This window comes from Falco punctatus (assembly GCF_963210335.1).
Source record: "Falco punctatus genome assembly, chromosome: 12".
Taxonomy (NCBI): domain Eukaryota; kingdom Metazoa; phylum Chordata; class Aves; order Falconiformes; family Falconidae; genus Falco; species Falco punctatus.
In genome coordinates this window covers 6,379,731-6,797,831 of record NC_137592.1, presented here as the reverse complement: position 1 = coordinate 6,797,831, position 418,101 = coordinate 6,379,731, and the positions used below count along the sequence as shown (strand labels likewise).

At 40.3% G+C, this 418,101-nt stretch overlaps 1 protein-coding gene and 1 long non-coding RNA gene across 4 annotated transcripts; both read right to left on the bottom strand.

Annotated features, from left to right (window-relative positions):
* Positions 1-9,449: 9,449 nt before the first annotated feature.
* PLCB1 (phospholipase C beta 1) lies at positions 9,450-417,704 on the bottom strand. 3 transcript variants are annotated; one of them, XM_080407722.1, is made up of 33 exons: positions 411,216-417,704; positions 398,822-398,899; positions 298,578-298,646; positions 166,327-166,467; positions 159,422-159,501; positions 155,435-155,488; positions 154,826-154,901; positions 148,469-148,569; positions 146,881-147,047; positions 127,813-127,959; positions 120,599-120,756; positions 116,284-116,366; positions 109,633-109,717; positions 108,973-109,150; positions 102,519-102,589; positions 101,823-101,919; positions 98,078-98,162; positions 96,861-96,985; positions 95,648-95,802; positions 93,750-93,914; positions 91,770-91,869; positions 88,881-88,985; positions 88,026-88,135; positions 82,903-83,035; positions 81,990-82,043; positions 80,300-80,519; positions 76,346-76,526; positions 74,136-74,212; positions 73,955-74,044; positions 71,666-71,723; positions 70,438-70,524; positions 31,927-31,991; positions 12,642-12,782 (listed from the first exon to the last, which is right to left on the bottom strand). In XM_080407722.1, the coding sequence occupies exons 1-32, from the start codon at positions 411,312-411,314 to the stop codon at positions 31,953-31,955; spliced, it is 3,468 nt and encodes a 1,155-aa protein (XP_080263848.1). In that variant the 5' UTR covers positions 411,315-417,704; the 3' UTR covers positions 12,642-12,782; positions 31,927-31,952. The 3 variants fall into 3 exon arrangements, with proteins under 3 accessions (XP_080263847.1, XP_080263849.1, XP_080263848.1); XM_080407721.1 differs by lacking the exon at positions 31,927-31,991 and having other exon boundaries at positions 9,450-12,782; XM_080407723.1 differs by lacking the exons at positions 31,927-31,991; positions 398,822-398,899; positions 411,216-417,704 and adding an exon at positions 363,874-370,846 and having other exon boundaries at positions 9,450-12,782.
* On the bottom strand, positions 225,536-283,278 carry LOC308071804. Its single transcript, XR_013931306.1, has 3 exons — positions 270,016-283,278; positions 269,881-269,935; positions 225,536-268,603 (listed from the first exon to the last, which is right to left on the bottom strand). It is a non-coding gene; the product is annotated as an uncharacterized lncRNA (long non-coding RNA).
* Positions 417,705-418,101: the final 397 nt, after the last annotated feature.

Here is a 418,101-nt window from a genome sequence, read left to right as displayed (position 1 = left end):
GTGCTTATTTTTATAGTTTTGACGTAAATCATGGAATGTTTTCATTCTTAATTTGGAACACTTGCCCCAAATGTTCCAAGTCTCTGTAGATAAGCCCAGGCTCTTTTCTTCCTCACAATGTACATCCATACACATTAAAGTCCCAGAGTTGACTGCCCAAGTCATTCAGCTGGACTGAACACAGCACAAAGAGATCTTTTAAAAGTGGTAACTTCTAGCTGTTTCAATAGACCACTGATTCCAGGTGAGATGCATCATTTTGCTATCTAAAATCTTCTTCTTCTCTGCAGAAGTGCCATGGGTGATTTGCTTAACAAAACAAAGCCAGCCTCCTCCCCCAAACCCGGCACATACACAAAAATAATTTCCATGGTTGTATTTTTCTCTGGGGATGTTTAAACTGTCAGCTTTGCTGAGCTACGTTCTCCCTTCTCATTCTTTCTCATGGGGGATGTCCTGTCATGGGGGACCCATTGCAAACTCACATTTTGAAATTTTCCAGAGGATTTAATATTAATGCACATACAAGAGCCGTACAAAATCTTTCTCTTTTGAAATGGTCATATGCTGTCAATAGCTCCTAGAGCTGGTGTTGTTCAGCTTTGACAACTAGTTCAAAATATTGTCAATGCAAAAACTTCTGATCTCAGGATAGCATGGATATATATTTTTCAGGTCAATCACTGTCTCAGGGCACAGACACTTGGTCGTTGGCTCACCAACACTAAGACCTATTAAAATCAACCCATGTTACTGGTATCATTTAGTGTTGAACGAGGAGTTCTCTGCATTTCCAGTTGTATCATCTGTTGTCCATGGGAAGCCCTGCTTGGCAACCCACAATAAACTCTTGAGAATGGTAGCATGCATCTCAAACCTCTAGAAGTGAATATGGGAAAAGCAGAATCTTTTATTTTGTTTTAATATAAGATGTTGGCTAGGAATCAATTATTGTAATGGATAGTAATACAAAACTGTGAACTCACAGGGCCTTCTCGTATGGATACACACTTAAGGAAAGAGTTCCTCACATGTGCGGTGCCAGCTGTCAATCTCTGTAGCCACCCTCAGTCAGAAATAATGGTGTGAGATCACTGACAATACCTTCACATTGAAACCTGGGCTCAGTATTTAATATCTGTGACAGTCCATCAGTTAAAATCCACAGAAATCCAACTCTCAAAACACTTTGAATGATTAATAATTAAATGCTGCCTGTATAGGAATGTAATGTGCCAAAACATTGGCTAGAACAGACAACTTTGCACAAGAATGCACATTACAGCCTTTTCATCAGTTACAATAAAGAGGATGGTGTAATCACACAATTTCATTACTAAATTAGCATGCTGCTTTTCTTCCCCCCCCCCCCCCAACATGTAGCAGAAATACTTTTGTGGCAGTAAGAGGGCAGACCCTCTTGGCAGACCTGTGCTGAACTGGTGTATCAATGCCTGTGCTTCTTGCCTTACAAGTCTCCTGTAGGGAAAGTGCAGATTTAGCCCAAATCCAGCCGCTGCAGTCATGAGTGCCTGGCTGTCAGCATGCCTGAATAGGCTTCATCTGCAATCAAAGCCACAGTGTGGCTCCCATGGAAAGCTGCCCATAAATTGATGTCATTTATTGTAAGATGAGTCCCACTCCCGCTGCAACCGGTGGCAGATCACAATTTTGCCTCTATTTCTGATGTGGTGAGAAGTGCTAGCCTGACAGATAGCCCAAAATGGTTGTACAGAAACATCCTCCATGCTTCCCCCTCCCCCCCTTTTTTTATATAAATACTGCATGCTTGTAATCAATTACCTGTCTCCTACAGCTCCCTGTAGTCGTTTTGTGGCCTTCACTGATACAGAGTTGCTAACTCTGATTTTACTGCAAGTGTTACAATGTTTATTGGGTCTTTTTGGAGGTATCATCTGCTGGAGTCATATGAAAACAGTTTCCATTTAACAGCTCAGTAACAGTCCCACCTCTGCTGCAGCATGCAACCAGTAACTGCTATAAGCACCAGTTACATTACTGGGGATAATTCTTATAATTACAAATATAAATTAATTCCTTATTTAAATAAGGCTTCATGAATGCCCCAGTTTGGTTTTTGAGTGGGTGGTAGTACTGAGGAATAAACCAGCTGCTGCCCTACTTGAGACCACTGGTCCATCATCCCACAGTGAACATACCTATTTACACCATACCGACAGACTTACATCCTTACAAACCTGGCCCCAGTTCTGAGAACTGTTATAAGAAATTAATTTGAGTGGCTAATACCAAGTCTTCCAGCACCTGCATTTCTCCAGGCATTCATACCATCTGCATCCACGATGCTGCTGGGTTGCTGAAGGACGATGTGGCTTGGATCAGATCCTCCTCTTGGCTCAGGGCGAGCACAATTTTATTTTTATTCCACTATCTGAAGGAGGCAGATCTGGTGGCAATTTAAGGATCACATGTTATCATAGGCTATGGAAAGAATAATTTATGCCTTTGAGCCCTTCTCAGATCTTTCAGCAAAATCAGACATCTAAAGGAAAATCTAGTTCTTTGGAGAGCCACAGGGATGAGTAATGCACCCAAGAGGACTTGGGGTCTAGACATGAAGGGATTAGCATGATCCACCAGCATGGTTTTGTCATCTGAGACAGACTCAGGCACATCCTTCATGCGAGGCTCCTTGTTTCATAGCAGCCATCTGGACGTGAAAATGGAGGAAGATGGGAGCATGTTTCATGTCTCTGGTTTGTCTTCTCATGGGCCATACATCACCTTTGGCTATTGCAGAGAGCTGCGGGATGCCTTTTCTGCTGTGAGCTTGCACCACTCCCGTTTCATTCTGATACACGTTGCCATAGACTGCAACAGCCCTTGGTACCTGTAGCCCTGAAATAGGGGAAATGGTCCAGTAACAGTTTACCCAATATGATCACAGTCACCCAAAACGCTTTTGTGCTGGTGTGGAGCCTGCTGCTCTGTTGGGCATTTGCCAGGCAGTCAATGCAAAAAGTACCCAGTGCTCCCCCAGGATCTGGTTGCATTCATGCCAGGAGTCACTAAGACAGCTTTGTCTCTGTTGGCATTTGCCTTCTGCCTAATGCTAGGATAACCTCCCTGCCCCCAAAAATGAAAGCACCCCAGAAGCTGCCTGTTAATTGCTACAACTGGGACAATTCCCACAGGAGACAGAGGGATCTATCTGCAGTTCCCCGAGTGTGTGGCAATGGGCAGCCACCATGAATCAGTTGACCTAAGGCAATTCTAAGATGATCAGAGATTAAAAAATAAAATAAATACTCTCTGTCCCCTCCAGAAAGGAACAATACCATCCTGAATTCATGCAGGGTTTCCAGTTTGGCTCCCTCCCAGAACATTTGATGGTTCATTTAAAAAAAAAAAAAAAGGAAAAAAGCAGAGCAGACAGTTCCCTGGTGGGCTGTAAGACCTCCAAAGGACTTTTGGCAGCATCTGGAGATATTATTAAGTTTTCAGACTAGGTATGCGTAGCACAATAATTAGTTCCCCTGAAGAGACCCCAGTAATTGATGGAATTTTCTGACGTCTATTGTGAAAGTACGAAATGGCTCTTCTTAAAAATCAGTGTTGGATTTCTCACTTTATATTCCAGATAGGCTAAAAATCACTATTAATACGTGGCTAGTAAATTCTGATACTTAAAGACATTTGTAACATGAAGAGCTCACAACACTATGCACTAATTGCTGTGGAGCTAAGGAGGGGAGTGAAAGCATGAAGTGTGGAGGTGATGCTGTAGTGATGCTCTTCAGGTGCTGCTACCTATGGGTGGGTGAGCATGCACTGGTGGAGAGGCCAAGGCTCCTGCGTTCCTGCATGGACGTCTCACTGCACCCCAGAATAAACAAGGCAGAGCCACAAGGACACCTGTGCCTGACCAGAGGGGTGGTTGTGGGTGGCCAAAGTCCTGATGAGGGGGAAGTAGCAGGTACGACACAGAGACAAGACCCAGGAGAGAAGAAGAGTGGGTGTTTTGTGCACCTGGACATAGTTTGAATCCCCCATAAACTGTAAATTGAATTAGGCTGCTCAAGAAATATCTTCTATATTTCTTTAAGAAATATTGAAGAAATCACCTTCTGGAACAAAAAGTTATAATCATTATTCTGTAGAGCTGGTTCTTTATTTTCGGCAGTGCTCCAGAGTGCTCAGAAACCAAGTGGATGGGGAAGAAATAGGACGTGCACTGCACATTGGTATTGCAAGTATATTAGATCAAACATCATACGGTTTTCATGCATTTTAGGACTGGGGCTGCAAACCAGCAAGTCAGGCAGCGAGCACAAGTGTGATTCCCTGCCTGTCAGCAGAGCAGGATCAGAGGCTACCGCATCTGCCTGGTCCTGCCTGAAGGTTGTCCTTTGCCTGGGATGGCAAGGCTGCCCCTCAGCCCCTCCAGACTGGGTTTCTGCTGAGGCTGATGCAGAGCGTCAGCTAACACCAACAGGTAGGAAAGGTTTTGGAAATGAAAATGTGTCCCAGGAGGAGGGCAGGAACCTGCCAGGGGAATTGGTTTGTGTAAAAACCACCTCCTTCTCATTTTACACGCAGGTCCTGTGCTGGTTTTCATACAATTATTTTTAAGGTAGCATGATACATAGTCAGATAGTACTTTGTTGCAACTGTCTCAGTGCTTCTAAGCGATTGGAATATGAGTAAAAATATATTTAGCTGTATTAACTCTGTGAAGCAAGATAATGGTAATGGTGTCAAATTCACCTTAACCCATAGTGAAGCAGGTCCAGTTAAACTCCAAGATTTTTACCACTGTTGTAACATTGGCAAATGCCTGCCCCCTGCCCTGTCCCCCGTCTGACACCACTGGTGCCTCCAGTCCGCAGCCATCATGGTACATGATTGGTTTGCAGGCAGAGACCTGCAGCATTCCCCAAGGAGCTGAGAACTTCAGCACTTCCATAGAGAGCCAGATAATTTCCTTCTCATTAGTTACTTTGACACAAGAAAGTTATCACAGCTCTCCAATCTGTCAGCGGGCTGAGGGAACAGGAATTTGTAAAGCCAGATATGGGGTTTAAATTATGGCAATAGAAAATAGTTGCTTTTCATGGAAAGCTGCAGTGCAAAGGGAGAGCGCACGCCCAAAGCTGGATTTCCTTGGGGAAAGCAGAGCAATTTTTTTGTTGCTATCAAGGCAATACCAGTGTGTTTTCTTGTTATTTCTAGTACCTTATACAATAAAAGGAGCTAATACCAGCAAGATGTAGGAGGTACTCACTGGTGAAGGCTCCAAAGCTCTGGGCTAAGTTGGATCCTGTGGAAGAGGAGCAGTGTAGGGTTTCTTGGCAGCATGCAGAGAGCAGAGATCCTGCGCTGCCCGGTGTCCCTGGCACAGCGGCGTTTCATGGCATCAGTCCATGTGTGGTACAAACCCAGGTGACACAGGACAGCATATGCCGTTTGTGCCTGCTCTGCACCATCCCCAGTCCTGCGGAGTATCAGTTCTGTTGCTCACCCAGCACTTCCACAGGTGCAGGAAAATATCTCCTGGGGAGCAGGGAAGGATCTTTCCCCCTTCCCTCCCTCTCCAGCTGGGCCTGGCAGCTGCCTGCAGGTTTCTGAGTGAGGCACAGAAGGCAGCAGTGTTGTGAGAGGGCCTCTGTGGTCTCCTCCAGCCCATAAATCATGGCAGCTAACAGCCCTGCTGACGGTTGGGCTGCTGTCTCAGGCTTAACAATCAGAGGGAGCGTTTTGCAGCAGCCAAGTAAAAGCAGGGCATGTTATTTATTTACTGAAGGGAATACCAGCTGTTTCCTACTTCTAGAAGTCCCTTCTCATCAGGAGAGGCTTTTCACCTAGATGGAGAGTGAAGCTCAAGAAACGGAGCTCTTCACTGAGCTCATTGCACCCTCGGATGGAAATTGTGGCATGCCATGGCCATTGCCTCCTCCTCCTTGCTTGGGCTCTGTCTCCAGCTGTTTTCCTGAGGCTGACAGGCTGCACTAGATGAGTCAGAGATGCATCTTACCGCAGACTTTATAGCTTGGGTTAGCTTCCAGCCAGGGAGTTCATCTGCTCCACTCAGCTGGTGGTAAGCTGTGAGAGCACTTGGATTGAGTTTATTTATTGCTGAGGGCTCCTGGGATGCCACACTTTCACTGAATTACACCGTTAGAGGCAGCTTGTTTTCTGGGAGACATCCCATATGGCTGACCTGCAGAGACCATACTCAGGGTTACTTTACTGACCCTGGCAATTAAGAGAGGACATTATTGTGCCTTTCGAAAGGGAATCATAACCATTTTTTGTGGGTGATCACATGTGAAAGTGCCCTCCCAGGGAAAGAAAACACTCCAAGAGAAGAACATTGTGATAAGATTCATGGACCTGAAGGCCAGGAGATGCTGTGAGATCGCCTGGTTTGGCTTGTCCATTGCACTCCTCTCTGCTGTATCCACACTGACCGCATGGCACAAGTAACATGATGTGGCACTATCCTGTGCAGTGCATTACCCGCTTTCTCTGTTGGTACTTACAATTAATCGCCTCTGGTATGCTATTGCAGAAAGGAAGAAAATAAAGATTATGCTCTGTCTCTAACTCTTGCCTCCAGCTGTCAGCTGGCGTTATGCCTTTCCACCAGCCTCCAGTGGTTTTTTTTCTCTTTGAAGCCCAACTTTCAGCCATCAGTCTAGAGCCTGGGCAGTTTACAGAGCCAGCTTTTCTCTGCACCTTGCTGAAAATGCCAGTACAAAACCTGGACAGATTATTTCACACCTGTAACCTCTTTTCCAGCTGAAGGCAAGTCACCTGCCCTGCTCGCAGCCCCTGCTATTGGTAGATTTGATCAATGCAATGACATTTACCAACTAAACTTCATCTTACCCAAGAACAGAACAAAGTTCAATTTACTACTTTCCCATTTTTTCTTTTTAAATTATTCGATCCCCATTACATAGGCTGTGATCACTTATTTGAACAGGCCAGTTACCCCACTGCAGCTTGGTAACACTAACTGCATTACAGTTCTCAGCAATGGAAGTTGCCAGTCTCTCCTGCTCATTAGCCAGGCTTCCTCCATTGATACAGCAGCAGGTTTTAGATTTCTTCTCTTCACTGTCAAGTTGGCTTAAATTTGTTCTTAATTAGAGCTTGGCTCTTCCCTTGCTACTTAAAGCCCTTCTACCTGCTGGGGTTTGGATCCAGCCAAAATGACTGGCACCCCTTACCACAGTCCCCTCACCATGTTTTACCGCCCATCATTCCACAAAACCCAGCTTTTTAAAATAATATCAGATATACAGCAGCTATGTGTTACCTCCAATATTTTCTCCTTTACTGTCTGAAAGCTGAACACTTGGATTTTTCATTTCTTCAGTTTTTTCCCCTCAGATCCTCCTTCCTATCACGTTACCTCCATGACACTGAGCCTGAGGAACCTATGAACTGAGCCTCTAAACCCACCCACTTAGAAAAAGGGAAATACACTATGGAAAGCAGCACAACCCCAAACCTTTCTTCCTATCAGTGCACACTAACGGGTAGCCTCTCTTCAGGGAACCCTCTTTAATCCCACAAGGTGTTTCTGCAGTTGGCTTCCTTAACTTCACTAGTGACCATCACCTGCTGCTTTTTGCATGTGGCTTTAATTTCCTGCACTGGCCCTTTTGCTAAGTAGGTCTCCCTTCACCGCAGAGGGACTCCCCCCTTTCCTACCCAGCCTTTCAAGAGGACAATAGTAAGGGCAGGGCCATCACTCTGAGGAGTAACTAGGTCTGATGATGGACAAGTGAATCCTGCTGTGCATAGTTAGGGAAGCTCCATGTATGAGCAGCAGTGGGAAGGGAGGTCAGCGTCGTTGCTACTCCATGGGAAACGGCATTCACACCCTGGTCTCACTTGGCATTCAGGTGTCTTCTGTGTATGATTAGGGCCAAATCCAGGAAAGGACTTAGCTGGTTTCACATTAAGTAACACTACCACAGCCGGAAACTACCTGGCTCCTCGATGCCTGACGTCAGAAGTGAAATACTTTGAAATACATTCACTTTGAGGGCAAAATGAAGTCTTTGGTCACCTTCCCCAGCTAGTGGTAGCAGAATTCTGCTGCTGTGGTGGGACTGGCCTTCTTCCAGCCATCACCAGGACCACTTGCAGAATCCACTTGAAGCTTCAGCAACCCAGTGGGCTTCCTCTGCACAGCAGCTCTGGTCCCACTGCCTGCCCTCTGCGACACCATCTTCCTCCTTTGCTGGCCTCCAAACAGTTCTTCCACACATCCCAGCCTGTCACCCTCTCTCCTCAGCAGCCAAGTCAGTCTCCTGTGGCCCAAGTACAACAAGTGCTGAGGTCATCTGATCAGTCGGCTGTGAGAATCCGGCCTTGCTGAGCCCCGCGGGAGTTGAGGGTTGTTTCCCAATCCTTCCCATGGCCTCCTGGCTTTTCCCTCAGTGCTCGCTGTCACGGTCTCCCCCTCGTCCCCCTGAAATTCTTGCCACTGCTCTGCCTCCCTGCCCTGTGGTCCCGCCTGCCTCCCCTCACCTCCGTCGCTACATGATGGGCAGGTCGCACTGGGACCTTGGCAAACCTCGCTCTTGATTTCACACCCTGCTGCCCCTCCTCTGGGAAGGAAATGGACCCATTTTTCTTTGCTTTGCTTCTCCCTGCCTGTTTCTCTCCTAGTCTTACTCCTCTCTGTCAAATTCATGGGCTCGGCTTTAAACTCTGTTCCTCCCTTCCTTGCCTGCTTTTACCCTGTGCCGTGTCCATCCCTCTCATCAGACCCCATTTCCCCACACCATTTCTAGTGAATAATTTGACTTTAGCTGCCTTGGAGAGTATTTATTTTAATAGGTATATCCCTTAGTACACTGGATTAATATACCTGCTTATCTCTTCTCCCAGAGATGATTTTTTACATTGTAAATTAAAAAGGGAAAGGAAAGTCAAAAGCCAAAGGAATAGATTTATTTTCCAGCGCTCTCAGTGGAAGGCTGCGGCAAAGGTACATTTCACAGCACATATATAACTGCATAGCTGATTAGGGAAGCAGCTGGGGCAGTGGAAGAGAAGTAAGTCTGCTATAATTTGTCAAGGCCGTTTACCGGTATGGCTGAAAATCATGCAATAGCTGTTCTACAAAAGCCTGTCGTGTAAACCGATAAATTTTCTTACCAGTTCATGGTCTGCTGTGCACTTTTTTTGTTTCCCATTGTTTCAGCACACCAGCAAATGCACATTTTCCTGGGAGGGGCAGGGGACAGACACCTGGGCATGTGCAATTTCTTGTTCTCATAGCGGTGAACACAACAGCCTGCAGGGAAACTTCACTGACTTGAGGCACTACCCATCCCAGGAGCAAAGGGGTCAGGGTGAGGTCTTCGAGGTCAGTAAGGTCTCCTGAGCCGACAGAAGCTCTTGAGAGCTTCAACCTCAAATCAAATGAACAGAGCAAACAACCGTCTTGTGTTAAGAAATTTTTATTTGTCCTTTGGATCTGTAATGTAAGCACATAAAATTACAAGTGGAAGAAACATCATGCCACAAAATTGCATAGAATTTTTACAAAAATGTGAATTATGCCTCTGAAACACTCATAGATCGAGGAACCAAAAAATATGTACATGTTAACTGAGATATTTCATCCTACTTTGAAAGCAAATCATCAAGGACTAATCAATCACAGATACTATTAATACAATGTACAAGAGCAACACTGATTTCAAAGAAAGGCAAGCAATGATGTCCCTTTAGTTATTTTTCAGTGACTAGCTAATACATGAGCATTAATTAACATAATTATGAACATGTTAAATCTAAAATGTCTGGCCTTCGTTAGAATTTTTAAAATTCTGTTTATACTGCCAAACCCAAGCTATTTTCAGTAGTGTAAAGATATCTGAAGTGCACGACCTAGTTTAATATAGACAGCTCTATTCTATACAGCAGAAATTCCACAATACAGCATTTCCACACATTCAACACGGAACAAGGCTAATACATAAAAGGCACAAGACTTGCACATCATAAAGACCCTTTTTTCATTATCTTACTCTAGTTCAAGTAATACCAATAGTAAATGATATCTGTTTCACCGAAATAGTTTTAACAATGCCAGATGTACAGTATTACACACTACCTTACACCTGCAGAAAGTGGCACTGTACAGATATAAAAAAATGTGAGTACAGGAAATGGTCAAATACAAACGGACTGTAAAATGACTACAGCTGATAGTATATTTAATCCAATCGTTATATTTATTTATTTGTAACTATAAATAAAAGATTAATTGGTATTTGCCCAAGTTTCTTTGAAGACTGTGGTCAAGTCCTGGCTCCGCTGAAGTCCACAGGAATGTACCACTGAAATTCAAAGGAGCTAAGATTTTACCGAAAAGCCTGCACTGTACAATGGTTTCTATAATGCAATAGTCTGCAGTTTTATTGTGAACACTGCTATAAGTTTATTCGTTTAATAATTTAGACAATATGTCATTTTTACTTTATAAAATGCAGCATTACATCTTGACTCTCTACATTTTCAGTAAGTGATTAAGACTGATTTCAAAGTGCAAAACAAGGATTAACAGAGGATTCACCTTTCCTAGCATTAAGATGAAAGTAGGATTTTTTAATTTCATGTTCACTAATTTCATCATCATAAACCAGAATAGTTTAATCCAAAATACGATCTCCAAACAATGTGCAATTTCTCTTTTTTTCTGCTCTAAGGTTAAAAAAGAAACATTAAAATACTGTTTGTTTTCCAAGATTTGAACTTATATATATATACACACACACCATTATTTAACTGAAAACTTGAGCTTGATTTCTATTTTATTGCTTAAATTTAAATAAAATAAGTTACTTCAAAGTACTAAAATCCTGAGGGAATGGAAGTAAAGTAACTGAACTGTTACGATGTATTAAAACGCCTCTCTATGTAATTGACTGCTTTCGCCGATTGCATTTAAGATAAAGTAAGGCCCCAATCTTGCAAACATGTATGTGAACGTTATTCCCCAAAACAGCTGCAGTGAGCCCAGTGGTGTGCAAGAAAATGTGAGTTTGCAGGATCAAGCCTCTCGATGCAAATCTATGTCTTTGGAGCTAGTTTGTCCTTTGCCCTAAGATGCCTCTTCACCACACAGCTGAGGGAAAGGCCTTTAGCATTAGGCATTGGCTTGGGTACAAATAAGAATCGGTCCATAATTCTTCATTATTCGTATTTCTGTTAGTATGGGAATCCAGAGAATAGCATTTCTTTACCTTTTTAAATATCCTGACTTTCACACAAAGTCTCTCTGTCGTTGATATAAATCCCTCAAAATGTGCTGTTACTTCTCTCATGCATATCATACAGTACACTAACTCTGATTGTTCTTATTTTAAGAAGTCAGTTAAACGGATTACTATACATTTTTAAATAACAGTGATCAGGTTTTTATATTTTGCTTTTAACTTTCAGACCTTAGTAAAACTGAACCTCAGTCTTAAAAATAATGGAAGATTCTGTTAGATTTCAAATACTGTAGTCCTAAACATTTCATAATCCTATCAAATTCAATAAGCTTAAAATATGATACTTAAAATCAATACTTTTGAGTCTGCAAAATATATATCAAATTTATATTCTAAAACTACTTTGATTTACAACACTAACACCACAAAAAGAATTTTATGACTCAATGACTATTTTATAGCAGTATAACCCCAATGTTAGCTTTCATAAAGTTTCTCTCTACTCATGTATCCCTGAAACATTTCATTTGGCCAAGAGACCATGCCGACTTCAAACAGAAACATGCCGTGTGTGTATATAGACGGATGTGTGTGCACATATAGCTATATATATATATACAAACATATATGCACTCACACGGTTTAACAAACGCAGATGTACACAGACACCGACAATCTCCGGGCAGTTCTTCTCTTTGTTTTCCCCTTGTCCCCACAGTTCCAAGAATTTTCAGCAGCAAATATATTTCTTTCCATGTGATAAACATATCAAGAAAGCAAGCCACCAGTGCTTGCAAAGCTAAAAAGGATTAAATGTTTCAGTGCAAATGTAAAATGATGGTACAGCTGTCAAGGTGCAGTTATAAAGAAGGAAACAAATATGATTAAGTACTGTTGTAATATTCTGTAGGATCTGTATTAGTTTGGAGCACTTTGCACTGGCACTTCAAAAGGAAATCTGCACACATTTGTCTCTGAACAATACACTGGTCTTCATTAAACATTCTTAACAATGAACATGGGCAGAAAATTACCCATTGTAAATTGGCCAAAAAAAAAAAAAAAAAAAGAGGAGAGGATGGTTAATGTATTAATTTTTCCATTACAACTGCACTAAGCTTTAGAATAATAATAAGATGAAGAATGAGAATGAAGACCTTTGCACAATACTTTTTATAAAATGTTCCTTTTGGGAAATGTGCACTTGAATGCAGATTCCTCCTGCCTCCCGAAGCGCTTCAGTGGCAGCTCACATCGGGACAGCGGAGACGGGCAGCTGGGGAGTGGTGCGCCCTGGCGCACTGATTGTTTCTTGGGCAGTTAAAAAGTAGTATCAAACACTTTTTCTGGATTATCTTCTTCCAATTCCTCTTCACTTTGCAGAGGTTTATGATTTGATTTTCCACTGTCAGATGCCAGGGAAGAGGGGGCAGAACTGTGGTCTCCATCTTCGCTGATTTTCCCTTTCATGGCTTCCTGTACAAACTCCAGAATTTCCAAAGGCAGTCTTTTGAATTTGTCTTGATATTCCTGATCAAGTTCCACCTGCAACTACAACAAAAGAGACAAGCTGTCTTCTGGGGTATCTAATGCGACCAGTGCTGCCGTATGGGGAACAAACCACACGAGGTAGGGGGGAAATTAATAACACATTTTCGCACGATTCAAGAATATATTACTTCCTTTTTCATATTAGTGCCACACATCCAATATGCCTATCGATTTCCATGCAGTCATTGCAAAGCTGAAGGAACGTGCAGTCATTTGTGCATAAGGCCGGGTTTGGGTACCATCCTCAGGTACCCAAATCCTTAAAATATATGTGGATTTAACTGTATTCGTGTCCATACTCCCACTGGCTTTCACATGACCTGACTGAAGTGCAGTATGGATCACAGATAAGCCTTTGAAAGAGCAAGGCTTTTATTAAGCTTCAGTTAGCTAATCACACATTAATCACACCACAAACACTGCTCTGGAGAACAATATAATAACTTTTGCCAGATTTCTTGGGTTGGAGAAACCACTAGGAAAAAGTCAGTTGTCAAAGGGAGTCAAAGAGGGAGGGTAAAGAAGTTAAATTACATTTCTTAGGGCTAGATCATGGAAAGTTACATTATCTGATTAATGCAGTATGTGTCTTGGACATTACTGGGGAAAAAGTGTCACATCATCAACAGGATGCAAAAGGCATGCAGAAAGAAATCTGGCTATCAGTCTTCAGGAAGCTGTGGGTCCTTTCCCAGTATTTATTTGTATAGCCTTTGTTTTTAGTGCCCATATTAGGATCTGCATGATCCATTATTTAAAAAACATTAATGCGTATGAAGGTTTCAACTGAAGACAAAGCCAATTTTTTCATCATAACCAATATAAGCACAGCAGGAAGCAAAAGGGTGAGTTCCAAAGCCAAACGCGCTCTGTTTGTCCTCCATCCATCCAACCATCCATCCACCCACCTTCTTAAAAAGAGGGAGTCAGTTCTGCTAACTGTAGCTGCAGCAGTTTTGCAATAGTTTCTTAGGCATTGTATTTTGAGCTCTGTTTTTTTCCAGGATGCATGAAGGTGCTATGAATTCTGATCCTTCAGCTCTGTGCTTGAGCCTGTCCTATCTAGTTTCAAGTCTCCTTCACCCCAGTGCAATAGCTCTCAACAGGTAATGCAAATTTTCACTTGAACATTAGGACCTATACTAGTCTTACCATCCTTGACCTGTCCACAGCATGTGACTTTACCACTACCCCTCCCTCTGAGCCCTGCCACTCCCATTCCCCATGCTTCTGTCCTGGTTTTCATCCTGCATCTCTGACTTTATTTTTGTGAGGCCTCTTCTCCTTTCTCCTGATGTGCAAATCAACGTCCTTAGCTCACCTGGTCTAGTTCTACATTCCTTAATTAGACAGATTTTGCAGCTTTTCTTTCTCAAGATCTAAGATCTGGCTTTTTCGTTTTGGTTCTCTTGCTAAAGCTCCTTTCCTGCCTTGTTTCTGGCAATTTTCCTGCTGTTCTGGCCACAGTTTCTCACCTTGGTGTCAGAGTGCTGATAAACACCGGGTCTGAGGCACAAACACTTCCACTGAATACACCCTGCCTCTAAAGTATCTATTTGTATCAGCTGTTAGACAACCACTACCATAACACCCTTCCTTCATGTGGTACCCTTCTTTTTTTCCTGATTTTCATTGTTTTCTGGCTTTATGTCTAGATACAAATTTTTGAAGGGATCCTCCTTTTGCCTCCAGTTTGCTAACACTGCCAAGAGCACATGTGTTACCAGAGGCACAGTGTGTAGCATGGCTGGCAGAACAAGCCACAAAGGATGCTGATCATGCCTCACTGCCCAGCTTACCGCAGGGCCCTGCAGCCCCAGGGCTCCACTGAGTCACCGAGAGGCCACCTCTGCACCGGTCTCTGCTTCCGAGCGATGGCAGCACGGCACTCATGTAGGCCATATTGCAAATCCAAAATTATGTTCTAGGTAAAAGGTCTAACACCATGGTGCAATCATGCTTGTGGCTACAGTTCACTGCTGAATACCCGTGCTGCCGTGCTGCTTAAACAAACAGGAGGGAGGGAGGGGAAGGTGAGTCCTTCTGTTTATTTATGACAATTACCCAAAGACGCTATCACCGTTAGAGGGTGATTTATGTTAGATTTATGCCCAGTGTGGGGCAGAACATTCCTTGGGTTAGTCTGAGCCAGCAGCGGCGGCAGAGGCAGGGCACGCCAGCGGGCTCCAAGCGCTGTGCACCACGCACGCCAAGTGCCACCGTCTTTCCTGGCCCAGGAGCATTTGCTGCAGCCAGGCTCTGGGCTGCTGATGCGGATCCGCAGCAGTGCCTGAACACCCCACAAAGCCAGTTAAAGGTTCCTGCAGGGAGAAGCAGCTCTGCGTACAGTATTTTTTATAAATCTCGGAATCATAGGGAAGGCTCCAGGGCACTGGAAGAGAAAGCTTTATAAAAGGGCATGAATTTCTTTCTACAGCAGTGTCTGAGCCAGAGATGGGCTGCTGCATTTCCCCACCTCATTGTCGTACATGGATTTACTGAATTTGTGAATTTTGGACACCTCAGGTATAGAAGGAGGTATATAAAAATCAAAAGTCAGAGGAAGTCTCCTGACTCTCAACTTCCTTCAGAACCTTGATTTGCTTAATTAGGTTTAAGAGCAATAGAAATATTTGAAATCCCTCAGAAACTGAACATTACATGAACCCAGTGCAACTATAAGCATGTTGTTAGATAGCAATTGCGCCTAATATTCACCTCCTGAAGCGCCTCCAGTGGATAATCCCCCCCTAAGTCAAGCGTTTAACAGAAAAGACTTGAGTCTGGAGCGACCTCTCTCTCATCAGCGTCCCCAGAGACAGCCTATATAGACGTCTAATCATGAGAAGGTTGAAGATAGTTGAGAAGGAGCAGGCAGTAGACAAGGAGGGTTGATTAAAACTGCAACTGTGTGTAAAAACTAGTTTTCTTTTTGATTTCAAAGGCACTGCCAGTCCTTCCCCTTGCTCAGCTTCAGACAAGCACCTCAGAGCCCATTCCCTGACCCCCGAGCAATCACACAAGACTCCATCTACATTGATGAGCACAACAGGCGAGCCTGGGTGCAGCACAGCCACAGCACTGCCAGACCCAACCCCTCACTGAAGTCTTCTTCACCAGCGTGGGGCTTGCAAACCCACAACGGTCTCACAGTGCGTTGGCTGTGTTTCTCCTTAAACAGCCAGCCCTGGGCAAAACACTGGCAAACAGCTGTGGGTCAAGGTTAAAGAAACAAGTTGCCTGTTAAAGCCAGCTGGGTCAAACAACCCAGTTGTTTTCCTTTTAAAAGCCTCTGTGTCCTTCTATTAGATGATAACCATGTCCTGTGGATTTACAGGGACATTACGGTTCATTCCTAATGGAAAGCTGCGCTCCCACTAGTAGCAGTAGTCATGTATGTCTTCTATTTCGCTTGCTGATGGCACGACAAGGTGCCAAGTCAGTGTGTGTGTGTAAGTAAAAACCTCTCTGCACAACCAGCACCCCACCAGACTCCAGCCCAATGTGGCCTTACTGTTCAGTTTGCTGTCCCCTTGAGTTGCTTCCCATCACAAGTCCACCTACCCTGACCGCTCTGCTCTCTAGCTACTAAACAAGGTGACCTACAATTGCTTCTAGGATTTTGGCGCCAGCCAAAGGGGGAAAAATGAGACTGATGGTTAGACAGGCAGATCATTGTCTGGACCACTCTTCCCCTTAACACATAACAACCTTCTTCCTCTTCCTGCTGTTATCTCACTATCTGCCCTCTTACAGATGCTCTGTCCCCTCTTCAACCCCTAACAAAAATTACTTAATGTCATCTCCATGTGGCTTTAGCATCCCACAAGGGGTTGGACACATTATTTCTTGTTCAGGTAAATCACACTCCCATGTACTTTACTTACAGGCAATGAGTTAATACTTCAGAATTTGGAGCCATCACCAAGTGTTTGCAGTGGGGTCCCTGGGGACAGATGAATGCATCAGGCACTCTTGCTGGCTGTGGCCAGAAGCTCTAACTCTTGAATGTTACGTTTCTGCATACTTACCTTTTTTTTTTTTTTTTTTTTTACCCAATAGTACTGGTTTAAAAACATCAGCTGATACTCACATAAGCTTTACAAAATCGGTATCAGTATTATTATCCTCAGCTGCCTCTAGTTTCAAAGACTCTCCTCCATTCCATTTATATGATTGCATATCAAACTAGACATCCACCAGCGCAGGCTCGGAACAGGCTGTGGACCACTGGGCCACCAACTTGTCCTGCTCAAAACAACAGTAGATATGGCAAGGCTTTGGTTGCGACTGTCCTACCCCTGTCAGCTACACCCCACAAGGGTTTCCACAGGGAAGCCCGCCTGACTTCAGCCAGCTGTTTAGGCGGTGTGGGTGACGGCGGGGCTTGGCTCATGCACTCTCGTGCCCTGGATGAACACCACCGTATCCTTTGAACCATGACTACAACCAACACAGCCCCTAGCTGTAGGGACAGAAATACATGAGTAAGCCCATGCCTTGGTGAGCAGAGCTCCTGGCAGCCAGCCAGCTGTCCAGCTGATCAGCTCACATTTTCTTTTAATTAAAAGGGCTCCTTGGCATCCTTGGCTACAATTGCTTTCCAAAAAGGGTCATCATTCAGAGAAAGGCCTCAGCAACCCTTCCTTGGAATGTGCGAGGGCAAAATGAACGTGGTTGTTCAGCTTAAAGCAAGGAACATTTTTTTTTTTCCCTCAGAAAAGGAAATGGACAGTATTATTAAAATTATTTATAGCAGTTATACCTAGCTGTTATTATTAAAACTACCAAAATAACATAGTATTAAAATAGTGACCAGAACATTAAAAACAGTAACTGTGATCAATAATTACAGAAGCAGAAATTGTGGGCTCAGACTATCCTGATCAAGCCCCTGTAGACTTTTGCATACTTGCAATGTGATCTAATGAACTTATGTTTCTACCAAGAACAAAAATAAAACGATCACATGAAAAACGCAATGTGCTGCCAGCACAAGTTACCAGGAGAGCTTGAAGACAAGAGGTGGATACACAGCAGCTGATACGCAGCACCGCTTCCATCTGACCTCCCCCCCTCACTTTGGCAGCTCAAGGGAAAGGGAAATTGGGGGGGAAACCATGTCCAACCCATCTCCCTTCCTGCCAGAGCAACACCTTTGAAGCTGTTAATGTGAACACTGCTGCTCTTTCCCGTTGTACCTTAGAAGTGGCATTTCGGAAGTTAGTAATGAAAGTGTTTTCCAAACAATTTTCCCCTCTTTTCCTTCCCCATACAGCTTGAGATACTGCATGCTTGGTTTGCACAGTGGTGTGACCTCGTAGCATCATTCTCCTGATGTAAGATCCCATGCCAGCGGCATCTGATGCAAAATCAACCCACTTCCACATAGACTGGGAATCGTGCCAGTTCACATGTTTTTTTTAAATATATTTTCAACTCAAAAATAACAGAAAAGTCACTACTTAAAAAGCATTTAAACAATTAATCTTCAAGCAAAAATATTTTGAGAAAGTTATGTATGAAATACAACTAGTTAGACATCTGGGTGAACAAGCCCCACCAAAATGCAACTTTTTTGAATAAAAAATCATTAACTATGGCCATATTTGTTTTGATAAAGTTCTTCCACTGCAAAAGTTTGATATAACTCCAAATAAACTCTTTTAAGTAACAGATTTTCCATTCCACTTGCAAGTTTTCTGTAAGGCCAGTTTTGGAGTTTTGTGTTTATTTTCTCTCTCCTTTTAAATCTATCATATTTTGCATTATTCATAAATACTTTGTTTCCCTGATCACACTCTTTCTTTCACTGAATGATGCAGTGAATTATGAATGAAAAATAATCCAAATATCCTTGCTCAACAATCCAGGTAAAAAAATGCACTCTGAGGACTAAACAGTTTGGTATCTCACAACAATCTCTGATGTTTCCAACAGCAAACCCTTTATTCTCAATTTTTAAAAAGATATTCAGAATTTTTGAATTCTGATTATAAATGTGAGAAATTTTTGAGTTGCATTATTTTCCCTTGAGGCAGAGGGCAGCAAAATATCAAAATAATTACTTTTTTTTTTTTTTTTTGGTATTTGGTTATTGTGTTTATTCACCAGTTGAAATATGATACTAATTTGTATCCATAATTACTGTAGCACTACCCACATGCAGTATAATATTTAATTCCACATAAACAGTACCTGTTCTTTTTGTTTTACTGATGAGAAACTCAACTGCATTAATTGCTTCTGTGCAATTTCAGCAGAATGTATTTTGACAAGAGGCAATAACTGGTCACTCCATGATCCTTAACAAAAAGGGGACTGCAACCTCTAGAGGATATTTCTATTTAGTAAAGCTCCCATTTTCCTTTTCACATGTCATTGGAAATGTTTGTTTTGTTAACACCAGCAACACTGATCTTTTTGCTAGTCAGTGACAGCATATTGCAGCAGAAATACTGGTCTGAGATTGTGGCCCCTTTCTCACTCCTCCCTTGTTTCTCTAAATCTGCTAAAGCTCCAAATACTTATTTTTCTTCCCTCAAATGTTTGACCCATGTGCCTAAAGATAAGTTTGAATAGAGGATTCGGGGCTTTTAAGACTGCATCAGACAACAAATATGCATAATGTCAGCGACCTCAATTTAGCTTCCAAAATAGCACATAGGACTCCCAGATTAAGGGTACAGACAGCAAGCAAGCTGCTGTTCTGCTGCCTCTCATTTTCAGAGCTTACTTAATTAGAAAGCCATTCTGGAGGGATACAGCATTAAAAGATATATGAGCAGCAAGAATTGTTAAAAGCAGATGGAGGCTCGATAACAGGGAGAGTGAAATTGAGGAACAGAGCTCGGGGATCAAGTGATTTATAGGCAGCAATATTTGTTTAATTGGAAACAGTAGGAGTTTCTTCTGAAGGACCACGTTATTCCCTCCACTTGCTGGGAAAGCAAAGGAGTAACCATTGCTTAGTTGTCCTCATGCCTCGTGGCTGCAGTCCCTCTGCAGCATGCCGCATGCTACAGGGGGCTGCAGAAGATGGTGACTGGGAAATGCACATTCTGGGGAAGCTGTTTATCCAGGCCTGGGAGAGGAGTTAACAACTCTACGTGTGCAGAGAGCACCTAAATACTCTCTTTATCTTTTTCTCTCAGTGACTGCAAGCAAGGAACGTGCCACCTTGTTAAAATTTAGGCTTAACATAGCTACTCAAGGACAACATAGCTAAGCGTGAAATGAAACTATTCAGGTAGCTGAGGTTTTATCTCAAAAGATGCAGGAGAGTGGAATCATTAAAGAAAACCTAAGGGCACTCATTATCAGAAACGGCACAAGGAATGGCACTGCACTAGGTAAATAACAGCCAGTGCAGGATATGGCTTTACATCGACTGGAAAGCTCCCATTAATGACTCCTGCCCTCAGACAAGGACATCTCAGTCTTGGTCCATGCCCATCACCACGTTTTCAAATAATGGTTACTTTTGAGACCATGAGAGACACAAGGGACACCAAACCCCGGACTTTCTCTCTGCCAGCCCCACACCACACCCTTCTTCTGCCAGATGAAGCTCCCCTAGTCCTTCGCACAAGGTCTAACACACCAAGCTGACCCTCCTGCCCCGCAAGGTCTCTGTGCTTTTCCTGAGCCCCAGGAGCACTTGCTCAGGAGTAGATGTATTTTTGACTGATCCATTAGTTCCACCCCTGCCTTCCCATGTCAACAGGGTGCACCGTCCAGATAGGCTCCTTCAAAAACTGTCCCAAGACGGTCTTGAAAAGAGCCTCGCTGTAACACCTGAAGCATTTCACAGGTCAAGGAGTCTAGAAACCTTACACTGTGTTATCTTCCCCGATTCATATAATCCCCCTTTGACTTCCCCTGTTATCTTCCAAGTTTCAGCTTTGTGTCTTTTCCTATCAAAGCACAAGTGATTTGCTCGTGTCTCCCTAATGTGCAAGTCCCCATATAAATGAGTCCTCTAATATCTGCTGTCTCAAGGCATTAGCCTGTAACCTCAGGGCCTTCATCAGTCTGCGTCTCCACCTTTATTAACTGCAAACTCAATTAAACCAATGGGACTGTGAAGAAACCTGGGACCTGGGCTCCTACATTTTTAACACTCTCATAAAGAAACTCCTTTCTGTATAGTAAACCAACACCTATTCCAAGAGCTAATTAAAAAATAAATGTTTGAGTGATAAGATGCCCATCAGTGTTGCCCAGGTTATACATGTATTATATATTACCTTCGCTGGAAACTTTTGAGTTGGAGAAGCTCCTTACAGCTAAAGCCTAAACTGGTGATCTTTTCCTGCTGGCAGTTGTATTGTTAGTAGTAATTTCAGATCTCTTGCATTTTCTTTAAAGAGATAGCTTTAAATCCTCTATGGGAGGGTTTTCTTCACAATTAAATTCTGTTTCCCATTTCTTCAAAAGTACAGCAGTTTATTCTCATGCAAAGCTGTGTTCTGTGCCTTGTAAGCTGTATACTTGGAATCACTCTTCTTTCTGATAACTATTTCGTGTAATTGTTTCCTTTTTGTGGATAAAATGCTTTCTCAAGCTGTCAAGCTTTTTTTGATGACTCCATAAATATGTGACCTATGCATCTCATTATGCATACGAATAAAGATAATTTGAGCTAGTATGAATGGGAGAAAAATCCCTTCTCTATGTGCATGTATAACATTTTAAGGCTAGATTCTGCTTTTTTTCATTATCACTGGAATAATTTAGCTTCGTTGTAAGCAAAAGAATCTGCTCAGTTTCAATGCAATAAATGCAGAAAGTCTCAACTACCATCACATACTGCCCTTAGTTTATTGGGGTGGATCCAGGATAAGTAACTGTAGCGACATAGCTCAAATACAGCTTTTTAATTAGTCCTTTTATAAAGCACTGTCCATATTTTGGGTAAGGTCTTCAAAACAAACAACAACAAATCAGGGCATCTATTACCTTCTAACAAGTAATTTTTTTGCTACTTCCACGATGCTTCCAGGGCACCCTGTAAACAGGCAGCTGACTGTCCAACAGCACAGGCCTTGGAAGAGTAGCAGGATTGTAATTCTCAGCTCAAGAGGTCGTAACAGTCCCTTGGAAACTCCTTTTAAATGACATCTTGAGGTTATAACAGCAACAGTATATTCCAGAAATATTTCAAATCCCGGGAGGGCCGGAGAACACAGGGCTCTGAGAGCTGTGCAGCACCATGACAGCCAAGCAGGATGTCTCCAGGGGACCCTGGAATCTGCAGGGCCACTTTATGTACAGTGTGTTTTTCCCTAAAAGTGGTGGTGCCCCACAGAGCGAGAGATTCTGGCTATTTTTGAAAGAGGAGAGAGACAAGAAAAGAAAGCATCAGGTGCTGAATGCCTCCTGTGTGAGGACTCAGGAGCTGATGAAGTAAAGATATGAAAACCATGTGGTGAAACCCACAGCACAGCTTTTGGATGCTTGCCTAAACTGAGCTCTGAATACAGTTTAACAATGTGTTTTTCAGTCTTTCACATCCACCTTGCTAATAGATATAGTGTTGCCTGTGTCTGAGTCTCAGCAGGACATCTCTAACAGGTCCCATCAGTATTGCAGAGAATTCCCGCCGAGCAGAGATTTCTTCTCAAATACGACAAAGAAAAGGAAATAAATAATCTATTTTCCTGTGTCTCTCTCTAGTGGCATCACTGTGCTACTCAATGGAAAAGGAACAGAGTCACGCTACGATTAAGTCTGGCACCTCCTTTCACTGCAATGCCCTGCTCTGCCCTTCCTACTCAGCCCAGACTCTCAAGCCTGTTGTGAGTAGTAAGAGCTCCTAACATACACAGGGGTCTGCCGATCTTGAGACAGCTTGTTTCTTAAGATACATGCTCACTATAATTTCCACGTCATCCATAACTGTCAGGGAACTGCAGAGAGATTTAGAAGTAAGCCATCATTAGTTCAAAAAATAATCACACTGATAAAGCCTTACGCTGCACTTTGAAGTTTACCTTGCACTGACTATATCTCTTCACATCAGAAAGCCTCTGCAGGATGGAGCTTCACTGAAAAGTCTGCTTGGAAAATTACTGAGCAGTCAGTCCTTCTGTTAATATCCTGTTAAAAATGAATGTTTTTAGACTAGAAAGCAAGGACGCCATGAATAAAGATCAAAGCCTTAGAAGTTTCTTTGAAAATCTTTTCAAGTAGTTGCAGTTCTGTAATCCCTTGTAACAGCGAAGGCTATTCCAAAATATTTCCTAACTCATTAACAACGTGAATCACAGAATGGTTTGGGTTGGAAGGGACCTTAAAGATCATCTAGCTCCCACCCCCCTGCCACGGGCAGGGACACCCCCCACCAGCCCCGGCTGCTCCCAGCCCCATCCAGCCTGGCCTTGAACACTGCCAGGGATGGGGCAGCCACAGCTTCTCTGGGCAGCCTGTGCCGGTGCCTCGCCACCCTCACAGTACAGAATTTCTTCCTAATATCTAATCTAAATCTACACTTGTTCAGCTTAAAGCCATCACCCCTTGTCCTATCGCTACATACCCCTTGTCAAAAGTCCCTCTCCAGCTTTCCTGAGGGTCCCTTCAGGTACTGGAAGCTGCCAGAGGGTCTGCCCGGAGCCTTCGCTTCTCCAGGTGAACCACCCCAACTCTCCCAGCCTGTCTCCATAGGAGAGGTGCTCCAGCCCACTGATTATCTCCGTGGCCTCCTCTGAGCTCGCCCCAACATGAATCTGGCTTCCTCTTTACTACTAGCAGAGACGTGCTTTCTCCCCAAATGATGAAGCAATTTAGTCTGACCCATTATTTTCTAACATAACAAGCTAACGAAAAAGAAATCTATTTAGAACCTGGCAGAAGTTTAACAGTAGGGACAGAACCACTGTCCCTCATTTTCCATCTTCCAGAAATGATGGTTCAGTATTTTGGCCTTTGTACTTCCAAGTGTCAGGAAAGTTTTGAGGCTGAGTTTAACAACGACAAAAAGTTGGGACTTTATTTAGATTTATATATTGGTATAATATGTATATATTATGTAATTATGAACATCGAATGAAGATGAATCATTTTTACTAAGGATACAGAGTCTAATACTGTTTATGGCTGCTCTGTGTTTATATATAGTATCTTTAATTTCTCTACTTCCACCATTATTTGATCCATATATCTACCACTTCTCATTGTTTCATGCTGCATTACACAACACATTTATTTTTTTTTTACTTGAGAAGCAAAATTAGTGTGGAATTTTAACTGTAACTCTTAAAAACTTTATAGCTTAATGTAAAAGCGGCTCCGCCCAGAGGTTCAACCTAATTAAAAATAGCCTGAAGGTTTTTACTTCCTAATACTAGAATGAACTTAAAAGGATAAAAACCTCCTCTTCTTGTCTGTACTATTATTACTGGATTAAGCAGCACTATGCAATGAGAGGTTAATGGAGCCATCCTCATGATTAAGTTCAAGGGATTAATATTTCAGTTCAGTTGTTTTTTATTTAAACATCTTTTCCAAAGGTCATATTAGCACTGACTACTGCAAACTCAGGCAACTCTAATTATCCATCAAGTTTAAATGAACCATGCAGAAACCTTTATTTCAGTGACGTCCAGCAAGCATCCTGCGATGCAAAAACTGACATATAAGGTAACTTCATAAAGCTGGATAAACAGGGCAAAGCCCGTCCCACTGCTACGCCGAGCAGCTTGAACTCATGCCTGCTAAAGGGCATACCCAAAGCTTGCTGAAGTTTACAGGATGACAGGGATTGACTTTGATGGGTTTTGGATCTACAGTACTGACAACCATGTAAGTACAGGCACAAACTAACCAGCTCAAATAATGGAACTACTGGCACAAAATAACATGAAGCGCATACTCCTTCCCCAACAGAGGTCTGAAGGTAATCTGACTCAAAATGGAGACGTGCAAAAATCGTGTTTGGGAGGTTCAGGGTTCTCAACTGTCTTGTCTTAGCGATTTAAAGGAAACAGCACAGCACGGAAGAGTCTAGGAAACAGGACATTGCTGCTTAAAATCCAAGCCTGCTTCAACAGACAGCTAGGATAACAGATTTCCACAGAGGTGGTCAGATGCCATTCTCGTGTCCAGACCTGACCACAAACAGGTTTCTGGGTTTCTGTTGAGCACCTGAGCTCCATGAAAAAGGGAAACAGCTGAAGGTGTTTTGCCCTCTTAATACTTATTATGGGTGAAGGACTACTACCCTGATCATACTGCAGTCCAACCAGCCAGCACAGATGCTGAGGTCAACTCTTCCCTAGCACAGTGGAATACGTCCAGTGAGCTATGGTGATAGAAAATGTGTGTGTCACAGTGCTTGCACATTGCAAGTCTGCACCATAGCATGCTTTTCATCTTGCCGTGCAGTGGAACATCTTAAAGTCCTCTTGAACAGACCTTTTAATGATACTGCCAATAGCACTGCTGACTTTTGTGGTCAGACCTTCCTGTTGCCAGGAAAAGGGAGATGCAAATTCCCTAGAAGCCAGCAGAGACAGGAAAATAAGGGATACTACAAATTAAAACTACTTAGAGAATCAGTTCCTTTGGTACTTCCTTTCCTCACTGGTCTCAGTGGGCCACAGCAGGTGGATGTCACACTGTGGCCTCCCTCCAGATCTCAAGCCTACTATAGGAAGAGTGAGCTCTTCTGCTGACATCAGCGTGTGCTGGATTTGGTCCCCAGCTTCTCTGCTTCTGAAGTCAATGCAGTTCATTGTTAGTTCACCAGAGATGAACTCATGGAACTTCACCAAGTCCTTTGTTTTTTTTTTCCACTGAGAAGCATGCCATCAAAACGTATAATAAGATCTCCTTAGAGCTCCTATTTGTTTTTAATCTGATTTCATTTATGTGTATCACTATTGGTAGCTTCTATCTTTGAAAAGTTTGGTACCATGCAAAACCTTAGTAAGAAAAAAACCCACAACTGGCAGTAAAACAAAACCTCTTTCCATTATAAGAACTTATCTTTTTAATGCTCTGTCAGTGTTTTATTATTACTTTGGTACTTGACATCTTCCAAAAACATTAAAAAATTTTTGAGAGTTCTTACAACTTTACAGTGTATTCTCTGATGCCAATTCTGATCACGATCTAGTTGAAGATAAGTTTAATGAACACTAGAAAAATAAAAGCCTTTCATAAGTGATCAAGTTATTTGAAGAAGCAAAAGAATACTTTAAAAACATTGGCTGCTTGGTTTAAAGCTCTATTTAAAATATGTGTAGAGTACACAGTTTTGTTGAGGATAAGAGACGTTTATCTTGAATTTTGGGAGTATTCCAAATGATGGTAGACAAGTATCAGAAATGAGATTATTAACTTGCAAAAAAACCCTTTTAGAATGACAATACAATGACTATAAAATGTCATCATCTTTCCCCCATCTCATGGAAATGTGTTTAGAACTATAGAAATACAGACAGGCATTACATTTAGTGATGGTGAGTGAATAATTAAGTCATCTGCTACTCTCCATAACGGCAAAAAGATTATTCTCAGTTAGTTACAGAAGTTATTCCTAAAAATTTCTTATCACTGATGTTATTTAAACTTTCTTACATATCAATTAGTTTGAAATAATAAGTCTTTAGGCTATCCATTAATTGCAGCACTGTAGACACGATCTGTATTTAAAATTATGCAATGAAAATTAAGCCAAAGCACCAAGCTGTCTTGGCTAACAAAAAAGGTTTCCTCAGCCCTTCGGATAAAGAAGGAGAGATAATGGGGGCACGGAATTCACAGGAGAACTCCCTCAGTTTACTATTCTGTCTTGTCACATGTTAACACAGACTACTGGAGCTACAAGCTGTTATCCACGTGTTTAATTTGCAGTATTGCATTTTCAGTGCATTCATTTTCCGGTCGAACGGTATGACTGTTTTCAGACAAAAAAGAAAAGAACTCCAGTGATTAATGCAAAAGAAGGACAGCAACATATATAACCCGAAGGATAGCTGATTAAGAAGATTCTGCAACGGGATCATTTCCAAATGCAAGGTAAATGTGGATGGGAAATTTTAAATAGTTACTTCTTTAGAAGTTAGAGGGAGGCTGGTTGCAGAGGAACATCTGGTCTATACATCAGAGGAAGGCACCATTCTTAGTTTCTCTCTCTCTCCTGCTGTTATGGCCCTAGGCTCTCAAAGAAGGCTTCAACCCACTCTTTTAAGCCTTGCTGTCTTTGCAGAACAGACCTTAGGACAACTGAATTTCTCTTGTCTGGTCATATTTTGCTTCACTGATACACTGAAACGACAATTTGGCATTTGTACCATTATAGATGGTTCATGCTGGCATCTGTCAGAGGCACACAGCATGGACTGCCACATCAGTCACGGCTGCTGCCTGCAGCCGCTTTCCTCAGTGGCACTGATGATGGGAAGTGAAGTGGAATTATTTTAAAAAGTGCAGCCATGAATTGATAGGTGGGTTTTTTCCCAAATCCTCTACAACTGCAGCACGAACGAAGAGTCAAATGTAACATTCAGATGATTCAAACAGATCATGGGAATGGTGTCTTCCTGCCATAGGGATTAGAAAGAAAGCAGCTGCAATACTCTGCGTTGAAAAGCATGCCTGACGGAGGTAATCATACCTGAGAGTGATGCTTCTTTAAAGTCAGGCAAACGGCAGCAGCTTGCTGTCAGTCTTCCCTGCATGCTATACCAGCAGGTACAGAGCTGTTCCACCTTACTGCCTCCTGTATCCTGCGCTGAATTGTGCTTTTAAATAAGAAAAGGCAGAGCATTGGGCAGCCAACTTTCCGTGTGTAATACAGCTCTTTTTCGCCTCAGACAATAGCGGCTTACACTTCTGTGCACAAAAAAAAGACAGCCCCTTTAACGTTCAGCCTAGCCACTGTGAGATTTCCTGATGTCAGTATCCTGCACTTGATATGTGACTTTTAAAAGACACTAAAAATGTTCTCTATTATATGCATGTTTATTAAAAAAGTGCTCCTTGTAATATTAATAAATGGTTATAGGAGAGACACAAGGGTGAATACCGAATCAATCCTCTTAAGACATGTCTATATGCTTGTGGATTCACGTACTCACAAAATAGTGGAAAAAGGGAAAGCATATGATTATTTTTAAGTAAATCAAAATCATGACCTCATTGGTGTAAACACAGATTTCGTAGAAAAAATCATGTTACTGAAATATACAAAAGACACAGGTCGTTCAGGGAGGACAGGTACAAAGAAGGTCTTTGCTGAGATACTCGTCAGACATCTTTATTCTTTTTCTGGCCACCAGCATATTGTAAGAGAGGGACCTGCTGAAAGTCTCTGGGTAATGAGGGAATTGGAAATGAAAATGGACATTGTCATGGTGGACACCTGTAACAGATGACCACACTGGGAAGACTGGGTGGTGAAGCTTACTTATGTGCCCAGAAAAATTTGCAAAAATGAATATAGCAGGGCACAGGATATGTCAGTCCTTAGCTGGCAACATTCATATTTACAGTATGTACTCTCTGCTTTACTGGTGATTGGGTGGAAAAACAGGTACCTACGTCACGTAAAAGATCTGGACCTGCGGGCAGGCTTACTGCTTTTTCACACTGTACCAATTCCTGCAGCAGCCAATAGAGAGGATCTTGGCCTATGTAAAATCCTCAAACATGGTTTATATCACTGAACTAAATCTACTTACGAGGGAGACGCAACCATTAAATGGCAACTGATATTACAAGAAATTAAGCCCAGTCTTAAAAAAACTCAACAAAACCAACCCCCAAAATCTTAAAAAGTAAAAAGTTAAGTAATAATTTAAAAAATTGAATTAATTTTCAACCAATTAGTATTTTCAAGTGGGAGCCACAGTAGTGCCTGTCTGAATACAAATGGGAATGAAGGGTATTCCAGGCCAAAAGGAGACATTAACACTGTCGTGGAATTGGGAAGAAGGTACTGCAGAATTTATTCCATTATGTCATGGAGAGTGTGAGCACCTGCTCAGAATTACAATGGTCCCCCGAGAAAAAGAGTGACAGTGAGTCATTGTTCCCAGGAGCTTCTACAATTTCCATGCTACTTTGCATTACAGGCTTATATATCTATCACACATCAACTCCAGCAGCATCCAAGCTGTGTGGTATAAGGTGTATTACTAAAAGAACAGAGAAAGATTTAATTGCTGCCAAGGCCGTCAATCCTATCAGGAATACTGAATCCTGAAACCCAATCTCTGCTTTGAAAACTGAACCTGCAGAATTTTCAGCAGAAAGGACCATTTTAAGGGTGCAAATACCACACTGAGATCTCACTGACCTACGTAACACCCTGCGGAACAAAACTGATCCAAACAGGCACTTCTAAGTGTACTAATATAAATAACCCAATAAGGACCACAGATCAGCTACTGTCTACACCAGGGGTCCTCAAACTTTTTACACAGGGGGCCGGCGCGCAGATGCAGTGGCAGGCAGTCATCTGCGGCTGCTTGGTTCCCCCCCAACCCCCGGCGGGGGGGTCTGTAAATACCGGGGGCCAGATTGAGGACCCTGGGGGGCTGTATCCAGCCCGTGGGCCATAGTTTGAGGACCCCTGGTCTACACTAATAGTTTGTAGAAATACTAGCCTTCAGGATGAGCAGGTTGTGAAATAATTTGCCCTATGAGCTCCATGCCATATGTTCTATTCTTCTTCTCAGAGGTCTGGTTTCCTTCTAACTGCAGGAGCAACTGGATTTGCCCAGGTCCCTGCCATCGTCCCAAGATAACCTAATTTGACCCAGGCAGGTGATATGAGGTTGGCCTTGAATAGTTTAAAATGTGATGTATGATGAGAACAGAATTTAAACAAGTACTTCTGTTTTTTTTTAATGTTCACTGAGTTGTTTCAAGGCAGCCCAGCTCTATTCCTATCCTCCTGCTTTTCAAGAAAGGAAGACCAAACATCCCTCAGGAAGAGAAATCAATATTCTCGTGACACTTACACACAAACAACAAAGAAATCCCAGTTCCCTAGTGAGCAACTGCCAACTCAATTTTGCCATCTTCAGTAAGTCACTCTTCTGAATACTGTCTAGAGCCCATAATGAATATGTTGGCACCTTCTTCCTTTGCAAGTACTTTGCTCAGGAAATGTACACTCTTAGTTGCCTCCCTTGTGTCCAACAGGAGAACAACATTCATGAAATCTAGGCCCTGCCTAGCAGTTTCAATCTTTCACCTTACCACAATGATAATTAAACTATATTTAGAATTGTGTTATTTTTAACAAGTGTTTGAAAAAACGATCACTTATTTTGCAACAATAAAAACATTTAAATAAACTATAAGCATGTAATGATATGTATAGATACATGAAGAATATGTTCGTGTCCATGTGGGCAGAGACAGGTGATTCACAGCAAAAAAGCCTGACAAATCAAGTTATAGTCACGCTTTATCAGGCAAACTTATGTAGCATTTACCTTGCAGTAAAGTATAGAAGTCAATTTGTCTTGTGCAAGGCACAGATCAAATGTACAGAGTTGGTTCCTTCTTTCTTGCCAGTACATGTCCACAGAAGTACACATGATAAGTACTTAAAAAAATAACAAACATAAAACCCTAGACAGGTTGATAAAGCAACTCACGGGGGAAAGCACAAGGAACCAGCACAGCAATGCTGAGTGCTCACAGCAGGTGTGCGCCTTCGGCACTGCTGAAGGTGAATCACTGCTAACACTGGTACCGGCACCACACAGACTAGAAGAGTAGTCCCCAAATCTGAGCCTTGGTCGTCATTAGGAGGGACTATGAATTACAGAACAACTGGTAAGACCTTCTGCAGGATGGTGAAAAGCCACAGAAGGATGTTCCATAGCGAGGAGCTGCAGCTCTCTTGAGAAGGCTCCTTTTACTCCCGCACACGTGTGTGAGTTGAGCCCGAGGACGCTGAAAAGCAAACACTGCCTGCCTGGCAATTAACCAAAGTCCTTTGCAACCAGGTAACTGCAGCAGACAGGCAGGTTTTGTTACCAAATTCAGTCCTCACCGAGAAGCCACGGCGGTTCTCTCCTCAAAGACAAGCAAAGCATACTAAAGCATTCCAGAAGAAAGCAGCAGAAGGTGAAATATTAAATAAAAATACAAAGCAAGCAGGATTCACTGATTCAGTGACAAAGGTGTGTGGCTTATTGCTACCCCCTGGGCAGTGAAAACTCAAGATCTCCTGGCATGACTGTATTTACGGGAGGTTTCAGGAAGTTTGCTTATACATAATTGTGTCTGCTGATAGCAGAGATACCCCTGAAATAATGGTTCTTTCTATCAGCACGTTCTAATCATCAGCCCTTCTGTAAGCAGTGATAAAACCTCTTTTACTTTAACATACTTTCATCTTCCAGGCTTTGCCTGCCTTTCCCCAGTTGCCTGCTGTTCCCTTCCTCCTCCCTGAAAAACTCACTCCTTTACCTCTAAGCTTCCCCTTTAGGCTTGACTAATCCATTTTTACTGATTCACTTTCATAAATTCTTTCTCTTTGTCCCCCATTTTTCCCTCTTGCTTGATGCCCTGGTTAATCCTTTCTTTATCCCATACTCTGGTGTCCCAGATGACAAATCCTTAATTTATCTGCTTGGTAAGCTTAATCTTTAGACATACCCAGAATTCCTACCTTCAACACCTTTCCCCATCTCAGACCTCTACAGTCAGATGCTCTCAATTCCTACCCCCACATCCTCCCCTCATCAACCTTCTTTACCCCTTCAAAGAGACATTTCATAGTGCCTGGTTTTCTGATCTGAGAGTACTGCAGCTACTGTGAGCAGAGAACAAAGGATATTCTGATGACCCAAAGGGCTGTGGAAAGAAAGCTTGTATAATCATGCTTTTACACAGTCCCTGACCGCTGCACTGAGGTGGGGCAAAAGCAGCAATAAATAAAACAAGCAGGGAGACAATGGGGTGGGGAATGATTTGAATAAGCCACATTGCTTTCACGGGATAAAAAAGGATGCAATGGTCAGTGGCAGCTTATGTTATGCAGCTAGCAGATAATAATTCTCAAAGATTTCAGAAGAACCACCAGGCAGTAAATCGTGGACGCTCCTGACTTAGTTTTGACATGTAAAAGGAAAACAACATTAGCATTACTAGATAAAAAGGGGAATGTTTCACTCACTTTCACTATAGTCTCATATTCCATTTCTACTTCTGTTTTTCCTCTACTTCTTGTTCTTCTATGCTCTTTAAAACAAAACCAAGGATCATTTCAATTTGATGCGATTAACAATTACTCTAAGCTGAAATGACATAATTCTGTGCATTACAGTAAAATAACATCTCTTTAATCTATGCACTTAATGAAAAACAAAAGAATACTTCATGCTTCTGTGTGCTGGCTCATTAATATTTGACTAGGTACACGTTAGTCAGAGAAACCAGTCTTTTTGTCACCACCTGTCACTCCATACTACAAGAGGATATATTTCAACTGTGTTATGTGGGAGATCTGGGTTTAGTGAAAGTTGCAGCTTATGCACATTGCAAGAAGTGTCACTTTTTTTTCTGGGAAGGGGAAAGAAGCATGTCTCTGAAGGAAATGAGCATCAGCCATGCCACCTGAAGCATGTGCTTGAAAAAATACCTCTGGCCATTGCTGCAGGAAGGCCTCAGACTGCAATCGTGCCTAATCCCACAAACTCAGTGCAGTCTGGATGGATGGAAAGCCTTCAAGGACATCATCAAGTGCTTACAAGAGTGGTGCTGCCCCTTCACCAGACAGCCTATTCCCTTTCAGTCAGTCTTGCACAGTGCCTGAGTGTGACCAGGTTTGAGACACGCTGCTGCTGGAGATGTTACTACAGTTCAGTCGCCTCTGTCCTGAGTTGGTGTTTCTCTCTGGGGCTGGAACTTCGGTTTGATAGTTCAAAAGAGTGGCAGGATTGTCAGATTGTCCCATCGACCCAGAAGACCCTGACGTGCTGCAGGCAGCTACTCAGAGCGGACTCGCTTGGATAGCTGTGGTTCATCAAGCACCACTCTGAGCATCCTGAACTTAAAGTCTCTCTCTTGAAGAGGTCTAAGGTCTGGATCAGAGATGTCCTGAAGATAATCCAGCAGCAATCAAAAAGACCCAAGTTTTTTAGTCTGTGCAGTTACTAGAAGGTGGCTTCAAAATTATAGCCAGGAACTGAAAAAAATGGGCCAGCTTTTGGTTCTTGCCAAGTGTGGTCCTTAAATAACATTGCCGTGCCACGTTCAAGTGGCTGCAGTACGTGTCATTCCCTGTTGTGTTAGATTATTGTGGTAACTGTCTTGTTTTACTCTAAAATAAGTGTTATTTCAGTATCAGGGGATTTACCGCTTCATATGGATAGTAACTGCATTATTATATTGGTGAACTTTGTTCTGCTGGAAGAAGTTAAATCACAGCTCTTTTATGATACAGTTGGTACCACTAAAGTCTTGACACTTCCCACATCATACCCATCACACTCTATCACGCAGTCACATTGTATTTACATCGCCCAGGAGCCAGAGCTGTAATGGCATCCCATGTAATATGGTGATACTAGGTGGGAGTCAGTCATGGAATACCTGCATGCAAGTTCACTGCGGTAAACTGTGTTTTGTCTTAGCTGTCAGGTTTGTTACAAATGAAATTGAAAACTGAAACCTTTAAAAAGAAACAGAAATAGACAATAGCACAAAATAAAGTTTCTCATTTAATATTTAAAGACTAAATAGCTTCATAACTGAAGTAGTACTTTTAAAATTTGTTACAAAACATTTCCTCTCAAAGCATTTTCTTAAATTGAATATAATTATTGAGTCACTTCCTTAGTAATGGGTGAAGAAGCAGAACAATACGTCTGAGCACTGTGTCCTCATTTTGCTTTCATGCAGATTCATAAATGCCTTCTAATTGAGTCAAAATGGCAGGCAAAAAAATATAATTAGCTAACAATGTGGCTGCATTTGACTGAAATTCTGTGTGAGGGAACTTATGCCACCTTCTTATATTGTGAGCAACAAATAAATTAAACCATTTTATTTATTTTCTCCTTGAATTCTTTCTCACCTTGGTAGCAGTGGGCTGTAAAGCTACCGCGTTAACACTTACACAAATGGTGTTTTAAGATACATGTTGGGTATAAGATGGTCACGAAATGGGGTGCTAGTGATTGTGGTAGCTTGCACCATTTTGACATGCAAAACAAATCTAAAATATTAGCTGAGGAAGCAGAAGGTGACAGTTTGTAGCAGAAAAAAATGTAGCAGCAAGAATGTGAAATGTAAAGTGAAAAAAGAAAGCTACTTTGTTTTGCTTAGTTCCTTATCACTTTTCCTGATGCACTTCATTTTTCTGTCCCTTTGATCTATACGCTTCACTGGTTTTGTGTTCCCACTGACAGGCAAATCAGATTAAGTGCCTTACTTAAAATTGGCAATTTTTACAAAATCACATATATGTTTGTAGCACACAAACATTTTGTTACTGTGGATGTTGGCCTACTTACTTCAACGAGGCTTGTAACTACTGAAGGCGGCAGGTTAAGGTTTGATTAGAAATTCCCTTAAAACCAGTCTTGGAAAACGTTACTAAGCACCCTCTTGTTAAATTCCTTCATTTGTGCAAGTTTAATATTTTTCCTTACTTTTGGCACTGGTTTTAGCCAGCCTCCCTATTAAAGAACACATCTTGGTTTCTGAAACTGTGTGTCTACTTTGCATGCAGGTGACTGCAGGTATGTATTGGCTCGTGCTCACATGCCAGGATTTGAGTGTGCAAGTAGGCACACAGCTGCCAAGGCACAGGTTTTACCTACCTGGAGGATGAACATCAGGCCCAAAATAAGTAAACATTTCAAAAAAAGAAACATCCAAAACCCAATAACACACCCCCCCCACCCCCCCCCACCCCCCCCATGTAATCAAACTGAGGATCTTCCCTTTGATTATTTATCAAAACACAGTCCACTGAAAGTAACAGAGATATCTGGATAGCATGAATTCCACAGTGATAGGAAATTACAAGGTTACAAGACAAAACTATTTAGCTGTAAGTAGGGTACACACCACTCAAAACCTGTAGTTTATAGAGCTTTTAACAATATAGTCTGTGCACTTGCACCATTAGGACACTCCGGATCCAAATGACGCCAGTGTAGCAGACGTATATTATATATTACGCACACATATTTACCACAGGGGCGCTCACTAGTTTTGGAGCTCCGGGCACTGTCTTGCAGCATAAGAAAGAAAAAGTCAGAAACACAGGGATTAAAACAATCACCAAATTTCAAGCTCTCTTCCGTTCTGCTGGTCATGACTGTACTTGTCGTAATTACCTGGTCTTTAAAATCCCCAAGCAGCTTCTTGGTTCTAGTGTGAGAAGTATCTTTCTGAATATACAAACATTGCATTAAGCAGCTTTTTGTGAAATCTCTCATGCATAGGTAATACAACACAGAAAATACAGAATACTTTCTCAATTCATAACTAAGCAGCCAAATATCTATTGCTTTTATTAGTACTAAGACAACATTTTAGAGAAGATGCACATGGGAACTAGACTGCAGAAGAACACTAATGACAAGGGGAAGTGTTAAAACACTATCTCCTATTCAAAGTCAATGTCTACCTAACGCTGTTTTCCCAGCAGTTTTCTACAGACATCAGAAATCACAAAGTCTAGAAATCAATCCAGTGCAAGTTTAAGCTTTTAAAATACTGAAGTCAAATGTATTGTGGTTTATCTGATGATCCTGGATGTGTCCTCACTTGTGCAAAGGCCACAAAAGAGGCTGCATTTTACTTTTCTGGTTCTAAGCTGTTGTGAGAAGCTGTGTTCTGTTCTTATTTATCATGACACTACTATAAAGAACTATTGCCACAATTAGTCCAGATTTATATTCTTGCTAGGGCATAGAAACGTGGCACAGAAATTCACCATAATAAATTATGCTGACCTAAGACCTCCAATCAAATGTTGTTAATGTGACTATTCTTTACAATTATCTTTTATGAACCTTTAAAAATACAATGAAGAAAATCGCACTGTATCAGAGAAAAGAAAAAGGGAATACTGCTCATCCACAAGAGCTGCTTCACAGCACATCGCTTTGTTCTCTTAATAATTCACGCCTCTCAGTTACTCAGCAACTTACATGTGTTGCTGTTGGCTCTGCCTTGGGCATACACTTACAGTGTCTTCTGAGACCACAGCAGCACAAAATGACCATGTTAGAGAAAGAAGGAAAGATTTTAAAAAGCAGTTTGAGGTGAAATGGAAAAGTTTTAAGCAATGGCGCAACCCAAATGACTTAAGATTTTTAGAAATGATACATTCATGCCTAGCTCCTTCTCTTGTTTCTGTACCATATTCCTCTTGGCAAGGGTTCTGCTAGCTAAAGGATACCTCTTCTCTGGTGGCAACGAGGGGACATATTTCTGCTGAAACTCCGGCCAGCTGACTAAGAAGCAAGCAGTGCTCACTGGCCACTAAATTAGGGGAAGAACACAAGCCATCGGGAAAACAGTATATACTGTCCATTATTTCATCAATGGACCAAGAAAAATGTTTCCTAGTCTTTACAGAAGCAGCTCTGGCCTACATTACTAAGCCATGACTGCTGTTCAAAATTTGTTTCCAGCTGTGTTGCGTGTTGTAGAGTTCATCTTCAAAATAATGTGCCAGATGTGTTTTACATAAAAGCGTGCTTTATATAGGTATCTACAAACAGAAGACTGAATTGCAAAACCAAGCAAAAAAGGAAAAGAAAGGGTACAGGGCATGCTTTCCCTGGGGTGTAATCTATAGCGAGGTTGCACAAACAGACACTTAAGACAAAATCTAGCTCATGGCAACACAAAAAGAGTACAAAAAACATTTAAGGTAGCAACTTGTCTTCACATTGTGAAAGCAGTGAAATCTTGTTATATTCTCATCTTCCTTGGATCAGAAAAGATCCTCCAGTCCACATCCTTGCCAAAAAGCCAATGCACATGTTGGTTTGCTTATTAATGGATGTGAGCCTGACTGTGAAGTAGGCAGACGGAGGAAGAAATGCAGGAGGAAGAGAATGGTCCTGGCTTTGATCTCTCTCAGTGGAACAGTAAACCCAATCCAGATTAATTCTACTGCATGACAGTGAAAATCACTGGTTTAACAACGATGTGAGTGAAACCCATCACTATGCAATTTCACCCTTAAGATATACAAACACGATCCAACTGCAGCAAGAACAGTCTTCAAATGCACTCCTATTTCTCATCCTAGGGAAAAAAAAGTACATTTCTGTTCCTGCTTCCTATTGATTACTTTTGTTATTAAGTTTTTTTAAAAATCAAATACTATAATATGACAGCTCCAGAAATGCCAGAAGATTAAGTCAGAATATATATTTTTCAGCTCAACCCCCCCCCCCCCCCAACAAAACTCCCAAACCTCAATACAAGGTCCAGGCAAATTATGAAATTCTATCACCTTTACTGTACATAGAATAACATTTATTAACTTGCAAGCTAGATAAAGATCAAGGCAATGGAATTTATTTCTCAGAAACGTATTTCCATTAATATGATGACCATTAGATACAAAAAGTCCAATCTGGGACTCTTATCCCGAGTTCATGTTCCTGTGGTCAAGCACAAAGAGTTAACGTGCTGCGGTAAGGAGGCTGATGAGATTCTGTGAATGTCTCACTGGACAAGTTGAATTTTAAGTCTCAAAGACTTACTCATTTAGGACACAGGCTTGCTCCACTGAAGTTAGTCTGAATTTTGCTATTGATATCAGTCAGAGTACACTAAAAGTTCACTCCCTGCTCCAGGGATGCATTTGGCAAATTGCCTTAGTCTGAGAGGTAGTCAGCCAACCCCTGTGAATCAACTCCTCATCAAAAAGAGGTCAAAATTACTTTAAAAATGGAAAGAATGCTAGGGAAAGCAGTACTGCTACAGCTAATCCAGAACAGCAGGTTGGCAAGGGATTATTTTAGGGTTCATCAGCAGTGATGAAAGAATGCATTCCAATCTGGTCAATTAAAGGGAACGAAAGACTCAAAAAGACTTAGATTACTACTGGGAGTGAGCTAAACAAAGAAAGGGAATAAAGAAGCATATTGTATTTTTACTAGGCAGAAAGGGGTTTTGTTATTACTCAGTAAGCACTAAACTGAGGTCAAGAGTTCTTTCACTAGCCATGGTGACACGGCCACCAAGAGCTTTAAGAACTACTAACATCTCTTACATGATAATGAAGCCTTTTTAGCTGCCCTGTAACGGTCCCATTACTGTAAAGCTGGGTTCTTGTCTGCGTTCCGAGGCTCCTATACAGAAAGCAGTGAGTGTTCACAAAACCTGTTACATTATGGAGACTATAAAGCTGTCAAAGACTTTACGCAAGAATCTACATTACTGAGGACACTTTTCCTTTTGTAAAGACTTAGTATGTCTAGATCACACATTCAAATATTCCTTTGATACAGATTAAGTATCTCAATATTTCATGTTAAGCAATGCTGAAACCTCACTCATCGTTTAAAACTCAAGTGTTCCAAAGACGTATGTATGTGTGTAAGAATGTTAACAAGGGCTGGGAAGGACCTCTGTTCTCTGAGGTGAACCATAAAACTAAAGAGAAATCAGCTCAGCTCCATCTTGAAAATAGCTTTCTGTCTGCACAATGCTTAATTTTAAAGCAAGGTATATAGCACCCAAAACTGGAACTACTTGTCTGGTGCCTAGTTAGGTATCAGATAACCTAGTTGAGTTATTTCTGTAAGAACACAGCTTGCAGCAGTATTCTGTGTTGGCTCAGTCTTCCCTCTGTCCTAATAGTAAACAGGTCAAAGAAAGTAAAGCCCAAAAGCTTTTCAATTAAACACACTTGTTGCCCCAGTTTAGCAAGTGTACATGATTTGATTGTCTGAAAGTGTAAACTGTTAATACATGGATTTTGTAAGTAAATTATCTTCAGGGGATGTAAAGGAGCATGTCCTCTGATCTTGATAGTGAGACAGCAATTGCTTTTCCGTAAATGATATTAAAATTTGGAAGACTGCAAATTAAAGAAAATTCTTCTCCCATGCCAAAACATCACTCTAAATCACACCAGTATATATTCAAAATGATACCAATAACATCTCTGAAATGATTATGAGCAAATGCCAGTGAAACTGAGATAAGCGTTGGGCAAATGGACGTCTCATTGATTCAATGCCTCACACAAATGCAATAGTTTAGTTGTCTTATCTGACAAACCGATTTCCTTAGCAACTTTCTGTAAGTCATTTCACTGCTAAGGTCTCAACCCTTTCATTTGCAAAACTGTATGAAATATAAGTTATTAGTTCAAATTTTAATATTATTAGAACCTGAAAGCAATAGCATAGTCTTGTCTTACAGAGGTAGCTGATAGTTTAGGCAATTTTAGTTCCTTCTCTGTGTTAAATATAGCAGATTGCAAAGCTCTCCCTGCAGTAAAAGGAGATTTATTTCCTAAGAATGTTCAAAATCCAAATCCTTTTCCTAATGAAGTGTCAGATAAAAGGATCTTTTACACAAACACCACATCAAGAAAACGTCATCTCCCAAAAATTCATTAAACATTAAATGATTGTGAAATAGACAAAAAAATTGTTGTTTTTTAACAAATCATTATGAGCTTCATTTATTTTGTAACATGCAATACATATGACATTTAGTTCTTCAAATGACTACACAGGGGAAGTCCCTTCTATCCCAACGCTCTGTACTCTATAATAAGCTCATTTATTTGTGTCTAAGAACAGATTTTCAGCTCCATTCTTTTCTGAAAGCCAAGTTAGCTTCAGACAGATAATGTAGCTACTGCTAATAAAGTCAAGATGCCTTAATGTCAATTTGCTGAATGGAAAATCCTGCTTTTATTGAACTAATTTAGTATAGCAGTACCTGTTTAAGATCAATCCATAGCAGACTATTTCCTATTTATTGCTAATTAAAATCATGGATTTCCTGTGCCAAACAGCACATAAACCTGAAAAATTAGTTACAAACCCAGAGTGTTATTGACTCAGCTGGTGGACTATGTCTAGCCTTATCACCTAATGCTGAGGTTCATAAAAACAACTACTCTAAGCAACGACAAAATGGGCAAGGTGAGGTCAGGTGATGAGGGAAAAATCAGAGACACTGACTGAGATCTGTCTTCTCACCATTATGAAGTGCAGAATGGCTTAACCATGGCTTTCACCTCCAGCCTGAGGAACCAAGAGCACAGCAGGGTGGAACTCTTTCTTGGCACATGAAATGTGAGGACCACCCAGGCTTTCTGTCTCAATTCCAGCCCTTTCCGGCCTTGAAGAGAATAATAGACTAGTTGTGCGCCAAGGGGATATCTGCAGGTGGCAGCTGGGTTTGACCTTACCCACCCACACTTCTGTTGTCAGGTCTATACAAAAATATTTTCAACTGATTGTGCTGGGTAGATACAGGCAAATTCTTTCACTTCTGGAACATAGTTAAGTCAGGAAAGTACACAACCATGGGAACAGCTAAGAAAAATGGAAATATTGGAGTGGTCCTGAATTAAGGAAGATTCCACCCAGTGCTTTCAGTACATTGCTCCAGAGTATTCATGTTCCTGAGATCTGAGCCTCTATCTGAACTGCAGAGTTACCAGGAAAGCAGTACCCACTGGGCTCCATCACAACACCGAACTTCCAGAGAACGCGGAGAACAGCAGTGCAACCCCTGTCTATTTTCACTAAACCTCATAATCTGAAAGAAGATGCAATTACAGGAAAAGCACTACTCTTGCTTACTAGTGAATCATCTTTTTTTCTTCTCCAAAAATCTTTGCCTCATTCCCACTGCAAAAAGCTAAAATCTGCTCAGGCTCATCTTAGGGCAACTCTTATCAACACAGCAGCCTGAACTACATTTCCACCAGGAAGTTTCAGTTCAGGACGCTATGCCCAAAGTGACATACAGCAGTAATAACCCGCTAGGAAGCAACCCTGCAGACTTCAGAAGAGGCACGTCTTCAGAGCTTTGGCAAATCAGCTGCCAACAAATGTTTCTTTGCACCAAGGCCAGCAAAGCCTTGGTGAGGCAAAGACACATCTCTTTTACAGCCTCTAAAGCTTTTATTTTATGTGCCCAGGTAAGCTAGTTGTCTGAGCGTTATACACGTGGATAATTTCAGAGTTTAAACCCAACCAGGAAATGTTATGAATGATAATATTAACAAATGTCAGTCTGGAAGATTCTGAATTCTCAATAGTTACATGATGCTTATCTCAGAGCAGCAACAATCAGAAGCAATTATAAGATCCAGACCAAAACCATACCCATTGTGGGCTGGTAGGTGAAGTTCTCAAACCAGAAGTGGAAGAACTCTTCATTCACCAGGCTAAATAGACTGTGATGACGGACGCTAGGCTACTACTATGTTATAAAATGTTGTATTGAGTCTTACAAAACTTAAAAGGCAAACAAAAAAAATCTCAATGCTTTATAAAGGCAGGCCTGAACATTTACAAGTTCAGAAGAAACTGGATTTAAAAGTCTAACTTTACTACCAGCATTTTCTTTAACACCCCAAAATTACTATTCAAACTGCTATCCCAGTCTGTCTCATTAATTTCTAAGTTGTTGGATGTTTTTTTTTTTTTTAAAAGTGCTTGGAGATATTAATCACATTGCAAAAAATATAGGTGTATAATTAATGCAATAATCATGCTGAATGTATATTCACTAAGCTTAATAAGAAGTACTTCAAGTTGTCTTAATACAAGTGTTTCGTTTCTCCTCGAATATTTATATAATTTCTTTGCTTGAAAACTACATGTGGGAAGCAACTAGGGCAGGGACAGTCTTCTTGTAAGAGGCCCATGCAGAATCAAGCATTTTAAGGGTCTCTGTTCCTGCACTGAGCTATTGCAAATTCAGGAACACTATCATTTCTTGAAGAGATGGGATCCCACTATATCTGCAAAAATACAAGGAGGCTTAAGTACTCTTGTCGTATTTCAAATTCAGTCAGGCTCCAAGTTTTTTTCAGGAGGGCTTAAATTCAAATTTATGGATAACTTAAATTGGTTAATTTTTCTTCAAAACTTAAAAAGTAGATCATATCCCTCGCAATCCTGCTTTCTCTCCTGAAGATTATGCCATTCTTGCAAGCATGGCTGAGCAAATTCTGTATCTGCTTGCTAGTTGCTGTAGCTTAAATTAATTAAGTGCATTAATGTACTCTGCTGCCAACTGGAATTTACATGAACAGGCATGACCACAAATAAGGAAGATATTTGGGGGTTACTTATCTCGCGCAGCTGACTGCAGGGAAGGGCAGGGCAGAAGGCTAAGGTCAGTGTCGGATGCAGCTGGCCTCAGCTGGGGTCAGTTTGGAGGCTGCTCAACAGCACTAACCACTGATGAAATGCAGAAGTAATGGGAAGTGAAAGAAGCAAATATTTGCAATAGCACTTATCTGTGTTTCTTATTAAAAGAATATAATAAAATTAATAATGATAAAATGAATATAGCTATTAATGCTTTTGTTGGTATTTAGAGGATGAAATGTACTTTTGTTTAGAGGACTAAACAGTTCCTATTCTTTGAAAGCTTGAACAGTCCTTCGTTTATCTTCATCTTGTTTTCCAACATAACTTATTTATTTACAGTATGTCAGGGGAGAAACTTAATTACTAAGGGCATTTTCCAATTAACTTCCTTAATTAAAAGTTAGGCTCAGTTGGTTTGTAAATAGTATTATCTAAACCCACAAAATTCATAGATTTTGGGAAAAGGTTGAGAATACCCATCTTTCTTCAGTCTCCAGGTGTTACAGATTGGTGACATTCTGAATGTCTGCTCATTTTCCCCTGATTTGGAAACAATTTTATTTGCTCCAAAAGTCTCTAACGCTATTAGGGAATTATTGTTCCCTTTGGTTTCTGTTAGTGCTATAAGCAAATGTTTACATGGAAGTATGCACTTAAAACTAGTAGCTTTAATGAGTTTTAAGTTCTGCTCGGAATACGAATATGTAACGAGAGTGTCTGCAGAGATCCAACTTCATGAATTTGTGCCAGACTCCAGTAATATCCTAGGAAATGTCTGCTGCTGCACCGATGCAAACATCTGCCATTCAGACTGAGATCTTTAGAAATCAGTGTAAGAATTCACAGTTTCAGGAGGGACCACAATTTCATCTTGAGTGCAATGAAATCCTTAATGAAGTTGGTGTCTTTCGAATTCTATCTTTGAAATTAAACCAGACTCATGAATAGGAACCTAGAGATCACATTGCGATGCCTGACTTGTTGATCGATTAGAAACAGACTCATCCAACTGAGTAGTTCATAAGTACTGGAAAAAGATTTAAATCCAATAAAGTGAAAAAAGATGATTGCAAACCACTTAAAAGCAGTAAAATTACTTATTTCCCTAGCGCATTTGTACCAAGTGAATAACCATACTCTTTGTGGATGCGAAGATATTTCACATCTAAAAATAACTTATGCTGTAGACCAACTGCAAATCTAGATATACCCAAGGCTGCCTTTAGTTGTAGGTCAATTTATAATACTCATGTAAAATAAAAATGAAAGTAAGCTTAAAGCAAAATTAGATGTTAATACTTTCCACACATCCATCACGGACATACACTATGAGTTGCTGCAAACTTTCTGAGACACAGTAATCTAGATGAGCATACGTCTTAACAGTTTCAATACTATACCAGATTTTTTCCCATATGTTGAAAAAGTGATATTCAGTGGACAATAACAACTTTACATTATGAGAATGTGTATTATATTTCATCATTCGCTATTTCTCCTTTTGTAATGCCAGTTGGCTTCCAGCAAGAGAAAATCTCAACCTCAAACACATGCAGGTAGGTCAACTGGAAGTAACACAACTTCTTACACTCTCACCCAAGTGCTGACCTGAGACATTCTTTATTGTGGGCAGGTATAAACATATGGCTAACTCCTGCTCACATCCTGACTGTCTTACAACAGCCTCACACAAATTTTAAGCTGCAGTTTTCTTTGCTAGCACTAGAGAAACTGAAATTAATGTGGTCCCATACATTTACTGTGCAAGAAGAGTAGCTTCCATGTTCCCATAAAATGCTTTTAGAAATAATAATGACAAATACTAATACTAATAATAATAGCTGGAAACTCCAATATGGCCTAGCTGTAACTGGAGAAACCAAATAACTCTGAATTTTGAAGACTATTTAGTTCACAGTATGTGAACACACATTTTACATTAGTGTGTGTGTGTGCAGAAAACAGCATTACATTCTCATTTTGTATTGACATTTTTAACTGCATGAGTCATAACGCAAGGAAAGCAGGCTGAGGAAACCTGATGGCATCCACACTTCACAGTGTTTCCTTTTTTTAAGAAGAAAAAGGCTTCTTCTGTTCAGGACAATGTAAGGGGGAACTTCTTTGCTGTAGGTTTGGCATATGTGAAATCCGTTTTGTAGATAGCATGGAACCTGGAAATTCATATATCTGCCCTTCCCCTTTTTTTGTTTTCCATACAAGGGAAATTCTGACTTCATTGTTAATGCAGTCAACTAGGAGAACTCGACTAGACCACAAAACTCCTTTGTGGGATTAGTGGTTTCAAAACAGGACTGGGAACCATCAGAACTGGATTCTAATGCTGTCATGCAGACATGTCACTCCGAAAGATGCTTAAGCAAAGATTTCAAACATGACACCTAAAGTAAGGCAGCAAAATGCAATGTTAACCATGCACTCCAGCAAAGCCTTTGATACATGAAAAATGCTGTACTGTTTTGAGCTGGAAACAACACAGAGAAGGTTTATTATACATTATTTTCCTTCTGGAATTTTCTATTCATTTTAGATTTCAGACCCACAGATTTAAAACTCACAGCCAAATTTGTCTTGATATTGTCATTTCAACTGAGCTACAAGTATTTTCTACTTGTTGGGTTAAGCTTCAGAGACTTAAAAACTGAGTGCTTCAAAAGCCAAGTTACACGAAAAACGCATCCTTGGACAGTATCTGGAATCTGTCTTTTTAGCAGCAACTGACTATAATGAACCATTTTTGCTTTACTTGGTGTCTTCTGCCTCACTTATACGTACTCTGAATTCCAGTGAATTCTCAGTCATTCACTGAAATGGAAGTATACATGTAGTGATTTGGAACTAAAAGTAGCTACCGCTGACAAACAGCAGACTACCAAATGGCAGCAGTGCCCGTAAGATTTCCTAGAATCAAGAAACCTTACTTTCGGATTTTCCCTTAAAATATTCTTGTGATTGCAGGTAACCGTCCTGTAGCTTCTGCTCAGTGGACCAGTCTTGTTACCAAGGTCACCTTTGCAGGGTTATATTTGCATCCAGCTGACGCTGATTCATGTTGCCAGATGGCTAAGGACAAAGCACAATTGCTCAACACAACGTGTGACCTACTTACACGCCTAACAATCTGCTCTTTAATACTTTGGAAATGCATGGAGACTTTGATTAAAATTTTAATTTTGTTTCATAGTTAGCCCACATGTGGCATGTACATTTTGCATACCAGATACATCTGTTCCAACAGGGCAGTAGCATGACGACTCCAGCTTCTTTCTAAAACAGGGCATATGAATGCGTAAGTGTAATTTCTGTATTTCCTAAAGGCGCTCTCAAAAGTAATTACAAACTATTGGTTTACATACAGACAACTAATGAAAAGCCAAACACTCACGCTGGCACTGCATAAACAAATAATGACGACAGTAATATGTCAGCTCTAGAAAAGAAGAGTGAAGACATGATACACACAAAAATTCATGTAGGGTTGCTAATCAAATATATGGAAAGTCATGGGGAAACTCCATCTGTGCTCAGTCTCATATATATTTACAGGATAAGTGGGATAACATAATTTCTGCCCTAGCTACAACGTGAAGAAATGTAAGAATACTAGAAGCGACATTTGGTCGTTGTAGGCCAGATTCCCCGAATTGCTCAGGGCTTTAGGAACATAATAATCACCAGACTGAATCAGACCCAAGGTTAACTAAGACCTGCACTCTGCCTCTGCCCTTTACTAGTACCAGATGCTGTACAAGGATAAAAGATCTCTAGAGCAGACACAGATAAAATAATTCCCACCTTCAAGCAGGCCCTCCTGGTCCCGATCTCTCGTAGTTAAAGACTGAGTTAAGTCTCCTGGAGTTCAAGTTTTAGTAAAGTTTTAGTTCCTTTCAAAGTACTGGTCCACACGAATTTCAGCTCTGAAAGTATTTCATTTCTGAAGCAATATTCTAAAAATATTTAATTTCTTTCTCATTTATGTGAAAGGAAAGAAGGAACAAAAAAGCCTGCAGAGAAGCAGGTCTAATGTCATACTATAGATTGAGGAGGAGGTGATAGATGCTACCTGGAAACTGTTCCATCACATACTAATATTATCTATTCATAAGAAAGTGAGAAGGGAAAGCAGGGAGAAGCAGTTGTATCATAATGCAGATGGAGCTAATGATAACAGAGCAAATAAAAATAATTAGCAGAACATTGACTAAACTTTATCAGTGAACCAAATACGTTATTGCTGAATAAAGATGTGAAGAGTTACACTCAGGATATATCATTACATTATTTGACATTCTGAAGTTCTCCCGGTGAATACTACCTAAAAGGAGACACTAAATCAGGCTGGTGTGCTAAATGCAGAAGGGACCACCACTCCCTCACAAGCTTCTCACCAACATACAAGTCTTGTGAGCCTGATTTTGTCTTGCAGCACAAGTTTCTCCCCTCTCCCCACAGCTCTGCGAGGTTACCTTGCCTGCAGAATCACAGGAGAGTGCATGTAGGAATGAATTGACCCTGCTGCGCACCTGGTGTTTGCCACACAGCCAGTATCATTTTTACCAAGAAGTTCCCTGCTCCTCTAAGACTTGAAAGATGTCTAGAAAGGACATTCCAGTTGTGGATGAGAGACAGCAGAAATATCTTACAAAGAAAAAAAAAAAAAGATGCCCATGAGTCTGTACCTATTTTTTTTTCTCTACATTTACACTTTATGGAAAAGATTTACCCAGGAAAGTGCCATTACTGTTCTGCTACTTTGCCATAAATTAAGTTTTGAAAAAGAAAATAATGCATGCACACAGATACTAAAAGTAGCAAAAAATCTGCATTTATGTAATTATTAAGGAAAGCAGAACAGTTCTAGAAAAAATACCAAGCATTCCTTTTCAAAATGAAAAATCAGAGAAATCCCCTTTTCTTTTTAAACGAAAGGAAGTCCAAACCCAAATTTTAAAGCCAAATTTTCACATGTCAAATAGAACTTTTAGTATCCATAGAACATTAAATTGTTTTAAAAATACTTAAGTATTTGTAGAAAACATAATATAATTATTATGACTACTCTACCATACAAAACACAAGTACCCTTGTCCTGAGCAGTGCATCATCCTCAGACTGGTAAAAGTTGATCCTCATGGCACAGGTCTAGATCCTGTCACTATGTCCATCTGGTGGACCTGATTCCACAGCTTCTGTTCTGCATAAACCTCTTCATACAGAATGTCTTCGATTACAGGCACCAAACACATAGCAGAAAGCCGGTTTTAGCCAGTGACCCCAGTACAAATTTAAGGTTGCATATTGCCCTCAACCCATAGCAAAGCTCCCACAGCTTTGCAATCAGAGCGCTGCCCAAAGAACACGGAGATGACCTGACTTTCACGTAGTAACAGTGCTATACACAAACACACGTTATTATTTTTCTAGTTTCTAGACTAATGTGGATAGCACTTTAGTGCATCTGATTAAAACTTCCAATGTCTTGTGTCCATTAGTGCTGTGCAGTGGAATAATAAACACATCCTAGCCCTGACAGCACACACCTAGTGAACTGAAATAGGTCTCTCTCCGGGCTGCTTAGCAGAGGGCATCCTCCACCTCTGCTGGGTCTGATTATTCTTCAACTTAAAAAGTCTGTGGAGGAGGCAAAGTGTCTGTTTAATTTGCTGTTGTGTGGGAAAGAGGCAAAGGTGTCTGTGACTACACTGTGCTTGGAAATTGTTTGCTCTTGGTAAAGCCTGCACTTTTTAAGCAACATGCCACAGAAAACAAACATAATTGCAGAGAGGCTCCTTAAATGAGAACAAAGTAAACAGAGATGCTTCATCAGAAGTTACATCCCCTGATTCTGCTTTTGCTGTCAAGTCCCCTGATTTTTCTTCTCTTTGGTTCAACTCAAAATTTAATTATCTTCCATAGAAAACACAAGTTGTTATGCTTATGTTAACAATACTTGGAAGAAAAAGGGTTTCTTTTCGCAAGTCTGTCTTCAGGAAAATAGATAAATTTAGTAAAAATCATACTTGTTTGCTCTTTAGATCCTTCAAACAGTGGTTTGCAACTGCTTCACGCGCCCTGTAGCTTCATGTTTATACATGGCCTATACCGACACATCTATAGGGAACAGCAGCCATGTCTGTCACCGGCCACATACAGTAGAATGGCTTCTGAGGGGTTCTGCTACCTGCTGACAAGCTACGGCAGTAAGGGACTCGGGGACACGCGTGGTGATGTGGCAGGTGCTCAGCACCATGAAAAAGAGAGCTTGCAACATATGAAGAAATGATGAATACAGCTCACATAGTCCCTCACTCCAATTATCACTCACGCACAAAACATCTGTCAGTGTGGTGCCTTGGTTTAGAGAACACAGAGGAGAAAGATAACTCTGTCTGTCGCATTTCCCCAGCAGATACACACTCCTTATGTTCTTTTCAAATTCTGTAGTTACGGAATATTTAAATTTTAATCATGGAGAAAACAAAGGAAGTAGGTTAGATGAAAATTTATTGAATTTAAAGGAGTGGAATCATTATTTCAAAATGTTTCAATTTTGTCCCAGTGATTTGTAGGAAATAATGGCAAAAATAAAACAGCAGACTTGAATTATCTTTAATAAAGCTATGGGAAACTGTTGGCCATAGACCTGATGTACCTGTAATTCTTATAACCACACCTGCATTTAGGATTCAAAACTGGAGTTCAGATCATTTTTCTATGCTGTATTTGAGTTCAGAATAAAGATAGCAATGATAACTTGAGGTTACTTGATGGGCATTAGACATTATATTTTAATCACACTCTCAAAGGCACAGAGCATGTTAAAAATACCAGTTTTACTACTCAGCTGTGGTTTGAGACAATCACTAAGCAATCACAAAAGGGAGAAATGTCTTAAATAGTATGAAACTGGGGTAAACTAGGAATAGTAATACAATTGAACAGTTTTGTTTGGGTTAGTGCTCAGTTTTGTTTTGCTGGAAGAGCTAGATGGATCATATTCAGGATAGCTCTTTATTTAAGGAACAGAGTACACACCATAAATTAAAAAGTATAAATATTTAAAGTTTTGTTGTAAGTGTACACAACCAATCTATTATGGCTGAACTCCTTTTTCTAGGCAATGGCTACAATAGATGGCCTTAAAAGCGATCATTTAATATAATATTGGGCAAAGGCCAAGAGAAACTCTAGTTTCCATAATGGTGCACTAGAGATTTCTTTATTTTGAAGTGCCACATGGAATGTCTAAATTAAGTCATAGAAGCAAAAAAATTCATGGTATCCAAAACCTTTGCTTGGGCATATACTCCATGGCATCACTCTGTTGATCATACTGGAGCTAACAGAGCTGTTCACCAATTATTAACTCAAATGATCAACTGTTTCAAAGCTGTCAAGCCTAATGCCAGCTCTTTTCAGAACTGCACTCCTGACCACAAGTCCAGATGTGCTTTTAGGGTTATAATGAAGAGTAACCCAAAAGAAAAAAAAACAAACACCAAAGTGCCCAAAGTCCCATAGCCAAGTACCAGGAATTCCAAAGAGTTTCCATTTGGAAATGGCTGAGAATAGAACAAGAACACAATCAAAACCAGTCTCCAGAAGCATGTGCTTGGAGAAAAGCATAGTTCAGTGAGTATACAAAACCCCCTCAAAAACTAAACTGTAGCAAAAGATGAAGGCAAATGGGGAAGATCAACACAGACTGGAAAGCACAATTTTTTCATATAGCCAAAGTGGTTACAGAATAAATTCCAGAATTAAAAAACATGGTCTGTCTACTATGTATTTTCACCTGTGTAAGATTTTTTAAGCCATAAGCACTACTTTAATGTTCCTCTCGTTTTGTCTCTCCACTGTCTCTGAAGCTGCTCCCGGGGACTTGAAAGCACTGTGACTGTGTCCCTAGACGCGTGACTGCCAGGCAGGTTTCAGCTGTAAAACACTTCCCTCCTCTCTCATACCTTGTCATTTACCATCAGCTGTGATCTGGTGTCATCTCTGTGAAACTCTGCTTGGGGAAGCAGTTAATGTTTGTCTTCATAAGCAAAAAAGAATGACCTTAATTTGTGCCCTCGCACGGGCAGTGAGCAGAGCGCGGCAGGCACCTGTGCTGGGTCCTGGTGCTGTCCCATGCGCTACCGAGTCTCTGCATGGCTCCTCACTGAGCATCTGCCTGTCACCCGTTCCCAGGGGTGGCCTTACTCTGCTTGGAAACCGGAACCCTCATTGCTCTCTGAGGACTGTGATCAAGTTTCTAGAGAATGTACCATTTTACACTTCTATACCCCTGCCTTTCTCTTTGCTTTGTCAGTAAAGCAATGCTGCCTAATTTTCCATGGATGAGCAGCAGTGGCAGCTGAAATTTTTCTGAGTCTCTTTTTTTTCTGAGTAAAAGCTTCTTCAAGCAGTTTTGGAGGCTAAGGGGATGCTGAGCAACAGAAATTCAACTTCTGTTCTTATTGCATTAAAATGCAAACCAGGAAAGCAAAACTTGGATGTATACCTAGCTTTAAGTTGTTCACACCTGGAAAAAGACAGATGAAAGATGACGTCTTTCCTCTTGACTTACTCCTTCTCACTGAAATAGTCACTCTTCAAATTTCCTAGATTCAAAACCTTAGTAATTTTTGAAGGCTATCTAACTGATCAAAACACTTAGCTACTCCATGCTAAAGGTATGCAACAGAAATGGCTGTCAGTAAGATTTAGGTAGGAACAGATAAAAAGTACATCTGTAGCACAAGTCTCTGGCTGTCTGTCAGGATACACATCAATATATTGAGAGGCCTTTTGTGCAAACAGGGTAGTTCTTCCCACAGAAAGTCTTAGAAAAGAAAATAATTTCAGCTGATGGTGTGTAATATACAAGTCACTTCTTGTTCCTGTAAATGAGTGGTTACTAGAATGTCATACGTCACTCTTCAACAGGGTTGACTTAAAGATCATGATTAAGGTCTGAATTTCTCTTTTTAGATTTTACTTTTTCTAAACAACAGTTCTAAATTAATGTAATGCAGGTATAAAACATTTAATCTTAAGTTTTATCATTTTCCTTTGCTTTTTGTTATTAAATATGTTGTATATAAAAACAAATTGAGGAATTCAAACACAATGGTACTAATTATTATTCCTGTTGATTTGAAGGCATGTAATGTAAATCATATAGCCTATTTAAACTTTAACTTGAGAGTCACCAGTATGCTTGGGGTAATTTAACCTGTTCTGGAATAGCATAAAACACTCAAGAACATATTGGCACTGCTTTGTATTGCCAGGCAACAAAAGAGCTAAACAGCCAAATTTCATCTTCTTCCTGCACCTCTAAGCACTCCCTTTCACATCACCACCCACAAACTGTCCATGCCCTTGTTCTCTGATACCCTTCCTACTGTTTTCTTCCTTCTATTCTTGATGCTTCATTTTCCTTGGAAGCTGAAAAATACATTCTAATAGAACTAACATATATTTTTAAAATGTTTGCCTGCCTTCGTTTCTTATACAGGATTAAAATCTTTAGGCTGCCTGGCCAAAGATGCTTTTGTTTCATTTGCTAGCTATCCATGCTTTCTGAGAGAAAGGCAATTCCCCGAGGACATGCATTGTGCCTCATCCACGGTCCGGGGATAGGTATAGGCAGCCCTTTACCAAGAGGACAGCTGGAACCAGCAAGCCTTTGTACAAGGCTTCAGTGGGGTTTATGGAAAAGTTTGAAAGTACTGCAATGTAGTGTTACCAAATTAATTTATAGATAAATATATAAATAACTAAGATAAATCATTTTTGTCTTAAAGAGCCAATTAAAAATCTTCTTTAACAGATAACTAAAAACCAAGAAGTGCTCTTCTAAATAGATTTGTTTCACAGACAAAAATTAGTTGCAGTAATGTTAGAGGACATCCCATATTCGTTTTCACATACATCAAGAAAATTCCACACCTGTCAGAGAAGTTAATCTCAATTAATTCTTTGCTTAAGAAATGTAATGCCCATCTCCTCAATTAGACAGGTTTGAGCCTAGTTCTGCTGACACCATTTAAAACCTACACACTCAATATAATTTTTAATCAAAATGTATGTCATAGGTCCTATTGGAATCTCTACAAGTTCTACGTTAATCTTCTTGTAGGAGCAGACATATATAATAGGTGAATTGCTTCCTAGCACAATTTCGTAACCTTGAAGGACTTGAGAACTTGCACAGGTACACAGGTTTCTTGTTGATAACTAAATTCGGGCAAGAATGAGTCTTGCCTCCAGTTTTGCACTTACTGTACTTATTTTTCAGTTATATTACATCATGACCCCTTTAATTAATGGATTTTTTTAAGAACTTTTAGACTTATAATTTAATTTAACTCAGGACAGTGCAGGAATGTGGGAAGATAAAAGGCCTTGAAAACTGAGGAAATGCAATTAGAGCATCCCACTTGATCAGTTCCTGAATTGTTATTCATCGCATTTGCACAAATCCACACAAAAATAGGAAAAGGTGAAAGAGATGAAATATTCCCAGGCTAATAGTACTCTTTTGCACTTCTAATTAGCAGAAAAATTAAACTTCAACAAATTATCTGCAGAACACACTGCACTTCCTTGTATTAGTAGAGATAGACACCCCAAAAATCCACGAGGAAGTAAAATATCACCTTTATGCTGAAACTTTATCTGACTTTAACCCTATAGTAGTAATTATTTTCAAGAAAGAATGCTGAAAGAATCATTGGTACAGAAAACAAAGCTGGGCAATGAAAATTTTCTTCAAAGACACTAATGATGTTGATCAATGTCCCAATAAAGAGGAATGGCAAACAAAAAACAAACAAAAAAAAAGGATGGCATGATTTCAGCCACTAAATAGAATTAAATAAAATCTTTTACAAATGCCGAATTGAATGATTACAGCCCACAGTTCTCTGCTCTTTATGGCACCAGATGTATTTCAAACTATAAACAGGGTGAATATTCAACATACGGCAAGATATATGGGATAACACTACCTGTAGACATCTGGATGTCATTACAGGTAACATTTTCAAAAGGGCATAACTCACTGAAGTATTTCAAAGATGGCATTTATGATTATAATTTTACCTGTATGTATTTAGCAACTCTAAAGGTCTGTATGCTATGCTCATTCATTAGGAAAATGAAGTAAGTACTTTATGTAATCATCTGACCATGTAACTATCTACATGGTGAACTGTACACCATGCTCTTAAGCATGTAGTGTTAAGAAATCAGACTGTCAGTCTAAATAAGGCCAGCTATCAAACTATTCTAATAAAAAAAACCCCACCCAAACATTTATTTGTTGTGTTACATGTTTTTAAGGTATAGTAGCCTAAAGCAATAAATATTAAAGTTCAATATATTAAAAAGACAGGATACCAGCTTGAAAGTTATTGCTCTTAATCACTAATTTATAGTAATATATATGAAATACATATAAAAAAACCCTTCCATCTTCAAAGAAATAAAAAAGTAATCCACTATTTATGTAAAAATAGAATAACTAGGAGAAAATGTTGCCAAATTCAGAGCTGTTTATCTAGGTAATCTCATTCTAGCAGCTTTTCATTATTTGCATTACTTGTCCTGTGGGCACCTCACATGTGTCTGAAGCCTCTGTCACCATTATTTGAGAAACAAGTATCGCCTCTACAGATGTCTCCTGGACAGCAAGAAGTACCATCTACAATAGTCAAGAGCAGCCTGAAAACTATTTAAATTGTTGTGCTACTAAATCATGACCAGAGGCGAAAGCAAACCACTTAACAGGGCCTGTCTTTCGCAACAACAGGGAAAGACTATTTAACTGCACATTTTCTTGAGTTGCCAAGAGAATCTGGCAATGAAAAAGTACAAATTGGGGAAGAACAAGCAAGAAGTGGAAACTGGGAAAGCCTGACTTCTGGCAGCAGAGAAGAGAAACTGCTTCATCTGATGGGCTAAGATCCAGGGAAAGCTCAGACTGATTCGAGCCTGAGAACGAGGGAGGTATACAACGAGAAATGCTGAGCTTTGCTGCTGCACCACGTCTGTCTGATGCCTCTAACTGATGTCCTGAGAAAATGCAAGCCAGGGACAGAAAATTCATGAAGAAAACGCATGAAAAGAAAAGAAATGTCTACAGAGGAGGTAAAACCACAGCAAAAGGAACCCACCACGTTCTGCTCAGTTTCTTCAGCTGGTAGTCCCCAAAAAGGGTTACCTTCTGTTCGGGCCACAAACTGGCCCCAAATATTAATGTGCAGCACTTCCACAGATTAATACCATAGCTGAACATAGTTCTATAGAAATAACCCCCAAACGTCACTCGCAAGGAACTGAATCCTGTTTTTTTACTGGTGGATAACCATAACGAAAAATAAAAACCAAACCAAAAAACACCAACAAAAAGCAATTTCAGTGGAATTAAGGAGTCATAAGGAGGTCAAGGACAATATTTGGTGTGTCTTCCAATACAGATTTCTGGACCAAACCAAGAGGGACGTGCCACACATGCAGAGAAAGAAAGCGAAGGGAACACCATTAAATAGTGGGTTAAAAGTTGGTCAAGAGCCAGTTAAAAGATGGGTTAGAAATTCTGTTTCTCTACAAATTACCATGTTCATGAGACAAAGAATGCCTCAAAAGCCTGTATCTAACTGCATATTAAAACCACCCATAAATAAAATGGTAGCTGCTAAGTATTTAGAACATTTTTTAAAGCTATTATGTGAAATGAGTAAGAACTATGTAATGCGTAACTGCTGCCGGATTTTTCTTGCTTTCCTCCAGAGCTGTGTCAGGAAGCCTGACAGGAGCAATACAGTCTGTGCTGTGGGAAGGCTCCCCTGATAGCTGGTGTCTCAAGAGCCACACTTAGAGTAACTAATGATCCAATCCTGCAGCCTGTACATGCACGCTTATGAAAATTATGTTAAGTTTTATGTATGAGGGACTCAAGTGTGAGTGACAGGCTAAAACAGGAAAAGCATTAATAGCTGCAAATAGGATTGAGAGGGCCAGCTGAGGAATATTGAGGACTCCTGTGTCTACTGATAAGGAACTCATAAGGGGGGAAACTGGAGTATTAAATAAGGGTAACTCGTGGTTCATGTGTCACAACAATAGTATACTGCACAGAATATAAGATAGTACAGATGATCCTAACCAAGATACATCCTCAGGGAAACGTAAATATAGTAAGGCAATAGATGAACTGGAACCGATTAATGCTCTGAAGGCACCTTTCCATAGAAAACGGGAGGCTAAGTTGTTACTATTCACATAACATGAATAATACGCTTATAATTTTACACACTGTATTATTAATATTGCATGTTGTCATTGGCTTATGCATCAGACAGTAACTCTGCACAGATATCTGAAGGAGAAACCGAACCCTTGACCTGAAAAGCCATTATAAAACTTACTGGAGAACATTGCTTTTAGTAGAAGCTGTGCAAAGCCATTTACCACCAGGAAAACAATCAGTAAGTCACCACAGAAAGGACATTCCTAAGTGCCCTCTGCATAGTGAGTAACTGCAAGCGAGGCAGACAATAAACTCAACAAACCCACACAAGATGTTGGATAGTTTTTTCACAATATGTTATCAACTCTAAATGCAACAATTTTCTGTATTTTTGTGAGCAAGAAAGTATCATTATTTTTTCATGATACAACAGTCTGTGAATGAATCTGACTGAAATGGGCTTGGGAAGCGGCTAACTAGATGAGCACTGATGACAGCAGCATTAACAGGCAAGGTGATCACTATGAAGCTTTTGTACTTTGCGTGTAAAGATTAAAAATGTTAGGACCCAGCCCTTCAGCAAGAGCTGAAAATCGAAGAAAAATGTCTGAGTTCAAACCACTACAGGATCTTGATTAGCCTGTAAAAGTTCTTGCACAACTCCATGATCAAGAAAAGTTATGGTGGATATACAGTAATTACGTAATTGGGGCAGTAAAAAGTCTAGTATGTCTTGTCTGCAGAAGCAAAAATTGATTATCAGACTATAGCAGAAAAAACCCTTAATGTAGAAACAGAAAATGTGTTTCATTAATGTAAGTATCAACATAATAAAGAATGTCAAACTATGAAATTATCTCTATTAAGCTGAACTTTGTTACAATAAGTTCTCCAAGAAAGAGCTCTCCCCATCTCCCACACCAGATGTGGCAGGTAAGGTGGTCAAGGCATCTAGCTAATACCAGGCAGCAGGAATGCCAGATTAATAAACATAAAAGCAAATGAAAAATACAATTTCCAATTAGAAAAATGAGAAAGGAAAGTATCTGGAAGAAAGAGAACATTTGTTTTCCAGCTATCAAACGAGGTACTCACAATAAAAAGGAGTGAAAAAATAAACACATGAGAAGCTAGTGTTAGGCAGTATGGTTTATGTAGCTCTAGAGGTACAGATTTATTCCATTAAGAGGAGAGAGTCTACGCATTAATTGGGAAGTCATGCACATAACGGATGCATGATGACATTTTGATGCTTCGGTTGTCTTCTCCCCTGCCAATCCATCTCTCTGGTTTGCAATCTGCCATTATTCACAACGTGTTAATCTTTGGGGTGAGGATATAAATATGTTTCAGCTCTTTCTGTATGAGAGCATTCAGAAATAGGTACTTGCTGCAAAGACTCTCTCCCTGGAGTGAACAGTCACTGCAGTTTACACAGAGATTGCTGAAAAGAGAATTTATCTAGCAGCTAATTCTCAATGAAACCCTCTTTTCATTACTTTCTCCTATATTTACTATCTAATTTGCATTTATATACCCCTTATTATCTAAACACCTCATAATCTCAAATGTGTTTAACCTAACAAATCCCTAATATAATTCAGGAGCATTAGGGAAGTTTTATATAGATAAGCAGGGATGGTAATTTGTGTTGTCTAACATAGACACTGGGGCTAGAAGGTTAGTATTCTGTCTTCTACTGAGTAAAAAGAAGGAGATGGGTCCTCTGAATTGCTAATCAGCTGCTCCCTGGCCATGTTCAAGCACAGGCTCCTTCCTAAACTGTGAAAAGCGTCCACTGATAATCAGTGCTGCGTTGCCTTTTCTTGGGTTGATCAAACCAGATCAATGTGGCATTACACCTTTAACTCCCACCCACTCATTGCCTGAGGTCCCTTCCCTCATGCCATTTTGCTGCCAAGGAAGGCTCCCACCGGATAGAAAAATTCTTTGCCCATTTACTGTTTTTCACAAGGGATCCAGGATATTAAGAAGCAGGCAATTTTACAGAAGAGAGAAAAAAAAATAGAGGTTAAATCAGACTGTAATTAACAGAAAAGTGATCATACCAGCTTTAAAATCACCAATATAATTTTATAATACTGAATTTTACATCCTGCAAGGCTGTGGATAACTGGAATTTGACAGATGCATCCAAAATGCATGTATCAAACTAATCTCTACAAACATAGCATATGCAAGTTCTTAATATATCTAGTGAGCATGCATGCATATGTGTATAAACCCAAATCTTTTACTATTAGTTATACACACCAATATGTATATTCATAAATATAAACAAATGGACTATATCTACTGCATGGAAAATTTCCTTATAATTTCCCTTTGACTAAAATTCATACTGGCCAGGAAGGGACTAGTGAGGTTACAGGTAACAGCTTGACTCATAAGCAATGCTTCATTTATTAATCTTCAGAAGATACAGGGTGCAACCAATCTGATCTTCCCTATAGCAGAGCAGGAATCGCAGCCTCAGATCACAAACCCATGGGCCCATCCAGTACTTCAGAACAGCGGGGCTGAGACACAGCCTGCTGCAACCAAAGCATCGCTTGGAAGAGTTTACATAGATTTAAATTATATGTAGGCTACCTACAGTTATAGTAATGCCTGCTTGTTCCCAGGGCTCTGAAGATGTGAACCTCAGTGCAACTGCCCATCAGATGCATTGTAAAATATTGTATTCTGCTATAGGGTATGTGTACATTATTCTATGCATTTTGTTTGGTCTATGATATGTATTTAGAGAGAATATTTTGGGAAAAAAAAAAGAACAAAGAAAGAAAGCAGTAATATTACTGTATCACAGAAATTAGCTTTCCTGTTTTTCTCTCATCTTAATTGAGGTCTGTTTCTGTTGCCAAGCAAGGTCTAGTAGTCTTCCTTGACTTATAAATCAAGGGTGTTTGTTTCACTAAAACTGGTATATAATTGCTTATCAGCAGTCACCTTTGCTTGAAGAAAGGAGTGAAAGAGATCAAAGGAAATGTAGAATATTACTGGAAACTCTCTTTGAACAGTGAACAGGACTGGTGAATAGCTGACCAGGTCCCAAAGGGGGAAAAAAACCCCAAACATATAGGGAAGGATTTTGATAATAAAAAGTTCAGATTTATTCATGCTGAGAATGTAAGCTAAAAAGTTTTAATTTTGTTTTCAATGAAATGCCATCTTTAACCCACAAAACTGTGTCTTTGTCCCTTTCAGACAGGTCAGTATGTGGGCTATTCACAAGGAAAGGAGGGAAATCCATGCTATGAGCCTTTTACCAACAGTTCTCTGTTCAGGATATCCAGCCTGTGCTCTGCCTGACAAGATTCAACCCCCTTCTGTGCAAGAGAAAATGGCTCAGCCACTCTGACAAGGGGTGATTTGGATTAGGTAGCTCGGTGTCTCTGGAGCTAGTACTGCGCCTCTGCAACTGGAATATTTAAAAGGCCAAAGAAGGAGAGAGAGGGAAATGATACAGGCATGGATGTAAGCGGATCACTTCCCTCTGCGCCATATGGCACTATTTTGTAAATTCAACTTCTGGATGATTGGACCCACATTCTGGAGGGGGGAATACATTTTTTACCAAAAAAATCTATTTCCACACTGCTGGGGTGTACAGCCGAACACAATGTACCTGTCCTTTAGACTGCAGTTAACTAGTAGTTTCCACTGCATTTGCTCCAGCATTGGAAACGTCAAACACCACATGCAAAACTTGACAAGCTGGGCTGAACACAACAGAGAATCCAGAACAACTGACAAATTCTAGGTATTTTCTCTGATCAGTTTGACATGCATAGTGCACTGATTGCAGTGCTGCCCAGCTCCCTGCTGTCATCTGTCCTGGGTGGCTCATGCCCACCTACACGCTGCAGGTTCCAGCAGCCCCTCTCTTTATACAAAACCTGCCACTAATACCCACATCAGGGACAGCAATTATCACAATTGCTAAGCAATCCACATCTAATCCTCCATCAGTCCTTGGCCGTGATCTCCAAAGCAAGACTATAATTGCCCGTTTCCTCATCATACCACTGTAACTATAACCGCACATTACCAGTCAGAACTCGAGCAGCAGACATAAGGTGCAGCAGCGTATGGGTTGCAGCAACATACTGGTTGCAAACTGTTGCATAAACTTGGAATCATTAAATTGCCTGTCAGAATAAAGCCCACTGGGTTTATGGCTCACAGACTTCCGAGCAGAGAAGTCAAGATCGCCACTTGGAGAGATGCAGTTCCATTGCAGTTTTTACTGTGTTGGACTGGCCAGAAAATGAAAATTGTAATAATTGAGAATGAGCCAAGAATCTATACTTCACTCTGCAGTAAAGATCCTTTCACCTATATTTCTAATTTTTCCCCTGAAATCTTCACTAGTTCTCAATCTTAAATTGAAATTCTATCACTTTTTTCCCTTCTTCTGCTAGTTTCGGTTGAGGTGGTTTTTTTTATTGCTGTCACTCTAGATATTATTTTTCCTATTACACCGGTTTGGGGATGCTTATAAATGATGATTTTTTCATACATCTTTGGAATTTGTGTATCATATCTTTCATCTGATGGAAGACTTTGGAACATGTTCCACAGACACTGTCAAGCTCACAGACATGCAGACCACATCACGTCAGCTCTATAACATCTCTTCCCTTCAGGATTCTTCCTCAAATGTGTCTTTTAATCTGAAAGAAACACTATTCCTATAAGCACTTGTAGATACTCCTTGCAATTTAATAGCAGCAAGTGATGGCAAAGAGAAAAAGGGAGGAAAGAGTACAAGAAGTGTAAGTAAAGTAAGAATAAGGAAAGAGTATTGGAAAGAAACAACATAATGTGAAAAGAATTTCAATGCAAGACAGAGAAGGACAAGTAGGAGAGAGGGTAAAACTTAGGAAGTGGGAAAGGAGAAACAGGAAAGGGAAGAAAATAAAAAAAAAGACTGAGAAAATACCTCCTACCATTATCAGTAGGGTATGGTATGCCTGATAGCCCTTTCCTCTTTACTGAATGTCTTAACCCATTATTTCTATAAACCAGAGGCCAACCTGGAGAGCTGCAAAGTGGATAGAAAGAACCAAGACTGAGATTTCCTGGCCTATATTCAATAGGTCTGAAAAGAAAAAAATTCTATCAGATGAACAACAGAACTGACTTTTCATGCATTTTTCTAAGTGGGAGATAAAGAACTAAAACCTGTGATTTTTCACCAACCTCACGTTATTTTCCTACAAAAAATCTCTGGACCCGCCACTCACTCAAAGAAGTCAATGTTACAAGTGTTTAAAACTTTGCCTTGACCACCCTTGAGCCAGGCTCTGTATCTAACCATGACTAGATTAGGCTTCCCCTTGCTGGACACATTCATTTACTCCACACAAAGCTTACAAATCCCCAGGATGCTGCAAAAGACAACAATTACAGGCACATAGCTGTAGTTTACGTGCTTAGTCACACTTCACAATCTCTTGGCGAGAACCTCCTTCCAAACCACGGCTAAATAACAGGAAACTTACTGAGTCACTATAGTCAAACCTATATACTATTACCATCCACGACTACTGCATTACATGACTATTGCCAGAAATTATATGCAACTACTGTCAGTAAATGTTGATTTGCTGGAGATGAGTCACAGGAGAAATTTAATTAAAAATAATCTTTTCAGGTAAAATCTTTCCCAGCTATTCTGCTACCGCCTAAGGAGGGGTGCCAGACCCTTGGAAGCTGCACCCACGCAGCACAGGAAGCACACACCAAAACATGGTAGAGATGCTGGTTTCCCTGTCACTGTGGATGGCAGTGCACTTTCTCTCCTTTCTGGATGTACAGGGCTTTCTTCCCCTACCAAGCTTAGTACTCTTAAACTGCTGGGAAAGATACTGCATCTCAAAACAACATCATTTTCTTGTTGAAGAGGTGGTTGCTTCTAAAAACATCCCCACCTTACCCCATGCCCCCCAAATCAGGATTTTCTTCATGATTCTAAATATACTTTTTAATACAGGTAGAATTTTGAAACCCTCACACTACTTTTCTTATTTCTGTTACCCTTTATACTAGTGTATTTATCACCCTGGAGTGTCTCACTGTAAACAAGAAAAACTCATCACCCATCCTGTCATGAGCGTACTAATAAAAGCATCCTGCATCTTTAACATGTGCTGCAATGTGCACTGCTACCTCATTTCCAGAAATGCAGTGTTATTTTCATTAGCGGCTCTGCCTTGCAGACTGATTTTGCACAAAGACATAAGCACCATCTTAACAAATGACTTGCACATACAAAGCTGTTCATATACTACAATTCTTTGCAGGACCAGTGACTTTATTCCTCTGTTCATTAAGGAACACATTTTCCCCCTATTTCATGCATTTTAAAACATCTCTCTAATAAGTTCACATACTACGCATTAATATTTCTTTTAACATTTTTCCATTAGCTGTCTCAAACTGAATCCTTTGTCATTTGTCATGTTGCACTGAAGATCTGATAATTAAGAAATACGTTGCTGCTGTTGCTCAGTGATGAATGTAGTTCTATAAGAGCACATGGGCCTTTGTGGCATTTCTCATTCAATCTGACTCTGACTTAAGAGTGATGAACATGCGTATAAGATGCTATATATGCATTATATTTGAAGTGCCTGTGTGCCCGCTGCGCTACCATGCATTTCATATATACTATGTACACACCATGCATAATTTAGCTTATGTTTTATAATGTATTGTCACGGAGTGCTACACTACTCATGAAAAGGTGAAGAGGAGGCAACAGATTGTTGATGTCCTGTTGTTCACTTCGATTTAGCATGCAAGGCACTTGTCTTTGCAGAATCACAATTATTTTCCTAGCAGGGACTTATCTCGTCAGCCTTAAACATTGCACAATCTAAGCAAAACATCTTGATGCAAAGTGTTTGCAGTCCCTAGCAACTTAAAACTTTTTCATATCACTTTCAGTTGTTTTTTTCTTTAAAGATAATAATGTTACCACACCAGTTAGTTTCATGCTCTTTTTTCTCATGGGCAGTTGCTACCTTGCAGCTTGCTGGCCACCTGGCACACATTTCGGGAAATTTTTGCTGTGGAAAGCAATAAATGCTGAACCACAGTGAGCGCATGAGTGGGTCACAGGGGTGAGGGTTACTGAAGGACAGCTGGCACTTCACTTTAACCCAACAGACACGCTCTACAGTTGAGCAGAGAATGGGACAGTGCAGATGGAAGTGCTTTGAGAGGCTACAGAGAGCAGATAAGGGGTCTTTTAACGTTATATGATTCACTCCAGGTTGGTATTTTCTTGTCATCCTTGGCCACCTACAGTACAGAGATGCATCTTCTGCAGAGACAACATGCTGTCTCTAGGACATTATCATCCTGAACCTGACTTTGCAAAAAGAAGCTATACATTCACTTTTCACATCCTTTTCCCAGTTTTCCACCTATGGCATAAAACATCGCACCCTTCTCTGCATAGGAAGTCCACTTGTTTTGAAAAGGATTAACTATTCACAAATGTTAAAATTAGAAGTTAGGTGTACCTTAGTAATTTATGTTACAAAAGGAGAAAAGAAAGTTTTTACTTTTAAATGTGTATTACACAGCTGATAATCTTAATGGTGATTTATTACTTCCTTTTTCTCTCTTTAATTGAACTGCTTCCTAACTCAAATTAGCCATGTAAGAGAATTAAGAGTAACAGTGCAGTACTGTAAACTCAGTTACTGTACAAATGCAATTAATTTTCTTGCTTTTAACAGGTGGGTTTGTTATGGTATACTCCAACATATGGGTTGTGCACATGGTGATCATGTTCTGAAAGAACGGCCTGAACTGCAAGGAAACATGGTCTGTTCTGTCATTTTTGAGCGATCATCACTGTACCAGTCCATTATGAATCAGACACATGCATACTTTTATCTGCATAATGGTAAATAATGACACGTTTATTGCTTATCATTCACACCCAGTTGGGCTAATCTGTCCTCCCTTCCAACATCTCCATGATATTGCAGAAGCTAACATGGGTGGTAAAAGCATGCAGCTTGACCTGGAGGAGCAGTATGGATGCTGTATGCTGCCCTGTGTTGCCGTGGCCATTGGTAGATGCCAAGCTGGATGCCTCTCTGAAAGCCAAAGAGATCTTCCAAACAGGTACCTCTGCACTGTCCCAAGACTGGAGTGTTCTGGGATGTCAGGCTGTATCACGCCAAGCTGGGCACCCGTGGGGAACAGCTGAGAACAGAGTATGGTCTGAGCTTTGCTTTGGATTTTGTATCAGGAAGACTAATTAATAATTAACCGCAGTGGGCTAAGACATGAGCCATGGGCTTATCTGAGATGAGTAAAATAATGGAACAGCTTCACTTGTGCAAAATAGCAAAAAACAGTGAGGTTTCCTTCTTTCAGGAAGAATTGTCAAATTTCTGTGAATAAGTTATTTGCTCATAGATGGTAGCTGCATACTGAAATAATTTTTCTTAAACAAACCACTCCAACCTCCCACTCCCCCAGTTCTTATTTATTAGCAAGTTATTCAGGAAAATCTCACTAACCTTCACAAATCCAATCTGTCTGCCACATGACCTCCATTACGGACCATACTTTTGCCTTCACTGCTATCAGTTTAAATCACCAGCAACTCTACTAACTTGATAATGTTTCTTTTGATACACACTACTGCAAAACTGAAACAAGTTTGCCCTTTCAAATAATTTATTTTCCATTTGTTTTGCAGGTCCAGATCAAACCCAAGATTTTCTCTGCTTTCAGTAGAATGAGCCATATTAGAAAAATATCACCCTCTATCAATAAACTCCAATCTAAAAGTCTCATACTTTCCCTCACGTCCCATTCATTAAAATATTTCTTTATGTTTACATTCTTCCTACAAAGGGTTTGTGACATTTTTATTTAAAGGAAGTGATATCAGAATTCATTAAAATAAATTTTAAAAGCATTTTGCACATTCACACCAGAAAGGTGATGCTGTTGATTTGAAAGTTAGCGTTCCCAAGACATATGGATATGTGCAAGTTCAACACAGGAAGACACTTAATTAACACAATAAATATCACCTCAAATTGTTAGATGTATCTTTTTTGACCTGATAACCATTTCTCACACTGTCATATTATTCTGCTGGAAAAATAAATAATCCTTAAAAATGTGGAATTGTGAAGAAAAGATGTAAACAAGCAAGTAATGTCTTAATCCAAAATAATTCTTTGCGCATCCTGTTATTTGGATTGAAGTCTTAATCTCAGGCCTAGTGATGAGCTCGTCACATCACAGAACTTACTGGTATACAACTGGCATAGGATAAAGGTCAGCCTATTTCCTTGTAACGAGTGAAGTGAGATTATTTACTGCTCAATTTACAGGCTGAAAGTGCATTCTGCAGTGTTTATCCATTGGGAGAAACAGAAAAAAATAGACAACCCTAGTTTCTCCCAAAAATACTCTGTAACTGGGGACTGCTTAGCAATTGCACTAATAAAACATTTAAAGAAACATCAGGGCTTAAGCTACTCAAAGCTTATTGGATAATTAAGCTGATTGTCACTTAGGACTTGATGCTGAGAGGTGCTGAGCAAAGTGCCAAGATCCTCAAGTGAATAGTCCATGAAAACTGCATCATTTGATTTAAATGTACACTCCAGTTCAGAAATAGGAAGATGCCTGAGATCAAGTCACAGGGAGATTTGGAAATATCAGTCTAGAACTCTTTTTTTTTTTTAATATTCCTTTTAAATATTTGTGGTTCACTGAGGCTAAGAAAATTCCATTCATTTCTCCATGCTGTTGCCCATTTAATGAGGCAGAGAAACATTTTATTATTCCCCTCTGATGAATACACAAGCACCAAAACCCAAAGCTGAACAGTGAAACAGTAAATTATTTCAATCCTCTTAATTCTATGCTTTTTTGGCAGACAATGCCATAAGTAATTTTACGTGTGCAGCTGCAGACTCAGATGAGATTTCTTTTTAAACTTTGGAAATCTTTAAATTGAGTGACGTAACGAAAGAAATAATTGTTACCTGAACAGGGAGAAAATAAAAGGATAGCTTTCCAAATACTACACTGTTGATCAACTCTTCCCCTTCCCCTTTTTTTTGGAAATGAGTCCGAATACTACTTTACCAGGGCAACTCTCCCCCATTCAATCCAAATCCATGCAATTCAAAGTCCCATGAAACTCAGTAAACTGAAATAACCTTTTCCTCCAAAATCCTTCCCCAAAATTCTTGAAGAGTTGCCTGTGGTTGAATTGGAATGCATTTGGAAGTGTTTGAATTAAGTGCAGCTAGCCTAAAGGGCAGTTTGGCTTCCTACAGAGGTGTAAAGGATCAAAAAGGGATTGTGGTGGACAGTGCATTGTTATTGTGAATTATGCAGTGAGCTGAAATGACACTGGAATAGTCATCAAAGTTCCTAAGAGCTGCTCTCTTCCAGTTGAGCTGACAGAGTGACTCTGAGCTCTGAGGTTAACTGAAATAAAACCTGAAAGTGCTGTAAAATACATTTGCTCTATTTGACTTCTTTCTAAAGTTAGAGCGGTGATACTGCTGACCCTATTTAACTCAACGACATCATCTGCATGAAGATGACCACGAAGTTTAACTAAACACATATGACAAGCTGTAGCCTTCATAAAGATAAATGGATTTTTTTGATATTCTAAGAAACCAGAAATCATCAGTCTGAAATCTATGAAATCATTCATTGGCTTTTCAAATATCTTCATTTAAATAACACTCAGAAGGAAGGAGTCATTATCCAGCACTGTTTCATTAACAGGCTTACATGATACGTGACTGTTTGTAAAAGCAGCTAGTCCGAAGAAGAAAGAGCTTGGAGGTCCTTTCCAGCCCTGTGTAACAGAAAGGCTGCACTGGAGTTATGAGAGGCTTACTGCTGTAAAGGATCAGCACCTTGTTAATTTTTTCTATAACTTGAATATGTATCATTTTATGCTGCCATAAATTTTTCAGGTACAGTGCTAATATTAATTATTGATTGGATGTAGAAGTGCCAACTCCCATCAGGTGCAATTAATAATGCATGTCGAATTGGCAGATAATTAATGTATGTTCTTTGAAAGTGAGTTAGCATGCATTAGATGCTTATATTTTCCATTATCGAGGACTGATTTATAATTTTTTTAAATGGTATCCATTATACTTTTTGAGGAGAAAAAGGAATTTTATACCTTAACGCTGTATTCTCACTCATGTGAAAAACCAGAGAGATGCAACATTTCTAAGAAAGTTTGCACAGCTTATGGTGCCTCTGTAGATCTGTTGGACCTTTTCCCCCAGGTAAAGCCTCACTGAACAGCACCATTTCCCACAGACCTCCAGGAGCCCACACCACTCAGCCGGCCCTGGCAAAGCCGGGGCTCTGAACAACAGAGCAGCTGTGAGCAGAAACATGAACGCAGGCTACAAAATGTTACACCTTCCTTGACAGCTGGGACTGTAAGAATATGGTCCACTGAAGCCAACAGAAGCCAGCTAACTCCGCTGGGAGCAGGCGCTGACTGCAAGGGCACAGGAGTCTCAGCTATTACACTGAGATTTAAGTGTAACTCTGACCCATGAGCATAAATAACAAAAGTCTCATTGATTTCAATTAGAGGAGGCTTGGGTCTATTTACTGTAACTGAGTCGGTTCTTAGAAAAATAATTAATCCCTTGTCATGTCTCATGTGTATTGATTTTTGTAATTACAATGAAATTGGAGGCAAGAGGGGTGGGTGGGGAAGGAAATGTGTTTATTTATGTTTAATTTGATGCACAAGCTGTAAAGGACAAAGAAATTGAGATGTAATGACCATGCCCATCCTCGATGCACTCCTCTGTGCCTAGATAAGGACTGCCAGACACACACTATAGTGGACAATCTAAAATCACACACTGCTCTAATGTACAGAATCCAGTACTGCGGTGTAAAGAGCTGTCTTTCTATAGCAGCCTCCACAGCATGCAGAGGAGATGCCCAAGGGGAAGAAGATAAGGACAGGACAAGCTTAATGTGTATCAGTGCTAAGAGGAGGAGACAAAGAATTAGAATGGGTGAGAAGAAAAATACAAGCTGTTGCTGATAATAAAGCTGCCAGTAGATAATGTAAGAGAAAAAAAAAAAAAAAAGGAGTAAGAGAAAAGAAAATAAACTTGGACTTGTTTGCTAATGATGCTGTTAGGAAAAAGACAGTGGCAGGAGAGCATTTGAACTTTGCTTCCACTGTACTTGCACTAAAATGGCAAGTTAGAAATTTCTTGACCTAGAGTCCATGAGTATTTGACTTCTTAATGAAGTGATAGTCTCCTTTTCCAAACATGTTTGTGGGAGTGGCTGGCCTGTTTCCATACACACACACACACATGGATTTGATGACAATACTCGATTTCTAGTTTCTACATAACCAGAGATTAGTGTGTCATTAAGGTATCCTCATTACTTACACAGATACAGCATGACATCCTGGTCTCATTAAAGCCAATACCTACACTGACTTCAGCAGGACCACAATAAGCTGAGGAACTATTTCCAACCTCTTGCCTAAAAGTATCAGTTCAGGAAGTAAAGTCTCCAACTCTTCTATGAGGAAAAAAAAATTGGTTTTGGTTATCAATAGCCCCACAAATGAAAGCTGCAAAACAGTCCTGCATTCAAACATTAAAAATAAATTATATATATGACAGGCAGAGTTTACGGGTGTAAATCAGTCCTGAGTTAAGTACTTCCATCTAAACACATGGCATTTTAAACAAAAAGCAAGCCCTCCACCTCCGTACAGGGAACCAATTTGAATCCAGTTTGCGTTTTTTCTAAAAGCTGTTGTCTAAAATGTCAGAGCTCTAAGGCAAATTTTCTTTTGGTGACCTACACACACCACAACATGGGAAGCTGCAAACTCATAATTTAAAAAAGAGAAAAAAGAAAAATCTCACTGGTGTGGCAGTCTGCTGGTAACACTTTACGAAATTATATTCTTCCTGGCTATGACAGAGCTCTGTGCATACAATCATAACACAACAAACTGTGAGTCAGTAATAAATAATCAAATGACAGTGATTGATGATGGTAAATGTCTCCAGTGGAATTATTAGTAAAAATACTAAAAATTCTTTCCCTCTTAATGTATTAAACTCTTTGTTTAGGGGTTGAGTTGCTACTGCCAGAAAAACCGTTTAACACAGCTAGCATAAATTTTAGTGGGTGTCAGCATGCCGAAGCACGAGAGACTAACCTGTTAAATAAGTTGCCCCAAAAAAGGCTGCTGTTTGCATAAAATACATTGGTTCTTCTCAGCTGGGAAATCATTTGATCTATTTTATATCCTATGCCCTGTCACTTAGGAAGCAAATATGGATATGAAATATGAACATGAAGCAAAACGTAAAAAGAGACTTAATAAAATGAGTAATTATGTTTTCTCTAAATCCTCTCATGCCAGCAAGAGGCACATACCATCATGAGCTCAGCAAAGTCTGCCCGTTTCAGTATGTGGGAAAGGAAAAAAAAACACATCCTGCAGCCAGGCCCTGTGAGGCACATTACTGCAGAGGGTTTTCTCAGGAGAAACGGAGAGCACTGACTGAGCAGTGCTGATTACCCCAGTGCTTGAACTGATGGCCAGATGCAGGGGAAGACAAGGGATCTGGAGCTGCTCTGTGCCATGACCTAACACTTGGCACAGGGACAGCTGATGGAAGAGTCTAACACTACTGGCCCAGCACAATCTTTCAAAATGCAATCCAAGTCTTTAGTGACAAATTTTCAGTGCTTTATGCTACTTCTGAATTAAAGTGATAAATTAGGGGGGAAAAAATCCAGAAAAAAAAAGAAGAAAGGACACAGACACAGTGTCCAAGTATTTGTGAAAAGCTAGTGTTAGAAATACTGGCAAATTATTCTTTGAAATTTAAAATTCCAACATTTAAACCGCAGCCTTTTTAGTTCCTGAGAAGCTCATGACCCTACAGCACCAAATATAAAGCATAATATTATTGTATAGCCTTTATACCCAGATGCCCACAACACTGAAAAGTTCCTGCTTATTTATAAATGTTATTTCAAAAAAGATGAGCAGAAAACCAGAATTGCAAACATTTTTATTTTTCCAAACTGTTGTAAACTTCTAGCTATTCAGACCGTAGCCTAATTTATTCTCTGGATATTTCACAGAAATGACATGACAACACTGATTAGCTCACACCCAGTGCTAGACTTTAAGTTGTAATACAAGCACAGAAACAGGACTATGGACACGGACAAGGAATTAAAAGTGAAGCCTAGAACACACATGTGAACAAGTGAAGTAAAAATGAAAGCAGACATGACACAGCGGGCTGTGAAGCGTCATACTTGGATATGAACTCTGCTGAAAACAAGTCTCCCTCTGTACAGAAGTCTGGTTATATATAGTTACCTAGGTTTTCCTACAGGAAAATCATGTACGAGTGAAGGACTCTGAACCTTCTCCATTGAAGTCAATGGCAAAAATACCACCAGCTTCACTAGGAGCAAGAGTCAGCCTGCAGCCTTTAGGATTAAAAATTGTATTTCAGAGTATTACAAGTAGATGCAGTGCAGAAAAACAAATAGAGGAAATCCAGCAATCAATGTAGAATATTAAGCACTATTATTATGAAAATCTCATTGTTTTCCACAGAAATATATACTCATAATTTATCACAAATATCTGCGGCAAGCATGCTAAAAAGATATCTCCTTTTCTTTTCAATGTAAACTGTGTTTTGGTTTTGTACTGCTAAAGCACAACGCAGTGATGGGCACACTCTGCTGGTCAGAAGCACCGTTTACACTGGAAGCTTTTTAACAACACAAGTACTAAAACCCAAACCCCATCTATGACATCTGCACTTGAAGTGGTGCTCCATACTAAACTGCTACTCGACATCTTTTTTCATCCTGAATATTAAAGACAATGGCTATGATGCTATGAATGGACTTTTTCATGTTTAAACATCAGCCTACCTGCTGGAGGAACACTTCCCTGAACGACAGTTTTTAGCAGTATAACACATGTTCAAAAACTCTTTACCTTAGGCTTTTCATCCAGTATTTGCTGACGAATCTCCTTGTGTTTCTCTACAAGTTTCTCCTGTCTTTTACTCTGAGCATCTTCTAGCTATAAGAAAATAGCAGAGGATCTTCAGAGATTGCAAATCCTCACTTTCCCACCCTTTCCCCAACAAATATTCCATCCATCAAAATTAAAACGTTATAATCAAAACTACGAATAATTCTAATATGAATTAGCACCATTGTCACAACCACCCCTGAGGACAACTGCTGTAACAGTTGTGTGTGGACAATATCTCAGATTTTACACATGAGACTTAGTATCAGAAACGTCTAAAAGACTTATTGTAGACTTATAATGCTATTAAAAGCATAATGCATTTTAAAAAGTCATATTATTTTGCTTTATCTTTTCGTGTACAAGCTGTGTTAGATGGACTCTGTTCCCAGAAGAGGAGGATTTGCATCCTAGAGTCCTACATGCACAAATTTTGGGCCTTATTTAATAAAGCACTCAGACATGTGTCTGACTCCAACAGGAACTACACACAGTTAATTTGCTAATTCTTCAGGTTGCTTCCTGAATCAATGCCTCTGTGAGCAAAAATGGGCCAACTTTTGAACTGAACTCTCTCTGCAGTGAAATTAGGAGAAAATTCAATAGTAGTATATGTTTCAAAGTGATTTCACATACCAAAACACTGCGGTGCGTACTTTCAGCCCAGTGTAAACCACCTACAGCTTCAGAAAAAACACCTACTAGCATCAGTAATGAAATTCTTTGATTAGTGTTTACAGAGCTCATAGAATTTTTTTTCATTTGAGTAACTGTATTAATGTAATTAGGGTTAAAATTGTTAAAATATACTCTGCAATTAGATGTTTATTGACTTTCAGAGTTCCTTATGCAATCTTTGCATTTGTGAGACAGCAAGTCAATTAAAAAAATCGGTACATTTTCCATGAATAAACACAGGATATTCAAAGATGTAATCCTAAGCCTATTAAAATCTGCCACTATTAGCACCAAGCCCCAAACACTGACTAACAATTAATGAAGATCTGTCTGAAATTCCAGTTTTCCTTTAACTGGAATTTGGAGAGAAGTCTACACTGCATGTGTTAAAAATCAGCATTTGCAGAACCTTTACAGAAATGCTTAGAACGCACAGTTTAATATGACCTAAAATATGAAAGATAGTATTTTACCCCAAAACTGGGAAAATAAAACATATGGCCTGACATACCCGTTTTATGTACTGCACCACCTCCTGGATATACGATCGAATCATTTCAGTCTTCTCTCTGGGGTGAAACAGTCAACAAGTTATTGTAGTCAGTAAGATAACACCAACATATTTTAATCACTCCTTACAAAATAAGTAAGGTTCTGTTTTGAATGTAAGGATCTGCCTACTTAAATTTTTATCTGCTTCCTAAATGTGCCCTTTGTAACAGGCTGCAACTTTATTGTATGAAGGACTCTGACTTCCCCATGACCTACCACAACAAACTCCCTGCTCTGTCACAACAGGCTTTTACCATAAGGGTACTGCCACGTCTTGAAAGTGATGGTAGCGTTCCTTAAAGCCCAAACGTTAGTCTGGGAGAGTGTGCTATCATCAGTAGATGCACACTGCCACATTGTGGCACGTTATATAGTAAAGAACTGCCGCTGTCAGTGAGCAGATACTGCTGGTGACATCTCTGAGACAATGGCAAAGTTCCCACAAAAAGCAGGGCTTGACTTCGGTGCCCAGCTTTGCTCTGTAAACCTCTTAAAGCTGAACTTGGAGGAAACACTTGAACTTTAAGTGACTTTGTGAGGTAGTTATTAAAGTGATCATCAGTCAAAGACTGAAGACAAGAACCCCCTGTGATAAATGCACAAAAAATAACGACTTGTAGATACTCAAGTTGACCAGATTCAGGACAGTACTCTAAAACCTAACTGCCTAAGTCAGGAACAGGGAACTGCTGGTCAGGTGGCACGAAAATCTGATGGGTTTAGGTAGATAGACAAGCCCTGCATGCATGTAGGAATTAGAAAAATTAAGTAAGAACAATTTCTTTCCCAAATTTCTGTAAGAGCTTTAAATAAACAACAGCCTAACCTGGATGACTTGAATGGGATTCACCAGAAGGTCTCGCTACTCTCTGTCCTACTCAAGAGTGAGGACAAACCATGTCACTGGACAGAGGAAAGCTGTTTCCCATGTAGTTCCCCACCTCACCTTTCCCAAGAGCTCTTTGAAAAGCCTAGCAAAGGAAAGCCCTTGGGAAAAATGAGAAAAAAATAAAATGAAAACAAAAAAGAATTTCCACCTGTCTGTTTCTGAGCCTTTCCACTAGTATCTCATTAACCTCTCAGCAAATAATTTCCTATTGCAATTGATTTTTACTGCTATAACATTTTCATAATGATTGACTGCTTTTTTATAATATGACTTCCATACCCTCTGACTGGCTCTAACTATATTGAGTATTTCTCCCTTTTTTCATAATCAATTATTGTCATTATGTTATCTTTTTTTCTAGGATGTTTACTAAAATTCTGTAATATTGATTCTTATCTGTTGCAGTTCATTGTGTGTGTGTGAGCTTCTTTCAGTGTTACCAAATGCACAGATTCTATTTTGAGATGCTCCCAAGCCCATATAAACCTTTTTACCTGTAGAAAAGCAAACAGTTGTGTCTTTGTTGCTTGGTAAAGCTTGGATATTCTAGATTATTTTTTTTTTCCCTCCTGTATTTTTAACTGAATATCCCAGCAAATGATGGAAGATTAAAACACTCAGTTTTCTTTTTGAGCTGCTTGCCAAAACAAATTAAGGAGGACAAACAAACCTAGATACTGTGCCCTTGGGGAGAATATAATCAATTTGCACAACTACAGTTTGTATTGTCTGGTGGTACCTTAATGAAATTAATATTCCTGTCCCTGTTCCCAGCAACTGCTCCCTCAGAGCTCAGTTTTCCTCTCTCTTCCACCCAAAGTGACTGCACACTGCGTAGCACTGACACTGGAGCAGAATCAGTAGCACAGCATCTGAGGGGAATTTCCCACAAAAGTAGAGCAAACCTTCCATTGTGTTGCTGCTACTTGTTCTGGAGAGCGGCTTTAACAGAGCTAAGAAGATTAGCTAACTCACAGATAAAAACCTAAGTTAAGGTGAAATCAAACCCTGTGAAATTGAAGCCACGAAGTGTGTTTATACCCAGAGAAACAGTGTCTGGATTAACAGCATGCTGGCAAATCACTCTGTTGTGCCACTCACAGGCGCAGCCCCATACCACACAGCACCTTTGCAGCTGACCCAGACTCTCAGTGCTCGAGCAACAGGAGATTAGATTAGTCCCAGGAAATTAAATTTGTATCAGCAGAAGTAAGGAGGACTCCACTGCTCTGGTGAGGTATTCCAGTCTGACTAGAACCTGCCTTGTATTTAGGGTTGAGACCTTTCTTTGATTTTCCAGTTGTGAAAAATCTTGTCTCTTTATAACATATAAGGATATGGATCTAGGGATATACTTACTCTTCCATTTGATTTTTATCCTTGGATTTTGCTTCAGTGATCTTCTCCTGCCTCTTCTTGTCCATTTTTTTCTTCAATTCTTTCTTTTCTCTAAAGCATAAAAAATAAAGGCAAGTTCAAAATGTATCTAAAAAAACCCCACATGGAGTAGCAATCAATTATAAGGGGAATAGCACCTTACTTTTCACATGTTTCTTTCAGTTTCTTTAGCTGGCTGTTCTGACACTCCTCTGCAACATCTGTCAACTTCTGAATAAGCTAAAAAAATCCCAAGAAACAAAAACATGTATTTTCAGCTAAACATCATACATACATGTAAATTTCCTCAACAGTCTGTAGCAAACATTAAAGTGTTATACCATCCCCTGATTAATTAGCAATGATCAAAAGCCAGTAAAAACACTTACCAGTGTAAATATATTCTTAACTTGTGGACTTCAGCCAGACTTGTATATGTCCAGCTTGCACAGAAACTACTACTTCTTTGCACATAAAGGTGATATAGTTTCAGAATATTAAATGTAAAACCAAAGAATATATTGCAGATTTTAACTTTGCTAGGAATTAAAATGCCTACATTAATTCATAAATAGTCACAACCTGAATTTATGCAATAGAAATTACAAACTGAATTCCCATGTCACTAAATATTCCAGGTTTTCTGTGAGTGCTGGAAACATTCCTCTTGCATTGAACATTATTACATGGAACAGCTTGGATTTCAGGGTAGTCAGGTGGATATTGAAAATTCACACACGATAGCTAAGAAAGCTAAGCATAGTTAGGCATAGCCTACATTTTGACCACAGAAATAAGTTTTCAAAAAACCTGAGTTGTCAGTTTGAAATGTGCTGTGCAGCACTGGGTCCAACCTCATTCATTCTGTAACAGCTAACAAAAAGCATGCCTGTGGTGGTGATGCTGACGGGAGAGGACATACGGACAGGGCTTGTGTGCTAGCGCAATGAATAGTGAATCAAAGTGGGAAATGGGACCAATTTGGTTTGATCACCCCCTCTAGTTTAAGTCTGATTCTCTAAAATAATCCTCTCAGGATGATAAACCAGAGGATGTATAATAAAGCCTAGCTAGTCTGATCCAGCTTTTCATTCCTTAGATAAAAGAAGAAAGACACCGGTGATAGGCTCTCCTCTAAAAGAAAGACATCAGAAAGAATCTCCCAGCTGCAAGGCAGATTTTAATTGGAACATTAACTTCTGCACAGCTCAGAGGGAAAACTGTCTGAAGGTTCTGTGCTAAAAAATGAATTTATCCTAACTGGATAATGTAACTTTGCTTTGCGAAATGCCATTTTCCATTTTGAAATGAGAAAGGAGTTAGCTTACAATATAAGCCCAACTATGTGGGTCCAAAATGGTTCATTTTTATAAAAAAAAAAAATCTCTGAGATGCAGCCAGCAACTGTTACTGGAACGCAGACTGTCTCCCCGTGGCACAGGTAACTGCATCCATGTGCACACTGGAGCTGCTGTGGTTCACATACGACTGGTGACAAACAGGGCACCACTGGGGAGCCGCAGCTCCATGCTGTGACCTGTGGGAATGAATTTGTGAAAAGGCATGGCTGAGTGACACTCACACATATCACTCCTCTGACCTGCTCTTTTTGGATGGCAGGGTAGAGTAAACAAATCACTTCACCCAACAGTCATGAGGCAAAATATCACATAATAGAGAAGAAATTGTGAGGATTCTCTGGGGGTGAGAAACAGTCTGCAGTCCCATAAAATCCTTTAAAAATATTCTTTTCTGCCTGAGAACATCCATCGGCATCAGCTGCCATCTGCTCAAGCTCCTCTATTTCAGCTCAGAGAGCCTATGATCCTGCTGTAGTTGTCAGCCAAACTTCAGCTGTAAAAACAGAAGCTGGCCTGGACTGATGGACACAAAATATTTCTTCACTATACAGATTATGTCCTGCAGCCCCTTAAAGCATTCTTCTGCAACAGGAACACTGTGTGGCACAACTCTGTGTCCTGAGGAATGTTTGAATCTATTTTCATTTATTTATTTTCATGGTGTTTCAATTTATTGTCCATCTAATCCTGCCTCCTTGGGAGTTGTACGTTTAAAAGAGTGGCAGAATAAAACAGGAACATCATCCAAACGTTGCACTAACCCAAGACTTACATCACCAGACTCTACATTAGCAGTACTAATAATCCCGTTGCTTTTCTGCCTTCCATCCAAAGCCTTCCAAGGTTTGTGACAGTGACACAAGTACCCCTTGAAGCTGCAGCAGACCACAGGGAAATCAAGCTCTGAAATGGACTCCAAGTAAGAGGAAGCCCCACTTAATGATAATGTCATGCTGCTCTCATTACTCACCCTGAGACTGCTAAAGAAAAGTGGACAATATAACGAACGTACCAGCTTAATGTGCTCTCGTTTCTGGTACTTTTCACTGTAATACTGCTCCTGTCGGAGATTTAGCAGCTGCTGTTGTTGCTTCTCCTTCAGCTCAACTAGCTTCTGGGTCATTTCAGAGTCAAGTGCAGCTAATTCCTGTTCAATAGTTGAAGAACTGTGGTCTGGGCTGCCTGTTTCAGATCTGCAAAGACACACACACACCCCACCAAGGTCTAAGTCACTAGGCAGGTACCTTCTGCCCCATGTTTAAACCTTGTTTTTGAGGCAGCTGGTTATATGTAGCCCATTAGGGAGTTCCTCAGCCCCACATATAGTGCCAAAAGATGATTTTAGCTCTAGTAAGTCCAATAATTTCATCTTTTACTAAAAAAAGAACATTAACAGTTTGTTAATGTGATGGCTATTGCTTTTAAACCTCACTTTACTAATGCAGAATGGTGATGTGAACCAGACTTGGTATAAATGAACTATAAATGTAACTGTGAAGATTTCCCATAAACAGATGTCTATGGAACTTGCTTATCCACTTCCAGACATGTTAACTTGAACTTCAAAGCTGCACAGTCCTCAGCAGAAATGATGAATGCTAAGTATTTTGAAAACGAAATCATCCCTGCAAGCACTTAGCAATAAATCTAAGAGCACAACTTTACATCTGCATTTATGAAATGCTTAAAATGGTAGGAACATCCCTTTATTTGTTATTTTCTCCCTGCTTCAGGAAATGCCACACATAGCACAAACAGAGCAAAATGCTCTATGGACTGATACTTTAGGAGGAAAGTTAACACCCCAGTGGGGAATAACCTCAGAAAGGCAGCACAAAATAAAAATACAATGAGAAGCTAAAAGGCAACACTAAAGGAACAGGTTTTTACCTTTTGTGGTTGGTTTTTTCCCCCCTTTCTTGAGACAGAAGGAAGAATAGATGCAATTGTGAAAGGAGACAGAATGACACTACAATGCTCAAGGAAAAAATGAACAGCAAAAGCAGTATCACTCTCAGACCAGCACTAAAATAAAGCCAAGGGAAAAAAAATTATGCTGTGTCCCTGCTCCACTGCTGTTTACTGCTGTACTCAGGTGTTAAATCAGTTGCCTGGGAAACCTCAGAACAGTGAATGAGATGGACAAATCAGCAAAACCTTGAACAGAGAGAGCCGACACTGTGAGAAAAATGACTTGGCTACCCAGAAATATGCAGATTACAGTGCAGAGAACTTGCTACACACTGGCTGCCTCTCTTCTCTCCCAGGTTCAAGTTTGCAGCTGCTGTCAATTCGAGTTACTTCAACTGGAATAATGTGAAGCTGCTTTCATCAGTCTGAGGACATAAACCCCAAGGTAGCCTCTTTTTATTTCTTGTATTTTTATTGTATTTGAATATTCTGCTAAGAAGTTAAGTGGTGTCAGTGTGATAGGTGAGGATAATTTAAATACAGAGCCAGAAGGCAGAATTAATGAATATTAAAGTCAGCATATTATGCCATTACACTATACATTTGAAAGCTGACATTTTTCTTGTAGTTTTGGGAAAAGAAATAAGGCCAATTTCCAAGCACTGGCTAAAATACTGTCTTCTAAGGGACATGGCCATTAAAGAAACTTCAGAACACCTGCAAAACACTTGTGCATGTGTATAAATAAATACGTCAAACTTCCTACAGACAATGGCTTTACTGAACCCTGGCCCAATTTTAGACAAGGGCACAAAACATCGATTACTTCTGACCAGAGACAACACATTTTTATCGCAATCCGATACAGGGACTCCTGATGAAGTAGTGATTTATACTTTGCAGTTACAGGCAAATAGCTACAGTAATAATTTAAAATTATTAAATTATTATTTTTCCTGGGATGCGGTATTCTATTACAAGTCTGCTGCTTGAGAGAATATGTACTTGCAAGTTTGAATCCCTTAAAAATATATTCCTGCCTTTTTAAAATTCGAGCTCAGATTTTTTAACCTTCAAATTTCTCTGTATCTGCACATAAACCCGCACATCTCTGAAATCACTGTAACAGTTCCACTGAATAGACTGCAGGGTTATATTGCCTGATATCATGAATGATTTATGGTCAGATCATAACAAAAGAAAAAGAGAAGATCCTTTTTGCTCAAAGATAAATGAGTCATGTTATTTATTCAGTTTGATTTTCTGCTTAAATTTGAATAGAATATGCTAGAGAAGAGAAAGAAACGTGACTTTTTTTGTTTGCCACTCTCTGTCACACACATTGATGATGGAAAATACAGTGGATAAAACATCACTGTGTGTGCAGTTGACAACCAGACCTCAAGCGAGTTTGTTAAACTTAAGTGTAGAACCTGGAAGCCTGAAAACTGACAACCATTAAGGCCAGCTGAACAGTATATCATGAGCGTTAAGCTCTTATTAAGCCAAATGACATTCTGTCATCAGGGAAGCGTAAATGAATAAGCTCCTTCCTAATGACAAGTTATGGCCTAAATGCCAGTCACTTACATTTAGAGGTACTATCACACTATCAGCAAGGTTGGCAGCCAGAGCATGCTTGCAGCGTTTTACTCTTATGGTCTCCTACCAAAAAGTATCAAGTAATTTTTTTTTTAATGCTCATTCACTGTCTTTGTATTTAAGAACTGCAGCTGTATCCATTTGATGTAGAAGTTAAAGGACTTTTGTGCTTATCTGATTACTTTAAAAACTAAATTATGTTCAAATGAGAATGCTGCAGTAATAAGAGAAATAAAAATTCAACTGCAACAGTCTCATTCTATATATGTGTGTATATATTTTGTCAGGAATTAAGAACTGATCTTCATTAACATGTAGTTCCTTACCATAAGAACAAGTCAGTATTTGTGGAAAGATTAAAAAGCCATAACAGTCTCTGCATTTCAAACTGATAAACACAACTCTCCTTTTTTAGTAATACCTAAACAAATAATATAAAAAGTGTATCAGCACACACAAGGAGAAAGGGCAATGCAAGACCTAGAGAGACAGCACAGAAGGGGTACGCATGCAAAGCCAAGCAATCATTAAGAGATCTCCAGGTGGTCCAGATCAATCATCATTTAAACAGTAGCCAGATGTTAATAACTTCCAGGTCTTTCTTTCACCTAATTATGTATCTGATGCCTTCTAGTCTAGCATGAGGTTTAACAGGGCTCTAACTTGGAAACAATATTCTTCATCCCAAATTCAGAATATCCATTTTACCCATAACCACATGAGAAGACTATGTTTTGTTCCTGTTTTGACACTTGGTCTCTTCCACCACCAGACAGCACATTGTGGTGGCCCAGAGTAAACCAATTGCTTAATATGAGCAGAATGACTATGCGTGCTGGCTGCAAACACTTTTTGCTTGAAAAGGGAGCTACATTCTAAAGTTGTATTATTAAGTGTGGGACAGAAGTTTCCATGGAACCGATCCTCCTCCTAAAGTAGATCAGCAAGGCAGAAGATGGGGTGCTCTGATAAAATGTGCTGAGTTGACCTGAGTAGGAAAATAAAACACTTTATCCAGGTAAGTTTCAGTTCTTTCACACTGCAGTCTGGCTCCTGAACTGTCTCAGCATGCAGGGGATATGCTCTCTCAGTTCGTCATTAAGCTCACTACCTAATCACTGGATGCTGTTGCCAGTACAGCCGAGTCACCTACCCATACCAGTGGTCTAGGGAAGGTCCCAAGATAAATATTATATAGCTTCATTTACAGGGAAAGAGGTATAACATGGTGAACTACTTACCTGGCTTCTAGCAGAGAAGCAGCATATCATGGAGAGGCCTTTTCCTGAGGATTTCCGTATCAAAGGCCCTGACTTCATTTTACCTAGGAATCTTGCTGCTTTTGAATTTTTTTCTGTGCTCTAATGTCACCTCCATAGTAACTGTCTACTATAAAAGAAGACTTGAGTAAAGATCTCCAATACCAAGAACAGGAAAGCTACGTCCAACATACCTTTTCTTACTGTCTCTTTTTGCTGTTTTTTCTAAAACTGCTCTTCGTCGCAGGTAGTCATTTTGGATTTCATTGTACTTTGCAGTGTGCTCTTTGATAAGGTCGGTGGTTTTCTTGTGGTGCCTCTTTACAAGGTCCTTCATTTCCTTGTAGTGCTTCTTTTGAAGCTTAACAAAAGACTTTTGTTGTTTTAGCTCCTCAATAGTCTGTGCTTCCACTTCTACAATGATAATAACAAAAACCACTTCAATTGTTTCACAGTTGATTTCAATCAAAAACCCAGGAGTTCCCATTAGCAGGGTGTACTGTGCTTGTTTACTGCAGGTAAGTGAAACGTGCTAGCTTAAACTAACTAAGTAGACTTATCTGGAATTAAGGTAACCAGATAGAAAATACTTTGGCAAATTTAACTGATACCAGAGTAGGAAGCGAGATGAAAATTTAGAACACCAAGACGTGCAGCAAGATAAAAAACATGTATGTTCTCTCTTCAACTCCTTTCAGATGCAAAAGACTCCCATCAGCCCAACATACAAAACCATGATCTTAAATATGACCAGAGATCTTTCTACCCACTGTACCAACACTTCAAGTCGCCCTTCTCTCTGGATGGGCTAGCTACATAACAACATCTAGTGCCTAAACTCCCTTCACAAACAGCACTTCAGCTGGCAGCTCTCCTGCCTTGACGTGGGCACCAGCTGAAAGCATCTGTCCTGGTATCATCACAGCATCCCAGGAGAGCTTTCACTTCTCTCTTGTTGGAGACCCTGCACCACAGGAGTCATGGCCATCTGGGTGCCAGTCCAGCAAAGGACTGGTGGCTAAATGCTGAGAACTGCGTGCCAGTGCTGCCACTCCAGCAGCAGCTCTGAAGGATGTCCTGCCCTGTGAACCCAGATCATAGCTCGAGCTCAGTGTCTGCTAGCTGGAGGGAAGGGTGACTCGTATGATTGGAGATCACAGCTCTGGAAAAGCCAGACTGAAGACCCCTTCTCAGACAACAGACTGTACGAGGCCTGCAGGTATTCCCACAATCTAAGCCAGCCTCTTTTTACTGCACATGGAGGGAGGGTGAATAAGAGGCAATCAACATGCAGAATTTCATGTTGTGTCTGTTTTCCCCACCTAAATGTAGGCCTAAGCAAGATTTGGACACAGGGTGGGTTCCAATGTAGGAGAACGACTAAAAAAGAAAATGAGTTATGAAATTTGCAATCCAAACTCCAACTCCAAGCTGGAGGACATGCCTCCCAGTTGAACAGCAGGGCACTACCTAACTGACACACCAATTTGCTTAATGTAATAGTAATTCTCAGTTTTGTAGGAGCAATGGGAACACTGCAAAGCTAATGAAGATAAAATAGTTTCACTACTATTCGCAATATTCAGAACAAATTTAGTTTCTGTTCTCATAATAATGCTGATATTTTGACTGTATTAGATGGTAACATCATGCTTGTGAAAGGTTATTTTTTAAAAATTCCCTGTTGGCACCCTATTCCAAACTCATGAAACATGTGCTCAAATATTTAATAATTTCAAAGCTGAGGAAGAAAACATGGTATATATGTTTTCAGTCCTAATCACTCAAAGAAATGTCTAAACCAGATGGCCTATTTCATAAAAAATATGTTTCTCTTGACAAAAAAGTGTAACATTCTTGCAGTGTAAACCATATATTTATTACCTGTGAGGACACTCTGAATAAGATCTTCTGTCTTTGCAGGCGCTTTCACTGAACCTAGAGGTAAAAGAGAGGACTAATTCTAATTCTTTATAACAACAGCCATTGTTGTGCTTCTTGATTGCATATTAAAACATGGCAGGTGACATAGGACCTACACTAATATGGGCATTTATTAATCATTTAAGAAAACACATCTCTTGAGCAGAAGAGTAGCAACACGGGAAACAAAACTGATTCTGTGAACCAACATAAAAAGCTAATCTTCTGAAACCCACCTGAACTTTGTTGTTTTACTTAGGAGGAGGATGTTATTGAACTCACGGATACCACTCATATGAGTCATTTAAGTGGCATTAGGCTGACAGTTAGTGCAACTGCCCTATATTATGATGTCAGTGCAAAATTTCTATATGCAAGATGAAACCAGCTCCTTGGAAGTCAGTTAGATCAAGCCTATGAAGACTGCAGTCATAAATTATAAACACTGTGGTTTAACAAGTATTTGTTAAAGAAGATATCTCAATACAAAATATATAAGTATCTAAGACTGTAATTTTTGTGTGGAATAAGATGTAACTACATGCATAAGTTAGGCATACTTGTAAAAGCAACTTAAAGAGATTGCTACACTTGCAACAACAACAAAAACCTAGCAAGTTTTCTTGCTTGTAGTCAACTTCAGTTCCACCACAAAAGCAACTCCCAAATAAAGGACATTTGTATATTTGAAGAAGACTGGCTCTAACAGCCTACAAAAGTAGTGGGAAAATGTCTACCTGTTTTATGAAAACGAAACAAACAGAATCTGCCCCCTTTGTTCTTCAGACATACAGCACATGAAAAATTATTATCCAGATTTATTTTGAAGAGATGGAACTTTTTTTTGTTTTCCTTTATGTTGTTTTTATTTTACCTGGTGCTGGTTGGCTATGGACAACCTGAGTTGCTGGTTTCGGTGTAAGAGAGGCAGTGTAATTTACTCCATTTTCTGCTGGTGCTGGTCTAGGTTCATTATTAGCTTCAGATGGTGCATCTCCATGGTCAATCTGAAAATACATAATTATTTACATTACTTTTCCCAACTAACAGACTTAAAATTATTTATTTGCAGGTCTAGTTCAACTTCTTTTTTTAAAATATAATGTTGGGTGATTGTTAGATATAAATAATTCTAAAAGAAAAAGAAAAGAGATTTCCTTAAGAGCCACGGTAATCCAGGTGGTTTGTTTTTGCAGGGTAAATTTCAAGAAGAAATAGAGCATGTATTATTCTGAAAAAAGTATTTTCATTTTAAGTGGATATAACTCATCAGGGATGTTTTTCAGTACAGTATATAAGAGCTGCACCAGATGTGAAATCTGTATTTTATTGAAAAGCATTGTTCTCTGCCATAAAAACCTCTCTAGAAGCTGGCATGAAAATGCTACTCAAATCCCTGCTGTGAACAAAGCATGTACACAAAACTACTTTTACATTTCAGCTACACACAGCACTATCATTATACACCATTCTTACAGAACAGAGATGTACTTCCGATTCCCAAGATCTTACATTCTTGTAATTACACTCCAAGGATAATATGTAAACAGTACCTCCATTCTGCTGCATAAATACATCTGTGGTATCCAAATATTTAAGCATTTTCCACAATTTTTTCTTTCTCTCCAGTTCCCTAAAGGCTCAGGCTTACAGCGTACGTACTATGTACTGAACATCCTATAATTTTCCTTGTGACCATCAGGTTTTAAGCAAGCACCCAGCACTCAGCAAACAGAAGGTCATTCAAAGCAATTTTTATTTTGAAATGGCCAAGGCCCACTTCCTGCTGTCCCTGCAAGGGGCCAGTTGCCATGGTGTCTCAGGGTAGTTTTGGATTTGTTCCTTCAGCTGCTTCCATTTCACTCTTTGATGGTAATCACATTACAAGCAGAGACAGGATACCACAGTTGTTGGGTTTTTCTCCCCTTGATTACTCCACACTTGCAAAGTATCAGCCTGCACTGCATCAACAGAGGCAAAATACATTTTGATCTGTTTTGTGCTGCTCCTGCTGCTGATTTCCTTCATCTTGGCCCTGACAACATACTGTATACTTCAAAAGGATTTCTGTTTCAACAGCATATTTCCACCAAAATTATATGAGAGTGATACTGTAGTCAGAAACATGATGCACTTGAAAACCAATGCCAACAACTTCATTTATATCAAGCAGAGATGACTGCAATAAGAGAAGGAAAAACATGATCTAGCCAACATTTATGACAGTAGAATAATGTGACTGGCAAAAGCTGTAGCTGTGACAAACACACAGAGACATGGTTATGCCCTCAATTCTCCTTAAAACAAACTCCTCACAGGATGCAATTCATTAGTTTAATAAAAAACAATGTTAGCTATACAGATCATCAACATTTAGTACTAATAAAGCTAGAATTCCTAACTTCTGGCAAGTCTCTGCCCCAGAAGTCATTGCATGGGAAAGTGGGTATTATCTCCTTTTTTTGCGACTAGGTTTGTATGTGGTGTGAAATGCTGCATCACAGCTTGTTGAGAAACTATTAATATAGCCTGTCAGTTTTGGACATAAAACATCTGCTTTCAGAAACTAAAGCAGAAATGTGAGACAGGATCAGGAAGTGAATAAAGAGTAATTTTCACTATATCAAGCAATCTAATCTCATTAAAAAGCACTTTCTCTTCTCATAATTCATCACGCAGAATGCTAAAGTAAACATTTTTCCTTAGTGGAGAATATTTTAGGCTCTTTTTAAAACATGATGTAATCCAGCCTTATGATTTATAGTTTAAATATTCACAGAAAATGGTTTGTGTTCCACATATGCCAAGTCTTTTGCAAGACAGTATTTATTTACTAAGTAGAAAGATGCATACCCATACAGGTATGTAACTCTATGGTCTATTTTTATTTCTACAGACAAAAGGAGCTGCAATGTGTTGGGGCTGGGAGATCTCCTCTGTGCTGCACTGTTAACTAGGTGGGCAGTTCTGAAGTCAGTTTGCCTCTATCCTCCTTGGCAAAGTATAAGCAAGTGCAAGCAAGGTCTCCCTATAAGTGTTGCATCAACCTGATTTCCATTATTGTAACTTGGTGTGAACATGGTTTGCAAAATTATGTGTGAATTTTCATTTTAAATAGTGGTATCAGATATACTAAGTGCAGCTGCTCTCCTAGAGGTATTTTCATTTACTTTCCGTATAAAAATAATTCTACTTTACCAAAGAAGGCAACTGGCTTCATTTGATTTATATCCTGGCATGCAAAACAATGGTCTCCATTTTAACACTGTTTTATGGGTAGAAACAACAGGTCAGATGTGCTGCTGCTTCCATGTCAGACACGTGAGTAGCAAGGGCTCCTGACTCCCTGACTCTGCAATGGGAATTAACACACGACTCCAGGGACATTACACCAGCAGGGACAGTCAAAATGTATTTTACTCTGGCTAGCTTTTCCTAGATCCCTACGTGCTTCTGCTGCCATGACTGTTAGGGTGAAAACATACAAACTAGTTACATCAATCCATTTTAGGCTGGGATTAATTCACCCCATGGAACTCTCTGCACATTTCTACAGCTTATTCCTCCTGCCTGTACAGGACATCAGGCAGGGGAAGAGAAGGCAACCTTCACTACCTCTATGCTCATAAATATTTACAACATTTTCAGATGAGTACAGCTAAAAGTGCAAAATCCACACTGCAGGTATTATAATGCTGCCAATGCTACTCCAAAATAAAAAATCACTGTTCTAAGGCCAGGCTGGAAAGCAAGAACTGACCAGAAAGCTAAAGGTAGGAATTCATGTTACACTTATGATGGGAACATTGCATATGAATACAGAAAAGATGCTGTAATTTGAAGCCTAAAGAAAGGCTAATTTATCTGTTCAAAATAATTCACTATTAGGTAGCTTATTAGATTTTTTTTTTCTTTTCTTTTTGCAAAAGCCTAGGAAACTTCTTACAGAGATGCAGTTTAAACTTGCGGGTAGCAGAGACAAAACCCCCTATTTTCCTCTGGCAGCTGCAAGAACCCAACTCAGATAAAAAAATGCGTGTGGGAGGGAAAGAGGTGTGCGGAGGTGCAATCTGTGCTAGGACACAGCACTGCCTTGCACACAAACATTTATAGTGTGCAAATTTGAAGCTGTATGTAGGAAAACTGAATCCAGGTGCATTTATGTGTACATTTCTGGCAAACATGCTTGGGTTTGTTTAGCTATGTTGCCAGTGAATATATTTGCCATTATTCACTGACATAATTCTCATGGGCCAATGTAAGTGAACAAAACGATCAGCCCATCCGACTGGTGAAGAAAATGTTATCATCACATAACATCACCAGGAAAGCTGAGATTCCCAAGTACAGATCAGCTGCCAAGTATCCTGCCCAGAATGGGCATTTATAAATAGAAGGTAACAACGGTGTACTGCATCTAACTGAATGGTTATACATTTTTACCAAATGCACCATTACAATCGTTACAGTTTTCTTTTAAAAAATATTTCTCTGCTATTCCAAAACAAGATCCTTAATCCTATGAGATTTCAAGCTCCCTGACATATGGTAGCACTACTTGAGCACTAGAATTCATCTTTCCTACTTCCCATTTGCTTGAGAAGATACTCTGTGACAGAATTTCTCTAACTAACAAATAACCCTGTACAGACCAGGAAAAACTGTACTTTTGAAAAAGTAAAAATGACCTCTAAGGTATTTAAAGGATTATCTCAAAAAAAGACTTTGCTATTAAAATAGAATCTCATGTGTAGAGTGTCCTAGATAAATGTCTAAGATACTACTGAGCATTTCACAGTGTCCTCATTCAGCCGAACTTGTGACACTGCACAAAGAGTAAATTGTTGGCCACTGAATCGTAATGACTTTCACTCATCTGGTCTGCTTTGGGAATGTATTCTTGGTTACAAAATCTAGTTCAATGAGCTTTTGCACATCTGAGAATTGAAGACAGACACGAGGGCAGTTTAGGATTATAAAGCACTTCTCCATCTTCGCTGCAGACCCGTACTGAGTGCCTTTTGATTCACATGATGTGCCCAATATCTGACACAAGCAATCTTTAAAAGACAAGGTTGATATTTTCAAACACTTCTAGAAGACGTCCCAATAACAATGTCTGGAACAGAGAGACTGAATGTTTGAACATGCACAGAGTTTACCAGAAACCAAAGCTGAACTGCCATTACTCTCAATTATGCTCAAAATAATACCTACGCATTTGTATGCACGACACCTCCAATTATACAGAAAAATGGGGTTTACAGGTTAATCCATAGGTAACCACATATACCCAGATACCGAACAACTGGAAATGTGGCTCCCATAGATTTCAGGTAAGATAGAATAGGCCTGAACATTTATTCATTTTATGGTCTCCTCCCTCTTCATCTCTGTTCCTAAGATCTATGAAGGGTTGGATCAGTTGACTTCCAAAGGTCCCCTCCCATCTAAATTATTGTACAGTTATACCGGGTGTCTTTAGGGCATGTTTGCTCACAGAGAATGTATAGACACATCATAATCAGAGATAAATGAATGTTTCTGAACAGAATAAAACCTCCAGAAATAGAGCCTGAAGTTCTGGAAAATTTGTAGTATTTTCAGAAAAAGCTACTGACACAAAATTGTCTTTTTACTAAGATGAACTTCAGCATCTCACTGGAAAACAACAGGCAATGACTCAAGAAGATTTCATTTAATACATAACAAAGTTGCAAATCAGCATACACATAATGTGGTTTTTCATTCAACATTCAGCATCTCTCTGCCTCTGAAGAGTAACGTGCTCCATGCACAACATGCTGCATTCAAGGAAACTACACACACAGTGCAATGCCTCTTAGCTGTAATGTACCCTAGACTCATTCTGGGTGAGGTGTTTACAGGTGTTCAAGTAATCAACACGTACAGTTCCCAGGGACTTTCAATATTTGTCAAAATAGGTGCTTTTAAATACTGTAACTTAATTTGGAGAGACTCTGAAACCTCCCTTACCTCTTTCTTTACCTCTTCTTCATCTTCCAGAGTCAGTGCAGCCAGTTGCTTAGCTCTCTGCTCCATCAAGTTGACATATCTGATTGGATTGGATAAGGCCTCGATCACATCTAGAAACATAGCAAATACTTCAGTTTCAAACCCCTTATGTTATAGTTCCAGTGCTCCTCAGGTTTGAAGAGAGTAATTTTCATACAGATTTGCTTCTGATGGGTACTCCTAGGTGATAGGAACAACAGTGGAGGGGACTACACCATCATGCACAAATACTCTAACCCAAACCTTCTTTGAGTTTGTGCTTGGGTCTCATAGATGTGCTTTTTCTGCACAGGGTTTTTTGATAGATCTTCAAAGCTTACAGCATCAGCCAGCTAGGATCTGGCTTCACATGAGGCACAGAGAAGCATTAGTAAGAAAACTACTTAAAAAAATTTCAAAACAGCTATACAAACCACTGTTTTCACTGAAGATGCACAGTATGGTCTTTAAACTTATCCTTGTTTAGAGCTGATTCCAAAATAAAATGCCCTATGTTAAACATGGCACTTTCCTTAGGAAACAATTACACACTACTGTGTCATGTAAGTCTCATTTATGTTTCAATGGCAAATACCTGGGGTATTTCCTCCTTTAGAGTCATACAAGGCCTGCTGAAAATAAAAGAGTTGGCCTTAATCCTAAATCTCAGGCAGGTCCCTGTAAATCGGGCCTTCTTGTATGAGACATAACAATCCATCAGATACAGAGGTTTGCGTACAGGACTGTTACCCCAATATGGCAAGTCGTCTACACCACATTCATTTTGCACTTCATTTAACTTTTATATTTCCCACTTGGAAAATGCCACAGAATTACCTGCATAAGTATCAGGTACATAGTCTTTCACCTCTATGTACACAAAGAGGGCTGGCAGTGTCAAAGGTTGGTTCCTCTCATTCCTCAAACAGATGTAGTGGTAGCCTGCAAAATAAGAAACAACCAGTTCAGAGCATAAGCTCTTCCATAGGCATTTCCAATGTAATTGTGTTCTCATTTTCTATTTATAGTGTGGCTCCAACTGAGCCATCAACCCCAGGGACCTCTGGTAGGGAAAGATTTACCCGAAGGGTTTCAGAGATAAGTATACAGACAAAGGACTGTTAGAAAGGCATGTGATGCTGCAGTTTAATACAATATTTTCCCTTTATTTTTACATCTGCAAATAATGCTAAAAATTGTCATTTATATAATTTTTGGTGCATTCTAATTTATTACCTGTAGCTGGAATATTTTTTTTTCCAGTTTCGTAGCTCCTTCTTAGTTTTCAAAAGTGACTGTTGTGGTACTCAGGAAACTGAACAGCCAAGCAAAACTGAGACGCAACACAATATCTCATTTAAAAAATAGATAATGTAGCACTCCATCTACAAAGTGTGTGTGCGTATGTATGAAACCTATCATGTGACCAACCTAATAAATAGATCTGAAAAAGAGTTTTTTCAGACTGTTTTGAAAACTGCCTGTCCTGTAAGAGCAAGGGCACACACTACAGTGCAAGTTAACTTAGCCAAGTTGAGACACCAGAGACAGCACAGCCCGAAACCCTTTCTCCCACCCAACTGCCACCATCTCCTGCTCTTTCTCTTGTTCACTGACACTTCTCTGACTTTGTAGATAGGCAGCTCAGTGAGCTAAACTCCAGAAAAAGCAAGCTTCAGAAACTGCGAAAAGTCTTCCACCAATTTAGCTCTCCAAAATGCCTCACTGTAAGGTCAGACATATTAATCCCAATTTAAAGACAGTGATGGAAGTGTACAGGCAGGAATGAGAGAAAACAACCTCGTACAGCTGCAAAGCTGCATCCTCTGCCTCACAGGCCGGTGCCTGTCACACCACGACTGAAGCTGTTCTAAGGCATGATTATGGAGCTGCACACACAGGTAGCACCAGGATACAAGTCATGAGCAGGATGCACTTATCTGGGGGGATTCTCACTTGGTTGATGTGAACAACTCCAGCTCCAAGTCACAGTTAAATCCTTGCTTTAGGAATACTGGTAATTCTGTGGGTTTGGGTGATAGTATGACACAGTTTTCAATTATGTCTCAGAAAAGAGAGAAATTACATATTATAGAGGTCCTCTCAAGCTCCTCCAGCAAATTTTCAGCACGTACATGAATGAAAATCAAAATGCTGTTCTCCATCACATGCTGTAAAATAATGATTCCTGGAGTCAAAAGGACAGAAGATAGGCTTGTGGGTAAAAGCTCTCAGAAGTCCTTGTACAATTTAACGCAGTGGCCTTTGTTCTAAAAAGCACAAGCTTGAAAGCAAGTCCATGATTCAGTGCTCTGCTGAATGGACTCCATGTCGCATGAAGGGCAAGTGCCATGAAAGGGGACCAGATGTGGTAAGAACCCACTTTCACAAGTGGAGGAAAATCCCTCACAATCCCCTTTCTCCTCCCCAATCACTTATCTTCCTCTAGAGCTTGGCAGATCCTCCATGAGACAATTATATTCATTAAGCCAGCAGAAAATGCAGCCGGCATAAAAAAGTTGAGTTTTCTGCTGGATTGATAAACTGAGTTTGTGCGTGAAAATGGTGTGGAGATTGGCAGAGCTTGCAATAACAGAATGGCTATGGATGTGTGGCCAACAGTAGGGTAGAGAAAAAGGAAGGTGGAGGGAAAAAGAAATGACAACCAGTGAGGAAATCCTAGAGCAGTGAGGTGCCCAGCAGCCACCTCCCATGGTCAGCCTGTTTGCACCTGCAGTGAGGCCATGCAACCCACACCAGCTAAGACAAAACTGCTTGGAGCTCAGAAGATCCCTGACATCATCTGCCAGAAGAGAAGGGACTGATTTATACATTACCTGAGATCAGGTCTTCAGAAATAATATGGACAACAATTGTTAGATACAAGGACATGAATTTTGTGCTACTGCTGGGACTGGCTAGATAAGGTACAGCATAGATATATTCTTCCTTTTCCAGTGTGAGTGACGCTGGGAGCATGTTTATGGCCCATATGCTTGCCCTAATTTAATTTCCTGCCGCCCCCCCTCCCCCCACGCCCCGGAAAAGCTGGCACTTGAAGCCGAACACTTCTCTTGTTCACAATGCCAATGTCATTGCATCTTTCTGAAACATGATCTCTAACAAGTCTCTGGCCCGGAAAATAAGGGCCGGGTTGTTGCACAAGGCAATTTCAGTTAAGTGGCCACTAATTATAATAGAAATAATAATACGATTTAGAAGAGACCAGTAATGATACATTTTTTTTTCTTAAATTTTCAGCAATGAAGATGAAAGTAATTTTGGGTTGATTTAAAGGTGTTCCAGAGATACAACAGCTTGCATGTAGGTCAGTCCTTCCATGCATGTAAAAATTACATTAGAGGAGCACGTTTTGCTTTCATTTCCAGCTATCTCCCATTCTCACAGAGATGACATCAAAACTGGCTGTTGCTGCCCTCTTTCCTCTTACAAGTGTACAATTTAGCATAACCTGTGAGCATGCAGTGGAGACAGGTAAGTGCCAACCATGCCTCTGATGTTTTCATTCCATTGGTTCTCCTGAATCATTAAAAATTTAACTTTTTGCTGAAATATGGTGTTTTCCTTTTCACAGTTGAGATAGATTATTCCAATCCCCAGTTGCTATAAATCTGCAGAGTGGCTGCTGATTTACAGCAGTCGAGATTTGGGCTTGCTCTTTCTTTTCACTACACAATGTCTGTCTCAATGGAAAAAATGGTGTACCTGGTCGAATTGCTGAGACTGGTAATATCCGATGACCAATAAATTTCCCTCCTTCTTCATACACTGCTAGCCTCAAACATGCCAGGGAAGGTAAAACGACCTAGAAGGCAATATTGTTGCATTATTAACTTTCTGCTCTGAATGAAACAGTTCCTTTCATAGGCTACAGGGCAGACAAAAAGTTCAGTCCAGCAGACAGTAACATCTACACATCCATATGAAAGTCTTAATGAACATGAGGTCAGGGTGTACACCTGTGTGTCAAAATAACTTTCATAGAAACATTTTTCAATCAAGAAACTTGAGGTGGGACATGTGCATAATACGTTGAACCCAGTAATTTGACCCTGTATTTTCAATATGATACAAGGAACTATGTCAGCTCAACTCCTATCACACTTGAATTCTGCTGTTTTCTGCTTATTACTCACACCCTGGATGCTTTTTTTTTTTCCTTCTGTGTTTGTGCCAACAGGATTACTTACTACTAAGAAAAGTCACTGAAAGGCATATTAATGTTGAAAACTCAACAAGGAACTCAACCAGTTTTGCAGTGTGAATGTATGAATTACATGAACAATGCCAACCCCAGCAGAATTTTCCAGTGCTGCAGCATACACACTGGCTGGGCTAAAGAGGTTTAATCTGGCAGGGCGTTTACTAACATTGGATGTTTTCTTGGCACTACATAAGAAGGAAGGCCAAACAGTGAAAAAAAACCCCACAAAATCAGAAAAGATTACTAAACTATCAAGATAAAAATCTTTAATATTATTTTTAAAAATATGTAGTATAATTAATCTAATTTCCTTAATTAATGCAAATATACAGACAAATACACATATTTTTAACGTGGGCACAGATATGCATTTTTTTCAGAACATATGCTAAACTTTCTCTAGACAATGAAAGGAAAGAGGGGGAAAAAAAAAGCAAAAAAAGCGCAACAGTCCCAAACTAAGAGCTTCTCTAATTTATTTTCAACATTACTAAAAATAGTAATCTATGCTTCTCCAAGCACAGAGGCAGTTGGGCATGATCGTTAACTAAATAGAGAAATGAAGTACACTAATTAGAAGTTCATTACAGAAGAAAAATACTAGCGATGTTTCCAAACTTAAGCTCTGGCTGGCTGCCAAAGGAAAGTCATTCAGAAGGCCAAATATTCAGGGAAAAGGGCTGTGCTCACTAGAAAGCAGGGCTGCGAGTACCAATTGTAAAAACATCTCTGTGAGCTACATTTGCTGAGAGAAATATGAAAGAAATTGTTTGTAAAACACGTGGACTCAAGATCCACTTAACCACAGCACCCAGTAAGCAAAACCCAGAGACTTAAAAAACTGGCTGTGAGTTGCACAATCCTAAAACACGCTCAGTATTTTCTGCTCTCTCAAAGTTTAGAGAATTGAGTCTGAGTAATATTGTTCAAATTGCACGAGTAACTCAGGAGCCTACGTCTCAATTCAAGTGGATGGGATATATGTGGTTTCACCACCTAGGTTGTATTTATATAGCAAAATCTAGTGCTAAGCAGAGATAAGGAATTGCTAGCTTGGGCAGCCAGATTGTTCTAGCTGTATTCACATCACCTTGCTCACAGGTTAACGGGGGGCTGTTCCGCCAAGGCAAAACTCCACAGTAATTCAGCTAAACTGTTGCTGGGATCTGTGCTTGCTTGTTCATAGCATGGCGTTGCACTGTGCCATGCAGGCGAGTCTGTCGGCATGTCTGCTGCTTCCAGCTGTGTCAGTGAAACGATCAAGGTGACTTTAAACTCATTTATTTTAGTAGGAGCTGGCACAACTACAGTAGCAGAATTACACCAAAAGTGGTTAACAAGAAACAGTTCAAGAAATAACTATTTAGAATATCTTTTCCTTCTAACAAATGCAAAGTTTCAGTAAACCACTGTGGAATTACCCTGCTGGACAGTGAGAAAACAAGCACAAAACACATTTGGGATGCAATTGTTACACTGACCTTCTTAAACACTATGGTTTCCTCTTCCCAGATGGGATTAACGGCATTGCCTTGAGAGGTCTTGGTCTTCAAAGCTTTTCTTCTTGTATCCACAGGCAGGCCAAACATGTCGACTTCTACGTAGGTACCGACTTTTTTATCAGAAAGAAACTGACCTGAAATTATCTAAAACCAAACCAAAGAAGATTACTGCAGACTGCTTTGGTGGATTAGGAAATGAGTTGCTGAAATGCAGATGGATAATTCTCATTAATGATCAGATAGCATGCATTTAAAATAAAACCAAAACAAAACCACAATAAACAAAAAATCACTGTTTAATGTTGCAGACACAAGAAAAACAACTTATGAGGCCTGGTTTCCTGTGACTCTGTGGTCCTGAATTCCCCTATGAGTGATAATGTGGTTGAGATCACACTGCTGCCCGTCCCTCAGCAGGAATACTCGTTTGGATCTCTTCCTCAACCTGGCTGCCTATTTCCACAACACAGTATTTTTAAGAACTCTAATTCTATCCAGTTTCAACAACAGGCCAAAAAATGCTGGAAGAAAAGAGGTATAAGCATCACAGAAACTACATATGCTTTTAATTGCGAGTGAGAAAAGAAGCTAAAAAGTTGGTATTCTAATAAAGGCTCTTTACAGAGGGTGAAGAGTTTCACTATGAAAACAAAACAATTACAAAGTAGCTGGTCTTTTCAAGCTCTTATTTTTAACAGGAAACACAACTCAGCTTTAAAGAGTTAAAGAAAGGTCTGCAATTACTTCAGAAAACTGAAGAGGCACAGGAATACGCAGCAGTGTCACTGTGCCTTGCCAAATTGAGGCTTGCCTAAAGCAAATTGTAATCTGTTCTTGGCCGTATCTTGTACGGGCATGGACATTAGAACGAGCAGAGTATTCACCAAGCAGGCAGAAGCAGCTGACTTCTCTCTCACAACTCCTGGATGCTAATACATGTTAAAAATGCTGTGCTTCCTCTAAGAGCTACCGAATGGCTTCCACCTCCATTTACTAAAATTGCAGAAGAAAGTGCCTCTAAACCCACAGGAGGAACTGAAAGCTGCTGTAATTACAGGTCACCACAAAAGGTCATTCCCACACAATCGTCTTTTTTTAATATGCATGTTATGAGGTTATTACTTTATTCATACCCCTCCAGCACTGCTCTGCTATACTTGTCTCTGCAGCCTGAGCGGAAATACTTGTTTTCTTTCAAGAAAAACAGGAGGATATTTTGCAGGTGGATTCTATAATACGGACACTGTTCTAATGGACAAGTCCATTTGGGGAATAACAGGATTTCAGAAAGTTTATGTTTTTGTAACTAGAGCTACACCAAGTGTGATTTTGTGATCTTTTCATAGCCAATGCAATCTATCCCTCTAAACATTCATACAAGTCGTTCTCAATTTGCAGATTCCTGGCAGTCCTTGAACTTCCTTAGAGGTCCTTAAAAAGGAACGAAGAAAAGCAAGCTGGCAACAAAATGCAGCTGACATTTATGGTTCCACACTTCTGCTGGAGAACTTATAGGCAACCAGAAAATTTATTTATACTAAATAGTATAGTGCTCTAGCTATTCCAGTCCATACTACCACTTCATCACAGCATGTTTTAAATTCAGCCCTTTGTCACTAAAAACAAAGCCAAACTACTCTTACATCCATTCACTTCTAAATTACTCCTATGGAAAACAATACACACAATAAAAATGTATTTATTTATCCTACAACATGAAATGTGAGGCAGAATTTAAAAAATAAACGTCACTCCTTGAAATGAAATGCATTTTATTTTCTTGAATGAGCATAGTTATTTGCTAAGCCACTGCACAACAGAAATATATCTGTGCCCTGACATTATCACGAAAGCATTTTCACCAGCTGCGTACGTACCTTGACAGATAAGGTGTTAGCTACTATTCCGTCCACTATACTTTCAGTAAATGGATCAAAGTGTTTGTCTGGTCTTCTCATGAATTCTGGCTTTAACCTGTATCCACTTTTTCCATTGTATTCATACATTCCCATGTTTATTTGCATAGACAAATCTAGGTGTTAAAAATATTGTAAGAGTTATGTTCTGGATAGATAATAATTGAAAAAAGCAACAAAATAATAACAGTTACTGTGATTGCAAACTGGCTGTAATGTAAACAGCTATTCATGGCACACTTGCTTTAGAGGCTTCAGATGTGATTGTCGTCACCCTCTTGAATTCTTCTGACAAGAACAAGACATCTGTAAGACATCTTTATGAGACTATCCAATAGATAACATTTTCAAATTTTAAAAGAAGCCTTGACACTTAGGTTTTGATTCCCTCACTGTTGTGCTGATTGTAGGTTTTGCTTCTCTCAGTGTTGTACTGATTGTACTGCTGTATCTAGCCCAGCAGAGCACTTCTGTTTCTAACCCCTTCTAACATCAATGGTGCCTGAGCCTGATACTTGGTTGAAACTGGCCCAAAGAGGTTTTATTACTCTGCAGACTCCCAGCCTCTACAGGGTTTTGCGTTCCATGGAAAGATGGTGTGCACATGGGCACAACCAGAAAGGAAAAAGGGAATGATACCATGATACCACATACCCAGAGACAGAACACGGCCAGGATATGTCCTGGGATACAGTAAATGGCAATATTTCTATGTCTCAGAAGACACACAGGCTCATTCTATCTAACACATTCTGTTTAAAAAGTGGCTTGTGCATCTAAGAGCCCAAATGTCTTTGTTTCTTAAAAACTCACTTTTAAAGTGGAATTTGCTATCTATGTCCCTTATGTCTGATATAATTAGATTTTGGAAGACACAGGAAAAAATTCCCTGCCAGATCTGAAATGTTGCTCAATGGTAACTACTCACAAATGATGACAATATGGAGGGCATTATAAATGTGTATTATTCTCGCAACAGCATGGTAATTATGAGTATTCCTAGTGAAAAAACCCACCCCAAAATGTGTTAAAATGTTAATTAAAGGCTCTTTAGTATCATTACAAGCGCTAGACACCTTTTGATGCATAAAGCCTTTCCTACCTACGAATCAGAAACTGTATCAGAGAAGTGGAAATGTACGACTTGGAGAATCCAGGGATCAGCATAACTTACCTACAGTTTGGAAGTTAAGAGCAACCATTTGGCAGCCAGCATTCCAAAAGACTTGTGGCATGTAGTTCGAAGAATCTACACGTGTTCCTTTTGGGTAAATTCGACTTAGCTGCATTTTGTTGTATCTGAATGGTGAGTAGTTAAGATACAGTACACATGACAAAAATCACTTTGCAGAGAGGTACAACTGCAATATTTAAATGTAGGTGTTCTTTACAGAGTGGCATTGGGTTCCTTATTGGATTTCTGCAGCCATAACGCTTCCAGAGGTCCACAGTTTTGTAGGAGATATGATAAATACAGGATAATTAAAGGTGCTATTTGTTCCTATATACAGGACTCAGAATAAGCAAGGAAACAGCACAGGCATATGCATAAAAAAAAAAGACAGCATTCATAAAATTCTATTTATCATTGTCATTATTAATTCAGGATTTTCCTAAGATTGCATTTACAGAGGCCAATTAGCTGTAAACAGTGAATCTTCCTCTGGAGTGGGGAGAGGTGCTTGGTAAAAAAGTATTCTTCTGGAATAAACAATAGAATTGGCCTCTACATACAGACAGGAATTACGAGTGTGGACTTCTTAACGGTTGAGTCAGAGATGAGACTATGCTGCAGGTTATCTGTGGAAGTAGATTTCCATTAATTTTCTTTGAGGCCCTATTTTATCTTGACCATTCATTCTTAACCGCAGCCATGATGAGAGATACTGAGAAACATCAAAAGGTCTAAAATGAATGCTCCTGAGCTTTTCTTTAAAAGTTACTTCCGAAAAGAAAAAAAAAAAAAGAATTGTGTGGCAATAAAACAGCTCAGTAGTCTTAGAACTAGAGGTATGATGGGAAAGCAAGCTTTCTCGTATGACTTTGCAAAACCCCAAGTCAGTCACATTTTGACAATTTGCTCACCAAAACTCATACCACCTCATATAGGATGATAAATTTAACAATGAGAATACAAAGTATCAGGTCTTTAATATGTAGTTTATGCCTATTCCCTCTAGTCCTAGCCCCCAGCACAAGGATTCATGTCAGCTTTTAAATTAGCTCATCAGAACTCAGGCCAATTAATTCATCTAGCAAGACAGTCAAATCTACAAATTTCATTTGGGTTCCCTATTTCCCCAGCTCCTGTCTCCAATTTTCAATAAAGCCCTGTAATAGATCTCACATTTAGAAAGGCTAAGAAAGCAGTGTTCTGAAAGTCAAGGATACTCCACAAATTCCACAGGAGACTTTGTAAGTTGCTCAAGCCCTTTGGTTTCCACAAAGGAAGACATTTCAAAACTTTTGTTGCGTTCTGAAAGTTTAAAGGAGAAATAGTGACACATTAGAGCATGAAACCATATGTGAGACATCAGCTGCAAACAACTGGTTTAGTCTCCGTTCCCTTATCTCATCTATTGTTCACCAGCTCATTTCACCTTGATCTCAAAGAATTTACATACACAGACGTCTGCTGACAGAAGTTCATTCTGCACATACCAAAGAGCTCCGTCTCAAATCACATTAGCTCTGCCCACATTAAGGGCACTGGTACTGCCTGAGACTGCTGCTGTACCAGCTGCAGGCAACAAAGTCAGTGCCATGGGCAGAGACCTCTCAGGTTTGCATTCTGATATATTTGAGAGGTAGAGCCCAAAGCTCACACCTGTGACGCAGAGGTATTGTAGCAGCTTTTGTGGGGGACACAGAGGGCCCTGCTGGACCTCTAGGTTGTCTTTGCAGACAGATGCAAGGGCTTTGAGCCAATTTGAAGCTATAATAACTAATGTCCATATCAGATTAAACTAAACAGTGCACTAGCTGTGCCTACAGCGGTTCTTGTTATCTTCAGTAGGTCAGGGTAAGGTCACATCTGTCCCAAACAGTCATGGAAACATTGCTATCTAATCAAGCCTGAAGGTACACTTTTGTGTCCCAGCAGGTCTTCAGACCTAAGCCCGAACTCATATGGAGCTTCTATAACCTCTTTAATTTGGTCGGACTTTCTGACCTGAGAGTGGCAAAAAGCTCGTCCTAAGCTTGTAAGTCAGTAGGACTAAACATTAATTTGTGTACTGTTTGTTACTCACCTTTGCCTGATGTGTGCACACCCTCGCAATGCAACCATGTGACATGCTGTAGCAGACAGCCTAAGTCAAGAACCTTTCAGTGTCAGTATTTTTTCTTTTACACTTTTATACAAAAGGTAAGGATTCCTGTAAAATAGCAGCTTCCCATTTCATCGCAATCAGCTGTGTAGGTTGCCTAGAAGTGGCCACAGCGCTGGGAGGTCATATCCATCAGATAAGTCAGCACTGCTGTCTTTAAAAACAAGGGAAACAGTATCTGTGTTCAAAAATGAACTCTCTAGCCTCACCGCTTTATTGAAAGCAAACAGTAAGGCAAAGAAAAGGCTTGCCCTCATCCGGTTTTAGAAGTAATTGTGCTGCAGGAATCCAGGGATGGCCAGGAGGCCAGCCTGGCCAGCTCCTTGAAGTCAAACTGCGAAGCTGCAGGAGAGGGATAAAACTGAACAAAAGCACTTGTCTCACAGAGAGAAACAGGACACAAACAGGTGGGCGCTTTCCTTATAGGAAGCCAAAAAGGAAGCAGCGGATCCAAAGAAATGAGGAGCTGGATTATTTGGGCCAACAAGAGAGGAAAATGTGCTACCAGCCTGTGAACTACAAACTATTCTCAGTGTATGTTGAAAAGTCAGAGGATGACTATCCTTGGAATTTGTTGTGGTCCTTATTTCTAACTGCTGACCATCATGCTACTGCCATTATTCATAGCTGTTACCTTCTAAAGGCAAAAGATTCCTGTCATTCCCTAGAAGCTGCTCTCCTACCTTTCCTCCTTTCCAACAAGCAATATCCTCTCTTTCTCCAGACTGTTCCAGCCAGCTCACCTCTATTTCAGGTCCTTAGAAAGGCACTGAGATTATTCTTATTCCATCCTTCCCGCTTACTAATGGGACAGACTTATCTTAAAGTAGAGCATCTGTAGGAAACCAGAACTGGTAGCTGTTAAATGATTCAGTTACTAAATGTCCAGGGCTTAATCAAACTCCTAATTAAAATAAGAACAATTATTTCCTTGTAGTATCTGGAGAGGACTAAGAAACCTGCCCTTTGGAGAAAAACCTGTGCAGGAGAGAGAATTCTCTCTTGTGATATATTACACTGTGAAATCTTATCAGGAGGAAGTCACCATGGAGTGGACAAAAAACTCATTGAAAAACTGACTGAAAAACTTGAAAAAATTCAGTTACAGCTACTTGCTGTCAGAGGGAGGGTACATACATATTGAGAGCAATCAGGGGACTGTTACAGACCCAGTGCTAGTCAATATTTCTATTAAAAAGTTGGACACAAGACCAGAAAATGCACTTTTAAAATGCATGAATGACAGAAGCAATGAGGTACTATTACCATCATGGAGGCCAGGATCATAAATCAAAACAAATTCTTAACTAGAAAATATTAAATGAGAAAAATGTTCTACCAATGAAATGAACACTGTATAAAAGACAAGTATGGAGCTCCACACTTAGGGAAATGAAGGCAGGTGAACAAAAATAAAATCTGGGCAACAACTGGATAGGCAGCAAATTAAAAAACAACCCCCATCTAACTTCTCCTCTATTCAGCTCATCTTCACTGAACTGAATGAAGATCCAGCAGTGAGTCCAGGCTAGGACTAAGACCAGAAGCCACAAGTCATGCTATAGTGCCCACTGGTTTAACCAGCCAGCAACATTTACCACGTAAGGCCACTGCTTTAACAAACTGGCCACATTTATCACTTAATGATTTTTTCAACTCAAACACCAGAAATATTAGTTCCTTAACATTATGAGTTCACAGAAACAGTATGATTGATCAAAGGTCACATCAAGACTTGGGATAAAAAAAATCTGGACACCAGCAGTTCTTTAGAAAAAAAAAAACCTCAGAAAGACACATGTATGTGAACAGAAGAAATCTACACAAGACAATTTTATAACAGCTGCAGCAACTTGTCTGGCTAGGATTCACATGGCTTCCTTTCCAGAAGGAATATCTCCTTCCCACTGTGTTCTTGTAACTCTCACTAGAGCCAGGGGAAATGATAAACATACAAAGGGACACTACTGTAGGGAACAACCATAGCTCTCTGCAAGATTGTGTGAATGCTTGTGTGTATGTCAGTATAAATGCCCACATACAAATGAACAGGTAGATAACTTCCTATATGTTTATTATTCATCATGAGTAAATGCAAAATCTTGTGTACAGACATGGACCTAGGCACCAATTACCTGTCCTCTGCCAAGGTCTCCACAAATCCATAATAAATCAAAATGCTGTAGAGTTCTTTAGCTAAAAAGCTGCAAAAGCAGATTGAAACCTGTCAAAACAAAGTGAAAAAGGGCAGGCAAACAGTAGGGGGTTCTGTACCAAGAAAGGAAAAGATTCTTCAGTGTTTACTGAGGATGCCGCTGAGTGCATTCCTAGCAAGACATATTCTGTAAAAGCCAGCAGGGAACAAAATTATGGCCTTTTTTATACAATACAAAGAGGCAGGAAAGAGTGAACTTACATATGGGGAAGGGCAGACTCTTCTTACCCTGCAACCTCTATAAAAGTAGCAGAAGCAAAATCTAAAGCACTTGCTCAATCCATAGGAATATTTATGACCACCTTTCTGCTTAAGTTCCTCCTCAGTCATGGACAACAAAGACAATGTAAGAACAACCTTTTAAAAAATGTTTTTGAAACGGCAGCATGTTTACTGTTGATGAAGTTTGCTATTTAGACTAATACAGGTTTCAAAATAAATAAGGATTTATCTGGCTGGATACCAAGGGAACATTTTGTGTCTGTGTGCCTGTATCTAACTGAGAGGAAGACAAGTAGCATTGCTCCAGAACTTCCTTTCAAACACTTCTAGGCAATTTCCAGTATATGTTGCTCATGGTTAGCTTACTTACTTTTTGATACTTCAAATGACTCAAACTTCACAGGCTGAATGTAGTTCACCAGGTTAGACATCTCTTCTGTGGCCATTGCCTCACTCCCAGCAGTACCCTAGGGCAGAGAAGGGAAAATCCTGCAGTTTTGCTCTGTCCATGGCAGCCATCAGAGGCCATAAATACTGAAGCCCAGTTTTCCATCAACTGTGATATCTTTCACTGATCCTGGCTTAGTGAAGTCAACACCTCATACAGGGAGTTTCACATAATAAAGAAGATTTGCAATGGAATTTAAATATTTTATTAAACTGCTGCTGCATTTATTCTTTTTACGTGGCTCCTATGGAAGGGACTGCGTTACCTTTACACATGCATAGCACAGAGCACGTTTATCAGTACTGTTGGATAAATAATAAGTACAGCTTTAAGTGTTTGATGCCAAGTTTTTCTTCCAACAATGCTAAATCCACCACAAGCAGTTGTCTAAAACAGATGAGCTATGATGCTATTAGTTCTTATTCTTCAGTAAATGAAAATATAAATAAACGAAGCAAAGATGTGCTTTCAAACCGATTAACAACCAACTTCAGCAAGTTGGTGTTTCCCGGTGCTCTGCCTTCCTTTTTCCACTAGATGGTAGTCCCGCTCCTGGTAACACAAGCCAACCCACTGCTGGAACCGACCCATCAACGTAAAAGGTATCTACACGCTTACTTCATCCATCGACGACTTTTTACAGTCATCATCATAGTCATCATCATCATCGCTCTCAATCTCTGCTTCTCCTGAAAAGTTTTAAGCAGAAGATAATTACTGGCTGAAGCAACAGATAGAATTACCAGTGATAAATTCAAGAAAGATGTGCAAGTAGCACTGCTTAAAAGAGACTACATTATACACTACACATCTGCTTTTTGTACCAGCACAAATCAAATACACTGCCTTGAGGGATTCATCCTTCTTCAGCATCGGCAAGTTCTTATGGCCCAACCGAACAAAAACTCTTCCTTTGCAGCTGTTGGATGCTCAGTGTTTAGAAATCATGGGGTAGGTATCAGCACTGAGCAAAGTGTTGTGTGCGTAGTATGCACAGTGTGTGGGTACAGTATCATGAACTACTCTGGAGACATGTTCTCATGCGTGGGGCACAGCCCTGGGGTTTTGAAGGCATGAGTTCTAACTTCATCTCTGTTGCAGGATCCCTGCAGGACTTTTAGTGAATGCTTCCACCCCTCTGGGAAGCGCACACATAACAGCATGCATGGGATTAAGAAATCATGCATGAAAATTTATGAGATTCTCATGTGCTGTGGTATCAAGGGCCGTTCAGCAAAGTCCATCTGTTCTGAACGTACTGCAGTCCACGTACTGAGGTAGCACAGCGGGGAGGCTCTGGCACATGAGACTAACTGCAATAGCTTGACTTCAATTCCCTTCATAGAGTGCTTTGGTGTGACTTACTGGTAGGACTCCGGTGGCATAGCTCAAGCGTACCAGCTGAGGGCAGTGCAAATCAAATAATGTGAAAAAGATGTGTAAGGCTCCTCCTTTCCCTGAAAACGTACTGGTAGAGTAAATGGGACCAAATAAAACACATTTCATGCCTTGCTCCCAGTTGCAGTGTACTCATCAAATTCCTATAGGCAAGACACAGATTCTTTGTTGTTAATTAACAGATGCCTCCCCTCTCCTCTAAAATGTTTTGATTCGGTTGCACCAGAAATTAAATCAATAGGGAATATCAATCTTATCTTTTTCTTTAGTAACTCCTCCTGTGGGTCTGGCTGTCATAAAGTATACACTGTGGATCTTAAGATGACTCTGGAAAAGAAGGTTTAACTTACATCACAGTCACCTTCCAACACCTGTAAGACTGACAACTCTCCCTAAAGATTTTATTCTACAAACCTTTCGGCTTTCTTCAGCAGTGGCACTTTTATTTGGAAGCACAAAAATCTAACCACTGTGCAGCATTCCCAAACTCTGCAGAGAATGGTAATTCAGTTTCAGTTCCTCCTGTCAATTTAGGGTCTAATCCAAAGCCCACTGAGTCAATAAACTCTTCTTTGTTCCAGCAGGCCTTGAATCATGGGCCCCCTCTGAACATGGAGAGCACATATGATTTAAATAATGACTGAGCCTTTCACAACCAAATGATGACTACCCAGGCTGCATTTCCTTCCAGATGCAGATGTTGAAATGTCAGGCTTTTATTCATGAACACATTTCTTCCTGAACATTTCATTGAAGAAAATAACATGATTGCTCAACAGGCTCAAGGGATGGCTCAAGGAACCTCAGCACATTGTAAAGAGCCAGCCTAGCTCTCACAGGATTTGCAGTGACAGTCTTTGGATGGGGAGCTTCCAATTTGTTTAACCAGACTGGCAAAATAACACTTTGCACAGTCCACAAAATGGGGCACATGGGCAGATTTTAGCTACCTTGCACTGCTGAGATATCAGGTAGCTGATAGATTGTTCTTGCTAGAAGTGTCCAGGGAGGAAAGTGTGCAAGACACTATTCATTTATTTAAAAATATTTAACAGGAAAGCTCCCAAGGAGATCAGATCTCATTTTAAGTTCTGCATCAGACAGCAAAACCAGGACGAATAAAACAGAGTATTGCAAACACAGAATAAAGATTAGTGTTTTAGAAAGCATGACTACGTCTGCATTGCCTTTCACCCTTTCACCCATCAGCACAGTCCTATGCTCAAACCCAGCCTTCTTTTCCTATCACACTGCTGGGACACAAAGTCAGAGCAAGCGTTGGCTAGACTGAGGAGATGTCTGTGCTGCGGACACTTTCATGCTCATGCTCCCACAGTGGTGGTGGGATCAGCCCCATGCCATCACTCCTATCCCTTCCCAGGAGGGCACGGAATGTGTATACCAAGTGCATGCATATGCTGGCATATGCAGCTGTGCTGCAGGTCAAGTTCAGCACGTACATGTGAGCTTGTCTAAGGGACAACTAACTATAATGACATAATTATTATCTGCATTTAGACAGGACTACAAACTCAGGTCAAGATAGGACTTCTCCATTCTCCAGCATACAAATACAGTGAAAACAGAACGCGCTGCTCCAAGGGCTTGCCCTCCAGTACAAGAGGAGTACAACCTGCTAAGTTAGAATGCAGGTACTGTCAACCACTCATAGGCACAAGGGCACAAGAACCTTCTTGGTGCAGTAATGGGGCAGTTTCAAGGATGTTTTCAAGAAGCTGCCGCTAGTGAGTGGGGCAGCGTGGGGAAGGCATAAAAATTGTCATTGGGAAATGTAGTAAGTGGACAAAAGAGGCTGAACCCCAATTGATGGGTAGATAGGTTCAACACAGTAATACTGAATGGAAGATGGGCAGCAGAGAACAGTTGGGAATGACAAGCCAAATGCCTGCTACCAAGGGTTGAAGAAGCACAGTGTTAGATATTATCCATTCTCATCATGCCTCAGCAGTGCGACAGATATTGAGAGCCTAATAAAATGAGAGGTTTTACATTGCTTGAAATTCAGAGGCATTTGGTAATTGGCTTTCTCAGACCCCTTTAAAATAACAGCCGGAATGGATTATAAATATGGTACTTGCTGGTGCAGCTTGTTAGTTCTATAAGGTTTAGGCAGCCAGCAGCATCTTCAGGGTGGGTGGGAAATCACCTTTTATTTTTTCCACAGGCTGTACATCAGCAGTTTCTGATTTTTAAAAAAGGAAAAAATGAACTTTGTTCAGTTTATAAAAACATTTTACTTTGTCACAGCAGGCACGCAGCAGCAATGTACCAATGAATTTACATACACTGAGCCTAACACATTTTATCCAGTTTTCTGTTTATCATGAAATGATGGAGCCATTTCTATACCTTCTCTCTCTCCCTGTGACTCCTTCTTGTGGCACTCACTACTCTGCCAAAAATGTAATCCTATCAGTGTGGAATGAAAAATTTGCTCAAAAATTTAAATACTGTTCAATTAGCAAGTTTAGACTACTTTCAGTATAGGCTTACTTTTGGTAAATTTTATGTACTTGCAGAACTGCCACTGTTCTTTTTGCAGTGTAATCTTAACTTCTTTGAAAATCTTGCTTATTTACTTCTGTTTACTGTGCTAAAACAGGCAGGTCTAACATGCTTGTTTACCAAAATTACAATCTATCTTGCAAGTGTTACCTCAGAAATTCTTTTTCTGCTTTGTCAGCTTTGCTGTACCTTTAAAGAAAGCTTTTCCCACTCACAGATATTATACCCTACTGAAGTTACCTTTTACATCAGTTTCATGAACATCTTGCAAGCCATTATGCAAAGCTCATTTCAGAATTGTTTTTTTTTAATTATTCCCACTATATCATCACCACCACCTAGCTTTTATATGGTATGTTTTATAAACATATCAAGAGTGGTTTATTTAGGTTTAAATCTGACCTCAAGCAGTGTAAGACACAGCTATGCTTACTATCAACTGAAGTACGAATCTCTTATTTTTTGCACTGCTGTGAAAAAACTAATTTAAAATCTCAAGAAGGCTAAATCAGCACAACTTTCTTCTGGAGATCAGCAGTAATTCTGACAGGAGCTACACAATATCAGTTATTTGAATAATATGCCCAACTTGCTAAATGTAAAGTATATTAAGGTCGGAGTATTGAAACACTTAATGTTAAGAAATGTTAAGAATTAGGCCTCCTTTACTGAGTCTTTAATTGCATTACTCCTCTCACGCTCCAGAAAGGAAATGGTACTGGGTATAGAGAGACATGCTGCTTGCAGTGCTCCAGCATTACATGTTGCCAATATTGAGATGCACATAAGGAATGAAGCAGTGAAAAGGGTGTCACAGTGACTGTTGAGCACTGCCCCACAGAACCATGCTCTTCAGTGTGTCTTGCCACAGCAGTCTTATAAAACGATGAATAATATTTTTTTTTTTTAATGTTCACAGACAGAAACCTGGCACCTGATTTACAGAAATGCTGCGTGCTCACAGTTGTAAGCTGTAGCTAAAATCTCTGGAGCTGTGGTCTGAATACCTAAAAATTCAAAGTATTCTTGAAAAATCAGATCCTGGATGTTCCTTGTCAGTCACCCCTAAACTGTTCTTAAGCTCTCTCAGATTCAGCTGTCCTTAGACAACATTGACTTAGTATTATTTCACTTCCCACAGGTATTGTTCAGATAAATTCACTGCTGTTTCTCAAGTGCTCATATGCAGCCTGGATACCCCTGCAGAAATTCACTGCAGGACGAGAATGCTACATCCAGGATCCAGCACTGAATGACAGAGAAAAAAAATATTGACTAACAGCATTCTCCAAAACAGGCATAGGTCCTAAAGGAGAGACAATGGCTGACAGAGGGATAGGGATTACAAGTAATATATTTTTACAGTCACAGATGAACCAAGTGACTACATCAATTTTGCAGTCTCAATTCTAGTATTTTCTAAATTTAAGTGTTCATCTTCACAATCTACAGTTAACAGAGGTTGTTATAAAGGTAATACAGACATAATATTAACACTAATTTGTAAAATTACACACCCTATTATGCGACTGCCCCCCCTGCATTGCATCCTCGTCAACATCTAGAGGCACAGCCCAGGTCTTTTCCTATCCTATATAAGCTCATAGAGAGGCTTCCAAAAGACAAAGCTGTTACCCTCTGTGCACTCAGAAAGCCGAAAATGTACTTTGCCACTGGGTTCTCACTAAGTGCTAGTAAAAAAAAATGTAGAGTTAGGCACCCAGGGTTGATTTCAAGCACTGCAAATGAGTCAGTTGGCATACACACGCTTATTTTTCTGTTGCTTGGGATTTGTCTAAAGCAAATCAAGAAAACAGTATTAAATCAATCCTGATGCCAGGATGAGTCTTCCTTTGAAACCCAAAGCCTACTCCAAAGCATGCCCTTTTCAAATTTTCTTAACACAACAGTTGAAAACTCTTCTAATAGGGTAAAGAGTGTTATCCACAAATACAGCAGGATTTTTTTTATTTTTTTCATTCTACTTGAGGCAAACTGCCAGCATGAAAATTTTCAGCTCAATTAATCAGGGTTTAGAAAAAATTAAAAACAATGGAAAAAAGTTTTTTAATGGCAAATGGTAATGAACTTATATTCCAGTAGAGCTTTCAATTTGTTCTGTAAGTATTCTACTACTGGGGCATAAACGTCTACGCTTCTAGCAATCCAAAATTCCAGTCTTAATAGGAAGAAGAAATTCTAGTGCAGGGAACAGACACTGCACTGGGAATTAGGATATACAGATTTTGGTTTTTGTCCTACTGCTAATCTGCTCTTGTGGTTTAAAGCAAATCCTTACTTCATCTTTTTCTCTGCACTTCTCTGTCTTTTCTGGTTAGGTTTTAAGCTCTTCAGGATGAAGACCATCTCTGTACTAATTTTTCCATACCAACACTCACAGTGGTCCCCCTGCAGATCCCATAGGTGTCACCAGAATATATGCATTAAATTACAGCAACATTTCTTTTTCATTTCTGATTTTAAATATTCTGCTAACAATGAACAAGTTAAATGTAATATACTGCTTTCCACTAGCTACGTTCCCTACAATTTCTGCTGGTAATAAATACTTTGTTTGCAGTATTATTTTTGCCTATTCCCATCTCTGGAACAGAACATCATCTTATGGAACGCTGCATAGAGGAGTGTGACGTGTTTCCAACTAATGCAAGACAACAGCACACTGAGCCTTGCCTGCCTGAGCACCAGGTATCCTACAGTTACTCTTAAATTTTAAGATATTGCAGAACCACTGCAGTTCTCCTGTGCAATGGGTTAACTCTGAAAGGGCACCAAATGGTAAGCACATCTCAGAGGCAACAGAAAAAAAGAAAACATTTATATTGGGTATTAAGCTTGGGCACATAGAAAAGTCACCCAAGGGTGGAGGAGCTGGCAGTTTGCTCTACTTTCTAAGCACTGCAGATAAATGTTAGTACACATCATTGAGCTTTAGGTCACCCTGTGATTCCTCAGCCACAAGTTGTCACAGAGTCCTGGCTCAATGACATTTAGCATTGTTTCCTACTGAGTAAGGCCCACACTGTTGTATCTTTAACGTGCTAGAGCAATGTAGATGGACAGAGTTATAGCTGTAATGAAGCATTTATATTTCAGGAAGAAATATATTTGTAGATTCAGTTCATACCTGCTCCGGGGGAGGAAGGTTCAAACATACTAGATGTATCACTGCATGTGTTGGAAGCTTGCTCTGAGAGCTTCTTCTTTGCACTTCCATCTGCAGACTTATGTGACTTCTTTTTATTCTTCACCAAAATTTTGTACATTAAATCCATAGGGCTTGGAAGAGGAACCCCAGCTTCAAGCTTGTAGAAAAAGGAAGAAAAAATTTTTACAATAAAAAAAATGAGGTTATGGCAATTTCTGAGGGCCCACATCCTGCAAGATAATTTTGTAACCTCTATACGCCCTATTAAAATGAAATGCATTTTGCACAAGAAGTAACCTCAACACAAATGAAACAGGGCTACAAAGGGCATTTAAGAAGAAAAGAAAAATGCTTTATGAAACGTCTACAGCAATAATCAAAATAAGTATTAGTTCAAATATGAAAGCCTACATTATAAAATGGCAGCTATGAGAATCAATTGCATTTAGAAGATTACAATTCCCTGTATCAGAACAATCTCTGCATTGGAAATTATATGATTAAGTCACCAACAGCTCATGTTTAAACCCCTCCCTTCGCCTCTGTTTTGAAAGGTCATATATGAAGAATGACACAGGACTGAAAAAAATAAAAATTCACACAGATATTTGTGATCTGATAAATACCAAACCATATTACCGGGTATTTTTCCAAAGGATCCATAAGCAATGCATCTCCAAATATTAATCTGCAGTACTCTGCCATTTTTGCCTGTTGTTTGGGGCTAAAGGGGAGAAAAGAAAGAAGTAAGTTCTACTAATGCTACAGAGTGAAAGCAGCAGTAATGGAATATCTAATATGCCTAAACTAGATGTAATTTCCTGATGCAATTGCTGTGAATTTTTCAGAGACCTAGATATATGACGCAATTATTCTGATTCCTCTGATAGAGTTTATCAAAAGGATCACACATAAAGTAAAGGCACTAGTCAATTGAATAAGTTAACTGAACTTTTAACATCGAGATGTATTTTCCCATCTTAGTAGAAAAATAAAATAAAATGAGGCTGTCAGTTCTTACCTTTAGGGAAATACTTGTTACATGAATTTGCCTCTTTCAGGCCACATTTTGTATTCAAAGTTTAAATATTTCTCTCCTTACGTCACTTCATGCACATGCCTGGCATTCTTCTCTCACACACACCCTGACCCCATATGGATTTTGTTTTCTCTTTTTGTCATACCTCACCTAAGGCATAAACCCCAAAACAGTCACTTAGAAAGCACTCTCCTGTGCAGGTGTGTCTTAAATTTCCCAAGCCAAGGGCACCTATCACCTCATTCAGCATGTCTGTAGAGCACAGGCATACAGAAGAAGGGGCAGAAGACATTTCCTGGGTCTCAAAACCAGCAAAGTTATAGGCACTGGCAGAGAAGCAGCTAGTTTTACTGCAGACTTCTAAAGTATGGTTAATAGTACTGCAGATTTTCTGCTAAAATGCAGCTCACTTTCCCCCCATTTGTTAGCCCGTGTGAGGTGGGTGCTGTGACAGCCCATGCAGCCACAGCCCTGCCTGGAGCTGCAGCTGCACCTCCGCACTGCGCTCCACGACAAAGCACTAACCCACCCGCAGGCCTCCTGGGCTGGCTTTGCACCAAGGGCTTGCACTGCTCTCGCCAGCTCACTCCGAAGTATTTCTCCTGACATACCCTCACTGGCAGAAGTCACAGCGTAGATGTAATTGTGCTACTGCTATGATGTATGATGTCAATTTGGTGAATTGCTCTAAGTGCTGGTATAACCACATTTTGTATGCATATAATCACATACTGCATGCATGTTATGTGTATATGACTGGGACCAACATACCAGGACAGCCGCCTTAGTGGGGATCTGGATGTAACAACAAGCTGCTAGGTGGAGCTGCTCAATGATCATTATAGCTTTTTGGGGTAGAGTGGTCAGATTTCTTCTTTTCATTTTTTAAAATTTTAATTAAAATCAGGTAGAGTGTCAAATTTTACCACAGTAAATTACTTCAGTTGTTCTCATGACATCCTCTGGAAGTAAATTGATTCTCAGTAAACTCTACTTATAATCAATTTTCCCCACGTGCAACCAAAGAATAAGTCTGGCCTATCAGTGATGGGAGTTTCAGGACTGACGATAGGTTATACTGTTCAGAAATATTACTCAAATCATCTTAAAATGCAGCTCAGTGCTATAGTCACCCTCTTTCTAATTTTAGAAGACTGTGTATTTTTGTTATATGTGCCTGTCTAAAATTTGTAACATCAGAGGTTAAGTATCTTTAAAAGTTTCCTTTTTTGATACTCTGTTGAGAAGTCTCAATTAAAGGACGGGTTTATATTGCTTAATATAACTTCCTCAACCACTGTTAATTATCATCTGCATATCAGGGATGATACATGAGTGGTATAAGCAGTTATGTTTCCATGGAGCTATTTTTCATGACAAAATAGAGCTGGGTATGTCGGAAAAAAGGAGCGCTCATTTTTCTCTTGCAAACGGAGTACAACCACCACTGTGTTTAGTTTGTCATTAGCTACCAGCTGAGGACCTGGCACTGCAGCTCCTCCTGGGGTCAGCCAGGCCAAACCAGAGCTGAGATAAAGGCTGGGTGGTATTTGAAACAGAAAATGTAATCTCCCTAAGATCAGCATTCTGGATGTCCCTTGAAGCAGATACGGGGTGAATCGGTCATTAGCTCAGTCACTAACAAAATATATTGCGAGGAGGCTTTAAATTATTCCACAAAGCTATGCAAGTGCTGCACGCAGTTTAAATCACTACAGCATTTCATTAATGCTTTCTTTTGCATGCAGCCAATTCTGCAAAAAAACTAAAAGCCACTTTTAGCTGAAGATGGGAAATTAAGATGAAGACAAGCAAGGCAGTGGAACTAAGAACCCACAAGGGAGAAGATGATGGGAAGAATAGATCAGGCTACAACAGTGTGCTAGCTATTTCTAACCACCAGCTACTAAGGAAAATAAAGGCACCTCACACTAGTAAGCAAGCAGACTGGGTATTTCTATAGGTCTAGGGGTCATTATAGTGAATTTTAATTTTGTCTGTTCCACCCATGTATATTTTCAATAGATCTATGTTTTAGAACCCAGAAAGTTCAAACGACATCTCCTTGAGTCAAAAGAGCACAATTATTGAAATTGGAGTAATTAGATGTGATATCAGCACATTTTTAAATGGACACATCAACTCCAAACAGAACTCTTGATAGGAATAATATTTAAAAAAAAAAAAGAAAAGCAAGAGTAATATCTAATAAATTTCAAACTATCACCAGAGCTAGAACAAATTATTCTGATCTTCTATGTTTAATTACATGATTACCTCACAGCATAGTGAGAACTTTAATTTTTGCAAAAGAGAAAAATGTAAAATGTAATGCAACTTTATTTTGGTTTGGCATATAAATTTCAATGTCACTGTATCCCGGAGGCAGAAAGAAGGAAAGGAAAATGCTGTGAAAAACTGATGTTTTTTAATACTATTAAAAAAATAATCTTACAGTAGTAGACATGGCCAAAGGGTTTTTTGTGTTCTCTCTCCCTCATATTGTTTCAAGAGATAAATCAATAGTAATAGCATAGACTAGTATTACTATTATAGTATTCCAAAAGTTCAGATATCAGTCTCTTTTTCTTTTCCCTTCTTTGAAATATATTACCTAGTCCAACAGATTGATATACCGACTATTCTACGTCAACATATTTCCTTCCCCATTTGTGTTATGAAACGAAAAGGCAGGTATTTCCTGGTCCACATCTACTGTCATTGGAAATTCTCTCAGCATTCACGTATTGTAATGAAAATTGATTGCCTGAAAAGAGCTGACTTATCTGCTTTATGATTTTCACTATGCATACATTGACGGGTAGCACATAGACTAATCATACGTGCCCCTAAAATGTGTCAGAGCAAGCGAAGATAAAGTGGGAACATGATATTGGAGATATGGAAATATAAAGAATATTAACAAATGTTCTCATTACCATTACTGTATTGCTTGTACTTTATTTTACTGTGTTTGTATTATGCCTATTATGAAGGTCAGTCGCAAAGGCTCTTTGGCACTACTGTACGACTACTGCTCCTAACATCATATTATTATCAATTCTGCAGAGATACCTCCTCTGCATAAGACAGACACAGATGCTTCCCAGAAGAGCCTAAAATAATTTAAAGTGTAGAAAGAAAAAGTGATAAAAATCCTGTTAATATTTGAAATAACAATTCCAGCAAGAAACCAGCAACATGAATAACTGTAATTAAATTTAATCTTGGAAGCAATCTTCTATGGATACTGCTCAAGGATCACTTAACCTTTTTGCTATGTCATCAGTGCATTTCTAATTATAGAGTGTCTGCTTTCAGATTTGCAGATTGCTTATCTTCTTGCAAGCCCAGTTTCAAACGTCAAGGTCTCCTTGAGGTCTTTTCAACATTTTCAGGGCACTTTTCTATTTTTTGATAGAACCACAGCTTTTCTTAGTACTGGTTTTTTTTTTCAGTGTGCATGTTTTGACTTAAATATAAATGATGACATACAAAGTATTATATATATTCTAGAAGTTATATGCTTGCTGCTTCTTCTAAACTTTTCGTTACCTAAAAGAATGAATATACTACATAGTGGAATTACAGTAATGGAAAAGAAAATACTTCACATACTATAAAGATATTAGAGAGGAGGCCCTCTAGGTAAATCATTGAAAGAAAGCAAAATGAGATGACTACCACTGTGTGCTAATAAGTGATTTGTTCCCCAGGTGGACAAAAAGTGTTAAAAATATTCTCTTGAAAAGGAGCCAGAAGGAAGAAAAGTTGCATTTTAAGTCCAGTGGTGATTAATACTGTTGTATCTATGGTGGTGATGTAAACCTTATTTACCTCTGATTATTGCAGTGTGTTTAAAAGCCATGAATACAGAACACAAGCTAAAATCATATTTCTGTTTAAGCCAATGTCAACATTTCTACTGATCTGTATGGGACCAGCATTTCACACATGAATACTGACTCTTGTAAACTTGAAAAGCAGAAGAAAAATTTGGTGACCTAAAAGTAGGAATTGATGTCATAAGATTTGTTTGGCAGCAATTCTATGAAAACACTTAGCATTTTTTGTTAATACTTTGGGCAAAGTTAATCTTTAAGATCTATGAGGAAAACAACATTCCAAGTAAATGAAAAGACAAAAGGAGTATTCCATGAAATTAGGTGAAGGTTTCTGTGAGTGGCATGACTAATTGCAGATTTCTCTAGCAACTAGTGAAGAAATGAAGGGATAATTGTAGCAGTTGGTAAAATAACTAGAAATTATTTTCAGCCAAAGCAAAATTAGAAATCATACACATTAAGCCTGATGATTTACCACAGCACAAAATAATAAATAGCAATAAAGCCTCAGAAAGAGAAAACACTTCATATTGTTTTTGCAGACTTGCTCTGCTAAAAACCTATGTCACAGCAATGCACAAAAAAGGACATCAAATAATACACTTAGGGATAATACATTATTCCATGACTGTAGGTTTTGGGTGAGAACGGTCCAATGGTTTCTGTGGGGCAAACTGCAAAGACAAGATTAATGCAGCGGTTCTGTTCTTTTTTTGACTTATTTCCGCAGTATCACACCACCTTTAATTTTAACAGCATTTCATCTTACAGTTTTAAAGCCACTTTTGTACATAACTTGCATCTGACAGGAGTTTATTTTATACTTCTTTTTTTTTAATTCTTTTCTTTCCTAAAATAGAACAGATCACCCTGGAATAGTTGAAGATTTAAGTCTTAATGACTTTAAAGGAAGAAAAATGTAACCCTTCTGGTTAAAGTTGGACGTCGCTTTTTCTCTGCCTTATAGTAACACAGTGAATGTATATTTTAACAAATACAGAAGAATGAATACAAAATATAATACATTGAAGAATGATGGTTGAGATCTTTTCTAAAGACCAGAGGTTGCATTTGGAAGTACTGAGAAAAGCATTTTGGGTTAAAACCTGCAGGAGCAGGTAAGCACAAGCAAGGCCAAAGTGATACAGCCTACAGGAAAAATAAAGGAGTGAGTGATCAATTAGAGAAAGAAATTAAAGACAATATCTGTGTGGTCTTTCAGAGGAAGACAGAACTAACAGGATTTAATAGGTAGCTGTTTGAATCACAACCGTGTGACCTTTAAACATTGCAGAGCAAGCACACATTTGCCCACAAAGAGCACTATAAATTGACACTGTAAGGTATACAGGTAGGTAGGTGAGCTCTCAGATTTAAAATTTTTCTACCCACATAATTTTTCGTCAGTATTGTCAACATCTGTTCTTAAAAAACATTCTTACATAGCTTCTTCTACCAGTTCCTTCCCTAATAATAAGAATGCTCTTCCTAAAACAATGGAAAAGCAGTTGGCCCTCACCCTTTTCCTCTTCAAGAAACAAAAGTGCCAACATCTTTTCTGATTTGTGTGAAATCAACTGCTCCAAAGATTACTTTTTATTTCACATTAAAATTAAAAAATGTTTCAGTCCAAACTGGCACCAGAATTGTTGAAAATGTTTTCACAGAAGAAAACAAAAGGGGAAAAGGCAATTGAAGTTAAAGCACATGCTATGTATCAATGTCACCCCATTTTGAACCATGTGGTCTCTACATTCAAAACCAAAGTTAACTTAAAAAAGGAAAAATCAGAACTAAAACAACAATAACAAAGATTAAAAAAATAGGTCACTGGGACAAATTTAGAAGCATTCTCATTTATTTTTTCTTTCCTTACACAGAAAAATGGTCCTTTCTTTGTAACTATATAAGCAGAAAACAGCTTAGGCAAACTGGTGGGTTTTGGCAGAAACAGAACAGTTCCTGACCATCCATGCCACATATTTTGCAATCCTAGCTAGTCTATGGTTCTGGCCTCTACTCCTAACCCATGAGAAACAGACCAATTCTGTGCACAGAATAAGCTTACAGTACAGAATAGGGTCAGAAGCAGGTGAAATATTGCTTCTTTTTCTTTGATGAAGTACTACTACACTCCAGCAGGACATCCTGAGACTGTAACATTAACACAATTTGCCTCACAATTATTGCAACTTTCTCTTTCAAACAAGAGGTTTTAATTCAGGAAGGTTTTTAAGAACATGCCCTATTCATTAAGATCATCTTAGTTACTTAGGCTGATAGTTTTCTTGAGGTAAGAGCTGTTGATCATGTCATATTACAAAACTGCCAAAAGTGCATACATAATTGTGTGCTTAGACCTTATAAAAATATAACACCATAATGGAAAACATGGTAATTACTTACGAATCCACATGATTTTCAAAGGAAAGGAGGATTGGAAAGGGCGAAGTCTTAAATGCACATTCAGCAATCGCTTCTATTACTTCCTAAAGAAGCAAAATGCATACAGTTACACATTTATGTCTCTAAAGAAACAGCGTTTTGGTCTTTGAAGACAGAAAAGACCAAAAGAGGTCTGAAATCATACCCAAACTGCCTGAAATCAGACTTTCCATTCTAAACATCCCAGAAAGCTCTGGATATGATTTTGCAGCAACCAGATTTTTCAACCTGAACTGTAATCAAATCTCTAAAACGTCTGATAAGCCTCAAGCACCACATTTCTCAAGAAATTACTTATGTCTGCCTAAATCAATAGTTTAAATGTAAACCTTCATCTTTGTGTGGAGTTGTTCCATGCCTGAAGCTATGACTTCCATAAACTATTTTGCATAATAATAAATATGCTCTGACAAATGCATATCATCAGCACAAGCACGTATTCATAAAATCCTTAGTTACTCTGACTCACATGGTTTAGCTCCCTTTTTTTTTTGATGAAAGAAAACCCTTTAAGGCAAAAGAAAGAAAAAAGAAAAAAGGAAAAAACATTACTCATTAAAACAGTTGGCTGTGTAGAAGTTTCCTTTCAGCTCTGATGGAAAATGGCAACTGTAAATCTAGCAGAGGAATCATTTGATAACACTAATTTTAGTGGGGCGTGCAATATAGTAATGCACTCCCCATTACAAACTATTCAATGTTTCCCTATTGGAACAATAGGGAATAGTTCTTTTTTCAAAAGACCTGGAAAAACACCAAAGACTTTCCATATGCATTGCTGTCAAACTCTGGAGTTTATAAGAACCTCAAACTCTAGAGTCTGTAAGAACCCATAAGCCTGCTCCCTCCCAAATCATAAGGATAACTAAAACCTAGAAGATTTACTTATTTTAAACAAGCCTTCTCTGGGGATTCCTTTTGTTCATTTTCTGTACTTTTAAAGGCTCAGCTGAGAAGCTTAACAGTAAGAAATCAAACTCCTAAACTGAAAGCTGAGCTTCTGATACATTGTTCTGATGTTGGGTTGCAGAATCAAGGGCTGGAAGGAAAACACAAGCCATCTCAAGATTTGCTGACATGAACTAGGATACAAACAAAATTTACAGTCTTGATGTAAGAAAAACCCCACAGCTCGTGCACAAATTGTTGTAGTAACTCTTACGAGAAACTAGTGCTTTCAGCTCACACAGGCGGTGAATGACTACATTTAATAAACTGCAATCACCAAATATTTAAATGCTTCACATATCACTAACCCTTCCTGTGCTTCAACTAAGACCACTTCTAGTCTTTAAAGAAAGCAGAAAGGCAAAACATTTATCAGAAGAAAAGTAAATGTTGCAGAAGGCTGGGTGAAGGGAGGTAGTAAGCCGAAGTTTCATAGCAGTGGTTCTCCCATGGGGGAACGCACGATGGATTCCCACTGTGCACTTCCCTTCCAGCTCCAGTAAATCACTAAATTGCTGGTACAACCTTAATGCTCTTCAGAAACCTGTGGGATTCTCAAAAGCATCTAAGACAATTTTGCTGTTACAAGGGAACAGCAGTGCTGAGAAACCAGTTACAAATATTGAGTCCTCCCATCCTGATGATCTCCACCCAGATTATTAGCACTGGCTTGGTCTTCATTCACCTTCTAACTCCCCCTGCCCTTGGTTATGGAGCGTCATATAGAGGTTGAGAACACCTGAGGCTGGACATAAGAGGTACTGCCAAAAGTGGTCCTGAGGCCTTTCTTGCTCCTATGCACTGCCCAAGCTGTGGAGTAAATCCATAAATTTATTTTCAGCTGCCTTCTCAACTGCAAAAAGGGATGAAATCTAGCATGCATGGGGAAAATAACCTGAAAGAGTAAAAGCAGGATTACACTGATAAAACCTGAGGATGAGAAGCTCAGGTATTGGTTCAGTGGAGAAACAGGTATACTGGTGATTCAGTCTTGCACTGCATTCAAATGTACATGCAAATGCTCTATGGTCAGAGAGGAACAACATGGTAAGTTCCACACTTCACTCCAGCTGCAGAATGACTTACTTGAAACAGGTCTCCAAGGTATATATGAAATACACAAACACAGATTCTTGGTTATGGCATGAAAAAGATGGTTGGTTCCCTACAAGATCTCACCTGGCAGCAGCTCACCATTTGCAGCTGAGAAAAATCTTACTGATTTCTGCATGTCATGAAGCAAGGTAAAAAAAAAACAAACAAAAAAACCCAACAAAACCCACAGCAACGTAAGGACAGGGAATATATATTGTTTCTCTCTCCGCAGTTCAGAAAGCCTACATGAGGCAGTGAAAACTGACAGACTGAACAGAAACATCATGTGCCACAGTCACGCCAAAAGCGTGAGCTGATAAATGGTTCAGGATTCAAGACCCAGTGATCACTCTGAATTGATTCACACACTTCTGACACATGATTTTACTATCGTTTTGCTCCTCCTCAGCCAAGCAGCATACTTTTGAGTGTTGAAGAGAAACCAGCAGTCGATACATTTTTACATTTGTCTGCATGGAGAAAAAAACTTGCTCTGAAGTGACAGATGAAATGTTCCTGAGCAGGTTTAAAATACCTTCCAATTTCTCTCCTGCAAACAGGATGCTTAGGGTTGAACATCTAAATAACCAGGAATAATCCTCATTCCTGCTAATGATCCTTTTAAGAACCGTATTACCTTTGTTTTACATTCCTGCTCATGACCAAAGGAGTTGAGAGCCATCTTCCCTAATTAAAGAACTTCCAGCAAACAAAACCTACGCCTATAAAAAAATTGGCTTCATATAAACATAACTGCAAAGCTAATAACAACTGTGCAAGAAATTTTTTTTTAATGTTTTCCTGTGATTAACTCAATCAGTGAAGAGTTAGAGAAAACAAATTGAAAAAAGAAAGGAATGTTCTGGAGCGAGAGCAATTCGGTGTGCTTTCTCTGTGGCAGTATTGGCTTTTTTTTTCTTTGAAAGGAAGGCACTAGAAGACACCCCCGCCCCCCCCCGCCCCAACCCAACAAGTCATACTTCAATGTGGGAGACATGCTTCAAAACTGTAGCTCATAGAGAAGCCATACCTAACACCAGTAACATAATGAAATTCAGTAATTAACATTTTTCCACATCTTGCACAGAGGTAAGTCTAGAAATGTATTTCCATGGTGAGTTAGTGTCTCAGATGAACAAGAATTATTTCTTGACACTTCAAAAATGATATCCTGATGTATCATTATAAGCTGTGCTGACTACCAATCTTAATACCATAGGAGAACACCTCCATCATGCTCCTCTAATATCTTGGACCAAAAACATCTTAAAGAAAACCAAGAAGAGAACAATTTAAAGGTTATGGCTAAGGGTATAGTATCTACCTTTTATTACAGAAAAAGGAAATGGAAGACAACATTCAGTGACGCAGATGGCATGTTTAGGGTTTGAATGGCACAAATATCCCCTTACAACCTCCAAAGATACTAGTTTTTCTTCTTCATCCCCCAATCCTTCAGATCTGACCCCAAGTCTCAGGGATAAGGATAACATTGCATACACCGTCATTCATTTTCTAAATGTGAATATAGTGCTGAGAGTCTGGATCCTGTGGATGGGGCCTGGTGTTCTGGGCATGAGTAGCCTATTCTCTGCTCATGGGAATTTAAAGGCTTGCAAATTGCAGAGATTTCCACAATAGCTGATGTTTCCTGCCTCAGTTCAACACTTTAGTCTCCCATTCCCACTTACCAGGCAGAGAAGAGAAAAACAGTATACTGACACATTGCTTACTGCTCTTCAAATCCTTGTGGCCTTCAATCTCAGCTGTCCTCCCTCCTGCATGCTATGGAGCTGTAACACAAACCTGTCCGTCCTCCCCATCCTCCTGAATCCAGGCGGATATGGCAGACCCATTTTACACTGTGTAAAACCACCCGTGATGGCAAAGCCTGGTCTTTCAGCCCTGGCTGTGGTCTACCCTGTTTCTCTCCCTGTGAGATTTGCTGCAGGGACATGCACAGCAATATGGACCTGGGCACTGAGCCCGGTCCTCAGGTGCCACAGACCATCATGCCATATAATCCTTTTTTCTCCAACTGCCATGATGACAAGAGTCTCTTACGGTGCAAGGTCCAAATACTGCAGCTCTTCTCTTCCAATGATTCTGCACGTTCTCTGAAAACTCCTCTTAAAACATCTATTCTCTTCCACCTAGCAATGATGTTCTAGCATGTATTTTACATGAAAGAAGCCACCCCAGCTAAAGCCAACTACACAAGGTATTGCTGTACCTTGAAGGATATTTCGGTTGTCATAGTGAATCCATGTGTAATGACTGGCTCTTCTTCAGCTGTTCGTCCTTTCCAGCAATCCAGCTCCACACAGCGGCAGCCTGACAAAAGCACTTGCCGATACATCTCCACCGATGAGTTACCGGCCAGCTGCCCAGCTGCAACAGCACAAGAACATGAAAAAAAGTAATATTTGGCCTCAGGAATAAATGCAAATAATCTAATAATAATTAGAATTAACAGCATTTTTTACCCTTGGCTGAAAGAAGTAACACTCAAAGGCATACAAAAAGTGTAAGAATGTAATGGAAATAACTTAGGCAGAGTCAAAGTTATGGTTTGGATTCTGCCCTTAGTTAACCTGCTCTGAGTGAACAGAAATAACCAAACTGAAACCAATTCAAAATCTTTTGATAGACAATATTGAATACATAAAATAAAACGGCTTAGTTCTAATAGACTTTTTTATCCTTTGACAAGTAATGTGAAATTCAGAGGTGATTCAGGACAGCAAGATCACATTTTCTTAAAACGTGCAATACAGTTTAGTACAAGGTAAAGCAAACCTGCACAGTCACTAACGGTACCATTACTAGTACTCAAGTCAATATTTAATACACATATCACTGCAATGAGTTGGTTAGTTAAATATCCTGATGTGATACTGCATTATGTAGGGAGAAATGTAATTAAACAATGAGTTTCCAACAATGACATAATAAAAATCTGAAAATAAACAGGGAAAACTCAGCTTTTTCCAAACTCAGGAAGTATCTTCCTCTGAACCTCCCCCCTCAAAAAAACCCCAAAAGAAACACAAACAAACAAAAAAAACACCAAATAACAAAAACCAAACCAACCACAAACCCAAACAACCCCCAAACTAACAAAGAAGTCCATTGTATTCAGTGAAGGCTATCCAGCCATGCTGTCTTCATCTGCTGCAACAGGTTTGATTCCAGTCACATGGATATAAATTTCTTGCAGTAGAGAGGTAAAGGGAATGGAAGAACAGCTCAGTCCTTATTTTAGATGTAAAGAAAATGGAAGCATTTTCCTGCTTTCTAGCAGACTTCCTGAGAAGACCTTCCTGGATTTCTTGAAGGGAACTTGCTTGCTTTTTAAGGAGGCAGTGAGTTTATATATGCTAAAGATTCTTCACTGATGGGGGACATAGAAATACTTCATCCAGACTGGCATCTAATATAATGCAGATTAATCCCCACTGTATTGTCTCTGTGGTTCTGTGTTTAGGTTTTATGCTGGGAACTACATATTTTGGGGGTTGCTTCACTAAATACCAGTCTGCTTTCTCTGTTTTTACTTTCTACTAAAAACTGTAACAGAAAACCCCTTCTATTTGAAAATTCCTGTTTACCATTTGTGTCTGATACATGAACTGGAGCAATCATAAATACTCAACAAGTTATTAACATGACTCCTGATGAAATCTGTAATATTTCTTATCTCCTGCTGGAACCAGTGGGAAATACAAATTGGTAACAGCAGAATTTGGCCAGTGCTGGATGTTTCTGGAAATTCAAATGGAGTCAGCAAAGTGACAACTTAGCTCTTTTTTTTTTTTTTTTTTTTTTACTTAACATTTTCCTGTATTTCCCCTTTGGTTATGGCAGATTATCTTCACTCACACAAAAGCCTTTTTGGTGATGTCCCAACATCTGGGATAAGCAGTGGCTCTTTTTCTTTTCAGGATGCAAACAAGCACAGACATGGATCAAGGTAAAAGAGCACACATTTCTGTATAGTCATCCCTAAGCATAAGCTTATAAAAACTTGGCTCTCATTATATGGATCTGCTGAACTCTGCTGCCTAAAAACCTTACATTTACTTAGAAAACTGTCGTCATGTTGTCTTTCTTTTCCCTCAAAGCATACTGAATTTGGATCAAGAAATTATTTTATGATTAACAAACTCTACTATACTTCCTGAGAGACTACTGGCTTACTATTGCTAGGCGTTTTGGAGTACAGGATCCTTAACCTTCAAAAGTGCTTAAGTAAATCGTGACATGCATCGCTTGCCATGACACTTCTCAACACTACCTTATTAATAAGGCTCAGACGTTTTGGAAGGATTCCTGCTAAGGATAAGAGGATATTCAACCTCCAAACCATTCAATCTTCAGAAAGACTCCCAGTCAGAGTGCAAACTGCTAGCAAATGTTTTAATAGTCTCAATAGCTTATTTTTCTGAAACACAGAATATTAGGAAAGTTCCCTTAAATGTTTTTTGCATATATTATTTATAAATTTTTGTTGTATGAGTCTCTATTTGCATCTATTCCAAACTATCCCTTTAATAGGTGCATTCTAAAATGTGCTAACACAGACACTAAAGGGAATACTTCCAGTATGATATTTTTAATATCCCGAGTTCAGATCAATTTTGTAATACTGGAAATTGAAAGCATTATGTATTCCCTTGTATAATGCATACAACATCTACAGTAATACCATTTTTATGGTAATATTTGTATTCCATCACCCTGTACTGGATAAAGAGAAAGAGATTTTGACAAAAGATGCTTTTCTAAAAAAATATAATCGGCCAAATCATACCTGACAGGACACTAAGCAAAATGAGCCTGTGCTAATTAATACAAGCTGAGAATATGACCCATGTTTCCCCATACAGATCAGTTCCACACTTCCACCCATGGCAGGGGGCTGAACTAGATGATCTTTAAGATCCCTTCCAACCCAAACCATTCTACGATTCTATGATAACTTTAAGCTGCTCATTTCTCAGGAAGTGCATCCTTGTTGGGTTCATTTCCAAATGAAAGTTGCAATACATGGACTTAAAATTTGGTTACCATTTAAAGATATGTATCCTCCCAAAACTAGGAGATATTTGCATCCAGGTATTTGGAATCACCTGACTCTCCACTACTCTAGAAACAGAGGCTTTTTCTGCCCCCTCATCCACCCATGGCACTAGCTTCTCCCAGCATGAAGTACTTGCACAAACATGAGTTGCTAAACCTCCTCTCTCCAGGCAAATCCTGGAAAAGCAATCAGTGCCCTGGGTCACACACTGTAGTTTGCAGCGTGCAAACTCAGAGCCCCATACAGCTGGGAGTCTGGCTCAGCACCAACAGAAGGTGCAGGTGGCTAAGTTTTTTTAGACACAGTACATTTATCTGAATTTATTTTCCTTCCAAGCCATTTCACCATGCCTAGGACAAGCGAGTTAGACCCTGCACTGTGACATATTCTGCTACTGCTTGTATGTAAGTCAAAATAAGGGTCTCACCCTATGGCTGTTATTTTTAACACTTTACATTGGACCAAAGCAGGACATGCAGTCAGGCTTGTTCCAGCCAGCAGCAGGAATACGCTTGCTGTCAGTCAGAACCTGCAACACTTGCATATACCAGGATGGCTGGGGCTGGCCAGCCTCTGAGTCTGCATTTCTGCTGAGCTGACAGCAGTGCCTGGGCAGCTCCCGCGCTGCAGCAGTCTATGTGAGGGACGCTATCCAGCATGAGGTGTGTGGAGTAACCCTCATCCTAGCTGTGGGATCCACTTGAGAACGACAAACTGTGCAACCACCTGAGGCTCTGCAAATGCAGTGAGGGAGTAGGGTCCATCAGTACTTACTTCAGAGAGCCCTTCCCTTGCTGCCGGCTCTTTGTATCTTTGTCTTACAGATTTCAGCTATTTGAAGATCTTCAAATGCTGCTATTGGAGTCAGAGAGGTTACCCAATCCTCAATACAGTTTTAAAGAGGAGGTTCTTAAAGAGGAGGTTTTAGAAAATAACATTTCTTATTTCAATATGCCTCAAATAACACATCTCTTATTTCAATATGCTTCAACTGGCTGGCCTAAAGAGGCAAATAAGAGAAGGCACAGAGTATCTTGAAAACTCACTAAGCAGTAGTGAATGAAACATTACTTAAAGGAAACAGAACACTGCCATGATTTTTCTCTCTCCTTCTTGAGAAGATCTCAGATTCTCTCAGATCAGACCAAACAATTTTATTTTAAGTCTTTGTGTTCACCTCTGCTGCTACTGGAGGCAAGACACCTCTAGAAATTTTGGTTACAGTTGCTGATCTGTATTAGAATAATTAATTTTGCCTCTAAGGATATAACATGTATGACTTTTTCTCTCCCTTTTACAAGGTTGCAACTCATTTTTAAAAGCAGAAATCTCCTCACTTCCAGTATGGCCTAAGAAATAGGGAATTGGCATGGGTGAAGCTGGTTAAGGGAGGGCAGGTACCTAGGACAACAAAAAGATAAACTGAGGTTTAACAGTGCTAGTATGAACTGTTCAAACTAGAACAGAACATGACAGAGCAGGACACCTAAGGAATCTGACTCAAGAGTCTGCTTAATTGAGTAGTCATCTTCTCACAAAAGACAATCTGCATCAGTATTCAAAGGAGTAAATAAATAAATATGATACCAGTGAGAACAAAGATGAGAGACAGTAAAAAAAAAAAGTTTCCAAAAGGTGACATTTCTTTAAGCTAGCCTAGATTTATAAATCACTTCTTTCTCCATGGATTTTTACCTTTTTTCTTAAAAATTACATTTCCCTAAGAAAAAGAAAGCAGTAACACTTCTAAATAAATAATCAGGACTTGATGTACTGCCAAGGGTTTCTACTAAAGGCTAGGAAAATGATGATCATAATTAAAAATAAATTCAGAGTGTGAACATGTTTCTTTTCATGTTATAACGTTGTTTTTTTGTTCATGCTTTTTCTGGGTTTAAAAACCAACAAAGGGAGAAAGAATTGGTAAGGCATTAAGCACAGTAATCATAAAGTATTGCTAGACTGAACAGTTTTCTTATTGTCCTAATAATTATTACATGACTAGTTGCTATTTCACAGCTCCTATGAGGGCAGAGGTGCTACCGAAGCTTGCCTTCCAAAGCCACGAGCACTTGAGCAGACCCTTTGAAACAGTATTGGGAAAAAGAATAGTCTGCCACCATTAATTATTAATTTTAGTAAGTCCTTGTTGGAAGAAAGCAAATGGCATCGTGGTTGTTTTATCTGGTCTAGCCTCAAAGCAAAATCTAAGACTGTCAGATTTTTGTCAGTTGATAAAAATCAAACTAATCCCATTTTCGGCCAGCTACCATTCGTTTATTGAACATAATGATCCCACTAAAAGGAAAAGGCATGTGTTTTGTGCCTGTAAATGTAAAAATACACACTCTGAAATGGAATTTGAAAGAGATTCAAACTTGCTTTGCACTATCACCGGAGTTTACTCTGACTTACTCCCCCTAATTTACTAAGCCAGGAATATTATGTTAAATTAAGACTGAAGATCATAGTTCTAAATGTAGCTTCTGAAATTATTTAGAAATGCAGGGACAGAAAGCTGTATATGCAACCAGAGAGGATTTGCAGACTTTCACATACAAGTCTAGCCAAATTTGGAAAGTTTCAAGGTAAACCTTCTTTCTTCTGAAATAATTAAATACGTTAGGTCACTTACGGTGCAGTTAAAACATCAGAATAGGTTGGACTAATCATCAGTTCCCATCCTTAACTCTCTGTGCATTGGTACTTCTGTGATTCTAGACCTTTAGAACGTGAGTCTGCCTTGATTACTCCTGATAAAGCTCCGTGGTATGGTACTCGCTACAAATACATGCTGGTAGAGGGGAGAGAAGTATTTTATCTCTTTGGACCAACTTTAAAATGCACCGTCTGTCCCGCCTGCGGGCCTACGCTTCCCACATTTGCAAAACAGCTTTACTATTTTCTTCTAGAAAATCTGTATAAAGCTGCAGCATTTGGCTTAAGTGAGTCCTAATCCTCACTGACAGAGCAAAGTCCATACTGCAGGTAAGAGGTCTGCAAAATATAATTAAAAATTGCTTTTGCTTTGGGCATGTCTGCACTCTTCCAAAGTGCATTAATTTCTGCATATTGGAATCATAACTTAAAAGTGGCCACACAGATTTTCATTTCTTTTAATTCAGAGAAACAAAAGAGCTGTCAAGCCAAATACTTGTGTGACAAGTTGTAGCACAAAACAAATTTTACAGCCAAGACATAAACCTCTGAAAAATGGTGTCTAATGGAAACAATGACAGTTCATTCACTTTAGGAAAGCACTAGAAGGTGCAGTATAAAGTGCTGTAACAAACACAGAACAGATGAAAGTAACTACCCCAAGGTCTGTTTAAACTGGGCATCACCACTGCATGGCTTTGGTTATGTTTTGGCACACTGGCATTCTGAAGAACTTGATCAGTTAAGGCAAGTCTGTTAACATTAAAAAGCCTCACGTTATCCATGAGCCACCTTTTTAGTGCACACTGTAGCATTACTTCTTGTTTTTTAACATAATGCTAACTCATTGGCAAACATGACAAGACAAACAGCAAATCAAATAGGAGAGAATGCCCCTTGCACATCAGCTTGTCAAAAACATTTGTGCCTACATAAACAAAACTAAAATAGTAAATTTACAATTATTTTCTCACAAGTTAACAGCATCTTAGACTAGAAAACGAGGACAGAAGTTGAATTTCTAAACTGTCTTAGATTTTTTTTGAATCTTAAAGCATTGTTGATTTTGGTATGCAAACAATACAGTTCAGACTCACAACTCTTAATTCAAATTAACAGGAGCTTCTGGGCGCACAGCCTTTTTAAAAAGATGATTGCACTTAAAATTTTCAGCTCAGACATTAGATATACTAAAAGACCAGATTTCCATTCCTTGAAGATATGAAAGAACTGTCAGAAAGCTAGATGCCATATTGAGATCTTCTAAAATCTGAATCAAAGAAAATTTCATGGAGTTCAACGAATTGTCAGATTTAATATTTAGGGGCAAACTTATTAGTTACAGAGATGTTTCCCATACTTGTTTGGCTATCCTTGGTTGTCATCGAAAGTACATCGTTCCCTATCCTCCCCAAATAAGGACCTTAATCTGGAATCCTATCTAAGTTGAGGGAAACTTCCCACAGACTTCACTGGGCTTCAGACAAGACCTCATCTAAACAATGCAACTGCTGCTCACCTGTTAATAAAAGCATATTTGATGTATGTGTAGCAGCTAGAACAACAAGAAAGTGCTACCTTTGCTTCTCTGAAGACTAAGCTCCATCAGCATTTACTGCTGACGCTTTTAGTACATTTCATGGTATCACTGCAAATACACTATGTATTTTTGTAAGAAAAGAAAACAGATCTCTCCAACACTGTACCTGTGAGGTAGGTGTTGTGTGAGGAATTGATGAAGTAGTGTGACAGTGGTTGAGACATATCTTCATTTAAATCCAGTTTCTCAGGTGGAACAACGCCATTTTCTTCTCCACTCAGATACCGCATAAATCCATCCACTGATATCTGTCCTGAGAGAAACACAGATCCAGGGAAAGCATCAATTAATTTCAAGCACAGATTTTGTGACATACAAATGTTACGTTCAATATACACTTACAGAAAGGTGAATGTGAAAGACCATATAATCATCAGACTGGCCTTCATCTAGTTATTCATATATTCTTTTGTTACCGTTACCTCATTTTCAGCCATATAAATTGTGGGTAATACACATCCCTTTACCTGTACCAAAGATAAATCATTTCATAATCAGTGTCTACAGTAGATAATCAAGGGTACAGAGGAATCAGAGTTACAGAGGGCTATAAGAACAGAAAACCTAAATTTAAGCCTTTCAAGGAAAAGGGTCTTCTGGGGACAAAAGAAAGCATGCTTTTTTCCAGAGGAAACCAAGAAACCAGCAGTGAGCCCTACAAAGAAACAGGTAACTTTGAACTCTTCTGAATATGATTCCTTGTGTGTATATGACTGCAACGGAACTGCAAAGCAAAGCAAATTAAATGAACCACCTTTCAAATGGGAATTATTTTGCTTTGTAACTTTTATATTTGTCTTCCAATTCATATCTCACTGGAGTGCCAGCATAAATGATCATTTCATATGCTGCTGGCAAATTAGAAAGCCGAGTCCTAACCTCAGATTAAGTTTCACCATTGATCTCAGTGGAGCTGCCCTTATTGCATCAGGATGAATTTCTCTGTAAAGCCTTCTGCGTAAAGGTGATTTTAGGGTGTCAATCTGTACATTTAGACTAAAAAAAATATTAAAATCTAGTAGTCTATATTTGAAGATTAATGCTTAACAGAACTAATTTGAGACGTTTTCCTTTGCCTGGTATTTTTGTTATTTTGTCTAGACTTCATCTGTAGAATTACCCAACCACATAGCTTTAATTATTTCAGTTATTGCCTATAGTAAAACAGTTGTTCTGTATCTCTGAAGAACCTTGAAGCAGCTACATGCCTGGTGACTCTCAACAATGAGAATTTCTTACATTTTGTCCCCAACCCAAAATACTCAACATAGTATCTCTATCAAAAAAAACCCAACCCTTAAGTCAATCGACTACAGCACTGAAAAATAGAAGACCAGTTTTACTCCTAACTCTACTACTCTGCCCTTTTAGGGTCAATCCCTTTTTATGCTAAAACATATAAACTTACACATATTCTTCTAGCATATGAAGAAGTAATGGACAACCCTGCATCATTTTTACAAAGCTTGTAACCACATGATGCAAATATAGCATGTAAAGCATTTACTTAAAATCTGTGCTTTGTCCCTAGGATTTGGCTCTTGATCACAGAGGAAAACATGTAACAGTCTTAAGTTCAGATGCCTCATTTTCATAACAACCCAAGATGGTGGCACTAACAAACTATTCATATGATGAGAAATATAGTGACAATACAGAGCAACGCAATTATGATTCATTCTTATGACAACAACTGTAAGATGGTTGGAAAGAAAAACATGAAGTCCATCCACTATTTTAAGACTGTAATCTGAGTGCAATTTTGCCAGGCTCCACAGCTGCTTTGTTATAGAATAATTAATCATCAACAGACAGAGGCCTATGTACTTTCCTTTTGACAAGAAAAAAATATAGTAAGATGGAGAAAATGAGAAAAAAAGCACCACTAAGCTTTTTCATGAAACTAAAGATTTATGAACAACCTATCTGCTACCTGAATCTACCAGAGAGACATGATGAATGCAAACGGTATCAGGCGCTGTCATAGAGTTAGCTTGAGCTAAATTCCACTTAAAAGAAACACTCTGCACCAAATTCACTGGGATATAGATATGGTCTGTGGGGTACATTCAGACCACACAAGCAACGTCATACAGGAAAAAAATGTAAGATCTGAAATGGATGGTTGCTACACCAGGAACCAGCAAAGTCATGTCATGTTACAGTGACTGGCAGCTTCTGATGTTTGAGGCGGCTCGTCCAGAACCATCTTCAGCATCAATGTGCTCCTTTCAGACAGACTATAACGTTTAAATTTGCTTTGTCATTCCTGCTCCAGGCTAAACTGAAACATAGTAGTTTTCACACACAAAATTCTTCAAAAAAACCCTGCAGCATCATAATCACACAGTGTTCAGAAAGGCTTCCATTTTGTTATACAGATACTCAGGTCAATTCATGTAGACATAGTATTCAAGCATCTCAAAGTCATCTCTGTGTTTGATCTTCACAGTGTACCTGAAAAAACATGGTCCTCACAGAGACCTAAAGCTGAAGACAAATTAACTAGCTGGACAATACCCTATGGAAAACCTGTGGGTTAAGGTGGGAGTTGAACTGCACAATTTCTTGATGCCTGTTTGGGTGAACTTGAACACCTTTGGGATAAAAGGAAGCAAGGCCCAGGCCTGCACCTCCTTCCTGCTCTCTGTTTTGTGGTTCATTCTGATCCTTTGCTTCCTTCCACACTGAAGTAAGACAAGGTCTGCAGAGTGGTCCTTCTGTGTATGGCCACTGGTATCAACATAAATCACTGCAAGTATTATTCACTTGTATAATTACATAGTTTCTGAGTGACACAGTTATCTGAGCTTATGGCTCTAGAATGCTATTTTCCCCATCATAATTAAGCAGTCAGCATTTCAGACAGTGTAACAGTTTCCAAGTTCAGTTACAGCCAGTATTGCACCAGTGAGAGTTTGACTGTGGAACGGAGATGGCAGATGTCAAAGGGACTTTGTATCCTGGACATTAAGGAGTAGATTGTTTGTGACCAACGTCGATGATATTCTGATGCCAACTGCAGTGAGGACAATCCTTGCTGGACAGCCATCCAAAATGAAATAACCTCTATTTATTGGAAAAATCTGTTCTCTGTTTCCTTAAGCATATTACAATTTACTGCAGACATTGCCAAGAAAAAATAATGTGTGATCAGTTCTTTCCATTATAGCTGTCACCTTTTCTCTTCAGATATGCATTAGGAAGATTTAATGGTATGTTTAGATACAAAAAGGTAAAGGGAAAATGAACACATCAGGAAAAGACACAGAGAAAGACAGATGCACATCTTTTTTTTTTTCTTTTTCTTTTTTTTTTTCCCTTCACATCATTGCCTTAAAATCACCTGAACCCTAGGTCTTCAATGAAACCTTCAAAATAACTGGTGTGCTTTATATACTTAAAATTGCCTTTTTCACTCACCACTAACATGCTGGATTTGATCCGATGTCTCTCCCTAGAGCAGAGGCAGGCCCAGAGCTCACCCGTGTTTGCTGAAATGCTGCCATCGACTTCAGCAACTTTGGTTCGAGACCTTACTAAATAATCCTAAATGCAATGCAAAGAAAGACGGGACTCCAGATGACTCTCTTTTAGCTAAGTTGGCAAAGCCAGATCGAAAGAGCAAACACAGATGTAACCCTATCAGCAGCTATGTCAACAGCCACAGAACTCAGTGAGGATCCTTTTCTCTGTGAGGGCTGAGGTTTACCAACACAGAAAAATTCCTGCCCCTCCACCTCTCTTCTCTAATTTACATGATTAATTAAAAATTTCCCTGCGGGGTCACTTGGTAGTGCTTTATTAAAACATTTAAACAGCAAAAACATAAAACCGCCTCCTTTTTCCTGTGGTGTCTGGGCCGTTTAACCGTGCAGCACTTCCCCTTCCCGCCCAGTGCCACCGGGACGCCGCCTGAGGAGCCGGCGCCGCCCACCCCGCCCCGCCCCGCCCCTCCCCCGCTCCCCTCAGGGCCTCCCGCGCTTTCCCTCACCCGGCGCCGCCGCCACCATTTTGCCCCCTGAGCCAGCGGCCGGCGCGGGCCCCGCTGCAGCCGCCCGCAGCCTCTCCTCAACGAGGCCCGTTTGCCGGCACTGGCTGCCGATTCAACAGGAAAGCGAAAATTATGGATATTATAAACTATTGTTCCGTTCTCAGCGTAATGCAAATCCAGTGGCGCTTGGAGGACGAGTGCCGAGTGCTGTCTGAGCACATCGTGCCCAGAAGTGACCATGTAATGTGTCGCAGCTGGATGCCTTGCAAAGTCTGTCAGAACCATCCAGCTCCTACACAGGAGGGAAGATACTCAGATGTTGTGTGCGATGGTTAACGTGGGTATTTTTTCTCCTCTGGACTCACTAGACTGAAGAAATTTCTGATGAATGTCAGCTGCAGGGTATCTGATTGCCAAAGCATGCAAAAGTGGCTGGCTAAAGCTTTGTGCAAGCCGAATAAATAACAGATCAATTTTAATGTTTCAATTCTGTAGTGGAACAGGTCTGTAAAATATAAGAACCAGTACTGAGAAGAAACAGAAAAACATCCAATGTTTTGGATGTTTTTTGATGAAAACTTTTCATCACAGACATTCCCAACACCTCAACATTATAATTGTATAGCTGAACACTTGTGTGTAAATTATATAAAATTTTACATAATTCTAAAAACATACCTGAATTTAAAACCTACAAGAGCTAGAGGTACTGGCAAGTCTGGAAATGCCTTTATATCCATCTACATCTTTATACACATCTACATACCTTCCAAAATCCATTCTCCAAATGGGAAGGAAGCTTCCAAAAAAGGGGACCTGGACTCTTCCATGCCTTTTGAACCTTCTGCCCACTACCTTCTAGGCACGAAATGCACGGCAAAGTACCCTCACAGCCAGCACCGCTTCCTTGCTCACACAAACTCAGCCAGGACCTCTTCCTTGCCACACAAACTGTTAATCACATTATGAAGCTCCTGTGCCAGTGTTTCATCAGACAAATCTAGGCCAGACTCGTACAGACCTACCCAAATCAGGTTCTGGCTTTATCCCTGAGCTAATTTTCTGCACTGTGGATTTAAGCTCTGCTTGTGCTTTGGTTGCACACACCAACAGTCCTTTTGCAGTGTGTCCACAATCCCCATTCTACCTCACACTTTTAATTTGGAAGCTCAACTCCATTTGCCAGTTGTTTGGCAGAGAGTTTGTCAATGATTGTCCCACCTGCTGCCTCCAAACGTCATCCTTTCTTACAGAAAGGAAGAGGAAGCCCATACAGGGGACTCCAAAAATGTCCCAGCATTCAGCATTTCACCTGCAGCAAAGCATGAAGCAGCTTCTTAGCAAGTGGTTCCACAGGACACCTTGAACAGCTGCTCCATGTGACCTGCAGGGTGGTGAAATTCATGCAGAGATCAAAGAAGAACCACCAGACTAATGGTCGAGTGAAGTCAACCAAATCTGGTATTTTTTCCACTAAATTTTGGTAGGAAGGAGAAGTAATTTCATACTATAAGAGTAACTTATTTAACAGGGATGCTGTGAGATTCTATTGAATCTCCCAGGCTGTGATCAGCTTCATTACATGAAACATGGGAAGTGTCTGTGCAGCAGCTTCATCTTTTTCTGCATCCCTGGCTCCACCTGCCTGCTCCAAAATAGTTACAGGGGGTGGGGAGAAAAAAAAAAAAAAAAAAAAAAAAGCACAAGCAGTGGCAAGTTCTGCATATTTCACAGTATTTCCTTACTAGCTACAGCTACATGATCCCAAGCCTTTCAAGTTCTGTTACATTGGATCAAAGACATAAATGTTCCTGGATGGTAGCTTAAAGAAAAATACATAAAAATCTAACTGTTACATTGCCCACAACAAACCGGGCTTCTTTGTGGTCAACATTTATCAGCTCTTAAGGACAGCAGAAGTCACTTCCGTCATCCCAAATCCTTTTTCTTGGAAGCTGTCTTCAGGCAGGTGGCATACTGCTGGCAAAGGACCTATTGAAAATTCACATCATCTATAGGGGTAATGAAGTGACTCCTCTCTTCCATGGTTCCTAGATATTGTCAACATTCACTGTGCAAAACGTTTTCTCCTGCAGTTTACGAGATCTGGAATGTCCCCATTCCTGGGAGATGGTGCTCACAAATTTGTCATGAAACAGGGATTCCAGCCAGTCAGTTGAACTGGTTGATAGGATAGACTGTACTTTGTGAACATACTTCTGAGAGGCTCCTCTATTTGAAGACTTACTGTGTTATCCACAGGGCTCTTTATAATCCTCTTTGACTAGATCGAGATAACCCAGCATATTTTTTTCATCAGAGCCTGTGACAGTCCTTGTGCAGGTCCAGGGCACTATGCACTTTGCTGTGCAAGCACAGACGTAGTAGCATCATATGAAACTGTTCGCATGCAGTTTCCAGGGCTGGCAAAAGCACAGGCTGCTTTTGACACAACAATCCTTCTCCTGCTGCCTAATGAGACACAAGTAACTCGACAAGTTGCTGCCTTCCATCCCCTCTAGTGTGCCAGCATGACCAGCATACCGTTCTGGATGTGAAATGCTAGTGGGTCCCTGGCAGCTTGCCAGCTCATCAAGTGGAGGAGGTAAACAACCCCCTGCTTACTCAACACCTGCCAAGCACAAGATAAGAGACATGAGGGTTCAAAGTAGGGCTGAGCTTCTGAAAGAAGCTTCTTCACTTGTTCAGTGCCCTCTGCAGAGGCCCAGGATAAAGGTCAAAACCCCAGCAGTGCAGCAGACCAGAAAAAATACAAAAATACAGCTAATCCTGCAAACTTTTCAACCCAACTGCTTGATCTAAACTTCATCCCTTTTATTTCAGTAGGTAGGGTGTATATGTGCAGCTACTTGTTTGCTACCTCATTTTCCCCAGGGTCCACCTAGGCTGCCCCCAGGAGCCTTCCCGTCCTTCGGGCAAAGTCTTGGGACAGAGTAGGACAGAAAACAAGAGAGGCACAACTGAAAGCAGAAAAGACAACTTACTTAGCTGCACACTTTTCTTTGCAGTTCACTCTTGCAACTTCTACACTGCCTTTGCTTGTGCCTTAAATTTGTGGATGTTTTGTATGGTAATTAAGATGTGCATTGGCTTTGAAGTAGTCAACAGGTTTGGCTGCATGGATCTTTTCTTTCTATATATTTGCAAACTTAACAGAGCCTTCCATTTGTTTATGCCCATGCTGTTATGTACTCAGTTACAATGTAACCGGGAGGCACAATTGTGCCAAGAGATGTTATTAAAGTAAAAAAAGAAAACAAACAAACAAAAAAGGTAGAGAAACAATTAATCGGCACTTGGTATCTCGTAGTCAATAACACAGAATTACATTAGTATTTTGTCTGACAGCAAAATCAGGTGTATTCCAATGCAATCTGTAATATTAATCACATCCACTGTAATCCCCTACAACTGATTGTTGTAGCTTGCGACTCAAAAATTAAAATCCACCAAGTAAAGCAGATATTTTATAATCCTGTGAGAGATCTGTACAGCATGCCGCATTGGGAATACTATTTCACAAACCAGCACTACAATTTACAGCTCATTAGATATTAAAATTTCCATGCATGCTATAGAGTAGGATGCATATACCTCCGGTGTGTCTCTTGACACTGGGCACACATTAGCTACTCTATGCTTTCTAGCTTTGTGAGCCAGCAGAGATGTTCACAAGGAAGAATTTACATAAAATTCACACTGTGTGGGACACAATGTGCCAGAGCCACTCTGATGACACTTGCAGTGTGTGCATCCAAGTGATTTTGGAAGTGATGCTGAAACCTGTTTGGCTTTCCAGACACATGTGCTATTACTATATTGCTATGGTGTAACTGGAATTTCGGTCTGTATTCAGTTTTGTAAACCAGGGCAGAACAGGACTGCATCATCCAAACAATATCCTCTTAATAACAAAGTCACCACAAAGAAAGAATAAGATGCAAGGTCAGCCCAGACTGAAAAAAAATCCTACAATGGCGTTACTGGGCTTTACCCCAGAAACGTCAGTGCTCCTCTGTTTTAGAAAAAACAGTGGGGACAGAAAAGACTTTCATGCCTCAGGTCAAGATCTGTAGACACTGAAAAATACCTACATACCAACTACCATCATTTACACACCACAAGCAGGAGTTGTCAGTAACTCCTGCATTTTAGAATTTTCTCAGTGATCAGTAAGGGGAAAAATTCACACTAGTCAGTTTTATCAAATTAATATGTAAGTCGAGGAAGGGCAAAACATCTGAATCTCTGTATCTGAATATTAGTCAAGCATTTAACAGAGTTTCTAAATTAAAATTTTTCCTTATTTGAAAAACCAATCTGCTGAAAGTGCAGACTGCAAGCATAAACTGAGGTCAGACTAGAAGATCAGAGTTTCTTTGAATTTGAAAGCTGAGCCACACAAAAGAAGTCCAGAGGCTACCACACTGATCAGCAGTAGGTCTGGTTTCATACAGCCTTTCGTTATCTGAAAAAGTAGGATCAACAACACAGGGTTTAAAGAACAGACAGGTCTCTGGAAGCTGTTATCCAAACAAGATGGTAAAGCTGTAATGAACCAGGTAAATGGGATGGAAATCAAATGTGAACACACAAGTAATAATTCAAGCTAGGTAGCTAATCATTCAAGAAAAGAAAAAATCCAAAATACAGAGCTGAATTGGGAAGAAGATGCCTAGAAATCCATCATCTTGAAAAGCAGACAAGATGCAGAGAACAGCAATGCATCTGTATGTAGCTACATCAAAAAGGTGGTTGGAAAATAAAATAATTGATTGGCAGGACACTTTACTATCAAGTCATTGACGAAAGAGGTAACTATGCATGGCATCAAATATACCAACCATACGTACCCGTAAGTTAACTAAACCACAGAGGCAGTCCTACAGATTTAATGGACAGAAGTTACGCTTAACTTAATTAACTGTTGAATTGACAGCAAGGATCCTAATGGGAACACTGACACTGCACCCAGTCTCATGACTCTAGGTTTTGACTACAGAGTATCAGAAATGTGTCTGTATACAGATGATTATTCAGAGAAGAATTATTAATAGTATCATATGTCACAATATAAGCCAAAACAAAGAGGATCAAACATGTAAAGCTGAAGTGGCAATAATGGTCAACAAGTGTTTTAAGTGTAAATGATGAGGATGAGAAAGAACAGTTACAGTGGCCAGATGCTGAACCAGGTGACAAGATCAGAGTAAGCAACAGAAAACTTGGGGCGAGTGTCTGAAAAAGCTAGGCAGTGCTACAACCAATTGCACTAGGAAACACTTCTGCAGCAGATTTATTGGTTGTCTCATTGCTTAAATCCTTTAAAATCAAACCAGGAGAATATCCTGTTGTGTTCAAATTTCATTTTATATTTCTAAACTTAGAGGAAAGCACAATGGATCCAATTGTGCCCTCAGTTACACTTGCTCAACTACTTTCTGTAATTAGACAGTTACCTGGCCACAAACCAAAACAAACTTTCTTTGGCAACATGTTCTTGAAAAAGAAACAGAAAACTTACTCAATTAGGAATAGAGCAAGATTCATTGCTCTACCCTTGAATGTGTATATTGTAATAGGACACAGGGAAATCTGAATACAGAGAATGGCAACTCCTATACAGTATCAGAAATAAATGCTTACTGAATGACAAGCAGTCAGCAAGGGAAAACACGGGAAGGTAAACATGTTATGCTTAAGTAGCATACATAAAAGAGCTTGCTCAGTGTCGGTTAATCCATGCGGAAACATTACATGCCCAAGGACACTGAGATCCAGAATATTTAGCACAGGAAGGATCATCAACCAAGTAAAGCAGAATTCAGTATGTTTGAATCAGAAATGCTTGTTATTCTAATGAAGCTATCATAGCCATTCTATCATCTATACAAGTGCACAAAGTGCACAGAGAAAACATTGGAAACAATTATTTTTTTTTTTCTCCCCAAGAAAACATTTGCAAACTGAAAACCACTTTTCTGAATGGTTTTCAGAAGAGGTACTGCAGCTCAAGACACTTAGTTCACTTCAGGGACCAAATATTTCCTATAAGCTTCTAGGCAAGCCATGCCAAATAGATAACCTCATATTTTTATGCTAAAGAGCGTTTTCAATCAGAATGAAACCTTTGGGAGCATTCCAAGGACACTGCCATCTCAAAAGGGAAAGGAAGATGGAGTGTCACCTGAGAAGCAACAAAAGCTTTCAAATGCCACTTGTGTCTGTTGACATGAGCCATCCATTTTAACAAGATCTTAAAGTCACTGTACAATGTTGAGCATGCTATTTACTTATTTTATTAGAAGTTGCATTTTTTACAGCCCTTTTCAAACACCCAGGAAGGAAGGGCTCTAACCCACATATGCTACAACCTATGAAATGTATTTTTCTCTAGTAGTGTTACAAAACAGTAAAATACACACATAGGCAGGGAAGATTTTAAACGCTCAACAGTTTCTCTTCCTCAAAATACAAATGTTGGAAACATTTATTTTAATGGATATTGATCATCTAAATCTCTACAGCAGCCTTAAAATCCTCTACTGTAACAAAGCATGGACACAGTTCAGAGATTCTGGTAAGCAGATGTGTTGCATTAAGGAGCACAATTCTTGGAACCTGTCATACTGTAAACCCATGTTTTATTAATTGCAAACTCTGTGTGTGTGTCATATGCCTGCAATAACTAACTAACATACAAGAACACACAAGTGTCCAGCATCTTGAATCGAGCATGTCTGTTACAGATCACATTTAACCAAATCCCCATACACAGTATCAAGCAGTTCCTTACTGTTTATCATCCTCTTTTCACCCACAGATAGCTCCTTCTTTAAACCAAAACAGTTTCTAAAACATTAGCAGACATATATATATATACAAATCTGAATTTTTAGTAATTTTCAAGAAATGGGCGGAAATCCCACTCTCGTGTAGATAAGCAAGCAATCTCTCCTAAGTCTCCAGACTGAAGGAGGGTGGTCAGCATCATCTGAAAGTTGGACTGTGAGGAAATGCCACATGTAAGGTTAGCTAGAGAACCACATCAGACTGCAGCTTATTCCTTGGCAGGCATTTACTTTTCTGCTTTTTTCTTTTTTGTTCCCTGCCCAAATTCAATTTTGCTTAAAAGTGCTGGCCTGGTTTGTGCAGTGTTGACATTAGCAAGCCTCAGCTGCTGTCTTCCAGGTTCTCATCCAAGAGTGGGGCATTGGCTATTTAAACCCCCCAGTGAATCTACATCTTTCAGCTGAGATTGCAAGATGATGCAGAGCAATGTAAAAGACATCCTTGCAGTATCAAGGAACACTGTCCTCAAGACCCATTTTGCCACCATAACTACCGCCTACAGGCAAACATATCTGCTGCTCTGGACTTCAGCTGAGGTACCAGGAGAAGGAGGTACTAAGGTCCCTAGCACCTGGGCAGGTCTCATTCATTACATCAGGACAAATTTAGCGAAGGCAAACACAGTGAGCTACACCCAAGACTCCCAGCAGACATCTTAAGCTTTCTATTTCTGAACATTTCGAGCCCAAACTGCAGCCACCTACAAAAACTACTGTGGACAGAGAGTCTATGGTATTGCAGGGTTTTACAGACAAGCCCATTCTCTAGCTGCTCTTGACTTTTCAGCACAGATGTAGCAAGAAATTGTTTCTGACAGGATATCCCTCACAGGATAAATGACAACAGATAGTTTAGATCCAATTACAGCTATAAAACCACTACAAAACCACCTTCACACTAGTTCCTAGCTAGCAGTAGAATGAGCACTTTACAACGTGGCAGATTTCCAAGACAGGCAGACAACTAGATAATTGGAAAGATTTTAAATCAGACAGATAAAACCACCATCAATCTCAGCAATACAACAGCTATTTCTGACAAAACTGAAAGAGGCCCACTACTGGAATATGTCACTGTCTTCCCAAACCTCTGAAGAACGTGCTCTGTAGCATGCCTCAGAGTGATCCTGGGAGATGTAATAATGTTAAATGTTGGCATACTTCCAATTGCTAAGTTGCATTAAAAGACATCTAAAAATACATACTTTTTTCCCCCTCTTAAATGATATTTCTCTACATAAGCTATTAATGCACTTGCCAACAAGACCATTCTGTAGTATAATGGGAAGAGATAAGAGCAGAGTGTGAGCATGAGCAGAGAGGCGGGAACAAAACTAGGAAAAGCCTTTATCGTGGCTAATATTTTTACTTCCAGAAACTCCTCCACTCGAAGAAGAGATTAATATTAAAAAGAAGTGGAAAAGAGTAAAGGCATGGCTCTGCAAAGACAGTTCAGATAAACTAAAAAGAAGGGCCTTCAGTCCCTTTAAAGGGACTTCCTTGTCTGTTTTTTAAACTTGGCTCTGCAGCTGCAGAGGGACTGCATTCAACAACCCTTTTCATAAACAAATCAAGCTCTATCTTAACAACAATTGCTTTTTTTGCCCTCTTTACTACCTCTGTAGGCTGTGCAAACCATGTTGTTAGGAAACTTCTCTTAAATTGCCTGTCTAACTTTATTCAAGACCACTCGATACCTCTGTGTTCTTCTGCCAACATTGTCCTTTAGCTTACCGCTGATTTCTGACACACACACACACACACCCAGCATTTAACCCTGATGTATTTATAGGCAACACTCATATTCCAGCTAAAGGATATTGTTAGAGGAGATGATTACATCTGACATTGTAAGAGAAACTTCCTCATATGGTCGTTGTATTATAGTAGTGTACATACTCCAACTATGTTAACAGCCCTGTTATGACAGATACCATTCATACCAAAAGACTCACAGATCACTGCTAGCTCGCTCCTCAAGGCAGACTATTTAGTCGAGTTGACCAAAGGATGAAGCAAAAACCAAAATGGCATGTAAAAGGGGATGGTGAAATGTCAATGAACTCATCTGTGGCAGAGCCAGGAAAACTGCTCTCTTCTGCCACCGGTTCTAGATGTCACCTATTGGATCACAGCACTCTTCTTTCCCATTGTCCTCATGGGCCCTTTCCAGCTGCAAAGCACTGCATTTGTAGCAATCATAATGAAGAGGCAAATCCCACAGCATTTATTCAAAGTTTATCTACATTCATTTCCTTCAGCACTTGAGTCCATGCTGCTTTATGTTTTCAGAAGTAAACTTCTGATATCCATCTTCAAATAATAAAATGCTGCTGCTAAAATTGAATACCTCCCTCTGTTCCATAAAAGAGACAGTAAAACAGCAACAAGCAGAAAGAAGCTGTTTTACTTTTTGAGCCTTTTCTTCTTATGGGCTCTGATAGTCTAAAGCTGAGTCAAACACAATACAGGCAGGCAGCAGCAGAAAATCGTGTCTCCATAACCCTTGAAATGCAGTATTGATGTAAGACTCTTTACTTATCTCTGAGGAAAAGCTCCAGCTGAGGGGAATGATGCAGCCTCTACACATACTCCAAAACCTCTACTCGTGTTTGCTTTGTGGTCCTGTCGCTCCAGGTTCTTTCATCCATTTTCAGTGTTAGGACATAGGGTTTAAATCTTCCTGTAGGGTTTGAGCCTGGGGTCCATTAGGTGGTCTACCAGGTTTCCAGGATGTAGGACTAGAGTCCTGGTATGGTCAGCTTCCATATTAGTTAGCACAAGTCTGCTCTGACTGCTTAACTTACATTATCATGATTAGTTTATGCTCTGCAGCTCTGAAGATACAAATCCCACAATAAGTCTGTCCATTTTACATTTGACATGGTTTCTCTGATATCAGTGGAGCTATTCTTGGTACCAGACACCAGTCCCAGAATGCATTTCTGTAAAGCTCATGCTTCTTTCAAAGCATCTGCATTATACACAGAAGATTAGGAAACTTGCCCTCCCTGGAACCCTAAACATATTCTTGATATTTTCATTAATTCTTGTGCCAATAGCAAAACCTAACTCTTATGCGTAAGCACATGGGTCTCAAATCTAAGCCAGCTCCTACAGTTTTAAACGGCAAGCACAGAATAAAAGGTAAAAACTTTTGCTTTTTTACTATGCCACATACCACTGTGTCTTTGCACACTGTTGCAAAATCCATTATTACTGGTCCACATCACTCTTTCATTATGTTATCAAGCTGTCACCATTAAGTTAGAGAGATGAAGCACTTTACCTGTAACGCAGATGCAAAAAATCCTCATAATTGAGGATTTTCCATTCTAAAAGTTTTTTACATTTAAGCTTCTACTTGAGATGCAATCTTCCAAATAAGTGCAAGATCTGAAATTAATTTTACACGAGTAACTAAAAACCAAGCAAGTAAAAAGAAAATGCAGTGCATTATATAAACGTATTTTGAAAATACATTTTGACAAGTATAGTTTCCATTAACTTATTTATGGTGATACATTATTCAGACTAACATTTGCTACATATAGATATATATATATATATTTTAAAATAATTTTTAAACAAGCCTTCTGGCAAGCAGCCTAACTTAGCACTTGTTGCCGACGGCATGGGATAGGTTATGACTTTTGTGTGGCTTATAAATTTTAAGGGGTAATAAATTGTGACTGGGATCTATTGTTCCGTCATCATTTGAGAATGAGAAACAATGCTGACAGCTCGTCTCTTAATACAATTGGAATGGTGGACAGCGCTGAAAATCCCAACATTAATGGTTTTTTTTGGTAAGTATTCTTGATTTCCAACGTTACAGTTAGGAGGCTGAAGGATTTGAACCATTTTGTAGCACTTCCTACAAATGCTGCAGTGCCAGAAAACCCCACCATTTGCCTGAATGGTTTATACATCAGAATTTATGCCTGAAGTATTATGAAGTATGTCTTAAAAGTGTAGCCACAGTTGCATAGTACTTGTTTTTGCCATTAAAATCTGTTGCCTAGGAAATGACCCCCTTCTGCCACCAAAAGGCTCTAATGCATAATTGTTCTTAAGCAGTAACTAAAAGGTATATATAACGTGGTGGGATGAAAATGTTGAAAATGTATTGATGTTTAAGGGAGGAAAACCACATTTGTGCTGAAGTGATTATTTCTTGGTGTTAAGGTTGCCATGAGAAAAACACACATAGTAAATGCTGTATAATATTAGATATATCTTAATCTAACGTTAATAGCTTGCTTTACTTTATCACCTAAGAAAAGCTCAGCACAACTACCACCAATAAACGTGCACTAGCAAAACAGAACTAATACTGGAATTCAAAAAGAGTCATAGAACCAGTTCCCTTACAATCCTAAATACATGGGTAACTAAAATTGATATACAGTATGTCCAAATAGGTGCAGCTGAGAAAATCTGGAGAAAGAAATCCTGGGAAATATAAGAGGAAAGTTATTTTCTTTTGTGCATATCCAAAGGTTTGGCCTTTAAAATTAAGTAGGCAGAGATAGTATTTAAACAAATGCATACTTAAGAGAAAAAAATTAATGTCTTTATGTCATTACTTATCTCAAAGATGCCTGCTACTAACTGCAATCTGGTGTACAGATCTGTTGGCCCGGAAAATCTCCAAAGCACTCCCAGACTCTATTTTTGAAGTTTATACTACAGTCAAGGCCATCTCTCTTTATAAACACCACTCTAAAAAATAATGGCTAATAATAACCTAACCCTTGTCTTGCTCCCACCAACAAGGATGGTGGGAAGCATATATTTTATTGCTATAACATGATTCCAGCTTTTTCATATCTCCTTTCCCTAGCAGACCTTGGTTCCATGTTCTTCATTGCTAGTCTGGTACACAGGCAGAGCTCTTGCATGCTTAGAATCTTTAAGAGACATCCAGGATGCCCCTAGAGCCAAGACTTTTACTCAGCGGTTTTCAAAACACTCTTTCAGAAGGAAAGGTTTAAAACGAGACAATGGGATTTGAGCTCTCAAAGTTCTGAGGTCCTTTTCAACTTAGGAATTTTTAGAAATTAATTCCATCATAAAGTCAGAAAGAACCAGCACATTTCTGCAAAATTTGAACCAAATTTATATGGTAAATTTCACATAATTCTAGAAACCAGAACTTGACACTGTAAGCAGACACATGTGAAACTTGGCATCAATGTCCCATCTCCCATCCATAATGTAACGAGATCCTTAAAAATAAGAGCAAATAAGAAATTTCCCACCTGCCAATCCATTTATTGATATACATCTTATTATCAACATGGCAACTTGAAAGGGAGTAAGTACAGTTAGTAGTTATGCCAGCCACCCAAGGGAAATGTTTTACAGCCTGAAAGTACCAAACTACAGGTTCCTACTAAACCAGGCCTAACAGCTGCCCGGTACACTTCTGCTGACAGTGAGAGAACCAGGAACTTCCTTCTGCTTCTACCTGATAAGAAAACACGCTATACATAGCGCATTAATCTCCTTTACTGTATGACACAAAGCATTAATCACAACAGCTTGCTTCAACCACAATGAAATACTACTCCAGATGCTTAACCTATGTAGATGTCAAGCCTCTGTATGTGCTGATGTTGCAAAAGCTCAGTCGCATCCCAGCAATGCAATACCTAAAAATACACTAGTGACAAGCAGGAACACAGGCAGTCTTTTTACTGAAAACTTGCAACCTAAGGCCCTTATCCAGTAAGAACACGGGCATTTGAGTTTACCAAGTACCTGAAGAGCCATATTGTAAAAGTTTGAAATATTACGGACAGCTCTTGCTTACTGTGTTCAAAATACTGTACTTTAGCTGCAACAGGTACAAAAGAAGGGCTATAATGGCCATCACAGAAAAGGAAAATCATGAGATATCAAAAGCATTTGACTAGTGCTGTGAAAGTTGAGAGACATTACAACCATTCTTAAGAAATTCATTTAGTTGGCTATGTGAAAAGAAGAATTAAAAAGGAATGTTATTGTACAGTGGATGCGCACAGATAATTATACCATTAGATGGAAAAGTAGAAGACACAATCTGCAGACAAGTGAAGGTCTAGAACTGATCAGGTCTACCCGGTCCAAACAGAGCAGTGGGATCAAGAAGTCAGGCTGCTGTGCAAAGGCACATAGTTTCTAATTTATGAATTTGGATTTAAGTTTTCAAGGGAAAATCCCTAATTCTATTTAGAAGAATTTTTCAATGCATAAAATTTTATTTGCTGAGAAGCACATGCATCACAGTCTCAGAAGTTGCCCGGGTACTTCAAAAACCTTGGGAATTGTCCTTTGTGACAGCAGAAAGCCTGAGTGACAATCCCTTTTCCAAACACCATATTAAAAGGGTAAATCATTATTTTGAATATACTGTTATATTTTCATGACATTTTACAGACATGCAGCATTTGTTTGCAATTATTCTATGAGTGTAGGACTGAGTCCACACCTACACTTCATTTAATATACAGTGAATTACATTCCCAGCTTAGAGCAGATACACAAAAAATATTGTGTCCCCATGGCATTCCTGATTAGGCAATTCATGTAATTTTAAGGCAGTAAGCTGGGGATTCACACTGAAGCATGGTTAGCAGCATGTGCCAGTTGCTGCAGCTCAGCTGCCAGGCAGGGAGCTATATGAGGTGGCCTCTGCAGTAGAGAGGTGGCCCACGGGTTGTGTCAGTTCCAGCTGAGTTTGCTGGACCTCAGTGCACAAGTTTGAAGGGGGTGGGGGGGAACCACCAAACAAAAACCAAACACACAAAAGGAATCAGCTCGCTATGACCTGCTTTCCCCTTGCTAAAGTCAGTATTTTCTGTGAGAACTGATTCTGTATTGGCAATATAAATCGTACCTAGAAATAGAGGCACCTATGGAAGAAAAAGTGCCTGGAGCAAACATGCACGAGCTGAAGGTGTCCCACAAATCCTGCTTGGAGGGTGCTAGCAAACACCATCACAACACTCTTGTTTCTGAGGCTTTGTTTCATGCTTCCTCCTTATTGCTAGTCAGAAGGTGATTTCATTTCAACTTTGGTGTTCTGCTAGCACACCAGCACACCTCCTAATAAATCCTTTATTTAGTTTATGTGAAATGCCAATATTTGGGTAATAAGGATCATCTTTTAGGTAACAGACTTTCCTGTTACTGATGTGAAATAAGGTAAGCACAGAGAAATGTTCTAATATTTGCACGGATGAGAGAGGAGGTCACAATGTGTTTTCATCTACTTGTGCTAGTATTCTCACTGACATCAAAAGACATTTTGCATAAGCCTGGCAAAGCAGCAGGATTTAACCTTCCCTCAAAAACCTCTGGAAACACTAAATTTGATTGGACTAGAAAAATAAGAAACCTTAAGAGAAAAATTAGAAGTGTTTTGCCTTGAGACAATGTTGATTGTGGCATCGAGAGCCACAGCCTTCCTTCAGGAAGACATCTAGGACAGAAGGCTTTCGGGGAGAGGGGCGGGAGTGCCTTCGGTTAACCTCTAGACAATTTCTTTGTGTTTCCTCTGGATCTGAAATCTCTGGATCAAACCAGGTTTTTTTCATATTAGATCTGTTTTTCAGGATATTCCCATGCTCCTAAAATTTCTAAGGTATAAACACATTAAAAGCCGGGGTAATCATTGGGATATGTGGATTGCAATAAAACAGGATGCAGACACAAATTCAATGCTATTTTAAGACTTGTGGTGGTAGCAAAAAATCTGCAGAGATTTCAGCAGTTCTCTCACTGGTTTTGGCAAAATGCCCAGTTAAGCCCTGACAATGCTCAAGACTTTCAAAAAGGGAATTTTCTGTGATTAGAGCACAAAACACACTCAACTACTCCCACATCTTACTTTGTCTACCACTTTATCAGAAAGCAGAAGACTGGACTTATTACTATTGTTAAATGATAGAAATATCATCTTCTTAGTTTCACCACCATTGATTTCTTCTTTAATTTTTACATTGCAGCTGCTGGTAAATAGTTGTTGTGATAGTAAGGGTTTTGCTTAAGTTTGCATACCACAGCAACTGTTCTAACCTATCAATTACACATACTGAAAAGTAAATACTGAAACCAGCACCATCCTTCCTAAATTGTTCCCAACCAAGTACATCTAAAAATGCACCACACGATGTCTCACAGGCTTGTACAGTCCAAAAGCAGATAGTTGGAAATGCAGTTTGATTCTGAACCACATTTTGCTTTAGCATGTGCTATAGGATAATTGAGTCACTGTTTCAAATCAGAAAACATGTACAGAGAGAAATGAAAAACCACTGACCTTTCTTTGCTAGATTACTGTTGGGTTCATATTTCTCAATCAGCTGTTGAACTTGTTCTTGTTTTAACGGTGGATAAAGGATTTCATTTAAACGTGGATCACGTTGCTTAAAATTTATAAATTCCATCATCTGATCAACAGTAAGGTATGGTTTGCTCTTGGCACCACTAGAGGAAAGTTAAAGTCATTAAAATACATTTCCTTGAAATCTCGTTCAATGTTCTATAACTTCCCAGGGAAACCAAAACAAGATTCAAACTATAATACAACAGAAACATCGTCCCACCGTGTCTCTGGACTAATTTACTTTGCCAGCATGTAAAGACAAACATTCTTCTTCAAACATCTAGGAATAAGATTTTTAAAAGCGTTCACTATTATTGACATCAATGGGAAGACTCAGAGCAATGCTAAAAGCTTTTCATACCTCTGAATTCCTGGAATTAAGCAATTTTAAAATGTAAAAGAGAAAATGATGTGGAATTCAATCCCAAGCTCGCCACAAATACTCTGCTGGCATTCCTGGCCCAACTGTTTGATTTTACTGCTGAATAACACCAGCCCTGGTTTCATTGTTCTAGTATTTGCTTGGGGTTTTTTGTTTTTTGTTTTGTTTTGTGGGTTTTTTTAATAAACCTGCTAAAAATTGCTAGGCACTCTGCAAAGCAAGCAAGATGATTCCTATTTAGAAAGTTAGAAAAAAAGAGCAGAGTTTGCATACAATTTGTACCCAGGTGGAGATCCAGGAAGCCTCCAAGCCAGGTGACGCGCTTGGCGTTGTCTACAGCACTCGGGACTGGCCTACTTCTACTCTGCGAGAGCACAACAGAAAGCCTACCCCCGGGTTCAACGGGAGCAAACTAGGCCATGGCCGCGTTCCCCTGAAACCTCAACCTCAGAGAAAAGAAGTGCAAAAGCAGTACATGAGCACACCCATGTTGCAAAGATAAATTCACTAATTGCTTTGGCGGTCTTGGGATGTACTTTGGAAATTACTTTGCTTTCATATTGCTTCATGCTCTGACTCCATTGATTGGGCTCTGCTGAACCTGGGAAGTACAATGACTTGCTGCAAGGGGTAGAAGCAACACAAGTTATACAGCTTGTAACCAAATGTATGAAATCAGTTGTAGCTGGCTGCTAATTTAATTTCACGGTGTGAATTCATGATGCACAAATCCTAAAAGTTACTGCATTTTTTGCAACTCCTAATTAAGCTTTTGGGGGTGATTATAGATACTCTCACACCTATTGCACGTTGCTATTGCTTATTACTCTTCTTCTTTTACTTTCATGGAAGCCTAAATTAATCCATACAAAAAAACAAGACCCAGCAGTTCTGCTACTCCAGGAACAAATTACTTTTAAACTCTGGCCATTAGAAATAGAGTCAAAAGCTTGGGAGAGAAGGAACCCTTGATCCAAGGTTAAATAACTGCCCTGTTTGATACTGAAATCTGTTCTTGGCAATCACTGCATGCTGCTGTAGTCTAAATAACTTACTCTGCCATCCCCAGCCCAGAAAATCAGTGAAGGGGAAGAGGAAAACAAAAGAAAGGAAAAAAAAAAAAGCGCGTCATTTTCTTACAACTCAGAAAAGATGTGGTCAATCTCAGGCCGAGGGCAGAGGTTGTTTAAGAACACCCTGTACACGTCTGGCGTGAAGTCATCTTGAGGGATTGAATCATTCTGTGAAATGGGGAAAAAATATAGTGAGAGAACAATATAGCACTTTTATCCATTCTTTGTAAACAGATCATTCACTACTGTGCTGCTTTTGATTTCCTTCCTGCAATCTAGAGAAGCCCAGACTTTGCAGAATAATAAATCTCCCCGAATAACAGAGCAGTTTAAAGAGTACGTCTTTAAAAAAAAATTAATACAACTACATCTATAATCTTAGTTTCCATAAGGCAAAGTTATCTCTTTCTCTGTGTACCTGTGAGGAAGAAAGGATGGACCTCTCCCCATCTAACCCCCTTATCTATAGCATAAATAGTTATATCATGATATAACATGTGGGCTCTGAGCTCACTCCCAGAAGGGTGGCTGGACAGTGGTGCTGAGCCTGTGTGCTTCAGCAAGCAAAATGGCAGCGTTACAGAGGACGAGCACGTCACTCATCTTTCCAAAGCTTTCAAAGAACTGGGGAATGAACTGGGTCACTGAGTCGTCATTAATACACTTGTTCCCTGACAGCAGCAGAAATGTTTCCTTTTCCTTCCTGAAGATACACATTCCAGATACCATGATTCTGGGCAAGACTTATGCAACGTAGCTTTTCCATACAACTTTGTTCTAAATACTCAGTGTGACGCATTTGGCAATCAGATTTCTTTTACAGCAATTGATAAAAATGCCCTCCTATAGAAGAGATAGCAGCATATTTTTTTCTTACATTTCCTAAAATTTAAACCAATTTACAAAATTACAAAACACCTGCTTTTCGTTGACACTTTCACCACCCCTGTTATACCTGCCAGCTTCTCCCCCCCCAAAAATAGAATTATTGTTTGTAACCAGAGGGAATTACTGGACTGGGTAAGGAAAACAGTCATTTGTAGGAAGCTGAAGAGCCCTCCTCCAACTTGCAGGCACTGCCTTCAAGCTCCAGAGTTTTTGCAGAAGACAGCAAGGGCTGCCTCCTTAGCAGGGCTGGGAAGACATGAAGACCCAAGGAAGGGGCAAAGCCTTTTTCAGCAGAAAACACTAACGGTGTGCTCACTGGCTTCTGCTTTTGCATCAGCGCACCAAAAAAGGAAAATGCACAGAAGCTTGGATTTTGTGCAGAAGAAACCTTATAAAGAGACAAGAAAAAGAAAACGTGAAATGCAATGCAAATACTGTAAATCTAATTTTTAAGTTTCCTCCATGCAAGCTACCTTTAACAAAAGCTATGACATGCAGTCTTCAGGAGCACCACGGGTCCATGTGTCCAGCCTCTTCTTTCCTCCAAGATAAAGCCCAAATCTTGTGAACTAGAGGAGGAAAACTACCTTGGACACAAAGCCGTTTGCTTTTAAACATCACTGAACCTGTTCGCCTCAGAAGCAAGCAGCTGATAGAGGAAATGGTTGCTTTTATTTATTCTGCCTGTTGCCAAGGGAACTGAAAGCATTGATTCAAGCCTTTGTTAGATGGAAGGAAACTTGTGTGTTTTTCCTGCTTTAGGTTAAAATAAATAAATAAGTGAATGCCACAGGTGTCATTTTCTCTCTCATCTATGAAACTTGCAGAGGCCTGACAGCGTTTTGTATGATGACCATCGCCGAGTGTTTCTGTCCACAAGCATGGCCTGAACCTGACCCAGTTCACGCTGGGACTGAGCTGGGCTGTTCTGCTGCTCCGTCTGGGTATCCAGCTTCAGGCTCCGATGGTCTAAGGTCACCGGTCATTAGACCCTTGTGCCTTCTTCTTTGTTGGCAGACTGTGCGAGTGGCTGCAGGGTAAACTGGTTCAAAACTTACTCAGCCAAAACAACCTTGTGCACTTTACTGTGGGATCAGCTCGCTGAGCCAGGTTAACTCGCCAATGGCACAACTGCTAAATCAAATACAAGGGTGGATGGAGAAGTCTGAAACCTGAAGTTGGAGGATGGAAATGGCTTCTTTCAGTGACAGCTGCCGGTGATGCTGAACTAAGTGTGAAACTGCACCCACTACAGTTTGATAAATTTGAGCTGCAGTGCTTTCAGTTGAGAGTAGGACTGCTGATGCTTGTGTTTTCCTCAAGGCCAATATTCATAAAGCTTGTGAATTTTCTTGTTAAAGCTGCCACCCCAGTGTCCTGTGGCACCCCTCTACCTATAATCCCTGCGCAGCCAGCACTTGTCTTACGAGCATTTTAAATGTTGCTTCTGCGACTGCCACAGGGTTACTCTCCCATGACCTACTGTACGTTTTTCCTTTACAGGGGATGTGAAGGTGTTCAACTGAACAAGTTGTGGATCTTTTCCCAATGACCTGAGATCCAGGCTTTTATTTGCCACTCTGTTCCGGTTAGGAAGATACACCTCAGTTTCCCAACACGTATCTCCAAACGGCTATCCACAAAGAGGATAACCAACACAAGTCTTCACGCGTAAGTACAGAATCTTTTAATAATTTATTATTTCCTTCCAGTAATGTAATCAGTGGGCTGCAAAACACAAAGATCTAGATGGGAGATGAAAGCCTTTCTGCAAGCATTTGTCACCCCAGGCACAATCTCACAAAACTATATTTGGATTCCAAAAGCCTGCCTGCCAAAGGGGATTAAAATACGCTGCCCCCTTCCTCAGCCTGGTCTGAGCTATCCACATTTCAGTGGAACCACCCACACACCTTATGCGCTCATCTCTTTTTTTGAGTCCAAGGAACAAATCACAAACTTTCTGTACCACATGAGAGCATCCCTCATTTCCAGCTTTGCTGAGTACTGGCATTCAATTTTATTCTGTAATTAAGACTCTCTACTAATTTCAAGCACTGTTGATTTACGACTTTTCTGGTAACCCGCCTGCTTTTATAACATCTGTATCCAGTCTGTTATATTTTTGGCAGCACAACAACTAATTCAGATAATATGCCCATACTGGACTCAATAGCTGCTTGTTTTATTTTACATTAACAGTCAAGCTCACTGGTGCTTCATTGTGAACCTCTACGTTATCTGGAAGGCAGGAACAAGTCTTCACAGCCAAATAGGTGGCTAAAATAAAGCTCTTCAGATTCTATTTAAGACACCTTTGACTAAAACCAAAAGAAATACAAATACTCAACAATAACAAAAAGCACTCCCTCTTTCCCAAAAGCAGCTGAGATTTAAAAAAAAATAAAAATGAAAAAAACCCACATCATAGGGGAATTGAATGCCAAACTCAAGAACTCACTGGCATATTGTAAATCTTCATTTAAACATTTATTTAAACATTCCTCTGCTTTCAGTTCTGCTGGATGATGAAATCTGCCAAAAATCAGATCACATAGGGCTTGATCCTGCAAGACTCTACACATGCTGGGTCTGACCCAGAACATACATAAATAAATCAACCCATTCTTTGCAAATGTGCTTGACCTGAAGTCGGTGGGTCACCCGACTGTAGTCATGCTTAACTGCTCGGCCGAATCAGGGATAAGTGCTCAGTGCTACAGAGAATTCATTCCTTATTAAGCTCCCTAAATATGAAATAAAAAGAGTTTATTTATAGAACTTCTGGGGACCCTGTCTGGTTGTATTCTTTTACAGCAGGATGAAAGGAATTATGCAGGCAATGAGGACTCTTCCTCCTCTCACACTAAACGCAGTGCCTACACATTGTCCCACGAGGTCCCCTAGCAAGCACGCACAGAGGGAATTTGTAAGAGCGAGGCTATCAGAAGCTGAAGTTTGTACCATCAGAGACAAGTCCGTGCAGCAGTACTGTTCCTTAGCCACACAGCTCAGGCTGCCCTACACTCAGGTCACTGCATAAGACAGATGAAGGACTGTCCCAACCTTGAAACTATGAATCAAGAAGAGAGACATAAATGCTGACTTGGGCTTTGCTTACTCAAGACTGTGATTCATTTTGTATTTTAGAGCCATCCACAGGTTCTGAGAGGTGCAGCAAATCATCATGTGAAACTCACGGTCAACAAGCCCTGTATCTTCCTAGAGCAATGAGAGCTATGAAAACTTGGGGAGAAAAGTCTTCAGAAGGATCTTCATTAGGCATGAATATGAAAACCCAGAAAGCCTAAACTTTTCATGTCCATAAGAGACTTTCATGAATTCTCCGAATAATTTAGTGTAATTTTGCTGAGAAAGATTCCTCAATATTTATGCTTTGCACACTCCTAGAGTTCAGTGCTCTTCCAAGACTTTATGGGAACACCATTTTTCATGCAGTACAATGGGGCAGCAAAGCTGAAAGTTGAAGCTAAGAATATCACTTGTTCAAATAAACAGGAACACAAAGGAAAAGAGCCGTAGCTGAAGTACTGATCTTCTTCTGCTCCATTACCTCTGAGATTCAGTTTCATGCTTCTTAGGCACTTTGCTTCTAAAATATTTTTTTTCAATGCTGATCACAATTTTATTTGTTGCACAAAGTGTATTTCTCTTTTGTCCCAACCTAACAAAGGATCTACTTTATATTATGAATAATTTCCAAGATGGTATCCCAGCAACAAGTATCTAGCAATGTGTACGTAAATTTGGCTCTACTTAAATAAATAGCAGAAAAAGATTGCAGTTCCTTTCAAGGACTCCAGTGATGTTTAGATTATTTTTTTCCAGATATACACAGTAAACAGAAATAGGCCAATTGCTTTAAAAGCAATGCTTCAGAGATTTTTTGCACATCTTGTCTTGTTTGCTAATAATTAAATAAAAAAAATCTTTAAAATTATTCTTTCCATATTTCTAACCTCACAACATTACTTTAGGTATGATTATTAGGATCTTTTATACCTACTTCACAGAACATTCCTTGGAATTTTATGAAATTAAGCTCCCAAACCTATGAAGGAAAGTCTCATTGCTAAGGCGTATCAGGTTTGGCTTGTGAAGATTTTGCTCCATTGCTCTTCTGTAGCTGTAGGAATTGGCTCTATTGGGGAAGCAAAGGTTGAGCAAACAGCACAGCACAGTTCTCTACATGAGCAAGAGGCCAGGAGATGCAGGCTCTCCTCTGCTAAAGGCCAGTTCTGCCCTACCTCTTGCACCCCCGAATACATGAACTATCCTGCAAGAAGCTTCTTGGAGGGGAACCTCCACCTGAGAGGAAAGACTAAGGACGTATTCACTCCAGCGTTAACTAGAATGATATGCTTGAGCTCATTCCTCTTGAAAAAGCACCTTCCTGGGGGTGCGATACCATCCTGCAAATGCTCTGGGTTGAGGAGAGTGCCTGAATTAGCAGCATACAATGGCTGCATCCCCACAGCATTAACAGCTTTGACATTACAGCATTTCAACATTTACTCTATGCACCTTTTAGATAAGCTACAGTGAGTTCCAACTGTCGCTTAACTCAAGTTATATGGTTTGGGGCGTGGGTTTTTTTGTGAGAAGGAAACGGATTACACCATTAGCTATACCTCCAGCTAACGCTGCTTCAAAATCATGCCTTGAAAATTGTGCAACAATCACCAATTCTTAAAATATTTTCACTGTATTTCTCTAGGACAGGTCACACAATCCCCTGCCCTTTCCTTTAATCCATTCACACTTCATACAATCATAGAATCATTTAGGTTGGAAAAGACCTTTAAGATCATTGAGTCCAACCATTAAACCAGCGCTGCCAAGTCTACCAATAAACCATGTCCCTAAGTGCCACTTCTACACATCTTTTAAATATTTCCAGGGATGGTGACACAACCACTTCCCTGGGCAGCCTGTTCCAATGCCTGACCACCCCTTCGGTGAAGAAATTTTTCCTAACATACAATCTAAACCGCCCCTGGCATAACTTGAGGGTGTTTCACCTTGTCCTGTCAGTTGTTACTGGGGAGAAGGGACTGACCCCCACCTGCCTAGAGCCTTCTTTCAGGTAGTTGTAGACAGCAATAAGGTCCCCCGAGTCTCCTCCTGACTAAACACCCCCAGTTCCCTCAGCTGCTCCCCACAAGACCGATGCTCTAGACCCTTCACCAGCTTCACTGCCCTTCTTTGGGCACGCTCCAGCACCTCAGTGTGTCTTGTACTGAGGGGCTGAACACTGAACACTGTATTTGAGGTGCAGCCACTTCTTTCGGGCACTGCTGGTCCCAACACAGTTTCACATCCAAAGTACTCAGGTTTGCAGATATGTAGCAGGAACTTCTGTGCGGGAAAGACAGACCAGCTGCTGAGGGCCGCTCCAGCAGCAAAGGTAGCGCAGCACGATCAGCCTTGATAAACTGTCCTCAACCCCACAGAGTATACACTGTCAAATACAGGCACCGCTTGGTAAGGGCCAGGAATAAATGCAGATTCTTACCCTGGAAGATGGAAGATTACAAGCTTCTAACGCAGTCTCTACCCGTTTTCTGTCAGCAGAAAACAAGCGGTATATGCTGCAAAACGAAGAGAAACAGGAAATTGCCTTAAAGACAGAATATCGCTACCCAGTCTACCACATCTTTATCTATTTACTTCCATTTGCTTCTGCTTGGTAAGAGAAACTAGTTTAATGGTGCTCACAATGAGTTTAACTCTACCCCACACAAGCTCCTATTACAGTGGACAGTTATTTGAGAAAGTCACCACTGCTCTCTTCCTATTACCCTAGTGACATATAATCTGAATACATCTATCCTCACGACATGTCTCTGAGGTAGAGAAATTACGGGTTTTTTTATTTTACACAACTGGAATGAACAAGGGTAGAGAAGCTAAGGATCTTGCTCACAAGATCATAAGGGTGATCTACACCCAGAGTATTTGAACAGAGACAACCTGAGTATCACTGCCCACTCTTTACTGCAATATGTGTTATAAACAGAAGATAAAATTATTCTTCTAGACACAGGGGCCACATGTTCATCCCAAACAGAGTCACACTCAAATCAGAAGAGACTATATGGTAAGGAAGGGGAACAGAACTTACTTCTTCAGAGGAATGCGCCCTTCTGGAGTCACCTGCAGCTTAAGTTTTGTGTAACTGTGGAGAGAAAAGCACCCTGTTTTATTTTTACAGCATTTTCAAGCACCTCCCCACTACCATTATAGCTCAGTGCTAGTGTTCTGATCATGCGGCAAGTTCCACGCAGGTCTTTTGCCCAATATGAAAACCTGTTGGGATATCATTAATAAGTAAATACCTTCTCCTTCAACAGTAACATACTCATAGTGTCAAATTCTGTCTGTCTCGCAACAGGGCATTCCAAGTACAGCTAGCATCACATTTTTCATCCCCTCAAGCTCCTTCTCACCCAGGCTGCCTGCCAGTCTACCAGCAGACTGAATTGTAGCACACAGGCTACACAACTTGACTGGAAAGGTGGCTGTAATCCTCTTCCAGAGGCTGAAATCATCCCTGGATGTCGCAACCAACATCCCTGCCGTCCTAAGCTCTCCTCATCACACATTTGTGAAGGTTTCTCCGTTTGACCCTAAATGTTGTCACTCCTCAGCTGGAAGGAAGTCAAATCGCTGTCAACTGAAGCGTCTGCACAAACAAAAGCGGCAGTATATTTAGCAGCCTTAGGTAAGCCCAAGAGATTTCCAGTATGAAGCAATAAGAAAACTACATGCTGAAACCATCTACAGGCAGGCATTTATCCAGCTTTTGAATTGAGTATTTAGAGCATCTCAGTGTCTCAGGACCTTTGACTTCTCTCACATGCCCATTAAGGTAGCAGGATGAGGATGTATCTATCTTTGTCCAAATCTTTCAACACACTGTTTCAAAGCCTACTGAAACAAGAGTCATCCCGTAGCTTTAATGAGAAGCAGTTGGGCCTAGAGCTGCTATCTGATGGTACTCCCAGTATGCAAGGACTACTGGTTACCAGCATGTCTACCAGCAGCAGCCTGTGAAGAGCACAACTTCAAGCGCTTCATCTCTTCCACCTGAATATAATTAAAAATTCAAATGAGTTTTGCCGTAGTATGATCTGGTGAAAAATGCAGCAACACTTACATATTTAAGAGATTTTTTTGTTGTTGTTAATAAAAACCTTCTTCTCTACCCACTGGCCTACCAAAAGAAAAAGAAACTGCATGTTTCTAATAAACTTTCCTTTTCTTCCCAACCAAAAATGCCAGTAGCAACCACTTCAAAAACAAAGTTCATGCTAATATCCCTAACTAGGATAGGAACATTTTCACAAATCCCTGCCTCCTCACACGCATCTTCTGGAAATGAAAACCTCTTGTGCTACTGTGTGACCAAACCAAATACTATCCCTTCTGCCTCATCTCCCAGCACTGAGCTAGATTAAAAAGAAAAAAAATAAAATCACAGCGGTTAGTAAAAAAGGTTGACTTTAGTTTGCCTTCTATTTTTTGAAACTTTTGAATACATTCTGGTGACATTTAATCATTTAATGTTTTCCTCTGCAGTCAAGAAAGCTAGAAATAAAAGAAATCTAGGAGAATAAAAAAAATAATAAATAGAATTCTGAACTTCAGTTAAAGCAAACTAAAAATGTGTGTCTAAAGAACAGTTAAACCCCACCTTTATGTACTTGCCACCTTTTTTCCTCCCAAATTCTTTGCTGCATGTGGGACACTATTTTTTCCCCTGCAGCCATTACCCATCAATCTAAGAAACCCAAGCATGTTACTCCTGTTAAAAAGCTAGCTAGGAGATACTCCCACTGGCAGCAGGTCTCTTTTCACTAGTGCAGTGCCAACTCCAAACACATGCTGGACGTAACAGTAATGCAAATTTTCTGCAGCGCAGTCAATCCTTTGCTTGTTACTGCACTGGTCAGTATTCCAGTACTAATGTACTCCAGTGTCCATTTTTGTACTCCAACACAAAAACACACCACATGGTTACAACAGAGGAATGAGCACGTTATAACCAAAATGGCATTTTTTCTTAGCCACCCCTCCTCCCAAATGAACCCTATTTTTCTCATCTGACCAAACCACAAGAAAGCTGCTCAAGCTGTTTATTATTGCACTTCCCATGCTGCAATAGACCGAATGCCACAAAAAAAAAAAAAAAAAAAAAACAACAAAACAAAACAAAAAAAAAAGACACCTGAATTCTGGTCTAATGCAATTAGCTTTTCTATTTCAACAAGGCGGTTCTGATAGGACTGGAAACAACCCTTTGCTTAGTACAGTAATTATAATGGGGAAGTATTTTTAATCTTCAAAGTCAAAGATTCATTAAGTGACTGATTTGGCATCTGTGCAGAGGACCTTGGAAACCTTACAGTTCCCAAGTGATTTGTTAATTAGTGGAAAAAGAAAAAGACACAGGAATGCCATGCTTGCCTGCTATTGAATCTATGCAATGTGTCCAGTGACTTCATCTTTAATTAATATAATTTGAACAACCACTGAAAAATGGCTCCAAATAAGACTAGTTCTACCCTACTGTGTGATAACATGTTTCTCCTTTGAATCTGATACAAAAAAGCCCATTAGGTGCAGCCACAATCCTCCCCACTACAGACCTGTCAGCAAAGTCCACTGGCTACCTGGGAAATCGAGTGGTATGGAGCATGGAAACAGTAATATCAAAACGCTCCTGTAATTCATCTACAAACCTATGGAGCATGGAAATAGTAATATCAAAATGCTCCTGTAATTCATCTACAAATCTATGGAGCTGAAGGAAGTCACCTCTGCTCTTGCTCTCCCACCTGGGTCTGCAGGTTGGCACAGTGCTATCTATCCACTGGCTGTGCTATCCCCACTGTCAGCATGCAGAGCCAAAAGGAAGTGTTAAATGTTTCCATTCATTTGGGATTTTGTTTGCCTAATTTATCATTGCTGTCCCAACATAGCATTATCAGACACAAAGCTGTACAGTTCCTGCAACATCCAACCTTCAGAGTCTCTTCAAGAATTTCTGTTGAGTTCAGCTGCACCACAATGAACACTATCAGAAGGAAATACACACACCTCCTTCCCAGAACAAGCACCTATGAATATGTACATGAAATTGAAGTTAAGCGGTTGGGCACCTTTTGACTAACTATGGGTGCATCTAATGAAATCAGGCATGCACAGCCTTGGAAAGTCCAGAAAAAAGGTCCATTAACTTGCTTCTTGGATGGAGGCAATTTTTAGGAACCTAAGCCCCAGCCTGGTATTGAGGTACTGAGCCTTCGCCTGTGGGTATAAACTAAAAGGTGTTTGGGGGAGACAAAAAGGTGAATTTAACCAGCCAACTCATAGGCTGGGGAGGGGATATCTCCTCTTTTAAAACTCCAAAAGGCCAACAAGTGCTCTGGTTCATCACCCTCACTGGCTAGTAGACTTTGCTATGCTATTCTCAAAACCATCACTTACACAAAACTCTGTCCACATGTGCACTTATCATCCAGTTGCGAACCATTAATCTTGGGTTTGGCTCACTTTCCTTTTGGAGGTGTGTTTTTACACCCCAAACGTTCTCATAAACAGCTTTTCTACTTTGTTGAAGGCAACTCTGAATCTGCAGTGTGCAAGGCCATCTAGATGAATGGATTCACAGCTTCCCTCTGAATCATGTGAAAACCAGAGAGATCAGACTAAGGAAAACTGTCTTCTTGCATTTCTCATTTTTTGATCAAAAACAGAAAAAAGGAAAAATAATCCAGAAGTAATTCAGTCCAGAGTGTTCTTATTTCAAATGGACAGCTTCAGACTACAGCCGAAACTACTGCTTTGGTATGGAAAAGGAAGATAGCATTTAATTCTGGTTTTTGCTATGACTTAGTAGTTTGCAAGAAGAACCCTAACAAGATTTTTGTTTAAATGACATCTAGATAGCAGGCTTTTAAAACCATGAGAAAGGACAGCCCGTGTTTACAAAAGTGACAACCCATCAAAGCAGAAACAATAGAGGACAATGTGACTAACAAGCAAAGAGGGAAATGACGCAAAGAAAAGAGCAACACCCACAGCATTAAATACGACGGCCACTTACGCTTTTTCCAGAAACGCGTCCCTTGACATGTTCTGTGCCAACAAATTAGTTGCCAAACTGAACACTTCATCTGACCATTCCTATAAAGAGAAAATTTCATTAAATGAGGCTTAGTTTAGATGTTTACTTACACAATGCAAAATATTTTTGAGAATTATATCGTTAGTAAAAAGTGCCTAATTAAAGTCTGAACTTGATTTTTCCAATTACAGCTTCCCTCCTCATCTGTGAGACCTGATTGTCTCACGCTGCAAAAAAATGAAGACTGTTACAAACATTTTTTAAACATATCTTATCCCACTGACCTGAAAAAAAAAAACAACAAACCACCCAAGAAAAGTCTGAAACAAAACACATTCAAGTTCCTGGAAGATGTGCAATAAATGCCCCTAGAAAAATAAATTTTCTTGTTTGTCGGACACTGTTCTGGTTCACACACTAAGGATTAAAAAAGAGCCTCTATACCACCATTCCTGCAAAATGAAGCTGAAAAGGGACTCAAATCCCTCTGAGGACAGACTGAACCCACAGGGTGGGATACAGACCATACCATAGCAAGCCTCTTGCTTCAGTGTCCCCTCTTGCAAGAGCTCATTGTGAGAGCCTCCGCATCACTCTCTCTGCAGATCATGAAGTAATTCATGCAACAAATACCATGCCTTATCTTTTATGAGGTATACTGAATTAAGAACTGTAATACTGACTCTACCTAAGATCTTACCAGTCAACAAAAGCAACATGCTTAAAAAACAAGCAAACCAGCAAAAATATATAGGAATAAATTTAAATTATTCTGATATACGAGGATATAAATTTAAATTCTGATATAAATTTAAATTATTCTGATATACAACTCCAAAAAGAAAAGCTCCTCTTCCCCCTACAGTACATCCTTACGCTGTGGTCCTATCCATCACTAAATTATTTTTCCCTCTTGCTACCCTGACACAGAGAAGAAATGTCCTCCAGCGGCTCACAGGAAACCTCCCATCTCTGCCTGCAGGCACTGCTCTTCCCATGGCTCTCCCTCACTTTCCCTCTATTTCCCCGACTGACTTTTCTCAAGTCTATGCATGTTACTGAAGTCCTTCCCTTAAGTCTCTGACCTTTCCTACATTCCCAGCAAGGCTGATCCAGGATGATAATCTTAAATTTAGACTTTCACTAATTCTTCTGTCCCTCTCATCCCTTGCAGGTCTCTCCTGCAGCTTTTCATCAACAACTTCAGCCCATTTTTCCTTGCTAACTTGGTGCTTATTTACAATCTTTAATTGCAATCCTTTTTAACTACAACTGTGGTTCTGGAATAGCTTTGTTTCTCCCCTTTAAAAGAAAAGGACAAAAATAAACAATGCCTTTGCAAACAATGAGATATTTTTTTTTTGTAACTTGATTAAGTTTTCCGAGTTTTCTTTGAAACTAAAATTGAGCTTCCTTTCATATCAGCCCAGATCCAAATTTCCCATTGCCACACAGACTCTCAGATGCATATCCTTTGGGAGGTATTCCCCCCTCCTTGAATCTTCTTTTTCTTGAGGAAAAATACAAAATAAAAGGGGATTTCTTTCTGATAAAAATTGATCATGATCATTGACTTCCAATGAAATAAATGTTGCTATGTCATGTTGGAGCTGATGAGCTTTTTTTACCTGCAAAGCCTCAGGTTTCCATGTGACTAGGTGACTGGTTTCAGAGAGGTTCAGAAGTTAAAAGCTTTTCTTATTTTCTTTTTTTTAATGTGTCAACTTTTTTTTCCTTAAGTTATCAGATCTTGTTCCTGAAACTGGTCTCGCAAAGTCACTCCCAAGGAGGAAGAGATAAGGCTACCTATATGCCTACTGTTATACAGGCCTTTGGTATCCTTCCCCTATCAGATCCTCAAGTCCAACGTCACCCCTAAGCAGCTGAGACACCACCTCTTCTGGCAGGGAAACCTTCCTCCCTTGGGCACAGACTTGGTGGTCTGGAGGTGAATTGCTGTCACTGAGATAGTCCTCCCCTCCACCTCTTGGGACCACTTCAATTCTCCTTCTTTAATTGTTTTTCCTTCTTAGATCTAATTTGAAAACAACAGGGGTGTGAGAAAGAAGAGAAGGAGTTGGGTTCGTTAGCAACACAACTGCTTTGCTGTGATTCTTGGAACAGAAAGCATATTAAGTGCAGCATCTGTTTTTCTTCTTGGCAGCTCATTTTTCCAGGCTCAAAATAGGCTCATCTTGTAAACACTGCTTTGTTTAGGCACTAATAATAGCAGTTAAAACTTCTCCTTGTGACACTAACAGCTGCAGAGATTAATGGCAACATAAAATATTATTTAGAAATTGAAAATACGTTGGCTTTTAGCAGATCTTGATAGACTTTCATTTTGTTCTCACTAGTTCTGCTGGGCTTAAAACTGAAGTATTTTGTAGACAGCAGAAGTAGAGTGCTTCAGGAGTATCCCACCTCCCAGGTCTTCATTCTCTTTGTCCAAGTGCTTGTTGACAGGAATGTAAGGGGAACTCAGTTATTTTGTGCCTGTCACAAGCATTATTTATATAAATAGTCTTGCCATGTTCCTTTGCTAGCTTTTCCCGGCTCTTCAAAGCGATCACAATGCTCTTGCCAAATTACTTTAAGGGCTACCTGCAGGCTGAGCCATTTCTAACGATGCAGGTGCCAAGTCAACAACCCACAAGCAATACTTGCTCATTCCTTCTCCCATTTTAGGGTCTTCATTGCAGCCACCACAGAGCCGCAGCCAAAAAACTAAGATCAGAAAATATGCCAAGGATCACATCATCTTTCCAGTCAGTGGTCTGACCCCTCAGCAGGAGGGGAACTAACAGCCCTAAGCACAGACCCAACAAAATAAAGGAGATGCTTTGGACTGACTTCTATGGGCTTGCATCAAGCTGTGAGCCAAGATGCGTCTAACCACTTCAGCTACCAAATGGCCCTGTTTCCTTAGTTTTGCTGCATGGTACAGAATAAAGCCTATACTCTAACTCCACGCATGATGCACTCAGCAGCCGTCTGCAGCAGCAGCGATTCCAGAAGGCAGTGCTCGGCGAGACCACCCCATGAGGTAGAAAGTGGTGATATGTAGAAAGTAAACAGCCTACTGCAGAAAGGGTGTAACAGCCTCCAAATCACCACGGTAGCTGCAGATTCCTGTACAGATGCAATACAAAAGGAAAATATAACTCTGGGTATTTTGAAATAGGACTGTACCAGTGCCAACAAACCGTTTGCAGACTGGAAACCTCTGATCCCGTTTGGTAGCAGAAGATCCCAGCTTCCGACACTAAACTCCAAGCAAGTTACATCCATCATGATAAGAGCTCCCTGAACTTGATCTCCTCTTGGCTACGTTCTGTTACTCTAATTCATATTTATATCACTCCTGTGAACTTTACTAACAAATTATTTAGCTGTTCTGTGCTTTGGCAGGTAGCATATAAGTAGCAGTTCATTTAGAAATCTGTTGCTCAGTGAAATAATTTCTCTCCTCTATTATATGCATCAGGATATATACCACAAGACATTTATCTCAACAGAAGAGATGAGACTTTTTTCATAAGAAAAGACAGCACGTGTTCTTCAAAACAGTTCCTTAAAATCAGAACTGACTACGTGTGAAGGCAATGTTTCTCACACATTTGTTTTTGGTGGGAGGTTAACAAAGCAAGCTGCTGAAATTCTACACTTTTGGCATCCTGATGGATTTTATTTTAAAAATATGTATCAAATGGATGTGAATTTGTATGGTTTGCCTTACCATTTTATTATACTGATCAAGCTCTTACATATGCTGGGAAACTGGAAAAATAAAGATTATGCTAGGAAGTATAGTATAGCACAACTCATGAATCATCGTTTCCTGACATCATTTTACTTATGAAGGAATTAATTGATCAGCTGTTAGTGATGGACCTTATCTAAAGCTCAGCAAACCGAGAAGAAACAGATTTCCTTGGGCTCTAGGTAAAGGTCTGTACGGCTAAGACAGACTAGCGTGGTGAGAACATAGTTGGCATGAGAGGCACAAAAGAGAAGAAAGAGATGGGAAAGATGAAACATTTACTTTTGAAGTTACTCAGTTTGGGAAGAGAATGAAATACTGTGGAGCAGACACAGAGGTTCACAGGTTGGACTTCTTCATGTTGAGAATGGAGAGACGGAAAAAGAGCACCCACTCAGAACAGGGTTTGAGAATAAACTTCTTTCTTTATCCTGGTTTCTGCAGCACTGTATGTGTGGATGATCACAAATCTTATGCCAAGACAGGCACAGGCACATCTGTCTCAAAATAAGCAAGCACTGTATCAGCGCTGTTTCTCTTCACCATCAAGATGTGTCTTGCAATCTGCCTTTTAGGTCATTATCTAATGAGTTTTAAGCTGCATTCTTTGAAAAAACCAGCTGCTCAGTGCCCTTCAGCTCATCGCTAATCCACTTTAAACATTAGCTACTTTCTTCTGGACCAACTCACATAAAACAGTATATTGCGGCTGCATTGATATTTCTAGCTCTTTACTTGTTTCATTTAAAGCAGTTTGAATAGCTCAAGACTTATATTTTCATAATTTCCCCACAACTTAGTCAGTTGTTTGATGTGATGAACTCAGAATAGGAACCCTTCTGCAAAGGAAGAAAACCCCACAATGAATAATTTTATCTACCTCCAGTCAGACCATTATAGTTTACTTTGCCTTTCTCCTCCAAGGGAGGACTGATCAATAGTTGTCACACAACTTGAAAAATAAAGTATCACAAAGGAAGTGATTATCCAAAAAAAAATATTCATGCAGTGAAAAGGGAAATCTGGGGGATTTTTTCATCAGAACTTGCTTTCCATGGGCTGTCAGCAAGAGGAAGGGTCAAAACTTGTATGTGTGATGTTGAAAATGTCTTGTATTTACATGCCTTCTCAGAGCTCCCTCAAGAGGTATTTGTGCCTGATGTGCTTATTTAATACAACTTCTCTGAGTCACTCTATGGGTCCTGGAGATGATAAGGACCAGATTCTGTGGTCTGGCTCATACAAAGTTGGAAAACATATTAAAAAATGAAGAATGTTTAGATGCATTTAACAGTGATCAAAATTCTGTTCTCATTGAAACAATCAGGACATTTAATGTGATCTCCAAGCAAGCACAACTAATCTGCAACGCTTTGAAAATTGCATCCCCAGGCCACAGCGCCTGACTGATAGAACATTAATTTATTTGGTCTACTGCATTTAGAAATAATAAGGAAGACTTAGATTCTTAGCTACGCAGATTGTAGGAGTTATTCAGGATTTAGAGCAGCCAAGCTTTTTAAAAGATGATTTTATCTTCTGTATTTTAAGGTTCCATTATGAAACAGAAAATAGCCCTGAAATACCAGTATCTGCACTGTTTTAGCAAATACACTACGCTTCACTGATTGCTGGCTAGCCAGGAAAGAAAAAAAGGACATATGCTTCTGATCTGGGTGATTATCCTTCTTCCTTGGTAAGGGCTAGCAATTTTTGCTGGTAAAGTTGTTGCATACCTTTTCATTTTCCATCAAATGCTTAGGGGTTGGTTTGTTTGTTTGTTTGTTTGCTCCTGGAGTTGTCTCAACTGTTTTCACTTTTGCAGTGTTAAGATTTCTTAACCACCCCTGCAGAGCATCGCTGTGCCTTTTCCAGTCTGAGGACAGCACTTCCCACTCAGCAGTCCACAGACCACCACAAACTCATTCTGTTTCTATTCTTTCATATAAAAGAAACAGTGGAAATTGTGGTTTTGCCACGTTGACCAATTGGCTAGTTAAGATTAGCAGAGACAGAAACCTGGCAAGCAAAAATACATCCTCCTAGTTTAAGGCTTTAATCCTCTGACCTTTTTTCACTTGGTCTGAATATCCTTCTTGCCTGTGAGGTGACAAAATACCTCCTTACTATCGCTAAATGACAGCAGTCTACAGAGAAACTATCTTATTAGCACAGTCTAGCGGATAGACATGGACTGGAGGATGCAAACTGTAAAAGAGTGTGTTCTGTGTGTGGTTATCTGGAAGCTGTCCTCAGAGTGCACCCATATGAATGGAAGTGGAAAGAGGAGTAGCTTTTAAATGTCAATTTGGAATAGATAAAACAAAGAGCTTCCACTTCATTAAACACAACTGCGTCATACAGAACTTGGAAGAAGGACAGAAGAAAAAAACCCAAAACATGTGCTTGCATCCATCGCAACTTGCTTGGCACACACAGCTGTGTTATGTGGTGTGCTGGACAGAAACAAAGGGACTGCACACCTGCATGGAAAAAATACTTTGCTAAGGTAATGACACTGACTACACAACTCTTACCAACGGCTATCAGTAGGACAAATGCGATGCTTAAAATTGACCTCCAAACATGAGCAGAAAAGTTCATGTGTGTAAGTTAAAGCATCCGACTGCTGACATACTTGATAGTACAAGGTAGAGCTGCAGATTCCCTCTGCTACAGGCTAACCTTAAAAACTCAACTGTTTACAAACTTTGTTCTCACAGATGACCCATAATTCACACTTAGAACAAGCGTAAGAGGGAGATAACTACTGAAAGTTATTGCTGTGTTTAGAGAGGCCCAGTGTACATCTTAGAGCTGGGTAAAAAAAAGTTGCATGTACTGCTACTTTCACAATGCTTATCTGGGCTGTAGAAGCAACGTTCTGAAGATGAGCACACGTACCAGGGGCATAAACTTTGCTGAACAAACTCCCTGAAGAAAAAATAATAATAATAATAAAAAAATATTGCACATTTCTTCTTGAGTACTGAGCAGCACAGCTCTGTAACAGAATTGAGGTTCACTGCATAGCAATATCCACTTTCATATCATTTATCTGTACCTCAAAATATTACTTTAAAAACATTTATTTTATGTGACAAAGGTGAATGTATATTACCTTTGCTATATCTTCTTGGAATGCCACCAAGTTCAAGTACGATATATTGACCAAGTCTGGACCATAGACAACAGTTATCATTCGATTTTCCAGTCGACCTCCTAGGTTCCCAGTATCCAACAGTTCACGCAGTTTTGGATCCTGCAGGTAAATATATTACAAAATTGTTACAAATCCTTCACAAATGCTTATACAAAGAGAGATGATTATCTTTTGCAAATACCTTGATTTTGAAAACAGGTGTTATTTTGAACATTTTAAACATAATGGCACTAGGTTCTGATCTGGTGAATTATTCATTTAAATATTTGAAGTTATTAACCCAGAATAAAAAGCAAATCACTACTGTAAATCCTTCAAAGTGTTTGAGCTCTGTATTGGTACAGTACACACTAAAAGCTGTCCAGTTGATGGCTGCACATTCCTTTTCTCCGTTATTTTGCCTCAGAAGCTAAGCATACGTAAACTGTTTTGCTCATCAAAATAACACAATCTGTCAAAAGGCTACTGGCCTCAGCTGGGAGATTCTCTGTGATTCTAGATAAAGCTCAAAATGAAAACTTGTTTTTTCCTAAAGAATTAAGATGGATGTGAGGAATTAACTGCCTCAAACACTATCAACTAAATAACGGAATTTTGGTCATGCACTCCTCTTTCTTCTTCATGTCAAAGGTCATGCATTACTTAAATTATGAGATATAATTCCATTTATATAAAGTTTTTTTGTCTTTTTTTCAGGTTCATGTCCAATGTAGAACCATAGAATAATTTAGGGTGGAAAAGACCTTTAAGATCATCAAGTTCAACCACTAACCTAGTGACTCCATCATTAAGTCCATCATTAAGCCACGTCCCTAAGTGCCACATCTACATGGCTTTTAAATACCCCTGGGATGGTGACTCAACCACCTCCCCGGGCAGCCTGTTCCAATGATCAATATAGAAATAACTACACAACAATTCTGTGAAGGAAAGAGATAATCAGTGATTTTTATCAGCTAACAATAGTCTGAACCTCAGCTTCATTGGTAGCATAAGCACATGAGAAAAAACTTCTGGTTATTTCATGACTTTACCAGTTTCTGTTAGGCTGCAGCATTTCCAGGAAATGTACTCAATGTTTTTCACACTAAGAAAACTGCTCGGTCCTTGGCCTCAAGATGAAGTTTATAAAGGCAAAGACAGATGAAAAGCAGCCCTGTATTACTGAATTCAATCCTTTGAATAGGGCCAGTAAAATTTGAGAGCTTAGGTTTCCTGAAAGGCAAGATTTTTCAGTCTGGGACAAATACTAAAAAATGGCCGGCAAATGGTATCACGATAGAATAACAGATTCTGAGTAGATATCAAACAATTTCAAAACTGACACAAATATACACTACAGTTTACATTTCATTCTCAGATGAACCTTTTTCCTCCACTATCTGCATATGTTTAGTGTTTACGGCACTTCTTAATGGTTAATAACTTCTGAATAAGATTCTAAATCTCCACTGACTGATACAAATCAAATTTAATGTAACAGGATGATAAGCTTAAGGTGATAAAACAGGCCATTCTTCATGGATCTTGCAGGAAATCCTGTCATCAACAAGACCTCAGCCTAAAGGGCACCTCTTGACTGGTATCATATCTGCTTGCAGGCAACAGTTATGCATATGGTCATCACATACTTCACCAAGGTTTAGGAGAGCATTTTGAAGTATGGCATCTTAACTGGAAAGAAAGTACAAGGCTGTCTACCATAAAAGGCTGAGCCTCATTAAATACTGTGTATGATGGCAAGTGTTGCAGGAAAACAGACAGAACAATCCTATTGAGGGCTCTGTAAAGGAGGAATATGACTGTGCCCTGAAACAGACGATTTTATGGGTAAACAAGTTAATAACAGGCTTTCACATAGGAGAACAGCAGAAGAGGGATATAAAAGCAGTAGCTGCGTTCCAGAGATGAAGATTTGAAGGAGAAAGATGAAGGAATTGTATAGTTTAGATATAGGAGAAAAGCTAAAGAAATGCCCTGAAGATGCTAAGTTAGAGATGGTTTATTACTAGATGGGTTACTTTCTCTTTTATTTACAGGTTGAGTGTTACGATACTTTGTTTAATTTCTCTGGGAGATGAAAAGTCATCTGCTTTTTACTCTCTACCATTCCAAACCCCAAATCAGACTGATAAATGCTCCTGCTTAAGGGCCTGTCTGAGAAGAGCATCATTCTTTCTGAACTCAAACGGAGCAGGATTGTCGATCTACTTTTATTCTCTTTCACATAGTTGTCACTCCTTTCTTCCTTTCCCTGGCTGAACCTCTTGCTCACAGTTTCACTCTTGGTGATGAACTGCAATCATATCAACAAAAGAAGAAAGAAGATAATCTTTTTTCTTCCTATTTATAGTCCACGATAAGATGTCTCTGTGATGGATCATAGTCTAGTTGGTCTAAGATACACATTAGCCATGCATCACAGAATAAAAAAAGAAACATTTGAAATGGGATGTTTTTTCAAAGCAAATTCATCAAAAGAGAAGTTATCTGGGACTGGCTCAGTAAGGTTTTTAGAAGTGCAGAGCAAGAGGCCAATCAGGCAATGTGAGTATGAATGTGGTCTTCCAAATCACAGGATGTTTCTCATGCTCTTTGGGTTGCTGGATTTGGATGAGCAACATGTTGAATTCTTCTATTGTGTTGAAGACCTGTCTAACAAAGTTTGCAGCACAGAGTCCATTACAGCAATACATTATCTGGCTATCACCCAGCACCCATTAATAAAGGGCATACACTGTGTATGCTGCCTGGGCTATCTCAGTGCTACCTGCAACATGCTCCACAGACTTAAAATAGACATTTTTATTTTAAGCTCAGTGAAGGAGATTCCACACACTTTTTTTACTCCCACCATGGGTGTATTTGTCCTTTAAGGGTGACAGATGCATTTGCACTTGTCAGTGACAGCTTAGCCCATAGCCAGTGATCTAGGTCATATTATTTGGTCCTTAGATCTGAAGTTCTCATACTTAGATACCAAAGCACACAGTCAAGCTTTTCACATTCCTCATGAACAGCTCTGCTCCCTTATTACCATACTTAGCTGCAAACACTACCAAGGAGATGAGAAAAATATCCTTTATCAAAATCTTGAGGAGTGTCAAAGCTCTATGAATCAAAGTCCTTTTTAAAATGTCAGCAAGTTTTCCTGTGGAGATGATAGGAAAGCACACGAAAAAAACCAAGCAGCAAGACCAAATTTAGCTACTTTTTATGTAAATAGGATTATTTAGATTTTAATAATTCCATTTTGAGGAACAAGACTGAAAGTCTGCTGCTGTTTGGAGCTGCATTTGATATACTAGCTCAAAAGCAGACAGATTGGGGTTTGGCGTAAGCTGTTCACTAGACTGGGACCTTATTATGAACATAGTGAGCTCTTTGAGAGACATTCAGAAGAATTATACTTATTAAATACTGATTACACTGATTTTTTGAACACCTGAGCTACTGAAGCTCTATGATGTTGGGGAACATACCCATGGGATGCTCAATAAACAGCAGGCCAGTCAAAGTTCCCATTTGTAGTGTAATTATTTAAATCTGCTTTTATGTTTTCTGACAAAGGAGCATCCTTTCACCTCTTTTACTGAAAAGGTCTAGGGGTCAGCTTGCTTTTTCCCTTCCACTAAAGTCTAGCAGTGGCTTCAGCTCAAGGACTGGAGGTGCCTGATGACTTGCTCTGAAACCAGGTCAGGAAAGCCAGTGTTCCTGATGGGACAGCTCTGTAGTCCAAGGGTTGACAGATTCCCAAAGTAAGATGAAAGTTGTGAGCATGCAAATACAGAAAAGGTGACAAGGATACTATTGGCAGCATAAACAGCTTTAGAATCCATTAAAAATCAGATTAACCACGTCAAATTGAGGCAAGAGGACTATCTGCTCATTCGGTAAAAAGCCTTCCCTATTTGGTTCTGCTGTCCTGACAAAACTATCAAAAGAAAATTTACCTTAAATCAATCCAAAACAAAAACAGAAAATAGAAAAAAATAGCCAGAAACATGAAAAAGTAATAGAAGCTTATGGAATTCCTACAGCTTTCATGAACAAATGCTGAATAACGATGTTTTGTTACAAAACAGGATCCTGTAAGACAGACTGATAAAAACAGATTTCAATCAGACTTCCAAACCCTTCTCCTGTTGTATTTTCCTTTTGCTGGAAATCATAAAAATAATGTAAACTTAAAGGGGCTACTCAGCCACATTAACAGCCATCTCCACAAAGACTGCTTTCAGCTGTGGTCGGTGTTATTAAAACGTAGGTGTTAACACTGAAGTCCCAATTAGCATGTGCTCTGCAGATTACAGTAAATGCCGTAACATCTTTTAATGGTATCTCCAGCTCTTTAGAATTTTTCTCTGAACTTATAAGACACCATCTGCCCGTGAAAATTTTGTGTTTTTTTAATACATTGCCATACATATATAGAAAAGGCTGCCACGCAGTTCAGTAAAACTCAAACACCGATATAAGCACACCAAAGGGCAGCAGGTCAGCCAAGGTTTCATCTCACATGTAACGCACCACTTGTTACTAATGCTTCTCAAAGCTGCAGCACCATCTGAGAGCAGCTGCCTCTGAATCCAGACCTACATTAAACAGTAAAAGAATCTGTCTGCTGCTAAAGATTTTCGTCATGGTTTAATAGTTACAGACAATGTGATGACCAAACTGGGTGATTTGATTATCGAAAGACTCAGCCAGAACTTCTGGGTTGCTAGAACAGTTGTGCAATTATAGTATAGGAAATTTTTGGTGTCTGAAGACATTAATTTACAATCTAAAGGAGGCATTCTGGACTACACACTGTGTACACCATATTACGTTAGGAAACAACATTCACTCCTGTGCATGCGAAATGCTATACGCTCTGTGCCCCCTAACAGCTATCAACTGAAATTATTCTCTCACACATCTCATGCAGTAAAACATTGTCTTTAAGATGTCAGTTAAATATTTGCGTCCTACTGAGGCTACAGGCACGAAAGGGGTCCCAAAGCCTCCAAAGAGTAGATATCTAAAAAACACCACAAAAACCCAAAACCAACACCAACCCTATACACAAACTCAGTGTTTACCAGCTATTTGCATTATTTCTGTCAACATGACTTGAGATTTCCAAATGCTTTCTGTTTCTGGTACTAAACACATGACATAGTCCTTCCTTTAAAACACTATGCAAAGAAGCAAGAGGGTTTTTTCAGTAAAGCAGGGCTGGACAGTTATACATTTCACTGTAGATTTTTAAACTGTACTATGTAGCTAAAAGGGTACTTCAGAATTCCCTAGACTCTACCCCATAATCCCAAATTGGTACATTTGGGTCGTGATAACATCAGGAGAGATTTGAAACAAAAATGGCAACAGACTTTCACCTCAGTTTCATGCTCATCAAAGTAAGATTTCCAAGCATTCAAAACTGCATTTCTATTTTTCTAGCTCTTTATGTATCCCAGGAGAGGAGAGAGGAAGGGAAAGCAGCATAATTAGATAGCTACGCATGCAAAGATTTTTCCAGGAAACACTCAAGTTTGTGTTTAAATTAAACCAAAAACCTTGCTAGAATAGGACCTTAGATAGTGACTCTGTCAAAGGCAAAACTCCCACAGATTTTCTTCAAATGGAAAACATCTTATCTTCAGGAATGCCTTATCACAGAGTGTTTATCAACAAAAATATATACACATACATATACAGAGAGCATGTATATTTCATATATTTGACCCAGATTTCAAAATACCAGATCTTAACACTTCAGGCACCACACAAGCTGCTGTTGCAGGACCAGTATAAATAAGAAACACTAAACTCCTCTTGGAATCAGACCACTCACCCCAATGGCTAGCTAGGGACTGCAGCAGACCTCCCAAGCCCCAGCTCCGCTGAAGTGATCAAAGCAAACTCCACCGTGCAAGCTGCCTAGCACAGAAGGCCAAATGATGGTGGGAATTGATTTCTAATACTCCGTTGAAATGATATTGTACCACCTATGGTAGCTAAAGCACACAGTTCTGGTCTGCAAGGCTTCTTGGGTCCATGATGATAGTTAAGAGTGGCTTCTTATCTTTGCCTCTACATGTTTAGTATCTTGTCCAGTCGCTCCACCTGCATCTACAGCCAAGCAAGGAGTAAAGCACCTCCCTAAGCAGGTATTTCCCCACCTGTGTCACAGAAGCATGAATTACCCACCTGACAGTCTGTCACTGCCCAGTGAGCACATGAGGTGCAGGTGTGAGCTGTTTACAGGAGACATCTAACTTCTGGAGTTGAGACAGTCGAAAGGCAAGTGTCACACCTCAAACTTCTCCTTGCAAAGGGTCCATCATGCTGCATTACCTCTTAAGCAGCTGTGAATAGCGGCGGTGCACCAGTGTGACCCTGAGAAACAAAATGCTCTTGCTAACTGGCTTAAATTTACCACTAGCCATCCCAGTACAGCGTTTCAAAACTGGTTCAAATACCCTTTCTGTCACACATCACCTAGCAACAGTTCAGGACTAAGAACTTCCCATCAAGTGGATTGACAGACTCATCCTTCAAAGAAACACTGCTTCTCTCTCTCCTACCTCTGTTGAGACCCAAGTCAAAACTATCGAGTTTCTCTTTCAGCAATCCCTTTCACTGATTAAACAGAATGTCCATACATGGGAATCACACCTACAGAACTCAATGACAGGATTTTGTCTGTCTTCCTTAATGACAGTCATGTGAAATGAATATACTCCAATTACTACATCAAAGATACTCAAAACAGTGTTCTCCAAACTTGCTTTGCTATTATTACACAGAATTCACAGGAAGTTTGATATTTAAATATATTCATTTATATCGAGTCATTCTTAGCAAATGCATTATTATTAACTCAGAAATACATTTAGTCCAATGAAGATAAAAAACTGCACTATGGTTTTTAAACAAATATCTCTTCGTGCATTTCACAGAAATGTATCAGATCAATATACCATTTGCAAAAGCTGTTTTTTTGAAATTTTTTATCATTTCTAGGATTTTAGAATGGATCCCAAACTTTGCATGATATCACCATCCTACCTATGCCTAGAAATAGAGCCAATACCTTGTTTAAACACCCAAGTCATCAAGACACCACTTTTGTACAAAATAAGTCAGTGTGTACAAAACAACAGGATGTTTCTTAAAAAACCACTCTCAATAATCTAAGGTGGTCTTACGTTGACCATCTGCTCAGTTAATACGGTGGAATATTTCTAGAGTACAACACAGTATTAGGTGATAGGAATCAGACGTGCTTTAGACAAAGAGCGAGTTGAGGAGATCCCAGACATACACTGACTTCTAGGACAGATCATGCTTGGTATATGCAGCACTGCCGAATGCCTCATGCAACTGAAACCCAAGGGCTATTCTTCCCATAGAAATTATCAGGCATGAAAGGATACCATAAATCATACATCATACAGTCAATTCTGATTTAACTCTCTCTGTGAAACACTTACTCAAGAACAACAGTGGCTTTTCCTAAAATAGCTTAATCCAATTCCATGCCTGCAGTAAGAACTCAAATGCCATGCTTGAAGTAAGAACATCAATACATACAAGTTTACAGAACAGGTCACGAAGAACAGTGAAGCTACTTCTTTTTCTATGATGTAAAAACTTGGAGGAGGAGAGAATATAAGCCTGCATAAACCATACTTTTCTTTGGTAGAGAAATAAGAGGAAGATAAATCTAAACCTGTAGAAGTGATATTTAGTTTTGGAAAGGAGAGGGCTGTATCAACACACATTTCCAAATGAACTCTAATTTTGAGTTCTGAAAATGTGGGATGAAGTCAGAGTTTTCATGTTGATTTTCTACAATGACCACAGTGCAAGACATGGGATATTTAGAAACATCAGATGTTATTAATCGTTATTTTACAATACTTATGGACACCCAAAAACCCCGTTGACTATTATGTCAGCAACCAGCTCAAGGGGAAAGAACGCATCCTTAGTGAGTTCACAGATGACACTAGGCCGGGAGGGAGAGCTTGATATGCTGGAGAGCAAGGCTGGTAGGTCCCTTCCAACCTACAATTTACTACAACTCCACAATTTCTGTACAAGATGTGACCACTCCGGTTACAAGAATTTACTGGAGACAATACTATAAATTTACCAACAGATATTCAGCATCACCTTTGCCGAAGACATTTCTCCGCACAGTACAAAATCAGATTGACTTCTGGGGGGAGGGGAGGGATATACCCAAATGTCAGCTTCAATGCCATATTTGACTAAAACAGGATTTTATATAAAATACAAAGAGAATGAATTGTACAAGCTAAAGAAAAGCCTGAGGACAAAACCAGGGGCACCTCAACCCTCTTTTTCTGACCTTTCTCACAGTTCAAGTGATCCAGATCCAGCTTCTCCGGGTCTCTCATGCTCTCACGACACAATATTAATATTCAGCCTGCATATTTGTTTAGTTCTCCTTCTTAATGTCCCTATTTCTCAGATTATTATTTTTTTTTTAGGTTCATGGTATTTAAGTTTTAAATTGGTTGCAAGACTGTGTGTTCTAAAAAGAAACATGTGACAGTATAAACCACCTAAGGAAAACTAGACCAAACACAGTATTTTTCAGTCCTTTTGGATGTGGTTGTGATCAACACAAAAGTACTTTATATCTCACAGTGTAAATCTTAATTTATATGACAATTTAAAGAGGCAAAACACCTAGAAGCTAAAACCATGCAGTCTTCCTCTAGATGTTTTCTATCATGAACATTTTTATTCATTTTTATTCACTGCAGATGGTTCATTATTTTAAAAATGACCTTTGAGCACACAGATTTCCTTTCACTGCTCTTCCTTTCTCAAAACACTTTGAGATTTTTTCAATATAGTTTTAAAGGAAGAGATGAAGAGATAGCAGAGAAAAGAAACTTCTCTCATTTTCATGTCACTTTTGTTAACTCATTTTCTTTGGTCTGTATGAGACTTCTGAAATGACAAAAAGTCTTAGAATAAAATGATTCCTGCAGCAGGTTGCACAGCATGTAAGGGCAGGAATAGCTGGAACAGTGGCTTAATTTTCATGTATCTATAAATCTCGTATGCATTGTTCTTCCAATTCTGAATTGCTGTGTAGGCTTATTTTAATAGGGTTACTTCAGAAGGTGAGGTACAATCAGCTATTCATTTATACACCGTTTGTAAAAATCTAAGATGCTTGGAATGAGCTGAATGAGAGGTATTGTATGAATGCCCACTACACTTTTTGGAATGCTCCATAAAGGCTGGGGTATGATCACTTGCATTTTTATGCATTTTTTTAGCTGGTGGAAGTATGTACATCCAGACAGTCTGTACTGCTCAATGCACCAACTATGCACCCCATACAAAAACATCAGATGAAACACAGAAAGCTATAATTGAAAACATCTGACTAATGAGCTGTTTATTAAAAAAATGATACCCTGTTTGGCCATGCTAGCATTATTTTGTTCTATCTTACCTATTTGTGAGCCATGTTTGCTATCATTTTTTTCAATTACAAAGTCATATGGGATGCTTACTGCTAGAGGTTTCAATTTACTGGATTTTAATTATTGCAAATACTCACTATTCCCGTTACCTTTAAGTATTTAATTCTAGGAAACTGATTTCCAGTACAGCAAAGAAAAATATACCATTTCAATGATGATGCAGCAACAGTCATAATTTTTTCCTTCTTGGACTGATACTCAACTCCTGCAAATCAGACCACGAGCTTACAACAGAGTATTAATGGCACATCTATTTAACTAGCGATGGCCAAAAACAAGTTCTTGTGCGCTGTCACTTGTCACAAAACTTTCATTATATCTTATTACTTATATGTCAGTAATAATAATTCAGAAGTAAAAATTTTAGGCTCTTCACATTTGAAAATTGGTGCAAAATTAGTCAGCACAGCTGAACTTCTACCTTGCAGATCTCAATGGAGTTGTCCCGGCTCATGGTGACTGCCCAGCTCAATGGGAATCGGAGCCAGGGCACCACAGAGGCAAGGGAGTGCTCATTAGCTGAAAGGTACCTTGACTCTGAAAACATAACAGCCATAAAATCAGCTCAAAAAACACATGACAATATCGTACAGCAGATGCCAGTGCTTTGGATGGTGAAGTTCAAGAGAGAGGAAGTAATGTATAATGAAAACAAATTATTTAAGGTTGCTTTTTAAAAATTGGTTGTCTTCAATTTACTCCAGAGAGGATGATCTTCTGTAAGTACATTTTAACTTTTCATATAAATATCTAACAGAAAAAGACTAGAAACACATTCCTGTTTTAGGAGATAACATGACTACTGGGGGTGGGGGGGAAGTAAAATCTACATGGAGTATGAGTAAGAATAACAGATATGGAGGTTTTTTTGGCTTGAGAGAGAGAGAAAAAACAATGAATAAATGCAGAAACTGGATTTGAGTGGTTGTATGACAGATGAATTTTACTACCTGTGAAAATACAGGAAACGTTCAGTCATTGCAAGGAAAAGAACATCTAAACACTAATGACTTTGGCAAGCAGCTGCAGAGAGAAGAAATTCTTCAAGGGATGCCATGGACATTTTAAGCAGTTGGTTTTGTAACTCTATGATTTTGAGAAATAATCGATGAAGGGGGGATATGAAAAAAATGGCTGGATCAATTTGAGATCAGACTCAAAGAATAACATAAACACACCAACTTGGAAAACAAGTCTGGTGGAAATCCTGAGTACTACCTACTTGTAAGCAGCCAAACAACGTGAGAATACCACGATAAGGATGATGGAAAATCAGCACAAGAAGAAAGTGATGGAAATGGTTCCAAAAGAAAATGGACTATGTGGAATGAGGAAGAAAAAAATCCAGATGCAGGGATTAGGTGCAGTGAGCAATTTTGTGCATCTGATTTATTCACGTGTGTTATAGAACCAAAACTCACATCTGCAGATACGGAGTATTAAGACAACTACATTTAGAAGTAGTGTCTACAGTAACACCCAACTTAGTCCTTCAAGCTTCTCCATTTCTATTAGTTTTTCTTACGATTCATAGGAAAACCAACAGGAGCAATAGTTGCTGCTCCTTAAAAAACAGCCAATACTCAGTGAACACCTTTTCAGTTAAAAACACAACCGCATCCTTAATATCATGGCTCTTTTCCACAGTGGAAATAAACAGCACTTTGGGAAAGCATGAGGAGCCAAAGGACATTTGCCACCTCAAAACCTTGCACAATTTTGTGAATTTTGAAACCTCTTGTCTAAGTACCAATACCAGACCAACACCAGTTGATGCACTGAAATTAAGAGATAACTGGAATTCTGCATTAACTAACATCCTTAACAACTCTCCTCAATTCAAAGAGGTTAACCTGGATTTACAGTAGTTAAGAAAGGGTAAAAATTGGCAAAGGAAGTTTAACACTTACTAATTATTTTTACACGTGCCTTGTACAAACCATGGCAGCTTGCAAAGAATTCAATTTCTTACATTTTGAAAGTGGATCAGCACTTCTCTTCCTAATATCACTTGCTAAGTGCCAGAGAGACTTCTAGTTATCCAAGAATTTAATGAACTACATCCAGCAATTTAAGGCTGTTTTATTTAGATAAGAGGCTTTCCAAGTTGAAGGATAAAACAGCCTTTAAGGCAGTGGAAAATAAACCACATTTTGATGTGTATAGACTACCCAAGGAGTTCAGTTAATTCTAAAAATCACATTTTAGCTGGGGGAAGTCGAGTAAATAGGCTTGGCACGAAGGCTGCCGACCAGAAGAGCACACAGGAGACTGGGAAATCCTGCAAAAACTCCAGGCCACACTTTGTGCTCCCTACTTTCCTGTATTTCCCAAGGATCCCCAGTGGAGTATTTGACTGAATAAAACTATGCACTCCAGGGTTTGACCAAAGTATTTCTGAAAGGTTACAAAGTCCAATTGTTTTTGAAAAGGGAATTAAAAATATTTTGTGCACATAAGATTATGGCACTGAGGGTATACTTTATCCAACTGGATCCTTTCCAACACATCCTTGGAAAATCAAATAGTTACAATGCATGCAATTTGGAAAGGAATATTCTGCAAATATGAGAATATCCTGCATGCCACTTCCCCAAAAAAACATCATTTGACACTATGGATTTTAAAGTACAGTTTGCATAAAGATGTATCTTCAGTGGACACTTAACTAAATTCAAGACAGAATCTAATAGCTTCCCTAAAACATTTCTGTTGCTGGAGCTAGATTTTCAGCTATTTTAAAACAGTAGCCTGGTGCTTATGCAGTAATTTATGTTGGGGTTTTTTTCATTCCGTCTTATCAGATAAACCAAACTGCATAAAGCACTTGTCCACAGAAAACATTACCAAAAGGCACATGGTCTTATGACTGATGAAGTGAGGTGTCCTATCAGACCACACGTGCTCACGACATGAACGCTAGCCTGTAGGCGATTTAACATGGTATTTTAAAATACGAAATAATGTGAGATGTGGCTTTTGCTCTGGAAACACTCATTTGTCTCTCCAGCTAAGGTAGGGAGCTGTTGTATTTGCAGCACAAAGCCATTTCCAGCAATGATCAACTGTCAGCAAGGAGCAGGAGACAGGAAGATCATCTGAAATTGCAGAAATTGTAGGAAGATTGATGAAGACGGGGTTTGGTCAAAAAAAGGATTAAAGGGGTTTGGATCAGACCATGAGGGAATGAGATGCACGGTTAAACCCCTGATGCTGCAACTTGCTAAAATTGGTTATCCAGCAACGCACACAACTCTGTGTAACAAGCTGAAGGATCAAGCAAGGACAACTTGACCCTGACCTCTAACAGTAATCATAATACAGCTCTACCAAACGGTTCTTACGTTTTACAGCACAAGTTATTATAATGCGTTAATACTTTGCATTTCTTGAGTTCTTTCCCTTTAACAGGAAATAAGGAAACAAACACAAACCCTGGACATCTCTTGTGATAACAGAGATCAAAACCACTGAATTTCAGTGCCTTCATTCTTTATTTCCTCTCTCTGTAAATCAAATTTTTCTCTCTTTTGCTTCTCAAAGTCTACTGAATTTCATTTTTCCTATATTCCCATCAACAGCTCTTGCCTCACTGGAAGTGTTAACACAGCAGAAGTCTTTTTTTCTTCAAATCATTTTTAGAAAGAGAAATAAATGTATGCTTCATACTTACACATCTAAATAGACTCTGAAGTGATGAAGCATATAACCTCATTGCATTAATAGGAATAGAGCTAAGACTTTCCCTTTCTTGCATGATTATGTAGCTGAAGATGCTACTTTGAAAAGCCTGAAGAACCCGTCCCCATACTGGTGCATGGCAGGAATGTATCGTGCAATATAAAATAGTAAGATGCCCTTTATGTATTTATACCTCTTGGAATTTAAAAGCATCAAGATACACCTGGCTAATAGTTCTGTCAGAATGGTAGTGCTTCCCACCGACCACAGCCGAGGCCCCCTCCTCGTGCAAGGGGTTTGGGAGGGGATGCTGCAGTTTAGCCGCTCCCCACCAAGCAGCTGGGTGGTGGTGGTGTCATGTCATATATGTATACGTGTGTGTATATATATATATATATATAATTTTTTTATTCCCTCCTCCTCCAGTGCAGCCTTTCCATCCAGTGTTGTCACTGTTTTCTCCTCTCCGGTGGTGGAGGCGTTACTACATTATTTTTCTTTTTAGGTTTCAAAGTATAACGTCTCCAAAAGTGACACAGAGGTGACACCTGTATGCCTCTGCTATGAAGCAGAAGTAACATGTCTTAGGTCTGCTGAACTTTTAAGTATCCTTTGAAGATTTACGAGGGTGACAATTTCAGTTCTGTGGAGACACATGCAACTGCTGAACACGGTGTGTATAGAAAACCATGGAGCAAATGCTCTGCTGGTGTGAAATTATAGCATCTGTTTGCCCCAGGTCAGAGCCTCACATCCCTGCAATACTGAACTGCACACTTGAACTGCTCTGGTCTTGCCTTATTATTGTACATAAATAGATTCTAAGAGCTAACATGGTAGGTACACTGCTTTTCTATTCTTTGCAATGTGTATGCAACATACAGCATTACACTGTTGTTTTGGTGGTTGTTGTGTTTGGGGTTTTTTTTTGGGGGTGGGGGGTGTTGGTTTTTTTTAACTACAAAAAGTCTATGGAAGTTTTCTTAATTTTATGTTACATTTAACTTTTACCTGCAATAACAGTGACTCCCAGCCACTAACACATGCAAAATGGGTGACTTACCCCACAAACAAAACAACCCCCCCACAGATAAAAATATTGTGCATACTGGATTGCTATTATAAATAGAGGGATCAATAGTGCCTGGAGTCAGCCTGAATGCTTAAATGAATGACTCCCCGAAATAGCAGTAATACAAAGCCATGTGGCACATGCTAGCATCTACCTGAGACTACAGAGCCTGAGCAACCCAGGGTCAAAGTCACCCAGGGACCTTTTTTTCCTGTTTACATATTTTCCATACCATTCAGACACTTAAATAGATTAGGGTTTGTTTTATTTGTTTAGTTGGCTTTTTTGAAAAGTAAAATAATAATTTTAAAAAAATCATGTCTTTGACAATCTGGAATTCTTTGAGAATATTGTATAATATTTACATTTACAGAATAAAATATATACATATTTACATTTATATCACATCATTTAGATTGCATCATGGCCTGTTTTTAATCTTTATACACTGTAGTGGTGCTTGTGGCATCTCCCCCTCTCTGTGACTGCTTGAAAGTGGCTACTCACTGTGCAAGCACAAGTAACAAACAGGGAGTAAACTCTCAGTAAATTTTTAAATGTCTGTTTTGATTTTGTTTTTAATCCTGTCTCATAACTAAGCTACTAGAGGAAGAGAACAACAATACGTTTTGAAAGAGGGCTAAACGTAACATGGGGAAACAATATTTGGACAGGAAAAGAAATACGGCCTTACACCTTCCCTTGGAAAAATACTGTGCCCAATAAAACAAACAGTGAATGGAAGTATGCTTTAGCAAGTTCTGGGCAGAATTCCCAGAAGAAATTTATTTTTGGCTTATCAAGTTTCTAATCTGTTTTTTTAAACCAGGCTACTGCATAGGTATAAATCTCCTGAATGGTATGAACCTCACTATAGAGACAGAAACTGTTAAGACTATGGTGGATGTCATCTACCCAGATATCTGACCTACTGAGTCCGTTAACTGTAATTCTAATGAGATACTACAATAGCTTGTCCACAACCAGAATTGTACTAATGCTTAAAATGGATTTTAAAAATTTAAAAAAAAAACTCAGGTAAACAAAAAACCCCCACAACCTGACCTAGCAAAGCTGGTATTTTTAGTATTAATACAAAATAATGGATAATTTAAATTATAAAGGAGAAAAAATAAATTATAGAAAGTTAGGACAATTGACACAAATAAACTTACTGCTGCCTCCAAACCAGTTTGCTACAGACTACTATTTCGCTGGAACCTTTAGCAAACACATCTTAAAGTCACAGATGTAGGTTCTTGATGTTCTCCATCATTTAGCACCAACAGGCAGGTCAGAGCCTAATCTGATACAGCTTTTCTCTTCCAGCCCTGAATAAAATGGAATTCCTATGTTCTTTATCTTTGCTCAGCCTTCAAACTCTGGAAACTTGATCTTTATTTTTTTGATACCATGCCTAGCTTGTCATTCTCTGAACACAAGTGTAGTAGAGTCTGATCCAGCTGCCTAAAGAGCAATTGCATGCAATACCAATGTCACCCCTCAGAGCAACTGCAGGATCAACTCTCCCTACAATCTGTAAAGCTGCTCTATTGCTTCATTGGATGATCTCACAGAAAAAAAGAGTGATACACAGGAAAAAAAAAAAAAAATAATAGTATATTGGAATAAGTAAGAAAAAATATTGATTTTATTTTTTAATGTATACATTTCCTTTAGAAAAAAAGAAAAATCAGTTGTAAATGGCAAGTCTACAGAAATCCAAGGTGACATTTTTAAAAAGAGTATTGGGTCAGGTTTTGCCTCAGTGTCTGACTCTTCTACTCCCATTTTGCAAGCCATTTGAATTTTTCTTTGTTTCTTCTATCTGCACAACACGTCCAATGACACCCATGTCTTCTGTCAAGGGTCCTGTGATCTATAAAGATAGAAAGTGCTATCTACGCTCTTGAATTCATTTGGTACCTCCCAATGAAAAGCTCCACTCTTCTTGGACAGATCTAAAGAGCGTAATATTTAATGACGTTCTCTTCCATCTTCTTGACAGTGCCTCTTCTCGAACTGTCTTTTAATTTCTTCAGGTTTTGTTCTTTGGACCTTAGTCTTTACGAAGATGTAGTGTGTTGTAACAAATCAATCTGCATCATTCTTCTTAGAAGTCAAAGAAAATCATGGCCCTGTTCTTAGCTGTTGGCCACACTTGCTCTAACGCTGTGAGGGGAATACTCATACATCCCACACCAGGCATGTAATCCCAGAGAGGTTACCAGGGAGATGGTTCTCCCAGATCAGTTATTTAGTGTTACAGGATAATACTCAAAGACCCCCAATTCCCAGGCCATGCCGCTGGAGTCAGGAGGCTTGGCTCAGGTCAGACCCTTGTGGTGCCACACATGGGATTCTGCACCTTCTTTCAGAAACCTGTAAATGTAACAGCAAGTTCATGTTCCAGTGAAACAAACTAAATAGACAGATAAGGAAAGCAAGGAGTACAAGGAACTTGCTTTTTACCACACTCAGTATAACCTCTACCAATATGCAAGCCAGTGACACTGAGATGAGCAAACTGTTCTGGAAAGATGCCCGCTGACTTCATGAACTAGCAAGAGAAACCAATGAACTGAACACACCTCAGCCAATTTTGTGGTAAGGAGAAAACTGAAATCTCGCACCTTAAAAAATTAAGGAAAAGTAAAAGATTTTCTTAGATATATCGACATGAGTGTTTTTCTGCTTCTCTTGAGACCTCCTCCAAGATCCTTTCCAGACAAAGAAATACGCTTAATGTTTCAAAGGAAAACAAATGCCTATCAAAAAAGAAGTTCATATTTTTCAAAAGCTCAGAGCAGCTCAACATGCTTTTTCCCCCCAGATCAAGTGTCAGTAGCAGCTGAGCAAATACCTGACCGTAGCATATTTTATTAGATCAACTGTCAGGCAAATTCTCTTTTGCCTTTAAAAAAACTGCAGCCACACACAAAAAAGGGGGAAAAACAGAAAAAGAAAATCTAGGTGGATTTCTATGAAGATGGCTTAAAAAATCTCCCAAACACTAAATTAATGCCATTAATATGTGCACTATGTAAGTGGACTTGAGAGATGCTGCATATAACATATAAATATAGCCCAGGGACCAGCTGACCACCTGCAGTGTGAGCAGCCCACGCTGCGAACCATATCCGTCTACCTTCTGGTTCATTTTCCTGTGTCTAGACTGAAGTGGTATAAAACATTTACAAGATAATGTAGCAAAATTACAGAATAAAATGTGCATTTAAAGCTTTGCTCATGAAGTAGCTCAAATATGAGTAGACTGTGGCTCAAGTACCAATATGCACTCAGCATGCACTAAAGGACAGCCCTGGGGTTCACCTTGTCTTCCCAACTCCCAAGTCACCAGGACAGAGGAGCTGCTGGAGCCCTCCACAGCTCCCCCTTGCCCACAGGTTCAGTCTGCTTTCAAAGCAAGGATATGCCCTTAAATTTCACCTTGCAACTACAGGGAACATAGCTGTGGGATGCCTAGGTGTCCTGCAAAACAGGCATGGCTTTGGGGCACCAATTCTAGTGACAACTAGGTGTTGTACATGTCAACGTGGTGCCGTTCTATGCTGTGAGTGGGAAGGGCTGCGTTCAGGGCTACAGCACAGCCACTGATTGACTTGGAGAATAAAAGAGCATTTGGGATGAACTACACTAGTACTCTTTCAGAAATGAAGCTGTACCATGGGGAACAAACTGTATTAATGCTTGCTTTTGTGAATAATCCCATTGATTTTAGCATGAAAGCCTGAATGAGTAAGTCCCACATTCACATGACAACAAAGGAAAGCAGATACCCACAGCATACAGGAGTTTGGTAGGTGTGGGTTGCTTTAATGTGATCTTAGAATGCCACAGGCATGGGGTGATGGCTTCCCACTGACACAAGAGTAATTAGGCAATACTGATTCAAGCCACGAAGCCCAAAATGCCTGCCCCTTCCTCCTCTTGCTTTAATGGTGCTGATTTCTTTCATGATCTTTAACGGGAGCTTTGCAGAAGAGGAGAGTGAGTCCAGAACAAGGTGAGAGAGAAGTATTATCCGTCGCAGTTTATCCCTAAATTTCTGGTCTACCTCCTGTTTACAGTGGGAGCTGTGCTGGCACCCAGGGTGCAACCGGGCTGGCCGGGTCAGCAGAACACTGACGCAGATGCTTATGTGAAGCACCTGAGTAGTCCCATTAAAATCAGCATGCTGCAAATTCAGAAGTAGTATGCTCAGCAATTTCACTTTGGCTTTTTTTTGTTTTTTTTTTTTAAAGGACTTTAATTATATTTACATTTACTGCAGAGCACTCTTTACACTTCCAGTGTGGTTGAACAGGCTTTCATATAAAATAAAGTGGGTTTTTTTCCCCTTGTTTTAATGTACGTGTTTCTGATATATTTCATTTTCAAAGGTGTGACATTTTAACACAGGCTTATGAAAAAGGAAATGCTATTTAGAGAAAGGTATACATTTTTTTAAGAACTCCCAACTTAAAAGGAGCTGAAAATAAGCCCTTAAAATCTCTGAGGAATTGTAATGCTTAGGTACAAAATACTGAGAAAACTGATATTTTTTCAGGCAGTAGAAGAAAAAGAGTAAATGGCTTTGATATTTATGAGACTATGCCACTTGCTTTTCCCTTTCCAAGCCTTATTTTAAATATTCAGATTTGAAAGTAGCTAGAAGCCCCTCCATGTTTTTAGACACAAAGAATGAAGTATTTAATACGAGAAACAGAAAGGTTTTCTGTTAACCCACATGGTGTTTGGGAAGAAAAGGGCATGGGGAGGATGGCTCACATGCCTGAGACAGTTTTTCCAATGAAGAAGTTTTTCAAGTATAATTTTTTAATAGACTTTTAACCTGACTCAGATAAATTCGAGACCCAGACCTGCTCTCACCAGGGGTTTGTTCTTGGAATTAATATCGGCAATTTTCTAGAATGAGAGAAACAATGCTTAAGAGAAATTAATTCTTAGAGAAGAAGTAACTTCTGCACTGAGATTCAAGAATTTGGCCAGCATACTTTGTGGCCAGTAAAGAAATACTCTACATACAAGATTGCCATCGAGATATTGATGAGTATAAGGAACGCTCTCAGGTGTTTTTTCAGAAAACAAGGGTCATCGGTCTGAACCTATGTCCCTAATTTACTTTTTTTTATGCCTCAATACTGCAAGACACAAATATTAGCTCTGACTCCTTGGTAAAAACTGAGCTTAATAGGGCAGGACCTGTCTCCGTGGTCTTCTGCTGACTCTCAGCCTCACTGAGATTGTGTGGAAGCAAAGGGCAACCCTTGGTCTGTAATCACGGCGGTTTCATCAGGGGTTTTGCACCTGCCCTGAGCGTAGCTGCCACTCACTCACCTGAAAGTCTTTCCCAATCTGTCTGGACCTTTTCTGTCCATTACTCTTATCACATCACTACTACATGGCATATGCTTTGCTATCCCATGTGACTGATCAGCTTTACAAAGTCTTACTTAGGCTTCTGCATTGCTGACTTCATGTTCGTGTATTTTAACTAACACTCTCTACGTATTCAGGGAAACCTGTGATGGGAAAATCTGGGCAGGCTGGCTCAAGTCAAATATAGTTACACCCGTATCTGTGCACTTTCAAAATAAAGGAATATGCCTGCCACGCAGTGGGATGCAGACTTTTGTCACTTGCTGTGGCACAGGTTTATTTCCAGGTACACCAGCATTTATATACACAGTGAGTGCACATGACTATATATGCTATGATGTAAGTTGCAATCTAAAATGCCAACATTTGCCAAAAGGTATCAATTTTAAAATTCATTTTATAAGAGAAACGGTATCATATTAGTTAACACCATCATCTACGCTACCATGGATGTAAACATTAAAATTTAGAGTTTTCAGGGTGTTTTTTCTTCTCTCTTTTTGCCAAGATTTTCCTACTCAATGCTGTATTTCAGTTCTTTTTTGAAATGTCTTTTAAGAGCCACCACATGCCTAATTTGCCTGGATCATCGTTTCAGCCCATGTGGCTCTTGCTGTATTCTGTCTTCTGTGAATTTCAGCAGCTGACATCCTTGACTTTCTTTGGTTGTAAGGAAAATTAAATATACACCATTTAATCAGCCTCCATATGCTACAGTTTTCTTTTACGCTGTTAGTGTATAATAGCTTGGCCTTTATTTGCTGTTAACAGGCTTGTAATTGTTTTTGATAAAATAATGCAGTGTTTGTTCAGCTCTGCAAAATAGAAATACATAAAAATACAAGCCAAAGGAGTTATGTGTTCAGCTATTAAGTGGAATCAAGAAGGGTTCAGCAGCTGAGTGCTCCTAGTCACTATCAGATTAAATTAGTAGAGGTTCTAAAAGGAGAATATGAATTTTAAAGTACTTCTTCAAAGTATACCAAGTCATTAGAATGTCATTTACTATTATTTATCCACATGTTCCTGCACCTCAGTCTTTGTTTAATACTCCATATTCACAACAATGTCAACCCCAAGCATTCAAAAGTCATGAGTCACCTCCCTTTTAATGAAATCAGCTACTTAAAATTCAGGAGAATCATTATTATTGTTATTGCTGTGATCGAAAGAGCCTGCATTATTAACCTGGGCTCACTATTTAGCTGCTGGGTAGCTAAAATTATAGGAAATGAACTTATTTTCATAAAACCCTATGGATAACAACTGAGGTTCTCAAATGTTTAATGACCTCAAGGAATAGGAATTTTAAGACAGAAAATAACTCTGGATTCAGTAGGACTGATCTACAGATCAGAAATATGCACAAACCTGTGCAATTTTACCCCTATGTACTGAAAACACTGAACAGGAAAGCCATAGATGAACACCTAACATGGAAAAGTCAGGTAATAAATACTTTGAGGAGAACACAGCAATCATTTTTTTGCAGCAATTTTACCACTATTACTTGCTGTTCAGGTTCTGCAGAGAGACATTTGGGGATCCGTCCCAAAATTCTGTTCATTTTGTGGTTGCTTTTGACATCTTACAGAAACGCTACTTCTATATGTGCACAGCAAATATACATTAAATAACAGAAGTCTGTAATTTAGTCTCTCAAAGCAAATTCAAAGGTCTCTCCAGTGTAAGAAACAGCATTAAAACTAAGCAGTGGAATTCCTCATTAGACAATCCATAATATAAGCACAAGAATAGAAAACTTTTCATTCAGTAAACCATATGTCCCTAAAAATATCTGGCCTACCACCAAATTACACAACGTGCACTTCTCATGCTTTCTTACACAGCACACCAATTATACCTCCATTGTACTCTAATCTCATATTTTTAGCAATGAATGTATCCATACAAAAAGCTGATTAACTTCTCATCAGCATCTGGCACAGCACAGGCTATTCTTTTACAGGTAGGCAGAAGCTGACTTTGAATTTTTTTGCCAGCAAAAACGCTGCAATGAGCAACACAGTTTTTATCCCGGACACAGTATCGTTCTCATGTTAACATGCTGCCATATCTTGGGATCAAACTGTAAGAATGCATTTAAACCACTGAATGGTGAAAAGGTTTCTGCAGAGCCTACACGCTGCCTCCCTTCCTTTGGCAGGATGCCTTTGCATTTGATTGCTGTTTTTTAAATACTAAAAAGTCTGTCCTGCTATTGCTAAACACATTCCTGAGGCAAATTGGGGGCAGGAGGGGGGGGAAATGTCAGATTGGAAACAAAGTATTTAAAATCTCACTTTTTTTAGAAAATAGAAGTATGTTATGCCCTGAAAGCCTATGGAAATCTGATTATATTATTTTCTTCTGTTGTTGGTTGGGGTGTTTTTCCCCATCTGAAAAATCTTAGCAATCATGACCCTCATGACTATTTTACCAAGCAATTCAGAACTCATGAGCATTTCCCACACAAAGCCTGTATAACATCTTATAAATTCTAAAATTGCAGTCTTTGCCATACTAAATCAGAAGGATGGCAATGCTTCTCCTATCATCTAAAGGGTAACAGTGCACTCTCTAAAAGATTTCCATAATGAGCTTGTCACACTAATTCCAATGCAAATGGTGGTTACAGCTCCTCAAGGGGCTGTTCTAGCTGCTTCTGCTCCCCTTTTTGGATTTATGCAGATGCAGGAGAGCACCCCAGTGCATTAAGCAACCCTGAAACGCATACTGCTGCCACCGCGCTGCTAGCTCAGCCGGCTCTCTCTAATTCCTACTTGACTATTTCCAAGTTCTGTGTAGCACACTGTAACATCAGAACAATAACTTTGATATGTTGTTTCCACCCCCATCCCCGCTTTTATTTTCGTGGTGGGTGTTGATGTTGTTGATAGCTCTGTGGCTTCCCTGTTAGTGTTTAAGTCTGCATTATTTCCATGTTCCTGATCTCTGCAGCTTCCCATGGTATCAAGCGTGAGTATCTGGCAGCTTTGACAGCATGGGTAAAATTGCTACAGTTCATGCAGAATCCCACTGGATGGAGAAAAATGACACAATGAGTATTTGGGTCATTACATCTGGATCGTTTTGCCAGCACTTCTCATCTCTCAGGCTCTACTTGTCAAAGTTTTCATCACTGGTGAGGAAGGAACGTTTAGTCAAAATGTTTGCCTTTGCCAATGCTCCTCTCTTAGCAATGTCTGGACATCTAATGCAAGTATCTAAACCTCAAAAAGCTAAAAACAAACAAACAAAAGCAAAACCCCCATACCTTTCTCCAAATAGAATTACAGAAGAAGTAAGTATTGTAAAAAAATAGAACAGTGGAGCTGCAGCTAGGATTAAAACCAGAAAGATCAAGAAAATTCCCCTAAATAAGAACATTAAGACAGACTTTTGATTGCCATGTCTCCAGACTACATTTTCCCATGCAGGCAGGAGAAGCTTTGGACAATAGAGTCCTGACAGTATTTTGGACAAAAGCACCTGAGAGCATTTACAAAAGAACTTGCTAAAGTAGTTCAGTCAATTATTTCCATGTTTGTTTGCTGGGGTTTTTTTTGGGGGGGTTGTTTGTTTGTTTTTGTTTGGTTTTTGCTTTGTTTTTAATTAGTGGATGGTTTCGTTTTCCTTTGGAATAGATTGGCTTTATTTTCAAGGCACTTCCATCCCACTGAATTTCTGTACTGAAATTGCAAAGGTTGTCTGAAGGTTGCCTAGGTTGCCTGAAGAGTCTTCAAATACCATCACATGATAGGGATTATACTAGAGTGTCTTCATATACTGCCATGTGTTAAGAGCAGAAAAAATAGCACAAGATACTAAGCAAGGCTTCCTGGTTAATTCAGGCCAAAAGTCAGTACAGTAATCAAAACAGTTTAACACCATGTAAAGTCTAGTTTAACTTCATCATCCATAGTAATGTCTAATTCAAGCCATCATACTTGTAACATTGTTTCTTTACTGCTCTTATGGTTTAATCTTCCAATAGCTGTGCAGGCTTGAAAAGGTTGGGTTTGTGCTTGTCGGTGTCAGTAATTCAACAACTTTCACTGATATCAAACAAGATAAACCTGGGAGCTATACAGGAATAGGTTGGCATCTGTATAGTCACATTAATATGAAGCTATTTACATATGCGTTAGTGCCTATACTGACACTTGTTTTATTGTACATTGTTTGCCAAAAATAGAATTCTGGATTCTCCTGGCATTACGCCTAACTAACTACAAGAAGAAGTATTTAAAAGAAGATGAAAGGAAGAGAAAAACTCTCAAGTAGGCTGATATAATTTGTCTCAAAAGTGCCCGAAGGGAGCTGCAGATAGTGTAGCTATTGCTGTACTGATACAGCTGTTTTCCCCACTTCAGCGTGAATGTTGGTCGAGAGAATTCCGCCTGTTGGGCACCATGCGGGTGGCCCAGCCTGGGCCCAGCTGTGTGCCACTGTCAGCACAACTGCACGCCTGCACACAGACCCGGGAGACCTTCAAAAGCATGGGGCTTGGAGCAACCTGGCCTAGTGGAAGGTGTCTCTGCCCATGGCAGGGGGCTGGAACTAGATGATCTTTAAGGTCACCTCCAACCCGAACCATTCTATGAGTCTATGGTAACATGTACCTCTGCTTCCAAAAGGCTTCTCCTGGCTTTATGCTGAGAGCAAGCTGTCTACTAAGCAGGCTCTGACTAAGAACCTCTTAAAAATCTCCAATAAAATCATCAGCCTTTTGATCCACGGAGTCACAAATGCCACAACTATAATTTTTCCTCAACTTCCAGCTTACAAAATCCTTGTTATCAGAAGAAGCTGTCTTGCTGTCACAAAAAAAAAAAACACCCCACAAAAAAAAACCCACCACAAATCAAACAAAAACCTAAACCCCCCCAAATTTCCTGGAAGAAATACCTTTTGTTTTACTTTTGGGATTTGGGGGTTTGGTTTGGGGTTTTTTAATGTTTCAGTAGTTCACGGATTAGAGATAACTACACACATAGAGCTTAAGGACAGCAATATTTCTGCCTGTCACCTATGTGGTAAGTATTTGTAAATGATGAGTAGTGCAAATAACACATAATGACAATTATAACCGATCAGGAGCAATGATGAGATTACTAGCATGGAAAACTAATGCCTGATGATCAAACCTGTACTACTTGATATACAACTTGCCGTCACTAATGTGTCCCTGTCACCTGGAGTCAGTAGGCCATCCCCTATAGCTTCACCCCAAACAGCCCAGTTCTGGCACTCCTGCCCCTGCAGAGGGGTGCCTCCCCTGTGAGATAACCCACAAACTCATGGCTGGTCAGCAGCTTCCTGGAGACAGGAAAAAAACAGACTCTTTTTTTTTTTTTTTTTTTTTTTTTTTTCCAACAAAGCATCTAAAAGTTTTTTACCTGAGTGAAAATGAATTCAGATTTGCAATATATGTTTTGGAAGTTTCTATTAATTCAGGATGTCTTTAGTGGTTTTGTTTATTTTAAAAAGTCATGCGATACTCTTACTGTAAAATCGCATCCTAATCCATGATTATGTTAATCAGATTTTAAATGACAAGGACATCTATGATCAAAGAATCTCATCTTTTTTTTTTTAATCACTCTAGCTCCTGAAATAACCTGACACTGATCTAGACAAGGGGAGGATTTGGTGTTAAAACCAAAACCAGATTTACTATTAGCCTACAGTAACTTTCCTTACCCATTATATCATGGTGAATACATCAGGTAGATCCTCAGTAAGCAACATCTGTAAAGTATCCTGGTCTAATCCATCCAGGAATACCAGAGATATAACCTGCAACTCTCTACATACTGGTTCTGTCCCTGGATGATCATTTCATATCTCCATGATATGCAAAATTACACTTCTACTCCCCCAAGTATCTTTCTAAAACCCCATTTTTTAGTACGATTTTAAAATCTACGTGGCATTCATGGCCACGCAGACTGATGCGACAAACTTGACATCACTTCTGCTTCTGACTGGAGTTTATTTCCTTTCTACTTTTCCCAAGTTCACAAATGCACTTCTATCTCAGCTTTATAACTTAATTCACATTTTAGTAATCTCATGCTCATTTCACTTAAATGGCACATGCTGTAAAATGCAATGAAACATATTGGCATTTTAACTGACTGTAGAAATTGCCTCATGAGGATTTTTATATCCCAGGCTTTGTCCCTGGATTTAGCAGTAGCATGATGTTCCCATGAAACATGAAGCTCAGGGCTCCACACTTTCGGCTTCACCAGATTTCCAAGCTGTTTTTTAATTCTACTGGGTTTACTAATTGTGAGCTCAGCTAGTTCAGCCCAGGATATAAAATCCAAACTAATTAAAGCCAGCAGAGAAAAGGTGTGGTGAGATAATTTCTCAGTGTCTTGATTCTCAGGTATGACATGCAGTAGTAGTAGGGCTGCTCCCTGTGCAATTACAGTAGCTGATTGCACTAAAGTAATTCATTTGTATTCTGAACATGGTCTAACAAGATATATTGTAAATAGCAAAGATTCGCAGAGAATGACCACTACTTAAGATGCTTTACAGCAGGTAAAAAAGCCCCTTGATAATCATAATCATTCAGCATAAATGCAATTGAGGTATAAGGCCAAATGCAAAAGACTTCCCGCACTGCGCAATCAACATTTTGATCTAACATTTCTATAGCAAATTTCTTCCAACGCTCAACATTAGGCAATTGTCCAGAGAAAATGACACATGGATTAAATGCAAACGCACTTGCATATAACAGCTAACATGTATTTTCACTGCAACAAGCACACGAAGAGATACCTCTTCTATCAGTATGTGCTTGCAAACTACAGAGGATTAAATGGACTTTAAGAAACTTTTGAGATTGAGTTTTCACAGTAACCAGTGCTAAGCACGAGCCAATTTTCTCTATCTGTCACACAGAAAAAATGACCTTTTCCTTTACTGTAAAGATCTCTGCCTCCTGGGTAGGCTGGAGAGGGGATGGTCCAGCTCGAGTAGGAACTCTCCAAAAGAAGTGAGGCAAGAGTGAAAAAATGGAGGAACACTTGCCTAGCTTAATAGAAGGATTAAAGTCTGTTTAAATAGCAATTTGGTTGTAAAAACAGAAGAGCAAGGGAACAGTAACTGGGACACAGTATGGGCAGCCATCAAGAAAATCCACCACGGGGCTTCAATTCACCAAACGTCCACAAACTCAAAAGTTAGGCATTTTGTCCAAACTCATTGTCTAAATCCTCTTTTGGTCAATGGAGAGAGACTTCCAGAGGGAGGTGCTTGCTACTGGAGCTGTGCCAGGAGACACAAAAGTCAGCCATGACCTCTGCAATACCTGACTAATCCCTGGTCTTGGATCACTTTAAAACTCACATTTTTCCAACAGTTTGGCTGTCAGTTACTTGTGGAGATGCTACAGCCTGATGGAGACCCACACTGGAGCACTTGAAGCATCTGGAACTACCAAGAAAAAGCTGTTTGTGCCTTTAGTGACTCCACATCTAAAGCTGAGGTGAGAAAGGCAAAAAAAAGCTAATAACCTTCTGGGCAATATCACACTTCTTTACGAGCTCCCTGGAGTCTGAGTGCCTTTAATGCTTTCAGATCTGAGCTGAAATTTTCCTGGCATGGCACTGAGCAGTGGCTCAAGTCCCTGGGCACTGCTGTGCCCCGCCGTGTGGGATGGGCATGCCCACGGCCACAAAATACCGAAGGTCAAGAGGTATGAGTTTTGTGGGTTTTTAAAGGATTGTTTTCTTTTAGTGGGACAATATCCAAGGGAGGTTCTTGCCCCAAATCAACAGTATCCATTAAATAATAAAACCATTCTGCCTCAGAAACAAAGCTCACAGAAGGCAATAAAACTGTCCACCGGTCACAAATCAGGCACTTCAAAGCAATACAAACAGCAATAAAAATGTTAGACTTTACTGCTGAAAACTTTGCAGCTAAACCAGTATGACAGTTATGCCTTAGCACAGAGATCAAGGAGGGAATTTTATTATTTTTTTTAATAGTTTCTGAAGAAGGAGAAAACTGTTCAATTTTAGAGACTGACAGATGAGGCAGGCAGTCCAAACAGGACCCCCGAGGTGTAATGGGAGTTGTAATGCACCCTGCAAATTAAGTACAGTAGGAGCCAGCCCTCCTGTCTCACCCAACAGCTGAGGTGTACCCAGAGGGTGCAGTGCTCAGCACCCAGCCCCCGGAGCTCGCAGCTCACGCAGCGCAGGGACCGGCTCTCTACAGCACCGTGCCGTCCCAGGGATAACGAAGTTCAGCATGGGGATCACAAGTTGCTCCACGTGATGTAACAGCCCACAAACCTGATGTGAAACAAACACAACCAAACACTTCCCTGCATATAAAGAGTCTCAGTGCTGGGCTGCAGAGATGAGGGTTCCACATCCGTGAGCTAAAAGCAAACAAACAGCTTCTCAGTAGCTTTTAATCATGATGGGTAAAGGAAACCCTCCAAAGCAAGACAGCATTTGTTCCTATAAATAAAGGTTTTAATTTGTAAAGCACAAATGTCAGCAGGGACTGGACTTTTGCACACAGTGGGCCTGATCCTGCTGTCAAAACTCTCTCCTGGTTGTTGATGCTCCAACCATTCACCAGGCTCTCAAAGCCACTGCTGTGGGACTCGGCACTCGACGGAGCCAGCTATGCAGCAAGCACAGCCATCTGGAAGACTCGCTCAATAAGGACATTTTTCACAGAGACTTCTTTCCCACACAGAGAATAAGGTTTATTTGTCTTTGCAGTGGTTAATGTTCTGTTCTGCTTTCCTTCCCTCCCAGTGAGTAAATCCCAATTCAGATGCAGTTGCCCCCATGGTTACAAAGCAGCCTGTCAGCTTCCCAAGGAACGGCTGTTGAGAGCAAGGACAAAAACTGTTCAAAAACGAAAAGGAAAGTGTATAGAAAAAATACTTTATTACTTCTTTTTGCTAGCAGAACCACTTTTTCTCAAATACTCTATTGGTACCGAAATGTAATCGTGTCTTTGCAGTGTTATGGCATGTTAGAATTCACAGATCCCAAAGAAATTAAGGCTCAGTTGTGGAAGTGCTCTGCATGCAGGCTGAACAGATGCTTGACAGAGAAAATAGTTGGTAGTTAAAGCATTAGTGCTTTGGAAGCTTCTCACTGAGACACGTTGCAACTTCTAAATATTAAAAAAGGTACTGTCTTTGAAAATTTGCAGATCCTTAAACATCTGAATTCCTTCTATTTTTTTTTTTTTTATCATTTCAGGGAAAAAAACAAAAAAAGATTAGAAACTCAAACTCACGATGAGGAACAGAAACTTCTTTGGATTGGAAGAGGAATCAAACAGACCTCAAGGAGATATTGTCAAATTAAATTGAGGCAGTAGCAACCACAGATATCAAAATTTGATTACAACAGAAGCAATTTTAAGCACAACCAAACAGAGAGGCTTTAGCAGCTCCTACAGCCTGTTTGCTACAACCTTGTGCCACCGAGCTGCATTGCTCCTGGGGAAACATTGCAAAAAGTGGTAATGCCAATCAAAAGCATTTACAAAATAAACACACTAGCTTAGCAAGCATCAAGAGCCTCCAGATTCATAAGAAATCTAGAAGAGCGGGCAGCATAAAGAAAATAAGCGTAATTTATTTAAAAAAATAAACTGTGAGAAATCCACAAAGCAAGTGGCACAGCAGAGAAGTGCAAACAGGACTAAACAAACACCTCTAATGAGGTTGTCCTTGAGCCTTTATAAATAAACACGTTGTTAAACCAAGGAAGGAGTAGGAAGAATCCTACATAGATATGTAGAGAAATTTGAACCCAACCAGAACCAACTACCAAAACACTGCATGTCAGAAAGGTGAACTACCTGAACCAATCTCACTTTCAGATCCCATTGCTGTTACCTTTGTAATTACAGAGAAAGGTTAATAAAATCTAGCAGAAACACATTTATTATACTTTGAAGACAAGACTTTGCTAAATTTATCTCCAGTTCCATCCTGCAGTGAGTACCTAAGACAGAAATAATAACCTGTAACTTAAGAAACCTTTTTTCTTTTTTTTAAGTAATAAATACCGAAAGGTATTACACAGAAATTCTCCCCAAGGAACTACAAATTTATGCTGCAATGATTAAAGTCAACAACAGGCACAAAGGTTTCACAGCTTTCAAAAATGTTGTTGATTCTTTCAGGCAAAGCCCTCAAAGTAATAAAAGCAACCCAAGTTATCCTCCTGTGGGGCAGCACTGGGCTGGATTGCTATGAACAACTCCCAAGTTGCTGCAGCTGAGCCTTTGGATGTCCTCTGCACATCTCCATTTCTTTGTTCCTTCTTATTTGCTAGAACATATTTTGCTTTAGCTCTTCCTGAAGATGAATGTTTAGGCAGCACTTGAGCTCCAGACTGGATGGGGGACCAGTGCAAGTTCCAGGCTCAAATCTGAAATCTTGCTGGTTTTAGCCTTGGGCAGTTTCCTTCTTTCATTGAGGTATAACAGATAATTAGATGGAATCAGCAGCAAAAAGGCAAGCCTACCAGCCTCTATGAAGCTTTCTCAGGACTAAATTTTTCACTGACAGTTTCATAAGAGATCAATACAGTGCAGCAGCCATACTGAAAAATGACCTATCTGAACCAAGACAAGCAAAAGTGGCTCAACAATATTTTTCTGTGGCTTAGAGATGTCAGCAAAGTGGCAATGAAACCCAGCAACCGTGACTTGACTATTTTTCTCTCTGCAACCTCAGGTTCATCTAATTGCTCCCTGAAATAATGTCAAAAGACAAAAGATACGTAAACTGGTATCTATGTCATGGAGGGCTGGGGCTGTGCTTCGGCTTGCAGCACTTGCTCTACACTCCTCTGTCATATGACAGGTCCCTACAACCACAAAGGCTCCTCAAAGTCAGAAAAGCAGAATATTTTCCAAGTGGCTCCAGATGGGACATGCCCAGCACTCCGCAATGTCTCCTCCTGTGCACAAACACTCAGAGGGGGATGGTTGGGCTGTTCTTCCCCGGAGGACTGGCTGTCACCACCCAGTTTGTACCGCAGGGCAGGAAAGGCTGGTCTTTCCCCAGTAGCCACAGCTACGCTGGGCATGCCACTGTGTGAGCTCTCGCCAGTGGGTGGCCCTGGCCATCTCACGGTCTCCTGCTCAGTGCAGCAGCCGCAGTGACACGTGCTCGGGCCACAGCCATCACCTCTGCTGGAAGTGAGACTGAACTCAGCAACTCCTGAGTTGGTCACACTGAAACCCCAGCTCTTCTACCGGGCTGGCTGTTGTCTTGTGTGCATCCGCCACAGGAGGAGAGGCACGCCACAGCCTGCCCCCATGGGCAGCCTTGTAACAGCACACGATCTCCAAATGACTTGACTTTGGAGAACAAGTGCTGTCCCCCAGAGCCAGATAATCCTGATCTCAGCTTTTGGCTTCAATCACCATCTGAAGTGTCTCTTACCATCACGACCTCCCAGAAAACATTTCACAACCTGCAGAGCCCAAAAGATTGAGCAAAAGCACTCTCAGCCACAGCAGATCAGGAATAAGATTGGCATGGGAATTTATCGGTGTATAATATTGCTCAGCAAAGGGCTGTGGTTGAAGCACATTGTGCAGAAAATGGTGTTGGATGCAAAGTGACAACATTTTGGCGGAGAGCAGAAGGGCACATACACCAAATGACAGGGCTCAGGAAAAAGACACACCGCAGACTGCTGGCAATTGCAAGGAAAATAATTAGAACATATTTTCAGGTCTAAATTAACCCAGACTTCCAAGTCTAGCTTGGGGAAACCCAAAAGTACATCTATGTCTTGTCCTTCATCTGCTCAGAGTATCTCTAAGTATCAACAACATACCCAAAACACATTGATGGATTTGCTGCTGCACAGAAGGCCCGGGTACAGCAGCCAGCTGCACATGATAAGCACAATAGTGACATTACATCACCAGAAGAATTCAAAGGAAATTCAATAAACTCCAGCTTAATAAATTCAATATCCTGAGCACCTACTTCCCAAGCCTCACAAAGCCTTAATATATGCAGCTGATTATAAATGCCTAAAAAGTACACAACAGTAAAATGATGTTTATTCAGTGATGTTTAAATTATGACCCTAATCTTATTCACATTCTCCCTCCTTAAAAGAAACAAATGTGCTGCTTTTCATGTCCCAGCCCCAGTCCATCAGAACTGCGTCAGTGGCACATCTGTATGCACTCGACAGAGGTTCTGCTGGTTCTTTCCCTCTCTCCCAAGTGCTGAACACAATCATGCCACTTCTAAGCACCTGACACCAGGGAACCCATCAAAGCTGGGCATTTTTATTTCCTCTGCCTGAACTTTACCGGACTCTATTTGAATGGATTATGATATAATAAAGGAAGAGCATATACTATGCACTTATGTAAACAGAAGGAGAGAAGTGATGAAGATAAGAAAAAAAAAAAGGAAAAACAAATTCAGAAGCTTGTGCACTACAGAAATTCTGCTAGTGCAATATACTGCTCCAAGACACCCCAAACCATGTCCTAGGATGAAGATGTAACCCACCTCCACCAGCAGTTACGAAATAAATTGCTGAGAAGTGTGCTTCTAACCTCCACAAACAGGTATTTATAGCCCACTCCATACCTTCCCTGCTTTTGTAACCCTACACACCTACAGTGTTTAGGTCAGCACTTTGAACCTCAGATGCTTTTTAGACACCTGTTTAGCTCACAAACTCAATTGCTTCTCTTAGCAATACATTTCATTACCTATAGCTTAATGTAAAGTGTGTACTGACCTGCAGCTGTCTGATCAGATATTTCTTATTCATGGTGGCAGAACACACAACAGCCTAATCCACTCTGGTAATACACCCAGGGTAAGTGATACCCTTTCTTACTGAAAGCCCAAGGGAAAGCGGGTGAAATCCAATCATTGATCTGACAAGTAATTTGTGACTTTACTTGACAAAGATTAATTAATATTGGAAGAGAAACGGGAGCAAGTACGATAAGCAGCAGAGATCCCTGAGGGAAGCGATAAACGAGAGACATGCGTTTCGCAACTAACAGGCACGTCAACAAGCCACTGAATCTCGAAGTCTCTCAGATCAGGACTGGGCTTAAGATGGCAACTCCAGCCCTGCATCCGCAGGAGCCGCTGCTGACAGACCCCTCCGGAGGGATGCTGAGTTCAGACCAAACCATCCCGGAGGCAGCAGGCACCCAGCTCTGGCACCCATCGTGCTTCACATCTTGGGTGCCGGGGCAGCTGGGGCTGGGGCAGCAGGACACCAAGGGGAGCTGGGTGGGACAGCCAGGATGTCCCCAAACTGCAGGACATGATTGCAGTTGTGATTTCCCAACATCAAGGAGCAATGCTCCCTCCTGGCTCACACACCTTGGTTTCTAGTCAGCAAAAACAAGGATATGAGGATGGTGCATCTCCGATCTCCTCTGGAGAGACGGGATGTCCTCCTGACTCCCATAAGTTAGATTTGGCTACAGAAAGGCTTTTGCTTCTTGAGTCCAACCAGGAGTAGGGCTCAAAGAGCAAATATCCAATCTGTCAAGTCTCTTTCCACTTCTTTCTCAGAACTTAAGTCTTACTTGGAATATAACTACATATGTAACTACTTAAAAGCATATTAACGTGGTATTCTATACAAACTGTTCCCACTCCAAGCTGGCAGGTAGACTGAGGAGGATGCTATAAATCTACCAGGTGGCATTCTGAAGAAAAAGTGTTTCGGGTTCTTTCACCCCTTAAAACATACCTGCAGGGTTTGTAGACACACCCAGAGCTTCTCACAGAAATTAAAATTACAGTCTAACTATAAACAGAGGATGGTGCTGGACATGTACGTATCTGGCAACAGCACCCTCCCCACTTTTCCTAGGAAGGGAAGAGACAGCAAAAGGAGGCTGGTATCCAAGCTGAAATTTGGAAAAACTATCTGAGCGAAAGTGATAGTCACACAAAAGAGTTTTAATACAGCTACATTAGAATTATTTACCTGGCTTCATCACTGTAAATCAGCAAAGACTTCTTAATGTCAGCTGTGAATTAGGCTAATATAAGTATTTGATACAAGTTCACAGGTATGTATAAACAACAATACAATCATGGCACTGAATTATTTTGTAACATTTAAAATGTGCTTTTACTCCTAATGAACTTTCTGCATACTTAAAACCTACAGTTGTTCTGGTATATGAGATTACATTAATGAGGTGTAATTCTGATGCACAGCAACATGTAGTGATGTATAAAATATCAGTTTGATATTCAGTCATATTAAAGGAATAAATATCAAGCAAACCTTAAGTTTATGGTCAAGTAAAATTCCACCACTGATTGGAAATCAAACTCATATGACCACTCTGAGGTCAGCAGCAGCACCTGAAGACTGCAGTGGCAGGGAAATTCAGCCATGAGATGTACAGAGCAATTAGCACGTTTTAAACAAGCTGAGGGCAGAGTCAAGACCATCTCCACTAGAGCAGCACTAAAACATGAGCCTGATATATGTCAGGTGCTAAAGTGAACTGCTGCCAGGCTTTGGGAGGCACGACATCCCAGAACACCGACTACCAGCTGTGCAACCTCAGCACCTGCAAAGCTGAGAGAAGGGATCAAGACCTGAAAGTCTGGCTTAACTGAATATTCAGGATTAGGCATTTAGGGAACAGGAGGTGGCAGCTACTGTCCCCAGAACAGAGTGGGAATTGCTCCAAAGCAGGAAAAATACCATTTCATCAGTCAGGCAGCCACAATAACACTTGACAGAATTTGCACTTTTCTGAAGAAAAGTGTGGCTGAAGCCAAAACCAGATGCATGAGTAGACACAACGTAAAAGCAATGTAATTTTTTCGTTTTCCAAGATAGATCTGTCTTAATGAGTTTGCTGTTCTACAACTCCTCTGAACAGCAGTCACGTCCACCTCTGCTTTGGAAACGCCTAGCAGCTTGGATACAGGCTTTCTGTTTGTGTTTTTCACTTGGGATATGGTGCTTCACTTTAATCCTACACAGCAACCATCTCTTGCACTGCATACTTGACTTTAAGAACACTAGTCTGTACTATTAATTGGCTGCCTCAATAATTAATTAATCTTGTTGGTAAAACATTTTCATTCTGTGTAACACACATTTGCATTTCCATGAGTTAATGGAAGTGGGATATCAATTAAGAGACAGAAAAGGAGCAACCTGAAGAAACCAAACCAAACCAAACCCTGACCTAAAAGCCAATCCAGAACAAATTTCCCACCTTTTTATCAAATATTTCTATTATAGGGGTTTTCTATTATTATTTTTTAATTCAGATAGGGTCATGCACTAAAATTCAGATGACCGATCAGGTGCAGGGTTCACACACAGATGTTTATTTCTAAAGTATAAAATAAATAACAAACATTTTCTAAAGTGACTTTTGGTCATTTTTTCAAAAGTATTCATCTGCCCACAGGTGCCCACTGGGACTCTTGCAAGCACCTGTTCCTTTTATACCTAAATCCCATTACAGATCTACTCTTCGGTCTCTAAACTGGGCAGAAGCTGGAAGGCAGTGTCCAGGGTCACACTCCCCCATGCCTTCGTCTTAGTCCCTTTTATGTGGCCACATTTAATTATGGTACTGGGACTTCTGACATTTTGGAGAACTTTAAGGCTCTGATCATCTGATTCAGATGCAACCCCAGACTCGTAGACACCTACGTTGTGGGGGTGGTTGGATTCTCAACTTTACTTCAACCTTCTTATTTTAGCATTACATAATACATCTATTTCGGTCGGTGCCATCAAACATTAAAATTAAGAAAAGCCACGCTTCGTAACTGAATATAAAGTAACTTCTTGATGCTCATGTTCCCAGCATTTCCTACCTCAGGGACATTTAACCATATCCAGTCACCTACCAGAGGCATATGTGTAAATGCCATGTAGCAAACCTGCCTTCACGTTTGCTTTTATTTGTATGCATTTCTAGCTGTAATCTGGATGCCGGTGGGCCTTATCCCTGCCTCCAGGCCCCCCGATGCCAGACATACTCTCTGACTTGACCCTGGTACATACATGCAGTGAATGTGAACTTCATCTGCATCTATCCTGCTAATGCCCTTTTTTTTTTTTAGTCCTGATTTCAACTGGTGCTTTTGACACCAGTTTCTAGCAGCAAAATAAAACCTACTAATATGTTTCAGTGACAAGGTGGGAGCCAGCTCAGAGTTTTAGCTCTTACCTTTCTCATAATTAAAATTTTGAGAACAAGTACCTGATTTTTTCCCTGTGCGAGGACAACTCATTTTTTTTTAATAAAAATTACAGAGATACATTAATATTTTAACATACAAACTGCAGAGAGTGTAAGGCATGCCATTACTAAAGCTTGCCCTATAACCACAGAAGTATTTCTTAAACTTCTTAAGGTATTATAGCTATTCTTTTATTCCCAGATGACAATCTGGGAGATCTCTGATAATAAAATACAATAAAAAAAGCTTAACACTAAAATTTAAATGCTCAATAAAATAGTAACTGGAAATTACAGTCAAAAAGCAGCCTTTTCATATTTTCTTCACAGTTTGGCTTTGAGCAGGGAAAGCTTGCCAATTACTTTTCTGGAAAACCTATTGTAATGCTGCTGATGAAAAGGTGTAATTTTACAGCACACTTGCAAGCAGGGAGAAGTTGACAATTCTCACCAGCAAAGAGAAAAAGTGCTCTCTCCTCTGGCTCTTAACAGAGGTGAATGTTATTTGTTTTAAGGAATGGCTCATACAAATACTCTTTGTTTCTGTTTTTTTGGAAAGACTTTTGTCAGATAATGTTTCAACATATTCTCAAATGTTTTATACTACACGGCCTACCCAATCCATTGCCTAATACATAATGAAAATGTCCAGATTCATCTGTAGAGTAGAAAATGCTTCTAAATTCATGGCATTTGATAAATGACACCTTCTTCCCCAGCTATCCTCAGCCTGATATGGTGATCACACATCTGTCTCCCTTCCCAGTGGTATATTCATTTCTGCTGCCTCCAAGCCCTGAAAGCTCTTGCCTGCCAGTTGATATTAAGCAACAGCCTGACAGCAGAGGAAAGAAAATAACATGAATCTGCGCTATTCAAGAATAACTGGAAATACTCCTAGAGAGGTACAAATTAGCACAAGAATGCTGGTCATTAAACACTGTCCAAAATATTGTGCAGCGTAGGTCCCTCGTATTTCGCCTCTATCTGCGCTAGGAAATGTGCTCTGCTTGCAGAGCTGTACCTATTTTTATACATTGTGAGGAAAGGGCTTCAGTGGGTTTTACACTGCTTTAACACACCATACCCTGGAGAATTTTGGCTAATATTATGTATGAAAGTGTTTTCAGCAAAAGAAAACCTGTGCCACAAATTCCCCTTAGAACTGGGCCGGACTCCTCCTAATGTTGTGCAGCAATGGCTGATACCGCACACAGCTGGAAACAGTCACCCACACGACTGCAGTGAAATATCTATAGAGCAATACACAAACCTACTCCCAGGTACAAGCAGTTTGCAGGATGGTGAGGTTGTTCACCAAGTCACAGTCTCCAGAGATGTACTCTCAGATCCTGTGCCCCTGCTGTCAGTACAACTGTTTCTATCTACTTGGATGAATCATCTCCCAGAATCAAGTTGCAAAGAGCTTCAAGAGCTTGGGACATTCAGTCCAATTCATCACTTTGCCAGCAAAATAGAGCTAAGAATCGTGTATATTGAATCCAGGAGACGTTTTATCAAGGAATTTGAACCAGGCACAATAGTCTTACTCTCCCAAGCCCCCAGACCTAGGGACTTCCTCGGGGGTTTGCCATAAAACTTGGCCATAAGAAGAATGATGATGTATTCAGCAGGGTGAAGTTTATCCTCTCCTGGGAGGGAAGGGATTGGGGCTAAGCAAGACCTCAGCTTCTTCAGCTGTTACCCACCGGGGACCAGCCCATTCATACATCCAGTGATGTATGCAGCCCTGCCCAGGAACGCTCACCCACCGCAGCGTGCAGGTGGCCACAACACTAGCCAGCGCAGCCCCTCACCTGACCCTGCGGAGCAGAGAGTGCTGTAGCACTCTGCGCCTGTAGTTTGAGAGCCTGAACATCGCTCCCTTGCATCTGCACTTACTCTTGATTTCATGTTTCATAAAGGCCTCCTGGATTTCTCTATTGTGAGTTATGGCTACAGCATGCCTTCATTCGGCTGACCTAGAAACACTCGGTCTATAAATCCAGGCACAGCTGCTCCTTCGCATGGCCCTGCAGTTAGTAAGCCTCACAAATACACCCCAAAGGTCTCCCGCTCTCCACAGTGGAACTTTCAGCACAGCCCAGCAGGGCTAACCTTGACCACTGACTTCATCACAGCATTAGACCTCTTGCAAGTGCTCGGGAAGCTCCCATCACAATCGGATGTGGAGAAGACAGTACGTGCCTTGCTGTTACAAAGCAAACAAGCCCTGCACCATCCTAGGCAGCAGCTGATCTCCCCATTTCCACCCTACAGCTGTTGCTCAAACCACTTGCTCTGCAGCAGCAGCAGCTGTTGAACAACGCTGTTTGCCGGGTCCTGGCACTACCAAGGAATGGTGCTGGTGGGCATCTGTTCTGGCACGATAAGGAGACATAGATGTTTAGCTGGTATCCCACCAAATGAATCACTGCACTAGCACCATTCAAACACAGGAAAAAGGCAATGGGTGGAGAACGTAACAAACAAGGAGAGGAAAGAACCTGTCTGAGGCTCCCAGCAATGCGTACAAAACAATGTGGAGGCTCAGAAATCCTCTCCTAAGAAAGAATATGACACTGGAGGCAGCCAGTGCCTCCCCGGGAGCTGGGCTGCTCTAGAACCAGCTCATAAATCCCTCCTCGGCATGGCAAGGTGCAACGGTCCCTCCGAGCAGCAAGGTGTGCGCACCACGGCCAGACACGCCGGGATTGCTGCAGCCCAGATGCTTTCCCAGCCGCACGGCATGCCGCACAGCTTGGCAGCACAGTCTTAGAAGGAACACAAGGATTTTGTCGCTGCCCTCTTTGTTTGACAAACTTTTGTTAAAATTTTGTCTAATTGTCGTAAAGCATATGTATTCATTTAAAAACACATCAGTCAAACAACCATTCGGCACACTTGGAAATACATATTGAACAGGAGATGGAAAACAGCCTTCTTAAAAAGCCTGCGACTACTTTCCTCATGGAAAGAAATTCAACGTTTTCTGAACATTTGCTATTAAGTACCCAATTACGCATAAAAGCAGTAAATATCAAAACTGATCATTTATATAAAGTGAAGCTTACACAGAATGCCAAGTAATTTCCCCCTCCTTCAAAGATTAGACATACAAAACCGACTGGAAAAAAGGCTACAGTGAAGGCAAGACTCAGTAACCAAGGAATTCATAGAATAAGATTAAACTCCAAATCCTTTCTGAATACTCTTTTCTGGTCAAACTGAACTAACAATTTGTCCCATTTCCTCCAAATGGATTACTTAAGTACAAAGTTATGCATGTACCTAAAAATATTTATGGGAATGGAAGTCTTTATGCAAACTGAAAATAAATTCAGTAGTTCAGGCAGACAGTGTTTCACACAGGCCCCCGGTGAAAACAGAATACATGACACTGTCCTAATAAAAGATGAGGTCATTCCATAATCTCTATGAATGTAATTCTGGATGAGGTTATGAATAATATCAGTTCTCATTATATCTCATGGTTGTTTGAAGTCATTCTACATCTCAGTATGTGCAAGTCTAATATCACTCCATCTGGAAATACATTCCTTAAAGGAAGCAATTTTGCTCATGTCGAAAGCCTAATCCTACAAAGTCCCCTGGAAAAGATTCTGCCGACTTCAAAGCAGAATATACTTCATGCAAAATATGGTAATATTTATCCAGCCCTTCTGTGCATTAGAAATAATTCATTTCATCAAGGTCAGGCAATGCGATACACTTGAAGGACTTTTGACTGCTTACTCACTTTAAAACCTCATTTCTCTATATTGCTCCATAGGTCTGCATTTAGTGTGAACACAAAGAACATGGTAAAAGTCTCAGGTTATTTGGTATGAAAACTACACTTAACTCATTAGACTACTTTATGGATTTTTTTGTGTCTGTTTTTTACATTAAAAGATATTTTTCACCCAGGAGCTACAAAGTTAATTTGAAGCTCATGCAGACAGGGAGATTCATTATCAATGATGCCAAAGAGAAAAATTAAATAAAAAAAATAATCACCCATGTTTCTTAATTGCTATTATCTCATCTAGGGTCAAAGATATCAATATATCTTCATCACAGCTATGCAGGTAATGCTTGCCATCCTCAGGCAGTTCACTCGGAGTTGCTGAGATGCTTGCAATGCACACCTACAAAACACGCAATCCTGTATATCACTGCAAGGGTTCATATTTCTAAACTCTGTTGTATCCTTAACATTGACTGAACCTCAGCGTGGGTTCTGGTCTAAGAGATGGCCAATGAAAACAAGTTGTTAGGGGAAGACTTTCGATGGAGGTGTAGAGAATCTCTCCTCCCAAGCCAGGCAAGGAGATCCCATTCCCTACAGCCCTGAGGAAGGTCGATACCGTACTGGGGAAAGGGAAAGCACAGACCAGGCTGTACGTGTACTTGACCAGCAACAGCAAATCACCTATTTTGTTATAATTTTTAGATGTCTGAACCTTTTCTTTCTATCATATGGTATCTTCCAAGGCTCATCAAGTAGCAGAATTAAGCAGCCACACAGACGTACAGTGAGTTTAACACCATTGCTAACAAATAACTGCAAAAATAAAGTCACAGTAAATTTGTGTTTCTTACAGTAACAACAGTCCTATGAGATAAGGAAGGTTCCTAGTGTGGCTTTTGCCACAGCTTTTCTAGCAGGAAACTTTTAAAAATGAGACATCCTTTCCAAAACAGAAAAGTAAGTGGATGCAATGTACATACTCTTTAATTGTCTTTCCATGGCTCACTGCAGAAAAAAGCCCACACCTTTATTCTGCAGATACTAATTTCAGAGCACTGTATTTTTAGGAGGGGAAAAAAATAAAAGCCACATGACTGACATATTAATTAAACCCTGCTGTGATGTTTATTAGTTTGGGAATAATTATTTAATCACAAAATAGCTGCCAAGCTTTTGATTCAATGCTGATGAAGAAATGCATTCAAAAAGATATTTGAAGCCAACTGAAGTAGGAGCAAATCCAGAATAATTCATAGGAATTTGAAAGCAGTGGATCAGCATAAGAACACTGACCCTGCATTAATCCATGTTCTAAGTCCGAGACCTTCAGCTTCTTTCCCAAATAAACACTATTTTGACCCGCAAATATTTATTGGTGGAACTGAGCCAAACGTAAAAAAACACTACCTGAAGGAAACAGGACAAACAACTTGGAAAGCTCCCTGACAACTTGCACTACATGTATTCATTCCTTCCACCGTTATAAAGCCACCTAGTAAGGAAAAAAAAAAAAATCAATTGCGTGTCCACTTACTTTTCCTTTAAAGAAATAGATAAGCTTTGACTTCTTGACCAGCGTAAGCGTGAAACATTACATGGCCCTCCACTGTACTTTTGGAAGAAAATTCAGTTTTCCTTTTTCAATAAATAAATGATATATTGGAGGTCTCCTGCCCTGGTTGTATTCACAGTGCAAACTGAAGCAATAACCCAGTGGAGGAACTGTCAGCGAGAAGAGCTCTAAAATACATTCTATACTAAAAATAACAGCATAGCCAGTGTCCCACTGACTGAAATAAAAATGTCCTGCACATAATTAATTCGATTTTAGGTCTGTAATCATTACAGTGCAATCTCATATATTACTACTGTTACAGATAAAGCCACAGGCATGTTGCATCTTCTTGCACAACAAGGTACACCCCAAACCAGAAAGCCTGCAATCTAATGCTGTTGCTCATGCAAGAAGCGGCTACAGAAAGGCTACTCCATGGTCAGATACAAAATTAGAATTAAAAACTCATGTAATGAAAGAACAAGAAAATCCAGAAAGATAATAAGGAGAAGGAGGTAGAACAGCCCTCATAGGAAGCTTGTACGATCTACAGTCAAGCAAATGTCATGGTGCATTAGAAAACAGTTAAAACTCTACACACACACGTATGTGCGTGTGCATATATATATATGCACACACAAACATTTAATAAACCAAATACATGGCTTAGAAAACAAGACAGTTGCTTTGGCAGACACACTTCTAAGGGATCTGAATCAAGGAACTGGATGGAAATGAAAGATTTTCCTTTCTGGATGAGTTTTTCTCTGTGTTTCTGAAAGCAGAACAATAAACTGCAGAAGGGGCTGTCAATTCAGCAATTCATTTGTACTTCTCTAGAAATGCTAAAACCTTCAGAGGATCAACCTTAGGCCAGATGTATCTGCTAAAGCAGCACTGATTTTCCCTGGAGTGGCAGGATGTACCAAGTAAGACACCATACCTCATGAAATCTGGGACTTCACAAGTACTTTGATGCTGACGGGGGAGCTGCTGGTGGTTTAACAACAGACTTGGCTTTCTCCTATTGAGGTAACAGTCTTCTGATTTCAGAAAGAGTGGGAAATTTGGTGAGCCTGAACTTTAACAAAGGTGTTGTCTGTCAGAGTGAGGAGGTGTAATGGGAACTGGGGTAGGAGGAAAGCATCACATAGTAGAGCACCCGAACTCTCCTGAGCACGAAGAATTTCTCCTTCCTAAGGAAACCTGAACTCAAATTTGCCACATCTGGGGACCCTCTCAACAATATACCATTAGTGCCATCATTTCAAACCCACTGCCTTTGTTAACTAGTGCTTGGGATCCTCTTGGTCTAATTTGTTGGAGTTCACCTTCTAGCTCTTTCCATGAACATTTTTTCCAGTGAAGCCAGAGCTTTGCGAGATGGCAGTCTGCACTTACTAACTAGGTGTGAATAGTTTTAGCGGTGCTATTTCTTGAGGTTCCCTATCCTGTTGAGCAAGCTAAGAGGTACATACCGGCAGGGCAAGGGGTAGAGTACACAGATCATTCACAGTCCATGCATGGTCCATCTCCTCCCATCTCTTGTATGTGCCTGGATGTCACATGCAACCTTAATTCTGCATTCTCTACACTTTTGAGAAACTATTTTTTGACTATTAGCAGTTTTCTTCTAGGACTGTTTCTTGTGTTTAACTCACCTAAATAATGTTGAGTACCAAATTAAGTACGTAATTTACTGATCCCTAGAGTAAATCATGAACAACAGCAACCTGGAAAAAATATCTGCACTAAAAGGAACACACTTTACACAGCTAACTAATAACATGGTAATTGATTTAGGATCAGTCTAATGAAGATGACAGTTTCTATTTTTCACATGTTTAATCTCTTCCTAGTATAGGACAAGCTAGCTGTTCATTTTGAATGGCAAATACATGCTTAGCCTACAAGCAGCCTGGTCTCCACTGAGACTTTATTTCAAACTGAAAAACCATTTACCAAAGACAAGATTTTAAAGACTGTCTAGACTAGTCTTCACCCAGGTGCCATCTGTTTAGAAATACAGGAATATGTTCACGCTGCATAAAAGTAACCCAGTGTAGGTAGGAGTTACAAAATTTGCATAGTTACAAAGCCCAAATAATTGTGCACAAGAATTTTAAGGGATTAACACAATAAAACCCCTGCAAAACCTTAGAGGAAAACCAGAAATTTCAGATTCACGGTTAGTAATATCCTGTTCCAGATATTTAATGTTTTTAAAGGGCAGCCCTCTCAGCAAGGATTGCATGCATGAAGGCTCACATCCAGTCCCTTTACTGCAATATACTTTCACAAATGCACACAGACGTGTGTTTTACCCCTGCATGCATAAAAAGGACTTGAGCATAGACTGGGTTAGTGTGGTACTGTGACAGTAATTTTTATGGTGAAGAGGGGCACACGTTGTACAAAGAAAAAAGACCAGGAGGACAACAGAAAAGCTAGATATTTTTTATTTTTTTTTCTCAGACACAAGCTTGGAAGAAAGACAAGCAGAGTATGTTTCTTGGCTATTGCCTTTTGCATTATTTTGTGTTGCTAGATGTCATGGTTCAACTGGTTTGCATTATCTCTAACAGTTCTGGGTTGGAGCACATTAATAACCACCTCACTGAGGAGGCAGCTACAGGCAAACAGATAAATGTGTTACTATCCATCTGCTCACATCATCTCTCCCCTGCACTTTCACATTCCTCTCAAACTCTTTACCTCTTGCAGGTCAGGGCCATGACACACCTGATAGACACGTAATTATGAAGCCCAACCAGATGTATGGCTCTGGTTAGGTTTTGCATCTCAACAGCCTTTCAGGACCATCCATCTCTCTCCGATTGCTCTTTGAATGACTGTGGATTCAATAGTGCGTCTAAACCACGGTATGACAGCTCTTCAGGCATATACAGTGCTTGGTCCCATTTGACAGTAATCCTTATGGCCAGACAAATAATAAATATTAATACATTTTTAAGATGTAATCTTGCAATTGTGATCAATTACCTGACTGCAGAGACACAACGGCATACATAGAAAAGCATTAAAAAGTCTAAAGGAAAACAAGAAAATAGATCTGGGATTCTTTTAATGGCTTAACATCTCAGGAGAAGGAACAAGGAAGCATTCCGTGAACACGGCAGCACTTTGGTTTAAAAATACGTGTGGTTTATTAATCTTGATGAAGCTTCTTGCAGCGTTACGTCTGTCTAATTTAAGAGAATGAAACATATTTAATCCTGATCAATCTTGGTGAGTCTGCACGCTGAGCTCTCCACCAACTATCTGAACCACACTTTTGTGTACAGAATATTTTTAAGGAAATGGCTGTGCCTTACTGGATTGACAACCGCAAGCAGCTGTAGAACAGACTCAGCAGAATCTGTCTTCTGAAGAGAGACAAAACCTCAGCTTCTGCTGTTTCAGCTTTAGATGGCACTACTGTTTCCTATGGACTTAGTCAAATGAGGTTACATTACAACCAGATCATACTTCAAAGCCTCTATCACCTCTCATATGATACATACCACCACAAAAAAAAAAAAAAAAAAAGTATCCTAGCATTGCTTTGACTCCTACCTAAGCTACTCTTCAGAAAGCCTCAGAAAATGTGTAACAACATACTAAGAATCAATCACACGAGATCTAAGGGATTATGGAAAAAATCTGTGAGCAGCAGAGCTGAAATAATCAAGACAAAGAGATAGAACCATGCATGTGAACCAGGTATGAACATTATCTGTGTTAAGCCTTGAGATCTGTTTGTCTGCCTACAACTGGCTTGGTGAAAGCAATGAGCACATCAAATATTACTTTTGCATTACCACTGGAAGGGCACCTACATACCTTGTAGCAATGAGCTGCACACTTTACCTTTCTCTATTTGCAAAGTGATACGAATGTCTCAGGAGTATTTCATACAACAGAAAGGTTTACATTCATGCTTTGAGATTGAGGGTGAAGCCCCATGCTGAACCACACTCATCACGGAATGTCACCTGGCTGGAGATGGGATTACTTAAAACCAAATAAATACCCCTGCTTCCCAGCATTAGGCCATTCTGCAGCTAATCTGTGGCACTGAAAATGAGGAAAAGCTCATTTTGCACTTGTATTCTACACGAATATAAAGCATTAGATACAACATCCTAGCTGGTAGCTCACCAGGCATCTGTAAACACGCTTGCTGAAGACTTCTCTCTTCCTTGCTGGGACAAAAGAGTTTGATTTTGATGTTTAAAACTTGGTGCTCTTAAGCAGAGTGGACATGAACAGTTCTTGCATCTACTGCCTGCAGCATGCAGGGTCAGAATAGAAATAGGAGTCTGGATTTCATCTTGCCTCTACTTTACACATGACAACAGCTCTTACAATTAATCAAAATCATTATTTTATGGCAACAAATGATGCTTTCTTGGCTCCTCTATGCCCAAACTGTCTTAAATGTAAAACCTCATTCTTCCTAATACTTCACAAGTTGTTAGTACAGCCATAAGTTTCAGAAAGAGCTGAGTCTTGGGAAATACGAGAAATTAAATTCTAATGCTGTACGAACATACTGCAGCTTCATCAGGAGTAACCAACAGTGATGAATCTTCACCTATTCAAGAGCTGCTGTCTGTTGCTACAGTTTTATATCACTTGCTCCAATTATCATTATTCTTGACCTCAAACTCTCTCCAGTCTAAATAAGGAAGAGCGATGCAAACTGGAAAGTACCCTGCATTACTTAGGTAGTAATGTAGTAGGTAACTGGGACTGAGAGATTAGGTTTGAGATGCACCTCTACCAAAACACACATGCGTGCTTAGTTGCTACACAGACTTTCTTGCAAAGTTTGCCTAGATAATAGTACTGTATTACTTGACCAAAAATTTGCTGTGAAATTCCCAAAGGGAAATCAAAAAAGCCCCTGTAATACACAAAGAGGTGAAAGAAAGGAAGAAACCCCAGCCTTGTCCCCTTCCAGAAAATGAAAGACTCTCCCTCATGCCTGCTCCATGTATTTGGAGGGCTACTGTCAGGACCAGCTAAGTATAAAGCAGCACAACTTCCCCATGGCACAATTCAATCTGAATATCCCCTTGCCCTTGTTAACATCTGAAACTCAAGTGGCCTTTCCTAGAATTAGCTTAAATCAAGTGGGGGTGCCTATATCCATGGTGTATGGTGATCGTATTAGCCGCTGATGAACTGGGACGTGTCCGAATGCGCCCACAAGCCTCCGTAATGAAGCAGGCAATCCGCTTCTGCACTGGCTATCTCAGACTTTGCTCTCTCATGTTCAGTATTTTTATGTATGAGCAGAAGTTGAGTGTGGGCCAAAGCACAAAACCGTAACGTGAGTTAATCCCTGCAGCTACGGCCTTGGGATACACAGAGACATCAGCCAAATATTCTCCCAGTAAAAGGGAACTCAGCTGATTTCAGCTTAATGTTTATATTGCTAAGGGACTTGGCTCCAGTTTTCTAATTGGCATGCAGACCCGCGAAAAGCTTCATCTCTCTCTAAAAATGTTATTTTAACCTTAGGAAGAATGGGACTTTTACATGTGTAAAGGCTACAGACTTAGACGCCTTGATGTTTTGAGACATGTTCCAGACTTTTGAGAGAAACTGCAGGCAAAACCTTTTAATGTCTCCTGTGAAGGATTGAGGCCCAGATTCCACTTTTGATTCCCGGCATACACAATTTCTGATTGTAAACAAATGAAATGTAATGGAGGCATGGTCATACCTTAAATTATAAGTGTAATAAGAGTGAAAATAAGAGAAAAAGACAAATATGATTATTGTAATATATCTCTCATTCTGAACAGCAGATTTCTCATCCAGAGCAGTGTATCAGTGAGGTGCATTCTTTAGTAGCTACACAGCGTATCTTAACACTTGATCACAAAGAGCCAGGGTTTAAAAAGTATAATAGAAAAGAGGTGGAGAATGAGCATAAGCTTTCAATGACAAATGCAGGCAACTGATCTTAAACGATAATTTTGAGCTAGTTTAAACAGCCTATCTCCATAAGCCTCAGGGAAACCATCGTAATGCAAGCAGAACATCAACCCTAGCTGTCCATGCTGTACCAAAACCAGGGGAGACAGAAGAAAATTCGGTTTAAATGTATGCTCACATTTAATTATACAGTTGATCCCTCTGATCTGGACTGGAGCGGGGAAAGGGCAGGTTGTGGTACAAGTTACATACAGTAATGCATAAGAATTAGTTGCCTGCAGTATTTATAACTCATGACACTGGTGCGTATTTCCAGAGTACACCCCATCAACAGCCAGGCAGATGTATCCCTCCCTGCATAACTAGCATAGCTTTTTATCCTTTAGTGAGAATCTCACCTCAACGAACTCCAGAGAGCTAATATCTGGGTTTATTTAAAATTATTTTAGCAGAATTTTAGCAAAACAACTTACTCAGACTCTTCCTGCTACAGTAACAGCAATTGACTTTTCATTCTGATTTTATTAGTGCTGTTGGGGGAAATGAAACCAACTTTTCATGATAATTCCAAATAGGAAAGCTCCGTCCCCTAATCATCTCCCTTCTTCAAATATTCTTTCCTTTACAAAAGGACAAGAAGATGGCCTTGTTTCTAGTATTGTACTTATGCAAACAGATTTCTCTGACCACCCATTAGAGCCTGGAAACACCACCTGATCAGTTCAGTGCTGCGCACACACTCACAGCGCAGTCCCTAAAGCCCAGAGGGATCCAAAGAGTTTTGGGGTTTATGCCACACAAACAAGCTGACAGAACAACTTTGAAAGCTTTAGACAGTGTTAGAGTAGCACACTAGCATTTTGTCCTCGTTTTTGCCTTTTCTTCAACCTCACTAAGAAAAATTGACAGATATGGACTGTGGCTTTATAGTTCTTAAAAGCTGCTACTTCAAAGTAGGGCTTCTCTACGAGTAATACAGGCAACATCCTTCCCCTCCACCGACTAAAAAGCACCAAGGAAGCAATGCAACCGAAAACACAATATCCCTCTCCGAACTAGAGTCACCTAGAACCAGTTGGGCTGCCCTGGCACAGCTCTCTACCCCTATAAACCAACCATCCGCATTTTACTTGCACAGGCTCTCGGCGTGGGCTCGCACCCTCTGTACTAGCTGAGACACATTTCCAAATTAACAGCTCCCTTAAGTGAGAGCCCCATTAGGGAGGTTAGTTAAACAACTTAAAGAAACTTCTAATTTACCTCCAGTTTCTTTTAAATAATTGGAAAGGTGCATTGCCTTTGCTCTTGGAAAGCCAGACTTTTGTCCTCTCTGCTACCGCTGTTTTCCCTTGAATCTCTGCAGAATTTGTTTGCATCAATTATGAACAAATAAAGATAACGGCTCAACTTTTTTTTTTTTTAATGTTAAGTGATGGAAAAATAAAAATTACAGAGCTAAAAATAATACTTAGTTTGATTAACAACCCTTTCTGATAGCAGCACCAATCCAGCTGTACTACTTCTGCACACAATTTCTCTAGTTCCAAGAAGAAAATGTCTATCTCCTATATTTAGCTCTGAAACATTATCTAGATTAACTTTATGGAGAGAAAGAAGGAATTTTTCCTACACAAAAATATAGAAAAACAGTGAAGGGAAAATTAGAAGTTGTGGGGGCAAAATCACTTGCAAGCTGTGCAGGGGTTAGTTAAATATAAAAGCACACTTATAAACCAACACTTGGCCAAGCAGGTGCCTAGCAACAAAATGCTACACGTGATGTGTTTTTAAATAGGAGAGAAACTCCGCAGTTGTGCTGTTGGTAAGCAAAGCAAGAATTCCTGATGGAAACACCATCTTGCTACCGGGTTTATCAAATACCAGAAGGCTGAGGGATGCTTCCGTGACATCAAACTGAATTGCTAAATTCAGTTTCCTGCTTCATTTTGATAGTGGCTGCACTTTCTCCATAGCAAGAGGCACGTTTTGCTTCTCTTCAAGGGTTTCAACCATAAAAACAGGAAAATATTTAAAGGAACTGACGTTACAGATTGGTGATGCTTAAGCATCTGCAACACTACAAACCTTACACGTATCATGAACAGATGAAGATAGCACCCAAGATACACAGAGTGTTTCAGTGACGCGTGGAAAAAAAATCCCTTGGTGTGTAAGCCAAGAATATCTCCACGGTTAAACATGTCCCTGGGATAGCTTCACTACGGTGCCTGAAGCTTGGGGGAGAACAGAAGAGGCTTGATTGGACCTTCTCTTAATTTTCAACTTGATGTCCTGAAGAAAGACGCATGACTGAATCTGCAGTTAATCACTGTAATTAAGGACACTTTATAATTCTGTATGTTGAACAGGCATAAAACTATGTGCACTGACAAAATATTGTGCAGCTTCATACATGTGTAATAGCTGGAATTAAGAGCTTACATCTGTATTTAGAGACCTGTAGCCATTAAAACACAATGATGGAAATAAGAAAAAGAACAAAGGAAATATTCTGTGGGAAAGACTATTATGCACTTGCTAGTAATAAATGTTAATTCACATATAGTTGCTCCCCGAAAAAAAATAATAAAATCATGAGAACTTGCCAAATGTAAGTCTGTGCCATAAAACCCCAACAGAAACAGAGAGTAATGTAAGAAATTCCGATGTACAAGACAGAGTTAAGCTAGCAGGGTACATAAACTGCCAAAATTTAATAAATATAAAATGAAAATAGATGATTGAAATTGTCTAAAAATATAGCAGTGTCAGTCATATTGAAAATGGAAAAGAAAATGGGAAGGAAAAAAAATAAAGCACCAACCCACCAAGTAAAACATGAGTCGAAAACAACATCTTGCAACTTAAGCTATCCGACAGTAGTGTATAAATACCACCTGTGAAGCCCTTCTTTTCCATTTGCATGTTACAAAAGCATATTTTATCAATTTCTCAGATGATTTGGCGAATATTTTGCCTAGCATAACTGTTAAGACTGTTGGGTTTTCTCACAGATGGATTATCCAATGCTGTCAATTCCTGTGTCAGTGGGAGACACCTACAGGAGTCACTTGGCAAGGGGAGTGGTTTTAGCTACAACCTGTGCAGCTCTCCTGTGAAAGCTGTGTTTGAGCAGAAACAGAAGAGCAATCTTTACCTGGGCCACAGCAATAAACTACATTTTCTGAAACCCCTGTTCGCATGGCAGCGTACTTAGAGAAGCTGAACACACGCTGGACCACTCCACAGGTATCTGCAGCAGCCTACAGAGGAAGCACATCAAGGATGGATTTAAAAGCGGACCAGGTCTTCTTTACAGTGGCAAAGTCAGTAAGTTTACAGTGAACTACTGTGAAAATCTGACTACCAAGATGAAATGAAGTGGTCATTTTCTAAAAGAATGAGCTCTGGTTATGCCACCTTGACACTCATGAGGGAAGTTTTTCAGTGTACAAATGTATTTATGGTATTAAAATTATTTAAAAAGATGTACTTTTTCTGCATAAAAAGAAAAAAAATATATCCGAAAATGTTACTGCTACAGCAGTTCTGACTCCATTTAACTCCTTTCTGATAGAGGTTTCAAGCCATAACAACTATTACACCAATTAATTTTGTGTGTGCATGGCACTGAGGATGCCTAACCTACCGTTAACACGTAAACAGATACACAGACATTCTGTCTATGGAACATTATATTTCTCCTGGATAATGTTATTACATGTTTTATTGACGTCAATAACCTTGTTTTTCAAGGACAGTAATATCTTTTGGCTATTTTTACCTACTGGCAGGAATTTGCAAATATTAATTGAGGTCTATGATCCTTCAGCATAACAGTTAGGAGAACATACAGAAAGGAACATCACAACTTCTCCTGCAAGTAATGTCTGCCCAAGAACAAACATGAACTTCAGCTAGTATTTCAGTTGTTCTTACCATATTTTTTACTCCACAAATGAGTAAAAGAAGCTGTAATGAAAGAATTCTACCTCACCCTTTTTGTGTGATCAACCTTATTTGAGCTAGAAGAGCAAGAGAAATGTTTTGGGAAACGTGCAGGAAAGCAAAAATGATTACATTGTATTTTTCCATCTTTCAAAATGCAAAGTTTGAAGGTGGTAATATGGCTAAGGGAAGTGAGCTTTCTTATTCTCTCCTCTCTGCCTCTATGAGCTCAACTCTCTGCTTTATATCTGACAAGGATGGACAGTGGTGGTACAAAAAGCGTAAACCCTTCTACCACACCCGCTGTATCAAAAGACAGTGTGTGCACTGCTTTTATGGAGCTGTATTATGAAGGTATTCCGTGTCAAAACAAACAAACAAATGGTGGTGGGTGGTGGTATTTATTTATTTATTTATTTAGCTGTGGGCCATTCTAAAATACCTCAGGCTTTTCTAAAACACTGTCCCTTCCCTCTACCACTTCAACAATCTCTTGTTGCTTCTGGACCATGCCTACAAGTTCTACTGATCCTTCTCTTACAAGATATCTCAGTACATCACCTCCTACATCCAGCCCAGACAATTAGTTGTTCTCTCCTCTGCTCAGTGAACTTCTTTTTCCCATTGGTTATTTTTCCATCTTGCCATTCTTCAGGCAATGAAACCCACTGGAGGCTACAGAAACCCGCTGCAGCAAAGGAAGCTAGTGCTGTTGAGCCTACATTAGATACAGCACTGCTGGTGGCTGGAGAAGGTGGTAAGGAACCGAGTCAGTCTTTTACGAGCCTGAATGGAAAGAAAACATAACCCATTTCCTCCTCCTTCCCTAATGCCTTGCTTAAAGTCCCAGGCTGTTTCCCCTCAGGGCTCCGGTTAGCTGGAACGCCCTGCCGCCAGCCTAACCTGTCTATACAAGTGATGCATTTATTATAACATCCGAAACGTAAGTGACCAATAACTTTTTAATGAGTACACAAGAACAGCAAAACTCCATCTTATCACAGACAAAGAGCTCTTTTGTACAGTGATAATTGGAGTTTTTCTTGTCAATACAGTCATTTGTTCATTTTAATGTTCCTCCAATGATCTTAATGCATTTATAATTGAATCTCTAACTGCTTGGCTATGAATAAAGGATTAGGCCTGATGCAAAAGGTCACGTTGACCTTGAGAGCTATCAAGTTACAAGACATTTTAGCAATGGAGTAAACAATTTAAATATGTCTTGGGAAGTAAAAAAATTCCTAACAGCGGAGCCAATCAAACAACAAAATGATATTTCATCCTACTAATAAAAAGTCTATCTTGTCTCTTACAGCTATGTTAACGTGACGATTTTTATGTACTCTCTGTCAACTTGGCAACTCAGTTTATCAATTTCAGCAGTTTCTCCCCAGCAGTTTCCATCATGTGAAGTCTGTAAACCTCAAAATACAAATCTTCAGCAATGCACATAAAGAATACTCGCCTCATTATTAAATGACATCACCTACAGTAACCATTGTACAAACATGATCATGCCTTTTACTCCCAAGTCTTCTGTAAATTAAAAGGCAAATAAAAAAACATTTAGAGATTGGAGCTTCTAAGAATTTTTTTGAAGGGGAAATATATCTCAAACATAGGTCTCAAAGCTGATTCCAGTCAGAGAAGCCGTGTACTTAATCTATAGATTGTTTTGTGACACATTACTGAACATAATGGGGAAAGAATCCCAGAAGCAATGAGAAAGTCAGCATTTGGTAAACTCTGCAAATCCTGCAAGTTACAAAATACCACAGCTCCACTCCTGCGTAAAATGACTATTATTTTTATTTCCTCCAGACTACTTTCTGGCAGCTGTTAAAAAAAATGGCTATTTAATGGTCTGCATAAGTTTTGTTAGATATAACACTCACGTAACACTCACTGACAAATGACAATGCCCTCTGAGTTAAGATCAGTGCTCCAATAATCCTGTATGCTCTTCACAACATCAAAATACATTTATTTATTCATGAGTTTCAAATGAAGATTAACACTTGTCCAAGTGAGGTCTGAAGACAGATGACATCCTTTTCCTTATCATTTTCAAGATAAACCAAAACAACAGACTACAACACTAAGTGCTGATCACAGCAATGCTCTTATGTAGGCTTTGTCAGACTTAAATGGATACTTAAGACAGTTTAACCTCAGAAGTCACATGAAATTCCAACTCCACAAATCACAAGCAACTGAAGGGCAATCAAAATAAAATGCTGAAATGAAACCATTCTGGTCTGTCTAATCAAATTATTGGAAACATAACAGGGATAGCATCTGATAAAGACATTTATGGAAGCTCTGCCAACATGTCCTAGGGCTCTGTTTGGCAAACAGCTCCTTTGTACCTGACTCTGGGTGACTCAAGAGGCTTTGGGTATGTTCACATAGCTACTGCAGGCTATTCAGTCCCGTTAGATTAACAGCCACTCTTGGCATGGTCAGCAGCGCTGTCTACTGAAATGAGGGCCAATTTCTCAAGCTCTCAATTTACTGAAGGAAAAAGATATAACAATCTCTTAAAAGAGACAAACTAGGAAAAAAGCAAGAGAACAACAGAACTTCTGTCACAAGTGATGTTGGTAGGTCTGCAGTCTTTTAATTCCTGCCAGGGATTTTCTCAAAGGCACCTATTTTCAGAAAGAAGAAAAGAAGAGAGACATCTGAAATGATTTCTAAGAGACTGTTGAAGACTTGGTATCAAACCTTATTCTGTTCACCTACCTGAGTAACTCCGTGGACCTCTATAGAACTAGTCTGGTAAACTGAAAGTAATTTTGACATAAAAATCTAAATCCTACTGCCTTCTGATGTTTATGACCAGGAAATTTGTAATAATTTTCTTTGATACTGGTAGACTTATTCGGAACCTGAATTATAAAAGCAATTTTCAATAATGTATCGGGTGTGTGAACAAGCTTTTTCCATAATAACACCACTTATTTAAGAGGGTTGATACTTCACAGAACACAATCACATTTGAAGAGGTCTTATTATAGTAACTCCTCTATAACTGGAGCATTAAATAAGTTCTACTGTGTTATTAAAAAGTCTTGAAAATACTCTTTGAAGTTACTTAAAGTTACATTATGGCTCTGTCATTTCTTTTAGAAGAAATGAGACCTGGGAATCGGGGAGAAGCACAGAATTATAGTGTCGGCATGACAGCTCCACTGCAGGCAGCTGTGCCACTGCAAGCAAACACCAAAAGCCCTTCGTGTCAAATGCCCTTTCCCATGGGCAAAGTATCTCTGAAGACACAGCAAACCTGGCTTGTCTCCTTCCAAGACTGTTGAAACCTCTTCTGACCATGCAATAGGAGACCCAGTCCTCTGTGCATGTTGTTGCACTGCTTTCTGCTGCCTTTGGGTGAATATTCTGCCTGTGAAGCAAAGGAGGGAGGCCAGGAGGAGAGGTCCCTCCCTAAAACTGCCTGACCTTTTCTAACTAACTATATTCTCATATCGCTTTTGATATTGCTGAGGAGAGACTGATGACATTTTTTGTCTTAAATCTTACTACCCACTGAAATGTCATGCTGCGCATTGGAGTTCAGACAGCAAGATGAAGAAGACTGACCCAAACCTCTCCATTAAATACCTATCAGTCACAGAAACTTGACTTCTACCCTTCAAAATTAGGCTCTTTCGAAAATAAATCACTTTAAGTATTATTCATAAAAGTACCTACAAGGAAGTGACTAAACCAACTAAACAAATTCTCTGCATTCTGCTCACTTGCATCCTACCAGCTTCTCCAAGAATTTACTTCACATGGAGTTAAAAAAAAAAACAAAAAACAAAAAACAACAAGCAACAAAACAAATCCAAACTGAGGTAAGGAACACTATCGTAGATGACTCAAGGTTTAACAAAAATGCAGCTGGTGATAAATGTGTGGCTGTGTTACGAAGATATGCTCATAAACAAAAGAAATGAGAGGGTTATTTTCCATTGAAGAGCAATAGGAGGTGGCCAGATGTCAGCATGCTGAGAGAGTGTTGCAAACTGCACATAGTACTTGCAGTTTGAGTTCCTGCTGTCCTACTGACTGTGCAACTCCCCCATGTGCTGTATATGGAGAACCACTCCTCAACTGGAATAATTTTAAACCCTCAAGAGTGAAAGCCTGGTTTTAACAGAGCTGTGTCATTCTCTCCAGTGGAACTTCTTCACTTCCATCTCTCTGTACATCACCTAAAGACCATGAATCCCTTGTTTGAAACCCCATGGCCCCATTGAAATCTCAAGCTTTGTTCAGCAAGTTGAGAGCATAAAAATCAACACATGTAGAACCTTGGAAATTCAGACAACAGATTTTTATGTTTGCAGTTTTCTCATCTGCAGTGGGAAGCAGGACCATTTTTCTGCTTCACTGGGCAATGCTGGTAAGTTTAAGTCTCCAGTCTCAGTGCTCTCAGTGCATAAATGAATCAATAACTTTATTTCAAACTTGCAAGCACACCACAGTAAGTTTTAAAATCCAATTCTTCTTAACGTCTGGCTTCCTAACAGTAGTAATGGATCACATGTCCCTCTGCTATGAGCAGACAGAGAAAACTCAAGTGAAATTTTTGTCCCAGGATAGCCCGGACAAGGCACTAACTGCAATATTCTATTTTCTGTGTAAAGCTTCGTGATTTCAATGTTCAGAGATTTCTCTTACGTGTAAGCATGCAACTGACAGCTTTGCAAAACTAACTCATGTCAAGTTTCCACCAAATACAATGATTAGTCAACACAAACAGCAACATTTACATTCTTTACCTCCTAAACCTGGCAGATGAAGGTTAGCAAGACTGACACACTTTGCAATTATAACAGAAAAGCTCTAATACATTAAATGTAACTTTACCTAAAATTGTGGCTTGTCAGCTCCAAAATAAACTGCGCACGAGATGTGAAGGTACCTCATTTAGTATGTTTTTGATGTACACAAGCATTAAGTTTAATTTCCACATGGGCCAGAAACAATTTAACATATTTATTGGCTGCTTAGAAGCAGGAAAATTTAAAGTATAAATCGGAAGTGAAAACATCACTACATCATCTGGCAAACCACGTTGTATAATCTGTTACTAAAGAAAGAAAAGTTTTGCCAAGATAATTAAAATTATTACTGATGGAAAGCATCCCCACTGCCTGTTCTTATACTGTCAAATCAGCAAAATAAACAATCTGCTTAGAGGAACGTATGAAACATCCAAGGCTCTTTGCAAGTGGGAGAGTCGTCAGTGGGGGGCCATAGTGCCAAATGAGAAGAGTATTTCTCTCTCCTTGGGTTTGCGGGCGGTGGGTGTGCCAGCTTCCCCAGCGCATCACAGCTCCCCACACAGCCAGGAATTAAGCGCAAGACTGCTCTTGCTCACCAGTTGCAGTAATCAGCATACAAACTAATCATTAACTATTTCATAATACATATCATACCATAAAAAAATGAAAGCAATGTGTGTGCAGGTTCACAGGAAACAAAGCAGATGGTGGCACCTTCTCGGGCGCAGGCAACTCTCTAAAAGAGCTAATGTAGCAACAGCGTATTGTGAATTCTGCTGAAAAATGGGCAGTTACTCCTGGTTTTGCCTACTGGAGGTTTTGTGCCGACCTAAACGGCCCAATCTTAGCAGTGCCAAAATAATTACTTTCCACTGGCCTCTCAGCATTTTAATGGCTCCGTCGTTGACAGTGTCTTAGGTAAATGGCATGGTGGACAAAGAAACAACCAGATGTTAATTTGAGTTACAAAGCTGTGTTCAAGGAAAGTTGCTCACCCTCTGTCTCTCTCATCAATTTTATTTTGAAGTCTGAATAAGAAACAAAAATGGGGAAAAAGAAGTGCTGGATCCAGCTTTTTCTCATCATAAACACCCATAGTCAAATAATTCTGTACTCATTAATGGTCTCCACATTTTCAACCAGAGGCCCTACTCTGAGATTACTTATCTCAAAAAGTATCTATTTCATTTAGTGGACTTTGTAGGAAACCCCAGGCACAGAAATCCATCTGTATGGAAAACAGGGTTATAACAGTGGCCTATTTTTTTGCCTTAAGAGCAAAAGAAATTCAGAATGAATTATTTTATGGTATTATCTGAGAGCACGCTGGTGACCTGTACCATCACTGAAACTATGGCTCCAGAAATACTTCTTATTCTAAGGTATAATTTCATAACAAATTAAGTTTAAGCAGTTTGATTTGGTTTAGCAGACCAAAAACCTACGTTCAGATCAGTCAATGGTTAAATAACCTATCTAATAAACTGAGACTGAAAAGACAAAGTAGTTCAACTTTCTACATGAAAATTTAATATATATATTCTTACATTTTTCCTCCACTCAAGATGGAAAAAGAATGAGATTTGCCTAACTCCCCACAAAAATAGCAATTCCGATATTTCAATACATTTTAAAGGACAATCCTAATCCAGTTTTCTCACGGTTCATCTGCCTGAGGTACATCTATAAGAAATTGCTGTAAGTAAATGGATGGCAGATTTTTGAGTTATTTCCTCGAAACATTTCCCCAAAAACAGTTAATGATATCTCTGCAGCAATCTCTTCTGAGCAGACTGTGCTGCCTATTTGTTTTTAAAGTCTCAGATGTCCTCGTCCATCAGAGGCATGTTTTCCTACTGTTAAGAAACAACCACCTCCTAATGATGGGGACAGTGGAATACAGAATATATTTATTTGATTTGCAGGTGCCCCGAAGCCTGAAAGGGTGGTGAGTGCCCCAAGACACAGAGCTGATTCAAACCCATCCTTCGTAACTGGAGATATGGTCTGGAGTCACAGGGTGCTACTCACAGGGCACCAAAAAAGCAATCCATTTAGGCTTGGTGATCGCATGAATACAGGATGGGGAGGAAAAACTGTAGATCAGAACATCAGAAGTAATCATACTGCTGTGAAAAGCCAGACAATATCTTATTTGTATGTATGTATACAATAATGCATGGGCACATAAGCATGCCCTATGAGACTGAAAGCTCCAATCCCACTCAACCCCAGTCAAAGGAGCTGGCTGGAAACTTGCATCCACCTTTGGGCACTGTCTGCAAAGGAGATGGGGACCCACTGGAGATAGTCCCAAGCACAACTGGAGGTAGTCTCAGAGTCTAAAAGATACAGTCCATAAATGAAACCTGAGTTAACTGGGAGTCTCTAGCCCAGGGACAAAGACTTTAGCAAAGGGAAGTCCGCCGCAGAGAGGGAGGAGCAGCCCATTTCCCAGGTTCACCGGGGACAGAGTGGGAGGGTAGAGCTCGCAGGGAAATTGGGAAGGTCCACATGGGGCACTACTAGGGAAAAAGTAACAAAACGTAGCAAGGACAGCAAAGCATAGGTAGAGGTCACGGAGGAACGTAGAATATTTGTGAAAGGTTTGGTTTAGGGATATGGGAATGAGGATCTTAATTAAAAGTTTTTTTCGGGGATATTCACAGGAAAAAGAAGGGGAAAGAGGTAAAGGCAAATTGTTGTATTCTGACAGAAGCTCAACAGTCTCCCATAGCACTGACTACATCCAAAGCCAATCTAATTACATCCAGCTTTTCCCCTGGATTTACACAGTTACAGGACAGGTGAGAATATGGTGGTGAATTCATACATGGACACTCACCTACAGGACAGCTATACTAAAAAAAAAGAGCTGCTCCAACCTGGAGAGTATTTTAAAACGCCACTTTCTTGACTGCCAAATCATCCGTTAGAAAACAGTGTGTACCCTATCTGTTACACCTAATTGTCTACTTTCCTAAAACTGGTTTTCCTATGACACCCAGTTGAGGCTTTTAAAACCGTGTTTTAAATGTAAATAAACACAGAAAATTCTCACTGGCTGAAATACTTTATCGAAGTTGTTTAAACAAAAAATGTCTTTTTATCCTTTTGGTATAGTTTAGTCCATCCCGTCCCCCCCACACCCCCACCCTGCCCCCCCACCCCCTATATATAATATAGTTTTTATTTATTTATTTTTATTTAATTCTTAATTATTTAATATAATTATTTAAAAAAAAAAATAAAAAATAATTTTAATTATTTAATTTAATTATTAATTAAAATCAAATAAGCAAAGGAAAATGCGTCTTGTTAAATGTTCATTTTCAAAACATGGAAAATGTTTTTTAAATGTTTCCTAAGAAGCCAAATAATGCTTGTTTCACTTTCTTTTTTTGTTTATAATACACAAACTTCAGAAATACCCCAACAAAATATATATGCAAGCATTAGTGCGTTTGGAGGGTGGGGAGGCTTCACAGACTGTAACTAGCAGAAGAGATGGCTCCGCTCGCAAGGGAAGGATCCCACCCTGGAAGCTGGAGGAAGGACGGGATGCTGCTGCTGGCAGTGCAGGGGCTGACGGCTGTGGCTGTGTGGGAGCTGAGCTGCACACTGCGTGACAAGTTTTATGGGCTGGGAGTGGGAAGAAGACATGGAGAAGAGGCAGCTCATGGGTGAATGCGTGGGAAGAAATGAAGAGACAACAAGGAGGCTCTTCCAAGGTAACTGCTGAGAGCCTCGGTCCTGCTGCTGAATCGCAAAGGAGGTGAAAGCTTTCCCAGCTCCGAGAATACATGCAAACACCCCCTGAACACTAGACTGGATGCTCCTGAATGTAATAATAATGGCAGCAATGTAATAAACAGCACAAGACATAGAAAAAGGTTGTATTTATGAAAATCACACTAGTTTACAGGAACGAAGGGTTCAGTGCAAGAGAAAGAGCGGTGCAGCAAATAAAGACCATGGAGAAGGTGGGAGTTGGAAACGACAAACATGAGGAGCCCTCAGTCCTCTCAACTACACTGAGCTCAAAACCCTCAAACAAACTACAGCCCAGTTGTTCCCCACCCTGGAAATAAGATGGCTTTGAGATCCGCTGTCTCAGATAAAACAATAGCTTTTGTGACTCATGACAGAAGCCTTAATGCTAAAATCTCCTGCAGAACCGTTGAGTGTGTCTTTTTGAACAAAGTGCTTATTACCTGGCACTTGTCGTCCCAAGATCAACCATAACCTTGACATCTGCTTATTTTCTTTTAGAAAACTACCTTGCTTAGGTATTATATATTGAAAGCATTATGGTTGCCAGCGGTTAGAAGAGGCTCGAACTACTAAAGAAGTGCCACAAAGTGCCAATACTGAAGCTGCAGGACCCAATTCTTCGGAAACAAAAAATAAATACTGTGAGTACAGAAACCTTGCAGAAGTAGAAATTCTTGATCTCCCAAAAGAAAATATAAAGCAAGCCTGAAAGAACTTCATTCTACGGAAGATTTCCACTAAATACAGACATCCTTTTGCTTTTCATACTGCTTTGGCCGTCACTTAGTGAAGGCTGGTAAGGGGGCAAATGTGTCTGCCTGCTGCCAGGAAGAAGCGAGCGGGGCGGTCTGGTCAGGGCGAGGGTGAACTGAACCTTCTCTCCTCCTCACCAGCAACTGCTAACAGCTGGTGACAACCAGGAGAAAAGTTTTGCTGTGCACAGCCTCAGTGAAATACCCTGCAGAGCTGCAGGCTGCTCTAGGTATTTCTAAAGCTTGTGCTAATGATACCCGTGTGATTTTCTTCCAAAACTCTCTTTGTGCCATATGTGCCGCTGAACTGATCCACAGGAACAGAGTCACCGGTGTGTCTCTCCGCCCTGCAGCTACCAGCCTCATGTTGGAAGGTCATTAAAAGTGTTTAGGGCAGAAGGAAGCAGCCGTCCCCCCATCAGTCACTGCAGATCTGTCAGCACTGCACAAACGTTTCCTCTCTGGCTCCTTAACTGCACAGTACAAAACACCTACTAGGGAAGCAGTGGAGAGAATCAGATGAGGGCACGTAAGCCAAGAGGTCAGGCACGCTCTCGGTGCCGTTTGCTGAGCTGCTCCTGCTGGCTCTCTCCTGGGTCTGCACATCTCAGCAGTAAATTTTGGTTTCTTCTCATGTACTTACGAGATACCCACCATGAAAGGGCTTCAACACCTCCCAAGGACTAGTTTTATAAATACATACATCTCAGCACCTCCTGCTCCTCTCCCTCCCCCAGTCCCGCACACCTGCAGGGGCTATATATAGTTCTCCAGGCTTTTTCCTCATGTAACAAGGTGCTAGAAGAGGTGCAGAGGTGGTGAAAGGCACCTTTCACCATTACGAAGGAGGTGGCTCCTTCATAACGCCACGAGGGTTTTTGGGGATCAAAGAAAAAGTAATTTAGTCAGTGACTTATGACTGAATTCCCCAAGGAGAGGAGTGCACTGGCTCTTTGTGTCCCAAAACACACTAAAATCCCAGCTATATGCAGGCTGGAAACCTGGTGGCAAATCAGCGGCTGTGGGAACAGAAAATATGGCATGTGTTTCCCTGCGGATTTAATAGGATCACATATGTCAAACTGTGGAATCTTGACAGTCACTGGTCAATATTAAAGATGCTAATACTTAGTAATGTAATAATAATGTAAACTGCAATTAAATGTATTTGAACTGAGGGCCTTAAATGCCTTGCAGGACATACTTTATCAACTGGGGCATGAATCCATAGCATCCCGTTGGTTTGGGTTTTTTAAACACATTTTAGATCTCATTCCAGAGGTGTATGACATAGAAGGATGTGCATAGTTTTTCAGATTTCAATTAACTCCAACATTTTAAAAAACATGTAAATAAAGCAATACTGGGAACATTCTCGACAATTACACTGGAGTCTGACACAAAATATATGGAGGCATAAACCACCAAGATTAGCATGAAAAAACAGGCTTTCTATAGGCATATTTTCCATACATGGTACGCTCTGAGACAGTATTGCTACAGTGCAAAGATGATAAAGGCTCCAGCTCTGAGGTAGGAGAGACTCGCTGCAGTTAGAAAGCATGACAATCACAGAAGGTAAAGGAGTGAACGTTCCCTGACTGTGCCTATGCCATCTCAATATGGGTATCTTCTGCCAACAAAAACTGAAGGGTGAACTCGACTTTGCTTCCTCACCCTGTTACAAAACGCCGATTTGCATGCTCTTGGATACTGGCACTGTTTCTCTCCTGCAGCAATACCCCTCCGGCAGTTCTATCTCCAGCCCGAATTTCACCCCAGAGCTTCACCTGCTGAGTCTCACTCACAGTTACTCTCACTACCAGACTCAATGCCTTTTGCCTCTTATGCAACAACCTTTCCAAAATCCTATCAGATCAATTGGCAAAAATAATTAAAAGCTCCTGCCCAGCTGCCAAACGCCCTTGTAAATCTTTCTCTTCCCTCACCCAAAATGGTCTCAGCAAAATCTTCTCAGTTGTCCCTATGCCATGGCAACCTGATAATAAATAGTTGTGCTGCAAGAAACTACTGCCCTAGCTCACAACTGCACTCTTACCTATCCCTATAATCACTTTTGTTTTCATTTCTTTCCTCTCTCCCTCCTCTGTGCCTGCACTTCTTATTTCCTGCTTTCTCTGTATACCACTCCCAGAGCAGAAAAGGTCTGTAGTTCACATGTTGAGGAATAATGCTTCTGCAAAGAACGTTATTTATAAGGACTGGAAAGCTTTTTCCTGATTAGCATTTTTGGAGAGGTATTGGTGTTGCTGTTTTTTCTTTCCAAATAGATCTTTAAAAATTATCTTAAAAAGAAAAAAAAAAAAAAAAAAAAAAAGGTCAGTTAAACAGAAATGACTTCAAAAAAACAAACAAACAAACAACTCTTTGGAAATATTTTTCAAATAGACATGTGTGGCGAGCTCTGTTAACCCTCCAAGCAACTAAATAACCAGCAAGCGCTGAGTGTATTTTCTAGCGTCTGTGTTGGGCTGGGATAATTTACCCTGCCTTTGCTTTAGGCACATAACCACATAACCTAGGTGGCCCCGAGGTTATGTGTACTCTGACACAGGGAGAACTTACCCTTCCAGAATTAGGTACTCTGAATCACACCTTTCAGGATGCATCACATATCTAAGTACAGTGTGTGAATACCTGGAGCATCTATCGAAATACAGAGCTCTTAAGGCACCCTCCATTGGCAATGCTAAAAACAAGAGTTCTTGAGCCTCAATCCCCAGTCTCCGTTTAGGAAGGATGTTTTGAGCCTGCCTTAACTATTTCAACAGTAAAAATGCCTGCCTTTTTAAGATAAGTTGTGGTTTCTTTTTCAAGGTAGATATACAGAAAGATGATGTTTCCAAAGAAAAAAGCTATCGTCAGTGCAAGGTATCACGCTGATGTTGCTATTAACTGCTTGCATACTGCTATGGGCTGGATGGCAACTGAGGGAAATGCTTTGGTAGGGACCCAGGGGTGTTAGGTTTGTGTCCTGGGAGAGCTACTGTTCTCAGAGAAGAATTTCTAAGAGAACAAAGTCAGAACAACATTCAGGCTTTTTGTTTTCTTCTGAATTATCGGGCCAGTTATATGTAGTCAGCAGGTCAGGAATCTGGCCCACACATTAGCAGCGGAGGTGGTGAAAGGCGGACTTTCCTTTGGTATTTGACCCTACACAATGTATAAAACTTCTATTTTCCTTTGCCAACACAGAGCCGAGCAAGATACTTGTGCTTTGTTTACATAACTGCGACAATAGAAATTCATGTAAAAACACAGGTTTTGCTAACAGATAATAAACTCAGAGCTTATTCTATTCAACTGTCTAGCAACTGGAAAACAGGCAGCAACTAGATTTGAATACCCACAAAGCACTAATAAGAACTTGGCATTTAGTTTCAAAAACACAGGGAAAGACCCGTCTCTGTTACAAACAGTAGCGTGTGAAAGGATTTTCACCAGCCGGGGGGGTGGTAAGCTTCCTAGCCTACGGATCTGCCTTAGCATTGTTCCTCCATCACCAGCAAGATGAAGAGTGGGCAACAATTCTTCATTCCCTTTATTACCTAATTGGAAAGGGATGGCAGGATAAAGGGAATAATCGTATGGCAGTGGCAGGCTACAACACTTTAATGAAGGGGATATGAGTCTTTCAAAGCAGCAGTCCCTCCCCACTGCACATTCCTAAAACATACCTGGTGTCAGATCCTGCCCCATCGCTGGTGGATTTGTTCATTATTTGTAGCAGCTTTTAAGGAGCTTAGAAATAAAATTCACATTTCTCTACTAGCTGTAAATCCTTCTTCACCTGGCAAAAATGCATTTATTTTCCTACCACTTTTACTGGGAAAAGTATAATTCTGTTCAAGATTACAGACTACGCTCATTGTGTTTTTACTGTGGGGAAGTCCAGAGCTCTCAGCACCACTGTTGTAACTTAAACTGGGCCTTGAGGGGTCTCTGGGCTTCCAGGCAAATGCCTCATCAGGTTATTATTGCCACTATTAAAACCAAAATAAAACAAAACGACTTGTTAGGTTTCTGGGAAAAAAAACAGCTATAGAGCTGTAACATGACATTTCATTAGTATCACTTGCACTGTATATATTACAAGCTCATTAAAGAATCACCAAGCAATGTAATTCTTTAGTTTGGTTGGGGTATTTATTTTTTGTTGTTGTTCTCTTAAAGAGTATAATTTAGTATGAAGATCATTCTTTGCATTTCTGGATTTCTTTGCCTCTTAAGTTTGTAAATAAAATACAAAATGCTGGAATAAAAACATTCTACAGTAAAACATTATGAAAGGAAAAGAATAGTCTACCAAATTAATTAGGTGACTAATCATAAGTACAAGCTTAATTTTTTTAATATACCCACTAATTATGTTGTGTTCTTGATTCCTGAGCACCAAAGCCCTACTCTCCAAAAAGTGCTTTTAAAACCAAGATATTAACAGTTAATCAGATGGAATAAACAACTTCAAAGGAGAATTCTGCCTCATGCTCGAAATTGTGACCACACTGGAATAAGAAAATAAATGAGAAATCAAGAGTTTTCAGATTCAGGTCAGTGAAATTCTTTTACTTGCCTCATACCAAGTGACTAATAACAAACTTAAGTGACAGATCCATGTTAATTAAAGCCCGTAAGAGCATGGTCAGCCATGGAGTAAGCCAGACCTATTTTAACAAGAGCTGACCACGCTCCAATGGAAACAATTTCTAGTCTCTCCTCCATCTGCAGTATAGGTCTGACTATCAAGCAAATTCCAGAAACAGGAGAGAAATAGGGAGAAGTTTCAAAGCATGCAAATTTTCCAGAAATTTAGAAAATCTTTACATAACTTGAGAAACAGTATTTCAAAATTCAGAGGTGGGATTTTAAAATAGCAAAATCACAGCAATATTATATCATTTTAGGGAACTTCTTTTCTATGTTTCTGATGACTCAGTGCTAGGAAAAAACACCAAGTATTCTATTTAGATAAAAAAAGAAAGTTCTCATTGAAACAAAAAAGAGCTAGACTGTATTTCCCTTCTCCAGAAATGTGAATAACAAAATAAAAGAGCTATTCTCTAAAAGATTTGTTTTCTTTCTTACTGGTGTTTGTGCTATTCAGCTAGCACTAAAGGCAGCCTTCAAAACGTCTGGAAATGGTGACCAAGAAGCAGCACATGCCAAATACTAACGATTGAGCAGTTTCCAAAGTGGGATGCTCCTGCTCTGAAAAATGTATGGGGATCCAGAAACGAAGGAAGCTGGAAATCACTGTCAAACTGAAAAGCTTCCCATTCACATGCTATTAAATTCATATTTTAGTTATTAAAGTAGTTGTTTCAGAAAGTCCTCTGTCCTTTTGCCTACTGGAGAGACGCTTTCTGAGGCATTTAGCTAAGAATAAGGAGCACGTTTTATTTATCCCTTGAAAACTGTCCATAGTTTTCATCCATGCTCTGAAAAACAATCAACAATTTTATGCCACGGGGCCAGGACTGAGCTAAAGCATAATACTGCAGAAAACAATATTGATGGTCCGGCACACACAGGAATAGCAGATGATGATACAGTTTAGATAGGAAGAAAATAACATGGTAGAATTGAAACCACAGGTTGAATTTTAAGTAGGCTGAATGCAATATCTGATACCATTTTTATGCCGTTTCTATTAACACGTCTTTAAAATATTCTTTAAGATGCTTTGGTTTCGGGTCTATACAGTAACATTTAAAATGAACTCATCATACATATGAAACTGCTTTGGAGTATGTTACTTCTTTTATTGTCCCTCTTACTGCCATCTTTCTAAAAAGCTCGCAAAAGAAACCAAACTGAAACCATTGTACAAAGAAGAAATATTTATGATGGCTGATTTTCAAATATTATGATGTGAGCTTATAAGAAGAATTCTGTTAATTTCTTGGAAGAAAAGATAAACATGGCTTGGGAAAAAAACCAACCCTAACCTATTTTTGCACTTCACCCAAATAAAATATCTCCAGCAACACTGCCCACAGCCACATACTGACACGAGGCTGATGTTTAAAGCTGGATGATGTACGATGATCTATATTTTCTATTTTTATAGTTCAGGATTTAGCCTGTGACATAGGACATACAAATCCACGACTGTACCTAGAGCACCTTTATACTTGCTGCGGGAGGGGGTCTCAACGAACAAGTGAATTACTTTTTTATGTTGTGTGAAAATTTAATATAATTATAGCCATGATAGATATGAGGGATTCAAGGTCTGCAGGAACACTAAAATCTTTTATTAGGATAACTGAGGTGGTTGGAAAAGATATAAATTTCTGATATAGCACGTTCTGCATTGTGCCATCTATGCATTCCTTTAAAAATGTGTCTAGATGATTACAGCTTTCCAACAAGGGAGAAATTGCCTCATTATCAGTAAAATACTCAAAGTGATAGATATAGACAGCACTGACAAATACAGGAAATCAAGAAACAGGGGGGGTAACATAAAAAAAAGAGAATTACAGATTTCAGCTAAGACATTTTCAGTTCAAGCTTCCTTGGCAGAACAAGACAGATAAAAAGTTGCTTTTCTTCAAAGCCATCAGAAGTGGCTACAAGAAAAGATAAGACCACGGCTAACCCTATGTGTGTGTGCATCAGGAGCCAAATCCTGTTGAATCACACCATACAGTTGCTACAGCTGGAAAACTTGCTATTACACAGACCAACCCACAGTTACTGGGGTACTTGTCTGCAGACGCAGAGACATGTTCCCACCCACCAGCTCCTGCTGAAGTTGCTCACCTGGTAGGAGAAACCCCTGCTTCTGGCACCGGGAGCCAGGCAAAACCGCCTTGGTGTTTTTGTTCTTTTCCCACAGCCCTCAGTACCACGACCAATGTAATTCATAAGCAACACGTTGAGACAATGGCTCCAAGTAACAGCCTTCTCTCCAGGATAACAAAATATTAAGAAGATCAAAACCCAGCTCAACTTCTTTGGTTATTTGGCTCTAAAATACAGAACAATCCACATATGTTCATTTTAATAATGCATAAATGCTACTTCCTAGTTCCCAGGAGTTATTTCTTCTTTCAAATGATGTCCCAAATGCATAAGAAACGAGCTTAATTTCTTTCTGTACTAAAAGTGCAAAGATTCCCTCAATTACCTATATATTTTTCAGAAGTATTTCCATCCACACAAGATTATTTGAAGCTCTCAAACTATTCAGCCACCACTACTCAATTCATTTAATGATTACATGCAAAACTGACCCTTTCACCATTTCAATCAGTTAGCTTTTAATTGTTGTTTAGCAGCCCTGTAATAACTATAAATATTTTCCTAAAATGTAGTAAAGATTAACTGAGATGTGTAATCTGGAGTTCAGTTTCTCCACAAAGAATATTTTAATATTGTTGGCACGTGTACATTTATAACACTATCTTCTGAGCAATTCTTCAGAATTATTTTTAGACTGACAGTATTTACAGAAAGCTCCATACATCCAAGTTTTGTGGACACTGAAAGTATTTACCAATTCATAAACTCAAAACCATGAGGGTCAGACATTCAGCCAGAATAACTCAACACAGCTCTGTTAATTACATGGCTGCTCATCTAGCTGGCAAACAAACGCATGAAGAGCACGCTGAAGACCTCTCAATTTTGCTCCTTCAGAAATATTGGGTAATTTTTTTTTGCACAAGCTCCTATTTTCAAACATTTCAGTATAAAGGGATTAAAAAAGCAGAACTGTTTCTCACATAACTTACTCAACCATACTGACAACTCACACCAATTACAACTACATAACCTCTGCCCACAGCTGAAGTTTAAAAAAAAATGGGGAATAAATGACAAACTACCCTGTTTAGATGTATGCAATATTTTCAGTAACAAAAATGCCTGGAAAATTGATAGCATTTTTACTTAGGAAGCATACATATTAGGTGTAAGCAACACTTTCTTATATCTTCTGATATCAGTGGCTCTAGGTTTCAAAAAATAAAATATTCATCTTTCTCTGCTGCTTCGCAGCCTTCATGTTAATTTTGAGAATAAAAGTAAATAGCTTTAAGTGGAAGAAGAAAGCCCATAGTACTACTAATAGAGCTCAGTAAGTCTGTAATAAAAAGGTGAAAGAGTTTAAACTCAAGAGCATGGATTTAGAAGGCGGCAACAAAACCCCCAACAAAGCACCGGCAAATGCTTCATCCAGCCCTGTTATTGCTTACACAAACCCAAAAGATGTTCTGCAAGACATGACCCTATTTACCATAATTAAGATCTTCAAATTGGAAATCTAGGTGCAAGAAATTACTTCCAAACCAAATCCAAAACATCAAATTTCATAGTACGCTTTTTCAAAATCTGCATCCCGTAAACAGGTATAAACCACATGGAAAAGCAGAAAATAATTGAGAGGCACCCAAAATGGAAAGTTTGTAGCTACTCAGAATTTAGACGTTTAAAGTTTTGGATCAACCAATACAGTGACAGCTGCTAGTTAGGAAAATCCTGCAGTGACTACTAGCAGATCTGGCATCCTACCCTGCACAAACCCTAATAGACCCAGGAAAACCTCTTTTCCCATCGTAAATTGCCTGGAGGAGACTGACTAGTTCATATTTTGTTACTTATCTGTGCAAAGCCTACCTCCAAACTACTTGTAGAAGTGCCATCTGACCATTAAGTACAGCTTGTCCAAATCTACCATCAACATGAATACCTTCACAACCTTCAAAATTAAACATCACTGGGCTGAAGGAGTCCAGAAATTTATTTCCTTCACATAGTAAGTAAGGAGACATTTTCCAAACTTGGGGACAACTCGTTTTAAGTTTCACCAACTCAGGATAACGCTTCTCCCCTATATTGCCAGCAAGCCATGTTTCTCTTTATAATAAAGTTGCCTAACCAACACTCACTTGGTTCTTTAAGGGCTGCAGTTTCAACTGTGCATTCCATAACAGTTACGGAAACCGCTTGAAGGAGTCACTTTGAAAAGACACGAGTTTTAAAGCGAATAATTTATAGATTATTTGAACTACAGTAAATAGTAGACCAGACAATTTTTAATAAGACAGAAGGGTAAGGCAGCATGAAGAACACAACACAACGCTGAGCATGAGAGGGAAGTTAAATCATTATCTTCCTATTCTGCATGTCCTAGATGAAGACTGCTGCTCTCTTTCAAGACTGTCAGCTGTAAATTTATTTACTTACAATGGCTCTGTGTTGAACGACCATCCTGAACAACAGATAAATATTAACATCAAAGATAGACAAATAACAACTGCAAAGCAGGAGCATATGGTGAATTAGATGGAAAAAATACCCGTTACCAATAAAACCTCTTGCAAGATCTACAGCAAAGCAGTTTAACAGAATTCAGCAGTGCAATACTGACCTGAGAAAAGGCAATAAAAAAGACTCCAAATTAGCTATATGAAGTTTTCATATGAAATACATATGGTCTCCAAACTCCCATGGCAGGATTCATTACTTTGCTTTAATAAAATTACTATCTCCTTTCCAATTTTATTATTTTTACATTGCATGCCATTTTCTGCCTTGAAATAGAGTGCCAGTTAATTCTCTGAATTTCTAGAAGTATTTATCATTCCTTCTGTTGTCACTGATTTTCCCACACACACAATAAAACTTCATTAGGGTTATTAAACAAAGGACAACTTGTATTTGCCCCTCTGCTGTAGTGCTGTATTCTGGCAAAATGTGAAATGCATATATTTTTTGTTGCTGCTAATATTTTGATATTCAAGGGGAGCCAGAACTGCAAAATTAGTATTTGAGTCACGTGACAAAAGCAGAGGAAACCTATGCAATTACATGACTTCTTCTTGATTACTATATTGTCTCCTCGTCTTCTCCAACTCTATTTTGGTTTGTATCACTGAAATACAAGAGTCCAAGCACTAGGTTCAGCCTTCATTTACACTTAGTAAAGAAACTTGTGTCAAAAGGTAACAAAGGCAGGAGGCAAAATGGCAACGAGGACGGTATGTCTTACAGCCTCAAAACAGCAGCAGTGAATCCCTGATCCTTTCCTACACATGCATTTACCATTTGTAGCCTGTGTTAGGAGTGGTGCTTTCCTGTTAAGACCTTAAGACTTTCTCCATGGTGGTACTGGCTTTGTAATTGTCATTCTGCCTTGAAGGACTATCACCTCTCCGTTGACAGATTTTATTTTTTAATCTCTACAAATATGACCTTTCTAATGCTAACCAAAGATTTTCCCCTAAAAATTACAGTTTAAGCAAAATTGCGTATTACATTTTATCTGTATAGATACCTGCCCACTCTGAGAAAGAACAAACTATACACAAGAACTCCAGGTAACCTCCGGATCTTCTGTCACAGGAAAGATGAAAACTCGTAGAGCTTCAACAGGGACACAGTCCCGGTTTTGCACCTCTCATCTTTCAGCCATTTTAAAGCTGCCTTTACGATTATCCTTACAGATTATCCTTTCCTTCAAATGTACATAATGTACATAAACCAGTATAAATAACCCTAATAGCTAAGACAAAACAAAACAAGTTGAGAACGTTTAAATAACTCTTACCCTAAAACAAACATTACGCAGCCTAAAAATTCTAAGACAGTAACATTAATTTATCCTGTGGCTGATTGCCTATCTTACCGAAAAGTGTTTTCCTTTACCAATGCTCAAATTTGTTTCACAGAGAAAATTTTGTTAATGTCATTAACTGCAGAACGCTGCATAATCATTTGAAGTCCGTCAGGAGATTTATAGTGGATAGAAGGAGTTGTAGGGCAACCGTCTTGCCAAGAACATGCCTTATTGCAGCTTGCATTAGACAAAATACACCTAAAACAAGCCACCTATGGTCTTTTAAATATGCACTGAGTTAATCTAACAAACCTACACATCTGCAAGAAAACTCCCTGGGGAAAAAAGAGCATCCTAATTTGCTAGCTTCAAAACTTCAGGTATTTAGTTCGCTTCCAAATGACACATTCACAATGCCACAGCTGGTCATTTTAGACGTCGTTTGGGGCAATTGGATCCTGGTCTCACACTCCTACACGTAAGGATAATAATGGTACTACTGCTAGTAACCTTTGTCAAGCTCAGTGCCTCCCCTGCCGGTCCCTGTATGGGCAGAGACATCTCAACATCTGAAGTTCCTCAGGGATGCCAGAGAAAATCTCTCAACCAGCAGACAGGATTCATTTAAAAGAACGCTTATAAAAAATAAAAATAAAAACCCTCAGCCTTTAAGTAATTTTCTGGTTTGTTCACTGATTTAGGTTGCACTGGAGAGCACAAAAGCACAGGCTCCAACAGAGAAGGAGAACCAAGGTTTCAGGAGAGGAATGAGAAACAGAAAATCGACAGTAAATCCCTAAAGAAGGTAAGACTGATTTTCTCTCTGAAACAGAGAAGGGAAAAATATATATATCTCTCACACAAAAAACCAACCAAAGGAGAGTTATGCAGAAAAGAAACTTTTTTAAAAAATTATTTTATAATTTGAAGAACAATTACTTTAAGACTTTTGAGATACACAAGCACCCAGTTTCTCAAGGAAAAGTGCACCAACATCATCAGTCCAGCTACCACAACTCACCGTATTCACGTCACCTTTCTCACATTTCCCTTTCTCGCATGCTCACCGGCAAACAGCCTCATTCAGATTATGCCATTTGACCAGCTGAATACAAGGGAAATTTTGATGTTTGCTAACTAAAACCTGCAGGCTAGAATCCCTCAGATAGCATAAATGACAATATAACTCCTGAGATCAAGGAGGAATCATTAACTTCATTCCACATAGGACCTGCCTTTGCTTTAACACAGTTCAACTGATTATATTTTCTTAATGCAAATTTTCAGAGTAATCTAAACTTTCATCACGTAAAATACTAACATTTTCCTCTGATGTAGCTGCTGCAATAGCCAGCTCTTGCAGAATTACAAATAAAACCAAACCACGAGGGACCACACCATATTCTGTCCAGTTTGAGGGGGAGCCTGTTTTGTGAATTGGAGGAATCTACTCCAGGTACCGATGCTCTCCATCACCTGCAAAAAGCTTCCAACAGAAAGTAAGGAAATGTTTCTTAAGCTTCAAAAATGTTTTACACTCTTCTATGGAATTTCAGTGAGTCAGTTAAATTGTGAAGTGCTAAAAATAATCCCTACTTCTTGGGAAAACATTATCATTGTTGTTAAATGAGCAACATAAATCTGACACTTCCTAGTTTTCAGACTTGTTTTATGATCTCCATAACCTCTAACTTTTTGTTTGGTATCAAAATACATAAATGATAGATAATTAGGAATTCATGATTTGGGAAGTCATCTTCCATCACAATTTCCATGGAATTCAGCACGTAAAATCCTCAGTCTTCTGAAAATCCTAGGCATTACTCTTTAGACCAGTTACCTCCATACTCAAAAACTGAAACTCCACAGAGGTGTCCTCTTTAGGTTAGCTACCAAAATATGAGACAGGAAAAATCTGCTCTACACTTTGGAGTAACAGATCAAATCAAACCTTGACAAACAGTCAGAGCAGCTGTTTTCACACCTGCAGCTGCACTTGCTTCTCTCAAACTGAGAATGATTCTTGTAATCAAGATCTCCAAAGATATATGGATCTATTTGGGTTTTTTTAATAAATTCAGTTATTTTAAGCCTAGCTTTAATAACATACTATCTTTCAATTTTTATAAATCATTTAGAAAAGATGGTACCTGGGAAAGTTAGGGATCATTGTTAGGGAGCTGGAGGGAGACTTAAATAATTGTTGGTTATTAAAATGAAAGATTATATGAAATCATGGGGTTAAAGACTAGAAGAAAATACTACAAATCCTTGATTTTTCAAATATAAAGTATGAATATCACATGCATACAAGAACTATGTACTTATTACTGCACGGTTTAAATTTATTCACTATTAGCTCTCCTTGTGTCACCTAAAAAGTTAGCAAGATTCTGTGGAGTTGCAGAAATATAATTACCAAGATCAATTCAATGCACTGTGCCATTAACATGGTATTATAAAGAGGCCAAAATATGAAAGCATCTCATAGACAGGATGATATTTTGCAATTAATAACGCAGTTAGGTCTATGTCTGGTTCAATGAAAGTGGTCCTAAGTGGAATGCAAATTCTGGATGTCTTTGTCCTCAGATATAAAGGTCAGTGGTGTAAGTAAAAAGGAACTTCACTGGGCAATTAACAGGAGAAAGCTTTCTACTAAGATGTAAAGGCTTTTCTAGCAAGCTAAGTTGACATTTATAGCAACTATAGTTTTTATTAAAAAAAAAACCAAAAAAACCCCAAACCACACAAACCCTGAAACACTGACACGTAACATTTTTAGTAAAAATATTCCTTGACATTCCCCTTTTCTCTCTCTCTTTTTTTTTCTGGCTTGATTTTCTTTGTGTGATGACACAGACTTATACTGACAATCCAAATCTGTAAAGCTGCATCAGAATTTTCTGCATCAGGACTTAAAACTAAGAATCCTGGATTCCTGTGTTATGTATTCTAATATTCAGAGACACATGCCTGAATAAGAAATAGACATATTAATGAACTTTTCCTAAAAGCTAAATTATCAATCCTGTGAACATTTAATTATAGTCTTTAATTCCTGCAGAAATACTTATGAAAGTAATTTTGAGTGTATTTCAGCAACATATTTGACCATTTTCTTTATATCTTTATAGACAGCCCTAATTCATAGCAACAGCACCAAGTGCCACACGTGCACCGCATTTATCGGAAGCTGTAGCTACATTCAGAGATGTTTCATTCTCCTGGTTGCATCAAGAGGCCCATGTGTGCCCTACTTAACATTTTGCAGAACCTGAATTATCAGTAGTTAATCAAAAGTCAGTCCTCAAGCAGTAATGATGTGACATCCTCAAATCAGGTTGCATAATATTCCTAGCAGATGACCCTTAGCCATATAGGCATTAAATGTAGGAATGAAACTGAATTTTCTTCTTTTTTTTTTTGACTCACAAATGTCCCCTGCTAGATGGCACAGAGCAAGCTGGTCTACTGGCTCATTCATGGAACACCCAGGTCAAACTTGTTAAGTACAGATCTACTATTATCAATCATTACCATCCCAGGTCTTATAGCACAATACAATTAGACTACTGAAAAATGTTTTTCAATCTTTGTATTTTGCCTTTTACAGAAAAACCACAAAACCAGTACGTTAAAAAAATCAAACCCTGAGAAAGAACTTCCAAGCCAATGAAATTAAGCATTTAAATGTCTCCTTTGAATTCATATGAAATTCATTCAGTTATACTAGGATGAGACAGAATATATGTTGTGACTTCTCTATCTAGTCTTTTTTCCTCACAAAATCTCATATGAACTAGGGGTCCTCTGGTTAAAAAGAGCCTTCTGCTCCCCTTTGTAACTCACTCCTTTCAAGCATCTGAAGCTAGAATATATCCCGACACAAAAAATGAACTTCCGTCTGAGTTACATCTCCTAGCTGAAAACCCTTTTACCAGAGATACAAGACGTCTGTTAAAATCAGTGACCAAAAGAAGGCTGAAAATGGACACTTCAAACAAGGAACTGAATTTTATATGGCATAAACACTTTTCAGCTTTATCAGGTAGGAATGTTGTTTTCAGCAAATATTACAATGATATTCTTAAGCAGCTTCGGTGACTCAGTGGTAAGTCTGTATTGCCGCGTGGGAAGTTTAAATTTGAATTCTTCTTCCCCCTGGGTTGCCACTTTCAGATTCCTGTGCCGAAATAAAGCCCCAGGTTTTGCAGGGGAGGAATTTATTGTGTAGCCCCAGGTTTTGCCATGCCTGCTGGGGGAGGCTGTGTGGGCCTGGGGCTTGCCTGGAGCAAAGATGTGCTGCATACCACCCTGGCAGAATGGCAAGTGCCTTAGGGGCCTTCAGGAGGGGCTCAGTGCAAGGAAAAAAGGCAGAGTTTTGTTTCAAATTAAGCTTTTTTCTCCCCCTCCCACCCACCCCCCTTTTTTTTTAAATGCAATGTGTTTACCAATTGCCAACTACAAATACAGGCATAAAGAGTCCAACCAGCCTACCCTGTCTTAAGATGATGATATTTTATTCTCCAAGAAATGCTTTTATGGAGCTTCCTGCTGGGGTGAGGGTATTCAGCATCTCCGGAGGTGCTAGAGCTCGAGGACTATCACCTGAAACAGCTTCACTGCCCACGCTCGGCTTCCTCCTGAATCCCCCTCCTGCACTTTACACCTCCCAGGAACCTCACCAGGGTGGAGGCTCAGTATTTTACCGTTTGTTAAATAAATTGAACATTGCTGTGCTTTTTGCCAAGATGACAGACACTGTACTGGAACACATACTTAGGACCACAGCCTCCACAAAACAAGGGCTAAACACCCATCTTTCTTGACTCTCAGCTGCATTAATGCACTAGAAGATGTGAGGCAAAGGTATTGATGTTTAAGGAGAGACAAAAGCAGAGACAAATGAAACACAAACTGAATAAACAGGAGTTGAGAAAGGAGTGATTTTTCTCCTCATACATGGCAAGCCAAGCAAAAAGTAGTGAACACAAACTACAAAAGCAAAGATCTGTGCTGTACCTCAGAAGCTCTGGAGCTGTCCTTGGCAGAAAGAAGCCTTTGCCGACTACACTGCTCCTTTGGCTGAAGGCATTCAGGCAGGTGCCTTATGCAACCTCTCTCCTAAAACGTACTCTTTGGGGTTTATTTGAAAAATCAAGCCTAAATGAATCAAATTGCTTGGTTGATACTATAATCTTGGGCATTACAAAATGATGAGCATTGCAGTGTCACACGAGGTTTTGATGACACAGACATCAAGCCCTACAGAAAACTGGTCCAGAGCCTGGTCTCAATGTAGCACGCATAGGTCTGAAATGACTGCCCATGAGCCTGATGCAGTGGGACAGACTGGAGAGAAGGTACTACAAACCTTGACTGCAGGGCAGGGACAGGGTCTAGCCACAGCTGCTAAGCTCAAGGCAGCAGAGAGACTTCACTAATGTCTTAAGAATTTACTAGACATCCTGAGGGGACAAGCCCTGTAAAACAGATGCATGCAAAGGCAGCCATGGGAGCTGCAACTCTTATCCACATGATCCTGGGACTGGTGCACACATAACTGATGGAAATACTTCAGAAAGTACAGTGAAAAACAGTAACCAAACCTTACTGTTTAACTTTAAACTCAGCTTCACATAAGATGTCCCCATGTCCAGTGAGGCAGCTCATTTTCCCTTTGGGCAGGAGAAAGGGAGCAGTGTGAGAGGTAACTAAAGCACTTCAGCTGCGCGGCTCAATGTTCAGGCCTTAAGTAGCTCAAAAAAACGCCTCCATAGAAGCTTACATATGAGCATGCAAACAGCCTTATTCTTCTGGAGACCATGCACACGCTAAAGTAAAGCCTGCCCATAAGTGGATAAAGCCAGATTTGCTCAGTAGCTTGTAGGATTGAGCCATTAAAGTATAATCCACAAATATCATTCTAGATAGTAAGGCTAATTCAGTCTTATACATAGCATACACTACCATTTCTGAAACAACATGTTTTAAAATGTCTTTAATTTGCAGCTTATGCTGCAATTTCTAAGCTACTCCACATATACCAACAGAAAAGTCAGGAAATTTACTGGAAGCACTTCACGTCTATCGGAGAAGTCCCTCTAAGCTGTACAATAGCATTGCCCTTCTTACTCCAGTCTCCTCCTAATCTTCTTCCTGCCTTTAGCAGGGTAGTATGTCAGGGACAGATCTCTACAAGAAGCTTCTTCAGAGAGCAGTGAAAAGGGATGATCCTTTGGAAGATCCTTTTGGGCTGAACAGACAGGGACCCACTTCCTGCTTGACATTAGCCTAGCCTATGGATGATCAGCAAAAGTTTTATATCTATTTTAAAGGGGGGCAGAATCTCCTTTTTGTTTTGCAGTCAGAAAAAATCTCCACAAAATACTTATTTTCAGAGTGCTGCAGCAGAAGCAGAAGCGGGCACTGTGGGAGGGGAGGAAGGGTGTTAAAGTATTCCTGCATATATTTTCTTTAAGAGGTTGGAGGGAAAAAAAATGTTAGAAAGAAAAGACGAAAACCAACTGAAGGGAAGATTAGTTTAGCACAGACGTTCCTCTGCAATACCTGTCATTTCATATCCAGCATAGTCAGTGACAAAGGTATGCTTATTACCCCACAATGAAGAACTGTGATTACGTGTTAATGGGCTCTCTCCCTGATTAGGCTGAGGTTACAGTACTGAAATCTGGACCTCCCACTGACTGCAAAGACTTCTGACCAGTAACTCAGCATCTGGAATAAAACCAGCTCATTGTTAGGCTTGCAGCTGATGAGGGCCTTTTGTCCTACAACCACTTCAAGCACAAAGAAAAATGAACACACTGAAAAAATAGAACAGAACAGGAAGTATCCATATTTGTAATATGGGAAGCAACCTAGGTAAACCGTTTGGTTCAATTAAGACAAGCCAATATGGAAGCAACTTCACGCCCCCATTTGGATTCCAAACCACAGTTTTATTTGCTGATACTCTCATGCTTTTAGCTCCTGGGAACACTAAATTAATTTCTCAGGTCCACATTCAATAAAAACTCCATCCTGTTTTGGCAAGACTGAAGTCTCATTTTTATTTAGTTTATTTGATGAGGGTTTTGGTAAAGCAGAAGCAAAGCAGGGTATTTAAATGACATATTCAATACTCTTTCCCTATGGCCCACAACTCCATTTCTGCCCAGCCCGGGGCTATGGGTCCCTGACCCAGTGATGCTGTAGGATGCTGGTCTCCAGCCCTGGTCAGCCTGGGGCTGACATCCCAGTCTGACCTGGGCCCATCCCAGTGAAAGTACCTGATGCCCCCAGGCAGGGGCTTCCCCCTGGCTGCCCTGGTGAGCCCCTGGCCCTTGCACATTGTCATTTCTGAAGCATGTAGAGCTAGGAAGATCGCAGCCAAACCCGTTTTGCCTCCCCTCCATCCTCTGTATCACATCTGAAACACAGTTTTCACCACGTCACTATTACAAGAAAAAGGAAAACTTGGAATATAACTCCATATTGATGGAAGAACAGTGACAAAGAAATATTAAGTACAGAGGAATGTCCATACAGCGTAGAGCCTCACACTTTTCTATACCCCAAAGATGTTCGCTTCACGTGAATTAAAGATTTGCCACTGTGCAAAAGAAACAGCTTGCTTTCACCTGGTTCTTAGTCACCCACTCCCGCTCCTGCCTGTCTCCCTTCCCGTTCATCACGCAGCATCAGCTCCCTGTGTCGAGCACAACAGCTGCTCCAGCGCCAAGATCAGGGAACCCAGCAAAGTCAAGGGCTGGGATCTGGCAGCACCCATCAAATGCCCCCCAAAATCAGTGGCCGGGTGTGCCACACCTGCACGAAAACCCTGCTGGAGATGTGGGAAAAGACCTCCATTGCAGGGAGGACAGAAGCTAGACAAAGATTTTCGGGTCGCTTTTTTTGTTTGTTTTGTTTCAAAGAGAGCAGAATGGCAGATGGAGGTTAAAATGAAAAGAATGAGTTTGTCACAAAAAGCTTGCTGTTTCATGTGATACATTACAAACCAATTATTCACATAGGTGAAAACATGGGATGACAACAACCAATTTATTTAAATAAAAAGAGATGATAAAAAAAGGAAGAACAGCAAGCCTGTTTGTTTGTTTTTTTTTTTAAATCCGAAGTTATGTTTCATCTGTACCAGCTGAGATTACAACAAAGCTTTAGTGATGAATTCAATACCACCACCTGTGAGAATCACATCCCAGAAGGTCAGATTTTAGATATTACATGGAGTATTGGCTTTCACAGATTACAGCTAGGTGGCTGAGAAGCCACACAAAACAGCCCTTTAGAAGAAAACCTAGGGTTTCTTAATAGTCAACAGAAAAACATTGGCCCTAAGTGACAACAAAAAACCCCATCTGCTACCATGTACCAAGATCAGCTAGGGCAGTTGAAAACTGGAGGCAACCTACAAGAAGAAATGAGTGACACTGAGCAACCAGCTGCACAGAGCTTTATTTACAGAAAATACAAAATCAAGTTAGCAAAAAGTCCTGCATGGCCCGACTGTTCAATCTGCAGCAGCTCTCTATATAAATACCTTCCCCTTGACTCAGGAGCTCACAGAACTGCATCATTTGCACCTTTACTCCCCACTCCAGAGGGCCGACAACCTGAAAGTGACGGTGGGGCAGAGGGAACGTAGTTGGGCAGTTGAGAGAAGAGAGACACATGGCATGGAAGTGTGAAGGGGCATATTTTCTCTGATTCCCCCCTAAATCGCATCACCTCCCACCAGGGCCTCCAGTGAAATCTTGTAAAAAATAACAGAGTTAAAGCAGTGCTGGTGTAGAGGCACGTCTTCAAGAGGAGGATGCAGAAGTGGTGCAGATGTACCATTGTGCGTGATAGGGAGAGAAGAAAATCCAGCAGCTCCTGTGAAATGTTCATATTGCTTTGTAGTGAATGCCCTATAACGTGCACAGAGAAGAGCTGGGTCTAATCGTAGCAATTTCTTGCTGAGCTATGTCTAATGTGGAGTGTCCTTGCTTTGGCTCACAGTCCAAGCCCTGTGAATGTCTTTGGAGCCTCTGCATATTTACAGCTCTTTGTAATTAATTAATAGCAATGAGATAGATCTTTTTGAGGAGCAGGCTGCTGTGACTGAGCAATTTTTAAACACCGAAAAATACACGCAAAGAATTTGCTTGCAGCTATTTGAAACTATATTCAAACACAGCAAGTTTGGGAAACGCTGTTTAAACAGTGGAAGTGAATCACTTTTAACCAGCTGTTGATGAATTGGTGTAACATCAACTTTGTATTAATAATATTATTAAAAAATAATGACCACTAGACTGATGGGCCATGAATAGGTGATTACCAAGGATTACAAGAATATGTTTCAGTGATGAACAGTCAATTAACACAGGAAAAAAAGTTAATAAGCACAAAAGATAAAATTGCTTATGAAGATAAATGATGGTTTCCTTTCCATTGGAAAATACCACGTTGCAAGAAATTCAGGATACTTAGGATAAATATTACAAATTTACATGCTAATTGGCCACTGCTCTCAAACAGATACAGAGACCTAACTCTGCTGTATCCCCTGCTTAAAAAGGCACAGTGAAAAGTTTGCAAGCTCAGCCCTTAATTAAACCATGCTCTTTCTATGCAACTAGGAGGCACGGCAGAATTTTCTTCTGTCACCTTGGAGATTATCCCTGTCTCTCTCTTAACCTGCAATATCTCAGCCATGCTGTCCTCTGTGCTACACCCAGGTGGAGCACACAGAACAGAACCACCACACCATCTCTGCAGCTTTCTATCAGCATGGTGGCTCCTTCCTACCACATTCAACTACTGTAAACCACCACGTAAGTCTGGTAAAGAGCCCTCCGTATCACCTGAGAACCCAGCTTTCCTCCTCCCCTTCAGACAGGTCCTGCAAAGCGCCTGATCTTCCAGCATGCCAAACACCATCCGAACGGTACCATCAAATGGGAGTGCTCAGCCCGGGGAAAACAATGTCTACATCTGCGTTTACAGGTAACCCCCCCACAAAGACCTAGGTGCTTGGCTTTAGACACTGACAAGTGATTTTAAATAAGTAACTAGCTTATTGGGGGAGGGGGGGGGTGGTGGTGGGATGTGTGACAACACACAGCTACTTAAGGATTTTGATGCCAGATTTAGGAGAGTGAGCTGACTGTGGAGGTGTTGACTTAGAACAAAGTAATTGCAAAGGAGAAAGTGAGAGGATAAATGTCAGACTCCAGCAATACAGATGACAAACAAGGTAACAGGGCAGGCTTTTAAGACTTCAACGACGAAGTTAAATGTGCAGCTTAAACAAGTGGAAAAAGGATGGAAGTAAACCAGTGAAATACTGGGAATAAGGGTTTGGTGAGTTTGGTGATCTGGGTAAGGGAGCTGTGGCTGCAGAACAGTCGGTACCTCGGACAAGCAGAGGACCAGGCATTGCCTGGCTGAAGGGTCAACACTTCGCATCAGAAGCTGATACTATCCAGTAAGCACTGAACTTTGGCACTTCTTCCTCACACCTGTATTGTACCCTTAGAGTGTGCAACTATTAAACATGAAATCAGGAAGATTTAAATGTATGAAACATTTACACATGCACACATAAACACATCTGTAATTTGTGCTATGGTTAGAAAACATTTCAGAGCTTCAAAACCATTCAAAACCAAATCTTCACAAAGAATTATACAATTCCCAAAAGGTAGACTCCCTTCATCACGCAAAATGCCTCTGGACAGAAAATAACACAGGAAAAAGAGCCTGATGTAAATATTTTCAAGGTATGAAACATGCCGTAATGCGAGAAATGTCTTCATCTCCAGTGGCGGAAATTCACAAAGTGAAACATTTTGATATTAAAGCAACTTATGTTTTTTAGGGCAGAAGAAATCTCCTAGTAGTATATTAATGCAAAAATATGTGCTTTGAAATAGTAACTGATTAAAACTACACAAAATAAAACCAAAGCACTGGAAAGCTTTTTTTGATGGCAAGATCAAGTTAGGAGTAATTTCTATTGCACTTCGAGGGAAAACTGTATTAACATCCATTAAAATCTATACTAAACCGATTACCAATGATTGCTACAGTTTCAATATGCACTTTGCCAACTTCTGTAAAAGTACACATCAGAAATCAGTCCAAAACACCCTCAGAGAGCCTGGGGACAATGCTTTACCAATGGGTGGGTGGATGGATAGAGTTTTACACTTGCAGCCTGCTGACATGGTTGCTGCTCAATGGGAGCCACAGTGGAGAAGGAGTAAGTCACCTGTCCATATGGACTCAAGGCTGCTTAAAGCAACCTGGCTGCAATGCAGTACAGAGGACACCCCTACATCTGTAGCATGAGCTTCACTGCAACAACCAAGCACTTACAGAATTTCCTTAAATAAAAGGAAGAGTGTGTGTCCGGCAGAGACACACATAGGCAGTATGGAGCACAAACTCCTTGCAGGCTGTGGCGGTTTTGGAAACAGAACACCCAGGGAGGTTGCAGCACTGCTTGGGATCACACCAGGAGCCCACCGGGCACATGCCCTGTGGCAACCCAGCTCCATCCAACCTCCCCTGGAAGGGAGCACCCCAACCCATCCCATTACCCAAGGTAGCAAATACATCCTTTAGTATGTGACTTGACTTGTCGTATGTTAAACATCAGAGATAAGAAACTGTAGAGATTTGTAAATACAGTACAAACACTGTTAATATTCTTTACTGACTAAATTGTGTCTCAGTTAAGGAGAGAAATGGCTTAAATAAAACAAGCATCTCAGGGTGCGTGGGGGATTTGCTAAGGTGAGCCGTGCAGTCTACATACTGTTCATTGTGTAAGCCTTGCACTGACCCACAACCTTTATCAAAATAATTTCCTTCTATTAAAGCTAACAGAGCTTCACCCAGAAAAAGTCCACTAAACTACAAGATGAATCCTTTACTACAGAAATTTTCACTTGACCTCACCATTACTTTTGTGCATAGAACTAACATGGAACAATTTCTCAAGGCTCACTTAAAGGCAAAAATATATTCTTCTAGAGTTGTAGCTGGACTAAACATAAAATGCTGCCTTGTATACTTTCATCACATTTAAGCAGTTACATCACACTGTTTAAATGCAGGTTATGGATCAATGCAGCCAAACAATGAGACAGAAATTTTCAATGTCACAATTAATATGTAATCAATTTATGGTGCCTTGTTCTCCAGCAGCCATTTAAAATGCAGGGAACAGGTACAGTCTTAAACTGCTGAAAGAATAATTACCACTCTGACTGGGTCCTGAACATAATGCCACTCTGCTGTATTTTTCTGACAAATATATATAGACATTTTCACAGATCCAGTGACATTTTCTTTTCTTTTATTAAATACCCTGTGTGGGCAAGAAAAGAAAAAGGGTTGCAGTGTAATGTAGGATACCATTTAATATCAATACTAAAATACAAATGAAGGCATTTTAAAAGACATTTGCAATGTTTCCTCCAATAAGTTCCCCTTTTCTGTTATCCATAAGTCATGTTTTTAATATTCACAAAGCAAATGAACGGTTTTCCTTTCTGAAAGGGAGAACCTCAAAGCGCTGTCAACTAGAAGATCAAGAAACAAAGACGATGCATTTTAAATTTAGGAGACTGAAAGTAAAACACTCTCTACTGCAACAAGAAGGGAAAGTCTGAGATCGGACATACAGATGAGATGGTAGGTAAATAAACATCTGAAGACATGCACATACTTTACCATATGCTTAAGAACACAAGAAACAAGTTAACAGTTTATAAATGTAATAACACTAACAAAAAATAATCACTATGTTATGGTAGCAGTCCATGCAGTCACCATGCCTTGGGTACTGCTGAAGTTCTAGCTACTTTGTAAAGGCATGACAAGGAAAGGTAAAAAGAAGGGGAACATAGATGATGGTCAAACATAGGCTTTTATGACTGGTGAGGTGATCACAAGCCAGAACTGCCCAGCTTGGAAGGGAAATGGCTCTTATGGAAGTGGTCAATAAAATCACAGAAGAGCACAGAGAAGCCAAGTAGGTGATAATCATCCCCACAACAAAAGATACAGAGAAAACAAACAACCCTATATAGTGCAGCATGCACTTTTTATTTTAAGTCACGCTGCTGCAGTGAGATGGGCTGAATCTATTTAACATGTATCACATAGAAGCGTGAGCATGGCTACCAACTGTGGTGCGTGCAAATTCTTTATTCTAGATCCTTGCCTGACGCCTCACTGGGATGGGAGATGGGCCATTCTGTAGGAAGTTGTAGGCTGAGTCCTTAAATCACAACAACAGTCAGCTACAATTTGAGAGCGTTTCCATACTTATTGCAGCAGGCAATATATGAACAATACTGTATTTAAATAGGCATGTTCTCTCTCTGTACAGGCATATTTAGATATAATGCCCAGACGCGGTGCAGATGCCCAGTTACACAACCTCACCTGCAGGCTACTTCTGTCTGTGCAATATTTCACGAGATGCAAACCTGTAATTTTGGATTCGGTAGTCTCTCAGCTTTGTGTTAGGTAACACAGCTTTAAACTGACCTAGCACCAGTGCCCTAAGAACAAGCATGGTATTGATATTGGATGTTCTCATCTGAATTTGACTTAAAATTTGTGGGTTCCACACACTGATAAAGCTGTTTGGTAGTTGTTTACTACTATTCATAATTGGTACTGACCTGTGGAGAAGTGTTAATGTACAAATCAAAGGGTTAAGAAACGTAGATACCAACCAACAAATTAGAAAAATAGCATTAACTACTTTTTTCTATTCTAATATTTCAACCACTGCTAATCTTTAGAGAATACATTTTCAACCACGTCTCACCAACTCGTCCTGGGCAACTTTTCAGCTAATAATGTGATCATTTTTAATATCCATGAGAAAAAAAACAAAAAACCCCCAAACAGACACAAAAAAAACCAACCCAAACCCACCACTGAGGAAAATTGTCTGGGTCACATGTATTGGGCAACTGATTTGCATACTCAGCCACACATCAATTTACATTTATTTTCAACAGACTGCAAAACTACCCATTTCTCTGACTTTGTGAAGTTTTGAACACACACTCTATGAATTAATAAGCCTAGTTAGCCAATTATGAATGCATGTACCTGAAAGGAAAGAACAGACAAACCAGTATATTTATGCCAAAAGGTTGATTTGTTCAGCATCAATTAGAGAAAACCATATGTATTCTCTTGGAGGCAAAAATTAAAAAAAAATAAAAAAACCCAAACCCAAAAAACCACCCCCACATTTTTATTTAAGTACTTGGAATTTACCCTGCTCTCAGAATTATGTTGCCAAATAACAAACTTTAACAGGATGCTGTAACAAAAACATTTAGCAGGGGAGCAGAAACGATACTGAATGCAAGAGATGCAATGCACTTTGCAAATGTCTTCTCCAGGGAAAATGACATCATGTCTTAACTGCTCTGTCAGACATTCTCATACGCTGGACAATTCAGATAAAATGGATTATATGTTGTCATTTTCCATTCAGAAGTTGCTGCTACTTTGCTGGATGACTGCACGCTACCCATTAATACTCTCCATCTGCCTCAAAGTTCTCAGCTGGCACGCTAATGATGCCTATCAAAATAATACCAAGATGGGATTGTCAGATACAACTTACACTTGCACTGGCTTCATAATGACCCGATTCCTAATCCCCTTGCCTTACCACAAAGCTAATATCTGGGCTGTTGATGCAAGCTAGCATTGCACTTGGGGGCAGCACTTATGGAGTATTCTCTCTGTTACCTTTGCATGCCTTCGATCCAACCACAGTCAGATCACCAGACCTGAAAGCTTCTGAGCTTCAACAAAAAAAAGCCTTTAAGTAGTTTTCCACCAGCAAATAAAATGGCATGAACACAGGAAACAGATTGAATAATCTCTTGCAGAAAACCCCGTTAGATGCAAATTCTGGCTACTGTAAGAAGAAAGGAAAAGGAGAAGACAAACACACAATCTTTCCTACAGTGTCTCTTCACCTCAAAGTGGTGAGAGAAAGTGTTCATACTATTTATATACCTTTCCCTTAGCTCATACAAAAACATGAACATTTAGAGTCATTTGGTTATGGTAACTTCACCTTTTCCCCCAGCTCTGTAATGAGTCTGGAGCTCATGTAGTCCTTTGGGCTACATACCCGCCTATGGTATGTCCCCGATGCGTAGATGTCGGAGCCAGAAAGGAAGGCTGCCCATGCTGCATTTCTTTGCAATAGGGGTCCTATGTTTCTAATATCTTCTAATAGGTCATAGGCTCTGTAGCTTATTGTATAGATGATTTGTATTAACTACAGTTTGAAACACATGTATAAAGTAAAGAAATCAACCTTGGAAGCTTCTGAAACAAAGAAACATATTCCCACCTGCATCTTAAACCTGAAGATGAACTGAATTAATACAAAAAGGCTCTGAAGTTAGGTTTGGACTGTTAGTTCATCAGCTACTGCATACTGTGATAGCCCGGGTGGTTATCTGTTAGGGTGAAAGACAATTATGAAGTAGGTCTGAATGAGTTGGAATAAGCAGTTACAGTCAAAAAGTAACACAACGCTCAGTTGTCATCAATCGTCCTCCTCCTTTCTTATCTCAGCAGCATGATTTCTAGTATTACTTTTAAAGAGCTAATTCTGAGAAATCATCAGCTTCTTTATATCACCCCTAAGGGAAGTCCGTCAGTGAGATGCTTGCATGTGATCTTGCTTTTTTTTTTTCTTTTTACCTTTCGATGGAGGCATACAATGCACTGCTGTGGAGGAAACGAAAAAAAAAAAGGAGAAAAAAGCCAAAACAAAACCACCCACCTCACCCACAAATAAAGAATAATAATAAAAAAAACACAGAAAGCTGAAGTAGACAACCCCAAAATTAAACTGTAATGAAACTTTTGCCCACTTGCAGAAACTTGCAGAAACTCTTCTGTCTTCATGGGGCAATTGAAATACAATTTAGATGCCTCAGAAAGAAGCAGCAAGCCTGTCAGCTCTAATGCATAATGCAAGAAGCCAGACTTCACCTAATGCAATAACAGCATCCTGAGCAGTACCAAATCTCCCTGTCTCCATCTCTCTCCTCTCTACTATCTCACTCTTCAGCTTTCCTACTTAAAATAGACTCTTTTTTTTTTTTCTCCCCTTCTTTTTAAAGAGGTTTGATATGACTGTGCAATCCAGGTATTAAAAGAAACATATGGTTATTTCATATTTATATAGATTATAAATTAATATAGAGGTAGAGCATTTCTGGGAACTCCACTGCATACTCTGTAGAATATAAGACTTCAGGCATTTTAAGATCTAAAAAGCTAAATAAAGGCCAGCCTCAGAGGTCTGTATTACTTTGAACATTAAAACTGAACTTCTCCCACTCCTTAAAGCTTCCTTGAAGATGAAGAGAGGAAAGCAGCAGCCCTAAACAAACTTTTCATCCTTTAGAGTAAAAATAGGTCTTTTTACTCTAAAAAAATAAGCACTACAATTTGGTGTATTTGGTACAGGGTTGATTTGAACACACCATCTTCTGCTGGATTATGAACAAAAAGGAGCCATAGCACATATGCATTAGCATGACAGGAGAGCAACTGCATAGATATTTAGTACTTAAAACCCTGAGAAAACCTGAGAGCATGCTGGACAAAAACCACTGGCCAACAGCTTCCAATATGTACGACCAACCTCAGACTCATCAAAGAATTAAAAACCCAGATAAGATGTACTTGTTTGGATCTTCCAAACCAAGCAACCTCAGTACATCAAACCCAGTGGTGTCTTGCCCTTCTCCAGGGACATCGGCACGTGGCTAGTCGTGACATGAAACATCCCAAGGCCCAGACCAGTCACTGGCATCTGCAAGAGCAGGGAGCTCCCTCGCTACTCAGGCACCACCATGCTGTAGGGGAGGATGATCTTCCAGCTATCACACAAAGTCCTTTAGACTACGGGCCTATAAAGATAGGGATACAAGTTGTATTTTTATTCATTTATTTCTATGATGAGAGATTACAGGTAGACTAAAAAAAAAAAAAAAACCTCCTACCAGTATTTTAAAGTGGAGAACATCTGAAGTCAGATGTTGGTTCCAAGGAAGATTTTGAAAAACAGTTAGGGAGAAAAAACTGTGCTTATCCTGCCAAAATGTGGAAGGGATACTTCCCAACTAGAAAGATTTGGCAGGTATGAAGCATTTACATATCTCATAGCAAAGAGCAGAACGTTTTTTCATAAAATACTTTAGGAAGAAATAAAATACATATTTCAAATACACTATAGTTATAGTCCAGATTACACAACACTGTTTCTATTAAAAACAAAGCCTAGTCTAAAAAAAAACCAACCCAACCACGTTCATGGTGTTTTGAAATGAGAAATAGATGACTAGGAGCGTTTTCTTCATTAAGTAAGAAATTGCTTCTCAGAGATGGATATTTTAAGATAGAACACAAGTGGCCAATCCTCAGCTGGTGTAAATTATCCCTGCTGCAGCGAGCTCTATTTTTACCAGCTGAAGACTTGCCCCTAAGCATCTCTCAGTGAAGGAGGCCAGGGAACCATAGACATACTATATGGAAAGGCAACGATTCTAAAAAATGACAAGAGACTTATAACACGTTGGACAATTACAGGGACAGGGGGATACGCCAGGAATGAGGAAAGTCACAGTAAGTAAAGAAACAAGCAGGAAAGTACAACAGCAGTACTGGTCTAGGTATGGTGATACTGCACTGAAACCTGTGCGGAGCCCTCCCTTCTAAACCCTGTGCTGCAGACCCTGTGTATTAACTGTGCTTAAGCATCTGGGCTGAGTCAGCACCTCTGGTTCCTCCCTATAGCAGTCAGTGACAGCTGGTGAATGCACTGCTCAAACCAAAACAATGGTTATTCTGAACAGCAAGATAAACCATTTACAGACAAAGATTTTAAGATAGCAATTTTCATGTGCATCTTGGCTCAACAAGTCTAGCCAGTGTAACTGAAACGGCCTCCTTGATGCCTGGCGAGTGCCATCCAGCGAGTGTGCCCCCTGCTCTGTACGCCATGCCTGACAGGCTTCTGCCTGCGCGGCACCAGGCGTTGTGCAATCTGGCTGAAGGCTGGAAATCAGCCTGTCCCTGCTAATAACTGGAGCACTCTCACGCAGATCTGGACTTGTTTACTGGGGGGTGGCTATCCTGAGCCATTGTTCCATTTTCTGCTTGTTTTTCCCATAACCTTTGTTGGTGTAACCCAATACAGTCCTGAGCTAACCATGCCACTAAGCCCGCACTTGATAGGGTGTTAATAAACTTTAACAGAGCAGCTTCAAAATCATCACGTGCAGGAAAGAGTACTTCAGAGATCAGTCAGCTTCAGTTTTAAACAAAATACCTTCTCCATCATTACACGTAATCTTTCAATAAGTTCAGAAGACAAAACGAGAGGGGAAAAAAACCCGTTTCTTAGTATCACCCATGTAAGCCGTATCTTTTTGCATCCTGAAAGCTTAACTTTTCCAACACTGACAGCCGTTATGATGCTGACAATAACCATCCTGTTGCTTCATTTGCTGGAAAACAAGAGACTGGAGCTGCCGCATGATATTTGCAGACATGAACCACACCAACCTAGCTTGGCAATGCTGCCTATTAAAAGTACAAACCTTCCTTGCTTGGAATGTGTCACTTGTTAGGTGCAAAGGCCATTAAAATAAGTAGCCCAACTACTGGTAAAGAATAACTTCTAATTATGTGACACAATCAATAATTACCACTTATCCAGAGGTGAAGCCTTGATTCACAGGTGATAAATGAAGTGATACTGCATGTATGGAGTAGTTAGTGACATCCCTGAGACACAATGGATACCCATCACTAAGCACCTTTATGTTAAGTTTGGGTACCTTTCTAAATGGCCACTTATGCTCAAAAAGCAGTGACAGATGCAAAATCTGTGGAAGGACGTGATTTGGATTTAAAAGCAGAGCAAATAATTCTGTCAAAGAAACATTATGAAAATGATCAAAACTAGCAGAAGCAGATTATTAAATGTACACTGTACTGGATTCACTGCCACCACTTTTAACAACAGGCTTTATCCTTCACGCAAGCAAATTTATGCTAATCTCTTCAAGCCTTCCAAAAACCAGAACCAGAGAAACTCACAATTTTCAGCATTTCAAAACTTACTCCACAATACCCTGCTTTAATGGTCTTTTTTTTTTTTTATTTTCATTTTTATTTGAACTCCCCCATGAAAGCCCATTTTAGCCTACTCTTAATAAATACTATAAGGTATTTACTTGGGATGTCAAAGTGCTGGCGGTACTTCTATTTCATTGTAAAAGGCCAAGATAACAAACACAGATTTATTATTAAATGTCCCACCTTTCAAACTATGCAAATTCACCCAGCCTGCAGCCTACTTTTGGCAGACCTCTTTCCCAAGGGCCCTTTAGGAAAAGGCTATCAGCCAGATTAATTATTTTAACAATAGCAGCCTTTTCCTACTGCCATTTTTTCTGTCACCATTGTATGACATAAAGCAGGGGGGAGGCAGAATGAATTCATCCCTGTAATATATCTCAGTCCAAAGCTTCCCAGAAGCACTAGATTCAACGTGCAAGTACAAAGCCATAAGCCTCATGTGGCTAGTTACAGGGGACAAGAGAGCGCACCACGTCTCCCTGCTTCTGGAAGGGGCCGCGTCGTCCAGCTGGCTGGCAAGGTTGACCACCACAAGAAGATAGATAGGGACAGCTGTTAAAAATCCAGAAATAAGATAACCTTCTCCTGCCTGTCGTCATTCATTACAATACATTAGCTTTCAAATGGAAAATGTGGCAACTCATAAATCCTTTGATGTTCAATAACTTACGTACAGTTCATTTACTGGTCCGGCTCTCTTGACAGGTACTTGACAGGATCGTAATCGTTAAAAGCACGTGATTTCTGCACAGCACACAATGAAGGGACACAGACTTGACCTTCCCACGCAGCTCACGTGGAAACCTTGACTCTCCAGGTGTGAGTGATGTGCTGAACAGTATTGCCTGCTCTGGGTCCTCCTGTGGGGCAGGATGGCCCGTCCACCCAGGAACTGGCCCAGCACTCGGGTACCTCCTGCGCAGCCAGGGGAGCTGCTCTGTTGCTACCATTGTGTCTTGGGGCATGAAAAAGAATCCTTAGGGATCCCTATCACCTGCTATAGACACAGATGTAAATTGATTTGTTTATTGGGACAAAAAAGAAGTATGAATAGTGTTTATAAAAATGTAAAAATTAGGGATTTTCTTACTCTGAGATAACACTTGATGGTAGCAGGCTCTATTAGGTCAATAAGACAAAACCAAAGATTCCCTAACTTTTTTTTTTTTTTTACAACTCATAGCCACAGATCTGCATGGAAGGAGAAGGAATTGTTCCTCTGCCAACCCGTGTCACCCCAGGTGTCAAGACCTGTCCTGCTGGAGTGAGCACAGTCTCACAGCTCCTTATTCCAAACTCAGTCTTTCTGCAGATGCTGGTCGCAGAGAAGCAAAACAATGTGGGCACTGGAGATTAGTTCATGTGAATGGGCTGTGCTGTGTTTTATTTAACAGAAAACATAAAGTAGTTGGCACACTGCAGCCTACTCTGTAATGTTTACAAAGTGATAGTAACCCAAAAGAAACGCCAACAGGAACTTCACGCAAGTTAAACAAATCACCTTCGAAGTGGCACTCTGACACAATGGTGTCAAAACACATTTCCTTTCCCACTGGAACATTCCTACTATTTCATGCTGGCAAACAAAGGGGAGAAAAGTAATTTTAAACCCATGGGAAAATGGCAAATTTACAGGGAGACGAGAGTGGCTGGTTTGCTCACAGAACTGCTTGGGGTAAAGTTGGGTTTCTTCAGGAAAGGCAAGGGGTGTTTGACACAGAAAAGACTACAGGGTCTCACCCATGCCAGCGTAAATCCATGAAAAGACATCATCATCTTCGTGACTCCAGCGGGCACCAGATCATAATCTCTCCCATGAAATGGAGACGTCTGATGCCCCTATGACCTGCCCCTCCTCAATACCAACAGGTAAGCAAAGGAGACTGAGTAAAATACATTATTTTCCCACTACTCCAAGGCTGGCCAGTGTAAGGTCACGAGGGAATCAACACTTAAGATAAGCAAGCATGAAATGGCATCAGGCACTGAAGTGAGGAGAAAGCAGTTACACAGAACCTGCATTACTGTGCAATATTCTTATTTCCTTACAGAAAGTCCAGTGTGGTTTTGTACATCCCTTGCCAAATGTTGGCAATTTTTATGCTTTTATGATTACTTATCAGCCATATGTTTTGCAGCACTTAAGCATCTCTAAATTGAGATATGATGCTAGTATTATGTAAGAGTACCTCAAGGGACAGAGCATATATCAAACATGCAAATGACAATCAGATGTGACTCCCCCAAGCTGAAAGACAAAAGACATTAGAAGGGTAAGGACGACCTCAAATTTAGCCTGCCATCTTATACAGAATTTGTATGTCTATCTGGTACCAGCTTATTCATTCGGCAAAGATTGCCTGTTAAGATGGAAGAGGTTAAGTGTCTTTTGCACACGAACTGCCACATATCCTCAGAGGCAAACGGGAACATCTGATTAGGAGGAGCTGGCTAAGCTCCAGCAGTCAAGGAGCTTACCCATCCAATGACACAACCTAGACTTCCAACTCAATGCTTGCCTCATTTCACTACTCTGTTTCCTCAAAAGAGGCAATGCTTATAGAGCAAAAAGACAAATGTTTAAAGGAAAAAAAAAAAAGAAAAAAAAAAGATGTCAAATATCTCTTTCACAAAGATAGAACAAGAGCCACTTCCCCCTGTACTTCACATCCATGGGAACCACTTGGCAGCTCTCCTCCCATTTGTGCCTGTGGTGTGAATGGTTCAGATGTGGGTTGGACACAACAGAATGCCCATAGACTTCACTGCCAACTGAGCTTGGGATACAGAAGTTGGTGGCTCAACCTGTAATACTTTCATATAGGAACTCAGGAATCAATGGAATTTAAGAAGTCTTTGAACAGGATTATTGGACAAAGCTGATGAAACCAGGGGGTCTAGGACCTAAAGACCTGGCAATCTTTCCCAGCTCTCCCTTCCTGTGCAAGCACAGGTCAAGCACAATGAATCCTGAAGCGATTTGAGTATGTCTAATACTGCCCGCAGGAAGAAATGGGCTCTGTCAGTGAGATAAACATCACTTATTACAGAATTCCAGCACAGGATGCCTTAATTTAAAGCAGGAGGAAAAAAGCTTAAGATATCCCTGGCTATATGCACATTAGCAAGCAGCAAGGATGCTAGGAACATATCTGTGGCGCAGAGATGCTGCTGGCGCTGAAAACCTGATATCGAATTCTTATCTCCAGGTGAGGACGGGATCTGCTTTAGCACTGTAGATGAACACCCACTAATGGTGGGACCATCAGGTATGCACCTGGAGCACAACTCCTAGTTTAGTTTCACCCTGTTTGCGCATGCCAAGCCTGCTCTGCAACATAAACCAGGAGATTTGCTTCAAAGCACACTCCTAAAGCACTAGCATGCACAAATCTTCTGCTGGCATAAAAGGAGCTAGCGAAGCATACCTGTGCGGCGCAGGCTGCTGGCTGCAGAAATAATGCAGTAAGACATACAATGGCAGCACTCTGGAGAACAACAGAATGAGCAGTGAACCAAGGTGCTGATAAAACATCGAGCAGTATTCAACACCGAGAAAGTATCTTAGCCAAGAGCCAGTGACACCTGACACCTGGAGTTACAACAAGTTCCCTTACCCAGACATAAAAGAAATGCATGCCAGCTATAAAAAACAGCTTGTTGCAAGTGTTAATGTTTAAGGGTGACTGTGGTAGCGGGAACTGATGTGTGAATGCAGGCATAGCCACCTTGGTTAACATACATGAACAAACAAAATGCATGAATGCACAGGCAAAGTGAAAGACCTCCTGAACAGGGACAGCAATAGTTATGCATTCAGCTACGTTTTAGTTGCACTTTACAAAAAGAGCTGAATATAGAGAAAACAACAAATACAAACCATAATCTGCAAGCTCACGCGGGAGCACATTGATTTATGTAACATGTCAGAAACATGACAAAGTTACATATTTCACTTTACTTCCCAAGACTACATCCTTCTTCCCTGTGTCTCTAATTTGCAACATGTTTTGCCTTGGGCTACAGGACCAGGAGGGAGCAGAGTCTCCTTGGAGCACTCACCAAAGTCTTCCAGCCCTTGCATAGGAGACACGCACGCAGCTCTGGCCCTGCTGGGCTTCTTAGCCTTACAGGCTGCACAGTGCTTCTGCAGAACAGGGCGGTTTCAACACCCAGCTCAGCCCCAAAGTGTAACCTGGTGTCTAAAAGCCTAAAAGGCTTTTGACACCTGTCTGTCAGGTGGCATTAACATGCCACAATTCTGCGTATTTAGGAGACTTGTGTTTTTATTAACATGTGTAAAAGATTGGTGAAATGGCATTACAGCATCCTAAAATGACACTGCACAAACAATTATCTGAAGTGCTGCTTATGTTGAAGATTGTCTCTCAAATCTCAATAGACTCAATAACTTGCCAGAGCTGTCACACTGCTAGGAAGATTATTGAAAACTATTCTAAACTTGCAAATATCCCCAAAATTTAAGGAGGAAATAAAACCAGCACTTGATTTATGTGTCTGGAACAGAGCAACACTGAGTCCCATGTATTACTAAAGTTACTGCAAAACTTCAGGCCAATTACCAAGATAGAACTCCAATAAAAAATTTATATTCTGTGACCATGGAAGGTCAAGGCATACAGAAACTGTTTTATCGCTTTGTCATTGCACAGGAGGAGCTCTAAGGCAATCACAAGTGGTGGAAGGTGAGGATGAAGGTCAACAGCACCATCAGCTCTTTGCACTGCTATGAGAAAGGTTAAGTCTGGGCGCTGGAAACCCCAATGCAGATGCTTCTGGCATCCCACCCAAAGTTCCAACATGTCTATTCAGTGCTAATATTGATCATGTCCTTAATACACAATATTGATTTTCTTCTTCTGTTTGCTAAAACTTCTAACTCTTGGATATCTTGGTTTCTACTGAGGACTCCTAAGAGTTCCTGGAGCTGAACTGGATGATCTCTTAAGAAAGCCACATGCAGATGCAGGCACCTTACTTGTCTCCAGAGACATCTCAGCTCAGTAATTAGGCTGCCACCTTTCACTTCCTTCTGGTTCCAAATAATGCTTGATCTGATAAGGCTTGCTCTGAAGGACACCAGCCATTTAACCACACATAAATGGATTTCTTCCTACACTGCCCCCCCCCCCCCCCCCCCAAAGGTCAGATTTGTGAATTTTCTGGGGGGGGGGGGGGGGGGGGGGAAGGTATAATTACCAACCATTAGTAGCACATCCTCCCCCCACAACAGGTTGAACACTAACATTCCTTAAAGGGTTTCCTGAGCCTTTGTTGCTTGGTAAAAATATCTGACAAGGGTGGAAAAAAAAGCCTCCGCAACATAAGCAGCGTGGAGTCCTTCTGCTGCATAATACATTTCTTATTTTGGTAATAATGAAAGGAAAGTTGGGCGCTTTCTAAAGTAGTTTGTTCCAGATTGCCAGCTCCCACTGTACAAAAATAACGACCTCTTCCCCACCCCATCAAAACAGTAGCATGCAATCCCGGCAGCACAATATCCCATTGTAGTGCTCTGAATGCCGTGCTGGCAGAAGAACTGGTGCGAAGGAGGGAGCACAATCGCCTCTTTGCCCTCCTACTGCTGCCAGCACCAGTTCAGGGTAACATGACTCACAGCTGCTGCCAATATGTTGATCTGAGGGAACGAAGAAAGAGGCCACGCTAAGACAAATGCATGGACAAATGCCATGCTCCAGCCTCACCTCCTGGTAGGTACTGAAGGAACTTGGGAGACAGTCTCTTCTGATGGAGATAAAGCACAGACACACACTGCTGAGCAGGACAGTCTGTTTCAGCAGCGTTGCGTTCTCTGTTTAGAGGCACACCTGGGCTCAGCTGCTTTAAAGAATAATAAATCTCCTCTTTCTTATGATCCTGGAGTGTAAAACAGAATCTCACTCTGTACAGAGGGAAGAGCTTATGATTTTTAACCTGTATTTGAGCCCTCGCTGGTTTTTTGCCTTCTATCACGCCTTCCTGTCCTTTGGCCTCCTGCATTTATCAGATGAGTAGATGGATGGGTTTAAAAGCTTCCCACAATTCATGTTGAGCCACTGTGATCCCAACCTGAAGGTTCACAAATAAGCTGAAGCCACCTTGTGAAAACAGAGCACACATGGTTATCGGAATGGAGGCACACAGCAACCCAAAGCAAAATTAGATACACCCAATTCCTCTGTTCCATGAATAACACATCCTACCATCAAGGATGCAATTAAAAAAAGAAAAAAAAAAAAAAAAACCAAAAACCCCCAAAAAACCACCTCTGTGCTCAGGCAAAGAAATGTACCAAAAAATAGCATTTGTGCTTCTAAATGCCTCAGTCACTTCCACGGCTTCCCACCTAGGACAACATGCCCGGCAAGCCCCTGTGATGTGGAAGGCAGAATCCCTTCCCAACGAGAGTCTCACGGCACAACTTGCCAGGCGAGGAAGGCAAGAGAAAACACCTAGGCTGTGCATTGCCCAGGGTGCCACCAACCCTGCAGGTGGGCCCACCACACTCCTGTGTGGACCGTTGCCCTGTGACTACTGCAGCTGCTGTTCCCCGGACTCTTACTTGCTGTCCTTGGATGTAAAGCTCAAGATGGTATTTTACCATCTTTTTTTTGTCTCCTGTGAGTCTCCTGATAGCACTTTTTCCACAAGCTGGTGATGGCAAGGCTCTTAGCCCATCTCTTCCTGCAGGACTTGGTTGATGGTTCTGTTTTGTTTATGACTTTTTAGTTTAGCCACATAATTATGTCCATTTGCAGCGCAGAAATGAATTCCAAGAATAAAGTGACTCACATTCATTAAGGCTGTTTGTACAGAATTTGACAATGTTGTACTCCATCCAGAAAGGACTCTGTGTCCATGTTTGTGGCAAGGCTCGATGGAGCCATGACAACGATGAGATAAGTGTGTAAACTGAGATGTACCCACCTCCGCCTCCACCACATGACCAGGAGCACAAGAAGCCTGGTGATGAGAAACCACTAGTGTCCTTAGGTACCACAGGAAAGCCTTTCACAGCTCCCCACAGAACTATAACCATATTGAAAAAAAAAAAGGGGGTGGGGGTGGGGGTGTTTTCTGTTTGCTTGGGGGTTTGTTTATAAATTAGGATGATGTTCTATTTTGCAGAGCAATGGAGAGCATCTGATACCCATACAAACTGTGTTGCAACATTAAGCACGTTTTGTACCTGACAAAAAGCACATTTCATTTTTTCTGGAATTCTTTTTACAAATTGTTGGGAGGTTTTCACTCCAAAAGAGCTATGACAATTTATTCCTATAGTCTTGTCTCAAATGGCACAATTTTGATTATTTTAAGTTGGATCCAGGATAGCACAGCTTTTTCTTTGAAAGTTGTCAATAGGTACACCACAACCACACTTCTGGATAGGCAAAGCACGGGTTACACATAACCCAAGCAAGGCAATGACACAAAGAAGGAAATTAAAATGCTGGTGTGAACTTTATCCAGTCATGGAATCCGATGGCACATTCCCCTGAATCACAGGCTTTTGCCAGCACACCAATAAAAGAGCAATTTTCGATAATTGGAAGCCCCCAACTTAGGCAAAGTGTGAAAGCTTTTTTAAAAAAAACCTGCAACTGGCCATCTCTTTACATTTATTTTGGAATATTTTCCCATTACTAGCTACACAGCTGACCCTGAGGTACCTCACGGAAAATTTAATATTGTTCTTCAAGAATTAGGCCAGAATCTGATATTCTGACCTCTGTGCACTACTGCTGAGCAGTATGAGCGAAAGTCAGTATAACCTGAGGCTTTCATGACTTGGTCAGCACCTCTTTACCGTAAAATATTCCAAATGACCCCCAGGGGATTCAAGCTGCTACTGGATATTCCTTCTCTGACACAAACTGTCTCCCTTCCCACTGACAGCAGTGTATAATATTTCGATCAGCAAAAAAAACATTCCCCAATTTAAAAAAATGTCCTTCTCACTCACAATCATCCAGCGTCATATCTGTGATGTCTTGTCCTCTGGCAAACACAGCAACTGTTTGTATACTGAAAGTAGCAAGTAAAATCTGTATCTGGTGCTGACTTCAGTTAGAAAAGTATTTTGGTTTTTTGTGGGGGTTTTTTTGTTTTGTTTTTTTTTTTTTTGTTTTTTGTTTGTTTGTTTTTTAAATTATATGTTCAAAATCACCCAAGGAACACCTAAGCTGTGTCCTGCATCTGTATCTGGTGCTGACTTCAGTTAGAAAAGTATTTTGGTTTTTTGTGGGGGTTTTTTGTTTGTTTGGGTTTTTTTTATTTTATTTTTTAAATTAATCTTATGTTCAAAATCACCCAAGGAACACCTAAGCTGTGTCCTGCATCTGTATCTGGTGCTGACTTCAGTTAGAAAAGTATTTTGGGTTTTTGTGGGGGTTTTTTGTTTGTTTTGTTTTTGTTTTTTTTTTTAATTAATCTTATGTTCAAAATCACCCAAGGAACACCTAAGCTGTGTCCTGCTGACTGTCAATAACAACTAATTTTTTAGGAGATAACACAATGTTGAAGAAGCTTCTTGTTGCAGAAGCAGAAAAGAACAGAAAGATTTCACAGACTGAATGTGGCTATTAGCAATTTTTCATAACACAACACATGTAAAAAAGCAAGAGTGAGTACACAGTATTATGCACAGAACATTAAAAAAAAAAAAAAATCTCAGGGAATATGCACTTTGCTTTTGCTACATGAAATAAAAAACGCTTCTGCTGACCTGAGCTCTGGACGTGGTTATATTTAAATAACAGGTACTACTAGACCAAAGGATTGCTGACAGCTTTCCTTTCCCAAGACTTCTGGGACCAACAAGTTCATGTACTCAGTTAGGTGTGGCTTGCAAGGCTACACTGAAAAAGTGAATTTCTCTACTCATTTTTCCCATCTGCCAGAAAACCGGAGATAGGTAGCAAATTGGATTGTAAAGCTGCACCACCAATAACCATCTCACTTCATTCCTCCCCAAAAGACTAATATTGTTTGGTTTTCCAAAATCTGGACTTATTACTTTCAGCAATCCGGATGGGAATTAATTGGGAGAAAATGCAAGAGCTGTCCGAACAGAAGCTTGACACAAGAGCTACTGCTTGAAAAACGAAGCTAGACTGAGAGCTGGAAAAGGTCACCACATCTTTTTATTTCTGTAAGCAATTAACCATCAGAGTGACTTATTCAGGGATTTGATCCATTCTTCAAGTAGAAAGATCAAATAACTTTCTCGATTTATTATTGATAGGCACTTTTGCTATTGAGTTAATGCAGTTTGAAACTGATTTTCAAATACCTTACCCACCTCAACTGTGGATTTGGCTCAGGAATCACAGGATGAATTTCCACACTTCCTCCTGGGCAGAACGACCAGGCTCTTCGTCTGTACGTATGCACCACTGAGGTGCTCACAAAAGCTGAACACCTTGCCATGCCATAAAACCAGGGCTGACCTGGTGAACCAGAACTGATGTATTCAACAGCACTCTGGAGAAAGGGATCTCTCCTAGGGCAGTAAAGCAGGCATTACAACCAAATGGCATGAACCTCCTAGGGTATAAAGCTCAATAACGTATTTTAGAGGTTAGAAATTGTCAATAGCTTTTCTTTTTGTTCTACACTTCTTTTTACAAAACTACTGGGAAATAGGTTTGTTGGGGGTTTTTATGTCCTCTTCTCTCTCACAAAACCTGTGGTGTATGATAAAGTGATACTACTAAACGATTAGAAGAAGCACAAAGTAATATATAGTCATGAACAGCACCAAGTCCCAAAGCGCTAGTATTTCTCAAACATCCCTTCCAGTAACATGCAACAAAAAAAAAATAAATCAGTATTTTCAACACTGCTGCTAGGAGCTTCAGGTCAGCTAACCAATCTGAATTAAGCGTATTAAATTCAGTGTTGCTCCTAATAGTTTGGAGACAGCTACCAGAAAAGTCAGAGGGACTAGAGGAGGAAAGGATCGAACAGCTAAATGAGGCATATGCTTGGTGCTTGTGACAGTAATGTCACAAGCTCCAACCACTTCATGTAGCCAGATGACTTCACGCTATTGCATAAAGACTACTTACTACTTGGAAGAACAACAAATGAAAAAACCATACCATGAATAAAGGCAATTTAAATATACATTTATTTTAAAAATAAAAGTAAGCTTTGATTGCTCTATTTTCAGAAAATACCTTATTGAAATAGTACCATAAGCTTCACAAAAATGATGCAAAGACAGATACAGCTCTTATTTCACTTGCTATCAGTGAAACAGAGGAAAAGAGGCTAGGGGAAAAGAAATAATTTAGCAAGTGTTCAGCTCCAATAGAAAGCACTACTGCTTTTAAGTTCTGAAAGAAAGCCAACCAGTTCACTTAGTATTTTCTACTAATAGGCATTTACCCACGTCAGCTATGCCAGCCTTTTGTTTAGTACAGAATTATTGCCTGTATATCTTGAAAACCGAGCCTGTCATACAGATATTAAAAAAAAAAAAAAAAAGCCCATACATTTAAAAATGCAAGCATCTCAGAGACAATCATAACCTTGCACAGAGCAGTCAGACACAGGAACGTGGTTATTTTACGAAGTATTGAATCAAATGCGCATGCATCCAGCTTTTCGCCCCCTTCTCTCCAGCAACAGCACCGTGACATCGCTGCAATACATATGGAGCTAAACACAATCAGCTCAAATTTGGGTATCAACATTTCACTTGGACATCAACCATACAGCACAGGAGTCCCACAGTTAGAGGTAAAAAATATATATATTTCAACTTCAGCTAGCTTAAAGCCACGGGGGGCCCTCCAAAGCTGCGGGTTAGTCTTACACCTGATTTTGAAACAGAAAAGACTATCTGAACACAAAGGTACAAAGACACTTGCCATGATGCAGATGAATGATAACATGAATACAGCTAGTCATATTAAGTATGTGACAAAACATATAGACACACACATGTATCTGCATAATCTTTTCTTTCACATGGAGATAAAATATTGTCTGGTATAGGAAGATTATAAAGACAGCAACTGAGTTCCCTTATTAATATTTTGAAGATTATTATCAAAGTACAAGCAAATACTTCGTGCTCAGAGAGGCTGATAAAAAACAGAGGAGAGCACTGACGGCACCTCTCAATGATGCAGCCATTATCAGGCATGTTTAATGTTTATTAACTTTACCTTTGTAGGAGCTTTGGTAACACGTTTTATGGAACGGTGAAAATAATTTTCTACGCCAAAATAACAAAAGGAACAACCACCAAAAAGAAAGCCAGCACCACCAGCTAACAAGTTGTTCTCTATGCTGAATATACCTGGAGTTTTCCATTTGCTTCTTCACACTGACACGTTACTCCTTAGGTTTATTAACCAGAGAGAAGAAAACATTTTCTTCTGCTGCTATTTTGTATTTAGTCATCTATTTTCAAGCACTCCTTGAAGTTCTCAGATACCACAAGCTAATAAAGAGTTTAGGCCCAGTAACATCTTAGCTACATGACGCTAAGTATTTTTGACAAGCTCTATTATAATTACAGTTAAATGTTTTGTTCTAATGCTTGTGTTTGCCGAAGTCTTTGATGGGAGATTAAATTACCTTCTCCCTAAAATCCTACAATAAATAAAAGAAAACAGAAACATAGTGTCAATTTGCGTCCAAATCTGCTTACAAAAGAGAATTAGCTCAGGCCTTTGCCCAGCCAAGCACTTAATCATGTGCATAATTTTTATTACGTCAGTATTCCCATTGATGTCAATGAACAATCGACGCTACGATTGTCAAGTTATGTACATGCCTGAGTGCTCTCCTGGATTGGAGCCTCGGAGAATTCACAACACACTGCAGTGACTCAGGACAGAGTCCAGGGAAAGCCTCTCGGGACACATGTCCAGAGAAAGCTTAGCACACAGCCTGACGTTCCCTTACAGATAATAAGAATTCCTGCAGAATAGAACAGATTACAAACTCGAATTACATTTGCGACATGAAAAACAGCATTATACAGGCCTGAGTCAATGAAGTACCATCCAAAATTCAGACAATTAACTGATGATTAGAGTAGTGCCAGTTCATTAAATAAAACCATGGCAGATTTAAAAAATTGTGTTCTTTATTGCATTTCTGTATAACCAAATGTTACCTTGACATGTTTTATGTAGTCGAGGGGAATACACTGGTATCTCTAACTCCCAAAGTAACTTTTGCCCTTCTAGCACAGCCTCACTGCTCAGAGAAGAGCTCACTTGGATGAGCAGCAAATGAAGATGTCTGGGGCATCTCAAGGTAACAGGCTAATTTGTGTAAAGCACTTTCAGCTCACTAGGCACTTGCCTACCAAAAAAAGTAGGGGGGGGGGGGGGGGGGGCGGGGAAAAGGCTCCTGTTGACTCTCTTGAAGTCTCCATGTGCTAGTCAGAAAGCAAGCTTTGTAAAAAAACACCAGCGAGATTTAATTCCAAATCTGGAGATGAAGAAACCAGAATGACTCGGGATACTTCTCATGAATGCTTTCATGAGAAGCTTTCACACTGACAAAGTTTCAGTATTACTTAGCAGAGACCAGACTGAGAGCTTCTGCAAAGGAAAGACATTTTTATCTGTGGTATGGAGTTGAAAGGCAGGCTTAGGTAGCCAGGGAAAAGGATTTAATTATCGCTTCGTCAACCATATCCTGTCCACAGCAAGTGCTGCCTTCTTTGATGACGGCAGTGGCTGCCACTTATTCTCCCACAGCAAACAGGCGGGGAAGATAAGGTGTATTTGGATTCTTTTTTTGCTGGACAGGGTATTCTTTTCTGTATGCTTGTTTTATAAACTCCAGGCTCTGTTACATCTCTTGGCCATTATTCAGCCAAGTGAAAAACAAATCAATACTTCCTGCTTTCCACATAAGTCAGTGATTGCAATGTCATAACAATTTGTATTGTTCTTCACCATAGTCCCCTTAATTTGCAGTATACAGTGTGTGTGCATACACACTACATCATGCATTATATATACTATTTACAGACATATATATATATATATAATTTGCATGTAGCCTCTAGATTTTTCTTGTAATTACTGCTTTCCGATATCCTTTTTAAACAACACATTTTAACAGTAAGTCATTATTACTAGTACAAAGAAAATATTACAACTTAATTCCAGAGACATGTTTAAAAACATCCCGGTACCACTAATTTTTGTATGCTGACCAGTACCTAAACTTATACCTACATGGGAAATTGGTGTGTTTTCTCCAGTTTTAAGTATCTAGTTCCATGGTCAGCTTCTGCAGAACAAACACACGAGAAGTTTTGTGTAACTGTTTACAAATGTCAATCCTTGCTTTGAAGGTAAAACATGAAAAACCTTCTGTTTGGTACCCAACTTCATCCGTCTTGTACCATTATTCTCAGCTTGATGGCAGTAGCAGCTTCAAACCCCCAGGAGACCAGCAAAACGACAGCAAACCCTTCCCAAGCTTCACGCTTCTTAAAATAAATGCAACACACCACAATACACAGCACAGTCCCTGTAAAACAAATGCTTTAGCCTTTTCATGCCCATGGTTTTTTGTTCACACATAGTAAAAAGAACCCATATATCTATAGATATATATATAATGGTGGGTCACCAAAACATCAGGCACAAACAGACATCCTGACAGCTGAAACTGGTGCTTTGTTGATATTCAAAGAAGATAAGCATGGGATCTCCCCCCACCCCCCTTGGAATATTTTCCACAAAGAACAAATTTAAGAAAAGATTACTACATAAAGAAATGAACCTACATTAAGTCACCATCCTTCACCAAGCAATTGCAATATATATAGAGACACATTTGGTTCAGGAGATCTTTTTCCTACTTTTCTGTTTGGTTTTAAATTTTCTTCATTTCTTCATACACTTCATTAATAACAGTTCAGAAATATTAAGTATTTCGTAGTGAAGTTGAGCACTAAGGACCATCAAAATCTTTCACAAGAGCCTGTTTTTGCACATTTTTTTCACCTGCTGTGAGAACTTCTGGTGAATTTTTGATTCTGTAGCTCTTCCTTCCCTCCTTCTAAACAGACTGCTTATCTTTGAGGTTCAACTTTAATTACTTTTAAATTATTAATTGTCATTGAGCCACAGATCTATATAGCATCTCTATGAAAGTCCTGACTTTGTTTACAAAGCCTGGCAAAAGAAAGATCTCTGTGCTGCCTTTCCACCATTATTCCCCAAAGGACCAGGAAACAGCTTTTCTGCTGAGGCTTAATCCTGCATCAACTAATGACAAAGGAAAGGCTTAGAGAGATCAGAGGGTTTGAAGTTGGTCTGTAATAATAACCAAAATTCACTTTCTCACTTTTCCATTAGCACCATCAGAGTGCAGAATATAAAACTGTACGTCAAAGCAAAACCAGCAGAGGAACAGCAATCAGAAAAAAGCCCCAGCTGTTTAACAAGCTGTTTGTATTAATTTCTATATGGAACTAACATAGTTGTAGACATTTTTCCCTTCTGTGCCCTTATTTAAAAAAAGACACATTTTGAGCTGTTTTAAGAAGACAGCATTCTTAAATTAACCTCGTGAGGCCAAATGGAAGTACTTAGCCAAATATGCAAAATGCTGGAAAAACAACAGTTCTGATACTTTGTTCTGAATTCATAATGCTAATCCTAAAATAATAGATCGGAGATTTCAAATGCCTATAATCTTTACACTCCAGACAATCCTGATGCTTTTTAAACTGTATCTTCAGTTCCTAAAATGGCATTTTGTAATTTGAAGCATCTAAATTTAAAAACTGAGACCATAACTGCATAAGTATAAGTCACGCATATATTTAAGGACACAACACTTCATAGTGCTAAAATAGAATGTTTTATAATTATCTGCTGTAGATCAGATAAGATGCCTCACGCATTTGCCCTTTGCACCAAAGAGCCAGAAGACCACCCCAAAGACGTTTAAAGATGGTACATGAACATTTCTATAGCAGTACTAATCCTACAGAAAAAAAATGCCTGCCAAGTAACAAGATGCATGACTCTAAACCTGTCAACTATAGAAGAAAAATAAAATAATTATTCACAGGTTTAAATGTCAGCTTTGTAATATGTATACAAGTGTTGCCATTGGTGCTGCGTGGGACGTGAAGACTGTTAGGTCTTACCATCCTTTTAATGATTTTCTTTTTTAAAATACCAAAGAGCCCATATTAGACTACTGGAAGTGAAGAAGAGAAATTATTCATCTTCTGCCATGTCTCCAAAATAATAGTAAATAAGGAATCCAGTGTTTTCTCCTCTTAAATTCATTGGAAAGTTGAAAGTTAAACATTCTCTAAAACACAGAATAAAAACAGGGCAAAGTGAATCTCAAATGTCGTTTTTGCCTCAACCTGACCAGACACTGATGTAACAGAAATTATTTAGATCGCACCAATTTAAAAGCAAGTGAAAGCTTGACATCACTAATCACTGTCCTGCAGTGGATGTCTCTCCTGTTTGCAGGAAGCTTACGCAGCTTCTTTTGAATGTTAGGCCAGACCATCAAACAAACGTCCTGCTGCATTTGCCAGCTTTATGTCTGGCGGAACTGTCTCAGCAGGGTTTCTAGTACACGCCAGCAAGGGCTGCTGCTCAGTCGGGGAAGGAAGAGGAAGAACACATCTCCATTGCCAGTGCCACGATGCTCAAAATAGTAAGACTCAGGCATCGCAGCACAGTACTTTCTATTCCTTGAATTCAGGGCTAAGAGACATTTCGAGGGGCACTCTGAAGAAACCACAGAGTATTAACAAATTTTCTGCACCACGGTACTGAATAAACCGAGCACTTGCTGACAATCTATGGCCAAAACCGTCAGAAAGCAACGGTGCCTGAGTTACTGCCACCTCTCACGTGCTCGGTTCTGACATATCAAAACGTGCCTAACCAGGAAAGGTAAAAGCACTGTCTAAAATTTGCTTTTGAAGAGTCCTACAGGGAAAAAAAAAATCCAACCACCACTAAAAACAGAGGCCCAGACGAAGCACAATCAGTTCTTCCCGTGCTCCACAGAGTTCATTTTCAAGTGTACAGCCTCAAACGAGAACAGTTAAACATAAACTCAAATATTTTTCGAGGACTCTTTGTTTTTCAATGCCCACTCAACTTCCATAGTCCTTTGCTAGTTAATAGGGCTGGTGAAGAGGGCACTTCTTCAAACCAAGCCATGCAGGTTCCTTCTTGCGCAGTGTACAATGTACAGGGTCACCTTGTGTGGGTGCCAGAAGTCAGGAGTGAACTAAGGATTACCCAGAAGGTATAAAACATAAAAAATATGCTCAACTCTTCTCATTTCTAACCAGGCCTTCCATTTTTGTCTCCTTTCTCCAGACTCAAACATTTTACTTAGGAAATGACAGGATGCTACAAATAATTTGTTTCCGGTTCTTGATTTGTCTTGCCCTAAGGCTAATTATATTAATAGACTTCCCTGGGTTTAATTAGTATTTTGTCTAACCCCAGTTGATTGTAAAAATTTCATTTAATCTGGTCAGTAAGGTACATATTTTAAGTCCAGTCCAGCTGAAGGAATTGGAAGTGTACAATTACCACTGAGTGGATAAGCCACTAAATTTAACAAAGGCTAGGGCATTTTTCACTCCTAAATTTAATTTCAGTATCTCAACTCCATTAGTGTGGATTGCTGAATCTTCCTCCTCATTTAACTGACAGCAACAATAAATCACAAGTTCCTGTTTTGTGTATCTGAGACCCTAATTCTCGGTTCTTGTCACTCAGCATTCGCAGGTGGCTCTTCCCTACACAAAACTCAAGCCTCTGCCTATCTTGGAGCCTCCTTGATGGTAGGTAACAGCGGGCATCTTGGTGCAGACATAGCTTCATGCGAGCAATACATTAGTTTGTCAATAAAGCCATTTCACCGAAGAAGATAAACTTCTGCCAGTAAAAGAACCGGTTTGCTTCTATAGTTGTGTTTGCAATAGGGCTTTTACTACCAGTTTTTCTAGCAAAACTTCTAAAAGTGCGTCAGTCTTGAAGTAGCTGAACCTCCCATATGGTTTCTGATGAGCCATGCTTTCAGGTGAGTTATCGGGCTGGTAGCTATAGAGGCCCAACAGGGAGTTTTTACAAGCCCAAAGCTCTCAGCAAACATAACTCCACAGCTCCTTTACTGGGCCCACAGGGACCTATTAACTCCTTTTTGGAGAAGTGTTATATGAAGGCGTGAGCACATACATTTCCCTGTTTATATAAAGTGCAGCTACTTGCGGAGACTCACTGTAGAGTCATACATCCTGCAATTCCCAGCAGGTGGGAATTATGCTATCATAAGAAGTAATATTAGAGTTAAAACAAAGTCCCGAAAACATAGCAAACAGATTAAACCAATTCTTTCAGAGGAAACGACAGCATAAGCACATACATACAATTCAGCCAAAACAGCATGAGCAAAGCCTAACTTTTCTGTGTGTATTAAAACCAAAATCAAGCAACAAGCCCAACTGCATTGGTACTGTTTTATAACATAATCCTATACTTGACACAGACCTAGATAAAGCCCCAGAAATGGGCGTACTACACAGAAGTGAGATTATTTCTACAATACAAATGGACAAATCCCACAGATGCGTAGCCACACCTATATATAACAAAAGTCACAGGAGAGCGCTTTCCTTTTTCCATGTGCTCACAAGTACAAGGTTCTAAAGAACGTAGTGTCAGAGATGCTTTGGGTAGACCCTTTCCACTGGACAAAGTTGGCCATAATAACATAAACCAGCCACAGCTATTCCTGTCGTTGGCTACACCCAGAGAACTGTGTCAGCCTGAACTCTATTGTTCTCTTCAGACATGCAGCTCTGTTAGACCAAATCCTCATTTCAACAGGAACCCTTCAAAGTTAACAGCGTTGTGGCTGCTCACAGGGCTGGGCTTTGCACACTGCCTGTATACAGACAATTACCTCACAGGTGTAAATGTGCCCAACTGCACACCAAGACCTTTTACCTCCTGAAGACAAGTAATTCTATCTGTCAAATTTGATAAAAGCCACTTACAACAAGCTGTGAGTCGAGGTTGTAACTGGAGCGTTTTTTCTTCCTCCAGCAGACCTCTCTACCAAAAGCCATGTTTGGTACTTTCCCTGCAAATGCTGGCAATACCTCTACTCCCTACACAGTACAATAACTTGTAGCTTTAACACTAAGTCCCAGCTTCCCAATTTACCTATATGCTGATGTATCATCTGCTGCTATAAGACAAACGTCAAACCCTTAGACCTCTACCTCAATATGAAACCTAAAAAAAAATAATAATAATTAAAAAAAAAAAAATCAGCAACTGCTGGGTACAAGGCATTGATTGGAAAAATTCAAACGTTCATGTTTGTTGCTTTGCATAAGGCCAATTCTACTGACAAAACCCAACCAACCAACAAAACCCTTTCATTTAATTGGCAGTTTTGTCTGCATGACGATTTATAACGTCTTGGTACATTTAAAACTACTATTTTTCTGGCTGTGCCTAAAATACTACCTCTGATATTGTATTACAGTGCTGGGTACTTCAACAGAGGTTCTTCATCACCGATGCTGCTTACAGTATCTTCTATTTAACTTCTGTTAGAACTGTTCAGTAATGATTCTTATGCGATAGCAACCATCTATTTCTATGTTATTATCTGTTATCTCCATTTCAAAAGCAATCGCAGTGCTGGACACAAAGGCTGACACAGGATAACTTACAGAACCATTACTACCTCTCGCTTCCTTCCAGTGCATGAAGTACAGCTAACATCTCTGTGATAAAAGCAATTTACTCGCAGAATCTCTGCTGCTTGTGACTACCAAGACACTGATTTTGCATGATGCTGAGTGCACCTGCCTAGGTGCAGAGTGACTTCAACTCCCATTTCTTCATTTAGTGTAGATGAAAACTTTATTCTGATGCTAGGTTAAGTCTTCAATAATCGCTGCTAGGTACTAAATCTTGTGTTTACAAGGCCTGATCTACATGCATTTGTGTAGCAGTCTTTAGGTTAAACTGAGAACATATGCTATTGAAACCACTGTTTGTGTTTCCAAGAGTTTGCTTTAATTTTACAATATTTTAATAATCTACTTGCAGCTGTCTGGTTTTGTTTATCTGGAAGAAAGAAGCTTGCACACATAAGATAATTAAATTCAAAAAAATACATTCCCTATAGAAGTCTCCAATATGTAGACTATTTTGGTCACTGGTGTTTTTAACAAAGGTTGTGCTTCTCTTTCTATGCTAAAGCCATAATACCGTTCCTTAGTTATCTGATGTATGAACAGCTTTGAATTTTATCCTTTTAAATATTTTGTTACTGATCTGAATTCCTCTGGCCATTTTTGTTTGCACAAAACTTTCACAGCAAATATTAAGTCATGCTCTGATTTCTGTAAAATAATATTTGATGAGCAGAATTCTCGTAGCTGGCACGGGAGCACAGAAACAAAACTAAGCATTCATGTTATCTAAAGTCTCTATGTCAGCTGCTTATCCAACGTTCCACTATAAACTTTGGCTCGCTGTAAATCTTAGAACAGATTTTTTCTTTAAAACACTGACCATTAAAGTGAAAATTCAGTAAGATTTCTGAAATTAAATTAAAAACAAAAAAATAAAAATAATTAAGCTCTTATACCTATTAATACTTTAAGGACTAGTTTTCTGCATATATAATTTAAGGCAATTAAACACCAAAGCTCCAGAACTGCATTGCAACAACTACAGACTGTGGCAGAACAAAATTCAAGGATGAAATCAGAGCTGTGTTGAAACTGCTAGCGTTATGCGTGCCTTTTGCTTTTAACACACACAAATGGTAACTGCACTGAAAGAAATTATGCTGCTTGTGATTCAGCAGCGTGTATGTGACAGGGGGATCAAGCAGCTGCATTTTCTATATTCTGTAATGGCTAATCAAAAGCAGAGAGCTGGTATCATTACCAGAAGAAACGACTAATCCATCCTCTCTCTCTCTCACTCTGTACGTCAAAACTTCAGGTATAGTCCTTCAGACCCCACCCACTTCTCAACAACTTAAACCAGTTTTTCAGATTTCCGATCCAGACAAATTCTGTTCTTGCCAGGGAATACAAACTTATGACATGCCGTCTACGCAGCCTACTCCACTGCTGTTATTTCCTGCACAATTAGCATGCAGTTGGGCATCTTTTCATGAGTAGAGAGCCCCTGTTTAATTAACAGCACCCTCAGTCAGAGATTACCTAGTGATACAAATGGAAAATGCCTCCATGGACATTCGAAGAGAGAGAAGCATCTGCAGAAAGCTCTCTCTCCATCGACCACCTTGCCTGTAACTCCATACCCAGGGCAGGGTATATTCAGACACTGTTCCACTCGAGTTTTTGAAACACATCCTTCCAATTTGCTCCCAGGTACAGTCTCATCATCTTGTTTTAAATATTACCACTCAACTCAAATAGTTTATTAAAAAGACACTGTGATCTTCTGTAAAAAAGGAATGCCACCTTGACTGACAAGGGAAGGCTGCATTCATACAAATGCTTGAGTCAAGCTGCTTGAGGAAGAAAGTTGCTCTATACCCGTACAGAGAACTCTACAAAAGAAAGGAGGTTCAAGACAGAAGATCAAATAAGCTGAAGGTGGAGAGGACAGTGCTGCGTACAGCACCTTCACAGGCTGATCATTTCAAGAGTTTTCTGACAACTGACCTCCAGTCTGCTTCTCTCACTCAACTTCCTTTCCAAAAAATACACTTGAATTCTGCCTCTTTTTAGCCCTCTTTTTTAAAGCAGAAAATGCAGCATCCCAGTGTTAATATCACTTCCCAATAAGTACCTAAGTAACAACCAAAGAGCAATTAGGAAAGACATGCCATCAGGACATTTTACATTTTTGATAAACTTTACATAAAGTTCATTCCATCAGTGCCATAACATGAACCACTGCAACATTTACTTATCTCCAGCTGCTGCAAATCCTCAGACCTGGAGGATGGAACTAGAACAGCATTAACTCCAGAGTTTGTGTCATGCATTGTCTTAGGAATCTGCCTTCCTGCAGGTACTCTTTCCCAGATGACTTTATTTGATGTTAAACAATTAAGAATGGAAAGCCAAAGAGTCGTGCAAACCAACAGCAGGAATTCAGTGGCAGCAGATGTGTAATTTCACTTCAATTATCAGACACGGATGTAGCAAGAAAGATTATTCAGAGTTGCATCTATGCTTTCTGCATAGATTTGGAATCCTTTGGCTTTCCTGTCTCGTATTTCCTGGGCTTTAACAGTTAACAACAATCTCTCATTCTCCAAGAAAAAACATCTGATGATTCAGAGATGCACAACTGGATTGAAATATTCCAGGTTAGGGAATTAAAATAAAATAAATTTGACTAGTTTATCAGGATCCAGATTTATGGATACAGGTAAGATGTTACATAAATTCCTCACTGATAATTGAGGTTAAGGTCTACTGCAGGTCATCAATTTAGAACATTTTACTATTCTGACCTAAAAGATTTACTTATAACTACAAGTACTCTCTTCCATAATTTAAGGTTGTTGGAGAAAAGAATAAATTAAAGCTTATGTTTTATAAATAAGATTCACAAAATTAAAGAAATGTAAACTTGGAAAGGGCTTGAAAGGTCATCAGTGAAGCGTAATGTAGAAGAAACACTTCAATAAAACAAATTCACATGCTGTTGTAAATACTGTTCCTACTTCTAAATGCTTCACTCCAATCTTACAATATCCACACTATCCCTACTTCACTGCAAAAAAGCAAACAAATATTGAGGGCGCTGTCTGGTTTAGTTACTACTGGAAAATTGCATTAGGCACAGATCCCAAAATAATAACTATTCTGCTCCTTGGCTTTTAAACAAAACATACACAGTTGCAAACATCTCTATGCCATGCCCGCAAGCCTGCAGTTTATTTTGAAGCACAGCAAAAAGACTGCATTGATAGTACTGCAGATAACGCGTCTCGATCTTTCACATTGTCATCTCTTCCCTCACTGAAATCATGTCAATAAATAGTCTTACCACTACAGAATTAAAAACAGTTCAGCCTTTAAACATATCATGAAAAACATGAAAATATTCGGAAGGAGACTAATAATTTGTAGGGAAATATCAGACTGCCAGCAGGTTGCGTGATTTGTTTCTATCCACCTTCCTACCTAGCTGGTGCTTTAACTGTGTAACGTGCTGAAAGAGGTTAACGGACAGTTAGTGGTCATTCTTGCTGGGTAATTTGGACAACAGGATGACATGAGGTTTTTCATTAATAGAAACATGGGGCCAGCTTTCTAGGATTAGACAAATTGGATTTTAGCTCTCAAACATGAAGTGCACTGTCAAATAATTTCTTCTTCCAAGAAACATGTCTTGGATAAAGGAATGGAATAGTAAATAGATTATAAACCGTACTTAAACTGATTATAGGTTAATGTACGATCCTAACCAAAGACATGTACTGGTGTGGGGTGCATATCACTGAACTGAGCTCCTGTTTTAGAGTGATTTCACAAGCGATTTTCAGGAAGCAAGTCTAACTATGAAGAAACTTTCTAAAAGAGAGAGAGGAAGCGCACTAAAAAATTAACCACACTAAGTATAAATACTTTGGTGGGTTGGGTGTAGGTAAAGTGACATCAACAGAAATCCACAATTGAAGGTGCTTCACACCACACTTCAAACCACTTCAAAGGAGTATCTGTTTGAATTCTAGCTAGGAGTAAATAAGCACAGTTGTAAAAGAGTAGAGAAACCAATACCTTGATGCAATAAAACTCTACCAGTGTTATTAATTGCTGCTTAGTGGACTTTTTCCTGGCTTAGCTGTTTCCCAATAAAAATTAAGTAACTGCTAAAACAGCACAAGGCATGCTTTACCTCCCTATCTTCACCAGGCTGTGCCAGATGCTATTCAGAGAAGCCGTCTCTCCTGCTTCCCATCCCCTGCTCCTTGCCCAGCCCTGCAGGCTCCTTAGTCTTCTGTGCCAATGCGCATGCTCGCGTGGCTACACAGCAAAAGGAGCCGGGGAACCGATCCAACTGCAATGGCCCTAAGGCAGAAAAGCACATCTGCTTTTCAGCTCGGTAAGTTCCCTCGCGCAGGGTATCCGCTGGTGTACAAACACTGCTCATGCTACAAGTGAGTCCTGGCATGAGGCTGAGAGTAACGTCCAAAATGAGTGGGCTAAGGCAGTGCTTTCAGTGCTGCGGGGCTGGTGCCAACTGACTGGGTGTTGAATGTGAGTTTAGACCTCTGCACCTCTCCTTGGGGTCTCCATGGCTAGCTGGTCCTTATAGGGACTATAGAACATTTCAAGAGAGGAAAAATATTGTTTACATAAAGGTTCATCCCAACAGGACAACCTGCCTTTCTGTTTTAAATGAAAAGTGGGCTCCACCTTCCCCAGTACAGCACGTGGAGCTCACTCTTGGGGCTCTTGGACACAAAGCTCTGCATCAGGCCCTGCTACCACTGTTTCCACATTTCACCTCCCCAGGTTGCTAGTCATTAAAATTTTATGTCCTTTCATTGGTTTTTGGTTGTCTCTCCAAATAGGTGCAGTCAGATGCCGATGCTTCACTCCTACCAAAGGCAATCTCTTCTGTTCAAAAGAAAAAAATCTCTCAAAAACAGGCACATTTAAAAAAACAAACACACGCATTCCCTGCATTTCTAAAGGAGTGCATTTTAGACAGTACAATTCATGCTTTGTAACAGGACTCCTACCTATAATACATATAAAACCAAACAATAAAAATTTTTTGTTTAAATTTGAAAACCACTGTTTTAATATAAAACTATCTCTAGTCTAGCAAAAAGCAGATTATTTCCACTGATATGAATTATTTTGAAAGGAGAAAATAAACAGAAGAATTTGAAACACATTTAAATTAATAAGTTAAAATAGCTATCATTTCTAAAATACAGAATTTTTCTTCCAAGTCTCCCTTGTGATGTTTGCTAAAAACACTCGTCAGAATGTTTTTTGTTCACTTAATTCACTCCAGTCTCATGCTTAAGAAATAAAATTTATTCTACGTTTGTTAGAATGAATCTTTTAATTAAGCTCCCGATGTATATAAACAAAGAAATCAGAACAGACACATCAAATTATGCTGAAAACCAAACAAAACCAGTTGAATTAACAAGACTGGCTTGGCTCTGTGCGCCCAGCCTAAGCTCTGCCCTCCCATCCCAGGGTCTGCAAAAGAATTTAAACCCAGAGTCAGCTGCTCACTTATCTCCACATTTCAAGAAAGCTTTTCAAACACAATACAACATCCTATTTCTCTCCCAGCCATAGTTTCAAATATTACCACTTTTGTTCTTAGTTGGTATATTATTTTCTCTTAGACACATACAACATGACAAGTCAGCCGTTTTGTTTCTTTTTTTGCAATGTGACATTTCTTTTTGTTATATCCGCTACTCAGTGACAAGAGGGATTTGGGACAGAGTAACCCTGGACGTGCAGAGCCCACTCAAGTTGGCTTTTCAAGCTAAGAATGTATTATTTGAAGCAAAATTAAAAGGAAGACAATCAGCTCCCTCTGGGTAATGGGAATTTTAAAGAACCCTGCAAGAACACACCTTGAGAATAAATAACAGAAATACAGCTTTTTTTTTTGCTTTTTTTTTTTGTTCCTCCTTTCCTTGGGTGATTTGCTTGTTGATTGCCTGTTCATTTCCTGAGACATTTCTAAGCCCTCTACTTCCTAAACCCAAACAAAATCAGCTCCCGCACCAAACTACAATCATACACTGATGTGAGAGCAAAGAACTGAAGGCAGCACAGGAAGCCTTACGCCTGTTGCCTGTGCTCACAGCCCCAGCAAGAAAAGCATTTCTTTCTTTATTTCATTTGGGGTGGGCTCATTCTGCCATCAAGGAAACTGGAAAACACATGACATACTGATAAGCATCCTATAAATAGATTTTGGCTTTACCCAAGATTACTGAATTGCAACACTTGATATGAATAAGCTCTGTCTTTAAAGTCTGTGACAAACAATACCCTAGACCTACTCAGTTGTATAAACAACTGTCTTATGGTTCACGTGAGCATGAAATCCACTCCTCTGCTCCCTCTGTCCAAAACTGGGGACATGGATTTCAATGAGGGCTCTGGCCACATGCCCTTTGGGTTTTATTTTTCATTTGTGCATGCTGCTGAAACCACAGAACCCACATTAATACATACACAGTGCTCCTTCAGCCATGGTTTTGCAATTCTCAAGCATAATCCTATAGAGAAAGGCACAGAAAAAACATGCATTTCTTAGCTTTCCTATTTCCAGCCCCCTTATTTTCAGGATGTAAAACAACTGTAGAATGTTAACCTGTCCAGCCTAGACTACATATTCATGCAATTCAAATCTGTAGTCTCAGGACCAATCAACAATGTGCACCCAAGGGGAGAAAGAAAAACATCTATCTGTATCTACACAATGGTCCACTATTTTCACACAAATAAAAGCATTCTCCCCTTGTCTTTTTCCTTGGTTAATAAGCAGGTTGGAATGATATGTGTGTGTCCCATATTTAACTGCAATTGAAGTAACTTTATATCAGTTTTATATCATGTTTGACATTAGTGCCAAGAGTGAAGGAAAAAGCAATTTTTTCTTATACTTTAAATAATCCTGCAAATAGTTCTGAATTTATCATCAGGATAAACTGCATGACTAACAGGCATGGTTACTACTCGGGGGAAAGCTTCTGACAACATTTTTACATAGTCATCAGTCATCTTAGTTCTGGTCTACTTAATACAGAAATCTCTTTTAAATGATGCTTTACCTCCCAGTTCTCCAGTTCTGGGATCACACCTTTCCCAAATGTGCAAAACAAATACTTGGTCATTACAAGCTTTCTTTCAACAAGACTTCTGAAGTGTAGGCTAGGTGTTTTGATCAATCAGGCTCCGTAAGCAGACAGGACAGCAATACATTTCCTCTAAATGGGTTGTGTGTGATTCAGCCATATAATCCCATCTTAGACGATTCTGTACCTAAGACTGTCCGCTCTCATCACTAAGTTCACGGTGGACACTATATGTAAGCGGAATCTTAAATAAGGTTGAGCCAACTGGTATAGGAGTGCTAGCGAGGTGCTCATGTTAGTGCTCCACGACCCTGTGTGGAGTTGCACAAACCTTTCAACACCTTTTCTGAGCGATGGCACAAAGATAACAGATAATCTGAATAATTATTCCAAATATTCAAACAGTTTACAAATACAAAGTTTCCTAAAGCCAGGATGGAGGCATCCACAGTGCCAGCAGCAGGCACTTCATCTGGGAGTGGGGGAGAGGGAAGCTCACAACACTGTCAGCTACAGGCGTAAGGTCTCATTTTGGTTCACACAGAGAGAGAAAGGTCTCTGGAGAACTACTCTTGGCTCCTCCACCATGGTGGCGGAGCCCACAACATGAGCACCACCACCTCCACCACACCTTCTCTTCCCCTGGCAGCACCACCAGCTGTACGAGTCTTTTATAAATGTCCATTTTCTGCATTGCCAAGAATTGCATTATTGTAAAGAGCATAAACCTGTCTGAGAATAACTGGGTTTTGCCAGATCGCAGAAAACTAAAATAAAGCTTGGTAACTTTTACCTTGGCATTAGTAATTTGCCCAAAGGAGTTTTCAATTAAAGTAGAAAACATAGTACCTCCCTTTCAAATACATGGGCATTCAAATAATCAAGCCAGTATCTGATACCTAAAAAAAACAGTAATGGGTTTCTTTCAATTACGTAATTTGCAAGTGTCACATGCAAAAATAAATATATTAGCAGTATCAAGTGATTATGCTTCCAGAGAAAACACTTGAAATATAAACAAAACTGAAACATCAAGCATCATCAAAATACGAGTAGACCTGAGCACAGCTTTCAAATTCTTCTTCTTTTTTATTATGTAACAGTTAAATAAACCCACCTCTCCTCCCACCATTTGCAACTCTCCTGACTCTAGCAGGATGTAAAAAATACAGTGTAAAGAAATTAGTTCCCCTAGTTGAAATACTGGCACAAAATGTATCAGTGTCTGAAAAATGAGCTAGATCATATTTCAGTGTTGCCTACAACAATTTACAGCAGCAATAGTTCTTTTGGAACACAGAGAAGTGTCACCACTCTCACTACAGCGGGAAACCCGATGCAACGATTAACATGTCAATTATGATGTCTTGAAACCAAGGACATCTCTCACCCTTTTAACAAAATGAGTGGTCATCATGTGCAGGGGCTTGATGTTCTCAGAGGACCCAGGAGTGAAAAACAAACTTCAACCTAGACTGCTCTAGTGCATACTAGTTAAGTAACTACCTTAACACTGCCACCTCTACAGCAGATACCTGGTTCATACTGCTGAAAAGCAAAATCCCTGTGTAGCCCATGAGAAGAAAAGCTGACCTGTAAACACTGACCAAAGCAGGAGTGAACTTCTACACCACCTGCAGCCCCAGCTTCCAGAGCACCCTGGTACCTAGGGCCTCTGCAGCAGACCATTCTGAAGGACAATAGGAAAGCAACTCCAAAATAAAGTCTCCTCTTCCTTCAGCTAAAACCAAGCAAAACCAAACCTCTGCAGCAGTTCTGAAAATATTTTTCCTACACTGGCTAGTAAAGCACACACCTGAGACATAACCAGCCTCTCCTCCTCCACCTCCTCCTGCCACTCACCTTGGAGGTGACACACCAACAGCTTGCCTGGTTACCCTGGTAGCAGCAGTCCATGGCTGTGGACAAAGCCTGTATCACTGTTAAAAACAAGTAGATAGAAATATTTCTGGAGAAAAAGGTGACATTCTCTCTTACAAAACCAGTGTAGCCTGAGGTGCATGTAAACACAGAGGAAGAAAGGGGGAAAGCTTGACAGGCTGCAGCTCGGGGCTTACTTCTGGGCGTGGAAGCAGCAGCCTGGGCAGACCCCTGGAGCCAGCTGTGGGAGGAACGCCAGAAAGGGATCTTTGTCCTTACTAAGGCAAAACACAGCAAAACTGGCCTAACTAGGTTAGCTGAAATCAGCTTTCCTTCCCAAACTCCCCAATAACCATTTCGTGGTTTTGAATTTTTTACCGAAAATACACTGCAGACAACAGGTCCGTGTTGGCTTTGTTCTTTAACATGATGAAGGGAACCCGGCTCTCAGCAAAAGCCAAAGCAAAACTCCCGCTGTCCTTGGAAGGCTGGGATCTGCTGCCGAGGCTCTATCAGCTATCCCAACACACACTAGGTTCTTCTATTTGTCTCAACACACAGGGTAACCATTCAAGGAGTCTGCTTTAGTTTACCTGAATTCAGTTTTGTTTTCTTTAAATATTTTAATGACATGCAAATTGCTGCCATTATTTCTGAGATGAACATGACTGCTTTTCCCCTGATGTTGTGACCCTACCTAGCATGACTGTTCTGCTTCTGCCACGTTATTAGCAAACATCATTTTGAAGCCATTTATACTAAACATTCACAACAGCACACAGTTTCTTATATAGATTTTTTTTAAAATGTATTTCATTAATCTTGGACGAAGGAGATTAACTCAGAACATCATCAATAACAAAATTTTTCTGTAATTTTGGTTATAGCATTATCAATATTGGATGTGTTTCAGAACAGGAAACACACGCATGGGATGCACTGCAAGTGAGGCCCACAGTCAGTGCAGCTCCTCTAAACTCCAGAACCTTCCATCACAAAATTTCTTTTAAAAATCACTGAGCTGGTAATACTTCTTTCTGTATTTGGACACAGTAGAAAGGTCTCATTCCCTCTGACCTATTTTTTCAAAAATCCAATTATTTACTAGTTGTGATAAACTATAACATTTAACGCTGTCCAAGGACCAGGACTGAATATAACTTCCATGCAAGAAGAGAAAATAATTCAGACCCAAAGCCCCTCCACATGGCCAAACCTTGCCAGATGCATGGCTTGCTGGGAAGGACCTCACTGCAGCACCCTTCTGTCTGCACATCACGTGTGCTCTGACTTCAGCACAGGTACCGGCTATTGCAGATATGGCAGAACTCAAGCCACCTAGATGATGATGTTAGTATTTGCATGTTATTCTGACACTTGATTTAGGATTCCTCCTGGAAATAGTAAGGAAAAAGACATGTTTTTTTAAGGGGTGTTATGGTGGTTAACCACTATTGGAAGTATAGTATCTGGAAACCAGTCTCCCTCGAAGGGAATGAACCCAGATGCAGAGGCAGGGCACAACAGGGTGGAAAAATACCAGCTACCATCTAGGCCCGTTTCTAAATCACATTTGCAAGTTCATTCTCATGCCAAAAAAACCCAAAGAAACTGGATACAGCAAAATATCACAGCCAAGAACCCCCAGCCAAGGATATTTCTCCTCCAAAGTAAGGTAATTAGGTTTTTATCAATATTCCCCAAAATAAACAACGTAACTCAGAAGCTCACAAACCTAAACCACATGCAATCCATCTTTAAAAGAGCAAACCTGCATTTTAATAGATTGCAGTGATTTACAGTTACACACTCAGGGGTTTTTTTCTGCTTTGTTTGGCAATTCAATCAGGATCATTCTACTACCTAAAAATAGAGCTATGCTGAACCTTAGTGTAAGATCAGCACCGAACCTGCCCTTTTGGCTCACACTCTTTCTAGGACGCACCACAATCCCAGAGCACTGCTATGTTGTCAGTATTTCAGTAAGATTCTTGAAATTTTAGGCTGGTTAATAAGTCTATCTACACTTCATAGTATGAACTCAAGTTCATATTCAAGAGTGGGTAAGTTCTGGAAACGTGTAATTCACCTGCTTTCTGTTCAACAGGAATGATATAGCTCCATGCATGGGATTTCTCAGCAGATCAACTTTCTCAAGATTAATAATTACCTGATTTTTGTCATCTAAAGACAAAATATGAAGGATATTGCACACTTACAATGCTAATAACCATACAAAAGAAGACCCACATGCAAAAACCAGCCCCTAACTCTGTATACGTACAACACTAGTACAGATTAGCCGTATCAAGGAGGAGCTATGGCACTTTTACTTATTCAACTTTGCAGTGGTAGAAATGGCTCTCCTTGGAAAGGGCGTATCCACAATGCACTTGATAGCCAGAAAAAATTTGCTGCATCAGATGTAGCTGTGTATCAGTCTTAACACCCGGCAGTTTTTACCAGCAATACCTTGCTCCTTATTCCAGTGAATCACCAAGGGCTGCAAAATGTATTAAGCAAATATTTGACCTTCAGAAAATGTTCTTTTTAGTGCTGACACACAGATAACCATATTGCTCCTGCATGGTACATGCCTATGTAGCAGCAAGCGTCGCCGTGCCATGCATTTTGCAGGAACATCCCTGCGGATGGCTCATTAACAGCCCAAGAGTGGAACAGAGTGTCTGAACTCCCCAGCGGCAACAGCTGATAATTTTGTTTATTTAACTAGGACTAGGCTGGGAGGCGATGGAGCTGAGAAAGCCAGAGCCAGGCAACTCACACTCAATACAGCTATAAGGCTTTCTGTTACCACCACACAAATACTACATAGAATTTCTTTTAAAATGGAGTATTTGTATGCCTCACCTGGCAACATAATCCTATTTGTCATTAAATAGGAAGGGTGTTTGGTTTGTTTTCAGAAATATCCTACTGTATTAAAAAAAACCCAAACAACCAACACTATCAGATATTTGGATGTACTTGCTGCTACCTTCTTGTATATCCAGGGCAGACCAGAGCAAAAGAAAAGTCTCATTTCTAGTTAAATCTTTGGAAAAATGGAAACATGGGTTTAACATGAATATACTGATATTATTACACTGGAAACAGCCACAGTTTCCTGCTGCTTTATAGTACACACAGACCCTTGGCTGTTTCCATTTGCTCCCATTAGCTACCTTACATGTAGCTGATTCCTCTAAGTCCCACTTTCACATTCCCAATAAAGTATTTCCCTGTGAAACTGCTAGAGGACTTTTTGCAGGAAACCTATGTCACTCAAAGGCACAGCAGTCCGTCTGCCATGAGTATTGTGTCATTGGCGTGGCTGGGCTGTCCTGACCTGCACAGACATGACTTGGGACACAACCAGACCAAAAAGCCACAGTGATGAAACAAGGATTATTTACGGCAGGGGCCGTAATTATTTGCCAATCAAAGTTTTAGCTCAGAGAGCCAAGCTTCTTCCCATCACTTTTTCTTAGACATCTGTACTGGACAGCTTACAAGTAGGGATTAACAAACGTTAGGCAAATGTGCAGTTTTACAGCCAAATGTGCTTAGCTGCGAGACTAGGACGGTGCTAATGCAATACGGATGATAACGAACTTTGAAGCTGGAAGCTTTTCTAATGGAGTTTAAGCAAGCTTAAGTAACTTCAGTATTAAAGAAAACTTTTTTTACTGCTCCTGTAAATCTCAAAGACAAATCTCTCGAGCTACAAGCTCTGACCAAAGACAGTTAATACTTACTGAAACTCAATCACAGATTGCTCAGTTCCTGCCATTTGCCTGAGGGTTTCCAGGCAGGGCTTGACATCCACCACAGCATGTAGGCAGCCCCATCCAGCACAGATAATGACTTACCAACACAGATCATGCTCTGCTCCTCCCAAGCTATTCAGCACCCTGCTGTCCTGTCACCAGTAAAACGCTTTTCCCTGCAGAGCTGAGTAGGGGCACTTCCACACAGTTGCAGAGAAACTGGCATCACTGTCAGTCACAGTTTCCTGAGATCTACACCTAAACCTTTTGTTCTGCAGTAGACTCTTTTGTCAGTCTAAATTTCTGCTGCTCCTCAGTTCCACCAGTAGATACTGAATGAGCCATTTATATGCAGATGAAAAATATATTAAACCTTTGCAACTAATTAAAACTGAGCAGTTTTCTCCAACCAGTTATTTACAAGATAAGGGATGCCATAGAAAATTACCAAGCTGGATTCCAATAAAACAGGGAAATTTAAATAATTTGTTCTAAACAATTGCAGAAAACTGTTTCTGCTTTGGCAGTTTCACTTGAGTGTGTCGATTCTACATCTGAAGCTTGAGGGTACTGCACTACCATCAGATATTTCTCTGGATGCACAGCTCCACACTACTACTAAAATATATACTTTAATATTTATGAAATATTTCTAGATGAAGATTACCACTCAGAAGGAAAGGCTAGTATGACTCAGTTCTTTAGTACTGTTATGTTTTCTAATGAAATATTTTGAAATTCTTTTCAGACTGAGTGTTCATGACAGATCATGAATGTTGCATTCCTTATCTTTACCAAAAGAAACATTTTATTTATTATGTTTTGTGTTAGTATTGCACTTAGGAGCCCTACACGTGAAACAGAACTTTGCTAGTTACTGACCCAACACTGGAAAAAAAGGGCTGTACTTTCCCAAGCCTTTATGATCATAGTGCAAGTCAAAAGGTAACTTGTGGATATGAACACACAGAGGGTGCAAAATAACAAACAGATAATATTGGGCATTGATAGGCAATATGAACATCTTAGCATGGCTAAAAGTACCTCCAGAATAACTTTACATTGTCCCAACTATTTTTAAATTTTCTGCCAGCCACTGTAAAAATGGCATTTATCAGATTCAAGTGAGCTTTATCACAATTGACAGTGGGGGTGTGTTTGTGATGGCTGCAGCTGGACATGCTGTCCCAGCTGCATTCTCATCTCATTAGTATTATTAGTTGTGAAGGCAGGAATAAGATGTCCATGTCTTCTGTAACTGAGCAGTAACATAAATGTTGTCAAAAGGCTGCTGACACTGGATGCAGCCTCATCGCTGAGGTGAGTCAGTGACACCCACCACCACTGCACCCAAGCACACAGGTGATGGCTGCCACCTGCAGCAACCACAAGGCTCACCAGAAGTGGTACCCACCAGCTGAGCGATGGCATTTTGGAACTCGCATCTCCTCCTGCAAGCCCCATTCCACAGCAGGGATAGGCAAGAAGAGGAATGTAAACCTTCAAGCTGAAACAGCACGGAGGTGATTAAAATCAGCTACACTATCACAGGAAATATTACCATAGCACTGAACTTCACACCTGCATGAAGCACATGCTCAGTTAAGTGATGAGTCCATGCCCTCCAGTGTGCTACTTTAATTCCCCACTGCCACAGTCTGAAAGCTCACAAGATCGGCTTATGTATGGATTTAAAACAATTATGGAGTATTACACGTGCCTGAGCACACACAATGCTGTCTCTGTCAATCTCTTTCCAAAATCACACGAAAAGTCATATAAATGAGAAAAAGGGGGAAAAAAATGTGTATGCGGGTTTATTCAAGCCTCTTCAGCAACAGTATGTAAAGCATAGCTTTACTGGTACTCTCTGGTGTTCTCAGCAACTCAAATATCACCTACTAAATTGAGCAGTGACTACCTTTTCAAATTTAAATGTAAAGTTTTAAAATCACATTTAGAAAACATCTTTGTGCTGCTCAAATACAGAATTTCTTGTTACATACTTTGTACTGCATATTTTAGCATGGAAGTATACAACAAGATGTTGTTTAATTTATATTCATAACAAAGAAAAACATAAAATCCAAGCAGCAAGCAAGCTAACCGAAACCATCAGTGAGCAGAAGAAAAATAATTAACTATTTTTGGCAATGATTCATAGTAAAAGCCTTAAACCCCTGCACTTTCTACCATACCCTGAATGTTAGTAAATTGTGACTCTGACAGAGTGAAGTTATACAGTGTACAACGAGCTTCTGAAAAGGCCCCAGCTCCCTAAGGTTGTAAATAAAATCACCTTCAACAATTTGGGCCATTCTGGTGGTACACTGGGACGCTGATCGTCTCAGAGGTGGCCTCAGGCTCAGGCATGAGCAGCCAAGTGAACCGCAACCTGTGGCAGGCAAGGAATCTCTGCAGGCTTCAGAGCGCAGGTGCAAAATGCTTGTGCTCATGCACTCCGCTAAGCAAGTCAGCGCCTTTGGGACAGGACTTGTGACACAATAAAGCAGAAAGAAAATGGCTACTGGGCTGCTACTTAATGTCCCAGGCTTCCTTTGTGCTTTCAGGAAGCTTTTTTTTGGTTCCAGAATAGTGTGAGTAACATTCCTCATGGTGACATTTCTCCAGGTGATGGAGAAGAAGACCAGTTCTCCATGCTCCCTGGGTAGCAGCACCAATAGCTTTATCTTTGGAGATGAGACTCTGTCCCAAAGAAGTTAACTTTCAACAGACTTAAAACAAGACCAAAAAAAAAACCCCAAACCCACACAAAACACACAAACAAAAAAAATCCAACACACCCACTCCACCCCACAAAAAAAAAAAAAACCAAACAAAAAAAAAAAAATCAAAACCGCCACCAAACACAAAACTCAACAAACTCAAAAACAGCCATATAGAAACTTGCCTTCATTCCTGAATAAGCAGCAGGACTTTACTGTGGGCAGTGGGGAGACCTTTTTTCTGAGAAAGGTCTGCACTGCTGGGGAAAATTTGGAAGAGTAGAGTACGCCGGGTGCCATTAGAAGCCTGTTCAGCCTGGCGAAGAGAAGCAATGCCAAGCTGCAGGGAAGTGGGCAAAGAAGGGCAGCACAAGCCTCGTCCTTCCGCAAGGAGGGTCCAAGGCAAAACTCCCTGGCTCTCACTGTGACACAGCTCCCACGCTCTTTGTGGTATTTCCACTGCTTGCATCTCCCTATCTTTACAACTGTAACTGCATGAACATTGGTCAAATATCATCCAAAAAAATTAATTTTAGGCTTCCTTAATAAAGTAAAACTCGGCCTAGAGAAAAAGTTTATGTAATGAATGTTTTCATCATTATGAAAAAAAGCAGTCATGTAGAAGAACAAACAAATTGGGAGGGATGTTTGAGGATGTCACTGTTATTCCTAAGGTGAGTGAGAAGAGGGTGAACTGCATGAATATTCCATTTTTATTTCTTTTTGGCAGAAACAGAACATTGCTTCGTCATAATTTACATTAAAGTTTCCAATTCAGCACCAAGGTTGTCGAAGGGAAAGCAGCGTGCATTTATCAGCAGATAAAAACCAACAGCAATACCAGCATTTGAGACAGACAGAGCTACAGAACTTGGTGCTGCAAAGGGTAGGCCTGTTGCTCTCCCATGTGATCCATTACTGAGTGGACCAAAAAGAAAGAAAATAAATAATAGTAACAACAACAATAGTGATAGTAATAATCTATCTGCCATTTCCTACATGCAGGCTAATCAAGGTGGTTATTAGACACAATATATTTACCTCAGCACAGACTTTATCATAAATAAATTAATAACTGCTCATCTTTCAAATATTTCAGAAGTGAGAGGCCTCTTTTGTTCTCCTGATAAAAGAAAAGCAAACAGTCTGACCATAAAAATCTCAGCAAAATGTAAGTTCACATACCATAAGGAAATCAAGTGATTGAATTTAGTTTATTTTGACACGTTTTTGTCATTGGACTTGTAAATTAGAAGTTGTAGCCCTATTCAGAGGCAAATCCACTAAGTGTTATCTGTGATTTATTTATTTCCGTAGGTGTGCTTTGGGTGGCTTCAAAAAAAGTTCTTAATCTGCATTTGTAAATTCAGACAGTAAGTTAAAAAATAAAGGAAGAAATAGGCAATTATTAAAAACATAACAGACAGCAGTCTTACTTTCTGCTTCTCTGCATAAATTTTACGCAAATGTCAGTAAAATCCTACTTATTCTAACTCAGTGCAATGGAATACAGACACAGAAGAAAGCAGTCTTGATAGCACTGATAATTCAAATAGACTTACACATCCCGATTTCCCTGAAAATCACAAGTTTTTCAGCTGATTATTTAGACTTTCCTTGTTAGTTTTCCTTTTAGTTTTTGAGCCAATCTAGTTCATAAAATGTTGATTTTTCTCTACATATGTGTTAGAAACCAGCAAACCCACTGCAGCAAGGAAGAAGCATGCAGTTTTTAAATTGCAACTGAGATATTCCTGAGATCATCTCACGCTACTTTAGCATTTCAAGAAAACCTACCAAATACAGACAGACTGGCGATGATATTAATAGTAGCTGAGGTCTTGGCAAATTTCTGACATTAAAAAAAAGCTTAATTAGTTTTCTCTGTAGTGCTTTCTCATTGAAGTGAGAAAATTTGGGGCAGGGGAGCTGTGAGTGTTTTTAAAATCGGAGACTACGTTCTATAAACATTTTGGCATTAGAGTGATTCTATCATTCATAACTTCATCTCCTACAGGTTCCATAGCATATGTCATTTAGAGAAATTAATTTCCTGCTGAATGATTTATGGTATCTTTGAAGGAAAACAGACTGATCAAATGCATCAAAAGTTTTCAATATGAACATTTGCCATGGCATTATTTCTCTATTCCTGGCAACTCATCCTGGTAGTTCTTCTTGCTACTAAAAACACTTACAGTGGCATTAAGATTTTAGTTTCCATAGAAACTGTTATTGGCTAAAGTAAATATAAGATGGTAAAAAGTGAGACCCCCCCCTGGTACTGCAAGCATGCTTGCAGCTGTCAAATTTTCACCCCCAACCTTTCCCCAGTATTTACTGCTTGTGATATGTTTAGTTATGTCTCCCTTTTAACAACACGGACACTCTGGAGTGGCACTTCCACACTTCACATGAAGTACGCGAATATTCAAAGCTATTTCTACGCCTCATTGTACAAAACTGTATGTTTCTCTTCACTGCTTATTGTGTTATTTTATTTTGCAGACCTCTTCGCTAAACTTTACAAGGGAAAAGATGTCTCTTCATTATTCTGCACATCAAAACAAAGCTTGAGAGAGTACTACCAAGTAATGTGTGAATATAGGGAAATAAATAATTGCTTCATTGCAACTAATGATGTTCACATTCCTTCAGCATTTCAAAATACAAATAACATAAGCCCTGAGCATCCTGATGCCGCACCCTTGCTGGCACTGGCAGGAGCTCAGAGTCCCCGACAGCTGTGAGAAAAGACACGCCACACTTCAAAAAGGCCACCCTGAATTTATGGGCAGTCACGTCCTCTGAAGGAAAAAACGAACTGCATATTAATCTCCTGTTCTCAATATTTCTCTTGCTCTCTTCCTAAATGATTCTAATGCTTACTAAAAAGGCAAAGTCCTGATAATCATCTCATAATTCCCTCACTTCAGTATAAATTTCATTGTATTTCAAATTTAGGCACTTCTTCCTAACATACACAATTAATAAGTCTTTTCTTGTTCTCTTCAGAACATTACTTTCATTTTTCTTCTCATTTAGAGATCTGCTGCACTGCTCTGTGCTGCCTGAGATTTGCTCTTATTCCAAAGAATAAGCCTTTGCATATATATTGCATTGAGATGGAAAAGTGTTACTGTTTCTGAAAATAGCAGCTGAAGACAGGACAACTCATCCTTGACAATGTGGGAAAAGGAAGGCGATGCTGAAGCTTCTCCATTGCATAGGGGCCATTTGAGTATGCTACTTACAGATTTTGGGTTGGAGGACAATCTTCTCATCCCCCAAGCATCAAGTGGTTTTGTACCTGCTAAATATCTCCCTTCCACATTAACAGAAACCCAAGTTCCTATGAAAGACATACAGGCTTATTTTCAGATGCCGAAACACTCTGACTGATCTAATCATTAATCTTTGTGCCCCACTTCCTTTGCTGTAAAACCATTCTGACTCTCTACCCGAGACTCACAGGGTCTACCTAAGCCCCGAAATCTACAATTTCCCTTTAGGTGCCATTAGGCACCCAAAGTACACCAGAGACCTGTGCAAGTCTCCCGAATTTGTCTTGTCTTCCCAGCCTTCAGCACCATTAGGAAGAACTGGTGGGCAATGCCATGGACGAAAACAAGTTCTCAGTTTCCTAGAAGGATAAACACAGAGCCACTCTGGCACCCAACGGAGCTGAGATGAGGCTCTAGGCTTCACACCATCCACATGGTAACAGCACTTCTCAGGACAAGCCACAAGTTCCTTACAGTACCCTGGAGTGTGAAAGCGCAGATAACAATTACCACCAGTGGATAAGACTATGACCTTGGCTCTAGGACCGTGGTCTAGTGCTGGGCTACTCTGTAGTTTCAGCCAGGTCCTCCAGGTAAACCACTCCTGAAGTCTTCTCTGGAAGGTCTTTGTTTTGCAGACACCTTTCTGAGCAGCCAGGTCCTCCAGATAAACCACTCCTGAAGTCTTCTCTGGAAGGTCTTTGTTTTGCAGACACCTTTCTGAGCTGCTCACATACACTGCTGTCATGGCCAGAAGTAGTGCTGATGCTCTGCTTTTAAGTCTCCAGGGAATGGGAAAAACAGGAGCGAGGTTTCAAGAGACTATAACAATCATCACAAACCGGAAGCTGGAGAAGTGGTTTTGCACTCAAAGTGCCAAGCAAAGCTGACCACCAGTATAACTGCAACCTAGTGCTAACATCCTAACGTTAGAGGAGACCTTGCCTCATTCCTCGTGCTACCATAACATGACAACTGTAGGATAAGTGCTGCACTTCTGTGCTTTCAAGGGAACTTTTGAGGCTAAACATAACAGGGACAGAAAAAGGAACCAGACTTCCTGGATGAGAAATCCAGAAAGAAAAAGCTCGGCACTTATGAACAGTGTATGGTAGCATAAGTACATTTATGTATCCCTTATTTGGTGTCTACACTTTGGTGTTACCCCTTTTTTACAGATGCTATGGCCTAGGGAGTAATACAAATCACGAGCATGCCTAATGCTACCTTTCTGCAGAGCACAAGACTATGCTTACTTAGGCAAAGCATTACAGAAGACAATCCATAGCTTGGACTTAATCACTGGAGAGAGATGTTAACACATTTTCAACAAATTTAGGAACACTGCGAGATAGGATAAAAGAAAAAGAGTACAATGCCTTCTAAACAGAAACAAAGCATTTGGCTGTTGATCCTTCATCAATGAAAACTTCTCCAGAATGAAAAAGCTTGCTTTTTTTCCCCTTATGATAATTACTATAAACTGCAACAAGCAAGCAAGAACAATCACAAAACATACATGTCCGAACTTATGGAAAAATATTGTGAAAAAGTGAACATCAACTAACAAGGCTGAAAGAGAAATGAACTGAAAACCCCTTTGTGTTTCTCACCTTTTTTCAGAAATTCTGAATGCTGATGGTTGTGCAGAAGGTATATGGAATGTAGCATGAGAACAGACTCTGTTTCTAGCCATCAAAAAGACCAAGAGCTTGGCAGATTAATTAAGCTACCAAGAAATGTCCTCGCTGGTGGATATGGCAGCATATGGGGAAGAAACATGTATTCCAGATGGTGATGGGGAAGAAAGAGTTTTTTGGTAACTATGACTGCTTATTGTCCTCTAAAATCATTACTGTCTGATAGACTTCTGCAGTAGCACATCTAACAGGTTCTGGTAGCTTACTATTGGTGTCATTAATAACACTGAAATTTAGTTTACTATGAAAATAAAAAAAAAATGACATTTTTTCATTTACTAGAAAAGTCAAGGCTTATTAAAGATATTTCTGTCAAAAAGTAAAAGCAGTCAGAAATAAATGAAGCTTAAAGTTTCCCATTAAGTTCTTGAGTTTTTGATGACAACCCACAGATGAAATCCACTCTGAGTTCTGAAAATAGATAAAAAAATCTGCATGAACTGGCAGACATCCCCTAACGCAGGATAATAATTGTCCAGGACTACAGGCAGGGAGAGAGACAGCAGGGGAATGAAGATAAAAACCACCTAAATCTCTTATTTTACACTGAAAGATGAATCAACGCACAACAGCATGTTGTCTCTTCTGCCTCACAAGACTACTACAGGAAGCAAGTTCCCAAGTCAACGACGATCCCACTAGATCATGAGAGATTAACTTTTGGGATGGCAAATAAACCTGTGTTACATGGCACCACAACAGAAAGAGGTATTTGTGCTAAGACAGCTAAACTCCATCCCATGCCTGCAGCTCATACTGTATCACATCCAGGGCAAAAGGCTCTGCAGGTACCAGTAAACCACACCAGAGCTGTTCTGCTGGATACGGCTCAGACTCACCACACAACATAATCATCACGTGCATCACGTTTTCACCATGCAATGAGCGGATTGTGCAGGACTTCTTTGCATGCTGCACGAGGGAAGCTTGCTTTCCCACACAGGAACTCCCCCTAACCATAGGTTATTATTTATGCTCGCCTGACAGCAAGAGTTGCTCCCACCTGGAAGCAGAGCTGTGGAAAAGAGCCTCTGAAAAGCTGTGAACTTTGGCAAGTATCATACATACAAGGTGATGCTCTCTCAGGCCAACATACAAGGCTTTTTACTAGAAAACTCCATGCAATCATAAACTGCTATTTTATCATTTAAAAATCATAAGCCTTCTGCTGCTATATGAGTTTTAGATCTTCTGTAAATGTGACACAAACATGGTTTCTGTAATGCTCACTCACCTGCAGTAAACACTCTTTGCTCAGCCCCACAACATGGGTCAAAGTGAAACCAACACAACTGGCCCCAAAATGAGCTCTTTGTTTCACACTATTTGAGAGATCCCATCAGCAGCCAAGCCAGGTGCTGTTTTCATTCTGCCCACACCCAAATCAATGACAAAAAGCAAACTCACTCACACAGGTGGTGCATTTCACCACCCTAAAAGCCAGGGTTTTCTCATACCCTTCATTTAACGCCACTACTGTCAAATCTGTAACATGTAACAAAAACAGCCTTTATGTAACCTAATAAATAAAAGTCACTGAGGCAATAGCTATGCATAAATTTTAGCTAAAAACATTTTGTTAGAAGAACATGAATGTCCTCTGTAAAGCGGGTAGCATTTTAAAATAATGTTCTAGACATTGTTAATACTTTATTGCTATTCATCATAGAACCATTAATCATGGTGAACTCATTTGGTATTAATGTGGATGTCAAAGTACTTCTGTTGCATTTCAATTATAACTCAGCCTTTAAAATGCTGCCAGCACTACGTGGAAAGCTTTGAAAACCCAATTTGAATAGTCTGTTCAGAGATAACAACAACTGCATTCTGGCCCGCAGAAACAACCTTTCCATTCCTAGTGCCTCCCCTCCAGGGGCTGAGGAGCCTGTGGGGCTGTGCCCTGACCCAGGGATGGGTGCAAGGAAGAGGGAGCCCACAGGGAGGCTCCAGGAAAGCCACAGCCATCCAGACCCTGCCATTTTCCTCCCCCAAGATGAGGGTAGGAAAAGCACAAAAGCACCCCTTTGGGCTGCCTCAAGCCCACCCGTTCAGCCATGGCTAAGCAGCAGCAAGGCCATACTTTCAGGCCCCTAAGTAGATTTCCTTTCCTCCTATCAATGCTATGATTCCCCAAGGCACTATATTGCTTCCAGAGCCCAGTGCACTGTTTTTTTCTCTAATATGTAGTCTCTCGCCAAACAAAAACACTAGAGAGCACATATATCTACAACCTCCTGTCCTTAGAGACATCAAAGAAGTATGCAATACATCAGAGCAGACCTAAGGGAGCTGGTGTCCTCACCTCTCTGATGACAGTTTAAAAAAAATAAAATAAAACCCTCTTTCCGGTCTCAAGAGGCACAGATAAAGGAAAATAAGAAGGCCAAAATACAGCACAGGCCTAAACAACTATCAGCTCCTTGCCAACAGGGAAGCCAATAACTTGTATAAGTTCACCTTGACAAACCAGGATTTTCATTCCCTTGCTGCCGGCAGAGCTTCCAGCAGCATTTTACATACAGAATCAAATGACAAGAACTCAACAATCATTAATGCTACTCATCAGAAACATTGTTATAAACAGAGAAAAGACAAAATACTTCTTATTAGCGGAGGGAAATTTTGGGGTTTTAACTCCTGCATATAATTCCCATTCTATTTTATCTAGGTCATCAATGTAAGCACACAACACAAATTCCTACCTTGGGAGCTCTGGCATGTTTTCCACATCTGGCATCTTTGACGAGGCTGATATCTAGCAGCTCAGTCTCCTAGAAGGAAAAATTGCAACACAGACAGTTACTACGTTAGTCAAAAAGCCTTGTTGTGTTGAGTGTCCCACTTCCCATGTCTGTCAGAGGTCTGCCTGTTTGCAATGATGCCCGTCCCAAGTGAGAACAGTTTCAAGGAGTGCTCTGTTGCACTGAAGATATTCTAATAGCAATACTGAGCTTAGACACATAACTTGGTTTCCTTAAAATTGTGGAGTCTCCCATGATACACAGAATATACAGAAGCCATGAGTCAAGCTTATTTCCTGATTCACTAAATACCAGCTGCTGTGCTGCTTTTTTTTCTTTTTTAATACAATTTTAGCATTTTGATGCAAGTCACAGTGTGAAAAAGGCAACATTACAAACAGAAAACCCTACCTCTGCAATAGAAAGCCTACTTTATTATTGCCAGAACATTTTGAAAAGTGCACATAAACCCCAGGAAATGTTTTATCTACAATGATAGGTTCCAGCAATTTTGGTGACTACTGCTCACTGAAAACCATGTACTTTTGACAAGCATTTCATAGTTCATACCTGACTTCTGAGCTGAGAGTTATGCGACACATGCCATACTTGGAACAAAACTGGCACATGATGACAGCTTCTGATGGACAAATTCCTGTCCTTCCCTGCACACAGGTAACATGAAAAAACTCCTTTCCCTGATAACTTCTTGGGTCTCCACCCTCCCTACCAGCACGGGAAGGATGAGGGGCTGAGCCAAGCCCATGGTATCCTGGGTGCACCTGCCCGTGTCAGCTCTGCAGGCTGCACCCACCCCTCCGGGATCAGCACAGAGCATTCACCTCTCAAACCGATAGCAAATGTATAGCTTTCAGTCAACATCATGCTCCCCAATCTCATCCTGTGACTGGGCATTTTGGGATGTTTTCATGTTGGTTCTTTCTCGAACACCCTAAATTTATGGGCAGGGAGCATCTGGAAGGAGGAAGAATGCTGGAAACTGGAGCAGTGCGATTCCCAGCTGCTGGCTCCCTTGCAAGCACGCGCATCCACATGGTTTTCTGCGTGCTTTGCCAGGAGCAACACCCAACTGTGCTGCGAGACACAGCAAGAACATCCGACCTGATCTGGCATTACTTGACAATCTTGGAGCACATCTTAATACTGTCCGCCTCATTTACACCAACATTTAGACTAATAGCCCATGGTAGCATGGCTCAATTACATACTAAATATAGTCTAGAAGTACTTCAGCAGGAATGTGACCACACTGCAATTAGAGCTACACCAGTTCAATGCGTTTCAGCCTTCCAGTAGTAACTGCAAATGCTGTGCAGAGAATTTGGAATCTCTGTGCTGGACAAAAGCACTACTTTTTTTTTTTTTTTTTTTTTTTTCTTCCCAATTCCAAGGAGAAAAGCAAAATAATTAAAAAAATACCTCCTGGACATGTTATTTTGCCACGGGTTACTTTGTATCCTTATTTCTTTTCCATTTCAAGGGACCCACTCATGCACAGCTCTTGTAGACCTTTGTTGTCTACTAAGACAAGACGTACGCTCTACCACCAAATTTTCACATGACCATACATTCATCACATTCCCCTCTGTCCCCCATGTCAGTCCCAATTCTCTTCTGTTATAGTACCTGCTGAACTTGCATAAGCATGTTTTCCCTCCTCATCTAGCCTGTTTAAGACAAATTGTACTTTTGGGATTGTTATTTTTTGCTTTTACTCACTCCAAAGAAGACAACAGTATCAAAACTTGCAAGGACTGGAAAGAAGTATAGGCAGGGTCATAAAAGGTGGTATTTTGTAAACCTCCTTAGAAAATAACCCAAACTATACCAATACCCAAGGCATATGGACACAAGCACTCTTCTGACAGCACTGCAGCCTCTCACATGGCCAGCTGATCACTGTACGCAAATGCTTGTCAACAGCTGTCCCTGTTCCAGCTCAGGAGCAGCTGATGGTCCAGTTTGAAGGTGATCTTGCTTCCAGATCTAAACTATATTGATCCTTATCCTGCCTGACATGAGCAAAACTGAGACCAGGAGTCAGGGCAAAGCTCAATATTCTGAGTGCAGAAAAGCCCTTATGCACCAAAGTCTGGGTAATCTCTCACTATTCAATTAGACAACCATGTAAGGAATACCTAAAAATTGCAGAGGACAGCGAGTGCCAGCTCTCCATCTCCCAGAGTGACTGGTCTCCGGACCTGGATGGGGCTATCCCTTCACCAAAGGAAAACTATCACAATGATGAAAAAGCCACACTGTTTATTACCAGCCACAGATCTGTTCCTGGGTTTTACAGTAACATACCCACATTTACATCATTCCTCTCTCAGTTGTATTTATTTCTTGAGTACCAGGGATGCTGAAGTAGTGCAAATATGTCTCAATGTATGTTACTACTACTGAAATCTAGCCCATGTCACTTTCGCATCTCAAAATGCAGCATGATACCCCTAGTGCTCATGCAGATGCTAAAAAATATTTGTCAATTAAAACACAATTGGTTACCCTTCCCTTTTATTTTAAAGTAGTGGGAGAAGGGATTGACTCTTTTACTCCCTCAAGTTGTTCTTCTGAAACACCACAATGCCAATTATTACATCAGGTTACCACCTGGGACATACCAGCAGTGGAAGGCAAACTTGCTGCTCAACACTGTTGAGGGGGGAAAACCAAACATATATAATCAGACAGAAAAGAGCCAAAGAAGGACTATGAAATAGCTGTATGTGCAGGTATGGCAGGGTGCAACTTTAAGTAAAACAGGAAAACGGCACACTGGAGGGCTTATCTTTGAGTTAATGCATGCAGCCATTTAGATACAAAAGTGAAATAATGAAAAATGGCAGAGCTACATTCACGTTTATCATGCTCCGAGCAAGAACTAAGGTGGGAAAGAGAACAGTCATGACATAATTAGGGGGAGAAGGAAACCCGACAACACTGCACATAAGTCAAGAAATTGAAAAGAACACCAGGGCTGAGAGTCAGCATATTCCATGAGCATCGAGCTAAGGGAAGCCAAGGCAGAGCAAAGACAGGCTGAAAGTCCATCAGCAGAAACCACGCAGAGCAAACGTGCAGAGCAGAGCGCAGAGCAGACAGCACCTCACACTTAGATGACACACTCAGCAAGGGCATATGTACCCAGGTTTGCTGTTAACGAACAAGAACAGCCCCTTTGGGCTCTCCCCAAAGACAGACCTCATCCCTTTGGGGGGAGAACCCAGGGGTTATATCTACCACAACAAATAATACTCACACCCCACAGCTGTCTCCAGCCCACTGTGAGATCTTCTACAGAAGATATGGGCACATGCAGCCCATGTCGTAAAAAAAAGATTTTGCTGACTGAAAGAACTGACAAGCACTAAAATTAAAGGCTTTAACAGCAAACACATAAGAAAAATGAAAGATGCTGAAGAAAAATGGCTCTTAAACAAAGATGCTGAGCCACACACAAAGTGAATTTCAGAAGTTGTTTTGGTTGCATCAGTCAGGCATTTTAGCTTTTAACAAAGACAGCCAAAACAGAATTAATCATTTATTCACTTACAGAAATGCAACTAGACCTCCCGTAATACAAACATTAAAAACACCCTTTTAAATGGAATTACACACATTACAAAGAGACACAGAAAAGAAAAAAGCAACAAACAGCACCCCCAAGAACAATACAAGGAACTGGAACAACCCTGCACAGGCCTGCATCCTTCTGGATAGAAGAGGATGAGGAGAGATAGGTTGTGTTGGAGTTCTGACTACTACTTTCAAGCTGCTTGCATGCCACCATTCCACTTGCAGAAAACCTGGTAGCCTGAGGACCCAAGACCTAGCAAGGACAGTCTAAAAAGAACAGGGAAAAAGTGGAGTTTTGTGGGGCTACTTTGACAAGACCACTGGCGTGGTGGTAGGAAAAGTTGACCCCCTGAAGATCCATCTAATGGTCTTCCTGGACTGTTACCTCTCTGACGTAGGAAGCAAGTTTTATAATCCTATCCTTATAATCCTTTATAACTCTATTTCGCAAGACCATTTAATTTCGGGGGGGGTGGGGGGGTGTCTCCTAGACAGTAATTATGGAAGGAAGCCACAGGAAAACAAAGTCCAAAGCCTCAGCCACCATCAGGTATCAGAATGGAACGGTCCAGTTTCCATAACTACATTTGATATGTGTATGCTCAGGTCTGCAGCAGCAAGAGCCCAATAGGTGTTGTAGCCTATGCTCTAAATTAAGTAGATGAGAGCAGGGTATGCAACCACATAAGTGCCCCTGCAGGCAGCATTCAGCAGGGCTTGAATTAAATCAGCATTCATGATGTGCAATTTCTTACAAGTTCTTTGGTTCAGAAATACCAGCCTCCCTGGAACCCTCTGACCCCCGGGCACTTGCTTTCATCTTTCAAACAACTAATTAAGAGGACAGAGAGCAACTTCCTCCCAAATGACAGAAAAGACAATTTCCTATTTCTCTACTGCAAAATGTGGGCAAACTTCTGTAAAGGGAAAGTACACATGAGTACTGGACAGAAAAATGCCCCATTTCCCATGCAGCAAAACAGCGCAAGCCCTCCTCTACTTGAGTCAACAGGAGTTTTGCTACCACTTCCTGCATACAGGCTTAGACACTGCACTCTGTGCTGCACGAGGCATGAAAGCAATAGCAACTGGAAAAAGAGGAGGGAAAAAAACCCAAAACCCACAAACCAAAAACCTCTACAAGTCCAACTTTTCCTTGTTTAGAGGCCACTCATTGCTGTTGGTACTTATTAATCTTGCAATAGAGGAACATCTCTTAATGCAAGTGGTAGATCCCTCCAATAATTTATAATACAGAAATTCCAGAGAAGTGAATTATTAATCCTACCATGTTTGTTTTCAATTAGCTGCTGAGACAGAGATGCATTCATATAGGGCTAGATTGTGCAATCTCACTTTTATGGGTGAGCACACATTCACAAAAGCAATAGATTGTGCAACCCTCAGTGACTGCTTAAACACTTATAATTAGGCCCGTTTGAATTTAATATATTAACACCAATCATACCAGCTGAGTATCTGGCTCACTCCTATTTTAAACTGCCCAAAATGATGCCAACTGAATCGCAGTGTCTTGGGAACTTGCTCGTGACGTAACCCCAGCTACAAAGCAGGATTCCTTATCAATCCCTCTGGAGAGCTCTGCTGAAGAGCGATCGGCGGCACGGGGGGCTGACAGCTGGATCAAGTGTCCTACAGAATTTCACACAAACTATGTCAAGGAGACACAGCAAAAGCTGGTGTGCGTTACAACAGCTGCGCGGGTTAGTCCAGATATCTAATTACTTTATTACATTCCTAACAAAAATAATTCCACTCTGCTCCGCATACTCGCTGTGGCTGAATAGCTGTGTATTGCTCTGACCTACGTTTGTTCAACCTTCATTTCCACGTCCCTTCTGTTTGGATGTTCTTTTATTCCCATTGTATGAGAAGTTGCTGCATGCTGCTGGTGACTGTGGAGCACAGTTCTCACAGTCACGTTGCTGTAACCACTGCCATTAAGGAATACAATCTAACACACACAACTAATTAGAGTGAGAAAACTCATTTTCCAGTTAGATTTAAAATCTGTTGCTTCTAGTTTCAAATCTGAAAAAGAAACTGTGTGCTGGAAAGCTTATCTAACTCTTTTAAATATTACCCGTGATCTAATAGAAGACACAACACTCTGCCTTCAAAGTCTGCCTGATATAGTGCTAGGAAAAAAAAAAAACCTCTGAAAAAATAAGCCAGTTTTGTAAACATTCACCATTTAGTGCTACTGGATGGCAACATCTGGTGAAAGTTTTCAAGGGGAAAAGGCCATTTTGCAGAAACAAACTTCAAACAGACTTAAACAACATCTTCTACTGGGAATAATTAATCATAATGAAATGTTTCTTTAACACAGAAAGACTTCATTTTATCATGTTCTCAACATGAAAGCACTAAATATTTCTTAAAGCAAAAGATTTATGCAGTTCTGGGTTACTTTTCCTTCTATTCTGCATTTTAAAAATGTTACTTAAAATAAAACCACAAGTGACTAATTTCCTTAAAACACATCAGAAAGAAAATATTAAGATCAACATTTGAATCTGATTAGGAACAATTACCAGTTATGCTAAAGAAGTATCTGGCCTTATAGATTCTGAGTAAATTTGTATGCAAACTCAGCAATTTACAACCGTTTACCAAATACATCTCATATAGGTTTTGGAGGTTTTGACAGTGTAGTGATCAATCAGCCACGCTCAGATTAACTCTAGGACTGAAATTCCCTGCAGTGAGGGTGAACATTTAGCACTAATTTAAGAATTGTGCTTCCACAGCTATGGCATGTCATATACAATCCCCTTGACAAAAGCATATCTATTTTTCCCCATTAAGAATAAACTGAATGAAACACAGTGATTTGGCTCCTCATCCCAAAGGAAAACTGGATGACTGGTGAGGCTGGTTTAAAGTAACCTGCATCAACAGGTACAAGAAGAAATAGCAAGGCTGCCCGTGACCTTAACTGGAGCTGAGCTGAGCTGAGGTAGCACTGTGCTTCCCTGAAAGTCCCGTTATATAATTCATAAGCCATGTCCCACCAGAGAGCCAGTCCCTGAAGAAACTGCCTCCATGCTTCCTCCTGGCAGCACACAATTCAATTATCAGGCAGCAAAATCATCAGCTGTGTCAATAAGAGAGCTGCGCAGTAGCACGTACACCCTGAAGTCAACAGTAAAACTCTCCCCAACAACAGCAAAGTCTTTTCCTCCACAGAGTTGTTCTTCACAAGTCCAAAATACATTATTACCTTCCCACCTACTCTTTTCAACAAGCCACTGAAAATTATTATCTAAATGCTAGAACTCAGCAGCCTGCCCAAACCAGCAACCAGACCTCTTCTATCTCCTTGCAGGTGATGCTCTCCTCACAGATCTATGAGGCAGCACTGCAAGGCATTCAAGTAATGGAACAAACACTCAGGTTAAACTGCATATGCCTAAATTAGCCATTGTCATCCCAAAGGGTTATTAAAAGTTTTTGTGTATGTTTCAACTTGGTTAAAGTGGCTCCCGAATTCTCCGCATGGTAAACTTCTATCACAAAATTCAAAGACCAGAACAAATCCACAACCCTGGCACCCCAAAGGGAAAAAAAGGCAAGAGGCACAGCTGTTCCTGAGGAGTGAGAGAGACGGAGCAGGCTCTGCTGTCTCCACTTCTTCACTCAAAACCATTCATTTCCAAGCTCTTCCCTTCTGGCCAATAAATGCTGGCAGAAAATCACCACAGCTCCATCCACTTCAGGCCCATTCAGAACATGAGGCTGGGCATGTTTTGACACGCACACGGGGGAATTTCAACTCCTAGACCTTTCTCTCTCAGGAGCTGTAAACAGGGAGCTGTTTGCCATCATCAGTGGTACACCTCCCCATTGAGCTGGTAGAGGCACTCTGCTGTTTCTTCTGTCACCTACGACACTAAGAGGCATCCCCCAAAGCAGGGGGTGATGGAGACAGGAGGAAGCACGTAGATGGGCTCCTCTTACACAGCACAGCAGCTTGGTCAACAAGAACGGACAGTTTTAAACATTGCTTTGACCACACAGGCTCCTTAGGTACAGACTAGCACTTCTGACCAAACAATCCAGGCAGATACTCACCCTCTTTACAGCTCCTGGCATTCAGCCCCAATTCAGGCAAGTAAATAGTTAAGGTTACTGCTTCATCCAGTTCAGAGTACAGCTTTAACTCCCACCACCCCACCTGCCCAGCCAGCCCTTTCTGGAGAACCTTCCTGTCTTGCTTCCTCAGCCTCTCCTGTTCTGCATTCTGCAAGTAAATAAATATGGTTTATTAGACACTTGCATCACACAAGTGATGCACTTGGGACCCTGTTATACCTGGCTCCCCAGGTGGCTCTCCCAGCACTCTTGGTTACAGCACCTGCTGAGGTGAGTACAACTACAGTCAACTGTAACTGGGTGGTAAATTATCTTCTCCAAGCCATTTCAAGGGTTTTGCTATCACAGGCAATTGAAATTCTTCAAAAACCACTTTAACAAAATGACTTCTTACCACCCAAAATTAATTATCTGCAGTTTCCAAACAGAGCAAAGCTTTATCAGGTGGTCATTAATTGTTCTTAACTCAGAGAGTTAGAGGACCTCAGCACCTGCAAGGCAAGAACTAGTATTTATGATTTGACTCAACTGCTTTGGGAATGAGCTCCAAATACCTTGAAAGGTTTCTTTGATTGCAAGCGCTTCTTGAACTGTCAAGTTACATGAAACCCCTACTGAAAGGCCATTAGAGTAAGCACAACTATAGAAAAGTAAGCCACAAATTGAAAATTTTTTGCTCTCTTAATAACACTCAGTCTCTCAGCGTATCCCTGGAGATGCAACAGCAGCAACATTTTCTAGTACAGGGAAAATAGTGTGTGGTTTATATGAAGCACTGGGCTATTAGAAAAAAAATGAGAAGGAATTTTCATGTTAAGTAGCCTTTTAATAATCACAGAATGGTTTAGGTTGGAAGAGACCTTAAAGATCACCTAGTTCCACCTCCCCCACCACAGGCAGGGACACCTTCCACCAGCCCCGGCTGCTCCCAGGCCCATGCAGCCTGGCCTTAAACGCTGCCAGGGATGGGGCAGCCACAGCTTCTCTGGGCAGCCTGTGCCGGTGCCTCGCCACCCTCACAGTAAAGAATTTCTTTCTAATATCTAATCTAAATCTAAATCTACCCTCTTTTAGTTTAAAGCCATTCCCCCTTGTGAAAAGTCCCTCACCAGCTTTCCTGAGGGCCCCTGTAGGTGCTGCAAGGCTGCTATAAGGCCTCCCCAGAGCCTTCGCTTCTCCAGGCTGAACCATCCCAACTCTCTCAGCCTGTCTTCATAGGAGAGAAGCTCCAGCTCTGATGATCTTTGTGGCCTCCTCTGGCCTCACTCGGACAGGTCCATGTCCCTCCAATGTTGGGGGCCCCAGAGCTGGACACAGTACTGCAGGGGGGGTCTCACAAGAGCAGAGTAGAGGGGGCGAGTCACCTCCCTCAACCTGCTTGCTTTAACAAAAGCAAAACAATTCTTCTGCATCTATGCCTATAGCTCTTTGCTGCTTCACTAAAGAAAACTGAATTTGCTTGGATTTACAGACACTATAGCAAATCAGTCCAGAACTAATGCATAGGTTTTGCAACACAAGCCTTACCACAAAAAAATAGTTGTGAAGCAGAACACGCTGATTTGCCACATGCCTTCATCACAGCAAACTGACTGGCACAAGCAGGTGAAGGATACACCAAAGAATCAGTTTTATGATCAGCAATCATATTAGATCTTAAAAGTAATGCACTGGAAAAATAGAAAATTTCCATAACAACAGATAAGACTTCAGTCTGCCACATCCAAAGCCATAGTCCAAAGTCACCAGTGGTTGATCTTGGTATATACAAACAATTACTTCCTTTGTTAGCGTATCAGTATACTCCACAAAACCAAGCCATGATCCTTAATCTCATAGCCTAAGTACACAAGACAATTAGTGGATGAAACGAGACATGGGCACCTGAGGTAATCTCCTAGCAGGACAGAGGAAAACTGTGGCAAAGCAGAAGTATCTCCATATCTTAGACCCACACCCATTAGCGTGCGGTCTCCTTACCACGCTACTGCCTTCACAGTGGACTCTGACTACCAGTGCTCAACCTTTCGAAGACAGGCAGTGTGCCCTGGAGCAAGAGTTGGATACAAGCTTGTTAAATGAGAGTTAGGAGCTTTACGATGACAGGAACCTGATGGTTTTTTAGAGAAATCTGTGCACAAACAAATCTCATTGTAATTGATGTGCCATAAACCAACTGAGAAATCAATCCCTGGCAGAGACAGAAACAGGTCCTTGGTCGTTTAGTTTCCCACTGGACCGTGCTACCTCCCATGGCCAAGTCAGCTGCAAACGAGCTGCTCTCTTTTTCTAAATGTTCTGAGGAGCTCATCTGAGACTCCTTCAGAAGCCGCATCCCACCACGCTATCCTGCAGCACAACAGGAAATCCCACATCAACCGGAGCTTGTCTCTCAAGTTCAGGGCAACACAAGCACCCCCACGGCTCAAAACCAGAAGTTTCTCATCCAAACAGCTTTGTTTTCTTGCACCTGGCAGCAGGAGTTGCACAGACACAAGCACCTCTAATATACTGGTTAGAATTGGTTTGGTTCTGCTAAAATCGCTCTCAACCCACTCGCACAAGTAGGTAAGAACAGGAGGAAAAGGAGAACTGATGAGGTGTGGCCATATTCAAAAAAAGAAAAGAGCTGGAGGAGGACCTTCTTCAAAAGAAAATACAAAGGATATTGTAGGCAGCCTTCATAATGGTACTTGACTGATTTTTATTCACATAACTGAGAATAACCCAGCAATTTTTAGCTTTAGAGTCGTAAGGGAAAGTACAGTAAATTGAAGTGTTAAGCAGCAGATTAAAAAAAAAAAAAACAACCACAAAACAGTATTTCTATTAAGAAACTTCTTTTTTCTAGTCAAAAGTCATAATCATGTGTGATGATGATTAAATGCCATTCCAGTAAGGGCCACATCGTACTTTGGGGTGATGTTCTTGTGCGATTATTTCATGGTGACAAGGGATCACAGCCTACACAGAGCATTATTATGTGGGGCTTTTTTTGAAGTAAAGTGTTTCATTTCCAGCAGTGTGCCGCAAGGAGTGACCAGCTGGAGCACAGACTTTCATTTCAGGTGGAAGACCCACTGTACAACTCCTGCCTACAGCCTCGCACCACTCCACCTGATGCTGCAGCTCCTCTTCAGGCAAATCTCCTGTTGATCAACAGAAGATTTTCCCAAGATGGAACAAGAACAAGTCCTTTGAAATTCTATAAAAGCCCTTTTCTATTCACCCAGTATGAGTCTGATGTATCTAAAAGAATATTCACCTATTTATGGCTCTGAATATACTTACAGTGTTAGAAAAGACTTCAGCAGGTGATGGCGCTTTTGGCAGAACTATGCTGTTGTGGAATAGTTTTCTTCCTGACTAGTTGTTTTTTTGTGGAGGGGCTTGCAGACTGCACATTTAATTCTTGTCAACAGCCCAGAACTTTTGGTTTCTTTATATTATAACAATAAATAATTTTTATATATCTGAATTTAACAAAATTGAGAGATTAGGATCTCAGATTTGCTCTCTCCCTACATAATGCAAGAAGTTTTAAGGTTAAGGCTCAACATAGCAATACATGTCCTACTTACACACCTGGGACTTACATGGATGGATAAGGATAATCAATTGAAAACTGTACAGAAGCAGAACGTATATTCCTGCCAACCCCTCTAGCTAAGGCCCTGGCATGTGTTACTTAACTGGAAAATCCACAGTCCAGGCACACTTCCAACTGAAGACTCCAGCTGTAACATGACTCTTAAGCACTAAGGACAACAGCTGAAATCTCATGAATCCACCTTTGTAAATGAAGGCACTTCAAGCTTTTAGGATCCAAGGTCTTGTTTCTGGGATGCATTTAAAGCTGAAACTGCAAGAAGACATGTTGTCATGATTTCTCCCCAAGAAAAAAAAAATCTCTTGGGATCAGTTATTTTGCTAACATTATCTGTTATTACAGGGTGAAGATTTCTCGCTAGGTTTTAAATAAATCATCCCGGTCTGATGTTTAATCTCTACAAGACCTGGAGACTGAAGAAAACCTAAAACATCTATATTTCAGAAAATGGAAAGCAGGGGAAATAACCCCAGCAACTGTAGGTCCATTAGTCTGATAGGCAAAGCTTTAGATCAGATGATGAAAGGAGTATAATAATGTGAAGGTAAAACAACAAAAAAATAAGAGACTGCATGAGCTTGCCAGCTAGATCATATCTAACTAAGCTGATAATTTTTTTTCTGGGCACAGGAAGCTTTGAAGATCTCTGCCTGAATTTTGATTAATTACATGAGCCGGAGTTGACACAGCATCAGCCAAAACTCTGGTTACCAGTACTCAGAGGTAAATTTAACTTGAAGGAGATACAGAGAGGGTTTCATAAATGATTGCAGAACTGGGAGTATGCTGTTACTAGAGAAGACTAGAAGAGCTTGGCTTCCACAGAACAACAAAAAAGAAAGCTGAGAGGGGTAAGATTATTGTCTATAAATATATGCACTGTATAATCATTTGAGAGGAAGAGGACCTATTCCATCTAGAAAGAAATAAGAACAGTTATATAGATTTTAATAAGTATTTATAAGGGCAAAATTAGGACTATCTTTCTTCAGACACTGAAAGCAAAAATCCCTTTTAAAATGGAGTTTGACATGTTTCTGAATATGAAAATAAGACATGCACTAATCAATTTCCAAAACCGTAGAACTAACATAGAAAATCTTCTTCTATAGTACAGACCTAACCTAAATGATTATATTTATTTACAGCTAAATCCTTGACTTCTCATCGGTCCAACTGCTGTAAAGCTTTATCTTTAAAGTTAGCACTAGACAGGTAAGGAGAATAATTCATTAAATACTAATTCATAAGTGGCCAAATTTGTAGGTCTTAATACTCCATGAAGTTTATCTCAAAGAAAATATATACTTCCAGGCTCTTCACATGAACATCAGAAAAAAGCAGCAGAAGTTTTACACACAGAAAGAAAAGCTTTTCCCCACCAGATCCTTGACAGTTTGCTGCTCCTAAGAAGGATGAAGTACACATACAACATCAGCTGAAGATTTCCACATACAGCCAAGCAGATGAGAAACATTTCGGTGAGTGCACAATATAAGCATAAGAAAGCTCTGGATTGTCATAATGTAAAACATATTTTGTTTCTTCATACGTACATGGTTCCTAGTGCAGTAGCTCACCAGCAACTCTCACTGGCCATATTCTCCTCCCTGTGCTGTGCTGGCAGAAAAAAATAATTCTCCCTGCTGGAGAACGCTCACTCCACCCTCGTGCAGACCATTTCACTTCAACTGCTGTTGCCATGTTCTGATTTCCTTTATTACCTCCATTTGCTGCTTACCTTGAAATGTAAGTATGTTTAGGACACAGTTATTTGTTTGGTATTTATTAGGGAATTAATTAGAGGGGAGTAAGAAGGTCTTGCTAATTTATTTTGTACAAGCTGTAATCATTATTACTTTCGCATGCTCCCAGGGTTTATGGATAACTGCATTTTAAAAATCAAAAAAAGAGAGAATGCTCAGATCAGAATCAGTGGGTGAATCTCTAAGGATTTAATTTACATTCATCTACTATTAACCTGCATGCATAATATTCTTCATTATTATTTTATAAATCTCTAGATAGATCTGGGAAATCATTTTTATTAAGGTATTTGCATGTGCATGCCTCAAATTCTAGTCTTGGCAGCTGTACTTGAAATTGGAACTTACACTGAATGAGGAAATATGGGTCATTCTGCAAACACAACAGCGATGAAGTCAATGGCAACTTGTTGGAAGACCTTGAATTCTTGCCAAGCCACGTTTCCCAAAATATTTTGCCCTACACCACACTCAAGCCTCAATTATCTGCTCCTCTCTCCTGGAGAAGCCAGCTGCTCAGGGCATGAAAGGCACACACACAAAACGTAACCAAGTCATAATTCAGCAAAAAACTTGGTGACACTTAAACAGATGTATGATTAGGTCTTCTTATCTTTAATCAAACTGAAGAATGCACTTTTTTTAATAGGGACTCACTTCAGCCTACACCTTAAGTGTGCTAACGATTGGATGTTCAGCATTATACTCAGTCATGCTGTAACACACTCATAATTTTACATTTGTTTCATTGTCTCAATCTAACAGTTTGGGGTTGTTACAAGGTGGGGTATTTTTTTTTTGCTATCTGTGTCTTGTCTTCACTTGCTGACAGCACAGACACAAAAAATACATTTTTCTCTCCTATCAGGGCACTCTGCTCCTTCCTGTTTATGTTTTGTTCCAGTATGCAGAATTCAATGCAAAGTAGCAAACCCAAGGTTAGCCCTGTTGTCTAATGATGTTTCTTTATTTAGCAGTTAGTTTTCCTGCAATCTTCTGGTCTCTCCCACACACATGTTCTCAGTTCTGTTCTCTGGAGCATAATTATTCCCAAGTACCTTTCCCCCAGCAGTTAATACTTCATGGCTTTTTGAAAAAAAGGTTTGTCTTCTTGAAGGTGACCGAAACACATCTTGGAGAAAGTATCAAAGGGCTCGATCCTGACCCAAATACTTTGTGGATCTATGCAACTGAGATACTCAACCCTCTGAGACACACGTTACAACACCGCAATTGCTGTGTTTTTGAAACATCTCAAGGGCAGTTTCCATAGGTGCAACCAAGCTGCAGCCCTGAAGGGCATTTAACACCCTGGCACATCGGTTTGATCTATTCATATTTCGTATTATCAGAAAACCGTACCACTGCTGCATTCGTCCATTGATCTCCATTACATGACCTGGATGTCAGCTCTGCATTTGGCCAATTGAAATTGGCCAAAAAGAAATTGGCCAATATTTAACCATTCCACATGAAATAATCCTGCTGGATGATTGCCTGGGCTGGGCTGGGTTGATTGTTTTTATTCTTAAAGTAGCAGCCAGGGCGATTTTACCAATTTCCTCAAATGAAGCTGCAGTTCCTGCAATAAGGCTCATCTCTCCAAAGAGGATGAATGGGAGCCAAAATGGTCTGGGAAATGTGTTTTACGTATGCTCTAAAATATCAACAGCTTCTCGTATGTGAGAAGACATAATGCCTTCCTGCTTGGAGGAATACCTGTGGATTTTAACAGTCAAACAAGTTGTCTCTTTCTACCAAACCTGTGAAAATACAGCTGTGTGGACAAACTAGACCCCAAAAATTCTCAATTTGCACTTAAGAAATAATAATAAAATAAAAATCACAACGAATATACATTTATATCATTATCATTCTCAAAATGCTAAGCTCAAAACTAAAGGGAATAAATGCTATAGTCTAGCATTTTATAACTTCTATGTGGTTAAGTCTGCAGCCTAATTAATCTCTTAACAAGTGTCTCCTTTCTAAATAAAATTTCACATGTAATAAAGTTATTGTTAAGAATTAAGTGTAAGACTTAACATGTCTTTCAAAGCAGGCTAGGCTGCCTCCAGAATAACACTAAAAAGTGCTAATAATGGTTAAAAGCATGCTTGCGAGAAGAAGAAAAAAGCGCCTCACAGACTTGGAAAATGGATGCTTTTTCAGTAATTATGTGGATTGAGAAACAGTCGGTTTTGTCAACATCTTCAAAGAAACTTGTGAAGTTACAGACAGTGAACAGAAGAAAATCAGCAAGTACAATGTTGGGGTTTTTTTCCCAGAAAAATGGTAGTTTGAAAACCAACCATGAAAGACAACAAATCTATTTAGGAAAACGATGAGAACACCGTTTGGGTAGAGACTAGGGTTAGTGAAATCACCTACTGGGATTTTAACCCATGCACACATTAGATCAGGCATTTTTCATTGGAGCTTGGTCACCCTTGAAAAGCCCTGCCATAACACATAGCTGGGCGGGCTGTAAATCAGGACAGTAGAGATGGTGACACAAGATACTCAAAATCAGACACTGACTGACAGCTAAACCCATTAAAAGACACGTGGCAGGGGAGAGAGCAAATAACCAGGAACTTGCTAGAAGGTCATATTTGTATTTTTTGTGGTCAACTCTTGCAGCTTTATGATGGCAATTGTGATATTTAGGATTATATTTGGCAAATTTTTAATCACTATTTATAAATCCAAGCTCCTGCATGAGAATTACATTATTAAACATGGGGTGTGACATGTAGAGAGACACACAAGGTTTTAAGCACATATCTCCTGGTCTTCACATGTATTCAAAGAAAAATAATGTATCCAATTAAACCAGACTCAAATTCTCATGATCTTTCCCCAGGTACAGATGAGCAAACTTTAGTAAGTACAGGACAAATTTCACCACGTTCCCTTATTTTTTGCAGGGTGTTTTAAATGAAGTCACCACTGGCAAACCCACAAAGCTTCTCACAGAAGGGTCAAGGGTGACCACAGTGAACATGTTTTACTTCAGAGGCAAACATAAAACACGCAGAAAATGTGACATGATCTCCGGGTATGTGAAACAGCTGCTTTTCAGTAACCCCGGTTTTGGCCTCACTGGACCAGACCTGGAAGTATTAGTCAATACAACTAAGGGAGTCCAAGTGTCTGTGCTGCCACTGAAGAGTTTTTCCCATTATGTATGAAGTGTGAAGTAATCTTACTCATTTACTTAAGCCAATGACTAATATTACAGAAGTCTGTGCAACTCTAAATTTCACTGCAGAGCTTTTGCAGAGCAGTTAGCTAGCACAAAGCCAAACCTAACAAAGGAGATGTTGGCCGTGACTGATGGCACCAGCTGATATGCCCTAAACCCCAATTTAAAAAACTTCCTAACATAAACATGGCTGTTACTGTCTTCTGATACCATTCCCATGTATGAAGAGTTTTAAGAGCTTTACTATAAAAGTAGGAATTCTCTTAAAAACAAGCAAGTAAAAACCAGAGGGACCCATGACCCTCTTTCTTCCACATCTTCTACATGTATTGCTGTTATGAAACTTGCCTCTTCTATGACAAGAAAAAAAAAAATCCCACACACAGATGCACGATGGTATAAAACTTTATACTTTTTTTCAGTCTGGATTGTAATCTCCAGGATCTTCCAAACCTTCTGAACACTAATCTGTGTAACAGCTCTTGGACTGTCAGTATACAAAGATGTAATGGCATGCTCGTTTCCTTTCTGAAAGCAAATACCATTTTCCATTCACAAAAATTTGCAGGAAGAGCTTTATTTTCTCTGAAAATCTGACTTTATACATCAGTACAGATCAGAATTTACCTTTTTCAATACGGAATGCCTCAAATTCTAACAGTGTTTATCTGTTCTTTAAAATAAGTTTTTATTCAAGCTGATAGAGGCTTAATTTCTCCCAGTAGCCTCAGTCTTTTCAAAGGGATTATTTACCACCTCAATTAAAGGAGAACAGAATAACGTGGCCAATTAAAAAGATGAAGAAGCAGGGGTGTTCTATTAAACTTGAAATTATCCTCAAACTACAATTGCAACTATCCTTATGGATAAACAAACCTTAGCCAATCATTGCAGTAGCAAACCAAATTAAGATACAGTATCAAACCAGATTAAACACAAGATTAATTTCTTGAAGAGGTACGTGCCCAGGATGGCAGAACTCTTCAGCAGTCTGTTTTACACAATCCAGCATATCCTTGACATTACAGCCCTGAAGGAAGAACACAGATCATCAGGTGCTGTGAAAGCTCAAATGTTTAAAACCAGAGATGTTTCACCTCCAGTAGGAAGAGTATTTTAATTTTTTTGTTTGTTATTTTCAATAATTTCTGTTACTAGTTTAACAAACTAATTTACGCCTCAGAAAGATCCTATCAATACTTGAGTCGCATGTCTAACCTTCACAAAATAAATCAACCCATCTAGAATTTTATTGCCCTAGATATAGTATCTACATTTGATCATCTCATAAATTATTGCTCACCTCTGATTCTCAGAATGTTTTGAATGATCCATTACCAAACAAAAGCCTAAATAATGTAATATTGTTATTCCATTTATGGTACCTAGTCTCCCCCTCTCCAAAATTCAGAGTTAGATAAAAGCACAGGCTGGGCATATAGACTCTATTCATTCAAGAAATACTGGAGACATTTCTTTGCTTTTTCTATATTCACCATATAGGGACAGGAATCTGCAGAACGTCTTTTCCCCCAGCAAAAAATCCCAAGGCAAGGCAACAGCAACGTAGAGAATAGTTCTCAAGATCCTCTACTGCCAGATTGATTTTGTTTCTGAAGGGTTTTCTTGCTCCATCAGAATCCAAGGCAAACTAAACATCAGGCAGTATGAAGGAACAGGAAAAGACATGCTTCCTGAATGGATTTAAAAGGGAAGCTTTGGAAACAGCCAAAAAAATACCATTTACTTTGGCTACATAAAATTTTCCTGGAATACAGGAATCCTCCCCAGGACTGTCTTAGCATGTTTCTGCATTTGGCAGCTGCTGCAAAAAGAGTTTCACTTCAGGAGCAGATGCAGCGATTCCTCCGCAGCCATCCCATATAAACCACCAGCAGGTGCCCTGCACAGGAGAAGCACACGCTGGTGAGGGAAGTGCCTCTCGAATGCTTCCGTGCACAGCACATGCTATTGCTGGTACGCTGAGTGCTTCCACTGTGCTCCTCAGTACACTACTGCTGGGACTTACCGCAGTGCCCCGAACAGTTTCAGAGGCTGTTAAAAGAGGCACAGCCACACCTTTCGCCGCTTACAACTCTGGGAACCAACCATGCACTTGGCAATAAAATGTGTCCTGCGGGCCCGCAGAATCATCGCTTCTCCCTTTACATGTTTATGTACCAAGTCGCTGTTTCTCTTCCAGCCTCAAAATGAGATTGCATCCAGAATGCTAAAGCTTATACCAAACAGAAAAAAACCAGAAACCTCATTTCTGATACACGGTAGGAAAACGGATTTATTTCTAAGAATTACGGTAGTAAGTGCCACTCACTATAGGCCTTCATACATCTGCATTTACAGCTCCCTGAGCCCAAGGAGACGGAAAAAAATCTGATTTGAATTTATTATGCAATTTCTATAGCTTTTATGGAAGACGTTTTAACAATTGTCTACTGCACATGCAGGTTAACATATGTCTCATATATTATGGCGTCAATATTGTACCCAATGTAAATCTCAAAGGTAAGCATGCCCCACAATAAATTCTGTAATGACTTTTAAAGATGACAGTACAATCTGTAATGTGAATACCATACCATAGTCCATGGTTATAACTTCTTAGGTCAATAACTCACCACAGTCTACTAGACTTTGTACTGGCTTCCTTAAAAGCACTAAAATAAACGTTTAAAAACTTCCCAACAGCATATTTATAGTTATCTATAATTAGCTCTGCAGCATCACAAAACTACATCACAGAAATTATATCTATAAATCAGACCGTGATCTTCATTTCACACTCATTCTCTGAGGACTGGCATAAACAATTGCAAACCATCCTCTAGCTCATGATAGCCTTAATCCACAGCACAGTCAGGGAGACTCCCCCATGTTTTGTTCTCCTTCAACTACATCAAAAGTTTGAGCAGAAGCTGAAGGCTGAATCCTACCCAAGAAATAACAGGACAGCTTCTCATTAGAAAACCTTCTGATTCGGGCCTGTAATTCAGCCCCAGCAAGCAGCTGAATTCTCTGAAATTCTCTGAAAGCTGAAAGTTCTCTGGGCTGCAGTTGTCATGGAAAAAGACTGGCTGCGGCACCACGCTGGGTTACAGAGATGCAGAGGGGAAAGCGTCCCTACCCCAGCTACTGCAGGATTCAAGAGGTCCGCCATGGAGAAGTCTTCTTTTTACTGCAGCTGCTCACTCTACTCAAATATAACATTCTGCGTGACATAAAAGTCTTGTTGAACAACAGTCAGTAAAACTAAAGCACTGATTTTCATGGGAAGGATGGACAGCAAGTGTTAGCTTGGTTACCTGTATTACCTCACACTGTATTATTAAAAAAAAAAAAATAAAAATACCAGCAACCAGGACTTCTATGGCATGTAGAAGTGATGGCTGTGATCTGTGGTGTTTGAATGCCTTCAAAAGCTTGTCTCTATCTTTGGGATAGATATGAGCTTCACTAAGAGGAAGCAAAAAAAAAAAAAAAAAAGCCTAGCTGGCAAATGTTGATGTACAGCAGCTCAAATTACACTGCACAGTGCTAGATTCCTTTTTTTCCATCTATATGCCAGGAACAATTGACCTAAGGCAAGACTTTTTTATTGCAACTTTTGGCAGATCCAGTTAATATCCATTATTTACAATTATGCGCACGCGCGTGTGTGTTTCTGCTGCAGTATCTCTGCCTAATTTGTCAGGTCCAGATAGGACTTCATCATATAATTATTCAAAGTTCATTTAGTAAGTGATGCAGACACAAGATACAGGAGAAAAATAATACCAGTCAGTATGAAATTACATTCCTAACAGCACTTCTGCAATGTACCTCTCTGAGCCGAAAAGTGCATGGCAAGTGCAAGCTAGCACTAAAAACCTCTGTGTGTGCTCAACACCCTTTTTTCATGTTACCTTCAGTAATCCAACATCTTTTGCTTTCCTAATCTATATCAACTGACAGCTGCCTGGACCTACACTTGCAAAATCCCAGTTCTACCACCATGCAGCACAGAACCAACATCACAGATCTTGCTTAGAAGAAAAAAATCACAACGTAATGGGAGTCCCTACACCCATGTTTTAAGCAGAGTTGTTGCAAAAAACATGCGACACCCCAGAAGCAGAGAGGGGGAAGTGCACAGGAACTTTCCTCTGCCTTCTAGGTCTATCTGCTGTGAACAACTTGCTGGAGTGTTCGTGCCAGGATGGTGCTCTTATACACATGCTGCACAGCACTGCAGGAACGGCTTTGCCTTCAAAGGCAAAGTCACTCCTGGTTTGGGAACAATCCTGGACTGGGGGACAAGCAAGGACCAGGAGGAAGCAAAACATCCCAGAAAAGACACACAGACATAAGTGATTGGCAGAACATGTTATTTGTTACTTACTCCCAAAACACTTCTCTGGTGAAAAAAAATTCCAAACATTAACAGGAAAATAGCCCCTAAATAACATTAATAATTTTTAGGGTATTACTTGTTAAAAAAAATTCAAAGGTTTTGGATGAAGTTTAAAAAAAACTCTTTAAAAATAGATGTTGTCCTTTAAAATTAAAAACATACATGTACCTACAGCCAAACCCCTATTTCCTTTCTAGACGAAGATGACAAAGCCCAAGAACAATATACCAATGACAAGGCAGTGACACGGCACCTCAGCCACTTGCTTGAATAAAGAGCCTCAGAAGAGGCAGCCCGTGCTCTTCACCAGGGTGATGGGGAGAGCAGGGCAGGGGACAGCAGATGGACCTGCTACCCCTGAAAGTTACAGTTCAGAAGTTAAACTCAGCTTGCCTCAATTCAACCGAGCAGGAGTTTATGGAGTTACAGCTGACAAATTTCTGATGAGACATTTCAGCAGGGTGACAAACTTATACTAAGCTGATACAGTTTGTCATATGGCAAATCCATCTAATCGGCACAGGTCTCAAATCTTCCCTCTGGTTAGCTGAGGGCACATCAGGCAGGTAACAGCTTATTACCCAGCTACATCCATGCTTCTCTCTCTCCTGCTCCAGCCAAAACTTTTTCCACCGAAAGGTGAAAGGAGAGGTGGGGAGAGCCAAAGCAGTTTCAGTATCAAATAATCAACATGAAGTAACACTCCGTCTGTACTTTCTTTCAATGCTCTTTGCAAGTAACCATGTCTTGATGCATCTCCCTTGCTTTCAACTCAGACACACTCCTTTTTGCAAGGTTCTTCTAGTTAGCGACAAGAGTAAACTTCAGGCTGGAATTTGCAAATGCACTCAGTGTGGGAGTTGAGCAACTCCCCCTGGGATAACGGTACAAGTACTAGCAGTGCTAATGGAGGAAGGCGGCCAAGAATAATTCCTCTGAGACATGAGCTTCTGTGAATTACCTATCCTGCTAGGACTCTTGGAGGACAGAGGAGTCTGGCAAAGCTGCACTTTGAACATCCCTTTCTAAGCCAGCACAGCAACAAAATTAGTGTAAATTAATAATGGCGGACCAAAAAAGTTTCAGTAACGTAATTTTGTGAGCACTAAATATAGTACAAATGCAGCCCTAAGAAAAAGCAAAGAATAATTTTTAAACCCCATTTTAACACTTTTCTTTGTGCATCCCTTTTAAAGATGAAGGATCAGATATTGCCCAGTTTTTGCAGTCCTGGAGCAAAACTTTACAGAGTGACACACCGCAACACAAATAACTTCACCATTGTTACACAATCAAGAGTGGCAGCAGTACCTCATACAGTGTTCATGCAAGGATTACAGGAATCAAAACTGGAAGCAAAAATTGCTCCTCAGCAAGCATGGGAACAGACTAGGATAGTGCTACAGATTCCTCTGCAAACCCTGTGCAAATCCTGTATCTCCTAACTTAAATGGGTGACAGAAGGAAACGTATTGTTGCTTTATTCACTTATGTCTCACTGATGCAAAGTCTGAGCAGCTCCTCTAGCCATGACAGAACCAGGCTGATGTTCCTGCTAAACTGGGCTGCAAGACACCTACTCCACACAGGCAGGACAGCTCACGGCTTCTCAGGGAAAGAAGCCGCTGCACGCCCACAGGCTGCCAGTTATGCTCCAAAGCTCAGCTGAGAGCACCCAACAATCCTTGGCCCTGCTTCCACAGGCAACATAACCTGATGATCTCAGTCCCAGCCCAATGGGATGAATAAAAATTCACAAAATCTGAAGAGACAAACATTTGAGCAGGCTCATGTTGGCATGCTGAGCCAATAGATCCCATCATTTCCCTTCATTTAAATTTTGCTGTTTGTAGCTAAAAAGTCTCTGAAATTGTTTTAAAAAGGGGGAAAAATACTTAGTCCTAGCTTGTTGCAGATAGGCTGAATGCTGAGGAAATACTAAGGGCCAAAAAGGCTCAATTCCCTACCCAGCTCTGCAAGCCCTGCCAGACCTGCCTCCTGACTAACAGCACCCCTACCTAAGATGCTGCCTGTACTACCACGGCCCACAGCTGCTCATCTCTCACTGCAGCTCCTATTGATTTACTCCCCTTTGTCCCCTTCCTCTCATCCCTCCAGAAGACTTCTTTCTTGGCATCCCCTCCTCAAGCTCACCATTTCCTAACCCTGCCAAGCCACTGCTTGTCTATTCCAAGTTTTTCATGTGTTTATAAAAGTGACAGCGTGATCTCTTGTAAAAGTCACTTCTACAACATATCAAATGGGCAGCCAGAAGACAAACAGGCACTTCTCCTGCATGCATGCTGCATACATCAGCCTGACTACTCACTGGTGTGGGAAGCAGAAGGAGCTGGGTCTCTTCTTCCCTGAGCTAGTGACTGCTGCTCACTAGTGTCCTCTTGTCCCCACATGGGGCCTGTGGGTGTAAAGGGATGGTTGTGCACAACTTACTGATGGCTTCTTGGCAGGACCAGATTAAGCCAGAGGCAAGCCCCGCCTGGAAGCCAACTCACCCGAGTGCAGGCCGAGCCATCATTCATGGGCCAACCTCACTGTTACAAAGTGAAAAGCATCACTCATATGCGTGGCCAAGCAGCAGCTTTTTCAGCGTGTAAGAACAGTCACGAGAAGAGCACCGAGTCCCAGTAGAATCCCTTGGGTTTGAATTTCCAAAGCTATTCAGCCAACACTTCCAGCCATACACTCCTTAAGCAGAAAGCTAGATGTTATTACCGTAACTAACTGCCACAGCTAACAGATGCTTTCCCCTCAGCACACTGCTAACACAGCACAAGGCTCAGAGTGCGCGGTAGGAGGCAAGAAGGAAGGGGAACTTTAAGATCCAATTTCCATTTCTGCTGTTTCAGGTATTTGTTAAACACTGCTCCAAAACCAGCAACAGAATGGAAGTGTTAATTTTAGGGCTATTCTCTCCTCAAGAAACACAAGAACTGTTATAAGTCAGCACTAAACATAAGCATAATACTAAGCATATATTTACATAATTTAATACTAGACACTATAACAACCCTATATATGGGTAGGGTCTGAAAAACCTCCAAAGGCTACGTGTGAATTTTAGAAACAGATACTTGTTGAAAGTAGCAGCCTGGAACTCTGTAGAGCGTTACAGCTACACTGAGGATGTGCGGGAGCATGCAATGTTACAGCTTGCAATGTGGAGCTCCTGCGTCCATTTAACTGCCACTTGCTTCTGTAGTTTCCTCTCCCCCTGTTCCCAATTCTGGACTATTGAGTGTAAGTGGTCAGGCTAGTAGCTGTGCTCAGAGGGACAGAAAGATTCCTGTCCCATGAGAGCAAAGAGGTCCTTAAGGCTGAGCTGTGAGCAGGGCTCACCACATCTGCTCCATCAGCAGCTGGAGACAGCCTTCACCTCTCCCCATCCCCACCAGGTCACTCAGGGACTGTCCCTGCTCCAGAAGAAATCCCTCTGTATGCCTGCGTGTGGGCAAGAGAACTCTCTTGTCCCCACTGAACAGACCTTTTGACATCTGCTCCACCTTCACTGACTTCAGGAAGCTTTGCAGCAGTAGCACTGTTGTGGTAGGGTAGTTTTATTGTTGCTTTGAGTTTTTTTGTTTTGTTTGTTGTTGTTTTTTCAAAAGGAGACCCTTAAGCAGCTGCAGACTTTCCATTTGGGTGGTGATGCTCCAAGGTTCGATTTCATTTTAAAGTAGCTACAGCTGCCACACAGATTTACTGACAATCATTCACATCACTCAATATACCACAATAATGTTCTCTGCCAGCAATTTCGGCTGCACAGAGGCCATGCTGGATTCACGTACTCAAGGTGGGATTTCACAAGTGACCCTTCCTGCAAATAAAACCTCCCTCCCTCATGCAAACCCAACCATTCTGTTATTTCAGGCTCAGGATGCTCACTCTGACTATAATAAAGTGCCTCAGATTTATTTAGCATGTCATCACACATTAAGGTGTAGCAAACAGATCTTTTGACTGACCAGCAGACATGAGTAAAAGATGGAAAGACAAGGCAACAGTTGAAAGACAACCTCCTGTACCTGCCCCCTCCTGCAATATTTGAAATACATTTGAAGGGGGGGGGGGAAGCAGGGGGGGGCAAGAAGAAAATCAAATGTATTTCAGAACATTGACTTGGAAAACAGGTAGGGCAAAGAAAAAGCAGAGTTCCATTTTAAATAAAGATCTTAAGGAGGCATTCTCTTTTTATTGCTGACTGAACATTTTCTATGAGAAAAAATTAACCCTGTTTTCTCTTTTCTGTGCCTCTAAAGCTGCTCATTTCCTTCCAGTCGCCATTTTGCAGAATTAGTATGTACTTCCTCACTAATCTCTTGCTATCAGCATCTGAACTGTCTTCAGTGTTTAGTACAGCAAATGACAGCATGTGGCTGTACTAGAACTCATTAAAAATGGAAACCACAATTGTCCTCCCACAACCAGGCAAACCAAAATAATTTGGGGGTTAATTTTAAATCACGCATGTGTTTAAAAATGTGTACGAAAAAATACTTCTGGTTTGTTTGAACCATCGGTGCATGTCATCGACCATCACCTTCAACTTCCCCTAGCCTTTGACAGCTTGTTGTTTAGCCACAAGAGAGAAGAGGAAGTTATTTCTTTTTGTGGTAAAGAAGAAAAATAAACAACCCCCTTCCCCTCCTCCAAACCCACTCCTCCTCACACACACACACACACACCCCCACACCCCAAAAGACCCAAAACCAAACAAACGCAAGCTCCAGAGGAAATCAACATTAAAAAACCAAACAAGCATGAAATTCTTTAAAACCTATCACCTTTGAAGAGAACATTCGGCAACCACTTCAAAATAATAAACTGAGACATGCAACCCATATCATATCTCCTTCCTTTGCAGAAATAAACTGAGAAATCCTGTGACACATAAGAGATCCATCAGAAAAGAAAAAAGAAAAGGAAAAAAAAAAGTCAGGCTTTTGCATGTGTGTGCGACTGCAAAGCCTGCGGTCAGCAGACCTACGGTGTTAGTTGATTCTGCCATCTTCAAAGACATTTAATCTTGTTTGAATTGTAGCTCAGTATTTAAAGCTGGCAAATCACATCTTCTAAATTTTCCAGAATGTCACTTAAATTAGCTGGAAAAAATAATAATGTTTTGGGTATTCTCTACCACCACCAAAAAATACACATCCAGGGCTCCATCTACATGACAACTTATATTTTATAGCTGTGTCCAGTGATCCAAGAAAATCTTTGAACAAGCTTATGTATTATATGATTTTTTCAAATTATGCATTTAAGCTTCTGTTATTAGCTCTTGATTATTTTTTTTAAACTATACAGAAATATTCTTGCCAGTATAGGTGAAAACTCTTTTCTCAAAACAAGCAAAAATCTGTTGCATAATTATGGGACTGCAGAAATTAGGACTTTAAACAACACACCAAATGTGATGATGCTTAGGCTATACCATAGCTTCACAGGATCTGTGACCATCTGAAGGAACAGGTGAAATCAAAGGTAAAAAAACAGCACCTCTGACACAAACAGGAATTGCACCACTGATTTCAACGGGACTAGGTTCTTCATATTGCCTGCCCAAATTTCATTTATTTTGTGTTAGTCGATTATGCCTTGGCATCTTGCCCTCCTGTGGCAAGCCGCAATTTGTAAATGAGTTTTCAAGGTTAAAAAAAGTGTGAGGAAATGAGATTTCCTACTGCTAAACAAAAATCACAACGAAGTACTACAGTAGCTTTCCCAAAAGCACACATTGGTCACTCTTCTGATAAGAAAACGTTAAGAATAAAATCCAACAGGGGACTCATTTGCCTTTTACCACAACCCACAGCACCACAGCCTTCCACCAGGGAGATGCTCTGACCCACAGAATGATGGCTGCATTAACATCTCACCATCTGTGTTTTCATATTAGCAGCTGCCCCAAAGAGGCCTCTGCCACACAGAACAAGCCTAAGAGAAAGCAGGTGTAATGAGGAAAAAAATACATGGTAAAATTCAGGCAGTAAATGATCCTCTTCTAAGCACAAGGTACATTTGTCTGCTCTACAGGATAATCATCATCATCATCGTAGTATGTCTCAGAAGAAATCTGGAGTCATATCTTGCTGTCTGTTTTGCAAACAGAGTTAATGAGAGTCATGTGGATAATGTTTTTCATTAAAATGAGGATATGAGCTTGATTCAACTCCACTGAAATCAATGGGAGTCTTTCCATTCATCTTAATGAGGCTGAATCAACTTTTATAACACTAGAATGCAAAACCCTTCGCTCATGCTGTCTCACAGAAGGTATCTGCTATTTTCAGAAGAGTCTAAGGTCAATTTTACCCCAGCAAAAATTAGTCAAACCAAGTCAGGAGAAAAGAATGTACATCCATGAGGGCATTTCCATATTGAAATGCCTCATGTAATTAAGAAATATCTGCATATATGGGATACAGCCAGAGAGCTGAAGTGTAGCAATCTTGCATTTTTATATAAAGCAGTGTTCATATTATGAATGTAAGGAAAATAAAATACAGTATTTAAAAAAAGCAAAATAAACTGCCTCATTTTTTTCCAAACAGAAACAACCTGATTAATTTCAAGCACTCATTTACAAAAAAAAAAAAGGAAAAACAAAGGAAAACAACACTTTCCTCTACATAAGTTGTGCAAGCGATCTATTTTAACAAGTATTTTCAGGGAAGGCAAAAACGGAGCATGGGTTCTGACTCCAACAAAGAATTCCTGTGTTCTCCTGTTACTCTTGTTTAAGGGCTGCAAGTGGTAGCAGCTCCATGGATAATTTTTTCCAAGTCTCTTTTGTAGCTTTTTTGGTTTTATACTAAATAATGGCAAGTTGATGGATAGGAAGGGAGGGCTGCATCAGTCCAGAAGTACATCAGGAACAGCTGCAACAACGGATGGGATTGTTATTATTTGTACCACTGCAGTGCTTGGAAATCCCAGCCACTCTCAGTGCTGTCTTCAGCTAGGTCCAACACAAACATACTGCAAAACAGACCCTACTTGCAAGAACGCAAATTACAGTAATGCTAATTTAATAGCTGCCAATTAGATTTTGATCCAATATAGATTTGGAATTATAGTATTTTTTTACTTAACTGTTGACTTTTAGCTACTTCAATAGCAGCTCTACCACTCCTGGCAAATAAATCTCTTCACCAACTTTGAGCAAGTCCCTCCCTCCCTAGTTTTCTTCATTGTTATCAAAAACATCAATGTTTTTTACTTCTTCTGGTTTATCTTGTAAACTGAGTGCATTATGCCAACCCTACTCCCAGCCCTTTGGAAGCTCTGACCTTCAAGAGGACCAAAATTCTTCCTGTGGCATACATGCAAACCTCTGTTACAGTTAATGAGGGTTACCTGTCAGAAGTTCACAGGGGAAGCTGCTCTAGTTCCTTGCCCTGCACCATCTGGGAATGCAGTTAGTCTTGGTCTACCGCTTTGTCAGCTCTTCACACTTCTAATTACCTTATCTGCTCTGCTACTCCAGTCAAGCCTTTCTGTTTTCTATATTGCCTTTCAGGGGTCTGGTGCTCAATATAGGGAATATTTTTTCACCTTTTCTTCCTGTGTGTGAAAAGCAGTGCAGAGAAAGCAAGTGAACTTGCTCACTGAACTAACTTCCCAGCTCCTGCCCGGCTGCATGCCTGAAGGCACATGCAAATTAGGCACATGCCAGACAGATCACATCTGATGCCTCATGCTTCGCTCTCTCCAGCTGATTGCCTTTTATCAGCACCTTCAGTCATCCCCAGCTTGCCTGCTTTTTTTCAGGTCTTCGTGTGCCTGTCACTTCACAAAGAATTATTTTAAGAAGAAAGTATCTGGAGACAGACAGGATGGAAACAGATCTGAAAAAGTAGGAAACCGAATACAGAAAGAACCGCAGAGATGGTAACATAAGACTCCCAATTCTGGGTTTCCATGGCTAAGAATAGGTTATACATGCTATCGGAAGTATGAAAAGGCTCTCTGGAAGGCAGAACATTAAGCATCCACCAAAAAGACAACTGACTTCTATTTGCAGTTTTACCCATTAAAGATAATTACTTCCAGTGCATCTACAGAGTTATATCTAACAAGGTGTTCAGATCTTCTCTGCTCTGGAATGAAATGCAGTGAAGATGAGTCTGTGCCATATGAAAGTGCATTCTGGCTGCCAGCTCCAGCAGTGAGCCCTCCTGCTCCTCTCAAGTCTTACTTCTAATCCAGAAAGCTGTTTACTCATTTTTTCCCCCCAATCTTTTTCTCCCACATCTTTCTACATCCTCTCCAAATGTGGCACTGCTAGCAGGTTTCAGCTCTGTTCTGCCTAAGCCTTCCCCTCCTGTGACAGTGGTACTTCTGAGGCATTTAGTACATCACTAGTACCTAACTACTAGCTTTACTCAGCTTTTGGTTTGTAAAACACATGTAAAAAAGGTATCTTGGCAAGAAAACAGAGCTCCAACTATTCCATCAAAGGCAATTAAACTCACAAGTGCAAGTCAACAATTTCCTCGCCCTGAAGAACAAAAAGAAGAAAGGGATTGAATCCAGGAGACTAAAGCCAGCATTTGATTCAGCACACCTTTCAGGAAAGAAAAATAACCCAGCTTGCTGGCCATGCACCATGCTGAGTTTATGTTGCTAGCTGTTAGCACAACCATCTTATTCCTATTGACCAGGCAGCATCAAACCGAGAACAGACAAACCATGGGTCTCCACATTGTCAGTGGCACAGAAGGATGTCAAAGTGTTGCCAAGAAACTACGACAGAATCCCGGCACATAAGGACACAAAGCTCAGAACATCGAGTGTATAAAGAATACATACTGGTTTCCATAAACATTACCAAGTATCTTCACTGTGAAAAGATACCCATGAATTTATAACCTGCTCAGACCAGTCTTCCAAGCACACAAATTCTTTCAAAACAGCTCCGGTCCCATTTCAAGATTATTTTCAATAGGCCACCCTCTTAGCAGACTGAGGTCTTCTGAGAATGTTGATTTTGGTGATGGTGTGACCCATTAACAGGTACAGCTTCTAAATCCCACCTTCTCTTGTGTAATCTGACATGAACAGGAGCCTGGTGCTGCTGCAGATGGGGAGAGCTCTTAGTCTGAAGTCGTTTCATGACCAGTCGCTGATGATAAGCCAGCCAGGGAAACTGCCACAGGGGCAAACATGCAGTGGAGGGGAGAATAATGCTGAAAATCCAGGCCTGTTTTTGGGTGCCAAAATTCTTGCAGATTTTCTGAAAGGCAGCTGACAGACTGCATCAAGCTGGAGGGAAGACTTATCTTATTTCCTCCGTTTTCCTCTCATTCTGTGTTTGTTCCAGCATGCACCTCTAGCCTCCTATTCCCATGATTTGTTACTTCTCCACATTAATTGCATATACTCTTTCTTTCTTCTGTTTACCTTTTCATCTGCTTTCTTTGGCATTATTTCAGTCATCTGAACAGCTGATTTCCCTCCTTTAATCAAAAAGTGCCCTTCCTCTCTTACCCACACAGTCCCAAAACATACAGCTCTGAAAAGCAGCCAAGTTTGGGGGTAAAGGATTTGTTCTTGCTTTCTTTGGTTTGTTTGTGTTTTCTCTTCAATCACACCTCTCTCCTCTTCTACAAGCAGGACGCTGCTGTGGGAGACCTGTGCGATCAGATCTCTGTCAATGGAAGTACATTCCTCAAGCCAAAAAAAAAATCAAAGGGGAAGGGCCAGGCAAAAATAAGGTCTTTGGATTAACTGAACGGCATCAATCCTCTAGGATGGGAAGCAAACAACAGCCCAACAAAGCCCGTAAGTTACAAAGGAAGACAGCCATTAATACAGAAAGGCAGCTGTACCAGCATGATGGGAGGGAATAAAGCAAGCCAGCTATGCCCCAAAGGATGGCTGCTGCCACGGAAAGAATTCAGACTTGGAATAAATGACAGGATTTTGATCCCACCCATGGCCAGCACTTCCAAAGCACTCAACACTCACTGAATTTCAAAAAGGCCTCAGTTAGTTCTCATTTGGGCAAAAAAAGAAGTAGCCAAATTTTTCGAAGAACTCAACATCTGGCAGCAAGCCTCTCTAACATCTGTTTAGAAGGATTTGGTGTTAATGTACATTTCTCTCATTACTGTGCATCTCTTCTACTTTTCCTATTCGACCTCATCTTTCAGGTATGTTCAGCATCCAACAGTTAAAACTTTTTGGTTAGCTCCTTCACAGCTGTTTTGCTTCTAGTATCACATCCTCAGTCATTATTCTCCAAATTACTAGCATTTCTCTCTCCTTTGCCAGTTCTCATGCATTTTGACTCTGGAAGCAAGCCAAGGCTAGCAGCACACACATACCTCCCTGTTTATTTCCTTTTTAATGGAACACAGCCCTGGTGCCCAGGTAGCAAAATCCTTCCATTAGCTCACTGACCTTTTTGCATATTTTAAGAGGTTATTTTGTGGCTTGCGCAAGTAATGCAGCAGAGTTCACAGAGATTCATGTCATCTTTCCCACATCCTCACCTCTCCCATAGTATGACCCTCAGTGGTCATCTCACAATCAATGAATGCAATAGGTCTAACCGAGCCTATTCCTGTTATACACAAACACTGCAGGAGTAAACAAGGAAAGAAGTATTTTGATGTGATACATAAAAGAACAACTGCATTACACTGGCGCAGACTGTGAATGAGTTTCTGCTAGAAAAACCTAGGCCACAGGAGAAGGAAAGGAGAAACTACTGTACTGGAGAACAAAATAAGAAAGAGCAGCAAAATACAAGAAAATACAAGACTGCCTGTATGTAGTGCCGAGTTCTGCAAGTGTCCTCCCTCCGCTCCCGGGGAGCCTGAGGCATAACAGGCTCTGGCGCAAGCAAGGAGAGGAAAGCAAAGGATGCCCACCTTAGGGGGACTACTGTGGGTGGGGAAGGCAAGAGTGCCACGTGAAAGCTTGGCAAAGAGGCTGCTTGGCTCACAAGCCGTAGCAGCTAGCCCCCATGGATCAGACGACTACACGAAACCCCAAAGATTAATTCTGATGGTCTCTCCTTCTGCAGGTGTAACTGCTGAACAGCAACTGGCTGGCTGCAGTGCCAGCCTCAAAGGAGACGAGGTCTTCTGGAGCACTCACATCCTTAACTCCCAGTGACCTTCTGTTAAAAAGGAAAGCTAGGTTTATACTTACAACACTAGACTAAGATTCAGGAGATTAACATTCATTTTCTGTCTTTGCTAAAGGTATGGTAGGTCTGCCACCACACCAGTAATTTGCGCTATGTTTCAGACTCACTTTTACAGGATGAAAAACATATTTTCTTCCATCCCAGACTCTCCTTTGTCATTTAAAAGTTTGCCTGTGTGCTTTTCTAGAAGGACTAAATTATATGCTTGTTTGGAACTTTCCATCTACAAATTCAATAAAAATAGAATGAAATTTTAAAAATATATCAGAAGAAGCTGCATAACTTGGTACTTTGCAAGAACACCACATTAAATTACAGATATTTCTTTTTTTGCCAGAATGAAAATTCACCCAGTTTAAGAACATATCTCAATGCTATGAATATGTTCCAGTGACATCTCTGCCATTCCTATGCAAGTTTTTAGTTCTGCAATATTAAATAAGGCTCTTATTAAAGATTTATCATAACCTGTCCCCTTGCATCTGGTGGCTGCGTACTGCAAAGCTAAAGAAACACAGCAAAAATAAAGTTGCTGCCATAGTGCCAGCCATGCCTCCTGCGAGTGCCAAAATATCTTCTGACACCAAGCCTGCCATGCAACAACATACATAGCTATTTCTATTTAAAACTCCTTATGATCCATTAAATTACTGTGTGTAATGAGGAGGGAAGGGGGTGGGAAAGTTGTATTTTGGTGTGCGTTGGTTGGCTGTGTTTTGTTTTGTTTTTTTAAAATAAACATCAATATGAGTTACAGTGTAATTTTAAAAAGTCTGCCAAATGTTCCATCAATTTTCAAATGACATTTTTGTGAATTAGAAAGTTATTCTACTACAGCGAACGGATGTGATGCATAAAAATTGTTCTAGAGTAAAAGATGAAAATTTTCTCTCATCTTTTAAAGTCACTATATTATTGAAGGCCAAGGAGAAAAAGCCAGACTCAAAGGTAAAATGAACTTTCACAAAAGGACTGGACAGAGCTACAGTCACTGACTAATAAATAGCAGGAACTGTACCAAGACAGGAGAGCTTGTACTTTCTTACACTGCAGTTGTTTTGCACTGGGACCTAACTTCACGTCAAAAGAAAAAATAAAATATTCACATATTAATCTGAAGCAATGGTGAAATTTCCCCCCGCTCCCCCAATTCCAAAGATTATTGCTATATTGCAATGGAACAAATGCAAAATGACTACTCTCAAAGTTGGCATAGTTGCTAAGAAAACAACTGTGAAAACCTAGAAGTCTGCAAACAAAATTTTACAGAAATCAGGGCCATGAAAATGCTCAGAAAAGAGAGGCCTGTTTTTTAAAAGACTGAGATAAAGAAAGGCAGCTGTGGGTAGCTGTTTTAGCTGCACAGGGAGACTTGCATGCATTTCATGTGACATCTGAGGGACGGGCTCATTGCCTCCAGGGCTGCCACGAAGTGTCCCACACTCCAGAGGTTTCAGTTTGATGCCTTAGAATTTCTATCAGATATTGAATAGTAGTCTTCTGTTAGAAATACACACCTCTTGTTCTTTATCTTTACAGAGAGAGCTGATTAAACTTCTCTCCCAAATTCAATTCAGTACTGCATACTCACAAAATCTCACAACCGTATTTTGTTATAAATCAATAGGGACTACAAGGCACATAATCAGATCAAAAAAAGAGAACACAACTTGCACTACAGAATCCTGATCCAATAAACCTTCCCGTTAAGGGGTAAGTTGTGCCATGGGAAAAGGAGGTGTGTTTCTGGCTAGCTTGCATGTGTAGAGGGGGACAAAGGCTGATGACAACTGCTGTTTGCATTCAGGATGAGGAGGCAGCAAAAGACTACATGGACCACAAGTATATCTAGCAGTCCCGTCCAGCACTACACACTATTGGCTTTCCGCATTATCCTAAGACTCTCAAATCAACAGCAGCAGAATGATTCAGCTATCCCAACAGCATGATGCTACATCAACTATCACTAAAAAAAGCACCTGCCCCCAACCAAAAATGGAGGGGAAATAAACCAACCTCAGAACAGAATTTACATGGATTCCTGGAGTATTTAAGAATCTTTGGGAAGTCCTCCGTGAGTGGCAAACCTAATCAGAGCAGTCAGGAGATAGCGCTGATTCCCCAAGCGTCCGGCCGGATTTCTTTCCACAGGACCATTTGCCCCGTGATGAAAGGTGAAAAATTCCAAATGAGATTTGAGACTCATCAGAGGAAATCCTATACTAAGTGAAAAGAAAGGACAAAGATAGCATTATTTCTGAGATTCACATATATTGCTTTCCTTTTTTTTCAGTTTTCCCTGTGTTTAAACATGGCATCCCATATTTAACACATTTAAACACTGTTTAATCACTTGATACTCACTGAATGCATCCTTGTTAAGCAGGATTTATGGCACTGACCTGATTAGGCAACAACCATTGGCATTGATAATCATTAAGCTAAGATGGTTCCCTGGGAGATGTCCCAGTAAAAGTGGCTGTCTCAATTAAGCACATTGCAATTAAGTGGACTATATCTATAGGGTGATCTCACAAGGAGAACAAGGCATTTGAAATGCCTCTTCTCTAAAAATATGTATTTTAATGCAAAGTTTGTACTTTTGATTGGAGAAGATAGTACTATTTAGGAGTTTCTCTAGTTCCTTTTTCTGGTAACTGCAAACGTATTTCAATGCTAAAGATTTCCTCTCCAGTCCCCATAAACCATATGACAGCACATCTCTGTGTCTCTGCCTCACCTGGCCTGAGAGGCACAGGTTGCACTGGAGGCTTGGGCAACCAGAGCTGTCCCAAGAAAGACCCCCCCTTTGCCCAGGGAATGAACAACAGGGAGGACAACCGCAGGGCAGAGACTAACTGCCTGCTCTGATCTCTGCTTCATTTGTTAGGGGGAATCGAAAGAAAACAGGTAAATGGGCTGGGAAATGCACGAAGACAAGCAAAAGTCATGGTCAAAATCACTTCAGTTTTGCTGTCAGCAGCCCTCTTTTCTCCAGAGTTTCTTGGAGATGTCAGGCCAGCCTCCCTGGGCAGGCCCGAGTAACCAAGCTACTCCAGTCCAGTACGGAGAGGTTGCTCCCAAGCCCCTTCCATCTGCACACACAACTCTTGCGTGAACTTGGTGAGCTGGCTGGGTAGCACTATGGGCACATGCCAAGAATCCATTTCTATTTTGGCTTGTACCCAGTCCTCCCCACAGCAGAAACATACATTAGCCCTCATGAGTGCTGCTGATCTCCAATGCTATCCCGGTCTCCCCAGTGCTTAGGAAAGGTGAGCATTTATCCTATCATTCATGGGAAAGAATCATATGGCAGCTCAGCTTACTACTGCATGAAGAACCTCGGGGGGCACAGTCATTAAGACATGGGTTTCGAGCACATCTGAGCCCTGCAAACTGTTTGCCAAATGCCCCGAAAAGTTTGCAGTGAGGTGTATATTTAACCTTGTGTAAAAGGCTGTCGATGATGCATTCCCCATTTCAGAGGAAAAGGAGAGGATGCATACTGAAAACCTGCAAGACTGATTTGCCGCAGAGCCAATGACTTCAGTTCCAATGAAAACCAGTGGGAGCTGTGCCTAGAGTATATAAAATATTGCCTAATTTCAAGAAGCCTGTAAAATAATCCTACCTACACATCTCAAAGTCAAGGGACACTTTCTGCCTCTTCACTCTGTGTCCTACTTTCTTGTTATGCAATTGAGGTGAAAACATTTCCTGCGTGACTGTGGTACAGTAAATGGAGATCAATTCTTTGTGGTAGTTCTCTTCGGTACCACAGTGAGGCATGCCATACACCATACCACAAACGTCATCGCTGTCATCTGTGCAAAGCTGGCCTGTAATGTCCCTTATAACAGGATACTGGGCATGGAGCAATGAGATGAAAATGAAGTGTCAGATAATCTCTATCCATCCAATGAGTGTCACCTACTTGTTGCTCTGAATGAGGTAGAACCCATAGAAAAGCTAATGCAGAAACACCTAATTAAAGGCTGTAACATAATGCACATACCTAACAAGTCTACAGGTAGGTTCTCAAACCAACTTCAACTTCTGGCATTTCCAAGCTTTTAACTTACTGACTGAACAATCTTCTTATGTCATTCCAAATGTTTTAGGGTTTTGTTTCTGTTTTCTTCTGGTTTTAATTGGAGAATGTAAGTGAAAGTGTATACTGCTAAGTAGTCAGACAGTCATCTTTCTTTACAGGAAAGGTTCAGGGTACACACACTTACAAGCCACAACGCATCCATGGCAAATACATCTCTCCATTTAGGAAGTTTTAATCTCTTCCTGTCTGCTGCATGTGCCCACCAGCAGAGCAGCTGTACTCATGAAAGCACCAGAGCTGACATTCGCAGTATTGTGCCTTCAAACGGATTGTCAAATTGAAACTTTGGACTCTAGATCACTGGAGAAAAAAATAATTTTAAAAATAGGAATTTAATCTTCTAAATCATCAAGATTATTGAAAACATTACCCTAAACTTACAACTTTATCCCAAAACTGTAGGAAAGAGCAAAGCAAAGCTTGTAGTATGACAAAACTATTTCTACATTTTTTCTAGAGATACTGCAGCAAGTCTTCAATCCCTGACAACAGGCTTCTGAGTAGCTGGAGTTACTGATTCATACATACCTCATTTCTGTCAAACTTTATTTAACCAGTTGACCTGATATCTCTTTCCCAGATGAGAACAATTAATGCATTAAAAACACACTAGGCACACACTCCAGCACTGCTTCCATATGCAAAGCAGTACCATGGAAACAGAAATGCCAGTGCGGAGGTAAGGGCAATCAGCAGTCACCAGATGAGCACTGAATCAAGGGCTGAGGAAAACAGCTGTCAGCAGGATTACTTAAATAGATTGCATTTCACAGGGCAGCCCACATTAATACTGCAGTATAGTATTTAAAAATCGAGACAGAAATTTGTTACTTCATCATTAGCTACCATGTTATCACTTGCCCGGCCAGATAACAAAAGGGCAGCAGTTTGAACTGCAGGCTGGGGAACGAAAGGATTCAGATTTAGCCTTAGCTTTATCTCTTCACTTCAATAGCCATTTCTACTTACCTTCTATAGCTTGTAATTTTACACTTTTCCATGTAATACAAGCTAAACAGCTGTATATTATTTTCTTCCCCTTTTGTTTCCCAGAAAAAGAAATCTGAACAGCCCCTGTGTATTGTCCTACTGCACTTCTAACTTCAATAGCAACAGACAAACCACTTGTGCCAAAGCACAAGCTGGTAGGTAATTTACTATCCTCTGAAGAAAAATTTAAAATTACCCTGCTTCCCCAGCAAGCGGAAAAGCAAGCAGAACTGCCTCCCCCTCTAGCTCCACACAGATGCAAACATCTGTTTCTCCCTCCTGCAGGTCCCCTTGACATCTAACGAAAGACTTCAGGGAAGGCTGCTCCTGAACTGCTCATCATCATCTCCGATCACTCACGGTGTTGCAAAGCAAGTGTTAAATGCTATCAGCTCAGGCTGGGAGAGGTAAATACAATACGGAGGAAGTGAGAAGAAAATGGGGCAACATATGCTAGAGAGGCAGACGAAGGCTCTGCCAGATGTGCTCCAGTGAAACACGGTGTGGATGTGTCAGAACTAACTCTCCACAGTTGTCTGCCCCATTGGAAGGTAACAGGGCGCTGGGTAGAGGAGAGGAGTGAGGTGCCACACTCGAGGCACAACCCAGGGCCTTAAGCCAGAGGTGAAGATAAATTTCAGCTATCGTGCCAGACTGACCTGCAGCAACTTTTCTGTTTATTCTGCTGTCAGTGAGGTCTTAAACCACCAAAGTTTACTGCAGGACATCTGTCAGGGCCTGACTGTACAATGTGACTTTATAGAAGACACTGCAAATTCCCGCTGAGCTCAATGAGCTGTGACAGCAGCTGCATCAAACAAGTTTGTCTAGTCCTATTTATAAGATTATCAAACATTACCAAATAGATAACTAGTCAACCGCTAATGAACACGCATGCCAAAAATACCAGAGAAATTAGCCATATAACACCTCTCATAACTATTTGTCACTATTTTACCAGCACTATTATTACAAAGTGGTGAGACTTTCCAACAGACTTAGTTTTTTCTGTTTCTGAAAACTCTGCCTTCAAATTAGATGCTGCATATATAATTGAAGCCCCATTGCAGACATTTACTGTCTTCAAGTTCCAAAGGGCATTTGTAATATTTTGGATTGCCAAAATGAGAGCCAGAGAAAACAAGGGATTATTTTTTTTTCCCCTTAAAAACAAAACACGACCCATCACCCCAAAAAAAGTTCTTCTCATGGCACTTCATCTTGAATACCCTGAAAATCAAGACACCTAAGCTCATCAGTAGCAATAAAAATTGCCTGAGCCTATGAGGCTGTATTTTTCAAAACAATATGCAAACCTTGTGCAACCTGCAGCAACTCGGGACGTCAGCTCTGTACCACTATCAGGCTGTACAAGAGCAAAGTAAACGCTGCGCACCCACACACTTGACACACTTGACACACTCTTCTGTGCAGCAAACACCTAGAAACCCTGCAGCTACAGTAACCCAGCACAGAGGTTACCCAGAGTGAGTGTTGAGAATAATCTTCAAAAGACAGGGTGGGAGAGGGGAAACCCCAAAGTACACATGTAGTGGTTAGAAGACCTAAGGTCTGAAATCCAGAGAATTCAGGCATTTTCATAACCTGGTCCCTAATGAGCATTTGTTCATGTGAAAACCTCCTTTTCTGTGAATAAGGTGTCATTCTCCCCCTTTTCTCTTGCTAAATAATAATGCTTCACTCAGCACAGGATGAAGGGAAAAAGACCAAAAAAAAAAAAAACCCAAACAAAAAAAACGAAGGAGCCTTTCACCAAAAAACAAAGGCTGATACTGCCACTTCAGCTATGTTCCTTATGGCTTCTCCTAAAATTCTCTAATAACATGTTTGCTTGATCATTGCAGCAGATTTTTAACCACTTCTATTTATGTAGTATACAGCATTCCGGTGAAACAACCAATGGCAAAATTTCAATAATTACTCAACAGATCTGGCTTTTTGAATCAGTGATTTCCTGTTTTGCTCTCACTATAGGACTGATTCAGATTCCCCTAAAGCCAACGGAAAGTGATTTCAGTGTTTATCAGCCCAAGGTTCCCACATTCTGTAACTGACAGATCTGAGACAGGTGTAGGGCTTACTTGCCTAAGAGCTGCCCAGCTGAGAGGCTCCTGAAAAAGAAACATAATTGCCTTTTCAGAAGCCCAGCACTCCTTTTACTTTCTATTTTACTGGTGGACATGAGCTGTAATTGAGATTATCTTGGTCATCTACAAGAAGAATATTAAAATATACTAAGTATCAGCAATATATTATTTGCATTCTGAAAGCAACATTTCTGTAAATTCTCTTCAATAATAAGAAAGCATGCTCTGTAGCAAATGACCCAGTTTAATGAAAAAAAATCAAGGTATTTTTCCCATTAGTAAAAGTAAATGGCTAAGAGTAACAAACTTTTTATGACTTCACTTATTTTGCAAATGCAAATAGAAAAATCTGAAGTCACAAGGTGTAGATTTTTTTGTGAAGAGGAATACTAAACACATCAGTCTTGCCTGGAATACCAGAGACTGGGAAAAGCCATCAACCAGCTGTGATCAGGACCATCCAAGATCTTAGTTATCTGTTTTTAACGCAGATTTTCATTCTAAGAGTTTAAAAACAGGTCTGCACATTTAAAACCCTGATTTCTAGAGAAAAAAAAAAAAACTTTAAAGCTGTTCCGCCAATAAAAATGCTAACATTTTATTTATAGAAACTTTGCTCACTTCCTAGAGCAGAACAGATAAACTTTAAATTGTGCCATTTAATAATAGGCGGTTAAGTAGTATAAACAAATTAAACATAATACAAGCAACTCAACAGAACTGAATACACTCTGTTCTAACAGAAACAGCAGGTTCTCCTAAAAGAATCTGACACTTCCACAAATCAAAAATTTTGACAAACACTCTTTCTCCCTTGTGAGTATTTTTCCTCCCTGGTCATTCAGCAATTCTAGATTAGTAATTTTACTGAGGGTTTTTTTTTTCAAATGCTTAACTCCTGCAGTGAAAGTCTTAGGTGTTTCAGATGGGTGTGAATATGTTATCTACTAGACACATTAGCAATAATCACGAAATTTCTCAGCTTCTCAGTAGAACTGATGTTCATCATACCCATGTTCTTAATTCTCTGTCTACAAACTATCCCACAAGGCTGCAAAAACTACAGCTGTTACTTTGAAATATCTATATCCAGATGCTACTTTTTGGACTACTTTTTTTTTCCTTTCAGATTATAGAGAAAAACATAGAAGTGGTTACTGCAACATCCACACACCCAAACACTTCTGGCTTTGATAGATTTTTATTTTCAGGTTGTTTCTTCTGTTATAAAGGCACACCAAATCAAACTTTCAAACACAATACAGATAAGGAGGTAAAATGGAGGTAATATTTATGAGAACTTTGGCAATTACCTTTCTCATGTCATCTTTTCCTTTCATACCCCATCTCCTGCTTGATTTGTTACACACAAAGTCCTCAGTGATCAGTGTTGCCCTTCCCTCCCCCTGCACCACCGGGGAGGCAGAATTCAGAGCAGCTCAGCAAGACTCCTTCAAGCCCACCACACAAGAGCTTCACCACCTTTGTGAATGGTGGCACTTGCCACAGCTGCAAGCTGGGGACCTCAGTCCACTGCTGAACCAACATTAGGTTACCTGCAGCTGTATAAACTTGCCAAGAGCATATAAAGCCTTCTGGCAGACTTCCAGCCCCTGAACATTTTCCTCAAGCTCCACAAACAGCTCCAGCATGAACCTGAAGCAGCCTCTGCCTCTCCCACCGTTCCCAACTGTAGCTGCTTTGCTTGCCGAAGAACCCACCCTGTTGCTGAGGTCTCAATGACTTTTTCATGACATGATGTCCCCAGCCTGGGCTGCCCTCTGCTCCCAAGTGACAGGAGACAGACTCCAAGCAGAGAGGAGCTCTCTGCTGTCTCCTGACTGAAACCTCAGCGGGGTTTCCTTTCCACTCCAAACACTGGCACTGGCTCCCGCTGACATCAAGGACCCTGATGATGTTACGCTGCTCTGTACCTACACAGCTCAATCCTTTCTAGGGAAAGACATACCGAAAGAAACAAGAGCTTTGGCATCTTCCTCAGAATATCTGGGCTTCTAGTCTCACCAGGATAGTTTGTGCATGTCTTATGGCTGTAAATGAATTAAATTCTCAAGTTCTGGCTGTAGAAACACAAAATACCTCAAAGTCCCTGTTTCTAAAGCCAAGCACTGGCCAAATCAAAACCATGAACCTTGAGTAAGGGACAGGTTACCGTCCATCCCTAGCAGACCTTGTGAAAGAACTTTGCTTTCATTTAAAAATGCCTTTCTTCTGTTTTCCAGCTTTGAAAGTACAGAAGGGGAGATGCACTACACTTCCCGTACAGCTTTCAGAACCAGTAATTCCATTTCACAAGTCTTTATTTTATCTTTTCAGGAGACAATAAATCTCAAGGTATAAATTGCGAGCAGATGGAGTGGGAAGTTAGACTGTCAGCTTCCATTAACAAGACTGGGAACTCACCACACACCACAGCCAAGCCGGAGCCTTTCATCTTGCCCCTGCACAACTGGTGGAGGAGCCACTCGTCTGCATTAGGCTATTGACAGACAAACATGAGTTGAAACCTGCTGTGACTACACTGACAACCAGCCAGTTATTGTTATACGATGGTTTTACACATTAATCACTAGATCATGGTGCTATCCGACTCATTTTAAAATAGTCAGGATGTTTTAACAGGGCCACAGAACAGAACAATGGTGAAAAGCTGCCTGGGAAAGCGGAGGTGAATCTTCATCCTCCCAAATCTCCTTCCCTTCAAAAACTGCAAGTCACACTGTTGAAATGGGGCATTTGAGGACTGGGGGCCAAGCAAACTGTGACACTGCTCTGTATTGTCCCATGCAGCTGTAAAAAATGTCAGTTTTGATGAGCAACCCTTCTAGCCCTTTTCAGTCCAAAGCAAGGTGAGTAACCACAGGCATCTGCAGGCTGGGCAAATGCAGTAGGAGCAAGGAAAGACTCCCAGGAAGAGGGTAGCTCCTTCCAGCTTCTGAGAAAGAGCAGCTCTGAGAAAAAAAAACAGCACAAACCTCCCCTCTGGAAAAGCCACATGGGGTACATAAAGTGTCATGTTTAATGAATACCAAACAAAGCAAGCCTGGGGGCTCCTGTGTTACTACCATATTTCCTTTTCCCAGACTTCCAAGAGCATGATGGCTGTACAAGGGAGCCAAGCACAAGGTGTTGTTTGCCGGTGCGTTCTCTGCTTGCCATCTCGACATTCCTCCACAGTTTTCAGAGGTGACTAGTCTGCCTGAGCCTATTCAGTAACAATCTGTAACTGTGCTTCTGCCACCAGTGTCAAAGGCGATCTGCCCGTGTGGAACTGTTACCAACTTCACCAGCCAGTTTCCATCGCTGTTTTCTCCAAATCTCACTGTGTCCTGCCACATGCATGTGAAGCCTGGGGCTGGAAGCACCCCACTGCTATGAGTTGGACCACATGATGTTGAATGACAAACTGTCACCCAAACAAAGAGGCCCAGCTCTGCACATCCCTTGAGACTGTAGATTTGTACCTTGATTCTCTAGGACACTTAAATAATCTGGAGTGTGAGAGTACACTCAGTGAGACAGATTGGGTAGATTCAGTGTTCCCCCTATTTTTTATTTTTTTTTTTTTGAAACACACAAATTGCTGGGCAATGCAGAAACTGTGCTGACTCAGTACCATTATACACAACCAGACTACTGCACACAGTCAAACATACCGTCAGACTGATGCATCACTTCAACAGATGTGAAGCCTAGATATTTTGGAAAGCAAAACTCTGGAAATATAAAATGTTCATTTGGCCCCAAAAGCTTTCTCCAAACCTCTTTCCCTCTCAGCTATTTCCTGTTTAATCACCAATACATACCTTATGCAACTTTTGCAAACTAAAGAGCAACACGTAGCTTTTATGAACAGAAGGAACATAGCCATGTTGACAAGAAGAACTGAATAGAGAAAGAAAAAAGTTTTCAGCAAATCCAGTGACTGTCCTAGCCTGAAGTAAACCGCAAGATCCATTAGTCCATGAAAAGAATCTCATTTTGCAAATATGTAATGAAGTATCATCTCTCCAGGTGGTGTATACCCTATAAAATTAGTAAGAAATGCTTTGGCAGAAACTCTGGTAGCAAACAACAACAGAATTGGAAGAAGGTATTAAAAAAAGAAAAAGAAAAAGCAGGGGGAGGGAAGATGTTTTATTTCAACTCCTAAACCATTAAACTCTTAAACATTAAGAAACCTCCCTTGTGGTGCGAGAAGTCTGGAGGAAGACTTCAGTTCAGCCAGTATACAACAGTAAAAGTGACCTGGCAGGACGCACGTTATCAAGTCTCTGTTCCTTGCCAATCAGTACAGCAGGCCTTTCAGCATCTTCGGTCCCGACTTCAGCACTGTAGCATACTGATTGCTTGTGACAGGTGAAAAAGGACACGAGAGGACAAGAAATGCTAGGGGCAGACAGCTTTTCCACAATCTTGCTGATCACAGTGTAAAGTATTTTGAAGTATCATGCCAGCACTTCGAAAGAGTCCAAAGGAGGAGGTAAGTGTGCAGAGTCAGGGTCAGATGGATTACCTTGGCTGAGAAAAGCCCTATTAATCGGGGTTATTTGTATACCCCGAGAAACTCAAGTTTCAAGGTAATGGCTCTTTGTCCTTGAATCAACAAGCTCGGTCTTTGGCTTCCACTTGTGATATAGTGTTTATTAGTCACACATAACCCCTCTTCAGAGGTGGTCTCACCTACAGCACTCCACACACCTGGTAACAGGGACCATGAACTGCTATCCCAGATGAAAGGAAGCAGGAATATTTGATGGTGAAATCAGAATGGATTAGTTTGTAGGTCAGACACACAGAAACACAGGTTGATTATGGTTACTACTTGTTTTTTCCACCCTTACCACTAGTTTGAGCCTAAGTGAGTCTTATTTCGCCTCAGACTCGGAACTGGAAGGGAAATTAAGCACTGGGAAGGTCCCTCTAAGTTTCAGCAGAAGTATTTAAGAAAAAACACACTGTAAAGACAAGAATAATGCTTTGAGTAGCATCAATGAAAGAATTTGAAGTAAAACCTTTGAATTCACCTTTTTTTTTCTCTGCAGTAAACTGGAGAATATTCTGGAGACTCAGGGCTGTTGAGTGTGTTTGCAGAGTTAAGAAAGCTGTAAGAGGAAGGATATCCTGAGATAATTGCGAAGAGTTAATATAAAGCCCAACTGCAAGGAACATTTTGAGGAAATTTAAATGCTCAGGAGATGAACAGTGAGTCACTGAGCTTTTTGCTTGCAGGCAGTCACTGCTAATCCAGCCTAAGTAGGTGACAGCAAACCCTGCTGTTACCTGCTAGTGGTTTGTATTAAATGGTTACTCACCAGCCTCCTCTGGAGCCTCCGCATTGTTGTTACAGCAGCTGCAGGCAGGACCAATGGAGGGAGAAGTACTTTCCTCTCCACATGTATTAGTTTAAACCAGGCGGTACTGCTCATTTACACACTGTGACTTTTGACAAAGGGACAGTAGTCTCTGGCAAAGCTTGTCTAACATTAACTCCACCCACCTGACTCTGAAGGCAGGAAAGCTCCCCACGGAGAGAAGTACAACGTGATGAAGCTTTGAAACCACAGCATCACCACACAGACACAGGCTAGAATGTCACTATTGACCAGCAATGTGTCAGTTCACCACAATAAAATCTGTGTGGGCCATTTGTATCATCATGCAGACTGCAGTCACACTCACACCTTGCTGAGAAAGTTTAACGCTAATGCCAATTCTGTATGCTGTGGAGACCACAAGTGCAGGCTTGGCACCATGCTGCTCTCCATACAGGATGCCAAAATACCCAATTTGTCTGCTCTGCATATTCCCAGGTGTGTTGCTTTGTGAACTGCCAGTATTCGCCAAGGAACTTTCACCAGTAGCAACAGAAGCCTTTTGCTGTCTTCCTATCGTGGCTGTCAACAACCTGTTTGAAGTCCAACATCAGGCTTGCATTAGTCACGTTACATCTCAAAACCTTCTGAAACCATTTTCAAACATTTTGCAGATCAAAAGCATCTGCTCCAAATCACTTTAGCTGGTCATGGTATGATACCTGAAATTCAAGTCTTTATTTACCCAGTTTTAAAGAATCACTTTCTGTGTTTTGTTGGTAAACCAGCAATTAAGGTCATATTACTTGGAGGCTTTACAATTAACCACATGGTATTTCAATCACATTGTTCCCTGGTTCCTCTGAGTGTTAGACTAAATGCAACATTGCTGATGCATTAAAATGAGGAAAGACCAGTGTTTCACAGAACTTGAATCAATGAAGGATGTGCCAGTATAGGTCCCCACAAGCCACAGCTCTGTGTGGCACGGCTCAGAGCACAGCAGCATTGGCAGATGGTTTTGCTCCTGCTTTAAATTTCTACCTCTCAGCAGCAACTGAAGAACAAGTATTTTCTAAGACTATGGGGAAAAAAATTTAAAAAGACAACATATTTTCAACTATGTCTCCAAAAGTAGCAAAACCAATGAAGAACCTGTAAAAAAACCTCCATTTGCTAAATTCAAATGGCCACCATTTCTGACATACTCAACTACACAAGTAGCATTAAACACACAAAACAAAAACAAGGAGAAATTCATCAGTGTCCCAGACCAGCATTCATGCTGTCCACCAGCTGATTAAGTGGAAAACACAAAAACACAAATAAAAAGCCACAAAGTAGAAACAATCTAGAAGATACTTTCTGGCATATTCAAATGATGAGATTTAGTTTGGCATATGGTACTCCCACATCTTAGAAAAAGCTGAAGGTTTTTTTTACTAGCAGTCAAATAAGCACAAACTTTGTAACAGTCTGCTCCCCAAAAAAGTCAGTGGTTTTTCTGCTTTTTAGACATCTTATTTTTCACAAAAGTTATGACTACAGGGTCTCCATGAGACCCAGTTTACATCAATTTAAGTGCTGTATCAACAGAGACAAGACATTAAGGAAGAGAGAAAGGAAGTACTATTAATCCCCACATTGGAAATCAAGACCTGAAGCAAAGGAAGGTTAAGTGAAGCTTTCTTGTTTACCCAGGAAGTCTGTATCTAGCCTGGAACACGTCTGAGTCTCCTAATTTCAAGTCCAGCCTTCTAGCCACAAAACAAACTTCCTTCAAACTAATAAAGGCTTATAGGAATTTCAGTTCGACATTTGCGCGCAGGCAAATCAGTAAATCTTTCATAGCAGGAGACAGAGTGCAGATGTACACAGAAAAAAGGAGCAGATAAAAATGCTATTTTAGGTCTTATTAAGCTTATTTTTCTGGCCCTTCCCCGACCCACCCTCTCCTGCCACCACACAGGCAAATAAATTATCATCTATCCACATAATGTACATGCAGCTTGTTTCACTTGCTGCACTGTTGAACTCTGCCGAATTTATCTTCATCTTTTTTTCAGGGAGACAAACAGTGATGCAAAACCCACTAAATGAATGGCTTGAAGTTAAAGGAAGGACAATTAGACAGATGAGTGCAGTAATGTGAATTAGTTTGAAGGGCTTATATGGACTTGCCAAAGTGCATCTACCTTCTCAGGAGCTGAACAGCCATCGCAGATAGTTCTGCAGACTGAAAGCTGTGAGCTTCTCCTTAATGATTATAGAAGTCACCGTGCATTCCATATTGTCTGTAACCCCCATGATGATAGCATAACCTTCTATCACAGGTTTGAGGTTTATGAGGAAACTGAAGGGCCAGGTTGGAATTAACATGAATTAGTTCTAAACTGAGAAGTTGCTACTAGTTGACAGGTGAAGCTATTTCACCCTAAGAGGACAGGTTTGAGTCCCCCTGTCAGAGAGATGACTCATGGTGTCAACGCACTATAGCTCAAGTTTGACAGAAAGAGTTGCAAGTAGCATATTTCCAGAAAACAGAGAAATTTAACTCTTTGTTGATGCATGATGGCTTGCCGCAAGCCTTTCCAAGTCCACCAGGAGACAGTCTGGGTACAGAGAGTGCTCAGGCTGCAAAGTGACAGCTGGCAACACTGAAATCTCCAGCTCGTGGGATTCACGTCTCTAATTACTGCTGATACAACACATCTATGGTCCTGTGCAACATATTATTACCCTACAGGATGATTTTTGTTTATATATGCAGAATACACAGTCAACTTTAAAAAAATTGTTTGTGTATGTGAAAATACCTACACTTGGATCATAAAAGCACATTGTACACTCTGACTGGGGAATGAATCTGTTACAGCAACTGCTCAGGATCTGCTGCATACCTGAAAGTGGTCAGTGAGTCCTGCCAAGTGAGTGTGTATCCAAAAGAGCTTCTGAGCTCTGCTCCTATCCCGTCAGCAACGTTTGTTTCTCCAGTTGGATGGAAACCCTTGACCTAGTCAGAATCATTTCTGGACACAGTCCAACAGCAGTGAACATCAGGCATCACTACTTGTAATGTTCAGGTCAGAGCCCACGGTATGCAAGTGCCATTTTAAAATAAATACTTTTAAAAAAATTCTAAGGACTTCTATAAAACAAGTGGAAAAACTCCTTCAGAATTCTATTCCTACACAACAAAGTAAGTTTTACATATCAGGAAACACACTTTAGATGTTCCTTTGAAGGATTCGTTCACTAGTATCTCTGTAGATTAATGTTACCGCACATTTCTTTCAAAAAGAAATAAAGGCAGAAGGCATATAATGGCTGAGCAGCCAATCACTTCAGAAAAAGGACTGCTTTCACATCACTGCACACTATGTTTGTAGGAGGTAAATAAGGGCTTTTATAATACCTCAGAGGATACATATACAAACCAGCAAATTTTAAAATATATAGCATTCAGAATTACAGGTGGTTTGAGTAAAGGCAGAGGATATCAGCTCTGTTAAAAACTTGACATGCAATCATAATGCGGTTTGATGTGCTAGTATCGGGCTGGTCAGAGCAAGCAAAGCCTCATCTAGCCTAACCTCCAGCCAAGCACCATTATCCTCATGGCCAAGTATTCCTGAAGACTTACACAGCACGGAGTCTAGATTAGGCTAAGAAGACTTAGATGGAGGTTCAGGATAGATGAGGCTTTGTAACTGCATAGCAGGACAGAACTGGGATGGGAGGCAGACCTACCCTACATGCAGAATAAACCAAGTCAAGTGAAGAAACCCATGTTTACCAAGGGCAGCATATATTTGTGAATTGCTAAATATCAATGACGCAAAATAATTTAAATGCAGCTCTTCAAACAGATACCTAAACATCAGACTATGGTAAGCAGAAAAGCTAACACGCTGCCATATTAACTTTGGAGACATAAGGAATTAAAGAGCTGAAATGCAGTAAGATTAGGGCAATCATTAGATGAAACCAAACAAAATTATCTTTGTCAAAGACAGACTGTCTCTTTTATATTCCAAACATTAAGGAAAAATGTTTAATTTCCGCATTCTTCAAATGAACTGGAATAACACCACCTAATCTCCGCAATTTAGATGCAAGACTTTATATCCGGGATGAACCAAAATCACAGCAAAGTAGGTGGGGGGGCGGGGCAGGGGAAGCAGTGTTCTTCAACAGAGCGGATGAAAAGCTGTACAGGTTTATGCAGAAGTGTATTTATGTATTAAAAATCTTACCACTTTTTAGCAATGAAGTGTATGAATGGTATCCATTTGCATGGAATGCACAGAGTGGCAGGACCTGAACAAGCCTTGTATCAGAAGCCCTGGCTTCATCTGTGCCACCCATGACCCCCTCAAGAGCCAGCTCTGCCACAGCCCCCCAAAACACGCACAGCAGTTCCTGCCGATTTGAGATCTGCAAAGCAGCGACAGTGCCAATTAAGATCTCAATGTTATCACATCTGGCTTCCTCCACCACGGTATGTCTCACAGCCATGTCCATGCAGAGTGCCAGACTCGCTCTGAGATGCCAGAAGTGCCTTGAAACAGCTACGCAGCCGTCTCCAACCCACGCTGCTGCTGAACATGCAATGCCAAGGTCAAGACCAGAGACCACTAGTACACACAGTATGGCCATGGGTGCAGTAAGCAGGCACAGTGCATGAGCTAAAGCGTCTTATTTCTGTGTTCACATCACAACCAGGGAAAAGCAAATGCTCGCAGCAGCAGGTAGCAATGTATAGGGCTTGCAAATCCCTGCTCCTTCAGTCCAGGTGCCCAGAGTTTAGGGCACAGACAAGCACAAGCTGCAAGCTTTATGCAGGGAGAGAGTATAAGCAAACTGCAGCACTACTACAAAGCTAATCTTTCTCAGGGGCTGTTGCTATGAAAGCCCTTCAATATACTTGATCTCATTTACTTAGAAAAGACTGTCAGAAAGACTTGTCAGCAACTTCTTGGAAAGGCAGCAGAGGGAGGGGAAGCAGACTGTTAACATTAGAATATCACCTACCATCTGGATGTGTTTAACATAGGATCAGATATAAGATTTGGACATAAATTTGCAGTCCTTGGTCTCATGCCCAGACAAAACTTGAACTCAAGAACTTGAAGACATGTCCTCGTCTGTGGGTTGGTGCGTGTTAACAAAAGCTCCAAACACTCAGGCAATTTCACTGCTTATACTCCTTGCCCTTCTTTAAAAAAATGTTAAGTGTATTTAAAGAAGAAAAAAAAAACACCAGTATAAAAAGCCAATAAACACCCAACAAGCTCTACTGTACACTGAAAAAAAGAAAAAAGGAAACACACAGAAGTTCTGTAATCTCTGAAATGATCCAGTTTCGAACAGTCAACTAATAAATGGATTTATTGATAGGCACCAGCTGAAAGGAAGTTCATGGCTGCTGCTTACTTAACAATGATCGAAATCCTAGTGTCTGCTTCCGAACAGAAGGATTAGCGTAAAATGTGTGGAGGAATAGATAACACAAGGAAATAACTGCATAGCTGACATGGGCTTGCTATACTTAACATCTAAAGAAACTAAATGTTACATCCAATGAGGTGACTTGTTCTTGACAAACTGTGTTTTGCAGCATATGAGTAACTACAATGGATATAAATTCCAAGGGGAATCTAAAATCACCCGTGAAATTCCTTGTTTTAAGAACAGAGAATATTTAGGCCTCATCACATCATATTCATCAGGAATTCTCCATTATTATTGCAGCCACCATTTTCCCTCTGTCTCCACCTCTCCCCATCCCTTTGGGACTGCTTCACCTAACTAACAACAATTAAACCCTGAAGTGCTTATTGATCAGAGTGTTTTTCAAAACTTCAGTTAGTTTCATTAAACAGATTGAATAAAAAGTTTCAAGTGCAGAGAAAAATGTGTCTTTGCCTGAAAATGAGAGAAATAAAATTCACCTGATCTGTCAGCTAACTTCCCAGAGCAGCAGGACCTGCCTGACACACGGAGCACCAGAGCCTCCCTGCAGCACCTCTTCAAGTGCATTCATGAGAATGTTGTTTAAAACCAACTGCAAATGAGTGGCACAATAAAAAATGTTTACAGTAATTCATACTGGGTAAAATAAATAAGGACAATATTCTTCCTGCTAGCAAACAAAAGCAGAAAATCAATCCCCAGCCCCGCAGACCTGGGCCTATTTCCTCAGCTCACTGCCTCCCTCCCTCCCTCCCTCTCCTGGCAGTAGGAAAGGCTCAGAGAGGGCTGAGAAAGAGCCCTCACCCTATGCCATTCATCAAAGATGCCCTACTATTTTGTTAATAGCTAGATTTATAGACAGCACATGAAAAAAATCCTACGGTGAGCTCTAAGTGCTTTTAATAGCTCTTATACCCAGAACACATCGATGTGAAATGTTACTCAATACCGAGGGCAGGTAACTAACTTGTCAGCAACACAAATTCACAAAAAAATAAACAGCTTCAGGATAATCAGCACCAGCCTTTCCCTCACAACTCTCCCCATCTTTCAGCAGCCCACACCAGTATACCCAGGGTAAGAACACCTCCACCACAGAAGACCTTTGAAGTCAAATAAAAGCTAGAGCACAAAACTTTTAATGCATTTTTTTAATAAATTATTTCTACATTTAAAATATTTATTGTCAATACCACCACCCAACAATAACCTGCCAGCACCCATCTGAAGAATATAATCTAATGTATTGCACTTGCTATAGTGATTTCCCACATTTATTTTCTTAAATAAATAAACAGGAAGCCAGAGCAAGAACAAAACAGATTTTTCTGGATGGAAAATTTTATTTGGCGGTGAATTACTTTCTCTCCCCCTTGTTCTTTTTAAAGGGAGAGAAAGGAAAAAAGGACATTTCAGATCAGAAAGCACTAAAGATTAAAACAAGAATTAAAGAACACACCAAACACATCCTAAACCAACCCAGACCACTTGCTGTAGCTTTTCACCATACCCATTCCTTACATAGCCAAATGGCACTGCAGACGCATCTCCACCACCCACACAATCAGCATGTCACTTCCCAAGTCATTTACTGCCTGCAGTGCTGGCAGCTTTACACCTACACAGTGCGTCTTCTCTGCCGCGGAAGGTACCTCTGTGCCATGGGTAGGTAGTGTGCAGTCACTATCTTGTAAAAAACAAGTGAAGACACATTGTTAAGTTAAAACAGGCAAGGGCAATTGAAGGCAGGAAATAAAGCACTGCCCTTGACCGCTGATCTTACAGTAAGCATGATGCACATCCCCACTGTTGTAGGAGAAGTGATGTTGCACCAGGGATAATTTAAGGATGCAGGACAGGAAATGGCTTTTACTAAGTTAACAGAGCCAGCAGGTACAGACAGGAGAGCCCAGAGGAAGGGACCGCGTACCCAAAAGCTTGTCCTTTTCCAATTACCACATTGCCAAAGCACACACCTATTTGCCAAAGGAATTTATTGCCATCTGTTCAGTGGGACCACAAAGTGCTTATATTTCCGATCAGGCTGCCTGTAACAGAGAGAAGCTACAACACAAGAAGCCCTTTCCCCAGGTTAGGGGAAGAGTTGATAAGCAAGCAAGAATTTCTTCTCATATGAAATTTTGATGAAAACCAACACATTGTCAGACTTTCATAGAAAAATATTGTTATTGCTGAAAAAGGAAATACTTTCAATTCAGTGGCCCAAAAAAAGGAACAGTTCCATATTTTCCAGTGTAACCGTACATATTTCTTATGAAAACAGAAGTGTTTTATAAAAGCTGCCTATCTGATGAACTAAGCAATCTCCATTGTAAACATTTACTATCTCAAACATTTGGAAATAACATGCTCTACTTGAAAGGACTAACCTTACAGTAAAGTTCTTCAAATGCACAGAAGATGACATTCAGAAACACTGTATTTCAGAAGAATTAGTCAGGAGAGATTGCAACTAAAATACGCAGTTATTATTGAGTCATGAGATATGACTTATGCCAACATACCAGTATTAACTCCATTACATGCTCTGTGTGTGTCCATATATTTGTGCGTCTGCACACACAAGCACATATATGTACACACACACGCACACGTGCATACATATACATGCATATATGTCTGTATATTTCATGGTACGTCCAGGCTAGGATTACAGCTGGTTCAAAAGGCAAAATTGTTTTACGCAAATGATCTGGAGCAAAAGATTTAAAACATTGTTTCTTTTCCAGCCACTGTGATGCAGCGCTTAGCTGGGTTAAATCTGAACCACAGCCTCACCAACACTATAAAGCTGCACTGACCAGCTATTATATACATAATATAGTCTGTATTAAGCTAAGTTAGATACAGACTCTCTCACACTCTCTCTAGCTCTCTTATTTTATTATTTTTATTTTTTTAACAAAAGGCATAGCAGAAATTGCAAAAGACTTGACGATAAGAGCCACCGGCCCTCATTAGAGTAATGCAGGTGATGAGGTCTGGAATTCGCTTGGTTATTCATGTGGTACATACAGTGAAGTGTATAGCAAATTGATGTTTCATAGCAGGAGCTTTTTCTTATGAAAGTCAGTGTGTGCCAGCATAACACAACACATCAGCACAGCATAAGGAGTATTTTGAAGCATTTTAAGATCCTCTGTGTAGAGTTTATTACAATGACAATGCAAAGGTAAATTGCAAACCTAAAATACACTTAAAACAATATTCCTCAGCTGATCTACAGCACTGATTTAATCTCATCAGTCAGCACAGAGGGCTGTGTGTGTTAAGGAGTGTGTATGTACGCGCTAGAGCAGTATGGAAGCATAAAATGGGACCCACATTAATAACAACGGTGCAAGGCTTCCTTTGACTATGAAAAAATTTTGCCCTTCAGATGCAGTTCACATTGATGATATATTTCTACGTTTTTAAACTGAAAAGCTCCACTTTGTCACAAATTATTTAAAATACAAACACTCCAGCTCCAGTCTAAAGTTTTGTTATATCAAGGTACACATGAAGTACTGTGAACAAAAAAAAAAAAAAAAAAAAAAAAAAAAAAACACTCAGCCCATCAAAACTCGTGGGAATTTTGGTAGTGACTTTAATAAAGCCTGAGTTTTTCCCTACCGCATCCACATTATCAAGTTTCCTTTTATTATCACTCAGGTTCCCCTCCAACCCATAGCATTTACTTTGCAGTCAAGGTAAACTAAAAGTATTCATAGAATAAAAGTACATTTACTGCACGTTCAGGCATTTCTCAGCACTGTCAAGGACTTCAGTTGCATCAGACTTAAGAGTTGCAAAGCAACGTTTGATCATCTCTTATCGCCCTGAAAGCTCCGTCAAAATAAACAGATTGAAATGGTTTACAAAGCAACTGTCACGCTACTGTCACGGCTAAAGAACAACATGTGAAATTAGCTTGTTCTCTTTAGATTGCAATTTAGTCATGAGCAAAAACACTAGATGCGTTTGAGCTAATAGGTATGACATACCATCATCTTACTCCCCAGACCTGTTTAATCAAATTGGCTTTCATTCATTCTCAGCTATACACAGGGAAACATATGAATACAATGTCCATCCCTATCAGAAACAGGTTAAGTGCACAACGTAATATCTTTCCTAATGATACACCCCGACACTGGAAAGCGTTTTTCCATCAGGACATTACAGTCACTAAAATCATGAGAGTCAGATTGAACCAAACTGTCAACCCTTATTCAGACAAAGATCCTGCCCTGATTAAAATTTCTGTTCATTTTCATGAAAAGCAGCAAAACCTTTGGCTGCTTTATAGTATGGGGTAGACTTTAGTTTGCAAAGCAGAGAGCACTGCTTAAAAGGAAGACAATTTTTTAAAGCACCTGAAATTTAAAGGATTTATCTAAGTCACAAAGAAGCATCAATTCCCAACCCAAAAAAAATGGTGGCTTTAAGAGTACACGAGATTCTACATCATCCAGTTGCTTTATCCTGTCTGCTTTGTCAGGCAAACTTGTGCCATAAACACACCTTTGTAAAGTGTGATTGTTTTCCATCCTTCATAATCAGTCCTTGTATTCCCCGATTTGTCAGCTTGATATTGAAGAATAACAATAATTTTCTGTTAATAACGTCGTGCTCTAGAAGCATTTAACAGTTCCTCTTTGCTACTGAATGGTAAGACATTGCACTAATTAATAGCACTCCCTCTGTTTTATGTTTCATAAAAACTTCAGCTGATATTTCAAAGGCACACAAGGACATTCAAGCAGCCTCCCTAGAACACAGCCATGCATGCCTTTAAAAATTTCTTTATAAAAGAAGCAGCCAAAAATAAAGATGTTAGAAAGATCGCTGGTCTAGGATAACTTAAAAACTTATGCCTAGCTACAGCTAGCACTTTAATCCTAAAGATGCTCACTCCCTTCAGTTTACTGGATTTAAACACACTGAAGTTGGTAACGTTCCTCTCTCACAAGTTTTTCCATAAATGAATAGGCCCAATATATGTAAAAATTAGTATACAAAACTAAACAACAAAAACCAGCTAATTATTTTATGGTTTATCCATAAACACAGGATGGAGGTTCTGGCTATCAAAACTACAGATCGTAAAATTGAGAAAATTAGAAGAAATACATCAAATATCAAACAAAACTCCAAAAATGTCTCAGATGTGTTAAGGTACAAATTCTTTATGAATAAATATTTCCCCTACTGACCTTAGTAATAATCGGGGGTAAAGGCAGTGCCATCTGTAAGATATCTGAGAAACACAGAGCACAATAGCAACAGACTCTTGTATTTAACAAAATATAAAACTGTGTAACAATATCAACCAGCTGTAATGTAACGCACCACAAAATAGGTTTTGTTTGTTTCATGATGTATGAATGCAAGGAGGTAAAATAAGGGACAGAACCTATCTGTGCTTCTTATCCTACAAGTATATATGATCTCATGTCAGCCTGACACTCTTCTTTCTTATATAATTAGGACGTAGGATGTCTATTAGTAGGACACCTACGTAAATATTAAATTAGGACATTTATTCTTCTCAATTATTACAGTTAAGTCACTGGAAGAAATCCTTCTACTTCTACATATCTAGCATTAATCAAACTCTCAATAAAGTACAGCTACTGCATAGTTTTATTGCACTCACAGTGGTATGATTTAACTTTGAAGTTAACTTTGAAGTCCAAATAAATATTTTTTCAAAGATTATGAAATAATGTAATCCTCATTTTGCGATTTTCATTCACGAAGTCAACACCATGGTCATAAGAAATGCAGCGCCTGTACTTCATAGTGGCTACACGCCTGGTACTCCATTTGTCAGAGTCAGTATTCCCCATCAGTGTAGTGACCATCACAAAAAACTTTGTGTCTTAACCTCTGAAAACTAGAAACTACAGTACTTCAAAAGAAAGACAGGTTTTGCTTATTTCTGTTAGACAAACCGGGGTAAAACAGACAACAACACGTAGATAGATGTTCCATTAGATGAGAAAATGCTGTAATAGTGGGTAGACATCCGAGAGGCAGTTAACAGCATTTTTTTTTCAAGTCACCAGGTCAAGGATTGGTTTCCTTCAAAGTGGGTTAGCCCAGCCCCTCTGAAAGCCAGGGGTTTCAGGAGACTGGTAAAACAGCCCAGGGCATTTAGTACTCCAGCTCTTCCCAATAAATTGGCAGATGCTCCAGGCAGTACCTTCATTCTAAGAGATACTTTGTCACATCGCCAAGGGTTCATCCTCAATCTTTTCTGTTAATTTTTTAATGAATAAATGGACAGCGTTTTATGGCTTGATTAAAAAAAAGAAAGAAAAAAAAACCCAAATGCGTAGGTCTCATCGGGTCTTCACTCATAAAGAAAATACTTCCAGTGAAAGGATGGCCTTGCATATTTGTGGACTAACTGTGCAGCACACAGAGGAACTCCAAGGTATGTCAGTGAAGCCCAGTTTTGGAAAGGAGAGCATGGGATTGCTCTGGTGAGCTAAATACAGTAGATAAGCACAGCAGAAAATTCAGAACTAGAACCAAAGGCTTTTGTAAGGTGAGGAATCGTAACGTTATCTAACAAAAATACCAGCATCCCTAGCCCAGCATACCATTACAATCTTCTGCTAGAGAATTCAATATGCTGTAAGCAGGTCCAGTGCTGAAGTTACAAGCCAAAAAGCACTGAAACACTATGAAAAACTACTCGTGTTCTTGCAGCAGAGCAGCCTCCCACCCCCTTATCCAACGCTTCTTCTGCCCCTGGTTTGGACGCAAAGAAACAAAGCAAAACCAAAGCATTTAAAATTCCTCAAAGCCAGCTTTTTATCACCCACACAAACAATAAGCAATTCCAAGGAAGCCCACAGAATTGCTCCACCTTCACTCTGCTACATAGGAGAGCAAACTATGGCACTTTCCCTCCCACTTAAGTATTGACAAATAAAATGCGTGAGGGCTCAAACCGAAACATAGTGCTGTTTGCCTCTAACAAGAGTCCTGCATTACACTGACCAACTGGCAGTGTTTGTGCTTGCTACCAGTACAACACACGCTGTCTGTACGCTCCGTACTCACTGAGGTTGCTCTGTCTTGCACTCAACCCTGAAGTGCGGAGGAGCAAGGTTTATATTAACAGCCTTCGTTTCATGTCTGCACAGCAACTTTTGGGCTACAGCTAGGAAACGCTGCCTGGGGAATGCACTGAAGCAGCATAGGCCGGCCTGACCCAAGGGTCTTGTTCCCAGAAGCTCCCAGCAGCTGCCCTGGGTCCACAATCTGGTTGCATTTCAGCAAGTGCAGTATCCTATTGAACTGACAAAAAACAACTTTTCCTTTTTGAACCGCACTATTTCCAGACAAGCTCTACGCAACTATTTAGAGATCTAGCCAGCTGGGACCAGTCTAGATGTGATTAAACTCCTGTCTGTGCAAAACCAAAGGTCACCAAGTCGGACTGCAGTGTGCCAGAGAGGGGAGAAAGCGCTGCCAGCGTGATGCTCCCGGGGACAACACACTAACTCTGCATTTTGCACCACAGGATACCTCCTGCTTGTACCAATTCTGGCGATAGCCTGCAAAGCACATCTACCTTAAAAAATTTCTCTGGAAGGAGAGAAGATGGTTGGGTAAACACCTCAGCTGGAGTGAAGTACTGGATTATTTGTCACTCAGCATGGCTACACAATTTTCAAGACAACATAAGCTTCACCCATGACACAACTTAATTGCATTCAGCTCTGTGTACACACTAGGATGAAGTTCATGTTTAATAAAAACTTTGCCACAACACCTCATCAGGAAATACGCTTATTCCAGACAAGCTTACTGTAACTATTTATGGTTTAGCTTTGTCAAACTTAGCAAAACAAAATGAGCTATACCAAGAAAAAATAAACATCTTCGGGCTGTTATAACAAATATTTATGTCAGAGCTTTCATCAGTATAAGGTAATAAAATCAGACTTAAAGATCCTTGTGCACTTCTACCTCTTTCTTCCATGAGACACAAGTAGGAGTGCTGACTTGGGTGGGGTAAGGAGCAATTCCTACCCTAAAGAGCTTACAAATTACATCAAGAATTACAGTAGGAAAAAAGTATAACTGCGACTCCACTCTTGGGCAAAAGGACACAGATAAACTGAATTGGCCAAGGTGAAGGCAAAGCTCTGTAGCTGAAATGAAAACAAGACTATCTGTTCAGCTTGCTCAGGTATTGATCCACAAGACCTAACCTCTCTATACTGTCAGAGTGCAATTTTAAATGTGTACAATTTCAGCTTTGTTCCTTTTATTTTAAGAAGGTTCCTCTTTTATCAAGAGGAATGCATGACATTCATTCACAGAGGATAAACAGTCTGAAGAAGAGAAGATATATAATCATCTCAGCAAATGATGAATCACTTGCAAAACGTTCTTCCCCTTTACTATTTTATTGGGAAATGCAACCTTCCTAGAAGTCAAGATACCGGTATCATGCATGTTGATGCTAATGGCAATGTGTTTCACACTGGTATCTAGTCTTGCCAACAGCACTGTTAACAACCCAGAGAAACAAAACAACCTATATTTCAAATACAGCAAACACACACACTAAAAACAGAAGCTGGAAAGATAGGAGGCTTGTATTAGCCTGGAACAGTCCCTGTTGTCGGATGGTCCACATCATGAAACAACTGACCAACCTCAAGAAATGCAATAAAACGTGAATTCTCCAACAACAACTCGGGAACAATTTTTTAACAAGCAAACAGAAAAATCCAGAACCTGATTCTATTAGTGTGTGAGAGTGTCATGAACACATGGGGTGATGCTGGGAGGAGGATCCCCATCATGAAAAGAAATAGATGATTCTCTTCAGAGACGACGAGACCATCAGCAAGTTACTGCCATACAGGGCCACGCTGAATCTGGTCTTGTCAACAGAACACGCCAGGACATTGGGTAACCACCCTATTAAAACGGCAAAGACTTTTACAACCTGTCATTACAACCCATAACCAGGTAAAGGGTGGATTAAGTCAGGAGGAGATGCTAACCCTGTCCCACTTGCCTGGTAAATCTCCCAGACAGCTGTGTACTTTCAAAGGCAATTTTACGTGACACAGCTTTTGACCCATTTCAGGATTTCAAGGCCACCATGTCACCTTATGGATGGAGCTGTGATTACTGATGGTTGCAATTAGCACATAACTAATCAGCTGTAAATTCTCATCTCAGGTCAGAGATCAAGTGCTATCATTGCCCCTAGACCAGGAAATGCCACAGACTAATCTCTAGGATAGTACCTCAATACTGCAAACAGCTCCCCATCTCACAAATTAACCAATAAAGTACAGCATAAGCCCTCCTGGCATGGCATTTTCAGGCTGTAAATGGTAATTTACAGGTGGTAAATTAGGACCCAAGTTTACCAATTCTTATGCCAGTGTTTTACCCATACACCCAGGAACTTAGAGAAGTACACTGGGCGCTTGAAACAGAAGTAGTTTGTGTCCCAGTTCTATGGATGCCTTGCAAAACACTGGCTTCCACACACTGTCCCAGTCACAGGGTGCTGGTCAAAGCCAATATTGCTGTGAACATTCTGAATCTGGGAATTCAGTATTCTCCCCTTCCTCCGACGATCATTTGCAACGCTGCTTTGCCTTAACGTACGGCACTGTAAAACATGATGATGCAAAACCAGAAAAACAGATCAACTAAAGCTACTGTCAGAAGCGGTCGAGAGCACAGCATACATAGTGTGGTGTGCATCTCCTCAAATTTCTGCCTGCCGAACAGAATGCCAGCTCAGCTACAGCAGGATGCCTTGGAGGCTTCATTCATGTACTTCTAACGTTTTTATCTGCCAAGATATTTTCAAGCTATTTCTTTCTGGAGTGTCCTGAAAGGAATATATCAAAACATAAGGATTTTTCTTGAGGTTTGAGGTCTACTTCAAAAATACCGCTGAGGTCAATACAAGTCTTTGTTAAGCTCTGGTTTCAGCCTTTATGAAAAACATGAAAAGAAAGAAAATTTAATACTTGCATACCACTTCTCAAACAAACCTGTGCCTGTCCTCTGCTAAACATTCCTGGGACATCACTACCAACACTTAAAAATCTGGCACTGAATCACATAATTACCTACCAATAGAAGACATTTATGAATGCACTTACTTACTAAGTGTTGTAACTTATGCTTTCCACTTTTTCTTGTTTTCTGGATGTCAAGATCTCAATTGAGTCAGCTAGTCAATGGTAAAAGGACCCTTCCTGTACATCCTTCATGGCTGGCTGCACAGGTACTCCAAAATTCACCCATTTTTAGGGGTGATACCCAGCCACAGGCCAAATGATACAGAGTAACTGATGTCTGCACTGATCAGAGCTTATCTTCTTCACAGATTAGTCTTGACCAAATGACCTATGCAATGGACACAACCAGACCCTGGACCCTACATGAAGCTTCTGGTATTTTGTGACATGTTTACTATCTTCTGCCATGCTCTCCTCCCTCCCAGCAAAACATACAAAATACTCTGGAAGCTGGGTCATAGCCTCCCCATAAAATTCCTGCTGTGACTGAATGCTGTTGGGGTGGTGCTATGTTAGAGCAATGACGTGGTTCCAGCACCCTGGAAACACACATCTGCATTTCTCTAGTTCAGGTATTACCAATCACAGACAGAAAAAGCACTTATACAGAGCCTGATTTTTCCTGTTTTTCTTAAAGCCTACAAATCAATTATAGAAATGGGTTACAGCTACTTTACTGCAACTGATCCCTAATGTTTACATTTCAACCAATAATACATTCCAACAGGTACTCCATCTACCTGTAACAAATGTAAAGCATACTTTATGTACTTTACATGTATTTTTATTGCAAAAGGCTGCAACAGTCAATATGCATAATGATGAAACAATTATTATAACATACTACTTGAAAAACATTTCCTTAGAGCTTCATCGACTCAGTATTAAACCAAATTAGGATACAGCAAGCATATCTACAGGGTAGAAGTTAATTACATGGTTGCATTTTAGTCACACTGTAACATTATACAGTTGGGCCTGACTGCCACCTTGTCTGAAATAAAACTGGTACTGAAGCCAATGGACGCTCTCAGACAAGGTCTACAGCTCTCAGGACATGACTTTGCAGGGATGCTCAGGGAAGTCAACTGGCATTAGTTTAACATATGACCTAAAGAAGATTAGTTAAATTCTATGTGGATGCTTTCCTTCAGAATTAAAGTGACTTTAATATGATTTTGTTACTTAAGTTTGGAAGTGAAGTGAACTAAATTGAATTAGGCCACTTCAATGGTGAATAAAAGCATCCACACAGAGTTTTGATGCAGTGCAACAAGCTGCTTTAAAAATTAACTCATATAAATTTTCCCATGTGTCCATTCATTCACAAACCCTTTAGGAAGGTTATAGTTTAAAAACTATTAATCTGATTAAACGAAATTTCGCTTTATCAAATCGCACAGTTCAACTTGCTGGTGTGAAGAAATCACTAAACATAAAGGTGAGCTCCTTGGAAAAGTCATCCACCTTCAGAGGAACAGATTATTTCTGCTGTGGTACTCCAGTGAGTTATACTAAAAGACTGCAGAAACACTCGCCCCTTTCTAGAGTCTGATAAGCGACATCCAGTGTGGTATTTCAGGTGGTGGGAAGAAAAGTCTGAAGTACCTTCTGGTTTTGCTTTAAGGCAGAGTAAATTCATCAGCAGGGACCACGTTCCCTATCTACTAACACAAAGCACATTTCCAACTATAATAGGACCTCTAGCATCTTATATAGCCTTCCACGTAAGCTAATTCAGGAAAGTGAAATAATAATGGTTAATTCATCATCAAACAGCTCAGATGAAAAGAAAAGGCAGTTAAGTAAGGCTGAAAGTATGATTTGACATATACTATCTCAAGAGTACTGGGCCAGTGGATAACATACGTTGTAACTCCTGTTGACAAAGAAAGAATGAGGGAAGAGGAATCCAGAATGAGCACTAAAGTAATCTCTAACACTTCAAAAGTATCGCTTGCTTTCTTTCCTAGACCATTTCAAACTCAAATACTTTCCCTTCTATCATGTTTGCACAGGAAGTCTGCAGACACCATTACACCAAAGGTGGGGAGGTCTCTCAGTAAACCTATAAAAGGAACATCTCTTCACAGAACATGTTTTGAAGACGCAGGGCATATATATGCATTCTGATAGAACCTTATTACAACACGCATCTGTTGGTGTCCAACTGCACGAGAACATGTCACGTGGTTTACAGACATCCAGGTTTCTTATCAGACAAGAGCTAGTAATAATACAGTACTCTCAGCTAGCCCTTGCACTTTTAACAAGTCAGACGCAGCTTGTACCAGGACAGCTGGCTCTCAGCAGAACATGACCAGACCCACCATTGCTGTGCTAAGTAAGTTCTTGTAGCTATGTGTTTGTGCATCATGAAGCAATGGGGCACGATAAACACAATTAGGTACGTCAAAAAGTCTGCATCTTTTTAAATATTCCCATAATAGCCACATTCAATACTATGCTATCAGATGGATGGATCTGAGCTATTTTAAGTGCTCTGACAACTGATCTCTGGAGTCTGACAGAACTTAGCAGTGATTATAACAAGTAAAGTAAACCCAGTAGGCTTAAAAATACCAGTAAAAACAAAATCAGTGGTTTGTAAGCTTCTTTTCTTTAGACGGGCTCACTGAATTAAGAACAGGGGGTAATTTCAGCTTTACAGCAGTTTTCCAGACTGAATGTTGAGGATGTGGTGGATGCATATTAATTACAACTTATTGAAGTACGTATCAAGATCAAAAGGAAAGAAATGTTACGTTAGAAAGGAAAGAATTGATCTACAGCTGCAATTAAAAACATGAACTCAAGGGAAAGAGTTGTTTGAGTTTGTAGGGGAAATATCATACACAGAATTAAGATCAGTATTATAGTTTTAGAAATGCAGCAAGCAAGCCAGATAAGCAGCAGCACATAATAACTGAGTATTTACACAGCTGTAAAACATCTACCAGGAGAACTGTGAGTAGGTACGTTTGCAATGGTAGCAGAGGAAAGAAATCTTCACCTGATCCTGTGCCATAATTTGCTGTATTGCCTGGCTGTTCCTGGTTCCTACAAGAACACCAGGAAAGGGGCATTGATTCAGGCCACTTGTATCCAAGTAAACTCACAATCCAAACTGCCAGTTTATTCAAAGACAGAAAAAAAATTACCAGTAAGACTATTAAAGATTAATAGAAAAAAATATTTAATCAAAACCTAAAATGAAGGAATCTTTTGCTTAGAAGCCTAGAAACTGAACGGTTCTCACCTGGGTTTTCTGTACCCTGGTACTGGGAAGAATAACTCCACTACCTTGCTTGCTACCACACTGTGCACAGAAACACAAATGCTGGTCAGATCTGCCAGGGAACTGGTTTCACAAAAAAGCTCCTCCAGGAAAATAAATTGCTCAGTGTACTTCTACTAACAGGCTGATCAGCTCTTTCATGTATTAATTGGTCCTGGCTTATCAGCAGGCAGACTTATATCTGTCTGTCTTCAGATGTTTACATAAGAATAATTTATAAATTTTGTATGCTTGTTTATTAGACATGAAAAGCATTTCAAACTTTCTCAGGTCTAGACTTGTAATAACCTTAGAAATTTCTTAATCATCACTGTTGCATTTAGAACTGAGCTTTAGTACAAAGTTTTTTATAGAAGATGGTGCTAATATTTAACAGAGATGAAAATGAAACAGGTATCACCAGAGATAGAGAGGGACCCACTCACACCTACTGTATCCTCTGCCTTCTACTCACGGCACCTTCAACTTACACTGGGAATAAAAATCAGTCATTAGTACAACATTCAGCCACACGGATCAGAATGATCATCTCACACTTACTCATTTCTGTCCCACCAGCCTTGCAGGAGCTATCTATGAAAAATGCAGCCATACACATCAGCAACTGCAGTCTTAGCCACTTACAACAACGCAGTAAAGTTTTTAGCATATACTGAACACACTGTGTTGTGAAGCAGCTACTGAAGGAAGCAAACACCCTTAGCACCCTTAGGTTTCTTGGAAAGACTGGGATGCTTCAGAAGAGGTTTGCCTGCACAAGAGCTTGTGCAGTTCCAAATACAGTCAGAACCAAAATTATAGAGTTTTCCAAATCAACAAACTTCATTTTCTTCTCCTTTTTGCCACTTGCTCCCAGTACCTGCCATAACTAAGACACATTCACTGTTGTGTCCTCCTACTCCTTCTACCTCCCTGTTGACACAGCAGAAAGAGAAAGGAAGCTCTGCTGCCCTGCACATTTGATATGCAACTCCAAGATGCTATAAGAGCAACTGAAAACCCTTTTCCTACAGCCACACACTCTTCATAGTCCCTAACTCAAGAGCAGGAAACATGTCGGGGCAGAGAGCAAACGCTAAGATATATCCCTGCAATCTCAAGGAAGCAGGTGGTTCCTCCCAGATTATTGCCAGTTCCCGCATTTCAGAGTGGCCCACGGCCTGGGTGTGGCAGAGGTATAATCAGTCCTTAAATATCCTTTTCTTCTCCACACTGTTCAGCCCACGCACAGCAAAGACTCCGTTTTGTTATGTCTGGTCACACCACAGTAGCAAAGAGATTCAAGACACACAAGTTTCCTGTTTTCATTGTTTGGCACGCTTTGGGAGCAATATGCTCAAAGCCAACTGATTTAGGTCATTAATCAAATCAACAAAGAACTGGCTAACAATCTGTTTTAACTCAGTTGGCAACTGATAGCTGTCTCTACATCTCTGAATTTATATAGCCCTTTAGTTTTAATCAGCAGCATAGCCATTAAAACTGTCCTTCTGGTTCTCCAAATGAAGGAGAAAAATTCTGGAAATTAAACTTCTGATGCAAACAGCTGTACTCGCTCGTTCAGGAAGCCCTTACTGAGAATACTCCATGTCTGTCACTCGGAATTGGTTGTTTCCGTCAGCACTGCTGCCAGTAAGCTGCTGAAAGATGAAAGCCAAAGGGGAAGAAACGCAGGCAAGTGGACATCCAGATATGGCAAAATCTTGAGACCTTGAACACAGTCCAAAAATTATCCCTTTGCCAACACAAAAAACACATCTCAAGTTCAGGCCACAAAACTAAGACAAGAGGTCTGTCTTTATAGGATTTAGAAAAAGTATGCATATGTCAGTTTCAAGAGAAACACATCTTGAAACAAATTTATAAACCATTATAAACCACTACAAGTAACAAAGACTAAAATAATAAATAAAACACTGAAGGGAAAAAAAAATTTAGTTACTCTACCTTACCAAGCATGCACTACTGCAGGACTATGACCAAATAGCTCTTCTATTTCCAAATACATGAGACAAACAAGCTATAAATAAACAAGTTCAAGATGTGCACCGATATCACAAATGCCACCCACTCCGCTGTCACTCACTCACTACAGCCCATTTCTGACACTGTCTTTATTTTCTTCCCCTTTGCAGGCATTAAGAGACTGAAAGAAAAACCGCAGCCTATCAAATGCCATTAGGCATATTAGCACTTGTTTTTTATTAACTTCATACTCTTTCTCTTATATTGGCCTCCCTACTCTGGTTTTCTTATATTCAAGTAGTGCCTCCTAGCCAGTGTCAGCTCATACATCACTCTGCAGGATGAAAAATCCCTAGATCTTGTGTTAAGATACTAGTTGTTCCTGAGAGAATATTATACACATGCTTGGGCATTTTAATTATTATTTAAGCAATAACGTTCAGGTGGGACAAGGCTCATCAAATGGTCAGCATCTACAGGCTGCACTTTGGCAACTAAGATCTTTCCAGAGGTAAAACTATTTTATGTATATATTCATTGGTCTTACTTTATCCTGACCATAACAAGTGCTCTGCTTTGGAGAGTTGCTTTCACGTGCAAAAATCTAGGCATCTACATGAATAATACCACTGTTACTATGATCAGCAAGCACATGAGAGACTTCCACACCATAAAATTCACAGGGTCAGCCTATGAATTTGTGACCTGTTTTGCAATCTTTCAAAGCTCTTGAAGTTAAGATAGGAATGGATACAAAATACATGCAGAGTTTTTGAAAACAAGCATCAACCAGCCAGTCACAGTGTAAGCATATTTTAACGTCATGACAGTAAAGCCCCTCAGAGTATGAGTAAAGACAATGCTTTTGTTGGAGATTAACTAGGATTTCTTAGGAGCTTCAGATTAAAAGAAAACTACACAAATAATTCCAATCACCACGTAGATATGTAACATGAGTCCTCCTCAAAAACTAGAAAACAACTCTGCTCTAATGTTCCAACATCACAAAAATCAGTTATCAAGTATACAAAAGAAAACTAATGCAACAGTAAATATTTTACAGGAATGTCAGCTAAAAAGAAACAAATGTTTAAAAAAAGCCTTGTACATTTGTATATAATTGAGCCACTATCACATGAAGCCACATTCAAAGTCCTACCATCTTTAATCCTTATGTAATGCCATCAACTGAAGAAATTTCTTAGGCGAGTCATTTAAGGTCTTCCAGAACATAACATTAATTTTCCCTAAAAAGTTCTACTAAACTTTAAGAGCAAGAAGCGCAAAGGTGTCTTACATCCCCACCGTGTTCCTTCTTCCCTCCTGAAAGGCCAGGGCTAAGGGGATGCCTACACAGCCTCAAGAGAGTTTCCCTGAATTTTTAAGAGGCCATCCTGCATGCTTCTGCCGGTGCTGTACCCAGTCCAGGCAAGCACATGGTCTCTCTCCGATGCTGATTAGCTTAGGCTCAGCATGAACTAATTGCAGCATAAGTCTTAAGTCTTCTGATATCAGCTCACTGAAGACTGAATAGACATACCTCACTAGAGCTGCACCACATAATTTTAGTGTTTATCACAGCAGCATTTTCTTAGAAATAGTTTGAAACTCGATGCTATATAGTTTCATTCTAACTCACATTAGGGGCTGATCTGCACAAGTGACAGGAATACACTCTTTCAGTCTTCTCGAGCTCAGAAGACCAGGGCTTGGCTTGCCTTCATTGTCTTTTTCCATAAGCACTGCAGGAGAAGAATTTCATATAGCTTGAAGTTAATGGAAATCTCAAATTCAGCTGATATTACTGAAGATTCTTGGAAATATCTGAACTTGCAAGTGCTAGTCTTTGAATTGAAACCTCAGCTGTATCAGAAGTTACACTATCAACAGGGAAAAGCCCTATACATCCAGTGCAGCCTGAAGGGCAGATGCTCATTAACAGTCACCGAAGAAATTATCCATCCAATAATTAGTAATTTATTCATCCAATAATTTGAAAATGTACACACCTGATTCTCTGTAATGGCCGATGTTGAGTTCTTAAAAAGAAAAAGCAAGCCACATTCACTAAAGAGAGAAACTGGAATAACCTCCAAGAGTTTGGCTCCAAGTATTTTCAGCAGGTGAACCTGTAACAAAGGAGGCTCGCAGGTACTTAGAGGTTTCGGTAGATACCAAGCAGTGGGTGGCAAAGCCCGTAGCTGCAACTAGCTATTTATTTCCAAGCTTAAGAGGCACATGGCTTCTGAAGATTATCATGCATTTTTGCTCAGAAAAGCAGGCAGACAGTTCTACAGACTGCAGTGGTACCTCATCAGCAAAGATAGATACTACTTGCACATTTATAAAATTTGCTATGAAAAAACATGTTGTTTTCCAGAAGCCTAGTATGCAGAACTCCACCAGACCTGTTACAGGAACCTGACCACCATAAACCAAAGAGACTTCTAAGGGCAATGAACAAGCAAGTGAAATCCTCTTGGGTTTCAGACCATTTCTAAAATAGCCAGGCAAACCTCAACCAATGCCCACCCATTGCTAAAGCCACTGCCAGTATTCCCAGTAGACTCTGAAGCCCTTCTAGCTGTACAAACAGCATACTTAAAAACTTGATAGTGGAGTTGGAATTGGATAGCCTTACGAATCTGCTGGCTTGGTAGCTTACTAAGTAAGTTCTGCTTCTGAGGAAGTGAGATGTCTCCAAAAATAGTAACATTTTATCTTAAAATGTTAAACTGCAGTTTATACTGCAGTTATACCCATATAACCTCAGGATCCGTACCATTTTTTTGTTACGTGCATGCTTTTGTGTGTTCACAGCACATATTAAAAATGGTAACACAATGGGTTAATACATTAACATTTTCAGTGTTACTGGAGAAACCTCAATATAAGAATCTTATATGGTTTTGAATGTTTAAGTTCCTGCTAATATGTTGCATTAACACTAGGGTGGGATGGCTTTTTTAAAATAGTTTATATCTTCTTACCTTCAAACCTTCACAGCTCTTTTAACAGGTCTCACTACAAATCCCCAGATGCAAGAGAACAGATAGTGTTCCTCTAGAAACAATATTTTTTTTTTTTACTAATGCCATAGCAAACACCACATTGACACAGACTGAGTATAAGCTATTTAGCACTGCCCACAGTAGAAGGAGACAATGACCTATAAATGAATTTGATCCCTTCACACTTTCTTTCCATTATCCTCCTCTGCAGTGAAGCTAATACCCAGAGCCACATGTAAAATACACTTGGCAACTGAATGGCTCAAGGTGCCACATTTCAGAATTATTTTTTCCCGTCTCGGCAACAGTAGCAGGAACACTATCACGTGTTTTTTCCCGTTTCTGGCTATCCTATTGAAAGCATTGAATTTGGTTGCGCATGAGTGCTGGAGGTGCTTCTAGCAGAAAAAAAAAAAATTAAGCAGATATACTCACATGGTTTTCATGTAATCAGAAAAAAATATTTATTTGTTCCAGGTTAAATTTAACTTTTCCTTCGAGCATATGGAAGACAACTGCCCTATGTTTTACTCGACCTCACTAGCCACAGTTGTGGTAGGTTAGAAATGCTCTGTTTCTGTAGCTGTGAAGATGCTCATCAAGACATCATCCTCCTTTGCTTGGAAAATACTTTTGACAGTGGATCCTAGTCCCTCTTCTGCCAAGTGTAATCAATTTAAACTCGAGAGAATTCTCTTAGCAAAATATGCAGGCTGGACAAATTTTGCCCTAAGCTTATAGTTCTGCATACCTTCTACTTTTTATGGCATGCATACCTGTTCCAGCCCCACACTGTTAACTGATTGAGTTAAAAGATAAAAGTTACACTTGTTAACTTTAGTTCTCTTCCATGCAACTTTTGGGAGAGACATCATCACAAGACCCAAGACATTTAGACCCACCTGGCTAGTGCTCACACCTCCTTTGCAGAGCAACCTTTGACAGCAAGTGAGCCCCAGCTGCGTACTGCAGTTACAAATGAAACACCATGCTGGTTTTCTAATATAAACACCACAACGTCAGGTATCAGGGTTTAGTGTGTTTGCAGGTAACCAATACTTTTTTTTGTCTGATGTGACAAGACACCAAATGGGATGTTGGGAACCCTGAGGTATCCTCACTGTTTGGTGGAAGAGATGGAAAGCAAAAGACAGCAAAGATGAAAAAGCAGCAGCAACATCATGTAGTTTTAAATGGAGATCTAAACATTAGAAAATGCAGCTACCAGCTTTGCTAATGACATTTTCTGACGCAACAGACAAAAGCATTAAATAGCAGTTTTCTCATGCTAAAAAAAAAAAAAAAAAGTCAAAGTTACAAATGAGAAATAAGTATAATCTCTTTCCCTGCAATACATGAGGAAAGGTTCTTCTTTTATAACACCATACATAAACACATTAATTCAGTGTAGCTCAATACACCAATCATATTTTGTGGAGGAAAAGAACTTGTCTGAAAGTTACAACTCTCATAGCTCAGAAACAGAAGTTTAAAAAACAGCAACTGCTGTGAAGAATACATACATCTGATTCTCCAGGAGTTCTCTTTATATTCATATAAGGATATCTATTAAATAGTAATTCCTCCAGAGTTACCAGCAAGTAATTAAAAATCCACTGCACTGGCTTATAGCGGATGCCGTACAACCCAGCAGGACTGGCCATAGATGATCAATGGCCTTGCCTGGGGACAGAAGCTGAACAGGCCAAGAAGAGGTCCCAGAGCTTGGCCAGTCACTGGAATCACAGGAAGGATGTCGAGAGCGACAAGCAAAAAAGAAGGTGGTTGAAGCCACAGAATTAAGAACATACCACTGCCCGCCTCCCTTTTCAGTCATCTGCCAAACGAAAGCCACATCAAGGGCACCCAACCTGCAGAGCCTTCTAATGGTGCTCACACGAATCGCCACAGACAGGAGATCTGACTGGCAGTGACATTTCTAAAGGCCAATACTCGTGTGCTATAGGACTTTCACAGCTATAGGCCAAATCCATTTAAGAGCACGGAAAATCCCGTATTTCATTAACCCATGAGGCAGCATGGGGTCTAGAATTCTAGAATTAGGCACCGTGTTGATTCACTCTCAAAGTAGCTGACAAAAACATCACAAGAATGGGTCACAGGCTTTTTTTTTCTTGACTATTAAAGTGCTGTAAGTGCAGAGGATTATTTTTCCCCAAGTATTTACTTATCACGCCTTTTTCCTTCTTTTAGGTTCTGTTTATTTTCATTTAAATGTAACCAATGAAATATTTAACTTCACAGTGTAAACAATGTATCAGATACATCAAATGCTGGACTCAGTGAGCCAAAATAAATCGGAGATAGCTTGCATTCTCTTTGTCGTTACTATTATGATCCCCAAATGATAGCACAATCTCTCATTGCAAAATGCAGTGGAGAGTTTTCCCAGCTAGCTGGAGGGATAAAAGCAAACCTGAGTCTTCTCATTACAGCACCAGACAATTTGATTTAATCCTGATTAGACCATTCATTCTCAGAGGCTCCACTACAATATATGTCTTTATAATCTGTCTTCTACCTGTACGGTAGCAAGGCTGTTCATTCCAATAAATGCAGCTTTAATTGGGTCTATCAGATATAAAAAGCAGTTTTCACAGAAATAAACCATTACTCAAGTCAGCTTCTCACAAAACAACTCTGGTCTTGTATTTCTTGCTCTTGAAGCAACTCCATACCAAAGACTTACTCTTACAAAGCCCCTAACATTGATTGGAAAACAGTATGTCTTCAATCGAACAGGACATTTTAATAATCATGTCATTGACTAATTTTACTGTGACAGATGCTTTCCACAGCAAGTACACAAGAAAGCCTTGCATGCACAAGCTACATAATTTAAAGAACATAAAGCATTTTCAAAAATGTCAATTTACACTGTCCTCACAGCTATAGTGGCAGTGAAAAATAGAAAGGAAAAACGTCTTTCCTGCCAAAACAGGGCAATATTGAATGTATTTAACGTACTTCAAAGAGGTATCCAATATTGTCCTTATGGTTGTCAATTCGTGTCCCAACCGCAATTCTAGATTAATGGTTAATACATTACTCTTGAGCTATGTGGAACGCAACTCTTATATACCAAAGTGAGTAACATAAATCAGACAGTAGAAAGTGGAAAGACTTTGAAACCTAGTTCTGTTATCACACTAATCTTCCGTATGTTACAGAGACAACAGCACTAGCTGCGACATGGGTATCAGAGAAGATTACTTGTGCACTGGAAGTCTGTTTGTAAATACACCAGTACAGTTCAATATTTCAAATTAAGCAGAGATCAGAAGTGCCACAAACTAACAGAAATGCCTTTGGCAGTAGCTTATTCAGTCACATTTCAAAAACATTCTTGAAATTCATCTCTGATGATCACTTACCACCAGTACCTTCTGAAATCTGTGGCCACTCAACCTTAGAGACAACAGTAAATTTCATACTGACATTACATGAAATTGAAACTTGTGATTGAACTGTTCAGCTTCTGTTATCTGTACAATATTCATTAGTTGGCCAAGTTGGCTGGCTGTTTCCTGTCAATTTAACCAATGGGAAACAGATAGAGAGGTAGATAGCACAGCTGTAGCCCAGGCTACCAGCATAAATCATTCTTCCAGCCTTTTTAAAAGTTCCCCCAAGACCATTATGCACACTACTTTAGCAAGAGAATGCATGTCTGCTGTGGACAGACAATGAGGATACGTGATTTAGATAACGTCATTAAATGATCTTTTAAGTTGTCAGCATCAAGGAGCAGAACAGGATGAACAAATTTCAGTTCACAGAACCATTCACATCACATATGTCACGTAACTGATATGAAAGTCAAATATTAATTTTAAGGTCTGTGGATGCAAACTTCTATTTCCAGTGATGTCAAACCTCACAAGTACAGCAGACATTCTGGGAGTAACATTTTATTTTAGTGCAACAGTTGAGCTGAGCGTGGCTCAGAAGACTGTCACTTCTCAGAGCGATGCAAATACAGAATGAGTATCAACACACACTATTAGGAAGGATACTTGTGGAAGCAGTCCTGTATTTGTGCAACCTAGTAGTCTCCTTCCCTCTAAAACTAGTATTTTGGAAGCTATCAGACAACTAACAACCTTATAAGGCCATACCATGCCACTGAAGCAACTAGACCGAACACCAGATGCCTAAAAGCATGGAGTTTAGATGCAGTGAAAAAACTCAGTGGGTTTCACTTCTCTGAACCAGATACCAAATGTGCAAATCAGCTTCAAAAGGGCAAAGCCTCACTGAACATGACAGTGGGCAGTGTCAAGCTCTGGCAGGGAGACCCTGAACCCTGTACTGGTAAAGCAGTTGCCTGCAGAAGCATTGGGAAGGTTAAAGAGCAAGCCACAGGAACAAATAGCTTACAAGAGTAAATACCAGGAACTTGTCACTTCTCACCAGTCCCAAGAAGCACTGGACACAGATACTGTACTATTAGCTTCAAATGGAGTGACTCCTGTGCTTCAAACTAGATTAGGTCAGGCTCTCATCCAGTTCTTGCTACACCACTAGACTAGATCTCTGTCATCAGTCCATATTCAAAATGGCATTTAAGACATTTCTAGGGTTACAAACTGATGATACCCAGGACCCATCACAAGCAATATGGCTGCTCTGAACACCTTAGGGGAACAAGGAACACATACCCAAGAAAACCTGTACACAACAACCACTACCCAAAGCACATCCACACAACCAAAAACTCACATATTATGAAAATGCGCCCCCTGAAAACAATGACTGCACACCTAATTTGCAAAACTGTCAAGTCCTTCCTTTGGGCATCTGACTCGTTTAGAATTATGATTATCATGGAAGTGGATTTACTAACCTAATATATTTGAAGACTTCATGTTACTAATATTATAGTTGCATATGAAGGCAAAGGATTTTGTGCTGCATCCGGGCAACAATGATACACGTTCGCTTGAGCTGCTTTTACTAAAGCATGGAAAAAACTAAATTATGGCTTAGAATCATCATGGAGGCTGGAAAACAGACACAAGTTAAAAAAAAAAAAAAAAAAAGAAAAAGAAAAGAAAATCTGCTTTCTAAAGATAAAAATAGCTACACTTAGGCAAGATTGGTCTGAGTCCTGAGAGAAAGAATAGTTGCTATAAACTTAGAATATGAACTGAAACTCAAATGTGGAGCTGTGACAGAGTCAGGAGACACAAAGTCATAAGTTAAGATGCCGTAGTCATCTCCTACACTGTCAGCAGACAGTCAACAAAATACTCTTGTGTCTCTTCCTGACTCTTCCTTTCCTTCCTCTTCTACCTTTGTCACCTAGACTGTATATGGGGGAGGGGGGGTGGGGGGGTGGAGAATCTCAAAGTCCTTGCTGTTGAAGAAGTAGTAACATTTTTAGGCCAGAACATTAATGCCAGAGAAGTTACTTGATTCTAAATATTCCAAAAGCATCTAACTACTAATTGAGAGCAAAACAGAAGCACCTCAGCTTGTTAATACAAAACATAAATCCCAACGTAATTTTCCATGTGCATTTCGATGCTGCTTGCTCCTACTGAGAACAGCTCGCAGAACTCACTGGTCTTATGGTCAAAGAAACATGCCCTTCTGTCCCCCTTGCTCCTCAGAAACGAGGGTTTCTTCTCTGACCTAAACAGCATCTCACCTGGCACACACCCCCAATCCTCGCAGTTTCCTAAAAGAAAACCAATATCCTACCTGCCCTTCCTCCTAAGTATAAACATATACATCACCTGAGAACACCCAGCACAGCAGGGAGCAGTGGAAGAGGTTGTGCCTGCTTTGGCCATGCCAATGAAGTTTGGTGAAAAGTTAACACACAGAGGTTAAGTGTATCTGTTCTTTATTTTCTGTGCGCAATGAGACCTGCTATCACCAGGACACTTCCAGAATCTGAAAATACTTGAGCAATATACTGTCGATACACCATATAAAACCAGACAGATGACTGAGCGTAGCCAGTGGCTTGCTTCCCACATAAGCCTACTCAGGATTTCTATTATCTTGCTTTTTTCCTCAAAAACAAAAGTTTTATTAAAAAGTTAGAATGCTAATCTTGAAAGTAACTTCTATAAAACCTTGCTTATTTAACTCCACCATTCCAGATCACTATTTTCTCTTCTAGAAAGACATCTTAATACATGTGCAAAAAAATGTATTGCAAGTATTAATATTTCTTTGAAAGTACACACAAGGACAAACGAGATTCTGGTTGCTGGCAAAGGACATAGCTTACTTAAACTTTCACAGAGCCACAGGTCATTTATTTCCTTAGAATTCCTTCTAGCCTAAATGTAACTACAGTATCTTTAAGTTTAAGTAGAACTGACATTTTAAAACACTTGGCCTTAGCAGTGGCATTTAAAATAATGTGGGTATAATTACTGACATTTACTGTGCTGTAGGGAGACCATGCAGAAAAGAAGTAAGCAAGCATTTGAGCTACACTGATGCCCAACAGTTCAACAGTATTATTAATGTCAGTACAAGGCAGCATTAAATCTGGTGCTCCATATCCCTTCCAAGTTTTTAAACACTCAAGGAGCACTTGTCTTCCAGTAAATAAGAACTCAAACACCATTCAAAGTACTTGAGCATCCATATTATAAACTTGATTCTGGCACTGTTGAGTGTTACAGACAAAATGATAGAGCATACTGCTCTAAGGAGTAAGAGAGCTTTGCAAGCCTTCGTATTTGTAGCCTGAACTATCAAACAACTGAACAACAGAATTTCAACAATTGTATATTAAAGTAAACAATTATTTCTACCATTCTGATTTGAAAAGTTTCCTGAAAATCTCCAAGTAAAACCTGTACCATCAATTGCTGTGGCTGTTCTAAAAATACCTGCTGAAATTATTTACAAATATCTGAAATCAACTTAAACCACTCAAGAGACAGACAGCACTTCCTGCCGGTCAGAAAGATGGAAGTTCTTGCAAATGTCAGGACTCTGTCACTACATTTCCCATCCTCATCACTTGATAAAATTACACCAGCACTGGCTGCCTTTTCCAGTGATTATCCCAGGCTCCGTTCCTCTCTATTTATATGTATTCTGCCTTTCTTTACATTGGTTTTTTAACACTAATCTACCTGTTAAAAAAAAAAATTTCTTCATAGTACCCCAGGAGTTCTGTTCAAGTGCTTATCCCACATACTGCAAAGAGACAAGCATCTCTGAGGCAGGGACCAGGTCCTTTTTTCCTTCCCCCCTGTCAGCACACAGTAAGGTCACCACTTACGGGTGTTTTGGTGCACGGAGCCAAATCCTTTTACTGCCTTAGAACTGATAACGTCTTCCAGGTCACCCAAAAGGCCACAGAAAGGCAGAAGTTTTCATTCTCCCTGCTACTCAAATGAGACATCCTGTTACATAATTTTTACCTTAATTTGGCAGTGACATCTCCAGCAAACACTTCTAAGGACTGTTTATTTACAATGGCATTTTAAAATGCTAAGCATCTGAGGCACTGCTCTCTAAACAGACACATACATTTCAGACATGCTATCTGGAAGATAATCACTTAATTTTCAAGGTCCAATTATCTCAAAGTTCATTCTTCTGGAAAAACAAATTTAAAGGACATCAGTGAGGACAAAACTTTCCCAAAGCTTATCAAAAGCCCCATAAAAGATGACTCCTTTTCTCACTCAGGATGTTAAAGACTAGAAAAAGCAAAAAGCACTGTGCTTTGGACAGTGTGCGCTGCTTCTCCAGCACTCTTACACATACAAGGCATATAAGGGTGGGACTACAAGAACGTTCTTAGGAAAGGCTCTATAAATAAGAAAGTGGCAGCAGGATGGTGGGAAGAAGGAGGACTTAACAGCACACTGACTTTTATGGTAATTTCTTACAGGGTACTCAGCAAAAGTGATTTTTTTATAAAACTGCTTTTCTGCAAATCTCTTTTACCGCTATTGAACACAAACAAGGGAACAGCCAGTGTGTCCATCAGCACCATGTATAAACACAATCCCTAAAAAATCAAAAGAACTCGGGTTTTGCAGGGATTTGGCAGCCCTCACAACACACACAGAGCCAACGAGCCGAATCTTTCGTCTAGTTGGTCACAGATCCAATCTTTGGGGCATATGGATGCTTCCCCCTCTGATCCCTCAGTATTTGGGGCTGAGAACTTTGATGGAAATCTCTGCTTGCATGGAGCAATTCACTGTATCCTGGTGAAGACAGCGAGACTCGCCCCTGCTGGAGGATCTCCCAGTAAGCATGCTCAGGAGGGTGACTGGGTGGGGAGCCTTTTGAGAGTCATCCTCCCCAGCAGATACTACAAGCACGGCATGCCCAATACACCATTGGCCATCCGCTGATGTCTGATGGTGCCCACTGGAAACAGAGGTGGGGCGGCCACGTGCAGAAGGTGCAGAGGAAAAATGGGCTGGCTCAGCCAAACTGAGGAACCGCTAAACACAGAAAAGACAAAACATTGTCTCTAATTCAGCGTGTCACGTTAAGGTTTGGTTACTGGCTTAAGGACAACACACAAGTTGGAAAATCGAATGTTTGGGACAGTAGCAAATGCACTTGAATTTGCTGTTTTCCCTGACAGCTATTGTTTATTTTGCCAGAAGTACTTGCAAATTACACATTTCATAATAAATATCTGATTAATTGGAAAATAAATCTCTATGTTTAGCCTGACTTAAGCTTGTCTTGTTTGTTTACATGTCTACTTCTCTTTTTAGCAAGTGCAACAAAAAACTTGAACAGAATCACTAACTGTACACAGTTGTTTCCTCTGGAACTTTCCATCAACCTTGGCCAGGCCAAGTCTTGCTTTATTTATTGCATAACTCTTCTAGGAGGTAAATACATATCGTCCAGGAAATAGCAGCAGAGCTGTTTTCTCCTGACTCCATCAACATGGATAAAACTCTTGGGGAAGAGAAAAAATGCATCTTCTGATGTCCCAACACAATACACCGCCTAGAGGAAGGTGCATGAGCGTGCTATATGGATGTGTTCGAGTTCCCCAGTTTTTAAGCGCCTGCTCTTCCTGAGCTCTAAAAACACTCGACAGTATGTTTACGTACCCAAAACTATCTTTTCCCATGGAATTTCACCAGTTTTATGTGCCCTGGGAAATGAAGAGCTGGAACACATTCAATACAAGCAAATACACACAGTAAAATAAGCTGAGGGCTCAAATGGCTGAAATTTCTAGAGATGATACACAACAGAAGGCAATAGTGATTTGTTCACTATTATCCTCTATGTAAAATACAACTGCAATTTAGGTAATGATTCTATGAAATTCTGCATGAATACCAAAGTTTCTCCCCAACACCGTACACTACTACACCTTCCAACTAATTAATGCTCTTTCAGGTAGGCATTTAAAAAACAAACAAACAAATAAAAAAACCCCACACAACTCATCTTAAATTTCAACTGGTTTCTAAAATGTCTAGTGAGAAATAGCATAATAATCAACAAAATAGCATTTAGCTGGCAACTATTAAAGGAGCTTTTCACATTTGGCTTGAGGCTTTAAATATTAAACATACACTAGAGACTGCTAAAAAAATGGATTATTTGCATTGCAGTGGCACAGGATGCTCAGCCACAGGTCAGGATCCCATTCTCCCAAGTATGCAATTAGTTTACAGCTGGGAATGGAAGAGAGCAGAACAGCACTATATTATTTGTCACGCAGCCTTGAACATTACAACCGTCTGACAGAGGGGGACTCTTGGCCCATCCGCCAAGGTTATAACCTGCCCTTTCCAAAGAAGCTATTTCTTCACAGCATAAGGGACCTTGGTTTAATTTTTCATCTGAAGGACAGAACCCCTATTAGGAACAGGCTCAATCTTATTTCTGTTGAGTAAAGGTTAGCTATGAATTTTCAAGGACTGCATTAAAAATCCTGGAATTTTACAGTACATGACACCATATCAGAGCATTAGCATTGCGAATGAACACAAATATCAAAATGGACCTTATAAAACCAGAATTCTCTATGATTTCTATTAAAAATACTCTAAAGTGTCTATATTAAACTCTTTAATGTTGTACAATTATGCAACTTTTCATTGCTTCACCTGAATTGTTATTTTCACAAACTAAACAAACAGTACTCCCAGCATTTCCCAAATCTCAGCTAGCAGCCAACACAAAGTAATGGAATATCTCCATTGACATATATTGAATTTAAAGGTGAGATCTCAAAAGTATTTTCTACCCGTTGAAGCACCTACTGATATCAAACTAATACTCATCTCAAAAAATGAAGGATTTGAATTTTGTTGCTCTAGCTCTTATAGATCAATCTATAAAAGCTTTAATATTCCAAAATGACATGGTAATATCTGCCACAATAGCTGTTTTCTGTAAACACCTTGAATAACTTGTTTCATTCGTTCATCTGCAGCCATGAATTTCCTCTTTTGCATGTCCAAGTTAAGAAATTCTTTTAAATGGACATGTTGCCTTAAAAATACAAAAACCTTACAATATTAAGGCTCGTAGAAAGCATCTAGGGACATTTTCAATAACCATTGTTTGGTAAGTTAAAGACAAATGCTGTACGTTTCAAATAAATACAATTACAAGGGGTTTCTTCCCAGAACCTTCAATCAGTCTCTTGCAAAGTAATGCCAATGAACTTGACAAGACATCAGGTTATATTTGTCAGCTGTAATGATATAAATTTATTTTCATTAATTACTCCAGACAATCACAAAGGACAATCAACTTTTCTATCTAATATTTCTGCTTTCCTTCATTGAACCACAGATTGCAGCAGTGGCCAAAATTTGCTAAGAATCTTTGAAAGTGAAATTACTGCCTCCAAATACAGAAAAGCTAACACAAACCACCGACCTCACAGGTGAGATCTATGACCTGCATGTCAGGACACTGCACAGAATTAGGATTTGGTTATTGGAATGATTCTGTCCCAAACTGACATGAAAAGGCAGCAATCCAGCAAGATGTACCTCATTCACATGACTCCTCTCCCAAACCTCCTCAGTTCAAGTCACAGCTTTCCCTTTCACCAGGACCCAGCTTCAGTTTTAATCTGCCTACCCATGCAAACTAACAGGTCATTGAAGTGAGTATACTCATTAATTTTTTCCAGCATTTTTCTTCAGTCGACGCAGTAGGCTGTATCCTGAGGTTTGGAAATCACACCAGCACACACAGCACATGAGACTGCTTCTGCCATCACGCAACAAAGTCATCTTCCTATCACACAAACAGAGGATGAATTATGAACAAGACTAACCTAAAACTCTTCTCCCAGTTTTCAAGAAAGTTTAAATAATTCCAGGTGCCAACCAAAAAAAAAACCAAACCCAAACCAAAAAAACCAAACCCAAAACTTCATTCCTATCTCCAATATCTCTTTTTATTTCTCCAAAACCAATGACAGTACCAGAAAATCTACTGCATTTTCCACTATAGCTCAACTTTCATTTTAAAACATTTTGAGGTGTTGTTTACTGGTTGGGGGTTTTTTGTTTGTTTGTAACTACAGCATTACTTCATTGGATAAAGCACTACTATCTATGCTACCCCGAAGACTCAAAAGGTGTAACTTCAGCACATGATTTACTATCAAATGCAGCTCCATGTGTATGTTGAAGTGGCTGCAGGACCACCTGTGCGACCCTTTAAATTTGCTTGCTGCAAACAACACTTATGCAATGGCAGTTTGAGTGTTTCCCCAACTCCACTTTCCACAAGAGTCCAATGGATTACACAATAAAATCATCTGAATTGCAGAGGAAGTTATAATAGCAGTGATAGCAAAGCAAGCACCAAATTAAGTCATTTTCTGGATTACAAATTTGCTTGTTTTGCTTTTACACTTCCAGAAAAGTTCTGTGTCATTAAATACAAAAATTTTCAACGTCTCATGGGTTACAATCAGCCATAAAACCACTCTAAAAGAAATCAACATACCTGAAAGTTTTGTTAGCACCTAATATTCTCTGTGCTGATAATTATTTCCAGTTACTTTAAAAGGCCAAGCTAATGATTACACTCATAGTAACAGGTGTGGATTATATACAGCTAGCAGAAATCCTTTCCTCTGCTAAGTTATGCCTCATTGCTATTCACCTGCAGAAACAGGAAGCCAAATGCCCTTGGGAGAAGACTCAGAGCTAAAGATTATCCACATAGGTGTGATACAGCCAGAAAACATACCCTGCCAAACAAGACACACCCTTATGGAGATACCAACAATTCAGATGGTTTCAGACTAGCACTGCCCAAGCCCACACTTTATTTCCACCTTCTAAAACCTTTTCCACCTTACAACAACCCTTCAAGGGTTTGAAGCAGCTGTGCTCACACCAAACTATTTACCATTGTCTGCTCCTGCAGCAGTGGGACAGTAGTATCTTCATCAACACCGAAGAATTACTTTGAGCCAAGATCTCAGACAGGAAAATCTCATCTCACAGTCCCAGGAGCCTGTAATGTTCTCTGCTCAGCCAGGAAGACTGTAAGACAAAGCCCTCACTCTGTATAAATTCTTTGGTAAGAAGACAAGCACTGTCTCCCAGAAGATGCCACCATGAAACAACTGCATTTAGCTTCTGGCTGAGAATTTCAGGATTCTGTTAGAGGCTGCCTGGTGGCCCATCTCACTTGTCTGCCTACCAAAGGTCAAGTAACAGATGAAACCAAGTTTCAGTTAACTACAGAAAACTCTCAAAAGCCTAGCAAAAATATAGTCAGCGTGAAATAATCTACCAATATTTAATATGTTCCACATTGCCTCACCAGACCTTCCCTTTCCTACATCTGCTGTAGGATTACAAGGAAGGAAAGCAGTTTAGACCACTGCATCGAGAGTTTTGCAAGGAAGGTTCAAATTATTCAGGCCAGTGCTTGATCTGTCACTCCAGCATTAGACAGCTATAGATTATGAGGAAATCTGCATCAATATCTGCATCATTTTAATTTACTTTTAAATTGTCAAGGAATAAAATAATGCTGCCAGAAGGTCAGATCCCAAAGAAGAACCTGTCTCATGGCAGCCAGCTGGAAGAGGCAGGATTTAAGCCAACAGCTACAATATCAGTCAACAAGATGAAGCCTTGCTCACACACAGGGTAAGCAGGCTACACAGAGAACGCCAAGAGACATGAGACTTTAAAAAAGAAAAAAAAAAAAAAGGCAAAAAAGCAACTTCTTCCCTCCCCAAACTCATGAGGTTCAGTGAATCCTGCTTTAGTAATACAGCCGTACACTAAATTAATTACTTTTTCCTGTCATCAGGAATTAGAATACTTGGGAGAACTTACTTTACCGCAGCTCAGCTCCATGCCCCAGGACTAGCGTTTGGATCAGAGCTAGCCCACATGCTGCAGGCTCAGCAAAACTAACATGTGCCTGCAGCGTGCGGCACTGCATAGCCACGATGCCTCATAAAAATCAGCGTCTGTCTGACGGCAAGAAAATCCTTAAACAGCATGCCCGCAACTTCTATTTACAGCAAAATAAATGTAATTCAGAGTGTCACACCTATGTTAGACACCCTCTGTTGTTGTGATACTTGCACATCTAGACAGTCACAGAACAACAGCCTCAACTTTCAGTTTGAGGCCCTTGGTTTATTCAAGGTACTGCCACGGTAATTTTGCAACAGGCATGGTCCTATCAGCATGTTTCACCCTTGCTCTTACGTGCCGCCTTCTTTGGAGCCAGCATAACTCAGGCTATTCTCCCTCTGCCAGGTCTAACAGCCCAGGTGAGTTTGTAGGGAGTTGTTGGGGCCTCAGTGTCAACTGCATCTTCAAGCAAAGCCTGCTAAATGGGAGCGCTCGGTGGCTTCCCCTAAGCCAGGGGAATGAATTGGCATGGATGAACTATAACTGAAGGGTCTGCAGCTCATCAGCAATACCTCACAGCACGTAATACATGAACAAGGGCTTAGAAGCTGGACAGCCCACATACACAGTAAAAAAAAAAACCCACCATAAAATAAGAACACTCCTAGTATACTACGACACCAAAATTAAGCCCTGCAAAGTCAGTAAAACCCAGAAGCTCTTGAGTGTGACTCTTCTCATTTTATACAGCAGGCTGGACAATGTTCAAAGGCCTGAGGACACAGACTTCTATCCCAGTGTGTATTGGTGATGGGCACACTAATGAATTATCACTTATCCTCTCCTAAGAAGGTCCCTTGCGAGGAAGGAATATCTGGGCACAAATCTAAGACAATGCAAAGCAAGCCTCTCTCTGGAAAACACTTTAGCTTCAAAATCCAAGCCTTATAACTGACTTTGTATCTTGACAGCATGCACAGCATGAACCCACTTTAAAAATACTGCATAACTGGGAATTTTCAAAGGCATAGAAGTTTATACTTCTTGCTTAAAAAAGATTAAAAAAAACAAAAACCACCTAACAACAAACATGTTTTCCTGCTTCAGTGACAGACCTTCCCAATGCCCAGTTTGGCAACTGTAAAATCATACATCTTCATCTTACTCTGAAGTTTAAAAACCACACAATTTAGCTTGACTACTTAGAAAATGGTCTAATTGAAAAAGATTCTGAAGTTCAAACAAAATGCTCTAAGCTATCTTCCCATGGTTTGTAAAGGGAGGTTTTGTGGGGTCTGGATGGGTTTTTTTGCACTTTAATGTAATAGTCATTAGTTGTTTGCCTCCTGACCTAAAGTTGCAATTCCAAAAGCTGTTTGTCATCTGCGTAACATTTTGAAGCAGATGCAACCTAGAAGTCTGCTTATAGCTCAGAGACTGCTAGGTAACAACCAGTACTCCTCCATCCCCAACTCCCCTGCTCACCAGCACTTTGACTATGACCGGCAGTCCAACACTGCACTGTGTATCATTCCGCAACTTCAACAGGCTTCTGACTTCCTGAAGCATCTCTCATATGCCATTCCTAAGTCACTTGCTCTTTAAGTAAGACAGTAAAAAGACTATAAGATGCAGAAGACATTCAAGAAGAGGACAGGTCAAACCAACACTTTATGTAATAGGAAAAGGCTTTTCTACATCCTGCAAGCATATGAAGTAAAACATTTCATTCACTTTGTGATCAGCGTACATCAGTTTGACAGAATGCATAGCTAAAAAAAGACTTCCAGATCATACAGGATCTTGCATATGTTGTATTTTTTCTTATCTTGGTGATTTATGCAATGTTTTATTAATTAGTAGCTGTCTGACTAGAACCGAGTCTCTGGAGCACACACTACCATTTGTTTCATAATGATATTAGCCAGACATTCTCAAACCTCTGCTGGGAGATCACTGATTTCACAGGTATATTAACTTCTTGAGAGTTGAGGAGGAGAGGGGGAGGGGAAAAAAAAACAAAAAAAACAAACAAACCAACATAGAAGAGCACATGTACACAGGTCTATGTTTGTGGCACATTTAAACCCCCAGAATATCTCTGGGAAAAAAAAAACAAAGCACATCTAGACAGGAGATATGATTTATCCCCAGAGTAAACAGAATACGGCTTTATTAATCCACATTAGAATATGGCTTGTGTCTTCATGCAAATTCAGGTTAGAGTACTACATCTTCATCTCAAATAATAAATGCTGGGAAAAGTACATGTAGATAGAAGTAGCATCATAATATTTGTCTTTAACAATATCCAAGCAAGTTTGGATTTAAACCAGATTTTTTCATTCTGCCTTACATGACAGTAAACAGATACTAATGTCTATTCCTGCTCCCCATGACTATAACTGAAGTCAAACATGACATTCAGGATTTCCAAAAACATTCCGTTCAGCGTGAGGAGGCCTCCTTACACTGAAAGTTATGAGTCTGATTCTCCAAGTTAGCTTATTTCATTTTATAGACACCTAAAGAAGCAAGTAGGAAAAATCGTTTCAAAAAAATTAAAAGGAAGTATATCTGCTTTGCAGAGAGTCCTGAGACAAGACCCACTCCCAAGAAGAGCTCCCTCACACCCGTAACACACATGGCAGGTGGGAGTCTGAGCTACAAGCAGTAGTTCAATCTCCTCTGATGCCCATACAGCTTGTTGGGCATCTTATCACATCTTACTTATCACAGGAACCCCTGGGCCTCCTTGATTAAAGGAGGGGTAACTACAGCCTCCTTAGCACAATCAGCAGGGCAACTACCACTCCTGCTCAGAAAGCCCAGATCCATTTCTCGGCCATGTGCAGCCTGGCCCTTACGATACCACCCCAAGTTGACAAGTCAGGCAGTTTTCCTTCCATAATAAATATCAAAGCCACAGCTGCATCAAGTTGCATCCTTAGGCAGCAATCAGTTCCCAGTGTCAGCAGGATGCAGTCACAGGCTGACTGGCAAGATTCCCTCTGAGAGCTCTTTCCAACCTAGTGCATCCGATGGCAGGGGGCAATGACAGATGATAGCAAGCAATCATCTGTCACTGCCTGTGAGAGCTATATTCGCACACAAAGTTATTACTGTTGCAATTCTTCCAAGACAGCAAAAGGGGGAAAGAAATCAAACAAAATGCTCAAGAGTATAAACTGACTGTTAATAACCCCCTTGACCCCTAAGTGGAGTCCTCTTGATGCTCACAGGTAATTCTATTCAGTTCCATCTCCACTCGCTGAAACACCCAGGTTAAACTGAGTTTTGTCATTTACCAGATGTTACTGAGCTTCAAACCCTGGTACGTTTTCCTTGCGCACACCCCTCTTTTATAGAAACTCATTACTGGTACAGTGAATCAAACTCCATGCATGTGAACATTGTTTATGAAAAGCTTATTGCCTCGCCAGAGAAAGGAAAAATCTCCACCTTTGCAGATGAGAGAAAGGGGCTTTTATTCAGCAAGGCACATGGCAATTCTTTTCTCAAATGAGATGAAGTTTGTGTCTTGTATTTACTAGACCTGCAATGGGGACAAAAGTAGCCTTTTCAGTTTGAGTCTTTGACTTGAAATTATGCTATTTTTTTGGCATATGACTCCACAGCTCATAAAACACTTCTTCCTATGTTCTCAGACTATTCTGTAAATCATTAACAGCATGATTATTTAATATCAATATATTCAGATCACCCAACAGTCGATATTCCAAACGTAAAGCCAAGTCAATTAAACAACATACCTAATGATGCCAGGCTATTATACTAATGGACCAGAATTTACAATTTCTGAAACAGTCCATTAAGATTGTGTGTGATATGCTTTTAATTCCCCTATATCTTACTTTCAGTCATACCCATATAATTGGCATCTTTTTCATCTCTAGGGAATTTACTGTCAACTTATAATGCCCTCATGATTCAGAGATTATCCTCATGTTGGTGTCATCATCATGTAGATTAAATTCAGACATACAAACTGAATACACAGCTGAAACAGCTGTTTCACCAATCTCAGCTACAGATGTTAAAGCTCCACGCTTCAAATCCCTCTTTTGAATCAGGCAGAATGAGATCGGGCTGTATGTCTCTCTAGATCCTGAGGGATCTCGTGTTGGTCAGTCACTCCCTTATTTCATACACCAGAAAAACTGAAGGCATGTTGTTCTGTCTCTAAGAAAAGGTTCACAGAAGAAAGTCTAGTAGAAGTCACCAGCTGGATGCTTCATTTCCATCTCTCCCTTTTTCTGTTCACCTCCCAGCCCACTCTGGAAGCAGGTGGGGTGACAGGCCAGCCACCACCATGCTCTGCAGTATGCAGTTAAAGCTGAACTCCAGGTCTTTATCATCTGTGCTTCGGGGGCTCTAGTCTGAGGCCACACAAAATCGCAGCAGTGATGTGAGCTTAACATGTCTGAAGTTTTTTAACACGGGACTGTTTTAGCAAGTTTGGACTTTAATTATTTCAAGTCTTTGAAATCCTCAGATGCCAACAACATCTAAAATTGATCTATAGAGCACTCTTGTGTCACTACTGATACCAAAGAATTATTCCTTAGGCTCTGAGCCGAGACCGTTGCAGACTGGCACTTTTGACTTAATTCATTAAAATCACCACTTCTGTTTCTCGTTGTTCTGATAATAAAATACCATAGCAACAAATGAGAAGCTCCAGATTATGCACATGACTCTGAAAGGAAGTGCACAGTTCCTGTATATACAAACTTGGATCTACTGCAGGATGGTCAACAGCATCTGTTACTCTAATATTCCACATTATTATAGCCATTTAGCTAAACAGATCATAAAAAGGTTGTTCCATTAGCCATCTTCCTGGCATAAATCCAAGGAAGTTGCTGAGTGGCCATGACCAAATACCAGCATAAATCCAAAGGATTTGGATGGAGTTGCAGAGACCATGTGCACTGTACAACCCATCCAGAAACCAAAAAGAAATGGCAAAAGCCATCCTTCTCAAAGGCAAAATTTCTGCATAAGAAAACAGAACATCTCAATTCGTATCTGAATTTCCTGGGCATGGAGTGGAGCTGTACACACAGGCACAGATCCTATCGGTTCTGCGTGGAGCAGATTTGGAGGCAGAAGGAGCAATGAGAGAAAGAAGGACACACAATTTTAGCCTGAATCCCCATAAGTCCTGAATGAAATATTGGGGGGGGGGGGGGGGGGGGGCGGGGAGTAGGCTTCACTGCATTATGAAATGCCTTATGTTACTTCTTGAACAAGAGAAAGGGCATTTTCAAGGTATTAAGAGATCTTATTTCAACAATCAGCTTTGCAACAGAACTTCTGAAGAGGCTAAGATACTCCTTGCTCCCACTGTAACTACAAACATTTAGGTAATTCTCCTGTTACACAAAGGCTACGAAGCCGGAACAATTTTTGTTAGTGAAATGTAGGAACACTGTGGAGGTGACTGCAAATATTTCAGCCTGCAAGTCAGAACGGCTGACGTGACCTCCAGCTTTCTATCTTCCCAATACCCCGTTCCTGTGTACCCTTCTTGATTTCAGTGAAAAACTGTTTGAAAGTTGAATGTATGTGAAAGAGGGATCTAAATTCAGATATACAATACACTGATATGCAAAAGATATTGGTACAAGTTGTCAGTGACAAAATACATCTACGGTCAGTGTACACGGAAAACCTACTTGTAGCAGCAGAAAAGCAGTGCTGCTTTTCAAAGTGATTTTCTACATTTTAAAATATACTGGTTGCAAGTCCAATGAGGAAAGCTTTTCACCTCATCCATCTATTATGTATGACATCATTATGCTCAAAGAAAACTATCGCAGCATCTCTGACAGGCTCTTCCCGGCAGGTTTCACCGACAACAATATCTATAGGTTTCCCTCTTCCACTGTGTCTGCAAAAGGGTACAACACAAATCCAGAGATCTATGAGATAATTTTAGACTTTGACCCTTACTGAGAATATTCTACATGAGTAAGCCAACTTACTCTGCACACAAGCAGTTTACAACCAACTCAAAAACCACTTCAGCGTGTTCCAACATCAGGGGGAAAGCCCCAGGCTAGAGAACTCAAAGGGACTATCTTCAAATCATAGAATCATTTAGGTTTGAAACCAGCTTTAAGAGCATCAAGTCCAATCATTAACCTAGCACTGCTCAAAAGTATTGTACCAACCAGATATTCTCCTGGGGCAGAGGAAGCATTTATGATATATAATGATTCAATCTAGTCCTCTGCTATGGAATGTGACTGCTAGGAAGGGGGTGACAACTGCAAGACTCTGACTGTCCTTGGAACAGCATTGCTGCTGCTCAACACACATAATGCCAGCTTCCCTTCAAATATGTTTGGGAACGTGTAATTACAGCATGCTAGTGAGGGAGTAAAGATACAGTTGTGGAAGACTGGCTAGCAGAAGTGCCTGACAGATGACTTAAAGATGTGCCACTGCAACATCGACTTCAGTGGCAAGGGTAAAAACAGCTCAGGGAAGTCCTAAGTCTTACCTTCATTTAGAAGCATGTTAATGAACAACATAGTCCTATGCTTATTCTATTATTTAGCAAGCAAATCTGGATTAAAAGCAGAAAAACACACCTCAATTTTATTCTAGTTATTTCTTTATTTTTAGGGAAATCAAAGAATAAAGCCGCCTTTTGTAAGACACCGTATTGTTCTTAAAGTTCCCTTATAGTATTTTTTTGTTTTTCCCAGTCTCCAAGTTTTAAGTGCCTAAGACAAATTGTGTAAGTTTCTCTAATGGCACTCCCTGCATATTTTTTGGCCATATTCCTAACTTTTAGGCATTAGCGTTCCACTTCATAGTGCTTTTTATTAAATAAGGCCTTATGTCTAACTGTCCTGAGTAAACCCAAAGCAGCTAGAATAAAAGACAAAAAAACTTCCTTCAGAATTTCATTACTGTTTTAACAGGGGCTTCAATAAGCATACTTAGTACCAGACAGCTGTACCTTGCTAATCAATATTTTTATTATTACTCTTGTTAAACAGCACTTACTGCTGTTTATCAATCAGAGATAATCAGCTCCCTGGGTAGTAAACCACCTGTCCAAATTATCCACAGTCCTCCTAAGTGAGACATGTCGTACAAATAAATACAATACAATTCACACAGTTTATCAACATACTGTGATCAGCAAGACAGCATTCGCCTAGGTCAGCTGTGAGTTAGATTTCAATAAACAGTATCTGAAAAATAGCTGGCAGCACAGCTGTGCAGTATCAGCTAACAACCCACGTATTTCTCCAATTCTGAGGCAGACTATGTCGTCCGGAGCTGCCAGGGATGTACTTCTAGCCAGTTAACAGCACACCACCAGTCTGATGATGCCTGCATGAGGTGCAGCCATGGCAGTAGCGAAAGGCTCAGTAAAAGCTCTGCAGGCACACTGTGACACGACCTTGAAATCAGGGGTAGGTTCTGGTAATCCCCAGCCGCCAGACAGTAGAAGAGCTCTTTGCGATGTGGCACAGGGGGAGAATTTCACTTTTGATGTATAACTACAGCCTTGAAATAGCAATGTTACATATACCCACACAGACAAAACTGTTACTGGGCTAACTAGACAACTGAGTGTTTAACATACCCTAGAGATTCAGGATTTAAATACGTTCTTCAACCACTTGTACAATATTTTCTTGTACAATAGTACAACTTGCTCCTCTCACACAATGCAGAGTGCATGTTGGATAAAGGCATGTGCCAGTCTCAAAGACAGGCTCAGTCTCCCCACCAAAAAATTCAGATACTGGAAATTACTCTTCCTGGGATATGAATGAAGACAGAAACCTAAATCCTCTGTGTCATCATGGCTCCTGCTTCTTTCCCTCAGCACAAGCGCATGAGGAATGACTTCACATCAGTAGAGCTACAATGTCATAAACCAGGCGTCATATTGGGTTTTGTTAAAAAGTGATGGATGGACAATGACATCATGAAGTCATAATACACTGAAAAACACACCTATGTGAAAAGATTAATTAGGAGAAGTAATGAAGATGAATACTCATTTGTGGCTGAAGAGCCCTAACTCTGAAAAGAGAAAGGAGGTTTGCCTGCTGACAGCACATCCACACGCACAGGTACGCAAGAGTCAGGGAAGGTACAGCCTCTTTCCCCTCTTCTGTGGGTTTGACACCCTCCAGAGCTATTTCAGAATTTCAGTAGCAAAACTGCTGCCCGGCAGGGAGATACAGCAGCATCAAAACATCAGGAAAATTGATAACTAGGCTGCAGACAAGAGAATATGCACACCACCAGCAGAGGCTGCCTGCAGATTTTACAGACCTTCTAATCCAGCAGAACATTTGGATGAAACAGTGATGTAAACAGCATCTATATAGTTAGAAATGCTCAAAAATAACAGCCACACAGATACACACAGTTAATCTAAAACTCCTATGATTCGTAGTGTGAGGTTGGTTTTGTGTCTTCCCAGTAATGGGATATATATAGTAAAAGTTGTCGTCAAAGCAAAGAAGATGGGAATGAAAGATGATTCTCTAGGAAAGGATCCTACAGAGCATCTTCTGTCCTTACGGACTAATCCAAAATCAAAACAGAAGGCAGTGTTGTACAATGGAGTACAGTGTTGTCACTGTAGATACAGGCCATGGGCTTTATCATTTCTGCTCTGTGTGATGCCAGCTACAAGTATGCACAGCTACTGTAAAATACCAAGACTGCAGGAGTAAGCAAAAGGTTGGAGAGGGAAGCAGGGTAAGGTCCACATTTTTAATGGCAAAGAGCCTTAAAGCGAATAAGGCAAGTATTAGTGCAAAACTGACATTTCTTACCAGTCACCTGTATGTCAAGAACTTTTTTTAAACCCCTTAACAAAAAAAAAAAAAAAAAAAGGAAGAAAAAGAAAAAAAAAAGAAAAATAAACTAAAACTTCCAAACATATTTACTACATAACACTGATTACTTGTGGCACGCATACGCTCACACAGGAAGATCAGGTATATAGAGACAGAATATATGTTATTTAAAGATCGTTATTTTCAGTGTACTGAAAATAATGTTCAAAAAAACCTGAAAGCATAGTGGGAAGGGGAAACAGCCAGGATATGAAGCATTAGAGAGAAGTATCTGAACTGGCAGAGCTTCAGTAGAGAAGGCAGTCTGACAGGCATGCTGTGAGATCAGTTATCCTCCCAAAGATCTGGAAAGCTGATGTCCTAGAAGCCAATTTTTGAACTGTGCTAATAATAGGTCAGTCAGCGAAGCTGATACTGCATATTCAACCAAATGTGTGTACAAGCTGTGGACGTGAACACGAGACTTTTTAATTAAAAGAGGAGAAAAGCAACTGAAGGATAGCTTATTGCACACCACTGACTCCTTTGCCACAAGCCCTTCTCGGCTAGAAGACACGAACATCTCCAATACCAAAGCACACACATGGCAGCTGATTGGAACCACTCTGTACCAGGTGCTAATGAGGCAGTAACAGGCTGTCCCTGCTGCAGCCCCCTTCACTGGCAGCTTCTTGAATAGACAAAGTCAGGGCAGAGGGTGAAACAGGCACAGGGATGTAGAGCAGCACATTGCTGAGCTATGACAACTCATGACCAAGAACAGGCAAGTACCCAGGTCTCCCAGCTGTTTCCTAAAAGCATACATTGTTATTAATTAAGGCCAAGTATCGACTGCTGCATTAAATTATATTATGATCTGGTGAGATGCAAATTGTAATAAAATTCCTATTTAAGTCACATAGCATGTGAGAGCTGGACAGGCATCCACTAAAAGAAGTCACTTAGTGTATGCTAGCCAACTTGACCCCAAGTTTCCTTCATCGAAATATTTAAGTTGAAAATTGTAACAACAGAAAAGTTTCCAGTAGCCAGATCGCAAACATCTCTTGCACAAAACCTCAAAGTTACCAATTTTTTTTGTAGCATTTAACATTCACAGCTATCTACAGCCAAAGCCTACCAAGTCTCAGCCCAGCTAAACAAAAGACAACCTACAATCCCATCTTTATAATAAAGTCACAACCCACTTTCAATGTTTTCACACTCCACTAAATATGTTAGGACTGTTCTCAGTACCTGAGAATTCAACAGTACCTAAATTTGGCTGACTCCAGAGTCATCCTCCCTTTTTGAAGTTCTTTGGCTTCCGCATTTCAGAAACTACACCTATGCTGTAGATTAAACCCTAAAATCATTTTCTTTTCCTGCCTCCATCACAGCAATAAGGGAGATACTTAGTGGGAACGGGTTACTAGAGATCTTCCGTGTTTGATGCAGTACCAGTCCCCTAATGGGCCTTGAACAATTTCCCTGTTTTAAAAGCAGAAAGATTTCCTTTTGAAAATGAAATCAGCAGTCTGATGGGAAGTTGACCTCTGTGAAATATTTCCTCCTATTTTCACTATCTGTAGCAACTCCCTACCACTCTCCCCACCTTCCTTTATTCCACTCACATGCTGATTTTTAAGCAGTTTTGAAAAAACACGAGCTGCAAGTTTCAAGTGACCATGAACTATTGCTAGGCTGACTCCCCTACTGTGTTAACTGTTGAGCTAGAAATTTTCCTCACTTCAAAATACAACAATCTCTGTAGTATAAACCAGCAAGGAGGCAGTGTTCTTTGGCAGTGGCACATGGTCTCCAGCATGGACCCATCAGTATGGGTGTGAGCTCATGTACTGGTTTTTTTTATTTCTTAACTCCTAGGTACTGCCACTACAGATACAGGTGAGGAGTTACTTCTATATTAAAGAAAGCAAATGCACAGAGGTGAACTTTCCAGGATTACTGCTCAGGCTGCTGTCAGAGACAGAAGCTCAACCTTTGAACACTTCTTTACCATCAGCTCCTCCAAGCCAGCATCAGGACCTCCTTGCTGAGAACTCCTGTTACAGATGAGTTAGTACCTACTTTTGACAAGTTGACTTTTATGCTGCATATCACAAAACTGCATCTTCACTAGAAAAAGAACTCACCTTTAGGACTTCACTTCCGATTTCTGCACTGTTCAGCCTATTGGGTACAAGAGTCCCTTAGCAAGCAGTTGCATTCTTGAGGAAATTCTCTTCCATTTCCCATTAAAAATGTGATAGAATCTTTTAAAAAAGAAAATGACCCGTAAATACCGACATCCAAAATTGTGTCTATTTGCATTCCAGCAACAACATCCCTGGTCTAAAGTTTCTAATGCCACTATGGAAGCTCCTAACATTACACCTCAAATTCATGAATCAAGATGACTGCAAAACCAAAGTAAAGGGAATCAAGATGACTGCAAAACTGAGGTAAAGGCCCTGATTAATTGCTGTGCCACCACTATTGTTTTACTAGCTGCTTCAGGTTCATCCCAATTTCCAGTGTCATTGAAAAGCCAGACCTTCACATCACCACAACTCCTTCTCCCAGGGGAGTCCTCATCCACACTTCTAGAGAAAACTACTATGTCACCTCTTCCAGCATGCAACTTTCTTGTTTTGAAAAACAGATACCAATCCAATTCCCTCTAATTACGCCAAAAGACTAGCACCACCTCCACAAGACCTCCACCATGTTCAAAAGCCTGAAACTCCTCACTCCTTACATTTCCAACAAAAATATAGTAAGTGACCCCTGTCCTTAAAAAATCAGAGGCAATCTGCCCATGGCTCCATGCTCAGTTCACACAGCCAGTAAATAGATAAAGGAATTGTGCCACATGGAGCAAGTCTTGAGCAACATCATTCATGGAATGCATTTAACTTCCCCTTCAGCAGGAAAGGATTATAATCTGATATCAAAAGGGTCCTTCTGGTAAGAAACTTTCCTAGCTTTGGTGTTATTTTCATTCATGCCAGTATGACACTAAAGAATGTACATATGTAATTATACATAATGTTTTTACAAAAGTCAACGAAGAAGCACCACAAGTACTAGAGCACCGAGGACACAAGTCATTTAATACAGAATTTGCTACTAGTAAACCAAACCCCACTACATCAAGACCTAAACGTACAAGTCTTGTTCAGTGCCTGGTAGAATGCCAGTATGGTACATGGATCTATGTCGTTCTGACTCCCGTGTTTAGTAGCTAAAGTAAAGGTAAATCCATTCGTATGACAAACCTCGTGATAGAGGTCCATGTACCCAACGCTCATTATCAACCAGAATTGACAGTAAGAGATGCTGACTGCTGAAATACCAAAGATGCTAGAAGAGTGAGGAAGAAGAGCAAGTTTTTCATTGTACATGTTAAAATAGTACCTTATGTGGAGAGACATGCACCTTTATTAGTGGGCCCTGTAGCAATAGGACAAGGGGGAATAGCTTTGAAGTGAAAGAGGGCAGATTTAGATTAGATATTAGGAAGAAATTCTTCACTGTGAGGATGGCAAGACACTGGAACAGATCACCCAGAGCAGCTGTGGCTGCTCCATCCCTGGAAGTGTTCAAGGCCAGGCTGGATGGGGCTTTCAGCATCCTATCTAATCTAAGGTGTCCCTGCCCGTGGCAGGGCAGCAGGAACTTGGTGATCTTCAAGGTCTTTTCCAGCCCAAACCATTCTACGATCCTATGATCTTTTCTCATTCAATTAATGATATTTATAGTCTCAGTTCATGAAAGGGTCTAGTTATTTAACTTCTTTTTTTTCCTTTTACATGCCAGAAAGAAAAGTGTGAATACATGTTCAATGATGCACTTCAATGGTTTCAGCAGTGAGATGTATCACTGACAAACCTTGCTCTTGAATAAATTAAGCCAAACAGTTGGAGTTTGGAACAGGTATTTTTAAACAGTGTACTACTAGGTACTACATTCCTGTCATTAAATTATTAGGTATATTTTAAATATTGATATATCAACTTCAGCCTTTATTGTGTGCTTGTCAAATGTACTGTAAAACCTATACAGATGCAATGAAAAGATCTTTGACCCATAGGGCAGTACAAATATTGACCCAACTGTTTTAAAGCCCCGATTCAAGAGAGACACAAAAGAACTCTCTTAAATAACACAGCCAACATCCCCAGCAGCTGGAAAAAAGCCACATCATCTTTCATTTGGATGAAGGCAATGGGGATTGTCACAATTCACAAACATGCTGAAGCCAAGCCTAAACCCTACAAAATCCTACCTACAACCCTTGGGCCCCACTTGACACAGACTCTGTAGTTTTGTCTTGGGTTTTCAGGCCCAAAGAAACCCACGATTGCCTCATGTGCTCTGAGGTGAAAGGACCTGCAAAGTCAGAAAAATCCTCCCCTCTTATTTTAAGGAACCACTTCATGCAGTCTCATGAAATGAGAAAGCTCCAGCTCAAAATACAGTATTATTGCTACAGGCTCTTGTGGCGAGATCATATTCTGTGCCTGAGCTACAACGTATTAGTATCAGTTCTGCCAGCAATGTTCACACATAAAAAACAGGCCTATCCCTGTAAGAGCAGAAACTCCTGCCACTACTTCCCTTGAAAACCGCAAAATTGTCCTTACTAAAAATCTGTACAGATTGAGTCTCTTTGCCTTTAGATATCCTCAACCTGTCAGTCTGAGCAAGCCAGAGCTGGGGGAAAGAGCTGTCTGCAGGCACTTCTGTACTGCTGTGGTCTCCTCACCCCACCTTAAAAGCTTGAAGTATGAATTGTGCAAGCTAGCCTCTGAAGCAGTGACTCCTTGCTAAACCACTTGGCTGGGCTGTGCTACTGCTGTAATTGCAACCAGCAGAGGAGGAAAGCTTCAGCCACACATCCTTTCCAATGGATTAAGTATCACCTCCTAACTTGCAGTATTTTCTCAACACAAACTTCCTTTGGACAAGTGGGATCATCATCTGTTTAAAAATTTCTGCAGAAGGCATTAGAAATAGCTATTAAATCCCTGGGACTGGACATTAATGTTTAATTTCATGACACAGACTGTTAGCTGATCTCTTTCCATGGTGCTGTGGATGAGACTGCATCTGCACCCTCTGTGCTTTCTGCATGCTGCCATGTCAGTGTAGTGACCTAGCTTTAAAAATACACAGGAATAAATCAGTACATGCTAGCAAGATGAAGAGAACAGCACATTATACCATCATCAGGTTTTTAAGAACCTAAATGGCTCCACCATAAAAGCAATTAGCTGCTTGCTTTCTTTTACTCGTTTTCTCAGGCAGTATCAGAACTGCACTGAGCCAATGGCTAAGTGTCTTCTCCTAACGTCTATCTGATTGTGTAACAACTTCCAGCTAAAGGATGCAAGAATAATGATACACAATCGGTCTGACAACACATATTTCTTCTCCTACTCTGCCTATGCATCCGTTGATATATTTATTCATAGACAGAAGTCACAGTCTTTCTTGGGCTTTGCTTTGCCAGCTAGGCTAAACACACCAAATGTTTCCAGCCTCTTCACATCTCCTGAGAAATGCTTTTGATTATTACTCCTTTTTATTCTACCAGACTTTCTCTTCACCTCATCAAGTTTTGATTTATTTTTTTTTTTCAGTGCTCATGACCAGAATAAGAACAAATGGAAGAAACAGCATTCCAATTTTTTAAAAAGTAGCAAGGAATTGAGATATGTTTCAGTCAGGTAATAAAAATGCAACAATGCAATGAATATTGTCTGGTTTTGCTACAGTTCAGAAACAGTACAGAAACAAGAAGATATGTAACAGACACTAGCTTGTCACATTAATTAATTTTTCTTTTTTAAATCCCATGCTGAAAATCCTTCAAGTAATCATATGAAATCAGCCAGCACTCTGCATACAGATGAAGAAAATATTCCAGAACCTTCGGCAACAAAAGAATTTCATACTGAAAAATACAATTAAAATCAGAAAGCTGTTCTGCCATCTGTTTAAAACAAAAGGCTTTATATATCTTGTTATCAGAAAATAGCAAAATGCTATGTATGACTGTTCTGAATTGTTACCTTTACTGGACAGCAAAATATACTTCAATACGCAAATACACAGTAAGCATGTCAAACTGCAGGATACCACATTATCACCAAGTTGTAAGATAAGAGCTTAAATGAACTTGCTTAACAGACCTTCACTGCAGCTATGACCATGTTAGGATGTACAGCAAAGGTGAAGCAAGCTCGTAAAAATCAAAGAGAAATGGCACATGGTCAAAAGAACAAGTATGCACTTTTATCCTACGCTATTGTTTACTTCGCTGATAAAGTCATTCAAACAGAGAAGTCTGATCGATCACTGTTTAACATGGCTCTTGTTAATGTCCAAAAGCACTTGCACCGGACCTGGGTACCTGGCAGGACACATCAGAGCCAGCCCATAATTAAATGGTCAAATCACACAGTCATGAAGAAACTTTGAGCAATCTTGCCTAGGGAAAGGCGTCCCTGCCCATGACGGGGTGTTAGAACTAGATGATCTTCAAGGTCCCGTCCAATCCAAACCATTTTACAATAAGGCACATGGATAACGCTTTTGCATTGAAGGAGTCTTGAGCAATTAGTTTACTGTTTGCCTTGCCTGTAAGTTGTCAGATGGCCACTCTGCTGCAAAGCAGGCTTCTGGAGGCTTTCCTCCTCTGTAGCTTGTCTTCTTTCAAAGTTCTGTTCCAGCTCTTAGAAGTAAATGATGAGAAGGTGGCTCTGCTAGGCCCAGCTGCCATTGATACACCACAAGAATGGCCATCCTTTACAGTCTTTTCACATGTGGCATAATGTAAGCGCCATGGGTCTTCATGGGACTGAAACTACAGACCTAGAACAATTATTTAAGAGTATACGGCTTCTGAAAGCAAACTATGAAATTCCCTACTAATTTATTTATGAGAAAGCTACAGGGGACAGCAAGTTAAGAGTCCTCACTAGTCACATATATAGAACTTCTTGGTAAGAATTACTTTATTGGCAGCCTTTTTGACCCATCACCTGTTTGACTCCAGCATTATCCACACTCACTGACAGGGCTGCAAACCCTACCGGGATTGCTAATTCATGGAGACCTACAAGATTGGATCAGTGACACCGATGGAGGGCTGCCCTGAACGTGCAGCTTTACCAGGAACTTTGAGCTCTGCCTACACCAAGGGCAATCTAAAAGACTGTCCAGATATACTGCTAGACAGCAGACCCTACTTATTATTTACCTTCCTGTGCAACGGAAGAGAAACAGAAAAGGGAACAAGAAAACAACAGAAGAAGCAGCTCAACCAGCCAACGAGTCAGAGAAAGCTGCAGAGCTGCATCCGCCAGTTGCCTAAGCAAAATAAAAATTTAGCATAGGGGAGCGGTTTTTTTTTATTTTGTTCCCCCACACACAACTCCCCAGCAATTAATGTAATTTTTGTGTAACCTTACTGGTAAGGCAATAGCAACCAAAGGAGCCAGATTCCCAATTCAAAACCATACCATTAACCAGGAGGCAATTTACCACTTTGCACAGTGACTGGCAAACAGGACAGTCATATGGCTATAAAGATGACTGCTACTCATGCCTCATCTCCACACATCTTGGTGGTCAGCTCCCAGGAAAATGTGTCTGACCGAGGATGCTGGCAGGCAGGCTTCTCTGTTCATCGCTTTGTTTAGCGGGGCCTATCCTTCCATACACTGAAAATAACAGACCCTGGTTATGACAAAAGCAATTGTTAAAAAAATTATAACTGGGGGCGGGGGGAAGAAAGAGCAATCACTGCCAGGTTGTATTGTCCTGATTTTTTCTTCACTTAGTTCCACTGTCATCACAGGATCACTTTACACAAAGGAAAGGAAATGAAGATAATTTCCTGTATTTTTAAACATATTTGTAATTTCACAATAAACATGAACCCAACCATTCTTTGCAAAGGCAGAAAGTGGCATTTCTTTCCTGGTCCTTGCACTGTCAGCACCTCAATAGGAATATATTTACTTTCTTTAAATAGACACTGCTAGGATGAGGTTTAGAAACACGCTTCACCTAGTTGTCATGAATTATTAACCAGAAAAAATCCCTCTTGTTGCCCTTTACAGAGGTTTGATTTGCAAGTTTAAAAATCAAACTGACACTTACGTCTCTTGAACAAATACCCAACCTTCAAAAAAAATGCTCTGAGCATTATAAATAAATTTCTTCATGAATATGAGAACAACAATTCTATAAATAGCTATTCTTCACAGAATTGCTTCAAGACATTGTTTTTACAGACAACAGTAGGAAACTGAAGGAGGTCTTAGTGCCAAACATATTAAAAGTGAAATAAACTCTTCAATCAGCTCTGGCTTTCCATTTATTATTACAAAGTTTGCTGTTATTTTTCTGGTTTGGTGTAAATTAGTCATAGCCTTCAACTTCTGAGGGTATTCACTTTGCTTCTTCGGGCAGTAATTTAACAACTCTGGTCTGTCATCAGACGAACCTGCTATTACCCATCACAACCTTGTACAAGCACAAGCAAAGGCAGGATTTTTATTTTAACTCCGTAATATGATTTCTAAATACACTGACTCAAAACTGTGCTCCACCTCCTCTAAAATGCAAACATAGCAAGATAAATATGATCTAATGTAATAGCAAATTGCCTGTTCAGTTTGCACATTTAATGGTTGCTACCTCCTCGAGGAATTTTTACACTGGTATCTAAAAACACAAAATCACCAGGAACTCCTGGAAAACAGCTACGCAACTGGTAAACCAGGTTTCCATAGCCAGAATACTACGTGTTTAGTCATTTTGGCATATACTCCAACACAAGGCCAAAGCTCAAGCACTACCAAGTTCTAACACCGTTCTCAACAGGGAACTGGTAAAAGCACTTACTTAAGTACTTGAAAATTCACCTGTAAAAAAAGGGAGGAACTCGTTCACTTCCTAGTTTTGATACCATATTTTGCTGTAACAACTGCAACAATAATTTTCTAATATATGTCTGATACGGTATATGAAACAAACTGCACCCAATCGCTCAGGGTACCAATACTCTTTCAGGCCAGTGCAGCTCCACAGTCTCCAACAGCTGGAAACATGACAGTGCTGATTTCAAGGGGCGACACGGATGTGAAACTGGAGTAACAGCAATGATTCAGGCCATGAGCTTTCCCAAGAGCTCCCCAGCCATAACGGTGATCTAAGCATATCAGAATGTTTTTAAAGAAAGTAAGTGTCCAGCGAGGATTAGTAAGAACTTAGTGACGTGGCCCACCAGGCATCGCCAAGGAGCATGCAGCAGTTCAGGAGGAAGAATTAAAAGGGAGCTCTGGCCTCTGGGAATTCTCGATCTGCTGTGCACCACAGCCAAAACCCTCAGTGCACAGAAGGCAAGGTAACCATGAACCACAACAGCATCCCAAAGATCCTTGCCTGCAAACCAGGACAATTATACACCTCACTGCCCATCACATAATTAGCATGGCTGGAATTTACCAAACCTTCCATGCATCTCCCCATGGCCTGTGCGCCAGGGAAAAGCCACAGGATTGTTGTATTTGCTCCCCAGAAATGCAGAGGAACATGCATTGATGCAATACTTGTCTGGTGTGCCAGGACTGGCATGCAAAGCCTCCTGACTCCTGCCCATTACACCACAGACAACAGAAAGAACCATTTCAGAGCACAAAGCTTTTCTCTTACCTTATTTTGATCTGTCCAGTAAAAGAAAAATCCCTGTGGGTCTGTTCTGAGAATAATTGGAGTCACAACAGTGGAGTCCTGGAAGAAAAAGAGGATAAACAGAAAATCCATGTTAACACACAGAACACATAATTATGCATAAGCTGCTTTGCCACCCATGTTAATGAACTGCAACATCTAGAAATTACCCTGAAGGTATCACTAGCTAGATGTCACTAAAAGAATTTAGTATCACCTGCCTAATCTCCATTTTTCTGACATACCGTATTTCCATTACTGAGAAGACAGCGCTAAATAACTCCAGGCTTGTCGACACACGGAATTACTCCAGAAAAGCTGGAAGTTGAAGTTAAACAGACATAACACACTAACCGTGAAACTAGAGCCCACACAGCAAAGTACTATAGTTATCAGAAGTCCACTGCCCACCCTAACCCAAATTAACCTTCTGATACAGACAAGAGCTAAATGCCTATAATAAGCTTTGCTTTAACAAAGACTGAATTTGCCTAGAAAACCCGGAGTAGCACCCACTACATTAAGACTTTTGTCAATTACTTTCCATTAGTATTTTTCAACTTTTTCTACAATCAAACTACAAACATTTTCGTAATGGGAGTATGTGTATTCCACCCCACCTCACAATCAGTTGAAAACCTGTCTACTATGGTAACATCCATAGCTCAGGTCACTTAAAACCAAGCACATTTGTAAGTACAATAAGTAAGGCAGCCTAGTTACCTACATACCTGTGCCTTCTGACTGACCGCAGGTACCTGACTTGAGAGATCCAAGCACTAACCGAAGCCTTTTCCACAGGTGGGCATACACTATATCTCTCGCCCATCAGGATTCCCTGGTACCTAACTGTAATTTACATCAGTTCAGCCTGGTCCTAATAGGATTTCTTCTCCATTTCCTCTACTATATTTCACGACATCTGTAAAAAATGCTGTTGTCTTGAGACCTCTACCTGTTTGCCAAACTCGATTTAAAAGTTATGGAGGGAGCACAGAAAGGAGGAGGAAGCCAGGCAGACCAGAAAAAATGCCTAAGTCTTATCTCCACAGGAATCCAGGCTAAACACACAATTCCTCCTCAAAAAAAGGTTGTGTATTTCTGTTACAGTGTTACAAGTATTTTACAGCTGTAGCATTCACCTATTTCAAAAGCAGCAATGTGTGAGGTCAGTTTGTATTCCTTTAAGCAAATAAATGGGTTCCAATAGGTTCAAATGTAAATCAAACATATTCAAGTGTGGGGGTTTTTTAAGTGCAAATAAAGTCGATGAGCGACATTATCATAAATAAATAAAAACTTATGCAAGTGCCATTTCTGATGCAAGAAAATAACACTTGTTTACATTATATCACCAATACAGTCCTTTGTGATGGAATACAGAACTCTCAGCAACGGGCATTCATGAAACAGGGAGGCTGAATTATTCCCAGTTTACAGCTAGAAAAAGCAAGACCCAGAGAAGCTAAGTGACAGGCCCAGTACTGGTCAGAAGCCTGCAGGGAAACAAGTAGAAGAATAAAATTAAGTCAAGCATGAAGCATATTTTTATCCACCACAGAAATACAAATAGAAGAGCAAGTTCTGAACTAAGAAGAAATACAAGATCAAACCCTTAAATGAGTGTAAAAGTTCCCTTTGTAATTGGAAGATCTGGACTGAGGATTAACTGTGCCACAGGTACACCAATACCCAAACAGGTATCACGTAAGCTTTCAGAGGCTGGGAACAAGTGCAGCTGAACCAATGCCCAGCAGTGCTATGGGAACATCCTAGCTGGGATCTGAGCTCGTTCACAAAATGCCACCAATGTTTTTTTCCCTTTATTACAAGAAAAGTGTTGTATGCACTTCCCCTAAGGGAACAGACATACAAAATTTGTATCATCTATTTTTTCCCATGTTTCTCCATAACTTCTTGCATCTTGTACACCTGAGAGTCGGGTATTGTTTGAGTGCAACAGGCAAATTTATGTTTTAAAATATGCTAGGCCCTGAAGAGATGCTGACTGGCTGTCTATATCCACAAGCTCCTACAAAAGTATTCTTATACCTCTGCCATTCAAAAAGAGAAAGAAAAAAAAAAAAAAAACCCTGCTCTGGAGATAACACTCTCTTTTTTTAGCTTATTTCATTATGTCCCATGCAGCCTGTATGTAAACATGTAAAATGGGGAAAGAAAAAGACTTAAGTGTCATGCCTTTGGATGAGATACACACCTTTTATGGCGGGCCGGGGCGGAGAGGTGTGGAGAAGGAAGCAATGGGTAACAGGCAAGTGTGAAGCAATTATGTCTGGGATTGATCAATTTTGCTGGTTAATCATTTCAAATCAGTTGTTTCAACCCAGAAGCTGTTTGGATTTGCCTTTGCTGATGATGAACAGCTATGAAAGTAATAATTTTGCAGATGCAGGTTGTAAAACATTGACTATAATCAGACTCAAAAAGAGCAAAGGATGAGTGGAGTCTTCAATACCTATTAGGTGACATAAAGGAAACCTCATCATGACAGGGATGATGACTCTTAATTTAAGATCCTCTGTGCTCCAGGAAGTTGGTTGTAAGGGATTTTTTTAATCAAAAAAGAGCCTGTTGTACATTATGCCTCTTTTCTAACTACCCTACTCTGACATTAAGCATAGCACAATCAATGTGCTTATTAACATGACAACCCCATGCTGTATACAAATGTAGGATCTGAGAAAAATGTCACAGGTCTTAGGAACTCTTCCAACAGCAGCAGCAATAAAAGTCACATGCACAATGTATTATATATTCTGCAAGCCACTAAAAGCCATACTCCTTAGCTCTGAAGGAATGGAAATAAACTTCTCTAGTCCGCTCCGCAAGTCCTTCTCCCCACCCCAGATTAATGCAGAGCCCTTTGTTACATGGAACAGGTCTGTTGCTTTTCTCCTGCTCTCCAGTCAGGGCTTGCAAGGCAGGCAACAATCAAAAAGATACACGAAAAACCCTTTATACAATATACATACAAGAAGGGTAGTTCAAGGCTCTGAAATAGAAACTTGTTTCAAATTACAATTGCCTGGTACATTTATTTACAAAAACTATTGTACTCTATGGGAATATCTGTGGTTTATTACCTAGAAGACACACCTGCAGTCATTCATGAGAGCATCTTGAAGCCCACTAATTTAATTTCCACACCCAAAAGAGCTGACCTATCTCATAACTCTCCTGAAAAGATTTATCAGCTACACGAAACCCCGAAGAAAAGGGTAACAGACAGGACACAACAGATAAAAATCAGGGGGCAGGGAGGGGGAGACATGGAACCCCAAACAAAACTTGAAGGGCAAGGAAATAGGAAACAGACACTTATTTGTTCTCTAATCCCCTCAGATCCAAAACATGAGAATAAAACAAGAGGGGAGGAAAAAATGGCAGCGTTGTACATCTCTAAAGCTGACAGGTTTGGAAATTAACACATAAATATCTAGTAGGGGCATAGCTCTTATGATCCTCTGGATGTCAACAAAGCAAGCAGCTCTTCAGGTAAGAGCCCCAGATTCTTGGAACACTTCAAAGGATATTAAAAAAAAAAAAGGAGGAGGAGGTGACCAAGGGAAAAATCTGCTGTAACCAGAAAATGGAGAGGAAGAAGGAAAAGGAAGTGTCCCAGTCAATGATGCAAATGATTGTGGGTTATCAGGCTTTTTAAATGCCACCCATGGGTCTTCGTGCCAAGCTGTGGCTTGGTTTCCAACAGATTGCTATTGCAAATTCCTTGAATAAAAGAAACTTAGAGTGGCCCTAACCTGGCAGTCTCAGCATGCTGCATATCATACCAGTCTAAACTTCAGTGAATATTTTTTCTAAAGGGCTTTTAATTTCACCTTTAAAAGCCCCCCACCTTTTTAATTTGTTGACTTTGGGACAATTCTCTACTTTCCTCCAATCGCACAGCCTCAAATGAGTAATGTGGATGTTCTATACTTATTCCATTAAGTTGCCTCCTAATTGGCTGTACAATCTCAGATTCTGCATTAGCAATATACTTTATACTTCTAAACAAAGAGGCTTCAATTTTAGGCCCACAAAGTGCCACAGAGAACTTTGGGGTCCTTACCAACCAGGCACAGCAAAACACCGGCATAAAAGATCAATGGACAAATCCATATTTAAGTGCCCACCAGGTAACCATTTCAAGGTTTGATTTTAAGTGTGGGTCCCATAGACTGCATCTAACATTAGCAAACAAAAGTGCCACCTCCATATTAATACTACTGACTAACAAAGACTATTATACAAAGCCAAACAGTAAAGAGGGTGGAAACTTTGGTTTAGTTACTTTCCAACCATATGCCCCTACTTCCAAATCCTCAGAGCACCCCCACAACCAGGCTACACATCCAGCCACAAAAGACAGCCTTCTGCCCTACCCCTCAACCATCACTGGGAAGGCCTGAAGAGACGCGAGGCGAGAAAAAGAACCGCTACACATCAGGGTGCACCGCTCTGCCACCTACGTCCCAGGCTTTGGCCCTTGCTCCCAGAACTTTCTGTACTTTATTCAGTATGTATTAAAACAAGGGCATAACACTATTGACACTCTGTTTTGTGCCAAGCACAGTTCAATGTTAAAATCATCAGAGAATAACACAGGCTGGGACTAGCGTGCCTGCAATGCAAATATCGGGTCAATCCTGCCATAGATGAAAAATTCCTACAGGGGAATGAAAATCTACATGTGCTTTGTCAACTAGCAAGACCAAGAGTCAGATGAGTATGCATTTTAATAAATCATACACAGATAATGATGTTTCTTAGAAGCAGCTGCAGTCAAAATTCACATCAACAGATTTTAAAAAGGAAAGCAGACCAGCCTTTATCTTCAGCTCTTACAACAGATGGGGCTCACAGCACCGCCTTATTAAGCCAAACCGTTGTTTCCTAGTTTTGCCTCAGGTTTTTAGAGACATTGAACATCCCCAAATATAACCTGACAACTTTTACACACATCATTATTTCATTTGCTTGAACCTTCTCCTGAAAAATTTCTGCCAAAATGCTTCCAAACACAAAGCTAAGAAATACAGATTGTTTCTGGCAGAGGCAAAATATTCTGCAACTTTTCTTTCACTTTGGCAAAAGGGCTTGAATGCTGGGTGAGCAAGGATGTAAGGCTGCAGAGAAGGTGTGGGGAGAGTCCCTGCAAAGGATTTTCTTGCCACCCCACAAGCCAAGGGGATTATAGGCATGGGGGAGTCAAGAAGGAGCAAAGGAGAAGGAACAGAAAAAACACAGTTTACACATGGGCAGCAGATATATTAGCTGTTATAATACCGTAATACACTGGGCATACTCAGACTGAAACTAAGCAGGATTAACCAAACAATTAGCACTATGAATTACTTCAGGCTGACAGCTGAACCATGAGTGAGAGGGAGACAGTACCCATCCCCCAGGTTTGCAATGAACCCCTGAAATAATCCAGAAAAGTAAAGATACCCTCTTTTACTGAAGGCAGAAGAACCCAATCTGCTGTGTAAAGGAATAAAGGAACAGATTGCAAAAAGGAACTATTGGAGAAGGTGCAATAAGTGCTGGAGTTTGGAACCAGGACAAAAAAAAAAAAAAAAAAAAAAAAAAGGAATTGAGTTTGCAGGACCCATAAAATGAAACTCCACTTATTCAATAGGAACATCCAGGAAAATATTCTTCACTACGAGACTGGTCAAACCATGGAGGAACTTCGGCGATGGCATGACAGGACAGAAGGCATCATTCTGCTAATTAAAGACTAACTTCCTGCAAGTTTAAGAGAGCCACCCTGAGCAGAACTCGTTTCTCAGAAGCAGACTACCCTGCCTTGTCTATCAGGATCTCCACACTCTTGGGCTAATTATAGCCTTACCACACGTAGTCTTGATTTGTCTGCAAGAGTCCTTGTTTGTTGCAGATGCTGCTAAGTATGCGATCACGAAAAAAAGGAATGAAGGGAGAACTCTATAGCAGAAGTAGCCAAATGCCAACCAGGAAAACTTTTATCTCCACTGCAGAGTTCTTACATGATGCCAAACAAATCTTTTAAACCAGTCTGCTCATGGGCATAAACGCTGATTTTGAGGGGATACTGGAACTGTATTTCATAGAATCATAGAATGGTTCGGGTTAGAAGGGACCTTAAAGATCATCTAGATTCCACTCCACTGCCACGGGCCAGGTTGCTCCAAGCTCCGTCCAGCCTGGCCTTGAACACTTCCAGCGATGGGGCAGCCACAGCTTCTCTGTACAGCCTGTGCCAGTGCCTCACCATCCTCACAGTGACAAATTTCTTCCTAATATCTAATGTAAATCTACCCTCTTCAGTTTAAAGCCATACCCCCTTGGCCTGTCACTACATGCCCTCATCACAAGTCCTTCTCCAGTTTTCCTGTAGGCCCCCTTTAGGTACTGGAAGGCCACATTCCATTTTCTAGTTTTCAGATACACTGAGCCCAAATTCATCCGAAATCACTGGGGAGGCATTCTGAACATCTGACTGTATGGTGCTATGCAATCTGAAAATTAGGTCCAACGTCTCTAATCGCAGATTAAAAATTAGTAGGTTTTTATGTTGGGCTCTTCATTTGGACCTACATACCTAGAATTGAGAACACATTTTGTCATCTAATGGGTCTTTTGAAAATAAATTGAAAAATGCTTATGAAGCATTTACTTTACAGTAGATAAAAGACTCCATAGTGATGAGTTAGTTCTCTATTTCAATACAGCCTTTGTTAAAAAAAAAAATAAGAAAGGTCTTGAGCATTCAAATATTAAAGTGAAAAAGCCTACAGTGCACAACTTGAATTCACTGGTAGCTTCCCTTTCACAAAGAATTCCTTATTTCCTTAAGGGCTGTTTTCTGGTTTTCAGTTTCCCTAGTATCTACCAATACTCCAAAGGGCTCAGATGCTACAATAACACAGATGTTATATGTGACTTAAACATGTAAAGTCTTCACCACATCTTCCAAGGTAGGCATCTAACCATTCTGCAGGGGATCCAAATCTTTTTTCATCCCAAACTAAGTTAGCAAGAGCTTTCCAATGGAGATAACCAGGTTCAGGCTTTCCCCTTTACTAAAGGTTAACTGCTAAGAAATTTTAAACTAAATCTGACTACTCTCCTTTATTGCAAAAGACCGAAACCACAACTTCTACTCATTTAGATAAAATAATTTTTATATAGCGCAGAGCTGATACTTGTGCACTACAGAAAGATTAGCAAAAAAGAAAAACACAACAAAAACTCTAGAATGCTGGACTAACTTCTCTCCAGACTGAAAACATTCCAAAAAAATAAACTCTTTTCAGTTTATCATTTTAGTTTTATACACACAGAACAATGGTTGTTCATTTTTCATGGCTTCAGCAACCTACTGTAGTTAAGACTTGTGCAGAGTTTAAAAACAAAACAAAAAAGAAAAAAGGCAGGGAAAAAAAACAAGTAACTTGAGCATAAGCATCTTAAAATCACTTCTGAAAATGTCCAGGTTTTTTCTTTGTTTGATCTCAACTTATCCATAATAATGATACTCTGATGTTATATTTACTGGTAAAGCTAAAGGAGATTTATCTCATACTCCTGAAAGTCTTCTTTAAAAGCTTCTAAACAAAGAAGTCTGAAAACTTTACATAGGCTCACCATCTGAGCTCAAAAATGTATTATAAAGATGAAGAGATGCTCTAAGAGAAAGGCATTAAAACAGAATTTAAAAGACTTCACTTTTGCTGCTCACTGGAACACCTGGTGAAGTGCTGTATCCACTAAACAACGCTACCTCTCAGAAGGTTTGTTTCAGTAGCTAAATATTAGGAAAAAAATATATGACTATAAAATTGGAATGATATCCCTTAGTTTATTTAGGTAGAGTTACATTTACTTACTGATACAGTTAACCTGCAAGTAAAAGTAAACAATGTATGCCAGAGAGAGACCAGTCAAATTCTTTATGCAAAGTATGTATTATCACTAGGGAAGAGAAGAAAGCCTTTAAGCAAGAACTGAAAACAAATCTATTTTTTAATATACCCCATCATACTAACTTGCTTCAGTGTGCTTCAATTACTGCTCTTAGAAAACATCAGTTCAGCTGTGCTCTAGCTGTTGAGCTATTTGTTAACTCAGTTACATCTTATCTTGTTCCCACTACAGGCCAGAGAAAATAAAGGAAAAACAAAGACAGCCAAGGCAGGTTTCAGCCCCTTCAGACGTCAGATCAGTCCTGAGAGAAGTTGCCCTTTAGACTCAGGTTTCATTATCCTTCTCAGCTAGCAACACATTCTGCTACATTAAGTTTTACCCCCTACAAAAAAGCCTCGCCCGTGGGCTTAACTGCACTCTTTTTATTTATGTATTATTAAACTGTTTTAAAACTCTCATTGGGAAGAGCTATTATAACCTGGGTTTCACTACAGCAAAGCGGATCAAGTCAGTTCTTCTTTAAGCCTTCCCTCTCTCTCACAGCTATTGCTTCTCTCTAAGAATAATGAAAGTGCATCTGTTCAAATACCAGAGCAGTACTTATGACACCCAGTCTCCTTCCAGTAGTAAGGGAGAAGTGATTATAAAGGCCCAACTGAAGGCAGCACGAAGAAACATTGAAGAAGCAAGTGCTCAGCCAACTAGCATCTTAAAGCAGACACACATACATCCACAGAACAAATATCTAAGCAATGAGTCACTTTTATCTTTCACCTATTCAAATGTCAGCTATTTCTATTCAGTGCCTTGTGAATCCAATCTACACTTCAAGAACAAGAGCTAATTCTAAAAATTGTTTTCCAACCTGTAATACTGTTACAGAATAAAACAGAAACTTCATGAGGAAAAGAAGAATTTGTGAATAGACTGTATTAGGCATTGCATAGCGTAAACAATATTATATCCAAACCCAATGCATGAAAGTATGTCTTGTCTTGCAAAGCCAGAACTTTTTAATTGATCCTAACTCTATCCCAATTTAGAAACTGAAGACAATCCACAGAGGAAATGGAATTTCAAGCCTCTTGAGTTGCTTGCCTTCCGCCTGCCTGCATGAGATCTTGAGCGGTTGATGTAACCTCTTCCTCTCCTCTCAAAGCTCAGGCAAGGTGTTTCTCTATCTGAATGGATCATCATCACAGGGCTGGCAGGCACAGGATGAGGCTTATTACTGCTGTCCCTCAGAGAGGAGGTCCATATAACATCAGTACTACACCTGCTTATCAGCAGCCTCAGAATTAATAATTAGGCACAGAGCAACTAGAATCTCAGGATGAGAAGTTCATGGGTGGATCGGTTTTTAAGTCTGTATCACTACAGCTTTTGCCAGACTGCTCTGCACAGCAAGCTGCAGCATCCTTCTAAAAGCTGGCAAATACATTCTTTAACAACTGTTACTCTATACACCATGAAATTCCTTACACGCCTCTCATGCTCTGGTTTAAATCCTTCCAGCATTCCCATTAAAAAAAAAAAAAAAAAAAAAAAACAAACAAACCACAAAAAAACAGCGCACACACACAAAAAAACCCACACACATTACTTTTCAGTGGTTTATAACTCAGCTGGAAAAATTTTGCTTTGGGCTGAAACTTAGTACAAGTCATAGGCATTCCCCAAAAACACCCTTTTGCTTTATGAAATGTAAAGCAAAGTCAATAGAGCCATCTTTGAACTGTAGAACAAAACAGCAGGGAAGTGTACTACAAGGGCATGCTTTGGACAGGAACGAATGCTGCCCTAGTGCACAGGCAATGAGGAAGAACTGATCCTGTTCTCACTCAGAAACAGTAAATGGAAAATGGTGCGTAATAAACATCTGTATGTGAGCCTCACTTGCCGAACAGCCCTGTTAGCACAGCAGAGCCAAAGTACTTATTATGGTCAATTTTATTTTACTGTTACATTTTGTAGTTTACTATTTCTCATTACAGCCTATTGTTTCACTAGAGAGTTTGTGCATGCCTATTTACATGACAGACCACAGAGGTTCAGATTAATAACAATCATTTTTAAAAACCTTTCAAGCAGATAAATTTGATAGAAAACAAAGACTCTGAAGTGGTTACTGGCTACTCAGTGGCAAATACTTTTCAAAGTCTCCAAACATGCATTCGTCTAAAGACCTTCTTACAGCCAAAGTGCCAAATCCTTAATGCCTTAAGATCTTTGATTTTGCGGGGCTTCCACTTCTGAGCAGAAACACTGTGGGCAAGACAACAGGGCTGGAGGGTGGGAAATACATTCATGTACACACAATACATGGTCAACAATGAGTTAATGCTAGTACTCTTCATCACAGCGTGTAGCTAAACATGTATCAACTTTCACAAGGTTGCTAATGAAAGCGCTCACTGAACACAACAGGACTCCTTCTCATCTCAGTCACACATTCCAAGTAATACCTGTATATCACTGTAACACCTTTAACCCGAAATGCACATCTTTTGCCAGAATTTAGCTATATTTTATTAACTGAAGCCTTCAGGTTTCAAGTTGAAAATCTTTTTCCCAATTAGTCTGTATTGGACAGGTTATCCACTGAACATCCACTGTGCATGGAGAACACCTCTTCTCCTTCAAATTCTACGTCTGCAATAAACTACTCGTGAAATAGCAAAAAACTAAAAATTCTATACTGCTGCCCGATTGCTTGGACTTTTAGTCTGGAGGCTTAAATCATTGTTAGCTTGACCTCTGCAAATACCTGTGGAAATTTCTTGGTAACTTACCAAAAACAAAACAATAACTGTAATGACAAGGCTGAGATTATGCTGCCTTTTCCTATACTAAGGAAAATACCAACTGAAGGAAAACATTTCTCAGGCAAGTCATTCAAGCTTAGTTCCTGAACATGAATAACCAGTGTCAAGCCAATGTTTACTACTGCGGACAAGGTCAGGTTGCTGAGCTTATTTAAAATGTATTGGCTTCTTACTGTAAATAAAATTTCACTCTACAAGTTCTTCATTTTTTTTGGTGTTCTTCCTCTCCTTGAGAGTGTTTATCACAGGTTTATAGAGCTCAGGCTCACACATTTGCCTGCTGGACAGGCTGAAAGCAACGGCAAAACAGCGATATGTAATAAGACAAGAACAGTTGTTAGACACAAACTTCTCTTTCTCCCTCTCTCTCTGTTGTCCTTCCAGTTGTTGCTGTGGATGTCTTTAGCACAGCTGAATTTGCAGCAAAAATACGAGAGCTGTGTTAAGGCTCTCAAAATGAGTTATCCTCACATTCTCACAAATTCTTCTGACATTCAGGCTGCCTGCCTTCTTTCCCAACCACAGCTCACGTCCCATTATGCCCCTCCATCTCCAGACACTACTCGCATACAGACTTTTTGAGGCAACCGCTCCTCTACATGCAAGTGAAACGCAATCACCCAACGTTGTATTGTGGGAGTTGGGCTAGCAGAGGACTCATTCTTTCTGCTTCCTTCTCAGGCTTACTTTTGCGCTCTGCGAGAAAAGAAGGCTAAACAGAGAAAAGCTACCTTTCTTTGAAACAGTCCCAGACATCACCTGCAAGTGAAGAAAGAAATCCCAGCTGCTTACAGCTGTGCTACCAAAGGTGAAGTGAAAGCCACGCTCCTCTCCTATGTAAGGCAATACAAGTGTAAAGGGTTGTGAAGCAGCAAGTGGTAAGGTAAGGGGAAAGCGGATGTCATTTTGAGGCAAGTCTCATGCCCTAATGAGCCAAGAAAGACGAGTGCCTTTTGCGGAGGAAGGAAAATGAGCCGGGGGACCCAAACAGCACTCCCTGGGAGAACAGGTCCAGGGCTCGACAAGTCCCCCCGAAAGACTGACAACGGGAAGGGCAGGAGCCAGAAGGAAGGAAAAAGAATCGGAGGAGGGAACAGGAGATGGCAGAAGACAGACAGGGAACAGGTTGAAACAACTAGTTACGATGACAGAGGCGGAAAGGCGCACAATAAAACAAGGGAGGCAGGAGAGGAAGAGGCTCGCGGAAGGAGCCAGCCCAACACAGTCCGCACCGGCCAAACGAAGTGAGCCGAGAGAACCTTCGGAGAAAGTTTGCCCGGCAGACGGCCGGCGGCTTAACAACCCCTCTTGCCTCGGGCTCCGCAGGGCGAGCGCCCAGCCCCGGCGGGGACGCCCCCAACCGCGCCGCCCCGCACCTGCCCCCCACACCGGGCGAGAGCGCACGGCGCCCCGCGGGCCGGCCCACCGCGGCTTCCCGCTGGCGGGCAGAGCGGGGCCGGGCCGGCGGCGGCCCCGGGCGGCCGCAACATGTGTGCCGGAGCCCGCCCGCCCGATCGATGCGCCCTGCGCGTTGCGTAACCCCGCCGTGCCCCCGCCGCCCTGCCCCGTGTGGGGCACGGCCGGGGGAAGCGGGGGAGGCGCGGGGGGAGCTTACTCACATCGTCCCACTTTACGAATTTGATGCCTTTCTTCAGCGTGTCAGAGACGCAGACGGGCTTGAGCTGGAGAGCGTGCACCCCTGGCTGTGCCCCGGCCATCTGCACCGCATTGACGCGCTCCCCTCCGGAGCGGAGAAGCCGCGGGAGGCGGCCGCCTCGGGAGGGACGCCGGAAACGGTCCCCGGAGAGAGGCCGGCAGCCGCGCTCGGCTCGGCGCGCCGGGAGCGGGCAGCGCAGCGGCTGCCCAGGCGGCGAGGGCGAGAGGCTTCACTGCCGCCCGCGGAGGGACCTGGCGCGGCAGCGGCCGGGGCGAGCCATGCAGCGGCACATCCTCTATATACAGCCGGCTCGCCACGCACGCACACGCCACCCGCTCCCTCGCACACACACGCACGCACGCAGGGGCACGGAGCGCGCGGCGCTGCCCGCTCCGCTCCCCTCCCTCCCGCCCCTCCTCCCTCGCCGCCAGGCTCGGCCCCCGAGGTTCCCCCGCGCCGAGGTCAGCGCGCCGCGCCGGCGGCACTACAGCGCCACCTGCCGGCCGCGGCTGGCGCGGCAACCGCCGCGGGGCCGGGCGCGCCGGGCCTCGGGCTCCTCTCGGCCGGGGGCGGGGGGCACTCCGGCCGGGGACCTTTCCCGGGGCTTTCGCTTTCCCCCGGCTGGTCCTGGGCCACCAGGGCCCAGCAGCTGCCTTCCTCGAAGCGCGGTCCGGGTCAGCCCTCTCGGCCCGCCCGGAGGACAACGGGGACCCGCTTGGACGTACACGGCGGGCGAGGCAGGACGCCCTGGCCTCCGCTAATGCACCGTGTCACGCCTGAGAAGGGGGCACAGGTGAGTGTCTGTGTCGCTTGTCCGGCTGAGAGAAGTAGCCCACCCGTGGTACCTCTGGCCAGCGTCAGGCTTCAGAAGGGGTGAGCACACGGGATGCCGAGTGCAATTTCAAGAAGTGGTTATGGCACAGGCAGAGTGGAAGGGCACCACTTAGCCTGCAAAGTGATGAACAGGATGCCAAAAGAGGAAAGGTTCTTAAAGAGAGTGGTGCATACACTTTCCACCAAAGCTTCATGCTTTCAGTACACAGAAATTGCTTTACAAAAGCTTTTTGCTCTCACAAGACAGAGGGGCTTTCTTAGAACAAAGGGACATGACTTTAATTCAGTTTTAGGCACACTAAATTCAAAAGGCATAAAGATGGCAAAATGTCCTCTTGCCCAGCAAAATCTCAAGTCCAGGGTTTTTAAGGAAAGGTTTTTGAAGAACAGTTATATGTGCTCCACAAATAACCTTCTCTGTCAGAGCCCCTGTGCAGTTGTAGCAGAGATAAAGCATCAGATGACACAGCACATGAGACTTCTAATTTCTCTGTAGAGGTTTGCAATTGACCCTTATGATTTAGGGGCAGCAGGCCAAACTTCTACTATAGACAAAGCAAACGATGTAGAAAGAATGTCTTTGAAGAAAAATTGATTTTGTTTCAGAGGAATGACATTTCAAAAAATTACTAGGTAAAAATATATACAATCTGAGTGGGGAGGTGTTCTCTTTTTGATTAAAAAGCTACAAAACTGGCATATTGGACTCCCAACTTGCTCTTAACGATAGCTAAAGAATTGTTAAAGTTCTTCCTCTGGGCCTCTTCCAAATCCTTCTCCTCCTTCAATAAGAAACTTTTCATTGCCTTTAGCAGGACCTGAATCTGCTCCTTTACAAATAGTCCATGCAGGCAGCATACATGTTCCAAGGCCAATTAATCTATTCAATCTATTTTTTGTTCTTATCAACCTGCCATGCCAATGATGGTGTCACATCAGTCAGGATGCAAGTCTGCTCTCTCGCTGCTGTGCTTTCAGTCCTGTTAATTTGCCATAACTTAAAGAAACAACAAAATCTGGGTTTGATCGTGCTGATGTAGATTTTGATTGAATTGATGCAGGATTGCTCTACAATGGGGTAAGGGAGAGAGATTTTCACAACTGCCTTTTCATCCCAGCATATAATATACAAATTAATAATATTTAGATCTTCCAGAAAATAAAAGCCAAGAGCACTGATGCTACAGTACTTGTCTGTGATCCCATTGACATTTGTGTTCACAGCAGTCTGCTGAAATCAATGGTTTGGAAGATGTCAAACTGCCATGGATGGTGGCACCTCTGTGGTAGTTTTCTCAACAAGCCCACAATACATCTCACTTGGCCTAGCCTTCTGTACAGTCTTTGTTAGGGAAAGACGATTGCAAATCACGATGATACATAGACTCCTAGCAGTGTGTTGGTCTGAACATGGAAGAGGTGATCCTACAGATCAGTATAGGCTCTGATACTGGTATCGGGTATGTCCGATATCAAGTATTGTTTAGAGCAATTTTGTGGCTTTTCAGACTTAAGTATTTTAATCTGATGGTATTTGGCTGAAGAGAAATATCCCTTTTATATGGCAGATATCTAATGGATTTTGCATCACAAGGAAGAAGCAGCACAAAAGGAAATGCCATTACGACTGTGCCTTTTAAACAATTCTGGAAAGTGCTTATGATTCAGCCTCTGCTGAAATCCTGGGCTCAGTGAAATCAGTGAGAATTCAGTTTCAAACCAGACAGTTAGCTTATGTGTTAGCGCTGTTGCTTAATTAGCATCTGCTCCAGCTAAGAATACATTGCTTGGTATGTAGCACATACTGCAAATACTTAAATTCAGTACATGTGTAAATTCAAGCTTTCTTTTGCACAAAGCATGGGATCAGTGGTCTGGAAACCAGCTACACTCAGCAGGATCACTACACTCAGAAGGAACAGGAGTATCTTATCATTAGATGATTGGACCACGTCTGGCAAGAGAAGAACCAGACAGCTTTCTCCAAATGTGCAGAAAGCCTCATCTAAAGTATTATGCATATCTTCTATTTCTTCTTGACTCAGCCCCTTTTAGTCCCAAGAAATTAAAGAAAAGATGTATTGTTAGAAACAAACCCAGCAGTGGGCTTATTCAAGTAATTAAAAATTGTACATCTCAGATGTGATACATGCTGGTCTTACATTGCTCTAAGAACTGACTTCTTGATATTTTCATTTCTGTAGATTCAAAAATCTCAGCCTTGACAGTAAAATGATTGCCTTGTGTAAATGATACAAGTTATTTGAATGCAATATACCTGTAAAGCATTAATTTTTATGTAAGGTGCTTAGGCACCAGTATTTAATTTCCAGGGTAATAAACTGGAATACACAGTATGTTTTAGATACACATGTGGAAATGTATGTAGACAAACAGGAGAAAGGAGCAATAACCGATTTAAATAACAGATGGCACTGATCAAAGTCAGGTCAAAAAATACACCAAAAGCTATACTGAAAGACTGTATCAAAGGATGAAACAATAAATACATGAAAAATAAAATTTACGCTTTAAAATTTGATTTCAGATAAATATATACATGAAATATTTCAGTGTCAGATGCTAACCTGAATTTATTTGTTTAAGTCTACATTTTTAAAAGAAGCAGTGGCCTCTGCCTTGAAAATGCTTCAATGCAACAGTGCACTTCACATTCTAAGAGTTAAACGTAAGTGGCAGTGTTTGGAGGATCTGGGATTAAAGATAAACTCAACTTCACCAGAAGTATATCATCCTAATTGCATTTTAAATTGGGCCAAATTATATTGTAATTATCAGTGGGAGCAGGATCATTAAGTTCTATGGAACAACTCTCCAGGAAAAAAATATAGAAAATTTGACCATGTCTTTCTGATGAAGCTCTGTCATTCTGCTATAAGCACCTTTCAAATAATGCTGACAGTAGGACTCACATCTTACCAATGAGAGGTGAATGCCACAAGGTGTAGTGAAACTGCCTTGTGTGTGACTGTCATGTTAAGAAATGAAACCTACCAAATGCAGTACTGCCAAGAGAAATCATAATTCTTTTTTTAGTCACTCATTTACTAAATGAATTCACCTGTTAAATTAATACTTCCACAAACTCACAGCCAGCGGCCACAGGAATATGTTTATATTTAATTTGATCCATTCACTAGGTACCATACGTACATAACAACAGCAGTCAGATATATTCTTTATGGGTGAGACTGATAACTTCTGTGGCACAGCCACTCAATCAGGTGACTCTTCAAGAGTGAATATAACATTCTGGCACACAAAACACCACCATAGCAACAAAGACAGCCTGGCAACAGCAGCTGCTGCATGAAAAGAAATTGGATGGGGAGGGGGAATCTTGTACAAAAGTCCATTTCCTGTCCAAATAATTTCAATGTTTTTTTTTTTCTTCATATCAGCATCACAACTGTCTTTAAAATACAGAGAGAATTAAGATTAATGCACAGTGTTTGAAATTACAACACAAATAGTGTCTTTGTCTGTACAAAATGACCTAGTCACTGCTACACTCACTGGGAACGTATTTTACTCTGGATAGATTGACCTGATACACAGCTGGCATCTATGGATCTCTGTGCCACAGGAAACAGCCCACATTTCCCCATACAACACCCTGTATGAGGAAGAACGAACCCCTAATGGTTTGTGCAGAAGATGCTGATGAACAGAATTCCTCAATCCCTGGCACCTGAGACCTCCCACCACAACTCCTTTCATGTCATGGTGGGATTAATTCATTACTGTGGCAACTAGCAGAGCTCTGTGCATATACTTTTCACAGGTGCATTTCATATGCGGAATCAGAAACTGAAACTGATCTGGATGGAAATACCTTTTACTTAGAAACTTTTCTCCCCCTCACCCAGTCACAGCCCTGAGGGTACTAACAGCCCTGGGACCCCATTTCATCCTATCCTGGGGCCGTCAGTCTCTGCCCTGGTGATGTTGCAGGATGCCAGCCTACAGCTCTGCTGCAGCCCTGCCCTGCTATGGGCCCCCTGACCCGGTCCCAACCCATGGGCTGACATCCTAGCCTGGCCTCAGACCACCCCATGGCCTGCCGTCCTGGGGCTGTGTCTGACCCTGCTTCCCCACACTGGGTCCAGAACTAACCCCCACCCACAGACTGACACCCGGCCCCAGCCCCATGGAGGTGCCTGATGCCCTGGGCTGGGGGCAGCCCCCTCGGCCTGCCCTGCTTTTTTGCTGGGGATAGTGGTATGGACTCAGCTGGCATGGTCCTTCCCTGCTGCCCCCTCATCCTGTGGGACCCACCCATGGCCCCCAGCATCCTGGTTACTGGGGAGCCGCTGGCCCTTGTGGTGCCTTGACATTCCCCACCTACCTAACCTCTACATAAAAAAAACCCCACTATTACCAGAAGAACACTAGATTACAGCAATACTTGCACAGTTAGAATCACAAGTCAAGAAGTCAGTAGGCACGTTCCCTAAAAAGTGTTAATGAACCCTTTTTTATGTAATATATAACCTGTTCTTGCTTCCCTGTTTATAAGCATAATACATTTTTGCAGATTGCTAAAAACAGCCCATAAAACATACAACACATTTAAGAACACTAAAGTTAACTGTGAAAGACTTCATGGCCTACAAGATTTATTAAATCACAGCTAGTGTAAACTGTCAAAGGTCCACTGACTTCAAAGCTATGCATTTGTTTACACAGTGTGGTGTAATGTCTGCATCTTTGCTGTCTTTTTTTTTTTTTCTTCCTTCTAGCTCTTAACTATTGTCCCAGCTGTATAGGCAGATTAAAACAACCTGGAAAGCAGATTGTCTCACCTGCTTTTATTTACATCCAAGTTTAGCTGCGAGATGAACTAAAAGACAAAAACATGGGGTTGCAAAGCAGAAATCACCTTGAAAAAATCCCTATCCCTTTTGGAAATCAAAAATTATATACTTTGGATTCGGTACTGCCAAATGAACAGGGGACCTGTGTGCTTCATGCAAAGAGGAAACTGCCCAGATTATGCTTTTCTTGCAGTGCCTTAAAATTACATAAATCCTCTCATGATATCTTCTGGAAGCATAACAAAAGAGTCAGTGTACACTTTCTCTGGATTCCCCTTCATTATTCCCACAAAACTATTACATGTATCACTATGACAGAGCAATATTATGCTTCTTGGAAAAAGGAAAATAGCCCTTGGCTGTATTTCCCATTACCATGGTCGAGTAATGCCCCATGGAAGCTAATGAATTTTGGCCTAGGTTACAAGTTTGGTACAGTTTTAGAAAAGGTAAATATATTAAAGCTGGGGGCAGGACGGTTTGTCTTTAGAAAGGATGTGAGATTATGAGTCTGAAAAAGTGAATTCTGTTCTCAGATCTGCCCCAATCTTCTTTCCTTAAACTCAAATGAATCTTTCAGGTCCCCTTACATGACTTTACCGCCCATTTAGTTCCTCTAGGCAGGCAGCCCAGCATATACATGCCCTGGATTTCTAGAGACAACCACAAGGGCTTGGTTTAAATAGCTTAAAAATTAAAGGTTCCATACACCAGCAGGTGTACCTCATGTACTTAATTTCATTAAACATTTACAGAAGTGGTTTTATAATTATTTCAGATGATAATTCATATTTCAATATCTGAAAGTTCAGGATAATTTTGTGTTGAGTTTGTTGCACTGCCAATTTGACACACTACCATTTTTTTTTTAAGATTTCCCAAGTGCTGTTATATCTTTTGATACTCCTCACAAATAAAGTCAAAAAGATTTTGATGGTATACCTTATCTTGAAATAAAGCTGATCATTTAAAATTTTATCTCTTGCTATAACCCACTAACATTTTTCTCTATTCTCTTTTCTGAAGTATTCTTGTAATACACTATTCTGAATCATCACAGACTCTCATTCCCCTTCTGGCTATTTTACAGAACTTGCAGTTGTGAAGGGTGACATTCCACAACTGAGAACACATTAGTCACAAAGCAACAGAACACCATTTACATAGTTGAAAACA

Bases quoted from the DNA above. Each gene is read 5' to 3' on its own strand.
- PLCB1 (XM_080407721.1), bottom strand. From the start codon at position 411,314: ATGGCCGGGGCACAGCCAGGGGTGCACGCTCTCCAGCTCAAGCCCGTC. The intron at 298,647-398,821 runs GTAAGAGAAAAG...TTTTCCTTCTAG, and splicing joins ACTGGACAGATCAAAATAAG to GAGACTGAGCTGCTAGATAT. The intron at 148,570-154,825 runs GTAAGAATCTGC...CCCATTTCACAG, and splicing joins GTAATCTTCCATCTTCCAGG to AATGATTCAATCCCTCAAGA.